At 36.9% G+C, this 576,716-nt stretch overlaps 3 protein-coding genes across 4 annotated transcripts; all 3 read right to left on the bottom strand.

Annotated features, from left to right (window-relative positions):
- Nucleotides 1–9,146: 9,146 nt before the first annotated feature.
- On the bottom strand, nt 9,147–22,090 carry MCHR2 (melanin concentrating hormone receptor 2). The gene is given in 3 exon segments (XM_050315708.1): nt 9,147–9,396; nt 10,735–10,851; nt 21,915–22,090. Coding segments are annotated over 3 exon segments (543 nt in total).
- Nucleotides 22,091–236,483: 214,393 nt separating this feature from the next.
- Nucleotides 236,484–283,874, bottom strand: SIM1 (SIM bHLH transcription factor 1). The gene is made up of 11 exons (XM_050316544.1): nt 283,700–283,874; nt 273,612–273,694; nt 272,548–272,637; nt 272,310–272,418; nt 272,116–272,201; nt 270,787–270,986; nt 270,572–270,678; nt 269,521–269,668; nt 248,200–248,365; nt 240,408–240,813; nt 236,484–237,312 (listed from the first exon to the last, which is right to left on the bottom strand). Exons 1-11 carry the CDS (start codon nt 283,872–283,874, stop codon nt 236,582–236,584), a joined length of 2,301 nt encoding a protein of 766 aa, XP_050172501.1. The 3' UTR covers nt 236,484–236,581.
- A 21,852-nt stretch (nt 283,875–305,726) lies between these two features.
- Nucleotides 305,727–565,693, bottom strand: ASCC3 (activating signal cointegrator 1 complex subunit 3). 2 transcript variants are annotated; one of them, XM_050316537.1, is made up of 42 exons: nt 565,676–565,693; nt 547,989–548,132; nt 547,128–547,278; nt 543,181–543,764; nt 519,504–519,624; nt 517,209–517,416; nt 516,311–516,452; nt 515,620–515,745; nt 494,010–494,210; nt 493,411–493,551; nt 465,710–465,874; nt 455,358–455,534; nt 452,233–452,304; nt 432,723–432,857; nt 406,683–406,874; nt 406,129–406,353; nt 397,745–397,864; nt 393,562–393,726; nt 392,643–392,729; nt 390,246–390,422; nt 387,936–388,161; nt 383,747–383,901; nt 379,991–380,089; nt 379,338–379,506; nt 377,264–377,484; nt 375,844–375,929; nt 374,175–374,341; nt 373,891–374,036; nt 373,655–373,775; nt 371,680–371,822; nt 361,789–361,926; nt 361,565–361,685; nt 358,085–358,217; nt 355,381–355,506; nt 346,204–346,315; nt 345,797–345,931; nt 327,655–327,879; nt 315,112–315,263; nt 314,450–314,600; nt 308,440–308,646; nt 306,451–306,626; nt 305,727–306,353 (listed from the first exon to the last, which is right to left on the bottom strand). In XM_050316537.1, exons 2-42 carry the CDS (start codon nt 548,076–548,078, stop codon nt 306,206–306,208), a joined length of 6,636 nt encoding a protein of 2,211 aa, XP_050172494.1. In that variant the 5' UTR covers nt 548,079–548,132; nt 565,676–565,693; the 3' UTR covers nt 305,727–306,205. The 2 variants fall into 2 exon arrangements, with proteins under 2 accessions (XP_050172494.1, XP_050172493.1); XM_050316536.1 differs by lacking the exon at nt 565,676–565,693 and adding an exon at nt 565,455–565,487.
- Between the last annotated feature and the right edge of the window lie 11,023 nt (nt 565,694–576,716).

Raw genomic sequence — 576,716 nt, 5'->3', positions numbered from 1 at the left:
AGCAGGATGAAATGTAGTGATGTACAGTCCAGTGTGAACCCTTCTTTGCAGCTGCAAGAAAGTGTCCCTTGAAGCTTAAGATTCACAGGGCAGTCCGAAGGAGGTTGTTGTATATATGGCATGTCCCACAGTCAATAAATACTTTTTTACTTTTGAATATCTTACAGGCTTGTCCCAAAAATCTGCTCAAATTTGAACGCTCATTTCAAGCAGTCATTGAAATTATTACCAGCCTTTTCAAATATTTACTTTTCTGTATTTTTGGGAACACTGAGGTAAGTCTTCTGATCATCCACAGTGCAGATTAGCTCTTATTATGACGTTTTTTCCATCTGTCACTGAACACAGCTTGTTTTTCATAAGGTCTGAATTAACATTAGGATTTCTTTTCACTTCACCGGCTTACGCTTTCCAACTGGTTGTGTATATTAGCACAAATTACATTTTTGAAGTGTCTTTCTTTGGGTAACTTGCTTTATCTCATAAATCTGTAATGCTGCCCTTCTTTTTCACCGTGTTACAAGCAGCTCAGCTCCCTTCACAGAAGTCTAGGTGCTGTGCCTGATCAGCAGCAGCTGCTAAAGGAGACAACCCTGCAGCAACTGTGGGCCATGAAGCAAATTGAGCAGCTCCATTGAAACCATGTGTAACAGCAAGCATATGCTTAAATTTTTTCTTTCAAATTGTCCCAGAAAGTTCAATAGAAGACCAAGTGCCAAACGTTTCATACACCACACAGGTAAAGGGAAACAGCTGTGGCGTAGCAGGATGCATAAGCAGTTGCAGCGTTGATCTTGGCTTCTGGAGGCACTTGGTACTTTCTGTAGGGAGCCTGGTTGGAACATAGAGAGAGGAATGGAAAGCCTTCTCCTTATCGTGGCTACCAGGAGCACAGTCAGACAAACTGTTGTCATTGCCACCACGGTGGTTGTGAGAAGGAACCCTAAATGATTGTCTGGCCATTAAAATGACCTGTTGACAAAGCCTTCCTCTCCAATTTAGCAATCATTAAACCTAATGCTGGATCCTGGGAAGTGTGCAAGTGCCAAGATATTACTGAGTTTTGTCTCAAAAAGCTGCAGAGGATTGATGGTAGATTTTTGCCAACCAAATAAACATTTCAGTGTTCAATGCAATAAATGTAATCTAAATAGGATGCATTGGCCAATTAACTCAAGATAGTTTTGTAGGTCAGGTAGAGGGAAGAATATCTCTTGTCATATGCACTGTGATCATGCAACGTGCAGGAGGCAGAAGCAAGTGTTTGACTCTTCACAGACTTAATGTGCCTAACATCAGACCTCCAGAAAATGTGAACTGATTTTCAGGTGAGCTCTGGTATTGAGCTCACTACTTATCATGTGAACTAATATTTTTTGTTTAATCATGTATTTCTTAGTCTATGCTTAGTAGCTCCTTTTTTTGGAGGAGTAGGTCCTGAACCACAAACTTTTAATAACAGACAAAAGATTTTAAATGTACTTTCTAAATTTACATGTCATTCAACCCAGTTTCTCATTTAAAGACAATTATTTTATGCTAGCCAGTACAAGGGTCCATTTGTTGTATTGTGTAAATTAGTCAAAACTTTTTACTTGGTCTTTTTCATGTGCCTGAAGAAATGCGTTTCACAAAGTGACATACGATGTTACAAGATCTGTTTTCCCAGGCTTAATTCCAATCCCAGCCTTCAAGGATCATATATTTCAAACTGATAAGAAGTCAGTTTTTGTTTTCAGGACCCAAAATTTGCTTAAGAAAAAGTTGAATCACCATAACCACTGTATTATCAGAACTGCATAACTAGGTATAAATCATCAATTGTACTCTATTCTATTTTGATTTTAATGTCATCAAGGTAGCATCTGAATGCTAACAGTGCAGTAAATGACATAATATTTAGTACAAATGGGTAGTTTATACATGTTCTAATAATAAATTGACATACTAGATGTGATTCATCTAACAAAATATTGCATTTGTGATGGATGTGTCTAATCTGAATGGACCCCTTTGCCTATAATCAATGGAAGACACAGTAAATGGGTATGAGTCATTTGATTCTAATACAGATGCCTACAGTAAATCACATTAATTGTCCCAGACATAGATTTGCCCCCTAGCTTTTAAGGGTTAGCAGAACCTTATTGCCTATTTTACCACAAATCTAATATAGTATGTTAAATTGCATGTTGGTGAGGTGTGAAATAAGAAATGGTGGTTTGATTCAAAATGCGGTGCTGCTTTTCTTGGAGCAAACAATTATTTGCTGGTGTTACTGATTTTGAGTAGTAGTTTGAACAGACCTTTTAACGTAAATAGGATCATTCAAGCAATATAGTATTAGGTATTGAACTACAAATTCAGGTCTTCTTGGAGGAAATTAAGTGTTCAAACAGTATTTAAACATGAAATAGAAAACACAGACTCTCTTGCTTGATAACTTGTGCCCGTCACAACAGATCTTGTAGACTGGGGTTGCACCAAGGTTTTCGCAGACCTGCTGGTTGTTTGTCACCAGACTGTTCATTATTGTTGCTTGCATCTTGCACCCACAGTGAATTTCATCACAGTTTGCGTCTTTTCCAAGAAACAGATGGTATTTTTCAACACTAAAAAAATATAAAAAATTTGGAGCCTGTTCTAGGAAAACAGAGCAGTTCCTCAAGCTAAGGGAGCGTTTCACTTCACTGGAGTTTTAAGTGGACTTATTGAAAATGCTCTGCTTCTTGAAATGTTTTCATTCATGTTAATTTTTTGTAGAAAATGGATGATAACCTGAAGGGGGGCTGTTTGCATGTACACTGTGAGCTTTGCCCATGTGAAGGATTCTCCACTGCAAAAGATGGATTCTGAGAAAGTTGTAATAGCAATCTCCCTTAAGATGCGTTATCTAGGGTCACCCTCACAACATCTGAATCTGTAAAGAATTTCTAAAAATGTGTTGTGCTGCTTTTCTATTTATTAGGACGCAGCTCTGATAAGTGGCTGCTTATCTTACTAAAGGTGAATTAAATCCACAGTGTTTTATTTAAAAAACTTGTATTTCAGAATTCACAAGTGAAATATTGAAATTTAGAAAAAGGGTTGCTAGGACATTTTTACTTGTACTTTGTGCTGAAGGATGTGGGTAAATACACAAAGCTACCCTATGCTGTAAAAAGACAGTGAAAAGGAGGAGCTCCTGATAGAATAGAAAAGTCATATGAATTTTCCCCAATATATTCTATCAGAGACTTCGTTAAAGTAGTGCAGAGGGCCAAAAGGCATAGTAAATATGTCTGAAGACTGCAGTCCATGCTGCTAGAGCTAGACTACAGCTGGCTGGCACTCACATTAGTCCAGATATCTCTTCTTGTATTAGAAGTCAAAATATGGACAAATTCAAGCAAATATATCTTCATAAGGACATACCAGCAGGGTGTACATTTTTTTAAAAATCTCTGATTACAATTCAGCAGTTGATTGTCTTTTTTAATATCAGGTGGAAAAACTACAATACTTCATTGATGTAACTGTAAATTTCTGAGTGTTAGACCTTAAAGTTCAAACCCTTCAGATTTTTCTTGTACGAGATATCATTGGAAAAAAGTAAATTAATTTCTCTTTCTGCTTGTATAGCTCTACTATATCTCTGTTTCAGGAGTTGTATTGCTACTTTACACTCACACAAATCAGAACTTGTAGAATGCAATGCTGGCAAAAGTCAGGCCTCCCCCTCCTTTCAATTTTCTTTATGCCCCTAATGCTCACTGAGTTTTTAGACTATACATATAAACTTCAGAGAAAATGGCTTATGTCCCAGGAATGCAGCTGTTCTCTCTCCAGCTAAAACTAAGGGTTTAAATTGTTTTTTCTTTTTTTTTTTTTCCTTTTTTTTGGTAAGACTTTACCCCAAATTATTTAAATAGAACAGATTATGAGACTATTCGAGTTACTTTTGTTCTCTTTTGCTGCTGATGTAATGAATGGCAGCAGTTAAAAGACCACTAATGAAAAAAAATGGAAAAAAACACCCTCCTCAAATTTAAATGAATACATTTGTTATTAATTATTTTCTCTCTGTATTTCCCTCTTTCTCAGTGAAAATGCTTTCAGGAAAACCATGCTCTGGTTCTTCTAATACTGAAGAATTGCATTTTTCTACTTTGTCTTATCTGCTCCCTCTTGTCCCTTGCCATGATTTCTTAATAACAGAAATGGACAGGAAGATAAATTTTGGGAGCCGAAGCTTAAAAGGAGATGGATGAATAGAATATGAAGTCGTTTCTCACTTCTCCCTTCCCAGAGCCCCGGGAGAGGTGCCAGCCCCCAGCTCCTTCCTTGGCAAATTCTGGTTCTGCTGCCCACTGCCCTGTTCCCAGTCCAGAAAAACTTCACGACCCCTCAGTGGCTGGAGGAAGCACTAGGAAGGATTGTCTGCCTGGGATACTTAATACTGCTGGTCTTTACTTATGCTCCTTTCCCTACACCACAGTGACATTGCCTTTAATTTCTTGACAATGGGCCCTATTTCTAAACTACCATCCTCCCAGGTGTTTGTGTGTGAAGCAACCGGGAAATCCAAACTCACACACAAGGCTTCTATTTTGATCTTACATCTTAAGTCAGACGAATGGCTTGAAATCTGGTGAGGTGCATCTTTGCTCAAATTTCAGCTTTATCCAACTAATTTGCTGAACTGATGGGTGATTTCTCTTAGTATGAGGCTGCAAAGCTGACCAAAGTCCCTCTAAATCTCAAACCATGCAGGAGACAAAGAAGTGCATCATATCACAAAGCCAAGATAAATTTTCACTGTCTTCAAGGAGTGATTTACAAAATATTGAGGGAAATAGCTCTGGTATTCTCTTTTCTCTACAAGAGACCAGAAAATAGGCCTCTCAAAATATTCAAACATACTCCTAAATCCAGAGGAGCTGAATAGCCAGAAGCAGAAGCAGAATCTGCTGAATCAGAGCTACAAGTACAATATATTTAGAATACATATAAGGGAAGAAACCATAACTTTATAAAAGACCTTATGAAAAATCTTTTAATAGGGGTTTTAGTATATTTTACCTTTCAGTGCAAATGACCTAAACAAAACTCAAGCATGTTAGCCTTCATATCCTTCCTGTTATGTGAAACATTGTACAAAAATGACATGTTGATGAAGTTTAAAGTTTAGGCTGAGACTGAAGCTGTTGGCCCAAACAGTTCATATGGCTCTGGTGTTACTTTCAATGGTGTTTCTTTTCAATTTTTATGGTAGAACACCCAATTAAGAGATATGTTTTATTATCTCAATTGAACCAGTCAGAGACAAAAAAAGCTATTACATTTTTATTTAGGATCAGGAACAGGCCTGGGTTATTGTTAGTAACATGGTAAAGATTTAGCAGTACGAAGTCATTCTGCATAAGGACAAAGCTAGAGCTCCTTTCATACTGAGCAGTAAGCACACTTTTAGCTTTACATAATACATTCAACTGTGTGGAAAATTTCCCTGCAAATATCCATGTGCAAATGTGTTGTAGGCACCAACAAACAGGAAACCACCGTGTTACAGGATCATGGCTGTGATAGGGGATCCTGACCAAATATATTCATGGATATAAACTGAGCCCTTCGAAATCCAGCTCCAGGAAATATTTCCAAAGGCAAGGATAGTTTCTACTGTATTTCTCAGCAAGATCACCTCTGAAGTGCTAATTATGTCTGCAACTATTTCCAAATACTTACCTGCTAGAAACTGTGCACAGACATCCCCTCTCTCTTTTCCACCTCTGCACATACCTTTAAGTCAACTATACCCTGCAAATTCATCTCCAGATGGTACTGGCATTTGGACAGAAGGTTTGGGCCCCAGTTTGGCAAATCACATAGTTACATGTCTACACTGACTTTTGTTAGACTATCTACATGCTTAAAATGCAATAAGTCAGTTAAGTGCTTTTACTGGACAGGGAATGCTGCATACATCATATCATTACCAACTCTTAAGGTATCCAGTTTCGCTCAGGCATCCAGTTTGCTCATGCAGGCAGTGTTTTAGACTGGATGATGGGATTAAATAGTCATCACAATGTATGTAACAGGTGAGATGATATTAAATCCCATTTAAATTTGATGTTTAATTTTCTGGAATCAGTTTCAGCTCCCCAGTGCCCTGGAGTACAGTCAGGGCTGGCTTCCTGATGTTTTGGAAACTTTCAGCTAGAATACTCTGATTTAATGACTGAATATTTCCCCCTTCAACCTATTACCATAAGTTTAAATGCAATAAAAGCTTGAAGTGCTGGACTGGATGATAGTTGCAGCACAGCCTCGACAATCCTGATCAGAAATGCTGCGTTTCATGCAAAATAAATAATAAAATATAATTATCTGAAGGTATGTGTGTACACCTTACCTGTACACAGATACTACTCACCAGATTACAAGTATCTTGAAAGAACCTTTTTGAAATTATGGCTTTTGTGTAGCTTATATGTGATGATGTAGTGGCAAAACAACAGAATACATATCATCAGCAGGGAATGTTTCAGTTTGATTTCAGCACTGTTTTGCCTTTACAAAGCCTACTACATTTTTTCCCTAGACACACAATAACATCCTTCCTTCAGATCCATATTTTCTTCATCAGTACTATTTCAACTGAAAGATATATCAATTCACCTACTATTCAGCTTTTAGAGCTATTTAAAATCCAATAGGATTACAGTATTTTCTGTTTCTTCCCCATCTATAGGCTGCTTTTATTTTCCAAAGAACTGCTTATTCTGTTTGTGTGGGAAATAATATAAACAAGATCAGATACTTCAAAGCATTAAAGGAAAATATTTATTTCTATCATATTTCTTTATGGACTTTCATTAACATAGACAACTTAGTAACTGGTAAATAAAGAGTTGTAATACTTACACAAATTTCTCTGAAACACTTCAATTTTATTTTCAGATACAGAAAATTAAAACAATATGGAGAAGGTGAGAAAAAAGCAGAACTATAAACTACTTTATTAGTATCCCACAAAAAAAGACATTCAATGTCCTGTAGTCCTTGCTGTTGGGGTAATGAAGTTATGCTTCTCTGATTCCATTGCACTGCTATGACCTCAGAAGCAGAGCGACTTTAAAATGGTGGTGTGACAGGCACAAGAGAAAAACACTAAGGCTGTTATAAAAGACTATTTTATTATTGTTATAAGTGCTAAATATCATATCATTAGTGATCTGCTCTCATTCAAAAGGCCAGGCAAGGGGAAAAGAAGAAAAGAAGACAACAGTTGTAACTCAGAAGAGAAGGGGACGCATGCAGACACTGATTGGAACAGTGAGCTAACAAACTTGCACTTAGCACAACCATAGTTTGATAACACTTGATAAGCCACCTTTTGTGTAAATTGTTAATTGAATAATTCATTTTAAATGACAGGGCCTGTAGGTAGAGATCAGGCTTCTAATAGACAAATTTGTACAGCTGGGAAAAGTAGATAAGCTTTTCAGATCTGAACAAACCTTTTATATACTGAAATCTTTTTTGCACCTATCCTTCTGAGTTCAATTAAGATATTTCTTTCACTCATAAAGTTTATCTTGAGTATTCCCTCAGAGTACTATGGGTACAATAACACCATCACAAATGTTTTGTGATGCATTTGCTATGTAAAACTTTGGCTTTAAACTATTAACAGTGATTAATCTCCTTTTCTGTATCTAATTTAAACATGTCCTCTTTCAATGTCAGACTCTATGGGACTTGCAGATTTCATCTGATGGCAGGAGAAGACAGACCAATACCTCAGTTCCCAGACTGGGAATGTGGAGTTCAGACTTACTCTGGTGAAAGACATTTTCTTCATTCCTGTGTCATGAATCCTGCAGTGGGTTGGCAGATCACGGAGTAAAGTCACTAACTGCGACCTCCACAGTGCTGCTAAGAAGTGAATAAAAGTCTCATTGGAGATGTGTCAACAAGAGGGAAGCTAACTGTAAGTGTCGGGAGGTGTATCCTAAATCTTTCAGATTCATCAGGTCTCTGAATAACAAGAATACTTTCTTGTTATATTTTCTTCACCCAACAGAGTGATAAGTGAAGTCCTCAGATAAGAGAAAGTGGGCTGAGAAGAGAACATGATGCAGATGAACCCACAATGTGGTGAATACAAAAAATGTGAACAACTCTCAAGAACACTAGATTTTTCAACAGAATTTTCTTCCCTCAAATTTTTTCTATTAGCTCTCAAGAATAAACTAATGCTGCTTGGTTACATCCTACTGTTAGAAACCTTGTTGATTAGGTATTGACAACAAGTATGCATTCTTCTACCCATCTTGAGATGAGGAAGAGTGCATCCTGGGCAAGTACCAAGTTCCTCTTGGCCTTTGTAGTGAGACCAGTGCTGAACTCTTTCAGGACTGAAAAAGTTGTCTCAGGGTTGTCTCACAAACGTGGATTTTGAGAAAAGAGAAGCAAAGATGTTTAATAATTTCCAATGACACACACTGTGATTCACTGCTTTGCTGGCAAGATTATGTACAAAGGTTAATTCAAAAGTAGTTTTCCTCCAAAAGAGCCTTTTATGTCTCTATGCTGACTCTGATTGCTGCAGAAGTGAGTGCCAGATGAGACAGCTGTAGATAGGATAAAAATCAATAGTTACCCCCTTCTGAGTCATCAGTAACTGATTCTCTTTTTTTGTGATTAGCTGACAGTTACCATGACTTCACACCATGTCAGATCCAAAATGCCCCCCGCTGTCATTCTATCTTCTTATTAGCAGAGGACTACAGTTTTTAAAGCCTACTTTTGTCTCCATCCATTTGAAGGCAATCTATGTACAAATCGTAGAAAAGACAATGTCACAATAGCAAAGAATATTTTAGCAGAGAATCCCTCTTATAGGAGCTCTTACCTTGGAAGCAGTGGTGCAGACCCTCTTACATCAGCTTGACACTGCTGTGATTCCAGCAATAAAGCCACTTCTGAGTTTCACTTTCATGAAGGAAGTGAAATCAGGCCTATCAATTACAACCAATAAAATCTACACATGCACAAAGAATTTTTTCTTGGGAGAAGAACCTTCTTTCAAAAGCTTGACTTGAGAGTGTTTTCAATGATCTTGACATCCCTTCTGCCATCCTGAATCCCATATTTTTGCATCACTGGAGATGCTTCTGGAAGTTCCCACTAAGCAGGATGTAGAGAAAGGGATTAATGCTGCTGCTGGCATAGCTGAGGCAAATGGAGATGTAGTAGCTCACTTAGAAGGTCAGAGGCAGCTGAGAAACCTGAAGATTCATGAGCTGGATCACATGGAAGGGGGTAGTGCTTACCACAAACATGCTGATCAGAGCAAGCACCATCTTAGTGAGCTTCATAACTCTTTGCCTGGAGATACTGGTGGTGTAACTGCAAAACAAAGAAGAATTCTTAGTCAAGGTGAGAAATTGATAGCATGGATTGAGTGTAGTAATGAATAGAAATTATTTGAGACCAAGCAGTACAAGCAAAGGCCACGTCTCGAGAGCTTCATTTTTTTTTTTGCTGTTTGCACATTATATTTCTTCGGCTATGATCCCATGCCACACACAGGAGACCCTGAGAATTGTTTTTGTGTATTTGATTGAATACTAACAAATTAATTAGGAGCCCCTGGTGGTCTAGTGGTAAGGGCGTGGCGCTATCACTGCCGAGACCCGGGTTCGATTCCCGGTCAGGGCCACTCCCGGGCAGGTGGGGCTCGTTAGCCCTTAAAGGCAACCCACCTACGTCCTAAGGACCTCGCTGCCACCGTCCAAGCTCGCTTGGCCCCGGCAGATGAACCTTAGGATTAAAGGGTGGGCTCAGTTCCGCGCACACTGTGTCTCACCTAAAAAATCCAACGCGCAGGCTGGAAGGTATAGAGACCTTCCCCGGATCTTCGCTCGTGAAGACTGGCCATTAACAAATTAATTAAAAATACTTACTCTTTTTCAACATGTGAGCCATATTGCTTTGCTTCCCTTTTCATCTCTGCATTCTTTTGCTATCAACTAGAACAGAAATATCCAGTTAAAACATGACTATTATGAGCTTAAAGAAGACTTAGAACAAAGAAGCAAACGATCCTCCTGCCTGAAGAATTAAGACCCACACTCAAATGGAAATCAGCTTCCTTTCCATAGAAAATTGGCATGAGACAAAATCCAAGGTATGTTGTCCTAGATCTAAAACACTGTGGCCAGGAGCTGCTCTCACTGAAACTAGGAATTACGTTTCATCTGTTTCAAGTGTCAGTTTTCTTTTATTGCTTAGACTTTGTCAGACTGTGAATAGTGGCTAGAGCTTAATGTGGGGCTTGGAGTCCCTTTTCCACAGAAAGGACAATGCAACCTGGACAACCTGCATCTGATACCGGCAGCCAGATTCTCCCAGAGTTTCCTAATCCCTGAACTGAGAGCTTGGAGCCATGAGATAGGCAGGTGTCCTCCTGCAGCTAGAAGTGCAGGGTTGAGTTGTACCTTTTTCTTGTCCTGAACTGAGGACTCCAGGTGTGACTTTCTCCACAATGTTTCCTTCTAAATGACTTATCTTGGCTCCTTCCTTGCAATCCTAGTCTGTTTCCTGGGAGCCTAATACAGTGTCTGGAGGACTGAAAGGTACATGATGCAGTGCCTAAATATTGTTTTAGGACTCTTCCTTTTGCTCTGTTACATATAAAGCCTTTAAAGACTGAGCAGTGTGAGAGAGGCATGAATAATACTTTACTTTCCCGCTTTCTTGTTTTGCTGATACGTCTTCCATGTGTAACAAAATTAAAATATAGCAAATAAATATATCAATGGTAAAGGAAAAAAGAAAGTTATAGTAAGAGAAAGTGTATACCTGTAAAACAAAACACAAAAAGAGTAAACAAGGCTGTCAGACAAAGACCATCTCATAAATGTAAAAATTTATAAACAACATCTTCCATAAAATGGTCTCTGATTTGTGATTCTAGATTAGAGATACGTCGTAACAGCAAGTACCTAGAACTGCAAGTACTTCTAAGGATTAAAGTCTTCGCTTCTAGGAATATGGCTGATTACAAGAGAACCTCTCAGTTTTACAAATTCCTTATGTGTGTCCTTTTTCCAGCACTTATATAATTAGTGAAAATTCTTCCAAGCACTTATGCAGGGCACAGTCTGATTAGCCCCTTGATATTTTTCTAGTCTGATAGTAGATCAGTGGTGACCACTTTCTGAGTACAGCTTTTTCAAACATTTTTGAATCTGGCATTCTGGGACCAGCCATAGTCCTGGCCAAAAGCTACTGGGTTCAGACAGTATGTGACAGAGGCTGAGGATTTCCATTGTCCTGGATCTTGGTATTGCATTGTGGCTGTCAAACTCACTGTGCTCTGTAAAGTGGTTTGAAGAGAGCTGCAGCACTGCCTTGTGATGGCTTTGAGGTGATATAACCACCAAGGCAACCAGAAACAATCACCAGCCGACCTCACTTTGGTGCTGCGCAGGTCAGCTGCCACGATTTACTATACAAATATCTGACACAAATCAGAAGATCCTTGTCTGTGGGTGCTGGTAACATGTTGCCTGCGAGACCTCGGGTTGTTGCTCAAGGTCCTGTACTTGCTTTTCATAGATCAGATTCACCAGCCTGCCAGAACAGGGTGCTTGCAGCACCTTAGTTGCTTGTTATTATTGCCCTTGGGCCCTGATTAGGAGCCATTGCATAAGATGAAGAAAGATTGGTATTTCAGTCTTGCCTGAGTATGAGTATGAAATAGATATTTTCCCCCTAATTATTCAAGCTTTGTAACAATCAAGTTCTTTCACTAAATGAGGTTAAAGTAATGGTCTTCATTTCTAGAATCTGCTGCTTGGGCGTATGGTATCTTAAAAAGCTATGTCTGATTTCATGCAGTTATTCTCAGTCCTCATGATGGTGACAAGAAATAACAAAAATCCTCTGCATTTGTCGTGGCAGAACTACTTTGTACCATTCCTGGCACAGCTAGCTCTCTTGTTTCACTGGCTGCCTCATGGAAATAGCTTCTGACACTGATACTGCTTACAGGATCTGTGTAATTGAGGGTAATTTACAGGCTTCTCAGGTTCTTAAAACTTGTGATTGCTCCTCTTTTACACAATATTTGACCTCTTAGTCTCCATGTAAGCACAGTGTAAGCAAGCTTTCAGCTGGCTTTCATTTTTTAAGTGGTGCAGGCAATGACACCTCTATGCAAAGTAACAGAACAAAACTATAACTATTTTTCAATTTGTCAACGAAGCTGTTTCCAAAGAATGAATGCTGAAGAAAGTTACAAAGAGGTTAAAAAAAAAAAATTAAAAAATCAAGAAACAAACTGTGAGTCAAAGGAAGTATTTGTGAGAAAATGAAGATGTGTAAGATGGAAATAGGATGCATGGGGGAGGCAGAGAAAAGTGACATTAGTCATTGACAAGGGGTAAGAAGTGTCCTGAATCAGCCCCCACTCTTCCCACTGGCTGCAAAGAAGAAGTCAGGATATTCCATCCTGTGCTGTGCACCCTGTACACCCTGTGAATCACCTCTCAGTCATGCCTACTACCTGTCATTAATGAGAGACTGAACTTTAGCTGTTGCTTACAACTGGGTGACACAAAAGCTCATTACTGCTTTCATGTTCTTCCCTTAGCAGGAAGATTTCAATGAGATCTCCGTTTTGTTTCAACTTGTTCATGCTCAGGATATATATACACACACATATAATATATATAAATATACCTGTGTATACTATGTGCACAAATGTTTTCAAAACAGATTCACATGCAAACAGATTTACTAAAGAGTCTGTAGATGATGTCTACAGTTACTTTAGGGAAAAAATATAAATTAAAGGAGAGAGAGTGGAAGAGAAGCAATAGGGGTTGCTCCAGGCAAAGATCCTTCTCTATGTCTCTGCTAGAGTGCAGTACATGGTTTTCTCTGTAAGGCTTTTTCCACAGTTTTTATCAGGACTCAATTCTTACCAGTTGCTCATGTCAACGAGGCTGTTGGTGCTGTTGAGAGCGTGTTTTGCTGAGGCTGCACACTGACTTGCTGTTAAGTTCTGGGCATGCATGTTTTGGGGTCCACTAATGTCAACCAGAAGCTTTGATCACAGAGTAGGAAGAGGGAGGGGAAGCAGGGGTGATTCTCACGCTGGTGGCAGTCACTTCCCATGAGAACCCCCTGCAACAATGCTGTGGGGTTTGCAGGTGCAGGGCTGGGAGGATAGCAGTGCAAGATCCGCAGCGTGGGAACAAGGGGAAAGTGCTGCCCCAGAGGCTCTGGGAAAGGCTGCCACGGTGGCTTGGGTGACCAGAGCTGCTAGCAGAAAGCCAGATACCCAGCTTGAGAGAGAGGGTTGTGAGCAGGGGAAAGCCTGAGGCTCTTAAGGCACCATGTGACGTGTGGCTTAATGGATGATATCGCCTTTGCTCCAAGGACCAGAGCCCAGTGCAGCCCAAAACTTAGCAACAGTGAATGTAACTCTTTTCAGTGGCAACTGCAGTCTAGAAGTTATCAGACTAATGCAGTTTTTAATGAAATAAAGGATGTAAATGAGCACAGAGGATCATTAAAAGGAGGAACACAACATGCAAAGGAGCCATCTAGCCTGGGATGGGTACCGAATCCACATCTTCCAGCTCTAGAAGTGCCCATCACTACCTATCTGTTGGGTGGTCCTGGCTTTTGCTGTGTGGATGTTGTTTTCCTGGATACATATCTGAATTTTCGAAGTATTGTCACAAAAATAAAGGGCAGGTTATAATGATGTCTTCAAATCTGGTCTGCATAAATGTGTATTTCCCTAAGTATTGTAAGATGACTTTTCACACTTTCTGGATCAATTATTTTCATATACTGCTAGGTTAATTTACCTGGGTTTCTAATTTCCATTTTTAATATTTGTCTGACCAAAGGAAAAAAATTATTTAATGAACTTAAAGATGAAAAGGAAATCATTAGGATAAATGGAATGAAAATGACACCACAAATTCAATTCAATATGAAAGTACATCATTCTTTCTCTTGATAGAACTAAGACTTATTCCAGCCTGTTGTTCCAAGTTACCCTTCCTCAGACAGTAAGAAATTAATCTCACCCTAAATGCTTATCAAGAAGCATTTGTCTCCATTCTTTTGTAGCAGACGGACTCTATTTGTTGTTTCATTTTGGATGTAACTTTAATCTTTCCTGTTGTCTGATGATAAATTTGTGAAATGAAGGATGAGTGCTCCATTTGGGAAAATGTGTTTTGAAAGTAAGGGCTAATTTCCACTTCAAGCAGAGAGTGGAATTTAAGGGTAGACATTTGTCCTCATCTGACAAAACAGTTATCAGTAATAAAAGTCTTTTGTTGGGAAAACAGTGAAGAATACTTATCTGAGACAAACAATAAGGGGATTCTCTGAGAAGTGTCTCTGACACAGAAAATGAGGGAAGGAGGCAGTGATGGAGCCTGCCGAGCTCCCAAAAAGTACAAGGCAGCAGGTATGTGGTGCTTGTTAGCCATGCCTATTACTGCATTCCTTTTGACCTTTCTGCCAAACCTGCTGTTACAATGCTGCCTGGAGGAACATCTATGAGACCAGCCACCACCAAAGTGCATGATCGTGAAAGCCAAGGTGACACATGGCAAGAGGAAATATTTCACAGGAGCACGTGCTCCTAGTTAATGTTTTAGCTAACTGCAAATTATCTTGTCTGATTTCTAGCAAAGCCATAAACATGCAATCGTGTTTCTGTTATGACTATTGGAAACGGAGAGAGAAAATACGTCTTAGAGATTAGATCTTTTCCTCACTTTTTTCTTCCTGCCTCTGGATGCATCTTAACCTAATCCTAGGGCCTAACATTATTACTATGTACTGCATGGGCTGCTCAGGAGATTGCACTTTTAAAAGGCTTTTACCTTTTCCTCTGGCTAGGGTGTGTGTAACTGCATGTGAAGTGAAGCAAGGAGTGACCGAAAATGGCATGTAAGGAATGAGTAAATGGATTATTCCATGCCAAATCAAGTGGTTCTGGTTCTAAATGACTGAAAGCCCATGACTTTTATAGAGTTACAACTCCACCCTACCAGTGATACTGCCTTGGTAAATATTTCTTAGAGCAATATTACAGCAATGGGCAAACCAATAACACATTTTCTCATGCTTGTCAGTCTTGGCTGCTCCAGATGCTTGGAACACCTGTCTGTTTCTTTTCAGCTGTCACAGAGCTACTTACTCCAGATTTATCTTCCCAGCCTCACTTCTCCATTAACGTGTCTGCAGCTGTAAGGGTATGGGCTAAATAAATGTTTATGCAGCTCTCAAAATTTATTGGTACCTATGCAACTTTTAGATTTCAGGAACTTGTTCAGGAAACTTTTCCACTGCACAGAGATGCTTTGTAAAGAGGATATTCGCAAAGAGCAATTATTTATTATCTATTTCAATAGAAAACAGACACCTAGGACTAGCAAACTCCTAGGCTAAGTGTTAGTGCTCTTACCACTTCTAGATGACACCACTGGGATCTTTGCTGGACAGATGTCAATGGGAATAAAGAGGCAACTTAAGATTCCCTGATTTTTGTTAATATTTAGACCTCTTTGTGCTAGTGTTTCTCTTCTTGAACTTGTGAGGGGCTGTCTCTGCCTCAACAATCTTGTCTTGGTCTTCAGTTTATCTCACATGGGTCTGCTCTAGGTTCTTTTGCACAGCTAAGGGCTTAGCAACTTTCTCAGGATTCTAAGATTATTCTAAGCTGTGCCATACCAAAAGTACACTTTAAATTAGAGGGAACTGAACATCTATGAAGGGATTATACCTTTTCCTATAACCAAAGTTTGTACTAAAATTAGTCAGAAGAAGCTGAACTCTGTAAGAAGAGACCCAAATGGTGGTATTTTCCCGTGCATGCCCCAGTGGATTCATGCCATAGGGAATAAGATGTGCCTCACAGCCTCCTGCCACATAAAGAAAGTCCAACATGAGCTTTACCAGTTGCATCTTGTGTGCTATGATGGAACAAAGAGTACTGTGTCTTCTGAATCTACATCAGTCATTTTGAAAGTGTAAGTCTTGGCTCCTTCTTAAAAATGTCATTGGCCAAAGCATGCCTTTGTCATTTTAAAGTCGCTAACATTGTTGATTATAATGTTCATCTTCAATTAAATTCAAGTGGCATATTGTGACGTGCAAAGTGAAGATTTTAGAGTAGCACATCAGACTGGACCTTTTCACCCATCTTATAATTCCTCCTATTTCACCAGAGACAGCAACATTAGAGTACATCAATATTTGAGCTTAAGGAGATGATGTCTGCAGCACACAGTTCTGATTTCACCCAGGCCAGATTTGCATAGTGGTATTTTTGTTGAATAGTCAGATTTACTCCTCATGTACATGGTGATAATTTATATTACAATTTTTGTCTGTGCATAACTACGTGAATCCTTGTCCAGAGAACAGATGCTGTGAGTTGCTTCTTACAAAATTTTCTTTTAACCCATAGGCAAAAGTTGTGCTACCAAAGTTTCATCCAGGTTTAATTTATGTTATGTCTGTCTGTGGCATAAATATAAATCTGTATTAAAAAAATGTGTTTGATGTCAATTTAGGAAACTTTCTCATAAATTTTAATATGCATACTCAACTTGAATTTTTACAGCTTTCCTTAATGCTTTTTATTTCATATTAAACTGAGTAATGGAAAGCAAACTTTTATACATTGTATCCCTCATGAATTGACCCCCAAAGCTCCATGGAGAGAACAGCTGGTTTTGCCACTTCTTAAGACCTTATAAAGACATTTTATTTGCAAAAAGAAATGCTGAAATACTAAAATCTCTGTTGGACCATTGCATGACATAGTTCACTCCTATTATGAAGTAGAGGATTTATGGGAATAAAACCATTACACAGCAATGTGACTGATATTAATTTGCATGTGGTATTCATTTTATTCAGCTCAGGCTTCTGGAATCTGCCTTCTCAGGTCTGACCTGCTCCTGGCTTCCATTCTAAGTTCTTTTATTTTTGAGAAATATGAAAGAGCACATGAAGATGTTCAATGATGCATTAGTCATACAATTTTTTAACAGAAATTATGTAAATTATGTGTCTTAGTTTTATTGTGAATGTGGGATGATTTTGCAGTCAAAATCTGATAAGTTGCTGATTTTTTGGCAAAACTGCTAATTTAATATTTACATTTAATAAAGGCTCCTAGGTGGATTCAGAAGTACTTTACTGAAACTGTCAAGGACTAAACAGTTTGGGAGGTTGTTATCTGAAAATCCTTTGTTTCTCTTGGCTATAGCATCATAATTGTTATTAGGAGTGATAAAACTAAGGGGAGAGAAATAATTTAGACAGTTTTCCCTAGGTAAGTGTATAAGATGGAAAAATCTTCCTCAAAACAAAAAAGAAAGGTTTCTTTTTGGAAAAAGCACAAATCTGTTTTAAGACTTGGCTTTACATGGCATATAAATTATTTTTCATACCAGGTTTCGATATTCTGTCTTTCCTCATTAGGACCTCATGTCTTGTTCCTGCCTTAACACTTATTATTTTTTGCATAATTTTTTTCTCCAAACTAAGATTAAAGATACTACTATATGTAAATTCTTTAGAAATATGTGAAAAGACTGTCATTTGTCACATTACTCATATAAGAATACAAATAAATATAAGAACAGAGCTTTTAAAACTGAACTTTGAAGGAACTGATAATTTCTTGAGCCTTTTAAAACTATATGTCAGCCAAATTAGATTTCTAATATGTATCAGTGTAGCCACTTTTTCCATTTCAAAATTATGGATAACTTTAAATTTTCTACTTCTTTCTGTTTTCTGGTAATTTCTTCTCTCCTTCCCTTTACCAACTACATTTCACTACCACGGAATCATGCTGTCTTTTATGCTACAAATTCAATAGCAACTGTTCTTCCCATTGATGCTGTTTGTTTATTCCCATGTCTTCTTATTGATTGATCAGTGCATCGTGCTATGCAAAAAAGTTTGTCTTTTTGTTTTCCTCTATGCTTACTCTGACATATGGCAAGGAGATGACTTTGGTGCAAAGTAGACTTTTCTTTCCTGAATTTGGTTACTTTTTTCCTTAAGATCAACAGTATACAGAAAGTGTTTTTGAACTTTCTAGTTAATAATAACAACAACAACAAAAATTTTTGAGCACGCATGACAATGTAATAATCCATATACTGACTGTCTCTTCAGTAAAAAATTCAAGAAACATAACAGGTGCATAACGTGTTGCCACGAGTCATTATTTAGCCTCTCTAACTGCTATCATCAGAATTTATTTAGACCCTCCTGGACAGAAAGGTCTTCATTAACTTGAAGCTTAAGCATTAATTTGGAAGTGATCTTTCAGGTCAAAGAAAAGATAATTTATAGGCATTACGCATTTAAAACCATGAGTATATACCTTTCTTCCCATAGGAAAGGCGAAAATAGAATCCCTTGTGGGGTCTGCCTGCAGTAGCAAATAATACCAGCATTAAAGTCATCCTCCCATCTAGGCCCTTCTTCCCCTACAAAATCTGTTATCAGCAAACCAGCTTGCTTGACTTGGATAAAGTAATTTTAAATTTCCAGCTCTGATGTTACTCACGGTCCCCTTTCCTTCTGGATGTAAACAAATGTAGGTCAATTTGAATAGTTATCCCTTCTTCTGGTCGTATTTTTGGTTAGGTTTTTGCTGTTTGTTGGTTTTTTTTTTTTTTTTTTTCCTGTTAGGGTTTTTGGTTTTTTCTGTTCTTATTCCAGTCTTAATATCTTATTTTTCCAGGAAACAGCTGGTGAGAATTGTATTTCAGACCTTGTTATGAGCCTGGAAAATGGCATTAGCATTTTCCTCTTTTCCCTGGAAAGGCAAAGCCTTACATGTATTACAGCTGTGTGTGCTTTCACACAGCTTTAGCCTAATAACAACCCGTAGCAATCTCAGGAGCTTTTCTTCTGTTGTTTTCTGGCAACAGTTCTTCCTATTTAAAAAAAAATACTGGTAAGAAAAAGATTCTATGGGTGGGAAAAAATTTCTATTGCTCTAGCATCTTCTCTATTCTTTATCTGGTTCTTTCTGTTTGATAGTCTTACATTGTTTCACATCAGACACACATCCCCAGTGGATGTCACTAGGAATACTATTGACTCAATCCTACACTTTGCCACAGGTCTCTGAGGGAAAACATGGTATCTACCAATCAGTCCCTGAAAATTCCACATTAACTGATTTTCTCCTGAAAATTTTTTCACAAAACTTGTTTTTTTATCAACATTTCCTAGAACCCTCCACCCTTCAGCTATTTTTTCTCATGTTGTAGTTCTACTCATGAAATTGTTCTTTAGCTACCTTAATAGTTCCAACATGATAACATTAAAAAATCTTCTAATATTAAATTTACCTCTATGTAGAGGTTTCAAAAATTTTCTGTCAGTGACTCTACATTTGATTTCAAATACACCTTCTCCAGCTGAAGAATGCAGTAAGTGCCTTGACTCTTATTTGCAACCTCTCCATTTCAGAAAATGCTATTTTAACACTCACTATTATGTTACCTTATTAAGAATGAAGTTAATCTGAAAAGGAGTACTTTCAGATAATTGAAATTATATTTGATTCCCTTTACTCCTCTGTTACATAATTTTTCTTTAAAATATGAAGCCAAACTAATGGGGTGGTCTGGATTATATTTTCCACCTCCGTAAAAAGCCATAGTTCTCCAAGCAGCCACTCCACCAAAATCAGTGGGTTTACATAAAAAACTTGCTAACAGAACTGCAGGTCTAAGGACCAGCTTTTCTAAACTGTTGGGGTGAAGATTATTTGGTCCTTTGGGCTAACACAGAACCTTTGCAGCATTTTCTTCATCATTTTCTTTTTACTTAATAGTAGCATATCTCAATTCCCTGTATTATTCCCTAGGGATGAAAATAATTTACACAAGGAGGGCCAGCCAAAAGTCACTGAGTTAGTAATTTTAAAAATAAATCTCACTACATAGGCATATATTACATGCAAGGTTTACTAGGAGTTTCAGTTATTTCCTCCCAGTAAGATGCAGATAATATAATATTATTTTACACTTAAAAATGTCTGTCCCTAGCTGGCAGACTTGCAGATGAAATTGGGGAACAGAAATTCCAAGGTCCTTTCTTTATCCTTTTCTACAGTCAGTAAAGCTTTTGCTACCAGAATGTAAATAGCTTTCTACTTTATTAGAGAAATAATCTAGCTTCCTTTTCTCTTAAAAGAATTGTCTCTGTAATGTTAACAAAAGTAAAATGTTGGCATGAAAAAATGTGTTCAATAAAGAGAGAAGAAAGACAACTCTGAAGCAGAGCCACTGAGTACAATCAGATCTGTTTAGTGGAAGGTGAGAAGTTAACACGATTATTTTTCAAAACGTAGCTAAAATTTAAATGTACCTTCATCTACAGCATTTGAGGTTTGTGTCTTTTATGGTGTTAGTAAATACCACATTAACTTTTTAACACACTATATCCAAATTCTTTTCTTGAGTATAAATGTTCCTGCCCATAAATTTGAATGCTTATAATTTTCTCAAGTAAATATGGTTTAAATTATATTCCTTTTATTTCAAGTCATTGTCTGTGTCTTTTCCCTCTGCCTCTCATATTTTTATTTAAGTTAGACAAAGCCTTTTCACCAGGGGAAAATAATAATCTTTGTTCTTTGTTAGTTTCCTTCTATTCTATTATTTTAGAGACACTACAACTAATTTTTTCCCCCTTTCTATTCATTCATACATTTCAAAAGTCATATTGCCATTATGTTCACTTCAGACATACTGTTTTCACATTTGTTCCCTTCTGCATTCAAATTATGAACTGCAGTGTTCTTGAGTGCACCAGGCACTGACTTTCTGTTAGTTTCAAGGCAAGTATACTAAAGCCCAGAGGCTGACAGACACTTAGTCCTCCATTGGCCTTTGCAAATCTTTCCTATGAAAGCATGGGATGTAGAGGTGGAGTCCATCTGTTAATCCTTGCGGAGTGTGATGATTGTCAGCCTTATGTGCCATATTTCTTTATGTTGAGTTTGCACCACGGATAAAAGCCACTTTTTCAAGATACATGCTTATGGATTTAGAGTTTGTGGTAGCATCAGCCTGTTGAGAACAAACATGGTTTGTGGGTTTTTCTTCTCATACATAGGGAAAAAAACCCCCTCTGTTAAAATTAAGATATTGGAAGATTTTGGAGTTTTTTTCTGTAAAGGATGGTTGGGTCAGATTTTATGACTCCTCAAAAATAAACAACTTCAGCAGTTTCAATTTCTCAGCATAAAACAAAAATATCTTGAGGTATTAATTCCTACCATGTGTGAAACCTCACTGGCACTAAGGCCCATTTCCAGAAGTAAGGTGATGCTAGAAAACAGCAATGAGTTCTAGGAAGTTGCTGTGAATTGGCAGAAGTTAAAGTCTGTTACTAAAATAGTCTGGGGCAGAAGTGCAGTTTTCAAAGGAGACTATATTTCAAATGATCTTAAAAGAATTCTGTAGAACATTATAATCCCTTCTTATTACCATAACTAAAGTTTAAAGTTTAGCCTAACTTTTACATGTGCTAGAGGGAAGATTCCTGCCAATTCCAGTGGAAACCCAGGAAGAAGGCATGTATTTCAGTTTCCTTGAATGTGTTTGAAGTCATTAATGCACTTCAGTCCTTTCTTATAGCAGAAAAGGGTAAGCAGGCATAAATTACTGCTATCTATAGTCATGATTTAACTTTTCTTTTTTTAAAATAAGAAATAAATGTCAATGACTAAAGGGAACATGAAAAACTTGTTATCCTTGTCTTTGCTGGGCAATCCACTTCCTTAGTGCAGTCATCATTCATGCAATAAGTCTTATGAGGAAATGTATTCCATTCCATACCTTCTTATCGTGAACACAGTGAGGATATTTCCTACTAAACCTGTTGAACAGATAATCCCAATCAGAGAAGGAAGGATGATTGTCTCTGCAGCACTGATCACCTGGTGCCATCCACTCCAAGATCTCTTAATCAAACCTCGTGTACCATTCTGACAGAAAGACTGAAATTCACACATTCTTCAGTGATTTTAGGGTTTGGTTCTGTAGTAGCAATAGAAAATAAATTATTGATGGATGATAATTTGGATCTCAATAGTTAAGTCTCACATCTCAGTGTATACTACTGTTTAAGGATTATCTGCATTTTGTAAAAAAATTTCACAGAAAGATTTTGTACATTCAAGACTGTGCATGAAAGAATTGGATGATGTTATTTTCAAAATGAAATCTGTCATGTAGTAACTCCATTACAATTTAAACAAACATGAAATAATCCAAGATACACCTTCTAGTAATACAGTGTTTACTCTAGTCTCAGAAAGTGCTCTGTCAGCTTCTCTTGGCTGGAGTGATCCAAATCAACCTTCCAATCAAACCCTCAAATCAAATCCTCCTTCAGTTTAAAAGCATTCTTCCTTGTCCTATTGCTACATGTCCTTGTGAAAAGTCCCTCTCCAGCCTCCTTGTAAGCCTCCTTTAGGTACTGGAAGGCTACTATAAGATCTCCCCAGGGCATTATCTTCTCCAGGATGAGCAACTCCAACATCTCTCAGCCTGTTTCTGTAGGAGAGGTGCTTCAGCCCTCTGATCAACTTAGTGACCCTCCCCCTGTTGGTCTTATTCCAACAGGCCAACATCTTTCTTGTGTTTGGAGCCCCGGAGCTGGATGAAGTACTCCAGGTGGGCTCTCAGAAGAGCAGAGGGGAGGGGCAGAATCGTCTTGACCTGTTGGCCATGCTTCTTTTCATGCAGCCCAGGACACAGTTGGCTTTCTGGCTGTGAGTGCACAGATTGCTGGGGATGTCGAGCTTTTTGTCTACAAACACTCCCAAGTCCTTCTCCCCAGGGAAGCTCTCAATCACTTCTCTGCCCAGCCTGTACTTGTTCTTGGGGTTGCCTTCTTGAAAGTGATGAAATTTTGTTTCTTATTTCTAGGAAGAAATAAAATAATAAAAATTATTAAAAATAATGGAAATAAATAAATAAAATAAAATGTATGAGATTGTTTATAAACAGATGTATTAACAATTGGATGAGGGTAGCTGTGTTCAAAAGAAGAGAAGGGGAAAAGGAAAGTAATTAAGCAGAGGTTTACCTACTTGGCCAAAGAACTGAAAAAGAAATTTGAACTGCAGAATACCTGCCTCAGTTCTGTAAATGGTCACTAACACAGACCCTTTCACCATCAAGCAACAAGGCCATCTGCACCATGATGACAAGATGCTGGACAGGTGAGTAAGGTAAATGTGATTGCTAAAGTCATCCACTTATATCCACTGAGGCTGAAGGCCTTGATGCAGCACACATATCTTTAACGGTTGACATAACTTTTTATAAGGTTGACATTTTATATTGGATACTTCCCATTGTCCCACTGTCCCACTTGGCCATAGTGCTAAATTTCAGAACAGCCAATGAACTGGACACCAAGTCCAGTTAATCTTTGGCTTGCTTAGGGTCTGTCCTAGTATTTTAACCCACTGGGATGTTATCACAGAACTGGGATAATTGCTGCTTACGCTTCTTGTAAAGAGTTTGCATGGCAAGGCTTTGGTAGCGTGGGGGGTTCTACAGGTGGTGGTTTCTGTGGGAAGCTGACAGAAGCTTCTGCTGTGTCCGACAAAGCCCATGGCAGCTGCCTCCAAGATGGACCTGCCACTGACCAAGGCTGAACCTGTCAGCAACAGTGGTAGCACCTCTAGGATAACAGATTTAAGAAGGGGAAAAAGAGTTACTGTGCAACAGCAGTTGCAGCCAAGAGGAGTGAGAATATGTGAAAGAAACATATCTGTAGACACCAAGGTCAGTGGAAAAAGAGGAGAAGGAGGTGCTACAGGCACCAGAGCAAAGATTCTCCTGCAGCCCATGGTGCAGACCATGGAGAGGCAGGCTGTGCCCCTGTGCAACCTGACAGACAAATCTTCAAGACCAGGTAATAGCTAAGTGATATCACATTTACTTGTCAAGTATAATTTTTTTTTCCTCCTTTCTCTGTGATGCACTGCCTACTCCCAGGAGAGGTATGAAACTTTCTGGCTGTTCCTCCTCTGCTTACAACATTTTCTTTCTTTCCTTTCTTGACTTCTTATGTAGTCTATGCCTACTTGGTTGTATTAGAGACAACTGCAGATAATCTAGATTTACACTTTTTGCAAATACTCATCTAAGATAACATCTGTAACTTTTAAAACCCACTACTAAAATTTTCTTGTTTTTAATAAGACTTCCTATCCAAAATAATAACCTTGAATTTACAAACCATTGTCGTATAGACAAACATGTATCCTTTTGATAGATTCTGTTCTTTGGGAAGGTGGGGTGGAGGGTGTGGTGAGGTTGGGCTGCAGATGGAATACAATGGCAGAAACCTAGATAATACTGAAAATTTTGCTCAATATGTGACATTTTCATTAAGTCACTGAATTTTAATGACATCATAACAGAAGATTTGCTTGGAGATTTCTATGTAGGACCAATGCAAATTCAATAACAGTAATGTTTTCAAAGTTTTTTTTTCTGTAAAAACCTTAACTTCTCCTTAGCTGGTACTATAAAGTAGATATTTATTGAACCTGAGTTAAACTATTAATGGAAGATATTTTTCTTCACATGGTATGACTTGAATTCACATGAGTCTGATATTAAAGTGTGAGAAAATAAGGCAAAGTGTCAGGAGAAAGTATTCAAACACAATACCCCCGCCTCATTTTTAAACCTTATGTTAACGCTTGATGGTTATGCTGCACAACAGCCTTTTTGAAAAAATCCTATCTATATTTCATTTTTTACTCAATTTTTGACACAAATTAAATATACCTGTGTCTTCTTCAGTAAATGTGAGGTAAAAAAAGATCATTCTGTCTTGTTCCAATGAGCAGAAAATATCAGAAAATCATAATTCTTTCAAAAAGTTGAATTACGGAATTAAAGCATAGCTGTCATATCACACAAATATTTCCTTAGTTTTTCTATTTACTTCTTTCTGTAGACACAATCCAAAGCACTTTGTCTAAAATAGTGCCACAGCATCTTTCTCCCCAAGGTAAGTTGGAGAGATACTGACTCTCACTGTTCCCCCAGGCAACTAACCTTCTTCAGCATTAACTGAACTCCCATACATACCTTTCCACTATACGCAAACGATCCCAAAGTAGATTATTTTTCTTTTTTATCGTTAACCCTCCACCCACCAACAACCAAACGAAAACAAACGAACAGAAAACAAACGAACAAAAAACAAAGCAGGAAAAAAAAAAAATCCCTCATGGCTGATCACAGAGAACAAAAATGCAGGAAATTGCAGCATCCTCGGTCAACCTTCTCTCTTCTGGATGCACCTGCTGACCCTCCAGGCCACTTGTCCCCGGGGTGCGGGAGCCTTCCCACTCCCTCTGCATCCAGCCGTCCCTCTCCCTCTGCATCCCACCGTCCCTCTCCCGCGGAGCCCCACCGCCCGCACGCCGGCGGAGATGCCCCGCCGAGGTGTCCCGAAAGCTCCCTCCGCTACATCGGAGGGATGAGTGCTGCCCCTGGTCCCATATGGAAGAGCTCACCTGCAGCTGTGCTCTGCTCCCATCCCCTGCTGAATCTGGACCTGCGGCTTTGGCGAGCGATCCTCGGCGGAAGAGGAGGGAATAGCGAGGCACACCCAGCACACCTGCTGCTGTGCCCATCCCTAAGCACACTAACCTTAAATACAAAGACCCCGTTCAGTAGTTACCCTGGAGAAAACAAACAAACAAACTAACAAACACCCAATCTTTGTAAGGAGATAAAAAATCATAGAAAATTATGATACCTATTTCACTACTTACTCTGAGTTCCACAACATTTAACATCTTCATAGGAGTCTGAAGCCTCCCTGGTGTTTCAGGGAATCCTTCTTATGAAATAGGAAAGAACAGAGGGAAACAGCAGTATCTCCACAATATCACGATATTTGTCAAAGAAGCCTGGTAATTGCTGAACTGTATTTAGACAGAGATGACTGGACACCTCTGGTTCAGGCTATTCAAATTATAACATCTGTTTCTGGTTCTGATATGCAAAGGTTGTTGCTTAAGTATTTTTTAAAAATTCCTCCTCTCATGTAAGTACAGGAATTCATAGGGGTTTTTTTAACAGTGGAGTTAGTCCATTTTTTGGTTGTAAATGTTCATAAATAAATACTGGAATGGAAGATTTCTGAAGCCACGAAAAAACAGTACTGTAGTGCTAACTGAAGACTATTGTCAGAACCACCCTTCAAACAGAATTTTTGCATAATATTTCAAATTTGATGGAAATCTATTTTTTTCTGAAACATTCCTGATTTATCTCATTTTAAAGACACATCTCAGTCGACTAAATTGGGAATCAACATTGCCATTTTAGCTCCTTCAGTTAAAATATCTTATTCCAAAATGCTGAATTGTCTCTAAAAATGTGACACTCCCACCACACCCTTTCATAGAATTGCAACACACATAGGAGCATAAGAAACAGGAACAGTTTCAGTAGGTTGGGCACATGAGAAAAGTTACTAGGAAAAAATAATCGACTTGTGAAAGAAGTTTTACATCCAAAGGACAGAGAAAGCCTCAGTGGTATATTTCTCAGTGATATGCCCCTTTCCAGCCCTGTGCTCTCAAAAACAAAGTTTCTCAGCCTGCTGCCAGCTGCCTTCTCTTGCCTGTGGCTGAACTAGCCCATTTTACTCTCCCTGATATTCCTTCTAGAAATTTCTGCCTCCTCAAACGTGCCAATGTAAATGCAGTTTTCATTCCTCCTTTACCTGCTCTCTTGTCAAAAGATCAGAATTAGAAAAGTCTGTTACTAGAAGAATGTGCATGAATGCCTGTTACTCCAACAGAACTAGCCAACAGAAGTAATTAAACACATAACACTTGCAGTTCTGTGAGAAGAGTGATCTCTGACAGGAGGGAGGTGATGGGCAGTCAAAGTGATAGCTGCTCAAGGGGGAAGTATCGAATACTTTCTCCTCCATGGGCACTGAGGAGAAAAAAAGTCAGTCCTCTGTGAAGAGAAGTCCGGATAAACTGGGTAAATGTAATCAGTCAGCCACAGACAAGGACTATATACAGTTCATATTTAGGGAGTGTAGGTGTCTTTCTATTATTGTTGTTATCATCACCATTACCTTTGTCAACAACTTTGTTTTTGATTAATAAACTCTTCTTGTTTCAACCTACAAGTTTTACTTTAATTCTACTCACCATTCCACTGTGGAGAAGGGGGGAGGGAGGGAGTTCAGAAAGCAGCTGCGTGGTGCTTAGTTGCCAGCTGGGCTTAAATCGTGACATGGTAATACAATTAAAGTGAAAATCTGAACAGGGAATTAGAGAAAAACCGCAGTGGAAATAAGACATCAATTAGTAGCTAAGTAGTCATTGGAACAACTCACTAAGTTGAAAGGCAGGTTCTGCAACACGGAAACAATTCTTAAAGCAGTTCAGGTATTATTCTACAGTATATGTTTTTGCTCAAATGGGTGTTAATTGCAAATATTTTGCAAGATGGTGGACAACTGCTCACAGTTTCTGCACTAGATTTCTAATCCATGAGAAAGCTTATGCAGTAGTTAGGAAGCATGGTATTTATCCCTTTGGATGAAGCTTTGCATATGGATTCATGGATTCTGATTTTGCAGATAGTAGTAGAATGGAAATCCTGGAATTTTTGATAATTTGTGATGCTGAGTACCTCAAAGCAAGTAAGGCAGCAAAATAGTGAATGTTATCACTGAGAGGTGAATTGAGGCCAGGTTACCAAACAATTTTTATGTCTTACTGAAAGCTATTACTGCTTTACTCTTTTTTTTTATATACTTTGTGTATAGCTAGAGCAATTCTAAAAGAGTTTAAAAACCCCTTAAATCTCTATCAAATTCCTTCAAGGTAAAATTAATAACTGTCAGTCTGTAAAGGTACTAAACACACTGTTCATCACTTACCATGAAAAAACTCAAAATCTGTCAGTTTATTTTTGGTTGTGAAAGATTTTATTTTATTTTTTGTCTTAACCATTCTGTACCCATACATTACTTCATTTCTTTCTATTCTTAATCTTTAATAGAGAAAATTGCCAATTGCTATTGGTTCATAACATCTTTGACTCAAAATTGGTGACATTGTTGAAGTTACCACACCCTTCACTGATCTAAAGTACATACAAAATGTTGTATCTGCTTTGGGACAAACAGTGAAAGAAAAAGAATGGCTTTCAGATGATTAGGGGGATGCTTAAATGGAGCTCAGTGTAAGAGGTGGAAGTATTTTGAATTAAGACAACCGGAGCAGAGGCTGGTACTCTGGACTCTGTGTACTCATTCTCTCTTTTGCTTTCCTTTTGGTGCAGTGAGTTTTAATTACTTTATGAGAAATGAAAGAGCATAAGGGGGAAATGGTAGAGTGCCGATGAGTGAGAGAGAGAGCATTTATCACAAACTCCCTTGGGCAGCAGAAATTAATTTATTCCATGTCTACTAAATCCAGAAGAGTTATCCAGTATCTCTATGATCATGGCAGTAATTTCATGGTCATTATGGGCATGCCTTTCTAAGGCAATTAAGCCAGAAATTACTGCAGAGATGAGGTGCAGGGAGAGGAACAGCTGGCATTAGAGGTATGCTTCCTGGTGGGAGGGTGCTGCTTCCCTCCCATGGGTGCTGGGATCCTCATTCCCTTGGAGAAGTAGATGATAAACTCTTGCCTTTAGCATTTCTGGCTTCTGCATTTTCAGGAGTTTGGCACAGAGTCTTCTTCATGTGGTGCATGTAAATAGTGTGCAATAATGTTGGAAGGGGGTTGTGACTTTTTGTGAATAATTCATTTTTCAGAATATATTAACTTGTATTTTCTTGAGAAAGAACTCAATTTAAAAAAGAGAAAAAAACAGTTTCATTCAGAATTTTCCTGATGGCTGAAGTCCAGTTAAATGTTTCTACTTTATCTAAGGTTATCTATCAGAATAGTCATACAACAGACTCATATTAATTTGGGCTTTGGTTCTAGCCTCTAGTTCTCACTCACTGATGCTTTAGAAATCAATAGCAAACATCATGTATAAATCACAGGAGTTTAACTTGCTCTTTTTTTTTTTTTTCTTAAGGTGCTGAAAGCACCAAATTTTACTTCTCTGAAAACAGCATACCCTTCTTGACCACGATTTCTTTATCAGGTTGGAGAAGAGGGCTGAAACATTTACTTTTCACTAATGAATGACATGTTTGACAGCCTGTTTCTTTGCAGTCACATTTTTAGACAGAAGGAGGCTCCATTGTTTCACAGGACACTCAGTACAAAGCTTCAAATGCCAGTAGCCTGCTTTCCCATTTCCCCCCCAAAACGGACAGCTAAAGCAGTAATACAGCTCCACATTGTTTCCCTCTACTGTCCCGACACAATTCTCTTGCCTCTGCCGTGCAGGCAGGATGCTTCACCAAAATAACCGCTACACCAAACAACTGCAAGAAGTCATTACCACCAGGTGGTGCTGGTAAACATAGTTTTCCACATCCTTTTAATCCCTGTTTGAGCAAAGCAGTCTAAAGGAGATCTACCTAACAACCACTTTAAGCTTGCTCAGCTTTGTAAAGCAGTTATTCTCTCTGGATAGGAGAGAGCAGGAGAGCATCTTCTGTACCTGGGTACCTGGGAAGAATCAATGCCTGAGACAAGTTGCCTGGTATGTCAGCATTTTTGAAAACAAAAATTATTACCACTACTCTCACAAACAAAGTAAATGATTTTTACAACTACTTCTATCAAGGCAAGACAGTGTGCAGGGTCTAGGCACTACCTTCCCTTGGTCAGAGAATGAGGGTTAACAATGAGTTTGAATCCTGAGATTGGAAAAAAAAGATAATAAAATAAAATATTTGTTAATAGTTTGCCCTACCCAGATAGCAGTGTTCCAGGTAGATATGATTTAAAGGGAATAAAGAAAAGAGTTTCAAACTCTAGAAAAAGCACATATTGCACTTTTTGACTCTGAATTCTTATGTAATTTAGATACTGCTGCTGTTCCAATGTGCATAAGGGTTAAAAGGCAATATAATCTCAGTATTACCAAATAAATAAATCTCTGGTTTACTCCCCAGGCTCTTTATATCTTCCAAATATCTAATTTGAAGGAGATATCATTAGTTATGAAGTGCGTGCCAGTATCCTATGTGAGGAGAAATATTTTTTGAAAACCGTACAAAATGTTAATGAATTCCTCTATGCTCTTACCTGTTGTTTTTTTTTTTTTAATTAATGATTTGGTACTTCAAAATGTATTGACTCATTTGTACATCATTTTTGGGGTAGTGTTTTCACAACAAGGCAACTGTCTATTGCTTGAGTCTATATTTTTCATATTACCATTGTGTAGGAGCAATGGCACATTATGTAGAAGAAATAGGTCTGTTTCTATTGATCTTTTCTCAGAGAAAGGCTTCAGAGACATTAAGAGAGATGCTTTTATGCCATCCTTAACATTTTGAGAGAAATATAAAAGGTCATTCAGACATTCATTATCTGTTTGTTTGGCTTTTCTCCTTCAAGAGGACTTTTTTATATGATTTATGATCTTACAGCCAGCAAACTTGCAAGAATGTGCATGAAAAGTCATGATCTGAGATTTGATGAGGCTATTTTCCTTGCTGACATGGAGTCAAAGTAATATTATTGGCATTTATTTGCATATCTTCCTACCCAGAAGCACTTACATATAATCTAACTTCAGAGCCCAGCACTCTAGGGCTGCGCCCAAGAAACATCTCTCCTTTACCACTTCTTGGCTTTTTTTTGGAGTTGAAAGATTTTCTCATTATATCTCTATCTGGCAGTTTCATGGAAGTCCCTTCTCAGAAGTCCTTTATTTATTTATTTCTCCTTTTTTCCTTTTAATGTTGATTTTTATTTAAATTTGCAGCATGCTACTACTTCATATTAGGCAAATCAGACCATACCTGGAAAATAAAGCAGTCCATAGAAAACAGGTTTGTAGTGAGTGTTTAAGACAATCCCTTAAAGTCACAACCCACTTTATTTGACCATCTGTATGCCCGTTCATGCAGCTTGGGTTTCAGGGCACAATATCTGTGTGTCCAAGTGGTAATTTATTTCAGTTCAGGAGTAATTTTTTTCCTTTAGACTACTTAAAAATATAAATCTTTGGAGATCAGAACTATTTTGAGGAAATTACACTTTTAACTAAAATATTCAAAATAAATAGTTCTTACAGCTTTTCAGACTCTTCCTAGAAAGTTTAAAGAAATTTTAACATTCTCAATTCCTTATAACACATCAGGTAAAATATAACCTTTTATAATAATCCAATGTTAAAAGATAAAGTAAAAATTAAAATATGTCAAGTAATTTTCAATTATATTTGTAGTTTAGATTGCAATGGTTGCTTAGGTAAAACATTGAAATTACTAATGATTAGTTTCAGTTTTTCAGCACAACCAAATATATTCTTGTAATTTCTGTGTATTATATTACAATGGAATTGAATAAAATAGGAGGAACAAATATGGAAAACAAATATGGTCATTCAACTATGCAGCTACTTTAGCAAAATATGACAAATAGTGAAGGATATGTATCTGTTAAGGCTTAAAGGTACCTAGAACATTAGTACATTAAAGAACTTACTGAAAAGCAAACGAGATTGTTTTAGTAGCTTCCTCTACCTTCTGCAACTGTGTGTTTTACTTTACACAGTAATTCCTACTTCCTGGGGAACCCAGAGGTGCTGAGAAACCTTTCACATATTGGAAGACTTGGATCAAGAAGACACTCTTTTTTTAGTTGAACAAACCTAGTTCTTTCACTGAACCTTGTTGGCCAGGTTTTCCAAACATCTGTCACGTGCTGTTCAAAAAATTGCCCCAATATGTGCTGTCCCCTTACTGGCACAGATTGGAGCAGAAGGAGGACACTACTGAGAATAAGGAAAAAACCCCTTTGTCAAAAATACACTATTTGAAACAAACTTAGGGAAACTGTATTTCACCTCTAATATGATTCATGATTTTATCAATTCTACAAATTTCACTTGTAAAATAATTAGAAACAAACTAGAGTGCTTTATTCTAAAGTTAAATGCTCCAGTGCTGGCAATTAAGTGAGGTGTTACTAAACACCTTTTTTTATTGGGATGAATGATGTCAAATAATTAATTGACCTCTGATCGTCAGGAAAGAATATAATAAAGTAAGCACTGCTATGTTACAAACAATCCCTGGTCATTTTCCTTTGGAGATAGACCCAAGTTCCTTTGGTAACTGCTGTGACTGAGTAGGACATCAGCATTATAGTGAGGGTGGCTTCCTACTGGAGGGATTGTCCCATGACAAGGGTAACTTTGTCCAGTGAAAAAGTGGTATCACTGGCCTAATTATTCCATCAGCCCAAAGACATCTTGTCCTCAGGAGAATCTAGTATGTGTTCTAGAGATTTTTTTTGTTTTTCATGCTCTTGAAACGGACAGTCTGTAATACAAGTATTCCCTTCAAACATGGGCAATATAGAGAGTTAAACTTGCTCTTGTGCTCACCTTCAAGTCCAGGAGAGTTTGTGTTCGCACACCACAAATATAGTTCATGGTGAAACTTTCCTCCCTTCCTTCCTCTCCCATTCCTCATATATCAAAGCAGTCAGTAGCAAAAGAGTTTGAATGCTCTAATAGACACAGCAGCAATAAACTCTAGTCCCTGCAGAAATGTCTTCTGCATTGTGTGGGTGACTTCTAAAAGTGTGTTGTTTTACTTCTGGTTCTGATTTAAAAGAAAAAAAAATTGACGCATTTTCTGTGGATTTTGAGCCTGTCAGTGTATTAAGCATTCATCCTCAGTAAATATAATTTCAGAGGAAGGTGTCTTCAGAAACTGAGAGGATTAGCTAGCATTTTAGAGCTTGAGCCATGGTTCATCTTAGCCACAAGTTTTTTTACATTTCTAAACTCTGTAGTTTCTAAGTTTAGAGGTACTAAAGTGATCAATTTCAAAGCACTGGTGAGGGAGGGTTTTCAACAGTGGTTTTATCTTCAGTAGCTTACATTCTAATAGTACTCTGAATTTCATTCACTGAACGTGACTCTTACATGTATGTTTTAGTTACAAGTATTTGCTAGTTTAATCTAGTGTCCTGTCTTCATCAATGTCTTAGAACAAGGTGATATTTTGAAAGCTCTAGTACTTACCCTCTGTAAAGATGTAACCATTTGTTCTACGCTATGAATAAACAAGGTGGTCATTGAATGAGCTGAAGTATGAGTCTGATGCCTTTTATTATCTAGAGGTAACAGAGGACACCTTTTTTCTCCCCTAATTCTAGGTTATCAAAGCTCCAACTTGAACTACCTTGTGTAGTTCAAACTGCATGTAGTGACCACTTTGTCAGGGAAGGTCAGATAGACAAAGAAAAATGGTGACATGAATTGTTACACAATGGACATCAGCCTTAGAAAGCGTTTTTCAGACCTAACAAGTTTTCTTAGTGAATACTGAGATGTGTTTATATGCACAGTGATGCCGCCTGACCATAACTTAAAATTAATATATCCAGTGACACTACCTAAAGAAATCAAACCATGTGACCTTCTCTGATTAGAGGTTGAAATGATTTCAGTGGCTTATGAACCACTAAACATAACTACAAAAATAGTAAAGAGAATCTATTATGGACCTAGCCCATTTGAAACGTTACAACTTGATGAAGCTTTTAATTGGCATATTCTAATTTCAGTTGCAAATCTTAGCATAAATGTGGTAGCAGAAACTACAATCAACTAATTGCAACCAGGGTATTGAACATGCTTCAGAAGATACACTTATCATTTCAGGGCAAATAGAGCTTGACAGGCAGAATAACAAATTAATTGCTAGAAAAACTGTGATGGGTTTTTTTAATTATCTTTCAAAAATTTGAGAATAAAAAGATCTTATTTTTGAACAACACCACATGTACTATACTATTCATTTAGAAAATGTGTGACAGTGTGATGTTTTGCCCCAAACTAATTTGATTTGTAGTGTAACTTAAAGTATTGCGCTTTTACATGGTCCAAAAAATATTTGAATATAAGAACAGATGTCTTTGACAGAAATTACAAGAGTACAGCATACTCATATAAGCACTACTTATGTAGATGATGCAAAGGGTCATCGTGACTCTTTTGTTTAGTCTTCTGCAAAATGGAGGAGAGGAACAGGTTTAGTGGAATGGACTGTGCAGGCTACTTAAAAGGTGGGCAGGCTCCCCAGTCAGCACAGAGCCAGATCTCCCAGATGCAGACACGGGATGCTTTTCACATACTTTCCACGGATGCTTTACGGCATGAACACCTCAGTTCACAGTGGTGGGATGTTTCACCCTTTGTACAATGGCATTAACTAAAACACTTGTCCATGAAGAGAACACCTGGGTTCTGAATATATCTCAAGCTTTATAGGTATGTGCCCACATTGCTAGGAAACTGTACAGGAGATCAATGTGCAAATATGTGGAGTGCCCAGTCAGCTAGTGCTGCTGTTCAAGTCACTGTGTCACCAGGCATAGAAGAATCATGGAACAGTAATGTGGGAAAAGGGACATCTGATTCTTGCCTTTTCTTTAGCATACTTAGACAAGGTAGAGGAGACCTACCATTTTGCCTTAGTTCTAGTCCTAGTAAATTTTTCAGATTTTATCTTATGGATCTTTGGGTAAATGAAATTCCAATAAAGGCTGTAAATGTCAAGAGAAAATTAAGCTCTGTAATTCTTTTATACCAAATGAAGTGATCAATTTCAAGAGATGCTGACCAAACCAATGAAGGATCCAAATCAGAACAGTCTAGAGCACAGGAGTTGCTCCAAGAATGCCATAGATACTAGGATGCAGGAGACATTGGTTTTACCTCACTACCCACAAGTGGAGACCCTACACTTCAGAAGTCTACACTTCTGAAGTAAGTCCTCTAAATGCAAAGCTGTTGAGAAAGTCTTAAGGTGCATCACAATCTTCTGTTACTAAAATGATTAACTATGTTAAGAGCTATGAGTTAACCCACAGATATTATTTTAGAGTGGATCAGTACCACTAGAAAGCCTGAATCTCATGCATGCAGCTACAGCCACTACAGCCTTTCCTAGAATTCACATATTCACTATAATGTATACCTATATTGAGTGGCCTGGATCATCTTCCACAGATTCTTGACTTTCCTAAATGGAAAGTCATTTAGCTGAGCAAATCCACCTTCTTCTCTGATGACTGGAAGGTATAATCAAAACCTCCCTCATCTCTCCAATGAATATATAAAGGCTAGAGAACTGCATCCCTTCCTTTTACCCAAGGGTTTTGAATCTGAAATGGAGATTCATTTGCAGAATAAGTGCTGTGTGTGGTAAGCATTTTGAATAGCCTGATTTTCTACCGCTAGGTCAAAAGGAAAGAGAATGTAAAAAAGAAAAGGATTTATAATGTGGTTATTTGACAGCTTAGTCCAAAGACTGCTAAAGCTCTTGAGAGTTTTTCCATCAACATACTTGGAATTGGGCCACTAATGACTAGGAGGAAGGGAATTTTGAGCTTAAGCTTGTTTAGTTGAATTTTATTTGAATCTAGATGCAGATTAGTACTCGCTAATATGTCTGGCTGCTGCAATAAGACTTTGTGCCAGAGGAATTTTTTCTATCAAGTGATCGGTGTACTATAAAAATGGAGTAAATAGAATACAGTTATCAGTACCTAGTGGGTTACAGAGAGAGAAATGTGATAGATGTGTAAAAAATGCAATCTTTGCATCTTATCTTCATTGAGAAAGTGCCCTATGTCCTTTACAAGCTAAACTGAACTCCTGTTTGGATGAGGGAGTGTATGTTAAGGGATTCTCTGTAGGCCCTCACATTTTACCAAACATGTAGGGCTCTTGATGAACTTTCTATTTACATGGTGACTATGTTTAAGGAATCACTTTTGATTGAAACTTTTTAAAATTTACTTTCTAATTAACACAGTTAAATCTTTGTTGTTCTCCAGAAGTAAGAAGGTGACAACTTTTAACAATGATTTAGAATATATGGAGTTTCACATAATTATTACATAATTATTATGAAAGTATAAGACAGTATCGAAACATTTTTCAGGCTTGAATTTTGTATCCAACCAAGAGACTCTGTACACGAGGTATTCCAATGGCATAAGTAAAGTTGTTGATATGTTTGTTTGGTTGTTTGCTTGCTTTTCTGGTAGTCAAGTTTTCAGGGCTATGAATTCTGTAATAAGCACGATTAACCCTACCAGTAAGTTTAAGCCCAATAGTCAACCCAACAGTTATTAAAAAGCCTCAGTCCAGAAATAAATGAACAGTTTGCTATCTTAGATTTTACCAGTGTGGTGATTAGTGCCTTGATAGAATCTGGACTAAATTAATTCTATTCAGATGCAATGAACAACAATGAAGAAAACAAATGAAGGTTGTTCTGTGGCAGAAGCTATAAACTGTACAGAAAAAAGTTTCTGAGTGTACAAGGTATAAAAAAAGGACCCACACCAAAACTGTGTTCTAAGGCATATGGCAATTTGTCTATCTTCACTGGGTTTTCAATTATCCTCCACAGAAAAAGAGAGTAGCATCCTAGCTCAGGGGCAAGCACATACTGTTGTTGCATCAGCTATGTGCTCAAGATAAAGCATGCTTGGGTCTGAGGAAGAGGAAAGGTATGCAAACAGTCTGTGACAATCTGGTCACTGGAGTGCAGAGTATGACAATACACCCAGATTTACTGCAACTAGCACATAATTCATCATTATACCCATCAGCTGATGAGCATTCCGCCTGCACTGCCATAAATTTGGATGGCTTATGGGGAACTCCAGATGATTTTAAAAGGTAATGTTCTCTCTAGTCACCTGAAAAAAAATAGATTCCAGATTTTCTACTTAATAATTTTACTACTTGGCAGTAAATGCTATTTTTGCGTGCAGGCTGTTGCAGAAACACATAATTGATTCACCACCATCAGTGTGTTACATCATACTCAGCAATAAACAGCTTGATTCCAATCCAAACCAGCTTTTGTAGCCAATATACCAGAAAAACTTCTGTGAAACCATCTGTGACTGTCAGATCCAATGGGTTAGAGGCATGCGCTGCTAAAGTGAGCAAGAGTCATCAGAAGTGAAGGCTGGGAAACTGTACAGTTAAATGCCAGAGTAGATACACTCTTGCAACTTTCTTAGCCCAGCAGGTGACTTTATTCAACGAGTTCCTCATTCTCTATATATTTGCAGTGAACTTGCCTACAGGGACCGCTATTAATGTAGACCAATATTGATTTGTTAATACTGAATGAAAATGATACTCAGATTTCTCCTTTGCCTCCATCATTGATCTTTGTGATTAGAGTTAGAAAAAATTACACAACTAAACTCGAATTTGCAGCCCTGAAATTTGTGACTTATTTCTGATACCATCTGGGCTCTATACAGTCCAATTTTACTATGTCCTCCTGGTCACACCAGTATGGCTCCAGTTCAGTATAAGAATACTCCCACGTAAATAAGTTGTTTGACTAACTCAGCTAATATTGCCCATTTATTTAAGGTTTGTTTTGTTTTTGTGAACAAGTCTTGAATTTCCTTTGAAAATATTTCTTTAACAGGATGTGTACTATTACACAGTATGTCGTGGTTTTACCCACCAGCCCATCTCTGGGGCTGAGGATGGTTTTGTCCAGGTGATTTCCGGACAAAAAAACCAATCAAAAAGTTCAGTGACGCCTTTGCTAATTACATCTTTAAGAAAACGGAAGAGAAGGTTGTGGCGCAGTTGAAATTAAGAACAGCAGCCATGTAGAAGGGTAGCGGGCCCGAGGAGGGCCAAGGCCCCCTCCTCCCCCGGCTTGGGCCGGGGGGGGCAGGTACAGCACTGAAGCCTCCCTTCTGTCTTGTGAGAGAGTGAAGAAAAAAAAGGTTTAAAAGACGAACTGCTTAGACGAGAAACCGCTGCAGAAGAATTCCAGCCATGAGATAACAAGACTTTCAAGGTCAAAGCTGCAGTCGCAGGAGAGAGAAGAAAAGTTCGAAGGGGGGAGAGTTGCTGTTTTTCTTCTTTTCACTCTCCCTCCCTTCAGCAGGGTAAAGACTGAAAAATAAAACCCTGCCACCTGTAGAAGTTTGTTGGGGTGAAGAGACCCCCCATGCGGCTCACAGAGGAGCTTGTGGATGCACCAGAGATTTGTGACTTTAACAGAGAAAGCCTTATGCTGGAGTAAAAGCGGCTCAGATGAGGCAGAGTCCTGTTAAAGACTTTGTGACCCTCGAAGGGATCGATGCTTATGTTGGAGCGAGACGGCTCAGATAAGCTTGGGATCTCAGTGAGAGATCCATGCTGCTGCTGTTGAAGATTTATGACCCTGACGGGTATTAGAACCTACGCTGGAACACAAAACGGTTCAGGTAGGGATGTTGGGATCCATGTGTGGGATCCGTGCTGCTGGTGCTAGAGAGAACCTACGCTGGAGCACAAAATGGCTCAGGTGGGATATTGGGATCCGAGTAAGGGATCCAGACTGGACCCATGCCGAGAAGTCAATCAAGGACTGTTCTCCCATGGGGAGGGACCTCCATAAGGAAACAGGGGTGAACTCTTAAACCATTATCCCCTGTAACCCTGTGGAAGAAGATCCATAGTAAGCAAGTGTCCCCTTGCAAGCCTATGGAAGGAAAGACCCTTCAGGACCTGAGTAACCCCCAGCCTTCGGTTTTAGCCAAAGAGGGGGGTAGGCCCAGCCCTGGAGGCTGACATAGAGAAGAAGGAGAAAAGGTTCCAACTGCGACGAAAGTGCTGCAGAGTTACTGGAGAGAGAGAGAGCTGGAATTCTGAGAACAGAAAAGGACTGCTTCTCCTCCTTGGACTGATAAAAGGGGAGGTGGGGGGAGAAGTATCTTTTGTAAATACATAATACCTTTTACTTAAGTAGAATTATTGTAGATATAATTCTTTAGTTTTAGTTTGTTAATAATAAAATCTCATACTTTTTTTAATTCAGTCTCTTTTTGTCTGCATAAACCTTCTCTCAACTAATAGTAATTGTATGTGGGGGTGTAAAAGTAAATTGAGCCAGGGCAAAACCACGACACAGTATCACATTAAATAACTTCATTCCTTTTGCATAGTCACATTTTCAAAGGTATGAAGTGCCAGAACAAATTGTGCATATACAGCGTGATGATCACTGTGTATTAGGAGTAGCCAAATTATTGAATAAACATTATGAGTGTTTATTTAATGAAACATGCATTACAAATGTGCATGCTGAATTTTTTTCAAATGTGTATTGTAAAAACCACTTTCAGGAGTCACTGATTTTTACTACCTGACTAGGAAGAGAGGAGAGAACAAAATTGCTCAGGAGATGTTTTCTTTGGTTCTTACATCTGAGAAAATGAATGTAGTGAGAGGATGTCACCAATAAACTTTTGGGTTTCCTGAACATGCAGTAATACTTTGTTGACAAAGGGTATATTCTGCCTCATGAGAAAGGGGAAAAGCAACTTTGTGTGGCTGTCTGCTAATCTAGTGACTAGTGTTTTAAACTGGGAGCAAAGAGCAGCAGCTTGAATGTCTCAAACTAGTTGAGATTGATCCACTGCCTTATACTTTATGCTTTCTCCCACTGTTCTGTCACTATTAAATTTATCCATCAAACTTAAATGCCTGGGTGGTAAGGCAAGACTTATGAGAAATAAGCAAGAGTCGCTGGGATGCTTAATGAACAACTGAAACTATGACTTAACTGGCATCACCAAAAGGTGGTAACTCTGATGACTGGAAGTTTCATATGAAAAGTGTAGCTTGTTCAGAATGATGGGGGGAGAGAAGGAAACATTAAGGGTTCAGACACTTCATTTGAGGTACACAATATTGACACATCTGTAGCTGTTGAAGAGCAGAGTTGGAAAGAAGCGGTTGAGAACCAAAAGTAAGAGCAGTTTGGAAAACAGTGATGATGAATGTGCAGAAACTGGCAAAAGGAAGAACTGCATTTCAAAAATAAAGAATTAAGTAAATTCACAAAATGAGTAGCAAGATCTGCTGAAATCACAGTCACTTTTAGCTTGATGTCTCCCAGGACTACTCACAGAAAAGCAGCAGTGCGCCAATTGGATCTTCTGTTCTGAGGACAGGTATATTGACTAACACTTTTCCTTAAGGTTGCTCCTCAATAAATGAAGTTTTTTTGAGGTGTACTGTCTTTACGGGCCTTACTACCTAATGCATTTTGCAAACTACCCTCTCTTTTATACATCCCAGTGTGATCTTTGGATTTAATTTCTTTTTTTGCAGCATCAGCGGCATAACATTGCAAACATATGTCAGCTTGTGAACCACTAAAATCTGCATATTCTTTCCTAAGTAATGTATTGGCAGCTTCTTCCCTCTCCCCATATATATTTAGATGATTATTGCTGCCCATATGTGATACTTGAGGGAGCACAGGACAAAAAAAAAAACATGTTGAAAAGGGAGAAAAACCACATTTTCTTAGTAGAAAGTCAATGTAGAGATAGAATTCTTCTTCAAGCTTTTCTTCACGCTGTTACTGCAAAGTGGAGGTGAGCTCACCCAAGAACATGTACTGGTAGGCTGAGACTTGGGTTGGCCAGCAAGGATGGCAACCATCCTCTTGGATTTGTGTATATACAAACCTCTGTGCATGGAAGGAAGAAGCAGCTTATGAATTTCTGAGTGAAAAATGTAGCCATTTTTGTGTGAGAATGGGATATCCTTCAAGAATATACATGGCCATAGTTATATTGACCAGATCAGAATAAGTTACAGTCAGAAGCTGACAAATGCTTTTGAGGACTTGCTGTACTAGCCTTCCAAGAACAATGATCCAGTGGATCACCTGTGACCCTACAAAAAACCCCTACAAAACCTGCTTAGACATGAGATAATATAATTTAAAATGCTCAGTGTTGACCAATAAAGAAGAGCATAATTCAGGTGCATAACCTCTGGTACTTCTTTTGACTGCTTTCAGACACTGTTTATCCAATGGTGTCACGGGGGTGCCAAGATCCAATGGTGTCCTCAGTTCACTTTCATACCTTAGGAATCTCATTTTAATGAATTGAAATGCTGGTGATTAGATGTAGTAGAACTGATGTATTGAGAAAAAATGTAGACAAGCCGAACTGGACTGAGAAAATCTGGACACATGGCTTCAAAAACTTCTGGCCTGTCTTCAGCTCACTGATCCTCTGAAGATCCACCATGATCTATTCATTGTCTGAAGAATCCCATTATAAATGCCTGCAGTGGGTGTAGATTAAAGCAGATGAGATGGATTGAGACATGTATTTAAGATGAATGGTTTTCTTGAGGCAATGTGCTCTTTCATCCCAGACTGTGCCTCCTTTGTGCAAAACCCCATAAGAAATAAGGCCAGTCAGCACTAAGGTGGTACCTAGTTTCTTCCTGCATAGTTTTGCCCCAAATAAATGGTGAGGTTGTGGAGGGATAAATTGCACAATATGATTTATCTGTTTGTTTTCTCTTGGGTCTTCTACCAGTAGAGGAAAATTGATCATGTATCTTTCCATATTTTAAGTGGAATTAGTTTTCATTTGCAATTCAGCAGAGTGTTTAATGGAAAAGATTTCTATATGCAATACGGCCTTTTTTTTTCTTTTTTTTTTGTCTAGAAGACAAGTTTCACTTGGGGTCACTAGAAAAGCCCCAAGGCAATAAATTGTGATTCTGGACTATAAGGAAGTAGGAATGGAGAATAAGTCTCCTTAGCCCACAGTAGAACACACCTGGAAATGATTTTCAAAACAGTCACTAAAATGGGCAAATTATCTTTGTTGTAAGGACAATTGCCCAGATTCTAATTGAATTATATAATGTTTTCTTTTTGTGTAGTGCCTATTTTAAATAAGGTACACAGTCTTTTATCTGCTAAAGAAGTGACTGAACTCAAATCTTTCTTCTTTCCAGTGGAATATTGTCGTGGTTTAACCTCAATTGGCAATTCAGCCATACACAGCTACTTGCTCACTGTCCCCAGACAGGATGGGGAGAGAATCAAAGGGTAAAAGTGAGGAAACTCGTGGGCTGAGATAAAGACAGTTTAATAGGCAAAGCAAAAGGCATGCACACAAACGAAGCAAAATACAGAATTCATCAAATGGAATCACCACAAATGACCCCCCATTTCTTCTTCCCCCAGATTTATATGCTGATCATGATGCCATACGGTGTGGAATATCTCTTTGGTCAGTGGGGGTGAGCTGTTCCAGCTGTGTCTCCTCCCAACTCCTTGTGCATCCCCAAACTCCTCCCTGGTGTATGGGGTGCAAGTGCTGCTTGTCAATGAGAAAAACATCCCTGTGCTATCAATACTGTGTCCAGCACAAATCCGAAATATAACCCATACTAGCTACTATAAAAAAAATTAACTCTATTCCAGCTAAAATAAGTACTAACATTCTCACCAGTCAGGTGTGAAACAAAATTTTTGCTATGACAGCATCTTCAAGTGACTACTAATTGCACAACTTGCAGAGACAACCTGCAGTCCCAATCTCTGAAGACACATCTTTCCCTTAGCATGCCACAGGTTCACTACCCAGAGGTCTGCTGCAATATGGGGGTACACTTATCTAAGATTTCTTAGTCTCTTCATTTAAGTCAGTGTCCCTTGTCACTGAGCTCATAACTTCTTTCCTAGGGAACATAGAGCATCAGAACACCCATCCCAGGCGTTAGCTGTTATATCATCTGCTCCATTAAGGATGCTTAAAGAGTGTATGCTGGCAGAATAACCCAAATTTTTAGATGTTGTGGGAGCACACCTGTGCATATGGAGTTATTGAGATAGAAGTTGTGTCTAAGCATTTAGTGGTGGAAGCTGAGAAATCTATGTATTTTGGAAAAGCCATGCTTAAAGGCTAAAGAGTTAATTGGTTCTGGTGAATAACACTTGGATATGAATAACTGGAAACAAGATGTACAACAATATGCATATGTCTTAAAAATATGACTGTGTACACTGGGCAGTAAAAGTATAACAAAGTAATTTAGATTGTCTTAGATATTAAATCCACATTTAAAAGTCAAACATACATTCCAATAAGGTTATCCTTATTATTTTTAAAGCTTCTGTTAGGGAGGAATGAATTCATAAAACTATTTAATTTTTTGCATCAAAGTTCTGAAAGCACTTAATATTCAATTTAATAGTTATATGAAGAACTAAAATTATCCAGGACCACATCTTGAAGATGATCCTACAGGTGCAGCATATATAAAATAATAGGAGAAGACAAAGTTAGAATAATTTGACTACTTGATAAAATTACCAAAGATATTTATATCAAGGATTTTTAGCAAATTGTATTTTGCTCACATTTATGGTTATTAGAGAAATTGATGTAAATTAACTAATTCCTTCATTTGGCAGTCATGGGGGGAAAAAGGGATATTTTATCATGATAGACATCTTGGCAATTATTTAAATCTCTAAAGAATATTCACAGAGTGCACTCCTAAAAATGTGAGCACTATTAAATGAATTCCCAGCTCCACCATTACAGAAATTAGCTCAGTGTTGTATCTTTACTGGCAATTCTACTGTATCCTTTCACTCCAAAGATTTTATGAGTGAGGCTCCACTGTTGCCATGGTCTCACACAGAGAGATCCCACTGTAGGACCACAGCTGCAAGTCTTAACTTCCACTTCTCTTGCTTAAGTCAGTTTTGCTGTTTAAAGAAATTTTGTTTATGTGAGAACTGCAGGAAATCAGATATATATCAGCTGCCTCAAAAAGAGTTCTATTTTATTTTCCATCATTCTGCAGGACTTGATTGATGACCCAAAATCTTGGAATTCCAGCTACCTGGGGAAAGCTAGTACTCTGTGGAGGATATATAATAAAGAACAGCTAAAAGGTAAAGTGACAGCAATCACTGTAAAGCCTGATAACTGGATCTCTAGTGTCCAACATAAACACTGGGTTTAGGTGGTTTTTATGCATGTTACAGCAAGAGCAGATGCTCAATATCTAGTACGTGAGTTTATATAAATTAGTTCCTTACTTGGCCAACTTTATGACATCAGTTCATCTAAAATTTATACTTTGCTTTAAAGGGTCACAGTGACAAAAAAACTCCTGCAAAAATATTGAGACCTAGCCTTCCTATTCCTGGCAGTTTTAAGTGTAAATATTTTGAACTACATAGTTGCACATTCTATGAAATGCTGCACTCTTAATACTATGTATTAATGTAAATCTATAGAATAACCCTATGTGACAACAAGTAGCTAAATATTTCCATATGTGTATAAAGGTATGTGTGAGCAAGTTCTTTTTCTCTCTCCAAAGAGCTATAACTTTAATTCATCAAAAATATGCAGTATAGGCACTTGTTTATTTCATTTGGATGATAATGGGCTCTTCAAGCATCCTTACCATTTGTGACAAAACAACCTAAAAATCAAGTACAACAGACAGGAGCTGAAACAGCACTACAACAACTTAGGTATTATGCTAGGGGAAAGTACAGTGCCGTTTGGCTGAGGTCACTACAATGTGCAAAGTTGATTATGACTTGATAGGTAGTAAGAAAATATAGGCCAAACAGGTGTACCATGGATTAGCCGTGCTCCCCTGTCCTGCTGACATCCTCTGTCTTCTCCTGCCTTTTATTTATACCTTCCAAGATGGATGTGGATATATGTGAGCTAGCAGTAAAACAAAACAAAACAAAAACAAATAATAATTAAAAACCCCCCTAACGAGCACTGTTTTTTGTCCTAAGTAAGGTAGTCTTTAAACCTTAAAATGGTGTGTGGTTTGGGACTGGATGAAGGATGATGCCTTACAGCATACAGAGTAATAATAACTACCCCATTGACAAGAAAAAGCATCCTATTGAAGACTTTAATGGGTCTGAGATATTACCCCACAATAAGATTCTTTTTGTCACTGAGTTCTAGGACATGTCTACCAGGAGAGCAGAGTTTCAGTCATGTGAGAATTTGCTGTTCTGCCCCTGCATTTGGGTCACAATGCCATAAGAGTGGAGGGATCAAGATTTATTTTCTGCTGGTAAAATATTAGTTTAGAATTGCTGCAACCAATAAGTAGTCTGGCTCAAGAGACACCACACTTAAAATTAATGACCTTCTGCAATATATTATAAATTCCTTATTATTGAAAGTTTCTTGAAAAAGAAAGTGTTACAGAAATTTGGTACTGCTATGAAACTTTGGGAGTCAGTAATTGCCAGAGGCTATAAATTAGCTTGATGTGCTGTACTGACCCACTCATGCACTTAATGTAATGGTATCAGTTTAAATTACAAAAAGAGGCTGAACATTAAAATACTCAAATTGCATTGGGAGAGGGGAAAGAAACAACAGAGCTGTCATAGCTCATTAGTTTTCTATAAAGTTGGAGAAAAATGCAGCCATCAATAACAAAGATGTTTTCTACTTGCAGTTTATTCATCTATACAACATTGCCCAATAATACAATTTAAAAAGAAGACAAAATTTAAACTATTTTATAATTGCAATTAATTTTTCCATACACAATCTGAATTACTATTAAGATGACTTATTAACATATTAACATCTTATTTATTAACATTTTCTTGCTAGTAACATGTATGTGCATGCTCTAGAATCTTATCACAGCACTTCACTGACTAGTGTTGAGACAGGGCTACCATATCTCCATTTCAATGGAATCAACTTTAATTTCCACCTTGAAAGTTTAATGTGGCCAAATTTGGGGATTTCTGGAAAAGTATTGAGGATTCTGGCTTAGTGATGATTGTAGAGGTCTCTGCAAGCCTGTACATTTGCCAACCCCAGGTGTGTTCCCTGTATTGGTGAAGTTCACTAGCCAGCAATAGAGGTACCTCATAGGAAGAACAAGGACTTCCTGGCCACCTTCGAGGTTTCTGGTGTAAATGATATTTTAATGGTTAATTATATCTTCCTAAAAACTCAGAAGTCTGTTTTCAGTACCTCCAAGAATCTCTGGTGAGAGTTACTTGGACCTGTAGAAACAGCCCTACTTCTCAGCTTGCTCAAATCATTTCAGGCTTTGTTTATCTAGGATAACCATTTCTGAAAGTGTCTTACAAATACCAGGTGCTGTTCTTATTTCTAAAGAATTCTTTTCCCTTTAAATAGAGCATCAGTCCCAATCAAGTTACTGGAAAGCTGTTGAAATTTATTTCCCTTGGATCTGTATCAGATGGAATGGTGATGCAATTACATGCCTGACTGCAAGATGTAGATATATACCTGAAGAATCTTTAACTATCCCAAATAAAAAGTGACATGATGATTTATGGACTTCAGTACACAATAGCTAAAGTAAATTACACTGAAATCTTGTACAGGTAGGTTGGCTGTCACATTGTCTTATTCTTACCAGGTGAAAATTAGGGATCTAGGTGTAGCTGTTTATCCATATGAAATATCTCTGAAAATATCTATCGTAGAAGATATTGCTGTTATTAGATGAGTTACCTTAAGGGGATGCTCTGCTCATCTGTCAGTATTCCACTGACAATAGAAAAAGCTGAACCTACTCAGACAAGGCAACTGACTTTGCAAGGGTTTGAGTCCTAATATTACCTTCTCTGCCATCTCCTTTTCACTGGTGTAGTGGCACAAAACATCGAGATAATGGCCAATTTAACAATGTCTGGCGTGCTAAGGTCACAGCTCCTAACTGCAAACTGGAGTCAATAATCTCGTACCTACCTTCCTTTGAACAGAGGACATGTTTGTTGCTTTTGCTTTATGGACTTACCATAAAACAAGTAGCATTTTTGTTAGTATTGACAAGGACATATATTATGTGGTACGTTCAACATCTGAGGTTTGCAGAGTTATAATTCAGAATCTAAAAATCATGAACTTTTTTTTTTTTTGCCTGGTTTTGATCTGCTACCGTCTCAGTTTGTATAAACCAATAAAAACAACAGCAACAGGAAGCAAACTGGCAATTCTTTTGTATAACTCTATAAGCTCATATTTCATAATATGACATATATCCCACATATCTTTCATGAAAATTGGCAGAAATGCATATGTTACCACAACACTGCTCAGGAAAAATAATACTATGCATATGGATTAAATTTCACAGACTTATTGTTTTGTTTTGTAACAGTTTTTTGTTTAAACACACCAAAATAATTTTCTTTCACCCTCTCTCCTCAGTTTGGATAAGCAATTTTCTCATGCTTCCAGCCGCCTTCTTCTGTTGTGTGAACTCGTCCTCATATTTCTACTTCATCTATCAAGATGTATTTGGCATTTTTTTTGACAGATGACAGCACTTCATTTCACTGGGGGGGAGGAATATGAAAGGCAGAAGACAAAACACAGCTGAGAAACACTTTGTCTTAGGATAAATGAATAGACTTCTACAAACTATTCTCACAAGTCCACGCTCCAAATCTTTGGACTGACAATAAGCCTGGAAATTTCACCCAAATGGTATTTTTCATCTGATAGTACTAAGCTTCTGAAAATGGCATTTTACAACACTCCTGCTCGTCATACTGGTTTCTTCTGAAAGATTTTGAATCTAAATTGAAATAGTTTGATGGCTTTGCATTCCATGCTGTCTGAAAAAAACATACTTGATTCCTTGTGCACACTGGATGACCAGGTAAGCTGCACATTATCTATTTGGTCCCTTCAGAATTACTTTGCTTTTACAGCTCAAAGTGAGTGACAGCAACACAAGGACTAAGTGTTCCAGAAGAGCAGAGACAGAATTTATAAATTGTTGACTACTGTATCAGTAGGAAAAGAAAAGCCTCCCAGTGAAGTAATAATTGCTCTGAAAGAAGATAGTATTTCCAAGTCTTTGATATTGAAGACAAAAAATAGGCAATATGGAAAATTTTTCAGTGGACTGAATGCCTCCACATACTTTTTCACATTAATTATTCTGAGTTTATGGGATTTATTTTATAAGAAGTACCTTTCCTAGATTTGTTTTATTCTATCTTTTAAAACTACTTTCTTTCATATTATTCTGCATTCAGGAAATCCATTCAAAAAACAATGAACAGACAAAGAACCAGCACACCTAATTCTTGAAAAAGTGGTTAAATGATACCACTTGCAAAAAATTGCTTTTTTCTTGCTACATGCTTGAAGGATGCTAATCATCGTTTCTGTGCTTAAATTAAGAAACTAAATTTTTATAGAATAACTTCAGAAATAATGTTTTTACTCAGAAAGGTAAATGTTAATGATTTTAAATTATTGTCTCTTGTTTCTGGCATTCCATTATCTAGAATTCTTCCTTAGCAGCTTAGATTGATGCCTTTAAGGTATTTAACTGATCACATTCTTGTGTTTTTCTATAGGCAAGGGTTTTCTGAGGAATCATAGTTTTAATATAAAGATACCATTTAAATAGTAAACCAAATTAGATTCCATTCAAATTTATTTCAATCAGAACCAAAGATTAAGGTGGAAAACATTTAATCTGAAATTCTCATCCATCTGAAAAGAAGTTAGCAGATAGTAAACTGAAACTACCAACATTCACATTTCCAGTGAGGAAAGGATTTTTCTATGTACCTTCAAAACAATTGGAAGAAAACTTTTAACTCTCTTTCTCTCCTAAAAACAGTCAAAGCTAAGATCATCCAAGTAGAAATAAAGAATGTGAGTTGCACTTATAGCTAATGGTCTCCTGGAAGAACAGTTCTGTTCTGTCAAGATGAGCTATTGCAACTCTAAGAACCTATAGAGTTTAGCTGGATTTAGGGCTAGGCTGTAGAGTTTTCAAGATCAGAATTAAGGCTGAGGAATTACTGTTTGCTTAGATCTCACTTTACTTTCCTAAAGGATGTTTTTGGACATGGTCTTAAAGTTTGAGTACTTTTACATGATGCAATGTGTATGTGAGCAATAAGCACCTGGAATCAATGTATGGAACTGGAATTCTAAAGAAAATACATTTTCATCTATAGAATTGCCATTTTTACTCTGCCTGACTGAATGAGAAGTTGTAGAGTAATCCTGAATTAATATATCTCAATCTCTTAAGAAGAAACAGACAAAGCATGATCAATATTCATGGGCTTTTTTTCTCTTGTAAGCCTCATGTTATGGCAAGAAATTTGTTGTCTTTTGCCATGACTTAAGAGAAAAATCTCACATGCTTATGGTTTCTTTTTATTCATTAGCCTTCTTGAGTATAAGTTTTATTAGTTATTTTATTTTTCCTTTTACATTATGGTAGTATCTAGCAGGCCAAAATCAGATCACAGTTCTGACATAAGAAATAAAATATGCAGATTTAGTGAGATGGTTAAACCGCTCAAGAAAGATACTCTTGAGCAGAAAATCCAAGAAACAAAGGAAGAATGCATAGGTGTAGAGATGTGAATTAAATTGCTTGAATTCAGACTGAAAGGGTGAAAAAGATTAGAATAGGTCCATCATCTCACAGTTCATAGTTCAGTGTCACTGGGACACCGCTTCTTATAACTGGCCATGTTTTTTTATGTATTTCTGTTAGTTCAATTCAAGGTGCCTATGTATAGAATGAGAATACTACTTTTAACTCATGATGTTACTTCTGAACTAATGAAGTAACAAAAACAAATACAGTAATTTTTTTTTTTTTACACCAGAGTACACACAGGGAATTCTATCTCATTTGTTTACCAATTATAGAAAAAGTTAAGTGTTGATTTGGGTACCAAGAAACAGAGAAGAGAGTAAATTAAATGGACACCTAGGGAAAATTCCTTTCTTTCTTCTCCTTTCCCCAGGTTCAACTTTATTCCTCCCCTGTTCCTCATCTCCACCTCCTTCGTTTGAACCGCAGTCAGGCTCCTTGGTCAGGAGTCAGGCAGTGATGAGGGTCAGCGCCTGGTGGCTTCTTCCTGCTGCTCCTCACTTCTTACTGCCCTGCACCTCCTTTCTTTGTTGTTTTGTCTACTCTGGCATGCTTGACTCCATGGACTGTGGTCCCCCAGGGTATCCCTGCCCTCATGTGGGTCACCCACAGCCAAAGTCCTTTGGGGTGTCCCTGTCCTAGCATGGGTTGCCTGTGGCCACAGTCCCTTAGAGATGTGTCTCCTCTACCAGGGACATCCTCTTTCCAAGACTATCTCCTTCTGTGGCCCCCAGCAATATCCCTTTCCACATGCCCCCTCCCATATTTTCCTGTGTGTGTCCTCACATAACGTCCCCAACGTCTCCAATTTGTGTGTCCTCCTGTGCTCCCGGCAACTATTACCCTTTTTCTTCAGCAAGCTTGAGCAGAGGTTCCATGGGCTCTTCTAACGTGTTGAAGTCTTGGCAGGTGGTGGGCTGCATCATCAGTGACTGTGACCAGTACAGGGCAGTTCCAGCTGCCTTGTCAGAGATGCTTGTGGCCCCCACCTACTGGAACCGTGCCGTGTATCCCCAGCATGAATAGGGGTGCTCTACATCACATGGCTAAGAAGCTATTCTTTGGAAGAAAAAAATATGCATCTGTTACCATCATGGAACATTATAATAATTAAACTTTTAATGAGAAAATAACGTGAGAACTTTGTGAATTACCACAATTGTAGGTTCTAAATAATCACAGTTCCATGTGGCATTGAATTACAAACCATGCTCATCAATAATTATCAGCTTACTCCAGAGTTTTTGATTAAAAATTCTGCTTCATGAGTTTTCAGTGCTGAGCAATCAGACTGAAGTTTCTGATGCTTTTCAAGCTGAAATATAGGATTTCAGACATGAATTGCATTGATACAATACACTTACTGACTTTCTACATTTTGCTCCTCCAGCATAGTGGACCCACCCTTCAGGGACTGGTATACTCTCTCCCACTCTCACCTTGTAAGTCTGGTAGATGCCCTGACACGAAAACTTGTCATTTTCCACAAATAACTAAGTCTTGGTAACCTCTTCTGTTTTGGGGTTTGTTTTTTGTATGTGTGTGTGTGTGTGTGTGTCTGTATGTTTGGTTTTATTTTTTTTTAAATACTCTGATATGCTGGAAAGCAGTGCTGCAGAAAGGGACCTGGGGAGTCTGGTTGACAGCAAGCTGAATGTGAGTCAGCAGTGCCCTGGCAGCCAGGAGGATGAACTGTGTCCTGGGGGGCATCAGACAAAGCATCACCTGCCAGTTGAGGGAGGGGATTATCCCACTTTGCTCTTCACTGTTGCAGCCTCACCTGGAATATTGTGTGCAGTTTTGGTCACCACAATATAAGAAAGACCTTAAGCTATTAGAGAGTGTCTAAAGGAGGGCAACAAAGATGGTGAGAGGCCTTAAGGGGAAGCCGTATGAGGAGTGGCTGAGGTCACTTGGTCTGTTCAGTGTGGAGAAGAGGAGACTGAGGGGACAACTTGTTGCAGTTTTAACTTACTTGTGAGGGGAAGAAGAGGGGCAGGCACTGATCTCTTCTCTGTGGTGACCAGTGACAGGACCTGAGGGAATGGTCTGAAGTTGTGTCAGGGGAGGTTTAGGTTGGAAATTAGAAGAAGGTTCTTCACCCAGAGGGTGGTTGGGCACTGGAACAGGCTTCTCAAGGAAGTGGTCACAGCACCAAGCCTGACAGAATTCAAGGAGTGTTTGGATGATACTCTTGGGCCCATGGTGTGACTCTTGTGGATGGTCCTCTGCAGGGCAAAGGTTTGAACTTGGTCCTTGTGGGTTCTTTCCAACTCAGCACATTCTGCAATTCTGTGAGATGCTGGAACACCACTTTTCATGAGATTTTTTGTAGCATGAGGGACTTGTAGGTTTTGCAAGAGAAAACCTTTTTTTATAGCATTCTGTCTTCTTGCTTTAAAAAGAACATATTTTCTATATTTCTGTCTTAGAGAAAAGTAGATTATAGCCAGACAGATAGGTACTTGGAAAAAGAATTGATTTTATTTCTATGTTGTATTGATTATTCCCACATATACCACCATTAGTCATATCCAGGAATTTCCTTGCTGGGAAATGGCAGGACGGACTGGTTTAGAACTGCTCTGCAGCTGTTCTAAATTATACTGGGATAAGACTGTGAATGCTTGTAGTTTTTAGATGTCTAAAAGTTTAGCTTTTAGCTGGAGACTATACTGAATCTAGCCTCAATTCCCTGATGAAATATTTCACTCTTTTGTTGGTGTAAGAATTAGTAGCTTACAAGGTAAAAAAATCAGACCGTAAAAAACAAATCCCTGAAACAAGTAAGAGAAAACAAACCAGTGTAAAAAGAAGCAGGCTGGCAGGAAACTTCACACTATGCATGATATGAAATGGTATCAAAACAAAAGATCAACAGATGGCTTCAGCATGAAGACTAACAGTATTTTCTAGCCTTTATTTATTTCAGGGACTCAGTATCAAGAGGTGCAAGTTTCCATCTGGTAATAGAATTCCACAAATAATTTAAGATGAAAGGCATAATATGTATTTAATGATACCTTCACATTGCTGATCAAAGCATTTTTTCTGAACAATTTTTTCGTCATGGTATTATTTTTCTTTCCTTACCCATTTTTTCCAGTCTTTCTATCTCTCCCTGACTACCATGTTGCATAACTTCACTGACATTTTTTCTATACTATTACAAAGACTGTATGTGGTTACTGAAGACAGTGATTCTTCAGTGATTTTACCCCTCAGGTTTTTTCCATTTTTACTGTCTTCTCCCTCCCCTGTGCACCACAGATTTTAGAAGTGGAAAGAAGCTGGATTTCACCTATTTTGGGTATAATTTGCAAGGTTTTTTGTTCTTAATTCCGTTCAAATTAGATATTTTTTAATGGATGAACTTGATATAGGGTGCATGCTCCTTCCCTAAATAAGTAACAGTATGTCACTTCTCAACCTGACACCATGGCTCAGTTAACAGCTGTGGCACAATGTTATCTGGGGACAGTTCTCCTGCCTAGGAGAACGCAGAATGCCAGAAGACATAAGCTAGATATGAAAAGAAGAATTAATAAGTTTAGAGGACCTTGGTAAGATACACTCCTCTATGTTTCCCTTTTCCCTCTCAACCCCTGCTTTACTTATCTAAAATTCCATGCACAATGATTTCATAGGGCTTTAAGCTCTACTGTCATACTGATATGCCAATTATTTTCATCTAACACCAGTACTGAGAAATTTAATGGAAAATTTCACAGAATTTTGGAAAATGTCTGTTTCATCATGGGCACTCTTCAAAACATGTTTATCTCTGACTGAAAAGAGGCAGATGACATAAAAAATTATCTTATGTCCATTGCAGAAAGTTAGAAACCTTCCACTGAATTTGGAGAGACTTTTACCAGGTGCATTAATCTGAGACAAGGTAGTTCATGCCCACTGCAATGCTTCCTGACTTTGTATTCCAGTGCTGGCTTGTCAACAAACACAAAGGAGGGGAAAAGTTGTTCTGTTCCCTGCTATGTGCACACTCAGTTCCCATGTTTTTCTCCTTTATTAGCCTCTGATTCATAACTGAATTCAGAATGGTTTAGCAATGCTGTTATCAAGGGCTTTAGCTCCAGTAGCTTTTATATTTGGTGTTGAAAATGTGATTCTTTTGACATTAGTTGTACCAAAATGTGATCTCTGGCACAAGTGAGTAATCTGTGGCTGCACAGCTCACTACTCTGGTATTTTGATTTTTTCCCCTATTTTTATTCATATTTGGATTTAATGTGAAAGAGGTTAAGTACCATTCTCTTGCATACTATTTGCAGTTATGTTGTTTCTCTTGCATACATGGAGTTTGTGTGAATTAGTACTGCTGCTGATTACTCTGCACAGATAGCTGCAGAAGAAGTGACTAAACTAGCAATCAGTTGGAGTAGCCCCTCTGCCACATATGTTGGAGAGCCCATGGTACTGTGGGACAGGGTAATGGGCTCCTTTTGCTGGATAATGCTGTCTTGTTGCTATGCAAATGCAAAGTCAAAACAAATGTGAATAATGACACTTTATAAAGCAAATATAGAACAGAGGCTGCCTCTGGTAAATATTTCATCAAAAAGGATTTCTGTTTCCTAAGCAAGTGAAATGAACACTTTCTGAGGCGACATCATGTTGTAGACTAGAATAGAAATACAGCTCTAACATTTAACATGCCTAGTGAGATGTTAAAGTTGTTTTCCTTTTTAGAGTTTATGTGTAAATAACTCATTTTACCCTTTGATCTCAAGACCAGCCATCCTCTAGTACCTATTGCTCCTTATAGTTCAGCTGTTACCTCTTTTTCAGTCTTGCTTTTGATGTCTTGTCATGTTCCTGTGCAATTCTCCCTCCTTTCGAAACAAACTACTTTCTAGTTAATGTTTGTTGTTTTAGCATGTTATTTGTTTAATTTTTAACTACATCATTTCTTTTATAAAAATCCATTTATACTCTTGAACTAGAGTTATTCTTCAGCTTTCTTACTCTGGGAACAGAAGGGGAATAAAATAAAAATAAAAGAAGAAGAAGAAAAAAAAAGGTAGACTGTCAGAAAACCAGCTGTGGCTTCTTGTCTATTCCCAGCTTAGGGACAGATCAGAGCAGTCAACATTCTTGTTCACCTTGGCCTTGCCGGCAGTGGTTCTTCAGGAGCAAGATGATCATGATCCGTCTGAAGGTTGGCAGCCTCACCAGCGTAATTGACTTCTCTAAACTTCACTGTGCCCTTGCTGAATCTTAAGAAACTTTGTGCATAGCAGCTGGAGGATATGGAACTTCATCTCAACCCTTCCCATGCCAATCTCAGCTGTCAAAGAGATGCTTCTGCTTCAGACTGCATCATATTCCTTTGAGCTACGTTTATTAAGCTGATGCCTGATGTAGGCAGGGAGAGGGAAGGTGGAGAAGGGTTTGGAGAAAAAGCACTCCAAAACCTATGGATTTTAGGCAACGTAGACAGAAGAAGCCTAATTTTGAAGGAACTGCACATTTACAACATATCTTTCTGTATAAGAGAAGATGCACCATTTAATGTGCAGCGATTCCATATGGTCCCCAATTATAAAGAAAAAAAAAAAAGATTAAGATAGATTGCCCTTTCTGATCATTAATCATATTTGTTCTTTTCTTTTGCTTAGTACTACAATCTTTTGAAGATCAAGGCCAAAACAGTAAAGATTTCAGGATACTGAGAAAGTTAGTACTAACTAGATGACCAGGTTTACAGACTGAACGAGCTATCACAGCCTACACTTTGCCAAGATTTCTGTCTTTTGGTAGAAGAAAATGAATCCAGCATGCTTGCTGCTAGCAGCTGGTTCAGGAATAACACAAGAGGAGGCTAGACTCTTGAGTGCACAGTTATTTAGAACTTAAAAGGTCAAAACACCCAAATGGCTACCGGTAGCCAATGGAGATCATATGGCAACAGTGCATTGAATTTCATAAAAGCACAGTACTTTCTTAGAAGAGCAGCCAGGTTTGAGGCAGCCAGATTTTACACTAGCTTTATTTTCCAGATGGATTTAAATCATGCAGAGATTGTGAGTAATCTAATCTTGCGAAGGCAAAGTCTACAGTCAGAGGATGGGTACAATCACATTGGTGCATGAATTTTTAGAGTATGTGGGCAATATCACAGTGAATCAGAACGATATTTTCACTGTATAGTTACAACTTGGTTATAAAAAAATGTCTCCTTTCAAACCATAACAGAAAAAAGCAAACACACATCTGTTCCTCTAGCTGAGACTAATTTACTTACCTGATTCATTGGTTAACTTCACTTCCAGACATCTTCGCATCCTTCCCCCATGAACTATGAACTAATGCTCATCTACAAGCTTCTATCTATGCACTGATCTCTTCCAATCACTTAATTTTTACATTTTGAATGCAGGAGAGGAGGAAGAGAAGACAGGAAAGTAGGTTGGTTACTTGGTATAAGGACAAATAATGAAGAATTCAGGTAAGTAAATGACCTACAGCTCTGTGTTTCCAGATGCTACAATCTGCACATAATGTCCAGCTATGAAGATCACTTTTACAGTGCCTCTGTTTCTCCTGTTCCCTCTGTAGTTTCAGTAACAATACACATTACTGAAGACATACACAGCACCTAGGGGGGGTTAAAGTAAAAGACAGACAAACAGTTGTCCAAACAAAGGGTAAACGGAGAGCTGTGAGATGTTTGTGCAGTCTTCCTGGTATATGCCTGTGACTTATCTAGCAGAAGTTCCTGATTTTTTCAAGTTTCTTCCTACGTAGCAATATTCAAATTTTTCTTTGGCTGCCACTACTCTGAACATACTTTTCTATTTCAGCAAAACTGTGGGCTCATAGCTTATTTCGTGAGCGTGAGAATTGCTGGAACCCATAACTGTTGTAGGTAAATATAATTTCATGGACAGGGTCAGTTGAATTCAAGTACTCTTCTTTGCCTATGGATCCCACCAGTCTCCACCAGAAATCAGAATACACTTCAAGGGTTTATATTCTTTAAAAGTTTTTTTCCCTAAAGTTGAATGAAAGATAACTTTAAATTCACATAAGTTTGTTCTGTACTCAAAAACTTGCAGGATATATTTGGCTGAGTCACTACCCTGTGTCTTCTGAATGTCACAAACAAAAAAAAAAGCAGAGAATTCACTTAAAAAAAAAAAAGTAATTGATACAGAAAGTTGTAAGTTAATTTTGGTCACTCTCTTGAAAGACTCAGCCTGGGTATCAAATAACAGAAACAAAACAGCTGCAAACAAAATGAGTTTTTTAAAGGCCACTTAGTTCACATCATTATTTTAAATACTAATCTAACCACAAAGATGGTAAAATACAAACTCCTTTTCTGTTGCTATTTATAACATTTACCTGGGCTATTTCCGAAACATTAATTGTGGAATACGATCTTATTAAGACATGAATTTACATTACATCAATCAGCAAATCTGCCTATGTACAATAAACTTTAATCTGTTTTTCTTGCTTGTTAATTGAAGGGTCAATAAAGAGCCTCTTTTTATATCAAATATGCCATAGAAAAAAAAATGCTAGAAAAATCTCTATAGGGAACAACTGTACCTATCATTCCTGATGCACACGTTCAGCCTGTTCTTGAGGACTTCCAAAGTCAGAAGCGAAGACATGGACTCTGAATTGTCCAGGGGGTCAGTTATCATCCTTCCATTAGAAAGTGCTTCCAATGTATAGACTGAGTTTTCTTATTTTAATTTAAGCCAAATGTTTCTGCCTTCTATACCCATGTGCAACACGGATCACATTATTCTTTTCTTTTTCTCATATTCCTGCCCAAGACTACTTTTGTATTTCTTCAGTATTTCTATACTCAAGCCCACAATGATTATCACTACTGCATTGCAGTGTTTCACTTGGTTCACCTTCTTTTTGAGGAGTACTGTCACAAAGTGGAGATAGTACTCCAACTATGCAGAGTGGAAAGATTGCCTCACATTTCTCAGCATTATCCTTGCTTTTTGACCCATTAATTCCTCTAAATTTTTCTAAATCAAGGCTCATTTTCAGCTCACAGTCCTCCATAATATCTCAATCATCATCTGTATAACTAGTAACTCTTTTTTTCTTCGACTACATTTGTGATACTGGTTATTTTTGTCTATTCCTGGTATCTTCTACTTGTTCTTATTTAATTACATACTATTTTTTCAGATCATTCCTCCAGCTTGTTAGGATTTTTTTTAGGGTTCTTACACTGACCTCCAACATGCTTGCCATGATTTCTGTATCATCTCCAAATTAATGTACATTTTGATACCATGCTCCAGACTCAAAAATACGGTGAAGCTTATTAGGCTCAGGACAGGTCTTGTGTCTCTTGCAAGCTGCAAAACTGCATTCCGGATACTCTTCCACTTTGTAAATGAATAGGTATAACTTTCTTCAGTCTGTTAATTCAATTTTTTCGTTCATTCACTTGGAGTTAAAAAAATCCTGTATGTTAACTGTACTAACTTATTAACTTACCTTTTTTAAATAAGTTAATGAAGTCTTCTTTCAAGGAAATAAAAAAAAAAAAAAGGTGATATGATAGTAGAGCTGCTCACTAATTGAGGAAAGATGAGAAAAACTACAAGGACATGGGAAAGATCTTATGGTAGCAAATGGAGTAAAACTGATAAATTTTAGCATAAAGTTTAAAAAGTTCATAATTGTTATCAGTAAATGGATTTAAACACTACCTCTCACATGCAACAAAATTTCCTCATTAGATGAGAAGCAAAATAATTTGCAACCATTGTCATACATATATATTTATTTATAACATATGTTTTATATATTTATAATATTTATATAGTATATATAATACATATTTACATATTTAAGTATCTATGATTAGTAACTTCGACAGAACCAGACATCATGCTTGGAAACAAGAAACTCAATATCTTAAATAGGTCTACTTTTGTGCTTAGATCTCTATGCATACTTCAGTCAATTGAAGAAAATTACTGTACAGGGTTTCTTTTCCTCATCATGGAATGCCTAAGGAAACTAGAGCAGGGTGACAAAGAAAAGCCCCTTTGCTGCAAAGAAAGTGAACTTCATTACTCTGCAGAACACAAAAGAAGTTTAAAATGTCCTTGGAAATATGTAAATTGTAAGACCAAAAAGAACTCAAATTCTCTTTAAGTAAACCCAGTGAGATCCCAGAAAACAACATAATTTTTTACTTTCAAACACTGACTATTACAATGCAGTATTTGTGACCATAATTCTATTTGATTGACCTCGAGATAAACTGCTTATCATCAACTCTGCAGCCCACCTTGTGTAAGGTGATCAGCTAATATTGTAGCTACCAGATCCAGGATCTGGAAACACTGGAAAACAGAAACACATCTGTTGCTTAAAATACAGTGTTATGTGTTAACATGGTCAACACAGGGACAGAGATTTGAACCTGACAGCAATCCCACTGAAATCAGTAGAAATACACCTGGGTTACTATTGAATACATGTTGAGGTGTTTTGTCGTAATGGTCACAAACCAGTAAATATCACAGAACCACTGGAAAAATAGATGGAAATGAGATTTAAATCGGAAAAAATTAACTGTGACTGCTTAATTAAATGTCACTGGTAATGCTGCTTTTTTTAATCACCACTGGTCCTGACAGCCTGCTGTGAATTATATTGAAGAAAAGTATCTTAGGGCAGTGTAATGAGACAGCTACCTATTCTTATCCAAGTTTTGTTCTGCACTGCGTTTGTTTTTAGCAAGGATTTATACATTCTTTTCATGCACGTCTGTGCAACATTATTGGTATCATACACTGCAGTGATAGTGCATAGATAGATAGAGTTAGCCAAAAAAAATGGTAAAAATACAATCTGTCTGCAGTGCATAGAGCTATGCACAGTATTGGAGTGGGTTGTGGCAGCCATATAGCCATTAGTTAATTATGATAGGGCATCATGTTGATGTGGTGACTGTGCTGCTTCCAATTTTGGAAGTAGTTCAGAGGCCTCTACATCTGTGTCTGCATCTGCAAGGCCATATAGCTTGTTGATGATATAGCTTTGATTTGCTAGAAAAAACAAAATAGGGAAACTTCTGGTCATTCATCTTCAAAATTAATTTTCAAGGCTCTTCATTTTGTCCTTGTGTTTGGAGTCTGTGAAGAAAGCAAGATGGAGCAAGATGAAGGAAAATGTTGCTTGCATATTGTAATTCCTCTGAGATGCAAGATGCATTTAAAATTTCTTCCCGGTTTTGTATCCACAGGATTTTACTCTTAGATAGAAAAAAATAAAATATGAGAGGAAAAAGTAAAGCAGGCTATCCACATGGATTCACCACACTTTTTTCAGCCTTAAGAAAATAATCAGCAAACAGAACATGCTCAAAGATCTTATCAGTCTCTCTTATTTATCTAGCAATATAGATATAATTAAAAATAAGAAGATGTCATTTTTTTATTTAACACAGATGATAAATGCACTCAATTTTCTAGACCATTATAGACTATGTAAAGCCTCAGAACAGTTCTCGAAATCAGAGACAAGGTTTCTCAAACCTCTGTCGATGGAAACAATTCCTACCTGGAAATTAAACTCACTGATTAAGTAATTATTTGGTTTCGGGTTTTTTTGTGTTTTTTTTTCCTTTCGGGAATACTGCTAAATTTTGATCTCTGAAGGCTGTTAGCCTTACAATCTTTTCGCTAAGGACGATATTTTAAGATTACAGTGTTTCTGGGAGAGGTATTATTGGTTAACAGAACTCAGTTTCTTTCATGTTCTGTTTAGCCATATATGAACCACACAAACCCTACAAACACTGGAAAAAAAAGTCATCTACATTTCCTTCAGAAATGCTGATGTCAGAAAGTCTCAAAGATGGAAGTAAATGAAATATCTCATTCAGAAATCTTTCATCATGATAATCTGTAACCCTATTCATTAACCAAAAATTAAAATAACAACCTGCTGGTAAGACTCCAGTTATTAGAGGACTAAATCAGTACTTTGCCAAAGCTTTAAAAGCCATCAATCTCTTTTTCCCTTTTAAATATTTGTGCACTTTCCTCATTAGCCATGCAAGTCTTCAGGTTAGGCAGTTCTTTAACAACATAAACAGAAATGTATGAAGACTTTTTTCACTATATTCTTAAGTTCTCAAAACTATACAGGCAAACCTCCTCATATCCTGCCATTATCTGGAGGAAGCAGCACATTTGGCCTGCTGTTTCTGAACTGATATTTTTCCTTTTTAAGGGAGGGCAGCAAGACATACTTCTTGCATTCACTATTTTCTCATGTATTCTGTCATCTAATGGGCACTGTATTGTGGTAAACCTTGTAGTAAACTTATTGTAGTCTTTCCCAGGAGAATGGTTGCATACATTTAATTTCTTCTAGCCAGAAAACTAGGAGACCTCATCTACCCACCTGGCTCAAGAAGGGCAGTTCAGAGTCAAGCAAACTATTGCAAACTACATTATGTTTTCATTGTGAATGCTCTCTCTGCCTTCTGAATGCACATATCTTTATAAGAGATGCTATGGAACATAAAAGCAGCTGCCATGGAAGTTTAAATTTTTAAATTTTTCTGCAGCAGAGGTTGTGTGGTTCCTTTTTTTTTTTTTTTTTCCTTCCCTATCAGCTCAGCTGTGAATTGAGCTGTAAAGGACTACTTTCTATGAAGGTGAACTTGAAACTTGTGAGATTTGCTGATGTGATGCATGGCCTCATTTGACCAGCCTGGCTCTGCCTTGAGAGAGTGGAGAGCAAAACCAAGGAGCTGTGGACTTCCCCTCTTACAGAAAAGACATTTTTCAGGTAAGATAAATTTTCCTATATTGCCCAATAAATCATAAGAAATGAAACTCAGTGGTTTTATTCCTGGAACTATTTGTAAATCAGTTATTTTAACTATTCAACCAGCTCTGCTGACTACTCAGTTTCCTGATACTGCCATACCCTTAGGAAATTACAGGATACTGACCCAGTTTACACAGATGAAGTTAATTAATTGAAGTACAACTCACACAGGGTAGCTGTACATGTCTGCCAAATAAATCATAACCAACTACCTTTCCAGCCCCTCCCTCACTAACCCCTGCTCCCTATCCTACTCTACTTCAGCCTGGAAAATAAGTTTTCCTGTCCATTATTTATTTTCTGTGGCTCAGCAAGCCTGCATTTGGTATCCCACCCCAAACAAAAATCCATTCAACCCTTAACAATAGATCACACCATTTCTCAGTCTGCAGCAATGGCAGAGAATCTGGGGATTACAATGTGCCCCAGACATTGCTTAAGAAAGAAGAAAAAAAAAAAAAGAAGCAAAAGAAAGTCATATTCCTCTTTGATTAAAATATACTGAAGCTGCCTTGGGCCAGGCTCCAAAAAAATACTGCCTTGTCTTTCCCACTTTGCTAGGGCCCCCAAGATCTCCTGTCCATGCGTGTTAACTCACTGTAGTTCCCAGCTTCAACAGAGCACTTCTCGCTGAGGCAGAGCAATGACTGCACAACTCATAACTGGTCTCTTCCTCTGCATGTTCCTTCTTTCCAAGGCTTTGTTCTTCCCCATGTGACCAGGACATACGGGTCTTCTCACCCTCTTTTTATCCACCCGGGTAGCATCAGATCACTTGATCAATTAAAAAAACACCGCATCTGAAACATTGAGTTACACTGTGCACACCTAAGATGTTTTGTTTAAGACCAGATTCAGGTGGATTCTCCAGTTTGTTACAAATGAGTTTCTGTTGGTCTAGGCTGGGGTAGAGTTAATTTTCCTCACAGTGCTAACACATTCAAAGGATTAGACTCTCTTGACTGAAAACAGTAGTGTTGCATTATACTGAAAATTTTAAGCAATTGTCCTGTTGTAAAGTTGTAGTGCTGATGTTGAGGTTTTATATCTACCCAGCTAAGCAAGATAACCTCAGAGAGGGGGAATAAGGCTTTAGACAGTTCTGCAGAATGAGAAGCACCAGTGCATTATGCTCAGTCTGGTTTTACATTAGAAGAAATAAGATCAGTCATTTATCTTGAAATAAAAACCCACATTTATTTTTGTCACAATCAAGATAATAATTGTAGTTTGTGAATGGGCAGATTTGAGTTTCCTCATTAAAAGAAAGCTTGGTAAACCCTGCAGCAGCACTAGAGAAATCTAAAGAATACTGCCCACATATTTTAGCTAGGCTTTTATATGCTAAAATATAATACTGTTTACTAAGTAGGAAGCTGTTAACATATTCACCTTAAGGTTCTCTGTTTTAGGAATATTCTCAAATAAGATAAGGCTAATCAAGCTAATTACTGTGAACCGAGTGTAATTTTATATTTGTCTTAGGGTAAGTGAATGCAAAAAATAACCTATGTGAATTTCACAGCAAAGGTTCATGATTAAGAAGCTTGTTTTGAAGATATTAATTTGCATTTGTAAATAAATATTTTAATTCAGAGATGATCTTGTTTATTAACAAAGCTGCTAAACTGTAGTTGTTTAAAGTACACTGGAATGTACAATGGGATTCCCTGTTAAGGATGTTATTAATCCTTTGAAGAATTCGTAGTTAAGAGATTATAAAACTAAAAGCTATTTACAGCTGCACTGGACTCTCAATTAATATTTAACTTGACTTGCTAGTTTCTGATCTTTTATGTGACATCATACAATCATATTCTTTGTACAACAGATTTATATTTCTAAACAATATTTTAACTGCAATCTTACTTTTAATGCAATTTATCAGTGACTGTTCTTTATAGAAACTCCTCAACAGAGCAATATTACCTGTTATTATAGAAGATAAGATTTATCAACCTAGATGTCACATTCTCGTACTCCCAAAGTTGACTTCTATAGTAAATAATTTAATTCCCATAAAGTCTCTATTTGTATTTACATTATTACTTACACTGCTGATGGTGAATAAATAATGAAGTACAGCATTTTTAGCAATAGGAACAGATCAGAAGAATGTAATTTTCCCCTGTTCCTCAAGACTCAGACCTGCTCACCTGTAGAATGCCAGGTGATTCTATGTGTGGGAAACTCTAGTGGAAACAAGTTTCTCAGTCTAAGTGTTAAGGGCATGGTCAGTGGTCAGTGGAATACTGTATGGATGGAGCTCTATAGCTGTCAAACTGCTGAAATGTCTCTGAAATGTTCTTAGCAGCTGGTGTGTAACACATAGCAGACATTTAGCCCTTCGCTACCTCAGCTTGTGTTGGTTTTGCTGACAAGTTCTGCACTGTTCTTTGTGGGGTATAGAGGAACTTTGTTCAATTGACACAATCAGTCTGGTATGGAAGAAGCGAAATATTAAGTCAATTGTGGCTTCTTTGCTGACCTCTGATCCTCTAGCCAATAATATAGGGAAACATACACTTAATTTTTAAAAAAGTTACACTCAAGGGGCTTAATTTTCAGCTAATGCAGTAAGGGGGAATAAGGAGTACAAGAGAAGAGTCATGTGCTGGGCTGTAAGTGAAGAATGGCAAGTGGCTGAAGCATTCAGAGACAGGGAATTCAGGGCTGCTACCTCCCTGCATTTCTGGCTGGGCAATACCTTTGCTGCCAAACACTGAAACTGCTCTGTGAAAGGTAAACTGGTCAATGCACATTAACTTAGTATAGATGTGACTTCTGCTTTGGGAAAATTCCCCACAGCTAAGGGTCTCACTAAGTGACAATGACTTTGCTGTTAGTTAGGAAAATTCAGTGGCCAGGTAGCAGCTAGCTACAAGGCTTCTTTTGGCAACGTTGCACAGGCAGTAAAAAAGCTGGGAGAAGGACTGCTTAAAAAGAACGCTTTTTCAGTGGATTTCAAGGAGCAAGATGCTTGTATATCCATCATCAGGGGGAGGATAGAATGTAGGGTTACTGTACCTGTGTCCCTTTGGTGAATTCAAAGATCTTTTTCTCATAAGTTTACTATTGCTGAGGGTAAAATGTTCTCTGATTTAAAAAGACAGATCCAGTCACCCATATGTTTACCAGTCATTCTGCTATAGTCCAGAAATCCTATCTGACAGCAGGAAAAGGGAGTTAAGGGTGAGACTTAAGTCTGAAGGAAGTGCACCAACAGAAGACAGAAGCAAAGACACTTCAATGTATCACTCTCAACAAGTGTGAGGTAGCAGTAAGGGTAAATGTTCAGTATACAGCATAAATTAAAACAAAATAGAATAATAAGTTATCAAGTGGAACAGAAGTAAGAGTATTCCACTTTTTCCTAGATAAAAGAGAAAGACAGAAAAGAGACAAGTGGTCTGCATTATGAACTGTGCCTTCATAAAATAAAGTTAACATAATTGAACTGAGAAAATAGACTAGACTTCACATATCTTGTTGATTCTGTCCTTATTTGGACAGACAAGGAAAAATGGTGTTCAGAATTATATGAGGACTTTACTGGGAAGACAGAACTCATCAGCAGAAGCTGAGGAAAGTCTGGCAGATAAACCAAAGAATTGTCTTTAATAAAAAAATTGACTCCACAAATCTTTACTGCCATGGGTTCTAAAACAATTTTGCTGGATATGCCTGTTTAAGAAGTGTAACTACTGTACTTTCAGTACTTTCAAGCTTTAATATTTTGGGGTAGCTAAAATGTGCTTGATGGTTATGTTATAGTTAGATCCTGCATGGTCTGAGCTGCAACTAAAATGACTTTACCAGTTTTCCTCTGTTTATGATACAAAACTACAAAACTTCTTCAGAAGTTTGACAGTCCAAGTCCCTGAGCAACTTTACTATGTTCCAATGATGTTTCTGGATGATTTTCTTAGCTGTGATGTCCAGGACAAAGGTAATGGCTTTTAAAAGGTTTTAGATTTACATCTTATTATTTTTAAAAGTTGGCATCCCAAGTAAATTAAAATGTACCCTTTTAAACAAAATAACTTGTTTTTAAAAATAAAAACAGTCCAAAGAATATAGACTCATAAAAGCTTATATATCCCTCTACTCTCTGTGCCAAAAGAACAGCTAACTTGATGATTATCTTGACAGAGAAAACTGCTCAAGTTTGACAAATTAATAATAAAATAGAAGTGGGAGCCAAAAAGGCATGCATATGCAGGGATTTCTAAATTTTGCAAGAGCAAAGTCCTACACCTGGGTCAGGGCAACCCCCAGTATCAATACAGACTGGGGAATGAACAGATCGAGAGTAGCCCTGCCAAGGAGGTCTAGGAGGTACTAGTGGATGAAAAGTTGGATATGAGCCAGTAATGTGCACTCATAGCCAGAAAGCAAATTGTGTCCTGGGCTTCATCAAAGAGAGGTGGCCAGCAGATCAAGGGTGGTGATTCTGCCCCTCTACTCCAGCCTAGTGAGACCCCATCTGGAGTACTGCATCCAGTTCTGGGGTCCTCAGCATAGGAAAGACAAGGACTTGTTTGAGCAAGTCCAGAGCAGGACCATGAAGATGATCAGAGAGCTGGAGAACCTTTCCTATGAGGAAAGGCTGAGAGAGTTGGGTTTGCTCTAACTGGAGAAGAAAAGGCTCTGGGAAGACCTTATAGCAGCCCTCCAGTACTTAAAGGGGGCCTAAAAGAAAGGTGAGAGCAAGATTTTTAGAAGGGCCTGGAGCAACAGAACAAGGAGTAATGGTTTTAAACCATAGAAGGGTAGATTCAGATTAAGTATAAGTAAGAACAATGAGGAGGGTTAAACACAGGAACAGGCTGCCCAGAGAGGCGGAAGATGCCGCACTCCTGAATACATTCAAGGTCGTGTTGGAAGGGGCTCTGAGGAACCTGGTCTAGTGGAAAGTGTCCCTACTTATGGCAGAGGGGTTGGAGTAGACGACCTTTAAAGGTTTCTCTCAGCCCAAACTATTTTATGATTCTTTGAAATTTTGTCTAGTGGGCTATATCACATGACACTAAAATCTGAGAAAAGTGATTACTATATGCACATTTATACACATATATTTCCGCTCTTACATTATCACTTGTTTTTATTGTAAGGGGGTGTAAGTTCCAGATGTTGATGCTACTTCCCCATTCTTCAAATTCCATCCCAAACCTGACCATTAGGCTTATACAAGGTGAACAATATTAGGCAGGAGGCTGCTCAGAGATCAGTCCTATCCTGCCATCTGTCTGAGTCCATCTGCTCCCTCTAAATTGCAAACTTATTAGGATGGGACTGTGGCTCTTATTCTATGGTTACACATTTCTGTTCCTTAGCCTTGACTGGGACTGCAAGCACAAAGGTAATATTCATGACAATAATAAAAAGTGAAATATTGCTGTTGTGTGTCTACAAGCATTCATGGATTTTTTTTTTAATCTTCCTAAGGGGAGAGAGAGCACATATTTTAGCAAGTGAAGTCAACTAGTCTCCTGTTTTCACAGAACAGTTATGCTTCTTTTGATGCACCTGGAAACTAGCACATGACTTTCCCTGATGAGGGGAACCACTTAGGCAACTCCCAAGCGAAGTGGGTTGCTGGAGCACTTCATTCTTTACTGAAAACACAAATTTTGACTTACTGTACTTTAGTGTACTCTCTGTCACGAACACAGGTTGTCTGCTGGGAGACAAGCTGCCCACCCTGAGTGCTGCCAGTAGGCAGGTACCCTGTGTGGAGGTCCCTGGGGACCAGTCAGAGAGCAGAAGAGATGGAGAAAGGAGGTGAGCTCCAGTGAGTGGTGGAGGTGGCAGTGGACACAGAGGCTCTAAAAATGATAGCTCTAAATTGATTTCATCCAAATAAAGTCAATACATGATGACAGTTGATATCCATGGGAATTTCTCTTTTTTGGATTCATTCTGGTCTAAATAAAGGATAATGCAGAACAATGATGGAACTGTGCTGTGTGTAACTAACAAAGATTATTCTTTCAAGATCTATGAAGTATCAGAGACTTTGCACAGTTATGCTCTTAATGTCTCTAAACTTCAGTATACATTTATTTGTACTATACATTTTATACTATACTTACATAAACAATCATGTCTGCAGAAACACACATGCTTTAATAATTAAAACATCTTTATTTGAAGTTTGTCTTTGCTTTTAATTACTGATCAATGTGGGTAGCAAAAGCAGGTCGCTGAAGAAGAGAAGCAGATCACTATTCAAAATAACAAACCTTTTTCTCCCTTCACTCTGTAGTTTTCTTCAATAATGATACTTTCAACCTCATAAAGTCATACATAATTCTTGTCAGGTCCGTGCCTGTTTTCATGGAGACTTGCAGCCCAAATGCAGTTGGGAGTAGACTCTACCAACTATGCATGCTATGTTAGGAAGAAATCAAGAGCTAAGTTTATCTTCTTCGATTTGCAAATGTATTTTGCACCAGGAGAAGCTTCACTTCCTCTCCAATACCTGTGGGTGGAAAGCTGGGAAATGTATTTCCTTGCTTGAGAAAGTATCATGCCAATCCAATTAGGGAAAAGAATTATACAGTCTATATCTCTTAAAACTAACTGCTACGATTTCAGTTTTTGACCATGAATATTTTCAAGGCATTCAAGTCACAAGATAAAATTTATCGATGAAAGTTAGTAAATAATTCCTAGAAATGCTGGGATGAAAGGAGCTGTCAGGTACCACCAGCAAGGAGAAAAGAAAGAGATTAGTTTAAGTCATTGTCTAGTGCAGATGATAAATCAATCCAGGTACAGTTCTCAAACTGTAAAGCCAGTCTGTTTGTACCTCTGCCAAGTACAGCCAGATGAATAAAAATAAAATATACTGTTGATACAGAAAATCTCACAGAGCAGAAAGTGCAGATTAATTCTTGAGAGAATAGAAACAACCCTATTCTTTCATAATTTGTATTTCTGTTTTAAAGAACAGATCTGTTTTCCCACACCAATTTTAGTGTTCTCAAACGTACTTACATGCTCAACTTCAAGATAAAATGTAGGAAAGGACTGAAAAAAATAGCAGCCCACCTATCGACTCATCCCTGCTGGGCTGCTAGATTGGGAAAGAAATCTCCACAGCAAGAGCTGTCTCATTAAATCCAACTGGCCACAGGAGAGACTGCTGAATCCCTTTCCCTCCACATAAATCCAACTTTGTCTTAAATGTTGATGGTTAACTGAAATCCATGCATTCCCTGTTGCAAGTTCTCATTTGTCTCGCTCCCTGGGGAAGTTCCTAGATTGTTTCCAGCTCCTGAAGCCAAGCGATTTACCTACTACAGAACAGGAGCTTCAGAGCCCTGGGTGAGCTGTGTGAGACCAGGAGAGGGATTTCAGGTGGTGAGCACTGTGTCAGCCAGAGACTAGATGGGGAATGCCACTGGTAGCTGGCACTGCTTAAGGGCTTCTTCAGCCCTGTGGAAATGAGTAGCACTGGATCACCCCAGTGTCTCAGGAGCTGGAGGTGTAGAAACCACCTGTTGTGGTAGGCTCTGCATATGGACAGTGAAAGTACTTAAGAGAAGCAAGAAAAAAAACTGTCCATAGGAAAAAAGTGAAAAAAAAAAAAAAAGTGTGATAAAATTCCCAGAGTCCTCTGGTAACTCATCTGCCAAAAAAAAAGGATTTGTTCAAATAAACTCCTATATAATTTTAGTCAATGTTTTCTGAATCTTTACCAGCAGTGGAAATTAGACCACATTACTAGATGAACCTTCAGGCTGGGAGGTTCCCCCTCATTTCTGGTCTGGTTCACAGAACCCTGTAAAACAGTGTTGAATTCCTCAATTCACTTTTTTCCCCAATATTTATAGAAATATGTATTTTCTTTTTCTTAAAGAAGAGTGAAGTAATATTAAGGGGCATTCTTTATCCTTAATGCATTTGTCTTTAGGCATGGTATGGTACATATTGTTATAGAAAAGCTACCAGATACTCCTGGTTTCTAATTACACCAAACAAGCATAGGAGACAGGAAAGAAAGGGCTACCAAATACTACCAAATACTTATAGATGTAAAGTAGTTTTAAAAAGCGTGTGCTAATTTTGTTGTAATCTTAGCTGCATTCAAAGTTTGAGGGCAAATTCATTGTAATTATTTGAATATTACAAAAAAATTTCTAATGAGTATTCATTCTAAAAAAAAAAAATGTACTGTAAAATGTCTCAAGGTGACAGGCCAAGTCTTTGCAACTCTACTCAACATGTACTAAAATTCATTTTTTATTTTACAATTTTATTAAGAATAAACCTTTTTTTCTACACCAGATGTGGTGTCAAATATGGAAGTAAAAATGTTGGAGAAAGTTACAACCACTGGATGTCATTGTTGTTCTTTTAAACTATATTTATTAAAAAAAAGTTAGTTCAAAGAGTGGGCTAGATTTTTTCTGGCTGTGTCCATATTTTTAATTTTAAATAACATTAAAAAATATATTCACCTAAAATAGTACATTTTATTAATTCTAATCTTTTTCATAAGGCCAAACAAGCTACATGGACATTTCACTGCAGCAGCCAAACTTCTGTTTTCTTTAATAATTCATAAGTCACTGCAAATTTCAATACAGCTAGCTAACAGAAAGTGATGATCTGGATTGTATAGTGAATGTGTATAATCAGCTCATTTTACTAGGTGTAGTCTTCAACATTTTTTACATGACTCATATTAAATCTCACTTGTGAATAGCTCTTTTCATACCATTGTCTGAAACTGCAGTACTAATAAAAGTCGGTAACAGCTACCAGGAGACAAATCTAGCCCCTTACTCACTTCTGTGAGTCATTCTGCAAAGAAGTGTAGGAACTTGACTCAGAGGAAGAGATACAGCTGAAGCAGTTAGCTCTGTGCATGAAAGCAAAGGAGCAATGGAATCACTAACAAATGGAGACAGGCGTAAAAAGACTGAATCCTCTGCTGAGCAGAAATCTCCCATCCCTTTCTGTTGTGGGCACCCAGGTAAGCCACAAACCTCAATGAGACTTCTTTTGGGGGGGGCTCTGCAAGTGCCTGGTGGTCTACAAGAGAAGATTTCTTCTCAGTGCTTCCCTACAACCCCTCCATCCCCTCACTTTACATCTGCCCAGCACCTGGTCCGGAACTTGGAAGGGTTCTTAATTTAATTCTATGTGCACACTTATTACCCTCACAAGAAAGTAAGGCTGAACTAGATTCTGTGTACAGTGGGTGGGTTGAACACAGCTGTGCAGCAGACCATGCTTTCTACTTTGTGAGAACGATGTTGTTTAAAATATCCAGCAATCTTTTGCCTTCAAGTGATTTTGGAACGAAATTGTATCAAGCAAATAAGGAGGACCAACAGATTTAACTTTACTCCTCCTGAAGTTGCCCCATTTACCTGGATCATTAGCACTGTGCGGAACTATTGCCTCAGGCCAGCGCCCTCTGCTGTAGCGATATCGTGAGTATGATATGCTAGGAGAAATCAAGAGAAATGAAACAGTGGTGTCACCAGAAAAGAAGCAGAAGGAATCTAGCTTATTGGCTGGAGTCAGGCTTGCTGTTAATGGATGGGCTGCCTTCCTCACCTCTGCACTGAAATGGATGGCTGAAATTGGAGGCTCTGATGCGGGGAGGACAGAGGAAGTGCAGCTAACCACCCTTAATACAGCTCCAGAGTAACATTTGGATTTTAGTGTGGAGGCACCATAACTGGAAGATAAAATTGACAGCTTCATTGCGCAGTTATAACAGTTCTATTGCCAAAGGGCTTTCTTGTTCTCCCTATTCTGTTTTCAAGGCTCCAGAGTCAGCAAAGAGAGAAGCTGGTGCTTAGGTTGCAGTAAAAGGTCAGAATTAACCTTGGGTGGAAATAAATACATTAGTTTCAGCCTTCTGAAATATTAATAGGAGTGCAGATGTGGCAGTGTGGGCAGACTTGGGCCAGTTATTGTCATCTGGTACTGTTGTATAGCATAGGAAATCCTTCTGAAGCTGCAAGAAGCTCTGAAATGCTTCTTCAGAACAGTGTGGTGCTCCGGTATCTCCAGCATATGACTGTTCTCTGATGGCACAATTCCCCAAGTCAGTCCAATATACACCTATGCTTCAGGGACTGAGGAAGAAATTGTCCATCTGGATTCTATTGCAGGCCCCAGATGTCTGCAAGCTTGCAGTGGCAATACCTAAATGGTACTTTTTTCTTGTAGTCTGGTCTTTGTCTCTCAGTGGGAGTTAGGTGCCTAAATGCCTTTGAGAGTTTGGGACTAAGATCTTATCTCTAGGTATGTGTAGCAACTAGAACACCAACAGCGAATTTTGCATCCTATGGACTGGACAATTGAAGTAAAAATTATTTCTGTAAGAACTGAAAAAGGAGAATGATTTCCCAGAACTGAAAACCCTTTTGTTGAAAAGAGCAGTTTACCACTAAAATTTTAACAAAGGTGGGAAAAGAAGATATCTGCATCAAAATAATTGATACCCTAGTAACTGATTATGCTGTCATTCCAGTGTAGAGTTGACATGAGCTGAACACACTCAGTCACCCTGGTGGAGGCTCAAGCTCAGGACACAGGCTGGAGTTAGAACAGGAGACTAACCCTGGTGGTCCTTGTCCCAGGAAAGTGCCCTACCCAACGAACTAGTGGAATATTGATGACATGAGCACACTTGTTCAGCCTGTTGGGCTTTGTCATCTTTCTCCCTCTCTCATCTTTGGTGGGTCTTGGGTTCATTCTGAGGCATAATGGGAAAAACGAGATCTCGAAAACTTTTGTGGGACAGGAAAACCACTTCCTACCCAGTTCTATTTCTGCTTCTAAAATTCTGTTTGGCGGTAGTTTCAGTGAACTCATTCTTCCTTTGTGTGCCATATGATCCACAGTTGTTTTCTAAATCACCAAAAGCCATTGACAGGCTTTGTGGTTTTGATTTAGGACAAAGATGTTATTTTTAAAAAATCATTAACTCAAAATATAGGAGAGAAAAAAATATACATGTTTACCTTAGTCTTTGCTTACAAAAATTTTATGAGATCAAAACCCACTTATATCCACACTATTTACAGATGTAAAAGATTAAATGAAATTGTGTTTATTTCAAATTAGAGAGCCAGCACTGAACTGAGATACGTAATGTACATGTAGAAACATTTCATAGCTTTCATAGATAAACAGACCTTCAGGTGTGTGGCGAAACCAAATACAAATATATAGGTATATATGATTTTTAAATTAAAAGTATTTACTGGTTTGAAATTTCTGTTAAAAAAATAGAGAAATACACATTTGTGGTTTTTATTAATTTTGAACTTTCCAAGTTTTGCCTACTCTTTCAATATTTATCCAATTATTTCTCCCTCCACCCTCCACCCCCCAAATGTTAGATTACATTTTTTTTCCAAGCAGGCAGGATACTATATTGCTAAAATAAGCACAACTTTACAGGGCAAAATAAGGAGCAAGATGAAATACTCTGAGCACTTCTTGAAAGAGCAGTATTTCCCTCTGGGTCAAATGGCATCATCAACACTATGAGGCAGGTAAAATACAGATCAGATCTTCAAACTGATTTCTGTATTTTTCTGGCAAAAAAAAAACCCAACAAAACAAAACAAAACAAACCCAAAAAACCCAATCAAACAAACAAAAAAACCATTTTGCAGTTGGCTCAAATGATGACTGCAATTTAGGCAACCTCAAGATGCTGTGTGTTCACTGACTTGAAAGCTCATTCATAAATATCACAGTGTGAATTCCTGGACAGTGAAATGCCACTAGTAGCTAATGGGGAATTGACCATCCATCACTGTCTCTTTAGACAATAACTTGGGGACAGATAGAAAAGATTGCTGTCTCTATAAAATTCGTCAAGAAAACAAGAGAAAATAGGAAACTCTGCAGCAGATGGCCTAGAAGAGCCTGCTATACTCTGGTAACCTGCTGGCAACTGTTTCTGCAGCATTAGTGGAAGTTCCTGGCCACATACACTTAGAGGAAAGTTTGGTTACCAGTACAGTGACCACTGTACCTTACTATAGCTTGGATCTTCCCAATCTAGAAAATTTTGACTGTTTCAGCATTTTCAAATAATGTAATAGAAAAATAGATTAGGAAGAGAGACCATCCCTCAAATGCAAAGACAGCTATATATTCTGACAGACAGTCAAATTCTTCTTCAAAACACTAGTGAAGTAAGTGCCCCAACTCCTTCAGGGCTTTAATGGTCATGTGGTTCACACAGGCACCATACACACAACACACAGGAAACAGTTAAGCTCTTTCCTCTTTGCACCTAACATTTATGTTTCTATGTATCTAGCTCATGTATGTGAAGACTTTCAGTAAATTTCTCTTAGTCTTTACTTTCTAAATTAAACTACTCTGCCTCCACCATGAGCAGTTTCGCATAGGCAGTAGTTTTCACATCTCTTGACTTTTCCAGTCCCTCTTGATATTTTCATCAACTGCTCTACTTATACAGAGAAGACTCCTGGGGGGGATGAGGCATTAGGTAGAGATGGGACCCTTAGTGTAGATGAGATATAGGTAGCCAAAGACAAAGCAGTAGTACCCAAAAGGGTGCAGCTTGCACATGACACTCTGTACAATGCATCAATATGATGCTTATAGAATCATAGAATCATAGAATGTTTTGGGATGGATGTTAGAGATCACCTCATTCCAACCCCCCTGCCATGGGCAGGGACACCTTTTTCTCAACATCAAAACTTTGCTGACTCGAGTTTACCTCTTTATCTGCTATAACCACAAGGTGCTTTTCATCAGAACTGTTGCATAGTCTGTCATTCCTCAGTTAGATTATGTGGTAGGTTATTATTCCTGCATATGTGGAAGATTTTGCGTTCAAATTGAATCTGTTTTTTTTCCAAACCATTTCCTCAGCTTGCTAATTCTGAGTTTTAATCCTGTCTTTTTTCTGTAACTCATCCTGTATAAAACTGTAATAAACAGGTTTTTATTTTATCACCCACAGCGCTGGACAATATATCTCTAAAACATCCTTCCAGGCTGACAGTAAAACATTGATAAAGAACTTCTAATACCGTTTTCACATCCACTCAGTGAATCTATACTGACGTCCACGTTTCCAAAGCATGCTCACATGGAATCACTGAGATGAAATGAGTTGTTAGGAGAGTGAAAGTGTGGTGAGGATGCTGCTTTTGGTGGTGAGTTTATTCATATATTCCCATCTTAACTAAATCAAAGTGATATGATGATGAGCTTGGCTTTTGAACCAGAAGACTTTATTAACGTCTCTCATTTTGCTGTAAATCTGGAGTGTGTTTCTAAGCCCTTTTTGGATCAATACACCAGATTTTATTGGATTCTTCTCTTCCTCACATCCTCTGGAAGAAGAAGGTTACGTGGGAACTTGTCAGTCTGAAATTCAGTCAGTTTTCAGTAGAGGCTTCTACTTTCTGTTAGATGATAGCCATTTCAAACCACTTCAAATATTACATGAATATATTATTAACTGCATGCTCAAAGCACCGAGTTCAAAGTTTGTGTCTTCACCTTTAGGAACAAAAAACAAGAAACTGTCTGCCAGGCGTTTGTGAAGAGCTACTAAGATGGAATTCTTCCTGGTTTATGGGGTTTCAGACAGAGAGATCTTTGATTCTTCAAGTCATGTCTGACTTCATCAGAGATCTTTTTGTAACTCATTCAATCCAGTAGTTCTGCTCATCCTTCTACTCTGGTCAAGTGACCACTTTATATACAGGTGATGGAATAATTTTAAAGCAGACTCATCTTAAAATATGTATGGAATATATCTATGCACACACAAACAGACTGGTTGTTTTCTCCACAGATACACAAATACAAAATGCTGCAATATAATTCTACATTCTTCATAACATGATAGTTGGTTATTTTGAAATGAGAAATAGATAGAAATATAGACAATTTCCCTCCATACATGTGGAAAAGGATCCAGACTGTCCAGGAAGACATTATTTCCTGGTAAAATACTCTATGTGGTTTGGTAACGTATTGGAAAAAACTTCAAAAAGCCAGATGGTTTTCCCTGTTATTTTAATGTTATTGTTTAATGAGTGGCCCAAGAAATGCATTTAAGCAAGCGAATAAAATCCAGTTGTTTCATCCTTGTGTTATCTTAAGCAAAAACAAATAAATAAAAGCATGCGAGTAATGAAATATTTTCCCTTAAGAACTTGGTGGAGTAGTAATGCCAAATTCTGCAGTGATGTAAAATGGATGGATGCAAAGCAGATGTAACTTCATCTGCTGATTGCAAATGAAAGCTTTTAAAATTTGATTGGAACATATTTATGCCTTGAGATGCATGGAGAAATGAAGTTCAACTGGAGTTTAAAGAGTGTTATCATTTCCCCCCACAAAACCTTCTTCTGTGTCGCTGATCTCCACACACAGAGGCAGGGGTTTGGTGCCAGGTTTCTTTAAACCTCTATTCTCCTTTTCAGACAGAAAGTCCTCTATATGTAGTATAAACAGGTATTTAATGTCTTTGCCTATTAGTAAATCATTCAAAATACCTCACAATACTCATAACCTGGCAGAGATGTGCTTATCTGCTGGCTTCCCTAATAGCAGTGATCCATACCTGACAAACATCCTGTAGATCTGTCAGTGTGGGTTAATGATGAATTTTTTTTAACCAAGTTAAAAATAAATTTAAGCTAATTATAGTGCCTATTAATGAAATGACTACCTTGGGTGAAGAACTTCACTGTCGTTGACAACATGAAATATGAATTCAGTCAAGTCTATTAAAAGGCTTAACATTAAAGTGGGACTTGGTGATAATTTAAATACTGAAGTTGAAGATTTTGTAGCTCCAACTTCACCAACTCTCTTGAACTTCAGGGAAACTGTGGTGACTAACATTCCATCACTGAAGTTTCCACATCTCTGCTCTAGAGCAACTCCTGCCTACAGATACCTGAGAAGCTTACTCCAGACATAAAGCTTCCCTTCAGAAAGAGAAGCTTTTCAGTCTGGCTTTATCGATATTCTTAAATCATCCCAGCCCCAAACACTGAAATTATTGCAAAATATGGGAGTTATGCAATTTCACTCATCACTGGAATAGGTGCTCTTACAAAAGAACATTCCCTTTGAAATAAAACATATCAGTTCTATTCTCTATTCAAGTTCAAATTTTTGTCTTTCAGGGCAGGAAGGGCCACTCTTCATCTTTGCTGTTGCAACTACCAGGTAAGCTTTCTCATTTCACCAATTAAAAACAGGTACAAGAAGAACCATTCTCTAGCATTCCCTCAGGGAAAAGTCCCAGTAGCAAAGTGCAAAGTGGCTGGTAAGTATGAAACATTGTATTGTACCGACTCAGGATGAGGAGGGAATAAAGCTCTTACTTTCTACTTCCTAAATGAGTGCTGTAGATACAGGGCAACAATATGAAGCAGGTAGTGTCAGTGTCATCTCCTTCTGTATCCAGAAAGACCAGATAAATCTTCTGTTCTCTAAATGGCAGATGCAGACACCTCACACAAGGATTGGTTCCAGACAGTGAATTTAAGTCTCTCTGAGTAGACTTAGCTCTTGAGAAGGAAAGTGTTCCTGATTCCCTCCTTTTGTCTGTAATGGTGTGCATTTTTCTCACCCATCAGTACTTTGTGTTATGGATTACACTCCAAACTTTATCTTTCCATAGCACTTAACATAAGCCTGTGGATTTTTATTGATGAAAAGAGTGATAAACATTGGATGTGGTGAAAATTAGCATTATAGGGACAAAGTTCTGGATAAAGTATCCTAAATTCTGCAGGTGGATGTACTCCAATAAATCTCCCCCAAATGTGGATCTGGAGCAGTGACTAATATTGTTTTCTGATTCAGGGTGACAGAGAGATTTGTTTGCAGGATATAATTCCCAACTCAACTAGTCACAGACAAAAACTTTCTAAGACTGAATATCCTAAATTGCAGACATTCCATAAGTACAGGCAATTTCCATAAGTTGCAAATTATGTAAAGGAGTTTGGTCTTGTAACCATGCCAAGTTGTCTTTGACCTCTTAAGTGCATCTGTATTTCACATACAGATCAGTTGTTTCTATGAATGACCAGTGGTACCTAACATTTTCAGGAAAATTATCCCATCCTGATGGCTTGATAATGAGAAGTAAAGTTATTTAAAATCGGCCTATAAGACAGCTCCTCTCTAAATTTTCTTAGGCTATGTTTGTAGAAGTTTATCACAACTGTATTGTCGTCTCTGGTGAATTTTCTATGGAATATGTATTTTCAACATGCTATTGTTACATAACATGTCTTATGCATACAAAAGTGAGTACACAAACTATACAATCAGTGTGTGCAATGCATTTTCACTTCTGCTAAGAGACATACTACAAGAAAACCCTCAAGGTGGCAGCACTGCCTCAGCGTTTAAGCTCATGGCCCACACTCGGTCTATATTACTGAAAACAGTGCATTGCTAAGATGGATCTTTTTTGAAACTATTTTTTAACAAATGCCTTATTAATCAACCCACTAGCCTTTCCTTTGTGCCTGAAAAATTTCAGCTTGGTGTATTTAGGCATCCTTAAAAGGTGCTAAAAAACATGATGTGTAACCAAAATACCACTAGTGCTTGCACTTCTACTAGATGTGAGAGAAATGGGGCTTGTGGACTTTATATAATAGCTGAGCACATGTACCTAAGCTTATCTTTCAAACCTTCCTAAATATGTCTCTCTTTACTTAATCCTGCACTCTTGCAGTTGTGTTCATAATTGCTGCTACATCTCATATCTCAGACAAATAGTCTTGTTAACAGAGTGCAGCAGAAACTCCATTGCATTAGACAAAAAAAGGTCACCACACTCCATGTTATTTTATAAACCTATTTTATGCGCTAGCTCCTCAATAATCTAAACTGTCTGCAACAGTTAATATTGTTTAAATATAATCCTAGCTAATTCAGTTTTAGCCTAAATGAATACAGAGATTGGAAGTGTGCACTATACTGCACTCTTTTATACAGAACTAATCCTACCAACTGCTTTGAGTGTTGCAAGAAAGCATTTTTTTCATGAGTGGTTTTTATTATCACTAACATAACATCATTTGTAAATAAGAAAATACTCCTACAGTATCTGCACACACCAACAGTGGCGAAAATAGCAGAAACCTTCCATTGTTTTATTTTAAATGATATATCCCTTTATATTCAAATCACCCAAAGTTCTAACTAAATAGTTTTCAAGTTAATCTAACAAACTACAAATGTAGAAGTGATGCATATTCTAAAAATAATGGTATGATTTACATGCTTTTGGATGCTCTACTTTCACTGAAAAGAACATAGTAGCAGATTTGGTTACCTTTATATGAATGTAAAAAATTCTTATTAAATTGTGGAGGTTTGTTTTTTTTGTTTGTTGGTTTGGTTTGGTTTGGTTTTGCTTTGTTGGGTTTTTGGTGGTGGTTGTTGTTGGTTTTTTGTTTGTTTGTTTTTATAAACACCGAACAGGTATAAAATTTAATAGATATTTAGTTTTTCAGTACTTATGTGAATAATCCAGTCTGAAAACTTGCTTGGCCTAACTGTTTTTAGGAAAATATCATCCATATTTCTTATCTCCATATGCCTTTAAGAAAATGAAGACAAAAATTCATACATTGACTTTTAAATTCATCTTTTTATCAGAGGATACAATTTCAAAGGGGTTTAAAGTAGCAGATACTATTTATCACTAAAAGATTGAGCTGGAAAAACCTTCAGTTTGTTATGATAGTAGTTAAATTTTTATATTTTCCAGTCTTGGCATTCGTAAGGGTTGTCTTGGGCAAAGCAGCTACAAATGCAAATTCAGAGCCAGCCTCTTTCCCTACCTTAGAATTTGTGAGTATTTTAACAGAACTCATCTCTAGAAACTATCTTAAAGATGGACAGCAGCTGGGAAGACACAGATTGATTAAAGATGGGAAACATAAAATCAGGCAAGAGATCTCATGTTTGAAGACATTACTAACATAGTAGATAAGGAGAATTCGGTAGATGTTAATATACAGTTTGGTTTCTGAGACACATTTGGCAACCTCACGCATATCTGAAATAAAGGCCAGTTTAAAAAAAGTGCTAATTAAAAAAAGTATTAGAAAATGGAACAATATGAAAGAATCATTTAGACAACTTGCTTAAACAACAACTTGCTTTTTTTAAATCTATGTTTATTCCCACTGAAGCTGTTAACACATTGCAATATATAAAAAATGAGATGTTAAAATATGATGAGCAACTTTTTCTACTATCACATATCACATAGACATAAAAAAAAGAGGGAATGTAGTCTGTGGCAATCCTCAGGTACAAACAACCTCTCAAAAAATATGATGCCTTATTTTTCTGGTTGAAGTTTCATCACTGTATTTTTACCTGTATAGAAAAAATGAATGACACGGGAGGCACCAAGCTCTCCAAGATCTAAGGTCTTATCTATATTTCATAAATTGAACCCTAAGAGTTCTCAAATGCTAGAGAAGGAACAAGCATAGAAATACATATCTGGACATCAGAACACCTGAGTATATACTTTTCTTTGGAGAAGACAGCACGTTATGGTGTTTAATATTACTGTATTTCATTCCTTGTTATTCTGCTGAAGAATGAGAACAACATTGAGGCAAGGGGTCAGTCTGGAAAGGAACAAATGGTAGTTACCTCCCTCCTCTAGCAGGTCATTAAGACACAGATTCTATTTTGAAGAGGTCTATGTGACTCAGTTACCTAAATCTCCAGCAGATTGGGCCAAGCTGCTGAATTGCTTTTGTAAACAAATTTGTACCTTGTAGACATTTTTCAAAACAGACTCATGATTTACTTTGCACTAAGGAAAAGACATGAAATGTTCCTCTTCCACTTGTTACTCTTGGAATAACATGATAGGAGAAGTTCCAGGTTTACGTAAAAATTTACGGTCCAATAGCCATTTATTTTGTGCAAACAAGGGTAAAGGTACTGTAAATTCTCTGTCTTATGTGCCTTTAGAATTGTTTATGATAGAGAAAATTGTTACTTGCTAATTCATTATGGGTATGATTTTTAAATTTCTCTTTCTTGTTCCCAACTCACTGAGGCATGCTCTGAAAATCACCCTTAATGCTGGCTGTATTTCCTATTATCTGAGGTCATAATTTTGTTTCTAAGAAAAGAATGCATTACTTTTTGCACTAATGTAGGGCAATGCTAAGATAATGCTAATGCAATTACAGATTTCCTTAATATTAGTTATTTCCCTTTGAAGAGATGTGGTGCAAAGCCTATTACTTTTAGCACTACACAGTATTATTACATAGTATTATTACAGATTTTGGGCTGTAAGATGGGCTTGTAACTGGGGGATAGAAGCAGTGAAAGACTAGCAAAGGAATAAGACTACCAGGCAACTTCTGAAGTTTCAACACAAATCCAAACAGATAAAGTTAACAAACCAGAACGTCAATCCATTTTAACCTATGGCAAGTTTTCCTTGCCATCCAATGAGCCTGTAACCAGTGCCAAACTTTGATTTGATATAAGCAGGTTCACATGAACCAGGAGTACAAGATCTCTCACCATAGGAAGAGAAAAAATATTCGTAAGTGCAGAACAACAAATCTAGATAAGGTTAGGACCAAAGTGGAAGCAGATGTAGCTTTGTGCCATTCTGGTTCTGAGACTCAGACAGGTCCAAAGCAGAGTTGCCTCAGAGCTGTTGTAACTTTTCATTGACTATTTCAGCCGTTGAGGATGCCCATGACATGGTCATATTTCAGGAATGCATCTTTGCCTGGAAATTCCCTTTATATACAACACAGCTCATCTTTCTTAGCATAGTCATGACTGATCAAAAAAATGTTTAGGAAGTATTTCCCTAGCTGAAAACACTAATTAATTCAAATTATAAAGTAATGGACTCATATCTGAGAAAAAGAATCACTCTATAAGACACAAAAATATAGGCTTCTCATATCTCAGCGAGTGACCTACCACTGAACCAGTAGATTTTCTTTTATAGTTTCATTCTAATAAAGAATCAAATCAAATTCCAATATCTGGAATTTATACTTTTTTTTTTGTCATGGAAAATGGCAACTCTTTTTAGTTTCATGCCATTTGGTTAAAAATTCCCCAAATCCTACTGTGTTCTGCATTAGAATGGCACTGCAAATCTTGCTTTTCCCACAAGCGACTGAGGCTTTGTCCCTTTGTCTACTGTACTCTTCTGTTCTGATGAATCTGTCCCGGGCACAGCTTCCATACTTGGTCCCAGACATGCCAAAATACCTGAAGAGACAAAATAATCCATGCATGTCATCAGTAGGGGGGTTTTAGAATTGTGAAAATAATGTTTGGTTTATCAATGTATAATATTTTTTAAAATACATGATACATAATATCAATTAAAGATATTTCTTTTTAAAAATACATATTTATTTAAAAAGATATTTCTTCTTCTTTTATTCAGAAAAATAGGGGACATATGTCCAGCTTCTGATGAAGTTTCATACTGCTTATTCCCTCATCAGGATTTTCTTATGACACTTCTTAAAATAGAAATAATTATTGATTTCTTCTACTTGTTCTGCAGTGACATTTTTATTTTTCATTTCTCAGTTTCGCCTCCTGTGGAACAGGTGCTTCACCTTCAGCTCCAAAGGTTTGCCTAAATGCTTTTTGATTTAACTGCTGCTACATGCCAGTGCACAAATTACCTGGCAGGGATGATATGGAGTGTTAAGACCTACATCCTACAGCAAAAGATTTACCAGGTACCCAGTTTCTTAGAGCACAGAGAGCCAGGTTCCACACTGGATGTGAATCCAGGTTTTTTGTATCAAGATGTGCTGCTTCAGAGCAGTGGAATTAGCTCAAGATGTTAATAACTACAAAAAAGTGATGGCAAAAATAAAATTGAGTGGCACTGTCTGCTATTTCTGTTTCCATGATCTGGAACCTCCAAAATAATTTATAAAAATAAACCACTGTTCAGATGCTGAGTAGTTTTACAGAAAGTTTTCAAATATTGCTGTGCAATATGTGCAATATCAAGCGCAACACTGGGAGAATGTAAATGCATGAAATCAGACAATGCAGTGACACAAATCCTACCTGGAATCCTGATGTCCTACATCTCCCCCAAAGATTTCTGTGGCTGCAAAAGCTGTGCTACCATAAACGGCCAGAAAATATTTCAGCTGTCTTCCCTGTAAAGTTGTCCACAAACAAAACACCTTCACTGCTCATTATCTACCCTGAAGCTTTTGGTTCAGCTCAGAACAGACTCAAATGTGCACTGTGTGGTCATAGCTTTGGCTACAGCATGCCTTCTAGAAAGTGTCCAGGCTTCAAGGGTAAGAGAGACTTTATGGCTTCGTAGTTTGTCCCATAGTTAAGAAAGCAATTTCTGGAAGCAGCGCCACTGTGTCTGAACTTGCATGGTTGCAGACTTAACTTGCATGATTTCAGACTCTCCCACTGCTTTTTGTTACACTCTTTTCCCCTGACCTGACAAAAGCTTGAGCATTTAGGGATTTTTTTGCATTTCCTGAAAAAGTATTTCATTGCCCTCAAGTCACTCTTCAACTTTGTTTTTAGCATTAATAACGGACTCTGGTTTACAGCCAGTAGAAAAGTGGATTTTCCTTCACCATAGAATATACTGTCATTGTTGTTCTATGTAAGTTTTCCAATGCACTTTGAAATCAGAATTCTATACCAGTTTTCTATATCATACTAAACATAGTACTGTCATGTGACCATTTTAGTCAAATTCATTTCTAGTTTCGCTTTTTTTAATAGGTGGTCAGACAGGGAAGGAGGTCTGGGTCAGTCCCACCAGGTAGCATCCTTAAAACTCACTTGAAACACTTAGCTCCTTAGACAGCAGAAGAGATCTTGTTTCTGGTGGACAGTGCCCAAACTAGCAATCCTATAACTGCTTAATTTTAAAAAACCCACAACAACAGCAGAGTATAATCTAGGGATCAGTGTTAGGAATCCTTTTTTTCACTTTATCCAACAGGCATCCAGTCAATATGTCACATACTAAAGGCGTACATTACCTACTCATCTCCAAATCTGGCATTCATTTTAGGGCGTTAATGTGCTCCAGTGGAGGAGAGTCTTTTCTCCTACACTGAGTAGTTATGGCAACATCCTATAAAAAAAGAGTTTTCTGAGCCCATTAACCTAGAGGAGATTTCCCTATAGCAGGTAATCTCCTTGCTAGGCAAGTGTCCCAGTTATATCTGTTAAAACTCTGGAGGAATGAGCTCCTCTTGACTGTTTATCTGAAGACATTATGTTAATTTTGGAATGGATAGAAAATAAATAACAAAGAAACAGTTCTGGGAATTCAGGGGAACATGGGAGTGCAGGCACTCCTCCTGCCCACAGGTATTCCCCACTAGCCTGATAGAGGCAGATATCTGCATGGTATGATAACTTTCCAAACTTTTGTTTAATAATGCAGAATTCTTCCCCACTGACAGACTGGGAACCTATATCTTTGAGACAATGCCTTTTCTTTGAGGTACCTTCCAGTGGAAAGGTTTCTTTTGCATATCATGAAATAACATGTCATGCCTTCTTGTATCTTACTCTTAGTTTCTATCAGGTAATTTTCTTTTTTGCCTCTTAGTAAAATGATTTCGAGATCACTGGTCCTTCAAGCAGTCACAAATATCTAGTAAGCAAATCTCTAATATCTGTGTAATGAAATCCAGAGCAGAGTTACTTTACATGTAGTTATCTATCTTGTTGCATTAGGAAACTATCAGCTTAAACTGACATCTCCCTGACAAATATTTCTAGATAGTGCAGCCAGGTGGTGAAGGAATAAATGATCCTTCTCTCTAACTTGATTCAGTGTTCTCCAACAAGCCACATCTTGAATGACATTAGTTAATACATGAGGCCAAATGCACCCATGAAATAGGTGACAGTGTTCCCACAATAAAGCTCAGCACCTCCTTTTATGTGTGCTGAACTTCCTGATGATATTATGACCACGACTTTTAACTGTCCAGGTGTATGAATTGTCCAGTTAGCTTTCAGTGAATGCCAACTGGTAACTCCTATACTCTCTGCTAGTAATACCAGTCATTACAAAGCTTCTTCATTTTATGCTCTTTTCCATCTTGTGCTGAATTTATTCACAACATGTTGAGTTAGACTCGTGACTGCATTAGCCCTTTTTTTTCATTTAGTCTGATGCTCTCATATTGGCTTCTGATCATCACCTTCAATGTTCATGATTGCCTCTTTTTTTCCTGTTCTTGGTACTCATGCAAATCATTAGTATCTCTATTTCTTTCTCAAAACTCTTCCAAAATTCCCACAGTGATCTTTTAACCTTGCAGTTCTTAGTGATGCATTGCCTTTGGTATCAGTGTGTATTGACATCCGTACTGACTGACAGCCTAACCCCTTCCAGTCCTGCAGCTGATGTTCATATTTACATTTCAGTAGATAACATGTTATCTGCTTGCCCTGATTTGCACTGCTGATTTTGTGGCTCACTCATCTTGCTATGCTGATAACTAGAGCCAAAGAAAACATCTTTTGGAGAAAGTCAGTATGCTAAATTATTTCATGTTATTTCAAAATTGTCTACAATTTAAAGTCAAATTTATTGAATAATTTAGCAAAAATGAAGAATATAAGTTAAGTCAAAATATGAGTATCAAAACTGAGGGAAGGGAGAGACTTTATCTCCTTGAATTCTGCTCCATTTTAAAGCACAGCAAACATTTTATTTCCCTTTTACCTGAAGGGATTAGGATTCACATGACGATGCCAAGTATCATTGGGTTGTTTAGCATTTTGCATAAAGGCTCCAACAAGACAGAAACCTCAGAATACCATGTAGCCTGTAGTGGCTACAACCTTCAGCTGGGTGGAGAAAACAGGAGTACAGATCTCCCTCACAGGCATTTAATGCCATTGTTTGACCTGCCAGGCATGTGCTCTAACTGTAGAGAATTACAAGGTGCATTCCTTTCATGCATGCTTGTGTGAACTGTTATTTTCTCCTTATAAATAATTTTTAAACACATATTGGAGTTTTGAACTGTTTCAGTTAGACTACTTTCAGGGCTTCTTTACTAGTATTTTTCCATTATGTGTATTTTGTTTGCTTGAAGTTGTCCCTTCCAAAGACAAAAACGATGATACCTTTTCCCTTATTTGCAAACATTCTATACGGAGGCTACATACCTTAATAATGGATACACAATCAACTTCAGAAGCGCTGCCATATCTTACCTTGCTGTATGTGGTGAAGTTTGCATTTTTCTCTTTCCTTGACCCAATGACTCAACAATTATTAGACTCTTAGTTGTTCCCTAATATTTTTACGGGTCTGTTTCTCCAAGTCTTTGTACTACTTTCCAAAGACTGAGCCTTTCCAAAGACTGTCAGCTCAGGTTTACTGAGGGCAATGTTGAGTTCTTACCTCAAGAATACAAGCTTCCACTCCTCCATGTTTACCTTTTAACAATACAGAGAGAGAACAATGCTAGAGAAGGATGTCAGTAGCTTACTCACATAATAAAACCCCTTGCTAGCTGTTGATTTACATATTTTCATTTCTTCCCGTTACTTTCTACAGAAGCAGGCTGGCTTCATTCCAGCAGAGGAAAGCACAAGAAAAGAAAAATTGCTTTACCCTGGCAAACACACAACAGGTACACAGCAGCTGTTCAATCTTAGCATCAAGATTACAGATACGCACAAGAAGCTGAAGCAGGCATACTTATTTCAATGCTGGTCACAATGCTCTGACAACAGTTTGTCATAAATCCTTTCACAGTCAGCTCAGATAAGGTGAAGGCACTTTTGCTGTGGGTTTCAACAGATAATTCATTTTTCCTTTGAAAAAGGAGGTAGAAAACTAAGATATCCGGGTTATTAACCTCCTTAGGCTAAAGTATTTTGTAAAAAAGACCCCCCAAATCATCAAATTTTACCTTGTCATTAGAATATTCAACAACTCATGGCTATTATGGCAATGTATGCAACCTTCATGTATAACTTTTACATTTCAGTGTATTACCAAACACAAAGTAATTCAACAATATCACTGTTTGACAAATAGCATGATGACTACCAGAATCAGTGAAGCGTGCTTTCCTGTGCCTTTAGATACTGGCTTTAGTGTCTAAACCATGCAAACAACAAGTTAAATATCTCCCTGCCTGGGTTAGTTACAGGAACTTTCTCCCGTGTGAGCTGTCCTGGCCTTCATATATCACTGAAATTCACCCACCCACCAATCCCCCCATTTTCACTCCCATCCCAGACACTAATATAAAAACTATGTTTCCATCAGAAACAAGGCCATATTTTGATATTATTTACCCATAAATATATTAAAAACCCTAAAACTACACGTACTGTTACCTTGTTGGTGGTTAATTTTCTGATAGACCAGTTACATCAGCCAACTATTTAGATCCAATCAAAATCAAAGTGGCCAGGGCAGCTCAGAGCTACAGCCAAAGATACTATCATAGCTTCTGTCAAGGCACCTTTTTAAAAAAGACTTCTAGTCTATCTTCACAGCCAGTTATGTAAACTCTTAAGTCACCAATGCCCAGAGGGTTCTCAGCCAAGTTCCCCACTCAGGGAATGGAGAAAATCTGCCACTCGAGGGATCCAGGGGCACAAAAAAGCTAGAAAAGGAGGTGCCTAAGAGTATATCCAGATAGAAATTCTGAATAAAAAATGATACAAAAGCACTGACAAGGATCATTGTCCTTCAAACACCTTCACATGGTTTCTTCTAGACCTAATATATTGAGATTTGTAGGGAAAACTGATCTTCTCTGTCCTGAAGCTTGTTTTGGCACCAAAACCAGATTACCCTTTCACAAAATGTTGCTCACAAACCCCAGGAAACGAATGCAAAAGAAGACCTAGGGCATGAAATACCCTTAGAGAATGCCCAGCAGTTTGGTGCTAAGAGCACTCAGTTCAAGGACTGCTGGTGTGTCTTCAAACACAAGCCTGCCTCATTTGAACTAAAAGCACTTATATCTCAGAGGAGTGCCTGCACTGCCAGATTATTGGTTACACAGGGGTACACGTAAAAGGTGCACCCCAGTGATGGAAATTAAATTACTATTTATAGATAAACACACACTGCTCAGAGCTCAGAGCCTGTGTCTCTTAGATCAGCACATTACCAACTCTGAGTATTAATCTTTTTATTTTTTGGAAGGGGAAGGTAATTTCATAATCTGCATCAATGCAGCATTTAAACCAGGCAATTTGCCAGCAAAGGATCTGCTCTTCAAAATATATTTCATACATGGGCTAAAAAGAAGGGAAAGCACTACAATAACAACCTCAGTGTGTGGCAGTGAGACTAAGTGAATTGAGGGAAACTACTGAATGAGCAGGTGATGAAACAGCAGATTAAATTCAGGGTCAGTGCATGCAAAATAATCCAGAAATAGAAAACTAATTATAAGCATTCAGCCAGAGACCAGACCATGGATTATAAATTAGATGCTTTCACTCATGAAAGTCTTTAGTCACTTTAGATTTCTGACTTTATCAGCTCAATATTCCTCAATGGTCAAAAAGCAAGCAGGGTGCTAAGACTTACTGTTATGAAGAAGGAATAGTCAAGTAAGAAAAAAGTCTTTAACACTTCTTGCTGTGGTTGCAACATATCAAACAGGATATGTAAAAGCAGTACAGAGAAGGATGAAAGCAATGACAAGGAGACAAGAAGAAATTAAATAGAGCAGAACAGATCAGTCTGGAAATGACTCAGCTGAACAGGCAACAGATACAAAAGAAGAATATAATATCCTGAAAGCCAGAGAGAAGATGAATGGGAAACAATTATTCAATGTTTCACATAGCTCAGGATGTGGAAGACACTGAGTGAAATGATAAGATAGCACGTATAAAGGAAACCAAAGGAAGTTCTTGTTCTTAAGTAAAAATCACAGACAAAAAGTATAAATGAGATCAAAAAGATGGACAAAATCAAAGCATAAAATTCTGTTGAGGACTATTAAATGGTATGAGCCTGATACCACTTGTGGCTCCAGATATCTTGCAGACTGAGAACTAGAAGAGTTAATCAGGGAAAGGTCATTTTGTACTTCCACTATTCTCTGATGGTCACAGTCACAAAGCCACATGGATTTCTGTCCGTACCCCTCATGTTCATTCTTGTCTTCTTATATAATGTAATAAATGCTTGATTTTAAACAACAGAGCACATTCTGCAGGTAGAGAGAAGAATACAGTGAAGTATTTACAAGTCCAATGCCTGGCTTGGTCTCCTATGACACAGAAAACGTTTTTCAGACTGGGCTCTATGACAGACAGAAAATAAATTGAGGCAGGAATATATCCTAGCCAAGGCATGTATATTTTCGGTATTGCAGTGTCTTCTACAGATTGCTTTAAGAATAAACAGGTTATAGTCATATCAGCCATGTAATGAAGGAAAATTTTAACAATTTCTGTTACACAGTTTGCTGCACCAAAAAAAAAAAAAAAAAGGTTTGATTTAAAATGTAATATTTTGCATTTTAAACTTTGTTGGAAAAATGTAATATTTTACACTATTTTATAGGTCTTTTAAAAGCAAATAAAAATGAGAAAAAAAAATGCAAAAACCAGCTGATATTTGAATGCATTCAAAATTCAAATCTCAAAAACTTTAAAATTCTTTCTTTTTCTCAAGCTCATTCACCTGGAAACCTTCTTTGAAAAGCTTAGTTGTGGTTATGAACTCAATAAAAAAATATTGGTAGCATATTCCTGATCTGAATTAATTGGACCACGGTAATTTATTTACTGTTGAGTTAATAGTCTGTGGTTCTTTTATGTCTCTTCATTGCTGGGCTAAAATGGTGCCAATCATAAAGCTCATTTTTTTGTACAAATATATTGTTGTATAAACTCATATTAGAAAAAATTGGAATATTTAATATTTTTGAAAGTCCCTCAATAAACAGATATTAAGAGAAAAATACAGTTAAAATTCTAGAAACAATTTTGTGTATTGGAAGTCATCAGCCACATAAGACTTGTAAGGAATTTAGCACTGTAGAGAACAAATTTTTTAAAAAATACAAAATTATTGACAGAAATTATTTTGGGAAATACTTAGGAGGAAAATTGTTTCCAGAGAGCATGGATGTTATGGAAATTATTTGCTAGCCAAATGTTGCTAAGCAAATAATTCAACAAGCTTTACTTCTTCAGTTAATGACATCCTTTGAAAATTTTGGCAGTCAATCAGTGTTTGCAAAGTGTATATTGAATGTAAAGTCGGAAAGGTTTTTTTCCCACAAGAATAAATATTAATAATAAATTTATCATGTATCAAATTATTTTCATTTTAACACAGACTTATTATTCGTATTTCTTCCATTTTCCCTTTTTTATAGTTGTTAAAACAATGCATCCAAGCTGAAACATGATAAAAGAATGTGTCATGCTGTTTCTTAATGTGGGTGAAAACTTCTTTCTAAAGCATAGCGAAAAATGTGTGGGTTTTGTTGTTAATTTTGCTAGTGCCAATACTATTTTCCAGTGATGGACAAAAACCTATGAAAAAGAGTCTAACTTAATTATACTTAAATAACCAGGGCGCCTCTAAAAGGTAAGCAAATACTCTTCTGTGGCATTGCTTTTACCACAATGTGTCCTAAATTGAGAATGAATGCGTACCACAGGGCTGTATTTATACCGAGTCATGGTAAGTGTTTACTTTTTAATATCATATGTTCACAACGTATTTATAAAAAGAGCTGAAAAGGAGAATTGAGTATGGGTAAATACATGGGGAGAAACCGAATATGAAAAGAAAATCAAGCTATACATAGAGAACAAAATATGCAACGTGAATTTAGCAGCAAAAATAGCTACATGAACATCACAGTAAATGAATTACTCCCAGGTGGAAGGCAGCAGAGACACTTGCTCTGCGAAGCAAGGTAGGTTCTCGCGGAAGAGATTCAGGTGGGCTTCCTGAGGGCTGCAACTGGGAGAAGGAAGTTGTCTGGCGGGCACACGGCTGCGCCTAGAGAGGACAGCAGCTGAGCAAGGCAGGGCATGTGTTTGGCTTCGTGTGGCCCTACTGCCACTGTCTTGAATGATAGCCTACCATGGCCTCAGCTGGCCAAGGCAGCAGGTGCCACAGCGTTGCTTTTGTTGCCTGTTGTGGCAGCAGTTATTTTTGTTGGCTGTGAGATTGGCAGCTGCTCAGCTTTCTGGAGCGGAGGTGAGGGCATAGCTTTGTAGCTTGTCAAGGATAGTTGACACAGCTCACAAATCACATTTGTTAGTAATATAGTACTGCCTCTTTCCTTCACACCACCATACTAGGTTAAAGGAGCCAAAGGCAAAATTCAAGACTGATTTTTGTGTAGTATTGATCATAACAAATACATAACTAAGCTGAATGCCCAAATGCCCCTGGCTATCATTTCTGTTCATTTGTACTTCTATTTACATGGACTAATGGCCTAATGTTCTCCCTTAGTTAGCAAATGGTGTAAATCATATAATATTTGATCATGATTTATTTTCTCAATCTGGAGTCCTTCTTTTATACACAGATTCTCCCAAGAGGCCATTTACAACCATGATTCTATGGGCTATAATCACAGCTCTAGGAATACTAATATGAACTCTTCTCCACTTTACACTGAATATTCACCAGCATCTGCTATGGGATTAAAATAAAAAGATTTTGTCACACATGGCAGCCAATTAACAAACAATATGTTGATATAGTTTGGGGCTATCCCTTCATCTTCCATGCAGAATCTGTTGTGGAGATATCTCCAGGGGTTTAAATTGCAGTCTTCAGCTTCTCAATTTACATGTGGCCTTTCATTGACTCTCTCTGTCTTAATAGTATACTTTTTCATTTTTATAAAAATATTATATGGATGTTAACGAGGATTTCCTCTTGTGCTCTTTCACCATCTATGTCTACAAGGATGAGTTTTTGTTTTTTCCAGCTGAATGTCTTTAAATTGAAATTGTTCTGATAGGTAGGGTGCAGAGGAATGAACACCAATATTTTAGTTTTGAGTTGATTTTTTTTTCTTCTTTAATTATAGTAGAAATATTTTTATATTTTTATGTAAACATTGGCATTTCAAAGCTCAGTAATGTTGCTGTTTATTTAAATGCCATTTCATTAAAAAATTAAATACCGTTATTCTCTACTTATGAATTAGTTTGTCTGAAATGTATTTTTTACTACACCAGTTTTAAGGTTTATGTTCAAATTCCTATTTCTACACTGACTATAAAAGTAGATTACTACACTGATGTATTTTTAAACATTGAGGTTGGCATAGTTTTCCATTGCCTCCCACTACAGCATTGACTATATCATGTGTTCCAGTTTTCAAGGCTTTTGATTCCCCATTGGCTTGCCCCCACTTTCCCTCCTACACAAGTGGTCTTTTGACTTGTGCAAAACTACAAATATGCCAAAAGGTGAGCATTTAGTTTTGCACAGCCAAGTTTTACTTTCTCTTACTGTTTTTTATTAGGAGTTGAATGTGCCAAGAATAAGGAGTATCAGATTATTATTTTCAAAAGAAGCTGGCTGTGCTTGAGTCATTTAAGTGTAATCTGTACTCACTGTAGTGATGAAAATACACTTGCTTCCTTTTCAAGAACTGCAAGATTAGGAATTGCTTCCTTGGTCTTTAACTGCTTAAAATTTAGGCACTGAATGGAATATAATAGTGTCATTTGTGTTTCTTTTACAGGTAGTAGAGATGTAGATATCTATAATAGATGAGACTATTTTTCATGTTGCTGTACTGCTTCCTATGGCCTCTAGGTTTGTCATGCCTGGTGATTTAGTCTAGCCTGTTATTTTACTGTAAGCTTGGGGTTTTTTAAAACTATTTCCTTCTTTGTCCTGTAACAAGGTAAATGGGATTTTTTTATTTTTAAAACTTAAAAATACTACTTTAGAGTAGCCATCCTACTGTAACTAAAATAAAACCTTGAGTTGGCACTGCATAGATGTATTTTAGCACAGTATTTATTTTATCTACAATTCTATACTCCTAATTAACAATAAAATTAAATTTGGATGAATGTTTTCCACCATGAATGACTACTTGAATTTGAAAATCAATCTGGGCATTTTAAAATTTGATATACAGAAAGAAATCAGCTTTGAAATGCTAACATATATCTAAAGCAAAAATTTAGAGGCTTTGCTGAAAGAATTTGCCAAAGTTTATTACCTGAGTGTCTCTGCCGTGCTGATATGTGCTCTTTTTCCATTGCAAATGGTAACAGGAGTAAAAGGAGTGGAAGAAAACCTAAAACAAATGAAAAGAGATTAAAACCAAAAGCTAGCATAAGTAAAAAAAGTAAGAGGTCACCAAAGGGAAAGACTCAGAGTTCCTGTGATCTGGATCCAGTTATCAACCTACAAAGAAAATAATGAGGTGTTATTATTTTTATTATACTGGAATGAGTAAAATGAACATCTTTAACACTGTTTATTTATCTCAATGCTAGGTCTGAGGGAAAATTCCCTGTGAAAACAGAGATCTGGAGTCATGTAAAAGCAAAATGTAAAGGCATTCATCGTATGCATCTCTGTTTATGTTTATATGGACACAGGGTTGGTTATACCAGTCTCTAAACTAAGCAGAATTCAGGAAGACACATCAAATGGAAATCTAGACACTAAATATTAACCTTTAAAGGGTTCAGGGAGCTTTCATTTTGAAATAAAACAAAAGTTTTATTTCATAAAGGAAAGTAGAACTCTGTGGGTCGTGGATATTCTTTGTCATTCTCTTCTTAGCTATTCAGGTTTCCTCATTAACCTTTTTCCTTGCAAGTTCTGAAAATGAGGAATAATCAAAAAAATGGTTTCAACATGTCTTGAGCATTTGCTAAGGAGTCACCTGAAACCTTTGCATTAACATTTTTAGAGAGCACAGTGAATTTTGAAGAGCCATGATCAGCACCTTCCCTGACCCAGGTCCATTCTCACACTGGAAGGCCAACACACAACACTAAGCCTTTACACTGAGCTAGGACCAAAGTCAAGTGAAATCATACATGTGTTCCATTTCTCATTAAATGTAAAAGATTATGCAGAGCTGTAGTTTTTCTATCCCTTGAGGCAACACAGAAAATACTCAGCTGTATCTTCTAATAAAATACGACAGATAAATAAAATAGCAGATGATGGGTGAAACTGTACTTCAAGTCTCAAAGAAGTCTGTTAGGAAGGGGGAAAAAAATGCCCTCATACAATTTATTCGAGACTCCTAAAGAAAAGTACACATAGAATTATCAGCATTGTCTGACAACAGAGAAGAATAAAGAGAATAGTTTAGCTGAGACAGAAGAGCTGAGTAGAAGCCAGGACACCGTTTTGTTGTTAACTTCTTCAAGTTTAAAACCTGAGAAATATCACTGAAGTTTATAAGTATTTGTTGCCTATCATTTTTTCGTTCTGCTCAGTAATACTGAGCTGTTAATCCCCATGGTGGGATTTCCGTTTGACCATGTGCAGGGAATTTAACTGTAACTTAAGTTATAGTTCAACACGTCAGATCAATTATGTTAATGAATGCTGACTTGCCCCAAATAGCATTTGTTACTGTTCCTGCAATAATGAAGACAGGTGGAATAATTTGGTGATGTCTGTGGGGAAGAAGATCTTTTGCCAAAGGCTGAGATGACATAGAATAGGAAAATGCCTTCAGTTACTTTTCAGATAGTGACATAGAAATTTTCAAAACACTCTGATATTTTAAATTTTTTTTTTGTATGTTATGCTTATGGGCCAAAGACCATGCATGTTGATGACACATCTTTACCTTGATTAGGAGCAGAGATATTACACTGTGTTACCTGAGCTGTATAAACTTAAATCTTAATAAAAGTTAAAATATTGTTTACCTTTGTCAATAGAACTCTGTACTTGGCACTAATTCTTCTGTTATGTGATTATATTTTGCTCAGTGGAAGTATTTGAGTCAATACTCATTTCAGCAGACATTGCATCACTTGTCTCCTCAACTGACTTTGAATAAGCCTAATATTTAATTCACTTTTCTGATGTCCATTTTTCAAATGTTCAGTATACCTGCACAAAAGTTAGAAAAAAAAAAGTGGAAATCTAACATATACTGGATTAAAATAGCAAATAATCATAGACTGAATAAAATTTTCTAGTTTAAATTGTGATCTCATATTGTTTTTAACTCCTTCCTATCCCAACTTTTGTAACTATTTGAAAAATTGTTTACAAGTAGGGAAACTTTTAATTTATTTAATACATATAGATGATAAAATTTTACTTTGTGAAACTGTACACTCTGACATATTTGAAGATAAATCAGACTTTTTATCATACTGCACTTCATCTAACAGTTTCAAGATTTAAAAAATCTATCCTGTGGTAAAAAGGAAAGTTGATGTACTTTTTTTTTTCAATCCTGTTTCTCTTCACTTTATTTTTTTCTTATATATCTTTCCTTCTCATAATACTTTGTCACAGAGCACAGACCTCAAAGGATTTAAAAGATTTTCTGAAACTTAAGAATTCAGGAACATTGGAAGATGTGAATTTTCACAGGAAAACCCTTAAGTGGTTAAGTAATTTCAAAGAAAAGGAAAATAACCAAAGTTACAGGATACAAAATACAAAGTAACGGATGTGATTGTATAGTCCTAGACCACCACAATTAATGAAAAAGCAAACATGTATTTGAAGCTAAACACCACAGCAAGTCGATGATTTAAAACTATCAGAGGGTTTTTCACATCTAATTTATCTCAGTGCTCATCAACTGCTTTGGAGGGCACTTTTTCCTTAACACCTTACCTTTTCTGTGTCAATTTGATGCTTAAAGAATCCAAGCTTTTAAATAACAGATGGGTTATTTTCTCAGCCACAGAATAAACATGAAAGACCAGTTGTGTTTTAAATTATAAAACGTAGGTTTGCTTAGGGAAATTGACACTACTGGGTTCTTTATGTGTCAATACATAAGCATGCAAGTGTTCAAAACTTAAGTCCCTGTTGGTCAAAGTAGCACAGGTTTTGTTTTTTTTCCCCCAGTGTTTGAATGAGCCCCCTAGAGTTTCCAGAAAAAACTACTTCTGTGTGTGAATTTAATGGATTGTTTCTGTCTGGAATTACACATATCTTTCCAAAATTGTTTTTTTATTTGTGACACTCAAATTCAATTTCTTTATTGTTTGCAGAAAATCAGCACACACACGCAGCACACAAACATAGCTGAATAAAACAATAAATTTTTAACCAAATATTAATGGAAAAGTTTTGTCTCATTCAAATTTTTATTATTGTAGACATGCCTTTTCATTTTATTCAGATTTCTGTGTTCTGGAAATAAAAATCTTACCTATGTAGTTGATAACCAGTCCATTACAAAGTCAACTTTACCTTTCAGCTTTTCATCATTTGAGACAAAACATATTTGAGTACAAAGGCTGAACTAATTCCAAATCAAGGATCTTCTACAGGAAGAATTATGGTAAAAATAAAAGAGAAAAAGGTTAAAATCTTTTCCTGGGCCTATTAATCAAATTGCTGTAGATTTTCAAGTATTTTTTAACTCCAAAATGAAGATTGTGAACCAAGAAGCCATAGTTCTAGCTACAGCCAAGGGCTGAGTGGTGCACAGGACCACTCCAATAAGATCCCGGCATTCCATATGCTGTATAGATTCTATCAGAGTTGCTTGAATCAAACTGAGGTGGGGGCTATGGCTTTAAAACATGAGTTCTCATATTTGTTGGGAGCGGCTGTAATTTGCTCCGCCCTAATCAGCCTATACTTGGTCTTCCTGCTTGCAGCAAAAAACCAGCATAGTCTCCAGATGGAAAAAATATGTGGATACCTCTATCCAAGGAAATTGTCAAAGTGTTGCTTCCTAGATAAAGTTGCAGACACAGTTAATTGCTAAAAAAAAAAAAAAAATCAGAGCACGCAGTTCTAGGACACCTCACATACTCCTTACAGTCACACATATATATGGTTACATACTTCGGTGCAATTTTATCTGGATGAAATGATTTGTGCTGGGGCAGCACAATAGGCTGCCAGTGTGTAAACAGTCTCTTAACATTTTGCAGCCCATTATATTTTGCTGCCCGAGGCAACCTCCTGCTCTGTGTGGTTATACAGCCCTGTTTTTATTTTCTGTTGTTGTCAGATATGAGCCTATATATCACCCACTTTGGGAGAGGCTGGACTCAGCATCTCCGTATAGAACCTAACATTGGCAGCTGTGATGGCAGGCAGCTACATAAGGATCCTACCAGCCAGTATGAAGTTACTGTGTGGGAAAAAAAAAAAGGAAAATAGCACTAATACATAGACAAAACAAGTGAATAATATGCTTTACTAATTACTTTCATTTCTATAAATAGGATGTGTGGGTAATAAAAGTCTATTTCCCGTGACCCGTGCCTGAAGTGCCATTTGCAAAGGACCAGCCCAGAGTTGGCAGCGATTCCAAATATGTTGTTTTCATGTCAGCAAGTCCATCTTGGGGATTAAAATGACCTTCCCAGATGGGGAAGCATTTGGTACTTCCCAAACCTGCAGTCAAAAGGATTCTGAACGCAAACATGAAATTCAAAGAATGTGCAAGCATTGGTTTGGACAGTAAAATAAGCAGATTAGTCAAATGACACAGTCCTTGTGCTGAGAAATATTGAAGTCTTTGCAGGGAAGCTGCTACTAAAATGAATCATCTGCTAATTGTTAACACATGCTGTGACAACGCTGCTCTCTACTGTTCTAAATGTGACAAAAACATTGTATCTTAAGATATATGGTTTGGTATTTCATCCTTTTTCATCTTGAACTATGCACCCAGAAGTATCAAAGTATCCTTCCTGTAGTGTATTGACATTTAAGAAAAAGCAACATAAAGAAAGAGAAATAAACATTTTAATGGAGAAATTGTGCACTTGGGATAAATCTAATATATGTAAATAAGAAGTTGAATGGGACATACTATCATCATACAATGTGAATATTAATTAGTTTAAATAGTTTTGGCTGGGCATTTAGAAAGTACTCAGGACCCTGTGGGATGTTTATTGGGAGGACAAAATGAATCAGCAGTGTCTGGAAAGTCATCCTGTGTATTTCCAAAGGAACCCAGACCTGTTTCCCCAAAACAGCAAGAATCAAGCAGCAGACAGGAGTTTTCATATTTGCAGTTGTGGGCTCATTTCAAGCCAGCAGTTAGCACTCAGTGACACACAGGCTCTGCTTTGGTAACTGCATCTCCACTGCTCTTACTACTTCCACTTCATTTCCCCTTCTTTCTCTCATGTACAGAGACATCTGTTTCAGTGCAATCAGTTCCCAGCCTATGGATCAAATAACACAGAGCTGCATCACTGGAGGAGATGCTGTGGGTGCTAGTCCCTGCTTTTAAGCTCTGTATTCAATAACAGAACTCAATGGCTTCTTCCGCCTAATTGAAAATGTTTAGAGCTACAGTTACCAACAATTCTGTAAACTTCAACTCAAAAACCTGTTTAACCAATTTTTTTTCTGATGAGCACAGGATTTTTGACTATGTCAAATGGTTATATTTTTAGGTCTACTGCATGGTTGGTGCATATTGCTCCATAAGAATCATGTCCTCATCAGACATTAAGAAGTTTCATGTTGGTTACACAGGAACTCAGCACCAAAAATCAGTTCTCGGTTTTGAAAGTATTTGTTGTTGTTTTCCAAAATGCTGGATTTACACAAGGGCAAGGAGAAATACTTCTTCTAAAGCTGGAAATGTTTTTGAGTTATCAGTCTCTACTGAACCATTTAATTTGAGACTTTAACTTTTTTTCTGATATTTCTAGTTCAATAACTATGTTAGCCACCTCAAGTCTTCTAGATAGTAACATGCCGTTGATGAGTTTTTTATTTGACTAAAGGATTTCTAAATTGTGTTTTAATAATTACATTCCTACAGATACTTCCAAATCAACTTCTGATTTTGCTAGTATCAAAATTCACTTTTTTACTACTGATTTCAGTGTGAGCAGAACTCGACTGTCTCCTGTAAATTACTTATAGCTCTGTGGAAAAAAGAACAGACAGACAGACAGAGAAGGGAAGGAAGGAAGGAAGGAAGGAAAAGAACAAGAAAGAAAAAGGTAGAAAGGAGGCAAGGAGAGAAGAAGGGACAGAGGACCTCATTTGTGTGAATGCATCCAGTCCCTCAGTGAAACCGTACAAACAAGTGGTGTTAGAATATATGATTGTAAGTTGTTTTCTTAGTAATTCCTCCCTATAGCACCCTGCAGTTTAAAAGTAAGATGCCAAAGAAAAAATCTCAAAGGTATTCAGACACATAACTCATTTAGAAATATATTATTTAAAATGCCTAAAGACTCTTAATGTCTCTTTTCAGCTTTGCACTGGGTAAGTTCATGTGTTTTGGTGTGCAATTCAGGGCAGAAGTTTACATCCTCTGAATTTTCTAAGGTTGCATCCTTAAAATATGTACCTTGAATAAAATCTTCACACCTCCAATAGAGTGTGTGCGTCTGCATCTGAGAGTACATGTGTGTTTTATTTCTTTTCTGCTACTGTTGGCCTGAAGAGTCAAGGGAGCTTGTGTAAATTTACAGTCCTACTTGCAATAGCTGCTGAGGAACAAACACTGCCCTGCAGTCTTCTGGCTGGAGCACTGGTTTGGGCTTTTATTACTATAGCAACAGGAGTCTACCTATTCAGATCTAGCAGTGCCTTGGAAAGGACACTAAAAATCTTTTGATCAAATAAAACGGACAGTTTAAGGAATAGCGACAGCCTTCCTAAGAGACTGCTACAAGTGTCTGAAAATTTTAGTCAAACTTGGTTTGAAGGGAAAACAGATTTTTATGGATCTTTATTTTTTCCTGATTTCTCCATTGCAACTATTTTTAAGACACATTGTTGTGATGTGGATTTCAAAGTACATCATTTTCAACAAGCTGATAAAACGAACAAGACAGCTGCAGTGCAATTTTCATGCAACTCTTCATTATTTCTGAATCCAAAGGTTCAGTTTTTAAGATTAAACAAAAGGACTGCGAAAAACATTCTCAAATATGGGACAACAGAAATATACTTGTGGTGCTATAGTAAAAATTTAAATTAGTTTTGGAAAGTACTGGCCAAGAGGGAATATCTTATTCCCTATTTACTTAAGTGGATTCTCATTTTACTATGTTCATTTTGAATGCTTATTGCAGCTATCCAATCACTGCTCTGAAGAAACCTGAGATATGATAAATGCACCAATATTCAGTTTAAAAGTGAACTCTTCATAAATAAGACTTTTGTAGTTGTAATTAAGGGTGAAGTTGCACTTCTTTCATCAGAAGAGGTGGAAGGAACTCTACTAGATCTGGTAGGAGAAGACCTGCTTTCTCTTCTTCACTGTTCATTCCAATCCCTATACTGTCATTTCCTAACCCTCATTTGTTCATCTGTAATTGTCCTAGTGGGTGTGCAGAGAAAGGGTTAAGCCTTTTTGTCAACCTAGTTGGTGGCAAGCTGCAACATAGGCGTGGAAATAAGCAACCAGAGTGAGAGAGAAGTTATATATCACACACTGAGGTGCTGTGACAGTTACAGGTGAAGCTGCTCAGCCTCGGCCTGAGCCTCCTTTCCATGGAGAAGACAAGGTTGTGGGCAATATTATCTGAAACAAAGCATTTCTGAAACCACTTTCTTTTTAGTTTGCTGGTTCCAGCGATGATGTAATTAAGACACTTGAAGTGTTCTGTCCTTTCTTTATAGATTTCCATGCTACCAACATACATTTTCTGCACTGCTTGGAATTAAACCATAGGTAAAAAGTGTGGGTCAAGGCATGGCTGAGACCTAAGGCTGATGTACCAGTGACCTGTTGAAGAGATGCTGCAGAACACTTTCCATATAACTGTTCTTACGTAAAAGTGATTGAGTTCTCCCAAAAGGACACAGTGAAAACTAGTTTCTTCACATTCATATTTTTTCATTGAAGTAAGTTTCAAGCTTCAGGGTATGACACAGAGAAGACATACATAGTTTATGGGGGGAAAAAAGAGCTTTATTTAGTATTGTATTATTGATAGTAAATGGAACACAGTGATGGTTTGTAATGCTAAAGCTGAAGTTAAAGCATAATACTTCATTAACAGACACATGAGGTTAGGATTTATTACAAAATGAAGAACTCCAGGAACAATCATCTGATCTAAAAGCTTTGGGGAGACTAAGAATGATATCCACAAGTCCTGAAACACACAGTTGCCACAGATATCCAAAATTAATCCCTTCCTAAACTGTTCACAGTATTTGTGACAATACAGACATTTGCAAAATGAACAGAGGAGAAAAAAAAGTCCCTCAGAATGGCCCTAAAGCTTTTGCTCCATGCGTACACTGCCCTTCTGCAGAGCTGCCTATACCTTGAATTAGGTAGGGACCACTGGTACCTTTGTTCTTTGCTACTGGCAATGAATATACTCTGGGAAATTTAAAACATATAGGAAGAAGGTGCTTTTTTATTCTTTGGTCAGTTCCTGCTTTAAAGATGTGTCTAGCGTGAATTTTATTATCCTCGTATCTCTTCTTTTTATTATGCTTGGAAACAGTCAGGCCACAAAGCAAGAGAATGGTTCTCTGATGTGCTTTTCCATCACTTCCTCATTGCCCTTTGTTCATGTAACATTCCTTTTCTATGACAGTGCTCTGTACCTCTATCATTTCCACACTCACAATTCCACTTCTCTGCACTACCCTTTTTAATTCTCATTTGCCTTATAGGAACATTATGCTAGAGGTTTTATTACTTATTAACATTATAGGCAATTACTCACTTTGTGGTTATAGGATTTGAACATAAGTCTTAAACAAGTGCTTAGGAAACCAAATGATAAATGTTAGACAGAGCAGCATGGTCCCCAAAAAGTAATTAATCAATGCACAGAATACCTGAATAGAGATAACAGAAAAAATGCTGGATATGCAGTGCTATCTTCAACACAAAACTCCTTCTGTTTAGAGAGTCACATGCAGCATTAACATATGCTGAATTACCTCTGTCTCTGCTTGCCTTCTTATCACACTGCATGACTGCCTCTTGAGCCTCCTCACTGCTGTATCCAACCTGAACAGACAATGTGTAATAACCTTAGTGATAATCTCTGAGACATTTAGAACTATACTTCATCCTTTCTTATGAAGGAAAAACCATCAGAATTTTTTTTTCTTCTGCCAGAATAAGAAGCAAGCCACCCTACATCTGACCATCATACCTGAATCCAGTTTGAAGGAGATTAACAGATTGATACTCTATGGGTATTTTTTACATTTATTCTATTCCCTTCTTGGGAATAAATGCTAAAATTAAGGCTTTGATTTTTAGGGCTATCCTCTACTAGAGAGAGGGAAAGGAATCTTCAAAAACAGTAGAGTTTGCCTAAGATCTGATCTGTACTTGATCAGCCCCTTGCTGTCCACAGACTAGACTCCTAGTCAGGCAAATATCCAGAGAGACATAGGATGAAGCTGGTTTCCACATTTGGAAGAGTCTAAAAGAGGAAACCAAAGGTGTTATTATTAATGTTTTCCATTTTAACTAATATAATAATTTTTTTACATTCTTTACTGTGGGTACTCTCAAAATTCTAGGTGCAATTTTGTCTTTTTTTAACTTGTTTATCTTGACACACAGATTTGCTAGGTAAGGACTTTTTTTTGTTGTCTGTAAATATAGAAACAAATTAACTGCAGTGGTAGGAATATTCTCCAGAATATTGTTGTTTTATTTTTTTGCAAACTCTTTGTTGCACTACTGTAACTTTAAGAATCTCCTACTTGTACTGGAACCCTGCCATGGTGAAGAAGCTGTGTACCCTAGAAACAAACAGAAAATATTCCAAATAAATTAGAAGAGAGAAACCTAAAGTTATATTAATGAGTATGCAGGTCAGAATCCAACTCTCATAAGTCTCATCACTTTAAATTTTCATCATTAAAACTTTTTGCATTTCAGATGTCAAGGATATGCTAAGACATTTCTTCTGTTTATTCAGCAGGTTATGGATTATGTCCAGAAATAATGAATAATCTTGCCAAAGAACATGTGAAAGTAAAGGTCTTGTTCAAATAATGGGAAAGTGTGAAGAATTACAGTAATTTAAATTAATTATTAATTGATTCACTAATCTTCATTTGATCTCTCCATTTTCTTTACTATTTAAGTTTTACGATTTCCAGAGAGGGAAGCTACTATGAGATATCATGTCACATCACAGATGTAGATTCCTGGGGTGTAGGTGTGTATTTAGCACTGTATCTGTCAAGGTAATTAGGGGTTTTGCCATTACTGTTTGGGATGGTATTGTTTTGCACAGTTTTGAGGAAAGCAGAGGAGAGATTCTGCACAGCCACAAGAGTGAGCATTGCAGCATGGAAGGTCTGTTGGGTGGTATAAACTTGCCACAGTACAGCATCTGTCACGCTGTCTGACTATGGATGGAGGAGATAGAGAAAGTGTATTTTTTTTCCTGAACACTCTCCAGAATGCCATACACACTACAGGTCCTTACATATTAGGCATATTCCTGTATGTTTCATATTAGTGGGTTAAACCTTCTTATACAGTAATATATCTGTATATTATTATATCTTTCTATATGCCTATATCAGCACCTCATTCTGTGAAATATCTGCAAAATCTTGTGCCATTGATCAAATGAACAGTCCAGGTTCTAGTGCAACTTTTCCAAATTTTCGTTTTCTTGATGAGTTACATCAAGACTAATAATAAAATAAACCCAAGTAGATATTAAGGCATCATATTGAAAAATATACACATGCTGTTTTATAAAATAAAATATAACCAGTATTGTTGGAATACTTTTTCAGCATTTGAAAACATATTTAAAATTACTCCGTTGAATACATCTGTATTTGTTTCATTCCAATGAAGACACATCAAGAATTATCCATATTCAGTGCAAATGCATGTTTACCTAGGGATCTAGAAATATAGTGAACTACTTCACATCTGGAGACAAGCTCCGATCATATAGGTCAATAATTTCCTGATTGAAGTGAAATCTTAAAATCTCTAGAAAGCAGCACGGTCACTAGAGAAATGCAGGCACATGGTCCCCATGGGACTAACTGAATGTAAACCCTGAAGAAAATAAATAGATCTTTATGACAACAGTTAAATTCAACAAGTCATCGCTGCTCTGAAACAGCTTGTTCTTTATTAAAAAATAGGTGGGATAACAGCAAAAAATATGTCAATAATCATATTATGGTGAGAACAGTTTAAACAGATATGTCGATCATTTCTTTTATGCTAAAAAAAAAAAAAAAGCTAAGATAGGGAACTAAACTGCTTTAATAAAAATTAATTCCTAAGAAAATTCTCTGTAGTAACTGTACTAGAGAAACTTTTAAGCAAAGTACTACTGATCAGGAAAAAATAAATCAAGTGGTAGGTTATATGCACTAATAAACAGTCATCACAATAGCTCACACTCCCTAAAATAGCATGAAAGGATAGTTAAGTGACAAATCACGAGCTACTTCAAAAATGAAGAATGAATGATTTTCTGTAATCCTCCTAACTTTCTAATGCACTGGAAGGCTGAAGAATCTAGGTCTTTTTGTGAACTTTAGCTAGCCGTTTCTCATTAATAAACAAATTGTCTTGCATTACTTGTGCTTAGTGACAGAAATATATAAATATATATAGTGAGATAAAAAATAATCAAAGTACACCTGGTTATTATTTGTAAAGACTTAACTGTAAGTTTTTAATGATTAATTTATCTGGCATCTAATACCTTAATAGATCATGAGAAACATCAAGGGAGGAATGTGGTACTGCATTTTTAAAGTCTCTTTCACTCTCACTGAATGATAATAGGCATGGAAGCTATCATTAGTCTTGTTAGATGATGGTTCCTTTAGGAATCTCTTATATGTTACCTTTTAGAAGGAAGGTCAGAGAAAATCCCCCTGGGAGTCCCCTTGCAGGATACAGCTAACACAAGCGTAAACTGTATGGAAATGGCTAAATTATCTTTAGAGAGACCTTGGTCTTTCACATCAATCAGACCTTTCTGAACTAGTAAAACAGATAAGCATCCTGCCTGTAAGACTGTTATTATCCATATGTTTGTCATGACTGTCACAATAAATTTGGAATAAAAAGACCGTTGTCTTACTTTTCTAGTCCGTTGGTAAATACTAAAGGTAGGTGCAATTTATTTTAGTAAGAGCTACATGAACTGTTAGTATAAAAATGTAATATTTCAGGTTGTGGTTAAAATCCAGAGAGTCAGGAAACATAAAAGTTACTGCTACAAGAGCAACCTTGATGCTACCACTGCGCATATCTTGTATATTTTATGGCATGGGTTTTACAGCACAATCAATAATCTATTAAGCTTCACACTTAACGAGGAAACAGGATTAGGAATGGAGTATTTATGATCGGTAATTGTTGAAAACTTTGTGGATTTCTTGACTTTTCGTGACTTTGATTATATAAACTTGATGTTCTGGCATTTAAATTCCTTTTAGTTTTGAAGATTTTGGGAGAATAGGCTACTTCCAGTGTTAGCTTTTTTTTTTTTTACTTGTCAAATAAAATTTTTAGCTTCCTATGCCATCAGAAAAAAAGTCATGGGAAAGAGAGAAAGCAAGCTGTATGCTCATCCACTCTTTTTATCCTGGTAGAATAGCTCATGTGGGCTAGAAAAGAAAGTGGCAATAATTCTTTTGATTTTGCCCACAGTGACTGTAAGCCTGCTTTTGTAAAGGAATTTTAATGAATAATTTAAAATTTTCATTGTCACAAAATCTAGATGAAAATTTGGAGACATTCTACAAAATGATTGAAAATGTAATGATGGTTGTGTTTTCAAAACCATACAACAAAACTGATAGAACAAAGAATACTTTTCCTGTAAAAAACACCATTTGGCAAAGAACAAATTTTCTCTAGGGGAATTCTGATTTTGTCTTAAACTTTTGGTTTTACTGTAAGTTTTAAACTTCTACATAATAAAGATTTTCAAATAGCAATTTAAAATTTCACTCTTCTTTACACTCAACATCCAATCCTCATAATTTGGGCATTCAGGCATTGCAGAAGAAATAATAATTAATTCCTTTAACAGATATCTTAGGGCCATACTTGAATCCTATTATGGTACCCGAGGGGAACATAGTCATGTACAATCAAGGTGATGAATAATTTGTGCCAATAAATAATCATGACTCCCTATTGCCTTCTGGGAAATAATGAGGAATGTTGGACAGGCTGCACAGGCTTGTAACAGGAACTCTACATCCGAGGCATATAGGGCTGCTTTTATGAAATTTTGGCTATTAGCCCATTTCTTACTTCCAAGGGTAACTCATTTAGAGAGTAAATTAACATTGAAAAGAAGCTATCCTTTCAGAAGTTAATTGCGAAATTATTTTATGGTGTACCCTACCTTCCCTCTAACAGCTCTTGCCCTGTGAATTTCTTGAGTACCCTCATACTTACTGGGTATTAGGGCTATGTTGGTAAGATAGCCTAAAGGAGTATATGGCTGGTGCTACTCCAAAGATATTATGTGAGTAAGGTAATTGCTACTATCATACCCAGGCTACACTGGGATACATCAGAGAACACAGTCTGAGAATCCTACCAACATTTAAGCATAAAGAGTCCCTAACATCTCTTGCTGCTATAGCTCAGAGGTCTTTATTTGTCTCCAGACATCCTTTCCTATTACACTCTTCTCCATACTCATTGGCAATAAATGAGGTAATTGTAAGAAACTGAAGGTGTATCTCAGGAAAGATGAAGTTTGGGGGATCTGACTTATTTCTCACCAAAGGTAGAAGTAAAATTCTAAAAACACAGTTTCTGAGATTCTGTGTTTAAAATACTATAATCTGTGCATGAGTGGCAGTAATAAGCTTCTCCAAATCCACTGAACTCAATCCATCTTGCATAATTCTCCACTTCTGTGATTCATTTTAGATTCCCTAATTCAATTCTCACTATATCTGGATATATTCTCTTTCCCCTTTTCTCATTCAAGATTTTTAAAAGGTATCTTTACCACTCCATGAAGTGATGGCTGTTACAAGACTTTTTTTCAGTGGACTAGCAAGGCTTACAACAACGTCTAAAAAATAACTCACTACATTCTGTGAGAGATGTTATAAGCAAGTTAAAATCTATTGAAGTCCAAAAGTAAATGTAAGTCCTGCTCAGTGTTACATTCAAACTTAAATTAACTTAGTGGTCAATGTCTCGTTCTCATCAGTTCTCTAGGATGGAAATATATCCAGGTGTTGATATGAAAATGAGGATGATAACCTCTCTTCTCCTAAAAGGTCAGTTCCATTCCATAGATCTTACTTCTTCAGGAAAGCTTGAGTGACATGGATTACCCCATTCTGAGGAAATAATGGATCCACAGAAATTTGCCCAAGAAAGATCTCACAGAACTCTGGCTTTGATGATTTCTATCCTATTTGTATGGTTATTGAGGCACAAACAAGTTGCCCCCTTTAAATCTTTCCAGTACAGTCTTTTCAGTGGTTTTCCAAATTTGCATTCATAAGATGAATGCACACGTGCCTTTGAAACAGAGACCTTTTCATTTCAGGAAGGCTGCACTGGGAGGACCCAATTTACTTGTCTCTCACATTTTTGTCCCTTTACCTCAGTTTTGCTATTCCATTTATGCTTCTCTGTTGCTATATTTGTATGTTGATCAGCGTTACTTTAAATTAATTTCTCCTGAGCTCTTGCTGGACTCCTGTGCATTTTAAAATTCCTTGGTTCTTTTTATACAGTCCCATAAAGTTTTGTAAAGTTTTCTTTGAAAAAATAATTTTACTTTTTAATTTTCCAATTTTTATAAAAATATTTCTTGTTATATTTCCTTTAATTAGCAGCTTTTTTTCTGTGAATCATTCCATGTTTGCGATATGAGAGAGAATTATCATTTATTTTCAGGGTCTTGGCCATTGGCTATTTTTCCTGTTTTTCAGGTCACTTAGTATCTTTGCTGTAGCTTTAAAATTAGGAACAGAAGAGACAAGAAAAGGAAATATTTCTCCTCATTTCCATGATACTATTATAATCACCTTAGCCAAATATGAATTAGACCACTCTCCTCCAGTTAAAAAGAAAATAAGGCTCCTTTGAATTAGGAGTTCATCCTTAGGTCGCAATGGTGAACTTGGAGGCTGCAGTAGTGGTTGGCTAGACAATTTTAGTGCTAGAGTTCCTAGCATCAAGTGAAGCCTGAGTCTTCTAGCTCTCTCTCAGTTTATGACTCTGGAATCAACTCAACTCTGCTACTCAGCTTTTTCTTCGACTACTACTTTTTTTTTTTTTTTTGTCTTTGAATGAACGTATTGTTTCTCTGCTCTCTCTACCTCTTTTTCTTTTTTAGGCAATTACATGATGCATTGGACATGCTCTGCCCCCAAAGGACAGTTCTCCACTTCTAACAACTGTGTTTAATCTCAGTGAGGGAATCTTTATATGATGTCAAAAGGACTATTCTGTCAGAGAAGGTTGCTGATGACTTAGCAAAGAAAAGCAGAACAAAAGGAGAACAGAGAAGGAAAAGAAGCAGGAAAAGTAGAAAATGGAAAAACAAATGTGGAGCAAGAAAGAAAAAAAATAAAAATGGAAGAAGGAAAAAAGGAGGTGAAAGAAGGGAAAAAGAGGGGGGGTTGGGAAAGAAAAGAAGTGGTGGAAAGAAAAGAGAAAAATCATTTAGCATTATGGTCCTAAAAAAAGGCTTTCTTAAAAGAATTCAGATAAAAAATCCTCATTTCACTGTAACTCTGCTTACTAGTCAGTGAACTCACAGTAAAAATGTTCCAACATGTCTTTCACTTCAGCTTAAGAGAACATAAACCTGAGACTGAACTCTGATCTCAGATAGTAATTGGGTATCCTTGGCCTAAAATATCACTATTCGGGGGATATTCCCCCAGTTCAATATCTTTCTCATGGACATCAACAAAAAGTGCCAATTATTTGTTGTGGTCAAGGCTCAGTCTGTTCCTGACAATGGTGTCTTTTCTCTTAAAGCTTTTTGATGAGGTTCCATATGGAAATGGATATAAAAATAATTGTCTTCCAGCAAGACTGGTTGAGATTATTTTGTTTCCAGCACAGACCACCAGACTTTGGCTCAAGTCAAAATTTGCTACCCTCAAGACTTCATTTGTTCAAACAGGATTGCAGATCAATAACATCTGAAAGTGATTATCAAATAAGGTATACCACTTTTTCTTAATGCAGAAAGAGTGTAATCAATAAATAAGAAAAAGATATAAAGTAAATACTACTCCATGAGAAGAAAAGAGGAATTCTCTCGTTTTTCCTGGTAATGTCATATTGTTGCACAACTGTAGCTGTTTTATTTATAAAAACAGAGATTATTTTTCTGAAATTAAAAATTTTTAATAATTATTTAAAATACCATTATCATCTTCTTTGCCAGCTTAGAATGGAGCTGTGTCTTAATATAAAAAAAAAAAAGGCATTAGATTTTAGTGATGGCAATCTCTACATTACATCTACATTTTTTCATCAAGATTTTGTGTTAAAATATTATTGTTTTTTTCAATGACAAACTTTAATATTAAACAATAGCTTTCTCACCCATCATGTAGAAGGTTAGGTATGTTTTACTTCTGGGTTGTTACCCAATTAGTTGAATTAGAATTGTATCAACATATAACTTAAAGTGAAATGATGTTAAATAATCAAATAACCTTACCTCCATCAAAGCCCTATTTTTAGTGAACAAAATTATATACTGCAAACCTTTCTCTATATTTTCAAATAAAACTTAAAACTCATCTTCCTCTAATATTTATACCATGTCTTATATGTCCTGCTATTGTTTCCTTGAAATGATGTTCAAACAAATGTGTGAAATGCAACCAGAATCTGCAATTTAGCTTCAAGTAAATCAGAATATTCAGTGTAAAGATTTAAGGTGCAGCTGTTTCTGCCATTCATTTTGGTAATCACTGTACATAAATTTATACACCATGAAAAGCTTTATTCATGTTCATATGGTGTGAAAATTGAAAGAAAAACTCTAAATTAATTACCTTTTTAAACAAAGCAATTTAGATTTATCACATGCAGCAAGGGAGTTTGGTCACATACTATAAAGTTGCTGTAAAATACTGAAACGAAATATGAGTTAGGAAAAAGGGTTTACGCTCTGTAGAGACTTTGGGATGTGAAAAGCAAATTAGCTGCCCCTGACTTCAATCAGTGTGCTATTACGAGTTTGGGTTAAGTCTACCTGCTGCAAGAGCCGTGTGCCCTCCAGAGAAACGCGAGGCGGCACAAATGCGTGTCTAGAACCACCTGAGACTTTTCTGTTCCTCCAGGGAACAACTTTTAGAATATGGACTTCAGCTGCTGAGGTAACACATTATTATTTTTCCTTCACACCTTACCAATAAATGTCAGTCTAAAGCCATTATATAGCAATATGTTTGCCTGAATACAATAAAAAGAACTTACTCTTTTCTGCTTGGAAGTGTCATTTTCTTCCACATGGAATAAGTCAGGGAGTATGTAGAAAAGCATTGCTGTTTTGATTTGTGTGAATGCCTCCATTATTTCTCATTATGAACCTCAAGTTCCTCACTGCATATGCTTGATTATATCCCAGTATACCACCAGTTATTTATTCAGGTAGCGTTTACCAGAATGCATCCCCCTTTAATTTACCCTTGGAAAAGGAAACCTCAGCTGATGAAATAATTTGCAGCCTGAAATAGATCTTCATGAAAAGGAAATACACTCAATATATTTTGCCATAAGAAAACTATGCTACGAGAAAACAGTCACCCAAATATAGAGGGTGAAAAGATTATTTTTCTATTTCTTTCAAACACAGCCATGCAATAATGTTTGCTTCATAAAGAATATAAAATTACCGGAGAATATCATTCAGGGAAGGAAAATTTTTTAAGACTTAATTCTTCAACACTGTTGTTTCAGCATGCTAACAAAATCAATGCTAACAAAAATCACCTCCTTTTTATCTGTTATTCTTTTGTTCCATTGAAGTAACTCAAGATCAATATGTATTGATTTGCTCCCTAATTATATTAATTTTACTTTAGAAATTAGGGAGGCCATAATGAGAATGTGAAGTTACTTGAAGACAGTACATTATAGGTAGTCTAATTTAGCAGGAGTCTGTGCATGAGATTAATTCATTAAAAGCAGGCAATTACCATACAAACAGGGGAGATAAATAAGATTTTCTCATTTAATTTGCATTTTATATATTCCTTTGTAATTTTTAAAAACTTAAATGAATTTAAAACCTAACTATACTTTTAATGTATATCCATTTTATTCCTGGGGAATATAATTGCATTAAATTTTAACCTTTAACCTTGTCTTTTAGGCATAGCATTTTACAAAACGAGATTTTGGCATCTAGGTATTAGATATTTTATGTGACATTTTTATTAAGAAAAATAATGAAATGCTAATACTTTTAACATTCCAACTTTTCTTTCCAGTAAACTTTTCTCCACTTACAGATAGTAAGATGTTCAGTTGACAGATAATGACACAGGAAATGAAGGTAGTTTGACCTGTCTTGGCTGAGGATCTGGCTCATTAATGTATCTTGGCCATAAATTACTATCTATAAAGGTAATAGAAACCATTATCCCGGGTGGATAGCCACATATTTTATCAATGCAAATGATTGCTCAATTATATGATTTCTTTAAAAATCTTTATTTGTTGTTTGATGAGGTTAAAATGGACCGGCTTATTGTGAGAATGATTCTCTCCTTGCTGATTTTGCTTTATATACCAGCATATTCCAGAGAATTGAAATACTTGATTCTTTGTTGCTTTACAGCTGAAGGGCGGGGAGTATCTCCAGTGAAATACCACAAAAGTAATCACACTTGTGTAATTTAGTGTCTGTAAAGAGAGAATCAGACCCAAGGGATCTTTAAAAGAAACTTAGCATGATTTTAAGCCACTTGTAATTCTCTTTAAAACTTAACAAAAAGTCCTTTAGCAAATTGAAGACTCTTTTTCTTCCAGAGAAGATAAGTAGCATCATTAATTTTTGGGAAGTTAGAAAGCTGATAAACATTTAAAAGAAAATAAAAGAAAAAAGAAAACGAAGTATTATTAAGCTAGAAAAATTAATTGAAAATGTGTACATCTTGAGATCCATAAATTATTGTGTAAATAACACTGTGTGTTGATAATGGTTCTTCCCATAGATAATACACCTATGCAGAACATTCAGTTCAGTTGCTTTTCATTCTTATCTCTCTTCCCAATTCCTTTATGTTAACCTATAATAAAATTATGTTTGATGATGCCTCTACTCAGGAACATTCAAAGAATTACTTCCATCTACATGATGTGGACCTTAGGATAAAGCCATGGAAAACACAAATCTTGGACAAATGGAAGGAGTCTCTTAAGTGGAAAACTCTATAGCTGATGTCCGGTTACAAATATTTATATTCTGAAAAAGATGATACTGACACCAATACTCCATGCAAACCCTGATCCTATGCTGCTAAAACTTGATGCAAAATATTTTTCTAAAAGGAAAGACATTTGGTTTTCAAGTTTCCCAGTTCTTTACCTCAAGCTGAGCTATTCTTTGGTGTTGGTCCCACTCAAGGTTGTTCTCAACAAGGTAGATATTAGCTGTCATTAATATCTTTAATTGATTCCAGTGGAGTGGAATCTTCACACAATGAAGAACTGGATGAGATTTACTGGTTTCCTTGGGTGTCCACAACACAGATATTGGTGCTAAAGCATAACAGAAACAGCTGAAGAGATCAGGCTACCAATTTGCTGCAATTTCTCTGCATGCTGCAAGCTCCAGGAAACAACAAAGACGAGTTTAAAAGCTGTTTTGCCAACATCTGGCGCCTTCTTAAATCCAAGCTGCCTTTCTCTGCCAGCAATAATTAGATGCTTCATGGAAAAACATGACCAATATGAAGAATTGTCATTCGTATTGCAAGCAGATTGCCAGACAGATAACAACACATCATGATAATGATGGTGATGATAATGACACATAAATGTTATATATACTGCATTCCTATTACATTTCTACACTGAATGCTGCACTGCAGAGCATAAAGGAGCCTCCTTATAGAAGTGTTGAGCAAAAAGCAAGGCTGAGTTTTTCAAAAGTAATCAACATCTATTTGTCGTAGGTTTTTCTACTGTTGTTCAACTGTAACCACTGAACCCATGCTCTGGATCAGTGGAATGCTTCCACTGTATCTGGGTGAAATTGAGAACAATGAAGCCTGTCATCCCATTAAGCTTTTCTTCCTTTTTTTTCCTTACAATCTCACTAGGAGACTGAGGATATATCTTTGCTTGATAGTCCTCAGCAATAATGTCAGGAGTATGATCCAAGCACCATTTGAGTTAGCTAATGTACAGTTTCAGCATTAGCTGACGTTCATTCTCAGGGCTTATCTTCATCATAGCCATTTTGTATGAAACTTTTCTGTACCTATGTGCTTACTCCTAAGATACTCACAATTGCAGGTGCCAGCAGCAGTGTGTTTCCTACTATTTTTAGTCTGTTCACTCTGATTTGCAGTCAGAACATAGGCTTTTCCAAACACTGACTGACCTCTGGTCCCTTATAGCTAGTGCTGCCCTTATAAACCAAAAAAGACTAATAAGACTTCCCTCCACTCAGAAGGAAGGAGTTAGACCCTACTGAGATCCTTCAGATTAACTCCCAGGAGCAGCTGCTCCTAAAAGTGAATACAGTTCCAGCAACATGGCTGTGACTTGCTCACACTCAAAGATAACTTGAGTGAAAGTTACAGTAACTTCATAGTTACTTACAAAGCACTGAGGAAGGCAGGTGTAGAAAGCCTATTATTCTGATTTTATATTTTCTGTGTTTATTTATTACCTTCCGAACCATAAACTATTTCAGGTTGGAAGGGACTCCCAAGATGTCATCTAATCCAACCTCCTACACAAATGTGCCTTGTTATGTTTTCTATACAAGGTATGGAACTTACATTTGACATGTTTGCCAATATTGTCTCCTCAAAAAACATACTGAAATGGAAATGTTTGGAAGAGCCACCTACAACTGTGTGTGAACAAGTCAACATTGGCACAATATAGACACAGCTGCAGGCACTTCATTAGTTTGTAACAATTAGAGCACTCTTGAGCAGCCTTAGCTTCTTTCCCTTTCCAGAAGAACTAGGTCTTGCTCACACTCTCAAAACAAAACAACAACAACAAAACAAAAACAACACACAAAAAACCTAAACAAACAAACAAACGAAAAACCCACAAAAAAAATCCCGAAAAAACAAACCTTAGGCCTTTTCCTTGAGATAAGACTTTAAGAAATCTGTATCTTCCCCAACAATCAAGTTTTTTAACAGCAGAACAATGCAACTCCGGAAGTTTAGAAGGCTTTGGATGGCTTGCTTTCTGAATGAGACACATTTTCAATACTTAATGCAGCTGTTTTCATTTGATGGTTTCATCACTGAAGTCCCAAATATGCTACCAAATCAGAGAGATCTTTTTGCAGTATGAAGCCCAAAACCATCTGGAGTTCGCATTTCTAGCTGACATGTAACAAATAGGCACTGGATTGTTCAGCCCTCAGACTCTGTTTTAAGACTACTATTGAGAGGTACCTCAATAGTAGTTAGTGGCGTTAGTGAGTTGGAAACCTAGGTATGTGTTGAAGTAACAGGTTTTAAGCTATCAGCTAATCTCATGTATGAAACTGAACAGCTCCACTTCTTGTCTGCTTGGCTGCCAGACTGGAGATCTGTTAAACTCTTAAACAAGGGCCTAATTCTATACTGCCTGACAATTTGTTTAATCTCTACCCATGCAGGGTAAATAGCTTCTGAAAAAAAAAAAAAAAAGAGGTTTCTGAAATAAAAATCAAGCTTTCACAGGCTGACAGCTGTTGGGCTGCTTTTCATTTCAACGGGCAGATACTACGCACATTTATTGGATACAGATCTATTGAAAGAATTCCTCCTCTTTCACCTCCAGACTAATAGCTCATTCTCTTCACATTTATCCAGAACCATCAGAACACATTTGGCTCTTCGCATAAAAAAATTCTTCAGTTTTTGCAAGTTCATGACTTGAAAAATTCTGGCTCTGAGCAAAATAAGGCTTAGGTATGTTGGTTGATCTTTCTGTTCCTCTCTGTATGGACTACTGTAACTGGAAGACCCATGACTATGGAACCTGAACAGGTGATAAAACACATTAATTAAATGAAATGCAGTTTACTTGCCCAGCTCCTGGGGCAAAAACATATAAAAGTGCCTAAGATAAAATACACGTGGTTCAGGAATTATGACACCTCATAGCTCTAACAAATAGGCTACAGACACATAGGAGTCACTTGGTCCCCTCTCCTCTTCTGACTTGAAGGCCCTTACCCTCCTGGCTGTGCTAATGTTCATTTTGAAGTGTAAAAGTGAAGCATGTGCAAGTGCAGACTACGCTTTACCCTGGCAAGTAAAGCAGCCTAATGTGAGATGTGGCTTTAAAGCCATTTGAACTGAGGCTGGAGTGGTTAACATAGACGTCTCTCCTCCTGCATGAATCCTTCTGTCAGTACGCTGTCACGCAAGCTAACTTCATTTTCCACTGCCTTCCCAATAACACAGCAATCAAATTATGTTCAGGGCAGTGGTGCCTCTGTTTCTGTCTGGGGTGTACCCTGAGCTGTTGCCAAACCTTCACGGGTTTAATATGTAGAGTCTCCATCCCCACTGCAGTCACAGGGGGCTTCCTAAATCTGTGCTCATGCGCATGCAGTGTGCCTGTGTGATCAGGGATAGCTGTGTCTGGGTTAAGAGAAAGTAACTAAAAGTGGAGAGTTGTTTAAGGATGAATGGCTTCCTCCACCACTGAACTTTGTGAGTGATATTAGACAAGCCCATCACAAAAAATGAAACCATTGTAGTCTAAATCTCTTCTAGGAGCTGTTTGAAATAACCAAAATAACCTGCTTGACTTTGCTGTGACACATGCTGGAAGAGTTCCTCAGGCAGCTACAGCTGACAGGCAATTAGGAAATTGTTCCTTGCCATTTCACAAGCTGTCAGTTAATGGCTCCCAGCTGAAGCACAGACACTGCCGAGGGGATTGCTAACACCGTTTCACCAAAGACCACTGAAAGAGCAGAGCTGAAGACAGGAACTCACTCGGAGATAAGCAGGAAAGCAGGAAAGTTTCTGTTTAGAAACAGTGGCTCCTACCTCTGATACCTAAGACATCTAATTGGGCTTGTGTCCATTGACAGCAGCGGCTTGCGGGGGGACAGGCTGGGGGAGAAGCATGGATGCAGTTAGTTCAGCTGGAAGCCATTAGTGCACAGCTGAGAGGCAACAAGAGGCAGCTTCCTAAACTGCTTCCCAGCAATACCTCTATGAGCATTTCCTTTTCAAGGCAGAGTTAAGATGACAACATAAGACTAAAACTGAAGTTGAACTTGCCTCATGCCAAAATCAAACAAGCAGGTTGGAAGTGCTCATATGTTTGGGAATAAGTGAGAAGTAGTTTATGGACCTGTTTTCCATCATCTCTCAGCTATTTGATCCTGGCTCCCAGCTAAGACCTCATAACCGACTGTGAGGATGCATGCAGTCCCTTTGAAAGCAAAAATCAAACAGGTGAAGACTAAATTCCATGACTTTCAGTGATTTAAACTTGCATCTTTAACTTTGCTGTGAAACAGAGCAGAATAGCTTTCTCAGAAACCAGTAATGTAAACCTGAGAACTAGTAGAGAACAACCTGTTCTATGTTAGTCTCAAAAACAGCACAAAAGTCCCCTTCATGTGCACTTAACAGTAAAAGTTGTTCAGCCCAGTTTCAGAACTTGAGTACTTACATTTTTCCTCTAGACTCTGCTTATGCACTCCATCCCTGAAGAATTTTTGATTTGGATGGTGAAGATAGTGAACTAATAGAATGACCTCAGGGATTTACTGATGTGGTCAGTTAGGTAGAACTAACCAGGTACTTTTTCCTTCAAGATTTTTCCTAGGGATTCTTGGTGTAGGTGGTTTTGTTTCTGAGCATGCTCCCTGTTGTGGTACTCATCTTTCAGCTCTAGCATTTTTTAATTTGCTATATAGGAGTGGAAGGCACTTAATTATAGCTTTGTGCAGTCCGACCCTGATAGCCAAAGCTGCTGTAGTGACAACTGATTGGCTTTTGAAAGCTGGATAGGAATCACTCAGCTGGCTTTTCAAAACATTTATTTTGTCTGAATGATATCTGACATGTCTGATACCACCTCATAGAGCCTTTGAACTTTTCCTTTTAAGAGTACTGTAAATTAGACACTGTGATTTTGGGTCTTGCAACATATTTGTGAATATGAGTTAGAATTTTTAGGCTCTATATGGGCCTTCTTGACACGTACATGTTATGGACAATTTTAATATGTTGTGTGCTCGTTTAAATTCAACGATATTATAAATTTTTTTCTCCTATTTTCTTGATTAATATTGTTTCAGTGACATTCAGTTTTGCTGCATGAATGTGTTCAAACATTCTCAATAATAAGATAAGACCAAAAGTTCTTGTTTATTTTAGAGAAGATTTTAGGACAGTTCATCCATCACAGATCCTTTCAGTTATAGGACAGGTATACTTTTGAACAAACTGCGGTATAACAAATCTGTTTTTATGGCAGCAGCTGCATGCATAGAACGCTGCAGACAGGTATCAAGACTGCATATTGGTGGTTAATTATTTGGCTAACCCAGTCAACAACAAGATTTTCAGTCCCCTTTCTGATTTCTGTAATGACAGTATGAGTGCAATTATTTACTATAAATATAAATAATTAAGAAAGAAGTAAAATAATTTACAATTATTTACAATTGTCTACTACACTGGCAAATTTAAGGCTTGCTGTGCGAATCTTAACACTGAATTAACATGCATTCTAACACATTAAGCTTTATTCAAAGATGATTATTTTCCTCTGAAGGTTCTTTTTTATGAAATGTTATGTGAAACACTAAAAAGATCTGTACAGTAAAACTTATTCCAAACTGGCCTTTGATCTGAAATGTCAGCTTCAAGACATAAGTTTAAGTTCTTCTATTATAAGCGTGTAGATGTTCAGTATTCCTGTTATGAAAAAGAAAAGACAACTCAGCTATAGTTTTGAGCTTACTATAATTCCTTAGGAATTAATGTATGATTCTATTTATTTACCCTTCTCTTATGAACCTAAATTACTTTTGTTTCAAAAAACATTATACTAATGTATATGTAAATATTAGTATGGATGTGTATACAAAGCTATACTCAATAGCTTTTCAGTTTACTTACCATTTTACACTTTTTTGCATTTTTCACTCTGTTAATGTTTCTGTCAGTACTTCTTGAGGCAGATGTTCTGTTTCAGCAAACTTCTTGTCTTTCTAGTATATTGAAATGTCTCCCAGTGGCTTGTTCTACAGGATTCTTCCTTCAGCCAGACTCACCTATGCCATTAAATATTTTGGTAATGGTTAAAATGAGAAAGGGAGTTATGTGTAACAGCTGCTATAAACAGCATAAATATTAATTAAAGTCACCATTTATTCTTGGTGTATCTACCTGATTATACTCTAATACATAAAATTATGCCACAGTCTTATAAGTATTAATTTAACTTCGCCAAATACTACATCTGTGGAAATACATTCAGTTTCAGTGTGAATGAATTGATATTTGTTGGGCATTTTTTACACTCCAGTGAAAAGTACTTTTAACAAATCCAAATTTATTTTGGAATTTAAAGTATGTCTTACAAATAGTTTTAATCGATAGGAACAATTAAAAGTGTCAAATAATTTTGAATTCCTTAGGAATTAAATCTCCTTGGTTTTGAGGCTTAAAATTGACAATTTAACAAAAGACAGAGGAAAAGGTCGTGGCCCTATACATGTAGATGAAATAAGCCCAGTAACAGGCATGCTCATGAAGAAGATCCAAGATTGTGGATTTCAGCCCAGGACATTCAGGCTGCAAAGCTTTTTCATGATAAATTCATGGTATTTGAATTCTTTTTTTATTTATTATTTGGATTTTAAATAAAATTTTAATACTGAAAAAAACTTTAGTTATACAAATTTGCACTCTTCAAAGATAAGCAATAAAACTTGAGTTCAGAGTTCTTCTTTCTTATTTGTATGCAATGACAAATTCTGAAGAAGCAGTAAACTTATTGCAACTTCTCTGTCTATATCTGGAATGTTTCTAGGTCATAAAAAATCAGCTCATAACCTCTGGCTTCCATTTTGTGAAAACAAATAACAGGATTGGAAATAACCTCAGAGTGCTATGAGTCTTCCAAGGTAGAATATCAATAGCAGTACTGAATCGATATTTCAATTATCACCAGAATTTTCTCAGTATTTCTAAGCCATTTTTCAATCAGGTATTGTGAAAATAAATAAAGTAGCTCAGGGATTATGGAATATTGTGAGAGGTAGGTGGAAACTAACACTCCAGTCCTGCAGCTTTGCTGTGTGAAATCACACACATCTCCTACACCAGTTAAACAGTGCCTGTGATGAAGAACAGCCTGAGCAGTGCAATCCCCAGCTCTGAGTTGGAATCAGTGATGCCAAAGAAGGTGCCAGCCAGCACTGTTGGATGGCCTGGGCTTGCTTTGATGAGCGAGAACAACACAGCCATACAGAAACCAGGCTAGAAAGCAGAGGTTAAAAAAGTGGAGGTTAAAAGTAGAGGTAAAAAAACCATTGAAAGCAGTGTTTGTTTTTGTGGCTTTATGTTTGTTTGGTTGGTTGGTTGTTTTTTGTTTGTTTGTTTTGTTTGATTTGTTTTGTTTTTGTTGTTTCTCCACCAGCTTCATTGACTTGGGAGTAAAGGGAAACACTGGACCAAACAAGGAGCCCTCAGACAGAGGCCCTCAGGACAGATGAGGGAAAGCTGAAATAAAAAATGCTTTGTTGTTTTCAGCAGGTGGTTTCTGTCCTCTTTGCGCTTCTTGAGATGAACTGCTAGAGCACAACTGCAGAAGGACACCAGAAACCCAGACTCACAATTTAACCTAAAATGCCACCTTGAATAGCTAGACAGTCATCAGTCAGGTATTGGCACATGCAGGGAGGGACATAAGAAACCTATGCAAAGCTGGGATTAGATCCCAGTGTCATTCTTGCTCCTTGCATCAAGGGCAGAAATTTCTCGTTGGTACAACAGCAGGACATCATGATCCTGTTTGAGGCAGATGGCAAAAAGATCAAGAATTAAACGTTTTCAAATTTTACCAAATGTTAATTAAAACAAGGATATGAAGGTCTGCCCTTCAAAATGATACATGCCAAGAAATAAAAACCCTGAAAAGTATGAAAACAACACACCCCTGCATTATATAGCATTGTTAACTCAAACTCCACAGAGGCCAAGGGACTGTCTAAGTACTGCCTAGGTACTAGCAGCAATGGGGATAGAGAAGATGTATTTTTTTTAGCAGTACTGATAAATGAAACCAAATGCAGCTTCTTACCACTGGCCCTGGGATGAGTCATTCTGAAACACAATATCTTAACAACTTCAAGTCAAACCTTAAGGAATCCAACAATGCTATTAAACAATGGCCTGTTTATATCCCCATTCAGTCATTCTGTTCTGACTTACTCATGGACAGTGCGGTACATGAAGTCTGGATAGAGTCCTATGAAAACATTATATTTTTACTATAAAGGAAATAGAAAAATGTATAGATTTGTAAGGTCACCTCTGCCAATACGATGTTTCTTTTAAGTGGTTATATGCTAGCTCCTGTTAGCTGTGAAGGCTAAAATACTGTTACTGAAGTCAAGTGCTTGTGTATGAATATGTTGAAGGAAGAATATAATTGTGCACTGAAGTCATGCACAATGGCCAACATGTTACATAATCTCCCTCTTCTCCACTTTTATTCTTAAAGAAAATAATTAAATAAAAATAAAATAGGACAATGTGGAAATTTTTTTCCCCTAATAAAGTGGGCATAACAGGATTTTCTCAAATGAAAACAAGATGATTTCACAAGAAATAGAGGCCATTTGTTGCTCATAGTTTGTTCCAAATTAATGTCTTCCCCATCTTGTATAGTTTTGAGTTTTTCCATTGTGTGAACACTACTGATCACATCGGCTGGATTATTCCTTCCAGAGTAATGATGAAATTTTGCCAAAATTGTCTTCATATTCTTATGAAGTTGACAAGATTTGTTTTGTGTTTATTCATTCAAAGTCTGTTCATCAAGGTCCAATCCACTAATGATACTGATTCTTCTTCAAGGAGTAACAACTGTTCCTCAGAGATTATACATCTTCCTTTCTGGAGTGTCATCAGCAATTTCTTATAGGCCATAACAATTTGTTAGGAAAACAAAATACAAAAATGCAAAAGTAAAATTAATCTATTCTCATTGGATAAAGGATTTAGGTGTTCATAATATAACCACCATATAGGTCTTTGAAAGTACAAACCAATACAGATTTTTCAGCCTTTCACTGGGTAATTTTAAAAGGAATGAAGATAAGAGAATGACAAACCTACAGTTTTCTGGAATTTTGCTGATTCCACCTGACAAATATGTAAAAATAAACTAATGTTTATTAATAAAGCAGATGAATGATATGATGATATGATCTTAGAAAAAAGTAGTAGCCTTTGGTGTCAAAATCTCAATAATAAAAGGAAGAATGCTGAGTTTCCTCTATGAACTAATAAATTAAGAAAAATTATAGGGAAGCAACACATATGCTTCCTGGGTTTGGTCAATTATTAAAGACTTAATTTAAAATTAATAAGCTGTAGATAGCAGAAATTATTTGCAAATGTTATTTTCATTACAGAGGTGCAGCAAAGAATTGCAGTTGCTGATGTCACATCTGACCTTCTCTATGGAGATTCCTGGATGTTTACTTGTATTTACATCAAAGTATCAGTGGCTTAGATTTTGCTCTCTGCCTAGGAAAATGTCTTAATCACAGGTAAAGACAGTACATTTAAGCAGATTCTACAATATGATGAAATAAACACTTTTTATTTTTATTTTATTAAGAGGAAAATATTTAACAAATATATCCTAGTTGAAAAAGAGCATTTTACATGTTGGATTTTACTTTTACTAAAGCAAAAAATAGATCTCCAAAATCTTTCTTTGTTCTAACTCTACAGTCTCCTTAGTCTATTTCATTTAATTCTTTTTATGGCACAGTTAAAAGTGTATTTTTTAATCTGAAGGAAAAATTAATTTCTTCATGTCCTGGGTTACATCCATTCACTATAGTCATTATCACATTTACACTCCCCAGTGTTGTAGACAATTACCAAATATCACCAACTCTTCAAGCAGTAGAATTTCAGATACATATGAGGGATGTCTTCTTATCAAGGCACTGGTCTCAATAATGAAAACATGACATGACAAGGAAAGGAGTGGAAATGAAAAGACACATGCTGATGGGGAGATTTTGCCACACAGTCATATTATAATTCTAACTATTCAGTATAAAACAGACAGCGAGGATGATTGCTATTGTTTAACTGATTAGCCATTCTCTCCCTTTTTTCCCAAAAGGCACCCTGCCCAACTCTACTTAGTAAATATTGACACCTGTAAACCAAGCTGGCTGATGCCTTTGGCTCTTCATCTCTCTTCCCATCTGTTGCCTGGGAATTTTAAGTGAAGTATTTTGGGACACTTGCTCTCTTTTCATTGAAAACTGTAAAAAAAAAAAAAAAAAAAATCACTACCCAAAAGCTAATCCTAGAGCCACATGGCTCTAGAGAGGCCTGTAGTAACTAAAGGGAAAACATAACATATGTAAAATGCATATCCCACTGGCCTCTTCTGACTACTCTTCTTTAGTTAACAGCATGCCAGGGTAATCTGCTTAGTTACCAAGTGGAGCTTTCTTCCCTTTTCCCCATGAGATCACCCTGACCACGATCAAAGTCCAAACACATTCTCAGCTAACTCTATTGTTCCCAAGAGTGGGATTAATGACTAATTATGTCAGGTCACTCATCCAGATGGCCTCTCAGATGTTCCTTTGTCATTGCCTGACCTTCCATATGCCCCTTTGACCTTGAGGTTTATTTCCATGGCAACATGAAGCCTCAGTTTCCTTGCTGAGATTGCCAAAAAGTGGCCAAAAGGGGGAATATGGAATAATCTACCCACACTTTGTATTCTGCTTCCATCTCATGCCTTGTTAAATCCAATGAATAGATAAAAAATGCTATCTGATCCCAGCTGAGTGATGACCACGGTCATGATTCTATGTTACATGCTATGTTTTTTAAATTAGCAGACAGCTTTATACATGGAAACATGCATTTAATTTGAAGAACATCAATCGCCATAATGTGATCTTTTTATCTCATTAATGTTAAGCAAGGGTAATAGAATGGAATTACAAAATATCACTGTGAAAGGAATACAATTCAGAGAATTATAGATATCCCCCATTAAAGCCCTAGAGATGTTTAGATAAGTCTACTTGTTCAGTTTCGTAAATTAAAGATTCTTTTACCTTTCTTGAGGTTTAAAATTTAGCCTTGGATGTTGATCTTATTCTGAAGAAGGATTTTAATGTGGCTAATGCACTAAAGAATTTTTCTAAAACAACCAAATAAGTAAGTAAAAATATAAAAGGCCAGTGGCTGATGAACTCAAATAAAAATGTTGAATGGTGGTTCCATGAGTAGAACTGTAGTTCATGAGTAGAACTGTATTTTCTTTTAGCATTTAAAAATTAATATTCAACAAGATATGATTTACTACTCTGTGCTGTCTAATGTAGCAAGCTGGTTAACCCTCTTGCTAAGCAGCCATAGTATGAAATTATAATCTTCTCCTTTATTCTAATCTCCTTAAATGTTATTCATTAATTGGTTAAAAACAATTGTATGTGGAAGAGTGAACATGAGGTTTCCTGCTCACTGTCCTAAAACAGCATCTTAAGGGAACAGTGTCACTGTTATGTCACATCCCTAATTTTTGTTGCAGATTCTGTTTTGGTTTTGTTGGTGTTTTTTAAAAGAACCACTTACGTGAAATAAAGGGGACATGGAATACAGCAGTCAATTTGAAGGGTCACACCAGCCTATATTTTCCTAGTTTTGAAGGGTGTCAATGCATACTATTTTATAAATTGCTTTGCATATGCATTCCAAAGATGTTGGTTCATCTCAGTAAAAAGTCTTTTAATACTCAGAAGCATCTACAAAGCTAAACAGAACATGATACAGTGCCCTCAAACTGCTTGTTCTCTCTTCATTTCTAGTCTTCTGCAACATGCACTGAAAGTATCTCAGGGAAAGTTTCTTTATGCATGTGTGTCTACATAAAAATCTATAAAAACTAGACTGAAATAATACTATGGCTTTTAAAGATAAATGCAGACAGTTCAAAAACAAAGGTGACATTTTAATACCCCTGGCTCTACCCTCTGTATATATATGTTATCAGCCAGCCTTTATCCAGGTTATAATTTCAGTTTTATAGTGGTATAACTCCAGAGTAGGGTCACTTTCCAACCTTAGCACTGTAACTCTTTGTAACTGAGTTTCTAAATGTTTCTAAGGAGAAATAAGAAAAAATTTCCATGAAGGAAATTCCATTATACGCTACAATTCTCTTAAGTATCAGTAGCATTCCCTGTTCAGAAAAAAACAACCTTAGTGAAGCAGAGATGTATAGTTCATTCAGTAGGCAAGAAGCCCATTCTTAAAATTCATGATATTGTGAATAATTTACTTCAGAGTAGTGTTCCAGAAATACAGATTAGAAAAGAAATACTACTTGATTGTTGTATTTATAAATACACAAACCCTCTACAATCACTAAAGCTTGGTTCACTGACATGTTTATGTATAAATAGGGCAGGTAACACAATGATAGTACATTGTACAATACAAAGTATAAGTTTTCAGAAAAGAACTTTTTTCAATACTACAAACACTACCAAATCAATGCACATATTTGCATACATTGAAAGGCTAAAGACTTTGGATAAGGAAATAAGTAAATACAGACTAATGTGTGATTGTTTTGAAGGCACTTCATATTCCTATCTAGGTGTTTTCAGGAGACAACTTTGACTTGAGAAGGAAAAAAACCCCATGTTTTCTAAAAGAGCCTTCCATCATGAGTATGAAAGCTATTTTCACATCTAAGTGAGTTTTGATTTGTGCACATTGTATTGATTTTGCACAAAAGTGACAGGGTGTTGAAAGACCCGTAAAAATGATTAGCGTATAAAAGTTTTGTTCGTACAAATGCAGTCTCCATCAAGGACCACTGGAAAGTTTGCAAGATGACTAATATGCTTAGAAAAAAATTATTCAATCAATTAATCTCCTGGGAATAATGAGAACAGTTCAATGATTTACCATAAGCATTAAGCCAATATATAATGGTAGTCAATATTTTGAAATAAAGAGTTAACAGGAATGAAATGTCAGAAAGACAGCAAACAATTGTTTATTATTCAGGAACAAATTCTTTAGAAGGGACATGCATACAGAAATGCCTTAGCAAAGATATGCAGGTATGATCCAGAGACAAATCCACATAGCAGACAGGAGGGACAATTCCATCTTTATAATATAATTAGTTACTTAAAAAGTAATGGCAGTGTCCAATCATTAGTACTTTGAAAGTATCTATTTCATCAAAGTTTAATGGTGAGTGTTTTATCATGCTCCAAGAAGTGATTAAGTAGAATTCAATATTTCATTTTTAGGTCTGGCAGGATTGTCATGTGGTTAAGGATAGATCTGGATACTCTTCATTGCTTTTCCATTTAGCTGAGGTAAGTCTTTGAACAAATTTCACAGATGTTCAATGTCTGTTTTCCAGCATAAGAAATTGAGCTAATAACAATAATTGCTGATGTTATGGATGTGAAGTTAGATGACTTTAAGTAGCGACTCTAGGTTACATTAAAAAATAATGTTTTATTGTAATTTTAAAATTGTAATATTTTAATTGTAATATTGTAATTGTAATATTGTAACATAATATTGTAAATTTCCTAAGAAATAGAGGCTTATCTATGCAGCTGTACATCTAGGTTCATCAAGAAAACCTTGACGTAATGTTCCCCAAAATGGAGGGTAGCCATATCACCAACAAAATACTTTCTAAATATTAAGTGGGAAAAAATTTCCTATAAATTTGCAAAGCAACCATACTTTTGCCTCAGCACAATGTAATGCCAAGGGAAAAAAACAGAGGAAAGTTGTTTTATCTCAAAAATCTGTATGTGATTTTGAACATTAACTATGCATTAGAATGACCAAAGCATGATTATTCCAGACTGTCAATGCATTAAGGCATATTTTCCAGGTATTTGATCAAAGGGATGCAGGAGTTTAAGTGAGCTGTTTTGAAGTGTATAGAGTTGGTAAATCTCTGCAATGTTTTTTCTGCAGTTAACAGCATTGGAAAGCTGTTTGGTATGTTGATATATGTGCAAGGATATTCTGCACACTTTGATGTTTACTAATTCAGTTAAATTTTCTTTTTAATGAAGTACTAATAAGAATAAGAAATACCACTGACTCTCAGAATACCCATGCTATGGTACTTGTACTTTTGCAGATGTGCATCCCTTAGACTATGTATATAGAATAATAATTTAGAGACTTTAGAGATCATAAGGTCTAACTGTTAACCCAGCACTGCCAAGTTCACAGCTAAATCATATCCCTGAATGCCACGACTTACACATCTTTTGAACATTTCCAGGAATGGTGATTTCAGTGAAGAAATGTTTACTAATATCTAATCTAAACCTCCCCTGATACAATTTGAGGCCCTTTCCTCTCATCCTACTGCTTGCTACTCGGAAGGGAGGCTGATCTCCACCACACTACAACCTCCTATCAGGTAGTTGTAGAGAGCAATAAGGTCCCCGGAGCCTCCTTTTCTCCAGACTAAACAAACCCAGCTCCCTCAGCCACTCCTCATGAGACTTGTGTTCACCAACTCCATTTGCTCTTCTCTGGACATGCTTCTGTGCCTCAATGTCTTTCTTGAAGTGAGGGGTCCAAAACTGAATAGAGAATTTGAGGTGCAGCCTCACCAGTGCCAGGTACAGAGAGACAACCACTTCCCTGCTCCTGCTGGCCACATTGCTTCTCTCATGAATAGGATGCCATTGGCTTTCTTCACAATCTGGGCACGCTGCTGGCTCATGTTCAGCACCCCCAGATCCTTTTCCTCTGGGCAGCTTTCAAAATACTCTTCCCCAAGCCTGTAGTGCTGCATGGGGTTGTTGGTTCCCAAGGGCAGGACCTGACACTTCACCTTACTAAGCCTCACACAGTTGATATCAGCCCATTGATCCACACTGTTCAGACCCCTCTGCAGAGCCTTCCTACTCTGCGGTAGATCAACACTCCCAACCAACCTGGTGTCACCTGAAAACTGACTGAGGGAACAGTTGATCTCCTTTCCCCAATAAGTGATAAAGATATTAAACAGAACTGGACCCAGGACTGAGTCCTGGGGAACACCACTTGCGACCAGCTGCCTACTGGATGTATCTCCATTTCATTTCTTTGGGCTCAGCCATCCTGCCAGTTTTTACCCAGTGAACAGTGCACCCACCCAAGCCATGAGCAGCTAATTTCTCCAGAAGATTGTTGTAGGAAATAATGTCAAAGACTTGACTAACAGTCTAGATAGACAACACACAAAGCCTTTCCCTCACCCACTCAGTGGGTCACCTTGTCATGGAAGGAGATCAGGGCAGTCAAGCAGGACCTACCTTTCATAAACCCATGCTGGCTGGGTACAGATACCTTCATTGAAGTGTTTTGTGATGAGCAAGGGAGAAAAGAAACACTGTTCTCTTCAAAATGTTCATAAAGGACTTGGATGCAGGACTGAAAGGGATACTAAGCAAGTTTGCAGATGACACAAAACTTACGCAAAAATTTGAGGAGCTGTTGACTCCCTTGAAGGCAGGGAGGCCCTGCAGAGAGACCTCAACAAATTAGAGGACTGGGAAATCACAAACCACATGAAGTTCAACAAGAGAAAGTGTGAGATTCTGCACCTTGGGATGCGGCAACCCTGGATGTTTGTACAGACCAGGGAATGAGATGCTGGAAAGCAGTGCCATGGAAAGGGACCTGGGAGTCCTGGTCAATGGCAAGTTGAATCTGAGTCAAGAGTGCCCTGGTAGCCAGGAGGGCCAACTGTGTCCTGGGGGGCATCAGGCAAAGCATCACGAACTTATCGAGGGAGGGAATTGTCCCACTCTGCTCTGCACTGGTGTTTGTGTGCAGTTTTGGGCACTGCAGTATAAGAAGGATGTTAAGCTGTTAGACAGTCAGTCTGTTCAGCTTGAAGAAGAGGAGTCTGAGGGGAGACCTCATTGAAGTCTACAACTTCCTCATGACGGGAGCAGAGGGGCAGGTACCAGTCTCCTCCCTCTGGTGACCAGTGACAAGACTCAAGGGAATGGCCTGACGTTGTGTCAGCACAGGTTTAGGTTGGATATTAGAAAAGGGTTTTTCACTGAGAGGGTGGTTGGGCACTGGAACATGCTTCTCAGAAAAGTGATCACAGCACCAAGCCTGAAGGAGTTCAAGGAGTGTTTGGATGATACTCTCAGGCACATGGTGTGACTCTTGGGTCCTGTGCCAGGCCAGAATCTGGACTCAATGATCCTTGTGGGTCCCTTCTAACTCAGAATATTCTGTGATTCTGTGAAAAATGCCAGCTCATCGCTGCTACACACAGAATACCATTTCTCCAACTTCGGGTGTGTGTACAGTCAGTTTTACAAGTGCTTTTGAAAGCTGCACACATAATGTTACATAGAGTAAAGAAAAAGAATAAAACATGTTCTATGCTAACAGCTATTTATTTTTCCCCTTTTCCTACCCACAACAGATGTAAAATGCTTTTATAGAAGTATTTTTAGTATTATATAGCTATGACTAATTACTTGGGTAATATAACAACAATACAATAATTATCTTTACAACTCAAGATCCTGACCCAGAAAGATGTTGTAGTGTATAGGAAAAGATTTCAGTTGGAGACACTGAAAAATACTGGGAGGACCTATGCTGTGAGCTGGGACTTAGAAGAACAGTCTTCCAGATCCTGTAGTGTTGAAATCATGGTTTTATTTAGAATGAAAGAAAACAGAATGTATCATGTCAACAATAGCACCTAGAGTATACACCTCAGCTACTCCTGTGAGTTGGACCACTGGCAAGGTAGAAATCCCTGAGCAAGAGCTCTAACCAGAGCTACATGGAAAGCAATACAATAGAAGATTGTCTTAATAACTCAAAGGATTCACAAGGGGGTCAGTCACATGGTAAATGTATTTGGCTTTATTGCCAAAAACAATTTGGATTTGTTACTAAAAAAAAAAAAAAAAACAACCCATAGAGAAGTCCAATCCCAGCTGCCCATGCAAATCCCTTTGCCTGGTTAACTTTATATTCTTTTGTCTTGTAGAGGGGTTTCCTTTTGTCTGAGGGTCCTCTGCAGGGAAGGAGCCAAGCAACAGGGGTGCCCCTCCTCCTTACATAGTTTGTCAGGGAAAACTGGACTCTCATGTTGAAGCTGTTCCCCAAAACCTGCCTGTTTGAACTAAGCTGTTGAGTAAGGAAGTGTCTCAGGCAGAGCATACCTCTCAAAACAGTTACCATACAGAGTTACCATACTACCAGATCAGATACACCTTGTCTTCAGAGAAGCCTGTATTGCTTTTGTGGGGGAAGGAAAAGGTGTCACATGACTCTGTCATGTCTCTTTTTCAGGAAGTAAATATATCAGCCACACAAGTAAGCTACCAACATATGTAAATTCTCCTTCAGTTGCTGATTCTCAGTGCCAACAGTTAACTTTTCGAAGTATAAATCAACCCTTAATGTCAATGAAACAATGAAATGGTCTCATCAAAGAACAAGGATAAAACAGTCATAAAACTAGGTTTAGGGATAGATCTGATTAAAGCATAGGTACTTTATGCCTAGCCTGCAGACTAAATTCCTGACTTCATATGGTTGTGTTGCAATCTCAGTTTCCATTTCAAAAGAAATTTCACTCCATGCGTTTTTTAAGAAAGGGTTGAAATTCAAGCCATCTATAACCAACTCAGGGATGCCTGTCTGGGTTTTGAAGCAATCCTAGGAAGAAATTCTACGAGAAGCAAACTATCTCCTGCAGCTCAGTAAGATTTTACTCTAGAGACTACTGTCTTCTGTAGCCTAAAAGTAATATCATTTCAGTGAGGAATGACATGGTGTCAGGTGGAGAAAAGAAGTAGGCTCTGAAACTTGTCATCTAAAGTGTTGAGAGAATCTTTTCTTTCCCATCAGAAGAGGACAGAACTGCTCCCACAGTTTCTGAAGGCACAGTGGCTATTTTTGCTCTTAGAAGGAAGAAGATACACCCATCTTGAGACATACCTTTATTATCACTCTAGATACAGACCAAGGCCATGATGCTAGAGTGGAGTTATGAGTTTGAAAAGTGTGTGCTTGGAGCTCTATTGTTTTATCTGTCCAGTCATCTGAGGCATAATAGATCGTGCTTCAAAGGCTGTCACTGTGAAAGTAAATGCATAAACCAGTCACAAGGTTTCAACTCAATTTCTCTTTTAACTTATCCATTCAGTGGCATCAGTGAAATGGCCTAGCAGTATATTACTAATCTTTCCAGCCTCTCATATGTTGCTCTCAGCCTGGCCTACAGTTAAGAAATTGACAAATTAATTTCTTTCTCTCCCTCCCTCTCTTTCTCACCTGACAGCTGCCCACTATTGTCTCTTCCCACTCAGACTCACCAACCAGCCATTTCAAGGCACAGAGTAGGGGGCAATACTTTTTCACTAAATATTTCATCAGATGACTCTCACTAGAGAAGCTGGGATTATTCTAGGAAAAAACATCTCTAGCAGTTGTTCCTAGCAGTATTAACTTGCAACTTCACAAGAGCAGCTAACAGCTTCATGGAACTTTGCTAAGACAAAGGATTTTCTTTAAAGGCTCAATTTAAGCATTTGATGAACCTGTGGATGAGTTGCAGAAACGTAAGTATTAAATGGGATTTTATTGTTTAGTAAAGAAGCATTATTCTCTACTGAAGACATAATGATTAACTCAACTTTATGGCTTGGCAATGATTTATAAGTTGTTGTTAAAAATGCTCTCAATCCACACTTGGCAAAACTTATCTCAGTCAGGAGCTACAATTTTTCTTTCCACTGTTATTGTTTGGAAGAGAACCTGTTGCCTGTGAAGACTAGGAGAGAGACTTTTCTAGAGAGAAAAAAAGGTCAATATTTCTTTTAAGATGCTAGGATATGTTTCAAGCTGCATGAAGTGAGCAGCATTACCAACTATCAGACTTCTTAGTCTATAATAACCTGTGGAAAACTCAAAATCTGAGAAGTAATTGGTTTTATCAAGTGTTGTAATCAGAAAGACTATGAGAAAATACAGACACACACACACACAGAGTAATTTAAAGGCTATTTAGTTCTTTACTAACAAAAAAACTTTGAAGGTGTTTTAGACCCTCCCTAAATTTAGATTAGAGGATAGATAAACTACAAGCTAGATGTTACTACTTTCCTTCCCTCATACCACAGGTGATAAGAGTATATGTTTTTTGACCTAAGAGCAATAACCAATTGATGTTTAAATGACAGATGGTTCAGTGTCTTAACACTGTTTTGAAATTATGGCTTATTATTAAATTAACTTTGTTACCCTCACCTTCAAACTGGGGTCCAAAATTGTAAAGCTAAATTTTGGATGTACTTGGTTAGGGATGTGGATAACAAAATATTCCTTTGAGTAATATCCTTATGGAGGATATATATGTGCTGAAATTATGCTAAGTGACATGATAACCCAAAGACCCATTAACTGAGATGTTCTGTCACAGACAATTTTATTGTATTGTCTTGTGCCTATACATTTTCAAGGTAAATAAGTAAGACTAGTGGCTGAAATAAAAGGTGTATTTAATTTTTAATTCCTCCAAAACCACATTAAAATAATGACTGCAGATATTTTTTCAAGTCCTAACATGTCTTTGAAAAAGAAATGGATGACTGAAGTTGTTTGTAAAGTTGCTGGTTGCTGTGAAAACATTCACTTTCAGATGGTCAGTTTGGAATTTTAAAATGGGAAAGAAAAGAAAAGAAAGGGAAATGAATTGCACATCATTCAAACCTATTATTTTCAGAGAGACCTGTTTCATCATCTGACATCTATGGGAAGCTCCTTCTGTAAAATAAAAATAATAAAAACAAAAGACACAGAGTGAAATAAAATAGACAAACACCCTCCTTTTATCTGCATGTGCAGAACCACAGAGAATCAGTCCACTCTGATGCTGCAGGTAACTGGCTTGGCTGCATCCCCTAGCCTGGGAAGTCAGAAACAACTGACAAGTACCCATCAAAACCCTGAGCTGCTCCATCGGCGATCATGTTTCCCATTATGTGTGTGTGTGCATTGATTGACAGCGTTTCCTCTTCCAACAAGCAGGACCCTGAGGGTAGCAGCCTGGCAGCTTGTTTTGTCAGCTGTGGCTGGCTGCTGTCAGCCTGGGCAGGGACCCTGCAGCCCTCGGGGAGCCTGGGCCAGGGCTTGCCCCTCGCTGGAGGCTGTGTCTGGTGTGCCCCTTGGCCCCTGAGCCCTGGCAGAGCCCCCACACACTCTCCCAATAACATCTCGCTGCCATCATTTCAGCCTCCCCTTGGAAGGGTGGAAAGGCAGAGGAAAGGGGAAGGGCAACTGTAAGCCTTGGAAATCTGAATTTGCAGCTAAAACGCTTGCTCAGATAAAGATGAAATCTAGGACTTCAAAACTGCTTATTTCTTTGAACGCTCATGTGCTTACCTGGCTTACTACTACTGTATGTCAGAGATAATGCCTATAAAGAACAGTTGGTGTTTTGCACTACAAAATGGAAAGAGGAGAGTTGACTAGAAAGTCAAAAGAAATGTTACAATTATTTTTCCTAATTTTACAGTTAGCTGTGAGGTCTGAATTCAGAAAATAAGGCTATCCCCTTGTTTTAAAACCCACAGTGATCTTGATTTTAAATATGCTCATCTGCTCTTTACAGAATTCTAAAAGGTACAGTGTGTGTGCTAAAAACCCAAGCAATGTAACTTTAAGCAACAGATGCTTTATTCCAGTCTCGTGGCAGATAAATGTAATCTACATAGAATCTTCAAAAAGCGTGAGAGTTCTGTTTTTGCAATACCTTATGTATTACTTCCAAATTTCACACAGAATTTTCAGATTTAAATCTAAGTATTTGCACAGTTCTATCTGCAACTTAGATGTCTTTAAGCAATTCCTTCAGTGGCACGGCACAGATTTGTAATGCTCTTCTGGCCCCTAGGAGCCACCTTTTTGCTCACTGTCCTCTCTGTTATTTCCCAGCTCTCGTGAAAATGTTGCCACCCTTAACTGCCCACTGAAACGCTGACATTCATTCTTCTGCTCCCCTCTAAGTGGTAGGGTTAAAACAGTCTGAAAATTTTGGAAGAATGCAAAACACCTGTGTGCCTATTTTAAGCACATTGATTGAATGTTAGCTAATGGGAGGAAAGAGTTTCTTTCTGAAATAATGCAGCATCACTCAAACTACTTTTCGGCCTTTTACTGTATAAATAACCTTTTGCACTTCAAGGGTCATTAGATCACGATAGTTTGTAATACAATTACAGTCAGCACTCTGCTCTTATGGGCTGCCTGGTAATTTGCTTGTTAATATATTAGCACAAAGTATTGATCAAGTAGCTAATCCAATCACACGCTTGTTATTGATCTCTTATTGAGCATCCTGCCAGTGATCACTTTTCGCTCAGGCCTGGTCAATAGCAAATGCCAAATAGGCTCTCCCACACCTAATGAGCTTATGAAATAAACCAAACATTTTCCTTTGCCCTTAAGGCTAGGATCAATTGTGAGCTTTTAGACCAGAATTCAGATGATTTTTTCATCAGCTTTTCGCCTTTCTTTCTGCAAGCACGCAGGTTTGCATTAAGACCTCTATCTAAGACTTTCATTCTAATTTGAGGACATCTGAAAAGCAGCTGCCATGTCTGAAATACTCGAACAGCTGTAAACAATAAATCATGTGGGTGAGGAATTCTGGGCTGCATGTTGGCATGTGGTCTGTCAAGCCAAAAAAATAGAGACATACAAAAGATCAAGAGGTTAGGGGTACCTGAAGTCTACAATAAAATGAACTTATCCCATATTTCATCCCAGAGAGTTGTATTCTGGTGGAAGGCCTATGCAACATTCTTTTACAGAAGCATCATACCTTCATATGTCAGGGTGAGGGGAGGCTTGGGAGTGCTGCAATGAATTAGATGTGAGCCTTTTCATAGTGCTGCTGTTGCATTAGGCAATTCCAGTATGAACTAATGGAATTTCACACTACAAACACAGATTCTTGCTGGTGAAAAGCACACCCAAATTATGCAGGAAGAAAGATGTTTTTCAGTTACATGCATAAGTGCCAAATACTAGTTCTTTAACTTGTAACAGTTCCCAATTTCTTACCATGCAGTACACAAATGTGACTGTAATGGATTTACAGCTACTCAGGAAAGAAAAGAGTGAGAGAGAAGGGAGGAAAGAGGTTTTTTGGAAGAGGCAACTTTGACTTATCACCAAAATTTTGTAACTTTTATCAGATGTCTTTTCAGCTAAAACAGCTTATTAAATCTCTGAGGAAAGTTCTTTGGAAAGAATATTTTCCATTTACTCAGAGGTCTTAAAGCAAAACAATAGTGCTGTAATAGTAGATTCTATTAGATCATTAAAAAAGAATGCAAGATCCTTAGATCTTAAATAACCTTGCTTCAGCTATTACTATTAGCACTATTTTATATAGCTAGGTTGCATTTTCACTTTAATCACTTTTATTCCATGATCTTGTTTTCATTATTTTGCTAAATATTTTCCTCATTACTGTACCAGATTTAAATTACAGAGAGATACAATCTGAATATAAACCAGGTACAGATTTAAAATATTTAAAAGCATTTGTAACATGTAAGCATGCAATTTAAAACCACTACCAATCTGATTACTTGCCTGGGGGGAAAAACAGGTCAGCTAGGAACATTGGCAATATCTTTTCAGATTTTCTCTTTTAAATTACTCATAATTATGCATTACAAAAATATTTGTTCAGCAGACTTTTTTGATGTCAGAGAAGATGAGTGCATCTTGTGACTGTATTTTGCAAGTTTCCTTTACTTTTACCTGTGCAATCCTCCTAATAAACAGCTGTACAAACTTCTGTTGATGAGACTGGACCTTAAGTAAGAGTACTTTCCTCTACATGGTAAGACCTTGCTCTTGCCATCAGTAAGTCTCATGTGGTCAGACTCCACTGATAAATACTTTACCTCTGTGGTTTGCTTCTATTTTTCACCCTTTTGTCTCGCTGCCTAAACTTATTCTCAGGCTTTCTTTTGGAGTGACCCAGGTAATTCCTCCAGAGTCAAGTTTCACATGGTTCCTGGGATGATTTAACCCTGGCATAATTTCTGAAAAGACTGTGAGAAGGTGGAACCAAGTACGGGCAGCATCCACATTCAACCTGGACAAGGCTCACCTTCTCAAACTTACCTGAGACTTTATGCTGCAAAAACTCCCACAGGTCTAGTCTTTCTTATGGTATTTTTGTTGAAAAAGTCACACATCCCCAAAATAACCATGGTAGCACTACAGCGCACCTAGAGTACAGAACAGATTATGTGCTTAGTATGTTATTCACTCTGCTCAAGGAAAGAGTAGCTGAGCACAGATAAGAGTCACCTTATACCTTTTGGTTTGGAGGTAAGGGATTCTTCCCTGGCTCTGGAGAGAAGGGATTCCTCCCATAGTGGGATGTCCTTGGCTGCACAGGCAGTGCTATGCAACTGATTTACATCTTTCTTATGCAACCTTAAACCAAGTGACTCCCATAAGTCAATTGACTAAGTGCAGTATACGTGCTTTTTGAACTCCACCCAAGTGTGTAAGAATTATTTGGATGAGTCAAGTCTAGTCAGTAGCCTGCAAAATTGAGGATTTAAGTCTTTATGACATATCACATTCGTGAATGAACAGAAATATAGTTTTGCAACTCTTCTTTCAGCTAAATTGCTTAATGACACAACTGATTACATGTATACAGATACTTAGATTTTGCAAGAAGCTAAAGGTAGCTGTCAAAGTTAGAGACATATGACACAAAATGTGAGCATATATCCTATTAATGTATTCAAATACATCCAGAGGAGGGCAACAAAGCTGGTGACAGAGCTGGAAGACGTGTGAGGAACATCTGAGGTCTTCAGGTTGATCTGGTTTGGAGAAAAGGAGGCTGCTCTCTATGGCTTCCTGAGAAGGGGAAGTGGAGAGAAAGATGCTGAGCTCTTCTCCCTGGGATTCAGTGATAGGATGTGCAGGAATGCTTCAAAGTTGTGCCAAGGAAGGTTTAGATCTGACATTAGGAAGCATTTCTTTAACAGGAGGGTGGTAAAATGCTGGAGCAGGCTTCCTAGAGAGGTGGTGAATGTCCTGATCCTGTCAGTGTTTAAGAGGCAATGGGACAATGCCCTTTAACAACATGCTTTGACTTGTTCAGCCCTGAATTGCTCAGACAGATGAACTAGATGATTACTGTAGGTCCTTTACAACTGACACATTCTATTCTATTCTATTCTATTCTATTCTATTCTATTCTATTCTATTCTATTCTATTCTATTCTATTCTATTCTATTCTATTTAAAATTTAATTGAAAAACGTACAGTTGGACTACTGAGCTTGGCTTGTTGTTTAAATGGTCATTTCATCTTTTTTTGAAATGTAAACTTTTATTTATGTTTTTTTAATATCTGATAGGCATCTCTCAAAGAAGGAGATAATGTCCAAATCCTTTATGACATCATGTCTTTACATTATTATACTCTCAAATCTGTAAATATTTATGTTTTCAGAACTATATATTTATTATTTAGATAACTTTGTGGAGTAATCAGACCTTTTGGTCTGCAAAAATGATTCCATTTCCCTTGAAATGTCACTGTTTAGGAATGGTACTCTCCAATTTAGTATTCCTGCTAAAACTATGCTAATGCTCATTCCCCCCTCCCCCTCCAACTGGAGGCACAAGAGGCAAAGATCACAGGTTGAGAGAAGAACAATTTACTGGAAACAGCAATGAGATAAGCAAAACAACAGTAACAGCAACAGTATTAAAAACAAAAAGTGTAAGACAAAGAAATTATTTACATGGAAAGCCCACAACAACAAACAAACACTGATCAGCTCTCTCCTACCACATTTTCTTGATTAGAATCCTTTCCCCGGAAATGATGTGAGGTGGTATAGAATAACATCCAGGCCTTAGCTGCAACCCTTCTTGACTACTGTAAAAGATTAAACCGGTCCTGGTCAAAACCAGGGCAGGGGAAAATGGGAGGAATTTCATAGTCTGGAGAAAGAAGAGTTTCTAAGTCCTAATTCCACGTCTTTCTCAAAATCTAAAAAACAATATTTCTTTCTAAGTTTTTCTTTTCTCCAAAACTTTGCTCATCAACCACTAGAATATCTCGATCAACAAGAACCGATTTCTTACAACACATTTTCCTGCTTTAGAGCTCTCTGAAAGAAGCATCAAAAAGTGGGATATGACCATTAATATTTTTCACTTTGAGATTAAACTCAAGTAGGCATCTGGCAAAAATACTGTGAATTAACTCTAGGAGTGTACATATGGCAGTAGTAGCACTCCATCTTTTCCTCTTTACTCAGACAGTCATGTCCTAAAGCATTGTTGGAACTAGTCATATGAAATCGTTGCTAAGGCCTTGGGAAAGAAAAATTTCTTCTTCTTTTTTTTTTTTTTTTTTAATTATGTTTTGTAACTCCATTTCTTAGCAGCTTAGTTTGGAGAGTGTTTTATGCTCTCATGAGCCCTTCTGTGCCTCTTGGGGAAAGAATTTTATGGATGTGTAGATTTCATATTGCATCTCTTTATGGAAACTCTACAGGCATGTATAACAAATAATAGCCAGCTTCCTGTAACTGGGAAAAGAAACAAAAATTGGTTTGTTTTTGTCTTGTTTTGATCTATGGTGAACAACTACTTTGTTCTCTAGCTAGGTCTGTACTTTCAGGTGCACCTCACTAAGCTGCACATGATGTATTATTACACATTTTAAGTTAGAGGAGAAGAATAGTTTCCAAGAAAGAGACTGAATTGATAGAAATAAAGTTCCAACATCTAAAGATGGTGTTTTGCATATGGATTTACCAAATGCACTCTTTTAACATTTTCTGTCTGGGAGGTACCACCTTCTTCAAAGTACTGAAAGATTTTAGTGAAAATAAGAGCTATTCTAAGATAGCTGGAAAAAGATTATAGCATAATATATTTAGCTATATATATAATCATGACTTGAATTTGCATTTTTCTTGGTTATTTCTTCAGCATTGATTCTGAAGTTCTATAGTGGCAGTAAAGTATCTTACCTCTGAGAATGCAAAGCCCAATTGGCTACACATTACAAGGCAAAGCGTCGTGAAAAAATGCAGGTAGTCAGTATGTTAGCATTTTCACAATGGAATGACACTGGTAATGAGACTGGAATGACAAATTTAATTAAATAATATAAATATTATGTTAGAAGCATAAGCATAAGTGGAAATATTTATTTTTCTCTTTCACCTATGAAAACTGACAACAATGTTAAGCTTGGTCAAACATAAAAAGGCATGCATGTATAGCACAAAGCTATGAAAATGCCCTTTTTCCACAAACCATTTAGATGAGTACTTTTCTAAAGCAGTGAATAAGAAAGATATTTTCTGCTTTGATTTGAGCAGCCACCAACATTTGGTACAGAATGCTGCATGCAATCACTGTCTATTTCTTAATAGCTTCTCAAGAACTAAAAAAAAAATCACAAAGCCATATTCAGCTCTGTTCTCTTGTGAAAGAAGGCATTAAACAGAATATCAGACTTGTACCCCAGGGAAGACTGATGTCTCTAGAATATCAAGGAGTTTCAGAGAAACAATGATTTCAAAGACAATCTTCCTTTCATGTGATCTGGTAGTGGTAAAAATTAATTATGCAAACATGTTAATGTGAAACACTGTAATATTGTTTTACACTTGCTGCTTTTGAAATGCATATTTAAAAACATTTTGTGTAAAAAAAGAATTCTATGTACTAACATCTTAAAATAATCATTTAAATAGCTATAAAAATCCCTATCGTTTCAATAACATGAAAGAAATCAGTAAAATGTGTAGAATTACTCTACTGTGCTTCTTATTCACTACATTTTAAAAGCATAAATGTCCTTTACAATAACTTTTAAATATTATCTTGTAAGTACAGATATCAGAAAGTTTACAAAATAGCATGCTGTTTTAAAACTATCATCCAAACACATTAAAGCAGATACAAGAGCTCTTTAATTAATGGAGTCAGCAGATTCCAGAGAATGAGTGGGATACCTTCAGAAAATAGATTAACTAAATTTCATTTAAAAATCCAAAATATCCACATTAGACACTCAAATTAGATTTTTGGGACACAGAAAAAGATGGGCTTCAGACCTCCTAGGATGAGTTAGCTGCTGGTGTGGTGCCTAGCCCAAGAAAAACAGCTCAAGAAAACCTGAAGGTGTATAAAGCAATTTCACCAGTTTCTTAATAGCTATGATGCAGCAGACATCCTAAAGAACCTCTGATGTGCCTTCCTTCACCTTTGTTTCTGGACCTCTGCAGAAGTACTCTGCTCTCAAAATCTAGACCTATATTTGTTATGTGGAACTAATTTGAGCTTAAATAGAATTTACATTTTATTCAATTACACAGAAATAGTACTCAACATAGAAGCCAGGATGTCTGGCTATTCTGAATATCCTAACCATAGCACCACCAATAGCTACAAGTCTTGTCCCTCCTGCCTGGTTCTTCTTCTAACTCCATGGCTTAGGCAGTCCATGATGGTCAGCATCAATCAGATGAGGGGAAGATAGCTCTGAACTACTGTCTGGATTGAGTGCTGCACATCCAAGTGTAAAAAGTTGTTATATTCTCAGGCTATGAAAGGAATCAACACTTGGTTTCTGTCTTCCTAGGCAGTAACTTAAATCACTAGGTCATTATAGAAAAACAGAGAGGGTTCTCCTTTTCTTGTTTAGCTGTGTTGCCTCTGCTTTTAGCCATCTGTAACTAATGGAGTTTGTGCTCTCTGTGCTAGACTCGGTGTTAACAGCGCAGAATCTACCATTTCTCAGGGCTAAGGCATTCATGTGATCTTCTGCTTTCCAGGTGGATCATGATGAAATTGAGGGGAATTTGGTCATCCAGTTGCTCAAGTCAAAGCATTTACGCATACATAGAAGATGTGAACTTAAGACATCTAGCAAACTTTCAAGACCACCAGCAAGGTATCTAGAAAGCTGTGTGTGCCTCTGGAGGTAAATAATGTTGGGAATAATCTCTCTAAGTCACTTCAACAGTTCAGGTGCCAGCATTACACAAAAGCCCCAGTCTAAGCTGATTTTGCAAGTTTTATCTCACTTTTTAAGTGTGTTTAAAGCCTGATTTGCAAGTTTTTATTTGGACCAGAAGATGTCATGTTTTTTCATGTAGAAAAATTATTTATTCTACAACTAAATCTATTCTCATCAGTGAAGTAAGCCTTGGAGAAAGCTGACACCTGACATCCATTAAAAGGATGAATGGCTGGCTCTGTCCAAAGGGTTTTGTTCACTCCTAATCAGGCAAACTCCCATAAACCTCAATGGGAGCAACCAAGCCAAAACTTTGGAATTCATTCTGCACAAAACTGTAATTTTGTTAAATATTTTTTATTCTATTACAAAAAGAGAAGAAAATAAAACCAAGCATGACTCTAATGTGACCTCAAATTTTCCTATAGACTCTATACAACAAATCCATTATTTCTACTTGAAGATTCATTTGACATACCAACCATTAGATTATTGCAATATAAGGGCTAAATACATTTCAAGTTGCTGCTTCTCTTTAAGTGAAATATGTAAACATATATATCTTCTTGATGACTTTGATATTCAACTTGAAAGATGTCAGGCTTAAACTGTAGTAAAGCATTAATAAACTATCTGAAAAATTAATTTCAAATTCTAAGGCTGCATATTCCATCTCCATAATATAGATCTTCTATATAGTAAAAGTGTTTATTTTCTAAATTAAAATCACTTCTGATTATATATACAAGGGAGGTTGTAATCACACACTGCTGCATAAATGTATGTCTCTACTTGATTAAGATTAATAACCAATTAAGAATTAGAAGGAGTATCAAAAAAGCACTGTCAGTCATTGGCACAGGAGAGCTATTATGTTTCTTTGGACATCTACTTATTCTAAAATTAGGATACAGATACAGAAGCTGGACACCTGGAGTACCAGAAGTCATTTAACTGCAGTACCATACATCTCTCTCTGGAGCTAATATTGCTGTATTTTCCATGTCTCAGCTTCATGGTCACCTCATACAGGACAGTCCCATGGGTTTTCTTCCTCTTATGTATGTCCATATTTGTTCTGCCTTGGGAACATATGCAGTATATTAAATAAATCACAGTTAGAGTGAAAAATAGACCTCCTCCCAACATAGCAGCAAAAAAATAATTCCTGCAAAAATAAAAAAGGATGCAGGGGAATCCCCAAACAGTCTCTTTGGTCATTAGTCCTACTTAAGAATGACTAATCAGAAAACCCAGAGACTTTAGACCATCTTCATTTTATGCACTGAACCACTCAGAAATGGAAATTCTAGGGTTGAACCTTCCACTGAAACAGCCTTGCATTAAAGTTCCTTTCCACGTTCTACCAACACAGCATCATCTGAAGAAAAATCTGTCAGAACCTGGAAATACAGAGAACAAAATGCATATTTTCCAAAGTAAATTCATGACTGATAAAGGCTACAAATCTCTGCTCTAATGTGCTCACTGAAAGAACTTCTGTTTAGTGAATTCTCACCACAGTCTGCAGCACTTGAATGTCTAGTCATCCATGAAGCAGAAACCCCAGAATTGCACATTAGTGTAAGTTTGTCTCATAGGGTTCTCTGTAGGAAGATAAATATCTAATATTTTCAAATATGTCTTGGCAGGAACAGATGTGCATTAGGATTCCAGCAACATTTTCTAAATGTGGTTCCAGACGGCAGAAAAGCAGAGCTTCTTCTGCACACTGATATGTTAGCAGCTCCACAGACAGCATCCACTGTATTGATTGCCTTTGACACAGTCACAGGGAATCTTTCATTTGAGAAGCAGATATTCTTCACTGAATCCCTGAAATAAGCAATAACAAATACTGTGTGTTCTTGGTTTCCTGCTGGAGTGGTAATGGGCACAAACTCAGGGTGTTATTGTTGCCATATGTCTCGTCAGTCATATTGATTTAATTGGTTGTCATAAAAAATCTGACAAGAAGGAAGCCAGTTCATAGCTGGGTATGGGCCAGAGAGTATTAGTGAATGGACTACTGAGATCTCTCAAGAGCCTCTTTGTCTTCTACCAATGTCATTGAACTGGTTGTCTTATTTGTAACCTAAAAACAATCTATTTTAGGGATGGAAATGCAGGCCATTTACTTTCGGATCCAATATGTCTTACAGAATGGCGGAAAATCTTATATAGTAAGGAAACTATCTGTATAAAAGTACATAAATTCCCTGAAACAGAAGATGTTTTCACTGAGGGCAGCAGATGGACTGCCTCCTCATTTGTCTCCACATCACCCATCCATAAATCTGTGTTGTATTTAAACTATTTCAGTCTTTCCTTAACATCAAAAGACAACCACAAGCATGAACATCCATATTACATAACAGAATACTTAGCACTTGCATGAGAACTGTCATACAGGAAGCTAAGTGTGCTCTTACATATCTGTGGTTTACTGCAGGGTAGCATTGCTACCCACATTTTATGCAAAGGGAAGGAAAACAGAGATGCTTGAGAGATGATATGCCTTGACTATGGTGTGAAGTAAAATCAGGAGCGGAGCACAGGGCTCAACTTTTGAGCTATGGACCTTACTAAGAAAACTGCCCATTAGCATTTTTCCCAGCACCCCCAGCTCTGAAGCGTTTTGAAAACATGCTTCCTATTCTGGAGAAGAAAACAAAATTACAGTTACCTCCCCTCCATTTGAAAATATGACAGCAAGTGCTCTTATTTGCATGTTAATTTTATAGAAAGTAGTCTGTACCTCTTATGTTCATCCATGAGGAAGTTAAGTGCCCAGCCCATGTGAACCACCGAGGCTGCCTCTGTGTTCAGTGTCTTTTCTGGCAGTTCTTTTCACTATAAGATAAATACATCTAATAATAAGAAAAAATCATCCTTATGCATTGAGAAAAACATATAAGCATCACCTAAAAATGGAGTTTGAATAATCTTGAAGCAGTCCAGTGTATCAATTTAATAAACTACAGCTTTATGAATGCTGTCCCATGCACCAGAAATGCAGCACATTCAATGCAGTCTTGTTTTAGTGAAAATACAACTTTAAAGTTTCAATAGACAATATTATATTTCATAGATTACATTAACCTATAAAAAGGAGGGACATGAACTTAAAGACAAAATTCTCCTTAGTTTTTATTATCAAAGTTCCCTAATGATTGTTACTTATTTTGAAACTGAACATAAAAGTGATGTAAAAATACTACACTAAAGAATATGTTGTGGTGTTTGTTTTTTCCTATAGTAAAGGATTTCACCAGACAATACCCATTAAGACTCACTATCCAAAATATTTACTGATTTTTTTTTTTGCTCAGATGTCTATCAGTGTAGAAAATTTTAAATCTAGACATTTTTTGCCCACAAAATGATGCCATGCAATAATCAGATTTGACAAGCTCATCAGAAAAAAATCAAGTTCAATTCTCAATTTTCATGGCCTAGTAACCAGTCAGCTAGTTATAAATTAATTTAAATATAAAAATGAGCATCAGCATACTCCTGAGAGATGGTTACTGAAAACAGCATAGCACCATGGCAAGAACTATATAACAATGGAACATTTCCATTCAGCAATTAAGTTGATACCCATTAACTAAGGACAATGTGTCCAAGCCATGAAATTGATTGAACAGATTCTGACAGTAACTGACTGCTGTTTCAAAATGCTCAAGTGAACAATCCTATGTTCAAATACAACATTATTAAGTTGAAGAGATTAGCTGATTTTGGCTGTTATGGCATAAACCTTGAGAAGAATCTGTGCCCCTAATAAATTTAGTCAGTTTTCACCACCAAACTTGAGATTAAGTGACTTGCTATAAGTACCATATTTGATGTGATCTAGGAAAAGCAAGGCAGTTGGATCACACTCTGGTGAGTTACACCTATACAATCCTACTTACTACTGTTGGTTTGTTTCAGATGAAAGCTGGTACAAAGCTGTGTGTGGAACATTTGTATGTTAAATGCCTGATGGGTTTTAAATTCTTAAGGGCTTACCACGCTCTAACACAGAAATCAATTGCATTAAAGCAATACTAAGCAGTTTATTGAAGAACCTGATTTTCCCTTGTGAAAAGCTTATCTGAAATTGTTTTGTGTGGTGGCAATAAATTATTTTTCATTAATCCAGATAAAGAACTTCAGATCCCAGCTATTTTATCCAATAATCAACATAGTGCATACAATTTTTGTGGCCTCTGTAGAAACAGAAATATCTTGTTATTTGTTAAAGCTAAAGTAGAAATTTGAGACATTCGAGCAGGAAAAATCTAAAATGTTGTCTCACCTTGAAGATAATATACAAAATGCTGGGTTTGGACACACACAAGTACAGAGCACCTCCAAAGAAGAAATTATTTACTTTCAACCAAGTAAATAACAGCAGATTTTGGTCTTTCCTCTTCTCTATAGGTGTTAACCTGTATGATCTCATATGCACTCAATCATACTTTTCTGATTTATCTGCTATTAGATTCAACATATGAAGTTCAGGACTTACAGGAAAGTTTAGGGATTCAAGTTACTGGATAACAGTGAGATGACAAAAAATCAGCAAATAGCCACTTTGCTAATGCACCACATGCCTAAAGTACCTGTATGTTCCATTTAAAAATTTGATCTGGACAGAATTTTCCTTTTGAAACCCAATAAGCATTTCAACATCCCCAAGGCACTTGGGGAATTTAGCACCATTTAAGCTCACATGTATTCCAGGGGGACCATTCAAACCTGACTGTGCCTGGTGCTTAGTGCCAGAGGGTAGTACAAGAATAAGGTCCCAAACTTAGTGGGAGCTAGGCAGTCTTGTGGCATACCATTGGCTATAACACATCCAAGGCAGTGGCTGCCAGTGACTGCTAAGCTTATGAATAAAGATTAATGGTCAGCTATTTCCATACTCACAAGTGATCTCAGTTACTGCTGAGTTCCTCTAAGCCTCAGGATGTCCCATGCAAGGAGTTGTCCCATTAGAGATTTTTCTGTGTTTTCCCTCTACGACTCAGTTTCTTATTAGATATGCCCACTACTCAGCTGAAGAACTATGAAGTTCAGAGCTGGCCAGTTGTAGTTAAAACTCTTCCATACTAAAAAAAAGCCAACTCAATTAATGTGTTACACAAACACAGACAGAAGATGAACTAAAGTTAATTATTTAAGCTGTTATGACCAAACAAAATACTACCTTTTCAATATCACCACATTTCTTTTACAACTTATATTTTATCCTTTACATAAACAAAGGAAATTCATATGGCCAGAAAAAAAGAAAAAAAAAAATTAGCATTCAGAGTAGCCTTACAGACAACAGCAATTAACCCTCTACAGAACTTAGTCTGCTCCATTTTCAGCAGTGCTTCTTTGTACTGACCAGACTGACATTGCTCACTGCACCGCTTTTTGCATTGCTATTCTGTAAAATAACATCAGAAACTGTGCTCATGCAAAGAAATATATGCATACTTAAATTCTTAATGTATTTTGTCTCTCTTAGGTTTTACTCTTGTTCCTACATTTTCCTTTACTTTGTTCCTTTGAAAAAAGGATAAATCACGGCAGCAATCAAGTAAAATGCCCAAAAGTAATATTTTGCATTGTTGAGGCAAATCCAAAAGGACAAAATAAAGAATGTTTTCAGTGTCTGGATTGGTTTCAAAATAATCTTTGTAAAAGGAAGAAGTCACTGAAAAATGTCACGGGCCTTTACAGTTTACCAGGACTCATTAGTTGATTTTGATTCATACTCCACAATTTTGCCAGCATTTCATTAGCATTAAATCTTACAAAAGTAGGTAAGTGCTAAATCCAGCTCCAAAATGGGTAAGTAGTTGATAGTGCACAGCAAGAAAGCATACCACTCTAAGGGAAGAAGCTAAGTGGGGTATCATCACTCTGTATCAGAAACAATCGGCACTCTTCGCAGTCTCACACCAATGCACTCATAGTGCCAGCAGCCACACAGATAGGAGAGCTAAGCAAAAGTTTTGGAAAGTGGTCCATAGGCAAAAGATCACAGTTGCTCTCCAAAGACTTCATTGTTTCTCTACCTAGAGAGAACCTCACCTCTGGTCGGGGTGAGCCAGAGCAGGACTACACAGAAGCCTTGCCATCCTCATAACCAGGAGTCCAGAGTATATGGTCTCCATTTCCCATTTTACAGGTAGTATGCAGCCTGGAAGCTTCACTTCAGTAGAGGAACAGATACATCTGACTAAAAGCCATGAAAAGGTCACTTCAGCTTCCTACAGTATAACCATTTTGAGAATGTAATCTGGAAAAATACGACTCCTTTCATGGCACAGTGGTCAGGACTGTTACATGTGCAGAAAGTGCTATAAGCTCTTCAGTTAGCATCAGTGGTTGATTCTTTACTTCAACTGGAAGATGGTAGGTCCAACAGTAAAAGGCTCACTAACTTCATGATGAACAATTAATGCAGTGAGATACAAAGCATAAGTTCCACCTACTGAATGACTAGAACCACTTCCTGATCCTCCTACATCCTGCCCTTCAGCCCAGCATCCAGCCATTGATCCTGTTTACTGCTAATTTGGAATCAAATTCAAGAGCCAGAAAATACATCAGTCCAGAGAGTTAAGTTAGAATTAAGTTAAAGAAACTAAAATTTGTTTGATTCGGTTTGTTGTTTGGGGGTTTTTTTCAACATTCATGTGCTGCTTTCTTCCAAATATCACAAATACATAAATCATCCCACAGTTAAGAATTTATATCTCCAGCACACAAAAAGGATTCATATTTTAACTCTTTTCGCCAATGTTAGTCTGCAGGTACACTGAAGTTTAGATATATTAACTGCAATTCTCAAATTCAGAAGTAATTAGCAAATATCTCAAGTATTTTGACAAATGAGTGAGTCATGTAAGTAACAGGCAACACTGGACAAAGAAAATAGAAGTTGTGCTTGTCAGCATGAGGGATTTCACTGCAGGAGAGCTGCTGTGGCTTTCATTTTTCAATGGTCAATGGAGGTTGCTATAGAAACTACATAGTTAGCAAGCCATGTAAGCAAAAGAAATATGATAAAAACAAAACTAAAACAGTGAAAGGATAAAAATCCCAAGGTTCCGTCCAATAGCTTAAAATAATTTGTTGTTTTATCTTTCGATGATATCACTGTTTGATAAGATTCCTAGTAACGATATCATATACTTACATATCACTTTTATAGAAAATCCCATCATGTATCATAACATAATAAAAACCAGTATCAAACAAAAACCCTTTCAATATCAATTAAAAAATGAAATAACATTTCAATATGTAAAAAATAGTATTTGGCTTCACAATACATTTACCCTTCATAATAGTAAAAGGTAATTATAATGTCTCTTGTACGACTTTTTTTTTTTTTTTTTTGCTTACACGAGAAATAACATTTTAATATTTAAACTAGCTTTCATATGTGCCAGGAAGTACTTGCAAATAGTTAACTACATAAAGTATGCATGTGTTGATCATCACCTGCATAACAGCTTGGCTTCTATTCATACAGTTCGTGTCACAGTTTATATTTATTCAAATATTTGCATGTAATAAATGAAGTCTGAAACTCTTCTTCCATTTCAGAGAGTCAAATAAATAGCCAAACTGAGATTTTAAAACAAGTGGGATTGAAGAGACTGAGAGATCTTATAATTCTAAAAAGAAAGGATGTGTATGACAGGTGATCATATATCAGAGTTTATACAGAATCCATGGGCTGTATTCTGTGAACATGTTCTGTTGATTTTTCTGTAGCCACACTGTCTTCTAAATTGATTTCTGTTGTGTACCCTTTCATTAATAATAGAACATGATTTTTCTTTTTAGAAGTGAATGAAATAAATATAAACAGAAAAAGAACTAACAAATCCTCTTATTTCATTTCCTAGTCCTATGATCAGGCTTGAGTGGCAGAACCCTGAGCTTTTAATTCTAACTGCTATCTGGCTGGTTTTTTTGGGTTTTTTATCTGATAGAGGAGTCCACGGCATTATTCACCAAAGGAGATGCGTTAAATAGGCAAAAGCCAAGACAATGAGAAGATCTGATACATCAAAATGAGAGTTGTGCCAAGTAACCAAAAACAACACATGCATTAGTGTCTTCAGACAAAGAAAAGAAACTTGAGGGGCATAGCAAAACCACAAAACATTTGCCCTCTATTCAACTGCAGCTTGTTCCTCTGGCCATCACAAATGAATCTTTCATTATCACATTGCTTTCCAGGTCTATGGAGAAAAGAATGCCAACATACAGAAACGATTGCTTGCATGTCCACTGAAAGCTTTGGCACTTTTAGCTCCAAAGTCTCTTGAGAAATACTGATAGGCTCTTGCCACTAGGTCACATTAGAAAAAAAAGAATACCAAGTATTTCATAAATGTTTGCACAGGCACTGTAGGAAAACACGCAAGGATGATTAAACTGAAAGAGAGCATTTGAAACTTTTTTTTTTTTTTTATTAGAGAAAGCAAAAAGCCCAGAAATAACAATTTAAATAGGACACTTCTGGTTTGCACTGGTCCATGATTTGGTCCGTTTGGTCATTTTAGCTGGACTATTAAAAGTAATTCTTGGACAAGGCACTGAGTCTTCAAGGGTCTCATTCCCTTATCATCCCAGAAGGCTAAGATTAATGTCTGCTATGGGACTGTGACAGGAACATGGTCTTTTCTTGTTAGTGCTGCTCCTGGAAAAAAAGAGAACTATTGTACACCTCTTAACACACTTTCCCCTTGTCGTGTCTCTCAACCCTGTCACACAATTTGAAAGGATATTAGAACAGACAGAGAGTGCAGAGTTGAAATCAAACATAAGTCCTTATTCCATGGAAGCTTTGCATATCACAGCTTCTGTGTTATGAAATGGTCAACTGTTTGCCCCCGAGTCCTCATCCATTACATACACATAAAAAAAGACCATCTTGCAGTCAGAGCTGTGCAAACTGTTGGATGCTGCCTCAATCCAGCAGGAGGGAAGAAGTTCACTGCCCAAGCCCACTAGCTCAATATACTCCAGGGACCCAGGCTCAGCCGAGGTAGCTGAAGGACAGACCAATTTGTTCCTTTGCAGAAGAAAACATCTGAGGCTGTTGTTGGTTGTGCCTAAACTTTGGATTAGGGGTCTCTCACATAGAGAGAGCTTAGAGATATATCTGTGTTTGGGGCAAAGGATATGTCTGTGGCTGGTGATGAAGATAGCTTGTCAAGACAGAAGTTCCTTAGGCATAGAGTGGATATGACAGTATTTCTGTAAATAGAAATTATCTGTATCTTTTTTAAGAATCCTTGCTTGGTGTTAAAACTTTTTTACAGATAAACAATCGAAGGCACAAATGTCTGGATCCATCCTACACAGTTCATATTCTTCAGTGAGAAACCTCACCCAGGATTGCAGAGTAGCCACTAGAGGAACAGGATCATCCTGGAGAGAGTTGGCACACTTCACATCTAGATCATCTGAGGAGATTCTGGCAAAGCAGCTCAATTCAGTAGCCCAAAGCCTCCCACCAAGTTAATGTCAAACCACAGAGCAAACCACAGGGAAAAAAGAAATAAGGGAGAAGTGAAGCTAATTTGATGTGACCACATTGTCTGCCTCTGTCCCAGTAGTCTTACTCAAGGCTGGAATTTTATGTATTATTTAATTTTGACAGTGCTCGTTGGCACAGCTTTAGCCAGTGCCCCATAGGTGCAAGCAATCCCCTGGCACATTCAGGAAGAGACACAAGCAGTGGCCTGCACCCAGCAGACTGAACAGGGACTTTTGGGCTGTGTGGTGTAAATGAGGTTAGCTTTAAGGGCATAATGGCCCTGTGCTGCCTGCTGTTGGTTTCCTGGCCATGTCTGATCTACAGATAAAGTTGTATGTCACTACTTCAAAGAAACATTTCAAGCCATTTTAATGTATTTTCAGCTTTGCTGTGTTTGGGGAGATGTGAGTTATTTAAAAAAAAAAAAAATCTGTTAGACTGAATATCTATCCAAGCTCAGAATGTCTTCCTCTGGAAACAAAATATGTTTTATTTATCCAAGGAAAGATTAACAAATGGCCTAACCAATAATTCTGGTGGCTGTTCTAAAACTTCCAGTAGTTTTTTGATTTGATTTTTGTACAGTGAATTATACCACTTGTAGCAATTCTGGCTCTTGTGCTCTTTTCTAACCTAAGTGCAGATCAGTGCCACTCATCTGCTGTGTATGACCTACTTTGGAGTCCTATGTTAGCAGAACTAATTGGAGAAATAATGATGGACTTATATTCTATCTAAATAGGCATTTCTATCATAATCATAAAGATTTTCCTGGAATTTCATTCTGGAAAACACGTTAGAGGCAATGATGAAATTTACAGCTGGAGAACAATATACTTGTTTTTCTTACTGGGAGGGTTTCTTTTTTTGGGAGGGGGGGTTAAAAGAGCAATTAAGATAATAAAGTAAATATAGTAAAATAAATGGTTTTAATTTTTTTTCTTTAATGCAGAATGTTTAAGTTAATAGTTCATCGTATAAGTTCTTGAAGCAAATTCTGAGATCTTAGTTTGTTCCTCATTCCATACAAAGGAAGTTCATCGTCAGGCAATCTTTTCCTCATAGTTTTACTGACATCCAGGTTTTTTTATCATCCTTTCCTAAGGCATGCTTTTGCATTTTATTCTAGACCACAACAGAAAATGGGGTATATATAAATTATAAACAGGATCTGGCAGGACCTAACTAGACTTTTTGCCCCATTTGGATACAAACCAGTTTAATTTATTTCATGTGGATTCCATGATATTTTTTCTTAAATTATTTTTAACCAGAACATAATGTGGTACTGGGTCCTCATATTGTATATGATGTCAATACTTTTAACTGCATAAGCTGACATTGACTATGTCAACATGTTTTGTTATTTGACTATGCTTAATATGAGCTTTTCCATGCCTTGAACAGAAGACTAGCCAGCTTGAATACTCAAAATGCACTGTTTATCTTTTTTCTTATCAGAACAGTATACCTATGTTTCTTACAAATCAAAAATAGTGACCGAGAAATTAATGAGTCAACTTTGATTTATGGTAGATATAGATTTTCCAGTCTTGTTGATTCAAGTTGCCTTGTTATATTAGATTTGCTTTAACACTCTTGCAAATTGATAGTAGATTTTCCATTGTATTTTATAACTGTTCTACCTTTATCTCTTAGTGGAACTATATGAACAGCAGGATTTTTTTTTTCTCTCTGTTATTTTGTAAGCATTAATTCTTAAATATCTGATAGTTTCCCTTGCCTATTATCATTCACTGATGACATTTATTGTGGATGAAACATTCATATATCCTTATATGCATAAACACGTTTCTATGGCTTGTCTACATATATATTATGCAAGACATTCCCATATCTTTTCCTAACTGGGATGATTTTCTAATCACAGAAAATACTTTGGTTTGTTTCACAATTGCAGCTCGTTTCTCCAGAAGGCACTGGCCAACAATTCCCAATTAATAAGTTTATGCTAGTCCTGATGTAATGGATATGTAAAGCAAAATAATGAAAACATTTATGAGAGCAGAGAGCTACCATTTTGAAGACCATCAGTTTTCAGTGATTAACTTGCAACACTGGGGCTTGAATTCCAGTGGTACTTATTGCTGGCAATTTACAGCAGCTTCAAGAGCCATAGTAGTAGTATACTTTTAAAGTATTAAAACATTCACATAAGAAACTGCAGGGGTAGTCTAATGTGTTGTATATTTATCACATATTAAACATTAATTGTTTGGATTTTAAGAAAAAGAACCACAAAAGTATGTTTAACTTTTTTCCACTTCTTGCAAGGTAGGCTCAAAATAATGCAGAGTAACATTCAGGTGGTTTAGTAACACATTGCCATGGTTCCTAGATAATGTTAACAGGATGAACATATCTTAAAGAGCAAAAATCTCTTCAGACATCACACTTTTAAACAGCTGCCATGAGAGGAAGTTGTATTCAGCACAGATAACTGTCCATAGGAGCTGTTGTGTGAAAATATCAGGCCATCCGGCTCTTCCCAAGGCTTAGTGACTGAACACTGCGTGCCACTCAGACTGAATGTCCCCTGTGAAAGGGACATTTCCATGGAACTCTGAATCCATCAATACATTACACACTCAAATCTTATTATTTTAACAAGGCTTCTTACTGTGCCCATTCCAAATGGGCATTAAGGCTGAACACCAGAACAAATAGTTGGGGCAATGAACTTCATCACTGCGAACACCTGATGACTACTTCCACCAGCCCTTTCTTTCCTCTTTCTCTTAGAGGCTGCCCATTATTTTTGTACTCCTGGCAGCAATTAGCTGTCATCAGGCTCTCTCTCTCAGCCACCCTTTCTGCAAGAGACTAATCTCCCTCAACACAGTCCATTCTTCTAGCTGTTGCCATTCTTTGTTGGTTACACCGTGTGCACAAATTAATTAGGGCTCGATTTAAGGGCTGACTCAGCCAGTTCACAGCACAAATGAGTGCAGCTGTTTTTCTGCCTGAGATTTTCAGCTTCTTGTTGGGGGCTTTTTTTTTTCCCCTCTTGGTTTAGAAATGTATTCTCTGTGTGTGTGTATGTGTGTGTGCGTACAAATTAAACATGAGATTTTTGGCAGATGCGATTGCCGAGGGAGGCTGACAATACAGATCTGTTTAGCCCATCTGCCCCTAAGGATTCAACTGAATTTCTTGCAGAGCTATAGGGTTAGGACTACTGAGTTTCCAGTGTCACAGGGTGGCTTCCCTACCTCAGACATGCTGGCATTCTGATCCTGGGAGGTCCCTGCCCCAAAAAAGGAGAAACATCTGGAATCACAGGGGCAGCTTGTCTGCTGAGCTCAGCAACAAGGATCCCTGTAGCTGCAGCTCCACCCCACTGTTAGGGGACATAGAAGGCACTTAACAATTGCTGTCTTTACTATAGGATTACAAGTGCATTTGGTATCATATGTATAGTACAGTCCTTTAGGTTTTACACATAAATATTTTTCAGGTATAGTTCAGACTGAAATATATCCTCAGAAAGATAAGCATCATGATGTTTTAATTTAATTTTGTGAATATTTCTGAAATAAAAGGCTATTTTACTTAAGTAACCATGTTATGTTTATATCCTCTTACATTTGCTTGAATTTTAAAATCCTGAGTGATGATTCAACACCAATGAGGATCAATAAAGCACGTCAAGTGATTGGGAAAAGTACATTCTGAACATGCATATAATATTCTTTACTGTTTATTTCAACTGAAAGAATTTAGTCTTTCATCATGAAACAGGAGTATTTGATTCTATTCTCACTGATGTCAAATGAGAGTGTCACTGTTGGATGGATGCCTGTAAAATATAGGATATATGTGTTGATGATACTTCAACTGAAATTGTTTACTACTTTGGGTTTTGTTTCGCTGCTGCTAGGCTTTAAAGGTGACAACAATAGGTCTATTGTACCCCCTATAATTACCTAGCGTTTAACAAAAAACCACTTTCATTGACTTCTTGGAGTTTGGCATTCCCTGTGGTCAACTGAGGTTTTATTTTATTGGGATATATCATTATTTTAGAATCCAGTCGTATAAATATTGCTGAAAAATAATCAAGTACAGATGCAAACCTCAGACCCTCTGGAATTTTGCAAAAGCTAGAACAATTAGTTTATATTTTACGTCTGTGTATGTGTGTATGTATATATACATACATACCTATATATGTACACACACTGTTTCTTTTACTTTCAGAAGATTTGTGTACTCATGGGGGTAAGCACTGTCCCTGACTAAAGTGTACATGGCATTCAACAAGAACATAAGGATGGGCTCAGACCCTCCATAGCACCACAATCCAAATAGGCAACTTGGCATTAGGTATCAGAAGACTCATGTGCTTAGAATTAAACAGCTGCTGAAGTTATTTATTAGACTAGGTTAATCAGCTCCTCCCCAGAACACACTTGTCATTTTAATAATGAAATTCTGTACTCACATTTACTGAAGCAAAAGTCTTCAGTTTCTTCCAATTTTAAACAGCAAGGAAATAAATATATATTATTTAGTCTCTTCTATCTTTTTTTTTTGTAAAAAGGTTGATACCGAGTTGTCATCAGTTCAGATGTGAACTACTACCTTGTATGTTGAATACAAATATTACATAAATTATGTGTTTGAGTCACTCATGGAATAGATATGAAGTTATTAGACATACAGTATGTAAACAATACAGCAAAAGTCTCTGAATTGACCTTTAAAGGAAAGTTATTTAAATCAGTAGCATGAAAACAAGAGGTAAAAAAGGCAAAATTCAGAAGAGGAATCCAATTCATAATTTCCTAGACAAACATGTAAATTTAAATTCAGCTATGCTAAAAGAAAAAAAAAAAAAGGTAAATATTTACGTGATCAGAATCTCACCCAGTTCAGTCCCAACACTTGTATATATGAATAACTTTACACACTTTACACACTTTAGCAATGAGAATGTCTCAAATGGCATTGTTCAGGTAAGAAATGTACTATATTTGCAGAGTCTGTCCATTACCATATAATTGTTATGCATTGTAAGAAAAGCCTTCTAGTTTAAAGAACATAATTTGACAATCTGAAATAAACATTTTAAAATATAAAAATAAAAATTACCTTTACCTGTAGATTGTACTATTAATAGCCACTGATTTTTAGCTCATACCTCATTAAGAGCTTCTGTGCCAATGAAACCTCTTTCTAGATTGACAGGTGGCTGATTTAACAAAAAAAATAATCTTATTTTGAAGGTTTTTTATCATGAAAAACCCTCTCAAGCAGCCCAGTGTATTGTGATTTCCCTGGTTCTTTTTCTTCTGAGCTGTTCAATTACTTGGAAATCTCTCTCTGATGGACTGAAGCAGCTTGAGTGAACGCCTGAGCGCACAACCAATTAGGCTCATTTGAAGTTGCAGAATTGCCTTCTTTGGTGTTAAAACCCCATGTCAAACACTGGGTCTAAGATCATTTGTAGTACAAAATGAGATTGACAGAGCAGCTGTACCAGGGGGCATGCCTGCTGGACGACTTAATTGTGGGGACTGAAGGGCCATCATGAACTGGCGTGTGGAGATTGTATCACCACCGCTGCATTACAAATGCTCTTTATTAACAGTGATCTGTAATCAATGAGCTCAGGCTTTTTGCCAGAGCTCCAAAATCAGATAGGCAGCTCTCCTCACAAGGAATAGGAGGAATCACTGGAGCAGGGTGTTGTGCTGAGAACAAGAGCAGGGATGCGCTTCTTGGCACCTCGGTGGTGTGGTGAAGGTGCAGAGAGGGAAGCAGACACCCAATGGCACACCGCTGTCCTCTGTCTGCATCACTGTATGCATCAGTTGGGTTGGGCATTTGCAAATCTACAGGCAATTGCACTTATATTGGTATGAATGAAACATGATTACTTCCACAAAGTGATACTTGAGTAACCGAAGAGACTACACCAACTCACACTAGTCTGAATAAACAGTTTTGATGGTGGCATGATGTCTGTAACTTAATGGTAATCCTCTAATGCAAATAACCCAAAGGAAATACAATACCTTTTGTTTGACCAAATTAATGAAAAAAACCAAACCAAACCAGTATTTTTAACCTTTTGGGTAGAAAAACTTCAGCTTTTGTTAATAACACATATGTCTTTTGAAAAGAGACGTTTGTTTCACTGACGTTTTCAAGCTAAAAATTTTTTTTATTCCTCCCTTATTAAAATCAACATCCTCTTACTATAATGAATGGGGTTGTTTATCTGGAAAGAAATCAATTTATCTACACAAATATTCAAAGATTACTTCATTATGAGAAAGATGTAAAACCAAGGTCAAAGTCAACTCTAACGTTAACCAAAATCAGCAACAGGTGATTGTAATTACCTATTCAATGCCTTTTCTATGAGGATAACTTTGCTGCTTTTTTTTCAAAGGTATTTTTACTCTTCTCTATATCACTTTCTGAAAGAATTCCAGAGAGGAAAATAAGAAACTTGAGTGAATAATACAGGAACAGCTCAACTAGTGTGGCAAATTACATGCAAATGAGCTCTGGTATAATAAAATAGAGTCTCAAGTTTGTGCTCCTCGACTATATGAGCAATTCATTTTCAGATGCATAATCTAAACTTCTGGCTTCTTGTATGAGTCAGAGTGACAGGATTTATTTTTAATTACAAGCTTTTTCCCCCTTTGTTTTGGTTGGTTGTTTGTTTTTACCACAATATGTTGCTACCTGTTCAGGCGTTTATTACAAATATATTTTTTTCTGAAGGATTTATTTTGTTATTACCAGTAATTCCCACATGTTTCTAAAGTCTGTTCAAATAATACAGGTTCATATTGTGTCATTCTGCATCAATTGCAACATAAGAAGCAAGCAACTGAAATTAAGCCATTTTAGGAAAAATTTAGGAAATAAATACCTGGATAGGCAATTATATTTTAAATTATCTTTAGGAACTCTCTGTTACCACAATACATACAGGAAACTTTACAATAAACTTGACACTGTTTAAACTGCAGATTGTCTCACTATTACCTCATAGTTCCCATACAACTCTATCCATCTGATCACTCTTTCCTTATAACTAGACTGTGTTTTGAGGTAGGAATTGTATTTCTCTGTACAGTGTCTAACTCAACACCATCATTGCCTACGAGTAGTTCCTCAGGAAAACTACATGGAAATCACTTACCGCTACTGTTACCAGAAATTATAAGAAAAATCCAAGCACTCTGCTGGTTTAATGTTGGAAACAAAATGTCAGTGTATTCTATGGTTTATGCAGTGTTTATTTATCTACTGCTAGACCATGTGAAATATTCCTTCTGAGACAGAAATTCCTGATAGTAAGATGAAGAAGGTGAAGAACATGGATATACAAAGAAGAGTTTTAGTAAATCAAGATAATAAAAAAATTTAAAAAGCACAACCCTTTTTTAAGTAAATGAGTTCTTATGCAGTGTATATATCAGCTACACCTGACCATCACACTCCATATTTGCTAGTTTTTTGCAGACAAGTTTACTCCAACAAAAACAAGTGTCTAAACTGATATTCTACTATAGTGTAAGGAAATAACTAATCAATAATGTGTGACTGAAATTAAATGGCTACGTATTTGCTCATACTAGTGCTGTTGCAACTAAACTAATACCTCACTCAGTCAAAAAATATATGAAATGTCAGTTCTTTTTCCCCCTGCACTTATGTTTTCTACATATTCACTTAACATCATCTTTACCACATATCTCAGAGCATGGCCTTACGTAAGCTGAGTGCTGAGCCATTGAAATCTGGTTCTGTTGTTTTTGCTATTACTTTGAGTTCCACAATCTCTGATTCTTGTCTTGTTCATTATTTCTTACAAAACTTTACTGCCAGAAAATATCAGAAATATTATACATTTTGGCTGTGAAAAGGACTGAATGATTCAGCCCAGTCACAAATACTCTGCAAATTTGCAAGCTATCAGCAGCCTGTGAAGGTTTTCTCCAGCTATGCTGGTGAATAGGTCCTTGTCATGCTGTCAGCAATAAGTAGAACTCTGGTTTCAAATACCAATATAGGGAGATTTCACAATGCTGGAAGAAGACTACAGCCTCCCTGAATAGGTGGTTGCCTACATCTTGAAGGATGATATAATAATAAAGAAAGATTATGTTACCTTTTTATATCCCAGTTATTCTGGGAAACCAAGGAGAAAGAGAGTAGTAGAGCTGTGTGAAACTCATTTTGAAACTACATTTTGAAACTAAGAACCATATTTTCATTAAAATCATACATGTAAACTTTTTTTGTCATACTTTGTTGAAGCCACAGCAATTTCCTCTTCTACTCACTGCTGTGAGAGATGCAACCACAAATTTATTAAAAATATATCTTGCTCTTTAAATCCGTTCAAATTCTCACATGATTATTGTCTTTAAATAATGCCACAGATACAAAAGGAATTAGTGTTGATGCTTCCAAATTTTCATGCTCTTTTATGTGTTATATATTTTTGTACAGAGAAATTAAATTGTTCACGTCTGTGGAAATACCACATACTATACTTATCTGGATTTCTATTTAGGGAAGTCGGAGATTTTTCTGTAAGCCACATTTTCTTAGAAAACAGAAAGAAAATTAAAATGGAATGCATGAATATATTGGCATTGCTAATCAGTAATCTGTGACCTTATACCTGGTTACCAAAAGAAAGTTTCATGCAACCAGGAATTAAAGGAGAGAATACTGTCACTGGTATTCTCAAGAAAGATCTTTTAAAAAGGGGTAAATTATTACAAGATAACACGAATATATAGCACCATGTACCAACAATTTCATCTGGAATATACAAACATATTTTTGAGACTTTAAAACCATTGCTAATCTTTAGATGGATACAAGACTTCCTAGAAGAGGAGTTATTTTTACCTAGCAGCCATGGGTATTTTGTACCTTTCTCTCTCGTGACACTGCTAAAAGACTGTGTTTAATTCTATCATTTAGAGAACGAATAGCAAGCTTCAATCTAGTTTTGAAATATTTATTGCATTTCTTATCTATGCTATCTTTTTTTAGTTATCAGATTGTAAGGAATGTAAAAAAAAATATTCTGCTTCTGAAGTTACATATAAAAATTCTAAACACGCAATATAAAAATAATATAATATTATTTTTTAATTTTGTTGCAAGGCTCTTTTTCCCTAATAAAGCTGACAGACTCAAATAACAATTGATTTGCAACAATATACCCAGATTGGGATTCATCTTCTATAATCTAAGATTCCTCATTTTAGTAGTTCAAGTCACTGTGGTCTCCTTTAAGATCAATAGAAGAAAGCATGTAACTTCAGAAAACCGTTCATGTGGACTATCTTAATACAACCACTTTAAGATGAAATTAATTGCTTGTTTCTCTCATTGACTATACATGATCCCTAGAGAGACTAACCTGAATTTAAACAACTAACTTTTAACATCTAAATAAGGGAAGATGAATCTTCTCCCCATCTGTAAAACTGCTTAATTGACGAGCAAGCCAGAAAATTAGCTGCTATAGCTGCATGCAACAATATCCAGCCTGCTATGGTGACCCTGAAAGCTTTTACCTTTTTAGCTTTGCTACAGTCATTGTAACTCATTAGTATGTGCCTGATTTTCCACTATTTTTTTCTTTTCTCATTGATTACCCTTTTTCATATGTAAGGAAATGTTGACCTGCTTCTTGGAATAACTTTTAACATTAACAACAACCATTGCATCTTTTTGTGACCAAGCAGGATTTAAAACAAGAAAATCTTTGCTTATTTAGCAAAGAGAGTTTAGCAACTCTCTTCTCAGAAGCCAACCTGCTAATCATATTAAAAAAAAATATATAAAATGAAGAATGCCACCCCAGAATAATTAACATCATAAAAGCAGTAGAATTGCTAGGCAGAAAATATGCAGAAACTGAGCAGGCTACAGATAACCTTCAAAGTGCCATTGTCTGAGACTGTTTTGTTCATTTTATAGTTCTATTACCAAGCCTATTTATAGATATTTGCAATGACAAAAGACCCAAAAAGTATTTAGGAGGTCAGACTGACTTCATGAAGTATCAAAACTTCTATGATATGTTTATTTCATGTGCTGCTCTTCTGTTGTTTCTTGACAAACTTTCTAGCCATGCATAAATGCTCTGATTCAAATTCCAAATGCTTCAAAGAGGTTTTTCAATGTCATTACACAAATTATCATAGAATATAATGGTAGCACATAAACGGCTGCTATAGTTAGGAAGCATCCAGACTGTTATTCTGCAGTGCCAATGAGTCCTACCTTGTTACTAATATCAGTGGATGTTTCCAGAGACTGTTCTCCACCACAATCTTGGATCATAATGCACTTAGTGACTCACAGATGGAACTGCATACTTACAAGCTCCTCTCCATAGACCTTTTCCTGAGAAATATGATGGAAAAGTCAGATGCCAGTGAGTGCATCTGGGAGCCTGAATCTGAAGACTTTTGGACTTAATGTGCAGAAATATCAGCTAGGTTCCTTCCTCTTTTGCTTTTTGTATGGCCAATTATTAGATTTTTTTCATATCTGCATCCTTTTTTAATCTTGTATACTTCTTCTTCCTGGTTTATTTGATTTTTTTGTTTGTTTGTTTGTATTCCTATCACCTTCCTTCACACTACTTTCTTTTCAGTTCCTCTGTGTGTTTGGGTTTTTTCCCATATCTTTTCAATGCCCCTCTTCCTCTCAAATTTTGCTCATCACACTGAGTGGATTTGTCTCACCGTAGTAGAAATGTTAGGTATTTTGTCTAAGGCAGTTATCTCAACTTCCTTTATGATCAACAGAGAATAAGTGTGTTGACCAAAGTTATTTATAATAATGACCAGTCTTTGGGAGCGAAGATCCAGGGAAGGTCTTTACAGCTTCCAGCCTGCGCATTGGATTTTTTAGGTGAGACACAGTGTGCGTGGAACTGAGCCCACCCTTTAATCCTAAGGTTCATCTGCCGGAGCCAAGCGAACTTGGATGGTGGCAGTGAGGTCCTTAGGATGTAGATGGGTTGCCTTTAAGGGCTAACGAGCTCCATCTGCCCGGGGTATTTATACTGGGCACTTAACACATCAGCCTTCACTAGGGTCATGCAAGGCCTCCTACAACCTCTACAGGGGGAGACCGGAGAACTACTTTGGAACCAGATGATGAACTTTGAGACAGTTACAGCCTGGCAGTGTTAGTCCCATGTGTTATAACTATCTCATTGTCCTCTTCTGCTGTAAGCTTTACACTCTTTAGTTTCTCTTCACTAACTCTGTTGGTACTTGCCCACTCCAGCCTCACTTTGTCTTCTGCTTCTTCTGGAAGTTTATTAAAAAAACACTCACTGTGCATCTTAGTCTGTACTGTTACTTTCCTTTATCCTTTTTTGCTTTCTCCCTTCTGCATGCATGCTTTCCATTTGGCTGCAAATTTCATTTGGCTACAAATATGTGGGGACCATATGGGTTTTTTTCTGTAAGTCAGCTGGTACATTTTAGATACTCTCTCTTTTTAATAGTACTCTCCCAAGTGTTGATGGGATGGAGAGTGGACTAGAAACAGATATTTTCACCTGAAACAGAAGACAGACAACTTTTCCCTGGATGACTGAGAAGCAATTTATGGACTGCTCAACAAGGTACGTAGGCATTCATTCTGATGATGAAAATACAAGATAAACTTCTAAAGAAATGCTAAGGACATTTCATCTCCCTGTGATTCTCTCAGGGTTTTTCCCTACAGAAAAAAAAGCAATCGTTTTGTTCAAACAACCAGTGTTTAATTGGGGAAAAACAAAACAAAACCACAGAGAATACCCCAACAAAACAAGGAAACAAGGAAAAAAGTCTCTGTAACAGCTTTATCTTTCACATGTTTTAATAAATTTCCTATGCAGATGATTGGTAAATTAAATTCCACTTAGTCAACCACAAAATGATCAGTGATTAAAAGAAATGTTTTATTTAGAAGCAAAAGAAGTATTTCTGGCAAGTCATACAGCTTTTCTAGGCAATTAAATCTGACATGCAACATTGGTTGTTCTTTACATCTATATTTTAAATATAGACTAAATGCATGCAAGAAAATTGTAGTTGCTTTTCCTAGGACAAAATAAAAAAAATTTATGCATATTAAAAACCCTTTTTTCATTATTTCCCAGCAACTTCAAAACCTTCAGGTTCCAAAACCCTAGTTAGATAAGTGCAAAACTTCACCCACTAGTAAATACCTCAGAAATTACTGTTAAACATCACATAGTCGCATATGAAAAAATCAGTTTTCAACCACGTGTTCTTCCTTGCATAAAACAGAACAAGAACCAAAAAAACTACCTTGAGAAGTTCAAGAAGCATTTCATGTGCAAAGGCTGATGAAAGGAAAAGCAGAACATGCTAGCTAGGAGAAATGAGGGGAGACAGTAGGTAAGCAAAAAACCCTCATTTGAAATAGCTGGGATACCCTAACTCAAAGCCTTGCAGCTGTGAAGAGTCCCGTGAGGCTTTATTGATCTTAAGAGCTCAGTCTCAGTTTTGAAGGAGATATATATCCAATGTTTTCTGTCCTGAATTATGCTGTCACAGCTGCACTGACAGTACCACAGAAATATTTTTTTCTAACAATAAAATCATAAAAAGAGAGATCTTGTTTGTTACAATCAAAGCACTTTCATCTGAATGTTCCTCCATCCAGGCAAAAGTTATTTCAGAATTTTATGTCATCTTGCAATGCAAGTATTAAAAAGTATGAAAGCACCCCTCCTGACTTTTCTACGCTGCCCCACTTCCTCCAAAAAATCAAACCAGATGACAGTTCAGTTTATTTGTTATTAGGAGAAGGGGGAAGAGTCTAATGTTCTATACATCCTCACACCATTATTTCTGTGCCAGCTTGAGTTTCATAATTTAATTCAATTCCAGTAGGGCAGAGCACAGCAATACATTTCATAAAACAGTAAACTATGCAAACATGACATCAAAGTTATAATGCAGTATTCGTATGCATGCTGAGTTGTCATTTTTATAACACAGCATTTTCACCAGAGGGACACTTAATTAAAAACAGATTCTTTGTATCTGGTATCAAACTAGTACCAACAATTAATTCATTCTAATGCTATTTTTCTATCAGGAGCTAGTCTTTAATTGTGTTGAAAAATGTAGCATGCACATTTGATTTGAATTAAAGAAACCATACTAAGGCTCAGCAAGAAGCAAAAAGTGGATAACCATTTTGCAATAGTGAAAAAAGATCCCAACCATGTACAAACTACAGGAAACCATCGTTGAAGAGAAAAGAGGCTGTCAACATTATACCAGATGGACAGGTGTAAAAGTAATCTCTTATTTTCTGTTACTTATGTAATGCTGACAGTATTCTTACCTAATACAATACCCAAACATGCTCCCTGCTTCTAATCTCTGACTCAGATACACAGGGGATTGGACCCAGTAGAAAATGCTAAGGCTAGAAATGTTGGGTCTGAGGATTTTCTTTTCTTAAATTCACTTCTGTACATTTCAAGAGAAACAGTGCTTTAGTGGGCTTTTTAATGAGCACAAGGTGATGGGTTCATAAATAAAGGGGTTATGAATGATCCATGTATTGCAGGAAACATAGGAAACTACACAGAAAAATATAAATGGCTGCTGGTGGTGAAAAGACTGGAATGAGTTAAGTAGGGACTGGATATTTTTAGGCAAGAAGTTAAGTTCAGAAAACCTTTTCACAGAAAAACTCAGTAAAATTTCGACAAACACTTTTTTGCAGAAGATTTCTATGAACATCTGCTGCCAGATATAATTCAGAATTCCAGAAGCAGATGACTGCCCAAACATGAGCCAGAGTTTTCTACCTGGGAAAGACTCTTCCTTAGTACCCGTGTCTCATGCTTCAATGCCTTACATCACATCACTGGGGCACCACATAGTGCAAAAAATATTGGCCCCAGACTTGGGGAACTGAGCCTGGGAATTGGCCCCAGAACCTGAGGATTGTCAGACCTGAAGATTATATATGCTCAGGTTCAGGTGGGAATGTCCAGTACCTCCCCCAGGGAGTTTCACAATGGATGATTTAACTCTGTGAGTCACGGGATGTATTTGGAGTCTTTGATGGTCTAGGCTGTTACAGCTGCCTGTTATGCCAGTCCAGTATGGCCCATTAGCAGACATGACCCCTCAGGCTGGGTGTGAAAGTGCAAATGCCTCCCCAGAGGCATTAGTGTGAAGACAAAGAAACACACCTTGCAGAGGTCTTTAACACCCAGTTTGTAGCCTGAGGTGTCAGGTGTGCCCAGGGCAGCTGCTGCAAATGTAGAGGGAATATATGTACATCTAATCTATTTTTGTTGCCCAGAGAACCTAATATAACAAGGTTAAATTCATGATAAGGGAAGGTAAAGTCTATGTAGGCAAACATTCACGAAAGAGCATAAGAAAGTAATTAAGTAATGCTCTGATTTGACATGCAAGTAAGTATAAACTAATACTGACTTCAGCCTCCTAATCATGTTCACACTGATTCAAATAAAAATGCATATTTTCTATTATAATGTTTTTACCACTGATTTAAAGGAATTTCTCTCCAGCTAAGAGTGATTATTAGTCACAGAAGTCCTGTAATACTGTAACCCTTTCAAACTTTTGCTATGAAACAGTTGTTATTGCGTTTCTGATGTCCAAATAGTTGCAGTTGGATTCACATAATTTGACAATTACCTTGCAACAGAATATCCATATGTAATTTAGAGGTTTCTTATGATGTCCATTTTCAGAAATACAACAGAGAGTACTTAATCTATTGATTGGAGTAAGCAGTTAACTGATTTAGAAACTTTCCTCTCCACAGATTTGACAGGATCATTTACAATAGTATTCAATAAGACAAAACAAACAAAGATAAATCATTAAAATACTAACTGCTATTCTTAAACATTTTTATACCTTTCAACCAATTGTAACACTGATAATATATTTTCGAACAGATGATACTGTATAACTGGTTTTTGACATTAAATTCCTAAGCGGTTAAAGGATTTCCTGTCCTCTCATTTTTACATTAATCTTGTTGGTTTATGTTGGTTTGTATACTACGCTTTTTACACAGATAAAGCTGTACCCATGCTAGCACCTCACTATTATGTACCTTTTCTATAAATATTGGTGATAAAACATAGAATCATTGAATATTCTGAGTTGGAAGGGACCCACAAGGATCATCAGATTCCAACTCCTAACCTGTCCAGGACAGTGCCAAGAGTCACACCATGTGCCTGAAAGCATTGATCAAATGCTTCTTGAACTCAGACAGGCTTAGTGCTGTGACCACTTCCCTGGGAAGCTTGTTCCAGTGCTTCTGGGTGAAGAAGCATCCATGCTCTGGGTGAAGAATCTTTTCCTAATATCCAACCTAAACTTCCCCTGGCATGGCTTCAGGCTGTTCCCTCAAGTCTGTCACTCGTCACCAGAGAGAGGAGATTGGTGCCTGCCCCTTTACTTCCTCTCATGAGGAAGTTGTAACCGCAACGAGGTCTCCCCTCAGTCTCCTCCAGGCTGAACAGACCAAGTGACCTCAGCAGCTCCTCACACAGCTTCCCTTCGAGGCCCTTTACCATCCCTGTTGCCCGGCTTTGGACACTCTCTAATGGCTTAGATCTTTATATTGCAGTGCCCAAAACTGCACACAATATTCCAGGTGAGGCTGGACCGGTGCAAAGCAGAGCGGGACAATTCCCTCCCTTGACCAGCTGGCCATGCTTTGCCTGATGCCCCCAGGGACACAGTTGGCTCTCCTGGCTGCAGGGCACTGCTAAATCGTATTCAACTTCCCACTGACCAGGACCCCCAGTTCTCTTTCTGTGGCACTGCTTTCTAGTTTCTCATTCTCCAGTTTGTATGTATATCCAGTGCCAAGTGGAGAATTTAGCACTTATCTTTATTAAACTTCATATGGTTGGTAATTGCCCAGCCCTCTAATTTATCTGGTCTCTCTGCAGGGCCTCTCTGCCCTCAAGGGAGAGATGACTAAAACAAGTAGTACCAAGTTGTAAGTGGACTGAAGACACTGGCCCATGAGTTATTATATGGCTTATCACACACTGAGACTGAATACCAGTAGTGAAGAAACTGCAGTCAAACCACTGCTGTAACGTGTCACTGTGTTCACAGTGAAAAGAGGTTTTGCAGGTTCCTGTAGACTTATGTGATGCTATTAGAAAAGTTTGCATAGGTAGCTTTGCAACATCCAGCACAATGATGGATTGTGGAGGCAGAGCTGTACTCTGAAGTGACATAAATGTATGTCACAAAAATTATATGTCCAGGAGCAACTACTCTGGCACTTAGGGCTGTTCATAGATCTTCAGCTTTTTTAATGCTTAGCAAATAATAATATTTAAATTTCTTGGACATAATGAAGATAAGTAATCTTTTTTTTTTAATATTTATTTTTTTTTTGGTATACAAAGACATATTTAGGGAGGTTGGTCAACTGCCAGTTCAAGAGAAACACTAAATGAGAGAAGTACTTCAGATATGCATTAGTTAGATAAATTAGAGAGCTTGAAAACTCCTTTCTTCACTGTAGGATAATCTAGCAACTTGGTCAACCTCCAATTCAAGATACTTATTTGACTTGCTGCAAGTTGCGAAGGGATATACAATACCCTGTAGCATTTGGAAATACAGAACTGAAACAGCCAAACCTGAAGGAAAAATACACTTGTGACTAACAGCAGCCAGGAGCCATCCATCACTGATGCAGAACCCCAGAATCCTGACAGCCTGCATGGATTTGGTTTCATATTTGTAGTCACATCTTGCTCCTGAAAGCAGTGAAACAGTCCTCTGTGACACTACAGTTATGATAACAGACCAAATTACTTCATCCTCCAGACACTAATTGGGCTTGCCAAAACCTGGAAATACCCTTAAAAATTTATTTCTTTAAGCCATGCAAAGTGTTTAAAATTCACTTAGTCAAAGATATGCAGGGCTATACTTTTTGAGTTTTGCATAATTTATCATAAGGTTTCCTATAATTGTTGCCTTAATTCTACACTGAGGCATTTGAGAATAGGCTGCTAAAGGACTGCAAACAGCCTGACTGTTGTTCACACACAGGGTTGTAAAAAAACATGACCCTGAAAGAGTAGTTGGTGCTAGTCTTTAGTTTGTTCATTTGTGTTTTCTGTCCATTGACTTTGTCAAACTTTACTTTCCGTGTCACAACACATTTAATGCCTAGAAAGCCTTTCAAGCCTTAAATCATGTTGGTTTGTGGATTTTTTTTTTAACTTCATTCTAGATTAAATTTTATAATTTATAAAGAAAGACATGTCTAGTTGTAGGTTCACCAAGCTATATTTTGTCTCTTTCAGTATCCTGATATGGTCAGAAGAGAGTCAGAAGAACACCCTGGCCCTTGTTCCCAATGCTTTTCCTCTTGCTGAGATGGAAACCTAGAAACACAGCATTTCTCCATCTTCCCTGGGAAGGATCCGCAATGTACACCACCACCTTCTTGGAGCTGAACATGTGAGCAACTGAGTGGACAATCTGCTCTGCAGAATTCATCTGCTCCATAATCCAGAGACATGCAGCCAGCCTTCCACTGAAAACGTCTTCTTAAGGAGAAGTGCCGGTGATGAGACAAAACTCAGTCCAAGTGTTAGAGGGCTTGCTCTATGTAATGTTTAATTTTGGCTTTTTGGTCAGACAGAGTCATAATATTTCACAGTACCTTCATAACAACTTTTCATGGTTTTTCAATAGGTATTTTCTGCTTTTAAACCTCAGCTGAATTATGTAGCTGAAGGTTTAGTAACTCAAAAGGGCCTGACATGAGGGTGAATAAGAGGGCTAATCATTTTTGCTGTAAAGAAGAAAAATATGTATATTTTCTCATGCTTTAGTATAGTGTAATAGATATCCTAGATGATAAAGGCTCACAGTTGTAGAGCAGCTAAAGCAGGGCTGGTCAGTTTAAATGAATTAAAACCCTTTTAATTCCTCAGAGGCCTCTCAATTTCTCTTCAGATTTAAACTGTAGTCACAGCCTCCTGTTAACTAATACGCATGCTGAGGATTTTCCGTCCTATTCATCACAAATTCCTGCAGTAGTGGGAATGGGGGAAAGGGGGAGGAAAGACTTCAGCTCAGTTATAAATCACCAAGAAATGACTGACAAATACCAACGTAGACCTTTGCACAGCGCTGTGCTGGAGATGGCACATTGCCAGGCAGGCTGCAGATACACATGGTATTATCTCTGAGCAATTTTAGGGAAATGATATGTTTATTCTGAAGTAAGAGGAGGGTGTATTTTAATGGAGCTCTTGCCATCTCACTTGTAAGACAGTGGAAAAACTATTAGAACTGCCTTTTCCTGTTTTATTTCATATGCAAATATGGGAAAAAATAGGGAAAAAAAGAAAATTCAATATCATACACTGTGAAAAATAAAAAAAGGTAATTAAGTTTATTTAGTTTGTACTAAATGGTTTCTGCATTTAATGTTTCATCCCCAGGCTTTGGTCACATTTTAATACTTTTGTATGTAACAGAATTGACTTCCACAGTATTTTAAATTTCTGAAGCAAACACTTTTGCTTGAAATACAAATGCAATTTCCAAAGCACTTCCATCTAGTTAATTGTATAGGTTATATGTTTACTTAATAAGGTCTCTGTAAATTTGATCATTTCTATAACTTATGTACACATCTGTCTGATCACAGTTTGGTACTTTTGGTACTTGCCATATAGCTACAATTATGCAAAGTGAGACTTAAATTATAATTCTTCAAGTCTGTGCTATTTTTTGTTGATAGTTGTAAGAGGATAAGTTGATCACACTTAATACAAACACTAATATATGCAGTCAGTGTGTGCACTTTGTATTGATTTGCTAATGGCTCACTGTAGTATACAAAACCTGAATAGAAGAGGAAAGAATTCAAGAAAATCCAACAGAAACAGAGTCTGGCTCTGCACACTGCTCTCCCAAAATACACATGTAATATTATGGATCATAGGATATGCAGCTCACATTTATGCACTGTCAAAAAATATCATACATATTACACTTCTAGAAAAATATTTATCTTGCTTTCTCCTGTGAGTCAGTATCAATTTTTTAAAATACCTAAAAGAGCGTTCAATTTTTTGGAAGACTAGTGTCATATTTTTCAATCAGTTTTATTTATGCTAATAGCATAAAAACGAATGAATGAAAAAGAATACAGAACTATTTTCAGGGTTCAAAAAAAAATACAGAAAGGAAGCATTCAAATCACAATCCCTTTCATCTCTTGCAGCTTACTGATCACAGACAGAAGGGAAAAATGTGGAACATATTCCAGATTTCCTACTTGACTTGTTGTTTCAGTGCCAAGAGGGAAACAAGTAAAATATTATGTAAAATATTAAACATTATGAGCCAAATATTCTTCAGGGGGTCTGGAGGAAAGACAGCCAAAAGAAAATGCTTTTCAATAGAGGTAATGATATTAACTTCCTTTCTAAAACACTTTGGAATACATAGCTCAAAAGCGGCAAGTATATTTAGCAATTAATAAAAAAATAACCCTCTCAGCATTCTTACAAAACTGACTATTCAGCACAAATCACAAACATAAAAGCTAATTTCAATCAAATTTCAAAAAAATTAAAACCACTGAGTTTCAGAGGTGATGAAAATGAAGTGTTAATTGATAATCAGATTACTTAGTGTTCCTTCTCTTCATAAATATGGCTCTTGAAGTTACATAAGCATGCGCTTGATCTCACTAGTGTTTATAAAAAGCCAAGCATGGGGATCTTGGCTGGCATTGAATAGGCATTGGACAAAGATCAAGAACAATGATTGGGATGTAAATGTCTTGCATTCTAACAGTGAATATCAAATATAAGAACTGATATATAAGAAGTCATCAAACAAAGCAAACTTCAAGATTACTTACACAGTTGGTTAGGGGGTTTGTTGTTTTTTATATAATATAAATAAAATTCAAAATAGGCATTGTGAGCCCGTTTTTTGTGATGTCAGGGAAATCTACAGGTTCAAGAAAAGAAAGCAAGAGGATGAATCAGGGTGTTTGTTTTCCAAAGGAAATGGACAATCCACAACTGCAATTCCGTGTGTCTGTCATCCCTGGCTGATTACTTGTAGAATCCAGCAGATGATCAGAAATGTATTTTAATGAAAACAGGTTAGCAAATTTGAGGTTTTATTTAAGAGAAAAATCTGATATCACCCATGGAGATGATCAAGAGCAGAAGTGGATAGATCAGTCTTCAGTATTGGGAAGACTGGTAAATATATCCAGAAAAACCCAGCATGGGGTAAGCAGCTTTGAAGAAGGATACAGAAAGGTTTGACTGGATCCTATAGAGACCTTTGTAAAGTTTGCAAGACAGGTATGGTCTCCTCAACAGAAGGAACAAGGAAAATCACTTTTCATTCTCAGGTCAGCATAGATTATTTGGACCTGAGAGGAGGAGTGGCAGAAGAAAAGAATGACATCTCTGCAAAACAGGTCAGAAGAAAGCAGTGATCAAGGAATTAAATACCATCCTCCAATATTGTTCAAGGTACAGTGACTTTGCCATCTCCATGAACATCCAGACAAACCATTTTTTGTTTATTCCTTTCAGTCAGGAACAGAGACGGGCAGATTTATCAGACTTCGAAACTGAGTTGGGGTTTAAACCATACATATAGTCCGATACACTGTAGTGGGTTTACCCTGGCTGGACACCAGGTACTCATGACAGCTGCTCTCTCACTCCCCTCTGCAACTGGACAGAGGACAGAAAAAAGACCAAAACACAAAGGACTCATGAGCTGAGATAAGAACTGGGAGAGGTCACTTATCACCCTCACAGGCAAAACAGACTCGAAGGGGGATATTAATTGAATTTATTGCTAACAAGGTTGGAGCAAAAGAGTGAGAAGTAAAATAATCTCTAAAACACCTTCCTCCCACCCTTCCCACCTTCCATGTTCTCCATTCTCCCCCCAGCAGTGCGGGGGGATGGGGAATGTGGGTTACGGTCAGTTGTTGTTTCTGTCGCTGCTCAGGGAGAGGACTCCTTCCCCTGCTCCCATGGGGTCCCTCCCATGGGAGACAGCCCTTGATGGACCTCTCCAGCATGAGCCAATGCCACAGGCAACAGTTCTTTGTGAAACTGCTGTCCTGTGGGTCACTTCTCCATGGAGTGTAGTCCTTCACGAATGAGCTGTAGCAGCGTGGGTTACCCGGGGACCACAAGTCCTACCCAGGGAAAACCTGCTCCAGTGTGGGCTTCTCTCTCCCCATCAGGTCCCTGCTCCGCCTTGGGCCTCCCATGGGGTCAAAGCCTCCTTTAGATATCCACCTGCTCCAGCATGGGCTCCTCCGTGGGCTGCAGGGGCCTCAGCTCCAGGGCCTGGAGCACCTCCTGTCCCTCCTTCTGCACTGACCTTGGTGTCTAGGTTGTTATTGCCATTTTCTCACTCGCTCTTCCCTGGCTGGAATTTTCCTCTGCGCAACAACCTTTGATTCTTAAATATGTTATCACAGAGCTGTTACCATTACTCCTAATTGGCTTGGCCTTGGTAAGCAGCAAGGAAGCCTGTCCTGGAACTGGCTGGCATTGGCTCCAGGGGACAGGGGATGCTTCGTGCAGCTTCTAACAGAAACCACCGCTGTAGCCCTCCTGACTACCAAAACCCAGCTGCAAAAACCCACTACACACACAAAACTGATGGAGAGTTGCACCCAACCTGGAAGGAGTGAAAGTTTTTAACACATATTACCATAATCTTGGCAAGCAAAGTCCACTCATTCTAAGGACTATCAAATTCTTTGGATATTTTGACTGTGTATGTTCAAGTCAACAACTCAGAAAACTGAGAGCAGCATAGCTGTAGCCAGGACACAGCAGAGCCAGGTGTAAGGGATGCAGGCAACACAAGAGCTCCCCGTGTGTCTCCACCAAGGTGTCCCAGCCTGAGCAGAGCAGGTTAAGCTGCAAGTAGGTATGAAATGGAAAATCCCTTGGCAATCAGGATCTGGTCAGCAATGTATTGTCACTTGTTGACAATGAGCTCTCATTTTGAATCAGAGCTCTTACAACTGAAGTCTGTGCAACACATGATATGTTTTTTCACCCAGGCTAACCCAGAAAGTAGAGCCTTAAAGATTTATTTCACTTTATGTTTCATTTACATTCCACAAATTTTATCACAGATCGTTGCTGTTTGTCTTTGTGTCAGTGTAGGGACCTAAAACCAGCAGAATGTTATTCATAATTTTTTATTTAAGATTGTTTGGAAACAGAGAAAACTGTACCTTAATAATTTATCAAGTGAGCAATTTCTACTTGGGATAAAAAACATTACTGAAAAAGTGACCTGATCACTTCTGTGGTCTATTGACTAGTTTAAAGAGTTGAGAGAAAACAAATTAAAAAGAAGACTGACTAACACCAGTCAGCTCAATTTTTCGCATTGAAAAAAGATGAATTCAAACACATCATTTTATCAAGATGCTTCCATAAAAAAATGTTTGAAAATGACTGCTCTAAATTAATCTATAATCATATTTCTGGATGCATTCTTTACAGAATAAAATTCTCACATATTTAATATGGAGGTACTCATTGAACACTAAGGACTTATCACTTTATGGAAATTTCATTTTCTTTTTTTTTTTTTAACTTCTAAAAATGGCATTACAATTCAGCATGTCAAAAATGTATTCATGCGAAAAAAAGAATAGGATAAAGAAATAGAAGGTGGTACTTTTAACTTTATTTCTTCTTTTTCTTTTGAAAAAATTAAATTTTAAACGGTATTTTAAAAACCATTCTTTCATGGATACGGTATTTTTGTGTAAGGCAGTGAATACAACTGAAAGTATTTTTTCTCAACAAAGCGGCATGATAGGTCTGTAAGTAGGTAGGTAGAAGATTTATAAATAGATAGATAGATAGATAGATAGATAGATAGATAGATAGATAGATAGATAATGTTCTGCTTCTATGTGACTAGATCCTTTTCCAAAGAACTGCAAAAACATTCCTGAGGTAAAAGGCAAGTATGTATTTTAGCAAAGGAAGGATAATGAGGAGGCATGCAATAACAGTATCACCCAGTAAAGTAGGATATCATTACTCATTTCTTTCAGAGTTCCTAGAGCATACATATGCAATCATAACTTGTTAATTTTAATTTTCTTAATTTACAGTTCTAACCTGTGCTTTGAACTTCAGAAATGCTGACTAGATGCCTGTTTTCTAATATGCCAATTCATTCCATTTTAAGCAGATGAGCAGCATAATTTCATTCACAATTAATATACAATACATGTACAAAAGAATGTTTCGCAACCCAACCAAATTTTTTGATGTGCTGGGAAGAAATTATTTTCTCTTTGGGTGCCACTTGTTCATTTGAACCATAATTACATTCCCAAAAACCTAAAATGCCCATACAAATACCAAAAAAAAAAAAAAAAATGCTTACAATAATTTTTTGATTCAATTACATGGAACCAAATGCAGCACCAGAAATGTAGCAGCAAGATTTATCAAGGAGCCTGGAAACTCCTGGAGACTTGCAAAGAAAATGAATAAAAAATGAATAAAAACCCAAAATAGGCCATCATGACCCATCATCCTAGCTGCACTTGAGCTGATGCCCAGAAAGCTCTACACAGTTGTGTATTTCCTGCTGGTTTAACCAAGAATTCAGGTGAGCAATGGATGAAGGTTTCCATAATGGGAAAAGTTGTAATAGTCCAGTCTTCATGGTACAGAAAAATTGACCAAGCCAGCCAATTGCTGGCTTGGCCACTCAGTGACATCTCACCACAGAAGCACAAAGCAGTTACAGAGGAGTGGAAAAGGGGTATTTCTGGACTATACATGATGATCATAGTTGATGGATTAGAAGCTTTTTCTAACATAAATAATTCTGTGATTATATGATCTATTTGCCATTAACAGCAAGCATCCCTCCCAAAGTGTGGACAGTCTCTGGATCTTTTTACTAACCCTGGAGTACACAGTGGACAGTCATTATATGAAGCCCTATTACAGAACACGCCAATGTAAATATATGCAAAATCAATAGATGTTTCCAGTGTCTTTAATTCTTTTCTCTACTTTAATATTACCTCAGTGAAACATGGAATATTTTCTTAGAAAAATCTCATACATATGAAGACAGAAAAAAATTTCACATACAGGTAACCCTACTGACTCACTGGTTGGTTTTCTAGCCACCTAGTTCATGTTTATATAACTAATGTTTCTGTCCTGTATTTGCACAGGGACAATTGTTTGGGGTTTTTTCCTTCAGCAAATCAAAAAATTTTGTTTTAATCAAAATAAATGGCAATGTGTCACACAGCAGGTAATAATTCAGCATGAGGGAAATCAAATATATGCAATTATGTGGGTAGCATTAAATATTTGCTCTAAAATGAGTGGACTTTTTTTTACGTTTTATCCCTGTTTTTCATTAGTTTCGTTCTCATCTTCTGTTGAACTTCCAGCCAAAAAAGCCAGAAGAGACTGATGTACTGAAGAAGGGCCAGTATCTCACTCTGGCTTCTTGCTCCTAGACTTCGTGTAGAAATTTGAGAGAACTTTGAACCCAGCTTTGCACAAATGATGGAAAGACTGACAGCAGCTCCTTTCCTTGTAAAAACCCTCAGCCAGCATGAAGCCTACTTAATACAATAAACAACACAGTGTGAACTATTTTTGCAGGTGAGGTGTCCTGCTGGTGGCCCACCCATAAATCAAGGACACTGCCTAACAGCAAGGGAAGCAGTCAGAGCTAAAAGAAGGGGAAATGAAGTGTTGCACATAACCCCCTACCGATTGAAGGTCACAGACTCATTGAGACTGACAATTTATTATAATTTATTAGTGCTGCATTTCTTCTTTAAACCAGCAGGAGCATCAGAATACAAGCATATGAGTTCTGAAAACCTGAGAAAGAATAAAGGGTCTTTAGACAATGTGCTGTGTGTGTATGAAGAGAAATAAGGTAAACATAGCGAATTTAGTTAATTTGTTTTTGACAAATCTAAAGTTTGAATAATGGGTGAAAAGCAGTATTTGTAATTGAGAGGTCATTGATAGAAATGTACTTTTCTCAATGCCTGGTACTTAATATTTAGACCTGATATGAAAGACCTCCTGGAACTGTTACTGAAAAAAACTAATTAAAAGAAGCCAATATTTTGGTTTTATTAGGAAAGAGATTAATGCCATGTGAAATCAGTAAAAACCCAGAGTTTTGAAAGATGGGACCCAACTTTGTAGTCTTTCATTTAAAAAGGACATGAAGCCCACCAATGCCTGAACTCCTCTGATCATACAGTTAAACGATTTCAGCTGATGCCAGCTTGCATAGCTTGACAGAAACTGTTCATCTGCCATGCAAAGAGGCAACCCACGAGCTACAGAACATCAGCACTGTTTATTTAACGTAAGAGTGGGGAAATATGCATTAGCTTATATATATATATATTTTTAACAAATGTTCCTAGCAAAGGAAAAACAATTTTTCTTTCTTAGATTTTTCCCACATTTAGATAATACATTAGCTAGTAAATTCTGGTGCTCATGATGTGTTTAAACGTAGGAATTTCCACACTTCTGACCCAAAAATTGTGATTTTAGGAGTTAAGGTAGACTTTATGTAGTCACAGAATCATTCAGAACAAAATAACAAAACTAGCCAAGTGAAAATTCACTAGCTTCACATGGCTGGACTGATAAATCCTAAAGATTTCCTGGGAATTAAATATGAATATCAAAGTCATGTGTTGGGGAACATTTTTTTAATCAGTTATACCATTGAAAAAACTCCTAAACCAGAACAATACAATGCCCCTTAGGAAAAGGAATAATCAAAAGAGCAAACCCCTTTGGCAGATATAAATCACCCCACTTAATGCATTACTGGAGGGTTCATATATTCAGGCAATGAGGACAGTTTGAAAATACAAGTTTGACCATGTGATAAAATCCCTCATAATTTGGAGGATAAGATGCCAGCTTTTTATCTTTGACTGCAGATCCCAAATTCATCTTGTTTCCCCTCCCCCAAAGGTTCAAATGACATTCTGTTGTAACTTCAGTTGCTTTGATAGTGAACTACCACTTTCTGTCTCTCAGATCTATCTCACTGAAATTTGGCTATGACAAGTCTTTCCCGGATACATTCTTACTTAACAATACTCTATTACCCTACTTGTTTTCCCACTTGAAGTGATCAGTTCTGAACTTGGAAATGCCATTTTCCACGGCACATGGGTGAAAGCATGCTCCTTTAAGAAGCAGGTACAGATGGCAAGTCCATCAGCTAAGTTCAAACTGGAGGTCAAGAGAGGAAAAGGAAATTACCCCTAGTACTCATCTCAGACTCTGCCCTCTTTTACTGTCTCCCCTGACTGCTGGCAAATTTAGCTCATCATTTCCCCAACCAGCACCCAGCTTAGAAAATGACTGTGGGAAATCAATATATCCATCACATTTGACCTTATCACCTTTAAACCAGTATCTTACAAATCACTCCGGATAAACAGTCACGATCACAGGGTTAGCTAAAGGTAGAATCAACTATACCTATTCCATTCCTGGCAGAGGTTTGTCTAACGTTTTCTTAAAACTTCCAGCAACCAAGACTCCTTAGTTACCCTCAGAAATCTCTTCCACTGTGTGATTATCCTTACTGATAGAAAATCTTTTCTTCTGTCTAATCTAAATTTTCCTAGTTGCATTTTAGCAAGCTATTTTTCAGTGGATCAACATTCTGAACAATGCCTGGAAATCTCACCTTAACAATAGGCTTTTAAATATTTGAAGACTTTCATCTACCCTTTAGCTTTCTATTCCTTCTACCCCACCACCCCAATTCTTTCTTTAAAGCCACATACTCTAGTTTCTGATTAATCTTTTTACTCTGTTTTGTCTCCCCTTCTTTTAATCCACAAACTTCTGCAAATATGGTTCCTCTAATTGGATGCAGTAATGCTTCAGCTGAGGCCAGTATTCAGCAGAGCAGCTGTTTTACATATAATACTCATGTTTATACATCCCAATACAGTGTTTGCTTTTTTAAAAATATTTTTGACAGAAGTTAAACATGGAGAATACATGCTAGGTTTGCGGTCTCTTGTAGTTCTTGGGCTCTTTCCTGCAGAACTACCAGCCAGGTGGAGATCCATTTTCATGAAACAACACAAAACCAGGGAATTCTTCTCTTCTGTGTCAGAGGATTCTGATGTGAGAAAATACTGGGCTGGTTTGACAATTCATGTTAGTTATTACATAACAGGTTTTTGTCTTCAACGTGTGTACATGCAGTGTATTGGATTATTTGTTCCCTTGTTCCTCTGGGACTTCAATTATACCAGCTCTTCAGTAACTCCTTCTCTAGCAAAAAGAAGACAAAATTATATTTCTTGCCAGCCTTAGGCCAAAATTGATGTGTGCATTACATGTGCATGCCTCTTTAGGAAAAAAGTCATGTGAATAGAAGATGGTTACATCTCTCTCATAACTAAAAACAAAGGGGGATCTTTTCTAAAAGAGGTCTAGGTGGTCTAGGAACTCAAGTTCTACTAATTATATCTCTGGGCTCAGCAGTAAGTCCTTGTTCAAGTAATCCCACTGATTTAAACCAGTTGTGGCCATGAACTGAAGGAAGAGGCCCAGAGCTGTTTTATGTGCAAATAATAGAGTCTGCAGTGGTAGTTCAAAACCAAAATAATTTACTCAGAGGTGTTTCCAAACAAAAACATATTAAGCTGCTTCTGATGAATTGTGAGGAGTTTTAACATTTAGATATCCAAGAGGATGCTTTTTGCTTACTGCTGTATTTTAGGCTGTGTTACCTTGTAGCAGTAGCCAGTGCCCAGGGAACCTGACACAAAACGGCATGCAGGGTGCAGAAAACAAGGAAAACTTTTTTCACAGCTCAGCTGATAAGCACCTGCAGTTACAGAGCACACTGATTTCAAAGGTTTTACAGTGTGTATATGTGAACCTGTGTTCATCCTGCTCAGCTTTAATTCATTTGAACAGATACATTCAGGCTAGGCATGCGTACTCTTAACTTTCTTCTGGAGTCAATTAAGAAAGGGCAAAAAATTATTCAAAGTCTCTAAGATCTGAATCATGTCCTGGAGGTATTAATCTCTGCCTTATAAGTTAGTAGATCTCTGTGCTCTAAATCCCTCTGGTTGGGTAATACTGGTTTTCTACTTCTTAGGCACCTTAACTGTAGAGAGATTGGTAAATATCAAAGTTATGTAAATAATGGGGTGAAAAACTTACTGTGAATGGAAAAACAAAGGACTATTTAAAAAATAAAAAAAAAAAGTTTACCCTACAAGCTACATTTCTATCTTCATCAAAAATGTGCTTCGTAGTGGAAAAGAAAAGGCTATTATTTAGATACCTGTTTCTAACAGTCACTGCATTCCCTATGTGATGCACAGCTACTAGCCTGTGACACTGAGCTGGGCCAATGGAGCTGCTTACCTATAGATTTCCTTCTAGAATGACCAGCAAAGTTACAGAACTTTGCCCCAAGTCATCCTCCAAACAGATACTCCTTTGTCATCTAGTCAAGAATATTATGACAGCACAATATTTTGGGGGTTTAAAAAGCACCATTGACACTATTGTTATTAAAGCAGTAATGTCTTGAACACTCTAGCTTGCAAAAAAATGGGTGGGGAGTTTCTTTTTACAATATCATCATAATAAAAGCTTTGCTCTTCTCAAGAAAATCTCTCTTATGCTGAAGTACTAAGGTATTTTTAAAGGACTGAAATAGTGAGATGATTGTATTTTATTTCTTTTTCTAATCAGTTCACAGAGATTCTACAGGTAGATATCTCATCAAGAATCAAAGTCAGGAAGACTTCACTGTTGCTGTAAGGATTAGAAAAATTCCCAGTTGACTCAGGCCTGCTTTTGAGCACTTCTGATTATTTATTTTACATTATTTTCCTGATGCCTTTTTTTTTTTTTTTAGGACTTGTTTCCATTATTTCAAAATATGCATTCATTGTTTGAAACAGCTACAAATACCTTCACTCCCCTCATCCCTAACTACTCTTCTGAAGGTGCCATTAAGTCATGCACGTGGCATAATTTCTAACAGGAGAGATAATTCTTAGTGCCACCTAGACAACTCACCAATATTTAATACCTATTCTAAAAACCAACTTTTGAAGTATTAGATATCAGTCTGGGTTTTTTTCTACCACTAATTCAGGGATGAGCATAGTCAGCACAGAACTGAGTGATTCTGAGAATAACTCTAACCAGAAATTTTTTCCAGTAAAATATATTAAACTTTCAAGTCTTACACAGCCTCTGGAAATGGAAATGTTTGCATTTTGCCTGGCCTCTGCTCAGAAAAGGGCAGTTATGACTAAATTACCCGTATTCACTAGAGTATTGGTGAAGAGATAAACTTACAAACCCACAAATATGGAGATATTTCCAAACAAATTCAACCTCTCTGAAAATGTCACTCAGAAATATGAAAAAGCCTGTTCAGCTCCATGTGCGAAAACCCAACCACCAAACATTCTGCACACTAAACTTAGTTTTCACTCATACGAGAGCAAACAAAGCCTGTACTGTAATGGCTTTTGATCCTATAATCCACACCAGAGCTAAGAGGTGAGCCAGTAATTTGCAGAGCTTTCTCCCTGAGCTTTGTTGGCACTTTTCTGCTGTTCAAGTACACACTGTCCTGGTGGCTGATCCAAATTACAGATATGGTAGAAAGCAAAGGAGCTTACAGAGCATTCTCTGAAAACTTCAATTGCCAACATTTTTTACCTTTTTTTTTTTTTCCTTCCAAGGAAAATTTCTCATCTTACGCCTAAAATTGTCATGTGATTCAGCACAGCACAGCATTGTGCCTGCCAACAAGTCAGCATAGAAGTGGAATAGCCGTCAAAAACCCCACCTTTTTTCACACGGCTTCTCAGAATCTATATTATAACATAAGCCAAAAGAAAGTAATAAATTGCAATCAACTTACAAGCTACTGTGAATATTTGTTTTGGGGCATTTCACTGTAATATTCATTAAAAACTTGAGTAGTGTTTGATTTTCATATTTTACTGAGATTGAGTTCTCTACCATGAGAAAGCACCTCTTATGGAAACTTTGGTTATCAAAGATGACATTTTGTTCTGGTTTACTTCTTGTTACCAAAGAAGTCCCTCAAAAGTTAATTTACATATAGAACAAGAAAAATATCTTGTCCAAAATGTGCTAAATGCCAGAGGGGAAGCACGATCAGTCAGAGAGGATTAGAAAAACTTCTTTGGCTTACCCAGAACTACAGGGGGGGAAAAAACCACAAAAATTTATGGGAAATCAGAAAAAAAAAGGTTGAAATAGCCCAGATTAGTTAGCTATCAATTGCATTGCACTAAAAGGTCAAGACAGAGCTACCCACAGACCAGGCTAAACCTGCTCAGGACTGGGCAGAAGAGAATGCAGATCTCTGCTCTATCACAGGGTTCCCATATAAAGCAAGTAATTTTTCAGCTTTTGATCTTAGTTCCTCATTAGTGGGAGAGAGAACATCCGCTGCTGTCTGTGCCATTTATGCTCTCATATATTTTTTTCTGTGTTGCATATTTGTTATTCCCCATGAAAAGTTAGCCACTAATCAGGCACTCATGGAGACTCCTCAAAATATATCAAGGTTTTACAACAACCTGTTAACCTGTTAATAACCTGGTGGACAGCAACACCAGGAGTATAATCCTCCTTTAGAAATGCAGAAATTTTGACTGAGTTAAATGAGAGGTCCTGTATCTTGAACCACCTGTGGCAAAAAAGTGCACAAAGATCCTTTAAAGTATGTGAAAAAAGGGTTAATGGGAGAAAATACATCTTTTTAGGAAGTAATCTTTCATTCTTTCATTCATTCATTCATTCATTCTCCTAAAATTTGATCTTAGCCTCTTTTGTTTAATTCTTTTTCTTATTGTTAAAATAAATAAAAACTTTTTAATATTGTAGGGGTATTTTGCAAGTAACAGTATTTTGTAGCAGTTAATTTCAGAAAGAGATTATACATTGTACAACCATGTAAACATATAAGCATGTTTGTGGGGGGTTTTTTTGGTTGGTGTTTTTTGGTGTTTTGTTTGTTTGTTTGTTTTGTTTTTTCATCTTTTAAATTATTGAACTTGTGTTGTCTTTCAGTGCACCTGAACCAAGAGCTTACCTCTGGAGTCTTTACCTGTGTCAGACACAGAGAGCAGTGTTCAAACAGTTTCATATATATATGAACAGTTTGCCCCTCAGTGAGTGAGAGAATTAATTACGTTAATAAGCCTACTGCACAGTTTTGAAAATCAAATAAGAGTGTCTTCAGGTATTTCTTAGAACAATTATTAGGCTCCTAGGCTCCTCCAGCAATTTCTACCACCACTGAGCAGGAGACAAGATGTGAAGACATCCTCTAAGTTTGAAGAGTATATTATCATTATCCAAGATAAAGCATCCTGTTATTCTCACAAATGACAGGGAAAAGAACAAGCAAAATCCCTGTGATAGAAAGGTACTACAGTCCCCTAGCACCTACAGAAGGTGGTGGAAAAGAGGGATACACTCTCCTGACCTGCTTAAAACTATGCAACAAGACAGCAATCAGTTTCACACTGTTAGGGCTCAGAGATGAAAAAAGATTGAAAAATGACATGAGCATCTCAGGTAATGGTTCACCAGCTAATTGAATCCCCTCACCAACAGTTTTGCCCTGAACCAACAATGAATCTTCAAGTACACAATCCGCTCTCTTTTTTCAGCCTAGCTGAAGGAATCTTTTCTCAGACATCTTGGTTCAACATAGAAAAATTCACCCTCTAGGGCTAAAAATGAAAAGAAAAAACATTCACCCAAAGCTTTTCATAACCTGGGCCTCCAGTTTTGCCCACCAGTCTTATAGCTCATCTCAGAATGAGTCCATCTAACAGATGGTTTTATAGTCTTGGGCTGTCTAGAAGGTCTTTTATAAAACAAACATCTGCACCAAACACAAAAGAGTAACCACCTAAATTATTCATGAGCACTTCAGGCAGAAGGAAAATACCATAAAACATCTTCAAGCACCAATCTAAATCCCAACTATTATAACTGAAACATGCATAGCACATTAGTTTTGTCCTGGATATAACAATGCAATGTATGATGCCTCTGAGGGGGATTTGTAGCTTTCAAGGTTCACTGAGAAGCCCTTTTCCCAATGCTATCCCAACAGCCTCATCCTTCTTCAATCTGGACCCCAGTGAGCTGTGCTCTGTGCAAATCCATAAGTGGGAGAAAAGAACATACAAAGGCAACAAGTACTTTGGAATGGTGGGGGCCACAAAAGTGAGTAAATCACTGGAAAAGGCAGAATGATGAGCTTCCTGTTGGGTTTCTGTCACTAAGAAACAGCAATGACTTGCTACAACAACACTCACTGCCCTGAACTAGTTCAAGATGTGCATTTCCAAACTAAACTACGTGAGCCTTCAACATCTCTGATATCAAGATAGTTTGCCCTTCTGCCTCATGCCTGTATTGCAACTGCAGAGCATGGGATGGGAAAATGGGCAAGCTGAATTAGAAAATGATTCTTGCAGCAAACAAAGCTTATATTTCTTTTACAATCTGACTGCACACATGGCAGATGGAAGATGCTGGGACCTGAAGAAAACAGCTCTGTTGGGGGTGAAAGGGGGAAGCAGGGGTCAAACAGTGGCCAGAACTGTGTACAGGAAGTGGTCAAGGCATACAGTTGTCACTAAGTTGTGATTAGCTCATGTCACCCAGATACATGATGTTGTAGGTAGAGTTGAAAGACACAAACTGTATAGATCAACCCTTCAGGAAGGGAGACTACCTGAGCAGTGGAGATTTTGAGGAGGCTTAACAATGTGTGGGTTCTTGTTTGTGCTCAGTGATGAGCCCAAATTTCTCATTCCTCAAATGGGAAATCTAGGAGAGAGGAGGATTTCCTGAGACAGCATGAAGCTACACGTAGCAGGCTGCTGCAAAGCCAGACCTGAATTTCCCAGCACCCCACTCGCAATACAGGTGGGTCAAGGCCACAGCAGAAATCCAGGGAACCACCCTCTGATGGAAGCACGTGGGGCTCATCAATAAGACAGTGTAGATGCCATCTAGAAGATCAAGAGACACCATCATTGCAATACTTTTGAGGATTGAGGAGGAGCATACACAACACATAAAAATCCTTTATGGGGATAGCTGATGAAGCCCCTCAGGAATGAATCTTGTGAATCATAGAGGGATTTGGCTAGGAATTAGGCTCCAAGTTGCTCGGTGTTATTGAGACCAAGGTGCTCCTGGGTCCACAGAGAAACAAAACATGAGGGCCTACTCAGAAATCACAGTCTCCTCTCATTTTTATGTTGCCTTCCATATTAGGCAGTGGTTGAATAGGACCTTTGCGGCTTTCCACAGTTACAAATAAGCAACTAAACCTTAAATTCTCTTGTAATATTTTTTAAAATCATTTGGATGATATAATCTGGTTCTGGTGGTTGCTTGTCCATGAAGCATCCAAATGTTCTAGTATCTTTTTTATCTTTCAGCCTATGAAAAAGTCTTTACCTTTCTTCTATTATTATCAAAAGAGTCTTCTGATGTTCTCTTCAATCCAACACAATTAAAAGAAAAAAAGACCTCTTAGAGTCCTCCTGGTGGTGGTTATGAGTTATATCTACTCCTGACTTCAATGGAAGTGACCAAAAATTAGAGGAATCTATTAGAAAGAAGCAGACCTGAAAAAACATTTCTGAACAATGACATAAGAAGTCAGTAACTCTCTGGAGTCAGTTCTAATTCTGAGCACTAAATATTTTCTCATGTTACTCAGACATCCTTAAAGCTAGAGCAAGAAGTTTGCAGGCTCTACAAGCATACTCCATGAAAGTCAAACTTTTCAACCCAAAAGCTGAACATTTTATTTTGCTGAAATTTGGTTCTACTAGCTAGAAGTAGTGATTCTGCTCATTGGACATAATTCTGCCTCATCAATAATTGCTGTGCTTGTTTTGCCAAGGATAGTGTCTTCAGAAAAGTAAAGGAGAATTGTTCTAAAAAATTACTTTGTTCTGAATTTCTGGACTTTGAATTGTTATGTTTTGCCTTGCTGGTCTCTGCTGTTAACTGTAGGACTTTATTTCTAGTTTTAAGTACTTACTGTTTTATTTTATTTAAAATATGATTTTTAAGAACCTTTCCAAATTTTGAATCAAAATTTTCTAGTACTTCTGTTGTTTTGAGGATTTAGCTGACATTTCCCTAACCTTTACTTTAACCTACTATCCCAGCAGTTAATGATACTAAGACTCTTTTATTTTTTTTTACTTTATTGAGGACACAGGTTAATTAGTGGTTTTAGTCTCTAGAGGATTTATATGTTGTATATGCATCATATTTCCTTTCTTAAGAACATCAGATGAAACATTATAAAACTGATCCTGACAACTAACATTTTACTAATCTTTTGTTACTTTTAGAATGAGAAGGTGTAGATATAGTAATATGGTAAATGTTCTGCAATCAATTATCAAAGTATAAAAATATGTAACTAATTTTTCCAGGCTAGGTTTGCACTATTGCAAATAGCAGTAACATGCATCAATAAATTATTATTCCAGTCAGGTCTTTTGTAATATTAATTGGTTACTTTTATATAGCTTTGAATCAATAAACTAATTCAAATCATCTGCACTAGCTTTCAAACTTTTATTTAGCCAATAACTTCTACTCAACAGTATCACACCAGATAGAGACAAGTCCCAACTACAGAATGCTGAAGAAGTTTGGATATGAATGCCACAGCTGGACTCCCTTAAAAAGAACCTGCCTTAGAATAATTAACATAATTTTTAACTTAAACTGCTGACAATTTTGATTCTTCAGAGTTTGAAGAACATCAGGCTAATTCACACTTAATGATCACAGAATCGCAGAATGGTTTGGGTTGGAAGGGACCTGAAAGGTCATCTCATTCCACCCCCACTGCCGTGGGCAGAGATACCTTTCTCTAGACCAGGTTGCTCAGAGCCCTGCATAACCTCTCCTTGAGCACTTGCAGGGATGGGACATCCACAACTTCTCTGGGCAAATAACAAGGCAGAATAAAAATTTTTGAGCAGGAATGAGAGTCAGCTCATTAGATAGTTCTATGTTTGATCTTTTATAGCTATAGTTTCCTTAAAATAGGGTGAAATGCAAAATCAAGTTGCTGGTTTAGACTGTTTTTCACCATACCAAAATGTTTTCATGCATACTGTAAAAAATCATTAACACAAAACATTAGTCCAGGTATAGTTCTAGCTAAAATTTGCAAGGAAATACATATTTCATTCTTTCATGGGAAAAAAAAATCATATTCTGTTAACCACTGCTGTAATGAGTAACACATATTTTTATGTTTTGGAAGTGTCTTATTTCAATACTTATGTCTTAAAAGTATTTTATGTATTAAAAGTATCTCTGCTGAAAAGATCAGTCCTTTGTGTAATATTAAACCAGTAACAACAATTTAATATTTCATATTTTTTTCTTATTTTTCTTAAGCTGTCGATCTGCCATTCCCATTGTTCCTTGGACGCTATTCTTATAATTGAAAATACCAAGAAGGGTTGCATAGCTGTGCTGAATCCATTTGTCTCAAGTACACCGGCAACTGCTGATATTGTTCTTTTGTTTCTTTTCTAAAGCTCCCATATGTATCACTACTTATACCAGAGCCACCATTCACTTAAGAGAGGAAATTCTCTCCCACAGACCAGATCTGTTATCTAAATGTTTAAAAAGATACACAGTGTCACTCTGAAATGTGACACCTATAGCGTAGAGCCCCTTTTCCTTTTAAATCTTTGCAAGGTTTACTATTTAACATAAGAGTGAGAGTTCAGCGACTGATAGGGTTTGTGCATGATCCCCACTTATACACGTGAGAAGACTTCTTGGCATGCCAAAACATATGGAGGTCAAACAGCAGTTGCCCAATGTTCAATTTATTGCCAGCTCTTGCATACTTACCCGTACCTTAAAGGGGCTCACAAGTCATAACATGAGGTAAAAGAAGCTTTGATGCTTACAGTTCTACAGCCGAATTATTAAGGCTTGGAGCACTGCTCAGAAAGGTTCTTTCCACAGTTCACCAGATCTGATGAAACTGCTCTTTGCTGTGCTGCACCAACAGCTCAGACCGGCCCTAGTGGGGCAATGTCAAAAAGTTATACAAGTCTCCCCCTTATAAAACCTTGTGCGTGGGGATATGAGTATGTGTAGGGAAGGGAGGGAGGGTCATTCTGATTCTTACATACCCACATCTGTCTGCAAGGTGTGCAATTCCTCAGGGCGGAAGACCTGAGCCTGGCAACTGGTAAAAGCTAAAGAAGCCTCACGAACTGCTAGGAAAAAAATAGCTAGCAAGAAAACAGATGGTTATACATGTGAGGTTTCTCCCAGAATTTCTACTTAAGGCTTATTTGGTTTGGGGGTTTTTTTTGTAGCAAAATGGAAAAATATGAATGCATACAGAAAAAGCCACAGATTTATTTTCTGATTTTGGTCACAGTATTTTTATAAAAATGAAAAACTTACAGATCTGGAAACAATCTTACTGCCACATAGCTAATTTCAGAAAAAGGAGTGTAGACTGTAAAATGAGCATACAGTTTCCCACAAATATTTCCGTGTGCATGAATGTAAGATTTTATGGGAACTTTATTTACATGTGTGAAATTATGTGGTTACCTAGTGATGCAAATTTGCAGGCGTAAAATAAAATCACAACTCCTGCAAATAGACAGCAGTCACATGTAGACTGAAACTCTAACTTAGCACAGAGCTTTTAAAACATCTCAGGAATAAAAATTATTGTAATTTTTTTTTTAAATCAAAATGGGGAAAATGGTTCAGTCCTCATTCACTGACATGTAACAGTTTGACTTAATGACCATGAACCATAGAGGGTGTGGAATTCAGGCGAACTGAATACTTAAATACTTAAATAATGTATTATTTCTGTATTGGTTTGTCTGTCTTCATTCCAGTATCCTTGTGCTGACATAAGGCAAACACAGCATGGCCTGTGACAACTAAACTGAATGGGGGGAAGGGAGCAAGAAGGCAGCATAAAACTGACATGATTAATAGAGCTGCCACAATTTGTTTACCAGAATGACTTTGATGAACATGTACTTTTTTCAAGACTGTTAGTTCACTGCCATTTGTCTGTTGATTCACATTAAGGGTAAAATCAGGCCATCAAACTGTCTAGAAAAAAAAAAATCCCTAGCAAGCTGGCTGAGGCAGCTGAAGACATTACAGGAATGTTTAAATGCTCAGTGATCACTGCATGGTACATTTGAGTCATCTTTGTATGCCATAATATAAGCTAAGGACAACAGGGGACCCTTATCATTACTTTCTTTAAAATTCCCTGAATATTCACAAATAATATTCCTCATTGATAAAAATGTCAGAGTGAAAAGAGTTCTTTGAATAAAGCAGAAAATATCATGTTCCAGTAACTAAAAATCTTAATAGTAAAGTTAAACCAAGCATTTCACTCTAAGTACTCTAAACTTATTTACAGATTTTAAAAAAAGATCTAAATTAAGATGCTTTTCCACTTAAAACCATACTGTTGTCTTTCTTTGATGTGAGCAACTAGCCAAATTTAACAGATTTGCAGCTTGCTGTGATCAGAGGAGACACTGATTCTGTCAAGGTATAGACAAGATAAAAATCCTGATAAAATCCTTATATAAAATCCTGTTTACTTATGGAGCATATCTGAAGTCCCAAAAGAGTTCAGATACAAGACAGTTGATTTGCCCACAGATATAGGCTTCTTTTTCAGACAACACTTGACCCAAAAGTTACATCGCAGGTTTTCCTGAGTCATACTTCCAGAGCATCTTTGGTTTTTTTTCGATATGTAACCATCCTGTTTCTGGCACTTCTCTGCAATCCCTGATCCATCCATAACCTCTGTAGACATTCAGTTTATCTTACTGCAGAGTTTTATGCATAGGACAGTTTCAGATGAAACTACAGACCAGCCAGCTGGCTCCACAGAGGCATTTGTTTCTTCCACCTGAATACTCTTCCAAGAATATTTCTTCTAATCTTTTGCATAACAATACATTACATGATTTTTTTCACTCTTTTAAAACCTCCCACGTAATTACCGTTATACCAAGGCCTCAGGTTTACGAAATAGGGAGGGAAGGGTTTTTAAACTTAATGGCTCAGTAAACTGAATTTGTAACTCCCACTGTCTCCAATTGACAGATGCTTGGGCTTTTCACGAAATCATTGACTGGGAGAAATGCAGCTAAACAACTAAGTTTTTTCAGTTTTCTGCTTTCGGCTTCTCTTCAGTGTCTCTCATAAAGTCTGTGAACTTCACAGTGATCAAAATGGCCCTTGATCAAAATGGCCCACAGGTGATGTCTCTCAAACTATGAATTTAACTGCCCAGAATAAGTCAACTCAACTGGAGAAGTTTTTGTCAGACTTTTGAAATATGAGACTTCCATTTCTCGTGATAGATAACATTATTTCCACATTCTCTGTAAAGATGCCAGTGAAGAAAAAAAAATAAAGCTAAAGTCCATAAACTATTCAAATAGGAATGAGAAAGAAAATCTTGATCAGTTATGTTAAAGACCAAAGCAGTCAGTGTCTCTTAAAAAGTTTAGAGACTGAAGTTCTCAATTTATGGCTTCAGGCTCACAGCTCTCTCAGGTGTTGTGTGCACTCGGACTCAGGGAGCCTTAGTGAGACTTTTAGTTCCTGGGCGTTGTGACCCAGGACAAGACAGATATATAAGCAGTTCAGTAGAAGAATTATTTGTAAATAGTAGTCTGAGAGTGAATTTTCATACTTGCTACAAAAATATGGATCATGGAATATTTTTAATTTATTGTAGTCATTCACTTATTACAATTAGGTTCCAGAATCACATTGTGTTTAAAAGATTTTTTTGATCAATCTAATACTTAACTTTTAGGAGACAATTTATTTACACATGGATATTTTGCATTCTTAAGTAAAATAAAACTTTGAGAAATGTAAATGCAAAAACTCAAGCCACTGTATAAATAATATAAATAGTAAGATAAATGAATTCGGTTTGTTCATTAAAAAATATTTCAACAAGTTTATTTAAATTCATAACATAATAAAGGACAGAGATTATTGTATGTATCATGCTACTTCTCCTCCGTATTGTATAAGTCAACAAACTCAGGGCACTATCTTTCTCTAACAGAAAGACAGTGTTCATTTTGTAATGTTTAATGCTTTATTTCTGGTAGTAAATAGGAAATTTGTTTATGACCTTATAAAGAATTATTTAAAAAAACTTTTTGATATCGGATTTATTCAAGTTGGAATCTCTCCGCCTTCATAAGCCTCAAAATGTAATCACCATTAAAAAGTTTCCTATACAGTATGGTTGATCTGAAATGGCACCTAATCTCCTTCTAGACAGCCAAAGTTAACATGGATGAATACAAAACTAAGTACTCCAGTTCAAAATTTTACAGGGCATCATTACCACTGAACAAAATTTTGAAATACTTGAAGAATAGTTGAGGGGGTTGGACACTGGTTTTTCTTCTTCAAGAAAAGGAATTTTGATGTGATATTGATTTGCCCTTTTTTAACCAAGTGCTGTTTGTTATGGGAATATACATGTACATCTGAAAACAGGAAAAAGTAAAAACCTGCTCTCCAGCTACCATCTGAGTGTCACATCACCACATCACAGTGATATCAACAGTTAGTTAGCTTTTTGTACTATACAATAATTGGAAGTGGTATGCAAACCATTATACTACAGAATTTTCACAAAAAGTCTATGAAAGCAGAAAGTCTAGATATATTGACAGTGAATACTTGGGATAAAGGAAAAATCTGACAGCCATGAAAGAAATCTCACAGTACAAACACATAGCTTGTAATGAGAAACCTATGCACAAAATGCTCTTTCACAGAAAATTGAAAGTCCTCCAGGAGCATCACTTATTCAGGAGCAATTACAGACTTAAAAATCCAGCATGAATTTGAAGAGAATAAAAAAAAAAAAAAAGAAGACTCATCAGTCTCTCTTCATCCAGTTCTTCCTATCTTCATGGTATGAGATAATCCTTACAAATAACCAAATATTTTATATGCACAGAAGCAAAACGTCTGTGCATTAAATATAGCAATGTAAAAATCTAGAAATTTAATATTTTAAAATACAGTCCAATCCAACCCATATTTTAAAACAGGCAAAAAAAAAAATGTAAGCCATCAAATATAATTTAGATGAAAATAAATAATATATAATATTAGAGCCCAGAGTAATTCTGAATAAATACTTTTAAAAATATGGTATAAAAGAGATGTTACCAGGATCTGTTAAGAGAACTCTTTTTCATTCTTTCTCTGCTTTTTAAAGTAAATCATAATGAGCCTCTAAAAATAAGATTTAAAGCCATATGTAATGACCCTATAGACATATCACAAGAAGGCAACTAGCCAGTATAGCATTTGGATTCCCTTCTTCTCAACCCATTTATGAAATGCAGTACTTTCCATTATTTAACCATATATAGACACATTTTCTCACTGTAAATGATAATTCATATTATACTCACTCCAGACCTGAAAAAAATCTCCTTATAATTTTTACTCATTAATTTTAATAAATTTAATATGATACTAGGTTAAAATGAGACAGGGGTTTTTGTCAGAGATGATACAAGTATAGTCGCTACTGGTATGTCATTTGGGATTAGCGTACTGAGAACTTCATCTGTTGTTTAGTTTGGACAGCAGTGGTTAAGATATGTTTTGTGGCACTGTATGTCGATTCCACATGGAGTAAAGATCTATTACTAGAGAGGTATGAATAAATCAAGCATTCTATTAAACTTAAAAAAGAAAAAAACCAGAGAAAACGAAAAAAACAACATAAATTGTTTCTACTTTTCAGTAATACAGTACGTAAAAGGTATAGTAAATAACTAGATAATATCGTACTGGGGAAGTGGGGGAAGCAAGCAAGGTTATTGTAGCTAATGATCTAATTGTTCTAATATTCCATGTCTCTCAAAAACTCTTGCAGCCAATGGCAGAGAAGCCCAAATGAAACACATCTGCAGAACAGAGACACTGTTACCCACATCCTTCTTCTCTAGGCAGCAGAACTAATAGTAGTTTTATTGCTTACAAAGTCTTTCAGAAGCAGTAAGTCTGAATAACTCCTCCATTTTAATATTTTGTTTGAGAGAAGAGGGCTGAAGGTGAAATCAGAAACCATTTTCAAGATACAGTACTTAGAGGTGGGTGAGGAACACAGAAAACCTCTTAACAAAATATTTATGCTAAGTTGTCATGCTCATTTTGTTTTAGTTTTCACTTCTCCATCAGTAGGCATCTCAAGAAAAATTCTTTTTGAATAACTTCAGGCAAGAAGAAGAAATTTGTTCAGTAGCCTTTTGCACTGTTTATTGTGACAAAAAGAGGAACAGAAACTGAGGATCAGGCATACAGACCATGTAGCGTGACTAACTTAACACCATGTATCCAATTACTAAAGTAATGCTCAATTTTTATATAAACAATACAACTAAATGTGTACAAATATAGTAGCTTTTCAGCAAATTAAGATTAAATTATTTGTATTTTTTCCTGCATGGGAGAGTACTTCACTCAAAAAGAGAAAAAGATAATCAAGGAAAATTGTTCACGCTGAAAAGATAAATCGCCCCACACTGTGTTAATTAGCAAGATACTGTCTTTGAACTGACTTCCCTACACCTGAATAACAGCATTAAGAACTCAGACTTTTTTTCAAAAACTCTGGTTTAAAAGAATGTAAGTGCCACAATGTAGATTTGTTCCAGAAGATCTTATGCAGTCAATTTTACTTATGCAGTCCTATGTGTGAAATGATATTGCAGAAAGTTTCCAGGAGAAAATAAAAATATTATGAACAGCACTTTTAACTCAGGGCGTGTGAGACCAACAACACAAGAAGATAATTTTTTTAATTCCTAGAATTACTGCATCAAGTTTCTGTTACTGCAAGATGAGGTTTTGCAAATTCTTTATGTTAAATGTAATGGGTTAGTAAATGGAAGAAAAGGACAATTCTCTCTTCTCAAATCCACCTCCAGTTGAGTTCAGCTACAGTTTCAGTTGTTCAAGAAAGGACATAATTTTATTCTGAAAGTAAGAAAGGGAAAAAAACCCCAGTTGTATCTGTCTGATGATGAGACTTAAGTATTGTTGCAGTAAATTCCTTGCCAAGTTCCTCATGACCTGCTTCTCACAAACTGATTTTTCTAGCTCTAGTCAGCCACCAGTACTATGTTTATTTTAATTATTCTCAGAGTTTTTTCCTATCTTCATATCCAATTTAGGAAGTTCCTTGATTAGTGAAAGACCTCACTTTACTTCAGTAATATTTCCAACAAAAATATTCATATTTTTATTCATCAGGAGATATAAAAAATGCTTCTGCAATGTCACATCCTAAAAGCTTCAATTTCCTTTTGTTAGTGTCGCTGCTTTCCCAGGATTTGTACCAATTCCTGAATAAATCACAGCCCTTTAAAACACAGCACAAAAAGAAACTTGAGAATCTGTGGAAAATGAAAGAGAAAACATTTTACCCTTATCAAAAAACCTCTTCTATTTGTATATTGCATTTTATTTTTTTTAAGCTACAAAAATTGTTGCGCAAGTTAGCAAGTAGCTCACGGAGTACTTCTGTTTCTCCTCCATTAATTTTCTATTTTCATTTTTAAAGTCTTACATCCAATATTCAAGCCAGCAAAGGATCTTTCATTCATCTTCACGTTAATGCTTATGCTGTATCCAAATTGTAAGTCGTGTTGCTTTTAAGAAGTCTAACAGCATGATGTATACTTCATACATTACCTCTATTTTCCTCTTGCTCTTTCAACCTCATTTATAGTTTTCCATAATTTGTAATCTGCTCAGGAGGGTGAGATAATTGCCCGGGTAAAGTGGAGAATATTGAGGCAGGGCTTGAGCCTGAAAATCCTTTCTTGGGTAAGCAGTCCTTACTCAAATAAGTATTAGCCAATGAATTCAAGAGAGTTTACATAAATGCAGTTTGTGTCTAGCATAGGAGGATATTGAACACCATGTCTGCAGTTTCCCTACAGAAATGCATATCAGCTATGCTTTCATTTTCAGTACAACTGGAAAAGAATTAGTTCATTAGGCCATGATGGATCATCCCGCTCTTAGCTTTCTAAGTTACTATAAGTTTTTAAGGCCAGATAAAACCAGTGCACCTCCTGAGACTTCAGTAGAATTGTAATGTTACTCATGAGAAAAATCCCATTCCCATTTTACAATAAATCTTATTATAATTTCCAAGTAATATTGTATTCCACAGAAAAAAAAAAAAAGGAAGAGAAAAAAGCAAATATGGTTTTATAAATCACTACAAAGGCCCAGGAGTTCAAAAAGTATGTATAGAATAGTAAACCATAATAATACTTAGCAATTTTTATGTATTGGATTAATCAGGAAAAGAGAAATACGTAGAGAACAAATATTTCTTAAAATCTGATTACTGTTATAGAGTCTTAAAAATGGAAACAGGCAAGAGAAGAGGATGTCCAGCAAATTTCAATGTTAATAACATAAATCAGCTCCATGCCACCTATTTTTCTTTAAGTCAATGGAAATGTTTCCATTTCATTTCCAAAGGGAAGGAGATAAAAAGGCTTTAATTAGTATTCCATAAACAACTCCAACACTTTCATTAGAGGACAATAAACAAATGAGAAAGAATGCAGATCTTCAAAAGTGACGAACTGTTTGGAGAAAATCTATGGAAGCAGTGGGAACAAAAATAAAAAAGAGCCTAAAAGATGAGGTATAATCTCTGTAAGAAGAACAAGATGCACAGCGGATAGGCAAGAGCATAGGTTAGTTGGGGTTGTTGGAACTGACACATCTAATCCAAAGAGTAAACTAAACAAAGAACATTTGTATTTCGAAACCATCTTAGGTAGCAGAGTTTTGTGTGCCTTCTACCTTTTTAGTTTAGAAAGGAAAGTTAAAAAAATGCAAACCTTTTGATGGAGAGTAAATGGCATACTTTAGAATCTCACTAAGTCACAATTGCTTTGGTGTTTGATTAGAAATGCATTTGAGAGTCTGGACACATTCTTTGAAACTTGTTTGCTTTTCTTCCTCTCTGCTTCTCTTTATTCGACATTGTCTGTCTGTGGTGCCAAGATTTTAGAACTCTCTTTACCCTTTAAACTGTTGCTGTCAAAGACTACAATAAAAGAGAGATTCACACTAAAAAGCACATTCTGCCAAGATGCTTCTCCAATATATATTGCCATTATGTATCTTGACAGACCCTCATGATTAATACGGGCATGCTAAGCCAATGAAATTGATCCTGTCATCACCTTTTGAAGAGAAGACAACTAAAGGAAAAAGTTCATTTCTAGGGTTTACACAGGAGATAAAAAAAAAAAAAAATAAAAACCACAACAAAAAAAAAACCACCCAAAACCAAACCAAAACCCAAAAACAACCAAGCACTTTTGAATGGTTATCATGCAAAAAGCAAATTCCTTGTACATGTTCACTATAGACCGGAGCCAACTGTGCTGTACACAACAAAGCACCTTGGACTTTATCGCTATCTAAATCTAGTGTCCCTGACACACTTTCATTAGTTGCATTCTCCAGCAGCACAGAGTATTTTCACACAACTTGGAACAAACCATATGTTGCTAGCAATTTATCATCCTTGTCTTAAATTCTTCTGCTCCTATAGACACACAGTAAAATTCTCAGGCCAAATAAAAAGTGTCAGGGAACAACACAAATCAATCTAACAAACAGGTAATAGAACAATTTCATTGGACAAAAGGCATTTACAATAAAAGTGATAAAGACATAAATACTGCACCTTTATCAAATTCCTTTTCTCTAGCTCACTTTTTTTCCTTCTTCCTGCTGACAGTACATAAATGTCCAGGGAAACTATATCTTCTTTGGGTATAGGCAATCTTTTTGATAATAACTTGCTGCTTCCTTCCTTTTCCATTTTGCTCCTTGAATGAAAAATACCTCTGCAAAACTGCATTTTTGACTGAATTGATTGTCTGAACCTTTAATTCTAATGTTTCAATACATTGGCTCCTGGAGGTTATATATGTGTCTTGTATTTCACAGACTTAACTTGTGATAATTTAGGCTTAGATTGCTGATAATGCTAGACCATTAGAGAGTATATATAGTCTGACAGCAGTCATAAAACAGGCATTTGTTACTGCATTGTGTTTTATGTTGGTTAATGGCGTGTCCACAAATGTTTGCAAAACATAAAAGATACCAATATTTTAATGATGCAATAAGACTGAATCAAATAAAAAGCCATATCTTTGTGACAAGAAAATTTATTCCCAAACAATGGCTCCAGAATTTAAATGAAAAGTTTTATACAATAGTATGCTTGTCAGAGGTTTATATATGTATGTATTTATTGGTGTGCTAAATTGATTATATACAGTAAATGGCATTGCTGCTATTACACCATATTCTGATCATTTCCATATGCTCTAGGCTTTTATTTTGACTTTGCAATTATGAATGTATAATCACTGTTATTTGAGTAGGTTACATTCTGCAGGGTGAAAAAGTGACAGAGTAACAAAATAACACATAAACACAGGAAAGTTTAGGAAACATACTGGTCAGAGGGAAAACCAAAGCACTGACTATTTGCAGGTTTTGAAATACATGCTACAAGTTTTTTAACTTGAAATTTACTATGAGTCAAGGCCAAATAAACAGCCTACAGAAACAAATGTGAAGCTGCTCATGTTTGAAAGTAGAGTACTACACTGACAGCAGTCTTTCTTATTTTGTGATATCAGCTTTTAAGAGGTAAGAAACTGAGACAGACAAGGGATTAAGCCACTTTTCCCAGATCATATTAAATTCTGCCTACCTCAAATGATCTTTGCAATAACAGCAATGCAGAGGAGCACACGAAGAGCTGACATAGGAGCATTTGCCAACCTGTGATGGATAAAGTCATTTCCTTCATCTCTTTGCGGGTTTACCCCTTGTGTGAGCACCGGGCTGTAGCTCTGGAGCAGAGAGCTCACTAACCTCACCACAAGGTGCCTCTAAGCAACAGAGCAGCTCAGGATGGAAACTCAGAACCTCAAACAAAGTGTGGAGATGGAGATATGGAGCATGAAAGCAAAGGAAATTGCCCTGACTTATATTATAAAACATCTGGGCATCATAATGGTGGAACTGCAGCTGCACTGTCATGCAAGGTAATGGCATTCCCTGAAAAGGCAGAAGCACCTGAAGAGAAGCACTACTCTGACCACTTTTCACACCTTTTTCAAGCTCAGACATAAAACAAGAGGCAATAGCATGGGGAAGTGGGACAGCAGAGAAGCCAACCGCATGGGGAATGAGCTGAAGGGAAGCCTTCTCTCTTCTTGCTCAACCTGCAGTGGGAGAGACATCATCTTTCAAGAAAGACTGCTGCAATAAGTTAGAGAATTTGAGCCAGTGAACTCTCATACAGAGCATCCCATGAGAGTTAGCAGAAATCTGCAAGCAGAGAAGGGCCTGAAGGACTTCTTGTGGAAGAAGACAGTGGGCTGAGACACAGTGATACCAGAGATGCACCACAGGATAAAAGAAGAAAGATTGATGAAAATGCACAAGGTATATCAATGAGCAATACAGCTTAAGAAAAAATGGCATAAGAGATAGGTTTACTTATTTGCTACCTAAATTCACACTCTCCAGATGCTTTTTCCTCCATCAGTCTATTCTTTTGCCTCCTTAGTGGTAGGTGGTTGCAGATAATACTGACATTTACCATTTATACCAATACTTTAGCAAGTGATAATTTCAGCTTAGCAGTTTATAGAATAGTCACAAGATTTTTGGAACAATAAGTCCCCTCATATTTGACTATCCTTTGAAAACATTCTGTTGTATTATTGATTTCAACAACTCCTCAAAGATTCGTAATTTTTATGAATAATTTCTTGAGGATTTTGGATTAGATGTATGAGCACATTCTGATTTTCACATCAAAGAGTCAGCAACATATAAATGTATCCTGCTTTCAAAGAATGGAACCATTTCTGCTGGGTCTTTAAAAAAGGAAAAAAATTTATAGCTGCAAGTACTTTATTTAGTGATAATTAGTTAATTATTAATTATTAGTAGGCTATTATGTGCATTAAAACAATGAGCAAACATCTGCATACTTCAGGTTTTATACCCTTAAAGCTGAAAAACATTCCTCTGTTTATAACTAGAATTGCCTGCAGGGCAGTAGTATCTGACATTAGCAAAAAATAAAAACACTTTAGAAATTCATACTTAAATTATTATGCAAAATCCTGGTTGTATGACAAAGTGTTTTTAATCCAATTTTTATAAAGGAGGGTAAACAAAACAAACACTTCTCTAAATACAGTAAAGGTATTCATACTTCATGGGGAGGAGACTGCACATCCTTTGTCCATAGATGGTCCCAAATAACTTTCTGACAATAGAGAGAGAAGATCTTAGACTCAATTTTATGCCTATGTGCCATATAACTAATGGCAGTCAGACAGAACTACTCAAGAAATTCACAGGTTGTATTTTGTATTACAAGTCTGAATCTATTATTTTAAAAGAAATGGAAATTTTGGTGGGACTGGGCCCTTGCAGAGGTATAGTGTGTTCAGAAATTAGTGTGATCTACAACACACCTTCAAGAAAACTTTTGAGAGGAACAGGATCTACTTTGCCTCCTTCAGAAATCCAGGAAGCTGACAGAAAATTACCTTGGCTTTTAATACTACTATCCCTCACAGCATAACAATGGGTATGGAATAAATATGTCTTAACTAGAAGTGATACCCCAAAAGTGACAATAGAAAAAACCAGATCTGCCTACAGCTGAATTATTTTTTTTTTTAAAGCATAAAGTTTTATTCAAGAATCTACAGTCTTCATTCACATAGGCTTGTTACAGTTGTCTGCATCTTGGTTTCCAGTCTGTGGTTGTCAGGAGTGACATGTGGGTAAATGCCGCTTTAAAGTGGGTTATCCAATTAAGGAGACATATTTTTTTCCTCTGAATTTAACTTTATGTAGTGAAACAGTGCACTACAGAGTTGTAGCCTCAGGTTCAGCAAAGCAGATGGATAGCTCTACTAAAGCAGCATCTGTCAGTGACCGCACTTGTCCTGTTACACGGACAGTCGACTTGGCTGTAGGCAACAAGGCATTTGAGAACAACAATCCCCCCAAAGCACAACTATGGCTCTGCAGCTAGTGCAAAAATATACAGTTCAGTTTTAAGGTAATCTTCTCTATTCAACAGCAGTTCTCCCCTCCCCAGTTCAAAAAAGCAGCTGTGGTGTCAACAGGCACATTATGTAAAAATAAACCATTTGATAAGTGGATGGAGAAGAACACTCTTTGATCAGCAGAATATACAGACGTCCTCAAGTGCAAGGGGCACTGGAAGAATGCCTAAGAAGTAAGTTCCAGCAAGAGTGAATTTGCTGGAAGGGTAATTGCGTGAGAATCTGTCAGGCAGCAAGAAAGAACCATAAGCTTCCAAGCCATATGATCCAAACCAACGGAGGGAAAAAAAAAGAAAAAAAGAAAGGCACTTTTGCTTTCAAAAGTCTCCCAAATGGCTAAAAATAGATGATGGGAAGATGAATCAAATAATAATTTATTCTGAAAACTAACTTGCAGACAGAATACACAATCCTTTGATGTTTGAAAACTATTGAAGAAGGTCAGTCTACTTCAAAATAGCACCATTTGAAAGTTTTCTTTGTTCCCTCTTATTTCTGAAGTTTGCAATGTGGGTAAACTTTGCTGCTGCTGCTACTGTATATTTAGTCATCAAAATAAAGGGAAAAAAAGGCCATGGTTCTGGGTAGATAACAGATTTCTGTCAGTGGTAAATCCAGCAGAACACACCACAGTTAAACAATCACCCCTAGGATTCACTAAGATCACATTTTGTTCAGCCTCTAAATAAAGGTCAGCTCTCTTAAGTAAATAACTTGTAGTTTTTCCTGAGCTCAAAGACTTAACTATTTTCCATGTACACTTCAGGAAGACAAGCACCCAAGGTTTTACTCTGTAAGATGTCCTAATTGTAATGAAAAGCAAAGGTATTGAAGTGCCTTTCCCTGTATAAATTCTTCATATTGAGAGGTCAGATTATGCTTTTAAAGTTATAAAATCTAATGAACCATGTTTTCTACAGTAATTTGAAGACAGAATCTTGAGATGAATTGTACTCACTGGAATTGTACTCACTGGAAGAATCCTGACAACTGTCTAAGTCCTAAGTTATTATACTGATTATCTCCTTTTGCATTTCAGGATTTGAAACATGCAGTTGATCTAGCCAGTCAAGTGGCAAAAATTCAATGAGATATTTTTCCCCTCTTACTTTTTGGGTATATTTTCATTCTGTAAGAAGAATCCAGTTTATCAAGAGGTAAACTTTCAGGGAAAATCCCAGATTCCTGGTTTTAAAGATTACCAACAATTACTGAAGATACCAAACTTCACTGAGACAGGCAAATCCAACACCTGCAGAAAGATAACAGAGGAGCCCAGTGTCTTTTCAGAAACACCAGCAGTATCACAATCACAGCTAGATAAATATCACATGACACAAAGCGATAACAAACATACTGCCATAAGCTCAGGAAGAACTAAGCTTACAAAGATTAAGGGGGAAAACACGAAGAAATGCAGCTAAACAAAGAGCCTAAAAGATACTTCTCTTTCGCATCAATTGTGGAAAAAAATCAATAGAAAATACAAAGAATGAACTCGGTGTGTTGAGATCCTTATAAAAATAACTCAGAGCAAATGCAAGCAAGCTGGAAAATCAGACCCACACCAGTGGTTGTTAAAGTGCTACCAGGAGGACTTAAGCCCTGCACTGCATTGGCTTTCAGATCACAGTTTGCTTTACAAAGGGGAGGCAGTATGTTGCAACTGAAGGTCTCAGCTTTGGTTAACTGGTGACAAAATGAGAGGCACACAAGGAACTGCTCAGATCAACCTGAAGAACTCCGTCTCATACCACAGTAAACTACATCACCCACTCCCTACCCCTCCTTCCCAACCAGTGCTGAGATAAATGATACTTCCTTTGCTGAATTGTGCTGCCTTGGCTGTTCAAGAGGCTTACCAGCCTCTGCATTAATATTAACACCTCCACTTCTAGCCAACCTGACTGCAACACGTCAAGTCAGAGAGAATTCATGTGGAAAAGTGTCACAGTTTTTTAAGTTACTTGCCCCATTTTTTGTGTTCTCAATATATTTACTTCATACTATTCTGCTGGTGCCTGTGTGAAACAAATGAGACTAAATCATCTCTCTTAATTTTTTGGGTATATGACAAGAAAGATTTAATAACAGCAAAAAAATTAAAGTTTTTGAAACAATGAGTATAATTTACTTCACATTTTGACCAAAACCTCCCATCTGAGTTGGATTTTTACTCTATGCCTTAATATATTTTTATATTTATTTTCTAGATGTATTTTTCCCCAACAAAATATAACTCCAGCTTAGATGTCATAGTCTTCGCTATCATTATTGGATGAAATATTTTTTAGTTATTTGTCACACATGATGAAGAAGTTGTACAGATGGATCATCCTTCTTAAAATAATGTGGGGTTTTTACACTTTATGCAGCAAAGATGGGAAAAATATAGTAATAGCCACTCTTTATTTTGTTTAACAAACATGAGCCTGTAAAGCACTGACCATATAAACCCACATTCATTTTTCTGAAACAGTAGACTACTTTGCAGATCCTAGGTAGGAACATATAAGCAACCAGGTAGATCTCTAGGGCCTTTTCTGATGTTTAAATTAAAATGAAAATTAGACTTTTGAATGAAATCTCTTTCGCAGCTACTTGTAGTCAGAGACATATCACACAGCAGAGGAAGAAGGGTAAATATTTCATTCTCACCTATGGTTGACAGAGTGGGTGTGGGATTTCCTACCTGACTCTATCCCAGGAGAAAAGGTTGTGTCTTTAGTGCTAGTCACCAGTCCTCAACTTTAGCATAGAGCTAACATGTTCTCAGCATTTCTTATTCTCCCTCTTCAGACAAAGGATGCCTATTACAGGCCAAAAAAAGGCTATAATGGACCTGCTCTAGCAGATGAGACTTCAAAGGTCTACCAGATATGGTAACATATCTTTTACACAACATTTCCATTTCTTCTGTGTTTCAAAGGCCAGCTGAGAAGTAAAAACATGTGTTTTAGTAGCACCTTTCAATTCAGTTATAGGTTCTAGGTATCAGCTATAACCTCTGGGACTATTTCCTGCCAAGCAAGATTAGTGAAGGAGTTTTAAAATTTTCTCTTAGCAACATTTTCAGTAGAGTAAACTAACTGGCAAGTGATAAACCTCTGCCCACAATCCTGACCAAGACAGGAAAGACATTGCTTACTATCCTACTAGAGTGATGTTTGTTTTCTAAAGTATCTGCTTTATCTCCTTCTGATGATTACAATTACCTCAGACTCAGATGTCACTGTGTCCCGCTTAGCAACAGTTCTACGAACTCCTGGGATAAACAGTGTATTGAAGTACTTTTATTGTCTTACTGATGAAGCTGATTTGAACGCTCTTCTTCTGCCTTCACACAGAATGTACCTCCTAACACTTGGTGGTCCATTGCCCCTAGAGTCATTGAAGTACTCAGAAGTTTTATGACCAGTCTTCCGGCAGGAAGTTACTTGCTAACTGAACCTTCAGGCATGTGAACCATCCCATTGAAGTCAGTTGCAGATTTCAAGTTCATACCCATGTGTCTGTAGGATGACAGTACCTCAGCATCATCATTGCCTCTTGATTAAAGCCCAGTAATTGGAGCCAGCTTCTGGTAGCACGGTTGACATTTTCTTCTGCCTCTCTGAGGGCTCAGGATAGGGTCGCTCCTGTAATAAAAAGTGAAAAAAGGACAGCCCTGGGGAGCCAGACTTGCTGCTTCTGTAAGGAGTTATTGCTGCACTTCAAATCACAGTGGCTTCTCTAGGACTCCAGCTCAGGCAAAGGGAAAGCTGTGAGCTCTTTGCTGTCCTCATATGATCTTGGTGCTGCAGCAATTGTTAACATTTTGTGTACCTGGAGATGCCTGTGATTGCAGCAGTCATTCTCAGCATTGTCACCGAGATTGTGTGAGCCCAGAGATGCAAGTAAGGAGTAAAACGATGACTTGATACACTGCAAAGTAAAAGGAACCCAGACCTACGGAATCTCCCACTGAAGAAACAGACATTCCTCTCTGTTGTTCTTGAGCCAAACATAGCTTGACATCTTTGAGGCCTCCTGAGAGTCCACTCTTTGAGGCCCCTTCCAAACGTCTGTATGTGAGGGATAACTTCTACTGTATTTTCATCTCTGCTCAAACACTGAAAAACTAACAGAAGAGAACACCAAGGGAATAAAAGATGATGGAAACACCTACTTGGAAGACAAAACTAGAGAAGGTCCAGGTATTTGTCATAAATAAGCTTTGGGACACAAGCTATCTCTGTGAAGATAAATGTTGTATTTGCTCCATTCTCAGTAGTGAAGACATTTGGACGGCATCAAACCGCAGAGTGGGAGAGGATTTAAAACAGAATTTCCCCTGCCAAAGATTGCGTGTAAGGAAAAGAGCATGATTGTCATAAAGCTTAATGTTATGATGTTTTCAAATAGTTTAAAAGCTTTTTCTATTGATCATTTTTATTATGGTTCTTCAGTTATTTTGTAACTTCTATTTGGATTATGTCTCCGTTTATTTGATTTTTTTTAAATTACATTGCTTTTTCAAGTGTTATCATATGTGAGTACTTTGCAAGGCCCAGTTGGAGTACTTAGTTTCAACTTTCAGTGACTAATTTTGATTTAATTTTTTTAAAAGTTCATGTTGTGATTGGTTTTTATCTATTGATCTGATTTTGTAAGGCTTTGTGTGAGGCTTAGCTTTGGTTCATTTGAGGTACTTTGCAGAACTTCAGCTGTTCTCTACTAATTGAGATTCACAAAAATTCAGGTTCTGCACCTTTTGTAAGTTAGTTCCCTATTAAATGTTTTAAAAGTCTGAAAACTGATACATCAAGAACGTTGTCTGATGATATCCATGCCGCATATACTTTTAATACATAAGCACCACAGATAAGTTCCAATGCAAGGCCTATGTGGAAGATTTCCTATGACTGAAGATTTACTATTAATTGGATACAAATTGCCATAAAAGAATTATCCTAAGTACTTTCAGCTATTAAATATAAGTAACTTGATCTATTTCTAAACCAATTATAAGCCACAAGCAGTTTGGGGGAGAGAGGGGAGGTGGTGTAGGATAACTGGAAAAGGAGAAAGGAAATGGAGAAAAGGATTCACTGGACATAAACAGATGGTTTGTCTGAAGGGAAACACATCTGTAATATTACCTACAAGACCAAAAGGACACATGACAACCTACCTGCCTTTTTTGCTAATAATTTATAGACCCAAGATTACTTGTAAATCTTGCCATATGCTGCCCATGTAAGAAAAGCGTAAAAAACAGTTAAGTTACTTCTGTGATTCTGATTACCTCTGCTTCACAAAAAAGGGTTGGGAAGAGGTAATAACTAGATTAATGGGATATTTCATTCCTAAAGCTAAAAACCATGGTTATTTTTTCCATTCTGCCACAGCAATTGTTTCCCTGCATAACCAACCCCAAATACTAGCTGCAATATCTGACAGCTATAAAAAAGGACCACACCATAGCAGACTGACACCACAGAGCAACCTCATCCCACAGCTGGTGTTATTAGGTTGTCCTTAATCAGTCTAGCAGAAGGGAGACATCATGAAGCTGAGATCAGTTTATGCAGGTGTTCAATAATTTGGCACTTATTCAGGTGTATGACTTTTCCTCTATAAAGGCTTTTTGCTTTTTTTGCCTTTTTCTTGCCTTTTTCTTCCCCCTTAATTTCTAACCCTATTTGGTGTGGGTTTTTTAATGCTGTGCTTATTCAGAATGTTTTGACAGATGGCAAGCCTGAGGCATATTCCCCTTTCCACACAAAATTCAGGGGTGGGGGAAAAGAAAAGAAAAAAAGTTTTCAATGTTTTGAACAGCCTTTCTGAAAAGAAAACCTGCTCATCTCAAATCACCAGAAAAGTAGAAAAAGAGAAATAACACTGTGTCAGGACTCTCAATCTGTTGCCAGAAACTAGCACAGAAGCAGGAGGAGCTGGCTGGACTGACAAAAGGTGAATTGCCTATGACCTTTTTTGGCAATATGAAAAATTTTTCATTCACCAAAATGTTTGAAGACCTAAACATGCAAAAGACTTGCAGTTGTTGCAACATGCTTCCCAAAACTCTTTGATTCTTTGTAAGTAGAATAAAACGCTGAAATACAATTCCACAAGTAGGATAGGCTTAAAAATACACGTTTGCCAAAACCAAAAGATAAAGATTTCAGCAGCACTCAATTTGAAGCAAGAAAGCCAAGCTTTTAACTTCAGACAGTCCCCATTTCTGATTATATTCTGTAGCATTCTGATTTCCTTTCCCAGAAAATGAAATCAGATCACAGAAAGGGAAAAAAAAAGATACCAGAGAGGAGACCATTACTGACGGAAGCCATGTGTCATTAATTCAGTTATAAATTATTAGCTGAAAGCAGCCTCTCAGCATTTGTATTTGATGAACAAAAATTGATTGCTTCAAGGGCATTTCAATCCTTTTGATGTTACCATCTTTTAGTCCACCACAAATCTGAATCCTTAACAGAATGATTATAGCATTATAGTAATCCTAAGAGCCAATACTAAAGGATTTGGAAGAGCAACAGAGATCAATAGATTGAAAAAAAGCATGTCTTTTTGAGTTGACAGAGCTGTCTAGTCTGATAGTGAACCTGAAAAAAATAAGTGGAGACTAAGTAAACAAGCAATCGTGCAGACTGAGCTAAACTGAGGTGATGAGCCACTTTTCTGAACAGTTGAATACACTGAGAAGCTCTGAATATTTCCACAGGATTTAAACAGAACTAATGGCAACCAAGGGATATTTTGCCCACAATAAAAATAAAAGAAGTTTCGTAAATATGTTTGCAAGTGTTTTCAGAGCTTTGTGAACCGTTCTGGAGGTTGGAGAGTTCTGCTAGGTCAACATTTGTGTTTTGCATAGACTTTAAGATTATTTGAACTGGGATTTGAGGGAACATTGTCTTAATGATTGTCTTCCTTTTAGTTGCTTTGAAATCCAGAATCTGGGCCATATTCCAACATAGAGATGAAAGTGCAGTCCTCTCAGCAATTCGATTGTGAGAGATACAGTAGACAGAAGGACCATGCATCCTTATCATGTAATCTTTATCAAACTGTAAAAAAATGTTTAAGTTATGGAGGTAATAGGTAATGTTTGTGGAAAGTTCAGGTTGTGCTAGGTTGTAAGTAACAAAGTCTTCCTAGCACAGCAAAGCAGAAAATGAGCTGAAAGCTAATGCCCCCTTCAACAGCTCAAGGATTAACATAAAATTATACTTTGAAGGAGGAAAAAGAACAGCATTGCAACAGTGGAGTATTGCAGAAGATTAGTGGAATGAAGAGAGGGAAGAAAGAGAATAAAAAAATCCTTACACTAAAACACTGCAAACTGGTATAATGTTTAGCAGATATTAACAATTCTTTTGGTGTGCTAAACAACAGATTGACTTCACAGTACTCAAGTGAAAATTCAGAGAAATTCAGATGCAACACATCTGGAGAGCATCCCATGGCAAATGGTGAGTGGCTAAGTAATCTATTTCAATAGCAAGACATGTAGTGATAATTTATTGTTTGTAACCACGGCTGTGAGCCTACCAATAATTCTAATGCAAAAACTTCTAAAATTACATAAAGAATAAATGCAGAACCTCCAACAATCACATTTCTTTAGTGAGACATATATCACTTATACATATTATTGCTAAAGGATAAAGTAATAAAATTCATTCAAAAAAGGCTGTGTTTTTCAGTTCTGTGTGATTGTGTATATGAAGACTGGTGAAAAAAAGTGCAGCATGTACTTTTTATGCTACTGCAGATGATTTTTTTTATGGGCCATAGCTTTTTAGCTTGGTTCATGTTTTCACATTTCTTACATCTGAAAGAGTGGCACAAATTAAATGCACATTAAAGACATGATTTCGGAACATTGTGTTGAAGCAGATTTAACCCATTATTTTGAAGCTGTGCATGATAACATGTGAACTTTAAGCTTAACCTTTATCTCAAGCTGTTTAAAATGTTTTGTAGCTGTTCTTGTCTAAACGAATAAAGAGGATGATAAGCAGGGACTGGCATAAATAATAGCTGCTTTAAAATGGGCAAAGAAATTGATAGCTCTACAAATGGCAGCCACCTGTATCAGGAAAAAGAAAGACTGAGTATTCAGAGGAGAAGAAAATACACCAACCTACATTTTTCCTTTTTATGAGAATGTAGTCTGCATTATGGTCTATATTCCTTCCACCATATCACCCTCTCTCCTGAGCAGAACTAGAGATTACAAGCATGAAAGAGGAGAAAATTCTGCCTGTGTCACAGTAACATCTCATGATAAACCTGCAAACGTTGATGACTTTCCATAGAGGTTCACAGAAGCAGAGGTGATTAGCAAAGTACAGCTGGCTGACAAAAGACACGGACACAATTTGTGAACAGCAGCAGACGAGGAGACAAAAGGAGATAACAGTATAAGGGCTATAAATCACAGGATGCTGTGACATTCAGGTAGTCTTGTGGGGGCAGAAAAGGCTAATTTGTGAGGTCTGAGGTAAAATCTGAACCAGTGCTTTCAATAGTGAGAGACATAAAGACAAAGCTATATCATATGCCATGTTACAGCTTCTGGGAGACTGTAATATCCTACTTGCAAAGCTAAGTTCTTGGAAATTGTTACATCTTTTTCCTTCTGCCTGACCCATATTAACACAAACACAAGAGAGATTCTGCAACATGACAGGTGCTTCAGATGTCCTGAAAAGCCAGAACTTCTCTGTCCCTCTCTGCATGTTCAGCTCGCAGGCAGGAAAAATTATTATCCTCAATAAAGCTTTTCATTCTCTTGTCCCATAACCTTTTCTAGTTTGCTACAATTTAGAGAAAGCAGTGGTTCTTCAAACATTAAGCTAATGTGAATTCACTAATGTTAGTAGTGAATTGCACTACCAACGAGTTGTTTTTGCATTTACACTCCACAGAAACATGGAAAGGCAGAAAATATGTTATTATCTTTAATCTTTTTTCCTAAAGTAGACAAAACCATTGCAGAAAAAGATCTGTACCTCCCCCTAAGGTCTGACACATTCATCTCACCCTACACTTCTATAAGAAACTTGTGGAGATTTTTCAATTGGTCATTTCTGGGGTAGATTTGAAATTTGCCTTTATGGTCCTCAAATTCCTGATACAGAATCATAGAAGAGTTTGGTTTGGAAGGGACCTTAAAGATCCCTTCCTTCTTCCTTCGCTTCCCTTCTAGGGATCCCTAGGTTCACTAGCTCCAAACCCCCTGGTTATTCTCAGTTATTTTCAATGGACAGGGGCACCTAGCACTAGAACAGGTTGCTCAAAATCCCATCCAACCTGGCCTTGAACATTTCCAGGGATGGGACATCCATTTCATGGCCATTGGGTTGTCAAATTTATATGTTCGATAACATGGTTTTCATTTCAGATAATGTAGTTTTATTCCTAAAAAGAATGGAAAAAATGTTTATATCATTTCCATCTCTCTATTCCATATTCTCCACAAATGTAAATCTCTATACAGATTGAAGTTTCCAAAGGTCCTACTGACATTGGTGGCAGTTTATACATATGCAGTTTGTTCTACACATGAATGAAAATGAAACAAAAATAAGACAACTTTTTGCAAATGTCAAAAATTTTTGTAAAGCTTGGAAGGAAATGAAAAACATTGAGAAAATAAACCTTACACTGGTGCATATCTCATACAGAAATATAGTGTCTTATCTAATGAAAGACTCTTAAAAAGACTTTAGCTGGAAAGGACTTCAGGAGATGATCTGTCTATCCTCACACAAGTACTACCTTTTATCAAGACCAACTTGCTTCTACTGTGCTAATCAAAGAATAACTCACTGTAGTTAATGTTCTTCACCTGTGATAAGAGAAGTCTCAAAAGTACAGTATGTGAACTGCAAAAGGTGTTACTTCTTGTAGCATCTGAAGGATTAACCTCATCTGGATTACTCTCCTTGAATTTGCCCCATCACCTTTTCAGTCCTTTATAACTCACTATGACCCTCTTCTTAAGTTAGAAGCTTTAATTAATTGCCTACTTGTACACAAGTTGCTAAAAAGCTACGGGTAAAACTTCACAGAGGAAAGACATTGTGTCCCATTTGCTCTCTGCTGCCATTCAGCTATCCTATAAATAACTTTGATGTGGAAAAGACTGTAATACAGCACGGGTTTCCCGCTCTTACCAGGACATACCTTTACATCTTGAATTAAAACCAAGGAAGAATATTTCTTGACAAGACATATAAAACATTAGCGGACATCTCAATGAAACATTACAAAACTATTTGAAATTTGCCTTTATGGTCCTCAAATTCCTGATACAGAATCATAGAAGAGTTTGGTTTGGAAGGGACCTTAAAGATCCCTTCCTTCTTCCTTCGCTTCCCTTCTAGGGATCCCTAGGTTCACTAGCTCCAAACCCCCTGGTTATTCTCAGTTATTTTCAATGGACAGGGGCACCTAGCACTAGAACAGGTTGCTCAAAATCCCATCCAACCTGGCCTTGAACATTTCCAGGGATGGGACATCCATTTCATGGCCATTGGGTTGTCAAATTTATATGTTCGATAACATGGTTTTCATTTCAGATAATGTAGTTTTATTCCTAAAAAGAATGGAAAAAATGTTTATATCATTTCCATCTCTCTATTCCATATTCTCCACAAATGTAAATCTCTATACAGATTGAAGTTTCCAAAGGTCCTACTGACATTGGTGGCAGTTTATACATATGCAGTTTGTTCTACACATGAATGAAAATGAAACAAAAATAAGACAACTTTTTGCAAATGTCAAAAATTTTTGTAAAGCTTGGAAGGAAATGAAAAACATTGAGAAAATAAACCTTACACTGGTGCATATCTCATACAGAAATATAGTGTCTTATCTAATGAAAGACTCTTAAAAAGACTTTAGCTGGAAAGGACTTCAGGAGATGATCTGTCTATCCTCACACAAGTACTACCTTTTATCAAGACCAACTTGCTTCTACTGTGCTAATCAAAGAATAACTCACTGTAGTTAATGTTCTTCACCTGTGATAAGAGAAGTCTCAAAAGTACAGTATGTGAACTGCAAAAGGTGTTACTTCTTATAGTATCTGAAGGATTAACCTCATCTGGATTACTCTCCTTGAATTTGCCCCATCACCTTTTCAGTCCTTTATAACTCACTATGACTCTCTTCTTAAGTTAGAAGCTTTTATTAATTGCCTACTTGTACACAAGTTGCTAAAAAGCTACAGGTAAAACTTCACAGAGGAAAGACATTGTGTCCTATTTGCTCTCTGCTGCCATTCAGCTATCCTATAAATAACTTCGATGTGGAAAAGACTGTAATACAGCACGGGTTTCCTGCTCTTACCAGGACATACCTTTACATCTTGAATTAAAACCAAGGAAGAATATTTCTTGACAAGACATATAAAACATTAGCGGACATCTCAATGAAACATTACAAAACTGAGAACAAACTTGTATGTGCACTGGGTTTCTGTGTTAACTGATGGGTCTATTATTCTCTTCACAGGACTTTATTGAACTTTCTTGTTAGTGTTTCCCTTAGAGGAATGAAACTAGTATTAGGTAAGTCAATCTATTATCACTGGAAAAGAAGACCCAGATGGATCAAGTTTTTTGGTATGATTGAGATCACTTATGACTGACTTATATAATGAAGTCAACAGCTATTTTTTTCTATTTGGACTTTAGTTGATCCTACTTTATTTCTATTTTGAAGGCTTATTATCTCACTAGAAAAGTATGAAGATCTGATAAGAACTGAGCCCAGTATAGCCAGCCAATTCCATGTAACACTAGGGCAGTATGCCATACCTTTTTTCATTGGAAACTTGCTTTAGTCCTGCAGATGGGAGGCAGGTCAGGGGGAAAGATGCCAATACAGGAACATAAGATCTTAGAAATACTGTCCATGGACTATGACTAAAAATATTGTTTAAAACATAATCTTTTTGCAGGGGATACTTTTAAAAACAGTTCAAATGCAGCAGAGCAGCTCTAGTAGGAACAATAAAGAAAGGACTTTCTGTATCTTCTCTATTACTTGGCACACTCCATGGGATATTGGTGTTTTGCCACACTATTCCTGAGGTTAAAATCCACTTTATGCTTACCCCTCAGTGGAAGTATCCTAACAAGTTGCCTGTAGGGAAACATTCATGTGAACTTACTCCCTTTCTTGCTGTACATAGAGTAAGAGCTCCCAAGATAGGGCAATTTTGCTCTCCAGGCTAGTGGTTAAGGCAATTCTTTCAGAACCCTGTAGCCTGATGATTTCAATACTTCTTTTGTTCATTGAGGGTCTCAGAGAGATGGAGGAACAAGAACATGAAGCCTGAACCTGGGTCTCCTGCCTGTTTTTGAGTACTCTCTTAATTCACAAATATGTGCTGAGAGCTAATAGAGCTCAAGGAATCAAGGTCCTGTTAAAGAAAGAAATAAGTTTTTTTAAGCACTCTACTGAATATAATTTAAAAATTCAGCAAGTGAATACATCATACAAAAAAATTATAAAAATATGAATACTACATTTTTTAAAAATAAGAAAATAATAATAATCTAGACGTTATTACAAATTTGAAGATGTTACAAGTAGCCAGTCTGCTATGGGTAAATCTTGCTTAAATCTTAGATATTAAGAAATGCTGCTGTTAATTGCATTTCTGCACAGAAGTGGAGGTATCACTACATTTGCAGATGGGAACTTTGGCATGAATATGTTCAACACCAGATAAAGACTGCCTCATGGAAAAGTCTCTTTTACTACCTAATCACTAACATTAAGATGCACTAGTACAAGTATGACAAATGAATTCACTTAATGTCTCTGGATGGACTAGATGTGACTTTTGTCCTAATGCATACAAAGTCATTGTTACCTAAGTGAGGCAGTTATTATTCTGCAGTCACTTTTCGTCCTGTGAATGTGAAAAACTAATTCAGTGACCATGTCTTTTGATTCTCATTTCCTGAAATCTTCTTTTGATGTAAAGACCAGTCAGAGTTTGACCAGAGGTCTTAACTTATAAATCTTAGACCTTTATGTGTGCCTAGGTGTATCCTTCCTGTTTATTCCTGGAAGCAATCTTTTTACTCTATTTACAACACTCCTTCCTTTGGCCCTAGAACTATTATAAGTTTTACAGATGAAAAAAATTCTCAGAAGGGAATCTAAATCTAATCCCCTATTTTCTTACTCTAACAGCCCTATCTTTTATTTGTTTTATGCCAAAGGACAGTAATTTCAAACATTTCACTTTGGAAACAAAATATTTTTTTCTCCTGGATTTTGCTTTATTCGCTCCACTGAAAAGAGAAGAAAGCTTAGCATAGAGCCCTGAGAACTCATATACACACAGAAACACTGTGTACAAGGTGCTTCAAAACATAGACTATTGGCAAAGGTCCCTAGAATTTTTGAGTTCAGGTGGGCAGTCAGAGGAAGCTGACGGAATTTGGAGACTGTTGTCTGCATCAAAGAACATGAAGAAACAAATAAAGAAGCCTGTGGGGTCATCAGAATTGTTTGCCAAAAATCATCTGAGAGAGCAGACACTGATGATGCATTCCCATAGATGGTATTACTGTTCCTACATAAGAAGCAACTTTATTTACATTGCATCTAAAAATTGTAACTTGTGCTTTCAAAGCTTATATTCTCTTGGAATCCTCAAGGCCAGAATTCACTGTGGGTGAAATACTGACTTTCCTTTTTCCTTATTTCTGATTATACTAAGGCAAAAGATAACACATTAGGTATACTAACATCTGTGTTATCTGCCACTTATTTAAGCCACTAGGAAGTTACAAATTCTTTCAGGATCTCACCACTCCATAATACTCTTAATAGATGTGTATACTGCAGTATCAGGTGGAAAAAAAGTCATTTTTGTGCATACCATTATTGTGAAACCATATTTCAATAAAATTGTCTGTTAATTCCAGAATTTATCCTTTAAAGAACTATAATGTCTAGCAAAATTTATTTGATGCTTAACAAAGTGGTCCTTGTACATGTCTAGTCTGAAAATCGTTCATTTTACTACAAAATACATTTGTTAGCCCAGCATAACTAAAAGGTGAAAGAAAGGGCAATCTATTCTTCCTCAAATGAACTAAAAGGACCCTTTAAGCTATACATATATAAAATCTTTATTACTGAACATTTAAAAAAAAATAAAAAAACCACAAAAGCCAGCCTGCCTCAATGTCAAGATTTTTAGATAAATATGCAAAGTTAAATATTTGGAAACCCAAATCATCCAGATGCAATTAAAATATCTGAATACTGTTTTAGACAATGATAAGGCTGTCATTATCACTCTAGTTATGGTCAACTTGTACTTTATTGCACCTTTCAGAAAAATCCTTTAGCAATGTCATGATTTAATAAAAAACTATTCCTTTATACTAACATACTTTTAGGATGCTTACCACAGAAAAGAACTTCACTTTTCATCAGTTCTTTATGGCTGGAGATTATCTGACTTCCTCAAAACATCTTTATAATTCCTCCAAAGGAATTATTTGGGCAACAAATTCATTGAACTCAAAAGCTTTGTTAGCCGAGTCAATTCATTCCCAAACTCATTATACCCACAAATAATTCTTTGTTTCACAAAATCTAGAAGCACCTACAGGCATCACAGTTTTGGTACAAGAGTGGCTATCAGTTTGTGGTGAATGGAGAAATTTCATTCTGAGGTTGATTAAAAATGTTTTAAGCAGAAACACACACTTCTTTAACAGTGTTATTCCTGTGATAGCACTGCTAATGGTGGCAATCTCTGTCCAAGGTGCTTGCACCACCAACCTCTCCCCCCTCTAGCAGCTGCACAGTGAACCAGATGGAGGAGCTCATCCAGCAGAAACACAACTTTCTCACTTGGGTAATTTTTCAGTCGTATCACAGTTCTGATTCAGTTCTCATGGTGGTTATCCAGCTGAGGGGTATCTATCAGAGGAAAAGGATCATTAAAGCTGGTTTAAGCATTGCTGCTGTCAAATGTTAACACAACCTAAAAGCTTGGCCAGTGCCCAGTAGTGTAGTGAACTGTTTACCCTCTGGAGAAGTGACAACTGCATACATCTACTCTTAGGGACGTCAGCATTGTGGTTGTTTGAGGATCAGAATGAATAGTAAACAAAGGAGAAAACTCCTTTCCTGATACCTCCACTACTAACATTTGAGGTGGAGCAAGAGGAAAGTGAAAAATGGGGAGTTGGTTTAAATGGCTTCCCAAGAAAAGCTTGTACTATAAAAGCAGGTCTCTAGCCTAGATCCTTCTCCATAAATGCAACATAAAGATATGAAGTTGAAATAGAAAGAGTAGCTGGCACTAAAGAGCCTTTAGTTGCCTAACAAAGGGCAAAAAAAATATTTGGGAATATGCTACTAAACATATCTACCAGTGGAATCCTTTTCACATTTATTCACCTATTTGAATGAATTTTTCAAACTTACTACAGGAGTGAGTGATAGAGAGGACGAAAAGCACCTCAGTATTTGTTTTATGGAAACATTCTGCTTTTCATTACCAATGTCTTCGGTGGTCTAATAAGTTGCTGAAACAAAGCAGAGCAAACTCTAAGGAAAACATGCAATTTTAACTTAGAGATTCCAGTTCCTTCTATGTGAGAACCTTTTGGAACTGTAGTTAAGGCACAAGAGAATATAAGTGCTGAAGACATACAATCACAGTATGAACAAATTGCTTTTTTACAGCAAGTGTAGGTAGAATATAAAGAAAGTATTTTCTGGAGATGTTAAAGAATAATTGATTTTCATAAAGATACTATGAAAAGAAGCAGATATTCAGTTGAAGAAGCAGTATTGAAGCATTCTGCACAAAAATTATACTATGAAAAGTGTATTTAAATATTCATTGTCCTTCAAGTTCTAACAGCTCTGAAATATTCAAGTCTTTTAGGCTAAATTATTTGGTCTTTTTGCCAAAGGTTTAAATGCAGTTATGAAAAGTACCTGCTAATTGCATACCCACCAAAAGACCCAGCTTTTAGACTTCTTAGTGCTTTTCTCACCATGACTTTTCAGAAGAATTTTACTAGATTCTCCTTTGCTTAGCAATTCCACTGTACTCAGAGAGTACACAGTGAAAATAATCTGTGGAACCATGGTGAGGTTTATGGCCTTTTACAGAAGGCTGGACTAGATTATTACATGGTCCCTGGCCTTACAAGAGGAAGAAGAAAAAGTGTTAGAATCTCATCTAAGTTGTTGGCATTCCCTTTTACATGCATGAGTTTAAAACCCATGCTCTGGTTCTCAAAACTATTATGCCTTACTTCAAGGAGGCAGGGAAATTTGAAACAAATGTAGAAACAATAATTACAAAAAATATATACTAGCCAGCTGGAAAGGAAATGTGAAGCATTTTTATATGCACAACATGCTACTACTACTTCTTCCCCAGAATTAAACACAAAGCAAACAGAAAGAAGCATATTATCAAAAGCAAATCTGTATTAATCAAGCCCATGGGTGACAAAGGAAAACAGATCCTGAAAAGGGGACTGAAAAAAGACCATTTTGAGGATTTCTACCCAAGACATTTAATCAGGAAGAAATATAAGAAAAAAAATGCTTATTGCAAACTTAAATTTATTTATTTACTCATCTTTTCCCTGCTATGCAAATCAATAATTTTTCTGGAAAGAAATTTAAACAGAATGAATTAAATGACTCTGGACATTTGATATTTATTAATGTTATTGATATCCATTACAATAATCCAGTGAGCTTTGTAACCTTATATGATACAAGTTTTCTTTTCACTGTTATCCTGAAGCAACTAGATATGGATTTTTTTTGTATATCCTTTTTATCTAAATGGAACTTTCCCTTATGCACAACAGAGGCTGACACTACACATTTCAGAAGTCACCTTGCAACATGCAGAACCTGCCATCAACATCTTATCCTTCCTTGGCAGTGAGAAAACTTTATAGTTTGGCAGTGTGAGAGATATTTGATCTTCCTTTCTGTAACCTTAATTATTACACCCTGCATGTAATTGTTAATCACACGAAAAGACAGTTCCTCTTTCAACTCTGCCAAAGGGTTGGTCTTTATGACTTGCTCACAAATCTCTGTGCTGCTGCCTCAGCTCTAGATTGTCTATCAGTTGCTCAAACTGCATTTTCCACAGAGCACACAAGTCTCCCTGAAAGAGGAGTTAGTGCACCTCCTTGCAAAAGAAATGCAGAAGTTTGTACAGACATTCAGAAGTACATGATGTTTATCTCACACATATACTAATATATTTTACTATAACTTGATAGAAAAGTTAGGGGGTAGTTCTTCACTGGATAGAAGTTAAAGAAAACTAATTTAAGAATGTGAACAAAGTAGCTCAGAATAAAGTAGTCTGCAAACTTGCTCTGCTCTCAGCCTACAGAAAATGCTCATCAAGAACTCATTCAAAGCAGCTCATCCACTGCTGACCTCAAGACCATTTCCACACATAGGAAAGTGGCCCTGTGTAACTGGCCCTTAATATAGCTTAGCTAACCCAGGCAGCTGGTTCAAGAATCTAGTCTCATGAGGACTCTTGCACAACTGAAGTAGTTTATCACAGCTGAAGACTCAGCTCTCAAGGTGTTGTGAGGGTTTTTCCTTTAGAAGAAAGGATAAAACAAATATTGCACTCTGCAGATGGAGAGAATACAATGTTCAAATACTTTTTCAAGGAGATCTTTGTTCTTTAAAACATGAAAGGCTGACACTACACATTTCAGAAGTCACCTTGCAACATGCAGAACCTGCCATCAACATCTTATCCTTCCTTGGCAGTGAGAAAACTTTATAGTTTGGCAGTGTGAGAGATATTTGATCTTCCTTTCTGTAACCTTAATTATTACACCCTGCATGTAATTGTTAATCACACGAAAAGACAGTTCCTCTTTCAACTCTGCCAAAGGGTTGGTCTTTATGACTTGCTCACAAATCTCTGTGCTGCTGCCTCAGTTCTAGATTGTCTATCAGTTGCTCAAACTGCATTTTCCACAGAGCACACAAGTCTCCCTGAAAGAGGAGTTAGTGCACCTCCTTGCAAAAGAAATGCAGAAGTTTGTACAGACATTCAGAAGTACATGATGTTTATCTCACACATATACTAATATATTTTACTATAACTTGATAGAAAAGTTAGGGGGTAGTTCTTCACTGGATAGAAGTTAAAGAAAACTAATTTAAGAATGTGAACAAAGTAGCTCAGAATAAAGTAGTCTGCAAACTTGCTCTGCTCTCAGCCTACAGAAAATGCTCATCAAGAACTCATTCAAAGCAGCTCATCCACTGCTGACCTCAAGACCATTTCCACACATAGGAAAGTGGCCCTGTGTAACTGGCCCTTAATATAGCTTAGCTAACCCAGGCAGCTGGTTCAAGAATCTAGTCTCATGAGGACTCTTGCACAACTGAAGTAGTTTATCACAGCTGAAGACTCAGCTCTCAAGGTGTTGTGAGGGTTTTTCCTTTAGAAGAAAGGATAAAACAAATATTGCACTCTGCAGATGGAGAGAATACAATGTTCAAATACTTTTTCAAGGAGATCTTTGTTCTTTAAAACATGAAAGGATGCCAGTTCAAAACCAGAAATGTACACTTTGTTCTGGGCTTGAAGACAAGGTCTTCAGGACTTATGGGTGCTAAGAACATTTTACACAAAGAGCTGTCAAGGGAGGATACTCTAGTTGCTAGCCAGCTTTTGGGGAAGGTCAAACCAGTGCAGTCCTAAATTTTCCTCACATAATCAGCTTTAAAAAGGGAGATTCCTCCCGCTGCTTTTAAATAGTGTGAATTTCCTTTTTAATAAGGGACATCAGGCCTGTTGGTGTGGAGAATCAGTTTAAGGAGTAAGTATGATGCTCTTGCCAGCAGTCCATGGTGCTGATGAAGAGATTTATATTTGAATATGGTCAGTGTCCTCAGACTGCAGCTGCAACGGATTATTTCCAACATTTTTTGAAAGGTCAGTTGGTGCGTTTCTGTGTCAGCATTGTCAAGGATTTATGGACAGCAAGTAAAGGTCAATAATGCACACAAAATGGCCTGCCAGAATGAGTTGTGATCTAGTAGTGGGTTGTTGCTCTGCAAAGTTCCACTAAACTGGAGATATACAGAAAACCCACTTGTTAGTTTACCATGCTGTTTGGCAATTGGTCAGCATAGCTCAGGTTTCCTGCTGAGCTATGAAAAAGTGGTACTAAAAGTCACAATAGGAAAAATTTCAGTATATATCATCTTCATGGTTCATTTTTCTTTCATGTACTTCCCCATAATAATGTAATGTTCACTGGATTTTCATGGGTGTTCGGGGTATACATGTTAAAAAGAGCTGATCCTATTCAGAGGTACATTTGCCATTTTATGTTATTGTGTTACAGGATCCTTACCTGTGCAATATTTTCATTAAAAAGATTTTTCTGCCTATCTTGTGGCAAATTAAGAAAGGAAAAAGTGTGGCAGGTTGATATTATGAGATGCTTTTTTTAATGACTGTGTTGTCACATCTTTCAACAGTAACTGATAATGGCTGCACATAAGGAACAGAGCACACAGATAAACTTTCCCCACACAGCCCCCCCACCCCGTCCTCTTCATCCAGATTGCATCCAGACCATCACATGTATTAGTAACTGACTGATCTATCCTTCATCAATTTGGATCCATTTAGCTTTTGGCTTATAGTCAAAAATCCTCAGATCTAGGAAATACAGAAGAGGAGGACTGTCTAAGTTGCCTGTCAACACCCATAGTGATCCACTGAGCTCAGACCCAGTCCAGAACTGTTCTCACAAGCACTCACAAAAACCTCAGCCCCCAAAGCAAAGATGTGTGATGAGCATCAAGGTACTCCTAGGACAGGAGGGTCACCAAGTCTCAGCACAATTATCTCCTCCCAAGTTCTCAGTTCTCCTTGTGCACAGAGACAAAACTCAGACTCCTCTTCTGTAACCAGTCCAGAAGATCCTGCAGAAAACAACACAGTATTGCTTCTCCTAAAATCCCACACTATTTCCCTAGGCATTTGACTACCTTCTCCTTGGGATTTTTCCTACCTCTCTCTGAGATGCCAGAAAGGGTGCATTGGTTTGACTCCTCTTTTTGGCTGTGGATGAGATGGTTGAGCAGCTGCTTTTGCCTGGTGACTTGGTCACAGTTGCAGAAAGATACAGGCTCCAAACTAGAAAACTCTTTTGGGACACACCAAGTCAGGTGTTCATGCCCTCTTCCCCAAATGAACATGAAGAAGTCAGCATAGCTACCATGTTTTGCATCAGACAAAGGTCCCTCCCTCAACCTGCTTCTAGTTTATTGCTAGTTACTGGATAAATTATGGAATTACATCAAAGAAGAAATGAAAACAGAAGTGCCTTTTTTTCTTCTCTATCAACCACTGACTGTTACCCATTTCTGTGTCTCTAGCCTTTTCAAGGAAGTCAGATAAACTTCAGATAAGCAGTCAGAAATCTGTTATACAGATTATATATGATATATATATTATATATAATATATTATATATATATATAATCTATATATATAAGCCATTGTTTGTGCTGTCCTTCTAGTATGGTCTAGTGTGACAAGCCACTAACCAATAAACATTATATTTAACATCACATTAGAAACGTAGCAAGCAAGCTTGCTGTGGTGTTCTTGCCATGGCCTCGGATAAGGCAGCAGCAAAATGGAGAGAACAAACGCAAAGAAAAGCTACTTTTAATTCTCACAATGGTTCTTCCTTTTGAGTTTTGTTCATCGCTGGGATTCATTCCAAGTTAAATGAAACAGAATTTCTCAGTCGTATTTCCACATTACATACCCATCTTTCATTAAAGTAGAGCCAGAAAAGCACTTAAGCACATGCTTAAAACTTCCAAATGCATTCTCAACATATTGCCTAATTCCTGTGATATTTTTGTTCACTGGGGGTCTTCACAAGTTCAGATTAATACTAAAAATTGGCTTTGATTTAGATAAAAGCATTCTTGTCCTAAAAGAGGTCAAATACAGCAAGACCAAAACCTGAAACCTTCACATATGCTGGGGCAGACAGACACTATCATTCTTCCCTATGCTCATGCAGCTAAAACATTGGCCAGTTAGACACAATATGAAGAGAAACAACTCCTCTAGCTTCCTTGTTGCAGACAGCTGGCCCATTTGCTGGCCCATAGACTAGGTTGGCTCAGTTGCTAGCACCAAAACAAATGACTACTTCCAGCAGGGTCACTTGCCAAGTATAGTGCTGTCCAAAATGAGTTTTAAAAGACTGTAAAAGTGGAAGTGCCCAGCTTTTTAGGACAGTCTTTTTTGTTATTAGTGGTTCCCTCTGTCAAAGAAGAGGCATTTTGCACTGGAGGATGTTCTCTCAGTCATTTCCTTAGGGACCCCCTGTTTTCACATAAAAGTGCAGGATTTCCTAAATGGTTCACGAACAACAGGCCAAAATCTTAATCCAGTTTCAAAGTAGTATTTTCTTCAGTAGTCTTCATGAGGAAGGCTCTGCTCCCAGCGAGCAGAAGCAGATTATTTTAATAGAGTGGAACTCAGACCCTTAAAGGGGTTCAAGCTGCTCTTTATATCTTCCAGAAAGCCTTGCTCTGAATAGCATGCTCTCAGTGTCTGCTCCCTATTCTCACCTATTCTCCTTCTTTCACCTGAGGAATTAGGTAATGTCTGGCCCAAGTACAATAAGGCTCCCGCCCCCTTTAAAGACCATCTTATTTTAGAACAACGTTGTTTATGTGTTCCATATGGTCTATCATTAGTGTTATCCTTGATTCTCTGTCTCTCACTTTCCTCTTGTGCAATAAAAGAGATGAAGTAACACATTGTAAAAGAATGTGTTTGCAAGATAGAATAGACAGCTGCCTCTCTCCTTCAGAGGCTGCTGCAACAACACAGTTGCTACCTATTTTGCCAATTTGGCCCCAGCATGTCTAGGGTCTCTCAGGGCAATTTTGCGTGAACACATCAATCTGTCGATGAGCAACAGCTCTGCCTCTGATTTTATTTTTTTGCACTGTTACTGGCACATTTCATTCAAAACAGTACCAATAACAAGTTTTGGTACTGTTACAAAAGATGTTAAGGATCTTTTGGGGAAGATGACCCAATATTTCTGGAATATTTTATAAACATTTGTCTTGCTTTTTTCAAAGTAAATATCATTCTTTGAGTCGGCAAACCCTGCATGCCCAAGCAAGGCCAAGATGTTACCACTTTCAGAATTGAAGACTGAATGTTTTGAACATTTCTAAGAAAAAACAATCCACTCCAACTCGACCACATAAATTGCCTTTGATCTGTTTGTGACAGATTAAAAATTAGTAGGGATAATTTCATCAGTTAAAAACACCAGCTATCTGATTTATGACATCTAAGAATCAATGAGCGCAGGCGATATCATTGTAAAAAGGCTCATTTTGCCTTCTCTTTTCTCTTGTACTATCTTTAGTTAGGAATACCTCCGGCTGATTTGCCACAATTAGTTGGCTTTACAATTGGTTGTAAAGCTCTACAAAGGTGGATAGCTTCTGATGGAAGTAGAGACAGCCCCTCCTCCCCCACCCCGACCTTGCACTAGTGTGGCTGAGATGGGAATCAGCCACAAAGACTAAAACACCGATATTTAAACATACACTTGGTGCCCTGTCAAGGTTAACAGCATCTGAAAATCTGTTTGTATGTCTCATTTCATTGTCTGCTAGAAATAAGGCCATTGTTTAAACGAAAACAAAAACAAAAAAGAAAGAAACAAACAAAACCCCAAACCAAATAATTGATAGTATTCCTCTTTTATCATTGCATGGAAGAGGATATAGAAATATAAATAACCCAAAAGCCTCTGTCTTTCTGGATTATATGAGAATAGCTTTGTCTTAATGAAGATGTAAATTATGTGTTTTAACAGAACGTAAAGTATAGACTCTGATGGAAAGAGAAATTATAATTTCTCTTCTATTTTCTAAGTGATCAGACTCACAGACAGGTATCTTCATGTTACTTCCCAGACATAAGACAAAGCCTTTTTTAAAACACTGTATCTATTCTTTTCTCTGCATTGAAAACCTGATGTTACAGTCTTCAGAGAAGACTACTGCTGCAGTTACTGAAATGTTTTTGGAGTGAGGTATGTAAAGGTGGGCAGACTTGCCATAGTGATATTTTTCTCATGCAAAAGAGAGTAAATCAACCAACACAGATAAACAAAAATATACTATTTGCTAGCAAGTCTTACGAATCTTTTTAAGTTAGAGGAAGCTTAAGTAATTGCCTTCCTGGCAACTTCATGATGAGGTCTTGTGTCTGTCTTCCTTCTACACATATCCATCATTTTCCAGACACACCTATAATTACTTTGTAGTTCTGTGTGCCTCTTTTTTAATCGTGTAAGAACATGAATGACTTTTGCCTCGGGTATTTTTTTCCTCTGCCTTCTGAAATCTCTTTCATCTGAAGTTATCTACAAGGTCAGAAACAAAGTAAATTCAATATGTATGAGAAAATAAAATAACTTAGGCTGTCTTGCAATTTTGGGAGTAAGACTGGCCAAGACACTGACTAGATCCTTCACAACTGCAGTAGTCAAGCAATAGATAACTACTTTCCAGGGTGTGGAGGTGTACAACTGGCAAAACATTTTCCATTCACCAGAAGAGGAAGCTCTTAAGAAGGACAAATGCATGAAGAATACAGTGCAGTGGGAGAGACACTAAAGATCTTAACCTAGACACATAGATATAAACATTGTAAAACCCCAGATCACCTCAGGTTCTTGTTATTTTAATATTATTGCCTCTGACTGACAGTAAAAGTGAATTGGAAGAGTGTATTTGAAAAACCTATATGTCTAATACACTTACACCAAAATCTAGTTGAACTTCTATATTTGTGAGGGTCTGCTTATTGGTCACTGCTTTTTGCACTATTTCATTAGAACTAGATACTGACAAAGTATTCTTTTCTCTAGCATATTTACTGCAGTGTAATTTATTGTGTTATGCAGATGCTGGATCATTTGAAGCTCCATTCTGTTAGACATAATTTACATTGTCTCTGGCAAATAAAAAGATAAGTGCAATCCATATTGCAAATGCGTCATACCACTGTGAATTTGCATGCTTTCTCCTTGTTCTTCTTCACCCTATGGAATTTATGTATTCTTTGTAGCAATGTCTGATTTCATAGGGAATATCTTTTTATCAGGGATTTTAAAACTAGCTGTTTACTGTTTGTGACAATGTATACATTGTCATAGCAGTCTTCACTATCACTCCAAATAATTCCCAAACTATGGTAAAAAACTCAGCTGAGCTGAAATATTACAGTAGAAGTAAGGAAAGTTCTTGGAAATACTTATTCAGGCAAGCATTCCTAAATCAGATTATTGTTTTTTAAAAATTAAATCACTTTACAGATTTAAAACCATTTGTAATAGGACATTTTCTAATCTCAGTTTATGTCCTGATGTGAGAGACCACCTAGCCTTTTCCAGGTTCAGGCACATGAAGAGAGCTACCAACTAGATTTGAATGGATAGTTATGAAGTAACATTAAATACAATAAAATAAACAACTCTGTGAGAAGATAACCCACTGAATTTCACTCCCTAAGGTCTGGTGTCTTGTGTCTAAGCTTCTGTGTTCTAATGTTGTGTAAAGGAAAGCTTATGTCTCACTTTACTTGAGCTGCAGCATGGAAGGTCCCTTGCATCTCTGTAGCATTCTATTTTTACAAAAATTGTGAGAATTTAAACTGACATCTCTTTTAAAAACTTAGTTCAATTAGGTTGATGAATTGCAAAAAAAAATGGGATGAAGTGATGAATGGATGGACAAAGAGACAATATTTTGCGTCTATGTTCATTGTCATAGCAAACCATGAAAACTAGAAAGAGATTTAGAGATCTTTAGCTGGAACAAGTTGGCACCGCTACACTTATTTTGGTGAGCTGAAGTGACTTCCTGAAAATCTGAGTACTAAAAATAGATAGTAATTAAAATGGAATTACTGGTCTGGGCAAACTCTACCTGAATGTTCACTCTCCTCTGCACCTCCTTGTAATACAAGTACAGTGTAATTGAATTCTTCACATATTCATATAGTAGTATGATTTTAAGTGAGCGTTAAAACAAGCACTTTAGAATAGCCATTGTACAAATACTCTGTAATTAAAATATAGTTAATTCTTTGGGGCATAAACGAAAAGTTCAATTCTTACTCTTGACTTTTTGATAGTATTTCTGTAACACTGCCATTCTGGCTCAGGAAAAATGATGCCATGTATAAAATGGAAATGCAGTTCCTCTATTTATTTTCTAATCACCTTTCCATAGCCTTCTGATAAACTACTGGGATATGTTCACAGTAATTTCTAATGCTATAAAGTACCTGTATTTTGCCCAGCCCTGTGAAACCATTACCTAATCAAGTGCTACATAATAAATAAATAAATAAACTAAACCCAAAATATAACCTGTTATTACTATGTGAAAAAATGAAACTATTAACTAAGGTCTGTTTAAAAACTTTTTACATCTTAAATCACAACTTGCCAAAAATGCAAATACATGAACTATTTTAAAGAATAGAAACAGAAAACGTAGCACTTCAATCCCTTTAAAGTTTCACTATAAATAATAACCTCTTCAATTAATCTGATGCAGTACTTAACCAAACATTATTGATTAGTATACAGAATCTGTTACATTCTGGTGTATCTGATTAGGGAGTTTTTTAAGCTACATAAGTCTTTAAAAAATTCCCTTCCCCAGCAGGGTATGTCAGGTGGGATGTTAAATGTATGCTCAGCCACTGGCTGCAAGAATCCACTAAAGCAAACACTGAAGCACCTTGGTGAAGGCAATTGCAGCCTCAGTACTATCAATTGACACTTCTGCTCAGTGACCCTCTCAGATCTCAGAAATGGTCTTTTCGGATTCTGGGTCTTGCTGTATTGATTTCAATCAGCAGATTTTCCTAAGAGCCCCACTTTGAAATAGTCTGCCAGAATTTCTACTCTCTAGCCCTAGTTTTATCTCAGGGTTTTTGTTCACATTCAACATCATTGAGCTAAATTACAAGAGGGGATTCTTTGTGTGTACTTGTTTCCTTACCCACATTTTTTTTTAATTATGTTTGTTCCCAACATGAGTAAATCTTTCTGTTTACTTACGCTTTCACTTGCTCTATTGAGGGAGGCACACTGAGCTGCCTCAAGTGTTGTTTTCAAAATGTTTTTACATTTTTGGCCACGCTTCAGTGGGACCAACTTATTTCTGTCAACGACTTCATTACTGCCAGAATTTTACCCCTGCCTTTTGAATACTGGAGGCACCCCACTGGAGGCTCTCTCACCGCTCAAATTCCCATGCTTCCCCCTTACCCTCAACAGAGCAACAGAGGTTTGACAGCCCACACACCCCTGTGCATAGTCTAGTGAGGGATCAGGCAGCTGCTGCTCCACGGCAGGGCACAGGAACTGGGGCAGAAGGACAGAAAGTCCATTAGGTTTCTCCTTTGCAAGAGGTTGCTCCCATTGCACCACAACATCAACAGTATGGAGCAAAGGAAGGTCCAAGGGGTAAGGCAAAATCACTTAAGTTGTGTTTGCATCTCCTAACTTCGATAGCTCTTGGCAAAAATTGGAGCAGCCTAAGGGTCTTTTTGATTGTTAATCTTCAGGAAGAGGGGAAAGGGTATTTCAAACAATAAAAAAGTTTCTAAGTTTTTCTCATTTTCTGTTGTTTTTTGTTGATGGGTTTTTTTTAAATTAAGAAAGCTATCAGGAAATCCTCAGCAGGAACTAAGAATGGGTTCCTGATGGCTGGCTTGGTTTTGCCAAAATCCATTTTAAGGTTTACTTTGAGTAAGCTCAAATCAGGTTGCCATATGGAATTACTCCATGCAGCAGCCTGACCCAGAGCAAAACTGAACAAAGCTGAGATTATTTACTAAACTCCTAAACCACTGGCTGTTTTCATCTCTCCCACAATGGATCTAATTCCCTAAGTAAATAAGCACATATTAAGTTAAAAGCCCAAGTCAACGAATAGACCAAATAGTTGTACTATTGTAGGCTAGCTATTTCATGACATACAAAACACAAACATGGGTCAATGTTCAAGCCTCAGACTGTCTTAAAGCTTGCTGGCACCTGCAGTTTAGCATATTTACTACTGTAGCCAAGAAGATTGATCACAGGAAGCCAAAGTTGTTCAGTTAAAAAAAAAAAATAAGAATCAGCTGTTTTCTTTGCAGTCTGTCAGATAACCAGCCTATTGAAACCATGGGCTTTTCTCTTGAGCTCAAGAAACATGCTGGAGAGGATACTGGAGTCATTCTAATACTTTGTAGTTGTTTTGGAGGTTAAATAGAAAGCAGCACAGAAGAAAGACTTTTCCTTTGTGATTAAAGTCCAAAACATAACATCAAAATGCATGGTTGTGCCCTTGACTGAAATAGACTTAACACTTATGCTGTATTTTTCTCCTCCCTGATGTGCTCCAAATTGAAAACACAAAGGTGCCTTTCCCTGGTATTCTTTTTTTAAAAAATGACACAACTGTCCCACAGAGAAACTAGACAGACAAAATACAGTCCTGCTTTTGTTAAAATAATTCATAAGCTGATAAAATGTCTTGTGCCAGAATCAAAACCAAGAAGCTTCAGATGAAAAATGCATCTAACTCCTGTCAGAGCTACATAAGATGCTTTGCAGTCTTGGCTCTTCCCATCCTGGGCTCCAAATGGATGCAACACTAAAAGGAAAGGAACAAAAGGCTCAACAGACAGCAATCTTAGTGCCCTTTGACAGGACACATCACCAGTTTAGAAAACATTGCCGTTTATGTGTGAACTTTTGGCATACATACCACGTACGTACTAATGTGGTTTCACCAGCCATCCCACTGGCAGAGCAAAAGGGCATTCTCAACAAAGTTGCCTTACCTGGTTACATACAGGTAAGACTCCACTGGGCAAGTGTTTATTCTTTTATGATGAGAAGAATTCTTAGAGTCTTCACTGAGTTTTACTGGGCAGTAAGAGAGAAAAAGTAGTTTCACATCTTCTGGTACCTTCTTCGTTGCTTTTCTTCCCTTTTGTGAAGTTAATAGCACAGGAGAAAGGTGGCAGCCTAAACCACTTTACCTCACAAAATAGACAACACTAATGTAAAAAATGGCTTTGAATGGTGGTCAGATGCTTGTGGCTATTTCAGTTATCTTGCACTTGATAACTCTCTACAAGCCAGAGGGACATTGTTTTTCATATGCGACGAACAAGTAGGCAGTCGTGGTAGGTGGTACAAATCAGTGTAGTCTCAAGGCTGCTCTAGCAGATCCCAAGTAGCCAGACAGTTCAGGACTGCCTCAAGCTTCAAGGGAGATAGAAGCAGGCATAGAAAGATTCCAGCTTGGCCTTTGCAAATGAATCAAATGGTCTCTGGAATTACATCTTGAGGGGAAATTGAAAGCACCCAGCTTAAAAACGTACCTTAAGCTCTCATCACCATTTTCTCACATTTCTTCTTATCAGAAAAAGAAAAAAAAAAAAAAAAAAAAGCAAATGTATGGCATTTGATAATGTACAAGTTTATCTGTTATTGCAACACAGCTTTGGTATAACTTTGAAATATGTCATACTAACAATCCTAGGAATGTGGCTGGATGTGAAAATTGGCTCCCATATGATATTTAGCACCTGATACACTGGGTAAAAACTGTGGAGCTTATAGTCAGTTGAAAGCTTGGAATATGCTGATACTTTCCGGGTTTCATTTTCCAGGTGTCCATTTCTGCTCTGCGTTTTATATTAATATTTTTATTATAGAAGGCTTTTATTTATAGATGAAAAAAGAGTATATATCTCAAAGGACAAATAGAGGTAACATGATAAAAAGGACAGTGCTGATGACAGATCATGATAATAATGAAAAAAAATGAAAAAATAGTGAGATAAACAGCAATAATAAATATTTAATTATTCACATGTAATTTAGCGCATCTTTAGACAGTGACCCTATTTTTAAGTTGTGTCTGATAGTAGCTTTTGTTGCTATTTTCAAATAAAGTATATGTCCTCTGGTTTCAGTTTTCATCTTCATGTTCTGTTTGCAGGCCAAAAGTGACGATGTTTTGCAATGCAGCTAAAGTAGCATGTGCATTTGGTATGCTGAAGGCATCTATCATCTTTTGTCTGTAGCTTTTCTGAAAAGTTCATCACCTCCATTCCCTTAGCCAATAGCTTTCTTGTAGCAGAACTAATGCCTGTGAGAAAAACATTGCAGGGTCCTCAGTATGGCATTTATACCAGCTGTATAAAGAAGGGAAGAGGAAACAGGAAAGCAAGTGATGGAAACTGTTGCCAGATAGCCATTTTCCTCATGAAAAAGAAAACAAAATTTTCAAAATCAACAGAGGACACTTGTTGAGCAAGCTAGATAACAGGATTTGTGAAATCACGGGCCAAGACTTGAGGCAGAAGGGAGGAAAGGGAAATAGAAGAGGTAATTCCTGTGAGACAGAAACGAGAGGACAGACTGCTGGAGAACAGCAATGGCACACCGTGGGCAGAGTGAGATGTCTGCAAGGATGAGCAGACTTTATGATGGTGAGGCCCAGATGTTTCCAAGTATACACAGCCTTGCACCTGGCCCCTGGACCATAGTCTAGAATGTTGCATGCATGTGTAGTGAGACTCCTGTTAACATCCATGAAAAAAACATGTAGTCCGTCAGGCTTTGTGCTGTGGTGGGTAGCCCTTTTTATTCACACAGGCACACAGCAGGCTATTTGTGACCTTCTGACAGTCAGAGGAGCTGTATCAAATGAAATTGCTGATGCTGAAGCTCTGATGGCCACCATATGGGGATAGAGGAAGTTCCTGATGGTATTGCACACTTTTATTACAATGGCCATGACAGCAGATTTCCTCAGTGCAGAGCAACTTGCCAGTGAGCATAGAAACCAAGAGTGAATGATCAATAGCTACACTTCAGGAGAGAGACTGAAGACCATGGAAGTGGCAGGACTTGAAGTACATGGAGCCAAGGATGATACTCAGTTTTGTTGCAGAGCTTAGCATGGAGAAACTAGGACAATTGTTGTCCTATGGATGACGATGTGGTCTCACGACTGCCTATTTGATCTCAGTGTCCCTTTTTCAGTGTGGTCTTCAAAGAACGAGAGATAGGTCTAAAAAGGGCATTTCTGAAACCACTCCTGATGAAGAAAGAGAAAAAGGAAGGAAAGGAAAGCAAGAAAAGAAAGAAAAGGAGGAAAAGGAAAAAAGGAAGAAAGAAAGAAAGAAACTCAACACATGTTTTGCACAGTTAAACAGCATAATTTGGAGAAAAGATGACACCATTTCCTGCCTGTGTGAGAACCAGCGCCAAAATTCAGGCCAAGGAGAGGGGAACTGCCTAAATTACCCCAGTGGAAATGTTAACATCATCATTGTAGTTAAAACTTCTAACTCAGTGTTGCACAGTATTCCCTAATCCCAGGAGTATCTCTGAGAACCAAGTGTCTGTAGCCACGCAGGAGTAAAGGGTCAGTGACACAACTGCATCTCCATTTTATGCAATTAACTGACCTGAGACTCAGAAATGACTCTTCTGTGCATCTTACATCCATCCCTGCTGCTTCTGAATTTGCTCTGTCTTGTGAATGAGAAATATGTGAACAACCACTTTCTCTCCAGAGAAAGCTGCTCTCTCACTGAACCACATCATCAGGGTCCCACTACTCTCTGGGACCATCTGTCTTGCAGTTATTCATCCGCAGGGAAGAAACTCAATGACAGCATCTGAGAGGATGGGTTTGATGGCTTAGAAACTGGTGTAGAAAGTAAGAGCTGTGACTCAGAACTCAAGCTCAGAAGGATTTAAACTCCAGACCAGGCAAGGGTTGCAGCGGCTAAGCTGCTGCACAATGACAGGTCGATTGAATTATACTAAGCACACAATCCCAAGTAATAGCCAGCTCTCATATCTGAGTGCAGTTTAACATAACTTCTCACCTGTTCCTTTGTCAGAACACTGCTCTTTGAGTATAGTATTTTAAGCATCTAATGGGCATCATAGGAGAGAGACTGAAGACCATGGAAGTGGCAGGACTTGAAGTACATGGAGCCAAGGATGATACTCAGTTTTGTTGCAGAGCTTAGCATGGAGAAACTAGGACAATTGTTGTCCTATGGATGACGATGTGGTCTCACGACTGCCTATTTGATCTCAGTGTCCCTTTTTCAGTGTGGTCTTCAAAGAACGAGAGATAGGTCTAAAAAGGGCATTTCTGAAACCACTCCTGATGAAGAAAGAGAAAAAGGAAGGAAAGGAAAGCAAGAAAAGAAAGAAAAGGAGGAAAAGGAAAAAAGGAAGAAAGAAAGAAAGAAACTCAACACATGTTTTGCACAGTTAAACAGCATAATTTGGAGAAAAGATGACACCATTTCCTGCCTGTGTGAGAACCAGCGCCAAAATTCAGGCCAAGGAGAGGGGAACTGCCTAAATTACCCCAGTGGAAATGTTAACATCATCATTGTAGTTAAAACTTCTAACTCAGTGTTGCACAGTATTCCCTAATCCCAGGAGTATCTCTGAGAACCAAGTGTCTGTAGCCACGCAGGAGTAAAGGGTCAGTGACACAACTGCATCTCCATTTTATGCAATTAACTGACCTGAGACTCAGAAATGACTCTTCTGTGCATCTTACATCCATCCCTGCTGCTTCTGAATTTGCTCTGTCTTGTGAATGAGAAATATGTGAACAACCACTTTCTCTCCAGAGAAAGCTGCTCTCTCACTGAACCACATCATCAGGGTCCCACTACTCTCTGGGACCATCTGTCTTGCAGTTATTCATCCACAGGGAAGAAACTCAATGACAGCATCTGAGAGGATGGGTTTGATGGCTTAGAAACTGGTGTAGAAAGTAAGAGCTGTGACTCAGAACTCGAGCTCAGAAGGACTTAAACTCCAGACCAGGCAAGGGTTGCAGCGGCTAAGCTGCTGCACAATGACAGGTCGATTGAATTATACAAGCACACAATCCCAAGTAATAGCCAACTCTCATATCTGAGTGCAGTTTAACATAACTTCTCACCTGTTCCTTTGTCAGAACACTGCTCTTTGAGTATAGTATTTTAAGCATCTAATGGGCATCATGCTCCAAGTCAGCAAGCTGATTTGACTGAGGTACAGGGATGGGAGACGGCTTCAAGAAACAAAGCAAAAACTATTCACAAAGTAGACAATTAATGTTAATTAAGCCTCTGTGAGTCAGTTCTTCCTGACAGAATAGTATTTGAGCAGATTCAGACATCTTGAATGGGGTAGAAGTATATTATCTGTGTCCCTTTGTATTTTGATAAGCTTCACTCAAGATTCAGGGAGCACTTAGGATTCACAGAAATAAAAATAAATTACTTTACCATGTCCCCTCCCAATTTTGAGAAATACTGTCAAATATAATCCTGAAAATGTATCCTAGATAGGACAATCCTTAATTTTAAAATGTAGAAAAACAGACAAAAATTACATATTGGTAGCTATATTTTAAACAAACAAAAAAAAATCTTCACATAATAAATACATCTTATGCACATTAACTTCAAATTTACTTCAGAAAGCTATTTACAATATAAATAATTATAAATGGGAACACTTTGCAAGATATTGTTGACATAGCTAAATTGTGTTTTCTACATTACATTCCAAAGGAAAACTACAGATGTTATGCTACAATGTCACCAGACCCTTTACATTGCAAGGCATGGTATTTGAAACACTGGCAATCTCTGTCTTTTTTTCCATAAACATAGCCATTGTTTTAAAGCAAACATGAAATGCTTCATCTTGTCTCAAGTGGGTTTTTTTGTTAGATTAGTATATTTTATGCACTGAAATATTTACCTTGGGAAAAAGTTGCAGTGCCCTAAAAGTACTTTTCCTAATAGACTTTATTTCTGTACAATTTAAAGGTGCCAATGTTTCATATTGTGTGAAAAAGATTATTTCTTGCATTTCAAAACTTCCCACTGTATCAGTAGCTGAAAAGAAAAAAAATAAATGCAGTCCAAATTGCAATAAATAAAAACCTTTGAAATGGTACTTGGAATCCCAGAATAATAGGGAAAGCTTGAGGACCTTGTGTGAGACAGGAGTTAAATAGTGAATACAACCAGACAAAAAGCTTTTTTCCTTCCTGTATTTGATCTGTCCTTTCAAATACAGCTTCATAGATGGTCATAAACTTACTCTTTTCAAAAAGGGAGGTATTCCTAGCAACTTGGAGCCGGATTTATCTACAGAACTCTTATATACATAAGCTAAACGCCACAGTGAAATTTAACCTCATTCAATTTTCTTCATTAATAAATGCTCTAAGAAAATGTGAAATGGAATCACACTAGTGCTCTCACTGTTCTGAACAGAAGACTATTTATTTTTTGATCTTCAAAATAACCTCTAAATCCTCAGCTACACCTCTAGCAAGCTTTAATAACACCAAACTAAAGGGTTACAGAAATATGAGAGGTTTTTTGATTTGCTTTTTCTGTTGTTGGGTTTGGGGTTGATTTTTGTTGTTTGTGGGGGTTTTTTAACACAGCTGAAATGTTTAACCATCAATACTAACTGCAAATAAAATCAAATAGGCTCTTCTCCACACTGCAGAGATGTCTGGAGTTAAGCCAGTATACCTACAGGAAAGCATGTTGATCCACCATTGTTCCTAATAACAAAGCCTGTATTGCCTTTAGACTCTTAGGTGTTTTAAGTAAACTTGCAACTCATGGAAAGACCAGAGCCTGAATCCATTTGCTGCAAGACATTCACTATAGCCACCTTAAAACAGACATAGCTAAGTCTAATCCTGGAACTGTGTGCTATAATCCCCATTATATGCAGCTTTGTATGCAGAAGGTCTGAAACCAATGCGTACGCCACAGCTTTGTTCCGTGACTGAAAGGTTATCTGACCTTTGGAACAGCCAGTCTGATTTTTTGGGATGGCTGTGCCTTTTCCAGAAATACTATGCAACCTATTATTTTTTTCCAACTCACTCAGCGTGCTCACACAAATGAACATATGGTGGTTAACATACTTAGGGATGTTAATGAATAAATGCTGCATGTGCAGAGGCAAAAATGAAACTCAGATAACAGTGATTAAAAGAGTTTAAAAAAGCAGAATTTCACTGTGCAACCAGTGGCAGTATTATGGACACGTCAACAAAAGCCAATTAAAAGCTTAAAGTTTAAGAAACACTTTTGAGGCTCCTCAGTGCAGAGGAGCATAACAAAGCATATGCAAAACAAGCATAAATAACTCTGTTACAGAAACACAGCCGTTACAGCTATTATCCTCCAGTTTCCATGCTCATATCTTGAGATTTAAGGAAACAAAAATATAAAACAACCCTCAAACTTATTACCACGTCAGCTTTTTGTTCCTCACCCATATTAAGTAGTACCTTACTCCACAAATATTCCCATTTGAGTCAATGGGACAAATTGCTGAGTAAGGTTCTCCTAATTTAAGAGTTGATTTGCAAATTTGTCCAAAATCACAAACTCTATGCCCCTGGGTGTGATTTTGTATAAAGACTAGAAGGGTTTTTTATTTCTTTAAATAAAAGAGATATACTGAAATTGTAATGCACAAAAAACATAATGCACCATCCACTGATATCAATAAGAAATGGTTTGAAAGACCTGTGGTCACTCTGCATTTGCAGCAGTTACAAAATAGTAATTAGGTGTAAACAGCAAACCAGTATTACATTAGAGAAATGATGCAATACAACCATTTATATTGTTTCTGTTCCAAAACACAACATAGATACCTTATTCAAACTGATAGCCTTTAGCTAATGTGGTATATTTGAAACTTATTCGGTTCAAATGCCTTGAATTTTTCAATTTTGCAAAATGTCTCTTTTCATCTGATTTAGAAAAGAAAAAAATAAAAGAAAAGAAGACATCCTTGAAGGATACTAAATAAAAATTCGTATTAACTAAATATGTAATAGAAAAAAATAAGCTTTATATCATACTGAAAAGTCTATGTAATATGAGCTGCAGTGATATTATATGCTATAATTAAGATTGCAGACTTGCTTTCATGTAGCACACGGAGTCTATGTTTACAACATTCAATGCTTTCTGTCTGTTAAGAAGAAATTCCTGGCTATCTAAAGATCAGGATGGCAAATTAGCTGACAAAAGACATCTGTCTCCAGCATACTGTATTGAAGTGTTAAGGAGTGCCAGTTGCTGGAATCCCATGAGGGGAGCAAGCATCAGCCTTCACTTGTAGTACAAGGTGGCTGCACGTGGAGACATCTTGACTGATTTGTTCCATTCATTATGGTGCATTTTTTTTACATTTGTAGTGGACTGGAACTATTGAAAATAAGATAACTACAGTTCAGGAAGTCTTATTTTGAGATCACTGCGAATACGATTGGGGAATTTTTATTGCATAGCACACTGGATTTTTTTTCCTAGGTGAAATCATACAGAATACAAGCATCTTAACTCTGTGCCTGTTTGTTTTATAAGTCTTCTATTTTTCAAAGGTGCCTGTCAGAATGCAAATACAATAGTGACCAAACTGAGGTTTCCTGACATTAGCCAGGGAACTGCATCTGGTCTGCAGAACTCTATTGCCTTCTAATTAAAAGCTTGATAACAAGAGTTCTTGGAGATCCCAAGAAACTTGGGTGCTGAGAAAATCCCATTCATTCAAACAGTTTAAGAAACTCTTCTGTAATACAAAATAATATTGACACTTAGACTTATTTTTATATGTACTAGTAGGGATAATATGATACCATGTACCTCTACTCTAATTCGCTTTGCAAATTGTATTTTAATACTGTAAAATGAGACTCCAAATACAAGTTTATTCATATTATCCATAGGAATAAGTGAAATAAATATGTATCCAGAACTAGATTTATCAAAAATACTTTCTTATTCCTATGCTTTAGGAATATATACAATTGTCAGGCTGAAAGAAGTCCATTTTGGTCCATTACTTCCTTTGAGTTAACGGTTGTCAATGTTTTTCTTCCCTTCAATTATTTGTCTTGTTTTTATCTTAAACAAATAAATAAACAAAAATCTCTGGCTGCTTCTTTTCTTGACCTTTGTTATTCATTTGTCCATGAGTCAAATCATTTTGTTCTCATTTTGCCTTGGCTATCATTCAATGCCCTGTCTCTCATTTCTGCTGCCAGTCTAGATAGTTTCAGACATTATTTACCTCTCCCCTGTGCAAAGCTTGGTGCACATCAGTGACATTACCCCTTCCTCTTTTCCCTTACAAAGATGACAGACCCAGTTTATTTAAAGTTTTTATTAGATCTTTCAGTCTCTTTATCTCTTGCTGAGCTCTGCTCCACCTCTTCTATTATGAGGTTTAGATAATAAAGACCAGACTCTGTTGCTCTTCCTTGTGTTCAATGTGCATTTCACCAGGAGCGATCACACTGCAGTCAACAAAGGTTGCTTATGGAGTAAGGTACTACTCAATTCAAGATTCACAATCTGCCTTGGAGTGATCAGGACTATACACAATATTCCAAGTTCAGAGAGGTAATTTCCTCTGCTTTCAAGTACATCTCTACTTACGTGGTTTATAATGTTATTATTTAGCTTTTGCTTCTGATTAATTTTATTTGGAAACAGATATTTTTAACCCACCCGTAGCATGCTGGTTTATATTTAGTCCCATTGATGACTCAGTCCCATATGTTGAGCTTCTTAATGTTACAAATGAAACTAGTCCTAGTGCTAATCTCAGTAATCACCTCAAGTCCCCTTACCTCCACACTGGCATAAGAGGGAGCAGTGATCCTACTCACATTACAGTTAACTTTGGGACTATATAAATGCAATACAAAGAAGGAGAGAGGTCTAGCAACTGTGCCTAAAAATGCCCTATTTTACATTTTGAGCATATGTTTTGTATTTATTCTTTTCTGATCAGTCAGTCTTTTTTTATTCATTAAGTTATTAAAAATTAAAAAAGTTTGTCTCTTTTGATATCTGCTATAACTCTAGGACAGGTCCTGATAATACTACCATTTTTAATACGATTTAATTCCTTGGAACACTGATTTCCTTCTGTACTTTTTTATGCACATATAACTGATTTTGATATCCTTAATATTTTCAGATATTCATTAAAATTTCTGATGCAAGTAAGAAAAGAATTCATATTCCTTTTTTTGAAATAATACTTATTACTTTATGTCAGAGTAGTTACAATTTTCTATATTTGCTTAATATACTTCAAAACTTTATCAGAAGTTAGACAAACCACCAAACAGTTTTTATCTATTCTCTCCTCTCATATTTTTACACTTGCACAATTGATTTGTATTTTACAGCAAAATTTCTATGATTTTATTGAGTTGCCTCTGTGTTTCAAATTAGTTCTTAATTATTCAGCCACTTTGAATCACTTTTCCTTACTTTATAATTATTACTAAGTGGCATGCACAGCTACAGAGTTAACTGTGTTTATCTTGGACCATTCCTAATGCCAATCTATTTTCCCTGTTTCTCCAGGCAATTTTCTTCCATTTCGCTCCACTACCCATCTAGGGCAACTTTTCAAAAATATGAGAACAATCTCCCATCTCTACAGCAAGACAACCAAGACCTTTGTTTCTCAAAACTACATTGAGAATGCCCCCCTCTTTTTAATACAGTAGAAGCAAATATTTGACCAAACTAGTCATAAGGATACTGCTCATTTGACTCTTTTCAAATCAAGCTTATGTAAATAGTTATGCATATGAGTACACAAGGACATAATTTGAGCTCTCCCTTCTTTTTCCCTTTTTTGATTTTGTATTGGTCAGCCATGGACGCTTTATATCATGGAGCAGCACAACATGTTTGGCCACTGGGGAATAAACAGATCACCAGACGTACACATTTTGTCTTGTATTTCAAAGGAACCCATTCCAATTTTCTGTGTTAAAAGAGTGCACAGCAGTTTTGTTGGCTGGGACCTATGTAGTTCAGGAGGTTTGCACTTGGCAGCGTTTCCAATCAACCACCTCTTACACAATGTGCATAAACTGCTCTGTTAGCCTGCCCCAAGCATTCCCGGCCTAGACCCCTTCCATCCTTTTCAGCATGCATGGCACCAACTTTGCATTTAGCTTCATTCACTCTATCCCTGCATGTCAGTGCATTTTTTTTAAAGTAATGTGTGTTAACTAACTTATCCCTCAAACCTTAGGTTCTTCTTTCAGTGTACTGTGGTATATGAAATGCTGGTAAGGACAAGGGCATGAAAACATTTATCTTCCAATTAGATCTCAAAGGTTATTTTTTAAAGCGCAACAGTTTTTAGAAAAAAAAAAGTGTCAGCTTCCATTTGTTATTATAACAGATGTTCCCTTGTGTCCTTGTGCTGGATCTTGCTGCATCCTTAAGTGAGAAGTCACATCAAAGTGTGATCCATTACAGCCTAGTGAATAGTTTCTAATTGTTTCAGTGTCATATAGGTGCTCCAGGGCATATCCAGTTAGTGTGTAAGCATGCTTATCAAAGTACTGCCTGTGGGAGCTGTAGTAATTTGGAGAGGCTGCTGAATGGTCTCCTTGGGTTTGATGAGGGGACATGTCTGAATGCAGATAGTCTTTAGCAAGTACCAAACTAGATTTTGATATTCGGTCAGAACTGGGGCTGCTTATTCTCGATAGTGTTGTGGGGCTGTTGTCATAGTCATTTTCATGTGGGCTCATAATCTTTCCATCTCGCTGTTGGATGTGCTCACAGGGAGGAGTGTTGGCAACTGTCGGGACACGGCAGACATCCCCTGCCAACTGCTGCTGAGGGTAGTTTGCAAAACAGATAGCATGCTTCTTCCCTGTGCCATTAATGGAGACCAGTGAGTCGGGAGTGGTTTTCCGCAGCTGTAATCTGTTTTCTTCTTCTTTAATCATTTGCTGTGTGGCTCTTATTAGTGTTTCGATTTTGCTGGGCTCATGTGGACTGCTCTGATATTGCTCAGTACGGTATCGGTCACCTGATTCACTGGCAGAGCCAGGATCAGGTGAGCTAACGACACTGTCCTCATCCCAGTGTCCTCTTCCTAGGAAAGAGAGAAAGGAGAAAAGCACTGAGGTTTAAGGAGGCAAGTGATCTTGAAGAACACGTAATGCGTACCTTATTTTACAGATAGAAAACCAAGAACAGACAATAGACTCGTAACAATCACCAAAAATTACCATTGTATACCTGCTGCCTTTCAGTGGCAAACTCTGGTTTCCACTGTTTCCACATGAAACAAGTAACACAGCTGGAAAAATACAAAGACATCTAAGCCCCTCAACACAGACATCCAGTGCTACCTGATAAATTCTAGAGCAACCAAGAACCTGCATAAGCCCAAGAGGTATGGCACCAACTCTATGGGTACTCTGTCTTCTGAAGCAGTTAGAGGTCATGCAGGGTACCCCAGGGCACGACAAAGTGCCTTCACTGCCAGTATTCAGACCCCTGACTCCTTACCACCTCTTTGCATCAACAAGGTCTAACGAATTGAGGCCAATAGTAAAAAACAAAAATCTCAGGGAATTAAAAATGTGCAGCATTCTAGAATGTGTTCCTAGGTCTTTCCAGGAGCTGAAACACAGACAACACTGAGAAATAGCTTGTGGTCATGTAGTGACTTTATGCAGGTTACACAACAATAAATAACCACAAGTAATGAAACAATTCTTCAGCAGCACAAGAACCCATAGCTGTTACACAGAGTTAGCTATAGAAATGCGATGTCATATCCCAATGCATAAATATTTGCTTTTGGAACGGGAAAATGTAACTACATTTTTACTTCTCTTTAAAGTATAAGGCCCATAGACATATTAGAGAAGGTGTTCAGCTTGCAAGTAAGTGAAAGGACAGAATCAGACCTTTCAGTCCTCACTAGGAAGTGAATGACCCCAAAACTTGAATGGTCAGCTAAGGCTGCATTATGATCTGCTGAAATACATGCCTGCAGGGCGGGCCTGTCGGACTTGCACACCTTACTTAATGATGCATTTGCCTCAACACATACTCTTTGAGGATGAGCTCCTTTGGGTCAGTTGACAGTACTCCTCAAAGGAAACTCATTTTCAGATTAGCACAAGAAGTTACCCCTGTTCTATGCTGGGTCAGGTCATACAGATCTGTTAGGGTGGCAGACCACTACCACTGTGTTGCAGAGTTCAAAACAAAAATCAGTGATGGACTTTTATAATAAACATATCCTGCCATTTTCTGGGGGAAGTACTGCACTATGCAGTATCATGGGCATGAATTTATCCTTCACATCTTCTTAAGATCTGGACTCAAAATGCCAGGGCTTAGAGGTAGAAGGGACCTCCAGTCACTGGAGCGCATGGTACATCCAGCACTCCTTGATGCACTGGGAAGTTGGTCAGCTGCAGTTCTGAACCACATGTTGAGTATATCTCACTGCATAAACCATACTCCCCGCACTGTCCCAGACTCCCTGAGTGTGACCAGAAACACATGAGTTCATATGCATTATCTACTGGTCAGATAATTGTCATTATTGAAAGGTGACCCCAAGCGGGAACTAACAGAAGATAATTAAAAGAACTGAAAAAGAAGAAAATATTTTCTGCCTGAAGAAGCTTCTCTGACAGCAATGTTCACATATTATTGTCAAAAAGAGTTTAATTTGTGACAGGACAAGACTTGAAACCTAAATTAAAACTGCACATTTGGAAGGGAAGCTGAGATACTACTCTCCTCGACTGAGACCCACATCAGGTTTTTCTCCCAGAGCTACATGCAGACTGAAAGCCTACTGAAAAATTTAAGACTTGACACAATAAAGCAAATAACTGCAGTACCTGGAATTACAGCAAAACCAAGTAACAAACTAAACCCAAATTATACGATCCCTTTGCATTGATTATCCTTGATAAACCTATGGAATAAATGTCTAACTCTTTTGCATTTGCACCTTGGCATGATATTGCTATGCTTAGCAAGAATTATCATGCATAAAATTTGCCAGTAAAATTATCATACTTCACTAAGTTCTCTGTTTTTGAGAAGAAAAAGCTAGAAAACCACCAGTAAGACAGAAGTACAGAACTCACACAAGGAAGGAAGCATGTTCTCACAAGAAAAGTGGAGAATAGTCCTCATCAGCAAAATTTAGGGCTCCTTTCCTTTCCTGTTTTTCCTCTGACAGCATTTCCTATAACTAGCTGTTTGATTATTTTTTGTATTCTCTACATAATTTTCCTCAGATTGGGGTAAAATGGCACTGTTCTTTTTTATTTACAAAGCCTCATTCTGCAAGTCAATGGACTAGTACTAATGTGATTCATTTTTATGAGTTCTTTAGAGGCAACTTGTGTTTTGATAAACTATTTTACTAGAAAACTTTTTTACTTTTTTGATGCTGCGTCTATCCTTAAAACTTGAACTGTGACTTTTGGGTCAGTTACTGTCTTCCAAGATTCAGTCTACAACTTTTAAATCAAGCACCTTCGGACTTTTCCAAACCCAAGATCAGGCTTTGACTGTGATTTATTTATTAGCTTCAGCCTCTGAAAATGTGCTTAATGCACTGATTTTCCAACCTGTCAGACAGGTCAAACAAAACTTCAGTCTTGGTGCTGAAAGGATGGAGAGATTCCAGTTGGTTAAAAATTACAGCTGAGGATAAATGTCTGAAACCAATAGCAAATGTTAATTTGAATTGCCAATTTTAAATAAAAACAAATATAAAATCTTACAGAATCTACTAATAGCCAGTAGAGGAAAAAGTCACTTAAAGAACAATATTTTAATATCTCACTTGGATTTAGCTCTAATTTTTTGCTAAACATATGCCATCCAAAGTAGTTTGATCTTAAGTCAAGTAAAAAACACATTTCTATCAAGGGGGTTATTTTGTTTATAATTTTATGATCATCCTTAAAATCTCATTAGTCAGGTACTTCCACCTTAATGAATATACCACAAAATTGTATTTTGTTGCATATAGCCAGATTGTAAAGCTCAGCTTGAATCTCAACTATTCCTCATCTTCACAGAGACAAGAATACAGATCAAATGCATCTCTCATTTTCCATTTTTCACATAAAAAGCTGCATGTATATGTCATAGTGCTCTATCTGAGATGGTGTCTCTTCTGCAAATCCTTGCTATATCTCTTACCATGAATCCTGTGCACTGATGTTATGTGGGGCATACTGTTTTCATACACTTCTCTGCTCTCAGGGGACGACTTAGTCAGAGGCAATGCTGAACGAGAACCCCACCAGCTCTCCCTTCCCGGCTGCGGCGTGCCAAGGAAATACCGGCCAGCTTCACACCTGCCTCCTTCACAGGCCTGAGTGTGGAAGTGCCTGTCATCGGTCAGCCTGGAGTGCTCTAGTGCAAAGCCGTAGCAGAGCGTGCTGCGGTCTGAGTACTGTCTGTAGGCACAGGAGACATCGTGGTGCTGGGAGCTTGGTCTCTCTGCAGGCTCCAGGAGCTGGGGAGAAGCCGTATCGGTCAGAGGGCTCCCACCCCACTGGCTCTCGTGGTCAGACTCAGATCTTTCAGTGTGAAATCCGGAATACTGCAAAACAGGAGAAGCCGCATGGAAATTACTACACCTGCATGAAATCTGCAAGTGACTGCACTGCAAAGGCAGTGTGTGTGTGTGATAGGGTGTTTTCTGTGAGCGTGCCCACATGTCTGCACCTTCTGATTGGACTCCTGGTCCTTTCCTGTACAACACTCTGTAATGAGCTCACAGATGACAGGACAGACCTCATGAAAGTCTAAAACATCCCATATCGATCCTTAATAACCATCTACTTTATGATGTGCAATATTAGGCTCAGCAACATCAATGCTGCAATTCAATATTTTTTTAATATGTCCAGGTTTTTCTTGTTGCTTTGATAGCTAGTGCTTTTGCTCAGCAATGGTGCTCCAACGCACTTCAGCAAAGCGCTTCCAAAAGGGGCTGAAATAACACTGCTCCTGGAGCATTCTTACATGTCAAATTGAAACCGGGTGTATTTCAAGGTTGGTTTTTTTTTTTTAAGGGTTCACTCTCTTTTTCTCATATTTTATTTGTTGATAGTTTTGTTTTTCTTACCTGGAATTGTATCTTTGAACTTCTTTCCTCCTACTAGTAGGAAAAAGAAAGCCTTGTGTCGATCCTGGACTACCAACACTTCTACAGGATAAAGCTCAGAGGTGATGGCAGACAGGCAAGAAGCTAAAAATTAAAGCTCTGATGCAATTTGGAAACAAGGAAAATCTAAGGAAAAACTATTTGCTAGAAAATGTGACCGCTAGCCAAAGCAGGCAGAGTGGGCATTTGGCACCCTCACTTAAGCAGGGCCCTCCCAACACAGGATAAGCAACTAGCAGGCAGTTAGAAGATTGTCCAGAATAGGTGCATGGGCATTTGTTTAGAGAGAAGTAAGAGTTAGGTTAAATCTCACAGATTTCTATATATTATTAATGAATGTTTCAGACTTTCAAATAATTTTTGGGAAAGGAAAAAAAAAAAGCTTATTAAACCTCCTAGGATTTACCTATTTCATTTTTAAATCTTTTTATTTATTGGAACTGTCAAACTTCACGGAACATCTTTAAATCAATTTCATCCATGATTATGCACTGGGATGAGACCAAAGCTGTACATGCTCACCTCCTCAGCACTGCACACTCATGCCACAAATCAATGTATTACAACAGGAAACTTTGGAATTCTACCATTTCTTCACTCACCTTCCAGATGCCCACTCTCTATTTTCTTTTAATAGGTCTAACATAAGCTTACCTGCCTTTTCATTAGATTAAGTTGCTATGAAACTCCTCATTATCAACCAGGACCAAAGTTTTATGCACTTCCCAACTGAAAGTACTGACCAGATGTTTGACTTGCAGAAACTTAAACCATCTGTGCAACATCAATAGTGGTTTTGGCATTTAATTGGGTATTTTTTCAGTATTGCAGTTTATGTTTGTGAATACTGTTTGTTAACACGATAGGTTATTTAAAGGAAACAAAGAAAAGGTCATGGCTTTGAGGAAGTCAATTATATTCTGTTATTAGTTGTCAGAAGAATACCCATAGGCAAAAAGCCTACCAGTAGATACGAAGAGGTCAGGAAGTTAGTGCCGACATACACATCACAAGGTTTTAGAGATTAAAGGATAAATATGATTTTTTATGAAGGTAAGATAGTTACAGAGCCACAAAAGTGTTCTTTTAAATTCCAGTAACTTGGTATACATTAACTAGGAACATTATTCAGTCATCACAGTCTTATGTGATCAACTGGAGTACCTAACTCTTCTAGTATCCTTTCAGATATAATGTCTACAAAGTGGTTAGTCACAAAAATATATTCTAAATAACAGCTGAAGTACTGTAAACTTTTGGGGAAAAAATGTATAGATAAAATTAAGTTTCCAATGAAAATAATAGAAATTATTAACAAGACTATTAACAATTACTAAATTTTAGCTGAAATGAAAATAGACAAAAGGAAAAATACTTTTGTATCTGTTCCTAATTTTAGAATTAATTTTAGTGGTCTTTTTGGACTTGGTTTTTATAAACTAGCCTTTTTAATTTTAAAAGTTAAGCAGAAATATTATACAGTATAAGCCTAAATACAAGCATAGAAAAGTCAAAATTTCATTTATTTTCTTATTAAAAACAAACCTCACAGAATATATTTCTTTCATGAGGAGGACAAGGAAAATTAATTTCCAATAATATTATTAAAAAAATTTTTGAACAATTTATTATGATAATAAATGCCATAGAATCTTTCAGACAGAAAACTCTTCATTTCCTGTAGCTCTACTAGATATTCTTCTATTAGTTCTCTTTTTCTAAGGACATTTCAGGGTCCAGCATCTCTTCTCTTGAAAGGAATCTCTTCATTTAACTGAAAACCTGCTCAATTAGTTTTTGCTTTTATCTTGAACCTAATCACAAAAGACTCAGTTGCACAGGCCTTCGTGCATTTTTCTTAGGGAAATGGAAATACTCTCAAAGCATGTGTCTTTAGTGTATCAGGAATGCACCATGTGATGTCACATAACCATGTAGTCAAGACCAACTTTACTTAATGCATCTTCTTTGTAGTTGATGTGAATTATAATTATTTGAGATCTGACCTGCAGCAGCTGCTACAGGCGATGGGCAGAATTAAATAAGTGAATAGTTTGTGGCCCACCTTGTCTGCCAACAGACATAGTTTGATATGAATACTTGCTCTTAAGGTACAACATAAGAAGACACAGGGTAAAAATTATGTCTAATTCCCTTTAAAGTTAGCCACACCTCTATTTAGAGACATGAGGCTGCCTCCACCACTGCAGTCCTACTGCTGCCTCTTCTGGAAATCGAATGTTGACAGACTTCAAATATGGGCATGTGTGACATGTTGATGGGGAGAGAAACGAAAGGATGATCAAAGATATTGCTTTACTGGAAAGGGAGTGGAAACATTATCTCTCAAGTCAGAATTAGGCTCCCATATGTGATGAAAGACCATAAAAAATGGAATCAGATTTAATGAAAATTACGGCAAATTAAAATCAGTGATTTTTTTTTTCCCAAGCCCAGTCATGCCTCAGCAGAAATGTTTTCCTTTCTATTAATTTTTGCCTTCTGACTTCTACCAGGATCTAGAAGACAAAAGTAATTTATTACTTTCTGGTTTTTGACAAAGTTTAACCAGCAGACGGTGAAAAAGAACTTCAGAAAGGCAACACCTGAAATCCCTTTAGGTGGTTCCTGAATTGTCTTCTGGCATATACAACAATATTATACAAAATATAAATTAAGTGGTACTCCAGTTGGTTCCTGGAAACTGAATTGCCACTCTGAAAATTAGAAATGTCTTCCAGAGTGTTAATTCAGTGTGCCATTGCAGTGAGAGCACGCTAGTGGAATTAGCACTGACATAGAAAGAGGCTATAGGCCTCCACTGATCCTGTTTTCATTCCAGGAAAAACTTCAGGAGGGCTGAAGGGGCAAGGAAATAGGAAAATATAAATTCCATGTCTAAAAAAAGCTTACTCTATGAGAGCCTGTGGAAGTGTATTAGGCCAGTAGACAATTTAATATTTCTCAGGTGATTTTCTTTTTCTGACTTTCCATTCCTACAGGTGTCTCACTGGCCTGAGGACTCATCCTGTCATACACAGCAACATCAGCCTGCTACACATACCATGCCAGATGTTCAAACAATTGATGTTATAGATATATAATTTTCTGGCAGCCTACTCAGGTTTTTATTATTATAAACATTAAATATACAGAAAAACCCTCACAGAGTCGTCTTTTCCATGAAAAACTTTCACTCCATCAGCATTAGCAGCTTTCCTCTGGTGTTTTAACCATGAGAAAAAAAAAAAAAAAAAATCACAGATGCGGGCTGCATTGTACTAAGAACATATGCATGCTTTTAAATCACTTTTATCTTACTTTTTACTAATGTAATCCTGAAATGTAAAATATGTTCTTTTCGCATTTACTATTATAGGCAGAACAGATGGTGAAAGGCTTAGATTAAAGTAATACAGCATGTCCATTAAAATAACCCCCACTGCTGGTGACTCTTCACCAGACCAAGAGTTATGTTTACTATAAAAAGAGTGGTTCGCTTTGCTTTTGAATACACCAGAAGCTGCCAAAGCTTTAGGCTACAGGAAGAAATAAAAAACCAAACCAAACCAAACCAAAAAACACACACACACAAAACCCAACCAAAAAAAAAAACCAAAAAAACAAAAAACAAAACCAAAAACCAGGCTGGCTAGAATTCAGCCTCATTCAGTTATCTTTATCCCACTGGGTGATATGCCCAAATGGAGGTGGATTGTAAAATTAATTCAGATTATTCATTTAAAGGAAATATAAAATCAATATACCTCTGAAATCAGGTGTATTAATATGCACCGATTTCCAAAAATTTGTGAATGCTGTATACACACCAAAGCCTCCATCCAACGGCTCTTGGGTACATCGTTACTTGTATGTGTGCATTCTTTACTATATACATATAATCTTCATCCAAGAACTAAGTTGATATAAGAAGCAACAAACAATTTCCTAGATCTGACCATAAAACATTTCCACTAGGGGCAGACAATGGGCAATTTAAAATATTTTCTTTAGACAATCATAATTAATGGGACATTATATTCCAAAGCAGTTCAGATGATCACAATTAAAATGCTTTTCCAATCCTGTTGCTATTTCCTGTCTACAGAATAAATTATGTCTAGGGGCTAGTTTTGGGGAACACAAAATAAATGAGGTCTGGGGCTAGGTTTTGGGATCCACTACTCTTATTATTATTATAATCATTATTATTACTATTATCAACTCATAATTTTCTTTTATTGCTAATAGCTGTCAAACCTTCATCTCACAGGTTTTTCTCCCACCACCTCTTTCAGCTCTGCACCCCTCTGGTAGGACAGGACTTAAAAAAGCACTGTTCAAAGTGTCTGGGCAAATCCTACAGTTTTATCGTGAATTTTGGGTTGCTTTCCTCTTGCTTGCCCTTCCCCTGCCTAAGGCTGGTTTCACAGAACCAACTAGTCCACTGTACTAACATCAGACAGTGTTAATCAGATGCTGACGATTCCTTCCAGTTTAATGAACTCAGTTTTATTTTAACAATGTACAAGAGTCATATTATGCTGTGCCTGCTTTTGCATAAGACTTGAGGGAAAAAAAAAACCAAAACATTTACACTATCTTAGATAACCGAAACATTGACTTTTTGCCCTAGTAGTAAAAATTCAGCTGAAATTAATTAGAATCATTTTCATACAGTTCATATCTCATGTAGCTATCCTAGGTGCATGGAGCTTGCAAGGGAGAGGTTTCTCAGTTAGCACCCAGGAAAGCATATGATTTCTTTTTCTCTTCAAGAGAGAAGTAAGTGGTAAGAGGAAAAGAGAAAAGGAAAGGGAAAAAAGAAAGAAATTATGTACATTTAAAATCTCCTAGATGCCCTTTAGTTCAGGAAGTGCTTCACTCACTGCCATTATTTTGCTAATGAACTTCCTGCTTTCTTTCTCCACCACAACCCAGCTCCTGTGTAAGCCAAAACCCGTGACCTCACTTTTCAGCCATGGCTCTTAAGTCACACTCTAATTCTCCTCAGCTGACTGGCAAATTACATGGGCAGGAGACTGAAGGACACAGGCTGTACCACCTGCTCCATGATCCTCACAACAGCTTCTCTTAGTCTTTCAACAGTTTATTCAGTGGTGGAGAAGGATGAGAGGGAGGCAAAGACAAAATTGCCAGCATTAGTTGTGGTGATGGGCTGCAATGAAAGGTATGACCATTTTTTAAGATACTGGCAACTACCACTGCTGCTTCTTTTCGAGTGATGAAGTCTGTGACTTTACTACCAGACAGCTGATAATGAGGATGCAAAACGAAACTTGAGACAGACCACCCTGATCTTCCAGACAGCAGTCCCTGATAAACCAGTGGCCACAACACTGCACTGCTAGTTCAGGGGTTTTTTTCTGGTGGCAGAAAAAGTAAGCAGGTAACAATGAAAGTCACACTTTCAGAAATCAGATTGATGTGGAAGGATAACAGGTCTTGAGATGGGATTGTCCTGATAGCATATGAATACTTGGAAAGAACTGTATAAGGGGAGAGGAAGTGTAGTTTCAGTAAGTCAAAGGTAACTTAAAAATCTAATTTTGAATTATTTGCAGGTATCTTCCCCAATTCTTTGCAAAAGTTTGATTACAATTGTTTGGTGCAGTGAATTCAAGAAAAAGGCTTTTTTAACAACACACAGAAATGTCTATGAAAAAATGTGGTATAACAGCCTCTGACAAAATTAGATTCTTAAAATTAGGAATGTGAATTCATATCTAGGTGCTCTGTTAAATATTCCCACTGCCAAAAGCAGATGTCATTTAATTTAAATCCTTACCCTTGGTACTTTTGAGGGGAAAAAAGAAAGAAAACAAGGAAGTGATGTTGACATTTGGGCTCACATTATGCACTCTTAGAGGTCAATTTAGAAAACATTGTACCTGCAGAGAAACTGTAGTCATTAAGGCCATTTTCAGTTAAATATTGACCTGGGCACTTTAAAAATACATAGCTCTTCAATGTTACAAAGTGAATGCATACATTTATATCCACTGTGTGGAAGCATGAGGGCAGTAAGACTGGTATCATTAGTAAACGTCATGGTTATATTAACAAACAGATTTATTTGAGCTAAAGCTTTGACAATGTAAGTATGCAAATGCTGTGGCACTGCCTGCAGAACTCAGTTGCACAAATGTATTGGGTAAGCTTCACTTCACAGACCCAATTGAGTTTGGTCCATTCTCCAGGCAGAGAGACATGTTCCTTAGACATTAGGCTTGAAAATGAAATCTGGGAAATTAAAGTCTACTGATGCCAGTGACCACCTCTTAGTGTTTCCTTCCTTTCAAAGCTTTGTACACAGAAAAGCTTTCTTATTCCAGTCAGCAAGTTAGCTGGCTGCTTTCCCTCTTCAAAACTCACTCCTCTTGACTAAGATTTCAGTATTAAACTGCTGTCAAACATCTGGCAGCTTTTAGATATGTTGGAATTAATAAAGAGTAAGTAAGAAAAAGCAAGCTTTCTCAAATGGCAAGACTCACAGTCATCTCAAACCAAGTATTTCAAAACCAACATTTTCATTTGGTCCTTCTGTCCGCTCCTCATTAACTCTGAGCTCTGTGTTGCTATTGTTGTTGATGATGATTTATTATGCATGCTGAAACATAAATGTTTCCAGATTTTTAGAAATAGTTTAAGGAAACATATTCCTGCCTCAAGATCTTATAACCTGCTGTCCTTTATTCCCTTTAAGTAACATGTTCTTTGGCCCATTCTAGTTACTTGTGCAAAATAGAAGTCAAAATCAAGATATACAATAAGACTTCTTTTTTCAAAGACAGCTACCTGTGGATATGGTGATGTCCTTGATTTTGACTTTGTGCTTGAGAGGCGAGATTTGCTTCCCTTTCTGTTATCCGTTATGGTTGGAGTTGAATTTGCATATGAGAATGCCGGCTTGGTAGCAGTGACCTGATCCAGGGAGAGCTGTAGTCCTTTATATTCAGTATCCCTATATAAAAGGCAAAAGTGAAAAACAAACTCACTTCATATCTTAATGGGAAACATTCCTTCCTTCTAAGTGGGGGGTGGAAACAAAAGATATTTTTCAAGAAAAAGAATAAAACAATTCAGGGCAAGCCAGTATATCCCCCTAATACATTTGTGGAGTATAGCTTACTAAACAATGGCAGCATTTTTATACAGAAAATATGATTGCTTTTTGCATCCAGCTGTTATCATCCTGATCTACTTTCTGCAGTAATAAAAAGCCAATGGGATGGATATTTCTGAGATCTATATTACAGTTCTACATTAGTCACATAGCTAAGCAGTAAATAGGATACATTTTCCTAAAAACTCTTTAACCATACAACTGCAAGCTTACCACATATGTATGTGTGTGTGTGTTTTCACATGTGTGTGTGTGGGGTGCACATAACAGCCTACACAGCTGACTAGCTAAATTGAATTACATACTTTTTTTAATGGAAAACACTTGATCTTTAAGGTCATATTTTTCATTGGTTTTGAGGTTTTGGGCAATTGGTGTAAATTTTTGATTTTTTGTTTCTTCTGTGAGTCTTGTGTTTATTCCCCCATTCAGAATTTTTTATACCAGTTTATCAGTTAGAGAAAACAGCTAAATAAATACAAATCTTGTGATTGAAATATTTTGTCCATCTCTCACAAAACACTAGAGGTTTTCTCTGAGGGGCTTGTGAAGTTCAATTAGATTCTTCAAACTTTCTAATGAATACCTAAAAGTAAGGGAAACTGGCATCATTCCTAATGTCTTACTAACCATAATGTGGGCATATGCATTGGACTGCACCCCTCTGTACACATCTGCATGTCTGCTGATACACGGGGGAGTAAGAAATGAGCTCTCCAGCTTTCATGTAGTCATACGGAACCTATTCTGACAATGATTTATTGAAAGAGAGCAAAGCAAGAGCTTCTTCCTGACCTACCTACCTGGAGGAAAAGAGGGAGGATTCATGATTTTTCTCTTCCTTTGTGTTACCAGTAGAGAAACAGGAGAACAAGGGAAGAATAATGCTTCTTCTATGCAGTCAAAGATGTAACATTCATTCACACATTACCCCATACTCCATCTAAACTTAAAGATTCATATTTAATGAATTATATTAATAATAAATAATTTACCCAGCTTTAACAACAATATTTTGCTCTATATTCACACACATATTGATGTGTAAACCATAAGAGTCTAACATTTTTTTTAAAAAGGAGCTGCATGACAACCTGAGCATATCATAACTTAGTACACTGAAATGTTTCCAGATAAAAGTCAGGGACAGAAGGATAAACTTGATAACTCACTGAAATAAGTGAAATAGGATGAATCTTTGATCAGGCTCAGATAAACCTGCAGAACACACAAATTAATTCATCCCAGTTCCAAAATAAATTTTTTTTCATCTGATAAGCAGCAAACTTGTTGGTTGAAGAGGTTTGGAATTTTTTGGCAATGTAGACTATGTGTAAATGTAACACGAGGTGAATCCCTGACATTAGAACTGCACTGACTACACTGTTCCCAATTCAAAGCAGACAGAGCCTGGTCAAGTATAAATAATGCTTTGTAACGCAAAATTAGTTCTTAATGAGGTAATTTCTTCAAATTTTGGCTTTGAGATAGGTCTCTGCTATAATACCTTCATTTCAAATATCCTGTCTGTAGTGAAAGCATCTGAATATGGGGATTTGCTTTGGTCTATTTGACAGGTACAGCTCATCCACATATTTTGAAAGCAGTAATCTTTTCTGTGATTACTCCCAGAATTTTCATCCAGACACTTTGTCTTGACATGCAAAGCATCTGTCTCAATAATTGATTCCTACCAAATTTTCTTTATGTTATACAAAACATCAGAAACAAAGGATGTCCAATAATCTTCATATTTAACCACTCCAATAGCATGAGATTTTATCAATAGTCCTGAAAAAACTATCAGTCTCATCCTGATATACACATTCTCCCTGACTATTTAATTATAAGAAGAGGAGGGTCCTGCAGTCTCAGTGCCAGATGCGGAAAATATTGCCTCCAGAAACTAAAATTAATCAAAACTAAATAGATAAGTTGTTCACAGACCTGGAAGTATGAGGAGGTTTTCTTTCGGTTTTGAGCCTACCAACCCTTTTACCTCCCTTTTTTCTGAAGAACCCATAGCTCTGTTCTTCTGCCATTACCTCCCCATCTCTGGTGTGTGCCACCTTGTAACAGTCTGCTGCTGTCTCCTGCCACTGAAAGAGCTTTAAAAAACTGGACTAAATACCACCCTGGTATTCAGACTACAGACTGTCACTCTAACACTGCTTGTCTGCTGTTACAATCTGTGTAAGGGCCGAGCATTCAAATCATAGAGAGCACACTACAATGCTTCTAGGTCATGGCAACTAAATTAAAACCCAGACAAACCAGACTGACCAAAACCTTGCATGCATTCCAATGTTACTTTTCTAGGTCCTTGGTATCATGATGGTGAGGAGTCACCATGCCAGAACAACACACGTTAGGATAAACATCACAAGCTGGTATTTACAGCCAGTTGCTTAGACAGTAGCATCGTCAAACAAAGGATAATAAGAAAAATACCTAAAGTTCTTGCTGCCAAATGAAAAGTTCCTTAGAAAAAGAACACATCTGTGCTCTCTTTCCAGATGAAACACCTTGACTTTTTAGCTTCACCGAGTCATGATTCAATACCTTCTCAACTCTGTCCTAGCACAGCTGCCCTTCAGAATAACCAAGAGAGACACCAGAACATCATCAGTAAACGGCCAAGATAAATACCAGAAGTTAAAAAAAAAAAAAAAAAAAAAGGTAAGAAAAGAAAACACGGAGAAAGAGTCTCAATGTCAAATGCAAAATATGTTCCACCAAAAAATGGAAATGCTTGAGTATATCCATATGCACTGTGAGGCAAGATACTAGAGAAAGTAGGGCTCCCAGTGATACGCAAACAACAGATGGAGATTCTGCCAGCTTTCTGTAGGAATTTATAAAACTTCCACCAACCATGGAACTGTAATCTCCAGATTCCTATTTGCAAACACCTGAATCATCTATTACACAGTCCTAGCCCCACAGCAGTACTGCATCTTGTTTTCTACATGTAATTAAAAAAAAAGGTGGTGGATATGATCCTCTTCCTCCAGGATCCTCACCTTCAGGATCCCACAGGGATCCATACAGTCTACATCTATCTACATGAGACTGCTGAGAGAGAGAGTGATATGGCATATGTTCAATTGCTAACAGTATGTTGCTGACAATCTACTATTTATCTCATTTTCTGATGCAACTATCATCACTATAAAACATCAGAATAACTACAGGAAATTAGTTCTTAAATGAAGAACAGATGAATCAAACTGAATCCAGACAAGACCAAAGTGATGCTTCTTTGGAAAGGGAAACACATTGAAGACCTCCACCTTTTCATGATGGGAAACAGCCATTCTTTCCACAGTTGGATGGAAATTCTAGGTCCTCTTTGACTCCTCAAAAAACTTGGAGGCATATGCTTTTGGTAGCATATGGTTAAAAAAATGTATTATTTTTCCTCTATCTTGTCTCCCCCATTCCCCATATGAGAGTCTGGCCAGTATGGTCAATGTACCAGGCACCTACAGGCTGGATTACCATGCTTCACTGTAAGCAAAAATAAATCAGAAGACAAAGGGTAAAATCCTCTTGATACAATATGCTGGTTCCCATTTTCTTCTCAGATCTAACTCCCAGAAGCGTTTCCCCTCTATGCCATGTGTCTGGCTCTTCCAATGCCCCTTATGAAGCTTGGCCTAATCTTGAAAGTACTTATTGGTGTACCACACGTGCACCATGAAAAACCAAGGATCGATGGCTGTACCAACTGCATTTCTCTGCAATGAAGCATCTGAAAGCTGAGTACAAAGCATTTTTTACTAAAGGAATCTAGCTACACTGAGCTGCAAAGGTGGTGACAGACAAAGGCTGAAGCAGCAAAATGTTTGGAAGAGGAAGCCACTCTGCTTGCACGTGACCTGGATGCTGGATGGACCTGCAACACTTGTGTGAAGAGCTGTCACAATTCAGCTTTAGAAGACACTTTCTGCCTACTACCATGCCAAAATATAGTATACGAAACATAGCAACAACAGTCTGTCTAATAAAAGTTTGAGGAAGAGATAACAAATCATTAGCAGACACAAAAAAAAAGAACAATAAGGGAGTGCCAGAGCACCACAAAACCTGAATTCTAAGCAAACAGCAGAGCTTGCACAACTACAGCGACTAAGCATGTGGTTAGAGCTCACCATGACACTGAAAAAATACAAGTTTTTTTATGTGGCCTTCTTGAAGGAAAAAATATGAAAAAGGGGTGAATTAGCATTGCTAGAAATAACGTTGGGAAAGAATGGAAATAGTGATAGAGGCCCAGTGGAAACAGTATGGCCCAAGACAAACCAAAACAGTAGATACAGACAAGTTGGGCCTTTTCATAATTTTGTTTCTTCTGTTAATAGGGTGATATTTGGTACCACTATCACCAAAATCTGAAAACTAAAGTGAGACTAGACATTAACATTACAAAGCTAAAGGTACAAATAGCTTTCAAGGTGTTGAGACTCCCTACTTAAAGACAGTCTTGGCTATGAAACAAAAGAGAACTTAAGCCGTGAAAAATGCTTTCAAATAGAAAGAGCAGCTAAATAGCATGCATCCAGAGGATCAAGTAAAATAAAGGCATCCATTAGCAATGAATAAACATCCAGATTCATCCCAAAAGTATTTAAGTGGGACAACCAGGCTCAAGAACACAGATTTTATATGTCCACAGCCATAAGCAGCATAACCTTCAAAACAAGAAGAAAACATTCTGAAAATAAGAGAAAAATGCTCAACCCATGGAAAATTCTGCAAAAGCCATATGAAAAAGCATCTTTTTACATTAATACCACTACATGCCAGAAAGGAAAAAGAAGCTACTCCTGAAGTGACTGAGAAGACACAGATAAACAAAATTTGCCAACAAAGAGGCAAATATTTAGAGTGTATTTAATTCCTTCAAAAGACACTAAATTTAGACACCTTAAAGAAGATTAACAGACATTCAGTTTTCATACATGGAGTTATAGCATTGGATTAGAAATGCTTTTCAGTTCATTGTCTCCAGCAGCTGTCAAAAGATCACTATAGAGCTGAAACTCTTATTTTTAGGTATCTTTCAACTGAACAATATGTAGTGATCATACTGTCACTGAAAATCACAGCAAATAATGAATAAAAAGGTATTATGGGAGCACCTAAACCTGATAAACACTGGATCTACACCTATGTCATTCTTTACTTATATTAAAGTAGTTCATGAAGAACAAGTTGAAAGTAAAAGCATTAGGTGATCTTACTGGAGTAGGTTCCTACATCATTTATACAATCATTCACATGACTGAAGCAAAGCAGAAAATATTGTTCATACAAAACAAAACAAGGTTTAATTATAATTGGTTACACTATTATTTCAATTGAATACATGATATATGTTCTTAATTTCCTCCAGTATTACATGGAAAATCCATTAAAAGGGTCATACACACTCCAAATTTCTTTTAGCTAAAAATCAGAAAAATTAGATTTGTCAGATTTTCTGCCAGTCTAGCAATAGAAATTGAGATGAAACCAAAGGTGTCAATGTCATTAATTTTCAGTCTATTTTGCTGAGTTATTGCAGTTCAGTTAAAAACAGACATGAAGGTGATAAAAGTCTGGCACTTCCTCATGCATGTCTGACCACAATCCTGCAATATATCATTCTTCTACTTTTAAACAATGCCTGCAACTTTTAACATTTCCTCACTCCAGCTCATGCAATGCTAACAGAGCACCATTCAGCAGATGAATGACAAGAGAACAGATTCTGGCTGTTTGTCATCTTCATGGCTTTCTAAATCAGCAGATGGTACAACAAAACAGACAGTTTCCTCATCTGCTGTGTCCTCTGTTCATGTACAATGTGTCTCAGAAATGTTTACAAAGGCCTCGGTCTGCTCACGAGATTTGTCAGGAGGAGCATATGCAATCCCTTTAGCATCCTCCAGAACCAGTCAAAATAAGTAGGTCTCACTCAGCTCATACAGGAAGCCAAATTTCAGAACAAAATGAGAAAAAAGCTGTTGAACCTCACTGCTTGTTATGAAACTATGCTGACATTCAGTTGTGCAACCTCAGAGATACTCCCTGCCTCAGCTGTTCTATCAGTTATTGGGATGATGTTAGCAACCATCCTTTCTAAAACTCCTTGAGTGAATAGCCCCATATAGGCCTTACCCACTGGTCACCAAAGTAATTAGAAAGACCCTCCAGAAATCTTTCAAGTGGTTGCTTATTATTAGTACACTAAATGGTTAAACCATGCATCTACTTGGAGAAGTATGAGTACTGTATAATTGGATCCCTTCATTAAGTTCCAGGCACCCATTTATCTCCGTAAATAGCACAAGCAACAGTAGCTGTTTATATGTCTTGTTGAGTCAAAGTTTACAGTTTCTCCAGCCATGAGATTCACTTACATGATACCCTGTTTCTATATTTGCTTTTAAACATGAAGCAATCCAAATCAGGAAGGTTCATTAAATTATTTGATGCATTCAGAAAAATTGAAACACAAATTTTCCTGTGCAGGTCATGTAACACAAATGTCTGAGGGTATCCTCTAGAAAACTGCTGTCAGATAAATTCTATATATTCCCTGATTGGTTTCTCATCTCAGAATGCAATCATCTAACTACCAGTCAAAGTTAAATAAAACATCCTGGCCTCTAAATAATCATGGTGTGAAAGATTTTTCAGCAGCCTGAAGGTACAGTTTTTCATTTTAAACCACGTGCCTAGCCATCTTTGGCTCCAAAAAAGAGAGCTCTGTACACTGTATTTACCTTTATTTATTAGACTTGCTAGATGAAAATATGCACCAGGAACTTATTACTGTTTGTGAATAAAATGCCTAAGATATCCCAGGCTAATTACATATAAATAAAATTACAATTTTTAGTTACAGATAGCACTGAAAAAAAATACTTTAATTAATGAAACATGATGGCCTAAGTTCAATTCTGTAACATTTATTTATATTGCTAGTACTTGCTTTCAAATGCAAGATACTTAGGAGAACAACTGCCTAATGTCATGTTTAATGTATATTCAGTTCTTGCCAAATTAAAAGGAGAAATATATTTGACAGAAGTTTGTAAATGTTTGTATATGTTGGAATATGTTATATGTTAGAATCTGCCTCACAATAAGGAAATTGTTTTAGAGGGATATGGCCTCAGAGCCTGAAATGTTTTTTTGTTTGGTTGGGTTTTTTTATTCTCAACTAGTTGAGAATACTTTACCTGAAGGCATGCTAAACCCTGAAAAATTCCATGTATCACATTCATACTGTCAGCTTTTACTAAATTATTATGGTGACTTTGTAATCATTTGGGGGTTTTATTACTTTAAATTCAATGGTATATTCAAAATAATATTTCTTAATGAACAAAAGGCCTGTAAAATGAGACTTTAAAAACTCTAATTTTCTTTTCTTCCAGCTACTCCCTTTCAACCAGGCCATTAAAACCAATGTCACCTCAGTGCATCAGCAAGTGCATGCAGCCAACGCCCCTTTAAGAATTAGTGTCATGCAAACATAAGATCTCTCATATCCCTGTAGAATGGTTTCCATTTTGCAGAAAGCCAAACTGACAGCAATGCAACAGACTGCTGTTATAAAGGGTAGATTTTCCCATCTCAGAATTCTTAACATTTTTCTGTGTTAAAAAATATGCCTTGAACATCACTGACACCTGCAAGACACCGGTCTGGTAGCCAAGTGACCTGGATTCAATTCCCAACCCTCCAAAAGTCTACTAGTGCCACAGAAGACGAATCGTGTATCCTGGGATTTTAGCAAGCATTTGGCACTTGCCTGAGCTTACCACCGAGGCAGCCAAGGGAACTTTTAATTTAGCCCAGCACTGATCACTTCTGAGAATCCCTTCTTTAACTTTCACAGAATCACAGAGTCAACTAGGTTGGAAAAGACCTCTGAGATCATTGAGTCCAGCCTGTGACTGAACACCACCTTGTCAACTTGACCACAGCATTAAGTGCCACATCCAGTCTTTTCTTAAACACCTTCAGGGGTTCTGACTCCACCACCTCCCTGGGCAGCCCATTCCAATGCCCAATCACCCTTTCCTAATGTCCAACCTAAACCTCCCCTGGTGCAGCTTAAGACTGTGTCCTCTTATCCTATTGCTGGTTGCCTAGAAGAAGAGACTGGCCCCCACCTGGCTACAACCTCCTTTCAAGTAGTTGTAGAGAGTGATAAGGTCACTCCTGAGCTGCCTTCTCTCCAGGATCAACAACCCCAGCTCACTTACCTGCTCCTCATTTTGCATTCGCTGTATTATTAGCTCTGAAGAGGAAGATAACAATATGCTATTGTAGGTAACACTTATTTTGTGAAATATCTTTGTGTGTCTTGCCTATTGAACTTCAGCTTTCTGTTGGAAGGAGCAACCTCCTGCTATGATATCAGTACATGATAGCTGATGTTGAACTAACTCTGAGCTGCATGCCATCTGCAAATCACCACAGATAACAAAAAATACATTTCCCAAGGGCAGTACCCATGTCACTACTGATGCAAAACATGCTTTTATTATTTCAGAATCTCCATGTATTCATCGCAAACATTTTTAACTATGTCCTATACCATTTATCCTTGATTAAACCTCTGCTGGATAGTTAATCATTAATGATTTCTTTACAGTTGCTGTTCAAACAGCTCATTCATGCCAATGACATATAAAATTTCACAGACATGTTCTTTAATTGGATTCATTTATTTCTAATCTACTTAAGTCTTCACTACTGTAATGCTTGACTAAATAGACATTAAACTCACTTATTTAAACTGCTAAAATAAATTTGAGATGTATTTTATGAATAAAAATATTTGACTGAATACATGTAATACCATTGTTATTGTGTACTTAACTGAGCAGAAAATATTGGAAATAGCACACTAGATAGCTCTTTGATATGCTTGGACAAAAGGATTTGAGAGGACCCTGATGATTTTTTGGCAGAGATTAAAAATTAACAGGTTTCTAAAGACTAAGAATTTCTACAGCGCATTAAGGTATGTAATAAGGAGAACCAACAGGAGCTCCTCATGACTTTCATGGGTATTAGATGTTGTCATTTTAAATTCAAGCACTGTTTTAGAGATGAAGGCCTTATACTAGTTCTGTCTCCTCACAGCAAGGGCTAAAACCAGCTAAGATGCTTTCAAGATTTGACTAATCTGTTTTGTAAAGTAACTGAAAAGTTGGCACAAAATTGGATAAAAGTCCTATATCTAGATGTTTCGTAGCCACAAAACACAATGATGCAGCTATGGACTCCAAGTTATCAGGGAGATATACAACACTCCACTCTATTGGGCTTAAGTATGGTCTTAAAAGCCTAGTTTAGAATTGTGTTTCTAAAACTAGTGTTCTTAAACTCTGTTTTGGTGAAGAATCCTCTAACCTCTATGATTCTGCACTTACAGTGAGAAATTTCACAAAAGTAAGAAGCATCACATTACAGAGTGGTCACTGATATAACGCAGACTGCCCTGTGTGTAAGAAAATGCACATCACGGCATAACTATGTAGTAAATGATTATAAAGATAAGGATTATACCTCATACAATACATAAACCCCTCATGCACTGACATTTCAAATATTGTATATTCTGACCATCTTATCCGAAAACCTGAAAAACCTTAGAGTGGGACAGCAAAGATGATGGGCTTAGAACAGTCTCAATATGAGAAACAATTAAGGACTCTCAAGCTGAAAAAGAGGAAGAACAAAATAAGATCGGTAAATTATGAGCAACATAGAGAAAATTATTAGAAAGCAGTTTTTCAATTCTTCTTCTAACAGAAGAAATAGGGCCTGTGAAAAGAACAAAAAAGGTGGCACTTCCACAAAAAAAAAAAAAAAAAAAAAAAAGCCTTTCTTACCACATTTACTTAATCTTGACAAAAGCTCACATGGTTTCTAAAAATAAACACGTAAATTTGTGGAGGAAAAAAAAACAAAACACAAAACTAATACTCTCAAAGATCTCATCTCTTTCTAGGAAATCATTTGAACTTCTCAAAGACTGGGAGAAAGTACTGGGGCAGTATTGCTGCATGTTTCTCCTATTTTTTAACTCTTTCCAAAGTATTTTCCATAGTCAGTACCGGTATGTGTCTGATTCTGTATAGCTGTTCTTATGTTACACTCTATACCACAGTAGTTAAGCAATTTCATACTTCAGTTCCTTTGAAACTGTGAAGAGTGGTCTTGATGATTTACTGTTATTACTTTTAATAATTTACTCTAAAACTTAAATTAGTGATATTTCAGGTTTTATCAACTCCTCTATGTTCACCATAATTAAAGCTCTGTTGTGAAAATGTTCCTAAGATCCTAAGGTTAATACTTTAAAAATTAGTTAGCTTTTCTGTGATGACTTTCTAAATAAGCTTATGAGATCTGGGAATAATTTATTTGAGACAAACATTTGTGCTTGAAAAATTATTTACTATTCATTCTATTTGTTCCTCTTTGGAAATTTTCTGTCTACATGCCTTATAATGTACTTGCCCATCATTTCAGCCTGCTTTTTCTGATCAACTGCCCCTTACAGTGAAGGGGCATGTTGAGCACAAAAGGATTCATGAACTCTTTCTAGTGAGGACATCCCATTTACAATAGATCCCTTTCTCTTTCATCAGATTAGTCCTTCCTTGTCATAAGACTTCCACTTTCCTTAGGAGAAACAATATTTCTCTAAAACAAGAGTCTTTCTGATTCACTTGTCCAAAGTTCCTCAGGTTTGGCTAAGGGAGAGCACTTTGCCTCTAAGGGCCATCATGTGCCATTATCTGCCCACATACCAAAAAAGCATGATGTAATACTTAATAACTACTTTTCAGCTGAGCCTTCTTTTGCTTAAATTTTAAAGGTAAGGGGAGGAAGACAGGGGAAGACTCTCTTTGGCTTTTTGGGGAGAATGGCTTTTTGGTTTTTTTACAAATTAATATACCTGTTTTCTCATTTCATTTTTTGTACCAGAGTAGACTGCTTTTTAGCTCCTTCACACCCACAGCAAAATCTCTACTGCAGCCAAATCCCACCCACATTACTTGCCACTTGGATCTAAGTCTCTGTTCATATCGGCTTGGTCATCCAGCTTTGATAGACATACAATGCACAAAGTTTTATGTTGATAAAACAGGAAACAAACAGCAGGAAAGGACAATATCATGAGGCCATAAGGTAATACACCATTCTCCATTTTATTTGATTCTTTCCTAGTAATCACTGATCCTGCCTCCTCAAAGTGTAGATTATACATGGTTATATTTACTATGTAGATCCATTAAATGTTAAAATTGATATAGGGTAACTTGTTTTACCACCTAGACTCTCTGGGCCACAGAATAAGTTAAACCCTCATCTACTGCACAGCTGCTGCTTGCCCCACACCTTCTATCAAATTCAAAAGACTTTTTTAATGGTCAGGATAGCAACAATTCATCATTAAGACACACAGTTCAAAAAATGCATGCCCATGTTAAAACCCAGCTTACGAAACTGAAGAATGAGTCTCCAGTGGGTCAAATGATTATAGGTAGTAAAGTAGTTAATAGGAATATCTAAAATTTCTCAATAAATAAATAGAAATAGCTTAGTAAAACACAGCGACATCTAGCTTTCATCTTCTTTAGAAATCTAAATCTATTATCTGCCTAGTACCTTGGACATTGCTTTGACTAGGACAGGCAGGGGCCTTAGCTGGCTTTAGAATCATAGAATTAACTGGGTTGGAAGAGACCTCCAAGATCATCAAGTCCAACCCTTGATCCAACCCCACTGTGATTACTAGATCATGGCACTCAGTGCCACATCCAGCCTCACCTTAAAAACCTCCAGGGATGGTGAATCCACCACCTCTCTGGGCAGGCCATTCCAATGCCTGATCACTCTCTCTGTAAAGAACTTCTTTCTAATATCCAACTTAAACCTCCCCTGACAGAGCTTAAGCCCATGCCCTCTTGTCCTACTGCTGATTGCCTGGGAGAAGAGACCGACCCCCACCTGGCTACAACCTCCTCTCAGGTAGCTGTAGAGAGTGATGAGGTCACCCCTGAGCCTCCTCTTCTCCAGACTAAACGACCCCAATCATTCTGTTGTCACTGCTTCACATGCATATTCATCAAGGGTTTCAGTTTCTGAATGCTTAGAAGTGTCTCTGACCAAGTAGAGACACTTTTATTGTTCCCACAAAAATGTCCACAGCATTCATGTAGATCAACTCCACTGCCAACCTACAACTATCTTTGGACCAACACTGCAACTAGTCTGCAGCTGAAGCAACTTAACACTTGATTTGGTTTGTGCAATAAGTCCACTACATCACAATGTGTGAAATTTACCGTGCTTATGGTGATCACTTCTGTAGCACACACAGAGCAACTCCAGAGTATAACACCTGTGCAAATGGTGCTGTGCACCTTCTGCCTTATTGCTTTCTTGAGCTCACTAGATGTCACCATGCAAGCCCTAATTGCATGTTCCCGTGTTACACAGTTATAATCACACAGGCAGGCAGTTTTCTTTGGACTGAAGCCATGTCCCCACCCCCACTGCAGTTTTTTACAGACCAGAAAGCACCAGGGAGTCTGATTATCTTTTGGAAGGTGAAAATTTTTCTTTTACTCTCCTGCAAGCAGCTTAGGATCAACAGAATTATTTTGGGGAACACTGTTCAGAAGTTTGGCTGCAAATGGGAGGATGCTATCAAGCTATTTACCTCCAAACGCAGCCTCTATTTGAGCAAATACTCTATTGAGTATTTCTACTCGTGAAGCAGTCATTAAAAGTTATTATTTTGTTCTGTGTACAAAATAGTCTTTGGAAACAACAAGAGAAAAATATCATGCAATGCCTTTGGGTGGATTTTAGCTAACCAGGGATTAAGTCAGAGGGAGAGAGTTTTCTATAGCAGCAGCCCAGGCTATGAGCTGCAAACCATAGTACAGAGATGATCAAAGCAACAGGCTACTTGGGAACAGGCTGCTGTCAGGGCATGTTCGCTTCCTCACTGACAGCACAGATGTAAGAACATTGAATATTGGATGGGTTTAAAGGTCTTCACACTAAGTTATGTCAAAATATCTGCACAATGCTAGGGATATAGCCAAACTTTAATTAGTCAGGCATTTGAGTTTCCATAGTTGCACTGAAACTTCTGCAGATAATAGGTTTTATTTTCAACATTGCTGCCCCCAAGATTTATACACACTGGTCTGTAGCTGAAAAACTATGGCTGTTCTTTATTAGGTCCCAGTTCAACACAGTAACAAATGCATACTTCAAGTCATCTCTATTTGGCAAAGCCAAGGAATATTCTTATTTCTAGGAGTGTGTCCAAGGGGTTCTTTATATTTCAAAACTGAATTCACTAGGATATTATCATGTACTTAAAGTTATTTCTAAGCACTTCTAAAGCCTGACATGGACTCAAGTGCTTTAGTAAATTAGGACTTCTGAAATCTAATTGCACTAAGTGGATCATAACAACAGACAACAACAGGAATAAATTGTCTAATTGTGTTAAAGATCATGAGATTGATTCCAGAGTTCAGCCATCCTGAAGGGTCAGATGCTATGCCCTTGTTCACACAGAGCGGTGCCTGCCTCCATAAATAGTGTCATCAAAGTGAAAGGGGCTGCCTCTGAAGTAACCCACTGAATACGAACATGTGTGCTGGAGCCTGGCCCACACTGTAAAGTACAAAAGAGAGGTGAGGGAAAGAGAATTAGATTTTAAACAGATACTTGTCGCTGTTGAATGGACAAAGGAGATTTATTTGTTAGCACTTAATTTAGGCCATGTCAAAATGTCACATTTGCATGTGTATGAATAAATACTAGCAAGAACAGCATAATGTAGAGGGAAGATCTTGCTTCAGAAGCAGTTTAGTAACTTATCACACCTGTTGTACCTTCTGATAATTACAGTGAAACAACATGGGAATGACAGCAGTACTGGGATGCAGCACAGAGCAACAAGAGCAAACATGCAACAGACTGAGGAAACAGAAGCAGAGCTAGTAAAATTGTAAGCCTGCTTAAGGAACATACTGCTGCTGTTATGAAAGCAGGAGCCAGTTCTGCATCCTGTTGTGTGCAGAGTATCAAGAGAGTGATAGCATGCAAGGGAATCCTTTGATAGCAGTGGACTGCTTGGCCTGTCTCTTCTGCACAGCTACTAACACAGTCCATAGAAGAGATATAAATGTGTCTGTGTCATCTGCTGGTAAAACCAGCAGACACTCTTTCAACTGCCTCTTCAGCATTCTGAACTATCACAGAGCAGTGAATATAAACCTAAACCCCATGGTCTATTGTCTCCCCTGCTCTGCCACATAGGGAGGACCACTGGGACTGACCCCCAAAGGGACTGAAGCACCCAGCTGCTATAGTGATGTTCACAAGTCTCGTTTATGCCATTCAGAGTGCAGAAGGGCAGAGTAAGGATAAAGTGTGAACAACCTCTCTAGCAAGAACAGCTGTGCTACAGTGTACAGTCCAATGCTTCCATGTAAAGTAAAATCTGTGGCAGTTTACCTTAGACCATAAACCGTGGCGTTTTAGGAGTAAGAGTCCCTGGAGCAGGCCCCGTACCTTTCATCAGTGAAGTGAGGCAGACAGCTGGAGATAGTAATTGCTTCAGCTGCTGCCCCTGCTGAATGTGTCTCAACCCCAGACAAACATTTTACAAGATCTGTAACTCAGTGTTTGGGAGGAGGGTGTTTCCAAAGGCAGCACACGGAATGGGAAAATGATGAAGTGGAAAGCATTTGAAGTCACCCTTCTTCCTAGGAATAAAGACACTTTTTTGCAATCTTGAATTTCGTGTCGTGTGAGACTCTCAGCATGCATGCATTTAAACTAATGACTGGAGGGTTTTTTCCATAGGTCTGAGCTGCAGTCCTTTAATCCTTTCTCTAACAAATAAAACTGTTCATAGGAACAGTGACTCAGGGCTCTGGTTTTAGTGCCCTAGCCATTACAGTCACCTGGTTTAAATACAAGCATAGAAATTTGGAGTGAATTAAACAAATGGTAGCTAAGAAAGTCCCTATGTGAACAAAGAAGAACTACAGAAATGTGCTGTGGACACCTGGAAAAGCCTGTCTCCTATTTGCAAGAAATACATAAGCAGTGTTCCAGGGAGACAAGTTTGTAATAAAAACTAATGGTGAACAAACAGAATACTGCAAGAGTAATCTTCTGCAAGAGCTATACTTCAGGAGGAATCCTTTTATATTTTTTCTTCGAGGCATATGCTTCCCAAATATTTTGATTTATTAGCACGATTCCTTTATATATTTACATTGCTAATCAAATCACATGAATGATGGTAAGCTTTGCAGTCTTGGGAAAAGTACATTGCAGACTGAACAGAAAAAATGGGACCCAGTTCTGTGCACAACTAAGCAAGTGACAAAAATTCCCGTTAATACAGAGAAACATAAAGGAAAAGTAGCAGGTCAAATTGGTCTCTACTACTTACAACTAATTAGGAAAAAAACCCAAACATTATCCAGTTAAGGTTACAAAGCCTTATCTTGAGTATTATAGGATGGATGACTAAGCTTATTCATACAACTAGTTTCACTAATGATACGAGAAAGTATCCACAGGATTACTTCTGCAAGCAGTAACTTTCCCAGTGTATTCACTATCCTTCACACTCTGTCACACTTGAGAGATACACTTCACACTTGAGAGATACAAGACAACCTGTATCTACCTTTGACTAAGAAGAGAACTATGTGGCAATTCCAATTAGTTTGAAAGACATTCTCAAGAAAGGTAGGTCTATGGGTATGGAAATGTAATTTTTTGATTCTCCTATTGACTAGGAAGAGACAGAGGTGAAACCTGATGTCCTAGAGAGAGGACAAAAAGAGGATTTCTATGAAAAGCTATGAAAATACATAACTGTCCACAAATACGGGGAGAGCTTTTTTTTCCATATGAAACATGAATTTCCTTAAAGCCTACTCAATACGCCAGGAAGGACTGCTTTTGAAGTCTGAGCCATCACACATAAAGATAGTACCTTGCTATCTTTATCATTTCAAATCTGGTAGTACACAAAGCTGTGAATAGTAATAATAATTCAAAGGTGAAGTGTGTAGATACAATTAATGGTTAATTTATTCTAAATTGCATTGACCACATTGTTGGTAAAACATTTGTCAATATGGCAGTCATTTGTGAAATAATCTTTCAAATAAATTGCATTCAGTTTGTGTTCTTAATCAGGTCAACTGGGACTATATCAAATACATGCTATATCATTAGAACAGAGATTAGTCACAATTAGGTACCTAATCTGTATTATCTGTATATGTCACCACTCTTGTTATTCTTTTAAATTAAAAAGGACAACAAAATATATATAGGAAAGGTTCTCTGGGAACAAATTATTATAATATTTGCCCATGCTCAGAAAGTCAACGGATTTTTGCATTATCCATTTGTTTAAGAGAGGGTTGTTTGCGGTCCAAATATAAACTTAACTTCAGCAGTTGCCTTCTCTATTAATTGACTCGTACTTGAGTCCCTTTATGTGATAAACATGCACAGCTAATAATCAATGATATGGTGACTGTGTGTACAGAACAAATAAGAAAAGAAACAAATATTCTGTGTCTGTACTCACATATGCCAAGCAGAATACAAAGAAGAGCAAATATGTGTGCTTTAAATATGGAGTCCTTAAATGTCATTTATATTAATTTTTGATACACTGCTATTACGCCAAAAGAAAATCACCTTTACTCATTCCTAAAATGCCATTGCCACTGTGCTGATTTAATTCAGTATATACACTTATTACAAACATTTGTTCTGAAGTCTAGAATTCATGTTCTCAGAGCTTGGGATTTATGGAAAATGAACATTACTTCTTTTTTATTTTTTTCAACTGAGATGTGGGGAGTTCTTTTTGCATCAACTCTCTTTCATTCTTTCCTTTTTCATCATCAATACCACCCAAGTGAGCTGGGAAGCTACAAGACAAGAGATTCTCCTTCTTCCTGCTCAGCCTGCACTGAAACTGCTCCAGACCAGTATGGTGCTTATGACACTCAGTAACCTTTCCTTGCCAAAACAGAGCACTCAGGCTCCTCTCAACAGTGAGAAAAAGCTCCTTATCCCACAAGCAAACCAAAAAAACTCATGGGGTTTTCCCTGAGTGAAGAAGTACTGTGCAAGAGAACCAGGGACCCAGCAGGTCAGAAATCTGCAGCACATCTTCGAAAGCTTATGACCCTTTTTGCAATTTTCCTATTTCCTCTTTGCAAATGAATTTTTGGCGGGAGTCATCCTGTCTTTCAAGTTCTAGCTTGCAATCCCAAATGTGTGGGATTGCAATTATGTTATTTCAAAACAAAACAACACACTAGTTTGTACCTCTTTCACTTTCTCCTTGGCTTCCACACACAAGAGTCAATATGCAAAGGTTTGTATTTCTGTTCTGTAAGCCTGTTCTTCCCCGTTGGGTTTATAACGTGATCTGGCTGCAGCAGGCAAACTTGTGCCTGTGCCTCTACCAGGAGCTGCACCAGGGGCTCTGCCACACACCCACTGCTGGGTGGGTGAAGCAAGGGAGGAACCTTGTGGTATGTGTTACACACACGTACTGCTCCTCTCAGCCTCTCTTGGTTTACTGTAATAATCCAATGCCATCCTTAAGGAACTACAGTATTTATAGGATTTATACCACCATAAAGTATATTAAACACTTGCAGATTTTGAGTGCTGCAGGACTTCGGCCAGCCCTCTTGGAGTGGAGCCTACCTCATACCAGAGGAAAACCTCAAGTTCCCATAACCTCTCATTTTCCTCTATATTTTTCCCACCTATCTTCCTCATTTCAGTGATAACGTCTTGACTCTGAATAGTTCACAAAGACAACTAAGCCTGCTCTAGGTAGTTCAGCATCCCCCTGGCTGACTCTGCCACCATGAGCTTTTCCCTTAAAGCTCCCTCTACCTCAGGTTACCCATTTTAGATGATGACTGCATCTCACTTTTTAAAAGCTTGACTACATGTCACTTTTTTAAAAGCCAGCCCTTTCTCTGCTTACAGCCCCCTGGCACATGGCAAGGCCTGTTCTCTCCACATATTTTTCTGAATGCTAGGCTAGGCAGAGAAGTAGGATAATAATAATAATTATGATTATGATTAGTAATAATAATAATAATGCTCAAGTAGAAGTTATGCCTATCCTCTGGAGCCAGGGCAGCAATTGCAGCAGCAGCAGCCCTGCTGCAAAAGAAAGCAGGATACAATCTCTTCTTCTGCAGCTCCCTAGTGAAGAGCCAGGCAGTGTTGGTGTCTGGATTGCAGCCATCGGCAGCACATGGCAGCTGCCGCAGCCAATGCTGGACCTCCCAGCTTCCACCATTCCCACTTTAGCCAGTCTGGCTCCCTCTCTGCCCTTCCGCCGTCCTCTGCACTCGAGGCAATTAAGCAAAGGGCGCAAGGGGAGACTTGGAGGCTTACACCGAGTAACGAAGTTGCCCACTTCATTCTCTAAGTGAAATCTTGAAAAAACAACTGTAGTCCTACTACATGTCAGTCTGGCTGAAAACAGATTCTGAAAATCCATATACATGCACGAAAATAAAAAGACGCTGCCTCCAACGATAAGTCAGCTGAGACGGAGGAATCGCCCTCTTCGGCTACCGCTCCTAAGAGGGAAGCCGGCTTCCCTGCAGCGCCGTTTTGGGATGGGGGGGAGAGAGTGCTCAGGCGCCCCGCCTCCAGGCGGCGGGGAAATCCCACGGGGGCGCGGAGCGGGAGACACGCAGTCCGGTGGCTGCCCCCGCGGGTCCAGGCGCCCCGGAGCAGCGGGCTGTGGAGGTGCGGACGGCCTGCGAACAGGCTGACCGCGGTGCCCCCGACCTCGGCGACACATCTGGGGGCTGTGTGACAGCCCAGACACCTGGGCTGTGTGACACTGGCGGTGACCGCGGCACCTGAGCGCAGCCAAGGGCGTAGGACGGCACATGGTACAGCCAGTCATGCTGCTGGAACACAGCTCCGAAGGGTTTGTCTGACCGGCCCCCATGGGGGTACCAGAGCACTTGCTATTCTGTGCCAGCCTGAAATTCTGGTACCCTGTCGGTCACGCGGCAATCAAGGGACAGATCGAGCTGCATGCCCAGCTGGCTGTCAGCAGATCCACTGGGATGCTTCATTTCCACCCCAATCATATGAGGTAGAATTCCGTGATTGATGTTCACGCTTTTGGGATTAAAGAAGACGGAAATGAGCGATAATCTCAAATGCTCGTAGAAAAACAAGTAGCGTTTCTGGAGCGAAACCAAGCCAGTGTGCTAGCTGCCTTTCAAGTTCCTAGTTTCTTAGCGTTACGATACACTAATTTTTCCCTCTTTGCTGTTCCCCGTTCACCTAAAACAGGTGCTTGGACTTAACTGAGAAAAATAAACGGCGAAAAATACAGAGAGGGGCTGGTACAGGGAAAATGGGCATACAAATGTTCAGAATAGCTAGAGCAGAGGTGATAACGCCTCTGCTGATAGGCGTCCTTGCTGAGGGAATGCCAAGGTATTACGCAGCATACCTTTTCAAAGGGAATAAAAGGGATTTTTTTTAAAGGGAAACCACAGTTTACTCCCTGCATCAAAGTGCAAACCCAAATGTCTGCTTTTTCATGCAGGCGCAGTCACCCCTGTCTGATCATCTTAGAGCTCGACGCCCGTTATGACCTTACACACCAAAGGGACTGATTATGCCCTAGCAGCACATGCACCCGCAGCCCCTTTCCCACTCCACCAGCCACACCCCCACACGTGACCAGAGCCGTGGCCTACGTGTCCAGCTACTTTATTTTGAGAAGCACGCCTTAAACTGGGCTACCAAACCACTCGCCACCTGGGCACACACGAAAGCCTTAACGGCAGAGTCATAATGCTGCCATCGCCACAGTTTTAGAAGAGGGGAGGCTTGTGCCTCTCAGACGCTTCCTATACCTACATTTTTCTCCAGAATAAAAAACTAAATATATAAATAATAGCAGCAGCGGAACAGAGGAATAGCCAGTCCCCTAGAATCAACAATGTACGGCCGTTCCTGACCGGTCGACCAGTCCTACAAACCTAATGAAGTATCAGCGCTGCCAGCAGCACCTACTGACGTGTCCAGAGGAGATGCTAACAATCACCATGAAAAACACTTCAAAATAGTCAGACCGAGCTTCCCCTTCCTCACTGGGCCTCTGTGTTTCAGTCTAAGTAGCACAGCTAGAGCACAACATCCACAAATACAGGGAGATGTATTAAGATAACCCAGCATTTACTCTATTTTTTTTAATTCTATTTTATTTTTTAAAAGCTTAACTGACCCTTCTGGTCACCAACTTTCTTGTGGTTCACTATAAGGATCACACTCCAAGAACAAAAAAGAAATCTCCGAGCTTTGATAGAGACTCTGGATGAAATTAAGAACTTCAAACCCCAGATTTTTGAAAAGAAAAACAGATGTCCTGTTTGTTGAGTATAAATAACTCGGTACGTGGAAGCCTTTTCTTTTACGCTGCATTAAATTTTATTTAATGCTGGGTGCATTTGAACACTAAAAAAAAAAAAAAAAGAAAAGAAAAGGGAAAAAAAGGAGGGGGCAGCAAAATATGTGGGTGACAAACCTCTAAATCTTTTCCTCTCTCGAAGGAGAAAGAAACAGGCGGACGGGAAACCCTTCATCTAGATGAAAGCGCTCAGTGTGTTTCCTAGCAGACCTGGCGAGCCTGCCCTGGTCAGTGCGGCGGCGAGGGGGTTCCGCAGCCGCCCGGGGGCAGGGGGGACAGGCGGGCGGCAGCAGCGGCCGCGGGCCCGGCCCGCAGCTCCCGGCGCGGGGGGGACAGGCAGGTGCCTGTCGGCGGGGTTCGGCCCCGCACGGCCCCCCAAGGCCCCGCTCGGCCCCGCGCAGCTCGGAGCGGCGCCAGGCTGACTTACGTGAGGACGTAGTTGACGCTGACGATGCAGTGCGGGCGGGAGGAGCGGCTGTTGTGCACGATGGTGGCGTAGCTCTGCACCCACACCCAGCCGCCGTGCTTGGCCAGGAAGCGGTAGTACTTGGTGGTCACTTGCCCTTTCACCAGCACTGCGGGGACAAAGTGGGGGAGAGCCTCAGCGCGGCTCCCGCCTATAGCTGGATCACGCCCCGGGAAGGGGGCGCACACTCCCCCCAGATTCCTGTGGGCGACGAGAGGGGTTAGGAACCCTTTAGCATCACATGGGGAAGCGGTAGGGACAGAACACCCCGTGGGCAAGGGTGACCTCCGGGCAGGGCTGATCTAAGTACCTGAGATCGTTATCAAAGGCTATTTGGGGAGATTGGGGGGGGGCTGGGGGCGAGAAGGGTGGCAACGGGGGACGAATCCTACCTACTCGCCCCCATCCTGACATAACCTCACAGAGATTTAATTCTATAAATCTGTATTTGAGTTTTATCTTTTCTCGTTACATTCTCTGAAAGGAAACTTACCGGAAATTAATATCCTTTTTAGTCATCTATCCATGTATTAATGTCATCATGATATCAAAATAGAATAAAGAACATCTCTCCGAATCAGACCCACTACTGCAGTCAAAATTAGATACACAGATAAGATTTGTGAGTCTGGGTGGAAGTGGAACAAAGGCATTTGAATTTCGCTGGCATGGTTTTTTGGAGCAAGAAAAAAGGTTTTTTCTAACCAGAATTTGAAGTGAATGGAGCTCCTGAGGTTTGGGCAGGGCAGTGCTTGTCCTACAACCAGGAGATGAGAATGGAAAAATAGCTTTTCATTGCCGATCCCCTTCCATGTCCTTCTTGCCTCCAGCTTGTAGTTAAGTCTCTATCTAACCTTGATTAAATAGATGCAGATACATAGATGCTTATTCTCCCTTCCAGTGAGCTGGCTTTTCCCGTTCCGACCTAGAGGTAAATCCCAGCAACCCCAAAGTCCACCTGCAGAGGGAGAAGATGGGGGCAGGGTCTTTAACAAGAACACCATCTCCTTACACAAGTGATGTGCGCAGCGCAGGTGGAAGGTATCACAGCCGTGGACGTGATGGTAAAGGGTCTTCTCTATCAAGTCCTGGGGCTCGTAACCTGTTAATTCAGCTACCCTGCGAGAGACATAAGCAGCAAAATATAAGTGGGTGAGAGGACAGGAGGCCCGGGGAAGAACAAGGGAGGGGCTAGGAGAATAGATTTGGAAATAACCCCAGCTCTACCTGGAATCTAAGAATATGAGCTTCATGTCTAGGCTGGCCCGAAACATGAACATGTTGCTGTGGAGCTTGATCTCCGTCACGGCACTGGGTGGCAGCGAGTGGCCCACGGCGACCAAGCCAACGTTTTGGTAGCAGCCGTCGAAGGGGGACATGTCCAGGCTGTACTGGCGGATTTTCAGGTACCCGCTGCAGTGAATGACCTGCCGGAGACACAGGAAAGCTTGTCTGCTGCCTAGCAGGGGGGAAGAAGGGTGTGCTGAGACGGTAGTCCCTCCCCACGAAGAGGGCCCGGACAACCGGTGCCGATGAGGCTGCCGGGTTCCCGAGAGTCGCCGTCCCGCGTCTCCGCGCCGGCAAAGCGGCACTGGCTGCGGGTTTTCTGCCGTTTTATCGGCGTTGGGTTCTTTCCCATACGAGAGTTCAGCGTTGATCTAAGGCCCATTAAAGTCAATGAGATGATTTTTTTTTTCCACTGGCTTAAGTGGTTTTTGGCCCACCTCCTAACTACGCTTTTATTATTCTTCTAAAAAGGAAAGACGCGGAAGTGCCAATCCAGTTACAACTTTGTAATGAGGAGTGTATGCGTGTAGGAGAAAGAGTTTACATGTGTGCGTATGTCATGTGTAAGATATGTCTGTTATATAGAGAGAGCAGGCGCAACCCGTCTCCAAAAAGTATCTTAGGTTTAGGTGTCTCTCCTTAATGTATCCGTGCAGATGACTGCTGTCTACTTCCACTATTACTTCTCTATTATTAGGGTGTTTCTTCGCGGAGTTCGTTCAGCAGATGTCCTTGGTCTACTGTACATCTCCTTGGTTTATGGGTACAACCCGTTCCTTGGCTTTGTTTGGCTGAAAAAAACAGCGAGGAGGTAGGAGCACAGGGCTGTCCTTACCCAGGAGCCCCGGGCAGAGCCGTGTGAAGCACGCGAACAAAACCCTTGACTGGGAGAGCTGCCCCTGCAGCTGACGAGTTACCCAATAAAGAAATAAATTAACCCAGGGCTCCCGTTGTGTCACCTGACAGCTTCCACAGACACCCCGGGAACCTCAGTGGTTGTGAGAGGTTCGGCTTAAAAAGCAAAATAAATATATAGGAAAACAAAAACAAAAACAGCCCACGGGGATCTCGATTGCTTGGTTTTGTGGTTTGAGCTCTTCAACCTGAAACTCCGAGAGAAATAAACCACATGAAAGAATCCTGGGCTGGGACAATCTCGGCAGGCACAGGGCTCATCCCGACTCCTCTCCCCATTTTCACCACTCTCCCGACACAGAGGCACGGAAAGGTTGGTGAGGGGGTACCAAGGTCCTGGCCGCGGGCACGCACCTTGTAGCCCCCGCAGGTCAGGCCCGCGTTCCTCTTGGCCAGGACGCACTTCATCCTCAGGAAAAATGACCTCTCGATCTCGTACTCTGAGAGGGGGAAAGGCAAAGATGGGTGAGCTACAGGCTGCGCTGGCTCTGCATAGACCCCTCGTCGACCACGCGGGCCGGGCGGGGGCGGGGGGCTGTGTATTTTACCCTGCACGAAGTGCGAGTGGTAGGGTTGGTGGGCCGTCAGCACCGCCGTCATCTCATCGTGGTCGGCAGGGTGGATGTACTCGTAAATGCTGTTGCCAGTCAGCTCTACCTGTGAGAGAGGAGGAGAATGGGGAGGAAGAGGAGGAGAGGGGCTCATCGCCGGCACCGCTCACCGTCGCCTGTCAGTCGCGGGGGGTGGTGCAGGCAAGCAGGGGGCTAGCGGGCCCCCACAGCGTACCTGCGACAAGCCCAGGTGCACCGAGGCAGTCTCCGAGATGTACATGATCTTGCCATCTGGAGCCACGACAAATATGAAACCGTCCAACGTCTGCAGAAGAGGGTGAGGGATGGGAATATAAATATGTCAGTAGATAGACAGATAGATTCATTAAATACCTGTCCCTCTGATGTATTTTGGCAAACAGGCATCCATGCTCAGGTTCTGATTATTCAAAAAGTTGGAGTGAAACAGGAATCTCTCTAAAGCTCCTAGACCACAGAGATACAACCCACTTCTCAGAGTGGCCGAGCTCAGTAATGTAAAGTGCCTAGGAAGTATCTAAGAAGAGGTCCTGGTTACTTGATGATTATTAGGTGGGTTCTAGAAATCCTGAATACTCCTATCCTATTTCGAATGTCACTAGTGGTTTAGCTCCTGCATATTTTCTAAGGAGATTTTAGGCCATCAAGGGGAATCTAAAACTCTCCACAGTGTAAATAAGACAATTTGTCAGGTACATTTCCGCAGACATAGATGGGACTCCTGGGTTTGCCAAGAGCAGAATAGACCCCCAAAAGGTCACATGACTCCACTAAAAATGCATAGTGATGGGTAACCACTGTTACTCCTTAGTATTGCAGAACGCTGTGAGTTTTCGGATGTCCTGCCTGATTCGTGTCTCTGCTAATTTCTGTGCCCACTGAGTCCTTCTCTCCAGCCTTCCCAAACCTGTCTCTAGAGCTTCTACCTGTAACACCATCCTGACCTTCAGAACGCTGACGAGACTTGTCACCTTGTTAATAATTCGGGGAAGAGTCATGCTCCTGTACCTCGGCACACTGGGACACACTGTGAATCCCTCACTATGGACCCAGTGTTAGACGATGATGGAGCAAAGGACCCGGAGGGACCAAACACAGCCCCAGGCAAACACACAACATTCAAATTGTTCCCCTCCTGTCTCCCTTTTTATTAAACACTTGGACAGTTAAAAATTAGTCAAGGTGGCAATTAAAAGCTCAGAAGAGGGAATGATTTCTTTAATCATTAATATCATATGGCTGTCGTTTCCAGGCCAGTACCTGCAAAAGATGGGATCCCAGTTCCCGTCCAACATTATCCAGTGGGCTGGTTCGGCTGGAGTGGCCCCAGGCTTCTCCGAGTCCTTATTTAAGACAAACGAAAAAAAGTAAGGTCAGGAAATTAAAAACTGATTCGTGTGGGCCTGATGGAGAGGAAGTCTTTTTTTTTTCCTTCAAATTTTTGCTTGTACACTCTCTAAAACGTATACATACAATCTTTGAAAACTAGGCATGGCTTCATTGCAGATAGAACCCTCTTTTGTGGTTTGTTTTTCTGTGTTTGGTTGTGTTTGGTTTGTTTTTGTTTGTTTGTTTGTTTTAAGATCTAACTCCTGTGAGAGAAAAACACAAAAATACCTATTTTGAGTCAACGGTGAAGTTAAGTTTTAAGACCTAAGCAAAACAGCGTCCCAGTTAAAAGGGCTTTTCAGTGCTGCCTTCGGCTACTGGGAACTGGTCCCTTTAACTTCAGGAAAAGCGTCCTAACCTCACGATCCCACAGGCAAGTCACTGTCCGAAGGCACGGACCACCCTTCCTCCTGCCCCACGAAGTCGATCTCCGGGATTCACCTCCATCCCCATCTCTCCTCCCTCTGCTCCGGTGGGCGGGATGGTTCCCTCTGCAGGGAGGGGTGATCTGCCTCCATACAGGTCCCTCCAGAAATGAGTCTCTTCGGACTTGTCTAATGTTTTAGACGCCGCTTGTTTTCTCCTATGCAAAGTGATAAGAAATAAAAGCCAGGTGGAAATTACTTCACCTGAGTAAAACTATTCATGGACGATGCCTTTTCACGGTATTGTTGCTGAAATAATTTAGACGGGTCGGTTAAAACTTTTGACGCTTAAGCCATGAAATAAGGCCCAGCCTGACACGCACAAACACTAAGATGAAGTAAAAGGGAGGGAAAACATACAAATCCTGATAGATGACTGGGGTGCAGGCCGCACGGGGGTGGCGAGACCCGAGCTGGAGGGGTCTGTCTCCCCGCAAGACGGGTTCGGGAAAGGCAAGATCCCGATTTCCAGCTATTTCGAGGCAAACAGCGGGCAGCCGCAAGCATCCCTCGCTGTTGACTGGCTTCACCCAGGTGTTTGCCGGTCCGAACAAAGCTAACGATTTCCTCCGCGCTGTTTGAACGGGGCATCCCAGGGCGGCCCCTGCCCTCCCTCCCCACCGCCGGAGCGGTGCACCCGGCTCGTCTTCGCCTTTCCTTCTCTTCTCCCTCTTTCCTCGTCCACCTCTTCACAGCAGGTTGTCTCTTCACCACTCCTACACTTCCCTTCTTCCTCCTTAACTTCATAGCCCTGCAAAGGCAGGAGCGTCTCTCTGCCCTGTCCCCCATCCCTGGTACAGCCCCAGCATGTACCAGGGCGCCAGCCAGAAACAAGCTCCCTTCTGTTTATTCCTCCACGCCAATTAATGGGGAGCCAGCTACCAGGATGGAGGATCACCTCCGCCCCCTGTATTCGGGAAGGAGCTGACGAATCTTGCACAGCTTCCAGGGGAAGAGAGACAAGCCCTTGTATATTTGTTTTTCTAGAGCTCCTCAGAGGTTTCTCTGCCGGGGAACCAGGACGGCCCGTTTATGCAGAGGCGGCTCCTTTCCACGTCCCTCCATCCGGAGAAAATCTGAGTTACAGGTTTCTTTAGTCAGAACTAAATCTGCGCTGGCCGCCTAAGATTTAAGTTGCTTATTAATCTAAGTTTACGGCTCTAATTATTCTTCTTCTAAAAGGGAAAATAACCCGACCTCATCGGGTTAATGAACAGCTCACGGGCATTGCAGGTTAACCTCCCGCCCGGGAAGGCGGTTCTTCATAGGGCGCTGAGCTCCTCGCTATGTGTCAGGTGGAAACCCCGCGCTGCTGGGCTGTGTCTGCTCATGGTTTATAATTAAACGTTTTCACTCGTCTACCTGAACGGGCTTTTTGAAATCCTGTCACATGAGATGATCCTTTGTACTCTCCAGATATTTCAGGACTTTCAAGTCGGAGACTATTTCTATTCTTTGCCAAGCCCAGCCTCTCCGGAATCGATGGCCTCTTCTGATGCCCCTTAAATACTGTTTTACAGGTTATAAGAGAAAACCCCGTCCATTAATATTCCTTCCCCCCCCCCGTCCATTCTCTTTAACATCCAGTTTTCTTTTATCGAGAGGGCAAACTGTGATTTCTCGCACTTGACCTACCGCAGAATATTCTGCAAATCCTTTGATTGTCTATTTAAAACAAAACAAGGAAATCAGCTCTCCCTTTTGCTTCAGGATTACGCTTGGAAACAAGATCTAAAGATTCTCTTGTAATTTGGAGAGCCAACAGCATAATAGCTTTGGAATAGAAACAAGAAGCTTTGTGAGGGGAAGGATAACTAAATCGTTTTTAGGCAAAGGATTTTCCCGGCTAAAGTGGCCGAAGACAAAGCAAAACATAATCTATTTTGGAAGATTTCGAAGATATGCCACATTAACCTTAGCAGATAAAATTTGCTTTCTCCCCTGCGTCCCCTCCCCCGCCACAGTCTGGTTTATCACATTTACATAAGTAGCCTTAGAATGGATGTATCTATTATGGATCTAAGGAGCTAGCGAGCTCACATTTCATTTGGAAATAGAGGGGAAGTTTTACTGTTGCTTAATACTTGATGCATTGTAGAACCATTTCCATTTAAATACCCCCGACCCACGGATTACCTCAATGGACTGGCTGCATGGGTTTTGTAATTTCCTGAAAATGAGATTTCGATTTATAAAACAAGAAACCAATTAGTAACCAAATGAGCCGAAGTAGATCCACTAAAATTGACCTAATCCCACAGGCACCATTTAGGCCAGTTCTTGGCGAATGAATGATGAGTAACAGTCTAACGTAAGCTCAAGGCATCATCCAGCTGTGTTATTCAAGGAGAAAAAGAAAAAAAACAACACACGAGCTTTTATTTCAGAATGAATTTGATACTCTTGACAAAATATAGATTATAGGCTCCTTTCTAGCAACAATCTCTTACACTGGAGGATTTTTTTTTTTCCTTAGAAGATAAACTATTTTTGCCACAAGAAACTGTCCACTGTCACGAGGGGGGAATAACTTAAAAACAAACAAACAAACAAACAAATAAATAAAAAAATGAAGGCACTTTAGCCAGGCTATCGTTTAGTTTGTGAACAACCTCCTTACCCAACTACCTACACCTAAATTGCGCGGAACCTATGCGCAACGATCGTGCTGACTCATCGTTTCTCTCAGCATTTTCCAATGGAAAACCACTGCGCTTTCCACATCAAAAAGCGTGTCCATCGGTTTCATGGGCTCACTACACCGGCGGGTCCCTGTGAAATGCCTTCTTACCACCCAGCCGTGCCCATCCCCGGCACTGGGCAAGCCTCTCCGCACCACCAGCCTGTCCCCCACGCCGGGCTCACGGCCAGAGCCGCTGCGCTCGACTGGCTTGGCCCTGTCCTTCCTTCCCCTCATCTTTTGATTGATGTAAGTCTTGATGTCGACAGCCAATGGAACCAGAGGCTGTGTGGGCATCGTCCCTATCCAGTGGCGATATTGTTGCAAGAAGCTCCTCTGTGCCACGGAAGGGGGAAAAGATTCCTCAGTCATTTCTAATTTGATCTAGGCAAAGACGAAGGAAGGCTGGCGCAGGGAAATGAGACTCCAAGAGGCCAGGGCAGATTCTTGGCCCTGGTTGATCTCCGGGTTACTTGTCCCTCTGTGAGCATCTGCAGCGCAGAGCCCATGTCGACCCCCTCCTTTGTCTGACAATAGCAAAGGGGGGGGGGAGGTGGTTGGTGGGGGTGGGGTGGCCAGAAGATGCAAGCCCTTATCTACTTTGTGCTGATTTGCCGGCTTTTAAAAGCAGTTGCTGCGATTTCCCCAGCGGAATGTCCGTCATGAAACCTCAGCACAATCCGGATTCGCGGTAGCGAAAGCAGCGGCAGAGTCCCCGTTTAAAAGCACTTAGGGGAGAGCCCATCCTGAGCTCCACACCCGCTTCTTTGAGGGCCAGACTTGGAGAACAGCTACATCTGGGGGCAAGGAACCCCTGGGCACCCCACTGGGGGCTTCCCCCTGTGTGGCCGCACCACCCCGCACAGCCCGGCGAGGCCCACGGAAGCCGGGCACGCTGGGTAGATGCTGGCTTGGAGACGAAGCTCCGCAGCTAGGGAGTATTCTCCTGTTGCTGTGGATGCATAGAGGGAGAGGCTCAGGGGGCTCTCCCGAAGGCAGCCTGCTGCTGCAGGGCAACGCTGGGCGCCGGCCCGGCGGGGAAACCGCAGGGACTCTTCCCTAATCTGGATCTAAGCAGGTCCGTCTCAGGAGTTTCTCCAAACTCCCCCTCCGGGCAGCGGCCCCCGCGACCGCACTCCCGGATCTACCCGGCGACTCCCTGAGGCCGTGGTCCGGGGAAGACTCCACTCGCTTTTGTTTCGCCACGTTTTCTTTGCCCTTTTAACAGCCGCTCTCTGGTTATTAAAGAAGGAGGATCTCCAGTTCGCCCCTCACCCGCCGGTGACGAGGGGGATGTTGACCCCGCGGAGGGCAGGGGTGGCCCGGGGCTCGCCCCTTCCCCTCAGCCCCGACAACCGCCCTGGCCGTGCTGGGCAGGCCGAGGAGGGGCGGCTCAGGCACGGACACCGGCTTCGTGCAACCTGCCCAGAGAAGCCGCTCCAAAGCAGGGACTGGCATGTCACCTCCTTGCGCGGCTTCTCAAGCAGCACCTTCCCAGCCTCCCACTGCCCGTCGCCAGCACCGTTGCCGCCTTAACCCCCGGGGAGTTTGCTCTGGGGAGAAGCGAGACACAGTTTTTTGGGGAGAATGAGACAGGGCAGTTCGGGCACCATCTCCAACACGGTCATTCTCCCTCGCTGTCCTGGGGAAATGTCAAATAACACCTCCGGGAGCCGCGGGGAACAGAAACGGCACGCCCCAGTCACCGGCAAGCCAAAAGGCAACTGGATGTTTTATCGAGGAATTAGCTTGATTCGATTAACCATTTAATTAAATCGTCTGCCGCCAGCGCTCCGTTCTGCCATCGCCTAAAGCCCGACAAGGCTGATTTCTCAGTTAATTTAACAGGCAGTGGTTAATGATAACTGAAAATCTCGGCCAAATTAGGCTTCTGTGAAGGACTGGGTCGCCGTCGGAGGGCTCAGATGAAATAGAATAAGCTATGTAAAAAAAAAAAAAAAAAAAAAAGCTGCTCATTTCCAACTGCCTGCAGATGCCATTAGCAAGGTTTTGTAAAGATTTATTGTCTCGGTAAATCACATATGTTCATTTGAAGCACAGATAACTTAGCATCACGCTTTCTTTATAAAAATAATAACAGGCAGGAAAAGCCCTATTGACTAAACAAACAACCCTATTAAGAAAATGGCAGTGGAAATAATGCCGAAGCTGTTTCACTCTAGAAAGAAATACCAGGATTTTGGTACACACAGGGTATCGGAATTGCGCTTTGAAATGCAAACAAACGGAACCTTGCCCAAATTGGAGAGAGAGAGAAAAAAAAAACCAGGGACATTTTCTAACACCAACTACTTACTCGTCTCTACAGAAGACGCAAATCAAATAGCCCTTATTTCGAAGAAATACGGGAAGAAGCATTTGCACCAATGCACACTGTTTATATGCAAGTTGAAAAATATTCTCCAACATGAAAGCGTCCATATGTTTCCAAAGGAAATATGATTTTTTTTTTCCTACGCTTATCTCACTAAGTATTCTTCCTAATACATAAATCTGTTTTTTCAACGATCATGCTAGTAGTTCTGCACTTCACAGTTTAAGTTCACATCAAACCTGGAATTATACAGAGATGCAGCGTGGAGAGTAAACTGCGGCTTAAATGAGAAAAACTTCTGTAAGAAAATAAACACTGAAACCTAATGCTCAATCATTTCCCTTTGCAGTAAGAAAAACAGCATTAAATCACCTATCCACGTGGGAAATAGACTTTTTTTTCCCTGTTGATCTCTTCCCCCTTTAAAATAAAACAAGGTTAAGGGTTTCAATATTGAAATGTTAACCATCCTGATTCGGCGAAAGTTTATGTAAACTGAGTCTCTGCTTTTGTCTTGAAAATCAAATGTCCCTCCACGCCGAAAGGATCCATCCTCTCTAGGACAGCCTGCAAACCCTCCTCTTCCCTCTTTCTTCCGAGTAAGGAGAACAGGACCCTTAAAGTATTTTTAATTAAAACAAAACAAAACAAAACCCAACAACAATAACAAAATCTATTTATTGTGACACTTGGAATTTTTGTTTGAGTTTTATTAATTTTATTCTTCCTTCACTTTTGGATACTGTCTAGGGTCAGTGAAGAATTACCCTGCCAGTAATAGCGATCAGATTCTTCTTGATGGAAAACTCTTTTTAGTGCTTCGACACTCCGGAGATTTTCTACATATTTTTTGTGTCCACGTCACTTATCATTAATGGTTTAATGTTAATTTGAAATTTTAGTGCTTATTTTTAATGAACGTTAAATTACTACAATGTATTAAAAAGTTCTGCTTTAAAAAAGACAAAAAGAAAACCCAAAAAACCCACCAATATTTAAAACCCTTCCTTATTGTTTTCAAACATTTAGCAGATATTCACTCTTTCCAAAGCTATCTGATCACCGAAAAGTAATATATGTCTTATAGGCTTTCTCCTCCTGAATAGAAGCGTTTTAGCACTAAGAGGATGCAAGAAACCTACACCACTGAATACTTTTCGTTCTTGACAGTTTTAATCCGCTGGAGACGTAATACAGTGAAATCAAAGGTAGATGGAACAACCCAACAGCGTTTCAATAGCTTGGGAAAATTGCACTGCCATTACGAGAGGGAGCCCGCCGGAAAATCTCTGCTCGATTTATCAAATTTGTCCAGTGCCATTGGTTTGTGTTTAGATATCTGGGGGTGAGAAGGAAACCTTACGTGTTTATTCTGTGTGCAGAATAAACATTCTCCCCGCATTTCACGCCCAGAAAACTCTTGTTTCCAAAATGAACCTGAAATCTACCCACCTTGTCTCTCTATAGAGACCTTTCAGACATAAAAATATGCAGACAAGCGCATACCTATTTTCTCTGCCCTGTCCCCAGCCCCGCGTGTGCGCGGTGATGAGGAGTGTATATCTTTCTGTACGTGGTTATTTACAACCAGCCCTATGCAAGCACTCTCCGGGCAGATGGAAATTCACTCTTGTACCGGGGAGAGGGGGTGCGAGTTACTCTGGAAGTGCAGCTCGCTCTTACGGAGACAACGGTTCTCTATTCTGACTCTTCCAAGATCTCTTTAAATACACTGCATGACACTTCGCCGAGCTCCCGAGCCTCCTGCTACTAATCTCCAACCCTTTGACCAACTCGTCGGTCTGTCCCGATGAGTTGTATCGCTTTCCTCCCCGGGGAAATACAAGCAAACGGACCCCCATTACATCCATCCAACATCGCTACCCTGCCTCCTCCTTTCAGAAAGGCTTATCCTTTCTGTGCGTCATTTCCCCGACTGACACTACCTTGTTCTCCCTTCCCAGAGAACTGGTGGCTTCTATTTCTGAGTGGGGGCACTGGGAGACCAGAATAGCTCCCTTCTTTCTCTCCTCCCTCCCCTCCGCAATCAGACAAGCACAGGCACACCCGCACCGGGAGCCCAAGCCGCTCCCACCGGCTTCCCGGGGCCCATTCCTTCCACTGGGGTCCCGGAAAAAATCACCCAGTGGCTCCCGCACGGCCAGGCACGGCTGCAGCGCCTGGAGGCCGCTCGTGGGAGACCCGCTCGTGTTTATTCGCGGCGAGCGCAGGGAAACCCGCGGGGCCGGGCCGCGCTCTGCGCTCACCCGCCTCCACGGGAAGTACGTGGGAGGGCGAAGGAGCCCGCAGAGAAGCCACCCGGCCCCACGCCACGCCGCGACCCCGCTCTCGGGCCTTCGCGCCCAGCCCGCAGCGCGCCCCCGCCCGCGGCCCTGCGCGGCCCCGGGGGAGGACGGAGGGCGGCGGTCCCGCGTGGATGTGCCGCCCGCCCGGCGCCGCGCCACCCGCGGCAGCGCCTCCAGGGGCGAACCCTTCCGTGCCTGCTCGCTGCCTCTCCTTTTAATTTGCAGTTTGCCTTTAATGAGGCTGCGAGGGCTCCGCTGCCCCCCGAGCCCCGCTCAGTCGCCCCCTCTGTCTCCGCACTCAAATTAGCATCTGCTGAGGCCGGCAGCGGCCTCGGCCCCGGCGCGCTTCGCCGCACGGTTCCCCAGGGCATTCAGGCATCCTGCGCTGCCACCGAGGGACGGGGATCAGCTATTCTTCTTTTCCCATGATTACTCACAGCCTACAAGCAACACCATATGCTTCTTCTGATCAAACAACCCGCTACATAGGCACCAGTAATTGACGAGACCTGCTCGAAATCACGCAGAAAGGTAGCCTACTGAGACCGCAGGAGTTGACAAATCATTGCTAATAATCCTTTTAAGAACATCATGGGCATCACGGTTTGCAATAGCTTTATTTTTATAAAGTATGCGCTGACAGTATAAAGGACAACTCGCTCGCCTTTGAAACAGAGAACTGTCCCGCATAATGATCTGCAAGGTGGCAGATCACATAGAAGAGGAGAGTGGATTGATGAAGGCTTTAATTATTATTTTTAAATGTTTCATTTAACCCCTTCTTTGGTTATAAGTGACTCGGAAATATGGAAGATTGTTTAAAGAAATTGTAAGATGCACTGGTTTGGAAATTACTGCTGTGGACTTTAGGTATAAGCATTCATATGTAACCTGGGGCAGGAGGGAAGTTACCTCCCCCAGTCCAAATGACTGCTACATTGCATATTTGTTTTTAAAAAGTAGAATTAATACCAATGGTCCACAAATTTAATCGGGAAAAATAAAATTAACTAAACAAAACAAAACTAACCAGACAAACAAACCTCCACAAAACTAAAGCAAAACAAAACCAGGGAATATACACACTCTTGATTTGTTAAAAAAGTACAGACCAACCTAGTAGAGATACAGCTACAGAAAGCACAGGGGGACATAAGCTGTATTATATTGTTTCTTATGTACACACACTTTTCAACAAAAGTTGTAGCGAACTTTGTATTAGATAGGGAGGGGAAAAAAGGTGTTGATACTTTTTCTTTCACACAGATACCATTTCATCGAGTTGATCTAAATAAAAAGTTCTTGAAATATTTTTTCCCCATAAAATCAATAGAGTGAGAACACAGAAAAACCTTTATTCTGACTCTCTTAACTTTGTGCTGTTTGTTTTTCTTGGCAGCCGATTTAGAAGCCCCAAGATTGTCACTTTAAATCCTAATTCTACTTAAAAGCAAAAGACGCGAGAAACTTTAAGATGCTTAAGCCTTCTTTTGCTAGACAGGCTGGACTGTTGCCGCTGCCGTGGAAGTCAACATGAAGTTTACTTTTGCCTGTCGAGGAGAATCAGGCCCAGGCTGGGACTCTGATTTTGCAGCACTGAGTGGACAGGGGGATTGGCTGTCTGGGTGCAAAACTCCTGTTAAAAATTTCCGAGGTCTATTAAAGCCCTCAAACTGCCCTAGTGATCCTCAGAACGAGACACAGCACACTGATGATGCGATTCGGTGTGCTTGACTTATTTATTTAGTGTGTGTGTGTGTGAGCACGCCTGTATGCGTCTTGTACCTGTACACCGCATCTTTGCTCGACAGTTGAACCAAGGCTTTAAGACTTTGCATAGACTTATGTAAATATTTACCCATATACTAACTCCCCCCACAGAATGTCTATAAGTAGGGGTGAATCATTCCCTCTTTCGCCACGCGTATGCTTGCCAGGGGATGCACATCTTACTGGGAGTCTAGGGGAAAAGAAAACACGGGTTTGCAGCAGAGCTCAGTGCCTTCAAGTGTTGACAAAAGCACCGTAAGTCCCCAATCAAACCTGTCAGAGGAACTAAAGGGAAAGTATTTACAACAGAGAAAAGTGACAGCGGAGAGCACTCTGTCTCCGAGCACACCATCTCTTAGGATTTATCCCTTTTTTTCAGGTAAAAGTGATAAGCGACACCTGGATAGGAATGAAAATAGAGGCGAATAGGCATTCTCACCTACCTTCTGGGAAAACCACCCTCATTTTTAAATAACTGGTGGTGAGTCTGATTATGGATGCTTTGTCCAGCTGAGAGGTGATAGCGGAGGGCAGGGGTAGTAATTTAGCCAGTTCATAAAATTCACTGTTTTCTTTCTCCCGCCTAGTCCGGGCAGCATTTTTGGACTTCTCTTTCATCGTGTTTTTTATCCCCTTCCTTGTTACAATTTAGACTCCAGAGATTCATCCAAAGGTGAAAGGGAAACTCAGCTGCAATTCATCTCTCCGGAGCATCAAGCGGTGATTCTGAACGCAGCCATTACTCTGAGAAACCGTTCTGTTGTGTAAAATGCAAACAAGTACTGAAGAGCAGAGAGTTGTTCTTAAAAAACAAAACAAAACAAAAAGTATATATTCTCTGAAAAGCAGAGTCAGTCGAATGGCAAAGGCATTTATCCAATGCAGCTCAGCACTCCAAGCAATTGGAGTAAAACAAAAAGAATAAAACCTAGAAGATTGAGGCACCAGGCAACCAAACGACATATATCTGGCCTTTTTTCCTACTCGTGGCGGGCAGCAGAGCTCCTCGGAAGAGGGTCATAGTAATCCCGTTTCTTCCCGTTGTCCACTGTCAATCCGAGGGCCGAACGCCCGGCCGCGAGCTGCCTCCCAGAGAGCTGGGTGACTTCCCGGGAGCCTCTCTCTGTGAAGACAACAGCAGTCTCGGAGTGAGAGAGCCGGCACACACCGCCGCAGCACAGCCGCGAGAAATAATCAACAACCAGCCTCCGGTGGGTGTAGTATTTTCTCCCACCAGAGGGGAAATTAAAAAAAAAAAAAAAAGTGTGTTTTCCCATCTAGCGTGCCCACGGAGAAGCCTGCCCCGCACTCTCCTCCCACAGCCCTCGCACTCCCCAGCCCAGGTGTGCACTGCATGGCCAGAACCACACCGCTCTCGGCACAGGCGTTACCGGTCTCGGTGCTGCCGGGGCTGCGCCTTCCCCTCCGCGCTCCCTCAGGCCGGCACCGCAGGGGCGGCCAGACCTTCCCGCGCTCTGTGCTGCCAGCCCCGCAGTGGGGGAAACATTTCCAATCATGGAGTATTTCTGCTTGTTTTCCCTTTTTGATTTCTTTTTTTTTTCTTTTTCCCCATTCTTTTTGCTTCTTTTAAATTTCCACTCTTCTCGGCTACTCTCCTCATTCCCCGGCTGGGGTCTGGGGGATGGCGAGGGTGTCTACCTCAGCTGCGAGCTAGCCAGGGGAGGCACGCTCTGCCCAGCCCTGCCCCGAGCCGGAATCCACCCAAACATCACATTTTTCTAACCAAATTATCTTTTTTTTTTTTTTTTCCCCTCTTTTTCCACCGTGGGGAAGCGACCCACAGTCTAGCCCTGCACATCACTGCGGCTCTTCGTTGCGGCTGGCAGCTTGTGGTGGGTTGTGATCCTCTTTTTACCTACCTTCAGTCCCTTAGCCCGGCAGCCTGCAGAGAGCTCTCCCGGGGTGAGAAGCCCAACTCTTTAATTGGCTCATTAATGGCACGGGGAAAAGTTTGCGCTTGTCACTGCTCCTCGCACCGACGGGCAGACAGACATTGCCGCCTCCCCATCCCCTTTATCGGCTCCCAGGCTCTCCGTCTCACATAACGGGGGGTGGGGTGGGGTAGGGTGGGGTAGGGGGACGAGGTTGGTATTAATGAAGAACCCCTAATTTGCGGCTGAGAAATGCCTAATAACTTCTTGATGGCTAAAAGCCTTTTAGCACAACTTCATTTTTCCCCAACCCCCCCCGTCTCCTCCCCCCGCGCCGGGCCCGCCCTCGGTGCCACTCACGGACCCGCCTCGCCTCCCATTGGTCGCCGCCGCCCGCGCTCGGCCTCCTATTGGCGGAGGGTCCATGACGTCACACGGACACATCTCCCGCCCCGCCCTCCCCGTGTCCGCCCTCTGACCCGGCGGCGCAGCCTGGGGGGGGAACGGGGACACACGGACACACACACACCCACCCCTTCCCCCGCGCCTACCTGTTAGGGGCTTATTTTTGTTAAGGTGGGTATTTTGGCCGTCGCCTCTCCGCCTCTCCGCTTGGCACCGGAGACGAGACGCCGAGGTCCCACGGGACCTCGGGGTTGTGAGGATGGCCGCAGTGTTACACACCCTCCTTCCCCCAAATTCTCCACCCCAAAAGCCCATCGAGCTTGGTCCTGCTTGGGAGAAATGAGCTGCAGTCACGTCTCCTGCGCCCACGACCCCCTCCCCACATTTAGCCGTGTGCTGTTCAGCCCCCGGGCTGATGCACTTGAACCGAGTCGTGCGGTGGGGTGGGGGGAGAAGGATGGAGAAAGATTTTAACTAGTTTTCTTGTTACACGCTGGAAAAATTTCGAAATATCACACGAACAGGAAAAAAAAAAAAAAAGAGAGAGAGAGAGAAACCTCAGACCCAAACCCTAATACTCCTACAACAGGAGACAGAAGCACTTTGAAACTGCCCTCGAAGTGAATGTGGGGTTTCTTTCTTTCCCGGGGAGCGGGACTGTACCTAATCTCGGGTATCCCCTGGGGAAAAAACCAAAACAACACAAAACAAACAAACAAAAAATCTTCTAAAAAGCAGACTGCTCCTAAAATTGCTAGCTCCTGAAAAGAGTAGATAGAGCAGAGAGACAGCACCTAGAGTGGTGGGAGAAGGCTTGTAGAGTCTTCCCTAAAACTACAAAGAACTCCCAAAAGCCTGAAATAATTGCCAAACCAATCGGTGTAAGACTTTGGCTAAAACAGTTGTTTAAAATGGAATTTCACTGGCAAGGCAACACTAAGAGTATTTCGAGGAAGTTTAAACGGTCTCAGTTTTCGAAAGAAGAAAAACGTCAAAAAAAAAAAAAAAAGTAAAAAAAATTGCCTTTAAAGCACCCCATCCCTTTTGCTTCGAGACCGGCTGCAGCTTAAAGAGCAGGCTTCCAGTGCCGACTGCCTGTTCGTTGCTTATCAACTTAAATCTCCCCTCGGTTAAAAGCTTTCCCTGTGTTCATTTGGGGAAATAAAGGAAAGACGGGAAGAGAGGCATTCAACAACTCCTCTGGGTGCTCAGGCGTCTACAAGCATCAGAGAAATGTATCCACGTAGTCTCAAATGTTCTTTTGATTGTCTTGTTTACCGAAGCGACTCGTTGTTAAACAAACACGAATGCAAGGCACTTAATGAAGGTATGGATTAAAAAATAAATAAATAAAAAAAGAAAAGGAGGGGGGAAAAAAAGCGCACACTTCCCCGCCCTCCGTCATGTTGTAAAGTGATCGCTGCTGTGGGGGAAAGTGATACTGAATTTTAAAAAATCTTCCCTGTGTATTACTGCCCTCAGGTGTAAAGTGGGCTTAGGGGAGAAGAAAAGAAAAAAAAAAAAAAATCTTCCTTCTGGTTTTCATTTGAGGTAATTCTCTTGCTAAACGCCACTGTCGTCTCTAGGAGAGTATTTAGACATATGGGCAACAACTGGACTAACACTGTCAGGTAGCTCACGAGTTATTTGTCAACATGAGCCGCAGAGAATGTCTTTTGTAACACCCCTGGTTTGGGAAAAATAAATAGATCAGTAGGATACACTTCTGCTAATTTATACCAGGGGACATGAGCATTCACCTTACCAACCCCACACAGAGCCAGGGAAGACCGTAGCTCATTGAGGATCCGCTCTCGCGGTGTCCGGGGACACGATTTCTTTCCCTAAGCCCGTGTGGGTGTCAGCAGCCGCATCGGCTTCCCCTGTGGCCGGGGCCCGAAGGCTCGGGCTCGACGAGCCCCTGTGTAGATTTTGAGTGTGTAAATGTTACGGTAGATAAAATACAAGATGCGAGAGGACCAGCTGCCGAAGGGCAATTGTTCGGCTTTCGAAGTTACAGCAAACGTGAACAAAGTCAGCGCGCCACAGAACCACGAGCGCGGGGTCAGAACGCTGGGGCCACTTCCCAGCAGATTTCAAGAGGCGGCCCCCGAATAATGGGAGAATTCGGCCGTTTCAGAGACATTAACCTTGTTTTTCTTCGTCAAAGACGCGCGACTTCTGAAAGCGGAGATCAGACCTAGAACTGCTCTGTTCCAGGTGTACAGGCAAAGGCAGCCCTCAGCAGCTAACCTCGTAGTTTTCATATGAGCCGAGAGCCCGCTGCCACGGGCCCCGGTGAAGCCCGTCCATCTAGAAGGGACTCGAGTGCACGATGCTGCTGAACAAATGAAGTGAACGCACTGCTGCGGGATGAGCGCACCGCGGTAACTCCTCCGCGCAGTAGGCATCAGAGCGGAGCGCAGGGCAGCGAGAGCAGCGGAGGAGCGGAGCGGACACCTGCGGGCTGAGGGGCCGGACCCCGGGGGCACACGGCGGCTGCGGCCCCTCCAGGAGGGAGAGAGACCCTCCGGTCGCCTGAAGCAGATGGATAGCTAGCTGTACTCAGTTCACATGCATTTATTCTCGTGAGAGAATGCTCTGGAAAACATGTAAGACAGGAAAATTGAAAAACAGGTACTGCAGCGCAATTTGATTTAAAAAGGCGCATAACAAAATGGTGTATCTGAAGAAAGGCTGAGTGAAAACAAAGCGTTTCATAGACAGGTTTCCAACTATATGTAGTAGAAAACTTGTGTAGACAGACACAATATGCAGCGTATATTGCAGCATGTGTGAGTGAGCATGTGTATGTGTGCGAGGAGGGGGAGGGGTAAAAACTGTACAAATCAAAGCAGAAAAAAAAAAGAAAGAAAGAAAGAAAGAAAAACCCTACTGGGCCGTTTTCCTATAGGACAAATCAGATCCATGTTTTTCTCCAGCACATTCGGGCGTGCTCTGATGTATTTATTAGTTTATGAATTTGGATGCATTTACTAATTCCCCCTAAAAAATAAGGTGGCCATTTGTTGGGCAGAGGGAAAAATCTTTTCAAACATAAGACATCACTTATACACTGCTTTCTTGATAGCGTTTTAAAATGGTCAGTATTAGTGAATTAACTACGCGGGTTGCTCTCCCGATTTCTGGAAAAAAAAAATCGGCTTGGTATTAGTAACAGACAGATTTCCACACGCCGAGTCTCCTTCCTCTTTGAACCGGCGAGAGGCAGGATCCGACCTCACATGGACCCTCATGGCCAAAGGGAGCGCCTCGCCACCGCATCGCCTGTCCGTGAAAAGCGGTTCATTTGCCCAGCCCCGAGGGTGCCTGAGAGACTACGGACGCTTGGAGACCAAGACTGTTTTTTCAGAACCCGGTAACTTCAGACACACGCACTTGGGTACCCTGGTGAATTGGAGTGTGATGTGAATCCGTGCCCTCATCAAGGCTTATTGACATAAATATACACGGCAAATGCTCTTTGAGACCATTCAGAAGTAATTAATATGTTTTAACTGATCTAGATCTTAACCTTCAAGATTCAAACCATGCTCTAGGTACTTTATTCCTGCTCTTTTGCTAATGTTATTAGGATGTTCAGGGGAGTAGGACAAGGAGAAAGCCGATTCTCTAACACAGGAAATAGTTAACAGACCCTTGCTGCCAGGTCTCAGATATAAGGAAGCAGTTCCGAATGCAGCTCTTAAAAATAATTACTGAAACGTTGCAAAGTTAGAGTATTCTACTACTAGCATTATTGTTCATTACTTTCGGTAACTCCTTCAAACATTTTTTGGCGATATATTCATGAATTTTTTAAAGTGATGCTTTGCAGGGAGGAGGAACACTTCACTACGCACTCCTTTCAATTTTATTGTTTTTGGCATAAAGGTAACGAGATGATTTATATTCATTTTTCCAGGGGAGTCAGAGGTCAGTACCTTTTAGCCCTTATCTTATTGAATACACTCTTGCTAATGATCGGAAGTCAAGCTATCTTACTGTAACGGGGAGCAGGGTATGAAAACATAAAGTAAATATAAAAAAACGTAAAAAAAAAAATCTACTTCATGGTCAGTAACAGTTACCCCAAGGGACATTTTTTCTTGCCTTCTGCACTTCCAAAGAAAACTGGTACACTGAACTCCCGAACCGAGTTAAAACGCCCTTGTCAGGGATGAGAGGTTCGGGAAGGACACGGGACTGGAACTTTGATGAAATTACAAACTTCAGAAAGTGCTTGCTGTCCTCCCTGTCCCTTCACAGACGTTCTACCTAGCCCCGATATCCTTTCTGCTGCACCGTGTGTTGTTACCCTCCCATCCCTGGACAGTCCCGGTGGTCCGGGCGGTCCTGGTCCCTCCTCACCTGCTCCGGGCTTTCCCAGCCCCACGGCGGGAGGCGGAGCCGAGACCGGCACCCAGCTCATTCGCTGCCCCCGTGGGTCCTGCCGCACCCTTCCTGCGCCTCCCGGAGTTCAACCCCACGCAGGGCTCGCTCCCCCGTGTGACCCCTCTCCCCTTCAGGTCGCCAGGGCATTATTCCTATCCCTCCTCCTGAAGAAGGTGGGGGCCCGAGAGCCCACGGCGGCAGCTCTGCCCCAGAGGCGCAGCCAGGCGGGCGCCCTGGGCTCTGCCGCCGCTCCTCCGCGGCCCTTCTTCCTGGGAGGGCAGAGCCGGGATGCCGGTGCGCTCCTGCCCCGCCGAGCCCCTGCAGCATTTCGTGGGTTGTGGTGGTGGGGGGTGCTTCCCGGCGGCCGAGGGCTTTGTTCGGTTGCGGGCTCTCTGGGGGCTCGGCAGCGGCACCCCACGCTGCCCTCCCCTCCCCTGCCTTCGCCGACCCTCCCACGACGCGGGATCCGCAGCGCCCCACGCCCGCGCCATCCCGCGGCACGAGCGCGCCGCTGGCGCCAGCGCGGGAAGCGGCGCCTCGCAGCTCCCCCTGCGCTCACCGCCCCGCACAGCGCTGCACTTACCAGGGCTACCCTGCCGCCCCGATTAGTGTCCCCTCACCTGCGAGGGGGCCCGGCGAGGAGAGGGGAGGGTCCCATACAATGCAGACCACCTGGTGCTCTTGTCCCCCGCTTCTCCCAGTTTGTATGTTCACCTACCCGGAACCTTGCCCTCCTCACCTCTAAAAGAGAGGGCAGTCTGAGCTTTGAAGGGGGTGATGGAGAGGAAACGTCCCTTTCACGGTATTTTATGTGCTTTGGTATGCTATGTTGGATTTCACTCTCACAGTCCCAAACAGGGAACGTCCTTGTGGGAGCTTTGCCCAGGTACATTCCAGCTGAAGGCAAGCCAGAGGAGCTCATGGCAAGGCCACCTTCAGGAGGGTGAGCTCTCTCAGGCCTCAGGTACAGAACGAGATCTGCACTTGTTCACGTATTCTGGTGTAGCTGGAGCTATGTCAGACTTCCTCCAACCCCTGGCTATCACCAAAATCTCCTCTCCCAAGGCCTGGCTTTGATTAGCAAAGAAGTTATTTCATTAGTCGGGGGAAAATCTGTCAGCAGGAGCCTGTTTAAATTTCAGCACCCCAAAGAATAATGCTTAAAATAGTGGGATCCATTCCACAGTCTGTTCTTACTATCAACCTGATAATTAACAGGTCACAAATAGACTTGTATCACTGCTTTGTTTCAGCGGAGGAGAGCAGTTTAACCCGCCTTGAGGACACACTTCGCTTTGAAATAACACATGCCCGTTTCAGATGAAATCAATAGCAAGAGGAACCACCCCCCTCTGCTGCTCTGAAACTCTTGTCTTCAGCCTCCTATCACCTCAGAGAATAGGCTTGATCAGACCAAAAAGGAAGGACACAGCATGTGAGGCTGCCTGACAGCTCTGGAGTTGGTGCCCATTCTGCTTGGTGTGTATCATAATCATAATGATGCTTACAGTTTTGTTGAAAGGCAAGGTGGGAAGCATTCTCTGCATGGGTTTTAATAAGATCTTTTCTTGTTTTAGTCTCACTTGTTTGTGGTTACAAGTTTAATTGCCTTTATGAGCACTGCGCACTAAGCTGGGAACAACGGCTCTGTCGCACAATATTTTCTGAATTATTTGGGCGCTCTGCAAGCCTGTTGCTACTGTCCTCTGTGTTCCCCATGTGGTGAATAGATGCCTTATTGCAACTGAAGTATGAACGAGTTTGTAACTGGTTTCTTCAGAAACGATGTGGAGGAGATGATGTCTTTGCAGAAAACACTGTGGGATCAATTGCTTATATTGGACGGGGGCATGGGGAAACAGCACCGGCCTTGTAAGCTTGAATCCAGCTTCAACCTCTTTCAGGCTATGCTAAATCTATTGCTGAGGGGTAGGGATGATTCCCAAGGCTTGTCACATGCCTATAATTAATATTTTTTATTTAAGTTTTGCCTCACTGTTGAAGCGTTTTGTCTAAACTCTGATTTCTGTTATTCACTGATGGTGGGACTCCATTTACATATTGTGATGGCTGGATGTAACCAACTGAAGCTAGAGCCTATTAAAAGGCCTCTCCTGAGGAGTGTCCACTACTTGCAGCTGGAAGGAGGAAGTTCCAGGGCTTGCTTGCTCTGGATGTAGCTGGTAAGATGAACAAGGAATTGGCATTTCTTTGGTCTGGCAATAGCTTTGTGATACCAATGCCACATTTTTGAAATGTGCCAAAACCTTAGGAGGTATTGCAGTCTGGTTTTAATTTTGGCTTCAGCACAAAATGCTCCTGGTGCTTGGCTGAACCCAATCACTTGTCAGTGCAGTCATACTGGAGAATGAGAAGAAGACTGTGGTTGTCAGGTGCCTGAGTGCACCAGTGAGCCTTAACAGCCCTGACCAGCCTCACCTGGCAGCTCCTTGCTATGCCCTCAGTGCTTGCCTGAGCCAGGCTATAGGAGTTTCTGTGTCCAGTGCCTGTACCTCACCAGGGACCCTGTTGACCTAGACCCTGACCCCATGGACTGACTTCCCACCTTGACCTTGGACCTGCCTTGCCACTATGGACTTGTCTGATGACCTTGGCTCTGGCCTGAGCCCAGCTTCCCCCCCTGTGCCAGCTTTATTCTCCTCACTCAGGTAATGGGGGTGGGCCCTGGCTAGTGAGGTTCCTGCCTGACTGTCCTGGCTGTCGACACTTAGCTTGCGGATCCCTATCCCGGCCCCACAGCCCAGCCCTCATTGTTTACTGACACTGGGCTGCTTCTATTCATTGTAGGGCTCCAATAACCCTTCTGCTTTCCCTCCAGGGCAAAGGATTCTCTGTCTCTAGCCTGCTTGTTTATATTCTTTTGCTTTTCTAAGGGTAGTGGCTGTCCAGTGTCTGTTGCACTCTGGGGAGCTTCCTGAGAGGTACCACAGACCTCTCCATGGGTGCAGAAGTCTATCTGTAATTATGGGACCTTAGAAAACATAGGGCTGGAGAAGGAAAGGTGGTGCATGGTGCAGAGCTTCCTCTGATTCCCTGGCAGGACCAGAATTCTTGAGCTGGAGAGGTGTAAATAAGGGTCAGAAAGTGGATAAGAGGGTGGACTACTCTAAGTTTGGGCATAGTTCAACTGCTAAAGAGTAGGAGAGGAATGGATTAGAAAGGTACAGGCTCCCTGCACCCAAAGCTTGCTTGCCACTTTTCCATATAGGAAGGTTATGCAGGAAGCTCTGACTGCCTTGGAGGGCTGGGGGACTCCACAGGGGTGCAAGAATCTGTTGACCCAGATCAGTTTACAAGGCTGGGACCATACAATATAAGCTCTTGGAGGCAAGGGCTATGTGTATCTCCATACAGTTTTGATCACAATAGGATCTTCTTTCTGTTTAGGGCTTCCAGATGCAATGCTAGTCAATGTCTATAGTAAACAATTATATTAATAATAAGTATTTACATGCCAAGCTACAAATCACTGACATAGTTTTCTAATACTGCTGGTTTCTTTCCAGTATTGTCCTCCAGCCTCACTGCAGTACATTGTATACAAAAGAATTGAAACTCAATAATTGGTGTGTCAAGAGTTTGAAGGCATGATTACATTTTTTCTTCTGAAATCCATCTATTGAAACTGACATCACAACAAGTGAGTTCACTGGCCTAATAACCCCAGTGTTCAGCATGCACACACTGTTCTGTATATCAGGACATTAGTAATTAGGCTGGTAATGGGGCTGCTGTTGCACAGAATAACTGGTATGAAAACGTTAAATGTTAAGCATAATGGGAGAATAATGTAGCAAAAATGTAAACAGTAGACATCAGATATGACATTTATTTTCACTTATGGGAAGACTTCAGCTATAATTTCTTTTCACTGCTTCACTGAATCTATAAAAAGTCTACAATGATTTTGTTCTTCTTACCACAGAAGCTTTAAATTTAGATTTTAATTTCATGTCTGATTGCAGACACAGTAGAAACTTTGTACTAAAATAACATTTCTTCTGTAAGCCAGCTCCTTTTGTGCTACTGAGAGAAATAATAATGAGAAAGTATTCCAGCAGGAGGAGCTGGTTTGGAAGCAAATGGATTCCATGGCAACTCCTGACTCTACATGACACCTAATAACTAGCATTTATGTTGGAAATGGTCTGTGTAAAAATTGTACCCCAGATCTGATCTTCTTATAGGGTTTCCCCTCATTTTAAAGTAAAAAAAAAAATAGGGTGCTTGTTTTTTTATTTGTTTGTTTGTTTTTAACATAGATAAAAAAATAAGCATGAAATAAAATTATTTTGTCCACCTCAAGTATGTGCTTAGGCAAGTTGTTTTCAAATGTATTTAATTTTTTTAAAAAATATTTCAGAAATAAAATATTTGGTGGGAAGTGTATTGATATGTCAAGGGAAGTGTTGTATAGGATCAGCACATTGGAACTGTGTATTTTTTAATATCATGGGATATCCAAATTCAACAGTTTGAAACAAAACACAAGTAGATCCAACTGAATCAGACCATGATCTTGGTTCTCACAGTGCTGAATGCACCAGGAGAATCTCATCATGGGGCAGCTGGAAAGTAGCCCAGTCCTATGGGCATCCTGTTTGTGGTCAGTCAGCCAGTCTGACTGATTTATGATCTGAAGAATCTGGATTTATATCCTTCTGTGCCATGATCCCATCCAGTGCACGTGTGGGGCCTGACAACTGCTGCTGTTCGAGCGTGGAATATTTGAACTTGCTATTTTATACCTAAATTGAAAGAAATCTGTTCTTAAACTGTCACTTGATAAGCAACCTTTGCCTTTGACAGTTTCCGTACTACTTCATGACTGGGAGAGCATTAGCTGAAATTAACCCTGGAGATGAAGTTTTCTGTACACGCTTTGTGGCCTGGCTGTTTTCTCAGCCAGCTGTTGCTTGAGGGCCTCAGATGGTAGAAGAGCATAATCCAGCCTTGGGAAAAATATGTATCTCCTTGGTCAAATGAAAGCTCATTTAGGTTTGTGTTGTTCATCCCTCTTCAAGTATGAGTGAAAGAACAATGAAAGTGTGGCTGAAAAAATCCTTCCTGATTTTGTGATTGTTTGACCAGGGACAAGTACAATCACATGTGGTGTTCTAAGGTGCAAGAGCAGGGTGGCCAAAATTAGGAAGATGGAAGTCTCTGGGGTAGTCCAATCTTAATGCTAGGTGTTACCGATAGCATCTGTACTTACATATTGATACCTTTAGAAGATGTCTAACACCATTTAACTCTGCCCATGGAATGGAGTGCTTTCTTCCTCTTTCTGCCCATGCAGACAAGATAGGTCTAAAACACCTATCGCTCAAAACATGGAGTAATCTTCAGCAAATACACTAAATGGATGGATTGAAAATGAGTCTTGGTTTAGCTCATCTTTTACTGTAACTTATAATTAGACACTGGCATGGAGTTTCTGCAGTAGAGAGCCTGATCTGTCACAAAGTGTGACTAGCACTTGGGATCAAAACCAAACTACTCTAAGAAAGGTTATAATAGATCACAAAGCAAGAGTGATTTGAAAAAAAAAAAAAAAAAGACAAGGCTGAAGTCAGATGTTGGTATCCAGTTTGAAGATAAAGGCATAGAAATGGAAAAGGCAATGGAAAATACAGAAAGCCCAGAAAAAAGTGCTCTGAATAGCAGCAGTAGTAAGAAAATAATTTCTTAACTTGTTGAGGTGAACGTATTTATTTTTACCTACAAGGGAAAATTAGATACACAACAGAAAAGAGAAAGAAGGATATAAATAAAGCAATACTAGACTGATTAGGATTTGAAATGGAAGTGAGGTGAGGGCTTAAACAGAAGACTGGTCGTAATTATGGGAAAGGAAGAAGACTTAGGAAAAATAGAAATTTGAAACAGGGAATTACTTGATTTAGCTTTCTTGCTGTATCTTATTGGTTTGCCTTAGGTTTTGTGCTTTGGAGAAGAGAAGGCAGAACAATGTTGCATTAGGTGATCTGAGCTGGACAGGGATTCTTACATGAAAAGAAGCAGATAAAAGAATGAAATCACGACTGTGGACAAAGTATGGTTGTTATTCTCATTCATTATTGCCTGTTCAATTGCTAGAAAATAAAGGGGTGTGAGCAAAGAAATGAAGCAGTGAATGTTAATTTTAAAGGAGATTGTTTTCTCCAGTTACACATAAGTCTAAATCATAGGCAGTGGTCTGATTCCAGTCAGTAATCTTTTTGCTCTTCCGAAGGAATCAAACCAATATTTCTCTTGCCAATGCTAGTTTTAGTGGGTATCTTCAGTAGCAGTGGCAGCAGTTACTGCTAACTTCAATGGCTTGTTATGTTCACGTAAATGTTCATATTACTAAAAATATTTAATTTATATGATGATTATTTATATACATATAACATTCTACCACAAATCTATTTATTCTTCCTTCCCTGAGAAATGTTGATGTAACTGACTCTGTTTTATTAATGTCACATGCTATACTTCCAAATGTAAGGAAACAGGCCAGTTTTTAATGTTGACTACTTATTCTTAACATCAAGTTGGTATGATACAACATGAGAGCTGTGAATGCAAGTGTGTGAAATGGAAAGAAGAGTAAATATAGTTTGTAAAATTAAGAGTATGAACTTCCTTAGGTATATCAAGAAAGCCTAAGAAAGGCTTTTTAGCAAGAATCTCACCTGTAAATGCACCCAGAATAGAAATTCAAGATGTGAAGTGCTTAAATTCCCCTATCTGGTGAGTGTGGAAAATCTGGTATCTCAAATGAGACTGCATAACTGCCTGTGAAGAGGGAAGTCTAACACAGAGATGGAACACAGAAATGTAACTTACTTTGGTACCTTGCCTAAGACTACAGGAGATACGCTTCTCTGTTTAGAATAAATTACTTGGAATCTTCCCCTGAAAATAGAACCTTGCTGTCTTTCAGAATGAGGCATAGGACCTGTGCTTTCTTGTTTAAAAATAGCTGCATTCCACTATCCCATCTGCTTGCATACAAAATTCCTTCCTTCAGTTCTTTCTTTCGTTTTCTGACCATATTTTCCCCTAATCATCAGGTAAATGGTAGAGGCATGCTTTTGTGGATGCTGTGCCATCATGCCAAAATTATTTGGTGTAATGAAAGCAGAAGTGATAATATAATAAAAACAAACAGGACTACTGCCTCACAGCAGCCCTGTCTGTAGGAGTCAAAACTCTGTTCCTCCTTGGAGATGGGATTCTTATCCAGTTTTCCTCATCTTTTTTTTTTTTTTTCCCATCTAATTTCATCATTTCATGGTCCTGATTTCTTAGTCTGTTTCTGTAAAGTCAATGGTTCCTAAGAATTTAGGACATTACCTATACCTCTAATTCTAGAAAATATAATTTATCCCTGAATTAGAAATGCTATAAAATCTGCAGCTGTTAATCTTTGAGTCCTAGGTCTGAGTGAAGGTTTATATAATACTAATCCTACTGTCTATTCACCCAATCCTTTGAAAGTAATGCAGAAACTAAGTTTAATCTGCTAATAATATATGTTGGGAATGTATTTTATCCTCCAGTCTCTGAGGTAAAAGAGCAATGCACCAACAGAAAAGAAACTTTAGTGTATTTTTTGGTCATGTAATGTTGGGTTTTCTTTCCAGATTTTGTTCATCTCCTTAGAAGCATTTGTATTTCTCAAAAGATTTTCACTGATTTGATTAAACTAATCCAGCTGTTTCCAAGACTTTCAGACAACTAAATAGGCACTATATGTTTTTGAAGTGAAGAAACAATGTGTTCAGAATTCTTATCAATATCCTTGTGGTGAGATTTCTCCTTTTATATTTAATGTTTACAAAAATAGAATATTCTAGCTATCCATCTGGACCTGTTCTAGAAAAATACCCTTATTTACTAAAGGTTTTGGTCCCTTAAGGTCAACATTCCCTGAAGACCACGGTCCTGGCAAAATTTTGGATAAGGTTCAGTTATTTGAAGTGCATTTAAGTCTGGAATAGAAATTTAGTTTCTATTCTGTTCTTCTGTTCCCAAAACAGTGCATCAGAGCATCCTTCTGGGAATATGACTTGGCAGGTTGTCATACTCCTCCCCTCTTGTAGGATCTATAGGGCTGAGGAGTGGGCATGAACTTTCCCTGTAAACTTAGGAGTTGTTGAACAATGCCTGGGTGCTGACACCACACTGAGCATCTCCTACAAACTAGACAGAAAGTGAACTGAATGTCTAGTGTCACTTTCTCTCAGAGTGTTCCTGAGAACACTAACATTGATGCAGATATTTTGGTTTCAGCATTATAAGGGAAGACCTATCATTGCACATTCTGTGACAGTTTCTCACGGAAGTCCAGATCGTATTTATGTGCCAAAGATGATGCACAACAATCCACTCTTCAGTCCTGAAAAAGTTAAACGGAAAAACAAACCCGAAACAAAGCCCAAACAATCAAACAAAAACCCCAAAACACTTTCCACGCATCAACAAGTTAAAAATCATTATCTCATGACTTTTGTTTTGCAACAGTAAGATTCTGCTTCATTCAGCTTGCATAACCCAAATGTCATTCCTCCTGCTCTTAAGCACCTAAGGAGTTTGAGTGTCATTGCTTTAAGTCTCATGGCTTTATGAATGGACATTATTCTAGGAGATTAGTAGCATTTATTAGTTCTTTAGGGTTGAACTAGATGAATTAATTGATTAAGTCAGTTCTTTTTACCACTACAAGTTCTTGAATTTATAATTTAGTTATTTTTTAAAATGATTTAAGAGATAGTTTAAATATTAGATTGATTAATTCTAGATAATTCTAGAACAGGTAAAATCAATTAATTTCATTCAGACAGGAGGACAGTTTTGCTCTCAGCTGCTTTCTCACACAGGTTACACAGTCTGTAACTCACTGAAAAATTAAGTGTTCTGCAAATTTGATGTCTAAGTGAAGTTTTTAGGGTTACAGTTGTTATTTCCTTTCTTGTGCTTCTAGCTTGAAGTATCAAGCAGTTTAGGGACAAAAAAATTTGTTGTGTTAGCTGTTATCCATTCTTGTAGGTCTTATAGGCTTATGAAATGAGACTGCAGTAATCAGATGATGAATATAGATGCAAGAAAAACCCCACACTCTTGAGCAAGTTTGTTTCTATTTTCCTTGTTCAAGTTTTAATTTCATGGCCAGGCTTTTCATGAGACTGAACAGGATGAAAGTGCTATTGCAGCAATCCTCAGGTATGCCATGCTGTGAAGGTAAAACCTGGCGACCATCAGCAGTGTTAGGGCAAAATTCCTCTACCATTGCAGTCTGGCTACAAGATACTCACATGCCACAAAAAAACCCCAACAACCGCAAAACAAAAAAACCAGCCCAAACACAACACAACAAACCCAAACCAAACCAAACCACAAAAAAACCCCAAGCAACTTTTATGAAGGATATTTATCTGTTGGTGACAATTTCTATGTTTAGCTTATTAACAGGAGGCAAAAACTGTTAGCAAAAGTTTCAGAAACTTCACCTAGCTGTGATTTCTTCTTTGTTGCTGGGGAACATTGCAGAAGATGGCACTGCAACTGTATATAACTGGGGGAAAACAAAGTCCTATGACTTGCAACCTCTGTGAATGTGTCTTGCAACCTATAAAGCTTTTGCTAAGAGGTCTTTGTGAAGGCTTCTGATGCACCTGCTATTGCATGTAAATTATGGAGGCTATCTTCTCTTGAGAAGAGGAGAGCACCTGTTTTCCTTACATCCACAAGGATGAGGCTGACAGATGTCAATGTTTGCATGTAGGAGTCAACTAAACATATATGAGAGGCACAAAGGCAAAACTTGTACTCGACTAGATGTGTATTATGTGTGTGGATATGGCCCATAACTATTTCACTTCCATCAGTTCTGAGCATTTCATTGCCAAGAACTGAGACATCTCCACATCCCTCGGTTCCCAGAGTAGCTCATTCCCTCTTTGAATCAAGTCACTTAGAATTAAAATCTAAAATTAGACTGGCATTTGCCTCAATCATACAGTTAACTGCGGGGCATATTTTGCACCTGTCTTATTTGCTCAAAATATTCTTGAAGTAATATTGCATCATATTTTGAGTTTAGCACAGTAGGGCCTTATGCGGTTATTTGTAGACTGTACCTTGCAGGTGCCTAATCATGGAACAGGACTTCCTCTCTGCTACATTTCCTATAAGCAGAGAATGAAGTTCCCTCAAAGGTTCTATCCCAGAATGCTTAGTCCAAGTCCAACATGGGAGACTGTGAGCAGGGGAGTAGGGCTGGCGTGGGACAGGGCAGTACCATGCCAAAGAAACAGCAAGATCCTGTAACTGGTGTAAATTGTTAAATAGTCACTTAGTTTCTCTTGGTATAGAGTTGATCAAATTTATGTCGTATTTTAGATAGGGCAAAAAAGTAAAAAAATGAAGGGGGGATTAATTTTGTTATGAAGGGGTCTTTTAATGGAGGTGACAGAAGACAGAGTCCTCTGGATGTTTTTTCCAGCTCTGCCTTTAGACATTGCCAGCATTTGAGACAATAAAATTAGGCTTAATTGCAGAATCTTCACAGCTACAAAGATGACAGTTTATCAGAACCTGATCTTACTGTGCTACCACAATCCGTAATTAGTTCCTAATTAGTTGGATTTGCTGAAAAATACATAATGGGAACTCACCATGTGTTATTGGCATCTGAAACAATTTCATCCTGTTAGCTAGAAGAAAGTACTGCTGCCAAGAACGTAAGCCTAATTTTCCCACATTAGCACTGCCTGATAGAAACCGAGTTACTTCCAATCCAAGGTGCAAATTTGCTACTGTGTGAAGAATGCTGTTTATCACATTTTATGTTGAGATTTAGAGTGTAGTTAAAAAAAGGTGGTGATATTTCTAGAGTCCCTTTTCTACCACTGTTCTTGCCAGTAGTTAATAGCATAAAGTTTTATAACTATTTATAAACTTTATAAATAAATTTCATATCTATTTGTGCATGTATCACATTATTGAGAGTGTGATTTAAAAAAAAAAAACAATTCACCTCTGCTATCATTACAATTAGTGGGAATCTTATTGTTTGGAATGATAATATTCATCCCAGAACACTTTTCATTCTTTATGTCATGGTTTTTCTATATGAACAATAGCCAATGTCTGTATTTAATTTCTTTTCCCTCCATGTTCTCATTTCTGTTGTTAAGTCTCGATTTAGGCACCCCTATCTTCCTCAGTGGTCACGTGGTATTTTCAGTGAGATCTCCGTTTTGTACTCTCATCTGTGTGATCTTTGTCATTGTGCAATGGGATGTCACCAATTCTGCTGTATATGGATCTTCTGCAAGGAGAGATCCAAGCCTTCTATTTCAGGTACATGTTTTTACTGAGGTCTTGATAGGACAAGATTAAGGTGCAGGAAAAAGCAGCAGTGAAGCCTAATGCATAGGCTTAGTGAAGCTTTAATGCTTTCTTTCTGAGGAGTCGTGAGCAAAGAAGGTGGTTGTGATTTTCTAGGGATAGGGATGCTGAAGAAAGACTTTGAGAGTCCTGGATTCAAATCCTGTTGATGCAGTATGGAGCTCATTAGAAGATCTAAGTACAAGATATACTGTAAACATATTTAATTACAAGATGGTGTAATCACTGTGGAGAATCATTTGCTATAAATCTACTTCCTTTTGTCTAGATAGGAATTATATTATCTGTAGGAATTATTTATGAAGAGACTTATTTAGTCCAAGCAGTACAATTGCTTTCCAGAGACTAATATTCTTCCTTTAATATAGAAGTTCCTTTCACACACTGCATGAAAGCAGCTTAACCTCTTACTCCTACCAATGTATGACAGTAATAACAAAGTCAGTTTGTTCATTCATGAGCTTTTGCAAATCACTTCAGAAAAGTGTGCATCAAAATTTCTGTGGATGTAACTCTTTGTCACCACCTGCTGAAGTGCAGTGCGCTCTGAGAAGACATGATTTTAAATAGACAGGTGGGAATCCAACATAGCTGATAGAATAGGCATAGTAAGTAGAAATGGGAGTAACCACTATCAGCAGCAGCCCTACTAGCCTTTCTGTAGATCTGTCTGTCTGGGCATCCTATTATGACATCCAAACCTATCGTCAGAAAATATTTTTCATGAAGCAGGAGAATTCTCCCTTCTCATAAAATTGCTTGGAAGAGAGAGTTTTGAACACTTATGGTTCTTCTGACTTACAAAATAGCATGGGCTTGATTAGTTAATTGAGTATCTAAGTATCCACCTCATGATACTCACCTCCATGATGGGGGGACAATAGAAGTGATGACACATGACCTATGAAAGACTTCCTGTCTTTTGGAGTGGCAGTTGGAATTTCTTCGGTTATTTTAAATTTCATTAGATGCAGTTAAGAAACTGAACTGCATACTTATGACTAAACAGGTGATAGGGACTCAGTTTGGTTACCTGAAAGTAGGTACCTAATGCTATTTCAGATGACTTAGCTTTAACTGAGGCATGCACAGAGAGTGACATACACAGTAGCACTTGCCAAGTTTCACTTGACAGCCCTCTACAGACAGTGCATGTTCTTCCAGAGCTGAATGTAGAGGCCAGATGAGATATTGCATACTAAATGGCACCAGATCTCTGCATGTAAGCAGCTAAATCAAGGCCAAAATTTGCAATTTAGCTGGAGACCTTCAGAAAACTAGAAAATTGGAATTACATAACTTACCTTTCTCTAAATGCAGCCCATTCTGTGAATGTTCGTGTCTTACACTAGCTCCAGGGTGAAGATTTATAAGACACTTCCTAAAGTTTTCTTCAGGATGACCATCTGGAGGCGGCCTCTAGAAGCAAACTGATGATAAGGAAGAGGAATTTTGGCTCAGCAGCAAAAACCCCTGAATTCACCTGGGTGAATCTAGGGCCTCCAAAGATTCAATTTACAACAGAAAAAGACCTGCAGTAGTGAGGATGGCTTCATGGTGCCCCCAAGACATTCAGTACCTGAATCAGAACTGATGTATTAAGTAAGGTTCTAAACAACAGATTGTGTTGTAAGAATTCCTTCAGAAGAGATGGGGGATGATGGTACATACCCAAACCTCCTCCAGCTCCTGCTGAGCACTGCTGTGATGCTATCACTGGATTAGGACAGGGTACGATGGGAAAGGGTGAAATCACAGAGGCATACTTCAATATGTCTTGATACACAGGATGTGCCTGTTTTTTGTTGTTCTTTCCAAGTTTTGGAAGAAATACCATCCATACCTGAGCAGGTGTGCACTAACTGCAGCTGCTCCTAGAAAGGGGATGGGGGAATAAAAATAAAAACCTGCTTGCAATTGCAATGAACATTAAAATTTTCTGTATAAGCTGCTACTTTGCTCATTTATCCATAATGGTGATAATTACATCAATGAAGTATTTATATATATTTTTTTAATTTATTTATTCCATGTTAGGTTTTCATACTTTCGTTAGACAGCTATTCACCATGAGGTATCACTGGATTGAACATATTCATTGTTCCTTCTAAGCAGCTGTTTCAAATATATCAGAATTCTTTCTCTTGGATTTTTCAGCTAAATACTGATTCTAATCAATTTGCTTAAATTCACTGTATATTACTTCAGACTTTGTCTTCATGAATACAATACTTTTAAAAGGGAAAAAAGTTTCAAATATGTTATTTAGAAATTTCATCAAACTATTTCTAAAAACAATATGCTAGGAAATACAGCATTTCCAAACCAAATGGTAAAAATGACATTACAGAAACTCTTTAATTGATTAATACAGAATACTGAAGCTATTGTCTGCTACTCTGCAGTTAGACTGTTCTGTGATGTACATTTATAAAGCAACAAGAGCTAGCGTCACTATGTTGGTATGTTGTTTGACTGTGGCATAGTTTTTTTTCCTAATTAATTAAAATTGTTGAGGGACAATACATTGCTTCAGCGAAGAATTTTTCCAAAGAAAGGACTTAATTTCTGTGAAAATTTACTTGTGGACTACATGAAACAAGTCTCTTGAAAATAGACTAAGAAACTGTTTGAATAACCAAACTACTGCCTACCAATTTGAAAAATCAGTTTGCTCTGTGGCACAATACCATATTATATTGATATAGTCTAAATGGCAAAGGTGGCAATTGTATCATCTAGCCAGCTGTAAATATAGTCACAACCTTTTCTGTTACTGTCCCGCTTTCTTAGGCACATTTCTACAGGTAATATATTACCTCTAATAATAAAGTAAAAAATTTTTCACCACCAGGTGATGAAAACACTTGGCTACAGAACTGAGTACCTTAAAATCCTTCCCACGATTTAGAGGTGCTGGATATAATGAAATGAATTAATAGTTAACTACTGACACCTTGAAATCAGCCAACCTTCTACTTGCTGCAGTGTGGTGTTGCCAGCAGGTCAGGAGAGGTGATCAGCACTGGTGATGCCACACTAGTGGAGCACTGTGTCTGGTTTGGGGCACAGGAATGAATATGATAAAGAGAGTCCAGCAAAGGGCCACAAAAAAGATGATGAAGGGACTGGAGCATCTCTCACGTGAGGAAAGGCTGAGAGAGCTGACACTGTTCAGCCTGGAGAAGGCTCAGGGGAGTCTTTTCAGTGGATATCTGAATGGAAGATGTTAACAAGGACAGAGCTAGGATCTTTTCAATGGTGCCTGGTGACAAGACCAGAGACAACAGGCACACACAGAAACACAGAAGGGTCTCCCTTGAACAGCAGGAAACACTTTTTTACTGTGAGGGTGACCAAACCCTAGCACAGGTTGTCCAGGAAGGCGGTGGAGTCTCCGTACTTGGAGATGTGGTCCTGGGCAACCAGCCCTGCTTGAGGAGAGAGGTTAGACCAGACAGTCTCTAGAGCTCCCTACCAAACTCAGACATCTGTGATTCTATGTGGGTGCAGCATCACCAGCGTATTTTTTTCCTGTAAAACCTCCAGGAAACAATTCTGCTGTATTCTTTCATCTTGTGAAATACAACGGAAATGAACCCTCAGAGAGGTAATCCTTATCTGTTCAGTGAAAAGCCGAGCAAAAGCAGCAAATAGTAATACTCAGTTTAAGGTCTAGTCTATCTGAACAAAGATGCATTGATGTTTCTGCAGTAAGTTGCCTCCAAGTGCTTGGTCAGCATCTTGAATCCTCTTAAAGTTGAGGACTGGCCTCAGGATGTGTAGACTCATCACTTTATTGTGCAGGAGACAGATGCTGCTACCTTTTCCCTTCAGATTTATGTCTTGCAGGTACTATCACTACGCTGGGCACCTCTTAGACAGTACCTATTATTGCCTGGCAGAACTCTTAAAGCTACCTGTTGCAAACCCTATTTTTGGAGCCTCGCATTCTTTTTTTTAAGGAACATAATCACCCACTTTATCACTGAGCCCCAGAACAGGACTCCCAATTTTATATGCCCCAATCCTTCAAAATTCAGGAAAAACCACTAAGGAAGTTTTAAGTCTGTAACATATATGTGTATGTGTGTGTGTATATATATCTGTATGTACATAAGTGTAAAGGGTAAACTGTAATTACTATCCAATTATATAAATTGCATCATTGCTACACTGGAAATACTTTAATACTACTTAGCTTGCCTTTATAACCCCATTTCCTCCTTACATAATTAATATAAATATGTGAAATTTTCCTTTAGATTATCATCTTCAAAATTTACTATGCATAGGAGGAGGACTTTGTTACTATATCTCTCATATTTTGCACATAAAAATACAATACAAAATGTTCTTATGCACATATTTTTATTAAACCTGAAATATAACACATCCATCAATATTTTCAGCAGTTCTTAGATCAAATTTTGCATTTTTCCCTATAAATTAAAAAAGATGACTATTTAAATGTCATTAATACACAGGCTATAGAACACTTTTCAAAATGAAGATGATAGCCCTGAATTTGCATAAATGACATTATCATTCAGTCTTTTATTTTGATGTGTTAAAATTCAGTTAACAAAATGACTTCCCAAAGAAGAGAGATGATACAAGAAAAGACAAGTCTTCATAAAGGAGTAAGGCCACTGTGGCTAACTCTGTGTCATCAGAGCCAATACAGTAGTCACTTTCAATTTCCTAATTGTCTTGAGGTTTAAAGTTGGTTCCACTAAGGCAAATGCATTTTTGGATGTCGCAGAATGACCAGATGTCTTAGTTGCAAGACGAGTTCTTTTGACTGACTGGGTTTTTGACTGACAGATGGCCTTACTTCAGAGCCAGGTGACTCATGGCATCAGACACCTCTGTAGTGACTTGTGCTGAAGTACTTGCTGGCACAATGTTTAGGTAAATGTCGTACTGTTGGTCCATGCCAAGGTAACTGTCACTCATGACATACAGTGTGTAGATACACCTAAAATGTAAAAGAAGAATTGTTACTTTGAAAATCAGGTCCTGACTACTTGGAAAAGATAGTAATTAAGAGAACTTAATTTGTAAATTTGTCATACTTTCCAGGAGTTTCTGGAGTATAAAAAGCAACAGAAACAGTGTTTCGATTTCTGACATATCCAGTTCTTTTCAGGGCGATGAGTTCTTTTTTATCGACTTCTCCCAATATCAAAAACCATCCTTCATCCTTAACTTTGGGGAATCGAGGAGCAACTGCTTTACTGTCCTGCTTTCCCTGTTGGTGAAAAGAAACAGCTTAGGAAAACTAGAAATCACCTTTTCAAAATGCCATTCTTCCTTGAAGGAAAAACACGTTGAAAACACATTGTTATGAATTGTTATGTAGGATTATAATTTCGCCAGACTAAAATATTGTTGTTATTTCTTTCTAGATGAAGGGTTTTAAAAAAAAGAAAAATCATAGTCCACAGATAAAAATCCAGAATATGAGATACAATTCCATTTATTTTGTAAACCACTAAAACTTGAGTGGAAATTGGACTCCCTTTCTGTAATTTAATCTAATACATTTTGAATGCTATTTTCTGCAGAAGGGTTAATTGTAAACCTAGTGTCTTTATTTAAAGCTAAACAATATTAGTCAAGGTTAATATAAAGACAAAAATAGCACAAGAAGTATTTATTTGAGGTTGATATAGCAAAAGGAAAGATTGTTTCAGTTATTCTTTAAGACAGTGACTTTACTGCTGGAAGCTGAAGACAGAATGATGCACACTCAATCAGCATTCATTTTGTGTTTTGTAGAGGGAAAGGTTTTACTGAAGATTTATACAGAAGAAAAAGCACCACCAGAACAGTGAAGCTTTAGAAACAGTTTGATCCAGCTGTTTCTTACAAAAGAGGGATCACATTCTAGGAGAGGTTATAAAACAGTGATCACTGAATGAAATGCTTCTGCTCCTTTCTTTTCCATGGCTTCTGGTTAGGAAAAGTCTCTGTTGGTAACTGGCACAGCAAATAGAATGATGTATGGATGAGCTTTGACTCTTTGTCCTTCCTAAAATAAGACAGTTTCCTCTTGCAGTTACGGTGAACCTGCTGCAGTCAGGACAAGAAGTCTTTGGGGAAAGAAGAATACTTTTCAAATATAATTCTTAACTAATGTAAGATAACTGCAGGATTTTCAACAGAACATATGTATCTCCATTACTATTTTTATCAAAATGAAATTGCATGAAGAGTCTCAGAAGTAACATCTAAAACTGTTCTCCACTTGTATCTTGAGCTCTTCTTTATATCTTAACAAAAATGCTGATAACTATAATTCTTAATTGCTTGAAATGTTAGAGAAATTAATTAGCAAAATTATAATCATGGTGGTCTATATGCCAGTCATGTTACGTAAATGACAGAAAAATGACAGCTACAGTGCCAGCAGTGCCCAGTGTGAATGCAGGAGGCACGGTCTAACTCTTCCAAGAGCTGACAAGCAGGTACAGTGAGTTACTGCTGCTGGGGGCAGAGCAGGTGGAAACCTGTGCAGCTGCTGGAGTTTCTGGCTTGGCACATGAAGACTTGCTGAGGGCCCAACAAGGTGATCAGCCAAAGAGGCAATGTTTTAACTGGGAAAAGGGGTGGGACAGAAGTGTAGATGTGAGAAAGAATTGTATGTGAAAGTTGTTCTAGGAGCTGTTCAAAAAAGCATCACATGGATGCTCACTAAAGGCCTGAGGATGTGTTATGAGTAGAAACATATTTATAGGTATGAGACTGGTATGCAGTTTGGAAGCACCTGGGAATATAACTGGGAAGCTTATAAACTAGTTTGAATTTTTTTCATTGACTTGAATTGGTCTAGGATTTTACCTTAAGAGCATATTTACTATCCTACTGCAACCTGAAAAAAATCACATTTGCTTCACTACTAACATAGAAAAGCCTTTGGAAGTGTTTATAACTCAAATAATACTTAAACCATAAAAACCCCTGTTATGCTGTATAAAGCTTCATTGATATATAATAAATTTATATATAATATAAATGTATCATTGGACACTTGTGTACTTGGGAAAGAAATGATAATCTACCTGATACCCCATCTGGGTTCTCTGCAGATTTATTTGGAGCACATACTCTTGATCAGCATGCAATTTGATCCACTTTTTGTCATCTCGCGTGTCTGTTGTCAAAGAAGGAACAGGTACTTCATTCTGTGGCTGAACCCGGTCATCCCAACTGCCTTTAATGCTCAGACTGACATTTAGAATTGGCAAACGGCACAAGAAATTCCAAGCCTGTAGAAAAAACAGATCCCTGTGGATTACAGGACAATCTATACAATCATTGTCACTGTAACAATAACAATTCAATGTGCAGTCTACATATTTATTCTATACTAATATTTTTTTTGTGTATTAGAATGTCATATATAATCATATGACCCTCAATCATAAGCATAAAATATTTTTTATTCAATCATAAGCATAAAATACTTTTTATTAATCTCTTATGCTACTTTCTTCTTAGCAAATAAAACAAATGTGAAACTCCTCAAGCACGTTACACATGCCTCACTAAGACTGCTAATGTCTGAACACAGTAAAAATTCCTTACTGCTCCCGATTAAAGTACTTTTTTTTCCCTATAAGCCACTTAAAAACTAGTATAATTAAGTTTTAAATTAAACTTCCTTAGCATAATCCATAAAGAACAAGCCACTGCAGTCCTAATTAGCAATAGGCAAACCTCAGAGAGTTCAGAGGATCAGTTCAGATAATTAACCAAAAGTTCAACTGCATATCCAAAGTTATCCCTATTTTTTTTAGGTTTTCCTCATGAACTCTCCTTCTTAGCGTCCTCCTGAGGAATTTTAAGTCTCTGTGGTTTCTGCTGAACTGCAACAGGTCCAACTTTCTTCTATCCTTGTGCAGAGAACTGTTAGAGAATATAATTTGTGCAGCTGAATATGACACTCTTGACCTTAAAAAGGCATCCTGAATATGCCGCCCTAAGTATCTCTCATTTTGGTCTCTATCAGACAAGGAAAAGTATCTCTGAGAAGCTGTGACAAAAATGGAAGGGAGCAATGCAGGCTTTCATTTAGTAAAAAAGAAAATAAGCATGTTCACTCAATGAAATTTGTTACGAAAAGACATGGGATTGGCTGTGGAACGAAGGCAGTGATTTGTGGCCTTACTAAGGCTGAAAAAGATAGATGAGGCTGACACTGGAAGAAAAAAACCCAAAAGACCAAGAACCACCCTCTGCCCTGCTGCTGTTCCCCTCCACACCCAGAAAAAAACAGGAATCAGCATACATGAAAAGCTAGAGGGTGGGAAATGGAAGGAGGAAAGAAGAATATCAATCTTGGTACAGAGCCATCAGACGCCCAAATGGGAACTTGTGGGAATGAAGAGGGTAGGCACTGTTGCATACTATCATGGAACAGAAATGTTTTATATGGAAAACCACTAAAGCATATTTTAGTTTTTAAGTATTGGTTTGATCACCTTGTGTTTCAGCAAAATGTATTTTCATTTAGAGTGTGCTTGATGTGTCTGATTACTTTTTCTGTGCTGGAAGGCCTAGAGCCCTAATAAAAGCTCAGTTTGCTTCTTGCAGACATCACTGCCATGAGTCATGCTGACAATAATAGTATATGTCAATACATAATAAGGGATACAACAGATAGGGTAAGCTAACCTAAGGTTGCACTGCTGTGGTGCTGTCCCTGCCTCCAGTGTCTTCCCCACCAGCTAGCTGTCCCCTCTCCATCACTGGTATGTTGGCATTACTGTGCTGGGATTGTGCACCGAGATGGATCATCTTGCTAATCATTTTGGTGACAGCATGAACTTACATCAGTGTAAAGCCGATTGTGGAAGCATATTCTCTAATCCTGTGACTCTGAATAAGCATGAACCTCCAGTGCCACTGAGAGAAGTGGTCCAGCCTCCTCCCCTGCTGGCACAAGCATTCACGTAGCCACTTGGCTACAGGCCATTTTGACTGTCAGCGAGAGGGTTGGTATGAACCCTCCTCCTCCCCTGTCCCCAGATGCTCATTCCCACCTCCTCGCCCCAACCAAACACAGCGTTTGTGCAGCTGTGCGGTGAGCTGGGTCAGGGGAGGTGAAAACGGCACGGGGAGGGCAGGACTGCCTATTTAGGCTGCAGCACAGGCTTATTTGGATTAAAATGGCTGCATTATCAGAGCCCGGCTGAACTAAATGAGAAAACTGATTTAAGCTAAAAACTAATCTCTCTCTCCCTCTTTCCTCTTCCGCGTGCTGCATGAACAGCTGTGTCTGCTCAATGGAGAAGGTGGGGAGGGCCAGCTGTGAATGCTCAGGAACTGCAGTGCAAAAGCAGGGGACATGGATGAATTGCATTGGTATTCTTAAGGTGTCTGAGCTGAGAAAGGACAGGAAAATTGTAACAGAAACTAAACAGCTAGAACTTTACGGGAAAATACATCCCTCTCTGTCCCAGCTCTGAAATGAAAAGGGGAAAAAAAAGGCAGCACTTTGAAGAAGGATTTAAAAACACACTGACATTCTTAATGAGTTAATTATTGCCAGGATTTTGATACATTTAACAAAAGACTACTAAAACCAGTTCCAGCAGATGGCTGGATGACACTGGATGACAACTTGAGTAGTTCCATCTCAACTGGGAAATGATTTTATGTTTAATGTAAAGATTTTTAAGAAGAACCTTACTGTAGAAACTCTATAGAGCTACTCTGGGAGAGTCTCCGTGCATCTAAGCAGTTTACTTCTGCTGTGCTCAGGAGAGGCACCCTAATATATACCAACCTTTGGTTATACTTTAGATATCATTTAACTTGAAAACTTTTATGTGTACTCTCTCAGAGGACAAGAGCCGTTACCAATGTGTTAGAACAAAGTTTAATTTCAGCAGAGGTCGCAATGTATTAACTCCTTTAGTAGAATTACCTGTAACCTTCCCCACAGTCTGGTGAAGACTGTGATTTGGGTTGGTTTATACCATACAACCCGAACATATACTATTTCTCAAAGGCTGTCATGTCCTCATGTAGCTTTCACAATGCAAACAAACCGAAGTAACTCTGAGTAACTTTCTAATTAGATAAGAAAGCAGATGTAATATGTAATATGTAATCCAGTCATTAACAGTTGGGTTTGATGACGTTAAAGGTCTTTTCCAACCTAAAGGATTCTATGATTCCTTGATTTTACAGGCCTTGTGTACTTGAAACTTAAAGGCCAAGTTAGAACTGCTTGATCATTGATACAGTATGAACAGCAGGCTGTCTTTTTATCATCCATGCAATGTGGAGAAATGAAGAAATGCTTTTCTCACCAAGGAAAAAAGTCAAGTAGTAGCAGCTGAAAATGAAAAGAACATAGCAACACTTCCAGAGTAAAAGTAGATAATACTACAGTACGGATAATATTTATTTACATTATTGAAGTTTATTTGTTCTCTTTTGATAATATCAACATCAACTTAATATTTTAAAAGGTGCCTAGTATCTAAGTGACTGAGAAACTGGAAAAGATTTGTAAAAGATATATGATTCAGAATGAATCACTGAAACAAACATAGAGCTTTGACCAAAGATTTGGGTTAGTCTAAATAGTTTTTGAATTTAGGCTGCCAACTTTTAAAGCCCAGCTGACTTTCAATGAGGTTTAGAATTATAACACTAACTTTTGGAAAACTAAATTCAGGCTCTCATGTTACTTAGTTATTTTTTGGCAATTTTACTGGGTTTTTTTTGCTGTATAGGAGAACAAAAGCACATATTACCTCCTTTTAAATATGTCAACAGGCCCAATATATGCATGTACATATATACTATATGTTTACCTACCAAACCCATAGATTTAAATCATAATCACATAAGAAATTCTTCATGAACCTTTGGCAACATGATTAGTATTTTTGCCAATACTGTCTCCCCAGGACCTAGCCTAATATTCCAAATCCGTGAGCAGCTTCAAGAGTGCTATTTAAAAATTAATTACCAATCTGCTTAAAAGGCATTTTCTTCTTTCCAAATGTGAAATTTCTTCCTTTTCCTGTCTGCCTGAAATTTATGTAAAACTCAAGCAGTTCTCACCAGTTTCCTGCTAGTAACAGGTTTAAGATATGGGTTCACTATACTTTCAGAGAGAAGTAAATGGTTTGTTAGGAAAAGAATGATTTGAGCAATTTAGTGGCATACTTGCCACTTTATTTGACTCTGTTCATGTCTGGTGCCAGAAGGCTAGGCTTAAACTCTGTACTCTGATATTCTTTCTTTATAGAAAGAATATACAGATGCATTCACAATTAAAGAATTTTTCTCTTGGTTGGCCCCTGCCTATGTGAGCGCTGAAAGACTTTACATATGAAGACACTCAACAGGCAGTCTCAAAATGAATATTAATTCTGTGCGAGTTACTACAATAGTTTCTTTTTCCTGAAAAAAATACTGTAAAAAATACAACGTACTGGTATAAAGGTTCTCATATTTGTAACGACATACACAATATAGTCATGGCTTTGCTATTCCCAATATGGCCATTCCCAGCTAATGGAAATAAAACTTTCTTCTTCTGTGATGCCAAGACACTATGTTTTTCCCTCTTACATGCATCTGTATTTACAAACATAGACATATAGAGGCATAGAGTCATTCACAGTGTGAACGTACACACCACATACACACAACCTATTTTTGAAGAAACTGCTAAGACATTTCAATACCAGCCAAACATATTTATCTGAGGATTAATCTTCATCTATTGAATCAGACGAGAACACTGCCATGCATACAATTATTTAATTAGCAGCCAAATCCTCTGCCAGTCAGCAGCCGTTCCAGGCATACTGATGGGGCAGTAGATGCAAATCTCACAGTAGTACTGCTTTTTCTCATTACTACTGCAATTAGCACTTAAATTGATGCTTTAAACATACTAATTTCTGGAATAATTCAGGATTTGTATGTTACCTGGGATCGCCTCACTGCAGAGACGACACCAGATTGCTACGCAAATTGAAGCACTTTTGAGCCAAATAACCATCATCATATCAGACAGAACCAATTTGCATTTGCTTTTAAAGATAACAGAATGGCAATTTATGCAAATAAATTAAGTAAGTTTACTTCTGAGTTCTCCCTGAACTAATTATAACAATGTTCTAATTTTTTATCACATCTAAAAGTTGGACCGAAATCAATGTGTATTATGTTAGAAATCTGTTGTTAAAGGAAGCCTTTTTTTGATGTCAATATATTTTCTTAATTCAAAATTTTGATGTTAATTTGGTTACAAATGCAGATGTCTGTTATAGACGTTTAAGTACTTTTCTTCTTGTTTGCATACCAGTAAAAGGTTTAACTGAAGCTGAACAGTCAAACACAGGACACATTGCTGTCTTTTTAAATATTCAAATAAAAAAACATTTGAAGTATAGCTTTTGAAGTTTTCATCTTTCATACATTTATTTCAAATCAATAGGTTTAGCACGTGATGAATGCTATGGAACATACTGTCCTTTGCTGGGGATGGTTTGAAAATCAAACTGAAAATAAGACTCTAGAAGCCTCAACATTTTGTAATAGTATTTTTCTTTCTTCCCTATGAAGTGTGAAATTTTCATCGCCTTTTTCTGTTTAAAATAGAAAATGAGTGCTGGATCTTTTACTAAGAGTATTCTCAGAAAAGATGGTGTTTGACAGACCACTTCAGAAACCAGCTACGATGACATTTGCAATGCATGTATTCCTAGCACAGCAGAGCTGGCTATGGAAAGGTGAATAACACTCAGCAGATTGAATGACCTAGAGAAGCATCTCTGGAGCAGAGAGATGTCATAATATTAGCCATAAACCAGACTCTGTTACTGGTTAGCAGGGAATAAATGAGAAAAATATTAAAAAAACAGGCAGAGAAGAACCTTTGTAAAGCTAGCAGTGCCTTGAAATTAGAGCAATGATATGTTGCACTTCAGACAGAACATCATGTGATATTTACTGAAGGGAAGTAGAGAAAATATTTCTTTTCCTAAGTACTCTTCCTTTCCAATCACATTGATAATAATCATGAACAGAAAGTGTTACCTGTGAAATGTGCGCTGTTTGCAACTCACTGTCCAGAATGGAAGCAAAAACATTCTCTTTTCCTTCACAGGCAGCCATTAGTTCGGGAAGACACTCGATAGGTCCTTGGTAACCTCCATGCACACTCTTCCTTTGGCCTTGGCTCCACTTCCTGATAAAGACAGAAAAACATATGCCCAGGGAGGGAAAGCAAACATTTGTATTCAGTTGTTTTGGTGGTAAAACTCAATAGTGGTTTCTGTTATTAAAGGCTGGTCATTTATTTTTGGTTACCATTAATTACTGCATCATCTAGGCATCTATAGAGCTTAGCACTATCTATGATGGTAAGATGGATACTAATGTAGTTTTATAATGGATTAAAATAAAGAGATAATTAACATACAGAGTTAGATTTGTTAGGACTTGGAACCCTTCCAGTGATCTCTTGTTAATTTGTCTGGAATCACGGTTCTCAAAATAATCTGTGGGGGTTAATTAATCAATGAATATTGAAAACAGAAACAGAAAATCCATTTGGGAAAGCATCACTGTGAAAGGCAGAGTTCTGCTTCTGATTCATTAATGAACATTCTCAGGCACAACAATGACATTCAAACACAATCAGCAGTTGGAAGGGGAAAGAAATTGCAAAACTGCTAATGCTTAAAAGAATTACATACCGAAAAAGGTAAAGATGTTGTAGCTCTATATTGGGCAAAGTAAGCAGGGAAGAGTCATGTATCCATCTACCCTGAACCACCATCTGCACCAGACTGGTTATATTCAGAGCAGTCACCAGCCAGCCATGGTGTGCTGCAACATCCAGCATTGCCTAATCAAAGGAGACATATATTACCAAAAAAAAAAATAGAATGCAAGTATAATTGTGTACCTGGTTCATACAAGTAAGAGCACGGTTATTTAATGTTTAATGTACAGGGATTTCTAGACCTTCAACATAGGAATTTACTTCAACCTCTATTGATGACAGTAGACATCTTTTGAATTAGCCTTGAAAAAAGATGAGTTAAATCCTGTATCATCACCAACAACTCTTACTCTTGAAAAGGTATTTTACACCATGTTTTTGGGCTGAGAACAGAAGGTAGTACCTATTCCTTACAAATAACTGCTCTTTTACATAAACCAACACATGATGAACAGAATAAATCTCAACATTAACTGTAACAAAAGTAGTAACAATTAACCGCAATATTTGTTTACATTCTGACATGACAGCTTTCCATAATTACATAATTATTCAAAAATCCTTGAACTATTTAGAAACACTACCAATATATTCACATTTGTTCAAAAATTAATACTAGTCATTTACCATTAGCAGTTATTCCCATTTAAACTTAAAAAAATTAGACTTAAAAAAAATTAGACTTAAAAAAATTTCTTGAATCAGACTAGATAAAACCACTAAAATTTAGCTTAATGAGCATTTTTGAGGTTCTGTTCAGCACTGACACCTAACTTGAAATCTTGAAGAAAGCTTATTAAATGGCTTGAGAATGTCTTGAGAATGAGGGATATACTTTCCCAAAGCACACAAGCAAAGAAAAAACCCTATCCAGCTGTATATCAGACTTGAAGGTGTTAACAATCATCCTGCCTTCCATGTCTCATGAGTTTCTGTTCCACTTCTATGTCCCATGTTTTGGCATTACAAATAAAAGGTGTACTATAAATAACAATAGCATAAAGATCTAAAGCTAATTCATTATGGATTTTGCATTGTGAATGTTTCTATGGACATGGAAAAATTGTTGTGCATGCTTTTTTTCTTGACTGGACTTGAATTCTGTTTTGTTAGTTTGAAAGCGAATTTAGGAATTCTTCCAAAGGAAAACGGATCAAACATCAACTTGTGGTTTCAACGTTTTTTGTTTTTTTTTTTTTTAATAGCAAATGCAGTTATTTGAGTATATGGTATACTTTTAACACTGTCTAGAGTACATTGAAAGAATTATTATGACTTACAGGAGGATTTCAGCTGGTGAAGAAAATGATGCTATAATATGTTAGCTGTCTTGATTATTTTGTTTTTCAATACCATGATGATCATAATAAAGTGTAGGTTCTCATATTACAACACTAACTCAGTAGAAATTCATGTATTTAAAAGTAGTTTGCCATGTAGGAAATTTGGAGTTTGATTAAACTTTTTTTTTTTAAGAAAACAAGGAAAGAATCTGTATATTGAATGGTTTCAAGACTTTAAATACCGTCTTGGTGTTAGGAGAGTTTAGTTTGATTTTAGGACTAGGCTTCAGATGTTTCCATGGGTTTTTCTTGTAAACACAAATGATATTGTTTGATACTTACTTAGACAGCAGATACCTGCATCATTTCAACTTATTTCCAGCCACTAGTGTAATGAGGAGAAGCTGTCTGTGTAAGTCTTTACATTTAATCAAATGTTTTACAGACAAACAAAAGGCAGCATTTACTTAAGGCAAACTAAACAGTGAAATCTTCTTTAAACAAAGGAATTGTTTACACACGCAGAGCTATTTCAATTAGATTACACTGATTCTAGAGAAATACTGACTTTAAAGACACAAGTTAGTTTCACTCCTGGCCAGTCACACAGTTTATTTTAGCAGTTTACAATGCAATTTCAACAGTATTTTTTTTCCAGATCAGGGTGATAAGATCAGTGACACTTAGAAAAATATTTAAAGTGTTACCTTGTATTACTCAAATGTTGTGTCATTTCTCACAAATTGTGGATAAAGTGCCTTTTACCTAATAAAGATCTAGATTTAACCTTAGTCCTTCTTTTTTTTGACGAAGAGTCACAGTACCCTGAAACCCTCTAAAATAACATTCCTAGTGACCTTAGAACTAGTACCTCACAACACTGCCTTACTGGTTTTCTTTTTTCTGTCTTTTCACTTGCCTTGCCAAGGTGATTTTCAGGTAAGGTTATTTTTACCAAATAGAAAACAAAACTACATTAGAAATCACATTTGAAAGGAGCAGCTTCATGACCTGTAGATTTCTGTGTTGGTTCACGTGATTTTCAGTCAGGTAAGAGGGGAATTGTTCTCAGCATGTATCAGACTGAAGTCCATCTTTTAAACTTAGAAGGTGAGTTGCTCTTTACCTGCTTCCACATTTTAAAATACACTGAAGACAATCCATACAGTACAGTCTGTGTCTCTGAATGTGTTGCTGAGACAGTGTGGTATCTGTCTCCTGTACTCTGCTACCTGAGCTTTGTTCTTTCTTTTTGCTATTCTGATGCAGCCTGAAACATCATGTTACTCTGTCATGAGACTGCTGTATACATGTGAAGAATAACAGGTGCATAGATATCCTGCATTTTCCATAAGCAACAAGAAGAAGTTGTATTTTTAGTCAGCACAGAGCAGTGGTATTTCATAAAATGCTTCTGAAGATACATGCATAATGCTGTTATCATTGTTTTTTTTTTTTTTTTTTTTTTTTTTTTTAAATCCACCCCTCTCCCCCCTTTTAAAAGAGGTTTTAAAAGGGGTAAGGAAGAGAGAAGATGTAAGAGAAAGATAAATCTAAAACAAGCTATACACTGAAATTAACTGGAGGATCCTTTCACATAGAAAATCTCCTAGAAATTGATAGAGGCCTACAGATAGATATCCCGTAGGGAGTAAGGAAAGCCTGTATGTGTGAGACTCTGTGTTCCACATTGTTAAAATGAAACCACATGGCAAATCCTCTTTTCCTCCTTATTTTCTGCTTCTTCACCCATAGAATTTATTCACAGCATCACACACACATGTGAAATCCAAGACAGTGACATTGTGAAAAAGTCAGAACAATGGTAAAGTTGGCTTGTTTCATCTGCTGCCTTGGAAACCCACACACGTTTCATTTTCCACTAAGTGTAAAACGCACAGATGCTTGATACTTTAAAGGTTACTGAAATTCCTATAAATAATCAAGGTAACAAATTGAGTTATTCCCCTATTTCCAAATGTAAATGTAAGCAACTAAATGAAAAATATAATACAGAAGACAAAAATTTAGTTTTTAATACTTATTTTATCTGATGAATAACATATTTAGTCCCTCCGGTTTATCCAGTTGCGACCTGTTTGGTTTGTTGTTGTTATTTTTAAGTACAAACCAGTATAGTTTTATAAAAATTAGTGGCTTCTTTACCTCTTACTTTGCAAAAGAAGAAAGAAATTTCTAAATATCTTATAGCTGATACTATTGAAACAGATTAGGAGTTCCAAATTGAGAAATGGCACAAATTGGTTATCTCCTTTTCTAGCCTCAGAATTTCAAACCAACAAAAGATAATATCATCATAGAGAAAAAATAAGGAGAAGAGGACAGTCATATCAAGAAGTGAAATAGCAATGCAGCAAAAGATGCTTTTACTTACAGAAAAAAACTCCATAAACATATTTTTTGGTAAACCAACAAATTAAAAAGAAAAAAAAGCCCTAAGTCCATTACTTTTTAATCTAAAGTAGAAATGATAGTGTAAATAGAGTCAAGGGAAGTATTGCTTGTTAGAATGGAGAAGAGGTTTATCATCACCTCATTTGGGGCTCCTTCTGCATTTAGAAGAATAATAGCAGAGGCCTGTATTCAGATGAGTTTTCATGAAAGATTCAGGCAAAAGCTTTCAAGCTTTCCAAGTGTCATACTTGGACAACTACACAGTAATGACAGCAATTAGTGACACCTCCTTTACATTCTGTCTGTCACTATCAAAAATAGCTTGGCTTTTACTAACATGGAAGCAAACCTATTAACTATGGCAGGGGTAGGAAAAAAATGCCGATGCTTAACAACTGATCGATGTAGATATACCTGTCAGGTATGGAAAAAATTCTCATTCTGATGATATTCAGAATTGAATGTCAAAACGTTTGGATCAAAATCTTCCTATTGCTTTCATCATTCCAGGAGTGCATTAAGATGAAACCCTCAGCATCTATGATCAGGTTTTCATCTTCTTATTTTCAGGAGCAGCAGTTGGTTATCCTTAAACACTGAATGATTTAGCTGATCAAACTGTACCTTTCCGGTCCAACATGAAGCTGAGATTTGACAGTCTGTTTCTTTCTAGACAAAGTTACTACTGATGCTTGGAATTTAAATTATGTTTTATAACTTCCTAGCTTGAGGGAAAGCAAAAATGGAGGCAGGATGTGGGAGATGTGGGTATGTGGCACATTCACTGGTAGCAAAACACACTGTTCCATAATGAACTTATGCCACCCATTCACCCCCCACCCATTTTTGTCTAGCAACCAAAACATCCTGATTGCAAAATCCTTCATTTTAGAAATTTTTTGCGAAGTTTTAACGCTGTTCTTGGTATTACTTTCACATCCTTCATTTGAAAGTCAGATACACTGGATCACTCTTGTACGACTGGGTAGGTGGCAGGGGACCAGAGACTGTACAACTAGCAGAATTTCTGATCTACTCAAATGACTTAAATAGCTTTTTCCTTTAAGGTAAGTTATTGAAGTGTTAGAATGAAATAGCTTGCATCTTATTAACAGAGACTGCATACTGCTTTGAATAATTTTTTCTGTTTGAAGTCACCTGTCATATAACTCTGAATATACTAAGCATGTCTACTTAAATCCTGGAAATATAAGTTTACTGTAAACATTGTAAATATAAATGTTAATATTTTGTGGATAAATTACATTTAAGGGAAGTGTCAATGAAGCTGCAATGATAACTGCTCTCGATACAGCTAAAGAAATACAAGAAGTGCCATTGCAGTTGAGAATTACATAACTTTACTCAGCTATAAGTTGAGTGCTTACGGTGAAGCCATTGGTGGATGGGGGGGCTGAAGCTCCAGTGTACTCAGGGTAAGTTACATGGCTCAAATTTATCTACTCTTAAAAGGTTAATTTCATTTTTTGTATCAGTGCTATGACACTTTCATGCACCTTTATTCATGAAATTGAAGTTTGATACACTAATGTAAACAGCCAGCCCTCTATGCAGAAAGACATTCACCTTGAACTTGAAAGTTTGTAAATATATAAATCCAACACATTCACAGCCAAAAAAATACAAGTTTTATTCTGCAGTGATGCTTTGAGGAAGGGAATGGGTATTTAAATTAAATAGACTGTTTAAGACTAAAATACTTCAAACTCTTACTGCACAGTTACATCAAAAAGCAGAGTTAAAACTGGCGGGGTTTTGTACCCGAATTTATTTCGTATAGCATTCCAATAATAAATACTCAGAATATCCCCACTGTTGTCTTTGCTGCATATTAATAAAAACTCTGCTGTCTAGGACTAAAATTCAGTCAGAAATACAAGTTTAAATCCATAAATCTATTAAAATCATTAGAATGGTGCCTAATGACAGCTGTTTCAGACTACAGAGTTTATATGACAAACATTTGTAGATAATAATTGGCAAAAGTATATGCATTTTACCCACTTTCCTAAAAACTATGAATTCAGAATAACAATAAATTTTTTTGCATATGCTTCAAACGTAGGAAGCTTTCCAATACGCAAGATTGTATTATGATCCTCATGCAACTTGATATAGTACCAATATAAATAAAATATTTTTTCAGTGTTAAAGCATGCCATGTATCTAGGCTTCATGTTTTTATACAAGTCATGATTAAGATGCTTTAATTATATACCCCAGAAACAGCAACTGACTTGAAAAGTTGGAATTTATTTGAAGAAGTCTAACAGAGGGTTTAAGGTCACTACCTTTGGTATGTTATATATCAGCAAAACAGGCTATCTACAACACCTTTGCACTTCAGAGGTGTAATCTAAAATGATGTTTTAGAAATGTTTTAATTTGGGGATGGGGAGGAGTTCTTTCAGTTCAGTTAAATCATCCTTGCACAGCTGTGTAGTTTCAACCTACAGAGCAACACCCCTTGTACTTTATCAGAGATACAGTGAATAAGATGTATTTAATTCTATTCAGGAAGAACTCTTTCTATATTGCCCTCTGTATCCCCCTCCCCTTCACTTTTTTACAACCATATTCAGTTCCCTCTTCCACATGCTCTGCTACTCCCTAGAAGAGACTAATTCTTCATTCTCCCATCATCATAAAGGTCTCACTGATGTATGCAAATTACAACCTTCCTAGCTGCTTTGTAAGATTTCTATCCCTGTATTCATCCTTTAGCCTCCATAGTAACATTATTAGTATTTTCAGAACCAGGGAAAGGACAAACCTTTTACTGTCTACATTTAGTAGAGTGCAACCCTTGGGCTCTTACTGATTTTTTTAATAGTATTTCAGAGATAAAAGCAGCCACAGAATGTGATACCAGCAATGTAAACTTGATAGGGCATAATCCAACATGTTCAGAACTCATTGAATATCAATATCCAACTTATTATCAAATTATTAATTAATTAATTGGTTTTATCTATTATGCTAGTGAACTGCAAAAACAGTAAGCCGTTTTTGATAAAACTCTCTCATCAACAAATCCCAGTTTCCCAAAATAAACTATGTCCTAAAGACAGCATTTGTTTCAAATAGGACACAAATCTACCAAACCCATGAAAAATGCACAGCATCTTTCTCATAATAAATCTACCCTTATTAAAGTCAGTTTCAAAGTAGGAATGTAATATTTTGTCAATAATTAAAATTTTTGGAGTGCATTCACAAGAATCCTTTTCAACAGCAACAGTTATTCCCAGTAACTTTGTCCTGAACTTTTAGCCCCATAAGGTTAGCATTCAGGAAGCTCAGCTGCTGTCTAACAAACTTAATTAATCAAAAAGTCATTTCCGAGCTGTAACTATGAGTAAAAGTGCTTCAAGTGTGCTAGCAAGCCTACAAGTTAATCAAAATGCTAATGCAGTACAAATTAAAGTTGTGATTAACATTTCACAGTAGCTGCTTAAGTGAATTGATCACACAAATGGGTTAAGCATTACTCATTTCCTCCAGCCCCAACTGGGAAAAGGTTTGTCATGGGTGGGGGAGGGATTATACACAAGCAGCACCAAGTCATCATTAAACTGTCACCAAGATGCTTCCATACATCAGTTCACTGATTATCCATAGCAAGCAAAACCCCAACACCACGGCCACAAAGGTAACCCTCCCTTCTCCCACATATATACCTATACAACACAACCAGGCAGCAAGTAATTCCACCTCAACATGTCCTAGTACTTTCACTACAAAGTGATCCATTGCTGTTTAGTATCTATAATTGAGCATTACTGCTCAGTATATCCACTACAAGTTTTTTGATTATTCTATTATTTCCACCCTCCTAATGTGGAAGAATAGCCAACCAACCACGAAAAAAGCCAGTATTTAGGTAAAATTACAAACATTGTGCTATCACTGGAATTCTACCGCATACACAAAGAATACATGTAGTAGCTCAAGAGATACGGCCTCTGCTCTTCCCTCGTTTCTGAATAATCCTCTGCATTCTCAAGTTAATTTGATTCTCTTCCCTTCCTTCAGTAAAGCTGCCCATTTATTTATAGTTGCCAATGCAGCCATTACACAAAAGCTCTTTCCCTGGACACTTCTGGACAAATCTTACATACACAACTGTAAAATAGGCCTTTCACGTAACTCCCACCACCTTTCAGCAAGTAGTTGGCACACCTGCACTAACAACAGGCAATATATGAGCTCAAACCACTTTTAGGATCTTTAAGAACTCCATTTCCTCAGAGGCAGGTGAACAAAAGATCCAAGGGATATGGCTCTCCAAATCAGTAGTTTTAGTGGCTGTTATGAACTGAGGAGGTTTGAGCAGGATAAGAAGTGCAGGGCTGAGGGACATTCTCTTCCCTTGAGTCTTGAAATGGCAACATGGGCTCCTCTGCTATTTGTAGCTGTGCTGATATGGCCAGAAACTACCTTTTGTGTACCATTGCTCCTTCTGAGGAGCAATAGGTACAGCTCCAACCATCACTCAGAACAGTCTGAAGTTTAGTACAGTAAGTATTTTCTACATAAGGTAGCTCTTAGCTGAATTGGGCAGCCTATTTGTGCAACAACTCTGAACATGTACCACAAAGATGATTCTCATAAGAACTGTGGGAAAATTTGCAATTTAAGTGACCAGAAGCAACTTATTTACTTTAACTATTTTAGAATGGGTAAAGCAGTAATATACACATCATCATCTAGCTAAGGAAACACAGTGTTTAATTCAAAGAGTTTTTTTTTTCTTTCCTGTCCAAATTGGATTCTCCAGAGGAGTAACATGATAGGGAAAGACAGGCCATCAGTGACAGCGTTACAAGGTACTTGTTTCAGGGATGTGCATGTTTCCCCTGCTAACTAGTCTTTATTCTGCAGTTTGGAATCTGTTTTCATGTCCATCTTCTCTCAGTGCACAGCTACCCTACTGAGATGTGTTTAACACATCCATAGGTAAACACTTCTCAAAGGTTAGGGCTGAGCTTCATGGCAGTTCTACTCCTGGCAATATTAAAATATTTTATCAACGATTATACTACAAGTGGAGGCTTGTGGCCAATCCCAATGCAAAGCCAGCAACTGTCACACATTATTTCTGAGAAGAGACTGCCCTGCTGAATCCAAGACTGACAGTATTACTGCCTCAATTATCCATTTCAATTAATGCAAATATAGGCAATAGTCTTAGAACAGCAGAGTAAGAACTGATCGCTGAATACACAGTGACAAAATATAAAGCTTGACAAAAGAAATAAAAAGAGAGATTAGATTTAGTTTCACATATTCTTAAATCAGATAGGAAAAAAAGGTGAGGTATTGCCTTTAGAATAATAACTACATTTTACAAAAAATTAGAAAAATATTTTTCATTAGAATTTTTATTATTTAATGCTCATTCCCCTGCAAGAAGTGGAAAAATATTTGATTTTGAGCAGCTACTGGAGTGTTCAGCACCATCTTACTGACATCTCTAGCTTTTCTCAGTAAAAATAATGCAGAGTGCAAGGCTTGAAGAGAATATGTTGTCTACTGTAATTGTATTAATGGCAACAGAGGCAAATAAAAATTAAATTACTTGGCCAAGGTTACATAAGAAGTCATGGTAGTTTTTTTGAGCCTTCTGTGCTTTATGAGAGCCTCTCACTGATAAGAAACTAGATTTTAACTTGAGGTTTTCAGTGTAGGGCAGGGGCTTCCTTCAGTCTAGTCAATGCCTCAGTGTCTGTTCATTACAGAGATGGGTGTGGGAGCACCTGGCATTTACATTCCAGAATGTTACATATTGCTATTGCCCATATTTCTGCAGTAAAAGGGAGAAGATTCTGCATTTCATCCTGGGTATATAGATACTAAATTTTATCTTGCTATAATGAACTCCACTTACATCTGACAAAAGCCAACTACAGGAAAATTGTATCAGAATATTTTTCTTCCATTTTCTATGTTAACAATTACATTCCCCTATTGAGCTAGCACCATGACTCAAATTCTGTTAAATGCTTATGACTTCTATAGTTCATCATAAGTATAAAGAAGAGAATTCTAACATAAAGTCAAAACTTTTAAGACATTTCAGAAAAAAATAATTTAAGAGTGGTTGCATAACACTTTTCATTCAAAGCTAGTGAAATCTTACCTGAAATCCAGCTACACTTTCCTATGTAATGCTGTTAACATAGTTTTCTCTCTGACCACTACCACTACTCAGCCTAAAGTCACTAGTGATGAAAGAAGGCCAAAAGGTGTCGGAAGCATGGAAGGGAGGGCAAAGCAGGTGGGACAGGAAAGGGAGAGGACCATGGGACAGAAGGTTAATTCAGGTGAAAGAAGACTGTAGAAGTTTAATAACCTGTGATGGAAAGAGGTTTGCCTATACAGTGTGGCTAGAGAGAGCAAATCTGCTCTGCAGGGGACCTGAGATAAAGGCCTGCTGTACATATCAAGATACAACCACCTATAAAAGTTCTTTGAAAGATCTTGCTTTCTTGTAACAGAAAAGCAGTGCTATCATTCACACACCCACCAGCAAAAATAACATTTTCTGTTTGGGTCACAATTTGAAGGTTAGCTACACAACCTTAACACTGAAGTACTTTGTAAGTAAATAAACAAAATTTCAACGTAACTCAAAAACCAATTCCAGCCTCACTGCTGAATTTTATGTTTGATGATGTGCAAGCGCATGTTCACACACACGCAGAACAACACCCACTGGATATGTTTATCAATGGATAAAATGGATATAAATGGGTTCTATGGTTCAGTTCCTTTTCTCACAACTAACATCTTTTTTTCTACCTCTGTTGACCCAGAGTTCATCACCAGGTCAGTGCTAAGGAAAAAGGTAACAACCAGTTCGGAAAGTGTAACCCTGTCTATTGCTTAGATTCTGGGAACTTTAACCTCCGTTTGGAAAGCGTGACTAATAAGATGGAACCAATATTCTCCCAAGAGATGTAAACCATGTGCCAACTTCAAAATACAAAAATGCTTGAGTGTTTTTTTTTTTTTTAAGAAGAACTTTTTTTTTTTTTTAAGATGACTGGATACATAACATTATGTAGTAGTTAACTGAAGGCTGGAGTGCCAAGGTATAGTATGGAATGGTGTTTTTCTGAACTCCACTTTAAAGGAACTGCTGAATATCTTAGAGCTTTTTCTTCTAAGTGATTATTGTTTCTGAAATGCCTGTGATGCAGTAACAGGATTAAGAAAATACATTTCTTAGCAAAGAAGGACAGACATTAAGCAAAATAATTACTGAAAATGATATTTAATTTTACATTTTCCCCAAATATGTAATTATCCCCAAATGCTAATTCCACAAACATCTAAATGAACTTTAAGTATATGATTCCTTTGAAACAAAGGTGAATTTTCCCACCTGAGCAAGTGACATTTTCGTCTGCTAATAACTGAGCTTTCAGCACCATGATTTTATTGATTTGAAATATTTGGAATAGACCTGAATTCAAGCACTGCTGGTTGCCAAGTTTAGGACTGTGTAGCAGTAACATCTGCAGTGTTATTTGCCTCTTATTTTCCTTTTCTTAATTTCAGTTTTGCTTTGTTTTATAAGCTATTTTTTTGTTAGTGTAAGATTGAGCATCAATTAAATCACTGGATACTAAACTGCCCACAGTATTTTCTCTGTCTAGAGCGTTGATTAATAGTTTCTCATAGAGTGGTTTCACAAACTGCGAGGCTTGGCACAGTGATGTTTGCAGTTACCATATTGCCCACAGGCTTCAAACAAAAGCAAAACCTCAGTCTTAGAGTTGACAAGTAGATCACTGAGGATACTAAAATATGAGCAAACAAAAACTGTAGGAAGAAAGAATTACTGGCTCTATTTTACAGATATTGAATCATAGTTTGTTGAAGGCTGCCTGATCTTCAAGAACCTGTGAATGAATCCTGTCCAGTTCGACTAAAGAGAATATTTCTTTCCAGCAGAATCAGAGGGGCAGTTGTTCTCTGCGACAAGAGCTCACCTTTCCTGCAGTAACTGTAACAGAGCTTTTCAGATATGGCAGTACTCTATTTTGAACTCAAATTGCTGCTTTAAAATTCTTTTGAGGCAAGCAGCTGTGCATGTGATCGCTTGTTACCAGTACTCTCCATGGTCAGTTTAGTTTCTGTGGGTTGCAACTGCAGTTACAACTGTAAAAAGTCACAAGACTCCAGACTGAGTTTAAAATCTGAGTTTGAAAGCGTGCTCTTTCACTGTGTGATAATTGGGACATAAAAGACGTACACAGGTTAGAGAAAGCCCCTGTATCTCATCCAAAATCACATTCCAAAACATGTTTTATTTATGCTTGGCAGTGACTGTAGTGCTTTTGGGTGATAGAAAAATAAAAGTGCCCAGGGGAAACAGGTTCTTGAGGGTGGAGACAGGTTCCTGGGGGTCAGCATAACAATTTGGAGGGAACATACCCATGTGGGAATGACTTACATACAACATTACACGATACAGAGATAGGAAGCTGTTGCGTATGAAAGTAGAGGTGAGCCTATGCCAACAGGTGCTTCCAGTCAGAGTACCATTGTCTTTTACCTTAAGTTTGTTTACCTCCAGTTCTATAAAGTGAGAATCTTTATGGGCATCTAGTTTCTCCTCAAACAGTGCTGTAATACCACATTGTACCAGCTCTCCATCTATAAGAAATCTCTAAGAAATCTCCACTATAAGAAATCTTCAGATTTTTCTATATTCAAAATACTACAACACTCTAAGAATAAATAGTAAACCAAGAAGAGTTATATACTGAGATGCATCACGATACCTGGCATATTCTAATTGCTTGGTCCAGTACTGTCTTCGTATCAGTTGCATAATCTGGACAAGGCAGCATGGCATGACTGAAGTGGGCTTGAAGCAGGAGGTGTGTTTTTGTGTGTGAACTGTCAAATGAATGGGGATTGACTTCAATTGGAAGGTGTTTTGCCAGTTCACTGTTCATTTGATCTTCATTGTGTCTCACAGGCAGATCCGTGTACTCATCAGCATTCTTTAAAAAAAGAAATAAATTATTAAGTATTGTAATTAACTTCAGAATAAGTATTATTCCCTGCTGAGACATTAAAAGTACATGCATTTAATTTACTACAGTTAGATTATAGGTTTTAAATTTTTTTTTCCCACACAGTTGATGGTAACAATAGAGAAGAGGAAAATATTAGCAGTGAAATAAATACATTCATTGGATACATTCAGTAGTAGAAGATGACCTTCTACAGATAGCCTACCTTGTTGGCTCATGAAAACATTATAAGCTTAGGTATAAAGAAGTCAACAATTCACATTTTCAATTTTCAGGGTTTATATTTTTCTCTTTCTATTCAAAACACAGTAGGTTTGGAATAGCTCTGGTAAGGTTATTTTCAAATATTTTTTCGGTATTTTGAGCAGTCAGTGTCTAAGCAACAGATGATGAGCGATCAAAACAATGAGCAAAATTGTAAGCAAGTGCTGAAAACCATCCTCGGTGCTACAGAGTGGGACTAATGCTATTCATGCCAAAGTAAAAGCTGTGTAAGAACTTTCTCATTGTTGCAAAAAGGAGCTGCACACCAACATGCAATCTAAATGTAGTTATGAGTAGCAACATCCTTGGGGCTGAGAGGAGCAGGTATGACTATTCCAGTAGCCTGAGCACAGATGTTAATTCTCCTGCTAGGGAAATCCACTGTCTCTGAAAGAAAGTTCAACAGAAGCATCCTAAGAATGATAATTTAGGCTAAAGAGTAATTTTTTTTACTTAATTGGCAATTTTTTTTCCTCCAGAAAATCCTCTTGTGCATGTATGTGTACATATTGTTTGGAATGAGAATGATCTTTCTAAAGTATAAAGCTTGAAAGTAAAGTAAGAGTTTTATAATATGTGGTATCTTTTCCATCTGGAATTTAAGAGAGTGTATTTCTTTTGCCATAAAATAAAAAGTCATTTGGGTAGCCCGAAGGGCAATGTTTTCCAAACTACAGGCTTAGCAGAAACCATTAAATTAAAGTGTTCAGGGTTTTATATTCCTCTTAAACTACAGATTCAATAGTATGCATTTTAGTCTTCAATCTCCCGTCAGACTTCCTCCAAATCCATATTAATGAAATATTTGCAACAGTAGCCAATGCAGAGTAAGGTAAAGAAAAATGGCAATTTTAAAACACCTACTAGAACTACCTAATTGACTTGCAAAGTACCATATTTGCTTATTAATATCCTAACACATAGAACCTTTTTTGGCAATTCCTAAAATGAGTTAGATAGCTGTTTTTCACCCTTTGAAAACTGACAGTTCAAAATTTTCTCTTTTCTTTAATGGCATGAAGAAACTCTGTCTAAACTGTGATATTAATATAAAAGGAATGGTAAGTATTAGATAATTAAAGTTTTGGAAAGAAAAATCAGAATGTCATTAGTTTATTTCATATCTCAACTGCAGTTCACAGAAGTGAAGACTGAATAAAGACAACTGCGGCTTAATCCTGGATGTCTCTGCTAGATCTCTTGTGAAAACTGTGGTCATTTATTCTCTGAACCTAAGGTCACAATCTTTTTAAGCCCTATAGAATCCTGCATGTTTGCTTCACTCTTTTTATTTAACAGGCTTCTTCTTCAAAGATATTTTAAATAATATTTACCAAGGAGATTTTTTACTTAATTTTGCTTTGCAGTTTAAAGGTAGCAGAAAGAAGGAGGATCAGCCGAGTAATTCCAATGCCCTGAAAATGCATTTTCCCTAATTCTTCACCAGCACATGTTTTATTTACCTCCAAAACACTCCTCTTATTTTAAACAACTTGCCTACTTAATTTCCTGTTTGTGATCATTGACTGTAAGTAAGTGAGGTTCATTTTCTTATCTGCATCATGTAGGTAATTAAAGGAAATTGAGAATGGGTAGTGAAGCTTTTATACAACTGAGAATGAAGCTGAATGGAGGGCACTGAGGTCAGCAGAGTCCATTATATTTTTATGTGAGAGGCCAGTATGTCTGCCCTGTCCTTGTTTGCTTAGTGTAGGCTGGACAGACTACTAACTGCAAATCTGTTTCTCTGATTTGCCCAGCTGTCCTTGAATAAAGACATCTTCCATTGCAAAATGTTAAATGACAGTGATTGACAACTCTGTGATGAACTCTGCTTGTAACCCCCTGCTACTGTTTTCAGGTTGCACAAGAAAAGACAGAATAAAGAAACATCCTTTGTAATCACCTCAAATGGTCCCTGCTGTTCACTCAATATTTTTTCATTTTAGTTTTCCTTTTCATTGTGAATCTCAATCTGTGCTGCAAAGGCTATAGCTTCAACTATTCCACACAATATATAATATATATGGTTTTAGTACATTCTATCTGAACACTGTTCTTACTTCCATGGGTGAGGAAACAGATCAAATTACATATCAATCATTAATCTTCATTCTGAAGTCCAGAAACTCAATACAAACTTCATAGGTAAACCACAAAGCACTGCTGTGCATTTTTCACTTTCCCTTTTCCTTCTCTTAAACCAGGAGTGTTCCAGCCCATGTGCAAATAATATGTTTACAAGCACCTACACAGTTATTCATAACTTGGAGTACACCAGGAGATAACTAGGAATTTTAGCTACAGCTTCTGCAATTGTGTGTTTGGTAGTCACGTCACATCTCTCTCTCCTACATTTCTCTGATGGACTTTCCCAATAATGTCTTGTTTTGGGCATTAGAGACTGCTGCATCATTTCAAGGGTGCAGCAGTCTTCTCAGACTTACATTTCAACCTGTATGTGATGCAGGATGGTCATATAGGAGACTGTAACTTGCATTGCCAATGAGAAATGTCACACATAGACTTGCATAAACTCAACAGTTACATTTTAAGAGGCCAAAGGGCTATTCTGGTAATTGAATTCTGCTTCCTGCATAACACCAGCCACAGAATCATCTTAGAGCACTGCCTGCAACATCGTGTTCCAAATATGCAACTTAACATCATCCTTTATTTGAACTGTTAGAACAGTTCTAAAAGTAAACAACTCATCCTGTCTTAAAATTTACCTTTTGCAGTTTTGTGGTGTTATTAGGCATTTGAGGAGTCAGACTGAACTGAAATTAAAATAAGGTATCCAACATGGCAAGTACTATGCTCCACACCGTCCATAGAGTTAAAAAACTTCCTGATTTTCTTTCTACCCACAAAAAGTGTAAGTTTGGCTGGAATAACTGATTTATAGTAAGAGATGAAACATAAACTTATATTACATGTAAATCTTCTAAAATATTTTAAATCTCAAGTAACTACATCTTGCCACCGCGTCTACAGAAGAGAAGAGGATACTTGTGGACCACAGACAGGAATGGGATCAAGGTGAACAACTAAAGTAAACTTGAATATTTTAAGTTAAGTTCAGTCATGGGAACAGTAAAACTTATAAAGTTAATGAGTTCTAGACTTTAAAGAGCAGTTGATTAAATTGTAACAATGAGGGTCTAAAATAAACCAAAAATAGTTTCTCACATTCCAGAGCTGAACCAGTAGTCTTTTCTTTACAATGTTGTTACTGAAACTGCCTCAGAATTGACTGACTGCCTGTATGTTCCTTTTCTTTATATAGATACTGTGAACCCAAACACATCATATTCTTAACTTTAACAAACTTACAACGTTTTGCTCTCTCTGTAGTTTCTGATGAAGAAAGAAACTAGGGAAAAGCATTCTGAGAAAATGTGTTATAAAAAGTAACAGTTGTTAAGCTAAAGTATTAAAAAACCTTGCAGTAAACTAGTACTAAAAGTAAATACCAAAATAATAAAAAAAAGAGAAAAGATGAGGATCATTTTAGCTAATACAGTAATTACAGTCTCTATACCTGCAACTTGGTTTAAATTACATAAGCTTCTTGTGGTCTAAGTACAAGCTGAAGGACTGCAAAAATCATCATTTGTGCATAGAATGAACAACAACAACAACAAAAGTGCTGCAATAAATAAATGTGGGGGGTTTTATGGCTGTTCTGCAGTTAGCAATAATAATACATTATGAAGTAAATTTTAGTTCTCTGCTACCAGAATTTGAAAGTTGTCAATATGCAACTTATTTTTGCAAATGCAAACAGCATTTTTTGATCTTTTGGTAACTGGATAGGCATATATAAATTCAACAATAGTACTATTACATAACTGGCTTTTGTATTTTGTGCAATTGTACAAATTGATACAGCGTGTTCTATTACACCATCCTGACCTGCTACATTGTGCTACAGTATATAGGAGGCAGCTAGAATCCAAAATTTGAAGCAGTCTGTAGCTGTCCTCATTTGGATGATATCTGTGTTATCCTTAATATAGCATGGAGACAAGCAGCATGGTCAAAATAGAGAAATAACAAGGACTGATAGTTTGTGAGCAGCTAGATAATGGGGTCTGTCTCATAACAGATTCACAAATTCTTTCTTTGAGGATACTTGAGCTCCTGTACTTAAAACCATTCAAAATTATTTCCATTTTTTTATATATACACATATATTTCCACTTGTGTGCTGACAAAAATTTCATTTGATCCTGTTACCTGTACCATGAGGAAAATAAGAGAATTTCTTAAGTTCCCAAGCTAATCTTCCTTTGCCCATGCTTCTTCCAAGAGCACAAGGCCATATTATGTGACACAGGAATGACACAGCTATATACTATGAAAATTATTTAAATTAACTGATATAATTATACTATATTTTACCATCACATTTTCAAATGTGAGTTTGACTTATAAGTAAAGATGTTAAATTTATACAGATTTATCCTGACAGGCAGCTAGAACATAATCAAACTTACATTTATATTCAGAAAACAAATAAATGTGAGGAAATGTGCTTTAAAAAGAGGAAAAAGAAGAAAGAAGCCCAAACTGACTAAAAATTTGTTTTTCAGCTCATACTAAAAAGCAAAGTAGATTGAAAAATGGAATTGGAAGAAGTCCTTGCTAGAATTACTGCTCTGAAAAGTTTAACTTTGTTAGTGATTCCATTATAAACTCCTATTTATTGGTAGCCTATAAACGTATGTGTTTTGGTCTCAGTTTTATAGGACACAATTCCAACTTCCAAAGTTTAAAACATTTGGGGTGTTTTTTTACTCTTAGCTGTAAAAGACCTAGGACAATATTCCTGTTAAAAGACAGTTATAAACATATGTTACTAGTTACAAGTTTTAAGAACAAGCATGATGCATGTTTTCAAGATTCATGTTATTGACTAAAAGGAAAAAAACCCCTGTCATTTCTACCAGCTCATTCTATTTTACCCATGTAAAAATATACTTTTAAGACAAACTTTGCAGAAGTAGCATTTCAGATTTCCAGGATAGCCTGGCAGGCTCTGCTAAACCACAGAGCAGACTGAAGTTTTGTAGAGATCTTAAAGATGGGGTAATATGATGCAAAAGAAGGCAATGAAATTTTTCAAGCAAGATATTTACTACATGATACTGTAATTCAACACAGACACCATATTTATAAATAGGCTCCTCACCTTCATATACTGTGTAATATCTTTCCTTGTCAACTGCATGCATATGTGGCAGTGCTATCAAATGGTATCCACTATACTGGAGCCAACCCTGCAGGGCAGCTCCTTTCCAATGGGAGCCTTCCCAACCCTTCTTTTCCAGGGTAGGTGGCTGTCAGGGAGGAAAGGCAGAAAGCAAAGCCCTGTGCCAGCCCCTGAGTACCAGAGGAGTCAAAGCCACATCCCCTAGGCAGCAGCTGTCCCTGGCTGTGGAAAAGGGCATCTCTCACTGTGGACTTTGTCCTAACACTCCACTCCAGCTTGGGCAATAGGAAAATGATCTTGTCACTTCTCTAGCACTCCATTAGAGCACTCTCCACTCTCTACTTTTGCAAAAATGACAGGAAGAAAACAGATATGCGTAGGATTGAGAACGTTGTCCAAGGGAAAAAGACCTGCTCAGTATCTTTTTGAAACAAATAGTCACTTTTTAAATTTATTATCTAATTAGTGTTAAATGCACTTTTAGAGATAATAGATATGTGTCAAAAAAACCCAAACAAACAACAAAACAAAACGAAAAAAGAAGTATAGAATTCAAATAGTAAAGTTAACCCAATTAATTAAGTAAGAGCAAAACAGTGAGGCTGGGCTACCCTGGGCTCTGTCTCCAGATTTAAGACTCACCAGAGCAGACACTGGAAATTTCCAGTTGAGCATGAGAAGTTAAAGAGAGAAAGTTGTATACCCATCAACATGCAATTATGCAAATCTATTATGTTTTAAACATTAGTTTGTAACTATCTTTCAGGATTTAAAATGGGCACATTTCCGCAATGGGATCTAGAAACATAATTATAGGAACATACAAGTTAAAAGTTCTTACAATTCTTATAAAATTCTCATACTAGTGATCAGAGAACTCATATATTAATTGTATTCTCAAACTTTTCAGTTTAAACAGGCAAGTCTTTGATTTTTGCTTTTCCATACTTGCATATGATAAACACCACAAATTTTGCAATTACAGACATCATAAAAAGTACAAGCTAGAGCCATGAAACAGTTGAGTGATCACTTAAAAACCCCCTGAAGGGTTTAGATTTCACAAGTTCACCTCTTACTTAAAACATCCAAACTACAAACTACTGATGACATTCCTGATGACCAGAGGTCAGGAGTCTAGAAGACCTTTGCCACTGAGCACAGAGCAATAGGAGGTCAGCAATATTAGCTACCAGGAGCAGAGAGTGACCTGGCAGATATGGGAACTTCTAAAGTACAAAGTTAAATTACAGACCTCTGCTTCAGCATGGAGGTGATAAAAGAATACACAAGCAGGAGAGGGAGGATTATATAAAATAACAATAATTTGACATGGAAAACAAGTTCTTAGGAGTTCTATACTAACTTGAAAGTTGATTTCCCCTGTCTTTTCTAGTTTCTTAAGCATATTAGAGAAGCTGAGTTTCAGTGTAGGGGAAGACACAGTAACAGATAATACAATCATTGCAATTATTTTATCAAATGTTAAAAAATAAATTTAGGGAACCATTCTGTTTCAGGATAATTTCTTTTTTTAAGTTGCATACTTTACTAGAACATTAAAACAAAGAACGAATTAATGTTTTTAAGTCCTAACTTTCACAATCCGTATTTCATAAAGGTTATGATCATAAACATAATTCAGCACTACTTTTTTTTGATCAGTCCTAATAATACCTGTTCTAAAAATACATTTTCCCCTGAATGTATAGGTACCTTCATAGTATTAAGCCTATACAATTTTCATAGATAGGGCTTTAGTTCCCTCTCTGGTTACTAAGTTAAATTATTGCTTATAAGTAAGGCTGTAACACTTGCATAATTTAATGAAAAATAAATGCAAAAGAAGACTAAAGTTGGTCAAAAATAAGGGCAAACATCCGAAACTGAATACACATTATTCGCCTAGAATAAGTTACTTTGACCACAGCAAAGAAATATAAATGGAATGTTATAAATTCCATTTATAAAGTGAATTATCATAATGTGAGAGAATTGTTACATTTTATTGCTGTAAATGGTATATTTGAGTTTTTGCCTCTCCAATAGGCCTGAATTTTCTGATTACTTCTTATGAAAATGCTTTGAACCAGCACATTCTGCATGTGTTATCATCACTTCATTTATTTTTAATCTTAAAACCTAGATGGGGCAGTGACCCACAACTTACTTTGCCTGTAATCTCAAGTCATATTATAAGAAAGATTTAAAACTGACTGATTCTGGTTGTACTGAAACTGACTGTATTAGACTAATACAGAAAAGCTTTTCAGTGCATGAACTCAGTAATGTGCTAACACAAAACTGGGAAAATCTCTCTGACTATACATTCAGAAGTCTGATTGTCATGAGAAATCTACTTCAGTTCCATTTGGACGTCTGTCCACATTTTGAAACTGAGCTTGGCTGAATTAGCTGGCCCAACTACTGATTGAGATGATGATAGCAATAAAAATTGTAACAGCAAATCCTGGCACAGAGCTTTCCTGGGAAAGCGATCAGTCATTTTCCATCTTTGGCTTTGAACCTCCATTGGGATCTTCCAGTGCAGAGCCCAGATGCAGGGAAGAAGTTAACAGATCTCTGCATTAAGTTAATGCTACTCTGCATGGAGACAGGACTGCTACTAATTTTTTTATGTGAAATGGAGCCCCTATATACAGTATATGTTAATGGTAAGCTGTAAAAGCTCTGTGTGTTGAAAACTGGATTTCAAATCTGCTGACCTGTGGTAGCTCCCCTAGTGGGGAGCCGCAAATGCACACTGCTGCATTTTTGTACTGGATTAAATTCCGGATCTAGACTACTATGTGACCAGAGACAAAGGGAATAAAAAGTTCACAGGCATGAATACCTGTCAACATGTGGTGAAATGAGTAGCAGTCTCTGTTCAAGAGAGGCTCAAAGCCAGAATAATAGAAGAACAATATGAACTGGCAGAAATATATGGGAAACTTGGAAGGTGCCTACATGAACAATGTCTTTTCAGCAAGCCAGTGCTACTGGTCTAACTCTGATCACTTTTAAATGAAAATAGTTTAATATTATAATAAAAAAACACAAGTCTAAGAGGAAATGACAGCTGCTGCAAGTAAATTTCAAAAAGGGTAGTTCCCTGCTGATAAAAACTGGCACATCTCCACTCATTTCAGTAGCTATGTGGATTAACATTGCTTGAAAATCTGACCAAATGTTTTGGAGAACTTAAGAGCTACAAGGAAATACAGAGATGGAAGACACTGGTAATTACAAGGGTGAGAAAGAAGGATAATCACTGAGGAAGCAAAAAAGTCAGTAAAGAAAAAATATTTTGAAGTCTATTAAACAAATAGAATATCTGTCAGCATTTTGGGGTGCTTGATTTGAGGAAGTTCTATCAACATTTCTGTCATGAATGACCACAGGTCTGATACAAAGAGTAACATGGCAAAAATGCCCTTGTACCACACTTGACCTTAACAGAACATGCTGTTACTGGAATGGGACATACCATACATTCCTAGTGTAGATTTAATCCTTTTTGGATGGCAAGTGATAATTTTTCTTGGTGATGTTCACTGCACACAAATTTTTGAGAATATTGTAAACTCAGTGTTTCTACACAGACTTATACCAGGTCTTTCTGACCTGTAAATAAAGGTATTAATCTAAAGTGAACTGTAAGAGCTGTATTAAAAAAAAAAAATTGGAAAGATAACTGATGATTAAGAGACTTGCAGAAATTTTGGCTCTAGTGTAAAGTTTTAAGAACTCCTTTTAAAAGACAAAGAAAACTGAGGTTTTCAGGACCAGATGTCTAGGAAGATCCCATTTGGATTTGAGCTACTTAAATTTGCAATCATGTATTTATACATCTAACAGAGCTTCTGTTTCCCCTAGAATCTGAAAATTAACTAGCTTTGTAGCATCTTCCTTGATCTGCCACCCGTGCCCTGAGGATTAGAGACTCCACCTGAGCTTGTTTTACAAGCATAACAGAAAAAATTAATCTCTGCTGGCAGCGATCCCACTGGGATACTGATGAATAATGATATCCCTCTCTTGCTGCCCTCTCAGTCCACTAGAAAAGCCACTCTAACCCAGCAACGTGGAAACCGCTGAAACCATTCCAGCTGTGGATTAGCAGGCAGTCAAGCATCCATCTGTTCTGTGTGAATCAAGAGAAAGCAAACATGCATTCTTATAGCTAAAGAAGTATTAAAAATTAGCATCTTATATGACTACATATAGTAAATATTAAAACAATTATATACAAAGGAAAAAATATTCTGTTATCTGTACCTCATGTTACTTATTAACTTGAGCAAATGATAAAACAGATGAAATTCCTCTCCTTAACCTACAAAATACTGTGCATTCAATGATTTAATATGTTTAAGATAAAATTGTTTAAAACTGTGTGCATCAGTGGTACCTAAAAAATACTTTGTCAAGAGACATGCATGCACACACATTATAAGCGAACATGGTGACATGCCTTCACTTTGCCAGGAGAAACATTTAAGAGGCCTGTTGTGAGAGGGATTTTAGCTATTTTCTCACCCTATAATGTGACAGGTATAGACTTGAGATATTTACTCTTTCTTAAAACTAGTAGTTTGAATAATCTCTGCTGGTTTGCTAGTCTTTTCCACTTGGAAGACAGAAATGGAAGGCAGTGGAAACTGGCATGTGGGGAACCCAATCAAACTGGTGATGTCTGATTTGACTCTTCCATGGCAAATAGGACAATGACCTACTAAAAATTAAGGAAAGCTGTATTTGAGCATTACTACAGGAAAAAATACTTTAAAAAGTGCATAATTTGACTGTTTTCCCATACATCAATTCTAATATTTTGACTGATGCCTGGATCACATTTATTAAGCTGCAGAGGCTTAATATCTGCAACTGTTTATTCCCTAAAAGCAACCTTCTCATAGTACACCAAATTTCCAATTTCAAAATGCTAAGAAAAGTTTGGGCCTTTTAGTAGCAAAAATCCCTCTGCAATTTCTTCTAACATTACAGGAAGTAAACATAAGTAAATGTGAAATAAACATCTTGTAAATATTAGACAAACCAAAGAAGAGGCAGATTTCTTAAAAGTTCATCTCTGATAATACATAACATCAAAATTTAAAATAAAATTCAATTTCTGAAGCTAGACAGGTCCCATAAGGAAAAAAAAAAAGGAAGAAAATTACACAAAGAAAGAATTTAAATGTAAATAGGAAAATACAAGTGTCAGATACTTCATTAAGGACTGATCAGTAATCCTCTTATGTCCTTCTTTTTTTTTAAGTACTATGCTAAAGGAACAATATATGCTGGATACCAATCTGATATGATGTATGATGTAATTATTTCAGCCAAACCAATCCTTATCCTGAAGTTTCTGTTCCAATCAGAGAACAGGCAACAATTTGTCATCTTCCTTCTTAACAGTTTTATAAGCAATAACTTCTTTGCTGACAGACAAGAACACTTTTGTGCCTTTAAACAGCAGTCTGCATGGCCCAGTTGGTGTCACTCTACTCTGTGAAAACAAATTCATCAGCTATATGATTGTTAACTGTTATAATTTATTGTACAAATGTATAATTCTATCAGAAGCAAAGGCATTCCCTAGAAGCCAGTAAAGACAAAAGAACTGCAGGCTGCAGAAGGCCTAAATTTGCTTATGGTGCTTTAATTACAAATTGAGAGGAAGAAAGTAGGCAGAACTTGAACTGACCTGCTAAAAGCACACTGAACTTATAAGACTGCCTTCAGGAGTACTTGGGGCATAAGAACACAGACATTTACCAAAGTAGTATTGCAAATTACAAAATGTTCAGCTTTACCTTAATGAAGATCCTGTTTAGAACTGCAGGTTTTTTTTTCAACAAATGCAAACATTATTTCAACAAATATATTTTATTTTTGAAAATCAAGGCATATGACAAGACTTCTGAAAAAAAAAGCCATTTCATTTGCTGTATGAATACTTTGCAAAGTATGGTTGCATGTACGCAATTATGCCTAATTCGAAATCTTGCATGATGAAGGCTATAATTCTAACTGCCAAGTGATAAGAAAAAGGTGTTTGTGCTAAAACAAACAAACAAATAAACAAATGTTCCATGGTTGAATTGCCTGCAGGTTTGAGCAGTCAGTTATATCAAGCTTGCTATCACTGAACTTGCTTCTACTGTACCTACCAAGGACAAACACTGATTTGCCACCGATGGCAGCCAACATTCACATTTTTAAGTACAGGACCAGGACAGAACTTTTGTCTACCCTAGCACATACAACTGTAATAGCTCCTGGCTCATCAAAATAATTTCCATTGGTATACATGGGTGTTTTGTTGCTATAACTGCATCTATAGCTCCTGTTAAAGGAATTTATTTCCTCATTTTTCTGACAGAAGCAGCTGTTTGAAATGGGGATATAGCCTGAGGCTACTGCCTTCCACTACCACACCTATGTACACTTTCAGAAGTTTTTCCCTTGGATGTTGCACTGCAATCAAAACAAAAAAAAACAAACCTAAACAAAAACATTTATTATATCCAAGATAACAGTTCTTGTTTTATGGCCTTCCTCATGGGAAATGTATGTCAAAAGCCTTTAACTACAACTTCAAAATGGGTTTTAACTTTCCTGAATATGGATTCAGGCTTTTTGTTGTTGTTGTTGTTGTTGTTTTTTAAATGGCACATAATGACAGAAATTGAGAAAGATGATTGGCAAGAAAAAAAGGAGATTTGTTAATCGCAGGTTAGAATGCCATGCATATTGAAGATGGGCAAGTTTTATATTTTCTGGTTTTGACTGTAATTCTTTCTTATTGATGTCATAAAAATGGAAGACTTATGCCATGTTCAGTTAGCTGTCAGTGGTGGGCATTGTTACCCTGATTTACCAACGGACTGTGCTTTTCTGGAAAGGCAGGCGGCATATGATGTTTTCAAACTAAAAACCAAACAATCATTTGGAAAAAGAAAAATAGGAAACAGCTGTGTCATGATGTTAGAAAAAAATTACTATATCCAATTACTACAGCAACATTAAAAACTGCTCCATCTACTGGGACTAGAGAAAAATCAAGACTAATTGAGTGTGTGAGTATTCATGTAAGTACTTTTTCTGCCAAATACAAAATATTTTTGAATATCAAATTTGGATGCTATTAAAATTCACTATAATATTTTGTTTTATTTTCATGAACCCAAACACCATTTTCAAATTTAAACTGTTTTATTAAACACACTGTGATACCATTTAGATGTTTCAAGTGGGAACTGAAGCACAAATGTTTTAAAATATTAAAATCCAGCAAATATAGAATGCATAAAAATTAAGTACATGATCCTGGGAATGACTGTGTTTGGATGAAATTTATGCATTGAACAGTCCTTGGTATGGATTTATTGTAAAGAAAAGATTTAATGGTAAGAGATAACAGTTTTCTTCTATTACAAGGGGTCACTAAAATATGCATAATGGCTGAGGCCTCTTCCTATTTGCAGAGTGTCCACAGCAGTCATGTTCATATTGTTGAGAACGTACGATAGATGTGAAATCAAATATGGAAGTTCTGTAAAGGTTAGCATGTAACATAATTGATTTTCATCTGATATAAATTTTACATTATAAAGTATTTCTATTCTTGACACTGAAATGTCATATTCAGAAAGAGTAATGTAATGAATACAGTCTTGCTGTGCTTTTATGCCTTGAAGAAACTCACAGTAGCACCTTTATTTTCTTCGAAATTAAACACAAATGTAATTTTAAAGTAGAAAATGACTTAGGAAGAACGATCTGATTTTTTTCTGCAATTACTATAGAACAGAAACCCAGTTTTACATAATATCTTAAAATATCCTAAAAGCAATGTTTTTTGCCGTGGCTTGCAGGAAAATGTTACAAAAACCAGATTTGCTTCTTCTTGGACAGAAATTTTGTAACTTATTAATTCACCCTAGTGCCTAACTAGGGACCTGTTGAAAAGATGGTTTATCGCTGTGTCAGAAAACTTTGTGGCCCCTTAATGGGAGACCAAATCAGCAATAACACTGTGATACAGAAATAAAATTATTTTACTATGAGAGCTTAAATATTCACAAAGACTTGCATATTTCCCTGCTTAGTGCCAACGATGACGAACAGAAAATAAAGCTACAGGTTAATAGAGTTATCTAGAATCTCATTGTACAAATACCTAATGGGCAATGAAAGACAGATAAGGCATTAATAACTTTACTCTTTTGTTATCTATTATCTGGGATGGAGAGTGCCTGTTTTATGAAGCTCCTCCTTATACATTCCAAATCTGGAACTCCAGCAATGACAGATTTTCTACTGAGTTCCAAATTACTTAGCCTAATACAAGCCAGTGTGACCACATCAATTTTCAGAAAGAAATATAGGGAAGACGTATGTGGATAAAAAACTTTTAAGTCCATGTTTACATCACAGAAAGACAGACATGTATGCCCCACTGTAACACAAATACCATGTTGTTCTGTCTCTAAGCTCCCTGAAAGCTTTTAACAAAAGAAACCTATCTCTAACCAGTTTACATGAAAGACAGCAGTTAACACAGAAAACCAACTAGTTTTCTTTTGTAGGTAGAATTAAAAAACCCCAGAAGTCAGGGACAACATGCAGATAAAACAAGGGATGAAAGATGGTAATAATGTTCACCTATTTACTGTCAGGTAGGGACATGCATGACAAATTATTTGCTCTGTAAATAGAAATATTAACCAGCTAACAAGGTATGTGTAGTAACAAGTCACCAAAAATCATGAAATTAGTGGATCTAGCCATTACAGTCTTGATCAATCAGAAAGACAGACTTTTTTCATCGAGATACAACTAATCTCTATTTGATTTTAAAAACATTTGTGCAGAAAAAGACAGGAATCACCCCAAAGTATCTCTTTTTGGTTTTTTACCTCTGTTTTGATCTCTGCACCTAACTTTCAGAATAAAAGAACATAGTCTTCAGGTACCTCAGGGAAATCCAGCCCGTCAGTAATGATTCATGAACACTTTCTCATCAATAATACTTAATGCAAGAAGCACCATAACTCAACAGTGATTAGGCTCATTTGGATTGCTGCTGTCTGAGCACGGGTAGAAAAGTTTTAAAGAAAGCTCTATGGCAAATCCTCAACCATTTTCTCTCAGAAAAAAAATACACTTCTACTAGCACAAGTCAGTGACAAAAGTAACTGAATCTGAACTTCAGCCTGGTAAGTGCAAACCCAAGACAGATTAAACATCTCGAGTACAGATTTACTGAGAGGAGCAGGGAATGTGTGGGGGGATTGTACCCCACCTATTTGAATCACTTATTACTGTATACTTCCAACATGACCGTAGGGCTGTTCTTATGTGCCATGTTCCTGTTCATGTTTTATGAATACCTCAACCCGTACAGCACACCGGAAAAAAATTTATTTGATCCTGCAAAATGCTGGCAGATGATCAAATGAAAAGATAAAACAAAGACAGAGAAAAGAACAGATACCACAGAAGACTACGAGTAGTCCTTTACTAAATGGAAACAAATCTTGCTATGGAATGACTTTTTCGAGAGATCCATCAACAATAGAAACAGGATGACTCAAAACTACTTTTTCAAGTGATGTGTAAAGATTCCTTGACAATTCACTAGTGAACAATCCTGAATTTTGAACACTTCCATCAGCATGGAAAAATATCAATCTGAAACTCAAAATCCCTTCATCAAACTCAGATTTCAACCCCATAACACAATCCTAAATTTCTGAATTCTTGAATGCAATCTTGCTTTTTCCCTTGTTTCGTTTTAAACAAATTTTTGCTCCTTTTCAAGTTCCATATATATTTGGTCTATATCACACTTCAAACCCCAAAATCATGATTTTCTTTGTCAAAATTGTTTACTTCTGCCTTCCTTATATACATCAGACAACTTGTAAATGTATAAAGATTTGTAAGATTATGAAAAATGCCAGCAAATAATAAGAGTTGCATCTACAAAATCCTGCAACTGCATGAGAAATGCTCGGATGGTTATTTTTAAAAAACACAGTCCAAAATTCAAAACTTTAAAACTGAGTGATCAGAAGAATAATCAAAATTATAATTATGTTTTGTAATGGTAACAGGCCTTTTTGTACTATAGCTACAGCTTTCAGTTCCAGCATCATTAAGAGATTCTTCAAATTACTTTTTAAACATCCTTTTCCCTCAGGATTTTCACTTATACCTAATTAGACTACTTACCCCATGCCATGTAATTCCCTGTTGCCAAAACTGCTAAATGCTTCAATAAGAAGGAGGAGGGCAACAGTGGAATGAGGCAGATGTAATGTCATTGGTTAACAATAGAGGTGTGAAGCAACTGCTGTAATTATAAAACTCATTAATTCACAGTGTTTAGGGGAAAAAAATCCTTGGCAATAACTGTTGAAATGGCAACTCTTTTCAACACTACATCAGACTGAAAAAAACCCTTTCAATTTACACCTTCAACAAGACAGAACAGTAGTTCCACTAGTAATTATGAAAATCAACATCCCCATAAAAAGTAAGCTCTAATGGCATCCAGCATTCATATATCCTTTTCATCTTTTTAACCAACACGTGGCACATTTTGACCCCTAAGCAATTTTATTCTTAGTCCCATTCCTTTCAAGATTGTAAATGGACAGCTTCAAGGACTATATTTGCATGGAAAAAAAAATTAGAAAGAATTAAAGCAAGCTTAATGAATTTAAAATTTTACAATCTCTGCCTAACAGTAGGGTCCTAGGTTTCACCTACCACAGAAATATTTGCCATTTACTTTTATGCTTCCTGAATGCAAGCAGTTCAAATACATGAGGACTTAAGACAGAGAACACTAGGTTCTACTTCCATTATTCCTCTTCCATATATTGCTCACTAGCTTTGGCAGTGTTACAAAATGCCATCTCTGCTAATGCTATTCTCAAACTTTCTCTGCCCAAATTTGTCTGAAAAAAAAAATCTTGACATTTCTAGGTGGAGAAAATTTTCTCTAGAGAGAAGAGGTTTTAATGACAGTTGGAGTAAAGCTCCCATTTTAAATACTCAACATTGTATTATTTAACTTCTGTTCACATGTGGACATTTCTTCCGAAAATTTCAGTTATTTCACATCCACGACATATAGGAGTCGTGGATGATTATCATTTTGAATTCAGATGAATTACACTGAATTTCATTTAATGTAATTGCAATGTTTTCTGACAAGAGAACTACTAATACTGCAGGGTCAGCAATAGCAATTCTCCTATTTAGGCTGTCTAACACTTTCCATTATAAAATATTACTGTGGCCTTTATTTATGATCTGTAACTCTGAATGTTTGCAGCAAGTAATTTTAAATTTATCAGAAAGAAAAGTCTCTGTACTAGAAAAGTGGTTTTCCCGTTGTCATAAAATGCTGATCAGGTTTTGTTGAAATGAAAACTGTTGAATAGCATTATTTTAACTTTTCTTCTTGTATTTCTACACAGAGAGTTTTTGGCAGCATGTCAAATATATGAACAACAATGAATATAAAAGTTATATACATACATACTGCAAGATGTACTCTAAATTTTGAAGTTTACACTTGGAAGTCAGAATATTGCAGAATTTGGGCCACTTGTATAATGTACATAATGTAACAGAGATTATAATCATAAGTAGGCAGAAATAAATTTTCCTGGATAATATTCAGGCACTTGTTTTCAAGTATGTGTGTACAAGTAGGGTTACATCATTTTGAAAAAGGAGATTCTGTAGACATAACTTAAGTACTTAAAAAGGAAAATAGAGTAAACCCTAATTCTTTTATGGTGAGAATGTAATACCAACACAGTGCATTGTACACTGGGTCTTTGGCCTTGCATTGCACCTGTCTATTAAACAGTCACTAGACTAGGAGTATGAAATGATGTTATTTCAGGTTATGACCTCAAGGATCATGAGGTGTTTGGGAAAAGGATAAGAAGACATTTTAGGAAAGAGGTTTTTCCTATGTATTTCCTTTAATCCCTAAAGTTGCTGTATCTTCCTGATCATCCCAGGGCAAAGTGATGGTCCTGCTACAGATTTAGGACATACAGTTATGACTCTGGCATTTTAGTACTATAGCTAACTTAGAAAAGACAAATATCAGATTTGCATAGATCCTGTCCTTATAAAGGGACATAAGAAGAGAAAGAGATGTATAAATTAATTGTGATGCACTGACTTGATGAAACACTTGAAACATCAGAAATTATTCAGGTATATTTCTCAAAACAATAAAAATTATATTATAGGTCAGGAGAGAAAGGCTTTTCCTTATTTCGGGTCCTTATTTCGGGGTGTTTTTAAAGAGTCAAAAAGTATGCACGTTAAAGTTAAGAAAATATCAGCACTTACTGTCAGAATTAAGAGCAATTCTTCAATGTTGCTTTCAGGTTTCAACTGCTCTTTGAACATCCCAATGGTCGGATGCTTCAAATAGTAATAGGAAGCAATACGCCCGTATGTCAGAGGTTCAATGCTGCGATTATCCTGTTAGAAGTGGAATCAAATATACGTGGTTGCCAAGTGGTTCAATATTAAGGGTTCCTACATAACCGTGAAACATGTTAGGATTACTTTGTAAGAGAGAACAGCAAAAATGATTCAGCATCATAATTTAACTACAACAGTTTTCAACATAAGTCTTACAAAGAGCTCCATAGACAAACCAACATCTCAAATCAAGGAGCATGCATCTTGCTGTTCACAACTTTTAGGAGCATGTATCTGACTGAATCTTGTACGGCACAGATTAGTCTTACCTCCCCAATTTCAATACAGTAGGAGCATTCCAAATCAAACAGGGATTTCTCAACAAGGCTTGAGAGGTACTTATTCATAGTGTCGTGGCTCACATCATCCAAGTTATAGTAACTAGATAAATTGAAAACAGATACATTACACGAGCATTTTTTACACTCTGAAGATTTCTAACAATAACACGTTGTAAGAAAACTATCAAGGCTTTTACAATACACACATGGAGCAGCAACTATCCACATCAAACAATTAAACACAAAACTATTATCTATAAAGACTAACAAGAAATTCATGATTCTTAAATGGTTTGTGGTAGTAACCAATGTAAGACAAGGATGTACATTTGGAAAGACGGCAATTTATCTGTCTATTAATAGAAACGTTGATACAAACAGAACTGGATTGCCTATACTGTGTTAGTGGGGAAATTTTCCTGATAAGCATGAAAGTGAACAAGCTATATTAACACAACTAACAGCATTTTAACTTCAAGAGAAAGGAAGAAAACCCACCCAGGAGAACAACTGTAGTTACATCCTGGAACTCTGAAAGTAAATACTAGGCATATAGTGACATCTCTTGAAAAATTAAACTTACACCAATCCAAATGTTAGTGTTTGTTGCTATATTTCTGTGTCATTTTATTCTCAGAGTTAAAATTGCTAAAAAAAAGAATAGGGCATTTGTCAATGTGGTTACTTCACATATTCATTTTTATGTAAAATGTTCAGGTAAACTATACAGTCACAATGGCTCTTTGTTCCCTGTATGAAGGAAAATGTTCATACTTTTATGCCAGACTATAAAAAAGACACAGTGACTGAAGTTTGCACTCTTTAACTGCAGAACTTAAGGCATATTATTAGGTTGTTACTCACACAAACTAACACAAGCCCAGTGAGGACTTTTACTCCAGATAAAAATGCAGTAAGAACTTGTGTCCTAGATTCAACAAAGACACCAATTCAGAAACTAACAATTAAGTTCAATGAGCAATAAAGAAAAACTGAGCATGCTCAGAAAGGTAAAAAATTCTGAATTTAAGCAGAGCAATTAAATAATGCAATTTCAAAGCAGAATTCAACCAAACAAAAAAAAGATGATTTACTGAAATATTAAAAAGCACAATAAAAAAGTTAGCCCCTGCCCATTTTTTTCTGTCAGATACTGTCGCTCAAATAGACTACTGAGATTGTTGCAGTGATGAAAGATGCTCCTTTGTTCTAATCAGTTGCTTTACTAAGACTTCCTACTGTTATGATGTACTCAGCATCCCCACTTGAAACAACACCACATGCTGTAATGGAGACTAGGTTCTTTCAGTGCTATTTTGTGCAGGTGAACAACTGGCTGCAAAACACTGTGCTGAGATTAATTTTAGCCAATTTTACAAAGTTACAGCAGCACCAGAGTTAGTTTTTTATCTCCCCTCATTGCCAACTGAAAGAAATATGTGCTTGCAGAATGTTATTAATCTGAAGTATTTTAAGATCTGCTTTAGGATGAGGTGAAATGTTATCACTGATGAAAAAAAGAAAGAACTTCAGACAACCAGTGTGGTTGTTGATACTATATTTGGGCAGATGTATCCCATTCTCTGAGTTAAGCTCTATTTTATTCACTGTAATGCTGTTGTTTGCAAATTTCAAAAGATAGAATTGCATTTTTATATACTACAAACATTCTTCCATAACTGCTTTATTTATAGAATCTGATTTGCAATTATGTCCTTAAACAAAGTTTTTTACATTTATATTTTTAAATAACAGTAGCATAACAGAAAAAGCCTGAATGCTAAATAGCAGTCTTGTAATTTCCAGATTTTTTTTCCCCTTGTTATTAATTCCAAATTATAGGATTAATTCTGTGAAGCTTTGAATGTTTATTTTTGGGTAAAGTAGAAGTAAAACAGTACTACCATAAGAAGTATTACCATAGGAAAAAGATAAAAAAAGTTCTGATAGCAGCCAGCTACATTAGACAACAACAAAGTGTAGATATATGGCAGTGGAGTATTCAACTTGGACAGTTTATATGGGTTCAAGTTTAAAACACAGCTATTGTCCAAACCCAAAACAAACTGACAGAAATATCTGTATTGACTAAAACACTTTATATGGTAGACAGTCATATATTATCAGCCTCATGCAAAGAAAACTTCTTGTAGAAAAAGTACTCTAATAGTGGTTTTGATGCAATCTAATTTTCATGAGTTCCCTTTTAAATTTACTGAAGTAATATAGGGATCACAGAAAATGGTCAATATTTCCACCTGCCCCTTTTATCTGCCTGACATCACTGAAAACATTTAGTTTCTGCTTATTGGCAGAAATCACTTTGTAAAATTTTGTTTACCTTCTGAAAATAATTGAGCAAATTAGCTAGATAAGTTGTTTAAGGATGTGAAAATATTTTCCATTTCATACACCTAAACCACTAATGATTCATTAGTATTTTTCTCTAAATTGAACAGAACACTACTGAAATGCTTATAATGAAGGCACTTTGTTGTCATGGTATTCAGACTTTCACCATATAATTTCAGCACTTTTATTTGCAGTACCATAACGCCGATGATGAATACTGATAAAACAAAGGAAGAAACATGGGTAGTATACCAAAATTCTTTTCTGAGACTTTAATTTATGACACTAATTCAAACAGATTTTATCCCGTGCTCTGCCTAATTTGCAGTATTTAATACTGAAGTTATAATCATAAAAGGTATTTATAATGCCTTTTAAAAATTATGTGAATTTTAAATTTCCAGCTTTTTGGTAGTTTTTTTGTCAAAGGAGTAAATATCTAGCTGCCTAGTACAAATAAAACAATGTAAAGCAAAATTTTGAATGGTTTGCAATCTTGAGTGAAGTGGTACCAGTATGTTTTAACTACTAACTGTAATGGGGTAAATATAATTTTGAGCACACCCACAGGATCTTCTTGGTAATTCAGCACACTTCCCCATAATAAAAATCAAAGCCATTCATCTTCAAAGACTGTGTTAAAATCATTGGTGAAAACAGAGGTATCATGACATTAGACAATATTTTCAATGTGCAGGCATAAATGCAAGTTGAATTCTGCATGTTGGTATGCTCCAAGTACAAAACCTGCATCGTACGTGAGTTCCTCTATGAAGCCATATTATCTATCTATTTAATTACAGATAAAGAATAAAAACAATGCAGTTTCATGCTCACTGCATTGAATCATCTAGTCATTATTTTCCCTTTGCTATAAACAGACAGCCTACCTTTTTATCAGCACACCATTTCATTTATTTCACAGTGAAGCCCAGTTTCACAATAATTGACTTGTCAGAAGCTCTAATTTATGAGGCTGGGCTCTGTAAGCCTTCTCCTATATTGGACTCAACCTGCACACAAGCAGGGTTGAATATTTACAATGCTGTTAACAGGTGCTGAGTTGTTTAATGATTCTAATAGCCAGAAGCGTACTGAGAAAGCCAGCGGGATCACAATTACAGGCTGTTTGAACACAACAATTACTCGTCCCCTGAGAGGTGTGAAAGTCAAAGGCAGTTTTATCCTAACAGCATCTAGCACATGGGCTAGACAGGCTAACTTCCATTAGTAGTCCACAGGGAAAAAGCAATAACAAACCCCTAGGTGTCATAAAAATTTACAAAGTATGTAAAATTTAAACAATCAAAAACTGAAGGAACTTTTTATTGTCTTTTAAAAACGTATTTAAGATCTCAAAACCTTGTAGATCTTAGCAAGAACAACAAACTGTGAAACATGAACTTATTTCTCTAATCTAAGGAAGTGTGGAATTTCATCAGCTGAGAGAGACAGAGAGACGTGCAGGAACATAAAATGTAGATGAAGTTACACAAAACATTTAGGATTTAATGTGAATGGTGGCAATCATTTCCTGTTTAGCTTATGTAAACCTGACCTGAGATCTCTCTGGGAAATTTTTCATCAGCCTTGAAATGGTCCTGCTATAACTGTCAATGCTGGAAAGTCATTTGTTACAGCACCATGTTCTTTATGTACAGATTATACGGTAGTAATGGTGACACACATAATGAAAAGTGGTGACAGACTCAGGCAAAAATATTAAAAGAAAAAAATTCCTAGCCAGTAGGTCTTTTGTAGCAAATGCATGAGAAGATGAAAAGATGAATCCACAGCATTTAGTTTATAGCAAGAAAGTGTGCTTTCTGAGATTTTACAGTTCTGAAAGCAGAATTTTGTTATGAACAAGTATGGGGGAGCACAGATAATAATTTTTTGTAAGTCCCTTTACTGCAGTCATAAATTATATTTACTTTCATCAGCTTGTGGCCTTCAGCAGCTGCCATCTTCAAATGGTACCATGGAAATGGTATGGAGTATATGGCACAATTGATGAACCTTCATAGCCAGAGAGCTATGAACCAATGTACCAACTCAATTCTGTTGTTAAGCCATTACTGACCGATTCTGGAATCCATGACTGGCTTGCTAAAATGCATTACAGCATTCACAAACGCTGCAGACAGTTATGTCTTTCTGCATTTTACTTCTATCATGTTTTCTTGCATCCCTATATGTGCTTATGCCAGGTATAAGAAATAGATACATTGCTATCTTTAATCAGCTTTTAGTACATTGTACATTGCGGCTACGTAAGAACAAAAACCAGTCCAACTTCTCTGACATCATCAAGGTATTTTCCTCCATATCAGTGCTTCTAATTATAACATTTACATGAAAGTTTACCTCCCAAGATGCATTCATGAGAAATGAGAAGCAACAGACACACGTCAATTTCCTTACATGTTGATCTGACATTTCTTTTTCTGATCATATATTCCAACAGATAATTTGTACAGGTAAATCATACCCAAGAGTAGGAAGACAATTATGTGAATTTGCTTTCTGAATGCAGGTATGTGGGGTCTTCAGCTTTGTATTCTCAGCTAAGATTGCAGCAGAGTGGCGAATAGGAGGCGGCTCAAATGCTCAGCAGCCTGGGGCTTCCCTGTCTGACAGACTCCAAAAAACTTTATTTGTCTGAATATTTGGTAAAACCATATCACGAACTACATTCCTGTACTTTTCACATCACTGTGACCCTAACAATTCAAAAGAGTGATATTCATAATAACGTCTATAGCTGTCATTTATGAAATATACATAAATGCATATCTATCTGGACATGCATATAGATCTGAATGTCACTGTAAGAGTCCACTCTGCTAAATATCTGTTTACCAACTCAAAATATGGATATTTATACTGCATTAATTACTGCAGTGTTATACACTTGCATGTGCTAGCTTCTGTTAGTAGATACTTCCAAACTTTTCCGTTTTATTTCTTAATCTTTGCTAATTTAACTTTCTTCCGTAATTGCCCCTTCTGATACAATTTCAAACTAACCCTAAGATTCTGAATAACCATGATTTAGGTCACTGAAATACGTATGTATTCTATCCTGACATATTACTTGTCATCTCAATACCAGAAACTATACTGGATCAGTATATAATTATAATTTGTATTTAGATATTTTATTCACATGCTCAGCTGGTCGTACTGTGAAACTGAAATTTAAAGTAAAACATAAGTGTATGATCATAAGAACAGAAGTCTGAGATAATTTATTTATAATTTATGCTGTACTATTCATTCACTCCAGAAAACTTTGTAAGACTGATAAAAAGTGAAAAAAAAACCCCCAATAATAATTCTGAGAATGAATTAATACAATATTTTTTTCAGGTCTTCACAAGGAATTTATACAGAAAACTGATTTTGTAAGTGTGTACATGTACATAGATGCACTCATATATATTTATAAATACAAAAAATAGCCACACACATTTGAAGAGTGATGTGCTCTCAGAATATCTAAAAATTAACTTTCCGAATGAAAGCTGATTCTGCTTGACTTTACATATGTTGTAAATTTCTATTTCTCTTTTGCTGCACATATATCTGGAAAACATCATAACCTGATTTACAGAAAATGTTTTCCGTGGCCATTTCTCTTTTGTAGAAAGTTGCAGCTTATAAAGTTTTATAAAGGTAAAAGAATGAAATAATCAAGGCATTTCAGACAAGGAAGGAAGATAGATGGACCTGTCAAAATAGCCCCTGGCAGAGAACAGGATACTTCACTGATTTGTCATAAATGACCTTGACTAAGGAAAGAACATATTGACCATAGTTCTACGTGGAAAGGAGAACACATTGTAGTACTTGACTGAAGTAGTACAGAAACTTTGACTTGACATGGGGAAGAACAGAGAAGAAACTCTGGATATTGAGACTGATACACTTCAATAAACAGTTTTATTTGGACCACCCCTCTTGTTTGCACATCATCTCTTGAACAGCATGTGCACAACTAGTTGCTGTTACTCTAAACAAAACTAGCACTCAGCTACTCTGCTCCCCAAATCAACAGCTCAATTGCTCCTCTCAACTAGACTATTAAAACCCATTCCCCAGATTTTGAGACAGAGGTTCATCAAACAAGAAAATTAAAATGGTTTGATGAAAAGAAGTATTTTAACATGCAAAGATTTTCAACACCATTAAAAAAAATCATCACAAGTTTAAGGGATTATCTCAAGTTTGCCAGAAAAATTTTCATAATGAAACCTGGACACTTAGAGTAAAAGGATACTTTATCTCACAACAAACGTGGATTACTATTACTTAAACAGTACGAACTGTAGGCATTCAGCAAGGCATTCTGTGATACTGGATGGGAATAGGATGATCCTACATTTGTTTATGCAGCTTTAACATACAAGTAGCTAAAACTGGCAATAAATGAGAATATAAATCTTCTGCATATAAGCTAATCCCCATTATTTTTGGGATTTACAGCATCACATGCAATGACTCTTATGCCAATGAAACCCAAGGCAATTTACTAATCATGCATACAGGAATTACTTATTCACCACTAAGGTACAATCACCTGCTGCCAGAAAATAGTTCTTGTTTCACAGTGGAGAGAAAGTCAACAAAATTGCTTGGGGGCAGGACATGATAAAGAACACTTCTATCAAGTGACACTGAGTGGGTATTGGGTAAACCAAAAATCAGCAATTGTGATCCCACTCTTTTGAAAAAAATAAATCCTAAAATCTTTGGATTATTACAGGCTGCAAATAGTTCTTGTTTGGTAATATCAATCAATTCATATGCTCATTTATGGTACAGTAAACTCCTTTCATATTGCAATTTATTCAAAGTTATCTCAACTATCACTGACTTGTGTTCATAAAACTTCAGTTTTCCTTGGATGTATCTCATTCAAACACTGACCATGCTGGAACTGCTTACTTGGCTTGTAGGAGGTCTGGAAATACCCCAGATAGTAGGTCCAGAAAAACTATTAGCTGAATAGTTTAGTAACTTTGGATGAAACTTTATATTACTATCATATCAAACAATGGAATGCATGCACATTCATTACATTTGTGCTTTGTATCTTGAAGTGACCTCTTTGAGAGAGTCAATAATATCCTTCTTTTTTTTCCCTTCGTGACTGAATACAGAAGGAATGCTGAGTACCCGTGTGGAAGACACAGAGGGTAAAGCAGCTCAACTTGTGAACTGCTCCAATCTGCATGTGTGGCGTTTCAATGGAAGACTCCAACTTCATTAGAAACTTCAAGAGGCACTCCTATCCTAGCATTATGGTCATGACTCCTCAAGATCTGTTCATCTCTCTTTTCACTACAAAGGCTCTATATGTCATTATGAAATGGGTTTTTTGTTTCCCCCTTCTCCCAACTTTCTTCCCACAATCCTCTCGGAATAACAGAACTTTTGCTTTAGATTTGAAATTGATAACTCCAGATTTAGCTTTCCATGACAATAAAGAAACTGTAGAGAAAAAACGACCATCAGTCAATGTGCCAACCTCCAGTGGAAACCTTCTTTTATATTGAGAAGAGCTTGCCTATTCAATCAAAATTTCTGTATTCTACACTTACTTTTGGGCTACATGTTGTATCTTAAATAGTCTACCTACCACAGATACTACACAATCAAAGCTTGCCAAAACCAAATCAACTACAGAACTTTACCACAGTAATTCAAGAGCAAGACATTTTAAAGTAACAGTACCTATTCTTTATGCTAAAAGGTATAACATCTAATCTGCACAAAATCAGAATCTAGCTGTTTGTCACTCTCAGAGGAGAAATACCTTCCACATAAATGTATGCATTTTGTTAGCTATGAAGTGAGAAGGTTGAATATGTTTTCCTTAGTTTACCGTTCTAACACTCTGCATTTTTTATTTCCCAAGATTGGAAATTCTGTTTATTTTGAGGGAGATCCTCAGCATAGGACTAGATTCAGAATTCAAAACTAATAAAGACTAAAAAAAGGATTAAAGGAAATTATTTTATCACCTGTAGGCTCCCAGCAGCAGTTGCCCATAAAGAACCCAGCTGAAAATCTGACCAAATGTTATGGACATGAACATGATTTCAGAAATACAACATTCTGGAGTACATTAAGAAATATGCAGTTATCTAAGTGATTAATTCTTTATTTGCCACATTATTTTGGCAGGTGAGTGATTGATCACACGACAGGTAACATACCCTTTACCCAAAACAGCATTGTGGCAAAGGCAGGCTACATAGTTGGAACAGCTCAGAATGATCTGCATACCAGCTGGAGCCAGGCAGGATGATAGCAATCATCAAAAATATTGCACACATGGTTTCACCAGGATACCCTAATGAAAGCAAAACTTATCACAGAGAAACAGCTGATAGCTATTCTCTCATTTATTAGGAAAGTCCAGGTCTTAATAAATTTTCTTAAGAAAACTGGGCAGACATATCAATGTGGTAGCTAAAAAAAAAAAGAATTGCATTATAAATACAATATCTGAGGGAATGTGATAATCTGGAATTTTATTTTAGGGATGCTGATGTAGCCCTCTCAATAAGGCTATTTTACAGTTGTCACCAAGTTGTAAAGTTATCTGCCAAAAAATGCATTTATATTTAGAGAAGAAATTATAAAAAAATGTGCACACAAGATTTATTCCACGTGTGGGCCAGTAATGCTCCTACACTGGAGACTGCTAAGTATTCTAGACTCCAGCAGCAGACAGATCACCTTTGTGTCAACTCTAACCTCAAGTTACCTTGAGAATAAATTGCATTTGTATTGTATACTCACCTTGGGTTCATTATAAGTCGACGGAAGAAGTAAGTCCAGGTGATATAATCCATTGCATCCTGCTTAGATGTAATAGTACCAGCAGCAATTTCAGCATTCAAGTGGTCAGCCAGCACTTCTAACAAGCTGAAGAACAGGAAACAAGAGGACTTAGCTGACTTTACAATCACAAAGACAGGTAATATATTTTGTAGAGTTGTCCATTAAAAGGTTTATTACTTTTAATCTGAAAATACTATATATTTATCTTCTGGTAAAAGAGAAGAGGGGAAGAAGGGGGAATGTAATTGCAAGGCCAGTCATCTCCTTTACATGATAGTGGAATGAAGCTCAAATTATTTTTTGATTGGACCAAGAATGCACAAGTTTAAGTCATTCATTGAATGTATTCAGATGGAGCTACTCAGTGGTAACTTCTGAATATTGTATGTTGACCATATGATCATGCTGGTTTAATCCAATAGAGAATCATCTGGAAAGACAAACAGGAAATGAAACAGTGGCAATAGCTTAGCTAATACTCGACAAATACTTGAGGGTTGTTAAAATTACATCAAAACTGCTTCCCCCAGATTTTGCCTCATCTTCATCCAATGTTAAAAAAAAAAAAAAGAAAAAAGAAGAGCAGCTACTTTTACCCAGAAAGATCTAAACTCAAAAACACAAAGAACAAAAGCAGTTAAAGTCATTCTTAAAAAATAAAATACCGTGTCATTAAATGGAACAAAGACCTCCATTAGGGTATCTAATGAGATCATGCCTGGCTAGAGTTCAATCAGAGAATTGCAAATATCCTTAAGGTTCAATCTGATTTTTCTCATAATATAATCCTTTTTCTTTTCCCAATGTTCTTTCCCTGTTGCTAAAAGTAAAGAATAATTTGGCTTGAATAGCTGTTTTACTGCTCTATACTGCTGACTGCATGCTTCTAAAGGTCAGAACTGCAGGTGTTTTACATAGTTTGTCCAACAGAAACTGGACAGATGATCCAATAGCTCTTCCACAATAATGAGTGCTTTTTCTTTTGTTTCTAACGTGCGGTGTTTCAGGCCCATGATCAAGGAGAACCTGTTATATGAGTTGAGTACTCAAGTCTTACAACTAATACATAGACAATGGCTTTCAGGAAAAGCTTTAATTAAAAAAATACGAAGTTTAATTTTACAAATTGGAAATACCATACAAAGCTGATAAGTCTGCTCTTTGGTAGAACAGACAGGAAAGCATTCCAAACTAAAACCCCTTCAAAAAACACTCAGACAGTTTCTCTTTGAAGACACGAAGCCTCTTCAAATACTTGATCATAAAATGACCAAGATAAATCTAAGGTTATTGGTTCACAACCTACAGAGAACTTAGGGAGATTGTTAATAATATGTGAATCTTCATCTGAAAAGTTATCAAATATTTTTTCTTTATAGCAAAAGATGGAATATATCAAGCTACAAAGTAAATATACATACACAAAATGAGCTACTAGAAACACAGAATATTTATAGTCTTCGAAACAGGAAAAAGGTGTGATTACCACTGCTATATTGAAGATATATTATTTAGAAACACCACTTACCAATGAACAGAGATATTTCTTAGTTTATGCTAGTGCCATGCAGTCTGGATATATCATCAATATTTTAATCACACCACTCTTTTGACTTACTTGTTATCATTTCGAAGAAGTGCAACTCCTAGCCTTTTGTGCTAAGTGAAATTTCTATGTTAAAAAATCGTGGTTTCCCAAGGAAATGAAATGTATGTCTCCACATTTTCTGGTTGAAAAAAATTATATGTCTGTCTGTGCACCACAGAAGTTAATCTTCAAATACATCACTCCATTTCAACTACATTTCATAGGGGGATTGCACTCTCAAGCTCCTACAAATTTCCTGAGCAGATAAAGCTCCCATTATCACTTATGTTGAGGGATGAAGTTTCCTTAGGAGAACAATACTTCTTCATCAGTGAGAAATGCTTTCAGTAATGTTTATGCTTTATCAGATGTCTGAGAATTCCTCCATGAAACATGCATCTACAGGAGACTGATGTAACTAGTTGGGCTTCTTCTTGAACAACTAAGTATATTAAAAATATCAAAACCAAGGCACATATTACATTATGCCAGACAGCAGACTTTGCATCAACTAAGTTCAGAGAGACTGCAAAAAGGTAGTGTTTCTACACTTCTGACAAAAACGTTGCAATTTTGAAGGGAAAGATATGTTGAAAGTGTATTAGTAAGACTTTAAACCATGTAGATTTCTCCTTGAATTTTTAAGATTTTGAAAAATGTGGTATCTATAACGATACAAGTACTCTAGGTAAAAAGTGTTAGAAACTCACCTACTTTTTCCTACCAAGAATTTGTCACAGAATTTCAGAGAGGGTTCTGATAATCATGTATAATTGTCCTAAACACTGCCCTTGAAGAACAGTTTGCGCTCTAATTTACATGTCTGAGACAACACCTGAAACCAGAGAGGTAACTGTAGTATCATTTGGGAATGGACTGAAGAGCTCAACAATGCTTGAAAACTCAGGGAAGAAATACGGGTAAAGATGGGTAATATTTTTTTGAAAATTATCTTCCTCTAGACTCCAATATGTAGGAGTTTTCCAGCACAGGAACTTTGTTTCCCTTTCCTCTGTCCCTCATTTGTAGTATTGTTTATAGTTAGATCAGCTTTACTGATTGCTTTATCTTTACCTTGATTCCACTGGGAAAGGTTCATAAAGGAATTTTTTGTAGAAGTCTTTCTTAATATCATGAACTAGAATTACAGCTTTTCCTTGGTCATCAAACTGGGGTCTGCCAGCACGTCCCATCATCTGAAGCACATCTGCCAAAGAGACAATAATGTATAAATCAAATGTATTTGTTTGGAGGCATAAATAATGTATTGATGTCTGTATAATATGCAATACAGGATTTTTGGGTTTTTTCCATCTCAGATAACTTAATGATGAACTTCTTTCTTGCAGAGACTTATCTTCCTGCATACTTAAACACCACCACTGCAACAGAATCCAAGCTTATGTCTAATACAAATTTAATCTATTCTCCTTCCATTCCACATCCATCCCTCATTTGCTCACATGCAATTAAAGATGATGAGTAAGAGAACTCATGAAGGCAACAATAACAACTGTGTATTATTCTCCAATTTTCAAATATTTTACTTCACATTTATACAAGTTTCTTGTATAAGCTTTTCTGCTAGATACAATTTCCTAGGTTTTGAGCATGTGAGAGATAAAATGCTAAAGGCAATTTCTAATTCCTGAATGCTATGTTATTTACCACTCAAATTTCACAACAAGTTATATTAGTTAATAGAATATGAGTAGAGATGGTTTCATATCCTATGTTGTCCCTATATCACAATATACAAATTTAAAAGCTGGTACAGTTAAAGCTTACCTCTACTACTCTACTACTACTCTACTACATTATTTGCACATACTAGTTAATGACTTTTTTGAACATTGAAAATACTAGTTTATGCAAAACATGCTCAACTTGCTATCTGACCAGTAAGATAAGTATGCTTATCATCCATTTGTTTGTGTCTTATCTGAGAAGTGCATCTGCACATGCTGTTTTGTGTCCTGTTCAACAGAGCTCTGACTCCTTTTTGGTATCTACAACTGCTGTTTAACTTAGGAGAGACAATGGAAAGCAATTAATTAGTAAGTTTTATGTCTTCATTTTAAAACTTTTTAATGTCTTATTTATTCCCTATGAGCTCTATCATACCTGCCCAACATGTGGCTTGCAGTACTGGGCATTTTGAAAAGACATTTCTTTGAGTTCAGAATCAATAAGCTTTTGGCCCAAAGCTCATCTGGGTAAAGAAAATCCAGACACAATGGGATACATCAGTGAACCATTATAGGAGAAACAGACAGCCCAATGGTGAGTTGTTAGTAACATGCTTTCACTTGTGTACTGACAGGCAATATAGACAGCCATGGTTTTTTTATCAGTATATTCCTTTTGTTAGTTTAGTAGTGATACTAAAATGTAAAAATGAAACTATTTAAATCTGCTGCTTCTGAACAGGTATGTGCACAGGAGGGTGATGAAACAACTTCTTGCTATTCTACCGTGGTAAATTACATTGTGCGTAACACCGTATAGGAAATGGATTTACCAAAAAGAATAAGGAAATTGTTTTTGCCAATATCCACTATGTAATTATACAAACCCAATATTTTCTTTACTGACTACATGTTCCTTGGCTGCTTAACTAAATTAAATGTCTGGCAACTGAGAAAAGGCCCTTCCTGAAACCTCTGACTTCACTCAAAGAAGCATTCTTGCTTATTTTGAAATTACTGAACACTCCACAGTGATTCATTCTGCCCTCAGCTGCTTCCTTGGAGCCAAATGCATTCCTGATACAGAAAAGTAACTTTAGTAGGGAAAACCAAGTAACACCATGATGGAACAGTGAAGGCATAACTTGAGGGCAGCATTAAAGACAGTATTGGGAAATTTTTGGAAGTATTTCAGAAAGAAATTAATTACATTTTCATTTTATTGCTGCTGCAAAACTGCGCTACCTATCCACAAAAATTCCAGATGCATAAATATTCTCTAGAAAGTTAAAAATAAAAATGCTTTAGGCAAACCACGCCACATGTTTCTTCATAAAGCAAGGAATCTGCATTTTCTGTTGCAGTGCAGACAACAAAATCTGAATGCTTCCACCACAGATGGTGGTATTCCATCCACCCCCTCCCCCATCTCAAGTCTTATTGAAAATGCAGGAATTGAACTCTGAGTGTTGAAGTTACCTGGATTAAAAAGGCAATAAAGAGTGAAAGTATCAGCATTCTCTAAAGCCTTTGTGAGTACCTGTACAACAGATTTCTAAAACAGCATAGTAAGTCTCCAACGGTTATCGAGTTTCTGATTTCTTTAAAATACATTATTTTCTCTGTTACTGATTTCTGACAGTCCCACAGATCAACAAAAAATTTAAAATTTCAGTTTGATTTCTTTCTTAGGCCCTTTTCCTCATTCAGTAATAAAGTGAGTCATCACTGTTCTTCCAGTCAGCACGAGCAAGATACTACTTTGCTGCCGAGACTATTTCTACTAAGTTTATGCCAGCCAAAGCCTGTCACAAAATACAAGTGTGCATGGCTAAACTCCCAGGTCATACCAGAATCTCTGAACAAGGCAGTTGGTCTGGAAATTGATCCCAAGTTTCCTGCAGAGCACTAACCACTAAATCAAGCTCCATGATGGGTTACTTGAAGAAGTAACCCCTGTAGTATTTTCAGTCCGAGTTTTTTTTCGTTACTAAACTCCTCTTACCGAAAAGACAGTGCATGGGTGAAAGACATTGTATGGCTAAAAAGATGCAAGCTCTCTACTTATTTTACAAATAATATTTAGATTGTCCTTAGGTGTATACATCACTAGCGTAGTATAGGGTTATTCAATAATAAACTTTCTCTTGTGAAAAGAGAAAGGGAAAACAGAACAGGAAACCTGGAATAAATTTAGCTTGTCCTCATTCTTCAAGCTTAGTACCATCCAGACAAATATTCTCCCTGTCTGAACTCTGAGCGAAGTTCTTCCATGGTTAACTTTCTAAGGCTAGTTGAAAACACTGCAGAACATGCATTTACCAGAGCCAGAAAGCAATACAAGTCTGTATCAAGACTAAAATTCAAATATTTAATTTAGCTGCTTATTTTTGAAGTATTCCTTACATCAGTGAACATACCAGACTAGTTAAGGTTTTTCATTTACTGTAAAGTGACTGTTTTCTCATACATGTGCGATTCAACCGTTGTGCTTTAAACCACGGCTAAGTTTACGGTTGGAAATTTGTTTCTATTTAGAAAAGGTTTAAAAAAACAACAAAAAAAAATTTGCATGCATGAAAACTTCCTTTTATACAACTAACTAGGTAGCTAAATTGTCCCTTTAATTTTTTAATGTCTATTTTGGATGATACACATTAAAGGAATTTAGCATGAAAAAAGATTTGCAAAACAGAAACATTTTCATTATTACATAAAATCTTAAGAGCTCTCTTACAACTTGCATTAAACAAAGAAATACCCAGATTAGGTATTTTCCGCGCTCAGTTACTAAACAATTCAGATCATTTGCAGATGATTAAAATACATTTCAACATAGGAACATATCCATAATTTATGTGAGTACCTGTAATGGGATAATCCACGTAACGCCTTGTTTTTCCATCATAGTATTCTGTTCCTTTAACAATTACTAAATGAGCTGGAAAATTTACACCCCAAGCTAATGTGCTTGTGGCAATAAGAACCTAAGGCAGAAAGAAAGATTAATGAGGTATATGTAACAAAAAGCCAACTTTTAAAATTCCATGTAAAACTCATTATGGCAGGATTCAAAAAGAACACATGTACCTGGATTTTGCAGTTCACAAACAGTTCTTCCACAGTTTTTCTGTCCCTTTCATGCAGACCCGCGTGGTGCATGCCTATTCCAAAAGCAAGTGTCAGCTTCAGATTTGAATCTCTAACTGTCACTATAACATCATTCATCTGTAACAGAAAGAATAATTACATATTTTAAAACAGATTACCCAGAAATTTTAAACTTTTAGGATTTTTTTTTTTTAGTAAGGATAATTTGCTCAGTGCTGTTTATACAAACAGGAAAACAGAGCCTTCTTCAGTCTCTGAAAAGTCTGGTTTTAGTCTAAAAAACCAAAATACTTATATTAATGATAAGAGGGGAATAGGAAATGCACATGACTTTATTGACATGCTAAGTAACACAGACAAGGAAATGAAAATGCTGAAAATATCTTGACAAGTCTGGCAAATGCTGTGCATTCTGTTCTGTGTTTGTTTAATGCAATCCCTAGTATCAAAGGGGTTAGAACTGGTATAAAAACACAGCAAATCCCTGCAACCAGTAACATAATAAATTTGTCTCTCTTTAATGCCTTTGAAAAGACAGACACAGTCCTTCAGTTTGATAATTTTGCAGTTATTATTCATCAAGAAAGCTTTTTTTTCACACATGGAAATGTAAATTAACTTCGATTTTTTTTTTGAGTATGAGTTTGTAATTTACAGACTCAAACCCCATAGCGAAACCTAGCATTTATTGCATTCATGTAAAACTTTTAGAAGTCCAGACATAAAGCTTTTTTTATTACTATTACTAATTTTTCAAATCTCATGTCAATGAATACTTGGAATCATTTTAAGTACTATCATTTTAACTACCTTTCTAGCCTATATTTTCAAGTAGTAAATTTGATAATACATTTATTTATTACCGTAGATAACCTCTATGAAAAGCTCCTCAGTAATAATGAACAAAACTGTCTTGTTTAGTGATTTTACCCCTCAATACTCCTTTCATTATTTTATTTCTAAGACCGTTTATTATTTTATGTGATTTTAATTTAATTATAGCCAGGAACTTTAAAATTTATGCTCTTATTAGTGGTTTCCTGGTGCCACCAGCAGTGGCATGATGATATTGCATACTTATGGGCAGCATCATTCATGGTTAACATAGGAGGTATATTCAAGGTTAGAGAAAAAATAGTAGTGCAGAACAAATTAGTCAGGGTAACTGAAAAATTTGGACACAGTGTTCAGTCTCATCTCAGACTGAGTATCCCACAGTACCAAGGCATGATACTTGCTTGACTGCAGTGATATCTTCATTTCTACTTTGAACTCTGAGGTATTGCACTTCTGATGTTTAAAACTGTACCCTCTCTAAATATTTCCTGGGTTTTATAATTCTCAGACTCTAATGTGAATAAAATTATTCATAAATCTAAACTTAAGTAAGATGTTACTACTATTATACAAAAAGAGGTACAAAAAGGCGGAGAATATAACAGTCCATGTTGAGATTTTAAAACAAACAAACCAACAAACAATATAGATTTTGTAAATCAATCAATTTTGTTAGGAAGAGCAAATTACAAAGCATTTAAAAAGTCTATTTGTTGAAGTAGTATTGACTAACAGAACCACAGCTGATGGAAGTAACAGAGAACCCAACTGAAACAAAACACGTTCAAGTTTTGACAGATCAATTTGACCTGTCAATGGAAGCTCCTAAACTTTACTTCCCCTCACAAGGCAGTTGTCTGGATGTTCCTGAGAGCTTCCTATACTACAAGACACAGAAGTTTTGTTGTATAAACTGATCTGGCACATGGAAAAGAAAAGGATGCTTACAGAAGAAAAGAGTGAAAGGGACCATAAAACACTGAAAAGAAAGGTAGCAGAAAGAAAAAAAACCCCAGCGATGAATCAAGAAGTGAAGAGGGGCTAAGCTCATTTAGGAAAGGGAAGCAAGAAGAGGGGTATATAAGTTGAAGAGAGTAAAGAGCTGAATGAAAGGAGGATATGTTAAAGGATAAAGTTTATCTATGGAGATACAATCAGCAAACCTTTGATTTCTCTAGTCAACATGTAGACATGTGACTGCAGTGTGGACAACATGAATTATGACCCATCTTAAAGAGTTTTGCTTCTAAGACTAAAAAACAGCTAATGAGAACACACATATATCGTTTTCTCTACGATTATGACCATCAACATACAATACTAAAAATATTACTGCTTTATATATAAAAATATTAATGTTTTCTGTGCTATGGATTTACGAAGTGGTACTAGTATTGCATAGGCTCCCCGTGCCTAAGTAGATACTTTGAGAAATAATAGCTATATGTATATATTTGGCAGGATATTAAGATGAAAAAATAGAAAACAAAATTGGTAAATATCTGAAAAATAAAACAAGACAAGAAGAATGCATTTACATTTTACTCAATTTCTGCATTCAAATATTGGTAAAAGGTTGCTGAATTAATTTTTCTTCTCCCCACCAAGAATCAGCACCTCATGATAGTTATGTCTTTAACGTAATGGAAGAAGCCAATCCCAATGACATTTATTCCATTATTCACATCAGCAGAATGTGATATTGGGAAAATAATGAATCTAAACTCCTGTTTCCTCTAGAGCAGTACAGGGATCAAATTAGCTGATTTGGATTAGTCTATAGCGATTAGACTGCTCCTTCAGCACATGCAGTTTTGCAGCGTGAGCTATTTTCAGTACAGAACCTGAGCTAAGCCTTTTCGCCATACAGTTGCCAGCATAAAACATCCTAAATTCACACCACTGGGAATTTATTCAAAGATGTTCTTCTTGCTTTTACAATCGGTGGCGGTTATTTTTTTTCCCCTCTGACTTGTATTACAGCGGTGGCCTGTGGTGCTGTTAGTCATACCTGCAAAGCAGTGTAATTTACCACAGGAAAACTAAAGAACCCTTAGCAGGAGAGCTGGCGCATGTACTACTATCCTGTCATTTTAGCAGCAGGGAATCCTAGTCATTTTTAGCTGACCCCTTACTTTCATATAAATCACTGTAATAAACATAACTCTGTTACCCATAGGCACAATCCAGGGCTTAAAATTCTCCTGAAAATTTATTTTAAAAAAATAACTATCTTATGTCAATGTAGTGTGAGAATATTATAACTTTTTATTAAGAAATAATGGCACAATTAATAAGTTCATTAACCAGAAACAGACACAGCACTGTGACTATAAAACAAATCTAATATATCTGCATTCTTATAACTTATTTGTCTTTCTGAAAACAACTGTAATGTTGTTTTACTCATAGAAGGGTAAAGAAAATATATTTTAAGAACAGAAAATAAGTATATTAAAATAACATAAGGAAATATGCATAGTACTGACATACCCCCCCACACTCGTACAACACCAATGCAGAGAAATTAATGCAAGGAGGGATTTTTCCCTGGACTCCAAGACAGGTAGGATCAGGCTCACGCTGAAAGGTTTTGCTATCCTTCACAGGTTTTTTTGATAAAAAACCAAAAAGATTTCCTGTGCTTTCCTAATATTAGGTTGATAAGGAATCTGCCTTTTAATAAAAAACCCTTTGAAAACCAATCTGGGACTCTAGTAGCATTGCAAAATATTTATTCTAAAAAGTAAACTTTATTTCCATATTTTCTATTCTAATTTCTGAACAAGCTAGATTTTTCTCAAACTACGAAGCAGTAATTTTCTTTGTTCCTGCACATATGTAAACTGTTGAACCATTTACTTTAAGCTAATAGAACTTTTTTTTTATATATTTTAAATTTATTATACTTAAAAAGCTTTTGTAGAAAGATAGGATTCCATTTAAGCAGATACATTACCCTGTGCCTGAAATACATTCCAGTCAGAGTATAATTCAGCAAGTTGATGACAATGCTGGCTCCAAAAGAAAGGAGGAGACCAGATTGGACAAGAATGAGCTAACAGATTGTGCAGCCCAATTCTGTCCCTTTGAGTGTGATATATTGTTTCAAGATGCTAAAAACCCATACTTTCTCAAAGCATATCTGTTGTGCTGGTTTTCCCATTTTCACAGAATCCTCATTATTAGTACTCTCTACTCTTTTCAAAGCACGTCAGACTCAGACCATATGCCACTGAATAATGCTTATCAATTGTCTAAAATGCCCAATAGAAGAAAGATGTGCCAAACAAAGGAATCGTGAAAGTTATGAAGTCTTTTACAAAAATAATTACATATTTCACATCTGCTACAGATGTTAAGTGAAATAAAACCATCTCCTTGTTATAACTAAATGTTAATTTTTATGACACACTTTTGTGTCATAAAACCAACATCTTGTAGAAGGAAGTTGAACTTCTATAATGAGTGAAACATTTAGAAATCATTCTTGGGTACCCTCCTGATCTTTAAATGCAGAAAAAATAACATCTTAGAAAATTATTTTTTATGGAGAGTTGGCTTATACTTCAGAACTCTCCCACACAGAACAAGATGCCTAAACCAACTCAAATAAGAATCCTGAAGAAACATTTTCAAATAAGGTTTAAACAGTTGAGATATATTATTAAAACATATGAATAATACATAATAATACATTAAAACATAATATATTAAAACAATTAACACTAAAAATCTCATCTAAATGACAGCAATATAGCTACTCATGACACAGACCAGATTCTTTTATTCCTGTTTTATAGCACAACATTACCTCAGAACATTAACGTGGAGATAACAAGTTATTTGATTTAAAGGTCAGAGAACGAAAAGCCATCTTTTTTCTTTCCAAAAATTCTTGGGAATTTCTTTGGTTTTGGGTTGGTTTGTTTGTTTTTATTAGCAATGCAAACCAGAACTATTGGTAAAATTTAATTCCCTTTCATGTATATGTCTAGGCATATATCCACATAGTGTACAAACAGATACACAAATCCATAAGTGGTGCACACGTTTACACACTCACATGACTAAAATGGCAAAATAAGTATGGGTCTGATTCATTCTTTTGGAGTCAATGAATGTCCTTCAATCAAAGGGCCTTGAATTCAGTGGAAGCTAACTATTGCCTGATATGGATGTTATTGAATATTATTGTAGGTATGTTTGTGCTAAAGGATATTGGTTATTTCTAGAGGTTTCATAAAGAACAGTCTTAACAAGATGCAGATGGCACAAAGCAGAATGCAAAAATCATTGTGGTTAAAGTTAAAACTATGTACATTGGTAAATTTCTTCTCCCTCCTTGTACTGTAAATATTAGAAAAAAAATAAAAAAAATAAACTCCCAAGTATCTGGACAGGGAATAAATTTTTAAATGAACTCCATCAAATAAATAAGAAAACACCCTGCTTGTCTGTTGGTGAGAACTGCATTCTAACTTCAAACAATAAACCATAAATACTACTTTGTACTTTTGTTTTAGGTTAAAAACAAAAAGCTGTAAAAACATTAGAGAAAAATAAATAAACTGAAAACTTGATTCTAATAAATTATGTTGTAAAAAGATTGCAACATTTTCCACCACCACAGATGCAGATGCAATTTCTGACAGAGAAGGATTTGTTCCTCTTTAGTCAGCTCCTAATGTAGAACAGTATAACTCATCTTACCCAAGCTAACCATCACAAACTGGTGGCACTGTCTGTTTCCAAAAGCATAATCTGAGCTATCGTCCCTTTTAACAAGATAAGTTATGGGTCACAAGCTTGAATATGACAGTCCTGGCTGACAACTGCAAATTAGAATTTTAGCAAGAATGTGTGTGTGTAAAAATCACCTAATGATTATACAAAAAAAGCAGGGTAAGCATAAAGTTTTCCTTTCCCATGGGTATGTTGGCATCAGTGAACAAGAAAAAGAAATAAAGAACTACTTTATTTACAGGTGAAGTTGTCTCTTTGAGATGCACTGCTCATTCACTTTTCTGTCACGATGCATCTGTGCCTCATAATGTAACCAAAACAATTTTTAGAGAGTGATGTCTAATGAAGAGTCCTTGCTACTACTGAGGATGGCAAGGAAGGCAGCTTCTGCTGCTGCTTCTTCACTCTTTGGTGACAAATAAACTCTGCTGCATATTGTAAGAGGGAGAGAGAGCTCATTTTGGAATGTATATGGACAATGAACCTTACAGAAAAATTAAAAAACATCTCTAAGGTCCTAAGATAGGTAACTATTCTTTCTTCTCCAAGAGACTGCCCACTTATACTCTGGGCAAACTGTGGTAGTCTCGCTTAAATTCTGAAGAATTGGAAAGTGTTGGAAAGAGCTTTGAAGTATCATCTACAAATCTTGGCAAGTAGGGTATTGCAACATCATGGAAGCTGCCTTGGTCAGACTAAGGTATATATAATACCCGAGGTAATTGAGTGGACTTTTATTCACAAAAAGCATGCACATTACCTGAAACTTAGTTGCATAGAATATATTAAACACATCTAAATATTGTAGTGCAGAAACAGGTCCAGTGGAACTGGAAAACTGGTCAGTACTAGAAACTGCAATTTTCATCAAGTACTGCTCAGTATTATGAAGACTGACTGCTGTCTCAACCTTCTGAATACGTTTCAACTTTCTGAATACTATAATGGGTATGAGCCAGAAACTGCACACCAGACATCAAATTCAGGGAAAGCATCCAGGAATAACCATCCCCCAAAACCTAATGGAGCTGCCTATAACATATATTTTTCAGTAGATGGATATATAAAAAATTCCTTCTCGACTATAATTCAGTTGCACCTGTTAGACTATTGACTTCTTTGAGGGCAAGAACATCTTTTATGATTCCTCCATGGTCCAGGCATTGCTGTTACCTGCTTTGGTGGCAGTGGTTGAAGGGTTGTTTCTGTATGTCACTTATATATACAAATATGTATTCCAGAAGTTTCACGTAGTTCATGTAGTTTGAAATATAACTGATTGATATATTGCCTGAATTTGATACTTGGAGCTGAGTGGTAGAGATGGAGGTGGATTTGCCTGTTTTCTGAGAGTACTGTGAAGAGAAGGAGCATGGAGTTTTGTGAACGGAATCAGTCATAAGCTGCAAATGCACTGCCACTACAAGGAGAACCTCTACAGAGAAGATCAGGTAAGCTAAGATGACGGCAAACAAAGATGATGATAAACAAAGATCCAATACTGGTAACAACAAAGCCAGTATTGGCCTCTGCCCTCCTCCAGTCTCTTCCCCACAAGGTCTGAATCTCTGATACCATCACAGAAAAGCTGCCAAGTAGGGTAACACAGAAGAAACACTTTTAATGACTGCAAGAATCTGTGTCTACCTCAAGATCAGCCCTCTAGACGTTATTATGCATGGCATTGTTTACAGCATTTCAAGAAGACTTATGAAGTCTACCCACTGGGAAGCTTACATAAACATAGCCTGACTTTAAGCCACCGTGTAGCAAAACCAATTACATCACTGAGCAAAACTAATGAATGAGTTCTCAAAAAATCTTATGTCAGCCAAAATTATATGGATAAGGCTGACTGAAGAAAAAGTGCCAAGGTCTGTTGTAAAGCTTGTGAACTTTGTATACACCCATGAAAAAATCTCTTACATCTCAACATACTTCACAATTAACAATTACAAATATTTTGAAAATAAAGTATTTTGTCTGTAAGTTCCCCTAAAAAACAATGGTTGGCAAAAAAATAAATGTGAAAGACGGACATGAAAAAAAATTGTTTAAAGGCAACAACAATTTAATTCTTCTAACTGGTCCATTTTTATTCCATATGGAATTGAAAAACTTGAAATATTTGGGCAAGTGATTAAGACATGGAATACCTACTATAAAGTATTTGCTAGTTCTACTTTTATACTTTAAAAAGCTATAGCAATAGGAGAGAATTTTGTCTGTTTCACCTAGTCTGTCTGACCGTAATATAACCTGAAGTTAATATTTTTAAATTAAAAAAAATTAAATTATTATGGTTAAAGAATCAGGCAGGACATACACTATATATGTAACACTACTGTAGTTTTGTCCTGTGCTTCAATGTCAAATGAAACTCAGGCTAATCATGCTCATTTAAAATACAAAACTACAAACTAGTTCCATAATTACCTAAAGAAACGTCCACTTGAAATTGTGGGTACTTCAAACAGAATTGTGTTCTGCATAATAGTGGTAAGATATAACAACTTAGAACTTAATCCTCCGTCTTTTACATTTACGTAATCAGAACTGAGTAACTTGGTAGGTATCTCATACTCCAAACACTCAGCTTATTAATTCAAATACAAATCATATGCAAATGTCATTAAACTAATAAATTCAAAGTCTGCTTGTCCTTGTTGGCTCCTATTTCGAAACCTTATTCTGAAACATGAAATTCAAAGACTCCTAATGGAAAACTCTTTTCCAGCAAGTGAAGAAGTTTCAGTTCAGCACTTTTCAGGATATTAGTGGCTCCCAGGATATGGAGAAACTATTCATAATAATGTAAGTCATTTAGGGAAAGCACATTGCATATTCTAATTTTGGGTGAGGTTACTGCAGCAAACCAGCACATGCTAGTAGAGTACTCAACTAAACAGTAATAACTTGGATATGAAATCTTTCTGTTAGGCTCAAGATAACGTTAAATAGAGGTTATACAGCTAGAAAAGCAGCATCAAGGTGAGATATGCTTTTGTGCTAGTGGTTTATCAGCCAAGACAGCCATTTTCTATTTTAAAATCAATTCAAAACAGGAAGGATACAGATGTTGCACTTTTATCTCTGAAACATCAAATTTTTTTTTTTTTTTTGCAAAGAGCAAACACAAACACATAGTTTAGTAACCTATATTTTTGGCACATAAAGTTGGTATACAATTGTATATCCACTCATAAAACTGTTGATACACAAATATTCATACAGTATTCAGTTTGGATCTTTTATTTATGATTTCTGCATTGTGCTGTGCTTTAGCCTAAATTATAACAGAAGTTCCTAGTAGGAGACTTGCTACCATTAGAAAAAGCTGATTTCCAAAATCTATAAAATCCGAATATTAACCAAAAAACCTGTTTTGAAGCAATGATATACTATAATCAGGACCATCAATTCAAAAGGAAACAAATAATACTGTATTCAGAGCAGGTGCTGAACTGAGTGGATCAAATACAGTATGGTATACTGTTTGAAAAATGCAGATAAAAGAGAATATTGAATAGTTATCATTTCGCCATCACCTATGTTTTGTAATAAACAAAGGAATGACTTTTGAACAAACAATACAAAAAATGTAACTAAAGACTATACTGTTTGAAAAAGAACAAAAACATTGCAATATTTGTGTTCTTATAACAAAGCTATTGGCAGCTTTCTTAACTTTTTTTATATCACTGATTTATTTTGGTGATATGCAAGACTAAATCACTCCTAAATGATTGGTTCTGCAGTATATCTCTCTATAGATGTATGAATATAGATGGACAGATGTATGTATATACATATATACATATATTCACGCAGATATGTACGCATATACACAATGCGTCTCATGAGAAGGACGATTTTTCTCCTAAAACACTGAAAGAGATTTGGCTTAAATTCCAGCTCAACATCTATATGTCACAGATGTCCAGCTGTAAACTTTAGAGAACACTAACCCTCTTTCTTCTAGTCTTTGTCTTATCTTTGTATCAAAGGCTTGTACCACGTGATATATGTTTTCTGGGACAACGGAACTAGCAGTAATAAGAGATACACAGGAAAAAACAAAGATAAAAGAGTCTGTGTTCTGAAGTTCAGCTCTTGCACAGACGCATCTTTATGGTGACACTACTTTTAATACATATGAAATTTAGCATATGCACAGCTCTTTCAAGATCTACCCTCAAGTGACTCTTGTTTTAGAATGACTTTTTTTCAAACAAACATTGACAAAAGAAAAGCAAAGCAGCAATAGTGAAGGTAAAAAGATTCTACCTCTCTTTCATCCATCTTCAGCCATTGTTTGGGATCATCCTCAGTGGCTAGGAAAGCAATCAGATCTAAGGCAGTAAGCCTTGTCTGACGTCTGGACGACACAAAAATAAGAACAGGCTTGGCTGGAGAATGACTCCGAATTGCTGTTGAGGAAAACAGAACTTGAGAATTTGGTCCTTTAAGGACAAAAACTAGAGCTTCTCTTTGCAATACGTAGACAGATGAGAGACCTCTCTGAAGATGGCATACAGGCATACATGTATACTTCGTTTTAGGTGAGCATACACCACCTCTGAACCAAAGACCATAAAATTATGCTTAGCTGAGTCTGAGTTAAGTGCCCTGACACTTCAGTGATCATTGTAAGCTAATAAAGAGAATTAGTTAGGAAAAAAACCCCAACAAAACACCACATAACCTAGAGAAGCTTTCTAGACTTCAAAGCTTGTGAATTTCTCTCTATCTCAGCATAATGATAATGTTTTTTCTACCCTATTGGGATATGCTGTCTCAGATTAAGTGCCATCAAAGTCTAAAACTTGCTTTTTGCCTGACCCATTGTTTCATGTGTTTACTAATTGGTCTGATATACTTAAACCAATTATGTTTTAGGACTTTTTAAAAAAACATTGTCTTGCTCAGCCCATTTTGGAAAAGTCTGAGGTTGCAAGCAAATTTTTATGGTCCTACGAATAAGAATTGCCATGAAAATGCTAAAATAACCTTGACTGTATGATGTCAAACAAGTGGGGAACAGAGCCTTCAATAAATCATATTTCTACAGATTTTCCAGTATCAACAAGCACTAGAAAAATGAACAGGTGTACCTAGAATTTCAAATACTCTAAGTCACTCGTAAATCCATTTGTGTGTTTTCTCATGTAATTCTCATTATAGCAATTAAATTTATGTATCGTTAATTTCTGAAAACTATTTCCCACTATCCACCAGCACATATTGTTCCCCAGCTCACAAATACTACCCAACATGTGCTCCTGCATATACACAGACTATGCAGTTGTGAAATTATTGAAATAGGATGATTCGTGTGTATTTATATCTCACAACTATATATGCCAATATATCTATATATTTTAAAAGCCCAGCATCTAATGGATTTTTGTTGCTTTAGGAACAGGTGTGGCAGAATAGCCCAAGACAGATTTATTGTTCATTAGTGTTTTTGTACAATGCTCTTGTGGAGGTGTAAATAATCCGAGCTGTCAAGATTGGTCTCTAGTCCACAATCAATACTTTGCTTCTGTCATAAGGCTAATTAAAGCAGCTAAAAAGTCACCTCACAAATGTCACCTCACAATCAACAGCAGTTCACATTACAAAATTTATTTTGGAGGTTATTTTTAATTGATATAATAAATATTCCTTATGTAACCAAACCGAAACATGTTCAAATAAAATACGAGAGTTTTTCCTAAATCTGTCCTGCTTGCCAGCTTGGTTAAGAATAAAAAATTGGAAACAGAAGTATATCTGGATGCACTAGAAATTTTGAATTTTATGGTTATTGCTTTGAAACTGGAATTATAGGTGGTTAGCCTGACTTGCAACTTCTGTTCACAATTTTTTTAATATTTACATACAGTGGTCCATATGAAAATACCTCAGAAGATTAATAATATGAATGGTTTTACTACTTTCTAAATTTCAAATATTTTTACACAAATGTTTCTTTATGGTGTCAAACACTAAGAGAAAACACATTTTATTTCCCCTTCACTAGCACTAATTTTATTCTTCTGTTCTAAATACATTACATTCTTCTGTTACATACTGCATTTGCAGTACACTTTATGTTTCAGACAAATAGCTTTGGGCCATTAGCAGAGCAGATTCCCCCAATACATGCCAAGAGTACATACAGTAACACATGCTGCAAATGTGCTGCAAATGAACTGTGTAAAGTCTTTTTTACTTTTACAGAAAGAAGGAAAAGGTCTAGAAACTTGTTGCTTACCCTGAAATGCAGGTTTGTTCATGCTAGCCATGCGAGGACAGTAATGCTGGCCAGGGAAGCCCTGAATGTGCACCTCCAGAGGAACAGGACGTACTGATGGTCGGAAGTTGAACAGACCCATCTACAAGAGAACATTTTTTTTTTTTCAAGTTTAATGTTGAATTATGTTATAAATTGCTATTTTGTTTTTCTGCAAGACAAATACAGATCTCTCTTCTAAAACCTTTTTTTCATACCTGATTAATGTTTAGCCAGTCAGCAAGGTCTCTGGCATTTGCTAAAGCAGTGGACAAACCAACTACTCTTACAGGCTTCTCGGTGTGTGATGAGATAAAGTTTGTTCGGGACACAATGACTTCCAATACTGGGCCTCTCTCATCCCCTAGTAAATGAAAATTGCATTGAAAAACAGACAAAAAGAAAAGCTTCAGATGTCAAGAAGCATATTCACATCACAAATACCAACACACTTGTTCAAATTTAGCAACAATTCTCATTAAAAATAACAAGACATGCTCACCCAGAAGATGGATCTCATCTATGATAAGAATGGCAACTTTCTGAACATAGCTTCTGTTCTGCCAGCTCCTGCTGACACCATCCCACTTCTCTGGGGTAGTAACAATCAGGTCAGCTTGGGCAATGGCTCTCATATCAGGAGTCACATCTCCTGTCAACTCTACAACCCTGTAATCAAGAAAGATGGTGGCTTGGCTTTGCAAAGCTTTAAAATATCCTAATGTTCAAATATTTACTCCTAAACTTAAACTCTTAAAAAGACTGAAGTAATTTTGTTTCTTATCAAATGCATTTAATGGGATTTTTGAAATTGTTTTAAGTAAATAAACTTATCTCTTGTGTTTCCTCAGCAAATACCATATAAATACCAAATACCATTCCTGAGCAAAACCATATAGAAAGAAGAGGACAAATACGAGTCCCAACCCATCTATGGTTAGTTTTTCAAAATGAAGGTAACATTATAGTAGTATGATACAATGTGAATCATAACATCCTGTCATATCCAGGATGAAAGTTTTCTAGGAAGCTATTAAATTGCTGCATGCTGTTCTGCATAGATCTCTGGTTTGAATAACAAAGCTAAACTGCAGTAGGCATTGCATTTGTTGGTGAAGATCCATTAAGACTGGTGCAGAAATTATTCTGAGATCATTTTTTGGGAAGATTAGCAGAGTTTTTCCAACTGTTTGCCTCGTTAGGTTTTCTATAAACAGCATTTATGATGATCCATCATTTTAGATGGATCCATTATAATGGATTTTTGACATTTCAATGACACATTCTACATCCAGCTGAATAAAAATTCCTCACAGTAATGTGCATCTTCTGTTCAAAATTTCAGTCACAAGTAATTGTAAATTTCAAAAAGGAAATATTACCTGAAAATATCCTAACTCAGTGCTACAAAAATAACAGGAATATCACTGGTAACTTCATGTACACAGAGTTGCACTTCTTTCTCATGAAACCTCTGGTGTGCTTTGAGCTTAACTTAGGAAAACAGCTATATATAGAAAAGGCAAAGGCCCTAAATAATGCATCCTATGGATAAAAATTTTAATTCAGGAAACTATAATTATAATGATATATGTATGAAATATATAATATATAATAATATATACAATACATATATAATAATATATATAATTAGATATAATAATATAATTGTAAAACTATAACCATCACCATGATTGATATACCTCATAGATCATAAAGTAATGGTTGAACACTACCTGAGAAGATTAGCAAGAAATTAATGTTACAAGCAATAAAATTATATTAATTTATATATGAAGGGCATCATATGACAACTAGTACACAGTCCATGGAAGTCCTGTATGTTCCTTAGAGCTCAGGTTTGTAACGAAAACTTATTTTGAGTTACACTTTCAATCTCCAAGGACATTGTAGAGTGAAATCTCAGCTTCATATTTGTTATACTGACAAGTAAGGAGAATGAAAATAGCTCGGTATCAAAGTGTATCCCTTTCTCAGCTTTGATTTTGCTATTACTGCAATGACTATTGACAGCGTTTTTTAAGAACTAGAAATTTGAAGGATAAAAGAACCTATTTTGAAATACTCATAGGTATTCTGTAGATTTTATTCATACTTGGTGGGCTGTTCTTTTGCTTCTCATTTCTCTGATTAGGTAAGGAGAAACATACTTTTTACCCAGTTTTTCTTCAATCCTAACTTTCCAGTCCTCAATTCTCTCACGGACGAGTGCTTTTAAGGGAGCAATATACACTGCCTGGGAAAGAAATGTCACAAGACCAGAAGTTAAACAAGAAACCTTTTTATAAAGTACCTGCAACATATAATATTTGTGAGATTTGAACATACTCGTAATCTATAAAACAATAAGGTCTGAGTTCCTTAAATGACCTATAATGGGATTATATTTAAAACAGACATAATGTTTTGTTTCCTGAGATGTTAATAAGCAAAAAATTAAGATAAAGAATAATTTCTTGAAATTGAAATATTTAGCACACCATCTAAAATAAAACCCCACTTATATAAATAATGTCTTTTTCTTTATTTTTTTTTTTTTAACCAGGACTATAAAATCAGCAAATTACCATTATAGAACAGAAATAATCTGAATTTCTAGCAAGCAATATCTTACCTGATTTCTAGTTATGTCATTAAATTGTTAAAACATTACAAGTTAAATAAAAAAGCTGATTAATTTAAGCTAAATGTCCCAACATTTTTCTCAAAGAAGCCTGCAGTGCAGAGGGGAATACTCTCACATGTACAAACAATATTTACTTACAGATTTATGGTCAAAAACTCGGAAGTTTTTGAACATGAAGAAACTGCTCATGAAGAGCAGGTTTTCAGCTTTATTTAAAACCTAAAATATATATTCCCTTAAAAACTGGGTTTTTTGTATGTCACAGATATTCTGAAAGTGTATGACTGTTTTTTTTACCTCACTTGAACTAACTAATTACATGAAGATATTGAAATTTCAAAGATGATTAAGGTATTTATGTACACAATTTCTGTTAACTCAAAGTTTATTCTTTTCTTAAATCTTACACTCAGATACAAACATCTTTTCAAAGACTTTAAAGTTAAAATGTGGTTAACTAAGACAAGATGGCTAAGTCAAGAAACAGATACATATTCACTTTGAAAACAACTTTGAGTTATTCAGCTTTTAGGAAATTTAAAGCATGGGGTAAGCAGCAACAGAAAATTGGCTTGTAATAATTGCAACTTTTTTGTTTAAATAAGAGAGAGACACTGGGCTAGCTGTTTTCGCGTGGACGGGAATTAATAAAACAGTACTACTGGTAGTAGAAGGAGATTAAAGTAGGAAATGAAGTTAGGTAAGGAAGAAAAGGAAATACAGCATGCCTGTATGTCATGTTTGTAGATTTAACTCTAGTAGTACACTGATTAAAATAAAAAATTGAAATAAAAACATAATGTACATAATGAAATGCCATTTCGTATCCAGACAGATATAAATTGGAGACATTAAAATTCAGTTTCCCAAAGTATTTTTCTAGACTTCTGAATTACTGAAAACATGATAACACAAAATGAGTCTAATAAACCTATTTTACAAACCTTTGATGTGGGATACTTGTTAAAAACTCTAAAGATGGCTAATTCAGCTGCAACAGTTTTTCCAGAACCTGTAGGCGCTCCAAGAAGAACATTGCAGTCTGTGTGATAAAGGGTATGAAATATCTGTGTCTGGATAGGATTGAAGTGTGTGAATTTGTACAGGACTTCATATTCTGGATGTCCCAAGGCTGTGACAGGCAAAGGCTGAAGATCCAGAAGCTCTATAACCACAAAATAATTGTAAGACAAGATATGCCATGACATAGCATAGCTTACTATGAAGATATATATATATACACACCAGTAATTTAGTAGAAAACAACTTACATTGGAAAATGTTTTACTTAGTATCTCATATCACACAGAGTCCTTATTTGTTTGGCAATTGTTCACTTTGATGAATAATGAGAAGTTGTTTTTATAGCTCTGAAATATTTCTGCAAGTACTGTTTTAAGTACTCTGATAGCTGTGAACCAGTATTTGCATAGATTAATCTTTTGCTTATACCTGTTTTCTTTTTACCTTTACTACTTACACGTAGTAAGTTCTAAACTCACTGTACTAGATCACATGTATGTTGAGATCTTAACGATAAGAGAATGTGGAGTATTTCAAGTTCAAGGAAAAAATCTATTAAGGAAGGATGGAAGGATTCTTTGGAGTTTCCAAGTTGGAAACTAATACAAATCAGATGAGTACAACTAAATTTTGCATCTAATCCTTTAAACATGTAATTAAAGACATAATCTTAATAAATAAACAAACAGCTTTTCAATATATGATTCTCAATATATCTTGAGGGCATCTGCTATCCAAACAATTAGAGACTCTGGAATTTGGAAGATGATATATATAACCAGATTGGATTTGGAATTCTACCAAATTAAGGAGACTGCAGTGATTCTGCTATGCAGATGCTTGCTTTGAAGTTTGGTTTGCTTTTTTTTTTTTTGTGGCTGGAGGTCTCCCTGTCTTTTCAGGGTGCTTCGCATTAAGGTATGATATGGGAGTCATAAAATCTACTGAGGCAATGATGCCTAATATTCTTCACATGTTTTTCACTGATACCTTATGGCTGTTTTATCATTCCCACTGAAACGGTGATTTCTTGGGCTCTGTCAAGGATAGAGAAGGCTTTTTTTTGCCTAGCAGGGCCTCTACGTACTTCATTGTTGAGTGGGAACCAGATGGGAATTGAAATCAATTACCATAAATCCTAGAGGCTCCATAACTGGTGATGTGTAAATATCTTTCTGTTTCTTCTGAATAGTAGTCAGTGATCAGTCAATTAGATAAAAAAGGTTACACATGCTTTTCCAGGCAGTGTAGGTACAGTATAACAATAGCTAAACACTTCACAAACACATGTGAATTTATGCATGCCAGAGGACAACACCGTATGAGAAGGGTGTATTTCTGAAGGCACTCACTTCACAGACTGCTAGATGAAGCCAAATGTAATTGCAGTGGAAAGGTTTTACAATGACATCAGGCCCAATGAATGTATAAAGCAATTTATGTATCCAGAAAAAAAGAAGCAAAACACAAACATATGCTTCTGTGCCAAGTGTTAAAAAGAGGGGGAGGGGAAGGCCACGACTTGATGAGATGAAATGTGGGGCTGTGTTGTAACAGTGCTAGGTATGATGAATTTATCTTCGCAAAAATAGTAAAATATTTCATATTTTCAAAAGATGTTTGTTTTTTCTTTGATGAAGGCCATTTATATTACACTTAAAGATTATTTTTAACCAGTCCAGAAGAAAAGTAATGCTTACAAGCACTAAGATAAGACATACTGTAACAAAGAGACTGACTTAGTTTTATATGACAATTTTCTTATGGTTTATAGAGAACCTGGAGTAACTAAAAGGCTGGTATTATGCTGAGATGAAATGAGCTGCCTTTTGTTCAGGAACTGAAAAATTTAGAGAGCTGGAGAAGAAATATCACGAAGTGATATTCCATAAACTCTTTTCTGATGAAGCAGAAGTAAGAGTTTTGTTGCACTACCATAAGAAAAATCAATATCAGCAATATTAATTAAAGCAAAAGGATCAAATTTTAAGTTACCTGTGTGGGGTGGATGCCTCTCTGGAAGAATCAAATGTTGAAAATTTATGATACATACAGCTTCTGCTCCTAACCATCTATCAGACACAGCTCGAATGTAATATTGAGAAGGAAGAGGTTCAAAAATTGGGATTGTGAACACCAGCAGTTGAGGTTCTTTAGTAATAACCTAGTGCAAACAGGTAGATAATAATTACTGTGCAGAAAAATCAATAACTCGAAAAATCATAGTTTGCCTCACTTTCGTAAGTATTACTAATGCAAAACAATAAAGTATGTGTGCACCTCCATGTGCTAAATATTTACACCTTTACAAAATATTTCACCACTGGGAATATATTTTGCTTCCATGGTCTTCAAAGGACAAAACTAAGGCTCTCTCTTCATCTTTTTCTTTAACAGACAAAACCATTAGAGCCTTTAGTTTTTTCACCTGAAAATAACTGTCCCAGCAAAGAAGCAAGAAAAGAAGTGACATTTGAGATAAGAAAACATTGTTGTGGGAGTCCAAGCTTATCTAGTACATCTGAATCTGAAATCTTTGCTACTGATTTAAAAATGTGCTTGGGTCAAAATACTGTTTGACATTACAAATCCTCATCTCACTAACTTTATTTTTGTCTTGCTGTGAGATTCTGAATAAAATCTGTTACCTGTTTCTTTTGAATGATGAAGTACTCTGAATGATAAATGTGATCATTAGTAGGATCTTCTACCCAAATCCACCAGGGCTCTCCAACAGTGCCATGTACCTTTAAGAGTAGAAAAGATAGCCTTGTTTGAGTTGTAACAAGGTTCTCTAGGTTTGGTAGGTATATTAGATATTTTTCTAAATGACACAGGCTCGCAAAGGAATACAGAAACACAGAAAGCACAAAATAACATTTTGAATTAGGTCAGTCTGCTTAAAGATAATGTTTCAGTAAGAGTTTGCTTAAAATATGTATCATATAAATGGACATGTTATAAATGTAACTGAAGGTAGTGCCTCAGCTCTTTAGAGTAGACTGAACTGCCAGAGTTTCCTCTAGATTTCTATGAATGCTTTTTCTTTATTCTTCCCCGTACTTCTGCCTTCGGATTCTGTATAGAGGATTGTCTTTTGCTATTGTCTGCTCATTTTTCGACCAAAAACATTCTCTCAGGAAAAAATTGACACTGAATTGTGACATTCCTCTCTCCTTCTGTCTCTTCCTCTCTCCTCTAGAAAGACACAGGAAGGGGATTCAGAAGGCTATAGATTGTAGTCATTGCTACAGGTGAAGTGAGCAGAACATAAATAGAGCTGTCTCTTGATGATGTCCCTGCCATCTGGCAACAGTTTTTTCCATCGTAGATTTCTGTTTGTTTTGCTGTGCACCTTACTTTGCAATACCACCCACAAATCATAGCTAGGAGGGATTCTCTGTTAAGACTTTTTTGTTTCTTTAACAGAACTTGCGCCAGTGAACAAGTATTTTACTTAAATATCTAGGAAAATAAAGAAAACTGCATAGTACAGGTGCACAGAAGACATACTATTAAGTGAACATAAATTTCTGATGTTTCTGATGAGGACTGTGATAAATTGCAAAATCAGAAGATGAAAAAAAAAAGTTGGAATTATTCCTGAACTAAATAGAAACAAAAAAGACAAAGTGCATAGTTGCTTCTAAAGGCAATTACAACACTGCAGGAATTTGGCATTGATTCACACTACACATTAGTTTCAGCATAATTTGTTCATGTGGATGTGTCCAAAATCAGTTTGTAATGGCTTTTGAAGACAAAAATATGTACAAAGAATAGAACTAAGGTGCTTTTGTCTCCTTTTTACCATCGTTGCGCAGTAGAGAAGTAGATGGACATTCATTTTCATTCATTTAAATTTCACTAAGCAGATTCATTGGGACCTGAAGCAGTGAAACTGAAAGGACACAGGTTACTGCAGGTGACATTTTGAAAAATGGCAGTGAGACCATTATTTCATCAGGGTTTAGGAGAACTGAAGAGAGGAAAGAAGAATTAAGGAAGGTGATTAAGCTCAAAGCTCAGAAATTTCAATATTAACTGTAATAGCACCCTAATTTTGGAGAGTCATGTGGAAAAACCGGAGGGTAATCTGGGCACAGGAAACGCAACACTCTCTCCAGTAATGATTCTCCAGAACTCTGGGGAGCTCTTCAGAACTGACACATACTTGCATTTTGGGCAACCATCACCCTAAAACTGCATGTCTAATATATGACTCAGCTAATTAATACTAGTTGCATTATTCTATATTTCTGCTGGACGACTCCTGACTGCAGTAAGGCTTAATTGTTCTGCCTGGGCATGTTTATAGTCCTTTGCTTCTAAGAAAAGAATAAAAATTTTTCACTGGATATGGCTTGCTCACATGCTTTTACTGAACTTAAGGGCTTCCAGAACTGAAAACTATAGCCATTAAAGATCAAGATGATGTCATATCTCATGACTACTTGGAACAGCAAGTGCAAAATTTGTGATGACATCATTATAGAATTAAGAATTCAGGTAAAGGAACAAACTTAAACCCATGAAATACTAGCCAAGCATTGTATTTCAGTTAATATGGTATTTAATTTTTTAATATTCTGGTTTTATTTGATTACTCCTATTTTTTGAATGGAAATTTTTAGCAACTAGCTTTTGTACCAATTACAGATATACTTGTAAGTTTCTATAGATACCTTCTGAAAAACTTGCTAAAATACTGCGTGATGATTGACAAGCAGTTTCAGAGTGTCACATTTAAGACAGTTATTAATTTTTGGAGACTATTAAAATTTATCAGCTTTATTTATTTACTGTGATAGAAGCTTCATTTACTGAAGAAACAAGAAAATCAACAGCTCTGTTACAGAAATAAAAAAGTGAAAAAAAGTTTTCCAAGTTTTTATGAGTACAAATATACAAATTCACATAAAAACAGCTCCTTAAGTTGAATTGATAAAATAATCATGTTTCCAAAGCAACCATCAGAAAAACTGTGCAAAGGGGTTATAGCAGAAAATAGCTTTTTAAAAAATTTTGCTATAACTTTAGAAGTTCAGAGTCAAAATAACAGTATTATTCTGTGTGGACCCCTTTTCAACTTGTAAAAATACAGAGGAACCTGGATTTTGTAGAAAAATTTAAAAATGGATTGTGAAATTATCTTATTAAGATAAAGTGAAGAGCAGTATTTTTTTTTTGTATTTAACAGGTTACAGGTCAAGTGGATGAAAGACTGAATAATAAAAATTTGCTTCAATCCTAAAAAAATAATGGCTTTTTACCTTCTGAAATATTGTATATAAATGAGGTAGCAAAAAAATATTTCATGTTATAACCCATGGTAGGAATTAATTCAAATACTTCTGTAATAAATTCAGGCAGCCAAACACCACTGAACTTTCTATATTTTCATTGTTAATCTCCCATTTCTAAGACAACTTAGTGAAACTTCCAAAATAAAATAAAAGAAAATCAACATTTAGGCCAAGAAAATAAAATTTTTAAGTAATTTGAATGTTTGTGCAATAAATTTCTAATTTAGTTGTGATTAAGGTAAATTTGTAATATAAGCAACTTTAAAATTAATTTTTAATCAAAGAAGAGATACTTAATATCCACCTTTCAAAATAATTTATCTTAGGTGTAAATGTCATAAGCATAAAAGAAGAAGAATATGTTTGCCCATTGAGATATCTTTTTTCTGTAGAAAGTTTCAGGAGATATCTTTTTCCTGTAGAAGTTTCTGAAGTACCAGCAACAATACAATGCCCCCAAGTGGACACATATATTTAATTTAGATTTATCTTAAATCTATTTCTAATGAGTAGCTTCTGAATCAAAGGGTAGATCTAAATCTGCAACTAGTACAACTCCTTTTATATAATTTTGCACCATAAAATACAGATGAATACAATTCCAAACACATCTCAGTTTTTCTGTTCAGACAAGTCCCCAGCAGAAAAAAAGGCACGGACTTGAGAATGTACATTTGTAAAGCCATAAAGAGCAGCAGAACTTGGCATACACGAACTGCATTTCAAGGCTTTATTTGAATGTGTTTGCCATTCATTCATAGTTCAGAGACTCACTTGTGTCTCCCTTTTTCTTCCTTCTCCTTTTTGTGCATAAAACTAATTTGTGTGTGGCTATTGTTAATATTTAGTATAAGCATTTGCTCAACATATTATAAACAGTTCAATCCTGTAAGAATTACAGAAGTAAAAAGATGATCTTTGCCTGCCTTCTTCTACAAAAGTCACAAAGGTCATTTAATCCCTGTTATCAAATTTGCTTTTTAGCTAAAATAAATATCTTTTCTCTTATCCAAACAGCTATGGACTACCTGTAATCATCTCCTTTACTGAAGCTAAATTAATGCTTCCTGTCCTTCCTCCTCCTCCTCTTTTTTTTACCTGGTCATTCCACGTGAAGTCGGGAGCGATGTTCAGCCGAACTCGGAGCACTGTGCGGGTAATTGGCTGAATTGTTGCTTCCATTATGATGGAGGGTATTTGATGGACACACTGTTTTACCTTTAACCCAATCTTCACATGATGCAGCATATGACCTGCCAAGAAAACATTAGGTGCAACAAATTTGCATTTCCAGGAAAAAGAATACAACTCTGACTTTCAAATAGGCTTTTAGAGAGAATTATTATTGCTTGCTTGTTTTGCTCTTAGGTGCGTAAATGTCTGACTCTCTTGACCTGGCATGTCTGAATGTTTTGTAATACTTAACTTGAATTAGCAATTTAGTGCCTAGAAAAATCAGTATTAACCCCCCTGCTGGGTATAACTAAGGGGTTAAAATAACTATTAAGAATTCACACTGAAAACATATGTCAAGCTGCTTCTCTCTCCATTACTGACTTTTTGACCAGGTTGTTACCAAGCCATATAGGTCTTCTTTAAAGCATGAATACTGACTTTTTACTTAATGAAGGGCACACGGTTGAACTTCTACAATTCCTGTGTGGTGATTCAAGGCAGATGGAATGCTTTTCATAAAACTGAATAAAGGTATTTAATAGGTTAAAAATGCACATGAGCAAACATCTGACAGCAGCTCTGATCTTTCAGAATATAGCAGTATGTAACTAAGACAAAGGAAAAACTAAATGTTGCAATGCTTTTTCATTTTCTATCCCCATCATGGTAACTAAGGCAATAAAGAGATTATATTATTAAGAAAAATGCTCTACTTTAATTTTACAGCTCAAATATCCGTTTCCTTGTTCTCCATTTAAAATATAAAACAAAGTATGAAGCAGTGATTTGCTTCCTGAAAAATACTGCACCTTCCAGATTATTTAGGGAAAGATGCTTAGTTTATTACATTTTTCACTGTAATTGTTTATGTAATTACATGGAGCATTTTTTAGATCTTAATTGTGATGGTCATAAGTACTCCCTGTTAAAAGCTATCATCTTATCAATCTTATAATATTTTCTGTTATGTGATTCAATAACCACACTTATCCATGGGCACACTTACCCATTAAAAAAAAAAGAAAAAAAAAGGGGAAGAAGTCCTATTATTTGCATTACGTGCTAAGTGAAAAGGTGATACAACCTTTTCTTTGCAAAAAAAAAAAAAACCAAAAAAAATTTGGGGGCATAGCATCTTGCAACTACTATTTTTTTTCTACTGATCCAGACTAACTTTTCAGTTTTCCTTAAACAACTGGCAGATATTGCCTCACACAGGTGCTTATACTCTGAAGAAATGATTGGTGATCTCGTTTAAGAAACAAATCCCTAATACAACAGTTGTAACACTTATTTAATCAGTTTAATTTCCAGTTGGTAAAATAAGTGCAACTCCAGCAGGTTATTAAAATATATCGATATTATAGCATTTTTGCACAAGGACTAGCATTTGCAATTAGAGGTAAAAGTTCAGAAATCAGGTTAAATAAAGGCAGATGACAAATATTCAAAGATATGACTCAATAAATCTATGCAGGCAAGTACACTTTTTCATGTCAAAAATCACTTTCTTTATCATGATGTGTGAGGTGAACTGCATTTGTACAGTAGAGCACTGAGGTTTTTTACACTTACCTGCTCGGGGAAAATAAGGATCCCCTCCCAACTTCTACAAAATATTACAAAACTCTCTCCCTCAAGCTGCCTCCCCCCCACGTCCCTTTTTCTTTAAAATAGGCACATTATGAGAAACCATCAATGGCATTTAAAAAATATTAAAACCTTCTGAAAAAAAGCTGACTATTCAAGAAAATAGGCATGTTTAAAAAAAAAAGAATAAATTTTGCTTATTCGCAATGATTGTCATCTTTATTTATTTATTTTTTTTTTTAAAGAACTGTTTATCTCAGATAACAGTGATTTCCTGGCTTTCTGGAAACTCCATGGTTACACTGAAATAGCACATAAACTGGTGTTGACTAATTCATGGTACACTGGAATCTGGGATCTGTGCATACAACATGCTCTTGGTTCACTGGGAAGGCTGGCACCCATCTGATACTTTTATCTCCCGCTAAGCCATGGACTGAGTTAGCCAGCTCCTGTCTTTGTTATTCTATCTCCAAGGTCACAAAAACACTAAAAAAGGAAGCAACACAAAGACTGAAACTAGTTCTCTGGAACCAGAAAACAAGGCAGCACCTGGAAGTTGTACCTTTTCTCATTTCAACATGGCTTTGAATTAAAAATAAAAATGAGGTGTCTGCCAGGCAAGCACTTCCTTCACCTCCCTCAGAAAGCGAGGATAGACAGGAGGAAGTGTGCCAAGTGTCTGTACTTCACAGAGATGCACAGATCAACTTACTTTGATATTTATAAGGCTGAAGAACACGAAATATCATTAGATATTGTCAGCAATGACCTATTTTCATGATCAATTCCCAAGTCTCATCTACTTTCTAACTAAATAAATATAAAATAAAACTAGACAAATTGCCAGTTTATATAGATACATTTTCATCTGGTCCATACTAGTTCCACTACACTGAAGAAGGCAAAACTGGTTTTGTACTTTAACACAAAATTTCTTGCTTCTCCAAGGGTGGGTATGGGAAGAAAGACTTGTTGAAAAAAAGAAGGGAAGGGAAGGGAAGGGAAGGGAAGGGAAGGGAAGGGAAGGGAAGGGAAGGGAAGGGAAGGAAGGGAAGGGAAGGAAGGGAAGGGAAGGGAGGGAGGGGAGGGAGGGAAGGAGGGAACGGGAGGAGGAGGGAGGGAGGAGAAGAGAAAAGAAAAAAAAGAAAAGAAACGAAAAGAAAAAAGAAAAGAAAAGAAAAGAAAAGAAAAGAAAAGAAAAGAAAAGAAAAGAAAAGAAAAGAAAAGAAAAGAAAAGAAAAGAAAAGAAAAGAAAAGAAAAGAAAAGAAAAGAAAAGAAAAGAAAAGAAGACCCACTAATACAATCAATGAAAAAGAATACTAAGTACTAAAAGACATTACAAATACACAACAAATTAATACATGTAAGTTAAAAAGTGCTAGAACGCTTCTGAATAAAAAAGCATGATAATACTAGCACTTCAAATAAAATTCTATGATTTTAATACATTTAAAATTACTGTATTTTAAAATTCACAGTTACCATAGTCTTTTGGTTTAATTTATTTAAAAATAAAGACATAGCCTATAATTCTCCAAACTTTTACATATTTATTTAACTTTTCCCAGTGTAAATTAGGCACATAACAAAGCCTTGTAAGCTAGGAATGTAGTTCTCTTGGAAATGAGAGAACTATTAAGTCAGAGGTGACAACTTCTAGGCAAAGAGTATGAATTGTATTTTTATTTGAAAATTATATTTTCAAACCATGGCAATTTGTTTCTCACAGTTTAGCAATAACAAGTGCAAATAAAAGTCCAAATAAGAAAAAATACACTAAGGAAAAAGAAATACACTAGAAGTGAGGTTTTTATTCAACTTCAACTAGCTGGTGGGCAGTTTATGCACAACAGTTTATATACACTTACTAGAAATTGCCATTATGTCTATCAGTAGGCTTGTGGATGTTCTCATTATTGAACTGTCAAATCCTTTAAAAAATTCCATTAAGGTTTTGCTGCAAAGACACCAGTGCCAATGAATTCTCCATGTACAATGAAAATTAATGCAGTGTTTCAGAAGAAGGCCATTTACTGACAGCACACCAGGATATAATCACCTGTTTCTATTCTTTTTCACATTAATAGTATTTCCACTAAAAAAAAAGAGAAAGGCCACATTGTTCCAACTGTCAAAAGTAAACCAATGCCTTTTATAGTAGTGTATTATGTAATGTGGGCAAAAAAGGGAAGGTCAAGATAAATATATATATGTGTATATATATACACGTATATAAATGTATATATTATACACACATATATATGTAAATACTTATCAACATATATCTCCTTTCCATCTGTGTTCTGTGATTACTGGGACATGGGTTGGCCTTATCCTCAGAGCTGTGCCACACTACAAGCTGAGGAGATGTAAAAAAATCCTTCCTTACTGATGTGTGGCGCATGGCTACGTGGCTTCCAGACCAGAGTGGGTATATTAATGAATGGCTCAGATTTAGTTCTAACTTGCCCATTGGTTTCTAACAGTTTAAGCAGATCAGCCTTGCTGATTTCTCACCTATTTCATCTTTTCTCATGTCCTTCATCTTGTCTATAGTGAGATTCTTCTCTTCCAACTTGGACAGGACCGATAGTGGTAACACTGAGAACTGCCTCAAAGGGCTGACCCAGCCCCACAGCCGCTTGTCAATAACTTTGCTGAGATTCAGTAGTCGATATGTCATTGCAGGCCAACGTTTCCTAAGGGCAATCTCAAAAAGAGCTCGAACAATACGAGCTGCATTCTGGAAAAGAAAAAAAAAAAAAAAAAAAAGGCAAAACTGTTGTAATTCTCGCAAGTATTCTTTGTAAAATGAAAAGGATCCCATAGACTCATCTTTGACAAACCGTAACAATAGTTTTTCTTTCCAAGCTTCTTTCAAACATTTTTGAAAACTATTTTTTTCTGTCACTGTCTAGTGGTAGAACTACCTCATGATTGCCTTTAGAAATTATGAAAAGAAATATATGCAACAAATTACAGTTGTAGTGTCAGGTCTGTCACAGAATTTTGAACATGGTTATGCTAACATTATGGAATTTTCAATTTATTGCATCTCAATCACTTTTGAAACAAATTCACTTACTGTACCCTCTATACAATATTAAATACCTGCAAACTCACTTTATATGGAAATTCAACTTCTAGATTTTTTTCAGTTATACTTCCATAATAGTATCCCATTTCACACTGAATTTCACAAAATTTGCAGAGGAGCTTAACAGTAGTGACTTTAAAAAAAAAAAAAAAAAGTTACCATATTCTGAGACTATTGTATAACCAAAATGTATAAATCCGCTTTGGACTTGGAAAACTAATTATTAACATAAGTTTGAATGAGGTCAGTCTTATCCTGAAAACCCAAGTTATGATATTCCTTTCACAAACTTTTCAAGCCGTATTATGAAGCTGTGTGTTTTTTTAGTTCCCCTACCGGTACTATGTCTGGACTAGGAATTATGTTCTTGATTCATTGAATAGAATCATTCCCTACTGGCTCTGCTAAGCCAACAGGAATAAAAAATAGAAAATTATTTGGTCGTGATAGGAAGCATATGTTACTTAAGAAGCACATTCCTCTTACTTAGAAAGAATGAATAATTTTCTTAATAGTCACTATCCAAGTAAAAAAAATTCACAGTTTGTAGCACAGGTTCCACAAATACAATTTATGAATATTTAAGAAGACCATGTTGCCTCACTAAAAATGCTATAAATGAAACAGACAAATAAAAGCAACTGCCTTGAAAGAAAAGATTAAAATAATCATACTGAAAATCATTTTTCTGTGCAAGTACCACAATTTTTATGATGTGCATAATCAATTCAAAATTTTCTCATTTATACCCATACAGTGCTACAAAACGCAAACATTTCTGAAGAAGGTCATACTAATATGAAAATGTTGCTGAAGAACATGTATAGTTTTGAATATTTAAATCTCATCTTTAGCAACAACTAAATGCAATTTTCCAACTAATTCTTTCCAAAGCAGTTTTGTAAGGATGAGACAAAAATGATTCCGTGAAACTTGTTGCTGACTGTCAAAATAAAAAAAAAAAAAAAAAAAAAAAGGGACAGACATAGGATGGGCTTAAAGGTCAAACTTTATAATCAATTTTATTATTGTTGCACATCTTGGATTGTCTACGAGCATTTTGTCACTTTGAATTCTCAGGGATCCAGAACCCTAAACTCTCAAGAAACACCCCTTTCTTTCTGAGATGGTCTCCTGTGGAAGCAAGCAGCTTATGTCATCTTATTAGACCTCTGTGTCATGGCCATGTAGTAACTAAATGTGCTGTGTAACAATCAATCATTCAGATAACAAATCAAGCCAACAAACAAATGCATAGACTGGTATGTAAATCTGCATGATTACATCTAGCAAAAAAACTAGAATAACACATGTTCCTTGTGTAAACCAAGGTATGTGAATCAAACACAAATTATGCTTTCCAGAATGAAGTATAAACGTAACCAAAACATAAAAATAGATTACAGCAGTTTTTCAGATCTAGAAGAAAACGCACAAAGTTAAGAACATAATTTTTGTGCAATCACAGTTAGGACTACTAAATATAATAAGGGGTAATAAAAACAAAAAGAACATTCATAATTAACCAAACAATGCCCTAGTCTTCCAAGGTAGCATTTTGCAAAACTTTTCTACTTAAGTATTATACTACACATGCTCTGATTTTCACATAAACTTGTATAACAATGTACAAAAGGATGCAGTTTATGGCCTACTTATAAAATTGTAAATGTCTGGGAGAATAAAAACAGTAGAAGACAGCAACAGATATGTAAAAATACTATTTTTACCTGTGCAACATATGCAGAATCTGAAATAAGTGAGAAGCTGTCCATCTCCCCTCTGCTAATGTATGTTTGAAGGAGGATATTAATTTTTCCATAATTGTTTTCCACACCTCCTGGAGCAGGAAGTTCACAGAAATCATTCAGTAAGGTATCTAGCTCTTCTATTTCTTCTTCTCTTACCTAAAATGCAATTATACATTATGAAGAGGCTGAAGCAACTTGATAAAAATTTTTACACTGAAATCAAATTTGCCTTATAACAGTTACATTACTTTTAAATGGAATCTCTAGTTTTAAGGAGGAAAAAAAAGAAGAAAAAAAAGCAGCAAACCCACATCTTCCACAATGTAGCTAATAGACCATAATTGAAACTATCTTAATAGGGACACAATTACATTTTGTTATTCATCACCATCTATTAAGGTTGCCATTGACATACAAAAATTTGATATGCCACAAAAATTGAATCTTCTGACCTTACCATCCTTCATCTGATGAGATTTCATTTTTTATTTGACCAGAGTAAAACCTCTGTCCATCTAGATTAGGGCAATCTTGAATTAACATTAAATGTACTCATTATAGTTACATAGTTAGCATGTGGCATAATAAATTTTTAAACTCAAAACTGTGAAGTACTATGATTCATCATATCAGAATTTTCACTGTTAATAAGATTAAGTCCTAATATGAGTAAAGAAATATTAATATCTATGGTTTGAATAATGCATAACATTTCACATTCTAACTGATGACCCTTGCATGGCAAAACTAGCATAAATCTACATATTCTTTGATTTACTGATAGTCTGTTAGTGTGAAACTTATTTAAAGAGGGTAAATGTTTGGTCCCTGCAGGGAATCATCTGAAAGTAATTTTCATTTGGACCTGACTACCTGACATACAAAAGACCCTAAGACAATTCAGTTAAAATCCCCAACTATCCAGTCACTGGTCCCATGGGAAAGAAAGAAATGAAGTACAAAAACATCATAGATGACTTCAGTCTCAGGGGAATATTATGCTCTGCTTAAAACAGTATTTTTGATAATTTTTTTCTGCTATTGCATAGCACAGTACAGATCAAATCCAGATCTGTATTTCAGCTACTGGTGAGTTACCTATCTCAAAATGCAGAACTTTTAAAGGCAGTATGGAGACATGACATATTACGAAAAGCCACAATTTGTATCACATAGGGGGAAATTCTGAGTTATTGTTATGACAAACAGTTACTAGTTTTTAACATTCAGAGATACATGGCAAATGAATCACAGAAATCTGCAAATGATGGTGCACTGATACCATACCACACAAATCTGAGAAAGCAAACTGGAAAAAAATGTATTGAAGTCAAGAAGCATCACTACTAACTTTATTACAAATATAGAAACACAACATATCATATTGTCCATATGCTTTTCTTTTAAATATTAAATTATGCTAAATTTAGACATAGCAAAGCAATATCACTATCATAAAAAAAAGGCCTTTTAGCTTGGAAAACGTTCCATGTATGACTGTGAAACCTCACTGCTTATTATCTTCTATAATAGAAGAGATTACAGCAAAATAGAATTTCTCCATTAGATAAAGAGATGGTAATACTCAGACAATGTGTGCAAATATGTAAATATGTAGATGGTGAGGGATTCACACTACCAGTTAGCAGAGCTGGGTGAATGAGAGCCAACTCTGATCTGAAAGTTGTATAATTGTGGTAAAATGGCAATGAGCCCAAGCTAACAAACCCTGTGGAGTCTGGCTTGTACCTCTGTGAGACGGAAGCATGGGCAAACAAGCTCATGCCAGCTTGGAACGTATTGCCTTGTGTTCTAGCCACAAAAAGGAGGCAAAAAGGGAGGTTGGAATTGAACTGAGTGCAATAGCACAGTAATCTTCCAGCCTGCACAAAATCTGTTATGACAACTTTCTAGATTTCAAATTTGAGTTTAATTTATGAGAATTTTTCATTCTGCCAATCTAATACTGTTCCCTGCATGAAATATATTTCACAAAGTTAACTTCACTGAGCCCTGCCTCATTCCTGATAAAGCAAATTGTTCAGGGAGACATCTAATAATGCTTTAAACTTCAAACAGAAAAACTATCTCATCCCTGGGCACACTACTCCAATGGATAGTTAGCTTCACCTGTTAATAACTGAGGAGCTGAAAAGTTCTTAAAAACATTGGAAAGAAATTCTCAAAGATCCATAGTTAGTTATTAAATGTGCACCATCATTCAGGCTGAACTACGTATGACTTCGATTTAGAGTAAATTATGCCTATTTAGAAAACATTTTATAACAGTGCTTAATATTTAACAAAATTTGTGTCTGTAGACAATATTTATAGAGTAAGTACTACAGAAGTGTCTAGTTCCAAGACATTCTTTACCTTTATCTGTTCAAATTCTTCAGCTTTTGATACTATAGCAAGAATATCACCTTCTGTTTTATGAGCATCAAACAATTCATTGAAAGTCTATTAAAAATAAAAAGAATTGATTTAATACTGAAAATAAAAATTCACATATAGCACAAAACAAAGAAACATTAACAAAAATTTAAAAAGGCATATAAAGTTAAAATTTAAGTTACTGGAAGTCCAAAGTGATGCAATTTCAACAGGAACAATGTTGAATTACTGAAAGAAGGACTTTTCAGCAGTTTTAGAAAAATAGTCCCTAGAAACTTTGCCACCCCAAAATCAAGAGACATGCAATGTGGTCACTTAAAAAAAAAATCTAGAACATATCTGAGCGAATAAATATGTGAGACTAATTATACACAGCAACAGTAAGAAGTTAAAAATTTGTAATGCTGAGTCTTCAACTTTTATTCAAGAAAATTACTTACTTGCTATAAAGGAAAGGTTTTAAGATGCATGTGTACATCAAATGAAGTTTCCAAAAATACAAAATTTTGTACATGTTTACAACACAATCTGATTGTGGTGCCAAAAGTTGTTTAAAGTTGGCAACCTCGGAAGCTTGTCTGTTATCAGACATTATACTTCAATGTGTTATCATGTACTCATGTTTGCACATACTATGGATATCAAAATGTTCCTTATAATTCTCCTAAAAGAACTGAAAAAGACTACAGAAATTTCAAATCTCACTTCACACCAAGTCTAATTTTTCAGTATTGCTTGATATTTCTTTTTCCTATTTCCTCTCACCCCATTTCAGCAAATATGATTTGAAAACATGGTGAACAAAATCAGCTACATATTCTGTAATATCTAGCAACTATTTTAGGTATACATTCAAAAGGAAGGAAAAAACCACCAGAAACAGAATATTATCTTTTACCTCTATAGTATTGTATTTAATATAGTAGTGGCTGGCAGTTCTGCCTAAATCTGTTGAAGAAAAAAAACCAGTTCGTTCTTCAAAGCGAATCATGCGGGCTTTGTCCAGTTTTCTGCCCACTTCAATCACCAGTTGTTCTCTGTGCTTTTCTAGACCTGGATCCATCTAGATATGAAACAGACATATGTATTTGCACTTTAAAAAAGTGTTAAATAAATAATTTTGATGAGATAATCCAATCACAGAGTCAGAAATTAGATAAAAGGAAGGTACAGTTACTGAGTTGAGATCTTCCTGGGATCTCACTAATAACAGTTACATTGACATTACTGACCAAAAACTGTATGCTTGGGAGATAATTATCAGAATAATATTTTTTTTGCAATATTTTGAGACTATTAATACAATATAGACCAATATTACTTATGAAATAGTAGCATGATTATGAAATAAATTTACACTGAAAATTTTGAAAGAAGTTTCAATGAAAACATATTCATCATTAAATTATCATTACTGTATCACTTCACAAAAATGTGCCACCTTACGGTATCTTCTGTTTATGAAAATGATTGATGATATACTTTGCCTGGTTAGTTGACAAGAGGATGGCTTTAGTTGCATTTGTAAGATGTATCCTTAAGTTGCATCCTATAGATTAAACTTCAATTTGAATAGCTTAAATGTTTCCTAGCAAAAACCCTCTAACATCCCCAAGAGCTTTGGATATGTCAACTGGGATATTCTAACTACTGAGTCACAGACATACAGGAACATTTGTGTTAAGAGCACACAAGGAGTTTGCTGTGCCCAAAGTCATTTCTATTCAGGAGCTTGGACATTTCATCCAAGAAATAATGCACATTATTTCATTAGTACATAGAACTCCCATCTGAGTGGGACTGCTGTATAATTGTGTGTTTCCACATTATGCTCCTGGAATACCCACACTGACAGAGACGGGTGAAAAGGGATTCACAGTCATGTTAACTCTCTGGAATATGTGCACCTAAGATATGGTTCTAATTAGACAAGAAACATTAGTCACCAAATTTGAAAAGACTGAAACTCTATTCTAGTCTGCAACCAGCATTTTTATTTCAGGGTTTGTATATAGTTCAGATTTTCTACAGAGTAAGCTATACCTGCCCTCTTGGTAAACCTGCAACAGAGATATATGACCAAGACGGCAAAAAGGAGTAGGCTTTAAGAACTGTTATGACTTGGCTTGTTCTGCTTTTCACTGGGCCAGGGTTCAGTTTCATTTTTGTGCTGAAGTGCTTCATCTCATGGTCAGTGAAGCTGCAGACAAACATAGTCATCTCCACAAAGCAGCTGCAAGGCTAGTTTCTAATATTCTGCCTTTGCCAGTTACTCTGAAGCTGTTTCTCCTTAGTTATGGCTTGCCTCAGTTTCAAGTCAAAAGCTAAGATGGCAAAGGTCTAGACTGCTTTTCTCAATAGTAAGTCATGCATTGAGGTCAGATTTCAGAGCAGAGGTGGTCAAAAAAAGTGTGATCCAGATGCCAGGTGTTAAACATTTATTTCTTAAAACTATTGAGGGGGAAAAAAATGGAAAAAAAAATCAAAACACTCCCCTACTCTTTTGGCAGTACAATTTACCTGCCAATCTTTTGTCTTTAACAGTAAACTGACATTTTTTACAAATAAAAAGTTTTAACTTTAAAGGAAACGTCATCAACTTGAAAAGACTGTGAAACAATATTTAAGTCTAGAGAATCCATGGTTAGCAACCTTGTTGAACTTGCATAATTAGAAATCCCACAAAGTAAAAGATCCAGCCTAGAACAGCTTTTGCTCTTAAAATGAGCCTTGGTATGTCCACAGTTAGAATCTGAGCAGGTCTGGAGTATACATATGGAAATTTAAGAATGCCTGATAAAGCCCGTTGCAATTCTTGATAAATGAATTATTATTCACATTGTTTTCTTTAGATTACTGAGAGAAATGTTGGGCATGCACTCCTCTAACTTTTACAATGTTCTAAACATAAGGCTTATGAGGATGAAAAGCTTTGCTTAACTGTGGGAACACCAAAGAGTGGAACCAAAAAGAGCAGAAAATAGATAAAAGGGTTTATTTTAAAAATGCAGATACCTTTTCTTTGGAACCCTACAAGTATAAGAAAATCCTTTAATTCATACTACAGGCTTCACTTACACAACATTTGCATTTGTTCCACTTTTTCCTACCACTTTTGTTTCACCTTGCTGCTCATCATGAATTTTGGCCATTTTCACATATCAGCGAAAGGTATTATTGGTAATTCTGTCAAACAACTTGAAAAATGACACATCGAAGCCGCGGACCTGCAGTAGTCTAATCCTGGGTGTAGCCCAGAAACGTCCTAGAGACAACGTGTGCGGTGCTGAATGTGTCGGTGCAGGGCAGGTGCACATGTGCCCTGGTCTCCCTGTGCAGCACAACACACCCTGTCATGTGGACAGGCCGGATCTTTGGTGCCCTGAAGTAACTATTGGATATGGTGAATGACAGTGGAAAGGGAAAGGAGAATGAGTTTGTATCATCTCAGCCCCATCGAACAGCTGGGAAGTGTGATCCATGATGGATATATGGATTCGGAATGGTTAACACTAGTTGTCAGACAAAACAGAGAGAGAAATTGGCACACTGCAACATTACTAAAAAACAGTAAGATACTAATTGTAAAAATTGAATACCTATATTCAGAATAGAAGGAATAGAATGGTCTAACTGAGCGAATCCTTGGTTATGTCTGCACCTGGCACTATAACATCCTCACACTATCTATAGAACAGTAGCTTTGAAATTTAAAACTGGTTTATCTAGAAAATAAGGGGATTGGCATTGGTTTTATTCCTACATGAAAGAGTAACACTTCATATTGATATAATTTGTTACTGCTTTAACACAAAAATAAGAATGTCTAGTATTAGTACATCAAATCAAAAGGGGTAGAAAGAAGACTAGTAGCAGAAAATGACAAGTGCTAGTAATCTCTACTTTCTCAGCACCTGAATAAAAACATAGGAGCAAGGGAAGAAGTAACTCTTGTTCATCATTTTTTAAGTTTATAAAAATATTTCTGTTAGTGTTTTATTACTTTTTTCACCAGTTATTACCAATATGGTTATATTTCTTTTATTCTAAAAAGGAATTTATAGTAATGAGACAATAACATTCATAGCAAATCAATTTTTATTTTTCATTTACCTGTGACTTTGTGGTCTGTGTTATATACTGTTACATACGGTAATGCACTATATAGTTTTTTAAAGAAAACGGATTTGAGATGACCAGAGGTATAACAGTGCAGAAGCTTAATAGCCCACCTACTTCCACTGCAGTTTCCACTATCAGAGACAAAAGATATCAAAAAACTCTCTACTGACATTTACCTCTACTAAAGAACTTCTGCTCACAATGTCAAGACAAATTATGAAGTCACAAAAGAGATTCCTGTCGTGAAATAAACTGCCTTTACCATTCAGTTGTGAGTTTGACCATATCCAACTATGTTAACATTAAAGGCTTAAAAATAGTTGCATAAAAAAAAAGTAATAATATTTAGATAATCTGTAAACTACTGAACCTCCTAAAAATTACAGATAATAAAAATAAATCGGGAAAAAACCCCTTATGTAACTGTGCTCTAATTCGTATCACTGCATGGAACACTTCTAAATAAAGAAAAAAAATTCAAAACAAAGTAATAAAAATCTAATAATTAATAAATCCCAAGAAAGAAAATATTGTACAATTAAAAATGTCATTTTATAGTTTATAAGATGTCATGTTATGAAATATTCTAAAATGAAAGCTGACGGGGCGGGGGGGGTGGAATCAAGCAATTCAAAAATGTTTTCTTTTATCATTTGTATCTAGCCTACAAAACTGAAACACTGAAAACAGGCTATGTTACAGCAACTGACTGATAAGAATGAATGGTGTTCTTTGGAGCATAACTTGACCAGTTAAAATGTATTTTTATGTGAACAGAAGGGGCCTTATAATTCAGTGTAAAAAACACTCTGCTACAGAAAACATCTTCCTTTTTCCAAGCACTTTAAAAGAATTGCTGATGTCAGGTTAAGTAGAAATAGCAAATATTTATCCTCACATCAGGGAAGGATTACAGACCCAGAACGGGTTACAGATTTTTTTAAAAATGCATTTTATACCTGATAAGCTTTGTGACTGATGCCATACACTAATGGATTTGCTCTCATCCGTACATAAAGGTAAGTGTAACTTATCCACTTTACTGCTTCTTCCACATTAGTTACTGTTCCAAGAGCAATCTGGAAGTAGGAAAAGAGACAAAATTAAGTTTATATGTTACAGCTGCACGTAAATATTTGGCTGAAAACACATGGAATTGAGAGTAGTAGAAGTAGATTAAAGAAAGTGTCAGGATGTTTCCAACTTAAATAATTTTGAAATAATCATAAGACAACTTCAATCATTTACACATCTTTATCTTATGAACAACGAATAACATGGTATTCTTTGACATAACACTATAGATACACTAACTATAAATGATCTTTCCTACACCACTTATGATTTTTTACAATTAAAAGATGATATGGAGCAAGTTTGTTACAAAACAAAAGACAAACAAAAGTAAATAATTCTTTAGTCAATATGGCCAAGTAATTTTAAGAAAAGTACTTTTAAACAAAAGCATTACATTTAAAAGATTAACTTCATCATAACAATGTGAAAGCATTATCTTGTCCAGGTCCTAAACAAAATGATACCAAGAATCTTTAGGATTTTTCTTCATGATGTCTTCATACTTGTCAATCTTTTTATACACAGTTTCTATAAATAGTTTTCTCCTTTTGTATCTGGCAAATCGAACATACAGGTACCTGCTATATCCTTTTTATATGAAAACATAACCAAATTGAACAGATAATATGCACATATATATATACATGTTTATTTATATTTCAAGGCTAAATCAGGTATAACAAACCCATTTTTCTACTGACTTTTTTTTTTTTGTGAATTCAATACTTTTATCACCAAATTATTGACCACATACACTTTTACTTAATAACTTCAGCTCTATTTTGTATTGGCTACACTCATGAGAAATGTTTCATCACTTAAATCCAGTTAACCTGATTTTACCACAAGAATTTAATATCTTCTGCATGTCCCATGAACAAAACTTTTTTTGGTTGTCACTCATTGTTTAAAAGAAGCAAAATTCCCTCTTACCAAAGTTTTGTGATCCATTACTACATTTTTAAAGCTATTTTTGTTTTATTGGTGTTTGGATTTCATATAAATGTTCCACATGACTTGGCAAAAATTAAAAAAAAACAGCCTATGGAACTAAATGAATACATATGCATGTTCAGATTGAAGTATCTAGACCCTTACTAATAATATTGAAATTCTTTCTGAAATAACATACATGTCTATTAAAAAATAATAATGAAAGCCAAATCTGCCTTGAGTTAAAATAACTTCAAGCCAGCAAAACCTTGTTGTTACTAATGACTAATAGTATGGAGTAACCCCAGGCTTTGTTTTACACATTTTCAAGTGATATATTTTGTTCTTCCAGAGCACAGGGAGGTCAGGGGAAGCCCCATTTCCCATTTTGTTTTCTCAAAGTATATACTACATAATGAAGTAGCTACAAAAGCATTCAGTTCTTCATAGACAACTACAGGGAAAACATTGAACACAACGCACAGGTTATGATTACTCGACTTGTATCCAGGTTATTTTCAACATTTGACTTCTTTCCATGACTCAAATATCTTTCAGTACTCAACTTGAAATAGTGTAACAACATAGAACTTGAAATAGTGTTACAACATAGTCAAATAGTAACATTTTCAACAATTACTGTCACAATCGTTAAAGTTAATATTCTCATTACCAAGGACAGTGAAGTGTGATGATTAAAAAAAAAGAAGCACTTCAGGGTTTTGCCTCATAGTTCAAATGTATCATTATATTGCTATTCTATTCTAATTAAATACTTGCATAAGTTAAAAGCAAAACTGAAGGAAAAAAGTCGTTGAGAAATACAATTGGGTTTCAGATATGGTACTGAAATCTAATACAGCACTTTCTTCACCCAACTTTAATGAATAATATGCAGATACAATAAAAAACAGAGCAATTTCTAAATATTTGCTGCCATCTAGTGTTCAAGCAAAGTTCTTATGGACTGAAAATTTATCCTTTGCTAAAACAGTATGAATGATGGAAGTTCCCAGCATTTCCTCAACGATGGCATTTAGATACAGATGGAATAATCAGTGAGTAGAAATATTTACTATATTGACATTGTATTGCCTGATTGTACCAGCTGTCATAAAATGATTTTTATTTTTCACTGTTCATATACAAATAAATGTACTATATTAATTAAATTCTCTGGGCAATTTAAATGAAAACAATAATCAACATCACAAAATTTTGACTAATTATTGCGTGGCTGCTGTTGCCATCACTGGGTAATGTACTTAGTAGCATTTACTAATATTTATTTTCATTAAATATTTTTTTTCCCACAAATGCTATGCCCCACATTTTATCAAGTTGAACGATATTGATTTTCAAAAAAGTGTAAACAGATATAAGTAGAATGGCTTTTGAGGGGCAGTCTTTGAAAAATGAAGGTTTTTCTTTCTGATATTTCTATACAGATTAGGAAAAGCACATAAAAATGCTACTGATAACATATTGAATTTATCGTATAACATCACATACTGTCCTTTTAAAGTATGGCAGCTATATTTGTATAAGTGAGTCAGATTACACAAAGAAAAATTTTTATATATGAACCAAGTATGTGTTGTTAATGTAAGAGAGTAAAGAAACTTTCTAACAACCTAATAAGCAATCTTCTGTTTGCTTTGGAAACCAGTGTATTTTGAATTACTATTTCAGCCTCTGAAGTGACTGTAGTCTTATTCCTGTACAGCTTTTGAAATAATTTCTTAATGTTACTAGAATTGTCCCAAGTGGGACAGAATCTCCTGTGCTTTGCCCTACACCCGGATTAGCCATTCAGTCACCCAGCTCCCGACTGATTTATTTAGGAAGGGCTCTGAAGGAATTCTTTGTTTCTCCTGAGAACCCACTCTTTCAAGGCAAAATATAGATTAAGAGGTTTGCCCAAACTAAACAAGTCACCACCTTCTACATTCCTGTCTTCAGAACAAAATCATAAGCATGTGCAAGTAAAGGCACACACATGCTGGGGAAGGCATCCCCTACTGTCCAGCACTGCAAATCATTTTCTAACCTCTCTGGGGAAAGAAGTCATCCCAGCAACAAGCTGGAGTCCAGCTGCGGATGTCAGGGAGGGCTCTATTGGGTGGAAATGATTAGGGAAGGAATGGTGACCTGCACTGTATGAGCTATTGATGATAGTTCCCAGATAAGTTAAAGTTTATGGTCTAATTAAACCACATCCCCTGCATCTTATCTTTCTTCCTGTATTTCCAGAAAATATAGCCATAGGTATTTTCTGTTTGCCAGCTGGTCAACTGACCCAGAGCTCACTCCTCTCAACTACATACCCTAACAATTTATTTTATTCCTTTGTACATTCGATTATGCCCAGTGGCACAACTTTAGCAAAAAAAGGAAAAGGGCATCTGCATGCCTGTGTAGATCATCACTGAACATTTACTCTTCCACTAATTTTTAGCAGAAAAAAATCCACAAAACTGAACCAAAACTCAGATCTGCAGGAGACAATTCTCAGTGGATTGATGTGCTGACATACACATTCAAAGTCTTAATTTTGGTGTCAGCTCAATGAAGTTGTGACTCTTTCAGGTTTACCCACTCTGCAGCTCTCTTAAGGAGTAAGTCCAGTATGCTGTCTCTGAGGTTAGATAACCACAAATGTTGAAGGGCAAAAGGTGGCAATGAGGAATAAGCAACACATAAATTTCTCCCAAATTCTTAAACTATTACATCTCAAGGTCTTTAGTTAAAGGTGTTGTCTCTGCATTTGATATCCTTCAATGGATTTTTATTCCATTTTTGGGCAACGTAAACCTAAGTACAAAATTCAAGGCTCTCGATTCCACTTAGGGATTGTGTAGCTGGGATTATTTATTATATTACCTCAAATATCTGAGTCATTCTTACCATCTGCCTATTTCTGACCTGGTCTAGATAAAAGCAGTTTCATATTCTTGTGGAAACATAGAGTCTTTCCATAGTTTCAAAAGTTGCCTTCATTTTACTAGCCCTTCTTTCAGCTACTGATACATCCATAATAAATTAAGAGTTAAAAAAATTCAGCAGTGCTTCTGGCCTTTAATTTGTTTCTCTTTACAACTCGAACATAAGCATTCAGATTTCCTAAATGACTTGTAATAAAAGCAGATTATGCTCCTACAATATGTTGTTTTATTACACATAAGTGCAGATTTCCTGGTGCTAACAAGGCTCTGTTATGGAAAAGATGGTCATCAGCAGTGTCTTGATTTCTGTATCAAATCAGTCAATAAACATATATTTTGCCTCCACATTGTGCTATTGTTACTGTCAAAGGGACAGAAGATGACCAAAACTGAATGTGCTTCCTAAGACTATCTATTCATAAATAAAATGGCATGTTTTAAAACGTGAGGGTTTTTTTTCCAGAATGCTGTAGCCCATTGGAATAGTTATCTCCAGATAAACATAACAATTTCTGAACTATCTGTCTCAGACGATTCCCCTAACTTAGATCAAATCAGCATACACAGAAGATTAGACTGACTCCAATTATAAGGAAATGCTGAAGTTACTTTCCAAAAATGCTAACGCAATAGCTCCTTGTAAGTGTTCAAAGTATTGTTCTTCAGTTATCTGGCAGGCACTAAATTTTCCTGCATTTTATGACAGAACAATAAGTAACACCACACATATCAGATAACAAAAAAATGTTGGTTTCGTGCCTTTGTTATTCTATTGTACTCCATTGCTATTTCTACTAACAATCATTTATCATGATTAAGAAAATTCTGACTGCATCATCTGCTGCTGCAACTGCAGTGCAGCTATGGAATCTTCTCTAATTTAAAGCCTTGAGTACACGGTTCTTTTCAGATAACACTAAAATTACATAAACCCCGAAAAAAAAAAATCTATCTAAACTAGTTTGTTCGTTTTCTGCACTTTTCCCCATACTTCAAATCCTGTGGTAGAAGTGCTGCACTTCTAGATAATTTTTACGATACTGTAGATCACATATTTCCTATGTATCTCTTTGATTGGATAAGTTTAGGTGACTACCTATTATGAAATGGAATCATTGTTCTATTATTTTTTTCTTATTTTGATCTACTATTTTAATAGAGCAGGAGGATTAACTTCTTAATTTCACACTTTCAGTGTAAGCTAGTTATTTCTGCAGTGTCTTCTAGCAATATTTTTCAGAGAACTACTCAATTACTGTTAAAAATTACTAAACTTCTATTGAGATTTTTCTCTTTTCCTGGAAACAATTTCAGTAACTTGTACACATTTCAAAATAAACTACTCAGTTGTAATATGTACTTCCCCAGAAAAATAAATATGTACTTCCCCTTTTAGGTAAAAACCTAAACAAAGCTTTACGAGTAAGACTGCTTTTATTGCTGTCAGTCTTATCTAAAAATGCTGCAACTCATTGTTTTTCATTTGGACATTTACTGTTTCATAATTACTGTTAACATTACTATTCTAAGCTCACAGTGCCGTTCCTCCCTTGAATGTTTTGCGATTCGGTGAAAGAGGATGGTATTTACCTTTCCAAGTCTCAATGATTTTTTTAACAGTTTTTAAGCTAGATGAGTACTTACTATTAAATGCAGGAAAAAGAGAGGAAAATAAAGAGAAGATGCTACCACCTTTGAAAACTTCAACCAACCAGGTCTGTTCAACCTTCAATGTTATTTTTTTGGTCCTAACTGCACCAAAGTCAATGCTAGTGACGTTTTGGCACCTTAATTTTCTATCCAGTACAGCAACATATCAAAACAAACAAGATACAATCAGACATTTGCTACACTATGTTTTGTTAAGACATTCTAAATACTTCCTCTAAAATAAATACCTTGGACTTAAAATCTCTTCGCAGCGTAAAAGAAGGAAGGGAAGAAGAATCCTGAAGTGTAATTATAACCAAATATGTAAAAAACAACCACCACCACCACCACCAAAAAAACAAAAACAAAAAAACAACCAACCAAAAAAACAAAACAAAACAAACAAAAACCCAACCCACCACCACAAAAAAAAAAAAAAAAAAAAAAAAAATCAACTTTCTGACCCTACTGGACAATATGTGCATTTGAAATTACAGCTCAGATCAGAGGAACAACATGCTCCCCATTACTCTATCTCTCTACAGAATATTACATATTGAAAATTAATAGCCTACATCTCATACTTTCTCAGCTAAGTATTCTCAGTGAGAGGAATGGAATAGGATTGAGACTCCCAGTTCATCAAGTCAAATCTTCAGTTCCTCATATACAATCACATCTTCCATACCATCAATTACTACAAAAATTTTCAGCATAGAAAATAATCAGACTTCCTGTATGTTCCCTAGTGTTAGAGGACAGACAGTTCCAGATCTTACATTTCAGGTACCCTTATTTATGAGCAGAGTGATTAATTCTTGTACTGCCATGGTCAAAATTTTTTTTCCTTTTTCTTATTCACTTCTAGTTCCAGTTAGTTATAAAGAGCTGTTGCATTGCCTTTAAAAACCTCTTTTTCTAAACTAACCAGCAAGATTTTTCAGGGTATATCAGTAAAGCATTTTCCAAACAAAAGGTAGCTTTTCTGCTGGAGCTCTTGAAATTCCTGGCAAAACACAGGTGGGCACACCTGCACATCCACACACCTTTTAAGACTATTTGAGCAATACAGATGAAGCCTGAAAGAACAATAGTACATGGCTATTCCATGTGCTTTTCACAGTATGTCAATCATAGAGATCTTCCCTGACCCAGTTCACAACAGAGACTTACTATTTTACTGTCTTTGTAATTCTTCACTAACTTGAAGGCCTTCTGTGATACAGGAGAACTAAATTTCTAATATTAAGAAAATAAAAAGGTAGAAAAATCCTTCGCTGTGAAGGAAACACTGTTCAACTCTTGTTTCCTCGTCTACTTTGTCTATCTCAAGAAAATGAACAAAGCTCTTCTATGAAATCTGGCTGGATCCTTTCCCAGTGAAAAGGTACAGATCTCTCTCTCCCGACTGATCAGGGTGCTGAACAATAACACAGGTAATCCTGGCCTTCAAAACCAACACACCTTTAGGATTTAAACTAATGTGTAAATTGCTATTATGCAGTTTTAAATAACTGAATATCCATCCAGTTCCACTTAGAGAACATTCAGAGGTGTCTATCTCCAGACTCCTAAGTGCTGTCAGAAGGAAAGGATTGAGAGCAATACATCTTCCCACGGCATGCATGCCTTCCATTTATTTTTCCTCTTTTCTTTGAGGGAGAAAGAGAAATTGGAAAATTGCAAATGTCTCCTTTTAATTGCATTTGTGTCTCATGTTCTGGGGGAGATCAATTTCTCTCTCCCTCCTTATTCTCAGACCATTCCAGGGCCTTGAGGTAAAGAGGGGGAGCTGTGAGCACGGACAAGGGTCAATATTTTCATTCCCCTACATTTGTGTATGGAAATACTTGGAATACAGTTAAACTTTATTCTGTGTTTGGTGTGTGACTGTACTTTGGCAGAGATTTTTCTCATTAACAGTAACTGAAGAAACAACTTATGAAGAAACCCCTTAAAAGAAAAAAATCAAACAACCCAAATCATGAATGATCAAACTCTGTCATTTGTAAAGAATCAAGGAATGAATCTCAACATTTTAAAAGGTCACAGTATCAATTTCTGCTCATTTTCAGAATATCCTTTTAAAATGATTATTTATGACTGAATAATGCATAGACTTCAAAGTGATGAAAAGTTGAAATAAATAAATATTTAAGAATTATGCAGATAAAATGATCAAGCATCTTAAAAAGACTATTCCTAATAGACCAAACATATCTTTCAAAGGTATAATCAGTTTTACGCCACTGGACATTTCAGTTTATCTGAACTGCTTGACTTCAAGTGAAAAAATGTCTAATGCCTTTGAAAAAAGAGTTCAAGCCAAGTACTTGATTATTCCTGTATTGCAGTCAAATATATGAATTTGTTTATATACAGAAAGACAGGCTGTAATTTTTTGTGGATTTTAATTTGCAGTTAGACAGAATGCTTCCTAAATTGTAATGAAGCACTTCTGATTAAAAGGTAAATGTTGTGTTTCTACAGTTTTATCTTAATGGTATTTTGACCCCCCCCATCCTACTTTGAATACCTGCTGCCTTTTGTAAAAGGCTCCACATTTCCACATATGTAACAAACAGTTCACTCCTCTTAAACATGCACACCTACAGACTAACAGTAATAAAATATATATATAATGGAAATTTTTATTAAGTGTGAAAACATTACATTTTTGTTTCAATAATGTCAACCTTTTAAAGTTTACTGGTTTCTCTAAATGAATCAAAGGTTACCTCTGCATTTAAGTTGTCTGCAAGGCTTTCAAGAAACTGGCTTTCAATTGGATTCTGCTGAGTAAGAAGAGTCAGGTAATGACTGAGTTTATCATGAGTTGTAATAATGACGCCTTCTCCGAATTTGTCAAACTGAGGCCGTCCAGCTCGACCAAATATCTGCATGACATCTAAAATTCCAAGGTCAACAAAGGAGCCTCTTTTTGCAGCATATATTTGTGTTCCCTGGTTGAGGAAAAGTTAATAAAAATTAACATAAATACACATGAATATAATCCTGATGAGCTGAATACTGAAATTAGGCAAATATAGCATGATTTCAGAAGTGTACTTTAACTAATCCGTTCCTAATCTTTGATATATTTAAATCTTTACTATACAAACTAGACTCCCACTGGAGAGAATCAGTTTAATGAGATATAAATAACATTTCGAGTCAATCAGACATTTCCCCTCCAGGCCCGAAACTCACAATAAAGATCTTGCTATCTATATGCCCTTACAAGTTTCTTTCAAGAAAGACAACCTGTTTGCAGAGTAGGGAAAGCTCTTACCTTAATAACAACAGCATGAGCAGGCAGATTGACACCCCAAGCCAGTGTAGCTGTACAAACTAGGACTTTGATGTGCCCGTTAGAAAACAAGTTCTCAACCAAACTTCTGTCTTGCCGCAGCATTCCTGCGTGATGAATACTAAATCCATCTGGAAACAGCTCGCGTAACTGCTTATTTCTGGATCTCTGTACCTAGAGCAGACAAAAAAATAATTAAATTCACTTCCAATTACAGTACAAGAAGTATTGTATTAAAAAATTACAGGGAAAAAATTGAATATTATTGTGAGTCATAAGAAAGAAACTATTCTTATTATGTCACTTTTCGTCAACACCAATATATCAGAGTTTTATATAAATGAATTTTTCTACATTTATTTTCCAAAGAAGACATGTAATTGTTTAAAAGATTTTAAAAACTTGTAAGAAGTTTAATCCTTTTACTAAAGTATTGCTTCACTTAAACAGAGACTCAAGTTTACTGATAGCGAGTAACACTGAAACTGAGAACTCATGTATCACTTTTCCTTGGAAAAGCAGCTCTTTCAGACTATGCAGGCAGCTGGGACAGGCTTAAGGCAGCAGGCCACACATTACACTTTTCATTAAGAAGGGGATACCCTTCCCCACCACCGGCCATTGCATCAGTGCGGCACAGTGGAATCAAACTGTTCATCCACCCCTCATTTTTACCTTCCTCGTGCATAGGGGGGACCTCAGTCTGCAAAACCTCAAGTCCTCCAGCCTGCCATAGGGTATGAGGTCTGTGAGCATTATTTCTGGGTGCTGGCTTTACCACGCTTCACCTAAACTGAACACTGACCCTAATTTATGAGAAATTAATTTCCCTGATTTGCCACAAACACCTCTGATTTTCCTCTCATCTCCTCCACATTCCTAGCTGCTGCACTTACTGTCTCCTAAAATTGATCACTGCTAAATATAACACCAGGAGGGTTGTGGTAATGGTGACTCTAATCTTTCTCTAAACCAGATTTCTTTGTCAGCAGAGATTCTCCACTTTTCCATAGATCACAGGAAGGTTAAGTAGTCTTTGACTCTCACTGTATTTTCAGCCCTGTATATTATAGTGAATTAATTCCAGATAAATTCAGATTATTATTATTATTGTTGTTGATATTATCATATCTTCACACTTACCAGTACCTGACACACAGCCACTGAAAAGTTGATTTATGGAATACAGAGAGGGTAAAGCAAAGAAAAATATGCTTCACAGTACTGGCATGCTGCCAAACATGAACAGTAAATCTCTGCAAACATGGAAGTAAATAGGGAGATGGGAATGCAATTATAAAGGAGGACATGAAAAGAAAAATATTGTAGGAAAAACACATTTCTCAGTTTCTCAATTATCTAGTTTCTCAATATCTGATCTTTCCTGCTTTAGCAGTAATTATTTACTATTCATTTAAAGGAAATCAAACTCAGCTTTTAAACTACACATGACTTTTTGACAAATTTAATTAACTCCTGTAGTGCTTGAAAATGAATAAATAAGAAATTGAGAAAGTGGCCCTGCAGTTCATGGAGCTTATTCTTTAAGAGCTAACAAATGGAAACAAGTATTTCATAAAGAAACAGATACACCAAGGTTTGCATTTATTGATTATCAACAAGAAATCTCACAGAAGACTGCAGAAAATTCACTGAGAATACCTGTGACACAGAAATTTGGATTGATCTTGATTACATTTGTAATATGGTGTAAGCATTTAACAATGCAACTAGCTTTTCTCTTAAATAAAATAAATCTTCCTATGTAATTAATTACACTTTAAATATTGGAATCTTACCTGAAAAAGTGAAATCTTTCTCTAAAATCTCCACAGTTTAAAAATCGAATACCCTAGTTTGTAGCTTGATTGATTATGTTGTTTATTTTGATTGAAATACAGGACAATGTATGGATAGGAAACTAAGAACAGTAAAATTGTTTGCTATATATAGAAGGAAACTCTATTTGTAAATGCTTTTAGGAAGTACAGTTTCACCAATCTGAGAGAAGGGAACTTGTGAATAACAGCAAAAGGAAGAGGAAGGAGAAGAGTTTGTGACAGAAAACATTAATATATGGCAATGCTAGTCTGACTATAATTCAATTACTTAAAAGCTTAAGATTAATTAACTGTTAAAAAATATGTAGGTACACCTAAATGTATCCATTTAGTTGCATTTAGAAAGAATATCCACATACTTCTAAAATCTACCACACATTCTAAACCAACATATTAGAAATATTTAATATGCACAGGTTTTGTCTGTTCGTTTATTGAATCTGTGAAGTGCTAGACTTCCACGCTACACATAAACTGGCTTAGAAATATATGAATTTTTTTTTTTTCAAAACAGAAGATGATGCACTTTTTTTAATAAAAAACCACAGCCCACTTTTGACACAGAAAAAAACACAAATGCCCAAGAAATAAAATTACTAATTATTCTGACTCCCAGGCAACTATCAGTAAGACAAGCTGACAAACTCCCCTTAAGCTCTGCCAGGGGAGGTTTACGTTGGATATCAGGAAGAAATTCTTTACAGAGGGGGTAATCAGACACTGGAATGGGCTGCCCAGGGAGGTGGTGGATTCTCCATCCCTAGAGGTATTTAAGAAGAGACTGGATGCGACACTTAGTGCCATAGTCTAGTAACTGTGGTAGTAGTGGATCAAGGGTTGGACTCGATGATCTCAGAGGTTTTTTCCAATCTGGCTGATTCTATGGTTCTATGAACTGCAACTATCAAACTAATTTTTTTTCCATAAATTTGTGGTCACTTTAAGTTACTAAGATATAAGGCAAGTTAGTTCAAGAACAATATCATAACCCAATTTCATAAAGTTACACTTGAGAAAATAAAATTAAAAAATAAATCCCATCTCTCAGTGATGGCTTGAAAGACTGCTCACACAGTATATCCTTTAATGGCAACATATTTGCAGACAAACCTTTTCAGCCCTTGAGGCAATGAATTGCAGGGTTATGGTATAAAGCTGGATGTTAATGGTTGCAGAGACAACAAAACTAACAAGTACTAAATAAAGGAAGTAAACTACAAAAAGTTATACTGCTTCCACCTTTTTCTATTACTGACTAAAAGGTTTTGCTTAAAATTTACACAAAATGTTACAAAGTGCCTCAGGTGTATGGAGAAGTTGTTATTATGAGGTCTAGCACTGGTCTCCAGATTAGAATTGATTTTCTTTCCCCTCCCTTATTGCTCAAGAGGGCTGCAGATTTATGACCTTTGCTTACGAGTGTGTGTGCATCTAAAACAGTACGTGTTAAATAAATTCCTTGTTTAACTTGCTGCCACCTATATTTCTCCTTTAAATGTCTTGAATTTCTTGCAGTTTTTGATTAAGACACAATAAAAATGTCACAATTAGACACAGAAAAATGTCCTGCCTAATTTTAATGAGAAATGACGCATACATAAAAGAAAAAAAAAATTAATCAAACTTCAGGGTATTTCAGCTAAAGACTTACAAAAGACAACACCCTTCCTTACCCTTTTCATGCATCTGGTATCACAAAGGTATCAAAAGAACTATAAGCTGCATGCTTTTTGTCTGAAACACTGAAACTGTGAACCAAAGAAAGAAATTTTTAATAGACCTATAGATACCTTTTTCTTACTGTATATAAAAGCAAGTAAAAAAACCTAATAAAACTTGATTATGAGAAGCAGCTGCCACTTCTTTATAAGTGAAACATGAATTTATGTCTTTTTAATAGATCTCCAATTGCTACACTTTTCTAGGACAGATAAAGTAGATCACCACTAATTACTAGGATTTTTTTTCCTGTAAATTATTTTTCCTTTCCGGTTCCTCATTTTGAAGATACTGTTCACAATTTTGAATGTTCGTAGTTTTTCCCACTAATAACACGGTTTTTGACTCATGTATTTTCTTCCAATAACAGAAATGGCACAGGCTATTCTAGCATTTTTCTCACGATCTCCTTACTATAGCAAAACTTCATGCTTGTGACCATATGATTCAATCATTGTAATTTCCTTTCTGTGGAGTTCACAACAGGGCAGCACTTGTAGTTTGCTCAGAATGCACCATTATATTTGTTCACTGGTTTGAGCAATTCTGAGCAATATACTCCCATCCTTCATTCTCTGTACTGTCCTGACACCCTACAAAGTACTAGTTCTTAACTTTGAGGCCTCATTAGCCTCACTTGATGAATGTTGGTGCTCTGGTAGCACAGACATCACAGACACCTAAACCAAACAAAGCAAGGTATCTTTTGCTGTAGCCTTCAATGAAGAGTAGTTTTAATTGTACTGCCACTGTGTGATGAATACAATTCAATTATATCCAAAATAACTGACCTGTAATTTTCCTGAAGACATCAAAAAATGTAATTTGTAGGCTGAACTTCTAAATCGTTTTAAGTCCCAACAAGACAAAAGCCTCCTCTGCCTCGTTCATGTTAATAATACTGCTGAATCTGCTCTGCTGGTTCATTTAAAAAATACTGATTGCCTTTTTATGAGTTTATGAGATCAAGGTAAGATGGAAGAAGTTGCCCATCTACTCTGAAAGTAAAGGTCACCTGGGAAAGGGAAGTTGAAGAGTCCATCCCTGGGTTTGTTCCCGTTCCTTAAATATAAAATCTAGGTCTCAGAGAAAGGGAAAGAAGTGATCAAAGGACTGCATGATCATTCCCCCTTTTTGCTCTTTAGAATTTACTACATTCATATTGCTTATTAATTTATCTACATACGTAAAAGTTTTATTCTTTTATTTCCAACTGCTGCTTCAAAGGGACAAGACCAAAACTTAGATAGTGTAAGTAAAATCATAAGAAGGTTTTTTTTTTAAATATGAAATCAAAATATAATAATTTCTTGCTACAGGGAAAAAATCATGAGACTCCTTAATGCGCAGTTAGAGCAAGTATATGAAACAAAGACAAAATACTAACACATGAAAGATAAGCAGTAACACTATCTGACAGTTTATCAAAAAATTGAATATCAAGAAATACAGACTGGAGTCTACAGGGAGAAAAAAGGAATGCATTTGAGCTACAACGATTTTACCAGAGGACTGTTCTTTTACGAAGTAGAACTTCATAAACAGTAGAACAGTAGAACTGTTATTTGTATTATTCCACTTGTATTGTCTACATAATAACTAAGCTATTAGCAGCTCTTTCTAGGACAAGAGTGAAGTGAGATGTCATGGGGTAAGTAAGATTAAATTATTATTTTATTATAGAAACAAGGACTTATTTTTTAAATAACTCTTTCCTGAAGGATTTAAAAGTTGACTATATTCTGTAATTAAAATATATTAAACAATTAGTCCTTATCCTGTATTACTTTTCATATTGCTTGAGAAACAGCAAGGAACAGGAAAATTATTAGTACTTAGTTAACACATAGTAATACACTAAATCAGAGACAGACAATTTGTCATGAAGCTCTTCTGTCAAGTTATAAATCAGTCACTTTTAAAAAAACACCCAACAGTTCAATACATTGGATCCAGGTAGTGCTTCTGTGTTGATATGCCCTCACATTACTTTCTTTGCTCTATCTTGGGAACAGCAGCAGCACTGGCTTCACTGACAGCTCACTCTGCAGCTGGTTCCTGTGGAGAATGCAAAGACTACCAAAGAGCTCAGATCACCAAGATGACATGCATGACCTAGCAGATCTTTTCTGGATGTATGCAGGCTGCCCGATATGCTATTCTACTTAATAAGTATTCATGCTCATTTTCTACATCTTCACTTTTTTAATGTATCTAAGTATTAACTTTGTATCGTTATCCTGAAGTAATATCTCTGCCCAACACTTACTCTCTTACTGAGTTATAATAAGTTGGTACCTGGCAAGACAGTATTTGAAGATGGTAATTCTAGCAAACAAATGTGAATCAGTTTGAATGTCTCCTGGAAGAGTCAATAACCTAATTGCCTCCCTCTGGAGATTTAAGTTCACCGTAGTGAAGTTAGAATTTTTTAAACCTATGAGTTACTGCTCTGATCTGTTTAATGATATCACCTCAGTAAGTTCTGTGAAGTGCTCTAAAAATACCTCTGAAGGAGAAAGAAAGGAGAATATGTGACTACTCCAATCAGAAGTGTTTTTAAAAGAAATTCCTATAAATTATACTTTTATTCTCTTTTTGATTTAAAAAGGAAGGAAGTGTAAGGCAAAATTTCTGGCACATTTTTTCCATTGCCCTGGCCTTATCACAGATCCTAACCTATTTATTCCACAAAGCTCTGTTTCATCCGGTTGGCACCTTAGGGACTGATGACTACCAGTTAAAGAAGGGACCGGTATGCTGTCCAGAAATGTCTTGCCTTATCCAGTGTGTTCTTTTTACAGTACACTGTTACATCATAGCAGCCCCACCTTTTTTTACTGAAAAAGTTACATGGCACATAGAGAATGAAATATTCCATGGGAAGAGGAAGAATAGCAATCAGATTAAAGACCTTGAATGTGAGGTAAACATTTAAACTTTGATTCCTCAGATCTATAATCAAGAAATCACAAGATAGAAGTGTTTACAAACCTCACTGATGGGAGAAGCTAAGAAATTTAGTGTAATGTTTAAAATGTTACATTTTTGAGCCAGCCAGACAAGCCAAGAATAAAAGAATCATGAATTCAAGTCTGACCATGTACAAATGATGGATTTCTAAGTCATTGAGGATGTAGACATAGTTTCAAATTACCTCACTTAATCCCTAGCTGTTACAAAGCAAAAAAAAAGGAACTATTTTTATAGACAATAAACTACCTCAACTTAAGCCAGAATTTTAGAATTTACACCAAAGTGTCCTAACATTTCACTTCAAGTCAGACTGGGGTGCCTGTCTTAAAACTGAATGGATTACTGATTCTCAGATAAAAGGGTTTCAGAACAAAAAATAACGCTAGCAATAGATTTAGATAGACAGGAAATGCTCATCATAATGACCCAGTTTAAGCTCACCTCTCAGTGAGAATCAGTAAAAAGAGCAGTATTTTTCATATATTGTACAATGATAAGCATCATCAACATGCTATTGTTTATAGCAAGTGCAATAAAAATTATATAGCGACATTTTTGTACTGCTTCAATATAATGAAAATGTGGACTTCACAGTGAACAGCAATATGTGACTAAATAATCTCAAATCTTATTAATCTAACTAATCTTATTAATGTCAAAACATTTCAGTTTAACAACAACACAAAAATGCACGTCAATAAAGACCAAATTAACTGTATAACATCACAATTCTGAATTACACACAAAATCATGTAGAGCTCTTATTTGCTTTCTCATCAATTTAGAATACAACCATTCTCTCTCTGGGAACAGAGGTAGGATACATGTAAAGCACAGCAAGGTATCTATTCTTCTCCAGCCATTGAGACAGTAAGTTCTGTTGCCGTATTTGTTAAACACTTGGAGTACACAGATGAGAAAAACATCAATCTTGGTCTGTTTTGCTGTCAGCAGAAGTTTTCAATATGGTGTTAGAAAACTAGCCAGTAGGGAAGATATACAGCATGGAAAGAAACTGAGAGAGAGAGACAGTTTGATGACATGCAAGGATGTATTTGTACTGGTTTCACTTTGAATACTGACAACCTCTGGAGATCTAGTTAAACCTTTTGTTGCTGTGCTTAATCGTGCAAATATTTCAATAATTCTGCTTCAACAGGAAACTGATACTGCATGGTGTCTATACAAATATTTGTTATATTTGAGAACTCCTCCTTTGCTTTGTAATACTCAAAACTGCCATTCTGCTGGCCCATGGCAACACTGAATGTATTTTCAGTCTGAGACAATGAAAGCAGAAAGTCTTTTCAAGTTCTTTCCAATACTTCTGCAGCTTAGTTATCACCTATCATAATGAACTCCTTCTCAATGAACTCCTGTACCGACTGAGACACCACTAACCCAGTAAGAAAAAAATTTGTGAACATTAAATGTATTTCTCATTTCATAAATAAACCACAAATGTCCACTCAACTTCACAGCTATGCTAAGCGACACACGGAGGATTCCCCAGAATGGAATTTCTCTTACAAGTTTTTTAAGTAATTGGAAATCTGCAACACGAATCCATAGTTTATAGTGTTTTCAAACAGTTTTAGACTAGCATCATTATGTATGACAATGAGGTATTTAAGAAGAGACTGGATGTGGCACTTAGTGCCATAGTCTAGTAACCACGGTGGTAGTGGATCAAAGGTTGAACTTGAAGATCTCAGAGGTCCTTTCAAACCCGCCTGATTCTATGATTCTATGACTCTTAAGTTCTGCAACCTCAGTGAAGAACTGTGAAGCCTGTGGACTATTAAACATTGTTCACAGTAAGTTTTAAAGGTAACACAATGTCTTTACGCACCTAAGAGGGCGCAGAAGTAACATCTAATAAGTGACAGAACAAGAAGGTTTATATTACTGTGTGCTTTGGGCCAGTAGACTTGGGAATTTAGAGACAGATTGTCAGCTAAACTGTTAGGTTTGTTGCCAGAGGAAACCAGCAGACGCAAGAAAGGAAAACTGTGCAGTCACCTCCATAGAGCCTAATCTTACAGCCAGATCCTATTCAAATATAGGGTATTTTCCCACAGGCCTCTACTAAATTATGAGGTCCCTTACAGTTTCAAGCTCTATCTACTGAAAAAAAACTCTTGAAAAAAACCCAACAAACCTCCCCACAAATTCAGCCTTTATAGTACCAATACTTTATGTTACTTACAAACATTGTGTTTTGTACTTCATGAAGCCTGCAAGATAATTGCTTTATAAAGTTCAGAAATCACAGAGATGAACACATTTATGTATAATTAAATGTGGTTTTGAAAGACTGTTTGCTACATCTACAGTTCCTTAAGCACGTACCTAACCTAGCACATACACCTCCCCTACAAGGCGGGTATTTTGGGCAAATATTTTCTTATTTAAGGAATTTTTAAACCCCATTTACAGAGATTTGAGAAAAAAAATTGCTTTGATGTTAATTCATTGTTCTGCTTTGGGGTTTGTAAACTAGATTAGAAATCCTTTGAAAAACTGAGGAGCTTGCTATTGCTAAACTATTGTAATTCTTACGCTGTTATTTTAAATCAGGATATACAGTTTCTTCACCAAGATAAGATAACTTTAAATGTCTTACCCACACAGCAGATAGATCTCAGAAGAAATATACGAAAATATCTCACATATCAAACATACCATGGACACTAAATTACCTGCTATGGGAAGAGGTAAGGAGACTGTTTCTCACTTACACAGCACCACAAAAGAGGTGAGAGGAGAGCTGCTGCGTGGCTTGCATCCACAGTCCCTCTTCAACCCTGATTAATTTCCATTTTTCACACTCTGTTTACTTATCTTGCATACATTTGTGCTAATGACTGTTCAAAAGTGTTATATACCATACTGTGAGCTTCATTTGCTTCAACATTTTCATTACATTAACATTCTTTGGTACAATTAATAGTCATAACTGTTCAAATCAGTACATCCTTCATGCATTTAGTCTCCTTAAAAATGCTTTTCATTTCCCAACTCTGACGTCTTTTAAGACCAGACTAATTTCAAAAGGCTTTGCAAAATTTTTAACCTAGAAGCTGAACTCATATAATGTGTCTGTTGGGGTGTTCGGACTACAGGAGGAAAGCAAACAGTAAACAATGCCAACACTTGCCTTAAAATTAGTGTATATATTTATTTATTTATTTATTAGTATATATATTTGTCTATACAATTTACCACTTGAAGAAATAACACTTTAGAGCAGAGTATCTTTGTATTGTTTGAAGTAACAAAAATAACTGAAACTGAAGTAAAACCACATAGAGCAATAGAAAAGTTATTTCCCTACTTTAAGACTGAGAACTACTATTATGTAAATAAAATACTTCTATAACTTACACTGCAATCACATTCAAGACATATTAATAGCTTTCCCAGATAAAGACAATCACTTGATCTGATCGTACAGAACTGAACCACACACCATGGTTCAGTGCCAAGGCAAATATCATATTTAGAGTGTTACGTAACACATACACACTACAGGGTTATCACCAGGATATCAGATTTCAGTGGTTTCAAAATGCTAATACTGAATTATGAATTAAAATCAGAATAAAAAGGAGTGAAGAACCTTTGACTCTTGCGCTTTGAACAAACTTTTAATGGGAATCAGTGTGACATAAAACTTTTAGTTGTGACTGACTTTCTCATTTTGCACTTTGAAAGCCCCCACAAAATGTATGTGGTATATACAATGAACGGAAACAAAATAATTTATAAATAATAATATAAAATACACAGAGGATGAAGACCTCAAAGATCATCAAGTCTAACCTTTGACCTAATACCACCATACCCACTAAATCATACTGCAAAGTGCCACGTCCAGGCCTTTTCTGAACACTCCCATGGATGGTGACACCACCAATTCCCTGGGCAGCTTGTCCCAGTGTTTAACAACCCTTTTGGTGAAGAAATGTTTCCTAACATCCAACCTGAACCTCCCCTGGTGCAACTTGAGGCCATTTCCCTTGTGCTATTACTAGTTGCCTGGGAGAAGAGGTTGACTTCCACCTTGCCACAACCTCCTTTCAGGTAGAGAGTGATAAGGTCACCCCGGAGCCTCCTTTTCTCCTGCCTGAACAACTCCAGCTCCTTCAGCCACTCCTCATAAGACTTGTGCTCCAGACCCTTCATCACTTCTGTTGCCCTTCTCTGGACACGCCCCAGCACCTCAATGTCCTTCTTGTAGTGCAGGGCCCAAAATCAAACATGGGATTCAAAGTGCAGTCTCACCAGTGCTGTGCACAGGAGAACAAATACTGTCCTAGTCCTACTGGTCACACAGTTTCTGATAAAAGCCAGGATGCTATTGGCCTTCTTGGCCACCTGGGTACACTGCTGGCTAATATTCATACTGCAAAGCAAAGCTAGTGATCATATCAACACTCATCTTTAGAAAGTGGTTTACATTATAAGAAAATTTTACTTTGCAAATTCCAACCTAAATGTCTGAAAGTCATTAAACAAAAGTATCTCCTTTTAATTTTGTATTTGGCCATCAGTTAATTTTTAAATTGATTTTTGAGATCCAAATAAGGAATTGGCAATTCCGGTGTCAAAGAAATTTTACACAGAATGGAAACACAGGGGCTATGGTTACCTATAACACTGGCCTTACCTCTACTATTCCCAGTGGCCACTCGCTACAGGGAAACTGACAGAGCCTGTTTTCTCTGATATTACCAGACAGTCTTTCTGACAATATCTATAGAAACACTGATGACTTCTAATTCTTGGCAGAGCCTTTTCATGCTTGAGATCAACCTAGAACATACTTTCTACTGTATTTCTTCTTTGAGGAGGCTCATTTGAGATAGATTGTTCCATCATACTTGTTTGATCTGCTTATTGCAAGTACAGAAGGTAAGAGAGCTGGTTAATGCTGTCTGGTGCAGAGAAATATCTCCAGAAAGTCAAGTCAACGGCCTGACCATTTGAGACAGGCCACTTGACAGCAGCTTGGTATGGCAGGGTTCAGTCTGAGATTAAAACACTGCAGATGTCTACATACAGATCTGTACATCTGCAGGAGGAGTCTGAGCACCCTTCACAGTCAATGGGAATCAGGCAGCAGGTGTACTCTGACTGCCCCATGTCTGCTCAGGGTTGAACTCAAGCATGCTCTTGACTCCATTGGTGAAATTCAATGAACTCCACCAACTACAACAGGGGCTCAGACACATCGCATCACATCACATCACATCACATCACATCACATCACATCACATCACATCACATCACATCACATCACATCACATCACAGTTACCATACGTAGTCTCCTAAAAACCACGTGCCATAATTTTAGCCTGAAAAGCACTTCATGTTTCAAATTTAGCCTAATGAACATAAATTATCCTGGAAAGAATAAAAGACAAATTAGATCCTCAAATAACTTCCCATCGCAACAAATTTCTTTTGTAACTGACTCAGGTGGCATTGTCTCAACACTCCCAGATGGTACACATCACTAATAACTCTTAATTATCACTCAATATTCCAAGCAAATTGGAACTTACATTATCTGTCTTCACACTAATCTCTGCTTATTCTGATACACATACATTAAAATTAATCACATCATCCTACGTTTTAAATGGTGAACATAACAGAACTGAAGAACATCATTATAAAAATAAGAACGGAGACTTTACATCCTTTCTTTTGATGACAATGGCAACTTACTCAGGGGACATTATTTATTATACATGAATTTCAGACTTGTTAGAAACCCCAAATATAATTATGCACTCCCCAAAATTACATCCCTATAACCCTTCTTTGCCATCAAAAAAAAAAAAAAAAAAGCAAAAAAGTCATAGAATCTGGCATCAGCAGATGTACAGGTTGTAGTGCTACCTAAAAGTATGACAAGGGACAGTTTTTCTCCATGTGACAAAGGACATACCATAACTGAAATGTTCTGAAACTGGTTGTTGTCAGAAAAATAACAGGATTAAATGCCTAGTTAATCTCATTTTTTCCCCTAATAAGAAAAAAAAGATAAGAGTTAAGTGATTTTTCTTATTTGTGCAATTTCTACAGTTACTGGTTTAATTTTTAGTTTAAAAGTAAAATTCAAGAGTTTTGTGTTTGATGAAATGAACTGACTGTGAAATCCCAAAGTTGTCTGAGATTACTGAGAACAAATTCAGCCACAGAGGAAAAGAGGTTTCTACTAATATCAGAAGTAAGTATAAATCCCTTAACCCTACTGCCTAAAATCCCAAAAGAAAACGCTTTGTAGAGTACTGGCACTGTTTCAACCTCCACTGTTACAACACAGTATATTCTTATACTAAAGAACAGAGAACTGAATCAGGGAAATCCAGATTGTTGCTTTAACTGATGACTTCCCATATTCACATCAGCCCCTTTAAAGTCACAATAAATGTTGACATTTCTCCCCCAGAAAAAACAGAAACTCATAAAGCTATTTTGCAAATCTGTGTTCAAGAGTAATCAATTAATCCTCATGTGTTTTCATCAATTAATCCCCGTTCTGATGCCTGAGGCTAATTCCGTACCTATATTTCATATGTGTAAATATAAACTTCAAAAATGTAGATACTGCCTTTTCATATTTACTAATAACTGATGTTTTGGTAATCAGGACAATGACTAACAGATATAGAAAAACACATGCTTAAAACTGTCAATTTTTTTTAGCTTTCTAAAACATGCATTGTTCAAGAATTTATTTTTTTTTAAGCAACAGTGAAAACAGTCCATATTATATTAGTATACATATATACATACATGTACTATACAAGTATATTACACATTATAATTATTACATATGTATCTTATATGTCTTGCATTTTACCCTATATCCATTAACGTATGCAAGAAGAGAAAAGCAAAGGAATAAAGGAGGAAATAAGAAAAAAGTTATCTCAGAAATTTCACACAAACATAAAGAACCCATCCTTCAGGTCAGGCAGAGAGCTGCACATCAGGCTAGATGCCTGGAAGTCGAATGTATTTATGTATTTAATCCTCAGTCTCCAACATGCTTTGAAAACAAGGATCAAGGGCCTTTCACCGACCATAAAATCAGTATCATACATGTGCAGTAAAAGGTACGGCCTCAAGGTGGCTCTCGTTACTCAGTATTGGAAACTATGACTCCGAAAATGAAATAAAGAAGAATCTCGATTGACTTTGTTTTCTTAAAATTGTAACAAATATGTTTCACCTCCCATTTTCTTAGACACTTTTATTTTCACACTAGGAAAATACTTTGAAGGTATTTTAAATTTGCTTTGTTCCTCAGTATTATGAACCCTTGTGTAAAGAATTCTAACGAGAGATTTCCATGTTCAATCTATAACAGCATCATTTTCCTATAGTCACACATTTCTCCCAAAATCAAAGTCCTTTTGATAGTTAGAATTTATATATACATAACTGAAATAACTTATTTACTGTTTCTTATTAAATTAGTCTTCAATTATTTACCAGTACTAGTTCTGTTTCATGATGAAAACTATGAAGTTTTTACCTGGAATATGAATTTGGACACAGACAGCATCTTATAGATCTTGATTTTTTCTGATATATTATTTATGTTCTTAATTATTACTTTATTTTTCCTTTTAAAGGTTTATTAATAGTTGTGAGTTTTCTAGCAACCTTCCATCCATTTCTGTAGTCATTTTAGTTTCAAAAATATGTGTTTTCATATAATGTGTATTTTTCTCACAAGTGTGAAAATCTGAAATGTAAAGAAACTGGACCATGTAGGAAAAACTAATAAATAGGACTATGATGATCAAATCCATAAATGTTACAGTAATCAGTAAATACTTGATTCTGAATTAATGAATCACAGACCTGTATAGCAGTCTGAAAATATAGGAGTCTCTCAGGACAATCATCTTGGATATTTTCCTAAGACAAGAGATCTTGGTGGTTACTTCAAGGAATATACCCACAGGAATACGCTCACAGGAACAAAATCTAGAGAATACCTGAAAATAACTGTTAGAGCTGTTTTGAAATTGCAGGTCCATAGAGGAAGAAACTGGATATGTTTTCAATACTGCACTAGGGTACAAACACTTCTTAACTAAGCTACAACTATTGAATCAAGAGCCCATATAATAATTTCTGAGTGTAAAGGATCATTAAAAGAATTGTAAATAACACTAGTGAATCTATATGAGTGTTTTTAATCCCTGAATCACTGGGACAAATTCACATTTTCTTACTGCTTTTAGTTCCAGAAGCTTGCAGAAAATCCACAACTACAAAAAGTTAAACATTGCACTGTGTTTTCTCTGTGAAACACTATTTTGTGCTGTATTAAGTTGTGTCCTTAGGGCTTACTCGAAAGCCAACAGTCTATTTTCCATTAGTTTTAGTATGTTTTCCAATGAGATCCTTCAACTGCAAACCTGCCAGGACGCTGTTGAATTATTCAGCAATACTACAGTTTAAATGAAAGCACAGAAATACAATATTAAAGCTTTCAAACACTTCAAATTTCTGATTGTTGTCCTTGATAAACATACAGAGCACAATACTCGAAAAAGAATCAAAGACTTTGTACTAGAATTCTACATTTGATTACAAAATTAATGCATATCAAAGCCAGAGGTAGCTGTGAAGAAAAAAAATGTGCAATATTTTTTATCCTCATTTTCATGCAATGGCCTTTGATTCCTGAGCTAACTGTTATTATTATTTTTATTATTATTATTACTACTATTACTATTATTATTACTACTACTACAACAAAGAGTTTAAAAAGGCTTTTGCAATGCTTTTGATAATCTAAAATCAAGAATCTCAGGGTTTGCCATCCAGTACTTTAGCACTGGTGAACACTTCTCAATATTTGAGAACTTCCAAATTTATAAGCCAATATTGAACTAACTTCCTACAGTTTTTGTCTGGAATACCTAGCACATTAATTACTAAACTAGAGGTTATAACCTTAAACAGAAATAATGCCAGTTTTGAACATGGCAAATTCAAATTTCACCTCCTAGTGTTAGTACTCATAAATCATACAGAATCCCTCATAGTAGTTAGCAGAAATTAACATGGCTTCTTAAAAAATGCTGCTCAAGGTCATTATTCAAATAGATAACATATTTTTAAATTAGAATAGAAAATGTGTTTTTATAGAAGTTCTTAAATTTTCTTATTTGGAAAAAACCCCAGTATAATTCAAAAGAAAAATGCATCAGAAACTCTGACGCTTTCAAGGTTATGCATTAAGATTTCAAAAGTGGAGGGTGAATTTACCAGTGAAAACTGAGCAGCAACCAGTAAACACTGCCCTGCAAAGAACTAAGATGTTGCAAACTCTTCTGCTCACGAGTATTTTGCTGGTGTGCAGGATAGACTATTCCAGGTCTTGATGAGTTCAGGCAATCAGCAGCTGTACACATAACATCTTCCCCAAGGGAGCAACTACTACGTTAGCCCTATTTTTTCTTCTTATTTTAAGATATTTATTGATTGTTAGGAAAGAATATCTTGATAAATTTTTTTTAACTTATTTTTAGCTATGTAAACTTCATTTTGGTCTTAGTCCTGTTGTACCTATTGGGAAACATGGACAATTTGCTTTTTATTTTAGATTTTTTTTGCTAAGCTTCATCAAAATCTTCTCATATTTAAGGAATTTGCTGGTCTCTGTTGACATCTGTTTCAGTAACTCATATTTTCTCAATTTCTGCCTTATGACACTGAAAATATTCCCCAAAGAAGCTGAAACAACATATGCTCTTTTCTTCCAGAGGTGGCAAACCATCACAGTAAAGCAAAACTTATGTAATGACTATTTTCAGTAATGCTTCAAATATGATTCATTAGACATTTTCAAATGGCTGGGCAGATCAGAGATCTGAAAGGGGGCTACAAAAGATATTAACATTTTGATTTCTATTGCAAGGGACATGAAACATGAATGTGAAAAGCTTACTCATGAGGTACTGGGCAAGTTAGCAGTATGGGGTACCCTGGTTGCACGAGCACCATCAGAAACATGACAACTCTACTATATGCTGACATTATTTGTTATTAAAGAGACAACTAATAACTACATATTTTATTAAAATTAAAATGGACCAAAGGTTGATTAACTAATTGTTGACATAAATATAAATATAAAGATACCACAATGCCTATAATCACATAAGAGTTTTAATATATATGTAATCTATAAAATAATCACCATTTAAGTTCCAGTAGTTTGACTTAAATAAAATATTTTAAAATCTTTCCTAACATTTCCTAACTATTCTAATTATCAGAAGAAAAAAACTATTCTTCCATAAAGAGAGGATGCTGTTGCAAAGTTTTACTTGTCTAATTAGAACTGTTTTAAATGTGAACTAGACCAAGAAATATAAATTCTAAGCCAAAAAACTTTAAAATCTGAAAGTCTTGTGCAATTGTTTTTGGAAAAGTTTGCAGGCCATATGTATATCATATGCAAATATGTCAAAACAGGATCTGTCCTGCTTGTCTATTGTTGCTTTTCTAGTTTTCCTTATAGGTTAGGAATTATTTTACCCAACAAAAGTCTGAAGCTGAATAAAACCACGCCTTAAAATTCATTCCAATTCATCCCACACATTTGGTGTCCAAATGTTATAGAAATATCACCCTCATTCTTAACATTCTCTTAATATCCTGTTCTAGAGAATGCATAAGAGGTGTTAACGCTTCTCCATTTGGAGTACGGTAAACACTAGGACATAGGACTCCTCTGTTTTTTAGAATGTCTTAAAATATGTAGGGCATATATTATATATGACTTGTTTGGAGAAAAAACCTCTTCTGCTGGTTCCACAGCAGCAGAAAGTAGATTCTGCTGGTTCCACAGACAGGAGAGCATAACCCAAAACTTGCTTCTTATTCAAGATGGCTAACCTAGTAAGTAAAGTTAATATTTGATAGGAAGAAAATATCCTAGGAAAAAACTTACTCCAGTATCAGTGTTTTTCAGTATGTCTTATCTGAGTACTAAAACTGAATCAGTTTAAGACCTTGTTCTATCAAAAGCCTAACAATTTCCTTGCAATTTCATATAAATAAAATCTCAAGTTCTAGAAGTTTAGAAATTTTCCAGTTTTAAGCTTTATTGGATAAAATTAATTCTTTAACTACTTGTATTGGTATTGACCAGAGATGGAGGTCTGTTTGGTAGGATGGGGATGGTGAATGTTAAGTTTTCTAAGAACTCATAGTTGAGCACTGAAATTCAAAAATCTCTCAACACTGCTGTCTTCTTATCTGCACTCTTACAGCAGCTTCTCAGAAGCCATACACTTCCAATTTTGCCTTCCACATTTTAAGCAGTTTTATTTTTGTTCCATAATACATTATTTTCATTTCACAATATAAACTTCATTTTTTTCCCTACCAGTTTTCATAATAGTTCATGCCCAGCTTGTGTATACTCTAGACTTGTCAAAAACATGATGCTCTTAGTCTAGTTCCCACTAGCATAATACATAATTTCTAGTTGTAATTCTGGTATTTTGCTCAAAGAAGCCAAAAATTACTAACACGTTACATGTACAAAGATGTATTCAAATACACATTTATATGATATTCATTCAAAAAATCTCAGTTGTGGGATCAAAAGAATACTGTTTCTTAGATTTTTTTTTTAATGTTCTATAATCAGTTTCTGCTGGTTTTGATGCAATAAAAAGAGGTTTCTGAAATAACTGAGTTGTTCAAAAGAGATTTGGCAAATTTAGGTAAAATTATAATTTTATTTTGATAAAGGTAATATGCAGTGGTATCTCTACATTCTAAAGCATAGCAGTTTGTGGTTTTATACAATAACAATGCTTTTCTCCATGACAATGTTTTCCAACAAGCACGGATTCTTCTGATTCTTGGCTGACTTTTGAAATTCCATTTCAAAGGATCTTAAGATGAATTCAAACCAACCAGAAGACAAAACTAATGCTGCAGATACTGAGGCTTCTATATTTTCTGGGTTCCTAATTATGGAGAACTGTTGATAACATCAAAGACAGAGGATATGCTAAAAACCAGAGCGCGACTATTTAAGTAATTCAACTTAATCTGGAAAAAGAAATAAATATTTGGTAGTTCTCTAGCAAAAATCTGCACATCTTTCTGAAAGTATGCTTAATTACTTTTTAATTTGTTTTGTTTTCTCCAAAGCACCTCCGGCTCTCAGTATGTGGAATTCATGGAATGTGGACCAAATTTAAATCACTCCCTCTTTACAGTTGATTCTAATTACTCATTTAAAATTCTTAAAAGTGTGTGCTCATTTTACTTATTATTTAACAAATCATTTTTATTAGATGTCATTGCCAGCTTCAATGCAAAACTGCTTCTGTCCAGTCTTGATCTACTCTAAATCTTGTGCAAATAAATAAAAAGAATAGTTCAAAAGCCCAAGCAAATTTGCCTAAATGATGGTATTTGGGGGAGTTGGAAGTGGAAAGTGGAGGACAACTGAAATAGTGAACATAGATAGCTAAACAATTCCATCAAACCATAATCAAACTAAACTCCATTTGGAAAGCTTTCTTATTTTGAAAATAAATGAAAAAATAATATGAATCAAAATTTAATATTTTTCTCCATCTGTTAAGAAAACTATGTTTTCTAAATGAAAAACATCTAAATGTACCTTGGTGAATTTATTTACTTGCACTTATTCTAATCATGTTTTTAAAGAGACAGTGTGAAACAGTTTACAATACAGCAGCAATGTTTTCCATCATGGTAGGTATTTATGAAAATGTCTTTTTCAATTATAATGGGTCAAAATCTTTAATTTTTAAAAATTTTACAGTCTAAAGGTGTCCCATACATTTATTTTTTACAGTAATAAAAAAATAAATTTACATGAATCCTTGGGGAGCAAAAGGAACGCGATCAACTAACAGTGCTATTCTAAGGAAAAACTTCAAGTAATCCCAGAAGAAAGCACATATATTTATTCTGTAGGATAAGTGTGAATTACAGCTTTTGTTCTGAATTTTATTTCAGTAAAGACAACTACAACTCTGATGGCTTAAGTCTTTAAAGCAATCACCAACCGCTTAAAAAAACCAACACACTACATCCTTCATTTGCAACCCCAAAGAACAGCAGTTAAGAGAATTCTAAGTCAAGTATGATGCAAGAGAAAAACTAAAATAAAGTATTGGAACTTGCAAAATTTTACTCTCTTTAATTACTGTAAAAGAAACCAAATATAGTTTCTAACAGAATGCCAATCACTGAACAGCATCAAGCCTGTTAGAGAACAATGTAATTACCATGAAACCGACTGTCAGTGTACAATGCAGAAATGCCACAAATTCTTATTAACTTTTCTATCATTACTCTTCATTACTAATAACTACTATAGCTACACTATTTCCTGGCATATGTATTCCTAAGTAGATAGGATCTCTTTAAACAGTATTTTCTAGTCAGTGTATGGTTTCCATACTAAGCCATTTAAATTGCATGTGATCAGAACCATTTGTCAGTATGGTCTGGTGCATCTTATAAAGGAAAGGTGCCTGAAAAATATCATTCTTGTCTACAGTCTCATTGTGAACATGTTGCACAAGATTACACACTGCAGCCAAGAATGAACTGGCACATTTTGGAAAAGGTAGCAAGACTAGGGGTCAGCAGTAAATTAAGCATTTGGGTTTTTTTGTTTGTTTGGTTTTTTGCCTGGGACAATCCCTATGGATTGAAAGCAGCTGAAAACAGGCTGAGCCAACCAAGCTCTTTGGGGAAGGGCTGGAAAAGAGCTAGGGCAGAGAGCACTTATGCTGACCTTAATAATATCTTATAATCTTTTCTTGCTGGCCTTTGAAATTGCAGGCCTTTGAACCAGTTAAATATAGAATGAAATGAAGAAAATGGAGCTTTATCCTCTCAACATGCCTCACATATTTTTAATATACATCTGAACTTCTTGACACCAAAACAAGCACTGGCAAAAATCAAAAGTGGGCTGTGCTGCTGAAGTGGAAAGAGTGCAGTTCTGTTCCCCAGAGTTGTGAATATGAAAACAATCATACTGGTTTTGTTTTTGCTTTTCCCTCCCAAACGTTTTCTAAGTTTGAAATTTTTTTCTTCATTATCAGTGTAGTTATTCAATATCCACGTATACGTTATATAATAAATGAGATTTCAAGCTGAAATTCTCTTATCCAGGGAAGCTATTGATTAGTAACTACTGGGAAAAGACATGACGAGCTTTTCCTTTTTGATCTGGGTTACATCTTAAAAATATTCTCGCAGCTCACTGAAGGAGGTTTTCATAGTCCAAGGAAAAAAGAATGTTGCATGGTTTTTCTGTCTTAGTGTCCAGAATGAAGTTCAGTTTTCAGGAAAGATAATGAGATTACAAATGCTTATATAAGAAATAGTTAAGAATGCGAAGGAAAATAGCAAAAAGTACTCTTAATACATTCACTTATTTGTATTTACATAAGTTAGTTTTACAGTAATATCAACATGTATGCCAATAAATGTTACAATCATACACACACATATGCTGCTACTGACTGTGCAAACCTCTATGAGTGCAGAATCAACCAAACAGCTTGTCAGAACTACTCATTACAGTAAGCAATGACTGACATAAAGGAACCTCTGTTAGCCTAATATTCTTTCCATATCCCAGAGAGAATGAAGTTTCAGTGTATTTTGATCGGTCGTAAGAAAAAAGAGTCTTAGATTCTTTTAAGCGATACAACTTTGAATTTATAAAAATTATTTACCTTAAGGTCTGAATTTACTGAATGCAAATACTGCACTATCTTGCAGAAGACTGTGGTAGACCTCATTTAAGGAGAGAAGCTTAACCATATTAAAAATATGACAACAGTTTCAAATGATCTGACTAAGCACATTTAGTATTTAATAGAAAATTTTGTCAACAATGAAAGGGGATGCTATAGGCAACACATTATCCCAGTTTATCAGAGCTTTTCCATGGAGGATTAGTATGAAAAGGCATTAAATATTATATTTACAGTAGTGAAATCCATTACTGATTTTAACCTGAATAACTCTCTGAATTGCTGTAAAGTTGTGTACAAAAGCATAAAATATCTTTTAGTAGTTCCTTAAAAAAAACATCAGCACCCCTGTCAGCTGTATTTGCAACCTCAGAGATCATTCCAGAAGAAAGTCTGCTAACCCATTTTGCTTCTAGAAGACCCATAACTAATGCAGTGCAGCTTCTGGAAGTAGAAAAAATATTCATGAGGTAGCTTTCCAGTGAAAAACAGGATGAAACTAAGCATTGTTGCATATCAAGTTGATGCTTATGATAGATAAAACAGAATATACAATCAAGCCCACATATTATTGGGGAAAAAAGTCCATTTTATTTTTCACAGTATAGCAGAAGACTGTTACTTGTTATCCCAGTGCTGTAGCTATCAGAGCCTGAGAGGTAAGCCAACAAAAATGAAATCCTTGGAGCAGAGACTGATTTTCAGAAATACAGCTGATAACAGTATTAAATCTATACCACATATTTTAAACTTTCTGATTCATAATAAAAACACTAGAAAATTCCTGTAGACTGTAAACAATAAAGAGGGGTACATGGTGCTTCAAATTGAAAACAGAACTACAAACCTAAAGCCGTGCACATACAATATCTAGACTGACACGTAAAAAAGTAACTATCATAATAGAAATATACATCAAATTTTATGTGTTTTCCCTTTTTAAAGATCAGGAAAAGCAAAAGCAAAAAGAAATTGTTTATTCTTTCTGTCAACTTTTTATTTCATTTTACAGTAGTTAACACTTAATTCTAATATACAGGAATACTGATAAAAAAACCCTGAAGGCAACATTTTGCTACTGTTCACATTACAACTCTGTGTAAACAGGCCTCCCCAAAACCTAAGTGTCTATCTAAATAACAATGCTAAATTCCACAGGTCAGGATTCATTAAAACACTAGAATCACTCTATACAAAACATATTTTTCTGTAATCTGTCAGTTGTTAGGATCACATCTTATCATGAATTTTGTCTCTGATCTTTAAGTTGCACTACTGAATAAAATACCCCATGAAAGAAATACAGGGAGCTTCATTCTATTCTCTGAGAGATAATTAGCAACCATTATTCAAAAGTAAAAAAAAAATGGAGCAATTATAAAACAAATAGGAAACTTCAATATATGTTTGGCATTTAATATAGCCTAATGTATTTGAATACATATCCTCATTTTATTTTTACAGGTTTTTTAATGACATATCAAATATTAGATATTTTATTAGTAAAACAAAAATAAAATGAGGATTTCCCTGAAATAATTAAATGTCAAGCAAATGATTACACATTAAATATTTGATGAATGCTCTCTAAAAATTAATTTCTAATACTTTAAAAATGTTTGACAGATAATTAAGAGGATTAGTAAAATTGCTTTCACATTTTTAAGGTTGATAAAGAATACAATGCTTTTAACTATTCTATTTTTTTAGTTTGTCCTGTGAAGTAGCCTTTGTTTCCACTCACTGTGTCTAGACTAGAACACCCATGATTTGGGAATTACTTATTCTTGCAAGTCATACACTGGATTTCAGGTGATTCTAAACATGTTATTCATCCATTACAGTGAACATTGCATACAGAATACAAAATAAGGATTGTATTACATTATCAAGATTATTCTCTGCCAGGTATTGCTAAATGAATTGTCAAATGAAATGGCAAGACTGAATGGCCCATAGTCTGATAATTTTGGGAATGGTGCCAATAAACATCACTTTATACAAGATAGCTCTTGTCAGACAAACATGGTATTATCATTATAAAGTTTAAATTAATCACTCTACATCACACAGCATTGATATAATACAGTTAGACATACGTCAGAAATTTCATTCATATGATAGGCGTTGGGAATTTAGTACTATATAAAATGAATTTCATTTATTAAGGAGATTAAAATCACGCAATGATGATCCAAGAAATTAATTGTATATAGAAACACTGACATGACAGAATGTCAATGAGTTTCTTCAGAGATCTAGTTTGACCCACAATATTTAATATTTGTACCAGTGATCAAAAATTTAAAATATGATCATGCTGATTAAAGGTACAGTTTGGAAATCGGAAGCACTCTGAAGGAATGGTAAATGCAAAGCCTTCTTGCCCTCAAACAGATCAACATTCCTGCCCAACTTGGCGGTGTCTGCAAACCAGGCTGTGTCAGGAAGTTATCTTCCACACATTCCAGGAATCTCCTAGACTGTGCTGTATTTCCAGTACACATCTGGTAAGTTGAAGTCCCCCATGAGAGCAAGGGCTAGCAATTGTGAGACTTCTCCCAGCTGCTTATAGAATATTTCATCTGCTTCTTCATCCTGGTTGAGGGGTTCCCATCAGGATATCTACCCTGCTGGCCCCCCTCCTGATTCTTGCCCACAGACACTCAATTCAACACTCAATAGTAACTGTCATTAAACTCTGTAAGTATCTTCTAAAGCAAAGTCAGCTTTTCTACAGTCTTTCTCATAGGTCAACATTTGGAACTACAAACCTCAAACAATACAAATTTGGGTTAGAACAGATGCTAGAAGGTGACAGAAAAAAAGAACAGGGAAATTTTCTGTTTTCTTCAGTATTCCCTAGATTCCCTTGTGACGCATAAATACCCTTAGAAAAAAGTTATTTCAGATATGCAGTTAGCCAACCTATAGGTCATATTATCTACCACTCTTAATTTGAACTATAAATGCTACCTTAAATGACTACCACAGGAAGCAATAACTGGTATTCCTAATAGGTTTAGAATATTCCTCTGTGACAACTTTGTGGTTTCTATAAACATAAGAATATGTTTCTAATTAATTTAATCCCAGAATGAAACGTAAAACTAAAGACACAGGAGCAGTTTTCACTGGCATACACAGTGAGTTGGATGAATATTTCTTTGACAGATACCTCACATAATATGCACTGCTGAACTAAGTATATAATTTTTCTTAACTTTAGCAATAATTTTGACTGTCTAAATAAGTACTGGTATTTTCAGTAGCCTATTTTTTTTCTTTTATTAACATTAAAAACCTAATATTTTTAATAAACAGAGTTTCAGATTTTTTTTCTAAGAAATCTAATGAAAAAAAGTTCAGCATTAATTATCAGTGTCATAGTAGAAACATGGAGTCTTCAGGTTCTTGGTTTGATGTTATTTTTATAATGCTGCAGATACTAGCATCCACTAGAAAAAGAGGGGCTTTTTAATATGCTATTTTATGAAATATAAGGACATACTTTATAAGAGCATAGTTTTAAAATATTTATTATAGCTCTCAGAACTATCTTGACAAAAAGAACAAAATTTTCTGATTTTTCAGATATCTCTACATTGCAGAAATCTGTAGCATCTATGCTACATTCATAATTACTAAGACTGAGTGAATCTTTCCACATTCTCTTCAAAGGTATAAAATAAGGTAACATATTTATCACAACTAAAGACAGACACGAGAACCTAAAACCCTCACCAAATTCCAGTTCACAGGGGTCCAAAAGATTTAAGAGTTTATCAATATACTTCCCAGTGAGAGAAGGTATCTCATACGTACATTAAACTTTTTACAACGAATAAATATCTCCTCTATGTTCTTGAGGAGAAATCAGTTGGGGAGAGAGAACATTGTTTTTCAAGGGATATTAACAAGACACTGCTAGCTCTAATCATTAGACCTCAATTAACATCACCAAATGTAAATGCCACATCCAATACAGAATTAAGAAATTTCTAGAAATTTCAGCAGGAATACTGGCATATTTCTTGAAACTGGTGGTTTAGGGACTTCCTGAGCTGCAAATTACATGAACCTTACTGTCAAATAGTACAAGTTGCATGGGAGCACCTGGTGGTCTAGTGGTTAGGGCGCGGCGCTGTCACCGCCGAGACCCGGGTTCGATTCCCGGTCAGGGCCACTCCCGGGCAGGTGGGGCTCGTTAGCCCTTAAAGGCAACCCACCTACGTCCTAAGGACCTCACTGCCACCGTCCAAGCTCGCTTGGCCCCGGCAGATGAACCGTAGGATTAAAGGGTGGGCTCAGTTCCGCGCACACTGTGTCTCACCTAAAAAATCCAATGCGCAGGCTGGAAGGTGTAAAGACCTTCCCTGGATCTTTGCTCGCGAAGACTGGCCATTATTATATTATATTTATATACAAGTTGCATAAAACAGCACCAATTATCAGCTTTTTCTTAATGAACTGAAAGTAACAGGACTTCCCTCTGCCTTCATCATTACTCTTTATGTTCCCCTATTCAATGCAGCAGTTTCACATGACTCTTCAAAGTAAAATATATCTTTCCAGAAGCTCAAAAATGCTTCATCTATTCCCATCTTGGATTGTCTTGTGAAAATATCAGTTCCAAGACTGAAAAGACTATCGGTGCAAATTATTCACTTACCTGTTTTTCAGCTTGACCGTATTCCGAACCTTGGGGTGACAAGAAGTGACAAATATGACCATTGTTTTTTGCTTTTTCTCGAAGACCCATAGCAGTTCGTACTGTAGCATTTCTAGCATGAACGAACACCATCACCTTTAGAGAGAGAGAAAGAGGGTCAATGAGAAACAAAAAAAGTCTTAATCAAATAATAAGAACACTTTAATTACAAAATATTCCCTATGCTAATAACAAAACCTAGTTAATACATGACATACTGATGAAAACTAAAGTCGCTTAAGGGAAATTAAAGGATCATCCTCCCTATATTGTATTTAATATTTTCAAAAAGCTTTTGAGAAGGTTGTATTTGTTTTAATTTCTTTAGTCTTTAAAAAAAGGGAACAATTGTTGGCAATAAATAGTTCATCTTCACAAAGTAGTGAGATTAACATTGATGTAAAGAGTTCTGTTATTTTTTTCACATTCTAAATAATCTGGAAAGCGAACAGCGAGGTGATAAAAATCCTGACGGCAGGATAGCTGAAACACAAACTGATTATAAAGAGTTTCAAAAGGATATTGCAGTCCCAATCCAGTGGACAATCAAAGAGAAGAACGAGATGAAGCACCAACAAATGAAAAACACATATGGGGATACAATTTTTACTGTAACAGATATGATTATGGTCATAGAACCATACTATCCCACAGTAAGATACCTTAGAAACACTGGACATTTCCCTGAATTTATTGACAGTTGAGTGGTAATCACATGTGCTGTCTGAACCAAGACACAGCAATGAGATGTTAATTCTTATTCCTTTACATATGCATATGAAGCAATATAAACTGATATTAAAGCTCACTGCGAGGCACATTTAAGATGAATCATGGCATCAGTGTTCACCCTGATTGGTAGAGACAGGGAAAAGTGGTTAAATACCATTTAATTCCAGTGTAATAACAGTTCTGAATGTCTGTTAATCACGTACTGCTGGGAAAGGTACAGCATGGAACACACTCAAAACTGTCCCCCTATGCATTTTGTATTGTCCAAGGTTTGCTTAAATTGACCACACATATTGACCACTTGATCAGTCAGCTCTTCAGCTTGATCAAGTATGACAATTTCTGTGATCTTAAAACTCACAAACGGCAAAGTCTGAGTACCTGGCTCTTGAGTAAATGGCAAACATTGTTTTGCAAGCTGATGCACTTTTCATTAAAAATGTATCCATGGAGTTACAGTTCTGTTTTAAGATAGTTTCAGTTGAATTTTATGATATGTCAAATTCCCGAGAATTGTGTGTTTAATTTAGGTACCATCACGCTTGTAGAAACTTGCAGTATATAACTGAATTCTTTTAAATGAAACATTATTAAGAAAGTAGCAGCATTTAGGATATAATTAAACTAGTTATAACCTTAATTTCCTAATTTATTATAAGTTTATAATATAAATATAATTTCATATAAAAATACATAACTGTTGGGTATTTATACAAATTATAAATTCATAATTAAACCAAAGCAAATTATTTCAGGTGCCAATACAGAAAAGAGATAAAAAGAGAAACAAGGGACATAACTATTTGTTGCAAGGAGCAATTACTCCTTACCTGTTTTAAATTATTTGATAACTTTCTAGCATTGATGTAATAACACTGTGGCTCAATTATTTGCTTTCATATTGGTAGAAATGTTCTCAGATAGAAGTCACAGTTAGCAACATAGCAATTTTCTCTTAAAATCAACATACTGGTAAAATATTTTTTAAAAAGAGAACCACAACATAACAAAAGTACAGTGTATGCCCTTTCTCCATTAATTATTTAAGAATTACTTGTCCATTTACATTTTTGTGGTTTTTTTTCTATAAAAATCTGAATAAAAATACAGAACTACGCCAAAAAACAATTTTTAATTATTAACAGATCCACCGCATCTTCTTCAGTGAATACAAACTCTGTGTCAACAGGTTTCATGGAAAAAAATATTCACTTTTAAAATCAATTTGACTTTATAGCTTACTAATTCATTTCCTTTTAAAATGTTGTTATATTAACGTTTGATTCTTTGCCAAATAGATTAAAATCTAATTTTCAGAAAAGAGCTAAATTCTGAAAGTTGAGAAACTGAGGAAATACAGTATTAGGTAATAAGGTGAAATAGGAATGATCCTTCTTAACCAAGTAATTTTGAAGCTCCTGAGTTAGCAAGTGTAAACACATTTGACATATTGATTACTTGAGGGAAAAAAAAAAAAAGGTCATATATGCAGCAAGGGGTTTTATGATTTAACCACAAGATAGGTTTAGTGATTTGGTTTACAGTGTAGTTTAGTTTTTTAGATTAAATTTCATTTGAAATCCTTATCTGTAACTTCAATCTAAAACGGCAATTTTGAGAACGGTGTTGACCCAGCATTAATATCGGTTAAGTTCAAACATCCTTCAGGAAAGACATTGAGGTGCTGGAGCAGGTCCAGAGAAGAGCAACCAGGCTGGTGAAGGGACTTGAGCACAAGTTCTATGAGGAGAGGCTGAGGGAGCTGGGGTTGTTTAGCCTGGAGAAGAAGAGGCTCAGGGGAGACCTCATCACTGTCTATAACTCCCTGAAAGGAGGTTGTAGCCAGGTGGGGGTTGGTCTCTTTTCCTAGGCAGTTATCAATAAGACAAGAGGGCATGGTCTTAAGCTCTGCCAGGGGAGATTTAGGTAAGATATTAGGAAGAAATTCTTTACAGAGAGGGTAATCAAGCATTGGAATGGACTGCCCAGGGAGGTGGTGGATTCTCCGTCCCTGGGTGTATTTAAGAAGAGATTGGATGTGGCACTTATTGCCATAGTCTAGTAACTGTGGCGGTAGTGGATCAAGGGTTGGACGTGATGATCTCAGAGGTCCTTTCCAACCCATCTGATTCTATGATTCTATATTAGACTAAAATATTTCTGCATGTTTTGACATAAAATTACTAAATATCTTACCGGTCTCCTGATTTTTTAATATTTTTAATCAAAGACCAAATAAAGCATGTCTGACTGAATTTTTTGGAGTGGGTGTGAGTTATATGGCTGGAAGGACAAGGCTAAAAGATCAGCTGCAAGCAGGAATTCTGCACACAACTACATGTGTATGTCCAATAGACTTTTATTTAACCAGGGTGTAATTATTTATGGCTTGTGTGTATAAGATACACAGAAAGAATCATATTAGAAGGTAAGTTCAAAGCTAACAAGTTACTTCAAAAAAAAAGTAAATAAAGCTGCCAGGGAAATGAGAATAAGTTACACAAAGTAGAGCACAGACTGCTAGTCACAGAAAAGCTGACAGTAGAAAAAAGGCCTTTAATTGAAGAACCTTTCTTTCAATTATTACATGAATGAACAGTAACTGCAATGTTTGTAGAGAAAGTCCATTCCTGAAACCTCTAAGTGAGAGGAAAATCCCTCTTAGTTTCAGTCATAATCAGGTAGAGTCATTAGGAACTGATACTCTGAGTTCAGCTGTTGCTATGATGTCCTGCTCCTGCTAAGACGATGATAAGCAACAACAAAAAGGTAAGAATATATTATTTTGAAGACTTAGAAGAAACTTTGTTGTTATTTTTCAGGTTTTTTCTCTGTCTTTAATTCTACCTTGAAAGTAAACATGATCCAGTATCTTTCTGGGGATGAAACTAAGCTAAAAGTAGTATAGTGGATGAAGCAGTAACGTTCATATTTTATTTTTACTAGTCATAGAGAAATATCAGAAACTCAAGTTAAGAAGAACTTCTATAGGGAAATAAAATCTAATAGCTGACACTTTGGTATAGAATACTATACAAACATATAAATGTATGTTTATTCTATAACTGAATCTTGGCCACTGAGTGGCTAAAAGGACTGCATAGCATTCCTTTCGCAATACTTTTCTTTCAATTTACATACCTTAACACAATCACTCAATAACCAGTTTGTCTCAGTAGAAAATAATCTGAACCCTTTTTCAAAGTCTGTCACTTTATTTTATTTGAAATTATGACAAACTCGAGGGTTAATCTAAAAAATGACAAAAAAGTAGTATGTAGCACTATGGAAGATTTAATAATGTAATTGTACAGTTGGACATACCTGCAGTCATCTACTAGAGATGCTAGATAAGATACATATGAGCTTAAGGAATGCAGATATTAAAAGTACAGATAAGAAGGGTCCTAGGAAAGACCAAAATGTCCTAAGAAATAAGAGCATAAAATAAATTAAATTTGGATTTCCTAGAAAAATTGAATTCTTGGTAGAAATGAAATAATACAGTCCTGGGTACTGGACAGCCAAGCGAAGAAGAGAAGGGGAAAAAGCACAACCAGTCAAATAAAAGAGAACTACTCTGCAATGGTCACAGTTAAAAGCCCACAGGAATATTACCACTGTTAACAGCAGGATCACTGAAACAATATTTAAAAGCCATGAAAACACTAACCAAAATGTTTGAGAGCAACATTTTCACATTCTCTTCTTGCTGCTGAGATTGTCAAGAATCCTCAAAAAAGAGTTGGAGCTTTTTACCTAAAAACAACTAAAATATTCCTTTCTGATCACAGCCTGTCATAATATATGTTTAGAAACAATTCTGGAAGCTTTAGAAACTTTGATAGGAAGAAGCACTCAGTATATATGCTTCAAGAACTGGAAGACAGATGGATTGGGACCACATGGCATTTTGTACTCCAAGTTCCCTTTCTCTTCTATTTTAATTATTGTAGCCGATAAGTTTCAATAAATTTATGGAGTATAATCAATAAAGAGCATATGTTCCTGCTTTCATTTAGCAGAGGCTTGGTACAGAATTGGTAAAACTTCAGTTATGATTTCTCTAAACTTCTGCCTACATGTATGAGTGTATCTGACACCACAGCAATCATTCAGTCAGAAGGATGTTAAGATGTTATTGTGCAAACAATAATTAAGAAACAAGTATTGTATAACCATCCTCTACCCAGAATCCCTTCTTAAAGATACCTAATTTTCAGAAGTGTACCACATTTCGTTATGAAATTTACTTCCCACTGTTTCAAAGTAATAACGCACACTGAATTCACTGACTTTTATGCATTTCATGATCACATATCACCACCTGAATAAATTTCAAATGATTGTACAAATTGCTGACAATAAAAAGAACTTGTCAGTGAGAGGCAGACAGACATCAGGTGTGATTAAAAAAAATAGACTGCTTTATTAGCTGATTAGAGGTGCTCAGTCTTAAGGCTAATGTTTACTTGTAATCTCTGTACGTCACCAAATGTTTGTAAAGAACCAGCCCTAGCTAAAAATTGACATGTAACACCTTGCTGAATGTTTTTCCCCCAATGACTTTGGTAAGCATTTACCAAATACGTTGTAAAATAACAATATAGTCTTAGGAGGGTTAATTTAGCCTGTCCTAACTGTGTCAGGGAATATTATATTTCAGTGGCAAAATCTCCGTGCATTACATTATGCAAATAAGTTAGGAAAAGTAATTTAGAAGAGAGAGAAGCGGTTCCACAGTTACAAGCTGTGTAATTAGATCTGTAATCTGCAGTTCAAAGCTAGCTCTGGTATATATAGCCCGAGTACTGAAAGCGTCTGCTGCTGCTCTCCTGAAACTAAAGCTTTTAATAATAAAAAACATACAAGAAAGGAGAAAGCAAATGTTTCTAGCTAGGTTACCTCCTCAAAATTGTCTCAAAATATAAAACAAATTAAACTTTTTCACCAAGGACTTTGTTTAAAATTCACAATGGGAACTGCCTGCATTCCCCAAGACTCGCATATTCCAGGTTTTAATCTTTATGAAACATGTTAGTGTATCATCAAAGTAGTAAAAAGTGTGCTATTATTAAAAATATCTACAAGAACTAGTACTTTTATCTGTTTTATCCAGACTAGCAGGATCCTAGCAGGACTTCTATTTTCACTCATAAGAGAAAGAAAAAACACACCACATATACACATAGTAAAAATATAAAAAATAATAACTGAAAATTTATAATCAGGCATTTGAAATACATTTCTTCTGCCTTGGACAGAAAAGATGTTTGCACTAACTTGTGCTACGGGAAAATATGTCTTTCAAACCAATATTCTCTATGATAACTTCAAAATGGTGCATAATTACATTCTGGGAAGCACACTCCCTATTTCAGGTATCTTTCCATCTTGTTATTAAAGTGCTGGTCACTTGAATGCTTGAGTTCAGCATTTCTTTTTAACTTAACACCTCCACTCAAAGACAGAAAGCCTAGGTTTTGCCACCCGCTTTGCATCCCACCTTTCAAAGAAATTAAGATGAAAGAATGAATTTATTTACTTCAATGTTGATATTAATTTTATAGTAAAGAAATATTTTATTTTTTTTATAGTAAAGAAATATTTTATAGTAAAGAAGTATTTTAGCCTCAAGACACTGTTTGGCTTCCCACTGCTAAATTCTTATAATAGGTTCTTTTATGTGCTATCCAGTTCTGGATCTTGGGTATTACTTCTTCTGAAAATGAACAGGTAGGGATATGGATCACCAGATTAATCTATCCAAATGTTTTCTCCCTTAAAGTCAGCATGAAATCTCCTCCAAATATTTTACAAAAATCAATCCCTAATAAGGTTTCAACACTTTCCCCCAAGGAGTGTTAATGGTACCTATTTATGTTAAAAATATCATGCCACGATTACCAGATCTAAATGATAGCATGGCAGCGTATAAATGTAACTTCCCCTTCCTCTCACTAAATCACAGTAACTCATTAAAAACTATCCAGAACTAGTAACTAAAAGAACAGCAATAAGGTATAGGAAATTTTATAAGTTAGTCTATACTAAAGCTTAATAAGTTTAATGTAGAAATCTTACTTTTACTTTAGCAGATTTCTGTGTTTTGCATATTTAAGTCTTTTCTCATATTAAGCAACACCACAGGAATGGAAAAGTGAACAGGCTGTGTCACTTACTAGGGCAACATGAGAATTTTAATTTATTTGCTAATTATTTTAATTAATGTTAGTACATCTTGTATTTAAAAGAAATATTGATATAATTTGCATGTATACTAAGATCTTCTTTTACACTGTAGAAAACTGAAGAATTACTAAGCTGCCTACAAACTAGTCCTAGTGACACATTTTATATATCCTTCCTTCTCTATAAAAAAGTCTTCACGAGTTAAAAGCAGGCTGCATTTACTCACCACATACAATTAAATAATGTGCATTAGAATATAGGAATTTTCATTCAAGTTTGAGGAGTAAAAAATGACAAAAAAATCTTCAGCAACCGTTACCATTAGAACATCTGTACATTCAAGAGAAACATTCAGGAAACTGTGCTGAAGAACAATGCCACACAATACCATACAATATTTTAACAGAAAATATAAACTAATAAGAAAGAAATATATAATATTGCTGTGGCTAATCAGCTAATATATTTTGAACTCTTGATAGATTACCACTAATTGCTCTCTAAATTTTGATTTAACTATTCACTCAAATAAATTTCGTCGGATCATCCCTGCTTAAACAAAACCTAAGATTTTTTAAAAAAGCTCTACGTAATCTAATTTAAAAAATCTATTCAACATCACTATTTATCTAATTATATTTCTATTTAGATATTATAGGTTTTAAGGGGTAACAACTCCATTTTGCAAATATTTTTTCAATCATAATGTGCAGTTGCTCATTTATTTATTTACAATAATATCTCTTTTTAAAGACGTGCCCTATAATTTCAATTTTTTTTTTTTTAATGTGGAAATGTATATTTACTTAAGATTTGACTACCCTAATTAACATTATACTGCACAGTGCTGTCTAATTTTTTTATTGCTCATGAATCACAGAATCTTCTGAGCTGGAAGGGACCCACAGGGTCGTCTAAGTGCTACTCCTGGCCCTGCACAAGACACCACAAGAATCACACCATGTGTCTGAGAACATTGTCCAAATGTTCCTTGAACTCTGTCAGGTTTGGTGCTGTGACCATTTCCCTGGGGAGCCTGTTCCAGTGCCCGACCACCCTCTGGGATGGTTGTCCCCTGATACAACTTCAGGCCATTCATGAAACTCTGTGTAAAGAGTTATGGTAAGGACATTGGAACTACTTTATCTTTTTCCTATTGGCCCTTCCTACATTTTGCCTTTTGTGTTCTAAATTTATCCATAGAAAATGCTCTATCACACACATTTTGAAATACTATCATCTTTCTTTGTATTACTCCTGGATTTCCTCTCCCTGCTTTAACCTCCTGTATGCTTCCTTTTAATGTTTGAGTTTTGTCAGGAGTTTCTTTCTCATCTAGACTGACTCTAGGTCATTTTGCTTGATTTCTGGCACAACAGGATGGACCCTTCTTGAGCTTGGTAAATCTGATCCCTGAAAATCCCCCAGCTCTCCTGCACTACTTGTCTTAGGATTCTTCCAAGGAGATTTCTGAAAAGGCCAAAGTGATATCCTGCAGCCCAGGACAATGTAGCCTTTTGCCTTGTTTGCTCCATCAGAATCTTGAACTCCACCATCTCATGGTCACTGCAACCAAAATATCTCCCAGCATTCAGATCCCCAACCTGTCGTTCCCTTTTTTGTAAGTACAAGGCCCAGCACAGCATCGACCTTCATCAGCTTCAATCATCTGAGCTGGGAAATTGTCATCGACAAGCTCTGGAAACTCCCTGTACTTCTTTTGCCCTGCTGTCTTGTCTCTCCAGCAGATACTGGGATGGTAAAGTCCCCCAGGAAGACCATGGACTACAAACATGAGGCTTCTTCTAGTTGCCTGAAAAAGGCCTCATTTACTTTATTCCTGGTCAGAGTGTCTGTAGCAAAGTCGCCCAACAATGTTGCTGATGTCTGTCTGCTGGCTAACCCTCCTTCTAAATTCTCAGTTTAGCCATCCCTAGACAGAGCTCCAGGTATCCCTGCTGTACTCTCACATACAAGCAAGTTTCTCACCACCCTAACCTTGACCACGCTCAAGATTCTCTTTCCACCCATTGCAGCACTCGGTCTTGTGAGGCATCACATCTCTGATCTCAATACGATCTTAGCTCAGCAACTGGATGCAGAGCTTCTCCCTTTAGTTCCATATGCTGCATGTAGTAGTGCACAGGTATTTCAGAGAGCCACCCAGTTATGCTCACGTAAAATGCGACATTGTGTCCTCTGTCACTACGAAAATAGAAAGATATAGGGGGCTGGTGTAATTTCCTTTCAAAGCTGTCGATAAAAGAGTTATGGACCCATAAGTTTGACATTGAGACTTTAGCATTAAAATAGGAGATTCTGATAGCATCAAGCCTTTACAACGAAGAACAGTCGGTGTGTATGCAGCAGCACCAATGGGAGGATGCTTCTGAGCAAAAAGTACTTGCCCATATGAAATGTCATGACTCTGCCTTTATATCTTTGTACAACAGTTCTATACATTTTCCGCTAATGTGGAAATGGTTTGTCTGATTTAAAGCACATCAGAAAGTTTTAAATTATTAAATAATTTAAAAAATATGTTTACAACACTTTTAAATTATATTTTTAATTATATTAGATGATACAAAATAAATACCCAGTTTTGGAATCAATGCTTAAATATGGATTCTGGACACTAAAGAAAACCTGTTTCAGAACAGTATAATGGGATCTATGCTATCTTCCATTTGTAGCATTAGCCAAATATACTATAAATTGCAAAGGAAAAATGAATAGAGTGAAAATTAAAGTAGAGGGCAAATTATAAAATAAGACAAACAAACAATGCTTTACTGACTCCTATTGGTAGCACAAATTATTCTGCATTTTAATTGACAGGATAGAATAGAAATAGCAATAACTAATCTTGTACAGAAAATTAAGCAGGAATAGCTAGTCTATTACTATGCAAATATATGTCATTAGCCAGTTAATAATTGCATTTTTGCAGATGCCAGTGGACCTGAACGACAATTATTCTTCAAAATTACAAGCAGCTTTTCACTGCATTTTTTTTTTTTTTTTCAAAAAACAAGATCATGTAATAATTTGTTTCAAGCATTTCCCTTTGTCCTGTTTGGGCATTAACTATTTTGACTTTGTACAATAAAATATGTTTCTACATTATAATAAATTATATTTTTAACAAAAATCACTCCAGAATAAGAGTTGTCATGTCTACTGTGTCTCTTCTTATGTTTTCAAATCTATTTATACTTACACGCATACCATTCATAGTATGCACAAATAACCCAGGAGTCAGTAGTGATAAGCAGATTCTATTCAGCTTTCCTAAAGGAAAGGACATAGAGGATACTGGAGAAAACCTTTATAAGTATTCCCATTCCTTCTACTATAGTAAAAGAAGATTAAGAAAATTGCCATGTCAATCTCTCTATCTTCTGGCTTTGTATGATCCAGTAACATAAACTTAGGAAACAATTAAAGAACAGAATAGTTATGTGTTCTAGTTTATTTATCAGCACCAGTTTAAAAACAGTTTTTAACCAGATTTTTGCTCCTAATCAACAGGTTCTCTACATCATCAGAAAAGCAAAGAATTGCTTTCAAGTATAAGAAATATTTTTATATGAAACTTAATAAAGTTATGAAGAATTTAAATAATGCAATAGTTTACTAGTGGTAGTAAACTGTGTTAGAAAAAAGAGCATCTCTCTCCTAAACCCACACTTTATATAACTAGTCCTTCTCAAAATATCCTACCCTAAATAAGCATGTCATAAATACCTCCTGACTAAAATGCATGCAAGTATACAAATGTCATAATATTCTGGAATAATCTGTTCAGTAGTCACAAAGAAAACTATCAACATCACAGCATTATGCATGTGAGAAACTTCATACTCTAGAAAGTGATAGGAAGTATAAAGTCAAAAGGAATTTCCTAATGCATTTGAGTGAAAATTTATTGCTCATTCTCATGGATTTCTCAAAATACCTTATTTTCTCCAGCATCCTATATTACTGCATATTTCAAATTAAAACTCACTAATGACATTACTAATTGGATTCTCTGGTGATATCTGTTAAAAAGTCTGTGACAGGTGTAAGGTCTTGGTGGACAGCAGTTGCCTTGTTACATTTTGAATGATTTACACATGCTTTGACAATAATCAGGTACTTTATTAGTTGATACTATCTATTATATTAAACTAAGCACACAGATAATTTCAAGGCCACAGGGTAAGAATTTTCAGAAGCTTTGAACCACTAACAATACTCAACATGTCTTCTGGAGTATCATTTAACCTTGTCATTGAATTCTTCCTGGAAAACAATATGGAGCTGACAGGAATCCACAGACTTCCACAATCTTCTGGATTGCTAATGGTCTGCAGTATCATGTTTGAAAAACAGCTTTTAACATAGAGCTAGTAAAACTCATTGCATATGGCTGCAAGATTGGTCAAGTTGCCTTTACCATACTTTTAAGCCATACATCTATAATTTAACATCCACGTTAAATGGATGTGTGTCATCCACAAAAGGTCAACTGGCTCAAGATGTAACCATCTATTACTTCATTTAAATATAATTTTAGGCTATGAGAAATTACTTCTCTGGAATTAAGTTTGATTTTCTTTGTTTTAATGATTCAATGCAAATTCATAATATCAGAAGAATAATAATAGAATTATTCTTAAAATACAGTAGCACTTGCTACTTTAAACATTTGTATTACCAATACTGACAACACTGTGAAGCTGTGCAAGACTACAGACATAAAACGAACACCTCATGCACTCCTAATTAATGGCAAGATATTAAATCGGTGCTTCTGGTCTATATAAATTCATTTTGAACACCTGAGTACACAAATAGAGCCTACTATATAGATACAAGCACATATGCAAAAATTAGCATAAAGCATAGAAAGATTGCACACATTTAGAAAGCAACTTAATTGAAGACTTATGGTTTTTCATATACGTAACTTGTTACGGCATCCATTTCCAGCAATTTCCTCAGTTGTTCATAAAGGCAACTGACAAGGTAAATGTTTAAAGCCAAATAGATTTGACCAGAAAATATAGAGGAAAATAGTACACACATGTCATTTGACAATAATATGAAACATCTGCTATAAAACACCTTTTGCAGTGTATCTTCTATATAACACATCAAAATAGGATTTTTAATTAAAGTAAGACAAAAAAATTCATTTATACAGGCATACGATTACATTAACTGTTATATCCTTACAATTGCAAAAGGTAGTTATCGTGGAAATGAAGTGCATAAATAAATGATGAAGCTGCAGAACATAAAAGTAATGCACCATCACTGAATTAGTTTGTGATTTTGTTAAAGAAAGCATACATAAAAATGGCCATAATTGTGCAAAAACTGCAAAAGAAAACTATCTTAAAACTCAATTCTTCACTTAATCAGTTGACAGAGAAATAACATTTAAAATCATCAGTCATAATTCAGCTACCCTGCTGGACCACTTTACCTTCTGTATTTGCGTATTATTATTCATACATGTGCGCATATATAAATATAGAAGCAACATATACACATATATATGCAAATAAGCCACACCAGATGACAAAGGAGAAGCAATCTGCACAGATACAGAGGTACAAAAGCTCAGGCTGAAATAAGCTTTTTAACCTCTAATATGAACGTCTGGGAATAAACAAAAAATCTACACGAAGAATACATTTTAACAAATTACTGTAACTTCTCAGAGTAATTTGTCCAAGTATGCTACAAACAGTATTTCATCCAGGAAAAAAATACTAAGACAAGTTTAATTCTCAAGGTACTAAGTTCTAGAGAAACCTCTGAAGAAAATACTGTTTTATTAAATCTTATCTCATGACATGGCTATAAAAGCATTGTCAACAGTTCCAGTAACTAAGCTTATTAAACTTTTATCTTCACACAGCTTCTGCAACCAAATAACAGCTGGAAAACTGATAATAAAGAAATTTAATCCATCATTTTTACAGATGAAATTAATACCTGTCAAATTCACTTCTCACAATCTAATACAATAGATTTAAATTAGCTATTGTTTCTTTTTTAAAGATAGTGTAAGAAAACCAAGATGACACTTCTTAGTACTGCAAGGTTCAAGTCAATTATTGCAAGTAGAGGACAATTACAGACAAAGTGAATGCTTTATGTGCAATATACATTGCAGAACCAGTTCTGACTGTATAAGTGTAATTTGTTTCTGACCTATGACAACAAAAATCCAGATTCGAAAAAGTATTAAAAATCTGTTCAAGGTGATACTTAGAAACTTTTCCAAAATTAAAAAAAAAAAAAATCACAACTTAATATTACTTCTAGTGAACTAAATGCAGACCAGTGGTATAGAACAACATTCTAATTAAGAACATGAATTCTAATTAATAAAGTAATCTTGATCTCCAGAAAACTGCATAGTAACCACCCAACGCATAGACTAATTAAAAATTTAACAAGTCAAAACGACTGTATTCCGCACATTCATATAATTTAAAAAAGATAAAGGTAAAGCTTGTCACAGGTATATCAGATGCAGTCAAGACAATACTGGAAAAGCAAAAGCAGAAGAGAACACAAGCCAGCCAAATGTAACCCAGCTCAAATGAGAAGAGTAAAAGCTCAGAAACAAAGGTACTTGAAATAGCACTTTCTTCAGAAGTTAAGAAAACTGAACAGAGATAAGTACAAAATGGGCAGTCCAAAATCACCACTCATAGTGCACCAATGAGAGCAGATGGTCTGTATAAGGCTGTTCACTGTTTTAAGTACTTTTGTTTACATTTTCAGTCCCAGCAGTGAGATTCCTAGCATGTTAATTCAAAAAAGGTGGTATCTCCACTGTTTTACAGTTACTAAAACATGCTCCACTCAAGTTAAGTGGAGTTGTTGCTAATTTTGTATGATTACTACTACTGCATTCCCTTTTTCATGTTGTGGTGAGGCTTTCAATGCTATTTACATTTCAAAAATCCAGGTTCTTAGCAACAGACAACTTGGCATCTTTGGCCACCTGAAAAGCTCTTCCCTGCCTAATGAAACCACTTCTTGTAAAGCCATGATGCATTTATGTACTGACACCTTGAGCCTCAATGCCTGCACAAACAGCAAGGTCAATGAGAACCGCAGAAAGACATCAGATCTTCCAGGGAACAGTTTTTGCTATGAACTGAAAATACCAAGCTCAGGGAGAAAATGAACTTTCAAGGAGTTTCAGTGAGTACCAGAGCTAGTAGAAGAAAAGTTAAAACAGACAGTGTCATGTCAGACTTACGCAGAAAACTCTCAAAAACAGTGGGAAAGCAGGCATTCATTGCCTTAAAAAGGAGGTTGCAGAAGACAGGAGAATGCTAAAGGCACTCCAAATTGAAAACTGCAGTAAACAAACAAAATGGCAAAGGACCAAAGTGCATTGGGTAAGGAATCAGGACTGAAACTTAAGATGTCTGTGACTGAAGATGAGTAACAGAGTATTGAAGGTCAGAAAAAAAAACCCCAACTTACTGAAAAGTAAGGTGCAGACAACAAATAGAGGAGACCTGCTGAAACAACACCAAGGGCAAAGAAAAAACGCAACTTCTTTTGAAGGCTTAAGTGATATCAAAGAGAATCAGTTATGAGAAAAAAAGAACAAGAAAATGCTGCAAAAAAACCCAAAAGAGGTGAGCAGTCTGGGGCATGTGGCCAAAAATAGTTGTATGGGTGCAGTTTGAGGAAGTACCTCCTCCAAAACCTTCCAAGGACTTCAGCAACAACTTTTCTAATTTATAATACAATTAATTTTTTTTGCTTGAATCTTGAGACAAAAAAAAATAAGGGGAAAAGAAAGGATAGCAAACAGTACGGTTCTGACAAACTCAGAACAGCAAAAGTATTTAAGAGGTTATGGGGACAATGGAAGAAATATAAGACCATCTCCTGGTAACCAAGCTAACGAGATAAACCAGGAAAAGTCAATAAGAGCAGGAGATATAATGGAAGTGAACCTATGGGTCAGAGTAAAAAAGAGTTAACTCCTCAAGAAACTAACTTAAGCAACTGAACCTTGACAAAGAGAGCAACAATTCAATATTTTTTAGATGAAGGAATTTAACATAAAGTTAAAATTTATACATGATATGTTTCATAGGAAAAACCTTAAAAATACTGTTATTTCTCAAAACTCTTAAAAATAGTTTTTTTCTCAAATCATAACATGACAAAGGTGTTTTCCCCCTCATAATTGGTGAAGATAAAGACAGTATGATATGCATTGTCCTAAACTGGCTAATAATGCAATGTTTCAATTTATTCTAAAAATTATGTTGATAAGTGCAGTCTTCAGTCACTGCAGACAGTTCACTATCTTTGCTGATCTTGTGAGGTTCTCTACAGACTATCTCAGAAAGACCTTCCCCGGATCTTCGCTCGCGAAGACTGGCCATTATTATTAAGGAGCCCCTGGTGGTCTAGTGGTAAGGGCGTGGCGCTGTCACTGCCGAGGCCCAGGTTCGATTCCCGGTCAGGGCCACTCCCGGGCAGATGGAGCTCGTTAACCCTTAAAGGCAACCCACCTACGTCCTGAGGACCTCGCTGCCACCATCCAAGCTCGCTTGGCCCTGGCAGATGAACCTTAGGATTAAAGGGTGGGCTCAGTTCCGCGCACACTGTGTCTCACCTAAAAAATCCAATGCGCAGGCTGGAAGGTGTAAAGACCTTCCCCGGATCTTCGCTCGCAAAGACTGGCCATTATTTATCTCAGAAAGGTGCCACCTGCACCCCAGAAACTGTTGCCATTAAATGCCCTTCTCACAGGGCTGTAAAATGTGAAGTTTTTTTCAGCTCTGTAGCTGAATTAGTGTTGTTAATGCATGTGGCCCACTACTGGTGACTGGCAAAAGACAGCCGTAATAACAGGGAATGATAATTTTCAATCACTTAGCCTTCACCGAGCCTTCAAGTGAACAGTATCCTGGAAGAAAATTGCTGGCAAATACATGCTACCTGCAGCTGAACCTGGAGTCACATTCTTTGACAAATGGTGCACAAGTTTTTCTTTCTTCATTACAAGAATCTTTGATAGAGGTAGAAATAAAACTCCCAAAGTGCAAATCAGTCCAAGAAGACCTAGTACCTTTTCAGATAATATCAGAACATAGCAAATTGAAAGTACAACATGAAACTAAATATTCACCAGCTAATATCAAGCATGGAAGGACAGGCTCAGGAAAGCAGACTTAGCAGCACTAGAAGTTCTCACTGAAAGTAGTCTTAAGAGGTAGGATCTGCCAGAGAAACCTTCTAATGGAGTTCTACATAATTAGCAATTCTCCAAATGAGCACACTGACTTAAAAAACACCTTTGGGACCTTTTCTGATCTTAATTCTTCAGTCACAATAAGAAGTTTCCAGAACAAAAATCCCAGAAAACTCAGTAGGGCAAGTCATCTATCAAGTTTCCTCAAGTTAAACAAGAGGAGAATTGTGCTATAAGACAAATGTTATTGTTTCAGTTGCATTTGGTAATTCAAAGTGAAGCCTACAAAAGAGACATCTCATTAGTTTGAGCAGATGGATCAAAATTAAAGACTGAATCACCAACTCTTAATTTCCCAGTAGCAAGGAAGAACTTGAAGTCTTGCAGAAGATGAATGTTGAAAAATCAACATAAAAAGCTTCTCTCCATCTGTCAAAACACATGCCTGTAGAATGCAACTACCTCCTACCAGCCTTAGTCTTGAAAAATGAAAACACACGTACGTCTAATAAAAACACATGGACACATAAATGTAGTCAAGCCTCACACTGCAACCCATAACATGACAGGGACACATCAGCAAGACTTCCATAAGAATAAATTATTTGGTTCTGGAATGGTGGAATTCTTTAAGAACGAGTTAAAAGAACAGTAGATAAACAGACAATGTTGAATTCAATTCATCAAGACATTCCAAAGACTCTGGTCAAGAATCATAAAAGAGACAACGTTGTGAAAGTTTGATGGCCACATTGAAAGGTGCACATTAATTCAAGCAACTTTAGAAGAGGGAAAGTGTTTTTTACTGATTCTGATATTTTTTTCTTGCACTTCAGTACAAAACAGAACAGAGAGGTTTCTGGATCTCCATCACACATCACTGCCTGAAAAGATATAAAATCTCAACCATGTTCTGAATGTCATACAGATATACAACAGCTGTGGAAATTTTTCTTTAACATTGGGGGGAAGGAGGAAAAGATATGAATACATCTTTCTAAGAAGTATATTTAGGAACAACCACAGCTTTGTTAAAAAAACCAAACTTTGCACACATAGAACAGAAATAAACACAAGTTTTATGGATCACACAAGCTAAAAAAGTTAACAGAGCATAACAATAGCCTGTGGTGAATGTAGACACAAAGTAATGGGTTTCTAGAAACTTAGAAAATCAGAAGAAGGTGAGATAACTTTAGAAGATCAAAAAGCATTATCAAAACTGTTAAAAGACACAAAAAAACCCCTTCTTAGTGTAATATTAATGATCTTCACTCATAATACTCATTTTACACTATGGGGCAGTCATCACAATGTAGATATCCTGTCAGATATATCTACATGACCTATGCTTTTTTCTGCTCACTTTTTAAAACATCTGCAGTTGGTTTACTGATTAGACAGATTTGTCATAGCACACTCATTAAAAGGAAAACACTCTAATTTTTAATGTGGTACAATGCTACATACTATAATATAATTAACTATATTAGATAACCAGCTGATATGCTTGATTCTGCATTGTCAAAGCCTGTATACCAGTATCTGTATATCATTCATTTCAGGTTATGAATTTTTGTTTCATAAATATCAAGACCAATCAATATATATTAAATACTTTGAAGGAAAGTCCAGTGTAACCAGTTGCTATTTAGATGTGTACTTAAGACAATATCTCCAACAGAGCAGAATGAACATTTTCAATCAAAAAAAATTTACAATGATTTGAAACAAATTAATCCAAATGTTCGGAAATCAACATTTATATAGCAAGGGAAACCACATTTCTGCTTTGTCCACACAATTTTCAGAAACTTAAATCAGCAACAATGTCTGCTGCTGACACTGTAATATTTAGTAGACTACCATTCTTCACTCAACCTCTTACAGCTGTAGCTCATGCCTTAAAACACTAATGTATTCATCTGCCAGTACGAGAACTAAAACTAGAATTAAACAACTTACTGTTTATTATTACTTATTATATAATATAATATTACATATGTTTGGAATCAGTTTTTTCCTCAGTGTGAAGAAAAGAGAGGGGAAAAAAGGTGCAATAAACACATTGCAACAGAATATGACTTCCTACGGGGAATGCAAAATAAATTACTTAGACACTACTGATTTAAAGAATCTGCTACCTGCACTTCAGCAAGTAAAAATACACAAAATAATAACAAGAAATGAAAGATAAGCAACTAAATGCACTTCAGTGCTAGGAATTTGGTTTAATGCATTTGCATAATTGACAACGAGGAGAAAGCAAAGTTCCCTTGATACCGCTAACAAATTTCATTAACAGGATTTCCATATGTCATCTTCATGCAAATTTTCTGAATGTAACAACAGTAACTGACAACAACAAGTGGAAGAATGGTGTTAAAGCAGGGCAGGGGGGGCAGAAGGACTAAGAAGCTGTTGCTGAAGTATTTCCCCTTGCCCCCCAAGTCATAAACCAACTGTTTATCTTTCAAAAAACACAATGAATTTTTTGTGAAAAGGGAAAAATGTGCAATTCTTAATGTGACTGTAGGGGACAGAGTTTCCGTCTTTTATATACAGGTTATTTTGTCAAAAGCCTCTTCAAGCATCACAGTGCACTAGCATTTTATACTGCTCTGAACAGGCATCATACCTGCTTTATGTGCAAAGTTCTAACAAAAACAAGACATTATGTGGGAGTGATTCAGAAGCACAATAACAGAATGATAAACTATTCAGGCAAATGAGTTAGGCCCACAATCTTAGCAGAGGGGAACATCAGACGTGAAAATTCACTACAGAAACCTCTATTGTAAAGCAAAATGAAGGATGACTTCCCTTAAAAAGAAAACAAAACAAAAACCTCAGGACATTTCAAATGACTGATGCTGAGCCCTTATGCACTATGATTTGAACACTGCATAATTCTCATCCCTCATGTCTAACAGGAGAGATTAAGATTTGTAAGACATGGGAAAGGCTAAGAATAATAATTAAGTGCTGTATTTTTAATTTTTTTAATCTTTAAATGTACCTCAGTGTAAGGTCTTGTAATTTTAAAAAAAAAGTGACATAAATATACATTAATTACTTTGAGGATATATAAAGCACCAGGAAATTTGACCTCTGTTAGAAGCTAACACTATTTAGTCAGTTTAGATTTTCTTGCATGCTATTTCTATGAAGTGTTCTCAAGGTTAGAGATTACCTCTGAAGTGACAAATCTTAAAAAAAAAAATAAAAATTCTTAAGGCATCGCTAGGATGATCAAAACTAAATTCTTTATATATGTTCTGAACGGAAACCAAAACAAAAAATGAATACCTGGTGACCAGCCATTATTTGCTTCAGCACATTTTCATAACATACTTCATCCATATGATTCAGCTGCTGCACCTGAAAAACAAACAACATAGTCCATATTAAAATAATTTCTATCTTTATGTATTTTCTACTACATATCAAGCAATTTACAGTGACCTACAAAAGAGAAATTTGATTATGCAATTAAATATAAAATATATTGATTCCCATTCCCAACTATAGCATTTTTTTATTCTTAAATTCAGAAACAGAATATAGTAGATAAAATATGAGTAAGGGTAGTTAATAGAAAATTTACTGTCACTTTGCTGGTGTTTTTAATGACCGAAGAGAGCTAACCCAGTTCCTTAATTTATCTGTTTTATATTAAGGAATCTTACTTCAACAGGATATTGAGGAAATATCCATTTAATATATCTTATCTAGCATTAAGGCCTTCTATTTGGTACATAAAAATAGTTTCTACATTGCATATGTATATATTTATCTCTAGAAAATTTCTGGTAGTTCACGTTTTTTGCCACAGAGAACAGAAATTTCTTCATAACTGGGTCATGCACAGAGAACAGTGAGAGTACCACGTAGAGAATTTACAGTTAAGGATAAATAAAATGTTTTAAGAATATTTTGGCTGAAACAAAAAGTATGTTTCAACCTACCCTAAAGATTTTTTTTCTATTTCTTTAATGCACTACAATATAAATAGCATCTATCTACTTGAAAGCACCTCAATATCAAGGTTGTGACAAATCAAAATAAGTAAATGAAGTCCAAAATTAGAGCAATCACTCCATTATTTATTTGTGCATTTCTGTCTTATAATCAAATTGTTTTGGCACAAAGAAATGTTTTACAAGAGCAAAGCATGCAAAAATTTGAAAAAGGAAATTTAGTACTTGGAGTTATGTAGACTAGCTGAAAGCTGAAAATCACAGCTTTAAAAGAGCTTTAGAGGAAAGCGGAGAACATTTGTATTTGAAATTGTATTAACAGTAAAAAGATGAAAAAATACAGACATGTGTGCAAGGGACAAGCAGCCAGTCTAATTATTCTGAAAATGAGAGGTTAGCATTTTAATGAAATTTTTTGTCAAATAGTAAGAAATGAAAATCATTAAGGAGAAACATATCTGAGCAGTGCATAAATACACATGGACATACATATCACATGCACATACATACAAACATAACTTTATATTTTCTTTGCATTTAGACCTAAAGACAAAAAAAAATAAAAACACATAAAGAAAAACAACTGACATTAAAGAAAGATATCTGACATTAACAGACCTCAACTGAAGAAGCCAAACTTTAGTCTTGGTCCCATATGCTCTAAGAATTTCAGCATACAGAGTTTGAAGATCTTTCCCAGCTAACTTTTATGCATAATGAATACACCAGGCTGTCCTTGCCTTTGAAAGCTTGCCTACAGTTTGCACGTGATTCTGTAAATAGCTAATCAGCTTCAAATTTTGGGGGAGTTTTTTTGGTGCAGGATTTCAGAAAACTGTGGCAAAGTATCTCCATAAAGTAATTAATAACCTTCCATTTCCTTGCAACTCATTAGTGTGGTAGAGACATAGCATTCACTGCACTTCCTGATGTCCTACAATAACTTCTTTTGATCCTGTGGTTTCTTACATCACTTTCCTCCTCTCAGAAGCATGTTGATATTGGTAATAATTTGGCAACTTCAGTATTAGTGTTACTTTGAATCCTTTCTCAAAGAGGTTTAATACTTTTACCTTTTTGCTTGCTATAAAGTGTATTATTTTGATTGCAAAACATATTATGCTCTATGAAATTTGTTATGACGATCTTCTGAAAAGCAAAAGAACTCCTGGCTGTGGTATTACCAAGACAATCTGCCAGGTATCCACACTGCAGAATAACTAGTACCTTCTAATATTTTGTCACTTCCTTATGCTTCTTTAGAAAACTACTTTTTTTTTTTTAATAATTTCAAATTTTCCTGGACTATTTATAATGTTTCTTTGATTTTTAAATCACAAATACATTCTAAAGGGAGTATCTTCTTTTTTCTTACTATACAGCAGAATTAAACTAAATATTAAAATCAAATTGCAGTGAAAGATTAATGAAAAGCAACAGCGAAAAACAGTGAAGGTACTTAAAACAATTAATGAAGGTTAAAATACGCAAATCATGGTAAGCACCATATGGCAAACTATTCTTGTGTGTATAGATTTAAAACATCTCCCTACAGTTGTAAAATAAGTTCCTTTCCTGCACTGCAGATGGAATGGCTACTTAAATAATCTAGTAAGAAAACCAATGGTCACTTTTACAAAAACAAAAAAATATGCTATGATTGATTAAGCTATGAAATTAACATTTGATTGAAAATGTTTTGATTTCTATTAATTTCAATCACAGGTGAACAAGATTTTCTAAAAGTTAAGCTATATAAGCTTTAATTATCAGCTAGTTTGTATAAATTCCTCTATTTAAAGAACTATAATTTACATGTCAAGTGGCACTGCACTTATGATTTTTAATAAGAATATGATACCTTACCAAATTTATTAATGCTTCCCAAAATGAGTAAGAGCACAAAGAGTAAAAAAGCCTAGTTAGAGATTACTTTAAATACAGTTTCTATCAAATATGTATGTATGATAATTAACGGCTTAGCATGCTAAGGTAACTTATATCCTACTAGTATTAATGCATGTCATGTTATTATATATATAAAGATTGTAAAAAATAGTATTCTTTTATAATATTCCTCATGCATCCTTATAGCCAAACAGGAAGCACCACTGTTTCTAGCAAAATGGAAAACTGAAATGAGAGGCAGCTGCTACAGTGACTTTGCAGTTGAAAATGATGATTTCTTCTTCAACAAGCAAAATCTCGTAGCAAAGCAGAGGCAGTGCAAAGCTAGATACCATTATATCCAACTGCAACAAGGCCTACTTACAAGTACTGTAAACTGAGGTAATAAGATTCTTGGAGCAACTTTTAATTATGTGTATCTTTATACAAAAGAATATACGCTTCATGAAACGCGTGGCATAATAAACCAGTGCCTCCTACACATACTCACAGGAAGCACGATCAAAACACACAGCGACTCTTTCTTTGGTGTTCATAATTCTTTACCTTATTGGTTGTCTTAATTCCTATAAAGGTTTGCCCCAGAGGTACAGGTCGGAAACGGCCATCAAAGTAGAATAGTCCAATGTAGGGATTGACGTGTAGAAATGTAGCAACATCAAGATAATTGGGTAATGTAGCTGAAAGGCCCAAAATCCTAATCATACTTTGTGTAGATTCAACCTGTTAAAACACCATAAAAACTGTAAATTACCCAAGTGTTGTAAGCCAAGCAATCAAGCAGAGTTTTAAAACATCCCTCATAAAATAGTGATGTGAAATAAGCAGTTAATACTTTCTACAAAAGGTGAGCAATAGATGTGAGTTAGTGATTATCTGTATTGAAGAAACCAGAGCATTCTGCAATTCCTTCAAATCTTGCTTATTCATCTATTTTATTGTACTTTTGCCCTCCAAAAGGTTAGCAGTCATTAACTGACATGAAAGAACAATAGCAGACAACTGGCTTTGTTAAGAAGGGAAAGTCTAATTCACAGACAAAACTGGGAAACATAATTTGGTATCTTTTATCTTTTCTTCCTTAATCCAAATCACACCACAATTCTGAAAAGAAAGAAGAATGTAATTCGTGTCATTCCTCTTTTTTTTTGATTTTTGCTTCTGCAACTCTTTTAGACACTCTATTCCAGTTCTCTGTAATAGGTGTTTCTTTCTTTTTCTTTTTCTTTTTTTTTTTTTTTTTTAAATTGCTCAAGTGTTTGGTTTACAGGCCTTCCTATTTGATAAGGGAGAGAAATGGTGCTTTACAACTAAACCCTCTGTTCCATATAAAAGCCTGCATATTATATGTATTTCCAAGTAATTTTCAAAAAGAATGAAACCAGACAAAAGACCCGAATGAGGAAAGCCTGCAAGACTTTTCCCATTTCCTTCTGCAGTATTAACAGTTGTGTAGGCTGGCTTACAACTTTCTTACTAGCATAATTATTTAGAACCAAAGTTCATAGTAATTTTCTTCTGAAGGGTTTTTAGACACTGTAACTGAAGCCATACATGAGGTTCTCAACTTGTCTCAAATGTATGAATGTTTCAAGATGAGTAAGGCCGGTAAATTCCACCTGGATAAGTCCTATTCAAAACAATATGAGGTTTTACTTAGAATACAGATTTTTGAATCACTCAGATGTTTCAAGTTAAAATGAAAGAAATGTAATTAAAATAGACAAATTAAAAGTTTTCAAAAAAGGCAACTTAAAAGTAAATGGAGAGCGTTCTTGAGGAATATAAAATACACCATAATATAAAAGAGACCTGAAGAATAACAAGCACACCAAAATAATAAACTAAATCCCCAAATAAACCATCACCCCAAACTCAAAATCACAGAATCAACTAGGTTGGAAAAGACCTCTGAGATCATCAAGTCCAGCATATGACCCAACACTACCCTGGTCAACTAGACCATCTAAGAGCCACATCCAGTCTTTTCTTAAACCCCTCCAGGGATGGTGACTCCACCACCTTCTTGGCAGCCCATTCCAACACCCAATCACCTTCCATGTAGAACTTCTTCCTCATGTCCAACCTAAACTTCCCTAGTACAGCTAAAGACTGTGTCCTCTTGTCTTATTGCTTGTTGTCTGGCAGAAGAGATCGACCCCCTTTCAGGTAGTTGTAGAGAGTGATGAGGTCTCTCCTGAGCTTCCTCTTCTCCAGGCTGAACAACCCCAGCTCCCTCAGACGCTCCTTATAGGACTTGTGCTCCAGTTCCTTCACCAGCCTTGCTGCCTTTCTTTGGACACACTCCAGCACTTCAACATCCTTCCTAAACTAAGGGGCCCAGAACTGGACACAGGGCTTGAGGTACTTGAGGTAATACCCCTGTAATCATCTTAAAAACTATTATGGCTCTAAATCTTTCCATTAATTTCTTTAACCTCTTTCAAGGCCACCCAAACAAAAAACCATCTACTTTTATATTTGCTTAGCAACAAAAAATATAAATAATTTATATGTATATAATATAATAAAAAAGCAAAAAGAGATATAATTAGCCTAAAAGACAAAATAACAATCCTTCCAATTATTTTATGCTCCAGATTGGATTCAAACTGTAAACTAAATGCCCATGTGTCTGCACATCATCATGTGCACATGATGCCCATGTGCACATCACATGCATATACAGAGTGAGGTGCTTTTATTCTCTTAATTATACATGATAATATACAAACAGCAGTGACTCAAACTGTGCTAAACATAAAAATTAAAAAAACCCAAAACTATCTGAAGATGCAACTGTAACAAATGAATTAATTTTGCATTTTTTCTGTGATTATAATTCAGTTTCAACTATTTATCTATTATTCATCTGTCCAAGCACTACAGAAACTTTATTCATCATAATGGTTTTAAAAATTTTAACACATTTTTATAACAGAGTTCTCTGAATACATTTTTCAACTACTTTTCTGACTTTCCCTTGAAGAGTAAGCATTAAGATGTTTTGCTCTCAGATGCTTCTAAAGAACAGTAAGCATTGAAAGTGCACAGATGCCTTTTGTAAATACAGTCCATTCAAAAATTAATATTTTTCAAGTACTGGATAACTTATTATTTGGTCCTAGAAGTCCCAATTAGAGAATATATATATTCATATACAAGACACCATGAACCTACAGTAAAAATTACTGAGAAGACATCTTTGGATGACAAAGCTTTCTGTCTACATTTCCTATCACTGGTTGGTGGTATGCAGCTAAGAGCATTTTCTTCATTACTGGAACATAATCTTTAATCTTTTGTTCTTCATATGTATTGAACTATCCCAGTAAAAATATGAGCACTATTTGAAACTTGCAAGGCTTTCTTTGAAAAACTGAACTGACACAGTGTCTGCACATCATGTTCTTTAAAAGCCTTATTATGTTTTATTGATTCGATGTTACACTGGAAGTAAGAAATAAAATTGCCATAACTATATTTACTTGACATATCTAATTAGTATATCTAATTCAGATGCATTCATGATGGCACGTGGAGAATTGACAGCATGTTCACCAGACACGTTCACACAACACAATTACCACACCATGAAATTCCACGTATACAGAAAAAATAAACAGAAGAGAGCTCTCCAGTACTGATTTCCACACTCAGGCATCAGCTGCACTTACAGTATAAATGATAAGGGATCAGGTATGGGAAATGCCTCTCTGGATTGTAAATTGATCACAGTAGGATCATTTTCTTCCTAATAAGTTTCAAGATTTGCATATCATCTCGTTACATTACAGCCGCCACTTGAGAGCATATGGAGTGTGCATAGAGATACTCTTTTATCTGACTTCTAAAGTTCTCCCTGAACTTTGTGATCTTGGCAGCCTTCCCATTTCCATGTATTAAAATATCACATTCACAGAATGAATTACAATCAAGCTGGAAAGCATATCCCTGATTGTTCAACTTGAGCACAGAATTAAGTGAAGCAGACAAGTTTACACATTTTAATCTTTGAAGAGTTCTCTGCTGGTTAGAAATTAATCTGATATTCAGAAGACCTAGGATCACTTCAACACACCCTCTACAGTCAGTCTGAATGTCCTTCTGATGTACACTAAAGATACTCAGAAAATTAGACACAAGCATTAGTTATTAGTCCAGATGTAGAAGAAGATGAATTCTTTACATGGGTTCCTGAGTCCCCTATTCAACAGTAGTAAGTACTACATATGGGGATTCATATTAGTTACTAGTTGGATACTATCCTACCCACAGAATGGCTCTATGTCTCATTCTCTCACAGGACCTATGTTACTTACATTATCCAAAACAAACAAGAACAAGAAACGGAAAAAAACCCAAGAAATGCTTAGTACGTTAAAAAAAATTACTAATCAGAGGTTAGAATGTTTCATCAATGTTTCCCTGTTTATTGCTACATTGGTTACTAGTAATTAAGGACTTTAGAAGTTGTCAGTTCACATAGGTGGTAGTTTTATAGGTTCAGGAAGAAGAATAGAAAAAAACAGTAAAATTACAAAACCAAAAGTACACGGTAAAAACGCAATTACTAATACTGTTTTGAAGATTCTGTATAGGATGTTATCTGCACCTCACTCTGCACAGAATGCATTTGTTACTAGGCAACCATCTAGTTAAGTAATTTTATTAGTTTTACTCTGCTTCCAATGAACCCTGAAAATACTGTGATCTCAGTCGTCCATTTAGAATATATTTAAAAATCTAGAGGCACTGAAAAAATGTAACGATGCAGAAAGCACTATTAGAAGCCATATTATTTTCCCTCAGCTAAATATTAAGTATGCATTGCTTTGTCTTAAGAAATGGCATTTTGCATATATCTATGAAGAGATTTCTATGCCTGGGATAGTGCCACGTCAGTTTATCCTGACTGACAAAATGTCTTTTCATGTTATGCTTACTGTTTTGTTCCCAAACCAGGAAGCAAAAATGCCTATGTACCCTTCTACAAATTAGTTTTACTGCTTTACCATAATGTGAAGGAACACAAAACATATGACAATCATTATTACCTTTTAAACTCCATGGATATACCACAAAAATGGAAACCCAGCTACATATCAATACCTTAAAATGAAATGCAGAATGACTTCCTGACATCACGTCCATGCAAAATAATAGAAAAGCTTCTAAAGATTAATTCAAATATCTGATACTTAACATTTTCCAAACAAAATGGAGATTATGTTTTGTTTTAAAAAAGTAGTTTGTTTTTAAAAACTAGTTTTTACACAACTACAAGGTTGTGTAAAAGACAGCAGGATAGATCCAGACTCATGTAAGACTCATTAGACATATGGCTGCACAACATACTGTTTAAAAATAACAGCACAGAATAGCAAGAAAACATATATTAAATTTATCACAAGCTGATGAACTGACAGGTTTTAAAGGAATACATAATTGAAAAACAGCAATTAAAAAGGGATTCCTCTAATTGCTTTCTAAGCCCAACTCTAATCAATAATTTTACCTATGACATGCAGTAAAAAAACAACTGGTGACAAGAAGAGCAGGTGATTGGCAGAATTAATATAACTGATGTGTGTGTCAGCCATACAGATAAATCTACACTGATAGTCCCATTCAAACTGAATTTCTTTTCATTTAGCTCATAAGGCACTATTCTCAGGAAACATTCTTAGTGATAAGTGAATCCTGCAGCAATCAGAAAAAGGTTTGTTTGAGGACTTAACAAACAAATATCTGAATGCAAGCTCTGAAGATGACGTGTTAGCAAAATTAAATACACGCAATTCTTTAAGGTATAAAAGGGATAGAACTGAGTATAGAAGGAAAACGCTCTAGCTCTGTATACACCACAGCCAAAACTAACACAAAAGTTGCATACACAGTTTTGTTGACTGGTTTTCAAATACAATCGTGAATATAAGAAAGTCCAGTGAAAACAAGTCCCACAACACTGTTGTTTGAAAAATTATTGCAGAAGACTTCAGTAACCTTGTTTGCTCTATCCTTTAAGAAAAGATGCTGAGAAACCTGATTCGTCTATGTAGGGAATATCAAGGAGATAAAAAACTAACAACACCCACTCAAGATGAGAATAGAAGAACCAAGTGAAATGTCAATGCCATTCTAGATCCAAAAGACACATAGAGGAACTACAATGGGTTACCATTTAGATAAAAGATATACAGAGCTAAGCAGCTGGTTTTAGTTCATTAGCTATCAGTCTTGACTATTTTTTTTTAAACTGATCAAATTTCAATTCATCAAGAATGGGATTCCAAGCACATAGAATAGTCTAATTTGATAACAAATAGACATTTGGCTATGGGTGAGAAACATCTGAACCTGTTTGCTAGTGACTCACAGTTAGAGGTAAAAGAGGGAACCAAAGGGACAGAAAAAGAAAGAGGTAGAGGAGTTAATAAGGCACTAGAGACATTGAAAATGCATCCAGAGATACTACGGCTAAGATGGACAGTTTTCTAAGTAAGGTGTCATGAGGAAAGAAAGCTCAGAAAGGAAACATGAGAATTTCCAGGGGAAGGAGAACTTCAACATCTCATGGTCACTGCAGCCGAGGCTGCCTTTGATCTTCACTTCCCCAACGAGCCCCTCCTTTCTTGATGAATACAAGGTATAGCACAGCATCACTCCCTGTTGGCTCCTTTACTGCCTGGAGGAGGCAGCTTTCACCAATGTATTCAAGAAATCTCCCAGATTGCTTGTACTGCTGTGTTATCCCACCTATTACTTATCGAGGAAATTTATGGATCTAACACAATAACATAAAACAACTGAAACTTAAACTTGAAGAATAAGACAGTGATGGCAACAATACCTGTGTGCCTAAGATGGGAGCTTTGTACCTCACACGGAATGCTTTTACTATGCATTTTCTTCTATTTAATTTATCATTCACATACTTGAGAGAAGGTGTCAAAAATTCACACATCACTCAAGCATAGTATTCAGTATGCTTTTTTGTGAAAAAATATACATAAGCAGCAGTCATCAAAATCTCTGAATAATTATGATAAAATAATCCATTGGCCTTTAAAAGCAGACAATTTTTTTCTTTCAAGATAATAAGCTTAGTACATTACTGTAGTGTGGAAAGTTTGATTAAAAAGTTTAAGCATTTCAGTTTTACATCTGCATTATGCTCTGGACTAAAACTTTAAACATCAAAGCTATAAATTGGATTCAAAGAAGTTGTTTGATGTTATACCTACAGTATATAACAGAGCTCAAAGCAATTTTGCCACCAAAATGTTTAGCAAAGTCAATTTAAATCACTTGCAAAAACATTCCCTAAAATTTGAAAAGTGCAAACGTGCACAAATATGCTCTTCATTCTGCTATGAGTAAAACTCAGTAATTCCAATATATACGCTCCTTCCAGGTTTAAATAAAACCTAATTCTAAAAAATGCCATAAGTAAAAATGAGCATGTTAAAGTCTTACAGTAAGTGGTGTGACTCAGTGTTCATCTGGGGGAAAGCATATCAATCTTTCAAGTATTTTGAGGTAAAAATTAGGACAGACCTGCTAATGCAACAGGATATTCCGGTTTCAAGCATATATTTGGATACCTGTATTTGTACCTCACATGAATACAGATCTCAAAACATTCTTTTCTGGCACAGTTGTAGGCCCAAGTAGCTCGCTGAACACTAATTCTTCAAAAGACCAAAAAAAAAAAACCCAAAAAAACCCCCACCATTGTCTGGGTTTTTTTCTATTATCCACCATCTAAACAAAACAACCCTCCTACTTCCAACAAAACAAGAGATCAAGACATATGCTTTTTCTCCAAGACAGAATAATAAACCCTGCAAAATGTAAAAGGCACTACATTATACAACCTGACCTGCACAGGAATCATGACATTGTCTCATATATGAGCTAGCGAAGTATGATCCCGATGAAACTAGAAGTACATGCCATTAATAGTCATTATTAGTGATTTATTGAAAAGGTTGAAGAAGTATTCAAAGGAATTTCTGAGTGTTCTGATACAGAAGTGATACAAGAAATGACTATTCCAGGTCAGATCAGAAATTACATTCCTTCAATGCACTGTCTCCCACAGGGGTCAAAAGGGACAGTACAAAAAATGCAAAAATGTCAGTGGTATTTACCAGAATAGTTCCCAGTTACTACAGCCCCCAATCTGATCTAGTGACTACTTCTCTGCAATGGATTTTTCTCTGAGTTACTTGCCTAAACACTGAGTCCCTTCGCTACAAATTAGGAAAGAATAGTCAATATTTTGAATGTCTTAAATCTGTATACAAATCAGATAATTGATTTCAGCAATTACTGCAGTGGTGCAATTGACATGAGGATATTTCAGATTAATATTGTCACTTTTTTTTAGGATTTTTTTCAAGAACTGAACAATTATTTGTACCTCTGGTGCATGAATATTGAATGAATATGATATTTATACAGATACCAATGAAAAATAAGTTCTAGAACTACTTTCAGAAGGCTGGAAAGTAGCTTCAAATTCTCATAGAAAGAAGGAGATTCTCCAGGCATGGCCTGAACATCTTGGATTTACTTACTGCTCCTGGAACATTTATGAATTTGTATCAAAATGTATAAAACAGATCAAAGAAATGCAACAAAATATTTTTTTCTTCAGAAACTATCATTAAAACATTAGACATGATATTGTTACACTTAGAACACCTGTAATAGTATTTTCACTAAACTCCAGTGAAATTCTTCTGTAATCAAAAACGTTATCATTTTTATTGACTGAGTAAAAGTCCCAGTAATTTCATAATTAATTATGGATGTATACTGAAAACTTCACAGAACTGTGCTTGCAGGCTCAGATGCTGAACTATAACATTTCCGTGTAATTTTAAAAACTAATCCTCTTATTATTTGTTTTCATATTAAAAATTAAAATAATTGTTCAAAACATCTCCTGTTTATTTGTCCCTGGGCTCTCTGGGAGGCTTGCAGTTAAAAATATTTTTGTCAATTGTTTTCTACAGCACAATTCTAAAAAATTATTTGAGTAGTTTTGTATTTTGTTTAAATGGGGGGGGGGGTTAGTGTTTCATATTGTAAATTTTCCCTCTCTTCTTGTGAAGATTCGTAGGGGTCTCTATTACTGTCTTTCTTATTAAATTAGAATAAGTAAGGCCTTCAGAAAGGTGGCAAGATGGTAATTTTCAAGATTTGTGTATTGTTTTACTTCCCAACTTTTTCACTTAAGGAAGGGTTACAATTGAGTAGGTTCAATTCCAGATGAATTAAATTCCAACTCCGTAGGTAAAACAAGCCTTGAAATCCTAGAAGATTAAAACACCCTGAGAGCTATTTTTCAAATGAATGTTGAAGCAAAATACTATATTATAATAAATGCACCAAGGGTAGGATTCAATACCCAAGATATAATTGCCTTAGATTTTACATTCCTTATGTTACCTGCACAGGCCTGACACACACAAAAGGGAAGGATCTATGGGAGATTTGTGTCCAAATGAAGCAGAAACAGAATGCCAAGTTGAATAATGTAGGGCAGATAAAATGGCTCTAAACATCTATTTTGTACAGCTGAAGCCTATCTTACAAGTCTCACAAAACTTCACAGTAGGAAATGAACAAGCCTTGCAACCTGACGTGAAGAAAATGGCCATCATGGTCACTGCTGAAAGCTGAGATGCTTTACTTGAAAGACACCAAAGGGAAACAAGGTTATCAAAACCATTTGAGAAACAAAATACAATACCAAACAGGTTAAGCTTTAGTGCCTTTGAGGTAGCCTAAACTTCACAAAGCTGTACTCTTCATTAAAAAAAAAAAAAAAAACCACACAAAAATTTCCAAGTTTAGCTTCTTCTAAAAAATTATGACTTATGTTGTTCTTCATAAAGGAACTCTACACTTTCTGTACTGGATTACAGCAGACATCTATTTTATTTTGTTCTTAGTAGAGCTGGAATCAGATGATTCAGAAAGCCTTAACAAGATTAGTGTAGCCTTACCAAGAAAAAAAGCATCTTGAAAGCTGAAACTCTTTAAACAAACTACAAATAGAGCCAAAACAATAATGACTGTTTATTTTTAATTTGTTACAGGTTACGTGTACTGACATTTGCTCTGCATGACAAAAAAAAAGAATAATCGCACTCTATCCTCCCTCTTACTATTATTTATTTGTCCTAATTCCTTCCTTTCTATTCATCCCCAAATTCCATGTTTTATTTTATTTGTAAAGGCCCATCTAACCATTGACCCCAATTTCATTCATTGTCTGGCTCTGGATCCTTCTTTTTTACAAGATTGAAAGAAAAGAAATCCCTTTTCTCCTTTTGCCATTTCAAATCTTGGTATTTAGAAAGTACCACTAAATCATGGGGGGAAAAAAAGGACCAATTATGCTAAAGTAAAAATTATGTAGTACTTTATTAGCACTGATGAAAGTTTTAACTAGATTTAAGACACTACTCTTAATGAAAACAAAAAAGAAACTCTCCCAGGAAAACTGCTAATTGAAAATGAGCATTCCTGGTAAGAAAATACTCTCAATTTTGGCTATGTCAAAACACTAGCCTGATTATTATTTGCTTAAAATTGTTTAATTTTGCTGTTACTTGTACAGTAAGTAAATTAAGCAAATAAATAATAAGAAATAGCTCTGTTATAAATTATTCATCTTAGGAATCTGATAGTTGATATAATACAGAAGGGAAGGCAGAAAACCAAAAATTTTTCTTCACTCTTGGTAAATAGCTGTAAAATAGAACAGCTGTGAAATACATTGTAAACTGCCTAAGCATGCTAGTTTATTTGTCTAAGCATTTTACCCTTTATAGGGATATCTATCTATCTTGGCCAAAATAAAATTATATCCCTCTTACCTGTCGTAAAGTACGTGCTACTATACTTTCAAGCACTGGTCCCCTGTCTTCATGCAGCAGATGAACTTCATCAAGAATCAAAAGTTTTACCAGCTGAGAGAGGGCTACATCACCAACACTTTTTCTTGTCACGACATCCCATTTCTCTGGAGTAGTCACAAGCATCTGGTAGAGCAGAAAAATCAGAAATGAAATATTAAGCATTTAGAAATTAAAATGCAGATATAAAGTCACAGAAACACAGTAATTTTACATATAGCAGAGTAAATGCAATGTTAGAACTTAATGAAGTTATCTTAAGTTTTATTACCTACTTTAAATATGAGGCAGACACATCTTGGTGCATCTACATGTGTTGGATGGCCATTAGTTGGATTCAGTATGGAAAACCATATGGAAATATCAACCAATACCTTCAAACTACCTTGCATCATTTATATACATTTTCCACAAGAAAACCTTTAAGCAGCTATCAAGAATCAACTACTTATATAATCATTTCATGTTTGTGCCCCACTAAAATGGTCTGTGATGAAGTATTTCTAACCTTCAGCACAGCACAGTAAACAACTAAGACCCTCCCCTCCTGCCTAAGCTTGATCTGATAGTTCCCTCTTCTCTGTGAAATGCTTTCTGCCTAAGGAATACTTTCAAGTTGAACATTTAGATATCTTGATCCTTGCACTAGCAAAACAGACTGAACAACTTCCACCAGTCCTGGGTAGGGTAACTTCCAAACTTCATTGTTTCAGTAGATATGTCTGTGGTAAGTCTATTATTATAGTGCCCTTTCTTGCAAGCTGTTTGCGTAAAAAGAGACTCTCAAACAGGTAAGACTGAGGCACATTCAATCTTCAGTTGCCAAAAAGCTGTAGCAGCCATCATTCTCCACAATGACAACTTAGCTCTCACTTCATGTGACTTTAACACGAGACTTCAAGAAAGCACAGTTTTAAAATGTAAAATCAGACAAAGTGATCACTCTAAAGAAAACACCTCACTCCTCCACCCAAAAAATTCTCAGCAACTGTTTCAAAGGAAAATGCAGATTACTCATGTACTAGTCAACAAAAGTAATTTCCTATTTAAGAGCCAGCTGCTATGTATAATAACACCATAGAACTGAATCTTATTCACTGAAATTCAGTAGTAACTTGCATGTAAGTTATGACTATGATTTAAGGTCAACTATTTATTGCCTATTTGTAACAAATCTATCAAATCTTAAGGGTTTTGGGACAGGCACAAAGCTTACTATCTATAACCTGGCTTGACAGACTTCATAGTTACAGATTCTAAGAATGGTTGGGGTTGGAAGGGATGTCTGGAATCTGTCTTGCCCAACTCCCCTGCTGAAGCACGGCCACCTAGAGCAAGTTGAGCAGGAACATACTAAGACAGCATTTTGGTATCTTCTTAAGGATGAGACTGCAAAACATCTCCGGGTGACCTGTGCCAGTGCTCAGTCATCCTCACAGTAAGAAGTGTTTCCTGATGTTCAGAAATGACCTCTTTTGTTTCAGTTTTTGCCCATTGCCTCTGGCCCTATCACTGAACACCCCTGAGAAGAGCCTGGCTCTGTGCCCTCCCTTCAGGTATTTACAGACATGGATGAGATCTCCCCTGAGTCTTCTCCAGGCTAAACAATCCCAGCTCTCAGTCCTCCCCCATGAGATGCTCTGGTTCCTTCATCATCTTTGTGCCCCTTAAATGGACTCTCTCCAGTATGTCCATGTTTCTCTTCTACTGGAGAGCCCAGAACTGGACACATTATTCCAGGTGTGGCAGTATGGGGGGGGGTATTTCCATGTTTTGTTTAAATATTACTGGGTGCATTTTGTTAGCAAATACAGATTTTTTAAATGCTTGTACAAAATAGGTGTAAAAATGTATGCCCATAATCTATGACCTGAATTGTAACACTACTACAGATGCAACTGTTAGCACTTTAAAATGAGCCACGTCAGCCACAAAATATTAGCAGCTGTACTTTCACAGAGCGTTAATTAGCAAACAGTGAGGAAACATATTTAGCAATGAATATTAAGGCTTTAAGGTGTGAAATACTACAAATTCAAGCTACTTAGCTAATTTGCTAAATCTAAATTGGCAATGTTCAGATCACAGCTTTTTTTAAAATGTCAGTCATGTTATCAGGATATATATTTAAAATGGTATCGTTAATTCTTCTGTTTCTGAGTGATGACTAAATATTCAGCATAATGGTCTTTTACTTTGATCTCATATAAAAATAGCAATGTTCTCAAAGCAATGACCTGAATTAAAAGCTATACTAAATGAGAAAGTATATCAAATAAGAAGAGAGATCCCTAGAGAATGTTTTGCTGGAGAATATGAGTGGTTCTTACATTTATTTTTCAGACAGAAATTATAGTTGGGGGAAAAAATTCTCCAAAAAACCCACAAACAAACCAGCTTTGTAGTTGCAAATGATAAACTGAATTCAAATATATAAAATGCTGTTTATAAATATCAGCTAAAAGAAAATGTTGACTATCAGCAAACGCTAGCAGAGATTATTTTTTCAATTAAAATAATAAAACAGCATTCTGAGCATCTTGTTATTGACTTTAAACGCAGTAGTGTAATTTCTTCTTATAATTAATTTTCAGAGACAACATATTTTATTCTCAAAGTTTCAAAATCAAAACTCAGATTCAGCAAAAGGATTCTGCTTCCTGTTTGGGGGCAAGAGAAGGACACAGCAACCAAGTATTGAAACATTTCTTAATATTTTCTTTTTTTACATTGACTTGAGTTCTCAGCACACTGAAAAGTACGTTCATTTATATTGCTATTTCACCACTTCACCTCTTCCAGTATTGAAAGAGCTAGAAAATAAAGTGTCACATTTGCTTAATGAACTGCAACTCATGCAAGACATTTCAATCTGGTTTCTGTATTAGGGTATGGCTGAATAGAAATGGGTTAACTGTCAATATTTTTACTGTCAACTTAAATTTCTCTAAGCACACACACTTCTCTTTTTCCAATGTTTTCTTGATTATCATTAGTTATTCTGCACCAACTTTTTCCATTAGAAAAAACATAGGCTTTTCACAAAGTCTTCTCTCTTCAGTGAGTACTGACATTCAATTTCACTACTGCACAATTAAAAAAAAAACCCTATATATTTCAACTCAGAAGGATCTCATTTAGCTTTGGGGCTACTTAACATATCCCTATATTGTTTTACATAATGTTCAGGTAAGAACTCAAACAAAAAGTTTAATTACTTCACTTTGAAAAATTATGTCAAAAGGGACAACACTAGCTGATAACTTCAACATCAACTGACAGAATTTCAAGAGACTGTGAAAATTCATTTCTCTATAATTGCATGATTTGCTAATTATTTTTGTCAGTTTCTCTTCAATCCCCTTTGAAGCCAGATTTCACGGTAAGAGGAAGTTACGTTTTCACCATAGTTTCGGAAGATCAACATGTTGAAAAATGCTGGAGTTTGTTGTTGTTTGGGGGTTTGCCTAATCTGAAAAGGCTAATCCCCTCAAATTTACACTTCACAGGTCCAAACCACATACAAAAATATTTCAGAACAAGCTATATAAAATATAACCCACACGACAAAATTCATTGCTTTTAAGTTCTTAAAGACCATTTTTGAGAATAGTTTTTCTCTCTTTAGCCACTTCAGCCTTCATGTATGCCTGTCACTTATCTGACCTGTTGTTCCTTTCATATGTACAACAGTGAATCAAAACTCAGACTTACACCCCACCCCATTCCCAACTTCCTAACTACTATAATTTCCATAAAATAATTAGTGCCAGGTATTGTGAAATCAAAACGTATAAACAACTGTTTGACTCAGATCTCCGCTTAAACATCAACTAGAATGATAGGAGAAAGAGACTGGCGTTCCATTTGTTTCAAACAACACACCATTCTGATTACAAAAAAAAAGAGTCATTAGTAAATTATCAAGTAAGTAACTTAAATTCTCCCTGCCCCATTATCTAAAAAGTGAATTCTCAAAATAGTCTATCTTACAGCTGTTTAAACCTTTCTGGAAGGTAAGGCATCATGGCAGATTTCTAACATGCTGTCATTCTGAATTTTTGCTTTATCAGACCTGCTAACAACCTAAATTTTGAGACTGTCAATGGGTTTACATAAGTTTGAGTTGCGATTGAGTAAACAACCTACAAGCCAAACCATACCTTTCGCAATTTCTCTTGAAACAGATTTTTATAAGTTCCTATTCTTGATGCAAATGATAAACAGAGTTCAACTGTTATGTAAATACCAGAGTTTTGAAAGAATTGATGCAATTACGACAATGCAAAAGCACTGTTTATTTTCTTACAGCAGAGATTTAATGGACATTTCTGAAAATAAAAATGAAACATTCCCAACAAACACACATTTTAAAATTTAGACATGACCATTGCTGTGAATAACCAACCACAGCAACATATTTGTTCTCATCTAGGTGGGAACAGGTAAGTCCTTTGTTATGGTACACAAAATTTTTCTACTACAACATACCTATAGCTCACCATAAATTCCATAAAGTCATCATTCTGTAGGGTTATAGGAACATCACAGCACAGGTTCTTATGTTGGTACACACACATACTTTCAAACATTTGACCTGTGAGTTTGCATTCATATTGTACATGCTGAGCATTGGCACCTATAATGCTTTCTAGAAAGAAACTGTAGAATAAACTCAAGATAATAATGAACAAATCTAGTGCCCTTTGCATAAAGGACATATTGTGGATGTCAAATGATCACAGTAATAAAGGTTGTATGTTACGGGAAGTTTCCAAAATGAAATTATCTTCCCAAAACTGGATCAAGATCCACAGACATGTGGATAACATAACCATATGTTATTGCACACCTGTAGCACAATAGATATTTTCATATTTAACATACCTATATAAAAGCACTACTTCCTCTTTGAAACCAATAGACTAAGGATAAATAAACAGAAAATAGTCCATTTATATTTCTCTGTGAAGTTCACAATATTGCTTCTCAAAGCACTGATTAAATCAACAAGAAATACATATTTCCACTGTAATTGCATCCTTTATTTGCTTTCTCCTCTTAACATTTCCTTTTCATTTTTGCATTATCATTTGTCTGTACCTTTCCCACTTTGTATTAAGCAGCTCTCTTAATATATCAATATCCTTAGGAAAGAGAAAAAAAAATTGAATCTTATCATACCCTCCCCCTCTCCCTCCAATGCCTGTGGCTATGTGAGCACCTGTCCTCTAAGGAATACCTCCTGTGCTCCTCCTGCTCAAAGACTAATGATGCCAGAGTTACTGGTTTTGTTGTCAGTATAAGTCCCATTGAACATACCACAGCCAACACTGAGGAGAGGCAGAGAGACCAAAGCACTAAAATAGAACCTGGAATTAACTGAAATACGTATTATGCACTGGAAGATGATGCATGTTAGGTATTTCAGAAATTTGCCTTTTAACAACATAAAGCAATGATTAGATATGACTGGAAATTATTTTATCATTTGCAGATTAGAAGGAATTTACTAAAATTAAATGTGATGAAATCAAGCATCATTTGAAAAATGTGAATTCAGTAAACTTGCAAAAAGTAATATTTTTTGAAGTGCCTCAATGATGCTGGAGAAGGAACAATTTTAAGGCTGAACTCCTTTGTATATACAGTTAAAGAAAAAACACAGGGCATGGAGGAAATACAAGCTCTAAGGATCTAATAGCTTTGGAAAGTATGGAACCAGCCTCCTGCTATGGTAGTGCCTGTAGCAAATTTGTCTCCAACACAGTGATTCACCATGGATGGATAGCAATACGAATTCTGGTCTAGCCACTGCTGCTTTCTTGTTAATATTCAAAGACACTGTCTCAAAGATCTACCTCCGCAGATCTCAATTAATAGAACTTCCTTGTTTTTATTGTTTTCACCTTGCTACTGGTCTTCTCCATTCTTTCTTTTACATAAATCTACAACTTTCCCTTACCACATTTGAAAACAGCATTTGAGAATGTGTGGTTGATCCCAGAGGAAGCTTTGCTCAGCCACAGCCAGAACTCCTTATCTTCTGACAGCTTTTTGGCAAAGGGCATGAGTAACCTACACAATTTACTCTCTTCATGTTGTAACTACTTATCTTGGTGCTTTGTTCTGGCAGCAAATTCACTGCAAGATCTTTACTTCTGCAGAAATGGAGACATAGAAGACTGTACACAACTACATCTATCCACCCAGAGCAGACTGTCCTTGGAATGCAGCACTGGAATGCGTATTCTATAGGGGAGCTGTAATGCTGGGGCTTTGTACAATTTCAGAATGTTTCCCTTCTCATCAGTGATGCTTTGGAGCTTCTCATAAATTTTAATATTAAATACCTGATACCACAGCCTGAGAGGGACACTGTCTGAGGTAAAACTTCATCAAAACATGTTACAAGTGCAGCAACCTGTAAGTCACTTCCGTAATGTTGTTTTTATTCATCTTTCTATTGCACTCTGTGTGATTTATTCAAGAATTTCACAGAACCTCATGTGAGCTGGAGCTCAGGCAGGAAGTGGAATAAATATATAGAAAGTAAAAGAGAGGGCAGCAATTCAAAATAAGAATCTAAGGTAGGAAGTAATAAATAATGAATACAGTATTTTGTTTTTCATAGATCAGAAACAACAATCTGATGCTGTGTTTTACACAATTAAAACAGAACTATATTTCCAGTAAAGTTTCTTTGTCCTTACCATACAAAGATATGCAGATGAGCAGTATGCCCATTTGGGTGAACAGATGATCTTGTAACAAATCTTAACAGGTATTTGTGGCCTACAGTAACATACATACACACACACACACACACACATATATATACAAAATGTCTTAGAAGGATTCAATAACAAGACTATACTTACAAGAAGTATCTATATAAAAGATTGAGTTTATCAGGTTAGAAAGGCTGACAAAGGTGCCTTATATTGATGCACATTAGCACTAATTAGCAAGTCACCGAAGCTAACATCAATAACAAATCAACAACAGAAATCAACAAGGGAACAATAAAAAGTTGTAACAGATGCCATTAAAATGGTAAATGACTTTTTAACAGAAGAAATGTAACTTTGTTCAGCATGTTTTATTTTATAACTTAATCCTAGGAATGCACAATGACTCAGTTCCCTTTCAGAAGCCAGCCAGTCCCCCTAATGTAAAGGTGACTGATTGACAATGTATCAGCACACCACCTTAGCAGAGTGAGATACTTTGGACACATCTGACACTTAGCTGAACTGATTTTTTTCAATATTGCTTTATTTGTTGTATACTCAGGTTCACAGTTATGACTAACAGATTTTTAAGTTTGTATGTTAAGATTTAAAATTTGATGCTTTCAGCACAATCCTGGATGTCCCAGAGATTACAACACTCATTTCTAAGTTCCATTACTACTTTAAAATCTCAATGCAACGGACTCTGACACAGTCAAAATAACTTCCATAAACCCAGTATAACCAGTCAGGATAATGAATTAGAGAGCAAAATTCCTTTCTGTTGTCACTGTGAAAGCTTTGAAGTTTTTATATTCTTATTAAAAGGCTATGAAGCTTTCCATGTGGAGTAGTTACATTATTCTGAAACCATAGAAAACAAGATACATTAGGATCACAAAATAGCTGTACTGTGAAGTAGTAGGATATGAGCACCTGCTTGCTGTATTTTTTTTCCCATGATAAAACAGTCTGGTTAAAGTCAATACAACCTGATGTTAAAAACCATAGTGAGGAAGAACAGTTTGCATGCTCTCTGAAATTTAGCTCATATATTGTAAAATAAATAATTAGCCACTCAGACTTCAAGTTTAAATAATGATCTAAATGCTTTAAAGGACTTTGATCCAAAACATTGCCCTCTTTTCCTCTTTGCTGTTAATCAGTTCACCAATTATAGTTTTACTAACCTCTGATATACTACTGTCAGGTCTGATTGATGCCAAAAGCTCCCTTAATCAGATCTGACAACTTTCAGCAAGTGCCTGTCTCTTGAGAGACTGCATTCAGCCTGCTTGTTTTCAAACCTTCACAGTGTTATTTTGCACTTGCCTCTCCCCCAGCTCCTTTTTCATATTTAACAGAGACACAATAGAATAACATAAAAACATGACTGTGGAATATATTTGTGTATGTTTTTATAGATCATTATAGAAATATCTGGGCTAAAATTGCTAGTTTGTTTAAGAATTCACAAGGAAGAAGTAAGTACAAGAACATTTTTTGGAAATACATTGAAGTTTCTGAGAAATGCAATACTATTGCTTGGTTGGTGAGTTTTTTGTTTGTTAGCTGTGGGTTGTTGGGTTTTTTCCTTCATTTCCTTTTGTTCTCTCACAGCTGCATGGAAAAGTGTTTCAAAGTCATTACTCCTCTGTTCTACAAGGAAACTTTAGGCTTCGGTTGCACAATTTCAGGAGACAAAGATAAAAGACTATCTCAGTTCCCAGTTTTTCCAACTTACTTATACTGGTACACTTATAAGACTCATCACAATGGTCCTGCATATCTCATTAACTGTAAACATAAATAGTTCAGAATAACTCTTGCTGACATAATGATAACCTTTTATTTATTTATTTATATTTTAAGATTAGCTTAAGATTTTTTCCCCTTCTGTTCTGCTCCTGTCAAGCATTACCTCAAGACATGGATTAACCCAACATTAAGTGTAAAAAGACCAAAGTGCAGAGGACATTTTGTTCCAAATATCCTTTTTCACATGCCTTTACTCAACAGTTTTATTTTCTATCACAGATTTGTATGCAAGATGAAGCAAATTCTGTTTCCGTCTCAAATCAGTTTTTTCAAGAATCAATGCAAATCACTGATAATGGAGCTGTACTAAGTACAAGATGAAGAAAAGTTTCTTGATTCAGCTGAGATGCTGATATTTAACAGATTAAAAGTCAATTTTGTCACACCTGTTCACAAAACGACATCTCAAACACCAATTCATTTGCTTGCATGCAAATGTGATTTCATGAAATTTTCTTTCAAGTCTACACTCCAGAGAAAATTATGTATGCTAACATTAATGATAACTAGTGCTGAAGGTGATTGTAATAGACCTACAGTATGATTGTCAGATTTATATTCTCCAGTTACATTACCTAAAAACTAGCACACGCTTTGATTTCAGCAGGATTCTTTACGCACCAATAGGAAATACAATTGCATGTTTTCATGAGTAATCCTAATGATAGACTAAAGATTCTACCCACTAAACTTTAAATTGATATTATTCTGTACAGAGATGTAAACACCTTGTAGGATGGACTAAGAACTTTAAAATGTCTTAAGTTAAGAACAGATGCATTAATGCTTGAGTCAGTAATACAATTTCAAGATTCTACATTGAGGATAAGATTTATCTCATCCATCTTACCTGTTAATTTACAAAATCACTCTCAAAACTAGCTGTCTAGGCTCCTTCTATCTGGTTCACTTCATCCCAGTATGAATCAGCCTTAGAAGTCTAACTTTCACATGGCTAAAGCCAAAAGAGATTAATCTGACTCTTAGGAATAGTTCTCACAACAAATGCAGGATGTAAAACAACTAGCAGAACAGTAGCTGGACTGGGAAAAGAAAAAGAACAGATCAGTCTGCAGATGAACCAAAAATGCTCTGCTATTGCAAAAATTCAAATCTTTGAAGAAAAATGCTTTTATTTGGACATGCTAAATAAACCTTCCACTCTGCTCAGCAGCAGCATGATCTTGGCGCAACACGTTATGTTCTGGGCAACTTATTTCAAGAAGTGCAAACCAACTGAGAGTCCAGAAGTGAAAAATGAGAATGACTAAACATAAATGAAGCATGATCTTTACAAAAGGTTTAATGAACTGATGCTTAGGCTAAATAAATATGACTGAACAGAGATAATACAACTGCAAGAGTCTTCAAAAAGCAAACAGCGGTGGCTGAGGAAGACAGACATTTGGATAAGGAAAGTGGTAATAAAGTTTGATTAGGATTTAAGTTGAAAATAGATTTCTATTAAAAAAAAAATCTTCTAACAGCGAAGATGGGTAAACCCTGAAGGAGATTTCCTGGGAAGTTTAGGAAAGCTCCATGATCAGGGAGTTGTAAAATGAAATTAGAGTAATAATTATCAATAGTGGAATACATGTATTACACCCATTTTCTCAGAAGGACAAATTAGATTAATTCTCATATTATTTTGTACAGTTTTAAGATCAGCTTATAAAGTAAACATCTGCAGAACCTCAATTAAAAACACCTTTAAAATTTCAATTATATATAACATATAGTCTAAATAAAATATTCTACTCCATATTAATAAATTAATATCTTAATAATATATACACTGCTAGTACTGCATGTTATATATCATTAGACACTTTATGATAACAAAATGGTTTTTGTTATTATATTAAGAATACTTTATAATAATATTATATATACTCTATTAGAAATTAGAGTAAATTTCAATATAGGTATTACATGTAAAGCAATTCTTCAGTGTCAGAGGTGCTTTAAAAAACTTTGGGATGTAGTTTAGACAAAGTTGTACTCTAAATGCAATCAAATTTAGAATGATTATCTGCAATATTTTTAAGTATTAATTTTAAGTATAATGTGTGTTTTTGTTCCACAAACAGTCACAATAAATGCTAAAGAACTTAAGATACTCTGTAATTTGCAAAATGACAACTTGAAGGACATAAACTCTACATTGCCCTGATGATATTTTGTAAATTACTTGCATTTTCAACTGACCAGAAGTAGTTAAATTTGAAGAAGATCCAAAAGTGACAAAAATTCCCTGAGCAACCTATCCTCAGCTCTGCTCAAATAAGCTATCTTTTTGCAGAGGAATATTCACTCAGCAGGCACAGCTGTTATTCTGCAATTTTTACATCTAAATCAAAGATAATTGGACTTCTGAGTATATTTAAATTGTACTCTGGGAGAAGGGTCTAACTTAATGCATCATTTGCATTAACTATAAAACACCGCTTTTTCATCCTGTAAAATTTACTGTGCTTAAAAAAGTATTTGGAAGTGCAAAACAGTTACTCGGTAATTTTAAAGACACGTGGACACCTTTTGCACAGAACCTTTTCAGCTATAAAAGGACATTAAACCAAAAAGAAGTAAATCATTCTTCTAAGCTCTTCATAGGTAAAATATTAATGGTAATAGACACTTCTGAAAATTACATTCCTCCAAGTTTTACTGAAGATTACATCCTCAGTGCCAAAAAAGCCTTAAAGACAAAACGTATAATATTTTATTTGGTGTTTTTAATAAGATCATTAATTATTCATATGCAGATGAGCAGTTAGTTCATACCATGAAGTACTTCAATTTCATATTCTCCGATATTAGTTTAAGAATTTCAGTTAAGGCTTTCTTTATTGTTACTTATCGAGATTCATTGTACTTCAGAATTTAACATTCAAACAATGTATTTAAAGGATTTTTAGTCTTAATTTTACATATAAAAATATGAAAAGCATACTGTTTATTAGCCTCTCCTTGCTAGAGAAGAAAATCTGAAATTTTATTTGACAAAATGTCATCTTTAATCATTACATGGGAACCTTGTAACAGGTAAAATGGTGTCTAAAATGGCTCCTTGCTCATCTTTTACTGACACTTGCAGTAAATATCCAATAGGCAATTCCATCAAAACAGGCTAATCTTGATTTTCACAGAATCACAGCACGCATAAGGCTGGAAGTCACCTTTGGAGATCTACCAATCCAAACCGCTGCTCAGGGTCACCTAGAAGAGTCTGCTCAAGATCACATTGTCAGGTAAAACCACAACACACATACAGTCAGGTACTGAGTATCCCTTAGGTGATGTTTTCGAAAACTCCACAAATGTCCAGCGTCTGACCACCCTCCCAGGAAAAAAAATAACATCTCATGTTTACAGAGAATTTCCTATATTGTAGTTTGTGCTCTTTTGCTCTCACTGGTCACTGCTGAGGTCTGGCTCAGTGTCGTGGTTTTGCCCACCAGCCCATCCCTGGGGCTGAGGATGGTTTTGTCCAGGTGATTTCCGGACAAAAAACCAATCAAAAAGTTCAGTGACGCCTTTGCTAATTACATCTTTAAGAAAACGGAAGAGAAGGTTGTGGCGCAGTTGAAATTAGGAGCAGCAGCCATGTAGAAGGGTAGCGGGCCCGAGGAGGGCCAAGGCCCCCTCCTCCCCCGGCTTGGGTCGGGGGGGGCAGGTGCAGTACTGAAGCCTCCCTTCTCTCTTGTGAGAGAGTGAAGAAAAAAAAAGGTTTAAAAGACGAACTGCTTAGACAAGAAACCGCTGCAGAAGAATTCCAGCCATGAGATAACAGGATTTTCAAGGTCAAAGCTGCAGTCGCAGGAGAGAAAAGAAAAGTTCGAAGGGGGGAGAGCTGCTGTTCTTCTCCCTTTCGCTCTCCCTCCCTTCAGCAGGGTAAAGACTGAAAAATAAAACCCTGCCACCTGTAGAAGTTTTGCTGGAGTGAAGAGACTCCCCATGCGGCTCACAGAGGAGCTTGTGAATGCACCAGAGATTTGTGACTTTAACAGAGAAAGCCTTATGCTGGAGTAAAAGCGGCTCAGATGAGGCAGAGTCCTGTTAAAGACTTTGTGACCCTCGAAGGGATCGATGCTTATGCTGGAGCGAGACAGCTCAGATAAACTTGGGATCTCAGTGAGAGATCCATGCTGCTGCTGTTGAAGATTTATGACCCTGACGGGTATTAGAACCTACGCTGGAACACAAAATGGTTCAGGTAGGGATGTTGGGATCCATGTGTGGGATCCGTGCTGCTGGTGCTAGAGAGAACCTACGCTGGAGCAGAAAATGGCTCAGGTGGGATATTGGGATCCGAGTAAGGGATCCAGACTAGACCCATGCCGAGAAGTCAATCAAGGACTGTTCTCCCATGGGGAGGGACCTCCATAGGGAAACAGGGGTGAACTCTTAAACCATTATCCCCTGTAACCCTGTGGAAGAAGATCCATAGTAAGCAAGTGTCCCCTTGCAAGCCTATGGAAGGAAACCCTTCAGGACCTGGGTAACCCTCAGCCTTCGGTTTTAGCCCAGGAGGGGGGTAAGCCCAGCCCTGGAGGCCAACACAGAATAAGAGAGAGATAAAGAAGTTCCAACTGCGACGAAAGTGCTGCAGTGTTACTAGAGAGAGAGAGAGCTGGAATTCTGAGAACAGAAAAAGACTGCTTCTCCTCCTTGGACTGATATAAAGGGAAGTGGGGGGAGAAGTATCTTTTGTAAATACATAGTACCTTTTACTCAAGTAGAATTGTTGTAAATATAATTCTTTAGTTTTAGTTTGTTAATAATAAATACTCATACTTTTTTCAATTCAGTCTCTTTTTGTCTACATAAACCTTCTCTCAACTGATAATAATTGTATGGAGGTAGAAAAGTAAATTGAACCAGGACAAAACCACGACACTCAGTCTTCTTTACACATGAACACACAATGGGCTCACATACACCGATCACATCTGTCTGAGCTTTTTCATACCCAGACTGAAGGGCCCCAGCTTGCTTTGCCTCTCCTCATGTGTTGGATGTTCTATCCTTTAATCATCTTCATGGCTTTCTGCCAGACTTGTTCTAGTATGTCCCTGTTCCTCTCATAATAGGGAGCCCAGCGCTGGATCCAGCACCACAGATGTCTCTCACCAGGGCTGAGTAGAGGGGAATGCCCACCTCCTTTGAGCTGCTGGCAACACTCTTCTGAAATGCAGCCCAGACTGAAAGGGGACATTGATGGCTCATATTCAATTTGTTGTCCACCAGAATATCTGCTATCCTTCCTGGGAAGCTGCTTTTGAGATGATCTGACTCAGCCTGGACTGGTCCATAGAATTACTCCCCTACCCCTGTGTAGGACATGGCATTTAGCTCTGGAACTTCATGAGATCTCTGTTGGCCCATTTCTCTAGCCTTTTAAAGTCCCTCTGAATGTGAAACTATCTGATGTGAATGTGAAACTATCTACTCCTCTCAGTTTTGTACCATCTGCAAATTTGCTGAGGGTGCACTTTGCCCCATGACAGAGGACTACCACAACCTTTCAAAGGTAATCAAGAAAGCCCTCATAATAACTTTGACCAGGTCCCTCAGGACTTGTGGGTGAATCTCCTCAGTCTTTGAAACTTTCTACTACACGATGAACTCTCCCCTCTCTCCCTCCGCCCCAATACTAAGATTACCCAATCAATGTATCGTTTATCTGTTTTGAGAGATGTAGCAGTGAGTACAACTTGCTGAGTGTACAACTAAATAAGATGGACTGTCTGAAACATCATAAAGCAAGATCAAAGAAGTGGCAGGAGCAGCAAAGAGATCCTGTGTTTATCACTATGCCTTTGACATGAAGAAGTAACATTTGATTTTCAATGTCACTGTCTTAATTATTTTCTTAAACGACAAAAAAACCCACACTAAAACCAGCCCAAACCAAAACTGGTGCCTGTGAAGACACAAGAAACAGGCTCAAATCTACTACTGAATCTTATGTAAGGTGACCACTTACCACTGAGGTCTCTAGATACAACAGCTGACTAGTCAACACACGATAGTCTTCACAAAGCTACCCAAATCTTTCTAAGCTCAGAATCCATGAGACTGTGATATATATACCCCTCACCTGAGTGACAAAAGGAATAGATAGCTCAAAGGCAGCCTACAGGAGCTTCATAATTCTGTTGCAAAAGTGGAAAAGCAACTTAGCAGCTCAAACCAGGCTTTCTCCTTCCCACAATCATGCATCTGTGTTACACAGAAGCCTCTCTGACAATGTCACTAGTGTTCACAATCCAGCTTAAAATATTAGCAATACTTTGCAACTCACGTGCTTCAGTTGCCACTGGACGTTCACATCACTGTAGCAAACCAACTAAATATCCTTCAAGTAAAGGTCAAGAGAGAATTTGATTTAACTAGTCCCAGTCATGCAAGAGTGAAGAAATAAGTGCCCTTTTAAAAATAATAATTTAATTACAAACCTAGTAACAGAGAAAGGAAGATGATGAAGCCTCAAAAAAAGACTAAACAAGAACACTCCCCTCTCTTAATACATATAAAGTTTGTATGTTATTTTACTTTCAGAACTTTGCCATAGTTAATACCTGTTGTATTGAAGTAACAGATGCAATAATCTAAGAGCGATCTTTTCCATACAAAAATTAAAAAAAAAGTTTACTAATTTAATTTTTTCAATGTAATATTTTTGACATTTTCTTTCATATTCTCTTCTGCAATATTCTGCCACAATGAACTGAGATGAATCATTGATAAACAATGAATTTTGACCTCTAGAAAAACAGACAGTAAATGTATTTTAATGTCATAAATCAGAAGCATTTTCAATGTAATTTGATTTAAATTGTAAATGGGCAGGATATGCTCAATAAACATCTTTTATACACATTAAAAATCATTTCAAACTTTTTTTAGCAAGCACTTATTACAGAAATATTTTGAATTACATATTTGCAGTTAATTTCACAACAAGAATAAGCAGCAAAACTGATTTAAGATATTCACTGGAAAGTTAGTAAATCAGATCTACCTCATCTTGTGTGTCTGGTATTTCCACCTGAAAAATTACGAAGTCTACTTATTTCACCTGTAGGTGACACTGTTGGTCTTAGCCATACAACCAAAGAGCAACAGCATTCCTCTTAATGTTTTCAGTTGCTGTCTGGAACCATGGTGTTTCCAAACCACCCATCTTTTTTTTATTATTATTTTTTTTTATTTGTACACTCATACTTTCAAGTTCCACTGTGTTGTGGTTTAATCCCAGTCAGCAAGTAGGCCCCACACAGTCCCCTCTGGTGGGATAGGGGAGAAGAAGGGTAATCAGAAGGGTAAAAGTCAGGAAACTTGTGGGTTGAGATAAGGGAGTTTAACAAGCAAAGGGAAAGCTGGGCACACAAAGAATTCAAAGCAGAACAAGGAATTCATTCAGCACTTCTCACTGGCAGCAGGTGTTCAGCCATCCCCAGGAAAGAAGGGATCCATCACGTGTAACGGTGACTTGGGAATATAAATGGTCTTTCCAAACATTCCCCCTCCCCCTTTCTTCTTAGCTTTATATGCTGAGCATGACATCACACAGTGTGGGATATCCCTGTGGTCATTTGGGGTCAGTTGTCCCAGCTGTGTCCCTTGTGCACCCCCATTCCCCTTGGCAGTGGGGTGGGATGTGAGGCAGAAAAGGCCTTGACACTGTGCAAGTGCTGCTCAGAAGTGAAAGAAACAGCCCTGTATCATTAACACAGTTTCCAGCACAAATCTAAAACATAGCCCATACTAGCTGCTCTAACAAAAATTAACTCTATCCCATACAAAACCAGCATACATTTTAATATCAAACCTCTGCAGAGACAGTGATTTATGTCAGTGCATTAAGTACAGATATATTAAAACAATATATACTCTGATAAAGCCTCAAGTAAATGAAAAAATGTGCACACTGGAGAGGAAAAGGGGAAAAAAAAAAGTATACACTTAAAGCAAGGGCTCTTCATCCAAGCTGAATATATGTACTTTTTCATTTAAGTGCTGAAGTACAGTGCCAAATGGTTCATCATTTATAGAGAAGAAAAGAAAACCACTCAAAACTTTGTTTTCAAAACAGTTTAGAAAAACTTGTAGTAAAATCAAGCATGAACATAATTTCTTCCAATACAAGGGAACATACTAACAAAAATGCAATTACAAAAAAACCCACCCTACATCCTTTAACTACAGAATACATCAGAATACATAAAACAAACTTTTTCCTGTTGTTCAAAATTACTGTAATTTTATCTGGCATCATTTCAACTAGATTTTACTGCTAAACCAAAAATTAACTCCCACCTTCCCATCCAATCTAAATAGAGATTTTAGCCAAGTGAGTCACAGCAAAGAATGCCAGTCAATTACACATTTCATCATAGTATGTTGCATTTGATTATTAATCACAAAGTAGGTTACTCAAAGCCTGTACTAAAATTCTACAGATTATGCAATTAACAGCAAGCAAGCAGGCATCTTAGTAAAATAAACAACTATGTCTGTCTAAATTACTTCAAATAAAATGTAAATGAATGCACTAAGAGCAGTAATTCTAATTTCTGAAGCATGGAGGATTGATTTTTGGTAAAATCTGCTATGAATCTAAAAATTAACTTAGGTCACAGAAAGCACATTCAGTTCCCTATAAAGGGCTGCTGTTTTTTATTAAACTGCTACTGTTTGATGATGTATAAGTACTTTGCCCCCCTGGCAAAATCTTAGCTGTACAGGCACATATATTAATGGGAGAGCCATAAATCTGATGGGTTTCCAACAACTCCACTAGGGTATTGAAAGACTGATGCCAAAAGAAAAGGAAGGCACAAAATTATAACATCATCCTGAGAAAGCATCGTTGTCGTTCCAGCAGCAAAAACAATGGAAAGAATGCAGACAACATTTCAACTATGCAACAAGTTTATTAACTCAATCCACTGGAAAATTATCCAGAAATCTCTTTTACAAGCCAAATTTCATTTGTTTCTTAATAGTTTTCACCATCAGAGAAAACCAGGAGTCCTACACATGATGTCAGAGTTTACTGCCTTTATTTCTGAAGATAAAAGAGTTCAGTCAAAGAACTAATGTCACAGGCTCCAAGTTACTGCTCTGCTGTTTAACATCAATTTTTTTTTTTTTTTCCACATGCTTTACTATTTCCATAAGTTGGTGTAAGGAAGGAAGGAACCTCCAGGGAAATAAATACGCTACATAAAAATGGCCCCCATGGAAAAGTTCCTTCCTGGTCTTTAATGAGTCAGGGAATAGCACTACAGTGATAGAAAACTGCAAACTTATTCCTGAGGTGAGCTGCATGGGCATACCAGCATTATAGAAGTGTGCCCACCCATGAAAGAACAGGGCTTCAAGTAGAAGTAGTTTCTCCAGTTTCAGATTCTAGTCAGTGTAGCTTCACTTAATCCAGATTATGTCCTCATTTCCCTTTTTTTATTCTCTATTTTGGATCTCTGAAGAGAGTAACCTTAGAAAGATTACTAGCTTTTCTTCCTTCTGCTCATCAATCAGAATGCTTTCAGGATTTCATCTTCTCCCTCCATAAGCTGAGGAGAATGAAGAGTTGAGCATTACTAGTCACACACTTGAGTGCGACTATTATCAACTGGTGAAACCGGTGCACGGCTTACTGGTGAAAAGACTGAAAAGGTCAGAACATTATAAAGACCCCAGTAGTACAAGATACTATTTATATGCAAGATTTTATTTTAACAATCTTGCTTTGAGAACTAAATGCTGACTAAGAAATACACTTAGCATTTACAAAAAAACAACATGTAACAGTCTGTGGTGTGCCATCAAGGTTCATTGCCCCAAAGAGATCCTGGATAGTGGATTTTTTAAACATAGTTTGCCCTGAAGATAGCATGAACAGTGAAGCAGGGAGCAAAATTTTATTTTTCACACTGTGAGAACTTCTGAAATAAAGGAAATCCATATGGAAACAACAGTGTGAAGTGGAGATGACTGGCATACAGAAATCCTACTGTATAAAAAGATTTTGATCTTTCTTGACTCAGACATACATTTTAGAAAGCATTTCTGTTCTAAACATTTTAGAATATTTCTCTTTTGAAAGATAAGGTTTTAACCTTATTTAAAGGAAGAAAGACTCTGATTTTAAATAGTACATAACTTTGAAAATTCATAGGAATGGAAGGTTTTTTTACAGTAAGTTTGTACCACTGAGGAATATTCAGGAGGTTCTCTCAGAAAAAGAGGCATGTCCCTTCTTCTTCTATTTTTTTTTTCTTTTGGTACTAGATTTTAATGTTTTACTGTCCTAGTCCAAATGCTGATCAAAATATCAAAAAATTCTGCTCCTGAAATCATGCATGTGCACAGAATCCAGCACCACTTACATTCCAGGCATACTGCAAGAGGGAATATTAACCAGGCTCAATTCTGTTTTTGAAAGTAACAACTTGAAGAGAGTTTTTCTGTATCTGTGAGGTTTATAATCTCTGGATCACTTCTGAAGGCCATTTCATGAAAGTTCAACTCCTAATACCAAAAGAGATTTGTAGATTTTCTTGCTTTTAACAGATCTGAAGTTTCTAGAGCAAAGAACCACTTTTTCCTGGAAGGAAACAGACTGGCATCTAAAGTCAACAGTAATACAGGTGTTTGCAACAACTGCAAGTACAAAACCAATGGCATGAATTAGGAGATAAGGACACTTACACAAGACTAACATCAGAGTAAGTGCTCACAGGGATAAACAAAATATACTGGATAAGAAAAAAGACATTAGACAGTGATGAAGGACCAAGACATAGGAAAATAAAACAGTACTATCTTGCTTCAAAGGCACTTTAGATTGTATTTTATATGCAATTTTTCAGTGTAAGTTCTTCATATAATTTTCACAAAATGCTATAGTAATATTAACGGAATAACATTTAACAATGCCAATGTTAAAAAAAAATCAAGTGTTCTACAGTTGATTTCTGTTTAATGCAGTACAATAAAATAGTCTGTGAATTATTACTACGGAAGAAGAGCTGTTGACATTCTGAATTAAAAACATTCACAATTCTTGGTCACGTATTGAAACATTTTTGTAAGGTGTGGTGATATACATGGCAAGATGACATCATCTTTACTGCTGTAAAGAGTCACTATCTTGTGTACTTACTATATGCATAAGAAAAGTGACTATATATGTATAGTCAGCCTCTAACAGTGAGTGGGCTTTGTATATGCATGAAATGAGAAGCACATACACAGCAAATTATCATAAAATATAATGGTCTAAAAACAAAATATATGCCCTTCTATTTTCATAGGAAAAGTAGCAGGAATCAACTTCACTATTTGCTTTTCCTTAGAAGCATCTCTGTACCCTATTAAAGTGCAGGAAATGAGAAACAGTGTCTGAGAAAAATAAAGCTGTTGATGAAACAGCAGGCACCTCAACTTTATAGCCCTCTTTTGCTTCAAATAGTTCTGGACTTGATTAGTTTTATATTGCCGATAAGAACTTGAGAAAAAAGCATTATTCCATTTTATTAGTATCAGATTCCAATAGGGAATAAAGCCTTCATGACTTAATATCAGAGTCTATCGGCTGACAGAATCTATCAGAGTGATCATCCATATTACTCAGAGGTCCTGATGCCATTTGTCGTTCTCGAAACTACTTGCCCTATTCAGCTCTGATGATTTTGTGGTCTCTGCTTCACTTCTCACTTCTGCCTTGCCCTCACAAGTACAATTAATCAGCTAATCTCTGAGATGTCAAAATACATTCGGTCCTTCAGGTTATTTCCTCTAGTCAAGAAAAGCATTCTCTTCAGTAATCAGACAAATGTATTTGCCAATGCAAATGCAGCTTACACAAATTCTCTTTTCATTTACAACTCTACTGCTTTCAAAAACACCATCAGTATTGTTGTATTACTCATGCTCTTCAGTAAGAATTGCCCTTTTGTTCTAAACTACTTTTATTTCCAGTATAAAGAGCTAGCTAAAGCTAAATAGAAAAATAATCAGTTAATAAAATTTGCAATAAACTAACAAAACTCTCTTGGACTTTAAATACAAAAAGAAAAATGCCAATGAAAGTAGTAACTTTATTTGAAAAAAATCCAAAATTAAAACTAATTGGTAGGTCAGTTTTGTAGGTTGACCTTAGCGGCTGGCAGATGCCCAACCAAACACTCTCTCTTTTCCCTTCCTTACATGGACAGGGAGAGAAAATAAGATGGAAAAGTTCATGGGTCAAGATGCAGGCTGGAAGGTCATTTACCAATTACTGTCCCAGGCAAAACAGATTTGACTCAGGGAAAATTAACTTGAGTTATTGCAAATTAAAAATACACTGTAATAGTTAGGAAAAAAAGACAAAACCTAAAATCCTTTCCTGCTCGTCCCCTTCTTCCCAGGCTCAACTTCACTGCTTTGTTCCCAAGCCCTCTGTGTCTCAGGTTTGGGGGCTGTAGTCAGTCCACAACTCTTGGTCTCAGCCATTCCAGTGTGGGGCCCCTATCACAGGATAGCCCTTCCCAAACTGCTCCAACATGGGTCCTTTCCGTGGGCACAGTTCCTGTCAGGAGCCTAGTCCTGCATCAGCTCTCTGTGGGCCATATTTTCCTTTAGGGTACCATCCACCTGCTGCCGTGTGGGGTCCTCCCAGGGCTACAGTGTGGGCATCAGCTCCACCACGGTCTCTTCAATGGGCTGTGAGGGAATCTCTGTTCCAGTGCCTGAAGCACCTCCTCCCCTCCTCCTGCTCTGGCCTGGGTGCCTGAAAATCATTCACATTTTTAAGCTGCTCAACATGTTTGGCACTTGGAAAATGGAAGTGGTATCACTACTCGAACCTAAACCTTTGAAGGATGGCTTCTTAGCAAAATGTTAAAGATAGTTTTTATATAAACTGTGAGCAATGTTACGAATCAACTCTAAAAGCAACATGATTTTAGTTTATACAGGTTAATGAGCAGAGAACAAATACAACAGCCAGTTGCCCTTTTTCTAAATGACAGTGTAAGTCAGGTTTAGAAGGACTTGACAGCAAACAAATTTAAGCTTTGAATTTGATTTATTTGAACATCTTGGAATTTTTTAGAGTTCATAAAGGAGGGGGGGGTTCTGCTGTTTATTTTATTTTTTTAACGGATGAATGCTATAGGTTTCCCACTTCCTACCTTCATTAATCTTAGGTTGAAAGCAGACTAAGGTCAGACACAGCATTTGCTTCCAATACTCCTTTCTTTAATCAAATATTCAATTGATGTTTATCAAATCTATGACAGAAAAAAGACAGAGCTATGTGGAGGCCTGCAGAAACATAAAGTTCTAGAAATGTCTGTTTCTGTGAAGTCTGTCAGGCCCATGTTAATAGGCACAGACTTGCAATTCAGTAAATATATACAACTATTTCTGTGGGTCTTGAAGCACTTGAGTACTATGTAAACATTACAGAAAATCCAATACTATATTTTAAATTAATATCCTTTTTCTCTGTATAATTATGTTTTGATCAGGAAGAACAATAATAAAAACAAAAATGTTTTCCTTTAAAAAAAAAAATCTATCTTTCCAGAGAGTTAAAAAAAAACTTTTTTTTTTTTCTGAACTTCCATAGTTCAGAAGTGGCAGAATCAGGACTATTCACACAATAATAGTTTGATTCAGTTTCTCATTTATTTAAAAACCAATAAATTTCCTTTTCCTGCTCCTTGAATCCCTTTAACTCCAAGAATATGAAAATGAAGGAACAGAGATTTATAGAGGTTTATAGGTTGAGAAAAATAGCCTGCTTTCAAAATTTGACCAGATTTGTTTCCAACTACCACATAATTTTAGCAACACAGAAAGCATTCGTAATCTGGCCTTTACACCATTACATATCTGTAGCAAGCAAGGCTCCTGACAGTCTGACAGTCTTCAAGGCAAAGGAAGAGATCTAAGACCAATAAAAGAAGTTTGTCCTATAACTGCAGGTCTGAAGCACAAAATATAGCAAAAACATTATAGAAAATTTATTTCAACTTTAAAATGTTAGACTCACTTATATGTACTTGATTTGAATTAGAATGAGGGCTGTTGACAAGGATTGTACCAAAACTGCTGAGGTACTAGTTTAAGGGTGAGAAATATTCACATTAACTGAAGATGCAATGCAACAGGAAAATAACTTTCATTAAAAAGAAAATAAAATATATTTAACAGGATAATTTTTTAAAGCTATTTTTAAAGATTATACAAGTGGAAGAAATTTTGATAAGTTTTTATTATGCTATGCCAAGGATCTTAATTTTGTTTCACACTATGTATGTATAAAAAATTAAGAAGAAACTATCTTCTATATATTTTTTGATGGCCATTCACTTTTTGTTAAGGCCAGAAGGCATTTCTGCACTCTCTAGAGGCTACCACTGTTTTGCACAAGTTAAGGCATCATGCCACTCATCAGTTTATAATATGCTCTGCCCAGTGCAGGGCACTGCTTTCACATGTGGTGATTACAATATAAATCCACACTGCTCCATCCAGTCCCAGTGTTATTCTCCAAACTTTCAAAAGATAACTATAATTACTGCATTTGTTGCAAACACAAGGCCACAGATTACCAAAAGCCCAGGAGTTGATTTGCAAATTTTGTTATATCAATTTTTAGACTGTGCAAAGCAAAGACGGAGCAATGCTATATGCACAACCAAGAAAGCCCATGAAGACAATCACCCAGTTCATATTAACTTGAATGCTACTCAGTGAAATACATGTTATTTCTTATGAATACTTTTCATTTAAATATTAAATAGTTCAATTAAATATATTAGAAATTTAAATATTAAATTTTAAAGATTTTAAAATATTTTCATTTAAATATTAAAAACAACGTACCAAACAATAGATTATGATTAAAATATGTTTAATATCATTTTGGTTTAAGTGATGTCTAAGTATAATGCAATAGTATGTCAGTATGTGAACATGCTTAGATCACAGTAGGTCAGTATACAAACACACTTAGACTAGCACTGATAGGAAAAATATCAACTGTAGGGAAATAAACTTCCTTGGATTGTTTTTTAACAAGAAAAAGAAAGTGAAAAGTTAATCTATCTTTATTTAGACTACGAAAACAACACTTTAATAATGTAAGATAAAGTTTCTATAAGAACAATACAAGTACAAATAAGTACAATAAATAGGGTTATTTATTTTTGTAACAAGTTTATTTTCTTCTGTTCTCAGGCACAGTGAAGCACTTATTTCTGCACAAATTATTCAGTAATAGACCCTAGATCTACTTCAACTGAAACATTAAAGTGACCTGTTAAACACTTACACATATACTTTTCTCAAAAACTGAGCACAAAAAAGATGTGGGCCTGTTAGAGAAAGTCCAGAGGGCCACAAAGATGATCAGAGGGCTGGAGCACCTCTTCAATGAAGAGTTGCTGAGAGGGCTGGGGTTGTTCAGGTTGGAGGAAAGAAGGCTTTGGGGAGACCTAATTGTGGGGTTTTCCCAACACCTTAAGGGGGTTTATATAAAGAAGGGAGAGGGACTCTTGATATGGGCAGATAATATTAGGACAAGGGGCAGGGGTTTTAAACTGAAAGAGGGCAGGTTTAGATTAGATGCTCCATCCCTGGAAGTGTTCAAAGACAGATTGTATGGGCCGTGAGCAACCTGATCTGATTGGTGGCATCCCTGTCCATGGCAGGGGCACTGACTGGAACTTGATGATCTATAAAGAAGACCCTTCCAACCCAAATCATTCTATGTTTCCATGATTCTATGAAGGGAAACTGTCTTAGAGTTTTAACATGAATCCCACATGTTAAACTTAAATATGTAGTAACTGTGGCTTTCACTGTAAAAGATGTGGGGAGAGATGTGGGAAGAGGAGTGACTAAAGAGTTAATAGAAATTATTTTTATTTTTCTTTTTGAGGCAATTTTACTATTGGTAAAAGATATAGAAATAACTTTTTTTTAAAAAAGCTTGGCTTCTGAAGTGCCTGTTGGAACCATAGTAATGGTAGTGAATATTAAATAATTACATGGAAGTAAAATCATCTCATGTGTAATACCACAGAGGTATGGAGCAGCAAGAAACGTGACTGCCTTCTGGATGAGTGAAAATGACAGCACTGAAAACACAAGAGTTATTGCTGAAAAACTGTACTACAGACCCTTTAAATTGGAGTATCTTTCAAAAACATTTAAAAGACTATGTTCCACTATAAAAGGAATGAAGATTTAAATCCCTTGTTACTTTTTTTGGCTAGCATTTAAAAGTATTTGTAGAAAAGGTAATAAAGATAGATCCCACTGTACATTAAGAGTGGATTCCTAAGAAGGGAGATAGTTAGCAATTTGTCATATAAAGTAATTTTTCCTCATCAGAATAAGCATAACAGATACATGTAATAACTTAAAAAATACGCATTTTTAAATACACACAGGCAAAGGATGAAGCAAGCAGGATGGAAAGGAGAAAATTTTGAGGATGGTCACTGAAGTGCTACTTCTAACTAATACCTGACAATTACCTTATTTTTACATCTTCCATTGTGACTGATTTGATTCACCTCAAATAAACATGGTGAAAATGCAACTGCTCAGAAAGGAAGCAGAAAATAACTGTCATGGAAGAAATACATCAGGCTTTCAGTTGTCTAGAAGAATCAGCTGAGATCCTTCGAAACAGTGATTCAACCTGAAATACCACATCTTCAGTTGATCCTACTCCATGCTTTCTATCCCCCATATGATATAGACCATCCCTGTGCATATAAATTGTGTGCATGCATCTACCTGCTATAACATTAATTCTTTCAGGAAAAAATTGCTTTTCTGTTAAACCAAGGTACTTCATTAATTACACTACAGAAGGCTGGAAAACAGAGCAATGACTGGCAAAGCAACTCTGAAACTATAAATAAAAAAGAAACACCTATCAGAGTATTCCTGCCTGAGAAATGTACACATTAGAAAGGCTGACAAGTAAAATTAAGTTTTGCAGCAAGAACCAGTTTAATACAGGGTGAAGAGCAATAAAAGAAACCTGTTTGTATGAGGTGGTTTTAAGTGCCTAGTTGGTCAAAGAAAGTTCATGAGTGTTCATAGAAAACAATATATGCAAAGAGCAATAAGCAAGATCCAGCACTGGCAAGTGCCCTTCCCTCAGTTTATAAGGTGGCTATGTATTTTCTGTGCACTTTGACATGCAGCATAAAACATTGCACACTGCTGGGCTCCAGAATCTGCAGGAACAGCAGCAGCAATAACACTGGTAACTCTTGGATTGGCATTAGCTCTCATCTTCACCTCCTACAATTCTGACTAATCATAAGACTGACTAGCTACAACAAACAAAACGAAACAAAAAATTACTATTTCACTGTCCCAGAATTTTTGGCCTTTGTATTTTTTCTTTTCAACCTTCACAGTGTTTTGAAGAGCAAAGACACAAACCTGAGCAAAAGCAAAAACTGAAATTAATCAATACTTTAATTATAGTTCCTTTGAAAATCTAGGAACTAAATTTTGGTTTACAAATACTTTAATGGTTTCCATATTTTTCCTCTTCTGGAAACCACTTTTCTTTCACCTCCACTCTTCCCAGAAGTTTAGAAACTACAAGTACAACATCAGTCCTTCTATCCCAGGACATACATAGGAAACTGCTGAAATCCCTTGAAGGTAAGTTTCAGTTAAAAAAAAAAAAATTGCAAAGCAGTGAGATGAGTCTATGGTAGGAAAAAATATTTTCACCCAGGTCCTCCCCGTGCCATTTCTTCTTGATTTTTATATATGAATCTACTTTAGCCTCTTCCCCACAAAAAAAAAAATAAAAATAAATAAAAAAAAAAAGATTGTGCTAGTAGTGGTGTTTTGGACTGATATAAAAGAGCATGATGAAGCACACAGTCTTCCTACACTTAAATTAGTCTGCTGCTCTAAATTAAGACTTTGTATATAGTAATAATTTCCCATTACTAGAGGAATGGAATTTCAACTTTGTAAATTGTTTTCCACACGCATTTTTTAATACTGCCTGAAATATTTTTTGGTTTTCTTTTTTTACTTTTTTTACTGGATGTAAGCAGAGTTTTAGTAATAAGGTGAGATTTTATGACTTATGTTTCAAATTAGAAGAACAAAATAAAACAGCACTTTTCCATTCTATATTCTGTTCATCAAACTTTGTACTTACATTCAGAGTAGACTTTTCCACTATCACTTCAGTTTCAGCAGTGATTACACATGCCCTTTCTTTCACTCTGCTATAACCCTGACCTGATTTGATTGTGTACCCTAGCTGAAAAGTAATTTAAAATGGCAATCTGGTATACGTAAATAATTTCAGTTATTAAAAGTTCCCATCAAAAAGTTTTTTATTTTGTAAATCCCAATTTTAGGTAGATGGTGTTGCAAAGTCACTTTGATAAAGTGTCATCAATATTACTGTCACTCATTGATATGGGTTTGTTATTTATTGGTTACCACAGTATTGTGACTGTATGTGTCAATAGGTATGCATAGACACCTTGTAACTGCTATTCATGGCTTCATACTGCATTACTGCAGTGGTCCTCCTAATTACTAATTACATATAGACATCTTTTCTTGTCATGTGAAAATTTCCTCTCCTCTTACCACAGAAAGGCAAAATACATCAAAGCTAAGACTGACGAAATATAATTCATCTGAATCCATAATTACTACAAGTTACACTTATAAATGTTAATAGTGATAATACAACCAAGTCTTTTTTCTGATTTTTTGCACCATGCAGAAGGAGAAAGGATAATTACACAGAACTGTATGCAAGAACAGGTATAAAAGTGTCTCAGTATTTTGGAAAAATGATATTTCATTGACACAGAGAGCATTTGCCTGAAATAAAAATGATAAGACGTATGTGTGTTTTCATCTCTTTGAATCAAAAGCCACATTTTGGTATATAATCAGTGTAATTACAGACTTAGTAATAACATTTCAGGTGCTTCACCAGGACTGTTACGAGGAGTTTGAAGAAAAGACTAGTGTACCTATGAAGAGGTATGAGTACACACACAGAACGGTATTTTAAAATATTATGCATACCTGTGTTCGCAGAATTTCACCTTTTGACAGTTGCATATCACCAGTCAGCTCTTTCACAGTAATGCCTAGTGGTTCCAGACGCTTGCTGAAGTAATTTGTCATTTCGGCTGCCAAAGCCTTCATAGGAGCAACATACACAATCTGCACCAGAAGAACACTCACTTGATAAATGAGCAAACCCCACAACGTTGTTTGTTTCATGGCAACCATTACAAATCACAATTTATTGTGAGATATGATGCCAGGCGCTTACAGTGAAAAATCTTAATAGTGATATATGAAAAGTAGTTATCTTTGTTGGGTAAGTGTGCAGCTGTTTAAAGGACAATGGATTTTGTTTATACAGCCTCATCGCTTTGAAAATTGGTTCTGCATCAAAGCTAAATGCATTTTCATAGCTTTTTACTCTCATAATAAGATTTTTGGAACACAAATAAGAATAGCTTTAACAATAATAAAGTAAATCAAAACTAGCTCTATCTTTAACTTGGAAAAGTGTAATATCCTTGAAAACTTCCTGATTTCATACTCCATGTATAACATATAACGGGTTTTACCTAACAGTTAAAAAGCTGTTATTCAGTTCATTAAACTCCTACCTTAAACTCATCCTTTTTGATAACACCATGCTGGACATGCTGGCGAATCTCATGAAGGATTGTCAGCATGGCAATGTTAGTCTTTCCAGCTCCAGTGGGGGCGCAGATTAGCATGTTCTCATTTGTGTTGTAGGCAGTCTCGAAAACTATAGACTGGATTCGGTTTAGTCTTTTCATGCCTTTAAAAGCAAGTTGTCCAATCTGTGAAAACAAACAATACGCATATTCTGGATTTTTCATACAACATGTAGGTATATATGTGTGTGTGTGTGTGTGTGTGTCTATCTATACATACATTAATCATGAGAAAAAGAACATATGGAAACCAAACTTAGGATACTTGTCTATCTATGTATTATTTCAAGTTTTTTTATCCTGAGGCTACCACTTCTACCCAACTCTCAAATATCAAATCCATAAGGAAAACAAAATGGAGCATACTATCTCAGCATTTTTTTTTTTTTTAAGTCAAGAGTTTGATCAAAATGAATATACAGTAAAATACTGAGCTATTAATTAAACTTCAGTAAAACAGCATTAATAAGAATAGAACAATATATATCTTTAAGATGACAAACTATGATTACTCTAATAGAAGAAGAGGCAGCATTACACAGGAACTTGCTGAAAAAATAGATGATTAAAAAAATTATTGACCATTAATTTTGCACAATAAAGTTCAATTTTGCAAACAGATTCACAAATTCAGTACCAACTTTCTTTTGCTTCTGATGAAATCTCCATCTTGCAACTGTTTATATTCAGACCTTTCTCCAACAATATTTACAACAAGCTGCAGCTAGCAAAAGGAACATAAAACTTATATGTGGAGTCCCAAAAAAGTTTTGAGAATGTTTTAAAAACTAAATTAATAGAGCTAATACAGGAAATTATGGTTATTATAGTTTAATGCATATTTAAATCTTCAAAAGCACAAATCATCAATTACAAAAATACTTTCCTTGTCTTGGTCTCTCTAAAAATTGACATTTTCACCAGGAAAGAATCACTGTAGATAGACAGTTACAATTATGCATTTGAAGATTATAAAACCTTTGCAACTGAAGAACAGACCCTTAAGATACAAAATTCATTTTCAAATAAACTTAGTTTTTCCTCCTTACTTTTTACAGATTTTTAAAATAGACTGCAGAACACAATTATTTCCTTTTTACAGATTTAATTACCTGCACTGCTTGTACTACAAAGCATGAAAGGTACTTACCGATATTTTTGATTATTATAATTTTTACTTTAATTGTAGGAAACCACAAAAGTACAGTAAAGAACAGGCCTGAAAGCATCTTCTGAAAATCTCCTTTTCCATTATTCTGAGTGCTTTAATTAATTTATAGACATTTTCTATGGTATTAGCCCCTCCAATACCAAATACTCTTTTCAGTGCCTTCCAATATTAAGCAAATTATTTCAGCAGGACTTAATTTATTACTGCCTTAAGTAATGTAAGCTTAGGAAGAAAGCTTCATCAGCTATTTAAATAAAGCACTTTATTTAATTTTGTGACAAACAACACTAGATCTATCATTTTACCGCAGCTTCTCAGTAGTATGAGAGGCTGAGATACAAAATATAAATTTAGATTAATACACCAATTTCAAAACACTTGACAGTTCCCTACTTTTAAATTTACAGGAATTATGTACTTAATGACTAGCTAACTGTAGTTTTATTCGAGATGACTCTGAACACGAAAAAAACAACATTCATTGATATAGAAGTCCATGACAATGCTATGTAATCAACACAGTACTTTTTGAAAAATCTGCTGTTCAGTGTAACGGTACCTTTGTCTCAGCAAAGCTTTCGGGTTGAAAACTTCTTGTGGTACTCTTAAAAAGCAAGTACTACTCAAACCATAAACTGCATTTGTATTTAGAGGATTGACAAATCTTAAATATAGCCAAATATCTGTTTTAAACTGGTAAGTGTCTTTGGTGGATAAAAAAAAAAAGTATCTACTGTAAATACTTCATGTACTTTTAATCAAGTTTCTTCAATTTTTAGTGGCTAAATTTCAAGATTATAACAGTTTTCACTGTTAGTGTTCTAGCAGTGTGTTCTCCCTGCAAGACTGCAATGAGGAAAGCTTATTTGTTTTGCACCAATTTTTATATACATAATGTTCTAATATGTTCTTGGTGGGTCATCTTCAAAATTCATTTCACCTTCATGAATGAGACTATTATGAAGTGTTAATGGGCTTCCCAGAGACCTGCTGATTACGTTGGTGCCATCAGAGTTCAATCAGCTATTTTTATGGCCTCCTTAGTCATTTTAGGTTTCTAATTTGCCTGAATTTCATTTTGAGATTTCTTGCCAGGTCCTTGTAATTGGTTATATTTGTGCTTTTCCCTCCCTATTCCCTCTAGTTCGTTTTACTATTATAAACACTATATAAAGTTCACACTGATTAACATTATTTACAGTGTTTATAATAAAGGATGTATAGAGAGAAACTCAAAAATACAGCTGGTGATTACAGAATTGAACTAAATAAACACTGCACCGCACAACAAGCATATTATAAAAAGAAGTAGGTTTTAAACAAAAGCAGAAACATTGCTGTCTAAATGAAGTCCAGTGTAAGTATCTTCAGAATTAAATGACAGAAATTTTTCACAATCACCTATTTGAATATGTATGGCTTTACACATACAGGTCACCTTACAGCTGTGTGATTCTTAACACCCTTAAAGATGTCCTTAAGTTATCTTAAACTACTGCCTGTAGGAATATATGGTTCCAACTTCTCTGAAACTTTAAAATTGTACAGTGTAAAACATCTTTTTTTCTCTATATTTGGCAGAAATTAACATATATTATAGCCCTAGAACATGCAATTTTAAGCAAAGATCTAGAAATATTTAGAAAAATAAAAATAATTTCTTGTTCTCTTTTCCCATTTAAAATACTAACATCAGGGATCAAGACTGACTTGGTAAGTAGCAATAAACAAACAGATGTTCCAGAAGAACCAGAAGAATTTGTGTAACAAGCTAGAAAATAGACTTCAGCTTGTTTTCTGGAAAGATGTTAAGCCTACTGAAGCAGGATTAAGAGTGGAATAAAGATTAATTAAAAAATAAAATCCATAAAAGCCTGGTTAAATACTAAAAGTAATTTTTTTAAATAATGGAATTCTGACCAGAATCCAGACTTTCGTTCAACACAGTATTAATTTCCGAGCATGCACTGACAAATCAATACAAAACATTAAAAATCTCAATACATAATGCATAACATTCTTTGAAATATTCTCTGCAGGAACATATTAAGGATTAAAAAAGCTCCAAGAGAAAGGAATTCCCAAGGAAAAAAAGTATCCTAAGACTTTTCAAACCAACTTCCCATTTGGTTAAAAAAATATTAAAGAATACCTTTCCCCTAAATTGTATTTTATTCCAAACAGTAAGCAGAATTTTATTCCAAACTCAGCAGTTTTTTCCATAAAAATCAGTAAGGTAGCACACAGAACTGCAACACAATGCTCAGAATTTCCCAGTTTTACAAAGGTACTAGAAGTTCTGCTTTTTTAACTTGTCATTTGCACAATTTTGAAAGCTGAAAACAACTTTTTCCCCTCTGGTAAAATAATGTCAGTCAAGACTTCTACAGACCAATTCTTTTTCAGATAAATTAATGAAATCCCTTCTTGCTTAAAGAACTGGTAGCCACTGGATGGCAGAATGTGTTTTTTTACTGAAAGTAAGATGCAACATTCTTCAGCTTTCTATTCCAAAGCTGATTTATCCCTAGAATTCAACAGAAATGATAGAAATTTTAAGCAGAATAAAATCTAAGTGCTATTCTCAACAAAGAGAATTTCATGTCTAAGATGGTGCCATTTTTACATAAGCATGAACCAGTGTGAAAGGCCACTGAGAAGCAACTCTTTACACAAACCAGATGGTACTCAAGGCAGCTCCAGTGGGAATGTATAAACCCCCCGTTTTTACTTGAGTAAGCTTTACGATTCTTTCCCATGGAATTTATTGTTACAACTAATGCATTTATGAGTAAATGAGATTACATCTAATGAAGGTATTCTAACCTGGGCATTTCATTAAAAAGATACTTGTGTGTTGGTGCTCTAACAGCAATTTTAAATAGGATAAAACTGTTTAAGTCATTAAAGTAACATTCGTGAATGGGTCCATACGATTCAGTCTGCAGACAAGCTACAGCTCAGAAACAGAATGCTTTAGCAACACAATAGTGACAGTGTCTGCTGAGTTCAATAAATACATAGAAGGTACTAATTTCTTTTACAAGACCCACCTGTCAAATATGCTGTGGTCTCTATATGGTCTATAGCATTCTCCCTCACCCAAAACAAAAGGGTGCTAATTATAAGTTCCACTAAAAGCTGAGATCTTCTTTCACTCTCCGCATCACTTTAGGCATTAGACTTGTCGACAGAAACAGCTTATCAGGTGCAATTAACCTCAGTATCACAAGTTTTCACTTTGTGGCCCAATGTGCTCTTAACTCAACTTCAAGATACAATGCCAGCATTTTAGGGGCAGCTTCTATACTAAGTATTGGTGTGCACAGACAGAGCATAGTATCTCTTATCTAATCTACCCAGAACAACTCTAAAAATAATATAACCATGTTTAATTAGTAAGTTATCCAGAAAATACACTTGAATGCTATGTCCCTTAGGTACATGGACATTCTCTTTATACTCCTCATTCCAAAAGAGATTTAATCCTTTCCACAGTAATTTTTTCCAGTTTTCATGTAACACTAGACAAATTTTCTCATTGTCTGAAATAAAGAAATGTTTGTCATCTATATTAATTTCCATAGCATGAGACCACCCAAACTAAATGTTCAATAATGATGACTTATTCTGTCATAGTATAATAAAGTAATAAGATTACTACCCATTTATCTTAGAGATAACCCACTGCACTCATAAACAAATGTCAGGTTTTCAACATTTTCCCTGCTCATTGGCCTAATTTTAATGTAGATATCTTTTATTCAAAGTACCTTATATATCTCAGGTGCAACAAATCCCATTCTGCAGTCAGCTGTTCTATTGCACTTTCAGTAAAAAAGGTAATTGATTTAAATAGTAATAGCATGACTAATCCATGCTTTTTTACAGAAAATCTAATCCAAAATTTAGGATACAAAATTCTGATGTCCCTTGGGCTTACACATAAATAACCTCTAGGTCATCTTTCCCTTTTGCTGTACTTCAAAATGTTGTTGGTTGAAACACCTATCTATACATATATACACACAAATACACATTTTAATATGTATGTTTATACACACACACATTTTAATAAATACATTGCCACTATAATTCCAAATTCTGAACATTTAGTAGTCCTCCCTGCTTTCTAATTATGCATCTATACACTTAAAGCCCTTTTGTGCCAGTGTAAATCCTATTTTGTTACTGAAGGTTCATGACAGAAATAAACATCAGTGTTATACCTGGGGACTTTCACAGTTTCCCTCTCCTGATGATAATTTTCATATTCTGGTACTTCCATGAAAAAGTGGTAGCTTATGAGATTTAGGAACAAAAGTAAATAAAAATAGAATTATATAACTAGCATAAAGGTTAAATTATTATTATATTATCTAAGATAACTGTTTGAGGACATAATTTCCTACCTGCCCCAAAGACTGAAATGTGTTCTTTCAAAGTGCACATATACATTTTAAGCGAAGGCTCATAACATGTAAAGGAAAAACTGCATGATGTTTGGATCTGCTCCATTTAGCACCAAATCATATCAGTGAGATTTTATTGGACTAAAGGGGACAATTTTTGCAGGAACAAGTAGCATACAAAAAGATATGAAAATTATACAAGCGTACCAAATAGAGCTTATGATTGGCTTTAGGCCATAGCCAGCATTACAGTTTCTTCAAGTAAGTACAAATTATGTCTCATCCAAAGGGTAGTACCTGAAGAGTTACGGGCTATAAAGGAAGCTTGAAGTAAAATACATTAGATGAAAATAACAAAAGGCACCAGAGAATCAGCAGCTGGTTTCAAAGCTGCATGTGCTACAAGTGACTAGACTAGAACCAAAAGCAATTCTTGCATGGTATGGGCTATCTATGTCACTATAGCAGCAATCACAGAATCATTTAATTGGAGTTCACCTCATCTAGTTCACCCTCAGATCAAAGTAGGATCAGCTACACCTGTGCAGTTTGTGTTTTAACTACCAGCAAGGTTGGAGACTCCACAAGCTTTCTGGGCAGGGTATAACATTGTTTAACCTCCGCACAGTAAAAAATTCATCTCATGAGTTCAGAGGAAATTTCATGTGTTTTAATTTGTGCCCATTGCCTCTGCTGCTGTCACTGAGCACCACTGATGACAGACTGGCTCCCTCTTTGTTAATCATTCTCAAATGAGGTATTTATATAAAATTGTTAGATGCCCCCTGAGTTTCCTTTTCTCCAGCTCTTTCAGATGCTCCTCACATGAAAGATGCTCCAGTCCCTTAATTAGATTAAGAAGAAAGTCCTAGAAATGACAGATAATGAACCATAAGGGTAAAATTATACTCTGACATCCTATTGAATCAAAATCGCAGTCCATATAAGACTTCTTTAAATGTTTTTTTAATTTGAATTAAACGTCATCTTTTAGAAAACTACAGAGTCTTGTTTTTAAAATTATCCCCACATTCACTGATTATTGCAGTAGATATTTAAGTAGCAGTAGCCATCAGAAACCAAGGAAATTTCCATACTTTCAAGTTTTATTAGTGTCATTAAACTCAAAGCAAACACTGTAAAATTCTCCTACATTCTGACAGAGTACATGAGTAAAAAAAAGTATCCTGAGGGAAAAAGTATATAAATATATATATGTGTATAAATAGATTTTCATTATATATGAAAGGATGACCTGTGCTTGAGGTTACCACAACACAAAAACTATGAAAATAATTACAATTTTATTTAGATAACGCTGCTTCTACATCCTGGTTAAACATTTCCTCTCCATACTTCATGTTTGCCGAAACACTTAAACAATTATTTTACTGACTTAGTTCTCAGAAATGTCAAAATTCTGGATAGCTCATAACAAAGAGTGCTCTTCAACAAACTCTCATTAAAGAAGAACCAGATTCCATACAGAGAAGTCCGGAACAACTCCATTAAAAAACAAATTGCAGTGAAATCTAGTAGTATAATACTCTCCTATCAGCTACGGTAACACAGTCACTCCTTGAAAAAAACAGCCAGTTAAAAAAACAAAAATCAAAGAATAAAAAGCCTCCATCTCTTGGGGGTTTTTTTTTTTTTTTTTTTTTTTTTTTTTTAATCATAAGAGAAAGACCTACTCAAAACCAACAGTTTTTAGGGAAAATGTTTACCTTCATATATGACAGCTAAGAGTTCACATGCCTAAAACAATTTCAAGAAAAATCCTTCTAAGTCTATAGATACATTGTCACCAACTTTATATCAAGTATTCTCTTGATGAATGACACTATACAAATAACTATTTGTATAGTAAGCAGTCGTACCTTTCCTATAGACTTCCAAATTACTCAACCACTTATTGTTGTATTAAAAATACAACATTGAAAACCACTTTCTCATTCAATGTATAGACAAAACTCAAAGACTTCTGCATGTACAGACCCCAAATCAGTTTGATGGAAATGAAAGGACAGCACTAAAGTTCCAAGCTTTCAGTGCTCCGAGTTAGAACACTGAAACTGCTTGGGGGATCTCCTCCCCTCACTGAGAGAATTGTTTTGTGTTCATCAGCCTAGTTATAATACGACAAAAGATTATAGACAGAGTGATTATACCCTCTGGTGACTTGATTTGAGGAAATGGATATCAAAGTGTTTCAGAAAGATTTTTCCATAAAAGCAACTGTTTCTACAGCACAACAAATGTACATGAATTTTGGCATCCAAATAGACACACAGGCAAGATTCTGATTTTAGCAACACTATTTTAAACTCAAAAGTATCTGATGTCAAGAGAATTATTCCAGATTATAGCAATGAAATGGAGATCAGAACACAGCCTCCTCTTACATTTTTCTGATGCCATTTGTGAATTACACACAAAAATTACCTTGAAGTAATGCAGCTGAAGGAAAATTGGCAACAGTTGTGGCATTTCCTAATAACCTCAGAAGTTAAAATCTTATGAGGATAGAAGGATTTGAGTTTAATTTGATCACATTTTGTCCATATTAAATGTAACCAAAGTAAAAAAGCATTTCTTCCTCATAAAATTTAAGAATATCTTAATGCTGTGCAGAGCTAAGACCATGGGAGAGTCAAATACACAAATCTCTACAGATTTGAAAACATTTTAAATGTTCTGGACTGGTGTGTATTGACATCTCTACTATCACTATCTCCTTGACTTTTCCAGATGGAGTAATGAGAAACTGATGTTTATATGCCACAGCATATTATTCTTCCAGTTGTGGCAATTTTTGTGTTTTGTGTTTTGGTTTTTTTTTTTTTCCAATTCAGAGAATGCTCTCATAATTTCTTACACTTGCATACAACTAAAACAGACTCCTAATTCTGCTGATGGTATACTGCTTTGGTAATATATTCCCCTGGGAAAACACAGTGTGCCTCTAAGAGCAGAAAAAAAAAATCATCACTGTTAGATTCACACTGACTCAAAAAGTAGCTGTAACAAAAGAGTTAACACAGAAAACCCTTTCCTAGTTTTTCAAGACACTGCAATACAAAGGGAGAAGCTCAACAAATAATAAGGAAAAACAAAGACATTGTTGAAAAGAAAAGTTAGTCTACTAACATGAAGCATAAAAACTGAAGCCCATTTTTGTTATCAATATGGTTTTAGGTAACTTTTCCCAAGAAAAGAGGTTATGATATGATACGATGATATGATAAGAAAGTACACACAAACTACTTTTTCAAAGTTGAATTATTGTGTGAATTGCCATTTCTGAACTAGTTGGAAGACTGCATCATATCAAAGGAGATCTGATTTAATTCATTTTCCCTTCTATATTCTTGTTGCAATTTTGAAAGCATATCTCAATACTGTTTAACTTTAAAAAAATATATCTAAGCAGTAAGTTGTGATGGTGAGGGCACTCATCTCAAAAAACATGTGGCTACTGCAACCAGCCTAGACAGATAACTGGAAAATTTAGTAAAGATAGAGAATACTGAGAGAAGACAGAAGATAATTTTTGGCCAAACCTCAAAAATAGTGACAATGAAGAAGAGACAAGACATCAGACAAAAGGCATCAAAGTCCTAATGCTCCCATTTCACACAAACTTATATGAATGGATTAGGTATGGCTCAGAATAAAGACACAAACTTTCTGTAGGACTGAATCTGGGCATTTGCATTCATCAATTCTCAGGATTTAGAGTAATGGAAAATTAAGACACTGCAAACTACAGAATCAAAAAAAATGGCAAAGCTGATGAAGAAGATAGTTCTTACTTTGGAAACAGCACTACAGATTTAAAAAAGCTTTCACACCTACTTCGAAAAGGATACGTACTGCAGGTTCTGTGTCGACCAGACTTTGTGTTTACCATAGAATCACAAAATCACAGAATGGGTAAGGTTGGAAGGGACCACAGTGGGTCATCTGGTCCAGCTTCCCTGCTCAAGCAGAGCTGTCCTTAGAGAACATTGCACAGAACTCCATCCAGAGGTTTACTGAGTATCAGCAGTGAGGAGACTCCACAAACTCTCTGGGCAATCTGTTCCAATGCTGTTACAGTAAAGAAGTTCTTCCTCATATTCAGCTAAAGTTCCTGTGCATCACTTTCTGCCCGTTGCCTCTTGCCCTATCGCTTGGCACCACCCAGAAAAGCCTGGCTCCATCCTCCTGACACCCTCCCTTCAGATACTTCGTATACATTAAGGAGGTCCCCTCTCCATTGTCTTTATAGTTTTGCTGCTATAGTAGCTATTAATATGCAAAACAGTCCTTTTTTTTTTTTCCTGATGCAGGCAAATTATTGATGGAAGAATTGAGAAGTTTTCTTATTTAGCTTAAATGATTATATTTGAAAACAAGACAGAAAGTCTCTATCTAAGGAGTGTGCATGGCAGAGAGACAGTCTTCCATTTAGCAGTCCAGAAGAACAAAGGTCCACAGGTGTCAAAAGCAAGGAGAAAAAAGTCTAAGAAACATAGAAAATTAACTCCAACATAGTCTCATAGGACTCAGAAAAGAAATCCCCACCCTTTTCAGATTCAGGGAACTCAGCAGAGAGGTAGGAATATTTGAACATAAGTTTCCTTCATTATATTATGTTTTACGATAAGTAATTCCTATGAATGATTAAATAAAATCATCTCCCTCTATATTTTGTTTAAGGCAAATAAAAAGTTCTTTTTCCCTTCTCCTGATTAATTTTCAACAAGCTACAGAACAAAGAAATGGTTTATACTATTGCCATTGTTATAAGTATTATAATTATTATTATTATTATTTAAGGCCTACTTATTTATTAATATGAAAACTAAAACAACTCCACTCTTATTTGATATGTCCAGTTCCAAGATTAAGTGGCAGCTATAATTTCAATTTTCCAACTAGAATTCAGAAAAATTGTTTTGCTAGAATAAGATACAAAATACACACACAAAACACACTCCTTTAAAAGACTTTACATTAATTTTTGCTCCCTATTGTTCTGAAGACTCAAACAACTAGTCTTAAAAAGTTTAAAAGTTCCACTTTTTCAGCAGTTAGTTACTGTGTGATCTTGAGGTTAATGGAAACTGCAAGTCTGAGCTGAACAGCCTATGAGTTATAAAGTCAATCTTTTAGTAATATAGCTCCTCTATCCCAAAATCTTTTAAAAACATTTAAAACTATTTGGTGATTTCTAACTAAATGCCATTTCAGTCCCCCTTCTGTCACTGAAAGACACAGGACATTGTTATCTAGCATAAGAGATTCACACCTTAAGAAGCATACTGAAACTTGTGCTAATTAAAGACAAACATTAAAATCAGACAAACTTTAATTTGTCTAAAATATTTTGAGAGAGAGTTAACCTTTTAAATGTTACAGCATATCAGAATTAGAATACACTTCCCTCATCTTTGAAAATTCTCGCTTTGAGATTACATTTCTTAAAAATGTAAAACAATTTTGGTCTTCAGCATAATTTTAATTAGAATTTAAAATACTATCCTGTATTTCACTTTAAATGAAGGCCAAATACTCCAAAGAATGAAATCCTGCCTTCAGGTATACTATCAAAGTAAAGCAGACTACTGCATTCTTCCACACTCGTACTATGAAATCCCACTGAGAAATGGCTATTCCCTGAACAGGATGCAGCAGAAGCACATTATTCACTTTCCAGTCTTAATTATCAAAACGACTAAAACCACTTTGAGTTGTTTTAATTAAAAACTTTACAGATCTCTGCATGTGCTTTATACTAAAAGTCTATATTCAGTCAATGACATAAATGTGACTCCCTAAAGAATGAAAAATTAACACTTAACAAGTTGTTTTCTCAATTTAAATATTTCACTTATTATGATCATTTAATGAGGCCAAAAAACATAACAGCTGCAAAGTCACCAGGTAGATACAATTGGATTTCAAATATTACAGTGATTAAGTACAAGACAAAAAGAATGCTGTGAGCCAGAAAGCTGGTTTTTTTTTTTTTTGAGCTACATGCAGCTGCTGTGGAAGAGCATGTCTACCTGAAACGCTTCCTGGATTTTTATTAGTCATTGGGTTTACTCTACAAAATTTAATACATATAAGTTTTTAAGAGGAGGGCAATATTTCATTTTATTGTATAGTTTTGAAGTATAGATATATTTTGGTAGTTTATTTTTAAAGTAATTCAAATTTTGTAATTAATTAAAAACTATTTTAAATTAATCAATTCAATACTATTGTATGCATGCAAAGGCATCAGTTCTAACTGCTCATGTAGAAATGAATATTAATGTAGAAGCCACTTCAGGACAATGTTTTCAAACTATTTACTTTAGCTTGCCCTCAACACATGATAAGTTATTTCTTTCTACAAAACCTAAAGAAAAACTTACAGAATGCTCTAAAAGGTAATTATAGTTGAAATTAATAATAATTTAACACATCAAGTAAAAATTAAAGAACGGCAAACAGAAGAATATTCCCAGAGGAATCACTATTGCTGTCATAATCTAACAGCTCAATTTTCTTCTCTATTTTAGTTAATATCACACTTCTGCTACCCAAGACAGTACTAGTTTACATTATAGATGTTAAATGACTTTTTCCTAAATTTTACAGGGGAAGACTACAAACCCAGTCAGTATTTTTTTCTTCAAGAACAAAGCTATTTTGTTGTCCCAAATCCCAGCTAAATCAGCAGCATTCACAGACGTTTTCCTACCACAGGAAAAAGAAATGTAGGTGAGGGCCTACTTATGTGGTACAGTCACCAAGGTATGAGAGCAATAAAAGTGTAAGTGTCAAAAGACAGAAAGTAGAACAGTTTTAAAATATATTTGGAATATTTGTCTAATGACTTCTGATTTTAAAACTTACTTTTGATTGTGCAGTACCATCAACAACGAATCAAATATGCTACAGTGAAAAATAGAAACATACACTCTCACAAATCCCCCTGAGATCCATCTCTCAAACTAAGTCAAACAAAAGTTGAAAACCTGCTCTTTGGTTTAATAATCTCTTCCAGACTGGCTGCGTCTTTTACATGTAGTGTAGCTGAGACTTCTGGCTGCCATATCTGGGTTTGTTTCTTAAGAGAAAATATTTATGAGAATTAGAAGGTTGCTCAGAAGTGGTGCTTTTCTGCACAATAAAACCCCAGCCATTTTTGGTGTAGTTTTTGGTTGTTTTTTTTTTTTTTTTTTTTTTAAGTATTCAGAACTAGTTTCATTGGATGAATCTTTATACAAATTAAAATCCTGACAGGTAGAAGCAGGTACTTTGTTAGATTACTTCTAGGTACAGGCAGATGCATCTACTCCCACAGTGGCTCAGCAGGTGCTTTTCAGCAGCTGGTGCCCTTTACTGGTTTGCCTTTGTAAGTGTTCCCATCAGATTTTCAACCATTTCAGAGGCAGCACTACACAGTATACGCACACTTGGCAGCTGTGTAGAAAATGAAGCAGGCTTAACACTTTATTCAAATCAGATGCAGTCAATTTTACCTCATGTTAATACTAAAAAGTGTATTTCCCTATTCATATTTGCAATGAATTTCCCTATTCATACTTGCACGAAAAGGAGCAATCAAATAATTGTAAGAATGTATAACTCTCACATGCCAGTATCTACTAAATATTTCAAAGCAAGTTTTGCTTAGTATATCATAGATAGCTATGCTTGTTTAAAGAACAGACTAAAAGAAATTAAGTCCTCTATACTTACCAGTACAGACTTGGACCCATATTATCAATTAGTTGTTTCTTTAAACTTATACTGCCCATGAAGACATAACTCAGATTTTACAGTGCTCTTCTCAATAAAAAGAAGGCTGTACATTACTAGTATTTAGAATAAACAGAGTCTCTCTAGATGAGATCTGTTTAAGTTTAAATTACAACCTCACCAATGAAAGGACATTTGAAAACATTATTTTACAGTCACATGGATTTTTTTCTTGCTTTATCGCCATTTATCAGTGTTTTTTGCATGTAGTTATTAATAACAAGCTCTTGAAAATAAAAACGTGTATAAAAACACGGCCCAGACTGACAAAACAAAGAACCTATTTACCAGTCTTTCATAGCATCCTTGCCACACTCAGCATCTCCAGTGTCTTAAAAACAGCTTGTTCCAGTAACACAGCCATCAGACTTCTATGGCGTTAAAAGGTTCTTATTACAAATATGTAAACAAATAAGGCAACAACAAAAATAGATAAAGCTCTAATGTATTATACAATATACTATCCTAATAGCATTTAGAAAGTGATTTCTAAAGAGAAAAGATAAAAGCCTTGTTGATCTTAAAAATATTAAAAGCGCAAGACTACAAAAGGTCTTGAACTAAACTGCACATGACACTAGGACAAAGGAAACTTCAAGAATAAATGATGAGATTGTATTCTAAGCATTCAATTTTAAGACATTACAAGATAGAGAAAGGCATTAGGTTACAATTGAAAAGCAAGGAGAAGCCTATTGGTCAAAAAGATAATTTTTCACCTCTGTGAAAAGTCATCTGAAAAATGTGTGTAGATGAGCTAAGGCAGCACATACTGCAAAGGAAGCCTTCATTCAGCCTGATTCTAAAAAGATCAAACTTGCCCAGTGTCAAATCAAAGCAAATAAACCTACTGTCAGCCTACCAAAAGACAGGTTCATGACAGAGGCAGAGAGAGAACACTATTTTGGAATAAGAAAAAAGTTACATTGCAAATTGCTGTGTTGGTTGCTTATTTAAGTCAGGGACACATTGTACAATCTGGAAATGTGGTTATCTATGAATTTCCACAATAATTCTGGTTAACCAAAACTTTGAGAAAGTCTCTGCAATACTTCCCCATTCTTATGGGACAATAATAAAAGCTTGTTTTCCCTGCACTTCTCCAGTGAATATTCTTCCAATTTGTATAAAAATAATCTGCTTTTAAATGGTCATGTCACAGTGCTTCGATCCACAACATTATACCAAAAATGAAAGCCACATCATAAAAACAGGCCAAGGAGAATGTAGTTTGAGCAAATACAGGCTTACATCTGACCAATTATATAATGCCTAAGTTCAAAACTCATGTGAGACATGATGTATTTGTTTCATTCCTCCCCATTCCAAAACAGGTGAACTATGGCATTACTTTCACAATGGTGGATTGACACAATGGTGGATTGCTGAATCCAATGGTGGATTCAGCACGTACGGGCTGCTGCTCACTGAAAGCTGCCTTTTGCTCTTCAGAGAATCTGACATAAGATCATGCTTCAGTTCTCATCTCTCTCCAATTTTTCATCATCATCCCCTTTTTTTTGCATCCTACATATATCTGTATACAGATTGGCTTGACTGTCTTTTTTACATACAAATTTTTTTGTTGTTGTTGTTAAAAAAATGAAATAGTAAAACCCTGGCACTCTGAGGGAGACAAAGAGGAGGATATATAAAATAGCGGTCTGTTAAAACTGTTACTGTTTTTTTTAAGTCTATGATAATCTTGAACTGAGAACAGACAAGGCAAAGATTCCAGAGAAGTCACACCTGCCTAACACAGAGATGCTTCAGAGAAAATAATTTCAATTTCCCATCTTGTGTTAAGAGACAGGTCCTCTCAAAGACAATAATAGTATCAAACACATCTTTTTGCTGAGTTAAAACTCAGTTTTCAAATTCTAAGGGTACTAGTAGGTAGCACTGCATTTCAAAATATTATTTTGGAATAATTATACAAAGTAACAAAATAAAATGCTTTGGAGGAAACCCATGAAATAGCTAAAAGATGAACATATCCAGTACTATGTTCAGCTCTTAATAACTAGCACATACCTGGGAAGTGTACCTTGGGAAAAGAAGTTCTCTTATGAGTTTTGTCAGAAAACAAAACGTCAGTCTCTATTTCTTGCTTTCTTATTATTAGAATAGCCTTGATATCACTATCTCTATTGACACTTCCATTTATTTTTTGATTTTATTATCACTACTTAAAAAAAGAAAATCATTATTCTCAGTATACCTCTTTAGAGATAGTTCATTCTTTTCTCTCTCATTTCAGCACTAGCATAAACTCTTACTGTGATGTTCTAGGAAACCAACTTTATATATTTTGATACAAACTTCAAAGATGCAAAAATACTCTCCTATCAGAAGAAAGCAGATATAGGTGGAACCTTGTTTGAAACAATAATCTCAGATTACTGAAAAAATTATCCGTTTGTAAATTATTTCTTTATTCTTTTATATCTACTTACTCCATTACTAATCCTCTCTTTTAATGTTAATTTTTCAGCTTCTCAAACTCCTGGTAATTGGAGGGTAGTCATAATTGCTGATCCTCCAAACCTGTGCTCTTAAGAACTCTGCCTTACTTAAGCCGGGACACCAATGTGCCATGTTAAATTAAGGAATTCAGACTTACACATTTCATTTGAATTAATTCAAAGTTGTACTATAATATTTATAAAGCCTTGCTAACACTGCAGTGTACCTGTATTTCAAATACCATATCAAATTAATTTGGCATTATCATATCAAGTTTCTATCTCTCTAGAAATTATTTAGATTTTTTTTTTTGCTTTAAAGGTGTTCCCCAAAATAAGTCAGGTTAGTAATCCAGCATGCAATAAAATCAGTGATTCTATTGAACAAAAAAAAAAAATCTTAATGGCAAGGACTTTTAGAATAATAGAAAGTTATGGTACCATTTGTAGTATTAAAGGCTATATCAATAAAGTAAGAATGTTTTTAAAAATACTTTTCAGAGATTTATCATCATGGGAAGATATTCTCCATTGCTGAAAGAAGAAAGAACTTCTTAGCATTCAGGAAATCATATAGTGATATCTATCTGCAGTAAAAGCTGCAGTCAAGTGAGGCACATGTTTTAAAAATATTACATTCAATGAATTATATTCAAGTACAGCAAGTCTCTTCCAAAGATGAATTAGTAAGCCACAGAGCACATGTTTGCATTTCTACAATATGAGATTACAGGTAAATTTCAAAACCACAATATCAGTTTACAGCTTGCACATCATAGCAACAACTTTTTTTGATGATGTTAATAAACTATTTCTACTAAAAAAATGGATTTTCTTAATTGACAAGATGACAATTTTATACAAGACAGACAATAAACTGCTTTGGTATGAACACGGTTTGGCATGAAGCACATATTTTACTTACTTTTAGTTGAAGCTATAGTATTTATTCCTACTATTTAAAGGAAACAATGCAGAAAAGCCTCAGCTAAGGGTAGACAATCAAACAATTTGATGCAGACACTATAAATATTGCACTTGGGATTCTAAAATAATGACAGAATACTCATTAACTTGCATACTGAAGAAAATTAAACCAGAACTTGAAGGCTTTAAGATTAACATCAATGTTAAATCTTAACTCCAATATTTTTATTCACCTATTATTGTACATATTCGATCTTCTTTGGATATCACCCCTCATGAAATATGAACATAGACTACAATTCCTAATATACGTTACCAGTCATTAAAATGACTGTACCTTGATCTATGTGATTTTCCTTGTCTTAAGTTGGGACTAATGATTACAGAACTTCTAAACTTTCCTTGAAGCGAATTTAGAGTATAATTCATTGGATAAATGTCAAGATTTCAATAAAATTAAACATATTTTTTTAAATTATTCCTTTCCGTCCAACCGCCAATTGCTGTTTGAAAAATAAGCAACTGAAACACTAGGATCAAGTTTGGAATTAATGGTCCAATATTCTGGATTTGAAAAATGTAATTTATGCAAAAACATCCATACTTCTATTCTGTAGACTTACCTTGTACAATTCTAAAAACAAGAAAACATTACAGGAAAAGAGGGAATATTGATTTTGTAATAATTTCTTCACATAATACGGAGAGAAAAAAATACACTTCTTATTTAGATCATTACGCTGTGCTAGTAAAAGGAAACTGAAATAACATGAAACAAAGAAATAAATCCTACCCTGAACATACACTTTAGGTAAAAAGCTGAAGTAATTTTTCACCAACAGCAATTTGTTAGATAAAACATGTTTTCACAATCTTGAAGAGGAACTTTCCCTGACCTGAGTTTATGACTTTAAAGGTACATTTATTTGGCAAAAAGCCTGGCACAAAACCACCTTTATAGCAAGTACAAAAAATATATTTTATTAATGGTCAAGTTGCTTGTCAAAGATAATAAATCTAAGCCTGTGCTTACTCCATTTTTTAAATTCTCATTATTGAAACAACCTAGCTGGCATGTCACTTTTGCAAGTAGTAGAATCAGAATACTTCGGATTAAATTGGTGTGACCAATCAGCTACTTATGAACCACCTCTGCTTGTATGCCTGTACTGTGGTGAACACACGGCTCTCCAAATAGGAACAAATGCCAAGAAAACCAGTTATGTACAAAGGGAGCTTGGGGTGGGATTTGCTGCCTTGCAACTCCTTAGCCCTTCCGCAACTCCTTCCATGGGACACAGTGCACCCTTCCACCACCGAACACCAGAGACGTTCCCAAGCCAAGCAGCAGCAAAGCACCCTCCACGCCACTAGCTCCTGCTCCCAGCTCAACAGGGGTGGGAAATAAAGAACATGAGGTGACACAGGTGGAGTGAGACTGTGGGAGGAAGTGAAGCAGCAGTTCAGATCATAACGTAGAAAGGCACGAGCGACAAAGCAGAAAAAGGAACAACACAGACAGCAGGGGACTGCTAATGCCAGCGGTTTGACATGCTATGGTATGCTTTTATGGTTTCTAAACTGTGAAAGGTTTGCCCCTCCTGATCTCATATTTACAGTGCATATTAAGACTATGTAGGAATGGTAGCTACAAAAACTTGCATTTTTGTCTATATCATGAGTTTCATTTTAGCATCTGTATTCTTTTAGGCAGTGCTTTCATGGCTCCAGAAAAATCTGCATGTGGAATAATTTAACTAATCGTGAAGTTAAACTCTTTCAGGAAGCTCCGACCCTTTGCAAGGAGGCTCTAAATAAACTGAATACTTACTTTGAAAATACTGGCCATAAGATTTCAGATAATATAGTACCAAAATTGGCTTAAATGCGTTATTTCTCAATTTTGGAGTGCAATGGAAGATGCACCATGACTACATTGCCAGTCCTATAAATAAGAACTTCATGTCAATAGCTGTACTAGCTTAATGCATCGCTGCTCTCTTTGCTGTTGGTTCACAGAGGTTTTCTCATTTTGTCTTATATTTGTACATAAGAAAAAAAAAAGCCTATACATGTTTAAAATGTGGTTAAAATGTGGTTTGTTAAAATTTGTATCTTAAGGTATATATATTTCTCATCTCTTCTCAAGCTGGGTTTATATCAGGTTAAGGAAATGAGAAAATCTAAACCTTAACTAATGCTTTAGAATATTTAAAGTGCAAGATTACTTCAACTTACAGGATCCAGAGGTTTAACTTTTGGCTAACAGTTCAAAATATAAGTGAACTCCTTATGAACTCAGTTCTGACCTGAAGAGCTTTGAAGATTAAATTTAATAGTATATTCTGCAACACACATGACACGGTCAAATATTCCACCCAAACTGCTGACAAATGTGATCAAAATCATATAGCTTGTGAGAAACAGATAGAGAGATTACTTTTAGGCAAATGAAAATGTACAGACTAAAAAGAAACCGAAAAAGAATATTTATAATTTTTGAAACCATAAGGATTTCTCCACAGACAGCTCTCCACAGAGAGCTCAATATATAATACTCAAAACCCCAGCAACAATACATGGCTTGGTTGTTCTGTGCCTTTTTTTTTTTTCTATGGATTATGGGTTTCATGTATATTAACTCATTAAACAGAATGAGTACCTTAATCTATATGTCTAGACTAACTCAATGTCGTACATCAAAACCCTCCCACTAATGGCATCTCACAGCAGTCAATAGCAGCAAAATGCTCAACTTCCTCCTGACGCCTTTAGAAGCTCCTAGCTATGAACTATCTACAGCTATATTTACTGTTATCTCTACTCTTTGCCCATCTGTTTGTATTTTAGGTAATCCTGTAAACATATCTGTACAGATATACCAGAGCTATTTATGAGCATCTATGCGTTCTAGGGAGACAGACAAAAAGTATTATTTTGCTGGTTTTGCTTAACATGAATAAACCAAAATTAAAATATACTGATGGTAAATCTTCAAGCCCTTTGACTCCAGTTAATTAGTAAAAATTTTAAGTATCAACCAAGATTTTTTTCTGAGCTTAGAGATCTAAAACTGCCATACCGAGAAAATAACAATGAAAAAAAATTGCTCCGCTGGCAATTTCAGCCTCTTTTAACTCATTGATAATAATGTGTTATCCAACAAGTTTCAAATTTATGAGCCTCACTAATGGAAGAAGGAAGCTGACAAGTCCTGCAGTTGGACAAACTTCATGAATTTGTAATCTGTTGTTGCAAACTGGTATTAAAGTTGAGGGCAGAAATTATATACATAGGTGTTCAAACATTCAAAATTGAATTTGTTATTGACACTTCTATTTGATCTCATGTAACAGGAATCATATCAAAGAGTAAAGTTCTAAAGAAAATGATTTCTATTTCAAAATTTCACTATAAAACTGAAAAGAATACCTCTTGATGACATGCAATCTATAAAGAAGAGTTACTTGTGAAATTTGTATAACTGATGTATTTTTTACAATTATTTTAAACATTAGATGTGTAAAATCTGCAAACTGTTAATTTTAAATAGTTATTTTTCTGTCTGAACCATATATTTTCTGAAAGTAGTTAATGCCTATTGAAACACTGGTACTTTCAAAAAAGTTTACAGATTATTAGGTACTATTTAGCTCAAGAGAAAGACATTTCACTGCAAAAAGCTGTCATGCTGAATATTGTCATATAAAATGTCACATTTTATAGCTGCAGTGGCTCCATTTTTCTATCCAGTTAACCTGTCATTCAATTCATGAACACAACATTAGTTACTGTCACCTAAGCAGAAAAGAATACATTCAGATTTTAAAATTAAACTGTCTTCTGTTTTGAAAGAGTTAAATCTTTATGTTAAACAATCTTTACTCAGAGTCACAATAAAGTGCTCTGTCCCAAAACCAAGAAAAATATGTTTCCATGTTATACGCTGAAGAACTAAGAAATATAAAACCTTCTTCATATGTACATCTAGCTTGCTCTTTATGTCTCTATTCAAATCAAATCTTCCATTTTTTAAATAGATTTGTCATATACAATGAGGAGTACAGAGGCACACGTGATGGACTACTGTAAGTTTTAGACTGTAAATAACTAACCAGAAATTTAGTTCTCTTACCTCAGCTTTTTCATCATTTTAAATCAGTAAAAGTTTAAACTAATGCCTGTTTTACTTGCATTTTTCCTCTCTGCCTTTAGTTTTTATCATCAATGTTTTGCTGATGATGATTTGCCCTCTTCTGTTTAAAGAACCATTTGAGAGGACTTTGCATCCCACACAATCTGTAACACCACACTCAACACCTTGAATAGCCCTGGACTGCAAGACTAGTGCAAAATAGTGATATGGAGTTGCAAGCCAACCAGATACAGAAGCTCAGGTTCACTTTGCCATGTGATCTTCAGAAAGGGAACAGAATTGCTGTAATACTTTCATTTCATTGTTGTGATTCAAATCACAGCTCAAAACCATAAATAAGTGAACAGGTAATGCCCAAGGAATTGAGAAGTGCAACTCATGAACGTAGTTTAGATCAGGAATTTCTTTAATTCGAGTCAACGTGAAAAGGATGATTTCACTGAACTACGTTTCCCAATAAACATTCTCTAAATTAGTAGTAAAGAAGTTAACTGGCTACATTTACATATCACATATCACTGAAAAAATGATACTTTTTCCAGTTATTTTTTTGTAATACAAAGTAAAAACCAATTTAATATCTTTGAAATGGTATACTCACCTCATCCAAGTCTTTAATATAAACAATTTTCTCTTCAATGCCAATAGGCATTGGTTCACTATGAGGGATCTTCACCTCTTCATACATTTTATTGTTTTCTCTCTGAACTGATTCTGGTAAGAACACCTAAAACAGTATTACAGGAAAACTAATTCAAAGTATGAAAATACAAAGTATCATTATGTATAACTTACTTAGAACAAAACTTTATCACTTTCCTTCAAAAAATGAATCCAAAACATAAGTAAATCTCAGTGATTCATATTATGATAGCACTGAACACCCTAAATGGAAAATAATCAGTTTTACTACTGAGAAAATAGTCCAAACCCCCCCTCCAAAAATAATTCTGCTTTATTATATTTCAGAATCCATTAAATGTAGAATTTCAGAAAGCATTCATTTTTTTAAAGTCATTTCAAAGGTACCCAAAAGATAGAAAACCAGTATTTTAAATGTATAAGTGAACCTAGAAATAAAAGCAAGTACATTAGTTGAGGACAAGATTATTTCTTTGAGAGGCAAAATAAAATCAAATATATGGAAGTGTTTAAAACCATCTGAAAAGAAGTGCTGCTTCGTACGTTGGTCTCTGATAAGTTGGAGACTAAGGGAACAAAGGGAGCTCTGCTAAACATTATTCACTGGGAAAGATGTACTGTTCAAGAAGGGTCATGCACCAAACACGTACCTTTGCACCCCCAATGAATGCTGATGTTTTCATAGCTTCAGCTCGGGAATCATAAACATGAGGATAATGAATTTTTTCGAAGCTCGTCTCTCTCTGTCTACCTAAGACTGGCATACTTCGAGCATTCAAAAGCGCTAGTTCTCTGTAAGCAGAAAAATAACTGCAATAATTCTGCCCATTTTAGGCTGCCATCACAAAAACTGAACATAGTATAAAAAAGTCAGAGCAAGAATTACAGAAATTTAAGAAAAAAAAGTTGCATAAAATAGTCAACAAAAAATTTTACAGTGTTATTATCTGGCAGCAGTTAAACCAAATCCTTATACCACATTGTTTACATAAACTTCAGAAGTGTAATCCAATAAGTGCAAGGTTTTCCTAAATGCAGTTTTGCCTCTTTTTAAGCAATAAAACAAGATGATTTCACAGTTAGATACCAGTCCCACTATATTTTTCTCAATACAAAATACAACAGCTTATTTGTTCCTTATCCTTTCCCTCCTCTACTTCTCCCGCTACCTTCTAGCTGACAACATGGAAAATAGTACCCATTAATCTTGAGAGAAAAAAAGAAAGATAGTTCTGATAGATTTAGTATAGACTTCATAAATCTTAAGCAAGTAGTGTGCGTACAGGAACTAAGAAAGATAGCCTACCCCTCTAATCTGCATCTCCAGCCCACATAAATGAGATCAAGAGGATTCTCATTAAGCAGATCACTGCTCTCTTTCCTGAATATTAGGTTTTCATATTAAAAAAAATTCTACGCTTGCACTAAAATGTGACTTGAAGTCAGAATCACCTAACCACCAAAGTAAACTAAAAGAAAATAAATTATTATGATAAGCTGAAGTAGCAATTACAAGAGAAGCATTTCTGAGCTTTCAGGATTTATTACCTTTGCATCCGCAGCTCTTTGGGATCAAAGCACATTTGTCCTTCTCCAGAAACTTCTCCGTCTTCCCCAGCTTGTTTTTCTTTTCTGGCATTCCGTTTTTCTTCCCGACGATATTGTTTCATTAACAACTTTTCTTGTTCAGACTGAATTGTAACTTGACAACCATAATTGGGCTTCGCATTTTCTCCTATGAACTTCTTGCACTGTTCTGCAATTTGTTAACAGGCATGCATCCCCATTAGTACTGGATTCCATCTTTTTTCCCCCAGTTTTATTCTAAAGGTTTGATTTTTGATGCTTGGTTGGGGTTTCATGCGTGTTTTTGAGTTTTGTGCATGTGTGTGCATAAAATTAGTTGAGCCTTATGTAGACTGTGCAGTAGTTGGCCTTTTTCACTTATATCTAGGCATGTTTGTTCTTTTCCTCTGGAGCCAAAAACTTGAAAATCTTTTTTCATCAAGTAAACCTGCTTGACCACTAACATTTTGAACAATCTGTGCTGCTTAGTTTTCACCTACAACAAAACTGAAACTCCCACACCTCCCAGCATGCATACTGGCTAAGGTGACAATAACTTGTTAAATAGCACAGAAGAAAATCTCATAAACTGTCAAAATGTCCACATTAATATCATCATGCCTGTAGCTTTAACACTCTCTCCTGTATTAAAAGGGGACAACAATGGATGCAATTTCCTGACTAAATTTAATTCAGACTGAACACAGTAGGGCAAAGAAATGTTACTTGATTTGTCTGATAAGCACAACAATCACCTTTACTGCCATGGAAGTAAATTACACAAGAAATAGGTAAATAATACAGCATGGTACAAAAATGCAGTACACATACAGTTCCCTGACTTGTGCTTATTTTCTCAAGGCACAAATTACTCAAAGTTGACTAAATTTCCGCAGACAGAAATTATTCTCTTCCCCAAATGCAATTTTAGAAAGATAAGACTTCAATCCCCATTAGAAATACCATTTTGATCAACTTAAAAAGAAGAAAGCCTTATTAAAATTAATGGACTGAATTCAGGGCAGATCATCTTCAATCTCAGAGAAGATACCCAAATATCATTGACTTCTTTACCACAGGGAAACAAGAGTTCTCTCCTCAGTGAAAAATGCATACAATCAGTTACACTTTTCTATTGTCTCAAAAGTATAACATTGAAAATATTCTTCCTCCACATTCTAGCACAAATTACTGTGATAGATTTTACTGATGGCATAATGAAGAATAATTTCATAAAAGCTTCCAAAATACTACTTCTTCTAACTGAGAAGAAAATATTCATGTAACTAAAATCTGTACATAGGAGAAAGATATAATAATTCCATTTCTACTGAACGTATTTTTAATTTTTTATTATTTGATTACTTGAGAAGGGAAAAATACCAGGACATAAAACCTTGTTATAAAGCAAGACTTTCCCTTCAGAAATCACAAATAGGTAAAAATAATGGTTTTTCTGTTGAGTTTAGACTAACCATCAGCACAGTAAGAGATGAACGTCTAAGCACTTGCTTATATAACATTTCACTGAAGACAAACATATTAAAAACGGGGCCATTTGCACTTTAAAATTATTGTGAGGATAAATAAATCCCCCTTTACTAGTACTATACATTTTTCTAACTCCATATACTGTGAACATGCAATGGGCTGCACGGTGCTATGTCCATGTAAGATTTATCCCAAGCCACAACCGATATGCAATCAGATTTATTTTTGTCAGAAAAGAAAGTAATAAAACTTGTATTAAAACAGCAATTTGTAAAACATATAAAAAAGCAAAAATCACAGTATAAAATCTGAATTCCTTTTTTTCTCTCTCTCACTTATTCATCCTTAACTTTATTTTTTAACATCCTTGACTTCATTTTTTTTCAGAAGTGGTTGTTACTGTGCTTTTTGTCCCCAAGGCCTACATTAGTTGGTAGTACAAGGTAGAGTGGAAGCAGGAAAGCAGATGAGGAATAATGGAAAATCAGGTTATTTCCACAGTAATCCATTAAAAACAGAAAAAGTGCAACTATTAATACATGCTAAATTTGCACATGCCCATAGGCAGCTGAAAAGTAAATAAATAATGCAATCTGTATTTGTTTCTCCTGTATAATCAGACTACAATTTCTTTGTTTAAACCCATAAATACATTTCCCCCTTAACCCCCCCTATTTTTTTTTCTGGCTTTTTAAACACACATTGACAGTACTGTTTGAAATACAAGTGAACAGCTGGAAAATTATGTTTTTTCTGGTTCGGAATAAAAATTTTGTAGTCACTTACCTTGCAGAGCCTGGAACCTGTTATCATTTGGACACGTCAAAGATCTTTCCAGAATCAGAGATCTGTTCTGTAGGAGTTTCTCTATGAGTTCAAAACCTTCAGGGCCTAGCAGTTCAAATAACTACAAAAAACCCAAAGTTATAAGTCATTATACAAATTAACTTAAATTTATAAATAGGACTGCAATATCTCCACCCCTGTTGACAATGACAAATATTTAACAAATCAATGAATTTCAGCTCCTAGTAATTCAACCCAAAGGGTATCATTTGTAATATTCAACCAGGTTCTCTGTTACAAAAAGGGGAAATTACAGAAAGTTTTCAGCTGGAAATATTTAAAAATCTGTGAATTTTGTCTATTAAGCAAAACTCAATTTCTCTTCAAGATTCTTGCATAAAATTCAACTCTTCTCAAGACTAAACTTTACATGTCTTTCTTTATGGTTAGTTATGTATGCTACAAATGTATTCCTCCCCATTTTATGCAGATAAATCAAGAGAACCAATGCTTCCTCATAAAAGTCGGATAACTAGGAAGCTATTCCCTTCCAGTGAACAAGAGATATAGCCTCCTGCATTTTCACAGTCACATCCTAGAAAAAAGCGCTTCCATCTCCATCTTATCTACAGTTATTTTGTCAAAAATCAAAACATTACAGTAGAGCAGTAAGTTATTGAAACCCATTTTTGATTTCTAATACTGCTTAAAACAAATTTTCTGCATTTTTTTCAATTTCCAAAAACAGAAACAGGGCAGTTTCTCCTTAGTGCTCTTTGAGTTTGCTGCTAATATTATTCATATAACTTCAGGAATCAGGTAAGAATACAAGTTACGGTATACTTTGATGTGATGTTCTACAAAAGAATAAGAGTTCGGCACTGTAGGATACAAGTATTTCTGTTCTAACTATAAAAAGGAGAGAGCGGTCTCTTACTGTCCTGTATTTAATTTTCCAACTCCTTAACAAAGGGTTTTTCTGTGGTTCTCTGTGACTACTGCTCTCTGGGAACACCTTGAAATAACTTTATTTTGCCTCTTCATATATTTGCAAAATTATGAACAGTGCCAACAGCATCAGATCAATGATCCTTTTTTGCAGGCCAATCTGTACTTCATAACATAAGCTGTCATTTAAAAATAAGGGGAAAAAAAAAAGGTGTCACTCCTGGCCCTCAGGGGTTTCTATGAAAAACATAAGGTTTGTGCAAATTAATACAGTGATGGTAGAATTTGTAGAGACTATGAAATAACAGCTCTGAAATATATAAAGTCTTGTATTTCTTTCATTAGAGTAACCAATGATGGAAATTGGAGAAGCAGTCGGCAAAAAAATAAAATAAAAGAATGCAATAAATGTGGACAAATAGAAAATTCTCAGACAGAACTATCAAACTACAAAAATATAGAACAGAGAACTGCCTGTTAGACATCAATTCTGTTGTCAGGGATCTCAAGCTATGATGGATTTCTTTTTGTCCAGCCTTCACTAGCACTGATCATTTTGCATAACTTCTATTTTGCATAGCTATTCACTGTCACTTTACAGCCACATTTTTGCTAATATTATCTAAAGACATAAGGCAACTTTGTTTTTATATTTCAAAAGAAAGTGGCAAATTAGTACTAGTAAACTGAAACAGGTATTTTCCAAGGGAAAACGCTTAAGGCAGGAAGGGAAAAATACTTACAAAAGCATCAAGAAAAGAAGTATATTTGAAATTGCTTAATTGTATAAAGAACTGAATACAAACTTGTCTTAACTTTGCTAATGATTCGTTGACTGTGAAATACCAGCAACACAAGGAAATGAAATGCTTTCAAATTAACTACATCTGGGGTCAAACACTAATTTCTCATCGAGGTAGCAGACACACTGTAAGCACATTCAGACTTACCATGTTGCTCCTCAAAAACCTCTAAACCCCAAACAAACATCAGCACCCCATCAGCACCAGAAGGCAAATAACACATTAGCCCTAAAACATCCAATGTAGACCTTCAGCTCTGCACAAGACTCCAAAGCATTTCTCTCACTGGAAGTCATTAAGAACAAGCTAGAAAAGCAGCATTCAGAAAAGATGGGGTTTGCTAGGGGCATAGATAACACCTTTATTTGGAACAAGGAGCTATTTTTCCCCTCTTGTTTTCCCAATACATTCTGAAAACAAAACCAGCTGTATCAAATTATTTCAACCAATTAGAACAGTAGAACAGTAGAACAGTAGAACCTTAAAAAGAAGCAGTAATGTATTACACAATACCTTCTAGTTCATGGTCAGAGCTGATGAAGCAAAAACACTACTACTCCATCCCCAGCCATCAGAAGAGTACCATATCCTAGTCTCCAGACATCCTACCAGTCAGAGAGAACCAAATCCATGACCGACTCTACAACACTCATGTGGTAAAAGTCTCTCCATTTTGCCCTCTTGATGGGTGAACAGATATTAATTTGCTAGCATCAGTCTGAGAACCGCCTAGATCACCTAAACAGTCTTGCTGCTGTCTGAAAAGGAAGGAGGCTTTCAGAACATTTTAAACAGCTAAGACAGACTGAGTTCGTTGCTCAAGAATGAGGGGAAAAGCATAAGAATACAAACTAGAACCAATAACCAGTTCTTACTGACAAGATGTCTCCCATGCTCACCAGAAGCCAGTCAGAGCTCATGGGAGCAAAACAACCATTGAGAGCTAAACCAGGAAAAGCAGGAGTGCTGAGAGATGGAGTAAGTCAATGAGAGTAAGTCAAAGAGCAAGATCTTTCACCACCTACCACTGATGGTAGAAATAGTCACAATGTCAGAAAAAGTTTAAAAAGAGTAGAAATAACTAAACTTGAGGAATTGCAAGATCAAAATAGTATTTATAATCACATTTTTTCATACTATAGGGGTAATCCACTGCTTCTTCATTAAGGTATTAATAACTATCACAGAATGTTACTGTTTCAAAGAACAATTCTTTACCTTCACATTTTTTGAGACTTACGAAAACATGTCAGGGTCCACACAGAAGGCTTTCTACCATTTCAGAGGAACTCTGACTTCCATTGGAGTTTTTAAGCCTTATTTTCAAAGTAATCAAGAAATGAAATGACCACCTGAATTTCCGTAATGACAGACAACGTTAAAGATCTAAGCAGCAACTGTACCCTATTGTAACTCATGAAAACCAGTGTAAGTTGGAAAGAAAGCACAACTTGTTGGCATCCAGCTCCAATCAAGTGAATACTGTCTGACCACTTCAAAAATAGCACAAAAAAAAAAAATCACTTTTCCATTTTAAGAATTACATCTTTAACATTCATAATCACAGTACCAAACTAATCGCGATCAATAAAGAGTATACATGACTTAAAATCAGCCCCCACAGCTTTATCTTGCTCAAAAGAGAAAAAGATGCCAAAGTGTGCACAAAGTAGCCATCTCACTATTGCTATCAATCTTACACTGGAAAGCACTTACACTTTATGGAGACAGATTGACTGTATAAATCAAGGAGCAGGAAAGAGAAAATTAGGAGCTGTGTTGAACGGTCTTATGCCTAGCAAAACGAATTAAGCCCCAAGGCACAGAAAACAATTGACTGAGAAATAAAGCAGCCTTCTTTTGTCAGGACATATATTTTCTATAGCAGTTTTACTTTTTGATTATATAAATTTAAGTCATCAACATAGACTGGAGTGGCTGAACCAAGTGTAAAAGAGCAAAATCCACAACACACTCCAGTACCTACTAAACGCTGATGTTGTCCTGACCACCACAATGCAGCCTCATGCCAGGATGTTCAGCTGGAGGCACAATGCTCAAATCACTGTTTACTTGAGTTGCTTTGCATGTTGATTTACAAAACACAAACATATTACTTGTCACAGAATACGGTGTCATTTTCTAATGCGCATAACAGGGTATTTAAGGTGATATTTAAGGTGACTGCCCTACTATGCCACAGAACATGCCCATAAAGAATCAAACTCCACAAGCAGCTGTGAAAGAAGAACAGAGTAAGAATTTACAGATAATGTAAAGCTTAAGAAAGTTATGAGGTAAGCTGCTCTTGTACTCTTGTACTCTATGTACTCTTAAGCATCTCCAAGAGATGAAGCACTAACCCTCAATGAGCAGCATTGCTCCTTTGGACAAGTATCTAGTGCACAGATGTTCCTAATAATCACTACAGGAAAGGAAAACTTCTGCAGAGGTTTTACATTGTTGACAAAACAATTTTGGATATATCTTGCCTTGAAACATTCTTCTTCCTCTTCTAGAGAAGAAAAGGCAAAAGAAGAAAACTGGGATGCTCACGTAGCAATTTATGTATCTTAAGAGACAAATTATTACGTTTCATTCCAAATGCAATGTTTTCCATTAATCAAAAGCAGGAGTTAGCAGGGTCATAACCAATCCAGCAGTCTGTGGGATGAAATTCAAGCCTTCAAATGCCAACTAGAATCTTAGAAGAACAGTAAGGCTGAGGACCATATTGATGACAGCCTAATGGTAGCTTATAATGCAGAAACTTCCGGAGCAGCAGAAGTTCATGGAAATATTTTCAACAGTTTTGTAGCATCATACTTATTTCTCACATATCGAACTTCTGCCACTCATCTCAAGTTCTCATTCTAACAAGGGGGCAACAGGGAAATTTATGCTTGAAATAAAGATAGTTAGGTTTGAACGGCAGACATGTTCCTGGCCTGTACTTGAGCCTGTAACTTGAATGCTGTTAATGACTTCACATGATTGACAGAAAAACATTAAACAATGTGTAACACTGCACATAAAACAAAATCCAACAAAAATAACCTCAGACAGATTCTCAGACCAACAGGTACCCAGATCATGACCTTGTCATGACAGCCTGGTAGGAAAAAACATCTTGTTTACAAAATCTGCAAGGGTTCTGACACAGAGAGTGGCACAGGGGCATAACTCTGTGTTCAGTGTACGTGTTAGCATTTAAGAATTGATGTGTTATTATATATTCTGGCCTAAAAAGTCAAAACCCAAGACCCTGAGAGCAGGCAAAGGAATCTGGTGAATGTTCATTGCTGACTTGCTATTAAGTTATAATGAGATAAACTAGACAGCAGGCAACAGTTGGAGAGGCTGTGTGCCAATCACTAGTTTCTTGAATCCCAGCCAAATTATTACATTCCTTGAAGCCAGTAACAGATTGCGTCCAAAAGGCAACCCTGACTGCCTTTGCTACCAAAGGTCCCAGGTGACATCAGCACCTACTCCATAACCATAAAGACATAGCTGAGTGAGATATATGATTACTCATATTCGTTTGAGTGATTTTTGCATTTCATTTTTACGTGCATAGCCTTAATATGTGGAAGAAAGCATATTGAGTAATCAGTCTGGGAACAAAAGGACAAGATGTGTCACATTGCATTAGAAAGGTGTGGCAGGGTCCCCATGCTAATGCTCTCTCCTGAATATATGCTGGTTTCTAAGGAAAGGCAAAACAGGAAAAGGCAAAGAGGCACAGACAACAGTCTTGCATCTAGACAGCAGTCTATCTGCCAGAGCAGCTACAATAAAGAAACTGAACCCCAATCAGACACGACACAGCAAATTTTTTCAAGTAAGGCTCAGCCATAAAAAAGTACATATTTTTTGCTGAACTCACAGTTCAAGATTGAAACAAGATTTTACTCTGAATATTAAATAGCTAATATTCACTTTCAATTCCATAAAGCACAATTTACAAGGATTGTTGGAGGTCCTTAGCGTGACCTCAAATATGAGGCACGCATAGAACTGCGTGCATTACTTTGACATCATAAACTATCTGCCATCATAAGGGCATTTTTCTTGATTTCTACATCTTCCTTGAGGTAGGAAAGGATCCTGTAAATCTCATAAAATATTTTTTTTTTTCCAAATGTACACAAAAATAGACCAGGAAGAGTCTTTGTAGCTTGTTTGAGTCTCAGTATTAGGTAATGCTCTATAGGAGTACATGAAACAGAAAATCAAATTCAGCCAACCAGTGTCTGTCCTCTGAATCTCTTTATTTTTATAGCCTAACAGCTGGTCTGGGTTACGGAGTGCCACCTACACATTTAATTGCTATCCCTGCACTTTGTGGCTTGTTTGCAGATGATACAGCTTTACAAGGCATAGTTTTCAAAAAGCTGTGGAAGAATCATCTCCACAGCATGATCTCAAGTTTCTTCTGTCCTATTAGCTCTTAAACAACTGAAACAACTGCTTCATTAAAAAAATTGTAGGGAAAATAGGACATTTTTCTTGGGCTACAGGCTTACTGCAAAGGTTATCTGGATATAGCACCTAGAATACTGATTAAAAAGATTCAGTAGTAAAAACAAAGACATTAAAGATGGGGGGGGAGGGTGCATGAAAAATTCAACAGAAACTTCATGGATATAATACATATTCTGATTGCTCATTACTATTGTGCTGAAAAGTAAGAGACTATCACCACCTCTAAGAACTACAGATTATAGAAGAATACTTGGTTCAAAAAGAAATCTCAGACATTTTGTCTTTTCATATTTTTTACAGGTTGATTAAAGCAAGATAAGACAGACAAGGCATAATTTCTTAGCATTTTTTTTAATAACAGATACAAGGTGTGTGAGAAAGACATTATCCCCTCAGATCTGCTGTTCTTTTTTCCAAGCTGGCTTTTTTGAATAAGAAGCATAAATAAATACACCTGATAAAACAGGTGTACTCAAAATGCATTCCCGATGGAGGATCAGATATGTCAGAACAATGCACCCCCTGGCAAGCATTTTAACAAGACAAGGAGCACCTGCCTCAGGCAGCCTCCAGTGGAATCAAGTGCCAGCTTCATAAGGATGACTGAGAAGTTACAACTTTTCATCAAAGAGGTCTTAAAGGTCTGACTGTGACATTAGTTAGCTTTGACTTTTTGGATTTTACTATCAGTTGGCAATTAGATGAACACTATTAGCCAAATAAAAATTTAGAAATAGGCAGATTAAAGAAAAGCAGTAAAATTCAAGGAATTCCCCCAATAAAACCTTTGAATTTTGCTCAGATGATAGAAAAAGGCTGAGTAAGGAAGCTGATGGAAAAGTTTTCATATAACATTGTCTTCGGGAAAGGTATTTGCATAAAGATAATGAACTCACAGCAAATTCTTACTCAATATTGAACTTGGGTTTGCTTTTCTCATTACTGCATTCACAGTACAACAAGATATCCTGGAAATCCGATCTTCAGTATCAGGCACGATCTTAGTCCAGAAGTATTAATACAAGGACAATAAAGATATGGCCAATTACTCTTTTTAATACCATCTCTCCTCAGTACATTGGGATTATGCTCTATTTTTATGTATTTCTATATCCATAGATGGCTATACAATTTTACTTCAACTACACACTAGTAAAAATATATGAATTACAGCAAAATAGTATTAAAACATGAAAACAAGTTTTTCAGATGACTCATCCTACAGGTGCCAGGCAAGACTTCTTTTAAATCAAACTATTAGTTTACTATTAGTTTTGATTGCAGGTATCTCTTAGCTTTTGTCTCATATTAAAAAAAAAAATAGCATAATCTGTCACAGCATAATTCTAAACTGTTTGCTGAAAATCTTCCTCCAGGTCCTTGTGCAATGCCTTACTAAAACTGCCTACCTTATCTGAAAAAGAGACAAGCACAAGATCATAAACCTTAGCACATTTTCATAATAGTTTTACATGAAAATAAGTAGGCTGGAAAGATCACCACCATCATCAATGTTTTAAAAGTCATTAATTAGAAACTTAGTTGCACTAATTTTGGAAATTTCAAACACATAGCTACACGGCAACTTCCATCAGCTAATTTAGCCTGAAGACTTCGGCAATTAGAAATAATGTCAAACAGCAGCTACAAACATCAGACGACTGATTTGCCTTATGAAAAGGAAGCCCTGAAGACAAATTTAAATGTAGAAAAACTCCCTGTTATATGATTCCTTAAACTAGTATTTATCTTCAGAAGTATTCTGGGATCAGCTGTTAACGATTTTTAAAGAGAAAAAAAATCCTGATGTCAGCTACTTGCTGCACTTGCAACTTTTCTTACCTGTAGACACAAGGGTAAGAAATTCTGACTTTACCCAGCAAAAAACATACGTTTATAGAATTGATTTCTGTATCAAAATCAAACTTTTTTTTTTTAAGGTTGAGGATTTAAGAAACTTCTAAAATGGCAATGTTTGGTACAGAATTCTTTCCTGAAAAAGATAAAAACCTGCAGGTTTTCTCAAAGGACAGCAATTCCCAAACCTGCCCATTTTGGAAGAAGAACTTGGCTGAGTGTGGATCCGCCATCCCAATGTGTACTGATAGAATTAAACAAAATACCAGAAAACCAAGGAGTTAGTTCATGTTTAACATGAGGTGGATGAGGAAGAGTAGCAAGGGACTCTAATACTGGAAGCTAGTTTTATTAGGATAGTCCAGTCAGAATTTTAATGCCCTCTTCCAGACCCAGAAAGAGCTGAAAGGCCTCGCAACTTTGTGAAGACAACCAGCCCCAGACTGCAAACCCCAGCACCCTGGGTGGACACAGGTACAAGTGGGTGAGAAGGAAACCAGGCAAGTCTTCGTGAAACATAGCCTTTTGTATTATTTAAGGAGTTTGTAGGAAAAAAAAGCTTCAGCAGGGGGAAGATTTTTAGCCTAGCTTTCCAAGGAAACCAGGCCTACCACCACATCGTTGTGCGTTTAGCAGTGTGTGAATTAACAAGCAAGTGTTAAGCCTTTTCAGTAGCTTCCAGATTTAACAGAGAGACACAAGTGTTCGGGACCAGTTGCAGAGATGGATCTGAACGACTGCTCTTTGTGTCTCCTGCTCTTATCTTCTGGGAGGCTGCAGCGTGAGCACAGTGGCATTAGCACAATTCAGTGAGCCCACCAGCACAGCACCAGCACAAACTCTTCGTCAGCCAGCAAAGCTGCAGCCCTTGCGGTGCTGCAGACACCAGGCAACACCGAGCAGGACATCTGGCTCTGTCACTTCTGCAGCTCAAGCAGCTGTGGGTTTGGGATTTCTTTGTGGGGTTTCCCCCCTTCCTGCTTTCCATAAAATGATTTGGAGGAAAGTGATTTTGTCCCTAATTAATGAGAGCCTTAATGTTTCAGCTACCATCTGTGGCAATGGATTTACCATCTGTAGGATGGAAGAAGTCCTGTCAGAGACGGATTGGTGAAGGAAAAGAAGAAAACAGCTCAAATGTTATAGAAACATAAGTTTTTAATGTTGTTTAAACAGATCTTAAAATGGTTTTTCTGTGCTTTTGCAAAGTCACTGCTTCTCCTTCCCGACATCCCCTGCAAAGAACCCTTATGCAGGAATGTCCTGGGAAGATATCCTGAGGTCTTCTCATTGGCCTTTGTTAACCCCTTTCTATTGGCTATTAACTCTTTACCTGATTGGGTTTTTCTGTAGTACCCTGACTCTGTAATTGGTTCTTTTTTAATCCCCCTGAAAGCCATATAAGCCCCCAGCCCCATAATAAATCCCTCTTTTGTCCGTCCCTCAGCGTGGTTTGTGTGAGCTTCTTACGGGCTCATAGAGCTGCGTGCTAGAGGGGCAGGCTGGAAGAGCATTACACCTCCAGAGAACGGCTTAACACCCAAGACCTGAAGGTGCCTCCTCCAAATCAGCTGTCATAGCCATCTGACTGCATTTCTTGCAGAACTTATAGTTCTTATGTCTCCACGTGGATGTGAAAAGAATTCAGCATCAAAGAAATTAAAATGGGAAAAGTTCCACCAGCTACAGATTGCCTTGCTCCAAAAAAAGATCTTATTAAGTTTAATGATATATTGAAAGTGATTCAAAAGTTATCATTAATAGATCAAGCCTCATACCAACTCAAAGATGCAATAAGCTTTCTCTCAGTACAAAACTGAAGTAAAGGAGTTGACAGGAAAGAGGAAAAGTTACTGAAAGGATGGACAGCAACCAGCTCTCAGCACCAGGATGAAACCTAACATCTCATGGCTCTCCTTGTGGCTCTTTCATAATTTTTTAAGTTTCATCCCCATTCCATTTGGTTTCTTATGATGGGAGACAGCATTGTTCTTTTTTCACAAAAAGACAAAGTGTCCTGTCATCTGTGGGGTTTCAACAGTCCATGGGCAACAACAAAGCAGTATACTTCCAATTAAGGCCACAACCAAAAAAGGAGAAAACTGTATCAAAAATAACAGGATTATTTTCTCTATATGAAAGAGGAGCAGATAAGCTCTATGGTCAAGAATAATGAGACTCAAGCTTTGTGTTGTCTGTATATAAAACTCTTCGTAACTGTAATAAAATTACAAAGAAAATACAAGCTTGAAAAGCCAGTCTCATGCCAAGTTATAGGCTTTGATGATAAGATAAAACACCACAGGGGTGATCCACATATGCCTGTACCTTCCCAAAATGGATACTGCTTTTATGAACTAGGTAATGGGGAATAAGCTTTGTGATATGTTAATGTGTTAGGGCTAGAAAGTCATTTTACTGAACAAAAGGAAGTGCCACCTTGACATTTAAAACCAAATGTTTTATGAGACAAGTTGCTTTGACATGAAAATTTCTGTCATATGAGGGTACACACACAAGAACTAAAATATGTTATAAAGTTGTAATTTCATGGTACATTAGGAAAAATGAAGATTAAGTTACATCAACATAGTATCATATGCCAAGTTTTCACATTGTGTTGCATATACATAGCAATGAACATTTAAATTAGCTGGTTTTAAGTCAAAATGAATGTTAAACTGTAGGGTTTTGAGCTGTTCTCTCAAAGGAGCTTCACAGCAAGAGCTACTCCACTTCCTCATTGATTACCAAGAAATAATTACTAAGGACAACTTGAATTTTCTACTATGCAAACAATTTCCTATAGTCAACTTGTGTGTGATAGTTATTAAGAGACAAACCTACAAAATTAACTTTTTAGTGAACAGTTACATGAAAGTAATGCAATTGCAACAGAAATTCAGTCTTGATTTTCCTTGACAAAAGTCTTCTAAATTGTCCAAAGACTAAAGAGAAGCCACACTGCTTTCAGAGAAGTTTGGAGATTAAATTTTGGATGACTTCAGGAAGAACATAAGCAAATAATGACAGAATAGCAAGTATTGAAAATTACTATTTTAAAAAACCTATCCTGGCTAGGAGCAGTTCCTTGTCTTTATTATGCTCCAGATACTTGGAAAAACTACTACATATTGTTCTTCCGTGTTTTCTAGCAAACCTCTTAACTCTGATACTGAAGCTCAGAATTCATAATCATTTGTAAACATTCTGACAAGGATCCTAGATAAGTTTCCTAAATTTACAGCTAACTTTATGATCATTGGTAGATTAGTAACAACTACTATAGGGCTGACTTAAGAGTTCTCCAGGAGCAAATGATGAACATTTCTGGAAGTCAGATAAGTACTTTATTTCAAAAATAAGCCATTTATAACTTTTCAAGTGCCCTATGGTTTTCAGATAACATTTTAACTGTTACTTCAGACTTTGTTCAATATTGCAAAAAGAAGACACCAAGTGAACAGTGCAGGGGTGGGTGGTGGTTCAATAATAATGAAAAACTATTACTAGTACTAGAAAATATGTAACAGGTACAGGGACATACAAATACCACCCGAGACAATTTCCATTACTAAAGAGCACTGGTAGTCTAGCTATAGTCTACATAAAACTGGATATTGAATATTTATTGAAATAATAGTAATCTACTTTTGATTCTTCGTGGCTGCTTAAAGCCCTCGAAGGCAACTAAATATCCATGTCCAAATGGAGCAATTAGATAACTTAAAATGTCCTGAAGAATGTCTCACAAGGAGTAGACGATTTCTCTGTGTGGTACAGTTCTGAGAGTTGATGCTCATACACATTTCTTTGATTATTGCAAAAGCAATGACAGAACTGGAAACACTTGCCTAAAATCTGAAAGTTAACTGAAACACTTGGTGAGATTGTTCCTTGCTAAGATGAATAGCCAATATTTACAAAACTTTTGTTTTATGGTGTCAGTCTATTGCTCCCTCCCTCCCTCCAAGTGCCTTTTCCTGCAAACCACAGTCTGCTGGTGCACTCCTCCCACACTAATGTTTGTACTACAGCTATGTCTTTGCATCAAGCCAGACTGGCAACTAGTTTTTCGTATTTCATTTCCTCAGTTTTCCATGTTTTATTTCACATGCTACCTTCTACAAGATGGACTTCCTGTGAACCCTTTCCCAATTATTTTTAGCATGTTCTATATATAGTAATGATGAAGTCATCTTCTGAAAATGCTTTCCCTTTCAGTAGGCATTCTATTTGAACACATTCTCCACTCAAGATCAACTAAGAAATGCAGTTGCAATACTGAAAGTATCTGGCAGTGCTTACAATGAAGATCTTTAATGTCTTTAAAATGAGATACAAACATAGAGATGTTGATGTCTTTGACATATGTTCAGTCACAATAAAATTCATTAGTTCTGGTTATTTTTTTTTTTAATTTAAATATGTTTTCAGTATCTGCATTTTTTATAAAGAATGCCAGTTGAAGTAGCATGTCAAGATATTTAACATTTAATTTGGTTAGACTAAAAAGAGCCAGTGGACTCTTCATTCTAGAATTTCACTTGTGAATTCCACTCAGCTAGCTTCTGCAGTTTTGTTTTGTCCTCTAATTAACATTAATAACAAAAGGTTTAATGATGACTTCTATGTAACAAGATAAAGTGCCATGATTTTTTGCTATTCTTACAGGTAGCATCCACAAAGCTAATCTCCATAAATGTAGCACTTCAATAAATGTTGCTGAGTAAAACAAGATAGTGATACATAACAATATACTTGATGTATGGTATTCATACTATATTTAATACAAGTAATAATATATAGTAATACAAGATGTTGAAGCACAGCATGCTTTTGTTGACTTTCTGCAGAGTCCATGCCTATATCCAGCATGGTACTAACATGGTAAGTTTAGGGGCCTGGAGAACCTCTGCACCATGAGAGAAACACAGTCCTGAGACAGTCAGTTTTGACATCAAATATCCAAGATTTTCTCTGTATTAATGCATATTTGAAAGCTGTTTCCCAACACCTCTTATCTCATTATAATACGTAACTAAAGTAATAAATAAGATAGCTTATTTTAAAAAAAAAAAAAAGTTTATGCTTTAAACCAAGCTGTTTAGGCAAAGTTTTTATCACAAAACTCCCATAATGTAATCTATTTTGCATTTTGAAAAAAACCTTGCAGTATAACTACTCTCTATTCACACGAGTATTCAGTGTTTGTTAAATGGCTTATGTAGTTATTACCACATCTGCTTATATCAGTTGTTCAAGACTATTTCATTAACAGTGTAAAACCCAGTAGATTATCTACTCTTTACTGTTTTAAGCAGTTTAACCTGTGAGTGTGTAACCAGATATCCAGTTCCTCTGTAGGAAAGTCTCATAAAAATGCCACAGCACCATAAAATCTTTCAAGTGGCAAAAATTTCCCAAGCAACATAGAAATACATGTTAGTGCAATTTTATTTCATATCAGTGCTATTTTGCTGCCTGTGCATGCAAAATATCAGTTATACATGGTTCAGAAATCACCTTTGTAAAATAAGATAAAAATGTAAGCACAGATTAAGACAAATAGTAAAAACAAAATGTTTTTGAAATCAAGGTAAAATCTCCAAAGGATTTTAATAATGTCAGTATTTTTGGCATTCCTAGAGATTTTTTGGTTTGTACTTACACATATTTAATAATAATTTAAAAATATATTCAATTTGGCTATTTCTTCCACTTTGGACAACAACATCAGCCATTTCACTACTGACTTCAGTCTCTGGCCAATTTAATTTTCTCATTCCCTAACAACCTGTACTGTTTACTTATGCTTCAGTACATTATGCTATTTACTATATTTCAAAAAGTGTTTCCCACTAAGTTTTCTAAAAATTATGTATTGAGTCTACTTAATATTAGCATCAAGTTCTGCCAAATTTCATTTTGACATCAAAGTTGTCTTTCTCCACTAATAGTGGCTTCATGAAAACTGTGCAGGGAAAAAGCCTTGTGCTGGGGGTCTCACAGCATCTTTGGTTCTGCTTCAGATGAGTTAGAAAAGCTGCAGCTGGGAGTCCTATACCTGAAGAGAAGAGCAGCAGCTTACACAGAAAAGCCAAGCTTTAGCTTTGACAGGGAACAAAGAACCCTCTGGGAGCAATGAAGCACACACAATTAGACTGATGTGCCGAGCTAGTGACAGGTTAAACTGAGTTTCCAATAGCAGAGCATTCATGTTTGGTACTTGGAAGAGCCAAGCCTTTGCAAAGTCCAACATTCAGCATTCTACAAAGCAGCAAGAAGCTGACACTTCAGATCTTATTTTGCTTAAAGTAAATGTCTACTTTTATACCTGCACACTGCACTTTTCTGATGGTGAAGGTCAGCTTACAGCTGGGGGAATGGCTACACAGAACATGCAAACAAGTTCCATCTGCCCTCTGTGCCAAACAAAGTGCTGGGCAAATATTGAGCCAGAGCCCATTGAGCCGTGCACAGACAGTGCATCCTGGTTCTTGAAAGCACCTCTGTTTAGAGTCTGCACAGTATGCCAGAAGAATGATCTCAAAACTAGCGCCTGAGTGTCACCAAAGTCTGCCAAAAAATGAAATGCTGAAGTACTGTTCACAGTCAGTACTATAATGTGAACTGTGAAGAGTTCAGAGCTCTTAATATAAATTATATATTCAGACTGTTCAGGGAATCACTCTCAGTACAGACCTGAGAATTACTAAACTGAATTCAGGTTTAGAATTATAAGCTAAGTATTTCTGAGGTCATCAAATTTCTGGATACTAATAGTGAGAACAAAACATTTGTAAATGTAACACTAAAGTTCTGAATACTCTTGAAAGCAATGAGCAAGAAGCAAAGAGAGAACAGTGTCTGCAGTGTTTGCTACTGACAAACAACATGCTAAGCCACTACTAGGAAACAAAATCTACATACATTTTCTTAGTCTTATTCTAAAATAACATATGTTGTCAATGTTGTATATGCTCTTCCATTCCTTTACCTGAAAGAATGAATAAGTATGTGCAGTCTTTAGGAATTCAAAAATTCTTTTCTAGCTGGTTTGCATTATGAGCTCTAAAATACGCTCTTCCTTGTTGAACTGTATTTCAGTGTCATTTCACAGTGTTACTTTTGTCTTAGCTTACACATAGGAAAAAATTTAAACATTCACATAAACAATGTCAGGCTTTTAAAGGGTATTAGAAATTTAGTCACGTGAATTAAGACTATATGTTATTTTCTCTTAAAAGAATAATGACCATTACAGATTCCAGTTTAACGTAGAAAACTAAATGAATTATTGCAGATCAGGACAACAAATGTCTGTTATTTAGATAGATACTTAATTTAGGAGACCAATTTAACACCTCTGAAATTGAGGTCACTTTAAAACCTAATTGAGATTACTTCCAACACAAGGACTATTTATTTCCTGTATACCATAATTCATTAATTAAGTTACACATAAGGTTAAAATTTAAGTACTTAAAAGGCACACTCCACTTACTTATTATGAGATTCTACTAACTACGAACTTGTTACAAACAAGAAGCTTTTTAACTAAAAAAAAGAACATATTAGGTTAAGGGATTGATTCTATTGTAAGAAATCCATCACAGAAAATGAAGACTTAATACAGAATTAGGAGTAAATATTGCAGAAGTATTTTCTGCAGTTACTTCTATTTTTTCAATTCAAATGACATAAACACAGAATGGCTGGGGTTGGAAGAAACATCTCGAAATGACCTCGTCTCCAGGGTTGGAGATTCCACAACCTCTTAAGCAAACTGTTCTGTGTCTGACCATGCTCACACTGACACCAAATGTTATGTCTACATGGAACATTCTGTAATCCAATTTATGTCCCCTGCCCGTAGTCCTGCCATTAGGTATAACCAAGTCTGGCTCCATTTTCTTCACTCCCTCACCATCAGATCTGATCAGATTCTCCAGACTTCCCTTCTCCAGGCTGAATAACCCCAGCATTCTCAGTCTCTTCTTGTATGTCAGATGCTCAAGTCCCGTCACCATCCCAGTGGCCCTTCCCTGGACTCAGTCCAATATGTCCATACTGGACACTGCTCTACATCTTTCAGATTTTATTTGTTCATCCTGCTACTCAAAGCAGTGCAATAAAATGCATAAGAGTGCGATGTTAATTAAAAAAGCCTAACATTTAAGTAGTAACTACAGATAGTTTTCATAGCTTTTCCTCTGTGTTTGCTCTCCATTCTATAAGCAAACTGAAACAAGTATACCTATCAATAAAATACTATTAACAATAAGGTGAAAAGAAATGAGACTGCATGTATTTTCCAGTTTAAAAGGCAAGTACTGATCAAAGTCTGCCTAGACACGCCTTTCGTCATGATCAGCCTACCATGTAAACATCAACATTTTTTTAAATAAAACTTTTTAAAATTCAGGATGTGTACATATATTGTTCAAATAAGAGCAGACAGCATCAGATAAAGTAAGTTATGCTAATCCAAGAACTGTGGGGCTTTTTGAAAGATAATCATGATAGGGGAAGGTAATATTTACCCAGCCTCACAACATACACTTTTCCTTGCACGCACTGTGAAACATTAAGTAGAGTTTTTCCCACAAAAAACCCCACTAAACATAACAGTGAACATTATACAGAAAAATTTAAGGGGTCTTATCTCCTTTATCAACCCATCAGGTTTTAGAGTAACATACTACTGAATATATATATGTATATCAGAAAATAATTCAACAGTCAATATTCCAAAAAAAAAAAAAAAAAAGACAAAAAACCACAGAGACTTTCTGTGTTTTAAAAAAAAAGTGCATACTTTTATAGTACCCATGAAACATACGATAAAAAGCTTTCTTGGAAAACAAAAAGTCAAACGTAACTGAAGGGCTAAAGGGTGTAAGAGTATTACCTGTTGACTGTTGAATTCTATAGTTTCCATTCTGATCAAAAGTAACAACACTGACCAGTCCCAGTCTACTCTGAACGATGTGCCCTATGACTTGCAAACTGCAGCATAAAGCTGTTATTTCTATTGCCAAATCTGTGCATTATGTTTTGGTTTAGACATGAAGAAACTGTAAAAAAAACCCAAAACATCGCTGCAGGCTGAAGGGTACACTTTAAGAAATAAAACTTAGTTTTCAAATAAAACAAAACACACTGAAATCCAAGAATCTTACTGAGTTTAACAAGGGCAAGCGTACTCTAGGAGTGCAGCACTGGCTGGGATCTATCCATGTGGGGATCAGACCTGTGGAAAGGGAGTTGGGGGTCCTGGTGAGCAACAAGCTCAACATGAGTGAAGAGTGGGCTGCTACAGCAAAGAAAGTCAATGGGATGTTGCGTTGCATCAACAAGGGCATCACCAGCAAGAGAAAATGAAATCATTTTCCCACTCTACTCAGTGCTTGTCAGCCACACTTGGAATACTGTGTTCAGATTTGGTCCTCTCTATACAAAAAAGATGTGAGTAGGCTGGAAAGGGTCCAGAGAAAGGCCACAAAGATGAATCCAAGGACTGGGAAGCCTGCCATGAGAGGAAAGGCTGAGAGAATTGGTTTGTAGAGCCTTGAGAAACAAAGGCTTAGAGGAGGCCTTATCATCATGTTCTAGCAGTTAGCAGGTGCCTTGCAAAGAAGATAGAGACTATCTCTTTAGAAGGAGTCACATGGAAAAGACAGGGCAATAAGTACAAGTTACTGCTGGGGAGATTTTAATTGGACACAAGAGGAAAAATGAGAACAATCGGTCACCAGAATAATTTTTCCAGGGACGTGATGGATTCCTCAACACTGAACACTTAAGATTCAGGTGGGCAGCGTGCTGAGACACTTTGTCTAGGCCGTGCTTTTGCCATGAAAGGTTGGACCAAATGATTCTTGAAGTCCCTTCCAACCTCATATTCCACGATTCTTTGTAATGGCTCATATCCCTGCATCAGGAAGCAATTTTAGCTTATTTTCCTTTGAAAGTCGCCAGGCATGTTTTCCATTTTGAGTGTCCTGGATCAGCTAACTTCACTATCTAGGTCCGTTACTGTAGCACAAATTTCCCTTTTGAAAGGAAAATTTTGACTCTTCACAGTTACTGACAATACTTCAATCCAGTTCAATATTAAAATTCAAATTTTTCTATGGTTAAAAAAATTATTTTGGATATAAAGATAAAGCAGTTAAAGAGAAAAGTGCATGGATATAAAAATAATCACATCGAAGCTAGAAACAAAATACAGCTCACTGTTCAGGCAAATTGAATGCAATGTAATCTTTCATAAATTTTCAGAAACTGACAGATGAAACTGTCGGTCAGGGATCACACATCTACAAGTGCAATAACACCGTGGATAAGAAAAATATAAATATGATTAGAGGTGAGTTAGAAGGATTTTGCAAAGAATGAAAAAGACATTCAGGTAACTGGAAAATGGTATAAACATAGCATGGGCTTACTAATGATACATCACTTGGTCTAACACTTCATTAATGTAGAAAATGAACAAATAGCAGTTGTCTCACATCTGGACTTCATTTAAAACATTGCAATTTTTCCACATGAGGACTTGTTAAATTTGTGAAGATAAGCGTTAGTAGAAGAATTAAAAGTTGGCAAGGAACTTCCTGAAGGGTAAATGAAAAGAAAGGCAGTGTTTAAAAGGCACAGCATCATCTGGAAAAGAAGGTACAAGCACAGTTCTTTGATGCTCATTTTTAAAAATGCTTTGGAAAAAAACCAAAAAAAGGACAACTGTAGCACAGGGAAAGTAATCATACAACCAGCCTTGAATAAAGTCAAAAAGCAGAAAACAAGTTCATTTTAAACACCCAAGCAACAAGACTGAGGCAGTCTTCAGGGAAGAAGCTGGGACTAATTTTCTCACCTTCTTTTATTAATGAGTCTTCCTCAGTTTAAGATATTGTATCACTGACAGAAAATTTCCCTTCTACATTCTGTGAACATTTAAACAGAGTTTGCTTTCCTTTACTTCTGTACTTCTTTTGCAAAATGCTGGTGGCAGACACAGAGGAGCTTCCTGCCAGTTCACTGAATTGACAAATTAGTTAAGTTCCCCTTGTTCTTGATCCCATGAGCATTTACAGGTTCGACCAACAAAGCATCTTGGCAGACATTTGTGGTGGGATTAAGATAAAGCAACAGAAACACTGTAGATGAACTCATGTGGAAAAAAAAAAATCATTATTTTGCTAGCAGTGACAAAGGCAGCTAAAAACCAGTTACAGGCAGAAGCCTGAGAGACAACAGAGCTCCACTTAGAAGAGGCTGGAGAGTCTAAAAGTCTGTTGCTACATCAAGCATTCAGAGTACGCTACAATGAAAAAAACCAATAATAAAAAAAAACTGTTAACTTCCATTCTGAAATAAGTATAGAAAAAAATGAATTTCAGTAATGAAGCAATAACCTTTTGGCTCTAATGATGATTATATTACTGGATGGATCTAATAAGGAATACATACAGGAAGAGGCACTGCCCAATTCATGACCTCTTTTTTCATCATATAAAACCTATATTCCACAACTTGGACTTTTCTGATTTCAGGTCTACTTTGATTTGAAATGAATGTTTTTCACCCTTGAAGGAATGACTGAGGACCTTCAAACTCCACATTACTACCCTTTGGCCTCTTACTGTATGTCAGGTTATGACATACATACAGCTTACGACAACAAGGAAGAAAACTTATCTTACATTTTTGGTGAGTGAGTGATGAATACTGAATTATTGTTAGAAATTAAATAAAAAGGAATGTTTTTTCACACCACAACAGTTGGTAATACAGCTGGACTGTATTTAACTGATAGAACCTCTGGATGATGTAGTTCCAAGTACATGTATATGTTAACCTTTTAATGCAGAGAGCTGGAAAACAGTCACAACTATAAAGCAGACAAAAAGAGCCTACACAATAAGTGCCTTGTGTCTTATTATATGGTAAATAAATGTATCGTGTGTAGAGATAAGTAAATACATGTATTATTACGTAATATTGAAACTACTACTTACAATGTAATTTTCTGGAAACAGTCCTGCTGTTTCACATCTTAGCCTAGTGTTCTAGTCATTTACACATTTAACATGTTTTTGTCTGGGAAACACCATTTAATCGAATACACTGAATGACATTAATATTTTTAATTTTATTTGGGCAAAGTTCTTTCCTTGTCCCAAGATGAATAGAATAAACAATTTTTCATAATGTATGCTGTATTAATTAGATCTTAACACAATTCTGATTGAACTTCCTTTTTTTCCTCCGGTTACTTTATCTCTACAGGAAATTTTTTGTTATGATAATGTACATCTGCCTTAGTGTAAAAACAGACAGGTATTTCCAAAATAAAATTCAGAAAAATTTTGCAGATAAACTACAAGAGTTCACAGAAGAAAGAGACGCCCTCTAAGAATAGCATGGTGTAATCAAACAGGAATAATAAACCCTTCTAACTTTTTCCGAGTTGCCCTGGGAGGTGATAGGTGGAAAAGCTGCTAAAATGCTCTCAAGATGACTCTACTCTTCACTCTGAAAGCATCATATATTAGAAACTGAGCGCTCAACTTGAGAAATACACTGCATATTAAGTTTTAATAAAAAACCACAGGAGTCATTGGCCGAACTCTGTAATTGGCCATCCGCTTTTTCTTCCTGTTTTTAAATAATGGTCTTGTTAACACATCATTATCATCTTATATTCATCAACAAAATCTGAGACACTGCGAAAAGTGTGTAGCTGTCATTTAGCTTTACTAGAACTTATGTCCCAAATGAAAAGTCATGCCCTAAACACTTAAAAAATAAATTATAACTCCTTCATCACTCCAATCATAAGAATCAATTTTCCTCTAATTAAAAGTCACCACTGATATGCCAGATAAAACAAACAATCCCAAAGGAAGAGTGGAATGTTCTTAAACAGTAGAAACAAAATACTTCTTCTACCTTGCCAACCACTTTAAACATAAGCTACATGCTGCTGGAGAAAGCAACTGATTTCAATTCCTTGTAGAGTTCATTAAGTAGATAAAAACCTAAATAGCATACATGTGTGCCTATATATACACTAAACAACCCCAAAAAACAACCAGGATGGCATCCCCAAAATGATATAAAATGTTTGTATTCTAAATGTGGTCTGGAATCTCAGTAAAGTTTGCTCAAGGATCAAATGAAATTGCCATACAGAAGTCCACTCACCAATATCCTCACCACCAGCATGTTCTTTTCTTGTTTAATAATAAACAAACAGTGGTATTTTATATTTAAAATATAAAAATGTGTTTTACAGATCTGGATTCTTATCTAAAAGAATTATCCTTTCGTATCGATAGTTCTTTTTTTTCTTTATAAAGAAAAAAAAAATTTCACAGAGCATAGACACTTTAGCATGTATGCATCCCCCCAAGCAATGTAAGATTTTCAGTATGCATGATCAACCACATACTTGTTATACCATCTCATACAGCAAACCTATGACCTAGTTCTAGAAATGGGTTATCTTCAGGTTTAAAAGTACCATCTGTTCTTAACGATGGCACCAACAAAATTGCTGTAATAAAAAAAAAAAAAAAATCCCTAAATAATAGTAAAATCCAAAGCCCAGAAGAAATTTTCAAGCCATGACTATGCTTACAGAGAGCACAATACAAATGCCAGCTAGCCTTTAACAAAAGGTGATCAGGTTCAAATTTGCCTTACTCCCTCCTCGACCCCCACATTGCACAATGAACAATGAAATAAGACTGTTGCAAGGAAAGGTAACATAGGGACCAAAATAAGGAGAATGGGGAGATCTTTGGGGTTTTTTATTTTTATTTCTTATTACTAATTGCTTTTAACAATTCAAAATAAGATATAGTTTTCAGACACTCCAAGGAAAGAATCCTTCTTCTCTCTAGTGACTCGTATAAAAGAAACTTGCTGAATAATCTTCAGTTTGCTGGCACACAATTTTTTCATATTATCAAATTAAAACTGTAAAACCATCAAAAGAGAAATTTTGCCAAGAATTCTTTGCTCCAAAAACTAATGGAAAGGAAGCCTTTAATGGTGACCTACATAAAAACTGATAGCTTGAACTTTCTGCCAATTGATTTCGCAATCCATTATGATCATAAAGTTGTGAAATAAAAATAAGGTTATTCCTTCTTGCTTCAAGTGAAAGGTTTTGAGCCTTTCCTTTAACAAATTTTACAAAGTAAACTTAGGCATTAAGTAGGTATTATGTAGAAATATGGAATTATAAACTTCAGGTCCCTATTACAAATGAAGATACTCTTTTTGTGTTTCATTTGACATTCAAGTTTCTTTATCCAATTTCCTTATCCAAGACCTGTTCAGTCTTCTATTTTCACATGTTCTCCTTCGTTGTATTCAACCACCCAAAATATGAAACTGTTTGCAGACATGGATTAAAGTGTTATTTTTCAAATATATTTCAATGCAGTAGAAATTAGATCAGCTTCCACTTATATTTAGGATCTCAAGAATATTTTCTGTAAGAAAATATTCATATGCAGAATGCAGCTCAAAGGGCAGCCAAAATGAGTTCTACTGATTACCAAACAAAACAATAATATGGTTTCAGCAATTATATCACTATGCATTAGATATCCATACATAGTTATTTAAATATAAAATGAAATACTCTATCTCTTAATGTTTTTTGTAAGAATAAAATCTGCAACTGTGATGGCAAAAATCCTGAAAATTTTCACTACAATGTATTTCACTACTCTTTATTCCTACCATCAGTTCTATTTCAGTAGCAAATTTTAAAATTTAAAGTCTTTCTGAAAAGTCAGTTTTGTACTAGATGTTTTCAGGGAAGGAAAGCAGGGCAAGTTAGGAAGAATAAAGCAAACATAACAGAAAAGTGTACAGGAAAAAAAAATTAGCAAATTGCAGGAATTCTTTCCCAACTCCATTCAAAACAAGTTCTCCCTTGCCTAGACTATCTTATGCACACACCTGGAAAACCTCTTCACCAGCCTTTAATCATGCTTTTTCCCCTTTCTTTTACTATGCTTATCCTACAACTCCAGTAACTGTTCCCTCTCCCTCAAGCCTTCTCTGCCATTCTTGTAAAAAACCCAGCCATCCTCTTTCCTTATTCAAAGAAACAGACGTGATATGACAAAGTTTTAAAGTAGCACCACCTGTGCAGCCTTCCAGCTGAAGGCTCTGAACACTGGAGATGAAACCTGCCCAAGGAATTTACTTCAGTTTGACTTTGTAAGTTCCTCACACTTTTACAGGCAGCCTAAATTGGCTTCTGCTTAAAAAGAAAAGTAGGGAGAAGCTGAGTAAATGGCCAAAAAAAAAAAAAGTAATAGCCTGCCCAATACAAGGGAAAAGGAGGCTATTCACATAAAACTCATGCTGCATCCGTCTTTTGTCCGGTAAAACATGATGTTGACATGTGATTTCTCAAGCCAAATTTTAAAAAAAAAAAAAAGCACAGATGATACTTGGATAAAGTATATTGACATAGACTAATGTGAAATAATTGTATATTTCTGTAGCATTCAAATAAACACAGTCTGGTTAATATGCTACTGTACCTCATTTTGCAGTTCATCGCCACTTTTGGTAGAAGCAAGGATCTCATACAACGTACAGCAGAGGTCTTCTGTTGTTGGCCCTCCAGGGTGACCCCCTTGAGATTCCTTCAGGTACTTTCCAACTTCACACCATAAAAAAGAATCATCTACTTTTTCCGAAGACTTGAGATCAGATTTCTCATCACAGTAATTCCGTAAGTGATTCAGCTGGTTATTCAGAAATTTGTTATAATCTAAGCTTATATTTTTCTGCGCATCAGCCTCACCATTCACAGGCAGCTCTTCAGAGTGATCCAAATCATGCATATCAAATGAAAACACTATATTTTTACCAAAGAACACTCTATTGTCACCATTTTGCTCTTCACCCATCTGCATGAGGGCTGTAAGCTGTTCTTCAGTGAAGTGAGAAGCAATCCGAGATGTGGCATCACAAGCTGCAGTAGCAGACGATGATGGAAATGGCCCAAACATCTGCTTGATCACCTTTGTCTCATCATGGCCAACACATTCTTTCCCTTGAAATGTCTTAAAAAGAAAAACAGCTCCACTTTCAATTGCTTCTTGTCCATTTTCAGCTCCAACTGTTAACAAAACCAAATGTAACTTTACACACTTCATACTGATACTTTTTCATTACCTATAACATAACTGTATTTCAATTTCTTGCTGCAAGTCTCATCAGCAGAGATATCAAAAGAAGACCATAACAAGTAACAATTGTTGCAAGGTACGGAACTATAAAAGGTATATGACAATAAGGTAACTGTCTTCATTATATTTCTACATCCTAAAAATTCATATTAAGAATTATCAATGCTTTCTTATTTTTCCGAGCTGGAGAAAAAAACTTGCCAGAGGTCTTAAACTCACAATAGTATATTTATGAGCTCTTTAACGGTAACAAATTTCCTCTTTGTCTCACTATTTATTCACCGCTTAGTCTGAATATTCATAACACACAAAATATACAGAACTCAGCTGGGAATTACTGAATTCTTGTAGTAATTCCCAGTAGAATTACTACAGAGTGTTTGTTGGTTAGAAAAATTACTCAAAATAATTACAGCAAATAAATACATTAATTTAGATTTCTAACTACAAAACATCATATTATGCAAATAATATATTATTAGATAAAAACATGAATTTACTTCTTACACAAATATTCACAAAGGTACTCAAGGAAAACATAAGCAAAATCTCCATACGATGAACTAAAATGTCACTGCCAAACAAAATTTTAAGTCATCAAGCACAAACTAAACAAAACCAGCCAGCAAACTGGGTATTTTATTTATTTTATACAATGGCAACATGGAGAATTTTTTTACTTGTGACTTGACTCAACTTAGGTTAGATTCAACCCCAGGAAAAGCAAGGGATTCCTTCCCTACAATGTAACAGAAAGGACGAAGAAAAATCCAGCATAAGCAGATGGATCAAGGCTAAGTAACTAGAAACATAATATATAAATGGAGATGCCTAAAATTCAGTATTTAGCTTGAATTTCCCTGTGGTGCACTTCCAAAAGCTGACAAATTCATGGGGAGGACTGGAGGTGATATTTACAAGATAATTAGATACCTACATATCGAAGATACATAACATATATAAATATATCTCAAACATATATAAATACATCTCAAGCATATATAAATATATCTCTACTCCTCCCGTCTCAATAAAATGAGCCAGACAAGATGGCAAAAGATGGGCTTCTAGAAGCTATTCTTTTTGGTTTTATGCCATCAGATCGTTTCATTAAGAGAAATTTACCTCATAAAGTAAATCAATAACACAGTATCTGTTGCCTAGGCTGAGATTTCATTTCCTTGAAATTAAAGTAAAAATTTCTCTTTCCCTACTATACATTCCTGATGATGTTGGTTGGAACCATCAGTTCAGTTTGTGCTTCAATCACTGCAATCTATTCTGATTTGTGTCTGCACAACATTATACGTGTTTATTCAGAAGCGTCAAAGCTGATGGTTTCTTTTTAACTTGTTCTAACTAAATAATCATGCATCTGTTTTCATTTGTTTTATCTTCTCCACTCCATCAAACAAAAATTTACTACTATTACCTTCAAGTCTTTCAATTTGCTCTGCCTACCCACCACACTGGATAGGCCTGCTATTAAAAGTTGAGGAAGGTGGATGGAAATTAAAAAGTTTTTGCAGTCATCTTCGGCAAAAAGTTAAAATTCAAAAAAAAAAAACAAACTGAACATAAAATCACACAGCTAATACTTGTTTCTGTCACTAATACAGAAAACACAAATCTGTCAATTTATTTTCATCGATAACATTCACAGCAAAGAATGGCAAATACTTATTTTGTTTATAACCTTTTTTTCCATCACTGGATTTTTTTTTTCCCCTACTTGCTATACTATATATGGGCCTACTTTTTTACATTGCAAACTAAACTAATTAAACTAAACATAGTGGACATTTAAAACAGCTTTCTCAAACAATATGTATCTATTATCATTACAGACTGCACCTTTTCCTATTAACTTTAGGTACTGATGATTGGTGCAAACTCAATTCCCATCCCGCATGATTTTCCCCCAAATCGTGTGTGTTCCAGGTGCCAGCTGAAATCTGTGCCCTGAAGCAGAGGTACTTGGCTTGGGGCAAAGAGGTGGCCCTTCCCAGCAGCCTGTCACAGAAAGACAGGCAGACAGATGCTTAAATTCCAGCCCAGAAAAGCTAAAAGTCAACCAATAGCACTAGCTCTCCTTTTAGTATTGGAAAAAAAGAGGATTAAAAACAAGAAAAAAGGACCAAATTTGTAAAAACAACAGAGGTATATCACTAAAATTGAAGGAATGAAGCACAAAGCAAAATTTAGAACAAGGGTATCACAAGTTTAAAACATTTTTGTCAGTGATTTGAGAAACATCCAAAATTATAATTCTGATGGCTCATTAAATATACACTATAACCATTAAGAGCTTTAACAGACATCTTCTGCAATTGTACAGCACAACAGATCACTACATGTCGGACATGAATAACTTGTCTAGGCTTTTTTGAAAGTCTATGTTTGGATATTTGTTTCTTTCTCAGTTTACTAGGTATTTCCAAAAAAACCTGTCAAGAAATAGACACATAAGGGTGCCAGGTTAACATCTGTATTGTAACAAAAACTGCTTCATAATGCCAAAACCAGGCAAATATATTTATATATATTAATTCTCTCAGTCTTTTCACTTAGAGTTCTATTCAAGATATTTGAAACACAATCAGAAAAGGGGAAAATATATCTGAGACTGAAATAAAAATTTCTTAAATATGTGACAGCAAGAGCTCAAGCCATGCACTCAGTTTAAGACTGATGAAGTTAAATTCTGCCAAAAGCAAAAGCTGAATTAGGTTTAGTCTTTCCAATCAAAACCATGTTTTCACACTTCCACACTTTCTTTGCCATAATGTATTTCAGTTTTAAAAGTTTAATTCCAAATGAGTGAAATTTATTATTTATTTCTCTCCTCAACACCAAATACTTAAAGCAGAAAGTATTTCTTATATTTTTATCCACCTATGCAGCAGGCCAATTCTTCATTGTAGCAATTACATGAAACTAAAGCAAGCAATGCCAAGATTGTTCTTTTCTCAGAGTACTCTCATTCCAAAAGAATCTGTTGTTCCTGCTTAGTAATCATTGATCACAAACCACACCACGCACCACAATACAATACTATCAAAAAAACCAAGAATATCCACAATGGAATCACATCTTAAAATAAAACAGAATACCAATTATCCATGTGCATATTAGATTAACTGGAGTTTTAAAGATATTTCAGGGCAAAAACTGGTGTCAAGGTAGAACTAAAACTGTACCCATATGCAAAGTATGCAGGCAGAAAGCAGCTTGAACTCACCCCATCCCCAAATAAAACTGTATTATTAGACTACTAGATAATGAAAACATACCTATTTGTTTTGCAGCTTGTAATATAGTTTTTAAATCACCATTTACAGTTTGGTGTTCTTTTTTGTCCAAATTATCGTCGATGAACTTTATTATCTTCTTCCAAGTAAGATCAGACTTCAGCAACTGTGCGTGTAGTTTTGACCTTTTAGTCTGAAAACGTAAAATATTTGGGCTTATTTATTTCAAATTAGTACACAAAGGTTCCATTAAAATGAAACACCAGATAAAAACACTTCCTTCCAATTGCATTCAGTCAGTACATAGTAACGATTGCAAGCAGCTTTCCTGCTACCTGTTCTAGACTCTTTCCTGAGAGTAAGGAAGAAGGATATGCAAATGCACACATACCCTCTCACTACTTGACTCTTCCAAAGCAAAATTCTCTGTGAAGCCAAACTCTTGCAACTTCAACAGATTTACAGCTCCCGAGATTCCAAACTCATTTCAGATTACAGGTTCCCACAAGGTATCTACTGTTTTAATGCACTGGGAAACTAAAAAGTACCTAAATTCAGTGAACTTAATATTAAAAAGGAAACGTTTGGCTTCCCAGCTCTACATGAGCTCAGAACTAAAAGCACACCAGCCCTACCCAGTGTCCTGAAAAATGAACTAACAGGGTTGTACCAACACAGCCAAGCAGCCCTATCCATATGGCACATCATGATTGTAAGGGCCTAGTATAAATCACAAAGCTACAGCAAATCTGACTTTGAGTGAGGACACTATGAAGGAATGCACAGAAGACTACACAAACTCTGCGCAGTTTTGCTTGCCCACCCTTATAAAATAGAAATGCAAACGAAGAAAGCAAACAATTCTTACTATAATTATGTTTTGTAAAAGAAAAGAAGTTTTACCACTAAGTCAGCTAATTCTTCACTGTAATCCTCATGTTTAGTGACATTTGAAAAGGAGCGTAAAGCGCCTGTAAGACGAGGCAAGGCCATCTGTTACTCATTCAGTGATCCATAGGATGAGAAATCAAATCCCAGTTCAAGCACCTAGATGAGAACAAACAAATAACATGGTTTTATTAATGCTATAAATACAAATTCGCATCACCAACTTGAAAGACCTTTTCGAGCAAGCAGAACTCGGCTGGAACTTCAATTAAACCAGTTTAAAAAAAATCTCAAAATGCTAATAATCAACATTCAAGAGAAGGGAGGTGAAAGGCACAGAGGTCACTCAGTAGGTGGTTCTTCTCTCCCCTCCCTAAGTAAAAGTTCCCAGCGATGAGGCAAAGTGGAAATTATTCCTTTAGCACCACTAACATGAGTATTGTAATGAAATCTATGTAACTGAACCTTAGCTCCCAAGAGCAGTAAGTGATTACAACCTACAGGAAGACTTCCTCTGAGCCAGCCCATGCTGGGAGCTTTCAGGTCATTAACAGCCCCCAGCGCTGATGCAGAAAAAGGCATCCCTCTTGACAAGTGTTTAGTCATTTTTAACCAGCAAAACAGGGCAAGAAAATTATGACAGGAAAAAAAATATTATCACAGTACAACAGTGAACTATTGTAAGAGATGAAGAGAATAAAAGGGCTACCAGAAAACAGAAAAAAGTATACCTAGAGATGTTTTAATCTCACCACTGGGAGTGCACTCACAAACAGAGCAGGGCTCTCTTCAGGACTAGAGTCTCTTTCTGCACAGTTTTATTTCCTCTGTGAAACAGACTCATATCTATACACCAAAACACAGCTGTTACCCATCTGAAAGTGTACTTGTTCCAAGCCTTTTAGTGAAATTATTCTCAAAGTTATTTAATTTCAGAAGATGCCCACAGCTGAATTGTTTAATGAACCCTAACACACAGCTACATTTTTTGATGGTAGCAGATAAGATACAGCTTTAGATTATTTTTAAAACAATTAATGATATCATTACAAACCTAATGATCTGCATGCTTGAAGAAGACCAATGGCCATCCAGAATTTAAGGAACTTAAAGCAGAGTTAATAAAATTACTTTCTCCAAAAAACTCTCTGATTTCATCCAATTACCCTTAAAGTTTTTCTTCATTTAATGACTGCATTTGTATTTTAGCTATCAGCTTTGCAATACAGCACAAAAGCAAATCCAGATGCAGTGTTCCAGTCACAAACAGAGAAATGTCACTGACTTGTCAGGTCTGCTTGTTTTCTCACCTCACATTAAGATGCTTTTTGAGAAAAGATATCACAACAGCTGACATCTTGGAGACAAATGTTATAACGATGAAGCTATAAAATGCAGAAATATTAAATCTTTAACTGTGAAGGGGACAGAGAGGGTGTGTTCAAGCCTAGAAGCAGACAGAGCCAAACAACACTGCAAGCTTTTGGAATGTTCAGTGGATGTATGACACATAATTCATACCAGTATTGCTCCTAGTGAAAACAGGCTGTGAACATTATAGCCACCATTACAGAAGGGAAGTAATGTGTCTAAACTCTGAGGGAATCTAACTTGACCGTTTTTGTTTGAACAAAAAAGGTACATTGCTCTCATATTGTTCCAGTGACAGAATTGCCATTAGCTATTACAGATCACCCCATTTTGCCTACTTATTTTATACTTACACTCAAACACTTTTTCTATAGCATCGTGGTCCTTTATAAAAACATATAACAACATAATTCTAATATTATTAATTTAATTGTCCTTTCTGAAATAACATGCACAGTAATTGATGGAAGTTTGAACCCACTTATGAAAAGGTCACTTTTCACAGACACGTGGGAGATTTTAATGCATTTTCAGCAGGGTCATTTGTTAGGAAACTGAGTTTGAAAGGACTATTTCTTTCTTCTTTGTTCATCAAGTTGTGTAATACTTCTTGAAATAGAAAACCTGGAACCCCAGAGGACAAGTAAGGGCACACTGTCCTGACCACAGGCACAGCCAAGGAGCCAAATCCAGCCTTGAAGCCCTACAGTTGATCTCATACTAGTAAATGCTGCTCCACACTTGCCTTTGTGCATTCAGAACTTGCTGGTCCCTGAGGGGGCTGGTTTGGCAGAGCAGTCACCCAAGGCTTCTGCATCTCATTTATAGGCAAACTTCACACATACCCTTCGCTTCTGGTCCATGACACCCACTCTCAGCAGGGTAAGAAAACAAAACCAGCTAGCAAATAGAAAGCAGGGGACAGAATCACAGAATATGCTGAGTTGGAAGGGATCCACAAGGATCAACAAGTCCAGCTCCTGGCCCTGCACAGGACAGGTGCAATTACTCAACTGTTAGCATAAAAAACAAAGCAAAGTTTATAAACTCAGGCTACTATTCCGTAACATATAAGAGCCAGGTCAAAAATACCAATCTCTTCATTCTTGTGACCAGTGACAGCACTCCAGGAAACAGCATGAAGGTGAGTCGGGGGAGGTTTAGACTGGATATCAGGAAAAGGTTCTTCATCCAAAGGATGGTTGGGCACATGAGCAAGCTCCCCAGGAAAGTGGTCATAGCACCAAGCTGAGAGAGTTCAAGAAGCATTGGATGATACTCTCAGGCACATACTGTGACTCCTATGGTGTCCGGCCCAGGGCCAGGAGTTGGACTTGATAATCCTGATGGGTCCTTTCCAACACAGTATATTCTGTGATTAGGTGAAAATTATGTGGCCCTATGAGATGCAGCATAAATTTACATTTGTTTAAAAAAAAGTACTTTATCTGCCTTCACATAAAGCCTGCTGATGTAGATACCTGCCAGCATCAACTGCCTTTAGAGTGGATCAGCTGCTGCTTGTCTTTCTGAAGACACTGTAAGTGTTAACTAATTCCTTTAGACTTGAGAGAAATATATCTGTTTGTCCACAACTCTGAAACATCTGTACTACCAAATGAGCCTGCTAAGATCTGCTCGTTTGGGAACAAGGACCTAAACGGCAGCAGCAATTAAATCCTATTTACCAGGGGCCACATACAGAAAAATTTTTGCCATTATTCTACTCGTTACCGCTGAAGAAAAGTGTTAAGACAGGTACCATCTTAAGTCATGTTTGTAGAAGCACAACTGGAATGGGAATTCAACCGTCAGATCAGTGCAACTTTACAAGGTAAAATTGTATCTTCTCCCCCACGCCCAATCAAGTAAGGACACTTTGGGGTCCACTCAGCTAAGGATTCCTAGGACTCTCAGATTTCCTGCCTCTTTTAAAAAACCCTTAACTTTCCACCAAGCTCCTATTTGTAAAGTAGAAAGAGCAGTATCTACCCACATAAAGCTCTGTGAAGATGAGAGGCAGTAGCTTTTAAAGCCTATTTTACTGCTTTTAGAAGAAAGTGTGATTTTAAGTTCAAACTTTTTAGTAGAGAAAGTAAAACACACATACACAGATTATACTCAGAGTTCAGGTAAGAAACCATTCAAAGTTTATTGTTTTAAAGTAAACATGAATCATAATCTCAACACGTTTTTATTCGTTAAAGTGAAACATAAAAAAAACATGCTAGCAATATCACAAAGGTAAAAAACATTACTAGAGAAGTTTTCCAGTTTATATTTTCACCAACTACTTAAATTTTCCTCCAGTACCTGGCTTTCCCATATTTTTAATATAAGCAAATAACAGAACCATGTCTTTCTTTCTGCACTGAAATGTTACAGAGATTATGGTCAAACACACATGCTTTTGGAATTTACTTAATTCTTATGCTCTCTAACAAACCAAGCAAACTGCCCAGTGGAACTAAGAGAAGGTGACTGCTAAGATATGGTACTTCAATGTTCAAGAGGAACAGAAATCTTTCTTTACTTAAAATTATGGAATAACATAGCATTAACAGAATCACAGGTAAAATCTGCAGTTCCATTATCCTAAAGTACCAGCTGCTGAAGTCTCTAATATTTGACTTGTTAAATGTCCCTTAAAACCTTACAGCAGTCATTTTGTTTAAACTGCTTAAGGAATGTAAAGCCATGTTACCAGGTTTTGCCTATATTGCCTATAATTCTTTTAACTATTAGCAAGTTTCTTGCTGTCTATGTAAACTTCTCATTTATAAAACCTGAAGAAGTTATTACTAATAACTAATCTAATCAAAGAACATCATAAAGAAAAAGAGGCTTTAGACATCGCCAATGAATAGCAGGTTGCTACTGACCACAAAGTACTTGAATCAAACAGCATTTGCATTTTCACTTGAGAAAGTGGAAACATCTCAAATGAAAAGGAAACTAAAAAGTCAAAAAATATCACAGCCAAATGATGGTATCACATGGCTATACAAAAAGTAAAGGGACAATACAGTAACTTTTTATATTTTAAATATATATAAATCAAACACAAAAGCAACGAGACTATAGGGACAGATTAAGACATGTTAAATATATCCACACACAGAATATTTTACTTCTTTACACTGTTATGCAAGAGGAATAAAGATAAATCCCAAAGTATCAAATTTTAGTGACATGAACACATTTTAGAATGGCTACAATTAATTAGCTTTAGCAGCTTCATAAACACAAAGATAAACTTTGTATTTCATTTACAAATGAGACTCAATATTTATAAACACCCCACATTCTATTTGGTGTGTACCCTTTCTACATTGTACACACCAAAGAAAAAATACTTGAAAGAAAACATTTTAATGAAAAAAATAAACCCATTAGATTAAAAGCTACTTTACACCAATGAGAACATTTGTATCAGATTCACTTAAATCTCTTATCCAAGGATGCTTGATGTAAACAGTACAAATACAGCACCTAGCATCAAAGTTGACAGCCAGGGATAATAGTGGTTTAATAATGTCTGGGACATTAATCATAAACAGCAGGCCAAAGCAAGATACTATAACAGTATTTTCCAACCTCATATTTTGCACCTTTCCAAGCAGCGCTATATGATGTAGTAACAATTGTACAATTTCAGACATTTCAAAGGCCCAGACATCACACTGGCATTCTCTCACATTGTCTGGGTCAAATATTGCTGATCTCCAGTCAAGACTGGGTCAACCTTTGAAAGGGTGATGGTAAGATTAAAGAATATGTATTCAGGAAGAAGCAGTGTCTTCCTGACACACAACATTCATCTTAGCGAACACAAGAAATCAAACAAATGGTTCAGCGTAACAAGGAGGCATAACAGTGCCTCTACGTGCCATCATTCACATAACAGACAATTTCAGGATTTTAATTACCTAAGCCACTAAACAAAAACCAAAACAAAACAATATCCAACAAACAAAACAACAACTAAACTAAAAAAAAAATTAAAAAATGGAATTACTAGCCACACATTCAATAGAGTATTAACTCTTTCCACATTGTCTCACAATCTTAGCCACACACGTGTGATTAAACACCAGCTGGCTAACACTGCTCCTGCTTGCATCAGCTGGAGAGGTATTTCTTGTAATTATCCCCAATAGTGTTTTGGTGTGATGCCCAACACATGGCTTGGCCCAATAAAGTGTTCATTTTAGATGTGCTTTGAGATTGTTACTAAGGAGAACTGTTTTTTCTTTAAAAAAAAGAAAAAAAATTCTAAACAATCCTGTTTTTCAGAATAACTCACCTTTCTTTTCCAAGAACATAAGATGTAGTCTAACTGTTAGACTGAAAAATGTCTGCATTTTTATGCCCTAATGTTTTAATTCCCTGCAACGAGAGACAAACTGCATTTGAAGCAACAGGAACTTAAAGACTTGCCTCACATATGGACACGTACCATAAGGGCATCTCTAACTTCAACATACATAATACGTATGTTCATTTAAACACTAGGAATAAACCACAAATATAGGATGGGGAGAGGGGGTCACTTGTTTGGTTTTGCTTTAAGCTTAATAGAGGGCCCTCTGTGCCTCTCTGTTTCACATGGAGTCATCAACAGAGGTTGAAAACAACCCCAGGGGGTCAATCTTACTCCATTTCAGAAAGGTTTGTCACTACAGGAAAAGTAGGAGGTGTATGGAAGGTAAATAGGAACGTGCATGCCCAAAGGAAGTAAAGGGAGGATGAAAAAGAATGGAGATGCAAGAGAAAGAAAAAAACTTTCAGTTAATAACAGCTAAGGAGCACATGTTGCACCTCATTGAGGATGGCTCAGAGGATGTGGGATGCATTTCAGCAAACATAACTGCTGTAATAATACATGAATAATACATAATTGCATAACTGCTGCGATAAGAGCATGCTGGAGCAGCTGTTCAGATGGTAGTAAAAAAGTCTCTTTAACATACTCCTATCCCTTTATATAGCACATAAAAGGATAAAGCCCCCAACGTTAATTACTGGCCACAGAGATGGCATTGCCAAGTTCTTTGCAACTCAGCTTCAGGATGTAAAAGGATTGCTTATAATTGTTGCTAAAGATTCACAATAAAACTTCAATGGAATGAACAACTTCAGGTTGGTGCAAAGGTACAACCCGGTGACTACCTTTCCTATGAGTAAAGGCTAAGAGAATTGGGATTGTTTGGCTTAGAAAAGAGAAGACACCTGGGTAACCTAATTATGGCCTTCCAGCACTTAAAGGAAGCCTACAAGAAAGATGAAGACTTTTTACAGGAGCATGTAATAATAGGACAAGGGGAATTGGCTCTGAACTAAAATACAGTAGGTTTAGATTACATATTAGGAAGAAATTCTTTACTTTGAGGCACTGGAACAGGTTGCCCAGAGAAGCAGTGGATACCACATCCTTGGAAATGCTCAAGGCTGGGTCGGATGGGACTCTGAGCAATGTGGTCTAGTAGGAGATGTCCCTGCCCATGGCAGGGAGGGATGATAGAACTAGATGATCCTTAAGGTCCCTTCCAATCCAAACTTCTATGATTCCCACTCAGTTTGGTATTAATGGCAAACTTCATCGTGGTACAGTTGATCCCATCATCCAGATCACTTATGAAGACATCAAGGAGAGTTGGGCCCAATGGTGACCCATGGGGATTGATAACAACTTGTCCTTCAGTGATGGCGGATTTGTGCTTGAATCTACTTGGAGCTTTTTTCCCAAGGCCTGGGGCTCAACAGTGCTAGTAAAGACAAAGGTGAAAGTGTTGAGAGCTTTTGTCTTTTTAGCATTGGTGGTGACTAATTCACCTCTCCTGCAGGATATTTTTAGCATTGGTGGTGACTAATTCACCTCTCCTGCAGGATATTTTCCTTCTGTTTCTGTTTGTTGTTTACATACCTGAAGAACCATTTCTTAAAGTTTTTGACATCTATGGCCAGCTGCAGTTTGAGCTGAGCTTTTGCTTTCCAACTACATCTAGGTGTGTCCTGGCGACACCCTTGTAGTTGTCAACAGGTATTCATCTGCTTTTCCATCTCTGATACACAACTTTTGGTTTTGAGTAGGCTCAGAATTCTACCACCAAAGGGAATCAATTGTACTTGCACATTTGATTACCATGCCAAAGACCACAAAATGCCTGAAAGTGGCCATAAGAAAATGTACCAAAACAAGCTTTCCTATTCTAGCACTGCTTCTAAAGCGTGCCAGGGTCTGTTTGGTCATCCATCCTCTCACCTTGTCCCAGGAGAAGGTGCATTAGCCCTTTCAGAACTTCAAAAGGTGGACACCCTGACACTTCAATTTAAAAGTGACATTGATCTGTCCATGTGAACTGACCTTACATTACATAAATGTCAAAATCCTTCAGCAATCCAAGAAAAGCCATAACCAGAAAAAAATTATACTGAAAAACATTCTTGCAAAGATACAACTATTGGTACTACAGAAGAAGTATTTAAGTATAACTTGATTGTGCAAGAGGTAAAAATCATCACAGTACAGCTCTTTGAGGAAGATTTCTTAAATAGTATCTATTTAAACCCATGTGAGCACCTCTATGCGACTAAAGCAGATGAATGTGAGGAATTATCAAGCAGAGTATCAGCTTCAGCATGCACTCAGGTACATCTTTCATGGACAGCATGCAGCTAGGCCTGGACATAGACAATTATGACACACAGTGAAAATCCAAATGTCTTTTTGAATTAGCTAGAAATATCCCATAAGCAGAAGAGATGATGACTCAGACTACTAACACTGAAGTTAATAAACTGGACCTCTATTTCAGCAGGGCAACAACATTACTTATCTTATGAACTTTTTTTTATAGGAAAGCTATAAGGAAGTCACTTTTGGATAATATAAATTATCTTTAGTCAACTGAAATATCAATGCATATAAACTTACTGTTGGGATACCAAAGGTGAAGAAAGCAAGCAGAGTTTATTGAATAGTTAGCTATCAAAGGACGAGATAAACTATGTGTGGCTTATTAGCTGGGTGTACAACTAAGATTAGGTTTTGCTTTTTATTTTGAGAAATATTTATGTTTGGTACACAGAAGAAAACAAAGTCCAAAGGACTCTTCAGAGGAAATGGGACTAAAAGAAGGAAAGCAATTCTGCTATACCTTCTAGCTTCTTCAGAAGCATAAAATTAGTAAGACCAACAGGAGACATTTATTTAACAGACGTATACCTCAAAAAGCGAAACAGCAAACCGTGGATTCAAGTACTACAATTTGAATATCTAAGTCATACTGTTCATGGTAGGTACATCTTAATCATAATTTAGTCAATTCTGCTTTGGAATTCTTCACAGAAGGAAATAACTAACTACACTTTTTTATGTTTCAATTCAAGCTTTCTCCTTTCCAATGCCCCTCCCATCTCCACTTTTACAACACTAACATGTTCAGTCCTAAAACTATACCTTGAAATAGTCTGGAGCATATGACCAAACCAAACTGAGAGCTGAAGAACGGGTTTTTTTGCCACTGCTTCTTATGAAAACAACATTGATTCATCCCTGATGGAGGGAATTATTCCTGCAAGCTCAGCACTAACACCTGCCCTTGAACCTTAGGAGGCAGTGAAGAGGAAAGTTTCTTGTCCTGGTCCCTGAAGCATAATTGGAGATACAAACCCCTACACATACTCCCAAAGTTTGTCTACCTTGCCTAGACTAATCTTAAAAGTAATAAGCTTAAGGTTGCTTTTAGTCAGGTCTAAGGTCAAGCTCCTAAACAACTGGGAACAAGACTGCAAGCAGAAACAAAGTCTTCAGCTCCATTAGAGAATAAATCTGGCAAATTATTTACTAGAAGGTCTGTTGTTTTCATCTTGATCCCCAACACGCATCTCAGTCATCTTACCAAGGAACCTCTACAAGAAAATCTGGATTCTGAATACTAACCCCAAGAACTCCCCGAATTCATACCCATGTAACTTGAGAGTACGTCACTTGTCTACTGTGGTCATGTTTACAAAACATACATAGGCAGACAATACTGCATTCATAGGCAGAAAAGTACCACACAAAGCCTAGAGCCACTTTCTTTCAGGGCATTTAGGCACGTGCACTGACATTTTTCTCTCCAAAATTAGCTGATATTTTGGATAGAAAACCAACAATGTGAAAACATTTCTGAAGACATATGCCTGAATCATGCAGGAAGATTCAAGCTTCCCTTATGGCATACACCTTTGGGGGACTGTGATGGATTGAAATGTCAGTAATGTCTGTAACATTGTCCAAATCCTAGAAAGACTTCTTGTCAAACTACAAAGAAGCAACTGCCTGTCTGGACCACCTAAGCCTGTCTGGAATTTGGACTGTGAAGGGGTACTTGAGATAAGACTATTGTTTAATCATCTCAAGTCTGAGGAGAAGTAAACAGGGTTCAGGAAAGAAGAATGTATCTGTGTTAAGAATCAGCCCTAGCTGGGCTCAGGAGGTGGTGGAGGAGAAGGGTTTTGGGTGTGTGATGGTGAAATCTCTCCACAGCAAACCAAAGGAGTAACCCCATGTACACATGGGACATTCACGTGAGAGGCAGCTGAAAAGGGTCATAAACCACCAAAGACCCCCAAAGTCCCACCCGACTCATTCCTGAGGCCTCCACCAGAGGACTGCACATGATCCAAGTGAGGTAACAAATCCAGAGCCTGTCACAAAAGACTCCCCCAAACCCCAGGGGAGGTGCCTGGCATCTCCTGAATGTATATTAATCCACTGGCTTCCATGATTTGTGGGACCCTCACCACGAAGAAGACCAGAAGAACCTGACTGAAGGGACGCCACAGGGTTACATGGAGTAGTGATACATTTTCTATTTTAACCTCTCTCTGTCATTCTCTTTCTTCCCCTCCCTCCTTTTCTTCTTTCTCTCTATCTCCCTTTTACTGCCTTACATTTACTATTAAATAAAACCCATACTACTGACTTTGGCATCTAGTCTCATTTGTACCTTAATTCAGGCAGAGGCATTTCTAACAATTATTAATTGGATTGTAACAGGGACTTAGTCTCTAACTACAGTGTCTAGTGGCCTTTGAGACCCTTTATAGCAGCAAAGATATTTCCATGGAACAGAATGTGTGACAAAGACCCTGGGAAATGCCCACATCCTCTGAAACAGTAGCCAAATACAAGGTGTAATTCTGTGAGGTTTTTAAATTCCCAGCAGGAATGTGTTCAAGCACACAAATCACTTACCAGATTTAGACACAACTAAACAAATGCCTCAAAACTGTATTACCTCCCAGTTCTAAATAACTGGATGTTTATTATCCACTCAGTACCATTATTATCCATCATAATTAACTGATTTCATTCAAAATAGGGTTTCAATCAGCTATAAAAGCACTGAAGTAGGATTTCTCATTTAGAGAAAATATTAATTTTTTTTGTATTAAGTAATTTTATTGATAATACTGGTAATAATATGGTAATGCAACCTGAAAAAAAGAACCCTGCAAATACTTAAACTACAGAATTATTTTTCAGAACAGAAGAAACTCAAGGTTATAACAGACATACCAGAAGCTGTCCAGGGCAGACAACTGTTCACTTTTGATTTGGCTTAAATATTATTTAACATTGGGAGGATGTAGGGGGGAAAAAACCCAGCCAAAATTTCAGTGTAAAAATTTAAGAAAAAAAATGCAAGGAGTGCCTTTTAAAGTTTACCCCTATAGCCTGAAAACAGCATAACTCAAGGTAGAGGCCCTTCTACCAAGAAAAAAAAGTTAATTAAAAATACATTTAAACAACACTCAACTACTGAATGAATACATAGTCCCATAAAATAACATTATTAAAGGCAGAGGCCCTTGTCTTCTCTTCAGAGCTCACGTTCAACAGGCACTTCAAGCAGCACATCAGCCATTTGATGACCAGCAAGTAACAGCTTTCTAATTGATAATTTGTCATTACCACAGTTTAGAATTGGAACTTAAAGATAGTGCTGCATTTCTGCAGTGTTACAATGAGTGCAAATTAGAGTCAAAACTAACAGGTGCTGCCTACTCTCCCTGGGCTGACTGCCTATAATGATGGGCACACATGCAAGAGGATACTTTGAGAAAGACACCTGTATGGTTTCCTACAGTGAGGAAACCCCTAATCATCTTTTCAAAGCTTGTACACATTACATAAGAAAATGAGGAGAACAAAAATTGGGGCATACTATTATTCTTGGGTGATACAATAAAAACGAAAATAGCCCCATTATGTCTCTAGTGATCAGAGGAGCTTAAAAGAGGATTCTTACAGCTGTGCATTTTTTTAAATGGCTGGATTTCTGGAATCAGTCATATTCTGTTAGAATGTATGTAAAATTTCTTAAAACATGTTTTAGAAAAATCTTACTGCAAGCTAAGAAATATGTATGTATTATACAAGAATCTCTGGCTTAACACTTTAGAAAGCCTTTGAACAAGTATCATGAGTATTTAGCAAGGCACATATGCAAACTGCTCCGACTAACAGAATGAACTTAAAGACTCTCCAGAAAAAAAAAAAAAAGCTACACTAATAAGAAAATTATATAGACAAGTATTTTATTTATATTCATGCTTCAGAAGCATCATAGATTTGTATCATATGATGTCATACTCAGCAATAAAAACTCAGTGAAAAGAGAAGCAAGGTATGCTTATGGTGTTTGTCTTCCCAAGCAACTGTTAAACATCTATTTTCACCCCATTTCATGCAGAAGGGCGTGAGTGCGAGACTATAGTGGGCATGTGGCTACTGGCCAAGGTCAACTCACCACAAATAATACATTTCTTAAAAGAAACAGAAGAAAGGACTTTTGGAGATCCTCTTTACTCTTCCCTAATTGTTCGAGGAGAGGACAAATTGGAATAATCATTAAGATTGGAAAATACCTCCAAGTTCATCAAGTCCAATCTCTGACTGAATACCACCATGCCCACTAAACCATATCACGAAGTGCCACATCTACTTGTGTTTTGAACTCTTGTTCCACCATAAAGCAGCAGCTAAGAATAATGCCTTCCTATTTCTTGAAACAAATTCATCAGAATCGTTTCCAAATAAAAACTCACTGAGCCAATCAGCTCAGCAGTCCTCACCAGTTTCAACGAAAGGAGTGGTTGATTTAGATATAACTGTTTCCATCTATGTTTTACAAAATATTTGAATGCAAGCAAGTCACTACTGTACAAAGTTATCTATTTATTCTCACTATTTACTCAGAATCCAATTTTCAGCTGGAAAACTAAAATTTACTCCACAATTTACCTGACAAATGCTTCAGTCACCAACCTATCATTCCATAATCATCTATTCTTATTGTATGACTTGTTTATTATTAAGATTCAGGCCTGTAATATCAGATTCAGTCTATTTTTCAGGCCAAACATCCAACATGCCTTTGGGCAAGCAGGAGTAGGAGATGGCTCAGAGTAAATGCATGCCTTATGATGGGAAAGGCAAGGGAGGTGTATAATCCATATCCATAAGCTCCACATACAAGGGGAGATCTAGCAACTTTTATAGTCTCCACCTTCCTTTTAAAGCTATTCTTCTCCAGCATCCACAAGATTTAATAAGACAGAAAAAGAACGTGAGTTTTAATTTGCATCTGAGAGATGCACTCAGTGACAGGCTGTCCACCTGTCGACGGACTGAGTAGAACACAGAAAACACCACCTGCCCTCTCAGCAAGTACAAACTGGTAAATACCCAAGCAATCCAGCACTGCAACTGTAGCCTAATCACACTTTTCTTGGCTTACCCCTAGTCTAATGGATAGTCATTGAACTATACAAAGTTGTGTACAACTTCAAGAGGAGTATCTATCCAAGTGACTAGAATAACTACAAGAAAAACTGGGCATAGGGATCCTTCACACCACTGGTAAATTCAGTGAGCACCGTTACAACAGAACCACAGTGTGCTGCTATTGCTTCCTTCAAGCACATTTCTCGGTGCCTGTGCAGTGCTGGGGTGGGTTGATCCCACATCTGACAGGCTGACCAATGCCCCAAACTCCACTTTACCAATCTCCAAACAACAGACACCTTGGAAGCAAAAACACACCCTTTCTTCTCCCTCTACCTCTGTTTTTATTTCTCAGTATGACAAAACACAGACCAGTATATCCCACCGGGCAGTTTGGGTTTGTTACCCAAGCTGTGTCCCACAAAACCTCTTGCCCACCCCAAGCACACTCGCTGGGCAGGCAGAATGGGAGAAAAAAAAAGCCTTGATGCTGTGCAGACCAGCAGCAGCCAAAACATTGGTGTGTTATCTATCAACATTGTTTTAGCCACATTTCTCAATCACTACAGCTATGATGAAAATTAACTCCTAAACCTAGTATAGGAATGTACTTGAATTAGGCTTGTGCAGAGGTGATCCAATTCCTCAGAGAGAGATAAGCATGAAGAATGCCCTGACTGTAGATCCCCTTAGGGACTGTGCTTGCAATAAACACAAAATCGCTCCTTTCTGTGATGTGATGAGGTGTTTAGAAAGCAAGAACGGGTACACACAGAGTGACTGACTATTGCTCATAATGTAGTAATAAAGAGGTACATGATAAAACTCAATAGTAAGGTGAAAATAGTACCAAATTGAATGCCTGTGTAGGACATAATTAAATTCAGGAATTCATTGCCACAGGATGGCAAAAAGACTAAAAGTTCAAGTATGCTTAGATGAATTAATGGAAATCAAATACCTTGGTAGCTACTGAACTCAACGGCTTAGAAGCTGATAATCAGTTATTTAAATCACTGACTACTGAAAGGTAATATGAAAGTGAAGCTATAATTGGATTTGTTTCCCATTTCTTTTCAATACATCACCTAAGCACCTGCTACTGGCTGCTACAGGAGAGACTAGACAAACACTTTGTTTGAAAACAAAAGAGCTATAGGTGAGATGACAACAGAGGTTCTGAAGATTACAGTTTGGGATTTAGGAGCCTAATGTCTCTCAATCCATTCGTGGGTCCTACCCTTGTTTTCTTCTCTTTTTATCTCAGACATCAGCTATCATATTTCTAACTTCCAACTACAGCTTACAGGTAATTTGTTAAACTGCTTTTGATTAGATAAGTTTGTCTAAACCTGAGAGTAGATTCTGGTTTCAGTTCTTTCTTCAAACACTAAAGCATAATTCAGTTTAAGAAAATGTGTAGGCTGGAAAGTGCTCAACACCAATTTCAACAATTATTACTACAAACAATTTACCAGGAAAACATTATGCTCTTATTTGGAGTAATGAGAATACAATTTTCTATGGGGAAATTTCATAGGAGGGAGAAAGAAACCTGTTCAGCAGTCAAAACACTAACATGTGCAAGAATTAATCCCAACTTTAAAGCTATCAAATAAACCTTACACTGTAACTAACCAGCAAAAGACAACATATGTCTTCCCTTCCCCCAACCATCTCCACACTCCAACAGCAGCTCCTATGACTATGTAAGACAAGAGGAAGGAAACACGCAGTAATAACACGGACCAGCCAGAGATCAGTTCAGTATTTATAAAGGCTAAGAGTTTTCAAAGGAGGCGTTGTAGCTCAACACAAACCTGCAGAAACATACACTGGGACTTTATGAAGAACAAAGTTTTTATTAACCCTGTAAAAAAAGATTTTGCAACTATAAATGTTCTTTCTGAAAACAGAATTAATACTGCACTTAACAAAACTGTAAATGATACTGAGAAGCAAGATACTGCATCTATTTTAGGGGCCAAATTACAACTGTCTTGAAAAAAACATATCCAACATGAACAGTAAAAGATATTATAAGCAAGGTAAGAAAGCACAAAAACAGAAGACACAAAGAAACAACACATTAGCTGTAGTTTTGCAGATACTCATCTACAGACTACAGCAAATGACAATCACCACATCAGTTGTAACACTGAATTAAGGACATGGAAAGACAGGAAACATTTAATATTTGAACATAAGAGTGAGGCAGTAAAATATACCAAGCTTCCTTTCCACTAGTCAGTACTCAAGACTTCAATAGAGTAGTGCTGTCTTTGTTGGGTATCCTGTCTCTAGAAAGACACATACCAGTCTAGAAGGATGCAATGGAGGATACCAAAAATGACCAACAATGTAAAGTAATTACCAACAAAGAAACACAAAACAAACTCAGGTTATAAAGGTACTGGAAGGATATATTTCAAATACATACATGTGAGCTGCAGAAAAGAAAGAACAAGAAAACAAAGAGGTGAAAAAGAGCAGCGTGTACTCCTCTTTAACAGAAAGCCTACCCAAGAATCACAAAAAAACATAATCAGAGGGTTGGAAGGGGCCCAGTGGATCATCTGGTACAACCCCTCTGCTCAAGCAGAGTTGTCCTAAAGCACATTGCACAGTGCAGACATACTTGAGTATCTCCAGTGAGGGAGACTCCACAACCTCTCTGGGCAATCTGTTCCAGTGCACAGTCACCCACACAGTCAAGTTCTTCCTCATGTACAGGTGAAACTTCCTGTGCATCATTTTTTGCCCACTGCCTCTTGTCCTATTGCTTGGCACCACTGAGAAGAGCCTGGCTCCATCCCTTTGACACCCTCCCTGCAGATACTTACAGACATTTATGGGATACCCTCTCATTGTCTCTCTCGAGGCTGAACAGGCCCAAGTCTCCCAACCACTCCTCAGGAGATGCTCCTTCCCCTTAATCATCCTCATAGCCCTTCACTGGACCCACTCCAGGAGCTTCAGGTTTAACTTCAAAGCATATTCCGTAAACACAGAACTGTCTAAAAATATTGTCATTTGACGATTTCCTGCCTTCCCTCTGATCTAGTAGAACCAGTGACATCACCTCTTCCAAAGTCCTAGCTTTTAGAGAAAACTGAGGTCTAACATTTCAACTAGTTTCTACAATGCATAAAGGCCTAGCTGGGAGTTGGTCTGTATTCCCACACAAATGGGAAGAGAGTTTCTCCACATATCTACATTCACAACTCTAAGATAACGCAAGTTTATTCTGCTGTGGCCAGAAGCAAGTCAGATCCAAAGGAAATTAATCTGCTGAAAACCAGCATGTGTTTAATCAGACACACCACCTCACTGATATAATCAGTGCTATCTTCACAGGAAGGCCTGTTTGCATCTGAACTGATGGTTGGTTTGGTTTTCTTCCTCCTAAAAGTTTATCTCAGCAACCTACCATGTGGACATAATGTAACCTTTCTTACAATTTCCTTGGAACTTCCAATATTTTTCCTACTCACTAAATTCAAGTCGAGTCTATCCTTAGTAATGTAACTAAGCTTGACTATTAGATCTCTCCTATGCAGAAATTAAGGCTACCAGTTCCATTTCAGTAGCACCGCTTTCCAGTTAGTTGTTTAAAAAGCCAGAAGACTTGGAGGGTCTATACAGATTAAAAACAATAACAAAATCCAAATTCAGAGCTCATAAAAGGTTCTAAACAAAGGTATTATTTGAATTCCAACACGACACGCGCTCCTGAAGCACCTCTGGTGGAAGCCCTAGACTGTCACGGTTTATTAGCACAGCTGTCAGTTCACCACCAGCAGCAACCGAAACCAAGCAAGTGGTGCTCGAAACAGAGAAACGTTCTGCGTGACCACGTGCTGGATTTTTTCGTCCTTCATTTCCAGTTCCCTACGTTTATTACTAGCCGTGGTAAGCACTGGAAGCACGTCCGACACCCGCGCGTTCCCCGCTCGGCCGCTCCCGTTCCCACGAGCGCGCCGTGGCCGAGCCCCGCAGGCGCACGGGCAGCACCCGGCACCGGGCCCTGCGGACCGACCTCGCCCCACGCACCACGGGGCGCGGTGGGCACAGCGGGGGCACCGCCAGGCCCGGCCCCGCCGCCGGCCCGGGGCACCGGCGTGGCACCGGCCAGGGCCTGCCCGCCGGGCCCGCCCCTCGCTCGGGGAAGCCGGACCGCGGCCCCGCGCCAGCCGCGGCGCTGAGCGACGTCCCCTCTTCCCGCCGGGGCGCACCGAGCCCCGCCCCGCCGCCGCGGCCGCCCCCAGCCCCGGCACCCCCGCATCGCCGGCCGCGCCCGCCGCGCCCCCGACCCCCGCCCGCCGCACCTGCCGTACGGCCCCGCCGCTCCGCTGTCGCCAACGGGCGGCGCGGCGCGACACTGCCGTACAGCGAGCGGGCGGGCGGGGCGGTGTCCGGCACGGCCCGCGGGGCTCCATGGCCCGGGATGAGCTTTTATCCCTGTGCCAATTCCCTGTGCCACTGCTACTGCCCCCGCCCCGCCCGGGCTCCCCGCGCCGCGCAGCCCCGGCGCCGTGCACAGGCCTACCCCGGCTCCAGGCCGGCCCCCCCGGCCTCTCCGTGCAGGCCAAACGCGGCTCTCGCGGAGCTGCCGTGGCTGCTCCGCCCGCGCCTGTTGATCCCTGCGTGCTCGGATACACCCCGGGGGCAGCTCCCAGCAGCGTGTCACAGAATCGCAGGATCGGATTGCAAAAGAACTCTTGAGATCGTCGAGTCCAACCTGTGAGCGAGCACCACATCATAGGACTTGGTTCTCCTGTGTCAATGCCTTGGGCCTTCCCAGACACGGTGTCTGTGGTCTTCGACCCTGGGTGCTTTTTAGTAGCTCATTCATTGCCACACACTTAATTCTTGCTAAACCTGAGCGAGAAGAGCTTTAAGAGCTTTTCACACTTACTGATCCAGTTTTGTGTGTTCCTCAGCCTTGGGGTTTCAAATCCAAAGGCACTGTAGTGAAATGACACCAAAGACCAAGCTGTGCAGAGAGAGGGGGAAAGAAGAATAAGCAGTGTCAGACAATCTTAGGGCAAAACCTACTTGCAAGGGAAAAAACACTCACTCTAGAGTGCTTAGGTATACAAATACACTGGGACAATTGTTAGCATTCAGGTTATTTATTTATGACTTCTGTCTTTTCAAGTGTGTTTGTTCTCACCAAGCATGTAAGAGCACGACCTTCTCAGATCACTGAACTGCTTCCATCTCTGCAATTTGAGCAAGTGTCTGGCTCATCTAAAAGAAGGCAGGCACTCATGCATGGATGTATGTGCCGGTGTGTGTACTTACACAATTGGTGATGTTCAGCAGCACACTTCAAGAAAAAAAGTAACATACACCATTCTCTGCTGAAAAAGAAGGAAACATACACAGTGTAGAGGAATCATAAACTGAGTGTATCTCAGGTTTGGTAGATAGTCATGTGAAACTGGTTATGATGTTTCCATACTACTTGTCCTTAGAGTGAGTAGTCAAAACGCTGGAAAATGCCACTTGAGTTCAGTCATCCTGTTATTAAAAACCTTCATACTGAACTAGGAAAGAGTTAAGTATGTGTGATTAAGTATATACCAAGCTTGAGGTAAAACCCATCATGTTGTAGTCACTTGGCTACTAGACAACTGTTAAAGGAAGTTAAAATCGATGCAGGCTGAAACAAGACCAGGCAAATTCTAAGACCCTGCACCATCAGGTCAATACAAAGATGGAGGTCTTCTACTAGTGACAAAAAAAAACATTAAATCATATTTACTGGGTTACAGTAGTTTTCCAATCTTGGAGAATGTTAAAACTCTAAATTTTTGTACCTCTTTGGTTTTTCTGGACATTCACTTTCCAGCAGACATTAGGAACATACCACAGCCTTACTGTGACTTAGCTTTCAAAGACAAATGCACAAACATACTACTACAAACAAAACTACTACTGTTCCAAATGCTAAATGATTTTAAGTAAGTTTTTAAAATAAGTGGCCCATGTCCTCATTTGTATTAATGCTGAATGTATGATGTTTTATAAAAAAAGACATTATCTGCTAGATCTTTAGAGGACTAGAAGTGCCAGACATTGCATGGAATTAATTCTATTAAATGCAGATGACTTAACATAGGCTTAATATGTGCCTCAGGAAAAAAATTCTCATTTTCTTCAGTATGTACTAATTTTTTTGGAAGACATATGATGTATGAAAGTGTTAAAAATTTAGTCATAAAGAAGGCTTTGTCTTATGGAAGTTACATTCCTGCTATAAAGAAATCTATGTCTGTGTCCAACTTTACATTACTTAAGAATCAATGGAATCGCACAGATTCTTTCCATCTCTCCCAGAGATTTGATGACTCGTACTGTAAAAGTGTCAGTGCTTCTCAATTATCAGTAAAGGGCGCATGAAATGTCCAGCTGAGGTGTAGATGTGTATATGTTAATGTAATGCCTGAAGTTAGCTATGGAGAGATACACAAGGTGAATTCAGTTTCGTCCTATTTATGGACTAAGATGGACAGAAGTGTAAATTAAGGAATGAACTTAAGAGGAACTTGCTCCTCAGGGAAAAAAATACTTTTTCTTCTTAATTCTTCTTACCTCATTTTTCTGATGTCTACACCTTAAATAATCCTTTGTTTATTCTCTTCTGTGTTGGACCAGATCTTTGGCAGCATTTCAATATTCGTTAGTATCTAAATCTCCAGCTCACTGTTTTGTCCTTTACTTCATTGTTGCACCTCTTGCATGTTCAATAAAAAGATGTAAAAAAGTCTCTCTCTGTCTTTTGTGTCAAATCCTTCCAGCATAGCCATTTGAGAAGTTCTAGCTCAGAGACCCTGAGATGAGCTCAGTGGACCAGAGCCTGGTGCTAATAATGCCAAGGTCGTGGGTTGATCCCAGTAAGGGCCAATCACTTACAAGCTGGACTTGTGATCCTTGTGGGTATCTTCCAGCTCAGAATAGTCTGTGATTCTGTGAACGTTAGAAAAATGTTTCAGTGAAGTAAGGACCAAAACTGCAGAATCTCAGAAGCAAGAAATATATTTGATTTTGAGTTTGGAAAATACCATGCAAATTTACACGAGTTAATTGACTATTATACTCCTGGCTTCTTGTGTTCGTTAAGCACACAGCATTGCATTGGGAGTTAAATGAGCATTGTTCATGGGAAGAACAATGGGTACTCACAAGACCCAATCCCCAGTTTATGGTCACTGTGGGTACTGCCAGCTGGTGACACTTGAATTATTATCTGTAAGTGCATTATAATTTATGGGCTATTGAACTGACTCTTTTGTTTCCATTTTTAACAACAAAAAAATTAATGCTAATATGTGAACCATGAATTTTACAGTTACTTGGAGAATACTTCAGATTCAGAAAAGAAATGGATTAGTAATTGAAATGACCTTGACCTTCAACAACAGAAAACTTACTAAATCACCATGTTCCAAAAAATTCAACAAATCCAGCTTCTGTTGAAATTGTAGGACGAACCTGGCAGATGTCCTTGACTCACTGTTAAACTCCGCTGTGATGAGAGTATCAAGTGTTCAAAACTAACTGCTCTCTGCAGATGTCACTGTTACCAACACTGGAAGAAAAATTTTAAATCAATGTTATTATGTGACAATAAAGCAGCTTCCTCAGAAAACATTCCAAATCTCTATTACCCATGATTATAAAGTAATCATATTGTGCATGGCCACAACTGCAACGCTAGCAAAATTCAATGCAGTGGAGATACTCTTATTCAAATGAGCTGTTATTTTTTACAGTGATCTTGTTCCCATAGCTTTTAATACTTTGTTTAAAAATCACTGGAAAGGGGGGCGTGATTGACCCTGGCTGGATGCCAGGTACCCACTGAAGCCACTCTATCGCTCCCCTTCTCACCTGGGCAGGGCAAAGAAGATGTAACAAAAAGCTCATGGGTTGAGATAAGGACAGGGAGAGATCACTCAGCAATTACTGTTGTGGGTAAAACAGACTCGACTTGGGGAAAAATTAATTCAATTTATTACTGTCCCAGTTTAAATGAGACAAGGGTCTTTTGCTGAGGATGGATTAGGAGGAAAAGACCCAAACTTCTCTTTCCAAGCAATTATAAATCCAAAATTAAGAGACTTCGATTGAAGGAAAACAAATTATGGAAAAGGGAAAATAACAGCCCTTTATTAAAAGGTATGTGTGTATTAACAGGAACATGAAAAAAAAAACAAGTAAAATAACTAAGTAATACTCCTATACCCACCAATAATCCCCTTCAAGAACAAAACCGATAAACCGGCAAAAGGAAAATAGTTCAATTTCTTGCACCCTTTGGTGCGGTTCCAACCACAGTCAGCAGGGGGCGCCGTCGGGTCACTGGAGATGCAAAATTTGTAATGTCCTGTACCATTCACCAGGTGGTGCTGTTGGGTCACTGAAGGTGCAAAAACTTGTAGTGTCCTATTGTAGTCACCAGGTGGCGCTGTTGGATCACTGGAGGAGTAGAACTTGTAATGTCCAGTGCCCGTCACCAGGCGGTGCTGTGAGATCCTTGGCTGCCGCCAGGTGGGGGGAAGGGGGGGGGGAGAGAAGGGAAAGGAAAAACAACAGCAATAAAACAGAAAGTTCTCCCAATGGAAGAAAACTCACAAACTTCAGCTGATTAGGGTCCGTTGTAAGCAGGGCCTGCAGCCAGCCACAGCTGAGCCAAGAGCAGCAGCCAGATCTCCCCTCTGACAGGAAAGAGACAAAGGAACCCGGCAGTGTCTGCAGTCCGCAGCAGGCTCCCCTCCGGGTAGAGAGACTGCGCTCTCCCCCCAGCCTCCACCCCCTTCCAGTCACACACCAGCCAACTCCCCCCCTTCATTGTCAAGGAAACTAATCTCGGCCATTAGTGGGCTAGGGCAGATTCTTTTGTTCAACTAATGGCCCATATACAGAGCACACACACGCGGCAGGGGGAAAGGAAAGAAAAATTCCTTGCTAAAAATCGGAACTATGACAATTACCAATCAAAATCAAAGTAGGATAATGAGCTAAAATAAAGCCAAATCCAAAAAACACATCTTTCCCTCACTGCTCCCTTCTTTCTGGGTTGAACTTGATTCCCAAATTCTCTACCTCCACCCCCACCGATGGTGCAGGGGGACAGGGAATGTGGGCTGCAGTCAATTCATCACATGTTATCTCTGCTGCACCTGCACCTGCACCTGCAGTCAGGGGTAGGACTCCTCAGACTCATCCCCTGCTGCACCGTGGGGTCCCTCCCACAAGAGACAGTCCTTCATGAACATCTTCAAGGGGAGACCTTCTCACAGGGTTCAGTTCTTCACAAAATGCTCCAGAGTGGGTGCCTTCCAAAGGGTACAGTCCTTCAGGAACACACTGCTCCAGCATGGGTTCCCCACAGGGCCACAAATCCTTCCAACAAACCTGCTCCAGCATGGGCTTCTCACAGGGTCACAGCCTCCTTTGGGCATCCAACTGCTCTGGTGTGGGCTCCTCCATGGGCTGCAGATAGATAACTGCTCCAATGTGGACCTCCATGGGCTCCAGGGGGACAGCCTGCTTCACCATGGTCTTCCCCATGGGCTGCAGGGGTATCTCTGCTCCAGCTCCTGCAGCACCTCCTTCTTCCTCACTAACCTTGATGTCTGCAAAACCCTTTCTCTCATGTGTTCTCACTCCTCTCTCCAGTTGCAGTTGTGTAGTGAGTTAACCCTGGCCATGTGCCAGGTACCCATTAAAGCCACTCTCTCACTCCCCTCTGCAACTGGTCAGAGGAGAGACACCAAAAAAAAAAAAAAAAAAAACAAAACCAAAAACAAACAAAAAAAACCCACACAAAACAAAAACCAGCTAAGGATTCATGAGTTAAGAGCTGGGAGAAGTCATTTACAGATTACCTTTACTGGCAAAACAGACTCAAAGTGGGAATATTACTTAAATTTATTACTAACAGGATAAGAGCCAAAGAGTGAGAAATAAAACAATCTTAAAAGCCTTCCCTCTCCCCCCTCACCATTACCAAAACCCAGCCACAAAAAAACCACTACAAGTTGCTGTTGCACAGGTTTTTTTCTGGCTTCTTAAGTCTGTTATTCAACAGGTACTACCACCAATACTGTCAGGCTCAGCTGTGGCCAGCAGTGGGTCCGTCTTGGAGTCAGCTTGCATTGGCTCTGTTGGATGTAGGGGAAGGTTTTCTTTCTTTCTTTTCTTTCTTTCTTTCTTTCTCTTTCTCTCTTTCTTTCCTTCTTTCCTTCTCTTTTTCTCTCTTTCTTTCCTTCTTTCCTTCTCTTTTTCTCTCTTTCTTTTCTTCTTTCCTTCTCTCTTTCTTTCTTTCCTTCTCTCTTTCTCTCTTTCTTTCCTGCTTTCTTTCTCTCTTTCTTTCCTTCTTTCTTTCTCTCTCTCTCTCTCTTTCTTTCTTTCTTTCTTTCTTTCCTTCTTTCCTTCTTTCTTTCTTTCCTTCTTTCTTTCCTTCCTTCTTTCTTTCCTTCTTTCTTTCTGTTTCTTTCTCTCTTTTATTCTTTCTTTCTGTTTCTTTCTTTCTGTTTCTTTCTTTCTGTTTCTTTCCCTCCTTCTTTCTTTTTTTTTTCTTTCTTTTCGTTTTCTTTCTTTTTTCTCTTTCTTTCTTTCTCTCTTTGTTTCTTTTTCAGCTCCTCCCTCTCCATTTGCCCTTGTCACTGAGAGCAATGAGGTCTCCTTTGAGTCTCCTTTTCCCGGAACCAGACAAGCCTGAAGTCCTCAGCCGCTCCTCTTTCCAGGGTACACCTTCCCGTTCTTTGCAGCAGCTTGGTGTCCCTCCTCTGGAAACATCCAAGGACATTCACATCCTTCTTAAGCTGTGGGGCCCAGAACCGCAAACAGCCCTCCAGATGAGCCTGTACCAATGCTCAATACAGCGGGATAATCACTTCTTTGGATCATCTGTTTGTGCTGTGTTTGATTCATCCCAGGATTCAACTTGCTATCCAGGATGGCAGGACACACTGCTGCCTCATACTGAGTCTGCTGCTGGCCAGCACTGCTAGATCCCTTTCTGCAGGGCTGCTCTCTAACCATTCCTCTCCCAGTTTTTTCTGATACGAAACATATTTATACTGAGAGAGAAAACTTTGAAGAAAATGACTTTTGAAGCAGCCAAATTATTGCAGATTTTAGACTTGGTGAGAGATACTAACAGGTTTGAGAACTCCCAACTTTTCTAAGCGTTGATATGACAGTATCTTGCCAGAGAGAGATGATCTCTTGGATAATGTCTTGGGTAAACAGTCATGAGGTATAGAACTATTAGAAACTATTAAACTCAGAGAGAATTCTAGAACAGAATCTGCTCTTTCATAATTTTTAAATTTTCATTTATTAACTATAAAAAACTATGTGTGTGTCATGAATGGGACCTGCTCAGTATTACAATTCAGAAAGAATCTATGTTGGTCTGAGTATATAAATGGTGTTTAATTTCTTGCTTCTTCCTCTTTCTTTTTTTAGTGATTTTGAAAGGATGCACATCAAACAATTCTTTTATATACATAATTTCAGTGTGGTGCTCAAGTGAACTGAGATGAAATGTTGAATCATCATGGTCAACAGGCTGCACTTCATACCCATTTAGAGTGATCCTGATTGCTAATACTGGAGAACCAAATTTGGAACCTGGTAGGTGGGCCTTACCTGTCATCTTTTGTTTTCTTTGATCTTTCGTCAGATTTCTCTATATGCCCTGGTGGCACATACAAAAAATGGCAGAACTGGTTCTCCATCTCAATTGTACTGCTGCAATGATTCATGCTATTTGTGTTTCCTTTGATAAGTTTTTCAAAGAAGACCAGCTGAAAAAAGTAGTTTGTTGAAGAAAGTATCAATATCTTATCTCTCAATACTGGATAATGCTGTAGAAAGGAAACGTAAGTAGTTGATTCACATGGTTTGGGGAAAAAATACTACAAAAAGCCACATCATTACAGCCTGCCCCACCTCTCCTAATATCCGTGAATCTTTTTAGTTTCAAGCCAAGAATGCTTCAATCTAGTCTTCAGTATTACTTACCGAAGAATATAAGCACTCTATGTTTCCAATAAGACGTGTTCCTCAAAAACAAGGTGGTTGTGTTGTAGTTTATGTGGTCTGAAGGTGATATTTACTTAGATCAGATCAAATTAATCTAGTCACCTCCAAATACTAGTAAAATTTTCACATGGAAGAAAGAAAACGTTGCTTTTCTGACCAGACACAAACAGGAAAATCCTTTTTTTATTTTAACTGATAATTGATGCTTTAAAGCAAGTTTTAAGTGATCAAATATGGAGAAAAACAACAGTATTCTTTCTACATTGTGAAACTGGGACATAACCAGAATTTGCTCAGTCAGCCACAGTCACAGACGTCATCTCAACTCTGTTTTCTGCTTACTTTTTCAAAGTCCCACAGCCTCGCAGCAGGAGGCTGGATATCCTTGTGAGCCCTGCTGAAAGTGGAACATCTTTTGCAATGCCAGTTGCTGTCAGTCATGCTGCTCAGTGTTTCCCATGCTGGCTCATGCCACTGAGCATGGTGTCCTGAAAAAAGAGGTTATATTTTCATTAAGGGGTTTGTTTCAGAAATGAATATATGAAAGGAGTTGCAGCTGTTAACAAGTGGCAAGGATCTGCTGTAGCTTGATGGTTCACTCCTTACTTAAACTGCTGACATGTGTGTATGTAGCTAGACAAAGTGGGAAAAAGAAACTCGGGATTTTATGCAAGTTTTCTTTCAAAAACTAATTTTGGGTTATATCCAGATTATTGTTCTGGTTTTGGTTTTTGTGGTTTTGTTTTTGTTGGGTTTTTTTTGTTTGTTTTGGTTTGGTTTGTTGTTGTTGTTGTTTGTTTGGGTTTTTTTGTTTGGTTGGTTGGTTTTTTTGTGTGGGGGGTTTTCTTTTTTTTTTGGTTTGGTTTGGTTTGGTTTTTTTTATTGAGAGGTTTCTCAGAGGCTTATTAAGCATCAAAAGAAACCCATAACGTTGTTACTGAAAGCTCTGCTGACACAAGATTGGATAGCACTATGGGGATTCATGTCACATACACTGCAGGGAAGGAGGAGGCCATTCCTACCAGTAGAAAAGCAGAAGCATCAGAGACACAATACAGTAATTTCTAGCTTGGACCTCTTAAATCCTGCTTAGTCACAAACTTTGAGAATGATTTAAGGCAAATAATTTCAAAAGATATTAAAAATATCTAATCGGACACAGATGTCAACATTGCCCTGTTTAGAAAGGGATTTGTCAATGAAAAAGAAAAACAGAGTGAAGTTGGTAGATAGACAGTGCTGCCTAAGGATACTAAACGACAGAGTTGTCCCAGTATGAGATGAGAAATATCTTCTGCTTTGTAAATTGTTGAGGCTGGTGTGTTCGCTTCTGGCAAAAGACAGTTGGCATAAAGTAATCAATAAATAGAGTTTTGAATAGTAAGTCTTTTGTTATGGGACACCACAGTTTTTCATGTACTTATTTAGGGGAATTCTATTAGCCAAAAGACTTTTTATAGGACTTGTATTAAAAAAGATGTTGAGATGTTCCCACTGAGATTATTTTTTTGTTTCTCATGAAGGGTATGTGAGAATTGTCTAGGTGTCCTTTAACACAAATAAAAAGTATGATTTTTGATGTGATCATCGTGTCCCTTCTCCCTTTGGAAGATGATTCAGGGAACGAATTACTTGTACTGAAGAGGACAGTTTTGTGTGAACTGAAGAGTGAGACCCTTTGACAGAATAATCTTATTTAAAATGTTAACAATTAGTTTGACTGGAGGGATATGATGGTTTAAGCTGGTCTGCACACACAGAAGGGAGCACAGAGAGATAGCAGCTGGCAGAGGTACCAGAATGGCAGTCTTCGAGGTTACCCTGACCAGGCAACCTAAATGAGCCTCAGCTACGGGCCAGGGTGACACCCACCAAGATGCACCTTGCAGATGGAAAGGGGTTACTGCATAGGGGTATTGAACACATTATGGGGTGCAGGGGAAAGAGCATTTAGGGATTGTGGGAAACTTATAATGGGATGTTTAAGGAAATGAAGAAGGGAGGGAAGAGATTAATCTAGGTGATTTGGGGAGGAGCAATCAAAGGAATATAGATGGACAAGAGGATGAAAGGGGCCAGTTCCTGGTAAACAAGGTTGGTACACTTGTCTGGCCATGCGCTGTTCCTGATCAGCGCAGTCTATGCTGTCTTCTTACCCAAATCCATTTTCTTACCCCTTTCCTAGGCGAGGGGCTCAGTGGTATGAGTGGATGTGTCTGTGGTGCCTGTGAATGTGGAATACTAGTGAAAAGCAAACTGGACTAGCTAGCAAGTAGATGCAATGGCCAAGGAGCCAGTTGGGCTTCTCAGGGTGAGACCAAGGGGGAGATCAGCACTGGGGACCATGGGGTGCCCCAGCCACATGTGTATGTGTGTATCTGTGAGGGAGGGGGTCTGCATTAGCAGCTGGAGTGGGGCTGGGAACTCTGTTGCCAGCAACTGAGGACACTGGGATCTTGGGGCAGCTATTGGGCAGACTGAACATCTGAGCCCAGCTGCTGGAGGGACCCACATTGTACAAAAAGTTTCACACCTTCATCCTGCTCAGACAGAGAGGGAAACAGGATGAGGCTGTTGTTGCTCTGTGTGTGCATACTCCATATGTCCACAGTACTAGGAATATATTCTCAGCCTTGCTGCTGCTTGAACCTGGGGGCATGGATTTGCAGCAGCCTCACTTCTGTCAGTCAGGCTACTGAGTTTACCTCCCATCCCCACTCCAGTTTCCTATCCATCATTTATTCTGTCATTTGATCAAACAGTTTTTGTATTTCAATCCCAGAACAATGAACAATCACAGATCACACTGGTGGCAGAACTGCTTCAGGGACTGTGCTGCCAATTTCCCCTTTTGCACTCTGGCATTGGGACACTGTATCAATCACACATTACTTATATGAGAACGACATAGGTAAAAAGAACCGAGAACATGCCCTATAAATTTCTAAGAGTTGTGTTTATTACTTTCTGTGCCTAACAAGCTCTACTTGCAATCTTATCATCTTCTGCTACCAAATCAAGGTTTACAGATTAACTCAGGTAAGGCAGTATAGACCTAGAGTGCTGTCCATTACTTTCTTAAATTTGACTACCATTTCCTTTAAACTGTCTGGTCTGTCTGCTGGAAATCTGCAACAATAGTCTAACCCTGTTAGGTTGTAGCAAGTAACATACTATAAATGTTTATCAGCAAAAGATCATCAAGGTGCTATTTTAGGTACTAGAAGAGGTATGCTTTCTTATGCCTTCAGGATAAGAACTTTTGATGCCTTAATCTCCCTAACACTACAGTGCAATTCCTTAACTGTAATCTTATATTTCTCCACAAATAAACTACTTCACATTTTTATAAGAATGCATTACTGTTTTGAAGTAATTTGCATTGTAATGTAAGATATATAAGATATTGTAGGTAGCGTGCTTCCTTACTTAGAAGGACATTCACTTTCTTCTACAGGTGCACAATCATCAGATGATCAGCAATTCATCCCTCTTTTCTGGCAGAACAGAACAAAAGTCTGTTG

The sequence above is a fragment of the Myiozetetes cayanensis genome, unplaced genomic scaffold, assembly GCF_022539395.1.
Source record: "Myiozetetes cayanensis isolate MyiCay16 unplaced genomic scaffold, myiCay2020 scf2-11, whole genome shotgun sequence".
Taxonomy (NCBI): domain Eukaryota; kingdom Metazoa; phylum Chordata; class Aves; order Passeriformes; family Tyrannidae; genus Myiozetetes; species Myiozetetes cayanensis.
Note: the sequence above shows the minus strand (reverse complement) of the source record. Positions and strands in the feature narration are given on the sequence as shown.

Bases quoted from the DNA above. Each gene is read 5' to 3' on its own strand.
- ASCC3 (XM_050316537.1), bottom strand. From the start codon at position 548,078: ATGGCCTTGCCTCGTCTTACAGGCGCTTTACGCTCCTTTTCAAATGTC. The intron at 543,765-547,127 runs GTATGTTTTCAT...TTTTGTTAACAG, and splicing joins ACAAGCTGCAAAACAAATAG to TTGGAGCTGAAAATGGACAA. The intron at 375,930-377,263 runs GTTTGTAAAATA...TTTCTTTCCCAG, and splicing joins ACAAGTATCCCACATCAAAG to GCAGTGTATATTGCTCCCTT.
- SIM1 (XM_050316544.1), bottom strand. From the start codon at position 283,874: ATGAAAGAGAAGTCCAAAAATGCTGCCCGGACTAGGCGGGAGAAAGAA. The intron at 273,695-283,699 runs GTAGGTGAGAAT...GTCTTAAATAAG, and splicing joins GAGGGTGGTTTTCCCAGAAG to GACTCGGAGAAGCCTGGGGC. The intron at 269,669-270,571 runs GTAAGGAGATGG...TTGTCCCCGCAG, and splicing joins GCGCTGCGCACATCACTTGT to TGCTGGTGAAAGGGCAAGTG.